This window comes from Chiloscyllium plagiosum, unplaced genomic scaffold (assembly GCF_037043375.1).
Source record: "Chiloscyllium plagiosum isolate Xiang-an unplaced genomic scaffold, Cpla_swu_hap1 HiC_scaffold_24, whole genome shotgun sequence".
Lineage (NCBI taxonomy): Eukaryota > Metazoa > Chordata > Chondrichthyes > Orectolobiformes > Hemiscylliidae > Chiloscyllium > Chiloscyllium plagiosum.
The window spans coordinates 35,714,610-36,154,832 of NW_028270162.1; the positions used below are offsets into that span (position 1 = coordinate 35,714,610).

The window sequence follows — 440,223 nt, forward strand, 5'->3', positions numbered from 1 at the left end:
AGCAATGAAGAAAACAGAAATGAATCCATTCAGGAAAACATATAATTTGGATTTTGTTGGGTTCCCAGTACTTGCTGCCTCTGTTCTTTAGATGGCACAAGTCACTGATATGCAAAGTGTCACCTAATACAACCTAGCAGCTCGCTACAGCAATCTGTAAATATTAGACACTGTAGTCTTAATACACCAATGGCCAAGGATGTGCCAGACTACCTTACCCAGAACACTTTTGAACTTCAACACATTGTTAGATCCATCTAGGTAGTGGAGAATACTAATCCTACATGTATCTGGTAGGAAGCAGAGGCAGATTAAAGTCAGGAAATTAATCTCTCATTATAGAATATGCAGCCTTTTCTAGCTTTCAGTCATACAATGTGTATGGTTGGCCTACTTGACTTTGCAGTCAACAGCGACCTACTTTGAGGAAGAGGAAGGTGTGGCACTCTGCAATGGTATACCGCCAAACATTAGGGAAAGATAGCTATGCTCTTGCTAAAGTTGACAACCGCCTAGCACCCATAATGCAAATGTTATTTGCCATTTATCAGCCCAAGTCTAGATATGGTACATGCAAAGGTGAACTGATGTAACAGTCAATAGACCACACTACTATTTATACAGGCACACAGTCAATAATATTCTCACTTTATATGCTGGGTTCTGTTTGCAGCTGTTCTTCAACTACACTCATACTTACTTGAAATCCATCAAGTGTAAAGCCCTTCATAGAAATATGAAAACAGAATTGAAGTTCTTTTAAAAAGGGAGCTCCCCAACTAGGAACTACAGCACAGCCTCGTTCTTTTTAATAATTACAAATACTTCAGCAATATGCAATTAACCAACTCAAATTAAAAGCAGTTCATTTTAATTAAAAAAAAATCTTTCCAGAAGAACAAAGCAGCAAAACACAAAACACTGAAGGAACAGCAGACAAGTAAACACTAAAGGCACAGAAAGATTGATGGTATGCATCAGTATCAACTAGCTCCATCTTCTGTACTCAAAGTATTTTTCCATATATAGAGGCACCGCGATTATCTGGCATTCAATTAACGGAATTTCGGATTACTCGAGCAAAATCACAATGTCCCGATGCTTGGCTACATTATCCAATACTTGAATACCCAACATTCGATTAACCAAACAAAACACTTCCCACCAGAGTCCTTCAGATATTTGACGTTCCTCTGTAATTACTATATTCAACCTGCACATATTGGGGTTGAGGGCATTTCCATCACAAATAGATCTTTAGTTAAAAGATTCACAATTTTAGAGCGAGACATTTGAGGGCAAAGAAAAGTAACTTATAAATTAATACATAACGTTACAAGTAATGTGCAATAAAGGTTCATCAGAAGTGAAATAGAAAAAGGAAGTACAAAATCTAAAATAAAAAATGTACACGTAAAACTTAAAGTAGAAAGCCAGACAGCAAACAGCTCACCCAAGTAGATAAAAACTCCATGTTGGCTCATTAACAAGTTACAGTTACAACTCCCTATCTACCAATAGTATACAGAAATGCCTCAAATCAATAGCTAGAAATTATATCCAGGCATCGTGACTACTAAAGCATTGGCCATCCCGATATTCCTTGCAGCTTTGCAGATTTTCCTCCAAATCTCAAGGAGTGGGAGTATAGCATGTAGTCTAGAGTTGTTCCATCATTCAATAAGATCATGAGGTATCCAAAGAATACCACTTAATTCCTATATTCTTACTTATACATTCAAGGTATTGCATTGGTAATAGTGCTTCTCTCCTCATTTCTTCATTGCATCAGGCCATCTGTTGCCACTCTCTTCACCATCATGCTCTCACTTTATGGCATAATTCGCAAGCTTCCACTTGTACATTGACTATATTCAGCTATATCTCTCCTACCACCAATTTAAGCTCCTTCACTGCTCCTGTGCTATTTTAATGCTCATTTGATATTCATTCTCAAACAAGCTGTGATTCCATTCATTTCTTTCAGCTGGGTTCTGGACAGACCAAACTTGAAGCATTCATAACTGAACAATTCAATTCACTTTTTCAACTGGACAATTGCTCCAGGGAAAAACAAAATCTCAAAGAACATCATTCTTTTAAAATAATCATCCATAGCTTGCCACTTCTGAACCAGACTACCCTGTGCTCTCCTGACCAGATTCATATCTATATATCTCAGTACAAACATTATCCTGCACAATGTTCAAAGTTCCACAAGTGGGGAAGATGAAGGTACTAGCCTTATTATTGCTTGACTTCAGGAATTGAAGGTCTAATGACAATTGTAAAAGTGATTATTATAGAAACCAAATTTCTTTCACTAATGCCCTTTAAGGAGCTATCACCTTTACCGACCTGACCGATATGGGACCCAAGATCACAGCAATGTGGCTGACTCTTAACTGTCCTCTGGGCAATAAATGCTGACCTAGCCATGGACACCAAATGTTTCATGACAAAAAGAGACTTTTCTCATCAGCCCTATTCTCACCAACTTAGAGGGTTACATTAAAAAAATGTGGTCAAAAGTAAAGATAATTCAGCAAAATAAAACTATAAAAAGGTGTATGTGACTGACTCGGGAAATGAAATGAAATGCAAGTGGAAAGAAAATATGCAGATCACTAACAAACACCTTGCCCTGTATGCAATGTTGTCCTATAGCCAGCTGAAGATGATAAAGAGACACACATGTTATACAGCAAAGTCAGTAAGGTGCATCTATGCCACTTGAAATGACAATGTCTTAAGGTCAAGACTATTAAACTAGTTTTCCCTTTGTTTAAAACCTATTACTAATGAAGTAATGCATATACATTTATACAAAATCACAGTGTCCTCACCACTTCAGCATTTAATACAATTAATACAAGTGGTATAAACTAAAATATGAATGCCAGAACATTACTATATGGGTCACATAATTGGGAAGCCAAGGACTAAGGATGGGGAGGAAATTAAATCAACTAAAAATCAGAAATCCACCAACCGGTAGAAATTTCTTATCCTTGCACAAACGGTTATAGCATCAATCACAGACAACTTAAACACCACTGTAAAGAATAGTGATACAATCAGTATTCCACAGATTAAGTGAATCCATGCAATGAACATTTCCAGTAAATTACTTGTTTACAGCAACAGTTTGAAAGTGTGAGACTAACACTGAGGCATGCTGAGAGAACAATCCATCTCACTTCAAATCATAAGTCACCACCTCAAAACAGCAAATATAAAATGGGGTCTCAAGTGCAATTACCTCCAAAACACACAACCTGGGAACTCAGTGCTCCCCAAAATGGGGTAGGGACAATTCCTGGCATAGATTCTACTGCTCCTCGGATGTTGCCTGACCTGCTGTACTTTTCCAGTACCACACTCTCAACTCTGATCTCCAGCATCTGCAATCCTCACTTTCTCACAGGACAATTCTGTCTACAGTAGGTGCAGATCTGGCATAATACTGTAACAAACTGGAATTACCTCTACCTTTGTCCACAATTTTTAAATGTTACCTTTCAAGTTGGAGAGAGTAGGGGTGATGAGCAAATGTTTTGACTCATTCATGGGATATGGGCACCAATGACTAGGTTAGCATTTATTGCCCAGCAGATAGTCAGAAGTAAAACTTTGGAGCTCAGAGATTCAGGGGACAAATATCAAAAGATTGGTAGCTAGTTTGCTACAAAAGAAGCAAAAAGTAGACGGTAAAGAGTATTTAGATGAGCAGAATGTGTGAAGTGAAAGAGAACCTCTCAAAAAGGTCAATCCAGTGGCCACTGTCATTCAGATTATTTTAAGTCAAAATACACTATGTAAAAATGACACTGACAACACAAAGGAGGACTGCAACAAAATACACAAAGTTAATAATCAAGCAGAATAGAGTATACAATGACAAATTAATGTCAAGACAAGAAAGATTTGTATTTTGAAAAGAGAAATAAGGGAATCACATAATACTTTCAAAACAGGTGTGGAAGCACAAATATATCAGGTTAAAAACAAAGTTGCCAGGTTATATCTCAAGGGGCAAAATCAGATTGTAAAGAAGGCATGCTCATATCAAGCACTGGTTAGGCTACACGTGGGAGATCTAGTGTGGAATAGTAGAGGTGGCGCAAAAAAAAGACAAGTATTGAAAGTGCCTTACACCCGTAAGGGAAAAGCAAGGATGAACGGGTTGGATCTTTCTGTACTTAAGAGAAGGTTGACAACCGGAAAACCTGTTCTGAAGAAGGGTTAGGGACTGAAGGGACTGTTTCCGTGCTGTACATCTCTATGACTCGGATGTTAGCTGCTGTTTCGCCACAGATGCTGGCGGAACGGCTGAGTTTTTCGAGAAATTTCTATATATGCTAGGTCTAGATCGCCCACCCTCATCACTCTCTCATACTCACAAACAGGTCTCCCTTCCCTTCTAATTCACACACTTCGTACCTCCCTCCCTCCAGTTACACACACGCTCCTCCCCAATCTCTCTCTCTCTCTCTCTCTGATTCACAGCCTCACGCCTCCATACCTTCTGCACCGCCTGCACATTCTCCTCTCCGAACACCGCCGCCAGATTCCGGGAAACGCCACTCGCCGCCCGCCTGAAAAAGTTATTCTGCTTCTCGTTTCCGGCCTGGCGGCGGGATTTCACCGCGTCCACCGACACGAAGCTGGCGGCGAGCAGCACGGCCGCCATCGCCATCACCATCCGCCCGCAGAGCGCCGCCATCACTGAGCAGATCCAAAACCAACCGTCACCGCGTGCACCCTGCAAACACGTCCGGCCCGGAACCAACCTACTGTGTAACCCGAAAACTCCTCCGGCCACCAACTTATAGTGCCACTGCTCCTCATCATGTAAAATACAAATTAGAAGACTTGTGGAGGTGTCCCTACCTTTGAACCAGGAACTGTAGGTTCCAATTGCACTTTGTTCAGAGGCGTGTAGTACCATCCCTGAACAGACTGGTGAGGAAAATATGTCTAAAATAGCAAGTGGTGGTACAGTGGTAGTGTCACCATGTCTGGACCAGGAGGCCTGGGTTCAAGTGCAACCAGCTCCAGAGGTGTGTAAGAACATCTCTGAACAGGTTGATTAGAAATAAAAGAGAAGTTTAGGAAGTTAAAAAAAATAAAAATTTCATGGAAACAAGTCAGCAGGTCATTCCCCATCTGTGGAGACTAACACAACATTTAAGAGGAAGAGGAGAACGTGAGGACTGCAGATGCTGGAGGTCAGAGTCGAAAAGTATGGCACTGAAAAAAGCACAGCAGGTCAGGCAGCACCTGAGGCGCAGGAGAATCGGCCATTCCTTCATCAGGAATGTCCTGATGAAGGGCTTCTGTCCGAAACATCGATTCTCCTGCTTCTCGGATTCTGCCTGACCTGCTGTACTTTTCCAGCACCACAATTTTCAATTTAAGAGGAAGACCTTTCTTCCTAAATCCGCAAACCAAATACGAGGCAAACTTGAGATAATGATAAGTTGCTTGTGTGATCGCTGTCATTTTCACGAGGAAACTATCATAATCAATGTATAATTTATTTTTATGCATTTGTGTCATTTGAGTAGGGCTGGCTGAGTGAGCATTTATTGCCCGTCCCAAGTTGTCCTTGAGAAGTGATGGTGAGCTGTACTTATATGTGATAATCTAGAATATGAGTCTTGGCTAAATGTACATACTCATTTGAGTACATGTGACAAGCTAATTCATTCATATTTTCATAGCACTTACTTTGAAAGAGGACAAGGCTATCCAACCTCTAGTTTTTCTTTTTAAACCGTAAGACCATTACACGCAGCAGAAAACCTAGACCATTCAGGTCATCGAGTCTTTTCCATCAATTAGATCATAACTGATCTAATAATTCTCAACCCCACTTTCTTGTTTTACTCCCATAACCATTGATTCCTTTACTGATTAAATATCTTCAGTCTCAGCCTTGTATATACTAAATGTCATTCATCTGTATGTGCAATAGTTCAATTTCTGAGAACCTCCACAAATGATGAAATTTGTAAGTGCAGAGCCCATTAACAATGCTTTAAAAAGCTTTAAGGTTGCATTTATGTGACTTTACCCACAGATGTTGAATTTTCTTACTACTTTTTATCATTAATAGATAAATTTGTGAGTCATGATCTCATGGATACTACCATCCTCGCCTTGTCAGCTCTCTGCAGTAACAAGGTCCACAGATTTACTTCATTCTGAGAAAAAATTCATCTTCATGTCCATCTTAAATGATCAAAACCTTACTCTGAGATAATGTCCTCTGGCCCTAGATGCTCCCACAAGGTGAAACAGCCTCTGCAGTGCCTTAAGAATCTTGAAATCTAAACTCCAATGAATATGAGCCTACATGTCCTCTCTCCATAAGAATAGCCCTGTATACTCAGAATCAACCTAGTGAACCTTCTCAATTGCCTCCAATGCCAGTATATTTTCCTTAGATAAGGGTTCAATATTATGCATGGTATTCCTGAAGTAGTCTTACGAGTATCTTGTACAGTTTTAGCAAGTTTTTTTACACCATCCACTTTGAAGTAACAAATGAATAATCCATGGAAGTAACAAACCAGCCTATTTGCCTTCTCCAATACCCACTAACTTGGATGCTAGCTTCTTGTGATGCATGGACAATATCTCATAAATCCCTCTGTGTTGCAGCTTCCTGTTGTCTTTTATTGTTCTCAAACCTGGCAATAGTGCATTCACTTTCCTTAAGTCATAACATGCTTTCCTCATTCAAGATTTGGAGGTGCCGGTGTTGGACTGGGGTTGAGAAAGTTAAAGATGACACAACATAAGGCTATAGTCCAACTGGTTTATTTGGAAGCACTAGCTTTCGAGATGCCTAGAAAGGTAGTGCTTCCAAATAAACCTGTTGGATTATAATTGTGTTGTGTGATTTTTAACTTCCTCATTCAAGTCATAACAAGCAGAGTAAATAATTATGACTCAGCACTGATTCCTGTGGCATTCCACTGGTTGCCAATGCGGCCTTTAAGCCAACTCTGTCTGTAGTTAGCCAAATAATGCTATTATGTAGTACTTACTTAGCAGTAAACCGCTCACTGATGCTTAATTTGAATTCCACCTTGCTCCCTTAACTCCCGGTCTTATTATAGCATTGGTTCAAACATAGACACAAGATGGAAACATGTGTGAGGTGTGATTGACTGCACTTGATATCAAGGTTACATTTGATCAAGTGTGGCATCAAGGCGGCATAGCAAAAGTAGAGTAATTGGAAATCAGGGATAACTCTCCAGTGGTTAGAGTCATACTTTGTACAAAGGAAGATAGTTGTGGCTGTTATCATCTCTGCTCAGTCACATCAAAGCAGGAGTTCTGCAGGCTAGTATTTTAGGCCCAAACATCTTTAGCTGCTTCATCAATTATCTTTTCTCCATCATAAGGGCATGAGGTGGGGATATTTTTGCTTAAAGTTGCACATAGTTCAGCACCATTCTCAACTCTTCCTCATATGCAGCAAGATCTGTACAATATCTCAACTTGGGCTGTCAAGTAGCACACAAGTGCCAAGCAATGATCATTTCAGACAAGAGGAAATCTAACCACTGACCCCTGACAATCACTGGCATCACCATTACTGAATCTCCCTTATCAATATTCTGGGGCTCACCATTAATCAGAAACTGAATTGAACTAGTCATATAAATACTGTGGCTACAACAGCAGGTGAAGAACTAGGAATCCTGAAGAGGGTAAATCACTTCCTGACTCACCAAAGCTTGTCCATCACCCACAAAGCACAAGTTAGGAATGTGCTTTGCCTGGAAGACTTCACACTTGCCTGGATGAGTTCAGCTGCAACAAAAGTCAAGAAGCTTGACTCCGTCAAGGACAAAGCACCCCACTTGTTTGGCACAGTATCCACAGAAGCTCACTCCACCACCAGTGCACAACAGCAGCAATGTGTACCATCCACAAGATGTCCTGCAGCAATTCACCAAGGCTCCTTAGACAACAACTTCCAAACCCATGACATTATGTTAAGTACAGTGGGTACATGCGGATATCATCAACTGGAAGAACCCCTTCAAGACAGTCACCATCATTACATGGAAATATGTTACTATTTCTCAGTGTCAGATGGAAGATTGTAGGATTCCCTCCCTAATAGCATTGTGTATGCACCTATAAGGGCTGTATGGCAACTCAAAGGTTAGCACTGCTGCCTCACAGTACCAGGGATCCAGGTTGAATTCCACCTTCGGGCAACTGTGTGGGGATTGCACATTCTCCCCAAGTCTATGTGGGTTTCCTCTTGGTGTTCCTGTATCCTCCCACCGTCCAAAGATGTGCAGGTTACATGGATTGACCATGCTAAATTGCCCATAGTATCCAAGAATGTGCAGGCCAGATGGATTAGCCATGTGATATGCAGGGTTACAGGGATAGGGTAAGGGGTTGAGTTTTGGTGGAATGTTTTTCAGAGGGTTGGTTTGGCATCGATGGGCCAAATGGCTTCCTTCCACAGTGTAAGGATTCTACATTATAGCAAATGCACTTACGCATTTCAAGAAGGGAGCTCATTAACACCTTCTCAAGGACAATTAGGAATGAGCAATAAATGTTAGGCTAGCCAGTTCAGTCAACATCCCCTGAATAAAAGGAAATGTGTGCTGTAAATGATGTTGTCATTTTGCCCATATAGTCTACAAGCGATTTTATTTCTATGTGCACATATGATAATGTTCTCTCTTCAGAATTTAAAACATTCATAATGACATTATTATCAGAAAAAGTGACAATAGATACTCAGTCTGGACTTGGATGGGTAGTGACAATCTGGAGAATATTTTAATTTCTGCTGTGTAATTGGGTATTCTTTTTCTGTCAGTGCACTCAATTTTGAGAAGAAACTGAAATTGCAAATATTGTGCGTAATAACATTGGTGGACAACAAGAGACTAACTATTGTAACACTTAAGTAAGAAGGAACATCGAGGGCCAAAGGGCCTGTACATCGAGGGCCAAAGGGCCTGTACTGCGCTGTACTCTTCTATGTTCTAGTACACATATTTAATCAATAAAAGTGTAGAAAAGTATTTCTCCAGCAAAAGGTAGTAAAGGAAAGTGTGAACTGGAGAATCACGACACAGAGACAGACATTTTCATTAATGCTGAGTGTGATTTGGTGGAAAAAATTATAAAATGTTTTAATAATATTAAAATGAATGCAGTCAAAGATTCATGTTCTAATCTGACAGTTTGCCTTCTTCATTAGATATTTCAGGTTGCTAGGCAGGTTTCTGACAATAAATTAGCACTCAAGGGACACTGGCATTTAATGGAATTAAACTACAGAAATAGATTGTTGTTAGTGTTCATTTTTTGTTCATTTTGCTTTTTATTTTTGACTCCATTTTATTACAGACCGTTTTTGAGGAATCTTAATGACATCAACATGACAGAAATCTGTCCAGCAGAAATTAATATTGAAAGGCTGAATTTTACCAGAATTTGGCACCGTGTCATTTTTTGCTGAGTTTCCTGGTGAGTTTCTCTCTGTGAGTCCCATCATATTGTCTCACAACATTCTCTGCAGTTTGCCTCATTTGCTATGCACCATGCCTCTGGCACCCCACTCACACTATCTTCCACTTAATAGTGAAGGAAGCACTTGCTCATCACCAATGGCAAGGTGACAGGGGTTGAAGGACCTTGATTTTATTTCAGGTGCCCCTCCCTCTCAAAGAGGCAAAATGGAGGTAGTAGGCATGGAGAAGGAACCATAGACAAGCCCCACCCTCTCAAATCTCTCCAGAGGACACCCCAGAAGTAGCTGGGCACCTCCACACTGCCTAATACCTTCAACCCAATGGGCGTACAAGTCCATTTCTTGACATTGACTTAGTCAGCAGATTTCAATGTCTTCACATAAAAATGGTAATTTCAGTGTAGGTGGTTTTGTTTGTTCCACATTTCTCGCACAAAATGTGGCTCAACGTATGGTCAAGTGGTCAATGCAACTGCCATATTATAAAACAAAATTAATTCATCAAAGGTCTCAGGTGCACCAATCAACGAGGGAAGTTAAAATTCAATCATTTTCAATTGAAACATTGTGTATGAGGACATAGGCTGGTTTCAAAAATTTACTGTACATTGATTGACAACATCATCTGCCTGTAGTCGTGTGTGTGTGTCCAATGCGTACCCTGTCAGAAGATTGCATCTGCATTTTTGAGCTGAATTTCTCCCTCTCCCAGTATGTATCACAAATATGTAGATAAACTATATTTCATTTTTGTCTGAACTATACACACAAGCCAAAGTGCAAGAAAAAGAAAAACACCACAAAACCTATGAATCTGAAATAAAACTAAAAATGCTGGAAATACAGAGGAGGTATGTAAAAATGTCTAAAAGTATGGCTGTACATTTCAGGTGCAATTATTGAATACTGGCAATTGAACAGACTCACCATTTTAAAAAATCCAAATTAAAAAAAATGCATTACACTGATTGACACAAACTAAATTTGAAACTTTATTGCTGGAACAGCACAGCAGGTCAGGCAGCATCCAGGGAACAGGAGATTCGACGTTTCGGGCACAGGCCCTTCTTCAGGAATGAGCAGAGAGTGTTCAGCAGGAGAAGATAAAAGGTAGGGAGGAGGGACTTGGAGGAGGGGAGTTGGAAATGTGATAGGTGGAAAGAGGTCAAGGTGAGGGTGATAGGTCGGAGTAGGATGGAGGCGGAGAGGTCAAGAAGAAGACTGCAGGTCAGGAAGGCGGTGCCGGGCTGGAGGGATCCGGCTGAGACAAGGTGGGGGGGAGGGGGTGCAAACTAAATTTGCACACTACCATCTCATTGGGTTGAAAATTCCACACACGAGCTCCGAGCTGAAGTGTGATTCATCCAATTACTGTACTGAGTTCAATATTTGCACAGATGATGATTGGTACTGGCTAACAAAGATCCATATTTCCTTTAGTGTTTTTGATAGCGAGCACCTACAAACTGAAGCAGAAGTATGAACATGTATAGTGCATTAACAAGCATCGTTATTCTTTATTTACAATGGAGTTGAAAAGGAAATCCTGTTTAGAACAGAATGCCGTTAGTTTAAAATGGAAATTATCTACCGATGATTCACGGATACAATCAAGCTTAAAATGAAATTGAAGACGAAGAAAAATGAAAGGAATTGTGACAAATGATGCTGTTCAGGTTTTAAAGCTTCTTTGTACTTATGGTGCTCATGAGTCATGGGGTTAAATTTAGAACAGCATTGATAAATAATTTAAACATTTGGAGAATTAAGTTAAGTACTTCCAGTGCCTAGGTTAATAATAATTTCAAATTGATCCATACAGTTCAATGCTTTGTAAAATTCAGCATGTGTTGTCTCAGGGGAGACATGGGGCTGGACTTTACCAGTTCATTGAAAATGGACTACAAGGCAGGAGGGGTAGCAAACACTGGCAGAAGGTATTAGGAAGGAAACCTGATGTGTTCCTAAACCACAGAATATTTCAAAAGGTGCAAACAGCAGTAGCTTTGATGATACAATTAGATGGGCTGCCAATTAAACTAATTATTTGGCCTGTTAAATGCTATTTTAGAACGCCACCAATGTTCAACTGGTGCTGGAAGAACACCCTGCCATGCAAGGTATCCCCCTGCTATATTGAGACTGTCTCCAGTAGCTTCCCAGTGAATGGATTGAGGGGGTTCCCTTCCCAAACAGGCTGAGTATCAAGTTGCTAATCCTTCCAATTCATGTTTACAATGAAAAGCGGGTAAAAGTGTATACTACCATGTCTGACTCCAGACTTCCTATACAGGTGCTCTATTCAGGACTAGGCCAGGCAACCATCCAAACACACATGAGAAGCTGCATTAGCACCCTGTTCAAAAGGGCTACAATACATTGCAGTACCCCTGACCTACAAAGGGAAGAAGAAGAACACCTCTACAGAGTATTTACCAAGAATAATATCCCCGCAACTTCATCCATTGATGCCTAATAGACAAACAATGCAATGAGGACATGCTATGTTACCTTACATAAAAAATATCTTGGAACTGACAGCCAGACTTCTCTGACCACTCAGGTTCATGACAGCCTATAAATCGATAGCCACGCTCAGACAACAACTCACCAGGACAAAAGTCCCTATACCCATCATGTGCAAGACTAACGCAATTTACAAGATTCCATACAAAGACTGCACAAAACACTACATAGGAGAAACAGGCAGACAACGAGCAATCTGCATCCACAAACACCAATTAGGCATTAAACACCACAACCAGCTGTCCTGAGCAGCCATACACACAGGCGACAAGGATTACAAACTTGACTAGGACAACACAACAATCATAGGACAAACTAAACTTAGGACAGCCAGAGAATTTCCAGAAGCATGGCACTCCATCAACAAGCACATTAACCTGGATCCAATATATCGCCCACAACAAAAAACAACCAGAACCAGCAACTGGAAGCAGCAGAAACGAAACCAAATAAACTCCAGAAAACACAGTAGAGCAGCACTTCACAGGAGGCTCCAAAGCACTGAAGATGCCACCTAGACAGGGAACAAAACATCTGCAAATCAGCTTCCCAACTTGGTGAACAAACCCACAACCATGACAACCAGTACCCAAGCTACAAATCTTTACACAAACCATGAGGGAGCCCTTTTGCAGAGGACCTAAAAGAAACATTTGAAAGACAACATCATGCAACCAAGAGGCAATCAAAAAATAACAAATGACAGTATTCAAGAGGAACAATGTTCCATTGATGAAGGGAATAATACACATAAGGTTTGAAAATCGAAATGCTGGAAATACATCTGACAGCATCAGAGACTGCTCTCCACCTTAGCCACCCCCATCTATGCCTCCTTTGTCTGACTGTATTGTCTCCTAGTGCTGACCTGCAGAAACAATCATTTCAGCTACCTCCAACAACTCCAAAGAAGGGTCAACCAATCAGGGGGCTGCCCTTCCACTGCTCACTGCCATGTTGGTACTCCACTGTGTTCTGGTCTCTGTCCCTGCCTGAGGTGCCAGTGTCCACAACTGTGGTTGCCAGGTTCCCTTTAAGTCCAACCCTCCACATTTACATCCCACTCCCTAAACCTACCTGATGTATCTGATCGGACAACAAACGCACCAGCAAGTCACTAAGTGGCCATTTCTTTCCAAATATTCTGAGATATCCTGCAGCAACATTGAGCAGGTTTGCAACCCAGAAACAGTCTCAATGTAAATAACCCACCTTTGGAAAGAAATTACAATCTATTAACTGTGTTTGTCTTTCCACAGACACTTCTAGACCTGCAATATTGTCAACCTTTCAGATTTCCAGCATTTGCAGTATTTTGCTTCTGAAAGTTTAAAGCACATATGGATTCAAACAAAAGTGTTAACAGAGCAAATTTTTATTCTCCTGATATTGTTACGAAAGGTATCGAAACAATGAGCATACAATTTTGTATCCAGTTTTTACGGTATCAAGGCGAGGAAGGTCAACATTTTATCGACATGCAAGGCTTAGGAAAGTTCCTGGAACAATGAAACCCTGTAATAATTAGAATAATGTCTGTTTAATCCTAGGAGTGGGAGGAGAAGAATCTCCACTCCAGCAAATCTATCTAACCAACTAAAATTATAGCTAACATATTGCCACGGAAATAAGGTTTTAGCATTCTAAAATCCAGCACCACAGTACTTGTAGTTTTAAATCCTACAATAAACGTTTACTCTGCACACTCTTGCATTAGCCTGTATCAGACACTTTGGGGAGTATGCCAACATTGCAAGCATGTGCCTGAACAGTCGGCAGATCATGACATCAGTCACAGTCTCCTGCTGATTTGACACTGCACACCATTTTTGACTACATCATTCTTATCAGCACCTTCTCTTAAACACAGAACTGAATGTGTGTTCAGCCAGCGGCTAGTTAATGGTCACACTCAGATTTTAAATAATCCTTTCTTGGGCATATGAGCATCATTAGCAAAACCAGCATTTGCTGTCCGTCCCAAATTGGTCTTGAGAACATGGTGGTGAGCTGCCTTCTTGAACTGCTGTAGCCTCTCAAAGATATTAGGAAGGAAATTCTGGATTATGATCCAGTGACAGTGAAGGAATGACAACATAGTTCCAAGGAACTATGATGTGTGGCTTGGTGGGAAACTTACAGATTAATTTCTGCTGGCAACCTTTAGAGAAATCCCCAGGACCTGATCAGGTGTACCCCAGAACTCTGTGGGAAGCTAGAGAAGTGATTGCTGGGCCTCTTACTGAGATATTTGTAACATCGATAGTCACAGGTGAGGTGCCGGAAGACTGGAGGTTGGCAAATGTGGTGCCACTGTTTAAGAAGGGCGGTAAAGACAAGCCAGGGAACTATAGGCCGGTGAGCCTGACCTCAGTGGTGGACAAGTTGTTGGAGGGAATCCTGAGGGACAGAATGTACATGTATTTGGAAAGGCAAGGACTGATTAGGGATAGTAAACATGGCTTTGTGTGTGGGAAATCATGTCTCACAACCTTGATTGAGTTTTTTGAAGAAGGAACAAAGAAGATTGATGAGGGCAGAGCAGTAGATGTGATCTATATGGACTTCAGTAAGGCGTTTGACAAGGTTCCCCATGGGAGACTGATTAGCAAGGTTAGATCTCATGGAATACAGGGAGAACTAGCCATTTGGATACAGAACTGGCTCAAAGGTAGAAGACAGAGGGTGGTGGCGGAGGGTTGTTTTTCAGACTGGAGGCCTGTGACCAGCAGAATGCCACAAGGATCGGTGCTGGGTCCTCTACTTTTTGTCATTTACATAAATGATTTGGATGCGAGCATAAGAGGTACAGTTAGTACATTTGCAGATGACACCAAAATTGGTGGTGTAGTGGACAACAAAGAGGGTTACCTCAGATTACAACAGGATCTGGACCAGATGGGCCAATGGGCTGAGTAGTGGCAGATGGAGTTTAATTCAGATAAATGCGAGGTGCTGCATTTTGGGAAAGCAAATCTTAGCAGGACTTATACACTTAATGGTAAGGTCCTAGGGAGTGTTGCTGAACAAAGAGACCTTGGACTGCAGGTTCATAGCTCCTTGAAAGTGGAGTCACAGGTAGATAGGATAGTGAAGAAGGCGTTTGGTATGCTTTCCTTTATTGGTCACAGTATTGAGTACAGGAGTTGGGAGGTCATGTTGCAGTTGTACAGGACATTGGTTAGGCCATTGTTGGAATATTGCATGCAATTCTGGTCTCCTTCCTATCGGAAAGATGTTGTGAAACTTGAAAGGGTTCAGAAAAGATTTACAAGGATGTTGCCAGGGTTTGAGCTACAGGGAGAGGCTGAACAGGCTGGGACTGTTTTCCCTGGAGCGTGGGAGGCTGAGGGGTGACCTTATAGAGGTTTACAAAATTATGAGAGGCATGGATAGGATAAATAGACAAAGTCTTTTCCCTGTGGTCGGGGAGTCCAGAACTAGAGGGCATAGGTTTAGGGTGAGAGTGGAAAGATATAAAAGAGACCTAAGGGGCAACTTTTTCACGCAGCGTGTGGTACGTGTATGGAATGAGCTGCCAGAGAATGTGGTGGAGGGTGGTACAATTGCAACATTTAAGAGGCATTTGGATGGGTATATGAATAGGAAGGGTTTGGAGGGATATGGCCGGGTGCTGGCAGGTGGGACTAGATTGGGTTGGGATATCTGGTCGGCATGGACAGGTTGGACTGAAGGGTCTGTTTCCATGCTGTACATCCCTATGACTCTATAACTAGAGTTTGTAGAGTGAAACAAAAACAGAAGAAATAGGTAAAAGCAGGATGAGACCTTAAAGCATGTTGAACTATTCAATACGATCCTGGCTGATGTAGGGCTTCAACTCCAAACACCCAGAAAAGCTTGCCTCGCCTCATAATCTGTTAAAATGTGAGTGACAGAGAACTCCTAATTTCCACTATTTAAAGAAAAATAACAATTTATTTTTCTCTAATCGTGAACACTTAACAATGTTACAAAATCGAAAGCATGTATGTTCACTTTAAAATAGAAAGTGTTTTCTGAATTCTGAACAATTTGCAGGTGCCGGTGTTTGACTGGCATGGACAAAGTTAAAAATCACACAATACCAGGCTATAGTCCAACAAATTTATTCGGAAGCACTAGCATTTGAGGTACTGCCTCTTTCTCAGGTGATTGTGGAGTAGGACCAGAAGACAGAATTTATAGCAAAAGGGTTACAATGTCATGGAGTTGTAATGATATATTAAACAAACTTAAAAATCACACAACACCAGTTTATAGTCCAACAGGTTTAATTGAAAGCACTAGCTTTCGGAGCACTGCTCCTTCATCAGGTGACAACCATCTGATGAAGGAGCAGCGCTCTGAAAGCTAGTGCTTCCAGTTAATCCTGTTGGACAATAACCTGGTGTTGTGTAATTTTTAACTTTGTACAACCCAGTCCAACACAGGCATCTCCAAATCATAAACCAACTTAGATTAAGTCTCACATCTTTTAGGATGGGATATGCTGGTTTAGGCTCTTTAATATGTAAATTCGAAAACTCCTTTTAAGTTACATTCTCAAGGTGGCTTCAGTTTATCTAACAATGAGTGTTATCTTAGCTCAGACAATGTATCAAAGGTGTGAACTTAAAGTCTGAGTTAAATCTTTCTTTAAAGTCTGAACTTAAATCAGCATACCACATCCTAAAAGATGCAAGACTTAATCTAAACTTGTTTAATATGTCATTACAATTCTGTGACACTGTAACCCTTTTGCTATAAATTCTTGTCTTCTGGACCCGGTGGGCTCTGCTGATGCCTCATATGGACATATGATTGATAAATATACAGACCTGTATATAAAAATGATAAATTCTGATCTCTGTATGTAAATGTTTACATATGTATGGCACGACCAACTGTACAGACCATCAAATTATTTTAGGAATAAAGTATATTTGTGAAATAAAAAAAAGTCTTCTGGACCCGTGTCCAATTTATATGGAGGTCAAAGATGGACTGGGTCCGAAGGGACTCAATGTATAAAGATCTGGACAATGGGGGAAAAATACACCCAATGCCACCCTCACCCTGATGGCCACTTTTGTGTGTGGCTGCATCAAGCTGTGCGTGGATCCCCGGTACGCAAACACCAAGTGTCACTACGTACTGAGGTTCTTCCTGTCCCCAGTGTTGCGAAGGATGGGCCTGGCCTCGCTGCCGCGGAACGCTCCGAGTAGTTGGACTGTTCCGTATCACCTGTCCTTCGTGGAGAAGTTTATGAAGAAAAACACCTTTGACCACAAGTCCATCAGGAAGTGGTCAGCACGTAGTATTCTTGAGACCCTTCGGGAAAAGGAGAGGGCAGATCCTATCGAGCGGTTCCCTGAGCAGACAGTCAAAGTCATTTGGCAGAATGCCTCATCGCCAGAACTTTCCAACAAGCACCAAGACATGGCTTGGCTGGTGGTGAAAAGGGCTCTGCTTGTGAGATCCTTTATGCACGCCTGGACTCTCAGCTGCACCGCACGCTGGCCTCGAAGTGGCTGCGGAGGGGACAAGACTGTCACACACCTCCTTCTGGAAAGTGCCTACGCAGAAGAAATCTAGAGAGGAATGCAATGGTGTTTGTCGAGGTTCATCCCAAGCAGCGCCATGATGCGGGACTCCATGCTCTACGGCCTGTTCCCCGGGACGCACACCAAGACGAACATCAACTGTGCCTGGAGGATCATCAATTAGGTGAAGGACGCTGTCTGGGCGGTCCGAAACCTGTTGATCTTCCAGCTGAAGGAGTTGACCCCTACTGAGTGTTGCAGACTGACACATTCCAAGGTCCAGGATACTTGTTGAGGGACGTGCTGAAGCTTGGGGCAGCTGCCGCCAAGGCGCGGTGGGGAAAGACTACCGTGTAACATCTGCCTGCCTAAGAAGAGCAGGGGGCCCAAGCAGTCATTTGGACTCTGCTGACTCCTCAGCTAAATATATGGACATATGATTGATAAAGGTACAGACCTGTGTATACAAATGATAAATTCTGACCTCTGTATGTAAATGTTTACAGTATGGCATGACCAACTGTACAGACCATCAAATTATTTTATGAATAAAGTATATTTTTGAAATTAAAAAAAAGTCTTCTGGACCCGGGTCAGGTCTGCTCTGGGGTCAGTGATTCACCCTGACCAAACCTGTGCTGTGCCGGGCAGGAAGATTGCTGAGAGTCTCGCACTCCTCAGGGATACGATCACCTATGTGCAGGACAGAGGGTTGGACACCTGCCTCATCAGCCTGGACCAGGAGAAAGCATTTGACAGGATATCACACACGTATATGAGAGACGTTCTCTCCAAAATGGGCTTTGGGGAGGGAATCTGCAATTGGATCAGACTGCTCTACACCAACATTGTCAGTGCAGACTCAATCAATGGGTGGGAATTAGATAGCTTCCCAGTCAGATCTGGAGTCAGGCAAGGCTGCCCTCTCTCTCCTGCCTTGTTTGTGTACTGCGTAGAGCCGTTTGCCGAGTCTATCAGGAAGGATGCGAGACTGAGAGGGGTGACTATTCCTGCAGGTTAAGGCCTCCCTGTACATGGATGACGTTGCCGTTTTCTGCTCGGATCCGCTGTCCGTGTGCAGACTCATGTGTATATGTGACCAGTTCAAACGGGCCTCGGGGCCAAGGTAAACCAAGGCAAGAGCGAGGCCATGCTCTTTGGGAACTGGGCCAACCAATCCTCGATCCCCTTCACCGTCAGGACCGTCCACCTGAAGGTGCTGGGTATTTGGTTCGGGGGGGCTGGGGCATGCGCCAAGTCTTGGGAGGAGTGTATTAGCAAAGTGAGGCAGAAACTGGGCAGATGGAAGCTACGATCGCTCTCCTTCGTGGGAAAAAATCTGGTCATCAGGTGTGAGGCACTGTCATTGCTGTTATATGTGGCACAGGTCTGGCTGATACCCAGAACCTGTGCTGCTGCAGTCACCCGGGCCATCTTCCAACTTATATGGAGATCAAAGATGGACCGGGTCCGAAGGGACTCGCTGTACAAAGATCTGGGCAACAGGGGAAAAAATACACCCAATGCCACCCTCACTCTGATGGCAACCTTTGTGTGTGGCTGCATCAAGCTGTGCGTGGATCCCCGGTACGCAAACACCAAGTGTCACTATATACTGAGGTTCTACCTGTCCCCGGTGTTGCGAAGGATGGGCCTGGCCTCGCTGCCGCGGAACGCTCCGAGTAGTTGGACCACCTGTCCTTCGTGGAGAAGTTTATGAAGAAAAACACCTTTGACCACAAATCCATCAGGAAATGGTCAACATGTAGTGTCCTTGAGACCCTTCGGGAAAAGGAGAGGGCGGATCCTATCGAGCGGTTCCCTGAACAGACTGTCAAAGTCATTTGGCAGAATGCCTCATCGCCAGAACTTTCCAACAAGCACCAAGACATGGCTTGGCTGGTGGTGAGAAGGGCTCTGCCTGTGAGATCCTTTATGCACGCCCGGACTCTCAGCCACACTGCATGCTGCCCTCGAAGCGGCTGCGGGCGGACGAGACTGTCACACACCTCCTTCTGGAATGTGCCTATGCAGAAGAAGTCTGGAGAGGAATGCAGTGGTGTTTGTCGAGGTTCATCCCGAGCAGCGCCGTGACGTGGGATTCCATGCTCTACGGCCTGTTCCCCGGGACGCATACCGAGACAAACATCAACTGTGCCTGAAGGATCATCAATTAGGTGAAGGACGCTCCCTGGGCAGTCTGAAACCTGTTAATCTTCCAGCTGAAGGAGTTGACCCCAACTGAATGTTGCAGACTGGCACATTCCGAGGTCCAGGACTACGTGTTGAGGGACGTGCTGAAGCTTGGGGCAGCTGCCGCCAAGGCACGGTGGGGAAAGACCACCGTGTAACATCTGCCTGCCTAAGAAAAAAAACGTCTTCTGGACCCGGGTCAGGTCTGCTCTGGGGTCAGTGATTCACCCTGATTTGGGTGAATGATCATTTGGGCTCTGCTGACTCCTCATCTAAATATGTAATCATACAGACCTGTATGTATGAATGATTATTCTGTCTCTGTATACCAAGAAATGGAATGTTTACGGATGTATGGCATCACTAACTGTACAGACCATCAAATTATTTTATGAATAAAGTATATTTTTGAAATAAAAAAAATTCTGGACTTCAAAGAGGTGAAGGGCCAGCAAGCCTCGCTCTTTGCCTTGGAGGCCTCCAAGATAATCTTCCGGTCCAGGGTCCGCTCGGTGGAGCAGGACGAGACGTGATCACGTTTCTTCTTCCAAAAGGTGCACAAAGAGAGCTCCGTGCTCAGCAGCCTGAAGGAAGAGGATGGCTCAATAACGTCATCTCAGGCGACGTCATGAGGATCAGCAAATCCTTCTATGCCAGTCTGTATGACGTGAAGCCGACTGACGTGCGGCCTCCCAGTCGTTCCTGTCCTCTATCACGGAGGTCTTAGACGACAGAACACAGGAGATGCTGGACCAGCCGCTATCTCTGGACAAGCTGACCAAGGCCCTCGAGTCCTTCGAAAAGAATAAAACTCCCAGAAGCGACGGCTTACCAGTCGAGCTCTATTCTGCTCTGTGGAACTTGATTGGCCAGGGCCTGCTGGAGGTGTATGTCAGTATGCTTCGGGCAGGTACCATGATTGAATCCATGAGGAAAGACATCATCACCCTCATCTACAAGCGGAAGGGGGAGAGGGAGGAACTCAAAAATTGGAGACCAATCTCACTGTTGAATGCGGATTACAAATTTCTGTCAAAGGTAATCGTGAACCGGGTCAGGTCTGCTCTGGGGTCAGTGATTCACCCTGACCAAACCTGTGCTGTACCGGGCAGGAAGATCGCTGAGAGTCTCGCACTCCTCAGGGATACGATCGCCTACGTGCAGGACAGAGGGTTGGATACCTGCCTCATCAGCCTGGACCAGGCGAAAGCCTTTGACAGGATATCACACAGATATAGGAGAGATGTTCTCTCCAAAATGGGCTTTGGGGAGGGAATCTGCAATTGGATCAGACTGCTGTACACCAACATTGTCAGTGCAGTCTCAATCAATGGGTGGGAATCAGATAGCTTCCCAGTCAGATCTGGAGTCAGGCAGGGCTGCCCTCTCTCTCCTGCCTTGTTTGTGTGCTGCATAGAGCCATTTGCCGAGACCATCAGGAAGGATGCGAGCCTGAGAGGGGTGATTATTCCTGGCAGCGGGGGCCTGCAGGTCAAGGCCTCACTGTACGTGGATGATGTCACCGTTTTCTGCTCGGATCTGCTGTCCATGCACAGACTCTTGTGCATATGTGACCAGTTCGAACGGGACTCGGGGGCCAAGGTAAACCGAGGCAAGAGCGAGGCCATGCTCTTCGGGAACTGGGCCGACCAATCCTCGATCCCTTTCACCGTCAGGACCGACCACCTGAAGGTGCTAGGCATTTGGTTCGGGGGGGCTGGGGCGTGTGCCAATTCTTGGGAGGAGCGTATCAGCAAAGTGAGGCAGAAACTGGGCAGATGGAAGCTACAGTCACTCTCCATCACGGGAAAAAGTCTGGTCATCAGGTGCGAGGCACTGTCATTGCTGTTATACGTGGCACAGGTCTGGCCTATTCCCAGAACCTGTGCCATTGCACTCACCCGGGCCATCTTCCAATTTATATGGAGATCAAAGATGGACCTGATCCGAAGGGACTCACTGTACAAAGATCTGGGCAACGGGGGAAAACATACGCCCAATGCCACCCTCACCCTGATGGCCACCTTTATGTGTGGCTGCATCAAGCTGTGCATGGATCCCCGGTACGCAAACACCAAGTGTCACTACATACTGAGGTTCTACCTGTCCCCGGTGTTGTGAAGGATAGGCCTGGTCCCACTGCCGCGGAACTCTCCGAGTAGTTGGACCGTTCTGAATCACCTGTCCTTCGTGGAGAAGTTTATGAAGAAAAACACCTTTGACCACAAATCCATCAGGAAGTGGTCAGCACGTAGTATCTTTGAGACCCTTCGGGAAAAGGAGAGGGCAGATCCTATCGAGCGGTTCCCTGAGCAGACTGTCAATGCCATTTGGCAGAATGCCTCATCGCCAGAACTTTCCAACAAGCACCAAGACATGGCTTGGTTGGTGGTGAGAAGGACTCTGCCTGTGAGATCCTTTATGCATACCTGGACTCTCAACCACACCGCACGGTGCCCTCGAAGCGGCTGCGGAGGGGACGAGACTGTCACACACCTCCTTCTGGAATGTGCCTATGCAGAAGAAGTCTGGAGAGGAATGCAGTGGTGTTTGTTGAGGTTCGTCCCGAGCAGCGCCGTGATGCAAGACTCCGTGCTCTACGGTCTGTTCCCTGGGACGCACAGCGAGACGAACATCAACTGTGCCTGGAGGATCATCAACTCGGTGAAGGACGCTGTCTGGGCTCTCCAGGACTACGTGGTGAGGGACGTGCTGAAGCTGGGGGCAGCTGCTGCGAAGGCATGGTGGGGAAAGACCACCATGTAACGTCTGCCTGCCTTAGCACAGGGGTCCGACGCAGTAAGGGGGCTCCGCTGACCCCCCCCCTGCTAAATATGTAATCATACAGACCTGAATATATGAATGATTACTCTGTCTCTGTATGCCAAGAAATGGAATGTTTACAGATATATGGCATGACCAATTGTACAGATCATCAAAATATTTTATGAATAAAGTATATTCTTGAAATAAAAAAAATTCTGGTCCTGCTTCACAACCATCAGATGAAGAGGCAGCGCCTTGAAAGCTAGTGTTTCCAAATAAGCCTTTTGGACTATAACCGGGTGTTGTGTGATTTTTAACTAAATTTGCTTTTTAGAAATATTTTTTTAGAGTTCTTTTTAAATCTTTTACAAAGCAACTATATACAAAAAAGAATAATACCAAAAAACAGAAAACTAGAGGCAGTACAACAAAATCATATCGTGATACTATAAGTAATGAACGACCTACTATTCTACCAGAACAAACATATACTAAACATACATAAACTAAACTACAAACAAATTAAATAAAAATTAAATTAAACTAAATTCAAATTAACATAAATTATACCTCACTACTATATTCTATTTCAGTCTTCACACCTCTACTAAGGCTCCCATCCTTGAGAGTACCAGACATTGTACCCGTATTCATTTTCCCCCAGCCTGCCCCTTTCAGGGCCCCACTGGCACCCATAATGATTCCTATGGCTATACTGCGGTCCTAATTAATATTGCTGATAAGTCTGTGTCAATATAATTTAGAAAGGGCCACGACATCTTGTAAAATTGCTCCGTTTTGTGTTGCACCATATTTGTGAGGTAGTCTTGGGGGAGATGCTCCATCACTAGCCTACGACACCCCATAAGACCTGGTGGTTTTTCCAATGTCCAATTCATTAAAATGTTCTTCCTTGCACAGTGGGTAAGAATGTTACATAGTCTCTTCCTGTGTTCCCCAAGAGAGGGCAAGTTTGGCAACCTCAGAAGAAATACTGGATCCATGTTAATTTCTATCCCCAGGATATCCTTGAGCTCCTCTACTTTGGCACTCCAGTTTCTCTGGATCTTACAACATGACTAATAGTAGTGTGTGAGAGCACTTATACTAATCTTACATTTGGGACACCCTGGAGACGTTCCTCTCTTGAACTTAGCTAGCTCTCTGGAGCCATATGAGCCCTATGTAAGATCTTCAATTGATGGCCTGCGTTCTGTTACATACTTAAATTTTCCTTACATTTCCCCATATATCTTCCCTTACGTGCGATGAGATATCCTCTCCTAGCTCTCTATTCCACGTCATACAGTCCTTCCACATCTCCTAAGGCACGATCTTCCTGTAAATGATACAAAGTACTGACTGAAAGAGCGCCCATGCACTGGAGCACTCTTTTCCCCAAGTCTGACTTGTAACACTGAGGCAGGAGCATGGTCTTCCTCTGTATATAATCCCTTATCTGAAAGTACCAGAAAAGGTCCCTATTTGACAATCCATTTTTCTGACTTAACTGGCTAAATGACATCAAGACCTCCCCCTTGAACAAATCTCCCAGGCAAGAGATTTCCTTATTTTCCCATAACTTAAAGCCGCATTCCATTGCCCCAGGTTTAAATCCTTGGGCTTCCGCCAACGAGGTAAATGGCGAAGTCTTAGACCAATTGCCCTCTTCTTGCCTCATTTTCCTCCAGATTTTCACCATTTTTAAAATGATTGGATTCTTACACTGCTCAGTCACAGATTTCATCTTATCCATAAATAATAGATTCACTAGGGGACATTGCGACTGTGAGGCTTCAACATCAAACCAGATTGACCCCAAATCCCCCTGTACCTGGTCACCCACAATTGCTAACGGGGCGCGTATTTGATATTTCTTCAAGTCCGGAAGATCCACCCCTTCCTCATCCTGCGAAAGCTGCAATTTTGGCGAATTTAATTAGAGGGCGTCCGTGGCACCAAACAAAGGACCCTAGCCAACCACTGAGCCTCCGTAACACTTGTCTGCGTAGCAACAACGGAGCATTCTCATGGAGTGCAACAGGCAAGGAAGAACGTTCATTTTAATCAGTTCTATTCAGCCTAACCATGATAACGGTAACCCCTCCCACCGCTGCAAATCCTGTTTTATCCTCTCCAGCAGTTGCACATAGTTAGCTTTATAAGTTGGTGAAAGGCAGGCGTAATAAAAATTCCCAAATACAAAAAACCTTTTGATGACCATCTAAATAGGAATTGCATTCCATCCTTCAGATTAGGCACCTCCACTAATCCCCCTACTGGCATGGTTCCGATTTTGTAAAGTTGATCCTGTAGCCCGAGAAACTGCCAAACAAATTAATTGTTTGAATCAATCGAGGAACGGACTCCTCTGGATTGGCCAAGAACAAAAGGACATCATCAGTGTATAGGGTGATCTTATATTCCCCATTCCCACCCTTGGCACCACTATTTCAGTGTCTCTCCTGACAGCCTCAGCTAATGGCTCAATTGCCAAGGTAAATAACAGCGGTGAGAGAGGACACCCCTGTCGACTACCTCTCCCAATGTTAAAGTTTTCTGACTTAGTACCATTCGTAATGACTGCCACCTTCGGACCATTATACACCCATCTGACAGACCAAAGCACTCTAGGACCCCAAACAGATACAGGCATTCTATCCAGTCAAACACCTTTTCTGCATCTCGGGAGACATCAAATCCGGGATCAATCTTTGCTGACATACCTGCACTATGTTCAGTACCCTCCTGATATTGTTGGAGGAGCTATGGCCCTTGACAAAACCTGTCTGGTCTTCTTTTATAATACGGGGCTAGACCTTTTCCAACTTCAGAATCAACATCTTGGATAGAATTTTAAAGTCTACATTTAACAGTGAAATTGGTCTGTATGAAGCACATTCTTCAGGGTCTTTCCCCTTCTTTAAAATGAGGGAGATATTAGCCTCCCTAAGAAAGGGCGGCAGACAATGCTGTGCATAAGAATAGTTATACATCTCCAAATGTGACTCCACCAACACACTTATGAATTCCTTATAGAATTCACTTGACAATCCATCTGGCCCCAGTGTTTTGCCACCCTGGAGATGCTTTATTGCTTCCTGCACTTTCTGTACCATCATAGGCACATTCAACTGGGAAGGCTGTTCCGTGTTTATACTGGGGAGATCCAGATTCTCAAGAAAGGACAGCATTCTTGCTGCACTGTGTTCACCTCCCTCCGACTGATATAGCTCTGCGAAGTATTCCCTAAATCTAACATTGATCTTCTTCAACTCATGAGTAATCATGCCAGTCTTCTCTCTAACAGACATAATAAATTGGAAAGCTCTTTTCCTCCTAGCCAAATGTGCCAGATATCTACCTGGCTTACCTCCAAATTCAAACAGTCTTTGTTCAGCAAAGGAGACCTCTTTTTTTGCCACCTGTGTGTGTAATGAGTCAGGAGCCACCTGGAGGGCTGTGACCCGCTGCAACTTGACCAAAGAGGGCCAATTATAATATACTTCCTCAGCTATCTGCAGCCGGGACTCCAGCATCTGCTGTTGCTCCTCCTTCTAGTCACAAAATACGAAATGATCAGGCCTTGTAAATATGCCTTCGTGGCATCCCAAAATACTGCCGGATTACTGACTGTATCTGAGTTGATATCCCAGAAGGCCCTGAACTTTTTTCTGAAGTACTCAATTTGCTATCCCTTAACAGAAATGGGTCCATGCACCAGTGCCGTGCACCCATTCCACCACCCTTGATTTTAACATCTAAATACACTGGCACATGGTCCGAGACAGTTATAATCCCAATTTTGCACACCAACGTTCTGTCCAAACTGTCAGTTGGCATAAAAAACATGTCAATTCGCATATGGCACTTGTGTGGTTTAGAGTAGAAAGTAAAGTCTCTTCCATTAGGGTGGAGATGCCTTCGCACACCCACTCGTCCCAATTTCTCAGACACATTCACCAACTGCTTAGACTGCGTGGGCATACCTGCCAGGCCCCTTGACACCCTATCAACTTCAGGTTCTATTTGGCGGTTAAAATCCCCTGCTATGATCGTGCAGCGCACCCCAAGATTAATTAATTTAGCAACTGCATCACTTAGAAATTTAAGAGGGTGCACCAGGGATAATAAACATTCAAGATGCCATACTCTTCTCCATGTGTTAGAGCTTTAAGAATGATGAACTGTCCATGTTCGTCCTTAATTTGCTCAGTTACCTGGAAAGGGAGGTTCCTTCTTACCAGTATAGCCCGTTCTCTACTCTTAGAGCTGAAGGAGGTGAAGAATACCCTGTCATAACCCCCCTGCTGCAGTTTCAGATGTTCTTATCAGTTAAATGCGTCTCTTGCAGTAGGGCAATGTCCACCCTTTCCTTCCTAAGGCTTGACAGCACCTTCTTTCTTTAAATAGGGGAATGGCTCCCTTTTACATTCCAGGTGCACCACCTGAACGAAACACTAGCCATAGCTGTGGTTTCCCAAGAGGAGGAAGCTAATCTGAGATGCCTTGAGCAACAAAGACATTAACTCTATAAAGTCTAAAAACTACTCCTATAAAAACTATAACTAAAAAACTAATCACTACATTTAACTGAAGCAAACACCCAAAAAACTATCAATTCACCCCCTTACCCATAGGTGGCATTCCTCCCAATCCTTGCTACCATCCCAACTCCCTGTAGCTGAGGCTGTTCCCTAGTCCCAGGCAATTCACAAATGAGGAAAACCTCTTATTTACATTCTGACAGTCAACAATGGATATAGCCCTCCCCAATACAAAAACAAAAGGACAGCAGTTAAAAAAAATATGGTTTTACATCAAGACGGTATGTATAAAGCCAATAACCACAAAACAAAAAAGGGGAGAGAGAAGAGAAAAAAGGGGCAATTAAAAAATTTTTAAAACCCATACCATTGTCCATAATGATGCCCCCTCCCCTCCCACCCCGACCCGAGTCCTTTAATTCAGAGAATTCACAAAGTCCTTTGCATTTTCTGCAGAGTCAAAGTTTTATACCATCCCTCCTGAGTGAAATGCAACGCAGCCGGGGTACCTCAAGGAATATTGAATGCTCAAGTCCCTTAATTCTTTCTTAACTCCAACTCTTCTTAATTAGGGTTCCTGAGAAGTCCTGAAAAAACATTATCCTTGAGTCTTTGTACATTAAAGCCTGTGAACTTCTTCTCAGTCTTCTTGCTGTTTCAACTACTAACTGTTTTACTTTATAATACAGGAGCTGCACTAGGACCACGCAAGGGCACGGGTCTGACCCGGACCTGCGCATTGCGATCCGGTGGACCCACTCCATGCTCACCAGGCCCGACTCCAACTCCAGGCCCGGGAACTTCGGGAGTCACTTCTCCAGGAAGCTGACAAGTTCCTCGCCTTCCTCGCGTTCCGGAAGACCCATGAGCTGTAACGTTTTTCATCCATTTTTATTCTCCAGGTCGTCGACTTGTTCCTGAAGGACCCAAACCTGGTCTTCCAGCGTTCGGACCCTTCGCCCAAGACCTCCACCACGGTCTCTGATGCCGCGGTCCTCTTCTCCACTGCCTCCATTCTTTGATCCAGTAGTTAGATTTCCTGCTTATGCCCTTTTAGCATGGCAGATAGTGGTTCTACTGCTGCTTCAACCTTCTTTCGGAGTTTGGCAAACTCCAAACTCTAACTTCCCGTTAGATCCAAAGGAGCTACCACGGGAGTTTGAGCACTGGCCTTAAAGGTGTCACACCACAGTTTTAGCAGTTCCAGATGATCAGCAAGTTTAAATTAGCAGTTCTTTTCTCCTGGGAGTGGTTGGTGAGGAGAGTAAAGGTCCACCTTGCCCAGGGGTATGACACGGTGCCCAGCACAGCAGACGACTCAAACCACCACCTTGGCTCTCTTAACTGAATTTTGAAATAAACTTAAAGTGCAGGCTCAGCTGCCTGAATGGAAAGGCTGGGAGACGTGCTGTTCCAAAATAGATACATGTAGCAAATGGCTATCAATGGATACCTGAGTTTTAGTTGCTGTGTTGACAACAATTCAAATTTAACTAATTAGTTTAAATTATGCCCAGGATAGTAAAACCCAATCTAATTTGAATTTATTGTTTTGGCAATATTGGACCAATGAGATGGTACGATGTTGGGGGTACAGAAAAATGGGCATTTTGAAAATTGGTCAGAGAGGAACTACCGTCAATCAGCCAAACAACTGCTGTAGAGATGGAGCGCTAACTGCCCATCTAACATCTTGCTTTCAAAGAAATTAGAAAACACTGTCTCTCAGAGGTCCTGGGTTCAAATCCCAGACAAGCCCCCAAACTGTTATGATATGGAAGTCAAACACCTCTGTTAACTAAAACCAAACACTCAGAAAAGCGTGCCTCGGCGGGGATCCAAGATGGCGGCGACCCAGTAAGACTGAGTCTATAGTGCTCCTCCCAAGACTTGGGCACAGTGGGTCACCTACCCCCTACCAAGCTCACCAAATCATTTATAAATCATTTTTAATAGTTTAGTAACTCAATTAGTTGTGTAATATTACATTTAAGCAACTTTATCCTAAGTTAAAATGACTAAAGGGAAGGGAGCCCGCAGCTCTCAGCAAGCAGGAACCCCTCCCCCACACTCTCCAGCTGCAGCAGAGGCGTCCACAGCCGCCCCGGGGGACTTACCTACAGTAGCAAGCCTTGCAGAAATGCTTTCCAAGCTTGACTCGAAGATCGATGCCTTTATCGTCGAATCCAGGAATCGTTGGGAGTCGCTGTCGGCCGCGCTGCAGAAGCACGACCGTGAAATTGAAGAAATTCAACGCCGAGTTGGAGGGGCGGAGCTAAAGGCCGCGACCTCGGAGACAACCGCTCAATCGGCCGTGGATCAGGTCCGGACTCTCGAGCAGCGAGTCCGGACCTTGGAAAATCATATTGACGACCTCGATAATCGAGGTCGTCGAAAAAATATTCGTTTGCTGGGCCTTCCCGAACGGGAAGAGGAAGGCCAGCTTACAGCATTCCTGGAGCAGTGGCTGCCACAACTTTTAAATCTGCAAGCTGGATCAGGCCAGGTAAGGGTGGAATGGGCCTACCGGGTAGCAATACGCGGGCCCGGCTCGAACCAGCGCCCACGCCCGGTCCTGTTCCGGCTGCAGAGCTACAAGGAGAGGCAGATACTCCTAGAAGCCTCTAGAAATCTCGGAAAAGACCCCCAAGCTATGATCTACAAAGGATCCAAGATCATGCTATTTCAGGACTTTTCCCCGGCTCTGGTTCGAAAGAGGAAGGCATTCGACGAGGCGAAGAAGCGTTTAAGGGACTTAAATGTACAGTACTCCTTACGCTACCCAGCGATGTTACGCTTTAACCATGAAGGATCTGTATATAACTTTGGATCACCAGAAAAGGCTAAGGAATTCTTGGACTCTCTTAGATAAACTGTAGGACATAATGGATGTTGGTCTGCCTTCCCCCCCCCCGTTTTGGTTTATATCCCCTCCCTTTTTTTTTCTTACCTTATTGCTTAATATTATTATGGGCGGTGGGGAGAGGGATTTGATTTTCTCCCCCCCCCCCTTGGAGTTGTTTTCTGTTATTATTTTATGTATATATGAGGGGTGTATGTATATGTGTGTGTGTATGTATATATATATATATATGTATGTGTATGTATATATATGTATATATAAGCTGGGGGATTTGGTTAATGTTGGTGGGGGGAGGTGGTTACCTTATTCGATTTTACCTCTGTCTTTAGGAGCGGGGTTGTTTTTCCCTTCGTTATTTTGTATTATCATATTTAATTATTATTTGTTGAACTGGTAATTTTATAGTTATATGTTTATATATGGTATTAACATTACCAAATATACCCAGGTGTTGGTAGGGGTGGGGGTGGGGTGCTCACTGTTAACTCTAGCTTTGTATTATATTTGAATTTTCCTCATTTGATTGAGGAGTGCCTGGGTCAAGGGTGGGGCATCGGTTGGGAGAGGATATGAGGGATTTTTGGAGAGGAAGTGATGCCCCCTGGGAACAAGGGGGAAAGTCTCCACTTAGATACGTTTTATATTTTTTTTAATTTAGAAATAGTTTTTTACTGTATTGTTGTGGGTGTATTAAAGAGGCTTTATTTTTGTAAATTTTACATGTTCCATGCTCGGGATGTTCTGGATAGGGTTCCCCCTCCCGAGGGGTCTCGGATTGGCCCAGAGGATTATGGTTGATCAATCGGTTAAGTGGTGCACCTGGAATGTCAAGGGGAGTAATTCGCCACTTAAAAGGAAGAAAATATTATCAAATCTTAAGAAGGAAAGAGTTGATATAGCTCTCCTACAGGAGACACACCTGTCAGATAAAGAACACTTGAAATTACGACAGGGCGGATTTGATCAGGCCTTTTTTTCTTCTTTTAGCTCAAAAAGCAGGGGAGTTGTTATTCTTGTTCGGAAGAATTTCCCTTTCAAAATCCTAAAGCAGATAAAAGACGAATCTGGACGATATATCTTGATTAAAGCTCTCATAAATGGAGAGGAATATGGGATTTTAAATTTGTACTGCCCCCCGGCACACCCCTTTAAATTTATAACGGAAGCCTTTTCAAAATTGATGGCTTTTGATGCCCGTCATATAATTATAGGGGGAGACTTTAATTGTATTATGGATCCGGAAATAGACAGGATTCCCAAGAGTACTGCAGGAGTATCTCCCAGATCTAGACAATTGATGGATCTGAACAAAGAATTAGGATTAGTAGATGTATGGAGATGTCTTCATCCACAGGGTAGAGATTTTTCTTTCTACTCTAATCCACATAAATGTCACACCAGAATTGATATGTTTTTTGCCCCCTCAATTTTTTTAAATTCCATATCATCCTGTAAAATAGGTAATATAGCAATTTCTGACCACGCTGCTGTATATATGGAAACTAAGGCGAGGAACAGTGGGACATCCCCTCGGCATTGGCGTATGGACCCCTTCTTAATGAAAGATAGTAAATTTGTAAAGTACTTCTCGCAAGAATTTAAAACTTTTTTAGAAATTAATTCAGGTACAGCTAGCAACCCGTCAATGATGTGGGAGACCATCAAAGCATACACGCGAGGCTTGATCATCTCCTACTCAGCGACCCAGAAGAAATTAAAGGGAGAACAACAGCGTCTGCTTGAAGCCCGCTTAAAAGCGGCTGAAACAGCATACACTGATAGACCCTCTATTATTAAATTGCAAAGGATTACAGCTCTTAGGACAGCTCTAAATACTACACTTACTCAAACGGCTAAGAGGGAAATATTATTTGCAAAGCAAAGATTATATGAATATGGCGACAAACCGGGTAGATACTTAGCATTTCTTGCAAAGAAAAAAAAGGCCCCTCAGACTATTATGTCTATCAAGGAAAGTATGGGTATTTTGACTCATGATCATAAAAAGATTAATGCGACCTTTAGAAAATTCTATTCTGAGTTATATAAATCACAGGATTGTGAAGATAGGACGAAGAGGATGCAGTCTTTTTTTAAAAATTTGACTTTTCCAGACCTAACTCCGGAACAAGTATCGGTCCTAAATGCTCCTCTTACACCCCAAGAAATAGTTGATGCAATTAGGCACCTTCAAAATGGTAAGGCGCCGGGCCCAGATGGCTTTGAAGCTGAATTCTATAAAGAATTTACAGAAATACTGGTTGGTCCACTTATGGATATGTATAACTATGCATATAGTCAGGGCTGTCTCCCGCCTTCGCTGAAAGAGGCAAATATCTCTCTTATCCTTAAAAAAGGAAAAGACCCAGAAGATTGTACATCATACAGACCAATATCCTTGCTAAATGTAGATTTTAAAATCCTCTCTAAAACGTTAGCACTGAGATTAGAAAGGATACTGCCACATATTATAAAGGAGGATCAGACGGGGTTTATTAAGGGCCGTAGATCATCCAATAATGTTAGAAGGGCTCTGAATATGATTCAAGCTTGTCATCAGGGAAAGATACCAGGAGTAGTGGTTTCATTAGACGCGGAAAAGGCATTTGATAGGGTCGAATGGTCATATTTGTTTTACACATTGGAGAGGTTTGGTGTTGGGCAGGTGTTTACCAAATGGATCTCAACATTGTATAGTGATCCCAAAGCAGTTGTGGTTACCAATGGATTAGGCTCGGATAGCTTCAGTGTGGGTAGGGGCTGCCGTCAGGGATGTCCCCTCTCGCCATTGTTATTCACGCTAATAATTGAACCACTAGCAGAAGCTATACGAGCTGATCCTAATATAGTGGCCCCAAGGATTGGTACAGGTAAACATAAAATTACCCTTTATGCAGATGATGTTCTTCTATTCCTCAGTAACCCTTTGATGTCCATACCTCGCTTAATCCAAGTTATTAATACATTTAGTGCATTCTCAGGCTATAAAATTAACTTTTCAAAATCGGAGGCTATGCCAATGGGTGGCCTTGCTGTGATACCCCGCTTAGCGGACGGTTCCCTTTTTCCCTTTCGCTGGTCCCTGGAGGGTTTCTTATATTTAGGCATTTTTATTACCCCAGTATTTGGTCAGTTGTATAAGGCTAATTTTGTGTATTTATTGGAAAGGATAAGGCAGGACCTCCAGCGATGGGGAGACCTGCCAATTTCCTGGTTGGGTAGAATAGCATTAATCAAAATGAATATCCTGCCCCGTCTCCTATATCCTATGAGAATGCTTCCGGTGATGCTGCTGAGGACGGCTTTATGTAAATTATACGGCTGGCTGAGTTCCTTTATCTGGAACCATAGGCGGCCCCTTATTAAGCTGAAGAAGCTACAGCTTCCACAGGCAAGGGGTGGATTGGACTTCCCAGATTTTAGGAAATATCAATTAAGTTCCCTATTAAGTTATATAGCTGATTGGGTCTTGTCTGATCCACAATCAATCTGGTTGGACATCGAGGCTTCTCAAGTAAAATACCCACTTATTAACCTTTTATTCTCAGACAAGAGGAAAATCATTACAGATCACTGTAAAAACCCTATAATACTGAATACAATCAAGGCTTGGAATATAATGCGGCAAAATGAGGGTAATTCACATAAAACATCCCCCTATGCACCGATAGTGGGAGCATGGGGATTCCAACCGGGGTTAACAGATGCCACTTTTAAACTCTGGAGATCCAGGGGTATCTCATGTCTCAGGGATTTATTTAAGGATGGGGTCCTGATGTCTTTCGGACAGCTGCGTCAGAAATTCGGATTACCCAATGGAGACCTCTTTCGATACTTCCAAATTCGAGATTTTATACAGAAGAAGACTACGTTATTAGATAGTCTTTATAAATCCGATAGAGAATGTAGTGTCCTACGACCAGTGGGGGTATCTTCCGTCAGTAATATTTATCATTTGCTACATGATGAAGTATCGGGAGATATGGATAATCTGCTTAAAACATGGGATCAGGATCTGGGACTAGAAATCTCCACAGAATCGTGGAATGATATCTGGGAAAATGCTAGAAGAATTACTATTTGTAACAGAACCCAGGCTATCCAGCTGAGGATACTTCATAGGGCCCATATAGCACCGGTTCGATTGGCAAAATTTAAGGCAGGAGCATCTCCAATGTGTCCTAAATGCAAAATAGAGGTGGGCACTCTTGTACATTGCTTATGGACCTGTCATAAGATCCGTAGATATTGGACTAAAGTAGCAAGCACCCTGACAGAAATTTTAGGAACGGAAATAAAAGTGGACCCCGTATCTCTCCTCTTGGGCTTTTCGAACTTTCCCTCCCTGGACATGTACGGGAAGAGACTATTTTCTACTCTTTCTTTCTGTGCAAGGAAAAATATTTTGATGAACTGGGTGGCGGAGGGCCCCCCTGGACTTTCAAATTGGCACAGACTAATTATGGAATGTATTCCCCTTGACTTCCTTACAAATATGGTGCACCGAAAGACCGAATTATTTTATAAAATATGGCAGCCCTTTTTGAATTACATAAATACAGATATTTCGGCTATCCTAACAAGGGCTTTTATTTAATTGAGACTACAGACCTGGCTGGTCCGCGGCCCCTCGGGGGAGGAATCCCGCACGAATACGGGTTTTATCATATCTGATATTAACACATCCCGAGCATGTAAGAGACTTAAATATACACCCTGGTTAGTTGTAGGTTAGATTAGTAGATAGTTGAGTTTTGTTTGTTTGTGTTTTTTTTTCTTTTCGTTTTTTTTTTTGTTTTGTTTTTTTTCTTTTTTTGTCAAATTTTGGTTATTGTATATTTGAGCTAATTGTATATCAATGTTTATATCTGAGAGTTTTGTTTATTTTTGTAAACTTGTAAAAATGTTAAATTTCTAATAAAAATATCTATAAAAAAAAGAAAAGCGTGCCTCGTGTTGTAATCTGTTAAACTGTAAGTCACAGAGAACTCCCAATTTCCATTATTTAAACAATACTAACAAATTATTTTCCTAACTCTAATAGTGAACACTAAACAATAATTACTAACAAATCCAAGCTCTCCTTCTTCTTAACTACTTACTATCCGACCCCAACTCTATAAAACATGCTATTCCAATAACACACTTTTTAAACATTACATTAACTTAATTTCAAGACCACACAGTGTTTGTCTTCTCTGCGGTCTTCAATTTTCCATTTGTTGATATCCTTGGTTTTCTTCTTTCTTTTTACTGCAAGTATGTTTTAAATGAAAAAGTACTTTTGATAGAGCGTGCTTTCTAATTTTTTATGAGCAAGGTGTTAGATGGGCAGTTTGCTCTCCAACTCTACAGCAGTTGCTTGGCTGATCAATGGCAGTTCCTTTCTGCCTTTTTGAAATACACCCTAACATCATACCATCTCATTGGTCCAATGTTGTCAAAACAATAAATTAGAATTCGATTGGGTTTTAATATCCTGGGCATATTTTAAACTAATTGGTTAAATTCAAAATGTTAGGAGAAAGTGAGGACTGCAGATGCTGGAGACCAGAGTTGAAAAATGTGGTGCTGGAAAAACACAGCAGGCCAGGCAGCATCTGAGGAGCAGGAGAATCGACATTTTGGGCATAAGCCCTTCTTCAGGAATGAGCAAATGTTGGCAAAGCAGCAACCAAAACTCAGGTATCCATTTAACAGCCATTTACTATGTGTTTATATTTTGTAACAGTTTGTCTCCCAGCAATTCCATTTGGGCAGCTGAACCTGCACTTTAAGTTTACTTCAAAATTCAGAAAACACATTCTATTTTAAAGTGAACATACATGCTTTTGACTTCGTAACACTCGCACCACCATTTGTTGCCTATCAGTAATATTCCTGAACTTAATGGTTTCATGGGCCATTTCAGAGTGCAGTTAAGAGTCAATCCAAACCTGGAGTCCCATGTAGACCAGATCAGGTCAGGATGGCAGACTTTCTTCCTCAAAGGACATTAGTGATCCAAATGGATCTTTATGACAATTGATGGTACAGCAGCTTTTGTGTTAATTTCAGATTTTATTAATTTAAATTTCACCAATTTGAACATACTTGCTCAGGAGATTTATCTGGATCTCTGGATTACTATTTCAGTGACAGTCCCACTGCACCATTGTCTACCACATTTATCCCAACCCCACATGTATTCAACAATGGTCTATCCACAGTTTTCTGAGGTTGAGAATTCTGAAGTTTTACAATGCTTTGAGTGCAATAATTTCCCCTCATTTCAGTCCTAAGTGAACAGGCCTTATCTTGAGACATTGAGCACTGAGTTTTAGTTCCTCCAACCAGCAGAAACAAACTCTCAGCATTCACACTATCAAGATTCTTCAGAATATTGTATATTTCAATTAGGCTGCCTCTCACTCTTCTAAACTCCATTGGACAGAGCTGAAAATGTGTTGCTGGAAAAGCGCAGCAGATCAGGCAGCATCCAAGGAGCAGGAGAATCGACGTTTCGGGCATAAGCCTTTCTTCAGGAATGAGGAAAGTGTGTCCAGCAGGCTAAGATAAAAGGTAGGGAGGAGGGACTTGGGGGAGGGGCGTTGGAAATGCGATAGGTGGAAGGATGTCAAGGTGAGGGTGATAGGCCGGAGTGGGGGTGGGGGCGGAGAGGTCAGGAAGAAGATTGCAGGTTAGGAAGGCGGTGCTGAGTCCGAGGGATTTGACTGAGACAAGGTGGGGGGAGGGGAAATGAGGAAACTGGAGCAATTTGAGTTAATCCCTTGTGGTTGGAGGGTTCCTAGGCGGAAGATGAGGCGCTCTTCCTCCAATCGTGTTGTTATGGTCTGGCGAGTCCAAGGATGAGTCCAAGGACCTGCATGTCCTTGGTGGAGTGGGAGGGGGAGTTGAAGTGTTGAGCCACGGGGTGGTTGGGTTGGTTGGTCCAGGTGTCCATGCAGGTCCTTGGACTCCTCCATCGCAAGACCATAGCAACACGACGGTTGGAGGAAAAGCGCCTCATCATCCGCCTAGGAACCCTCCAACCACAAGGGATGAACTCAGATTTCTCCAGTTTCCTCATTTCCCCTCCCCCCACCTTGTCTCAGTCAAATCCCTCGAACTCAGCACCACCTTCCTAACCTGCAATCTTCTTCCTGAACTCTCTGCCCCCACCCCCACTCCGGCCTATCACCCTCACCTTGACCTCCTTCCACTTATCGCATTTCCAATGCCCCTCCTCCAAGTCCCTCCTCCCTACCTTTTATCGTAGCCTGCTTTCCTTATTCCTGAAGAAGGGCTTATGCCCGAAACATCGATTCTCCTGCTCCTTGGATGCTGCCTGACCTGCTGCGCTTTTCCAGCAACACATTTTCAGCTCTGATCTCCAGCATCTGCAGTCCTCACTTTCTCCTCCATTGGACAAAGGCCATTCCTGTACAGTTTTTCATCATAGAGCAACCCTTTTATCCCAGGGACCAATTTACGGAATCTTTGTAATACTGCCTCCAATGGAAATATATCCTGCCTTAAATATGGAAATCAAACCACCATGCAGTCCAATCTAGATGTGCTCACCAAACCTCCACACTATTATAGCAAATTTTCCTTATTTCTATACTTCAACCTTTGAGCAATAAAGGTCAATATGCTATTCACCTCCCTAACTGTTTGCTGTATCTGTTTCTAACTTTCTGTGTTCAGTGCTTAACTACATTCACTGAACGTCAGCATTTATAACTTTCAAAAACAATTCTGCTTTTTTAATCTTGTAACCTCACACTAGTCTACATGATAATCCATCTGTCATGTTGTCCATTTGCTTAACCAGCCTATGTCTCTTTGTAATCTCTGTCTGCCCTCCTCATAGTTTACACTTGTTGTGCCTTGGTTCCCAATGTTATCTAAAGTTGGTGCCACAACAGGTGAAGAAGACTTTGGTTCTGACTTCACGTGTTTCTGCTTAATTACTTAGTCATGAGTCAGTCATAAGTGTTAATAGTTACTCCACTCTGCTATTGACTTTCTTCCACCTATACCCTCCTAACCCCCTCTCTCCTCACCAGCCCACCCTTGGGATCCATTTGAAAAGTGGCAGTAAGTAAGAGGACAATATTCTCACAGTGAAGAAGAACAAGGAAGGAGCGCTCTCAGCAGGAGCCCATTAAAAAAAAACTTTGCAAGGAGAACTCACTTCCAAAAGGCAATAATTAATTGAAAAAAGTGCAAATTGTTAAATCCTCTTGTTGCTAAACAAACAGCATGAAGGCCTGGAGAATACAAAGCACCATTATTAATTCCAATGGAAGTTCCATTAAGTAGGTATTAGCAAGATTCTAATTTGTGCAATCAGGTGCCAACAATGATGCCACTGAGACTGCCAGTTTGGTAAGAAGAGGCAAAGGCTTCCAGTCTCCATTGCGTACACCTCAATATCCTGTAACTTTACATTCTCCAGTTTTTCTGTTTCTTGCTTTTGTTTTCTACTGTTCATAAATAGCCCTCTCCACTTCACCAGTGTGCTCATACTATATTAGAAAACCTGGATTTCTGGCTCTCTGTCTTAAGCCACCGAAAGTGTATGACTCAGCATAAAATACGAAAGCAGCAGTTTGGATTAAAACAATTAAATGCCATCTGCAACAACAAGTGCACAGAGCCTGAACTCTACAATCTGATATTGGAAATGCATATTCTCCAGAATAAACCGAGATACTGCTGGCAAATGGAAGATAACATGGGCCAATTCATAAAAGTAAGAAATGTACATTATCTACAGAAACCTGATGCTCAGTGAAATATTCAATAAATTCTTTTCTAATATTGAAACAGTAAAAATCAATCCAATTCACCAGAATTAATTGGAAAGGGAATATGATTGTTCTAATTCTGTTATTGCATTTTACCATTTCATTTTATCTGAGAGAACAGCTGCAATGATAAAAGCATTAAAGAGAACATTTCCGTAATTTCAAAGAAATCTGACATTTCAACATATTGCATACCAATGGAATGGTTATTAAAGTTATCAAAGTCTGAATGCCTCCAAAGTTCAGTGATTCATTTTAGTATGTTTAACAAAATTAAGCTGTGGAAAGTTAAAAATCACACAACACCAGGTTATAGTCCAACAGGTTTAATTGGAAGCACTAGCTTTCGGAGCGATGCTCCTTCATCAGGTGATGAAGGAGCAGTGCTCCGAAAGCTAGTGCTTCCAATTAAACCTGTTGGACTATAACCTGGTGTTGTGTGATTTTTAACTTTGTACACCCAGTCCAACACTGGCATCTCATAAATCATAAGCTGTGGAAGATTTTCAATTTTTAATACAAACTGTTTCAACACCTTTAGGAGACATTCAGTAACACAGAAAATACATTAGCAGTCTCTGAGTAGAATTGTTTTACAAAAACTGGAACAAAGTACTAAAAATATGACTTCAGGCTCTAAGTTTCTTGTAAAATATTAGATTCAAATTTACAAGCTGTTCAGAACAGGTGTAAATTCAGGAAATTTGAATGAGCTGTACTTTTCAGTGGGCGTACAGGTATGTCTATGAATCATAGAGTCACAGAGTCATGTACAGCATGTAAACAGGCACTTCGGTCCAACTGTCGATGCCGACCAGATATCCTAAATAAATCTAGTCCCATTTGCCAGCATTTGGTCCATATCCCTCCAAACCCTTCCTATTCATGTACCCATCCAGATGCCTTTTAAATGTTGCAATTGTACCAGTTTTCACCACTTCCTCTGGCAGCTCATTCCATACACACACCACCCTTTGTGTAATAAAGTTGCCCTTAGGTCCCTTTTAAATATTTCTCCTTTCACTTTAAACCTTTGCTCTCTGATTTTGGAACCCAAACCCAGGAAAAAGACCCGGGAAAAAGAGTTGTAGAGTAAGTATTAGTTCACTTTTATTTGTACCACTACTGAGACCAATGGGGATTTCCACTGGTTCATCCAGATACAGAAGAAACATTTTCAACTTATAAAATCAGGGATTCACCTTATAGATGCAGGCATAATAAATCTTAGCTTGTCTGATTCTATATTTATAATTCTATGTTTACATTCTATATTTCTTTTGTTCGTTTTTCTATTTGTATCTAAGATTTGTACCTAAGTACTTTGTACCTAAGATGGCGCTGTGAGAGGTGACATTTAAACTTTTCACTGTACTCCTGTATTACTGTACTTGAGTACATGTGACAATAAACCTAATTCTAACTCTAGTCAATAAGAGTAATCAAAAATGGCATCCTGAAGTCCATGAATCCACCTAAATTTGTGGTTGTTTCGCAATTGTTTTGCAAAGATTCAATGAGGCAGAAAATACTGGGATAAAAAAAATAGGAAAATGGAACCAAAGTAGACCATTCAGCCCCTTGAGCTGTTTCACCATTCAATGGGTGATCTGTGGCCTAAATCCATATACCTTGCCTTTGGCCCATATCCTGTAATAGCTTTGCTTAACAAAAAAAACCTTTCTCAGATTCAAAATTAACAACTGATCCTGATCAGCTGCTATTTGTAGAAGCGAGTTTCAAACCTCCACCACCCTTTGTGTGTAGAAATCCTTCCTAACATCTCTCCTGAATTGTCTGGTCCTAATTTTTTTGACTAGCTCCCTAATTCTAGAATCTCCAGCCAGTGGAGATTACCTACTCTGCCTTTTCCTGTTATTCTCTTGAAGACTTTGAGCAGACCACTGTAGCACATCCTCACACCTCTGTATTAAAGCAGAGTGGAAGAACATAGGGAAGAATAATTGGAAAATGATACATCAGCTTCAGGATCTATTTCAGTGTTTCACATGAAATCTTAACAGAAACACAGATAGCAAAACAAGTATGATGGATCAAATCCAAAACAGCTTGAAATACAAACTTCAAGGAAGCAACCTTAGTTTCACATCGACTGTGCATAGATTGCTCCGGGCACAACTGAACTTTGAAAGCATGAAAATGCAAGTAAGTCTTCTTTGTGCAAAAATTATCAGACTGCATCTTGGGATTCCTGAAAAATAACTTGTTATCCACATTTTATCTGTTTTTAACTGATTTATCCACTTCAGAGCTTCTGGTTATTGATATGGTTTTGGTCTCACAGCACAAGTCATCGTTCAGGATCTCTGTAGCCACTTAAAAACTAATCTCCATCCAACCTGGGGAAATGTTCCAGAGGTATACAGCAGGAAATTAAATTGCAAAGCTAGGTACTGGGCAACCAGACACATCAAGCAGATTTGCAGTGTGGTCTCATTGCATTTCCATGAACACAATGAAACACTTCATTAAATGACACACAGCCTGGTGCAATATTATCAGAATCAGCCACTTAAGTTTGCAACCTTGACTGACTTGACTTCAACTACAGCAGAAAAGTGCACCGACCACTCTGAAAGTGATGCTATGAATTGTATAATGTTAGTGTGCACTAATACCCCAGATCTCAAAACAGTGTTACACATCACCTGGTCAAATATATTGGACAATATTGAAGTAATATGTTGCATAAGACTTGGCTAATATATTGGACAATACTGGACCAATGATCTAACACCATTGACTGTGAAGTGTGTGAGACCTTGGCTGGGGGCAGAATCCAAAAGGCAGTCACTTCCGGATCGTATGTGCAAGAGCGGACAACATTAAATGGAGATTATTTCATGAAAATTCTGTTAGCTCTAATCGCACATCATAAAAAATGCTCTTTACACCTTTACACCTTTACTAACAAGTTGACCTTGTTATTTTCGAGGAGAAAGTGAGGTCTGCAGATGCTGGAGATCAAAGTTGAAACTTTATTGCTGGAACAGCACAGCAGGTCAGGCAGCATCCAGGGAACAGGAGATTCGACGTTTCGGGCACAGGCCCTCCTTCAGGGCCTGACCTGCTGCCTGACCTGCTGTGCTGTTCCAGCAATAAAGTTTCGACCTTGTTATTTTCTCTACTAATTTTATTATTACTGCAAAACATAGATAAAGAATATACTATAGTGCACTGCATAGTCATAAGTTTGATGAAATGCGAAGAGACTAGCTGGAAATGAATCCTCTATTGAACACACTGATGAATTTGTATGAAAGTAAGAGTGATAGTAAATTAAATTGTACTTGCTGAGGACTGATCAAGAAGGTGGAGGACTAAAATGAAACATAAAATAATAGCTGTTCTGTGAATTGGAACTGGGATTTGCATGATGTCAAATTCCTCTAAAGACAAAGCAATACAGAAATGATCACCTTATTGGGATTGTATTATAGACCCCCTAATAGTCAGACGGAAATTGAGAAACAAACTTGTAAGGAGATCTCAGCTATCTGTAAGAAAAATAGGGTGGTTATGGTGGGAAATTTTAACTTTCCAAACATAGGCTGGGACTGCCATAGTGTTAAGGGTTTAGATGGAGAGGAATTTGTTATGTGTGTACAAGAAAATTTTCTGTTTCAGTATGTGGATGTACCTACTAGCGAAGGTGCAAACCTTGACCTACTCTTGGGAAATCAGGCAGGGCAGGTGACTGAGGTGTCAGTGGGGGAGCACTTTGGGTCCCGCGACCATTATTCTATTAGATTTAAGATAGTGATGGCAAAGGATAGACTAGATCTCAAAGTTGAAGTTCTAAAGTGGAGAAAGGGCAATTTTTACGGTATTAGGCAAGAACTTTCAAAAGCTGATTGGGGGCAGATGTTCACAGGTAAAGGGACAGCTGGAAAATGGGAAGCCTTCATAATGAGATAACGAGAATCCAGGGAAAGCATCTTCCTGTTAGGGTGAAAGGAAAGGCTGGTAGGTATAGGGAATGCTGGATGACTAGAGAAATTGAGGGATTGGTTATGAAAAAGAAGGAAGCATATGTAAGGTATAGACAGGATAGATCGAGTGAATCCTTAGAAGAGTATAAAGGAAATAGGAGTATACTTAAGAGAGAAATCAGGAGGGCAAAAAGGGGACATGAGATAGCTTTGGCAAATAGAATTAAGGAGAATCCAAAAGGTTTTTACGAATACATTATATACAAAAGGATAACTAGGGAGAGAATAGGGCCCCTCAAAGATCAGCAAGGCGGCCTTTGTGTGGAGCTGCCGAAAAGGGGAGAGATTAAACGAATATTTTGCATCAGTATTTAATGTGGAAAAGGACATGGAAGATATAGAATGTAGGAAAATAGATGGCGACACCTTGCAAAATGTCGATATTACAGAGGAGGAAGTGCTGGATGTCTTGAAATGCATAAAGATGTATAAATCCCCAGGACCTGATCAGGTGTACTCGAGAACTCTGTGGGAAGCTAGAGAAGTGATTGCTGGGCCTTTTACTGAGATATTTGTATCATCGAAAGTCACAGGTGAGGTGCCGAAAGACTGGAGGTTGGCTAACGTGGTGCCACTGTTTAAGAAGGGTGGTATGGACAAGCCAGGGAACTACAGACCAGTGAGACTGACGTCGGTGGTGGGCAAGTTGTTGGAGGGAATCCTGAGGTACAGGATGTACAGGTATTTGGAAAGGCAAGGACTGATTAGGGATAGTCAACAAGGCTTTGTGGGAAATCATGTCTCACAAATTTGATTGAGTTTTTTGAAGAAGTAAAAAAAAGGATCGATGAGGGCAGTGGTCGATGTGATCTATATGGACTTCAGAAAGGCGTTCGACAAGGTTCCCCATGGGAGACTGATTACCAAGGTTAGATCTCACGGAATACAGGGAGAACTATCCATTTGGATACAGAACTGGATCAAAGGTAGAAGACAGAGGGTGGTGGTGGAGGGTTATTTTTCATACTGGAGGCCTGTGACCAATGGAGTGCTTGAGTCCTCTACTTTTTGTCATTTACATAAATGATTTGGATGCGAGCATAAGAGGTACACAGTTAGTAAGCTTGCAGATGACATCAGAATTGGAAGTGCAGTGGACAGCGAAGAAGGTTACTTCAGTTTACAACAGGATCTTGACCAGATGGGCCAATGGGCTGAGAAGTGGCAGATGGAGTTTAATTTAGATAAATGTGAGGTGCTGCATTTTGGGAAAGCAAATCTTAGCAGGACTTATACACCTAATGGTAAGGTCCTAGAGTGTTGCTGAACAAAGAGAACGTGGACTGCAGGTTCATAGCTCCTTGAAAGTGGAGTCATAGGTAGATAGGATAGTGCAGGAGGCATTTGGTATGCTTTCTTTTATTGGTCAGAATATTGAGTACAGGAGTTGGGAGGTCATATTGCAACTGTACAGGACATTGGTTAGGCCACTGTTGGAATATTGCATGCAATTCTGGTCTCCTTTCTATCTGAAATATGTTGTGAAACTTGAAAGGGTTCAGAAAAGATTTACAAGGATGTTGCCAGGGTTGGAGGGCTTGAGCTATAGGGAGAGGCTGAACAGGCTGATTCTGTTTTCCCTCGATCATCAGAGGTTAAGGGGTGACCTTTATAGAGGTTTACAAAATGATGAAGGGCATGGATAGGGTAAATAGACAAAGTCTTTTCCCTGGGGTCGGGGAGTCCAGTACTAGAGGGCATAGGTTTAGGGTGAGAGGGGAAAGATATAAAAGAGAACTAAGGAGCAACTTTTTCATGCAGAGGGTGATAGGTGTATGGAATGAGCTGCCAAAGGAAGTGGTGGAGACTGGTTCAATTGCAACATTTAAAAGGCATTTGGATGGGTACATGAATAGGAAGGGTTTGGAGTGATATGAGCCGGGTGCTGGCAGGTGGGACTAGATTGGGTTGGGATATCTGGTCGGCATGGACGGGTTGGTCCAAAAGGTCTGTTTCCATGCTGTACATCTCTATGACTGTATGACTCTATTTGTACATTCCCTCTGCACCGAATTGTTTATCACTTCTTTCATAAGCTCTATTATAGCATTTTATGTTTGTGAATAATGATTTGGCCACTCCCAGTTTGTGGAATGAGCTATTCTCGTCTCAGTTGCAGATGGAAGGTTGGTTGCAGTGTATTCTGAGAGATCAAACAGCTTTCATTGCTCCAATGAATATTAATTGCATCAACAATAAACATTAGGGAGATTGTCTCACATTGGAGTCCACATGAAATAAGTCCTGCAGGCATTTGTGTACACTAATTATGCAGTTGGCTCTCACTTCAAAGGAATGTAATTAAAGAGATAATCTGTTCTAGAAATATGTACATTTGTTTAATTTTAATATTCCTACATTTTGTTTCTTTAAGGGAATGCAATGGACTAGTTGTATTATTGCTGGACTGCTAATCCAGAAACCCTGGTAATGTTCTGGGGACCTGGGTTCGAATCCTGTTATGTTAGATGGTGAAAGTTGAATTCAATAAGCATCTGGAATTAAGAGGCAAATGAGGACCATGATTCCATTATCAATTAGAGTCATAGAGCCATAAAGCACGGAAACAGACCCTTCAGTCCAACTTGTTCATGCCGACTAGATAGCCTAACCTAATCTTGTCCCATTTGTCAGTACTTGTTGGGAAATTGTTGGAAAAATCTGTCTAGTTCACTAAAGCCCTTTAGGAAAGGAAATCTGCAATCCTTACCTGGTCTGGCCTACATGTGACACCTGACTCACAGCAATGTGATTGACATTTAACTGCCCTCTGGACAATAAATGCTAGCCTAGCCAGCAACACCCTCATCCTGTTAATAAATAAAAACTATTGTAAGTAGAGGCACTGTCATTATTCTGGAGATGTACAAACTGTACTAACATTTAGTACAGGTTCTAAATGCCCCTCTCCTCCCCACCTGCACCTAATACCTGCTAATTTAATATCAGTGATACCACAAGTCCTTTGACTGGATTTTGTTTTTCCTTTTATTAAAGAAGCCTACATGTGCATATTAACACAAATTCCACCACTCCCCCCCCCCCCTCCCCCTCCCCCCCCCTCCACCCCAATCCCCGTTCTCCCAGTGATGAATCAGCCAATTTATATGTTGGGCATCTTTGGAACCAGGGTTCTGTCCTGTACCAAAGGACCACCGAGTAACCTTGATCCTTTATCTGCACTGCTCCTTCTATGTCAGTCCACTACTTTCATTTGTTTTCGCTAAGGATATGAATGATTATCCAAGCAGCAGCAAGAGCATCTATTTGTCAGGTCACTTATATCCTTTGCAGAGGAGCAGGTTTATTTGTTACAGTTGGCATCACAGCAAAGCAACAACAGGGGACATCTAGCTTTGTTGCTTTCCCGAAGCTCCAGACATTTTTTAAAATAGCTATACCTAATCTCTTTGCATAGTCCCACTGAATAGCCCAGGCTGTTGGTAGACAAATCTAGCCTGTGCACCCGCAGACAACGAATCAAATAAATATTCTTCCTCAGTCACGTTAAAGCATTTCTCACCCTGATTAATTCAAGTTGACCTGAAAAACACATTGTCTTCCTACACCACAGTATTATATTCTCTAAGCACATTGTTTGATTTCTTTTTTCATTGCAGGCATTATTGGCAGCTTTAGAGGCATTTTGGACACAGCAGGACACAATTCCATCAATGGCTAATAAGATTAATAACCAGTTAATGTATTTTGGTGGTGCTGCTGGTGAAGAATATTGGCTGGACACAAAAACAAACAGTCCTTGCCCTCTTTAAAACATGAGATGGAATCATATGCAGTCACAATCGGTTTTCTCAGCTGAAACAAAAATACAACAATCACTTGTTTTTAATGAGCTCAGTTAGCAGGATATTGCCACATCATTCATAACTTACGGACACAGTGTTCTTCTGTCTTGTCGTGCCTTGCCTCTGAGCGCATAAGGCTGCTTGTCATGTTAGCCAGCAGTAATTAGTCAAGGGGGTTGATGCGTTGCTTTATCGCACCACTGTACCTCAATGACACATCTGGAGTATATGCAAGCAGCCTATATGGCAAACATACTGAATGTATTTCCATCAAATGTCCATTTCTGAAAATCTAAGAGAATAATCCTCAGACGAGTTAAGGGGATCTGTTGTCAATCAAGGAGTACCAGTACCATAAGTCAAAAGCATTGACTGCTATCCATCCAGGGTTTTTGGAACAGTCAGTTGGGCACTTGGGGCAATGAGGATTGGAATTCCATATAGGTCCTGAGAGTGGGCCATCTTCAGCCCTTCAGGTTGGGTATTACCCAACAAGGGATTAATGGTCAGTCAGACGGGAACTGTACAGAGATCAACTAGTGATCTGGACAGTCATCAGCTGGGATTGTTTTTCTATGTTGGTTGAGTGGTGTGAAGACTTTATGTTATGCTGGGCTTTGGGGAAAGAGTAACAACCCTCTACGCATGGTATGGAACTCAGGACTGGTGGCCTATGTAGTGTGAGTCTTGTAACTGTAGTTATTATGACAATCAGACAGGTGATGATGTAAATTGGCAATGAATGTGAGCATCTATTTCCAATGATGTGTCACCTATGAGCCCTCAGATGCTATTCCTTCTGTTTTTCCCTCCCAGGTTTTGTGCACACCTTTTCATGACTGACGGCAGTTTACCTGATGCACCACGGGACTTCAGGTATGGCATGAGGAGCTGAAATCCTGGAATGCCCCAGGAGAAGTGATGAGTACATGAGAGCGTTGCCAGAGAGGCATGGTGCATATAAAGAATCAAAAGATTTTACAGTGCAGAAGTAGCCCAGTTGACCCAACTGTCTGTACCAACTCCCAAAGTGAGTTGCGTGAGAAAACTCACTGGTGCTCACAAAACCCTCCACGAAACTCCCAGAAATTGACACTGAGCTGAATCTGGTCAAATTCAGCCCAGAGTTAAGGGATGCTTAACAAATGGCGAAATTCAAGGAGTGGACAATAAATTCTTCCAGAGGACCTCATTGGGTTTGGAACTTTTAAATTTTTTTTTTAAATTGCTGGACTTTTATGTAGTTCTAATCAGGTTGTGTCCTCTGAGGCAGGTGACACACTATCATTGAACGAGAAGACTCTTCAAGGCAATAGGTTGAGGTCGAGGTTCAGCCAGCGCAGAGTTTGGCGGAACGGTGTCTGCGGGACCGGATTCCAGCCGGAATCCTTTCGCAAGGTGCCGACGGACACTTCCGGTGGGGGCACGTGTGTGCTGGATTTTACTGTCAATTCAGATTTCTGTTGTATTTCTGCGTCTGTTACGGTTTTCTTCCTCAGACAATGGGCAGATTGCGGAAAAGGCACAATTGGAAAGCAAGACTTCAGGTTCAGAGCGTGGAACCCTCTTCAGAACAGTCCTGCAGTGGCCTTAAAGTTGAGATTGAACTGGAAGGTGTGCATGAAAATAAATGTTTTACTCAACTCTATCCTTCATCTGAAAGTCTTCAATAGGATATGTGGCCCACGTAAAATAAAATGGGGTGACAGCATGCTGCCACAAAAAAAAACAACACTTTAATTGGCGTGAACTTGTTTAATTTGTTCCCTAACGCGTTAGACACATCTAGATGAGTATTTATAGTTAAAGTCTGAACCCTGTGGCAAACTGTTGTATTTCAATATTTGCATCAGTAATATCGATTGACTCCAGCACCTTTTCTTTGACGAGCCTCATGCAGCCCAGTCTCGCTCTGCTAAAAGTACCAGTCTCATCTGAGGTAGAAACTTATGATGCAAACGGAGCCTGTTTGGCTTGTTTCTGTGCTTTGCCGAGATAGAGTGATCCCGATCTCGCCTTTTTGATTTTTGTCTGTATTCATGCAAGTCGCAGCACTGGAAATGTACATCTAAGTGTTTTTTTAAACACAATGAGGGTATCTGCCTTTACCAACCTTGGAGAAAGGGAGGACTGCCAACCTTTCCAACAGTGAGTTTCGGGTCTCTACCACACTCTGGGTGGGAAGTGAAATCTCGAATTCATCTCTAGTTTTTCTGGCAATTACTTATGTTCTCTAGCTGTTGGCCTCTGCAATGAAAAATAGGACCTTCCTATCCACTTTATCATAAAACTACAATATAAAGGAGTAGAGTTCGGCCATTTAGCCCATCGAATCTACTCTGTCATTTGACTATGGCTGACATGTTTCTGAACCCCGTTCTCCTGCCTCCTCTCTGTAACCCTAGATCCTCTTATGAACAAGAACCCATCCACCACTATCTTAAAGACACTCAAAGATTTGGCCTTCACGGTCCCCTCCATAATATTTTGTATCTTAATTAAATCATCCCTCAGTATTCTTTAAATATGAGGATATAATTGGGAGCAATTACCACACCATTGTGTGTGTATGTTCTGAATGTCATGAACAAGAAAGAAGAAAAATGTGGATGCCAATATATTCTTTGTAGCTGTTGACAAGAGCTTTAGTAGCGAATGATTATTTCATCAATACTAGAAAGATCAGCTGGAAAATCACGTGAGATTCTTTTCAAATAATACAATGTTTCCATACATTTTGATATCTGAATTACAAAGATATGTGCTGTAATAGTTTTATTTTGCATTTTGGTTGTTCTCTGCATCTCTTCCTGTTGTGCTGTTGAACATACAAAATCATTTATGCTACTGCAGATGGAGTTACACTCAAAGGTGTTGATGAAAGTAACGCTCTAGTTTTACCTGCAAAGAGAGCAAAAAGAAAGCCGGTGATCGAAGATGTTAGAAAATCAAAGCAACCTTTGAGCAAGAAACAGAGGAAACAACTGGAGAAAATTCTAGAACAGAAGGAGAAGAAAACACAGGTGAACTATAAAATGCATGTTTTAAAAACTAATGTTTTAAAACTAGACAAAGTCTGTTTAAACAAGATGTTTCAACACTGATGGAGTGCTTATCTTTATAATTTTGCACGATATTCTTTCTATACTTAATGCAAAAACAGCATTAAACAAATCTCTTACTCATAGTAACAGAGCTGGTCAAGGCATACACAGTTGCAAAAAAAGCAAGGAGGTTTTATCTGTTTGGCTTAACAAAATGTGTATATTTTGAGTGGCTATTTAATTTTCTTTTCCTATTTTCCATCACAGAGAAAAGAGATTCTGAATAAGTTGGCAGAATGCCAGGTCTCAGAATCTGAGATGAAGCTTTTCTATACCACCTCAAAAATGGGCATCGGAAAGCGCATGTACCAACCTAAGCTGTATGTTATTTTCTTATTTTTCATTAAGACTAAACCCTATTTGTTTAGTCAGGGTTGGACGGTTTGAATGTGCACTTAATGCTTCATATTTATTTTACTATCATAGTTGGGTATGCTGATGAAAAGTAAAATACCAATGCATCTCTTTCAGCCTTATAGTTTAAATTATACTCATAAAAGATGAAAAAGAGCAATGTCTTACATTATAGCCTCAAACATGACAAAAATCTTTCCAAAAAAACATCTCTTTTACATAGAATCTTTTCCATGTTGTTTTAGATGTTAACTGCAATATACTAATATCAAGACCAAAACTTAGTGATTTCATAACTCCAGTCTCACACAATTCTCAATCCCATTGCTTTTGGTACACAATCTGTACTTTGGCACTATTGAAGATCAGCTGAATGTTGTAATTGTAATTGAAGCATTTTTATTTTAAAGACTAAAGTGGAAAGAAAAGAAATCCAAGCATGATCACATGATGTGGGAGGTGGGTGTGGGCTTCAATTTTACTGAAGGAAAAATTTTACTGAAGGACCTGTTTTGGCCATCAAAAAAAATGCAGCATGTAATAGATACTGTATAATCTGTCCCATGCTAAATAACTTGGTGCCAGATTACCAGTTTTACACTTTACTTGTGGGAAGTGTATTAATTTCTATACTATGTTCTCATTTTGGTTTGATATAATGGTTTGCTACTACTTTTATGTTTTAGATCTGGAAAGGAGGCTAACAGTCAGTGCAGAATCAGTAGTGTTAGCGGGGCCAATAAGAAAAGACACAGAAGAAGCTCTGAGATTGTGGAGCCAGTGCCGGAATCTGAGACAAGCCCCTCTTCAGACAGTTCAGATGAGGAAGAACAAGTGAATGATGCAGAGAAGATGAAAAATGACAGCACGCAGTCAAGTGAAGAGCGAGATGTCAACGCTGATGAACAAATTCAAAACTCCTTGAGCAGTACAGAGACGACAGCTGAGAAGCCACCAGCATCAGTATTGATTAATAAGAAAACCAGTCTAAATGTGACGCAGCAGCCTTTCTCAGAACCTGCTATTTTCATTCCAGTGGACAGAACCCCAAAGATTCAGGTAGTCAATTGTGGTGAATTGCAAAATATGTTTTTACATTTCAAATTTAAATTCAAACATTATTTAAGTAAGGAATTAATATTGACTGAAATCCATATTCTTAAAAGGCAATTCTTTTGGTATTGTAATTTCTTGATGACCAATACCATTGTAGGTGTTGAAAGTCCTGTTGTGATGCTATCTTGTGTATTTACATATTGTGTCTTGGCTGTTTTATACATTCCATTGTGACTAAACTATTATGGGAGCAGGAGTAATTCAAATTTTTTTATAGGGCAGTTTTTTTTTTCTTTTTAGTTTTCCTGTTTATTACGACAATGAGCAGATAATATGTCTATTGTACAAATGGTAATTTGAAAGGCATAAAGATCAGATTTTTAAAAATGCTACCTGTCTTTGTACTAGTGTTATGTATTTAAACAATAATTTCTAAACTTGACAGTGCTGTGAGTATAAAATAGAACTGTTTGACAAAGGGGAATATAACTTCAGTATTAATTTGTGTCACATGTAATTGGTTCAGAATCATGGAAGTGTTATGGTGTGGCGTGTCCCACTGACTCTCCAAATGAGCTCCATGAATTAGTAGCATTTTCCTGCATTTTTTCCATATCCTTGCACATTATTTCTATTTAAGTAAGCATCTCATGCCTTCTTGAATGCCTCAGTTGAACTTGTCTCCACCACATGTCTATGCAGTGTATTCCAGTTCCAAAACATGTATCTCACACATCAATTTATTATTTTTGCAAGTCACTTTAAATCTATGCCCTCGCTCGTTTTATGAGTGGGTATAGTTTCTCACTATCTACTCTGTTGAGGACACTTGTGATTTTGCAAGCTTCTGTCAGATCTCTAGGCCTTCTCCTCCCCAAAGAGAAGAGTTCCAGCCTCTCCAATCCATACTCGACTGAATTAAGTCACAGGTTTGGAGCTTATAGCAGCCAGTGAAATTCAGCTTGATATAAGCTGCCTGAATTGGGTCATCAATGGAGAAGGGTCCAATAAGAAAAGTCAATCATTAAAAGTATTTTAGTAGACTCGTACTGTTTATGGTAACCTACTTGTATTTTTATTAACAATTTATAAATTAACGATCTTTAAAGGAGGCATTTTCTCTTCTTCCAGGAAGCTCGTCTGCAGTTACCAATTCTAGCGGAAGAACAAGTTGTCATGGAGGCCATTAAACATAACCCTGTGGTAGTTGTTTGTGGTGAGACAGGGAGTGGTAAAACTACGCAGGTGCCCCAGTTTCTCTACGAAGCTGGATATGCAAGGTACAGTGCACTTAAGTTTATAAAAAGTGTAATGTCACTGAATTGCAGATCACCACCAAATTGTGACCGCAGAATGAGGCCATTTATCCCATCCTGCCTGCACCAGCTCTCTGAATGAGCAATAACTTGGTGCCATCTCCCTCTTTCTTTCCATAACCCTGTACATTTTTGCTTTTCAGATAATAGTCTGATTCCCTTTTGAATGCTTCAGTTGAATCTGCCTCCACCATACCCTCTCAGGCAGTGCATTCCAGAACTTGACCTGTCCCTGCATCAAAACATATTTCCTCATGTTGATTTGCTTCTTCTATCAATTACTTTAAATCAGTGCCCTCTCATTCTTGATCCTGTCATGATTTTAGCATGTTCTCCCTATCTGTTCTGTCAAAACCGCTCATAGTTTTGAATATCTCTATTAAATCTTCTCATGGCCTTCTTTTCTCCAAGGAAAATAGTCTTAACATCTCCAGAGCTCTGTCTTCATAATTGAAGTCATAGAGGTGTACAGCACAAAAACAGATTCTTCAGTCTAACTCATCTATGCCAATCAGATATCCTAAACTAATTCTGTCCCATTTGCTAGCACTTGGCCCATATCCCTCTAAATCCTTTCTATTCATATACCCATCCACATGTCTTTTAAATGATGTAATTGTACCATCCTCCTCTGACAGCTCATTCCATACACGCACCACCCTTTGCGTGAAGAATTGCCTCTTAGGTCCCTTTTAAATTTTTCCCCCTCTCACCCTAAATCTATGCCCTCTAGTTCTGGACTCCCCCACCCCAGGGAAAAGACTTAGTGTATTTACCCTATCCATGCCCCTCATGATTTTATAAACCTCTATGAAGTCTTACTAAAATTCTCAGCTGTTGTATTAGGATTTGAATTTATGTTTCTGCATCATTAGTCCATGTATTTCAATTTACTGGTCTAATAACATAACGGTTATAGTACTGTATCCCACTATATGACAGCATTCAACATAAAGTCAAGAATGTGGTGCTGGAAAAGCACAACAGGTCAGGCAGCATCCGAGGAGCAGGAGAATCATTGTTTCAGGCATAAGCCTGATGAAGGGCTTATGCCCAAAAAGTCGATTCTCCTGCTCTTTGGATGCTGCCTGACCTGCTGTGTTTTTCCAGCACTACACTCTCGACTCTGATCTCCACATCTGCAATCCTCAATTTCTACTAGCATTCAACGTGGAGTTTACTGCAAAATGCTGATAAAATTCCATTTCCCATTCTTGGATCAGCTGTATCAGTATTCTCCCAAACAAAAGGAGATATAAAATATTGCAAGTGAAGAAATTCTTCCTAGCATAATTTACCATCATATGACAGTGACAAGACAGACCGCATATTTTGTTCAGCTTGTCAGTGGGTACCAATAAAACAATTCTCTTCCCTGTGTCCATTTCTGGTTTTATTATAGTCTAGGCCATTTAGGATGTTTTGACATCTTTCATATAATGTCTGTTTTTATTATTTTCCATGATGATTATTTTAAAATTCTGAGGTTTGTTGTTGAGTTTTAAGCAACCTATCCTCACCCCCTCCTTTAGAAGATGTGATCCTATTTCACATTACAAATTTTGAACAGTTGCTGGTTCACGGTTCTCATTAATTATTACTAAGAAAAACATCTGATCTGAGAAAGTGTCCACTGCAGATGTTAAGCCATAAACATTTTTCTGGTCATTGTCTACAGTGGTAATGGAATCATTGGGATCACAGAGCCCAGGCGGGTAGCAGCTATAAGTATGTCCCAGCGGGTTGCAACAGAAATGAATCTTTCACACAGGTAACAATGTTTCTTAATGTGAACTTAAAAAAAACCTCGGGATTGGGAAGGGAGGAGGTCAACAAAAACAGTAATGTTCAAGATTTTACCTTATTGGATCATATGTGCATATGAAGGAGTTTCTGGCAGAAATAAAAGTTAAATTTATCTTTGCATTAATATGGAGATATTTCAAGTTGCTAATGCAAATAGATCTTGCTGTACTGATTTGGGGTTCATCTGTCATTGAAGTGACATTACCAAAAGAATTGCAAGCCTTCAGGTCCACAGATTTCAACTAAACAAGTCAGTATATGGAAGTAAATATATATAATAGTATTTCTTATCAAATGGTACCTTTTAGTAATTATATTCCCTAGCAATCATATGCTTGACTGTTAGATACACACCACAATTGCCAATTGCTAAGTTATGTGCGGGTGTAGTGTCTGTATAATTAGCCTAATTTTTGTTTCCATTTTCTCCTTATTGGTTGTATCTTTATCTGGTGTGCAATACTTAGTTTTTATTGTGAAGGTCATATAACGACAGCTGATATTGTTGAAGACTGTAGCTATGCTGTATATTTAACTTACTGCATTTGTAGGGTGGTTTCCTATCAAATACGATATGAAGGAAATACAACTGAAGACACAAAAATAAAGTTTATGACAGATGGAGTGCTTCTAAAAGAAGTACAGAGGGTGAGTTGAATTTCCTTGTTGAATATTTGTTGAGTAGGAAAAGCAATTAATTGATGAGGATGGATTACAGGGTGAGAACTATTTTGCATAATTTTTTGTAATTACTACAAAAGCTTTAATACAACTGAATACTGAACCCTGAATACATCAAAATGTCGGAGTATGTAATCCTAATTGTCTATACGCAACTATCTTGACTATGCAAAACTACTGGTTCACTTAAGGGTCTAACTGCAGGCTGTCTGTTGATGCATTGGCTGGATGGTATGAAGCTGCTTATCTTCACATTGTTGTGATATGAAGGAAATGGTGGATCTCTCATGACCATCTGTTTGCAGATTTTCAATATTTGACCAAAGTTAGCAGAGTATAGTTGTACTCCGTAATGCCAAATTAAGAGCCATTGAGAACTGTATTTAAAAGGCGAGCTTGAGATACAGAGCTGAACTCTATTAATGTGATACTTCAGCAATGTGATGTGCCACATTCCTAAGGTTGTGCTACAAGCTATGGACATACAAATATGTAAACATCGAAGGGAACTTGCAGAAGGAGAGGAGAAAGCTACACATGAAAATTGCCAAGACTTTGGTGATGTGTTGTTGGCCGGATGATTTTCAGTCTCACCATATTATGTTTTTGATGATAAAATGGTAAAGGTGTACATAACATAAAGTCTTTGTCACTTGTATATACAGTAGTCAAAACTAGGCTTTTGTTATTTATCAGTTTTGTTGACCTTCCTGTAATCATGTTGACCACAATTAACCAGAAATTGGTTTGTGAAAAAATGTTACTTATTCTTCCAGGATTTTTTACTCTCCAAATACAAAGTGATTATTATAGATGAAGCTCATGAGCGGAGTGTCTATACAGATATACTGATTGGCCTGCTATCTCGTATTGTCCCTTTGCGAGAGAAGGTAAATAGGGTTTCTGTCGTATATGAGTCTTTTATTTAGATTTGTCTAAATGCAAAACTTCTGAAATGCAGAGCTGAATTTTTAATGTAAAATGCTTCATGTCTCACCTTTAATATATGCAGCCATAAATAAGAGAGAGAAGAATCTACTGATGCTGAAAAATAATAGATAATAGATGTAATACTTGGATACACAATTACAGGAAAGTACTCTGCATATTCTGATATTATTTCCATTTATTTCCAGCAATCGTGTTGCACCTTTGTGGGCTTCACAATTGGTTGAAATATTCAAAGGGCGGGTTATTGAAGAAATTTTATTAAATATAATTGACAGGTACATTCCCTGTAATTCTGATTTTGATATTGACCTTACCAACACACTATTAGAGCCATATTGACATTACTAAGTGGATACTTTATGCTCATTATCTTTTAACCCACACTTATACCCACAAAGTATTTTGCTTGTTCCAACAGAAAGGGCAACCGATGAAACTGATTATAATGTCTGCCACTCTACGTGTGGAGGATTTCATAGCAAACAACAGACTGTTTCCAACTCCACCTCCTGTTGTTCAGGTAATTTTATCAAGTGTAGCAGAAATATTCACATAGGATTTATCAATTGAAGTCTGTTGTAGTTAGCTCAGTTAGCTGGACAGCTGATTTGCGATCCATAGGAACGTGAGCAGTGCAGTTTCAATTCCTATAAGGGTTGAGGTTTCCAAGAAGGTTCCGCTTCTCAATCTAGCCTAAGGCATGATGACTCTCAGGTTAATCCACCACCATCTCTCTCTAATGAGAGATCAGCTCTCCGGTCATTTGGGACCATAGTGATTTTACTTGTAAGAAAACATTGAAATGTCTACTGTCAAATCTTTCTGGTGCACTTGAGTTTACTTTCAGCAATTTAAAGTGAGTGCAACCCAGTTGTTCCTTTGATAATTTTTTTAAGGTGGATGCCAGACAATTTCCTGTCATTGTTCACTTTAATAAGCGAACTCCACTTGATGACTACGCAGGAGAGACTTTTAGGAAAGTCAGCAAAATCCATCGAATGTTACCTCCAGGTAAGCAAATTACTCTACTTATCTTTCCTTTCACAAGTTGCTGCTTTCCATTATAATTTAATTCCTTTTTGTTTGAATTCTTTTTTATTTAAGGATAGCTAGAATTTTCCAGCTTTTGGGCAATTCTTGTCAATGTGATGAATGAGAGCATAAGTTTGTCATTTAGAACACTTCTAGGATTTTCCCCAAAAATTAGATTAGAATGTCAGGCAAGACTTGAATATTTCCAGTTAGGATTAAGTTTTTAATTACTTTTTTTTCTCAAATTGCATATTGTTACTGAAGCATTTAGACTCCTTCTTCTGGAGTTTAATTTTGATTTGTAATTACTTGTCTCCAAATAGGAGGTATTTTAGTGTTTCTGACTGGACAGGCAGAAGTACATTCTATGTGCAGAAGATTGCGAAGAGCCTTTCCTTATAGACCCAACAGCAATATACAAGGTAAATGTTTTACACCACAGTACTCAAACATCTGTTTTTAAACACCATTGCATTTTTCTTTGTCAAATATTGGTTTGAGGTTGACTGATTATGTGTTGAAGACCATTCTGAAATGAGTCTTGTTCATAACTATGTATTTGCTATGTGTCAACTTTTATTAGCTATTGGGCAACATGCTCTGGGTTGCATAAAAATAAATTTTGCATAGCTATGAATGGTGTTAACAGGTAAAACAAATCAGCCTTTATTATGTAATACTGTCATATAATCTTTCACTTCTCAACCTTTATTTTCTGATCTTTCCATGGCGTTTTTTTTCCAGATTTCTATAATTTTCTCCAGCCCTGCAACGTTCCGAGATTCATATAATTCTGACCTGTTGAGCAACTTTAATTGTTACACATTGGTGACCATACTTTCAGTTACTTAGCTCACAAATTCCAAATTCTCTTTCCTTGTCCTTTACCTTGCTCCTTAAAACCAATCTCTTCGATACACTATTTGGCGATCTGCCCTATGTGTAATTTTGCTGTGTGATTTTTCAGTGAAGGCTGTTAAGATGTTTTATTATATTGAAGATGTTGTGTGAATTTGGATTGTTGTCTAATGTTGATGCCCTGTTGAAACATATAAGAGCTTAAGTTTCCTAACCAGAAAAGAAGTTGCTGAAAACTTTTTGTTTCTGTCGATTTCCAGAGACTTGCTGTGGATGAGAATGATTTCTTGCTACTCATGACTAAATCCTAAAGGTGGTTGTCAAGGATGTGTTCACAATTTTGCTACAAATAAATTTAGGAAATATTCCACGGAGTGTTAAATTGATGGTTAAAAATATTTGTCAGAAATGTTCATGGTATATCATTTTGGGCCATTAATATTGAATTGTGGTGCTGTCTTGAAATAGGAAGCATCTGTTGACTATTTCAGTAGGTTTTCCCAAGTTCTAGCCAGTAGGTTTGACTGACAGCAGTGCTTCCCAAAATTATTCCCATTGTGATCCAAATTTCAGTACTTAAAATTGGTGCGGCCCTAGAGAGAGTCATTGGGAATGGGGAATTTGTCCACGATTATTTTGAAGATTTTGCTGTGACCTCAGCTAAGAACCACATGCGTGAATGTAATGGTGATACCAATACTGTCCGGTTACAGTCTCTGCCTAGTCACCTGCCTTGGAGCTTGCAGTCCCAAATGATTGCCCAAATAGGTGTCACAACTCACAGCCTGTGAACCCCATCAGATCTGAATTTGCAAAGATCCCAAACATGGTTTCCTAAGAAGGGGCTCTCTTTGTCAGACCTCTTGAGAGTCGCACTGAGTATTTAAGCATATTTAGATGTTAAGTGCTTATTGTTGATTGGGCTCAATTCTAAAATTATGATGTGTAAATTTAAATAAAAATTAATGATCACATTGCTGGAATTTGGGCAATTAAGGCAGTTATTAACAAAGCATGAGTGTTCCTCAGTCATACAAAGTTGGAAGGTTTGTATGAGAATGACTACATCTAAACAATGGAGGCTCAGTACGTTTCACGTTGTTGTTTATTTTCATTCAAACTCTAGAAGTTGATGCTGCCTCATATGATTCAGTTGAAGCAACCAGGAAATTTAAAAAGGCCAAACCTAAACCTGTAAGTGTTATGATATTTTATTCTGTACTTTAATTTGAGTATTATGATAGTATTATAAAGCCAGTATATCCTTTTGCTTAATATTCTAATACAAAGACAACAGAGCATGAATCATTGAACCCATGTCTATCTTGTTGAATTAACTTAAAAGCCAGCATGAAGATGCTGTGGAATTTCCCTCATCCATTTCATCCATTTAATTAACCTGGTGGATTCAACAGTACCTGAAATTGAGAAACAATTTATGACTTTAGGCACCAGTTTATAGTTACCTGATTGCTGTAACTGCCTTCTAAAGAAACAGTGTCTGAACTGTCTCCAGCAGCACTTGTTTTAATTGCTTCAACAAGGGCCTGTTTGTGGAGAAACCTGCAGGAGAGTGATCCTTGAAAAGCAGCACAAGTACCTAATTTATCTTGCACTTTAAGCATTGCTTTTTTAAAAAAATCTCTCATTATGTACAAAATGAGTAAGTAGTATAGATAAAAACTACAGTGTCTGGACTTCCTGGACTTGACACCACAAGCTTTTTTAAAAATGTTAATTGTGAGAGGTGGGTGTCATTGGCAGAGCCAGGTAAAAGTGAGCCACTTTCTTGAACTGATGCAGCCCATATGATAAAGATACTCCCAAAGTGCTGTTCATTAAGGGACGCAGGACTTGGATGCAGTAGTGAAGTCAGGATAATGTGTAACTTGGAGGGGAATTTTCAAGTGTTGGTATTCAGACATGCCTGCTTACCTGGTCTTTCTAGGGAGTAAAGGTTTTTTTAACCGAAAAGACAAATCAAGTTTCTGTTGCGCTGCCTCCAAACGTCAGTTTGGTTATTGTTTTAAGTTAATGGAAGTCCTTTTAAGTTTAAGAAGCAGTTTTATCCCTATAATTGGCTATCTAAAGCCATGTCCTCCAGTTACTCTGACAATATTGAGGTGATTAGCAGTTATGTGTTCTTTATTACTGTGACTATAACACTGTATCAACTTTTGGTTTTATTTCTTTTACACAGAATTTGCCAAAAATTAACCTTGATAATTACTCTGCAATGCCAGCGGATGAGGGAGATGAAGATCGAGAAGCTGGGATTGATGATGAAGATGAAATTGCCTCTGATCTAGATCTGGATTTGGGTGACGGTGATGATTGTGAAGAAGGTACATAATATTACAATTGTCACTTCTGTCAGCTCCCTAAAAATCAAGTAGTGGAGAATATCAGTGTTTTGTAGGCTGAAAAGTTAGACTAATCCAAATTTGAATCAAATGGCCATGTTTATATTTTAGCGAATGCACTGGCAGATTGCATGGGTATGTTTTTTGAAGTGATATTAGGGATTTGCACACAACTTTTCCTGGTATGTGGTTTTTATAAAATCAATCTTTGTATCTATTTTCTCTATACACAGTTGAGAAATCAGATCCTTCTCTTCCACTGTATGTTCTTCCACTCTTTTCATTGTTGGCGGCAGAGAAACAAGTGAAGGTGAGCATTTGCTTCCCTGACTAAAGTTTAAATGCTGAAATGTGAAGTATTGGAAAAAGCAGATAAATGCTCACACTTTGCAGCTATGTTGACAGCATATTTAAATGGGAACGATAATATTAATCCCTTATGATATTAAACATGAACGTTCTGAGAAATTTAGTATCTATATTGGAACTTCAATTAACATGCAGAATGTTGATTGCTTTCCCTGATTTCATACACTCCTCGCTGAATTACAAAATTATGTAGTATTTCGACTTCAGTGTTTTTAGTTCGGTTCTCTTATGTGGAAAAAGTAAATGTATGTTTGTAAATGCACACATTGATGAGATGTAATTTAACAACTTGGGGAACAGTAAATGTTGCCCTAGCCAGCAATGCCCATGTCCCATGAACAATGTTTTAAAAAAAAATCAGTCTTTTGGCCTGGTTCATCATTTACTGAGATCAAACTGATCTGATTGTGGCCATTGCTCTACTTTCCTTGACTTCCTGGTAGATTGAAAACTGTTCAGTTCAATTGAATATATTCAGTGAACCAGCCTACACTCCTGTCTTTGGAGCATTGGATTATGCTACATTCCTTCACTGACTAACATTGAGCGCTGTGTTATTTTGTACAGATTCTGACAGGGAATGGTTGGTTCATTTGTAACTTGAGTATGTGTGGTTTTGCTGCACTTTGTGAAAACTGACAGCAAATGCACTAACTGTTGATGACTATTTTTGTTTCTTTTTTTTTCCCAGTCAATAGTATATTGTGGAGGTTGCTGTAGGTTTCAGCAAAAACTTTTGAAATAAACAATACTGAAGATTTCAGACTAGCAGAGTGATTTTCTAAGTCGGGTACTTTCTCAAAGAATTGAAACACATCCTCGGGAATCCCTCGTCTTTTCTGTAAAAGTGTCAGTTAACTGAAGAAAATCATAATTTAAAATGTTTGAAATTAATATGGCAACCGGAATTAAGTGGTACAAAGTCAACAAACAAAGAATTTGCAAAACAATGTACCCCTGGGTGGAGAAAAATTTTAACAACAAAGAGAATATCTGTCCCAAGAACCTGTTATGAGCTTCCTGATGATCACTAACCATAAGTTAAAAAGATATAAATGAATATATTTGTGCAAAATACATTTTTATTTACTCCAAATTAGAAGGAAATTAGAAATCAGTATCATGAAATTCTAAATTCTGTTACTTAGGTATTTCGTCCACCTCCAAATGGCACACGGTTGTGTGTGGTAGCAACCAATGTAGCTGAAACGTCTCTTACTATCCCAAATATTAAATACGTGGTGGACTGTGGAAAAGTGAAGAAACGTTTTTATGATAAAGTGACTGGAGTCTCATCATTCAAAATCACCTGGATCGCTCAGGCTTCAGCAAATCAAAGAGCAGGTCGTGCTGGTCGTACAGAACCAGGTCACTGTTACAGGTCAGTTCTGGAATTTAATATTAAATAGTAACCATTTTTAAAACTAGACCAACTCAACAGGCCAAAATTCTGTTGGAAATGTGTTGCTGGAAAAGCGCAGCAGGTCAGACAGCATCCAGGGAACAGGAGAATCGACGTTTCGGGCATAAGCCCTTCCTCTGTTGTTTTGTGAAACAGTTGATTTTGAGTCCAAATCTGGAATCCTGCACTCAGTGAATTCTTAATGTTTCTGGACTGATAGAAGGTGAGTTGAGAGAGAACGCCTCCCACCTGCATTGTCAGGATGAAAAGTTGTTAAGCTGATCTCAACTGTAGCATCTATATAGTTCCTAGTGGGACTGCATTGGTCTTAGGAGCTGGCCGTTAGAGAATGCTGTGGAAATTTGGCCAAGCCTACAAAAGGGAGAAAATCATATTTCTTTTAATTGTAGAAAAAAAGGTTAATTAGATTTGATTCGATCAATGTTTTCTTTACAATATAAATGTTAAAAGTTTGATTTGACAATCATAGTCAGTGGAGGATGTTGTAAGTTTTACACAGGATGTTTAGTGATAATGCTATGGTACATTCCTCACAAGATGTGCATGTTGTCTTAAGTGTACAGCAGAATAGTTCAATCTTAGTCCGGACTTTGTAAAAGTCTTTTAAATCCCAACTGAGGATGGTCATTTATTTCTTCCAAAGCAATGAGCTTTGTCCATAATAACTGATTTAAAGAGTAATTCATGCATTCGATTCTCTCTAACGGAACCACATCACAGGGTGTGTGACCCTGAGAGTGCAAAGAAAAGCCCTAGTTTTAAAACAAGCGTGGCTCTTGCTGGAAATTTAGGAGCATGTCATCATCCCAGAGGATTTACTTACATGTTTGTGTGTTGATGAGCAAGTTATATACTGTGAATGTAATACTGTAAAAGCTGTAATGTCAATCCTTCAACTATGTTATATCTTATTTCTAACGTATTTTTAGACACTAAGTAATGCTACTACTTTTCTTTTTATTCCTGTTTGCATCCAAGATTTGTACCTAAGTACTTGTACCTAAGGTGGCACCTTTAGAGACAGCCAATGTAAAAACATTTCATTATGTTCCAGTATTTCTGTACTGGAGTATATGTGACAATAAAGGATATTCTCTATTCTATTCTGTTCTAATATTTACATCTAACTAGCTGCCTTTTAAAAACAAATTCATGTCCTAAGAATGTAAAATTATTGAATATTGTATTTGCTATTGAATTTCATGTCAATCCTGTAATATTTGGACATGTGAAGTATGGTAATTAAATGCCATAAATGTTTGGGTGCAGGCTTTACTCTTCGGCTGTTTTTGCTGACTTTGAAAAATTCTCTGCAGCTGAGATCACAAGGCGGCCTGTAGATGATCTTGTTCTGCAGATGAAAGACTTGAACATTGAAAAGGTATGAATACAAGAAGTTAATTTTGTGTTAGAATATTTTCTGTGTTTGACTGCAATATGATCTTGTTATTGAGTTTTAATTCAGACTGAAGCCCTTCCTGGTGAAAACCAAATAATTCAGGAAGTAAAGATTTATCAAACCTGTAATGTTCATTGATTCTTTTTGGATAGGTGATCAATTTCCCATTCCCAACATCTCCATCAAGAGAGTCATTGATAGCTGCTGAGAAATTACTTATTTCTCTTGGAGCTTTGGAGGAGCCACCGAAACATGGACGGTAAGGACAGGATTAATCTGCTTCCATTCACATTGTCACTGAGAGTTGCTGACTAAAAGAATCACTTTATAGATTGCCTTAAGCCTTGTCCAATTTCACCAGGAACTTGTGCTAAAATTATTGTCTGCCTTTCAGGTTTAAAGAATTGGAACAGGCAAAATTGACCTGTCCTATCACCCCGTTGGGTAGAGCTATGGCTTCATTTCCAGTGGCACCTCGATATGCGAAAATGCTTGCTTTAAGCAAGCAGCATGACTGTATGCCATATGCCATCATCATAGTTTCAGCCATGACTGTAAGAGAGCTATTTGAGCAGATTGATAGGTAAAGTTTTCATTCATATTTGAGTAGAAACATACTCGCATGTCCAGTGGTTATCTGTATGCAGCAGGACATTGTTCTGAGATGCACTGTCCCTGCAGTCACAGCTCTAAATTTGCAATTGCTCCTTAAAGTGACTGCAATGTATTTCAAAGTGCACTGCCTAATTCTTTGAACAAACATAAATGAAACTAAAAATTTATTGTTGGTTATTGAAGTAAATGGTAAATAGAAAATGTATAATTAGACTTAAAATGTGTGAAGAATATTACTTAGATAAGGTTCCAGCGTTTATTGCTTTTCATAGAACCACAGTTCATTTTTAACTTAAAAAGAATCCCTGTAATTTTAAGGTGGCGTATTAAAGCTTTCTTCCTCTTTTCACTTGCTATCTGAAAAAGAAAATCAGATAACATATTGTGTAATGTTTCTGCTTTTTATGTAGTGTGGCAAATCATTTTTTAAAAACAACTTTGTCGAACATTTTTGACTTGTTTGCAGACCAGCTGTAAATGATGAGGAGACAGAAAAACTGAGAAGGAAAAAGGCCAGAATCTCTCAGATGCAATGGATCTGGGCAGGCCAAGGCCCATCTCTCAAACTTGGAGACATTATGGTCATGCTTGGTAATAAAAATTATTTAAATAGCAGGCAACTACATCACTGACTTGCAGTATGGTAGATTATCAAACAGTTTGACAATTTCAATTCTGTCCGATGTGATATTTATGCTCAACCTTCCTTTTTTTATTTGAGAAGGCAGTCAATAGAAAATTACCAAAGAACAGAGCCAACTACCAAAGGAATCTTGAAAAGGATATCTGCAGACAATAGAGTGCTTGTTCTAGTTCAGAGAAGTGCACAGGCTCACGTTCTGGAATTCTATCCCAAAACCCCTTGCGTTTTCACTCTTCTATTTTCCTTAAGACCTGCAATAAAACTTTATTTTGTCATCTGCCCTAATGCTGCTTGTTTGTTTTGTTTGACATTAAATATATTACATTAATAGTAAGCCAGCTTAAACTTTCTGTCCAAGTTCATGTATGTAAATCAGCAATTACAACTTTTATTTATTATAATCTCACTGTAGTGAGACCTTCCAGTATGCTTCATATGAGCAATATAAAGTTAAGTATAGCACTAATCTCCATAGTGATATTCGGTCACATGACTAAAAGCTGGTCAGCGAGGTAGGTTTTAAAAAACGCCTTAAGGGAGGAATATAAAATTGAGAGGCAGAGAATAGGAATTCCAGAGCTTAGGGCCTGGATGAGTGAAAGCACAGGAAATAGAAAATGAGACAGTGGTATGTTGGATAAGAAGTCATAATACCAAGGTAATGAAGAGCTAATCCAGCCACTTTCAGAAAGGAGGTGTCTGTGGTGAAATTGGGATAATGTTATTTGGATTAATGTTTAGCACAACTGTTTTCAAGTAGGGCTTAGGATGAGAGGAATTAAAACTGTGCAAAATGGATTCAGTTCACAACAAATTCTGAATAGTTTTAAACACAAGAAATGATTAGTGATTGAGTTTAAAAGTTTAAAGATAAATATTGTACATAAAATAGCAAAGTGATGGTACTAGTGTTACAACACAATCTTAAAAATGACGAAAGCTTGATCATCTGTTACTGTCTGAGTAATTACCCTGATTTCTACACAATGTTGTCTTTTCCAGGTGCTGTTGGTGCTAGTGAGTATGTAGGATGTACCCCTGAATTCTGTAGAGCAAATGGACTTCGACATAAAGCAATGGTTGAAATCAGACGTTTGCGAAGCCAGCTGACTAACGTTGGTACGAATCAATGAGGATAAATGGACCAACCTATATTATGGACTATTAAAGAATGTTTCAAAATATAATATAGAATAGAATTGGGGATAGTTTTGCAATGTAGCTTGGTCATTTGTTTGGTAGTAATAGCATAGTAATAAAGTATTAAAGTTTGAACTTTACTTTTACGTAAATACAAGACCTTTACTATATCACTGAATGTATAATAGAATTGATGTTGTTTCTTTGCTGAAGGAACAAAAAGCCATTGCTTGATTTAACAAAGGCTTACATTATATAAAATGTATGGTCTAATAACAGCAAAATTGTTTATACTGCTAAGCGATACATTTTATCAAAGGTTTTCATCTTACACTTATCAGGATTTTTGCAAGAATATACATTCAAGACAACATTTCTACTACAGGAGTGGAGTGTGTAGATTGGTTAGCAAGTGAGCTTTGATTGGAAGAGGCATTGCCATGGACAGTGCAACAATTAATGCAGATTGACAGTTAGCTTCCAAGCATTGTTTAAATTTTAAAACAGGTAGATTGATAGGTCAAGGCATTATCCCAAGGAATGAATCAGTAAATGGTTGTCATCCGATTTGATTCAGTTGAAACGGGTAGAGTGCATATCTGTGTTCTCTCTGTCCATAAGAAGGAGGGGCCCGTGTGTTCAGAAACTTAGTACCCAACATTAGACTGAGTATTATCTGAGAGTTTTGCAAGCATGATCTTTGTTGGTACAGTCAGTACCTTGTTTGTTGCGGACAATCAAAAGGTATTGTTGTTTAATAAAGTCCACCAGTTTATATACCTGGCACCACACAGGCACTGAAATTCATATACCAGATCACCCATTTGTGTGATAGACCGAACATCTTTTTGGCTTGGCTTGACTTATTTACTACCAAATGACTATTTGCAAATGTAATTGCTATTGGAAAATCTCTGAGAGTAATTTTGTTAGTTGTTTCCTGAATAATTGTTCCCTTTTTCTGCTCTTCTACAGTGAATGCTATCTTCCCTGGACCCGGCTTGTTTATTGATCCCAAGATGAAACCACCAACAGAAACTCAGATCATGTACTTAAGACAGATTGTAATGTCTGGTTTTGGGGATCATATTGCCAGAAAAATCCAATCAGAAGAGATGCTGGATGAAAAATGGAGAAATGCATATAAGGTGAAGTGAATGTAAATTGGATATTTAGATGTGATATTTGAGTAGGAAGGCTTTCCAATCGATACTCTTGAATGTAAATGAATGATTGGGCATCAAGGATTAACAGCAGATCAGCACTCTCCAAGTTTTTCGAGTGTCACATCTTTGAATTACGTGGCGATGTCATTGAATGAGAAATTTTTAAAAAAACTCTTTAAACTGAATCATTTGGAAGGTTTTGCTTTACTGTCCAATGAAGTTAGTTTTTGGATTAGGTTGCAAAATTGCTTCAGCAAACATTTTCATGTTTTTTATTTAGTTGTCGTAATGGAAAATATTATTTTCAAAATTATCATGCTTCTAAAAGAAAATGGAACTGGGACCTTAAATATCTTCAACATTTTGTTTTAAGAAGTCAACTTTCTTGCTGTCATGTAGATTTTAAAGTGTGTTTTCCTTTCATGCGATTTTGTTCAGTGTCAGAAATAACTTCTTGTAATCATATAAACATTTATATACCCTGGTAACATTGGTTGCATCACTGATTCTGGGGTGTACCTTCAAAGAAGCAGATTTCCCAGCTGCTGGATGCAGCACGACACAACTGAGAAATTAGAAAGCATTCTGCCAATAAGACTTTTTTTTTAAAGAGTTTGGCATGTCTGGAGCAAATCTTGAAATTTCAAGCTACGTCTCATTGGCTTTATAATTGAGATGTTCAGGAATGGACTGATGTCCTCTGCATTTGGTTTCAATGGATTTGTCCAGCAGCAAGTCAGACCCTGTTCATAGGTATTAATATGCACTGTGTACCTTTTAAAATATGACCTCCTTTCTCCCAGTTTCTCAGTCTTCTTTGCATGATAATGCCACCTTCTACAGGGGGACCTCAGAAATGTCTTTAACCAAGGATTCCCAGCTACTGTGGTTGACAGGGCCTTTAGCCATGATCTAGATTAGAGTGGTGCTGGAAAAGCACAGCAGGGCATGCAGCTTCCGAGGAGCAGGAAAATCGACGTTTCGGGCAAAAGCCCTTCATCAGGAATAGAGGCAGGGTGCCTGCAGAGTGGAGAGATAAATGAGAGTGGGGTGGGGGTGAGGACAAAGTAGCATAGAGTACAATAGGTGAATGGGGGTGGGGATGGAGGTGATAGGTCAGAGAGGAGGGTGGAGTGGATAGGTGGAAAGGAAGATAGGCAGGTAGGACAGGGCATGGGGACGGTGCTGAGCTGGAAGATTGGAGCTGGGATGAGGTGGGGGAAGGGGAAATGAGGAAACTGGTGAAATCCACATTGATGCCATGGGGTCGAAGTGTTCCGAGGCTGCATTTCTTCCCTCCCCTCTTCCTTCCCACAATAATGATAAGGCCCCTGCCCCATCCTCACTTTCTACTCTGTAACATCTGCGTCCAAATGATCATAAGATGCCATTGCTGCCATCTCCACTAATGGGATGCCACCACCACACACATTTTCCCTCCCCTCCCCTGTCAGCATTTCAGACACTGTTACCTTTGGGACACCCTGGTTCACTCTTCCTCCTCCACTTTCAGCATCTCCTGACACTCCCATGGCACCTTCCCCTGCAATCGCAGAAGGTGTAACATTTGCCCATCTACCTCCTTCTGCTTTGCTCTCCAAGGTTTGAACGTTCACGCTCTCTCTCTCTTCCTCTCTCTGTCTTCCTCTCTCTCCCTTTCGCGCTCTGTCTTTCTCTTCCTCTCTCTGTCTCTCCATCTCTGTCTTTATTTCATTCACTTTCTCTCTCTCTCTCTCTCTCTCTCTCTCTCTCTCTCTCTCTCTCTCTCTCTCTCTCTTTCCCCTCCTCCCTCTCTCTCTTTCACCCCCCCCCCTCAGTTTCATCTCTGCCTACCTGCTCACTCCTTTTTCTCCCACCAACTGTCTTCAGCTTATATATCAACATTTTCCTATTTGCTATCAGTTCTGAAGAAGGTTCACTGGACTCGAAGCATTAACTTTGCTTTCTTTCCACAGATGCTGCCACACCTGCTGTGTCTCTCCAACAATGTCTGTTTCTGTTTCAGATTTCCAGCATCTGCAATTCTTTGTTTTACCATTGACTGTTGTGTTTCACAGACCCCACTCATAGATGAGCCAGTGTTTATCCATCCAAATTCGGTACTATTCAAACATCTTCCTGAGTTTGTGGTTTACCAAGAAATAGTGGAGACTTCCAAGATGTATATGAACGGTAGGAAGGAACCAACTCTTTCCAAATTATAACTACTGTAGTTTTCATAATTGACAGCACAAAGCTTTTTTTTAAATTAATAAATGTAAGGCACTGCCAATAATGTTCCGCTATATAGTTTATAGCCCATCACTGCAGAATTTGCCACTTTGCAAATAGGAAATTAAATTATAAATGAGCTACATCTTTAATAACATAGAAGCTACTCATTTTTAACGGCTGATAGCTCTGTAAAACTTGTGTGACTTTTGTAATAACGTTCTTAAACAAATATATATTTCACTTGACCGAAGATAGCATCATTTACCTGCACCATTTATTACCATGTGAGGCAGGCTGATTCAACTCTTAACTATAAACATTCCCAACCAACTGTAACAAATACTGGCTTAAAATACATAGTATGGCTCTGTTAGGGAATCTTTCATCTTGCCAGGCTAAGTGCTGTTTTATAAATTTGCTAGTTTTACATTTATGCCAGCCTCCCTTGCAATCATGCCTCTCCCAATTACTATGTTTTATGTCTGTGTTGCATCTGTAATCAGTAATGAAAGTATTAGACAATATTTGCAATGAACAGCATACCATGTTACCTGAGAAAATTACTTCTGGTGACAGAGTAAGGCTGAATGGTTCCAGGAATTTTTTGAATGAGGATATGTTTGATTGGCTGAATTAAATTGTCAAGTGTTTTGCATTTTAAGCCTTTCAGACTCATGACAGCAACTTTGTTATGAGCATTATATTCAATACAGGCCATACCTTTCTACTGTCACTTAAGGCAAATTAAAAATTGTAAAATCAAATCTTATTACCAGGACTGACTGTGATTGAAGCCGAGTGGATCCCTGTCCTCCTTCCCCAGTACAGTCACTTCGGAAAACCTCTGGATACACCACCTCCACGTTACTGCCCTGAGACTGGATGGGTTAAATGTCACCAAAAAAGCACTTTCTGTAAGTTTGCATTATGTAATTTAGATTTGTTTTTTAACATTATTAGCTAATTTTTCTCTATATTAATGGGTGGATTTTGTCCCTGTGGGTAAGCAGTGACACATAAAAACTGCAGAATGTGTGGGGGAGGAGTTTAACTTTATGCGAGTGCAGCATGAACATTCTCTGACTTTTTTTGTTTGTGTAGATTTGGTAAGTATTTTATATTGATCACTCTTTGTTTCCCTCTGATGATAGTCAGAGTTGGCTGGCAGCTTCCTGCTGTAGAAGTGGATTATCCAGAAGGGTTGGACCGATACAAATATTTTGCTAAGTTTTTGTTGGAAGGAGCGGTGAGTATTTCTTGTTCTAAAGAAGCAGATACTTGCTGTTTGGTTTGATACTCTGCCTAAAGATTGTCATTTTATTATTACAACCTTTTCACTAAAATTATTAATGGGATGAATTTAAGAGTGGGCAAATACATAAATTGCAGCTTCTTTGAGGATGGTGTTTTACTTTTGCTTTTTTTATTTTTCCCCTCCTGGTTCTCTTTAGAGATGTTGACTACTTACTGAGATACATTTTCATCAATGACAATTGGCACCTGCTCTTTTGAGTAATTATCCTTCATATGTGGGCCAAGATAGTGAGTTGTAGTTGTGTTATTCAGTTGCGTGAAGTATCACACTTATCTGTGTCTTTAATAAACACTCACACTCGATTTGTTTTATCCCCACTATCACTAAAGGGTGATGTAGCTAAGAGCCGTAGAGTCAACACAAGAAGGCTAGGACCACCTTGTTTGTATTGCTGAGGTACTTAAAATTTGAGCACTGCATGCTTAAATTGCAGCAGTACAATATATTGGTTCTTAAATAATTCACTCGTTTTGTTGCAATGGTGGTGCTTTCAGCCAGTGAAGTTTAAAAGATTATTTCTAAAGTATTCAATAAAGATGTTAATGTGAACGAAGTTGTATCCCTATCAAAACTCAGAAATTCTAATAATGAATTGTTACAAAAAGCATCATCATGGACATTTTTACTGTATTTGAATCAAATAGATCTTGATTTCACAGTTCCAGTACATATGTGGTTATGTGCCAGTGCCAGTCTAAAGCAGTATGAAGGGTGCAAATATGCAGTGCTATTAAATGGAAAGGGAACTTCATACACCTCCATCAGTTCTAGTTTCATTTATGTGACTCTTCTAAAATGCTGTTCGTAGATTGGGACTTCCCCATGTAAGAAACATTCTGGGTGAGCTTTCCTTTGGTCATACCTAAACTTAGAGTGGTACTAGGGCAAACACTTCAGAAAAGGTACCCAACTGATTTATATGTGGTCAGAGAGTTTTACTTGGGGTTTGGAGGGGCATGGGATTGAGAGGGAGAAAAATAAAGTATTGTCATGTGACTCTCAGGGCTCTTGAAGTTTGTTTTAGTTTTGGTTGCAAGGTGAATGGACAGTTACTAATTTCTTGATCTGTAGATTGAGATGCAAGTGAACTTAGTTAAAAGTTAACAATGTAACTTTCCTTTGGCGATAATTGTTCATTTATTTTTCTATCCTCCACTGAAGGTCATTAAAAAACTTGGTCCGTATGCCAGTTGTCTACTTTCCAGTCCGTCAACAATGTTGAAAACATGGGCCAAGTAAGTTTCCACACTGGACCAGATTTGAAATCGGTGTCAAGGATAATGGCATAAGTCCTCAGTCAAGTCAAGGGATGTGGCCTTCAGTCAGGGGCTTCAAGCACAATAAGTCAAGGGCAGTCTCTGATATCAGTTCAGACACTGACACAGTCAGTTGGCCACTTGGAGCGATCAGGGTCCTGTCCTCATAGGGTGGTGAGGGGCTGAATATCTGATAGCCCACCACCTGTCTTGGCTCGGGGGGATGTTGGGGGGGGGGGTTGCCAAGGTCTCCCAAAAGAGCAGTTGTGCATCGACCATCCAGGGTTCACGAGGTTGGAGTGGATAAGAGTGAATTAGGGAAGATATTGCGTGTGACAGTGAGAGGGGCCGAGCATGAGTCTTGGTATGTGCAGTAGTAGGGCAAGCGAATGGGAGCAAGCAGTGACTTTCTTCCTTTCCTGCTGAGACTGCAGTGACCGGGGTTGGGGGGGTGGGGGGAGAGTGGCAACCTCAGACAATGCTGGGAGGGTCTGATGCATTGGACTTCTCTGCTGGCCTTATGGAAGAGGACCAAGTACCTGTCCACAGAGCACGGTGCCAATTGTCCCTTCTCTACCATGTTGGGGTAAATTTGAAGGATCTGTGGGCAACTCTAGTCGGCATGAACAGTTGGACCGAAGCATCTGTAATCGTACTATACAACTCTATGACAGTACTTGTTTGAGTTCACAACAGTCTTTTGAAGCTGGTGAGACAGGCAGTAGGATATCGGGATTTTCCTGGAGTGACAAGTTCTTTGGGCTGCAGTGAGTGACAGAATTGATCTAGTGTCGGACATTAGCGTGAGACAGATAGTTCATGAGGCAAGTTTAGAACGATATTGTAAGAAAACTCCCTTGATTCCTCAGAGAGAAACCCTTTTTAAACCTCAGGAAAATTAATACCTTAGCAGATCTGTTAAGACCATTTCAACATTTGCTAACTATTGCTTTTCAGCCCTGGTTTTAGCATGTCACTCCTTGCTCAATCATTGTTTGTTTCTAGTCTTTAAGTAACAACAGTTAAAGTAGATTAAAAGCATATTTCTTAGCCTATATAAATGTTATGAGGCAACACTATTTAGATATTAATTGTTTGCAGTTATTTGTTGATCAGTAATCGCAAATCTGCTGTTTTACAGGCTTCAGCCTAGGACAGATGCGTTGTTGGGAGCTCTAGTTTCTGAAAATGTAGACAATCATGATGCATTACTTGCTGCCTGGAAGAAAAATAGCAAATGTGAGTATGTTGTTGTATTGGTGTCTTATGCTGAGAAACCAGCTTTTACAACTCAAAAGCTTCTTTGTGAAAGTAGAAATGCTGCAGTAAAATTACATGATGCCAATTGTGCCTTTCACTTTCAGCTTTTGTCATGAGCTAAAGCTTTTTAATTTGTTTGACTATACAAGACTTAGTTTTCTTTCATATTTGTGCACTTTTTAAGAATCCTCAGTGTAGTTCGAAAATCTTGAAGCAGTTGTTTCCTGAAAATTCCAGATTCCATCATTTTATTTTTGCAAACTATTTTTAAAATATATATAGAGGGGAGAAATTGGATACTTTACTGGATGAGCACATTGTTCTTTCACTAACGTATCTATTACACTTTCAGCAATTAACCAAGAAATAATTTGCATTTAAGTAATACTTCTCACAGTTTCAGAGCATTACAAAGTACTTAACAGCCGAAACAAGTATGAAGTCTGCTAGCTGTTGTAACATAGGAGCTAATCTGAAACTGTTAAGTTATTAATATGATTAAAAGAGAAGGAAAAGAAAGATGATATGAAAACTGAAAGACGCTTAAATCCTGAATGGGGATTCAGGCAAGGTTGGCCTTCTATGTATGCACACCTTGTTTAACGTGGAGTAATTAGAAGGGGTTGGAATTTTCAATTTTCTCCATCATTACTGATTCAAAATATGATATACCTAACAAATATCACTTAATTGAACATATATAATCCACTCTCAATTAGCTGATTTTGTTTGTCAAATTGAAGAAATAGATTTGGTTTCTTTATGTCCTTTAGGGAAGAAAATTACTAACCTCACCTCATCTGGCCTTCAGGTGATTCCAGACCCACAGCAATGGGGTTGACTCTTAACTGCCCTCCAGGCAATTAGGGATGGGCAGTAAGTGCTGTGCCCATAATCCTGTGAATGATTTTTTTTAATTGAAAAAATGCATTACTTGTACTGTTGAGGCTGAAACTTAAAAAGGTGAGGAAAGAGATTTTAAGTCTTGGGCTGTGGTTTCAGTCCAGACAAGAGAGATGCAAGCCAAGTCTGTGTTTTAAAACTGCTGTAGCAAATTGAAGTTGGCAGATCTGATCCAGTTCCTAGTAAGACTTGAGCACCATTTGATCTGTTGCTAACATTTAATAGTAGCCATGATGTGGAAATGATAGTTTTGGGTTGGGCTGAACAAAATCAGAAGTCACACAACACCAGGTTATAGTCCAACAGATTTATTTGAAATCACAAGCTTTCCCAGCACTGCTCCTTCATCAGATAAAGTGAAGGTAATGACTTCATCTGACAAAGGGGAGCACTCCAAAAGTCAAACATTTTAATACAAATGATCAATCTCCTTAAGAGATGGTACTGTTTTTTGGAAAATCAAACTGATGCATTACATTAAGGGGCAAATTGAGGAGCTAGCTTTAAATTCATAATTGTAAGATGCTGTAGTTTAAAAATAATGTTTCCATTTTGCTAAGACTCTTGGATAATTTTTTATTTCCATTTTGTGATGGTTAATCTTCTACTGTTGCTTTCATTTTCTTTGAAACAGACCTGTTATCAGCATATTGTCAATGGCTTCCTGAGGCAATGCATGCTGATGTTTCAAAGCACTGGCCTCCAACGCAAGTATAAAGTGTAAATGAATGGAAATTGGCTTTCACCAGCAACTGTGACCTCTGCAATACTAACCATCAGTGGAACCAATATTTGTGTGTATTTGATCAAGCAAATACAATGAGAGATTTTGTAGAAAGTATGAAGTAGAGCTCAAAAAAGGTATTGAGTGAACCTGTACTCTGCTCAAGCTAAAGACCGAGAAGGTGTATAAAGACAGGCAAGTACTGGAACTGCTCAGGTCTGGCAATATTTGTGGAGAGAGAAATGGAATTAACATTTCATCATAATAGTATAATATGGTACACTTGTTTGAGAAGAAAACCCATTTGGATTTTGGTTGTTTAACATTGGGAAAATCACTTTTACAGCTGACCCTTGTATCCAAACAACTCGCAATGGTGACATCAAAGACTTTCATTCAATTTCTTGAATTCTCTTTATTGAACCATTTTTCTGTGCTGTAAAATTCTGTGAAATTTGAGAAATGAATGCTTCTTGTAGCATTTTTTAAATTGAACTTGGACTGTAAATTTACTGTAGCAGTAAATTCATTTGTGTACAGTGCAAAAACCTTGTAAAGTGAGACCTGTGGTCTTTACAGAAATTGGGGTTGGGTAATTCTCAAATGCACTAAGGGGAGAAAAATACATGAAACTATTTAAAAGTATATAAATCAAGATGTTTGTATTGCCTAATTCATTCTTTTATGTGATTGGAGTTGTAAAAACTGATTAAACTTTAGTAGCTTTCAAGTGAAAGATGTAATTCAAAATTGTCTTTTGTGTCTCTCACTCATTTCGGAGTGTTCACTCTGAACTCAAATTGATCATCAGTCAATATTTAACAGTCTGATGCAAATTGTTTGCCTAAAGATTAACATGAAGATCCTAATCCTTGTAAGCTTGCTTCCTGTAGAAAGAGGTGGATTCTTGTAGGCAACAAAATTTAGTACATTTTGGCAGGATTGTTTGATCGTTTGCTTATTTTAGATTTTCCCGCTATTGAGCTATGCTGTAACTTGCTCCAGTTGGGTTCAAATAAAACATGCCAAATGAGATAGGAGATTTATTAGATATGTTTTTGAATAATTTGTTGGCAAAGAGTCAGGGGTCAGCAGACAAGCATGTATCCTCATGCTGACCTCAAAGAAAATTGCCCACAAATCTCTAATGTTTATCCCCTTGTTCAGCGGTAGAGTCATAGAGATGTACAGCACAGAAACAGACCTTCAGACCAACTCATCCACGCCAACCAGATATCCTAAATTAATCTAGTCCCATTTGCCAGCATTTGGCCCATATCCTTCTAAACCTTTCCTATTCATGTACCCGTCCAGATGCCTTTTAAATGATAATTGTACCAGTCTCCACCACCTCCTCTGGCAGCTCATTCCATACGCGCTCCATCCTCTGCTGAAGAATTTGCCCTTTAGGTGCCTTTTAAATCTTTCCCCTCTCACTCTAAACCTTGCTGTCTAGTTTTGGACTCACCTAACCTGGAAAAAAATACCTCGGATATTCGCACTATTCATGTGCTTCATGACCTTATAAATCTCTGGAAGGTCACTCCTCAGCCTCCAACACTCCAGGTATTCCACCTCTCCCTATAGGTCAAACCCTCCAGTCCTGGCAACATCGTTGTAAATCTTTTCTGCACCCTTTCAGGCTTAACAACATCTTTCCGATAGCAGGGAGACCAGAATTGCACACGTTTTTCCAAAAATGGCCTAATCAATGTTCTGTACAGCAACAACATGACATTCCCAATCCCCATACTCAATGCTCTAACCAAAAAAGAGAAATGTATTAAAAATCATCTTCACTACCCTGTCTACCTGCGACTCTACCTTCTCAAAGAGCTATAAACCTGCATGCCAAGGTCACTTTGCTCAGCAACACTCCCTAAGGCCCAATCATTAAGTGTATAAGTCCCCCCCCCCGCCCCCGCCCATTTCCCTTATCAAAGTGCAACACCTCATACATTAAACTCCGTCTGCCACTCATCAGCCCATCTGATCAAGGTCCTGTTGTACTCTGAGATAGCCTTCACTTTCCATTACAGTATTAATTTTGGTGTCATCCGCAAACTCACTCACTATTCCTCCTACATTCAAATCCCAAGTTATTTATATAAATAACAAAATGTAGTGGACCCAGCACCAATCCTGTGGCTCACCATTAGTCACCAGTCTGAAAAACAGCCTTCCACCACAGCCCTCTGTCTCCTACCTTCAAGCCAATCTTGTATCCAAGTGCATAGCTGCCCTGGGATTCCATGTGATCTAACCTTGCTAATCGGTCTACCTTGAGGAACCTTGTCAAGTGCCTTCCTGAAGTCCATTAATCTTCTTTGTCATTTCTTCAAAAAAATCATGGTGGGACATGATTTCCTACGCACAGAGCAATGGTGACTATTCTTAATGGGTCCTTGCCTTTCCAAATACATGTTAATTCAGTCCCTCAGAATTCCCACCAATAACTTACCCACCATCAATGTCAGGCTCACTGGCATATAGTTCCCTGGCTTTTCCTTACCATTTTTCAAAATAACGGTACCGCATTGGTTTAAATCTTGCTAAGCCATTGAAATTTCCAGGCATTGAGATGCAGTAGTGTCAGTAAGAAGGGTAATCAGTGAATCACATTCAGGTATTCGCATACAGCAAGCCAGAAAGTTAAAATCACTGCAGGTCCTTCGCTTTAATTTTCTGAGCAGTGAAAGAATGACAGAATTGAAGCTAAAATAAAGATGAACAAACTTTTAAAATAAGTTAGAGTATTGTCAGTCTACCTGCAGCACATGCACTGCAGCGGTTCAAGAAGGCAGCTTACCACTGTTAAAGTATAGATTTGAGACGGCTCAGGGAATCTCTTGTGGACTCAACCTGTAAGCCTCCCTTGGTTCGTCACGGAGATCGTATTCTTTGGAAGTCTGGAATAAAAACCTCTTGCAGACAGTTTAGTTTAAATTTAGTCATCCCCATTATTTACCAATGGCATCACTGCTACAACATAACACTGATATCTCTAAACTAAACTAACTCCTAAAAACTCAGGAGTGGAGGATATCGTTCTTCCTTTAAGACCCCTAGTAGGCTACTCTGTCCTATCGTCCCAAACAAGCTTCCTTTATACAAAATTGTGCTGTATAAATACAGTAAACAGATACATTTACTGTATCCATTGCTCCCCATGCGGTCTCCCCTACAGTGGGGAGATGGGACGCCTACGCGCAGAGCGCTTCAGAGAACATCTTTGGGACACCCGCACCAATCAACCCCACCACCCCATGGCCGAATATTGCAACTCACCCTCCCACTCTGCTGAGGATGTGCAGATCCTGGGCCTCCTCCATTGCCACTCTCTTACAACTGACACCTGGAGGAAGAACACCTGATCTTCCTCCCCGGCACCCTTCAACCCCATGGCATCAATGTAGACTTTACCAGTTTCCTCATTTCCCCTCCCTCCACCTTACCCCAGTTCTAACCTTCCAGCTCAGCACTGTCCTCATGACCTGTCCCACCTGTCAATCTTCCTTCCCACCTATCCGCTCCACCCTCCTCTCCAACCAATCACCATCACCCCCACCTCCACTCACCTATTGCACTCTCAGCTACTTTCCCCCAGCCCCACCCCCTCCCATTTATCTCTCCACCACTGAGGCTCATAACCTCATTCCTGATGAAGGGCTTTTGCCTGAAACGTCGATTTTCCTGCTCCTTGGATGCTGCCTGACCTGCTGTGCTTTTCCAGCACCACCCTAATCTTGACTGATCTCCAGCATCTGCAGTACTTAGTTTTGCACTGTTATTAATTTCACAAGGGAATGACTGTGAATGCTATTATTTGGTGTCCTGTTTACACAGATTCACTGATGTTCGGGCAAATGTTCTTAATTTTCTGAGAGCATCCTGTTATCACTTGGTGAGAACAGATTTCTTTATCTTCTCCATAACTTGGATTCCCCCTTTGTGGCCCAACCCTCTCTGCCTGTCTATTTTCTAGTGTGCAGCAAATGTGTTCTATAATTCAACATTACATTTTAGTCTAAATGTTTAAGGACAAGTTTTGAGGCTATAGACTTTCTCACCATCACCTTCACAAGAACAGCTAGAAACGGATATTAAATACAGTCAGGGCACCCACATGCTGTGAATGAAGTTTAAGATGCCCCTTTCCTTTTTTAAAAAAAAATCATAAAAGGGAATTGTAACCATTTGCAAATACGAAATTAGCTTTTGACTGTGTAGTTTAGCTGTATTTATGAAGCTGGTATGCAGTTACATTTAACGAGGTGCACATTTTTCAAAAGTTTTTGTTGTAAGACGAGCAGCATGAGAGTGGAAGTTCCCATAAATTCAATTGCTTTTCAGTGTGGTACCTAAAAGCACACCCCTTTGTGCAATCACTTGCAGCAAATTAAGACCTTGGATATTTCTTGGCCATTGGTGCTTGTTAGGTCTGTGTTCATGTCAGACACCCAAATGACAAAAACAAACTAGGTAAGAAACAAACATTTGTTTCCTATTCACAGATCTGTGTAAAATCATGAGGGGCCTACATAAAATAAGTAGAAGGAAACTGTTGCCATTGGAGAAGTTTTGAGAACAAGGGCGATGTTTAAAAATGAAAGGCGAAAGAACCAGTGGTGACAACGCAAAGCCTTTACTCAGCAAGTGATTAGAATCTGAAATCCGCCACCTGACAGCCTGATGGTAGCAGATTCAATTATGGCTTTGAAAAAGGAATTGGATAAACATATTGATGAACCTCTCATTTAATGTTGATCCCTTAAATGTTATTTTCTTAACATTAAGCTAATGGGGCCGGTAACCTCATTGTGTGTTCTGGGACTCTTTTCAATAATGTTTCCTATGTGACCGATTGCCATCCGTTTCTTCCTCATTTCATACTCCCTCTTTTCTCTATACTTTTTTTCTCTCTTGGTGTTTCTTTTCTTCACTCCTCGCCTCACGACGGACTTGGTAAGGCATCCTCTTGGCCCAGTCTGGCCCATGAAAGTCTCTCGGCCCGGCTTCTCAGCCTGTTGCGGTGATGCCTCCGCCCACTCGCCTGGTGGCCCTTGGTGCTCGCTCGGTCCAGTTGTGGTGGTGTGTCGGCATGCGAGTGTAACTAGGTAAAAACAATGACTGCAGAATGCTGGAAATCAGATTCTGGATTAGTGGTCCTGGAAGAGCACAGCAGTTCAGGCAGCATCCGAGGAGCAGTAAAGTCGACGTTTCAGGCAAAAGCCTGAAAATCAGGAATAAAGGCAGAGAGCCTGAAGCGTGGAGAGATAAGCTAGAGGAGGGTGGGGGTGGAGAAAGTAGCATAGAGTACAATAGGTGAGTGGGGGAGGGGATGAAGGTGATAGGGGGGAGGGTGGAGTGGATAGGTGGAAAAGGAGATAGGCAGGTAGGACAAGTCATGGGGACAATGCTGAGCTGGAAGTTTGGAACTAGGGTGAGGTGGGGGAAGGGGAAATGAGGAAACTGTTGAAGTCCACATTGATGCCCTGGGGTTGAAGTGTTCCGAGGCGGAAGATGAGGCATTCTTCCTCCAGGCGTCTGGTGGTGAGGGAGCGGCGGTGAAGGAGGCCCAGGACCTCCATGTCCTTGGCAGATTGGGAGGGGAAGTTGAAATGTTGGGCCACAGGGCGGTGTGGTTGATTGGTGCGGGTATCCCGGAGATGTTCCCTGAAGCGCTCTGCTAGGAGGCGTCCAGTCTCCCCAATGTAGAGGAGACCGCATCAGGAGCAATGGATACAATAAATGATATTAGTGGATGTACAGGTAAAACTTTGATGGATGCAGAAGGCTCCTTTAGGGCCTTGGGTGGAGGTGAGGGAGGAGGTGTGGGCGCAGGTTTTGCAGTTCCTGCGGTGGCAGGGGAAGGTGCAAGGATGGGAGGGTGGGCTGTAGGGGGGCATGGACCTGACCAGGTAGTCTCAGAGGGAACGGTCTTTGCGGAAGGCGGAAAGGGGTGGGGAGGGAAATATATCCCTGGTGGTGGGATCTTTTTGGAGGTGGCAGAAATGTCGGTGGATGAATTGGTTTATGTGAAGGTTGGTAGGGTGGAAGGTGAGCACCAGAGGCGTTCTGTCCTTGTTACGGTTGGAGGGGTGGGGTCTGAGGGCAGAGGTGCAGGATGTGGACGAGATGCGTTGGAGGGCATCTTTAACTATGTGGGAAGGGAAATTGCGGTCTCTAAAGAAGGAGGCCATCTGGTGTGTTCTGTGGTGGAACTGGTCCTCCTGGGAGCAGATACGGCAGAGGCGGAGGAATTGGGAATACAGGATGGCATTTTTGCAGGAGGTAGGGTGGGAAGAGGTGTAATCCAGGTAGCTGTGGGAGTCGGTGGGTTTGTAAAAAATGTCAGTGTCAAGTCGGTCGTCATTAATGGAGATGGAGAGGTCCAGGAAGGGGAGGGAGATGTGTGACCTGACTGGTCATGTTCTGGAGGCAGCTGCAGCAATGACATTGCGGCCCAACGCGGGAAGAGTAAGCAGTGAGGGAGGTCCCCTGGCATTGTCATTGTCATCGTCATCGAGAACAGGCAGCTGAGGTTTCCCAGAGAGCAAGATAAATGGAGGACTCATCAAATACTGCAAAATTTCTATAATTTCTTTATTTTTCTAGTTTATTTTAAGAAGGGCTTTAATATTAGTTAACACTTTATTTCTTTTTTATTACTTATTATTTGAAGGTAATGCTTAATTTTTAAACTTTATTTCTCTTTCTACTTTGTATCTAAGTTTTTTGTACCCATGTACTTTTGCATCTCAGATGGTGCCATGTGTGTCGATATTATACACTTTTCACTGTACATCTATATTTCTTAACTACACATGACAATAAAATCTAAATCTAAATCTCCTGCATCCTAAATATGATTTGCAGTCCCTCCCCTTATGGCCTCCGCTACGTCCAATTCTCTGATTACAGTTTGTCCCTCCCATGCCCTATACTTATTGGCATTTCCAAGCATTAGAGGTGATTTTATTGAAGCGTTTGATTTTCTTAGGCACTTTTCAGGGTGGATGCAGATAGATTGTTTCCGGTTGTGGGAGAGTCTAGGACCAGAAGGCATAATCTCAGAATAAGTATTGCACATTTAAAACAGATGAGGAGGAATTGGTTCACTGCATTGGTAATGAATCTGTGGAAATCTTTACCACAGAGGGCTATAGAGAATGGGATGTTAATACATTCAAGACTGATATAAATGGTGCCATTGAGATCCAGGAACGGATTCAGCAATCATCTATAAACAAAAAACGAATCAATATTATGTCAATATTTTTTCAGATTTCCAGCTTTTAGTTGAATGCAATTGTAGATTTTTTTTAATAAATAGATTCGAACACGTTAAGACACTCCTCTTGAGCAGTTAGGATTTCAATGTGTTTGATATATCTTTTTCAACTTCCCAGCATTTAAAACATCAAATGTTCATGTTTTCGACAAAACGAAACCACTTCAAAAGTTTGTGCAATTGTTGCTTTCTATTGTAGTTGAAGTGGGCAAGGCGCAAAAGATCTCTGATTTTCCCAGACGAAAATAAAGAACTGATAAAAAAAAATTAGCTGTGGAGATGCCGGGGATTGAACCCGGGGCCTCATACATGCAAAGCATGCGCTCTACCACTGAGCTACATCCCCTACAGTTGTTGGAAGCTTAGTAATACTCCATTACATTCCTGACAGAGTGTGGAACGCCTTGTTTCTATTGTCTCTGATCCTGGTCATGTTTGTTACACTGTGGCTCGAGACATGGCTGTAGCAATTCTGCTCACCACCAACTGAATACATTATTGTTACATTCCCGGGAACCAAAGACTGACTGCGCATTGCCTTTGAGCCCATCAAATGAAAAACAATCCTCCTCCCTTCCCAATGAGTAGAAATTTAAATCGGAGGTTGGGGGCCGGGGCATGAAAATGTTTTCTGTCTTTTCCTCCCAGTCGATGTGAGTGAGCACTGCCCCTATGAGTGAATAAAGGCGAGGTCAATGACCTCCAATAAGATCAACATTTGGGCTCCACAACGAACGGGGGAATACTGTGAGTTAATTTATATGCTGGCAACTCCAAGCGAAAGAAGAAATGTTAGAAAATAAGAAGAAAGAAGGCGGAAAAAAAGAGTAATAAACAGCTCCTCCCCGTCGGGGAATTGAACCCCGGTCTCCCGCGTGACAGGCGGGGATACTAACCACTATACTAACGAGGACTGGATATACTAGCACCGTCTGTAAGCTGCCCTGTGACAGTCAGACATAGTTACAAACAGTAAAATTAGAGAATAGGCGATACATAATGACCAAGCTTGGATGGTGACACAGTTATCAGGAAGATTAAATTTCATTTGCCATTGTTCAGCTGTTTATATCAGTTAGCTACCAAGTTCATCTCTCAAACATTGATGTAGGAATGTTGCTGATGCTCCAACCATATTAATTTACTTCCAAAGCATATTTAACCATATTAATTTACCTCCAAAGCAATATTTGACAGATTGTGATGCAGATGTTTCCAAGCATGCAATCTGTCAGAATTCCAGCATATAATCCTTCTGGATCAAATTATCTTTGAAAAGCCATATTTGCTGTTGAACGCAGAGGATGATGAATATATGCCATAATATAACATTATTTGCTTCTGCCCAGTTTGTTGCAAACAATAAATGATGAATCTAGCAGTGATTCGGCATTACTGTGGAAGCTGGCTGCATTGCGAGGTCCATTATTCTTTCTGCATTAGTCTTACGTTATTAGGAATTAATGCCAAGCAGGAGGATGCAGTCTATTTTTTCCATATTTGCTGATGATACAAAAATAAATGGGAGGGCATGTTGTGATGACGATATAAGAAATCTGCAAGGGGATACAGATAGATTGAGTGAGTGGGTAGAAATGCGGCAAATGAAATTTAATGTCGGGAAGTGTGAGGTCTTAAAAGGAAAGTGTGAGAAAAAGGAATCAAAAGGCAGATTTTTAATTTAAATGATACACTCCAAAAAGATGCAACGTAGAAGGATTTAGGTGCAGGGACACAAGAAGTTAGCATACAGCAGCAACAAATAATTAGGAAGGCAAAGAGATTTGTCTGGAGGTTGAAGTTTTTAAAATTAAATTATGGGATATGAGTTTCACTGGCCGGGCCAGCATTTATTGCCCTTCCCTCATTGTCCTTGAGAAGGTGTTGGTGAGCTGTCTCTTGAACCGCTGCAGTCCTTATGCTATCGGTAGATCCATAGTGTTGTGAGGGAGGAAGTTCCAGGATTTTGATCCGGTGATGCTGATTTGATTTCATTTATTATTGTCATACATACTGAGATATCATTAAAAGTATTGATTTAGTGCTAACTAGACAAATCATACCTCACCTAAGTACATCAAGGTAATAAAACGGAATGCAGAATATATTGTTGGAGCTACAGAGAAGGTGCAGAGAAAGATCAATTCTAATATACGAATACTGAAGGAGTAAATTCACTTAAATTTAAAAATGGGAAAGTTGTTACAACTGTACAAGGGTTGTTGAGACTACACCTGGAGTACTGTGTACAGTTCTGGACCCTGTATTTAAGAAAAAACATACTGGCATTGGAGGCAGTCCGAAAGAGATTCCCTAGACTGATCTCTGGGATGAAGGGGCTGACTTATCAAACTAACTAAACAGGTCATGCCTTTATTTATTAGAAGAATGAGGAATGATATTATTGAAATATACAAGATTCTGAAAGGGCTTGACAGGGTAATGAGTGGTTGGCAATAGTTAAAAATCACACAACACCAGGTTATAGGCCAACAGGTTTAATTGGAAACAAACTAGCTTTCGGAGCGCTGCTCCTTCATCAGGTGGTTGTGAAGTACACAATTGTAAGACACAGAATTTATAGCAAGAATTTACAGTGTGATGGAACTGAAATTATACATTGAAAAATATCTTGATTGCCTGTTGAGTCTTTCATCTGTTCGAATACCATGATAGTTTTACTTCTTTCATGTGTAAATCACAAAACATTTTTTTAAAAGTTGCATTCAGGTTAACTGTAACAATTGGTGTTAGCTAGACAATATGTTGAAGGTGTTAGCCCCCTGTGGTCTCTGTCTATGCCATGATGTTTAGATTGATTCTAATCTAAAAAGTGAGATAACCGAGTTTTACATGAATTCATGCAGTTTTTGAGCAAAGTACAATGTAACTCTGTAAGTACAAATTCACCCCACAAAATATATGTATATGTGTGCATGTGGGTCTTTGTGTATGTGTGTGTCTGTCTGTCTGTCTGGGTTGGGGGGTTGTGAGTGTGAGAGAGAGTGCATATGTGTGTGCATGTGAGTGTAGAGTGTCTTAAGTCTGTGAGGGGGTGCATGTGTGAGTGTGGGAGTATGTGTGTCTGGGGTGGGGGTTGTGCGTGTCTGTGAGAGAGAATATATATGTGTGTGCGTGAGTGTAGAGTGGTCTAAGTCTCTGAGAGGATGCATGTGTGAGTGTCTGTAAGGGTGTGGGTGAGTGTCTGTATATATGTGTGTGTGTGTTTATAGTGCAATGGTCACCTGCAGTGTGACATGAACCCAAGGTTCCGGTTGAGGCCCTCCCTATGGGTATGGAACTTAGCTATCAGCCTTTGCTCAGCCACTTTTCGCTGCTGCCTGTCCCGAAGTCCACCTTGGAGGATGGTCACCAGAAGGTCCGAGTTTGAATGTCCTGGACCACTGAAGTGTTCCCCAACTGGGAGGGAACACTCCTGTCTGTTGATTATGGTGCGGTGCCCATTCATCCGTTGTCGTAGCCTTTGCTCGGTTTCCCCAATGTACCATGCCTCAGGGCATCCTTACAACTTTTAAAAAAATGTTTTGTGATTTACATATGAAAGAAGTGAAACTATCATGGTATTCGAACAGATGAAAGACTCAACAGACATCAAGGTATTTGTCAATGTATAATTTCAGTTACATGACATTGTAAATTTTTGCTATAAATTCTGTGCCTTAAAATTGTGTACTCCACAACCACCTGATGGAGTGGCGCTCCGAAAGCTAGTGTGCTTCCAATTAAACCTGTTGGACTATAACCTGGTGTTGTGTGATTTTCAACTTTGTACACCCCAGTCCAACACTGGCATCTCCAAACCAGTTGGAATATGTTATCTATTTTCTCACAGTACTTGGCCTTTATATATTACCATGCCATATGATCTGGGATGGACATGATGGAGAATCTTTCCATCTATTCACATCAAGATCTTAAACTCATAAGCTAGTTATCCTGGTTCAAGTTGGGGTGACTTGGTAATCATGTCCTTCTACCATTTTCTACGTGAAACCTTCTTCCAAACCTGAAGCTGTTGGTCAAGTAAACAGGTACCTAGAACTTTAGTACATAGATTTATCACAGCTATCTGAAAATCTTGGCATATCACTTTACTTTTGATGATCATGGATTTAGTCATTGGTAAAATAGTAATTGAGTACTGCTGAACAAACCTGCACTCGTGAGGAACACTCACAAAATGTGAATAAGGTTTATAATATATTTCACTAATTTGGAACTCTAATGTAGATGTAGACAAGTTTTTATTTTGATTTGTGAAGGGGTCTTGATTTTTTTTTAAAAGATGTCAGAAATTATTTTTTAAACAGTGAGTTCAAACATCAATTCCAACAGAGCTTATAATTTAATGCAAACTACCTGGGAAGTTCTTAGTAATATTTCATTAAGTTAAATTTTATGACCTACAGAGAAACAGATGGTCAGCAGCCACAATGTTCAGAAGCTCAGATTCATACCAGCAGGACCGAGAATTTTGGAAATTTCCAGGCTGTGTGTATATATAAATTGCATATATTATAAAGCCATACACAAATAGAATACTTTTTTTTCCTTTTCTATAATAAATTTATGTTCCTTTATTAAAAATACATTGACAGCCTTGTGTGACTACATTCAGTAGCTGACCACTAAGATATCCAAATTGTGGATACTGAAATGCACACTTGAGAACATTTTGAGAGATTGAAAAATACGTTGGTGACCCTTTTTATCAGATGGAATTTTTGTGGTGATCACAGACAGGAAATGTTTTAGCTGCAAAACTTGAGACATATGGGGATAAAATGTTAAAAGAAACCAGGACACCTTTATCTTACATGCAGATATCTTCTGTTTAACTTCTATTTTGATAGGATCAAACCTAATAGAATAGACTAAATCACAGAACTGATTGGCTTATATTGATTTGATATTTGTTTCTGTTGAAAACAAGATTATATTTCCTTGCTATCACCTGAGAATTGGAGATTAAACACTTTCAGGATAGGAATCTCATGTGGGCATCTCTAGTGCAGCATTTAGGTAATTTAAATGTACATATCATCTTGCTTGAAAAACACTTGCTGAATCTGTACCAATCTATGTTTCATGACTTTCCTGCTAATGCTGTTTTGAATCAGGAGTCCAAATCCAGTTTAAGCTTTTCCTGAATACGAATGCTGCACTTATAGAAAGACTGTATGCTGGGCTAGACACCATGTTTGAGATGTAACAATGCATCTCTTTCAAAGCTGTCAACAGCATCAAAGAGTTTGGAAGAAGATAAGGTCATGGATAAGCTTGGGTTTGAGGTATGCAATTGTTGGTATTTTCAAAAGGAAGATGGTGGTTTAGTGATACTGGCACTGGACGAGTAACCCAAAGGTCTAGCTAATGGCCTGGGGATCTGGATTAAAATCCTGCCGTAAAGAAACTTGAATTCAATAAAAATCATGAAATAAAAGTCTAAAGATAATCAGAAATGGAGAATTTTATTATTTGTAACCAGGAAGCTCATTCCTTCCCAAATCAAATAAACATTTACACAGAATGCAGTTAAAGTTTGTCAAAGTATAAATTGCACGACAAAGGTTTATCAGATAAATAAGGACCTTAATTTTCCATGCTATTTATATCAGTTGTAACTTTACAAAACAATGATATCAATTAGGAGAAAGTGAGGACTGCAGATGCTGGAGATCAGAGCTGAAAATGTGTTGCTTGAAAAGCGCAGCAGGTCAGAAAGCATCCAAGGAGCAGGAGAATCGACGTTTCGGGCATGAGCCCTTCTTCAGGAATGATATCAATTAGTCAAACATTACTTGCACTTTAAGAACTCAGGCATTAGGTCTTGTCAATTGTTTTGCAGTTTAAGAGAAAAGTTACATTCAAAACTGTACCATCAGTTTGCCTTGCATTGAGAACTAACTGCAAGACTAGAGTTACTGATTGCCATCATTAAAATTCCATAGCTTTTCTTCAGATACTCTACCTTCCAGTTTCAAGTTTGTGTTGCATTTCAGCTGTGTCTATATTGACTATTACCTATTTGCACAAAGACATTTATGACCTAAATTTGATATTATCCACATGCCTTCAGTTGGCAAACAGGAAACCTGACAGAGGAGGCCTGTAAGTTGCTTTAATTCACCAAATATTACACAAGTTGTCATCCCTTTTATAAGCTCAGATACCACAAGTAAATATGCCATACATTCTGATGGTAGGCTCACATGATTTTTTTTTTAGTTTTAAAAAGCAACCTCCTGGTGATGATCAGTACTGGTAGGATATGAAAACCTTCCAGTTGGAATGGGTGACTTCACACGACCATTTTATCTTTCAAACTTTGTTTCTCATTCATCTGTAAGCTAGGCAATAAAACTACATACACCTTCTCAACATCCTCCCTTCTACATTACAGGTACCCTTACCTCTTTTCCTATTTGAGAGTTGGTCCCTCGAAGTAACCTACTTCTATTCCAGAAATGAACGGGCAACCACTTGACATCTAATCTACAGCAAATAACTGGACAAATCATTGTAGCTTGAAAATAAAATGAGAATCAGGCAAACTAGAGATATGTATGCCCAGCTTTAGTGTGTCTATCCCATTAACAAAGCTATTTTTAGTAGCTGCAGTTTATGGCTGCAAAGGGAATTTTAAAGCTAATGAAGTAACTTTGATTTAAAACATAATTGGTTTCAAAGTTAAAAGTTACATGCCTGCTTTTGAAAATCAGTTGTGTACCAAGACAATTTCTTAAAAATAGAATAATCTGAACTGGGACAAATGATTACATTTAAAAACATGGGAAATTACTTTAAAAATTACATTAAATAATGGAACATTCATGACAGATGTAATAGTATTTCCTTAAATGGTGCCATTGTAATTTGAAACTAAATAAGTTATCAGGATGTGTATTCTTAGATTACTGATTAGACATTTCACTGTCTTTCAGTGACTTAGTTCAGAATTACTGCAATTTAAAATGTAATAAGAATTCAGACAACTTGTACTACAGGAGTGAAATTATAAAGCAAAATTTAATTATGTAGTGAATCTTTGAGTAGTTCTTTGGCAATATATAAGTGAAATGACAGGATTCATCATCTGTTATAATGTTGAATAATTAAATATATGACACAATGTCATTCTGGAAGGTGCACTGTGCAGGTAGAGATGAAATAAGTTTTGCTTCTGTTGCTGTTCTCATTTTAGATGCAAAAAAAAACAAGTAGCACTTGAGTAACCTCAGCCAGCAGAAATGAATAGCTGCGGGATTTAAACCCATATCTGTTGAATTGCGAAACAGATTAACAGGTGTAGCAAAGTCTTAATTCTTGATGAAATTCAAACACAAAGACTGATAAGAAACTAATTACTTATGTTTATATTTTTCTAAGTACAAATATTATAATCAAGCCCATCTCAGCTAAATCAAGTTATTTACATTCTCAACAATATTATTAATACTTCAAGAAACTGAACTTTTCCAAAATAATTTTCTAACTCAAATACAAGGCACAAATGGAATCACACATCAAGAGTCCATTTAATAAACTGACATCTAGCTACTGTTTTTCTTACAATGTAACAATTGAGCAGATAAATTATTTGAAGTTCTTTTACACAAAGGGATCATTGCAAAAGTTATCACAACAAGTTGAAGGATTGTTGTGTAAAGTTTGTAGTCTCACTTTTTCTTTTGTTGTTTCACTCTGTAGTCAGCCAGAGCAGCTTTGATCGCATCTTCAGCAAGCACTGAAACAAAAGAGCAATTACATTATTAAAATTAACTACACATTTGCTTATTCAAATCCCAGAAAGAAAAGGACATTTCCCCTCAATTGAACCTCCTTTGAGCCAACTCCAATGCAGCTTTTGTGAAGGAAAACAGACTCCGAACTATACAGGTCATAACAGGTTATGTAAATGTAGAAAGGTCAGATCTCAGCCAGTGACTCAGTCTCATCAAATCCAGACTATTGCCTCACCAATCTCCCAAAATTGCCACAATAGCTCCCTTGTGGATCAAAACTCTAACTCAGCCTTGAACAACTGAAATGACAACTTCCACTGCTTTCTAGGGAGTGAATTCCATAGAATAACAATTTTCAAATTTTTCTTATTCTTATGTTGATTCTAGTCTCCCCACATCAGGAGGCAAACTCTAAATATCCAAACTTAGAATGTCCTGAGGAGACTTTACATTTGAAGAAGGTTACTTATCATTCTTATAACTTTAATGTGTACAGGCCCAATCGTTCTACATAAAAAAAGAAGACTTCTGAACCATGCCCAACAGTAATTTTAATTAAAACTGGTACCAAAAATACAACTCCAGATGTGATATCAACAAAGTCTTGTTCAACTGCAGTAAAACTTGCCAATTTTTACATTCCACTTCCTTTGCATTAAGACCAACATTCCATTTGCGTGCCTCATCACATCTTGTATCTGCAGACTAACTGATTCCTATACTTAGATACCTATATCCTCTGTATCACAATTAAGCAACCTTGAAATAGATGAGAAAGGAAACTAACTGCACTGAAAGGACAGGCGAGAACATGCAAAGTCCTGGACTGGTCCTTAAATCTACAGGCTTCTAAATCAGAAGCGCATGTGCTCCATTTAAAATCAAATTAAGTCTGCACAGTGAGGCTGCAAAAAGAATCATAAAACAGGATACGCAAACTTGACCGACATCTTGTAATTTAAGCATTTGCTAAAACAAACTTTTTTTTAAAAAAGATACAGACAAATCACCTTCATAAATGTGTTTGAGCAGCTTTCTGCCAACTTTAAGTGCATTAATCCCTCTCAAATAGTGATACATCAAGGTGGTAAATTAAACACTCATTTGCTAATGTTGCAAAGAGTAGCTTCTAGGCTGTTTAATAACATCCCTCTGTTGTATTATTGCTTCTAGTTTGCTGAAATGTTTCAATGCTGTTTTCATTGAAAAAAACTCTATTCTTGCAACATCTTCCACTTATATCAATAGCTTCCAGGTATAGCCCAAGGATATTCTGTCTCATCTCCCTGCTGTTAATGACAATGCCAATTACATTTTTAAGATTCAGGCAAATATCATGTCTAATTGAGCACTTTGATTAAATTTAACAAAAAAGGGAAACTGTGCTCCTTCACGAGGCTGTTACTCATTTAGTCTAATGTTATATGCGTTTCACAGAGATTATAACTACTAGTGTACAACTTACATCTCATACTGCATTGTCAATTAATGCATGACAAAAAGTCTCAATTTCATAAATTATCTAGCTTGGGATTGAATTATCACATCTCCATGATTGCTCTGATGTTTGTCTAGATGCAAGGCATCAACTTGTGGATGCACCAGACTTTCTGAAGCACAATATGTTAAGGACCAAAACTACCTTCCAAATTTTCCTACTCCCCTCATGCCACCATGTCTTCCTGGTTTCTGAAACAGTCATTTAAAAATACTGAGAAAAATAGTAAAATACATTTTGCCTAATACTTTCACTATCCACCTTATACAGTTATTTTAAATGTAAAAAAAGGTTTCAAGCAGCTTAGTACAGTTCAGAAAAAAAATGACATTGAGCCAAAGGATAAGGAGAGAGACACTAAGTATGAAAACATTATGTTCAGATTTCCGTTAAACATCCTCTGTTCTACGACTAGTGACAGAAACTTCAAGTCAAGTTGCCCTGCTCAGGAATCTCAAAGACAAGCCATTAATGATATTAAGTTAATGAGTTGCACCTGCATATCCATAAAATAAACCCAAACTTACTTGAACAATGCAGTTTGACTGGAGGGAGACATAGCTCCTTAGCAATGTCTGTGTTCTTAATCGTCAAAGCTTCATCGACCTGCAAATGAATGACTGTCAATGACTCTTTCTTCAAACTAAGCATGTAAGGCTGAGGCACAAAAAATACTTTCACAGGATGCAGTATAAACAGGTGCAATATTTTGATGAGATTTTATTATGTGGCTTTATTGAACATTCCAACAGTACATCAGTACACGGCAAGATCTGCACTCATATCTGAATTAAACAATACATTTTCCACAAACAAAAATGAGAGCAAATTGAATGTATATCTGTAAGCCATTACTATACAAATCAAATATCTTCCCTCTACTTTCAGTTTTAATTTGTGTTTTGGCACCATCTTATCTTTAAATGGTCCAATAACAATTCCTGTTCTTATGTAATGGTAAAAGATTAAATGGGACTACCTTTCTGGACATTAATGTAATATTAAAGGCTTAAACTGCACTAACTGAACATTCTGGAAGTGGATGGGGATGGTATTCATGCAGGAATACGGATGACGCCCAACCCATTTACACAGTCATTTGCTACTACTCGCCTACTATTATGAAATTAAACTATCATTCAGCCCCTTCCATTCATACTTTCATGGCCATCCCCCAGCCAATCAGGTTTGCTTGCATGATCATCCGACACGGAAGCATATCACACCTACATGGTCTGGGGAAGTAGCGGAGCCAGAATAATTTGCAGAGCCGCTCTGAAGCTAGGACATTCCACACCAACATAGTCTTGGGAAATCACTGAATCAGGAAATAGTCTGCTTAACAATGCCCCAGGATTAGGGCATTTATATTATCTCAGAGGATGATCTCATCCTCTAATGTACCTGGGGTAACAGGTGGCTATTTTTAGGGGGGGGGGTGGCCAGAGTATCTGTCAGCATTACGAATTGACCTATATAAAGGGGATGTGTTTTCTTTGTTCAGGGTCTCTCTTCTGAATCGACTTCACACACCTATGGAGACTGCCAGAGGGGTCACCCAGCTTGTACAAGCTTTAATAAAAAAAAACGTTACCTGTTTGCAGAAGTTGGTGTGTAGAACCTAACACATATCGCCATCTATGACTGACAAGCATTTTTTTTGACTGCCATGAAAGAAAGAAATATCTTGTGTCCAGCACATTTTACAAAAATCTAAGCATACAACGGACTAGTCAAGCTAATGTTGTTCAGACAAGTTCAAGAAATAGTCATTTCTTGGGTAGTTACCAACTGATTGAGGTTGGCACTTAATTTTAATCAGTATTTTAATACTGAAATGGATTATTCTGGTTCCTTCTGTATATTTCCATGGAATTACCTCAGAGAAGATGAATATCCTTACCGTTTTCCCTTTCACCCACTCTGTAGCCAGTGAGCTGGATGCAATTGCTGATCCGCAGCCAAATGTTTTAAATCTCGCATCAATAATTTTCCCATTTTCATCCACCTCAATCTATAGAAGAAAAAGTCAAAATGCAAGCAAGTTTTAACAATTATAATCTTTATCACAAAATTGAAATCATTTGAATATTTACCAGGCAGAAAATTGTAACAGAATCCAAACTGAGACTTCCAGATGACTGAAGAGAAAGAGCAGCCACACACATACATGCAGTTTCCAGAGGACAATGCAACAGGCTGGTCATATCCTCAAAAGAGGGAAGTTAACATTTGTTCTCAATGTGATCCCAGTCTTTCAGGAAAAATTGGTTTGAAATATTACACGTAGCGTAATTAGGAAATGGCTAATATTAAAAATACTGGAGAACTTCAGTTCAATCAACAAGATGAAACAGAATTGAAGCTATCGAAGAAATCACTGCCTGATTGTTTTCATTGAATATTTTAACAAACATGAATGGAGGCTTATGCCCGAAACGTCGATTCTCCTGCTCCTTGGATGCTGTCTGACTTGCTGTGCTTTTCCAGCACCACACTTTTGACTCTGAACTCCAGCATCTGCAGTCCTCAGTAGTTTATTACGAGTGTAACTCTGACTACAGAAAAGCAAACCTTCTGAATCATACGACAGCACTAAATGTAGAAAAATATTTAACTTTATAGCAATACCCTTTTCTGAAGGCATGGCGATGGGGCTAGAACGTGACCCTCCATTCACATTTATTTGGCTCATGAACATAATGCTCAAAACACAGGGAAGTGGAATGACAAATTTGCAACGAGCTGCCACCCCAGTGTGAAGGCAAGTGTTACCTTTCTTCATTTCACTATGGAGATGTATATATAGTCCGTCCATGAGTCATAAGCTCTCTCTATATCCACAAAACTGTGGCAACATACATTCCACACTTGGCTCCAAGCACACTCACTTCAACCCCATCACTGTCATTGGTAGCACACACTCTGGCTGTTACTGAGATCTTAGCACTCTCAAAGAGCACAGGAGTCAAGATGGGAAAGTAGGCTTCAGATGCTACAAGGAACAGCCTCACAATAGTGTACATTTGTTCAGGCTGGTAGAGTCTAAGACTGTACAAAATAAAGACATGTGCCCTATCAATTTCACAGGCATCTCCAAATTCCAAACTCAGTGGTATAATGGCCTAGGGCAAGGCTTAGGGAAGGCTGAGGAAGCAGGCCAGGGCAGAGAGGGTGGGAGGGAACTAGTGAATGAGTGAGGGAGTATGTATTTGCATATAGATGCAAGAGAATGAGAATCCTCAAGAGGGAGCTGCATACATGCATAAGCTTCTTCTCCCTTCAGCCAAACACCTAGTCACAAAGACTAGGAGGAAGAAATACCAAGCTTAAAAGGCAACCCACTTTCGACCCCTGCTTCGTGAATTCTACTGACATCAGCTCAATATGTGGCAGAAGCAAACACAAGGTCAGTTTCAGTTAAACTGAAATTCTTAAATCTGCCTCCATTTGAGGCAATCAGGAATTGGGGCCTAGTCTAGCTCTGCCTCAGGTTCAGTTATTTCCTTCTGCTGCTTGGTGGTACTTTCCTGAAGAAGGGCTTATGCCCGAAACATCGATTCTCCTGTTCCTTGGATGCTGCCTGACCTGGTGCGCTTTTCCAGCAACACATTTTTCAGCTCTGATCTCCAGCATCTGCAGTCCTGACTTTCTCCTAGGTACTTAAAAATAGACTTGTTTGTTTTTTTGTTTAAATTATGCTTAAATAGTGATTCCTTTTTTTTGAAAAGGTGTTGAGTGCTGTGCCAAACCACGCATTTTGAAAATATGCATTGGGTTCTTGAATGAGAAAAGAATTAAAATCTACTTGCTCACATGAAAAGGTTGGACAACCCTGAACTCTGGTGCTCACTCCTGTAAATATCCTGGCAGCTACAACTCAAGTGTCAATCTGCAAAATCCACAAATACCAGTAGCAAATTACCCACACCATTTGGCTACAGAGCAACCAGCATATAGGTTATTTTATATCTCCTGTGACAATAGCACAAGTTTCCATTAATTGAAGCTGTTATTGGACATTAGCATGGAAAACTGCCATCCCCCTGAAATACTTCTAAGAAACCCTGTTAAGTCGAGAACCTGTTAAACGTCTGCATGGTTTCTCGTGTGGTATTGCTATTCAATTTTCTGTCTATGTCTCCTCACTTGAATGCACAATTGCTTGGATTGCTGTATAGGCATGTATTATCTGCCTACAGGTTTAAAGAAATTGCTGTGTTTAAATGTAGCCTCATCTCTGGATCACTGATCAAATGTTGAGCTCTAATTTTCGTTCATCTAACCCTGTGGCACTGGAGCCAACTGTTGAGCTGAGAACAGCTCACTCATCCAAGAGCTCACTGAATGTTGACCCATATCTTTTATTTTAACAATTGTCATACTGAGAAGCAAGCTGACCAACTGAACCATTAAATGCACCCCGTTAACTGTGCTAAGTAACAACTTCTTAAAAAGGGGTGCATATGTTGGTTTAATTGGCAAAGCTATGTTTAAATGGATCCATGCATTTAACAACTGTACCTGTAGTTTCATGACATCACCACAAGCTGGTGCACCAACCAGGCCTGTTCCAACATTTTTTGCATTCTTATCCAAGGATCCAACATTTCTGGGATTCTCATAGTGGTCCACCACCTGCAAGATTAAAGAAATCCAATAGTGCAAGTCATGACGACTCAATAGAAGTCTAGCTTCTGAATGAGAAACTGAGTGTTTAAGTTACAGTTTGAGCATTAAAAATAAAGTTTAAAGTCCAGTTCAGGACTGATGGAATGTCGTGCTATCAGAACTGTTGTCATTTGCAAGGGAAGGTACAGTCTGCCCTATCAGGTGGATGGAAAACATTCCACAACATTGGATAGATTCAACTCTGGAGACAATCAACATAGAGAGATTATGTGGTCATGAGACCAGGCAATGAACAGGAAATGATGTAGGCAATGCAGTACTGATTTGTATACTGTAAATCAAACTGCCACAGACAGCTATGTGGTCATGAGACCACATAGCTGTCTGTGGCAGTTTGATTTACAGTATACAAATCAGTACTGCATTGCCTACATCATAACACTGACTAGTCATTAAAAGTACTTCAATGCAAGGTTTGTGAAGGTTTATAGCTCAGGTTGAGGCTTAAGATGTAGGTTTGCTCGCTGAGCTGTAGGTTTGATATCCAGACATTTCATTACCTGGCTAGGTAATATCATCAGTGGCGACATCCAAGTGAAGCGAAACTGTTGTCTCCCGCTTTCTATTTATGTTTGTCCTGGATGGTGTTCCTGGGGTTTGTGGTGATGTCATTTCCTGTTCATTTTCTGAGGGGTTGACAGATGGTATCTAGATCTATGCATTTGTTTATGCTATGGGGTTGGAGTGCCAGGCCTTGAGGAATTCTCTGGCTTGTCTTTGCTTCGGCTGTCCCAGGATAGATGTGTTGTCCCAGTCGAAATTGTGTTTTTTTTTTCATCCGTGTGTAGGGCTACGAGGGAGAGAGGGTCGTGTCTTTTTGTGGCTAGCTGGTGTTAGTGTATGCTAGTGGCTAACTTTCTTCCTGTTTGTCCTATGTAGTATTTGTGGCAGTCCTTGCATGGAATTTTGTAGATAACGTTGATTTTGTCCATGGGTTGTACTGGGTCTTTTAAGTTTGTTAGTTTTTGTTCGAGTGTGTTGGTGGGTTTGTGTGCTACTAGGATTCCGAGGGGTCTTAGTAGTCTGGCTGTCATTTCTGAAACTTCTTTGATGTATGGTAAGATAGTTAGGGTTTCTGGCTGTATTTGATTAGATTAGATTAGATTACTTACAGTTTGGAAACAGGCCCTTCGGCCCAACAAGTCCACACCGCCCCGCCGAAGCGCAACCCACCCAGACCCATTCACCTACATTTAACCCTTCACCTAACACTACGGCAATTTAGCATGGCCAATTCACCTGACCTGCACATCTTTGGACTGTGGGAGGAAACCGGAGCACCCGGAGGAAACCCACGCAGACACGGGGAGAACGTGCAAACTCCACACAGTCAGTCGCCTGAGGCGGGAATTGAACCCGGGTCTCTGGCGCTGTGAGGCAGCAGTGCTAACCACTGTGCCACCGGTCTGGTTGTCGTGGTTTGTTCTGGAGGAATCTGCAGACTGTATTTTTTGAGTATCCGTTCTTCTTGAAAACATTGTATAGGTGGTTCTCCTCTGTTTTCCAGGACAAACATATAAATAGAAAGCAGGAGACAACAGCTTCGCTTCACTTGGAGGTCACCACTGATGAGTAGTAAACAACACTTTATAAATTCAATTACTACGCCCTCTCCTCCTATCATGCTTCCATCTGGCCCTTGACCTCATTGCTAACCATCAGGCTGCTTCTCTTCTACACCCCCCACAAATACTGTCCCTGACCACACCTTCTCCGAAGATCTATCCATATTACTACTTCCCATCTCATCATCTGCCAACCCTGCCGAACATGCTTAAATCATCTTCCCAAAAATTCTAATTGGGCTGCTTTAGCAGATCCACCATTTCAGTCCCCTCCCTGTCCCACATATTTCTTTCTATTTTCCTCTTGCTCACCTTTCTTATATACACACACTAGTTTTCTGATACTTTACACTGTTTCCTTTTTTGGCCCTAACTGCCTTCCCTTCATGACTAACGTGCAATTCCTCAATCCCTATCTTCCTTTCATTTTACTAGGTTCAGCTGACTTTTTCCTTTCCTTGACTTCTATTCCCATTTTTGGGGACAAGGTGTCCACCAATATCCACTCCAAATCCACCATCTCTGACAGTTACCTTGACTACATTCCTGACTGTGCTACAAGGACTACATTCCATCCTCTCAGCTTTTCTATCTCAACCATTGAGATGGTTGTCTTTGAAATGCCCGTTTTCTCCAACCACAATACCAAACATCTTTTTCTTTCCTACTACTGTTCCTCAGAGACACCCTGATCTCCTTTACTTCTGACACTTCCTCACCTCTATGGCACATTTCCACAGAATTGCAGATTGCATACTGCCTATTACTTGACCTCCTCACTGTTCAAGGGGAATCAGTAGTTTGCTTGCACAGGTCATTCTGTTATAGCACGTTTTGTTAATGCAAATTCACTATAACATGATTGATGTATTGGGGTCACTTTCTAAAGCACAAACTTTTAAAGTGTATATTGGTTATTATGCAATTCCGGCCCAATTAGTTTAAATGGCACTGCTATTATGCAAATAACCTGGTGTGGTGTGATTTTTAACTTTGCTTCAAGAAGCATTCCTTCGTTAGGCACCATTGCACCCTCCTTCGCACACCCTCTTACTGCAGCCACAACGTTCTCCTGTCGTTAAAAACGGTTAAGAAATGTTGGAAACGCTCAAATCAAACACTATGTGTAAGATCACCCGCTTCACCAGGCGGTGCTGATATCAGGCCAACAGCCTCCAATCTACTCTCCATACATTTGCATCACTCCTCTGGCCCACCCCGATTTCGGCAGCAAGGAACCTCGGGGGTCGCACTATCAGTAGGCGTAGGCCCTCAAAACCCCGCTCCTGCCAGTCCCAAAGCCCGATTACCTTCTTGTGATAAGCGGCGACAAGTGGTGCCCGAGCCCTCAGCACAAGCCGCGACAGAGAGCACGGAACCATGACCGCCGCCATTGCCACCGAAACCAGACTGCGTCACACCACCTCCCCACCCCCAACTACATCACAAACTGACGTCACCAGCAGTGGACCCGCCTCATGCTGTTACGTAAGACTGGCCACACCCCCTAGCCTGCTTGGGTTGTATTTGTCGACTGAACATGCGCGTCGGAGGAGACAGAGGGCTGCAAATGCTGGAGAACATGCGCGACACCGCATAAACACGCCCACACGTTGTGACCGAAAAGACCTGCAACGCCTCTTACGTCGGGCAGTCTGGCCACGCCTCCTTGCGCGGTTGCGTTGCCAACGGAAAAGTGCTCAACGTGGTAAACAAAACGTCGACGCTCTCAGTGCCCTTACCAAGATGGTGACAATAATACCCCGCTGTCGTCATCTTCAATCGTCCGTTTCATTAAAGCCCACAAGTCGCGTGTTTATGATGTATATATTACGCCCAATTATCCCATATTCACCCGAAAATATCTGTTTTAGACAGTCCCGCTCTAATGTGTGGGATTGTACTTCAGTTTGAAGCTTTGATTAAAATAAGGAATTGTTCTACAAGAGGAAGTTGTGTTTCTCGGGATGTGGAATGTTTCATTTGATCGGGCGACTTGGCCTTCCCCGCACTGCTTCGCATGATGGCGACTATCGGGAGGCGACGGTCGAGTGAGGCCGAGGAATTGGAGGTTGGAAGTGGGGGTGACTCGGAGGAGGAAATGGAAGACTCTTCAGAAGATGAGCAAGAAAACGAGGCGGAAATTCAGCGGTTGGAAGAGCAGGTGCGACGTGATGTCGGGCGGGAGAGAGCCCGCGGGATTTAAAACTGTAGCCCAACCTCTCCTGATCCCCCTCACCCCAATCCCACCGCCTACTCCACCCCCCCCCCCCCCGTGCCCTCACCCCAATCTCCCTGACACCTCCACTTCCCTGCCCCCTCGCCCCAATCCACCATGCCCCTCAATCCCCCGCACCCTCGCCCCAAAACTCTCTGCCCGCCTGAACTGCTCACCTTACAGAAAGACACAAAACAAAACACTTCTTGTTGATTGATGAAGTGTAACAAACATCTCAAGCTCCCCTCAAGAGTCACTTGAAAACCACTTGGTCAGTTTTTTTACAGAGAGAAAATATAGTCTTCTGATGGGGAATAATAAAGTAGCTTTATGCTGACTTATATGAATGGCCCATTTTCTAGTTATGTACATATGATCAAGTCATGACCAATAAAATCAAAATGATTTGAAGCATATGCCTTGACTCACATTAAATCTCACTGGCAGTCAGTGACTAGTGGGATCAATGTTTGGACCTGGCTATTTGCAATACACATAATCGATTTAGATAAGGGAATTAAATGTAATATCTCCAAGTTTGTAGATGACACAAAGCCAAGTTGGCAGGGGAGGAGGTGATGCATGGTGAGCTGTAAGGAGGATGCGGGGATGCCTATTTGGACATGTTGAATGAGTGAGCAAATGCTTGCCAGATGGAGTGTAATGTGGATAAAGGTGTGATTATCCACTTTGGTAACAAAAGCAAGAAGGCTGATAATTATCTAAATGGTGTGCTTGTAGAGAGTCAGTGAATGTAAGTGTGCAGGTGTAGCAGTAAAGAAAAACAGGTGGCCTTCATAGTGAGAAGATCCAAGTGCAGAAGCAGGGATGTCTTGTTGCAAATGTACAGGGCCTTGATGTGACCGCATTTGGAGTATTGTGTGCAGTTTTAATCTCCTTACCTGAGGAATGATGTTCTGGCTATGGAGATTGTGCAGCAAAAGTTTCTGAGAACAGCAGGACTGATGTATGAAAAGATTGGCTCAATTAGGACTATCTTCACTGAAGTTTACAAGCATGAGGTGGTAATCTTCTAACAGGACTGTGCAGACTACATGCAGGAAGATTGTTTCCAATAAGAGGAATACAGAACCAGAGGTCATGGTTTAAGAATATGAGATAGGCCATTAAGGACGGAAATGAGAAATGTCTTCACCTAGCCGAGTGATCTGTGGAATTATCTGCCAATGAAAGCAGTTAAAGGTAAGACATAAAATGTTTTCAAGAAGGAATTAGGCATTGTTCTTGGGGCTAAAGGATCAAAAGGTTTGTAGAGAAAGTGCGAACAGGATAATGAGTAGGATGATCAGCCATGATTATATTGAAAAGCAGAGCAGGCTTGAAAGACCGAATGGCCTACTCATACTCCTGTTTTCAATGTTTGTCAAGACCCTCTGATCGCTGCTAAACTTTAAATAGTCTTGATCGGGACTAAAGACACATCTCAAGAATTTGGGACACTTTAATTCCAAAATATCTGCTGCTTATCCTTTTCGGTGCTATTGTGAAAGATTTGAGTGCCAGAAGTGTGATGAACCAGTCTAATGAGGTGATATTTAAGTCAACCCTATTGCAAGCAAATTTCACCAGAGCATGAGATCTCTGAGCTCATACATATGAAAGTTTAAAAAAGACTGACAGGATTCACCTTCATTGTCTAAAGTGAGAGCATTTGTTTGAAAATTGTTGCATTTCAGGGATATATAAGAAGTGTTTAGCTCTGGAAGGTTTATAGTTTGCCAGTTATATTCTCATGTCAACAACTTTCACAGCAGTTTCAGTATGTAAACTGAGTGAGACACAAGTGAATAGTATCGTAATTCTTTATGTTGTATCCCATTTATGATATGGAAGTGCCAGTGTTGGACTGGGGTGGGCAGGGTTAAAAATCCCTGTTAAAAATCACACGACACCAGGTTATAATCCAAATAAACCTGTTGGACTATAACTTGGTGTTGTGCGATTTTTAACTGTATCCCATATACGTACTGGTAGTACTTTGTTCCACTTGGGCTACCAGGTCCAATTATGGCAAATACCACAATTTGACTGAAATACTTTATGTAAGATGAAGTACTGAAATTTGATTTATTCTAAATAGTTTTTTCAATAAGAAGCAGAAAGACACAGGCAAGTCAGTCACTTACCTCTGATTTGATCCTATGGTTACCGAGACTTAGTGCCCTCAGAGCAATAAGTCTACAATTTCATGGAAGAATGTACTGTGGTTTTCATGGTAGAGTGGTCCTGTGCAGCAATGTAAAATAATGTATAATCTGACATGAAGGAAGGGGTACTTTTAAAAACCGTTCATCTGTTTAAAGCATTTTATTTCTGATTTATGGTTTTATGCTTGTTGTGCCATTGGCCAGGAAGCTTTGTGTTTTCACTTTGTAGCATTAACACAGTTGTCATGATTTGCCAAAGACTGAATAGGCACCTATTTTTATCTGATGTGTATGATAAGTTAAAAAGTGAGAAGCAGACTTATTTATAACTAACTGGCTATTAAAAAGTTAAATAAAATAATAGATTTTAAGTAGTCCTAGTAACACTGGCATGGGAACATCAGTAATCTGTGCCCTGTTTCTTTTAGCTTTCCATCAGTGCCTATGATTACAACTGTCACGTGGATCTAATTAAATTGTTGCGTCAAGAGGGGGAACTGGAGAAATTACGAGCTGCTCGACAGAAGATGAGTGAACTATTCCCCCTTACAGAAGGTAGGAGTATAATTATTAGTTACAATGCCAGATGAAACCTGGTTTGTAAAGTGGATCAGAGTTTGTTCACACATTTATAAACAACCTGCTGATAAAAAAATTGAAGAATTAATCCACTTTCACAAGATTTTGGTTGTGTTTTTAGTTGTGATTTTTAAAATTTCTCCTTTTTCTTGGAGACTGATTATGTGAACATTCTGGTATTGATATGGCAACCACAAAGCCATAGTTCATGTCATCCTGACTAATGCTGTTTGTGAAGATTATGTTTTATTGGGAAACAAATCCTATTCTGTTTTGCAGAGCTTTGGTTGGACTGGCTGAAGGATGAGATTCTAATGGCAGAGGGAACAGCCGACAGAGAGAATGTTTATGAACTCTTTGAGAAGGCCATCAAAGATTATATTTGTAAGTTCCTTTTTACACTTAAATGTTTGTCTGACTCCTAAAAGTGGGCAATCGCAGCTTTCTTTGGTGAAGGCAAACACCTCTCACTGTTGTCCTGCGGATTGGTCATACCTGTTACCTGTTGAATATTAATCTTCCTCGCTCCCCCTCCCCCCACCGTGAAATGAAGTGGAAAAAAGGAAAGAGACTTTGATGTTTATTAATTTATTAATGTGTTAAAAGACATAATGTGCAGACTATATGTAATTTCAAATTATGTTATCCTGAAAGTTAGTTCTCCTCTTACACACACTCTCAGCTTTAAATCAAGGGCTGGTTAACTAGGAAATTAAAAACCCAAGCAGACAAATAATCAAATAATTAATTTAACTGGAAGTGATGATATAGTATGACAGTATGATGAAGCTCCCTGTATTAGAAACAATTGAAATTACTGTGATAGACATGTTCCCTGTTGTTCATTCAGGCATTTAAGCTGACCCAACTACAGAACTTTCAGATACTGGTAATCTCTAGGTAGGTGGCACTCAGCTGTTGAATCTGCAAAGATATCTTCATGAATAGATTCCTAATGAGTTTGCAAGGAATTTTTAGTTATCTAAAGTCTTGATTTTATACCATACTAAACACATCCCACTGGATAGAAAGCATAATTTGGATTGGCTCCACAGTGTGGTAGGCTTTGTTAACTCCATTGTGGAACAACCAGGATGTAAAAATCAATGCCCATTTAGACCTTGAAAACAATATCATGGGATAAACGTGCTTAAGTTTGTCTAAAGTTACCTTCTGCTGTATTTTAGTAAAGGTATTAACTTGTTTGGAATAATTAGGTTAACATTTCTTCTAAAAATAGAAGAAAGTGAATGAACATTTATGATCAGTTATCCCACAATACAGTAACTGAGCCTAATAGACTGTCACATGAGATTGTTCCACAGCAGAGTCTAGTCCTGTGGGAAAATATTTTACTGCAGTTATGCAGTTAATGATGTCTCCTGCTGAAGGAGATATTCCACCCCCCCCACCCCCACCCCCACCTCATACTTGCAGAAAAGTAGATTTGCTATGTATGCAACACTATTGGTGAAATCCTCTGAAATTGTTACAGGGTGCTCACTTGAAGAATTGGTTGTCAGAATGCGTGGACTATTTTAATTCTGTTTTGATGCACAATAATGTTAGTAAATAATTTTCGTTACAGGTCCTGAGATATGGCTGGAATATGCCCAGTACTCCATCGGTGGGATTGGTCAGCAAGGTGGTATTGAGCGAGCTCGTGCAATATTTGATCGAGCTTTAACTGCTGCTGGATTACATATGACAAAAGGAGTAGCAATCTGGGAAGCATTTAGAGAATTTGAAAATGCTATTTTAGGAACCTTACAGGTAAGGGAATCTGAAATCCAGATTAATTTAATGTGAATTAATGATAAATTTGTAAACGCACTGTGTGTGGCATGAAGCAAAATGCAAACTGACAAGAAATAATTGGTTAGTAGTATAGAATATACAGAATATATGATATGCCATAGAATATATGTGATTATGTACATTGTTTTCTTTGTTTATTCATTTGTTGAAAACTATTTAAATGTGGGTTTCTCCACCTATGCCCACAATTTGAATATATTGATTTTGGTCAAGGGAATTCAGTACCAGGGAGTGGGATGACTTCCATTTTGTGTTTTCAAATTGATTTGAAATAAATAGTTTGACTACAAATCAAATAGCAGCAGTGCAGCAATTTTGTTTGCGACTGTTGTTATTCCCAGTCTGAAAATGAGATTTTATTGCCAAATCCTTGACTATTGTTCTGCTGATCCATATTGTTTAGGAACTAGATTGAGATGATTCAAACTAATTTTTAGCTAATAGAAAGGAGCACTTTACCCCAGTATGTGTATTGGATTTGCATGTGGGTCTCAATGATGAAACAATGTTCACAAGCCCGTGGCAGCACTGTATCTTGCTTTTACCTTTGGTGAATTATTTACTTAAGTTTACCAGTGATATTTCCTTCAGTGGAAGAATGACATGAAGTTTTTTCTTTGGATGCTTACACAGATATTTTATTCATGTACAACTGTTTCTCTTGTATTGCTTCATGGGATGTAGGTGCCACTGGCTCAGCCAGCATTGGCTGCCCATCTCCAATTGCCTTTGAACTGAGTGGCTTATTTGGCCATTTCAGAGGGCAGTTAAAAGTCAATCACATTGCTGTGGATCCAGAGCCAAGTATAAGCCATATCAGGAAAGGACAGCAGATTTCCTTCCATAAAGAACCTTACTGATAGGTTTTTATGACAATCAGTGTTAGTTTTGATGATAGCTAGTCTGGTGACAATATCTTATACTTTGGATTTATTAATTGAGTTAAGTCCCATTAGCTGTCATTATTTGAGCCCATGTCCCTGGATCTCTGGATTGCTAGTCCAGTAACGTTACCACGATGCCACCATCTCCTCATAATTAATTTGAAATTGTGAATGAGTAGCAATACTAAACCTTCAGGTTGCTAATTCTCACTGGATTTGGTATATGTTTATATTTCTAAACAAAGAACAGTATAGCCTCTTTGGTACAGGCCCTTTGGTCCACCAGGCCTGCACTGACTCACAAAGTCTTTTCTAAAATATAAATCTTTTGCCACCACGTGGTCCATCTTGTATCTGTCAAGATATCTCTTACACGGTGCTATTGTTTCTGCTTCTATCACCTCCTCTGGCAACGCTTCCAGGCATTTACTGTGCTCTGCCTGTGTAAAAGAAACACTTGCCTCTCACATCTCCTTTAAATTCTCCCCCTTTTGCTTTAAACCTATGCCCTCTTGTAATTGACTTTCTACCCTGGGAAAAAGACTCCAACTATCTAGTATGTTTCTCATAATTTTGTAAACTTCTATTTCATGTTCTGTACCCCATTGAACTAGAAAATACTGAACAGAAATATTGAATTGCTTCATTATAATTTTCAAAAAAATGTTTCAAAAGTATTTGAGTAAGGAACTGCAATTCCTGAGCTATGTAGATACTGTGAGTAACAGGGAGACTGCTGCAAATGCGGTCTGGTAGTGTTGTCAACTTTTGAAATTTTCTCCTGGTTGATGTGAAAATCTAAATTGTTTGCTTACAAACACAGTGTTTAAGAAGATTGGGGTGAGCTGGAATGTCTAAGTGAGTCCCCCTATTTCAATCCAGGAACTGGCAGTTTAATTAAATGAAAGTCTTTCCTCCGTCAGGCCTCACCCGGTAGCATTTTGACTCCAGAACAGCAGGAGATGGTGAATGCACAGCTTGAGCGGATACACACACTCTTCAAGAGGCAGCTGGGCGTCCCTTTGCTTGGTAAAGTACTTTTGAATTTACTTACGGCTAACTGTGCATCCTATGGGAATTGTAAAGTTATGTTGAATTTGTTTTGAGTACGAGTAAGTGTTAGATAGGCACTTATAAATCTCTTATAATTGATGAATCGACATAAATTAGGCAAGGAGATTCTACCACATGCCCATTGCTCCCAACAGACTGTTGGAACTTTTATGTGTGTACCAACCTTTTATCTTTAGATTGTTTAATCATTAGCACAAAAGTGAATTAATTTTATTGTATCTGCATGGTTCATACCTTTCACCAAAGGGCACTAATTGTATTCCTGGGAATAGTTTCTCCTGCAATACTAAGGGTTATAAATCTGCCAGTTATGTCAGCATAGCCCATACTTAATTCTGGAGCCTCAGGGCCCTCCACTCACCATTGACTCTATTTTTCTCAATGCTGTTTTGCAATATTTACAATATATTCCAAATGAGACTGCTCCAGTGAGTTGCATCGACCATGAAATACTGTAGAACTGGCTTCTAAACTTAGTGACAATCTCTTAAGATGTTTAAAAAAAAATTACTTGTTGCTATTTTTCCCTCTAATTATTTGCTGGCTGCCTACTAGTATGTTGCTCAAGAGATCCCAAACTAAAAATATGTGTAAAGGAGGAGCCATAGGGAGTAAGAGACTGGACCAGTCTTTCAATAATTCCCCCACTTTGCGCAGACTAAAATGACAGTGTAATTGGATTGGAGAGTATCCCATGGGTTTACTGTTTACATGTTCAAGGCCTATGAGATTGTTGGAGCAAGTTCATCGGCCTTGTTATTTATATTTTGAGGTTTACCTCATGTTTGGCAAATGTTTGATCCTTATGGCCACACCTCTCTGGGTATAAGTAGCTCTTGGCAAGGTTGCAGGGTTAAGAACTCTGTATTTTGGAAGCAAGAAGAAAGGAAATGATCAGTGCTGTCTGTTCTGGCTGATGTTACAGCACCCAGTGGTCTTCAAAGAATGGGACAGCAGGAAGCGTCCAGAAATCTAAGGCATTGATTGTGCTTTCCTTCTTGAGAGAGGGTCAGTGTATGGGCAAGCCATATACATTGATTAGATTAGATTAGATTAGATTAGATTACTTACAGTGTGGAAACAGGCCCTTCGGCCCAACAAGTCCACACCGACCCGCCGAAGTGTAACCCACCCATACCCCTACATTTACCCCTTACCTAACACTACGGGCAATTTAGCATGGCCAATTCACCTGACCTGCACATCTTTGTGACTGTGGGAGGAAACCGGAGCACCCGGAGGAAACCCACGCAGACACGGGGAGAACGTGCAAACTCCACACAGTCAGTCGCCTGAGGCGGGAATTGAACCCGGGTCTCTGACGCTGCGAGGCAGCAGTGCTAACCACTGTACCACCGTGCCGCCCACATTACTTAAGACAAAATGCAGGTATCTTGATATTGTGGAGTTGTTATCTGAAGACTAGTCTTGGCTGTGATTTTGATCAAGAAGAGTGAAATATCACTTGCTACTGTCTGTCTGTGCCCCATATAGATATGGAGACCACATATGCTGAATATGAGGAATGGGCTGATGAGCTACCCAGTGAATCTGTGACACAAATGTACAAGAAGGCCCTGCAGCAGATGGAAAAACGCAAGCCCTTTGAAGAAAGTCTGGTACAATTTGAACTTTGTTATTCTAGTTTTTGAGTACTGGAGGTTTGTTCTTCGTTAGGGGCCAGTTCATATTAAATGAACATAGAAAATAGACGCAAACATAGGCCATTCAACTCTTCCAGCCTGCTTCACCAATCAGTATGATCATGGCTGATCATCCAATTCAATACCCTGTTCCAGCTTTCTTCCTATATCCTTTGATTCCTTTAGCCCTAAGAAGTATGTCTACTTCCTTCTTGAAAATATTCAAGTTTTGGTCTCAAACGCTTTCTGTGGCAAAGAATTTCCACAGGCTCACCGTTATTTGGGCGAAGGAATTTCTTCTCCTTGCAGTCCTAAATGACCTACCCCATATCTTTAAAGTGTGACCCCTGGTTCTGGATTGGGAACATAGATTTCTATGAGATCACCCTCATTCTTCTGATTTCCAATGAAAGTAGTTCTAACCAATCCAGTCTCTCTTTATATGTTCATAAGTACATAAGACATAGGAACAGAATTAGGCCATTCGGCCCATCGAGTCTGCTCCACCATTCGATCATGGCTGATATATAATTTTTTTTAAGAATCCCTATTGTGTGGAAACAGGCCGTTTGGCCCAACTAGTCCATACCGACCCTCCGAAGAGTATCCCACCCAGACCCATTTCACTATCCTATTACTCTACATTTAACCCTGTCTCATGTACCAAACTTGTACATCCCTGATTTAGCGCATCCAATTCACCTAACCTGCACATCTTTGGATTATGGGAGAAAACCGGAGCACCGGGAAGAAACCCATGCAGACATGGGAAGACTGTGCAAATATTACACAGACAGACAGTTACCCGAGGCTAGAATCGAACCCAGGTCCCTGGTGCTGTGAAGCAGCAGTACTAACCACTGAGCCACTGTGCCGTCCCAAATTCCTGACATCCCAGTAATTAGTCTGGTAAACCTTTGTTGCACTCTCTCCATAGTCAGAACATTCTTTCTCAGTTAAGGAGACCAAAATTGCACATAATATTTAGACGGTGACATGTCAAATCCTCCTGCATTTGAAATCCTCTCACTGTGAAGGTCAACATACCATTAGCCTTCTTTTCCACCTGCTGCACCTACATGCTTACTTTCAGTGTCCAATGTACAAGGACACCCATGCTTCATTGCATCTGCACCTTTCCCAATCTCTCACCATTCACATAATCTGCCTTCCTGTTTTTGCTACCCAAGTGGATAACCTCACACTTATCCACATTGTTCTTCAACTGCCATGCATTTACCATGCACTCAACTTGTCCAAATAACACTGAAGCATATCGGCATCCTCCTCACAGTTCCCCCACCCTCCCTCCCAGCTTTGTGAATTGCAAATTTGGAGATGTTACATGTAGTTCCATCATCTAACTCATTAATACACATTGTCAGTAGCTGTGGTCCATGCTCTGATCCCTGCAGTATGCTAGTAGTCACTGATTGCCTCTCAAAAAAAAAAGATCTGTTTAATCCTTCTCTTTATTTCCCTGTCTGCCAACCAGTTCTATATCCGTGTCAGTACAATACTCTTAATCCCATGTGCTTTAATTTTTCCTGCTAACCTCTTGTGTGGGACCTTCTGGAAAGCCTTCTGAAAGTCCAGGTATATCACATCCACTGGCTCTCCCTGATTAACTCCTCTTGTTAGATCTTTGAAAAATTCCAATATATTTGTCAAGTATGATTTCACTTTCATAAATGCATGCTGACTGTGTTAAATCTTGTTATTGTTTTCCAAATACTCTGCTTTTAAATCTTTTACATGGACTCTAGCATTTTCTCCACTATTGTTGTCAGGCTATTTGGTCTATAGTTCTGTTTTCCTCTCTACCTCCTTTTTTTAAAACAGAGGGGTTACATTAGCTACACTCCTATCCATTGGAACTGTTTCAGAATCTATAAAATCTTAAAAGATGAATACCAGTGCATCCACTGTCACAAAAGAAAATTAACTTTAAAATTCACTGATAGCAATTGATCGTTCAATCTTTGTGGCAACCTTGATGTTTTTCGCTGTTGTTTGCATTTTGAATAAAAATGTGCAATTCAGCAAATAGTGATTCCGGATGAAGGGCTTTTGCCCGAAACGTTGATTTCGCTGCTCCTTGGATGCTGCCTGAACTGCTGTGCTCTTCCAGCACCACTAATCCAGATTCTGGTTTCCAGCATCTGCAGTCATTGTTTTTACCTTAAAAAAAACCCAGTGGATTAAAGAGAAAGGTTAGTTGGTTAGTTTTATTCCAGGATCATGAGATAGCCTAGATCTGACTGCCAAAATGATTACAATCCATTCAGGATTTTATTCAATTTGAAGAATATTTAGTGTCTTATTTTATTTGGTCTGTGTCAATCATGTATAGCTTGTGAGAAGTAGTTGACATGCTAGCAAAGCTTTCAATTCCACATATTAAATTAACTTATTGATTATTGCATAGTCAGATACTGAAGACACAAAATCAATGATTAGTGGAACAGCTGCTCAAGAATTTCTGTCTCCCATGTATTGGGCCGACTTTCTTTCAATTGGGCACCCTTGTGATTAATCTTTCCCGGGCATTTTAGGTGTTTTTAAGGTGTATTCGCATTCTTATCCCGTATAGTTAGCCCAATTGATCAATACAATAATGTCAGTAAAGGCATACTGTTGGTCTTTTTTCCTAAACATAAAACTCTAGAACGTGACCTGTCAGAAGTGCTCCCTGGATGTTGGAAATAAGAATAAGCCTTTCCATTGTGGATTTTGTAGAATCATAGAATCCTTACAGTGTGGAAATATGCCATTTGGCCCATCATATTGATACTGATCCTCTGAAGAGCATCCCACCCAAGAAACCCCCCCCCCCCCCCCCCCAGGAAAAAGAAAATCCTAATATCCCAACATTTACATTGGCTAACTTACTTAGCCTGTACATCCCTGGATGCTACAGGCAATTTAGCAAGGCCAGTCCACCCAACCGGTACGTCTTTAGACTGTGGGAGGAAACTGGAGCACCTGAAGGAAATCCACATATACATGTGGAGAATATGCAAACTTGAAACGATCACCCAAGGCTGGAATTGAATCCGAGCCTCTGGTGCTATGAGGCAGCAGTGTTAATCACTGTGCCACCATGCTGCCCAATCTGTATGACTGTGCTGCCCTGTGTACTTTTATATATCTCTTTGATGTCAATTCATTTTCCTGTAATGGAGCCCAGACAAAATTACCACGTTCATTTATATTTCTGTTTCTGTTAAAGATTTAAGCAGCAGGGCTTGCTGACTGAGCTGTTCTGTTGGTTATTGTGGTTTTTGTTTATTTGCTCATGGGAAGTGGCTGTTTTTGGCCCATCCATCTCTAATTGCCCTTGAGAAGGGGATTGTGAGCTGCCTATTTGTTCTTGTGTGTAGGTAAGCTCTGTGTAGTTTGGAAGGAAGTTTTGGGATTTTCAGCCAATGACATTGTGGAAATTGTAATATGGTTTCAAAGCAAGACAGTGTGTGGCCAGGGGAGCTACTGGCAGGTGGTGGTGTTCCCATGAGACTGCTGCTGTTATCCTTCTAGATTCTGGAGATTCTGGGTTTGGAAGGTGCTGTAGAAAGATGTTACTTGTTCTGAGAGTTAGATAACATTGATCCTGGTTTCTGGACATTCATTGTGTGGAGCATTCATTTAGTCCAACTTATGCTGTAGGGCATTATTCTACAGTTGCATCAAAAATAGTTCATCCCATCCTTGCATTAGATTTGCCAGTTAGGTTTACCATTGTGATGTGGTTTCCAGTTTGATGAATTGGGTACTAATGCACAAACAGAAGGTTTCAGATTCCAGAAATCTGAATAGGAAATGCTGAAAATACTTCACAACTCAAGCAGCATCTGTAGAGTGAGAAACAGTTTCTGTAATGAACACTGAAATATTTGATCTTTTAAAACAAAACTTCATCTTGCCTTTGAAACAATTATTATGGAGTAGTATGTTTGCTAAATGACTTCTTTTTTTGTTTGTTCCATTACAGTTGGTAGCAGATCCTCCCAAACTAGCAGAATATCAAGTTTACATTGACTTTGAAATGAAGGAAGGCGATCCAGCACGAATTCAGATAATCTTTGAACGGGCATTGTCCGAGAACTGTTTAGTGCCAGACTTATGGGCACGTTTCACTCTGTATCTGGTAAGGAATTTCCCTAAGAAAGTGACCTTTGGTTGAGCATTGGAGTATTATTACTGGTTTTTGTGAGCAGATATTGATTGGGGTCATTGTTAGCCAGGAAACAAGCCAAATTCCCCTGCTCCTCTTAACCTAATACTATTGGATATTTTACATCTTGAGATTGAGATGTAGCCTTGGGTTTAAAAGGAGTCTGAGGAAATTGATTTTAATACAGAGATGGTCAGTTCATGGATTAGATTGGAGACATCAATCCTGTGAGCATTTTTGGGACCAGCTGAATGTTGTAATATTGGGTTTTCTGATCATTCTGGATGGATAGATTAAGAATGGCGAATAGCACATTGGCATTTTGTCATTGGCAATGGAGATTTAAGCTAAAAGATTCCATGGTCTGCTGGAATCTTATAGCACAGGCAGTCCCCAGGTTGCAAATGGAGTCTGCTCGTGGAAGTAGATTTGTATGCAAAATGGAATACAATGGAAAGCAACCGCTCGTAAGTGCAGGAAATATTTTTATGTGGGATCTTTAAAGATTGAAACCAAGTATAGGATCATGTTCATAAGTGCACGTTCCCTTAAGTAAATTAGGGACCCTGTTAGTGCCTGTTATCTTCAATAAATGCTGAGCAGTTTCAGACCACCACTTAGTTGGACTACAGAGAAACCTCCCTTCTGATTACACATTTTCCAAAGAAGACAGGACCTCTGACATATTGGTCCACCATTAGTTGGCAAGGTTTTAGAACGCCCATCCCAAATCCCCTTAGTAGACCGACTCTCATCATAAATAATCCTGTTCATTATAATGCAGAACATCTGTTCTTTGATTTGCTTTCAACAGGTAATATGCAGGGTGCCACTTTTTTCCTCTGAATAAAACTGAGAATGTGAAATAAAGTGATTTGGTTCATTGATTTACCTTTAGTTGAATACATTAAAGTTTGTTTTCTGGAAATATAGTTTCTGCTGTTCTTTCACACTGAATAAAGTGATCGATTTCATGACTGTGGAACAGTGTACATAGACTTTTGTTGGAGTAGAGTTATGTGACATACTGCTTTATGATGTCTTTTTTCCTTGTACCTCTACACAATCTTGACTATTGATTTGATTCCACGCCATATACTGTTGTACGTTTGCCATTCCAGGACAGACAGCTGAAGATTAAAGATCTAGTTTTGTCTGCACATGAACGTGCTGTTCGAAATTGCCCTTGGATAGTTGGGTTGTGGAAACGCTATCTTCTAGCACTGGAACGACACAGAGCTGAACACAAAGTTATAACAGGTAACCCTGTGCCAAGAACAGTACATTGTATTAGGAAAGCTTTAATTAGTTTTATGTTTAGGCAGAGAGAGCAGAATTCCTTCTAATTTACTTTCTAATTTACTTTCATTCCTTTTTCCACTCAATCAAAATGAGTCCGGAAGACTGTAAATGATCGAGTCCTCATGGTTGTGTTGAGTGAACAAAGTTTAAAAATTACACAACACCAGGTTATAGTCCAACAGGTTTATTTGGAAACTCTAGCTTTTAGAGCACTGCTCCTTGAATGAGCAGTGCTCTGAAAGTTTGTACTTCCAATTAAACCTGTTGGACTATAGCCTGCTGTTGTGTCATTTTTAACTTTGTCCACCTCAGTCCAATACTAGCATCCTCCTAGAAGGCTGAATGATCACGTTCCAGCTGCCATTTTATCTTACCAGTATGGAGAAGACTGTATCATGGGCAGTAGTTAAACTATCCTAAATTGAAAAAGAATAGTAAATCTCTGATTCATCTAATAGGACTGCTTGGCACCCTGATTGGTGATAAAAGTGTGCCAAGTGGAGATGCCAAGGGATGGGGAGGAAGTATTTGGGCTGATTGAAACATGGACCACTATGTAATGGAGGAAATATTCTCTTCAGTGTGCAGAAGGTTGGAGGTGGATGATGCAATTTTTGGTGGTGTCCCTCTGGAGGTGTACAGAAATGATGGAGGACAATCTGTTGCATTTTGGAGGCTGGGAGGGACAGTAGGTCAGAACAAGGAGAAACCTATTGTGGTTCTGAAGGGAGTGGAAGAATGACAACAGATGTGCAGAAAATGGGGCACATGTGGTAATGTAACTGTATACCGTGGAAGTGGCATCCATGTGGTTAAAGGTGAAGATAAGCATATCTGATATGAAATATCACATTGTCAATACAAAGAAACTTGGAAAATATAATAGAATGCTGACAAGACACTGGGAGGAATTGTAGTCAGGATAGCTATGGAAGTTGATTCATGCATCACCTCAATGTGAGATGGATGTTTATAAAGTTTTAGGACATTGAATTATGACATTCTATGATATTGTATAGTTACTCTTAGATGTTACCTGTAGGAATAATATATATGGAACTGACTGTGTTTTTATTGTAATTGATAGAAACCTTTGAAAAAGCGTTGAATGCTGGGTTTATCCAGGCTACAGACTATGTGGAGCTTTGGCAAGCATATCTCGACTACCTGAGACGGAGAGTCAATTTCAGCCAAGGTACAGCGTAAAAGTGACCTGTCTTCATCTTTAGCCCTATCTCACTGACAATGTTATGAAACAATGAGAAACTGTAAGTATGGTAATGGAAATGAAGTGATGTTGAAAATGGTAACTTCTGATTGGGGGAAGAGTGTATCATCCTGCAGGAATGCTAAAGCTTGATACAGATTAAAGATGTGAAGAATCAAATGTTGTTTATCTACAAAGTATTCAGCAACAGGTTGTGATAGTGAAAGTACTGGACTTGCAGGACTGGTCCCATGCTGATGATCTTTTGGAAAATTGAAAGGTGATAGAAACTGAGGTACTGAATTGTGAAGTTGGAGTAGGTTGAGGTGAAATTTGGTGATGTGATGAAATACATAGTGGCTGAGGTTAATGGAGTTAGACTGCATCTTTTATTGACTGTTTAGGTGAGGTAGGGGTGAAATTTGATGCAAGATTAAATATAAGCAGTCATAGTAATGGATAGGCTAACAGTTTTCAGATTCAGCCAAGGGATGGACTGGACTCTGTGGTTGTGTACAGCCTCGTTCAAGGTTGGGAAATTAAGTTGGCATTAAAGAAACAGTTTTAGATGGGGGTAAAAATCTGCTTATCTGTTGTTAGGTTAGTGACAATTGTTGCTCAGTCTAAACCTGGATTGAATGAAGTTGTGTAGTAGTATAACAGGGTGTCATTAGCTTCTGGTCGCACAAATCAGGATTGTGGATAATTTTGCTGGAGGCAGGTGTGAAAGAAGCAACCAAGCTGAAATCTTAGGGGATTCTGGATGTGAGGGAGGAAAAGTTTTTTTTGAGGGGATGTCGTGTTGGGAGTGAGGGGAGGTGTGGCTGGTGGGGAAAGCATTTTGTTTTAAGGTTCATTGGTTGCACTGAGGCAGGCAGCAGTGGAGGGAAATAAGGTCAATCCTGTGGAGTTGGAACATGGAGGAAAGGTGGTGAAGGAAGATGGTGAGACATAAAGTTGAGTATTTTGAAAATACTGAGCACTGTAAGGGGGCACAAACTGCAATTCTTGTGGAAGTAGAGATCATACTGACTTCAAGTGCAAACTCAGTATTGTGAACTGCATATGAACTAATTGAAAGGGAATTGACCAGGGAGTTGGAAATATGCATGTGAATTGGTTGGCAACAGTACATTTGAAGACCTTTGAGAGAAAATATTTGAAAAACAAATGGACAGGGGAATTTTTGAATAGGTGATGCTGACTGTAGATTTGAAAGTGAAACATACAAATTTTGAACAAAGAGATCCATTTGTGACTTCAGAGAGTTAAGTTAAGGAGTTCCAAATGTCACCTTAACATTTAGAGCTGGATCTGATTATAGAACCTTTCTGACTCAAAATAGTGAATGACACTCAGCACCAAAGGGCCACAGCTGTTGTATCATTTTATGGTCATATTTATATATTTCTATGGCTTATTTGTAGCAAATGAAATACACCGTGTTTGACTTTCCATCTGCCTGTTGTAGAATTACTGCAAATAGGAAGGAGTGGGAGATTTGAGTCACTAACAACTGACCTCTCCTTTAACAGGAGGTAGAACTGGATAGATGTTAATATTGTCTTCAGCTCTGAGATTCAAGACCATAACTTTATTTTACAAGATTGACCATGATGTGCCCTTCTTTCTCACTCTCTTTTTCTTTTTCCCTGTATATATGTGCTTTCCTGTTAATTTGTTGTCATTTTATTTGAATAGATTCCAGTAAAGAGCTGGAGGAGCTCAGATCAGCTTTCAGTCGTGGTCTTGACTACTTGAAACAGGATATAGAGCAACGTATGTTTGTGCTTTTATGTTTTAAATGTAAATTACTGTCAGGTTTGCTGTAGTCACTGATTACTGTCATCAGTTAGTCATGAGCAATGTGATTTCTGCCATTTTCTGATGTACTTTGTATGTGTCACAGAACATTAGGCGAGCTTGAGGTGAAAGTTATTTATTCCCTCCTTAAAGATCATTTCTTTTTAATATGTTATTCAACCCATTGTAGCATTCGGGTGTATTTTAAAATGTTGTATTATTTATTCGATTATTCTGTCAGGCAATTTAGATATTCATCACATTGGTCAGCTGGGAGCTTTGTTTTCTTAATCTACACTGCCTCTTATTTAGTTATTGCTGGGCGTGCTGTGTTCCACCTGTACTCTAGAACAGATTTATTTATTTTGACTGTTAAAAATGTAGAATTAATGGGCCTGTGTCAGAATTGTTAACTTCCTCACCACAGAATACCATGCTTTTCAATTTTGCAGGACCTCAACATTGCCCAGTGAATAAATTGTTCAACACTAGTGAAGTTCTGTAGGACTAAAATTAGATGAATACTTGGAATAAATTTATAGTTGAATAGGATATTTCCATCGTTTAAACTACAGTGGACACAGTTAACCAGATTACTTCCTTTTGTGCTGTAATGATTTGTGATGATAGCTGGTGTTCCTACATATTCCTCTCTGTGTTATTCAGAGCCCTACAGCAATTACCTTTAAACTACTTTTAGACTTTTATTTCTTTCTCAGATGCTTATTTCTTTAAATATCTCTAAGGTGTAGAAGCAGAATAGCAAGTTAATACTATTATCTTCTGAAAGTGCCTAGAAAATATTATTTTACCATCTCAATTTAGTTCCATGTTACAGATGTTGTCATTGAGTGGAAACTACATCAGCTGTCAACCCTGTCATAATTAGTAGCTTTGATACTGTTGCCTCACTTTAGTGGAAAATCTAAGTGTAATTGGGCTTGAAAGGGAGTTGACATTACGCTAGTGGCAGCTCAGCCAGTGAGTACAGGGATGTTGCTGGCCCTTTGCAGAGTGTCTATGGTAGGTGCATTTGTTCCTTGCTTAATATATGGTGTTCTTTTACAGTTGCGCCAAATTTCTAATAGTTAGTGCTCTCACCATTTATTTAAATGCATTAATTTTTATCTCTTGTATAATTCAGGACAGATGTTTATATTTGTAAACATATGTCGGTTGGTTTCAACGTACGTATGAAAGATATTGCTGCCTTAATTCCTAATTCTATCTAATACTTTTCCTTGATTTTGGAGTTATTTGATTTATTCCCGAGTGAACTAGTTTTTAAATGATGGATGATTGGAAATTGACAGACTTCTGGCCTTGTTGCAGGATTTGGTGAGAGTGGGGACCCCTCATGTACAATTTTACAGAATTGGGCAAGGATTGAGGTAAGACTATACACAGAACAACTGTGACCATACTTCAAACATTAGTAAGTAATAAGGACGTCAGTGAGACAGTCCTAGAACATGTAATTTCAAATATAAAGAGCAGATGCAAAGTATTACTTCTGTTTGGTTCATTGATGACTATTTGAAAGGAAATGATGCACTAGTACATTAAAATATGTGTAGTACCTTTAGGAATGGTAGTTCTGTCTTCAAGGAGAAAGTGAGGTCTGCAGATGCTGGAGATCAAAGTTGAAACTTTATTGCTGGAACAGCACAGCAGGTCAGGCAGCATCCAGGGAACAGGAGATTCGACGTTTCGGGCACAGGCCCTTCTTCAGGAATCCTGAAGAAGGGCCTGTGCCCGAAACGTCGAATCTCCTGTTCCCTGGATGCTGCCTGACCTGCTGTGCTGTTCCAGCAATAAAGTTTCAACTTAGTTCTGTCTTCATACAGGTGATGAAAAGATTTTTAGATTAACTTGGAAGAGGCTTCAGTTTAATAGATTCTGTTTCATTTTCTGAAAGCAATTGAGGCAATGGGGAAATTTTACCAGGAAGCAATAAATTCTGTTTTCAGCTGTAATAAATTCCCAGCAATGTCTTATCATTTGACCTTTTGATTTTGAATAAATATCCCAGATAAATAAACTTCTAGATGACAGTTCCCCATTGTTTGGAATACTTTTGCCTGGATTTGATTATTGGAAGTATCATGATTATTGTGATCACCTATGCACTTACAATGATATATTATTTTCTAGGCAAGGCTCTGTAAAAATATGCAGAAAGCCAGAGAAATCTGGGACAGAATCATGACCAAAGGAAATGCAACATATGCCAACATGTGGTTGGAATATTACAATTTAGAGCGGTAAGAGCATCAGTCTTTTATCACACAGCAGTCTATTTGTATTTTTCACAAGCTATCCTTCATCCTTGTCTGAAGATCAAATCTAATCTGGTAGTATAGTCTACAAGCAGTGGATGCTTTTACTGCTGTATTGCCATTCCTTATAATCTCTACCACAGGGATAGGTTGCATCCAAACTGTGTGCGGATCAAGCTCCTAGCAGAATGCACTGAAAGGATTATGGAAAGAAATTTCACAAGTAAAGATAGAGAGGGGGTGGGTGGATGGAGTAATAAAATAACAATTTAAAAAATCGAGAGAGATGCCATTAAAAGCTTATACCTTGTTAAAACGTCTTTAGGAATTAATACCATATCAGATAAGAAAGAAGCAAGACTATTGAAAATAATTATGGCTACAGGACTAGAGAGACTTTTGATAAAGAAAATGACACTGGATTTATGGGTTTCATAAAAGGTGTCATAACTGTCAATGTTTGTGTATGTACTTGGATATATTATAGCATTTGACCTACTTTGTATTTGCATGTTGCAGAGCTCATGGCGACAGTCAACACTGCAGAAAGGCCTTGCATCGAGCAGTACAATGTACCACCGACTATCCTGAGCATGTCTGTGATGTGCTGCTTGCCTTTGAAAGGGTGGAGGGTGAGTTATTGTAAAATGATAAGCGCTTGATTTTTAAAAAACCCAGAGTCCTTGGAGGTGATTATGAAGCTGAAAATGAAGCGAGGCTGAGTGAACACGAAGCTGTTAATACAGTCCCTGCCTGTGCTGTTATTTGTGAAATGTTATTTCTGAAACTGAGTTATATTGAAGACAGTGGATGAGAGGCCTCGGGGTAATATTTACATGAATCCAGGAGTCTCTTTCTCCCAATGACTTAATACAAATGCTGTCACATTCCCATGGACTCTGAGAAAGTTGATGTACTGCTTGGAACCTGTTGCAGATATAAATCTTTTTCCAGAGTGCACCTCACTAATTTCCATGTGACAGGTCTACTGAGTAGCTGCATTTGGCTACTTCAACTAAGTGTCATCTTTATCTTGTTAGAAGACCTTGTCACTGCACATTTATTGCCAAGAATCAAGATTCTACTTATGGATAGTTAAATGCAGTTACAGTATTGCATTGTCTCATCGAACAGTTGTGATAAGTTCTTTCTCAAACTATGGAGCAAATGCCGTTGGATGGGGGAAGCCTCAGGTTCTTCTGCTTTGTAGTTTCATAGAAATTGAAAGAATTTTGACATATTCTGCCTTCAAAAATGCTGCACTTTCTTATCTTCAGTGAATGAACTATCCCAATGACATCACAAATAAATGCTATACATATTTAATATTCAAGAGTGTGGGTGCTGGAAAAACAGCAGGTTAGGCAGCATCCGAGGAGCAGGAGAGTCGCAATTTCGGGCATAAGCCCTTCGTTAGGAATCAGTTAGGAATCATTAGGAAACGCCGATTCTCCTGCTCCTCGGATGCAGCCTAACCGGCTGTGCTTTTCTAGCACTACGCTCTCGACTCTGATCTAGCATCTGCAGTCCAAACTTTCTCCCATATTTTAATATTCACTCATATAGACCTTATGATACCAGATTCCATTCCTGCACTATGATTAATTAGTTGATTAGAAACAAAAATTGTTTCTGCGCTGGATGGAAACTATATTTGTGAGGGGGTTTTGGTTAAGGATAGGATCAATTTGTGTTATCAAACTCACAAAAGTAAGTTATTTCTAGATCATTAAGCTCAGCTTCTTGAGAGTTGTACAGTGTTAAATAACCTGTCACCTTGCACTGTATGAAATTGCACACGTGAAATACCCACTAGTATGAAATGCCAGAGAACTGGGACACCAAATAGGTGTACTCAGCCTTTAGGAGAGATGAGCTGTAAAGCATAGAGGGGAAGAAGGATTTTTAAGGAAGTATGAAGACATGAAGTACAATAAATCATCATCCTATTATACAAAGTTAATGAAATGTCAGCTTGACTCATCTAGGTAGCACCCTCAGAAGGGTCAGAAAGGTTGTGGATTTAAAACCTGCAATAATTGTGAGAATGTTAACTACGATGACACTTCAGTGCTGTACAACGTGAGATGAGATGTTAAGCCAAAATCTCGTGAATGTGTTATGTGATAACAGGCTCTGTTGGCAGATTGGTAGTGTAGTGTAGCGCAGGGTTCATGTCCACCCTGTTCCAGAGGGAATTCTAACATCTCTGAAAAGATTGGTGAAGAAGAAAATCAAGGAGTTTCCCAATATCCTGGAAACATTTTTTTTCATTGCCATTAAAAACAATTATCTGATCATTCGTTAATTTACTGCATTCAAATTGGGCTGCCATATTTGCTTCAACTTGACTCTTATTTATAGTTTGATTTGAAACATTCTGAGCACAAGGTGCTGCTACATAAATTTAAGTTTTATCTTTTTCACTTTTGTTCTGTGCTGAAGATGTTCACTCCTTGTGTTCCACAGGTACTAATCATACTTCAATGCCTTAGCCAAGTGACCCCCATTCACGTATTAACTTCATTTAGTGGGTACTAGGCCAAAAAGGGGTCAAGGCTCAATCAGGACATATTTATGCCCAGTGTCCAATATAAACAATGAGCATGTGTTACTAAATAACAGACAGGAATAGTACCCAGTGCTGATTTGTCTGCCTTTAGCCAAGAAGTGCTGAGCTTCATTTCAGTAGTCTAAACCTGAGGTCAGTTGATGCAAACTAGTTGTGGAAGCTGTTGTGTTTTTCTCTGTTACAGCTAAAAGCTGGAGTTCTCTCTGCTGCAAGAATTGCATGTGAGACAATCTATTTTACTGAATTTGCCTTTGCCAAAGGTGTGTTTATAATGTTACCATATTGGAACAGTTGCTATTTAGTAGTTAAATAATCTATTATTCTGTTCAGTTTTCCAGTAGAGTTAAGTTATTCCAATTCTTCTTGTTTGTATTTTTAACATAGGGTAAGAGTAAAGTGTGATTTGCTTAAAGCTGAGTAGTATAACCAATTCAATTACAACTGGAACACAGCACCTTACAACTTGCCTTTTAACAAAGACAAACGTTAGGCTCTAAGCCTGTCCTCCTTGATATATTTGAAGGGGGTTGGTCTAGTCCATAACCAGAATGAATCAGTTCTATTGGCCAGGTTGTTTTTAAGCCCAAGTTAATTCTGTAACAAATTATTTTCTTCATAATAATTGTTAAGTCTGCATCAACCACCTCCTTCAGTAATTTAGAAGAAGCTTAAACAGGAAAAATAAAACTCAATCTGAGTAGTAAAACATGTTTTATCCTTTTATTTTCCCCTTTTTCAGGTTCTTTGGAAGATTGGGACCTAGCTGTAGAGAAGACTGAGACCCGACTTAACCGAGTTAATGAGCAGAGAGCCAAAGTAAGTATGTAGCGAATTGTATTTTTTGCTAGGTGAGTTCGATGGAAGGATATGGACCGGGTGCTGGCAGGTGGGACTAGATTGAGTTGGGATATCTGGTCGACATGGATGAATTGGACCGAAGGGTCTGTTTTCCATGCTGTACATCTCTATGATTATGACTCATCTTTTATTGATGGGTATGGAGTGGTTACTAACATGATTAGTCAGTGCTATCCACACTCGGATTCTCAATATTCCTTGACAGAGGCTGGCAAATAACTTCTGCCAAAACTGCGGTTGGGCTAATCATTGGAAAGGCATGCAGACGAGTCTTGAAATGACTTAACCTCTGAATTTCCCTTCTGTGTGTTCATTGGAATTAAAAACTTCCATTCACAGAAGTCTAGAGTTCCTTTCCTATTTTTGGCATTGGATTCTCTGTATTGTATCCTCCCAGGTTCAATGCAACACAAATGGATGCTGCTTCGTGCATTCTAGGTCAAGTGTGGTCTGCTCACTTGCTCCCCAGTCAACATAATGAACAATAGAAAAATCTGCAACAAATAGGGATTTTCAGCCCTATTTATGAATCAGAAGGAAGTTTCAGTGTTATTGTAGATAACTCAGAGGAATGGCTTTTTTTTTTAACTTTTCATTGTGAAAAAACCAAGCTGACAGAACCAGTCCAAGGAAATTTGAGACCACGTTCTAAAAATCAGGATGGCTTCTGTTTTAATTGCAGATCAAAAAAGGAGATCAGAAATAAGATCAGAATGTGCTGGAAATGTGTAAGCAGATCGATTAGCCTCCAAAGAGAAATGGCAGGCTGTAACATCTGAACATGTAACTTGTATCAGAAGGACAAGTAGGCGTTTAAATGTTGGTTAAAGACAGGAAAAGAAAGGGGGCAAAGTCGGTAAAACTCCAGGAACATTCTGTGAAAGCTAGCAATTTGAAATTTAAACAAAAATGCTGCAAAACATTCTGGTCAGGTGGGTGGAAAGATAACATTTTGGTCAGTGATATTTCAACAGCTAACAGCCAGTTGCAGACAGGGAGTGCACATGTTAAATGCTTACTAGAAGGTTGTCGGATGATATAAAGCTTATCAGTCAGGCATTGGAAAGAACATACAACTGGTTGAGCACATGAAAAGATATGGAGTGTCTGGGGGAAAAGAAATTTCTGAATACAGTAAGTCTGCAGTTATAATGAAAGGCAGTGACAAAACATGGTTGTGCTGTGAGTTTACCAGGCAGTCGCTCAATCCACAAGGATGGACTCTCCACCAGCACTCCCTTGAGAGGAAAGGTGTTCATCCTATACATCTTCCCTATCTCTCATCCACATCACTCAAACACCCTCTACCCTGAGCAGATCAATTCCATGTGATCACTATTACCTGCCATGAAGAAAATAGGAGAAACAACAAGATTAACAAAACTTTGGAGCAGCAACACATCTCCTTGATGTTGTGTAGGGCTTTGTTCTAACTGTTTTTAACACTTGTGAAAGTTATGTTAATTCTTTAACAGTGTATTAAGTGATTGGTATTAGTTTTTATAGAGTTGAGTGGGATTATGCAATGCACTGAGTTGGCTAATTAATGTTTCTTAATACTCTTGATTCTCACTCAATCAAGCCACACAGAAATTAGCTGTAAGTGTTATTGAAAGAAATGTACTCCTTGAGGTAAATTTAAATTTTCAAGTTTGAATTTTAATACTTTACCAAGGCTGCAGAGAAGGAAGCCCTGCTCACAAAACAGGAAGAAGAGAAAAATATGCAGCGGAAGAAAGGCCGATCTGAAAAGAAAGCTGCGAGAAAGGCCCAGAAACAGGCCTTACCTGGAGACAAACGCAAAGCAGATGAGGAGGAATGGGGCAGCCAAACAGGTATGGTACCTACTGAGAAGACTCATGGAGTTGAATTATAAGATTTTTTTCTAAGTGAAACATTTCAATGAGGGCGTGGAGGTCAGTAATTAGGGCAAATTCTTTCTCTTTAAAAACGATTGAGTTTTAACATGGGTAAGTTAAAGCTTGCATTCTTTTAGTCTTGTGGTGTAATGGTTTATCAAATGTACCAAAAACCCCTCAGTTTACATCTACGAATACCTTTTTTTAAGTGAACAGAGGTAATTTAGTGATAGCCATTGATTCGTTATAAAGCATTTATATGTATTGAATAAGTGAGGGAGACTATATATGAGTCCAGTGACATCATTTTAGGTCTATCAATTGGGTATCTGAGATGGTAAGTTAATACTGACAGATCAACCACTCAGCATGACATAGCAGGAGCAGAAATTTCCAATTTCATGCCTACCTTCATTTACTGCTGAATCCAGAATACTACTACTATTCAATTAGCAGCCGTTGTTGCTGTGGATTAAGATTGTACAACACTGCAGGAGGCTATTTTGCCCATTATTTGTGGGTGCTCTTGAAAGTGCAGTTGTATTTTGCCCCACATCCTAGATGTGGCCTGGTTCCTCATACTCTTGTGCAACTCCTGTTTAACATTATCTTCGGAATCGAATTCTGCAATCCTTTTGACTAAGGTTTTCTCAATCTTTGTGACTTTTTGTGCAGGAGGGAAAATAATTCTCATCTCCTGGCTAGATGCCTTGTCAATTATTTTAAATCTATAGCCTATGGTTATTGACCTACTTGCCAGAGAGTTTTTTTTTCCTTCGGCTTTGGAATTCAATCGGAAATGTTCCTTCCTTGCAGCCCATTAGATGACAGCCAGATATTTTTAGTAGCAACTGAGCAGAGATGTTTACTCTATTTGTGCAGTAGCTCAGGAGAATTTATTTAGCAGTGTGGAGGATATTTGTTCTGGCATGCAATAAACAAGATTTTGTGCAATCCTCGTCATTGTGTGGTGAGGAACATTTCTCCATCAGGTCACAGGTTGTCTGTAATCATAAATATGGTTGGTATTGATTTCTTTAAATTATTGAAATTTCTTTAAACTAATGAAATTATTTCTGTGAGAGAGAACGAGGGGTCTGGCATAATGGTAATGTCATTGGTCTAGTGATCTAGAGCTCCTGCAGTGGGGACTATGGCAACAAGTGGAATTTAAGTTCAATGACGAATTCGAGAATTAAGAACTGTAGCTTCAGTCTGGGTGACCCTAAAGTTGTCATTGATTGCTATGAGAGCCCCATCACGTTCACTAATACCCTGGGTGGTGGAGGGTGGGGGGGGGGGGGGGGGGGCGGAGGATATCTGGCATCTATAAATGGTCAGCATCAGGCTAAGCAATGATGGGCAGTGACCACCCTCTGAAATGGTCGAGCAACCCATTCTGTTTAAGGGCAATTAGGGGTGGGCAACAAATTCTAACCTTGCCGGCTCTATCCATAAAAGCATTTTTTTAAAAAAAAGTTGTTCCTTATGCACAAGTCCACTTATTCTAAAACGAATTGCAAAACGTATTTTGGTTTTCCGCACCCCTTGGCAGCACGGTGGCACTGTGGTTAGCACTGCTGCCTCACAGCGCTAGAGACCCGGGTTCAATTCCTGCCTCAGGCGACTATCTGTGTGGAGTTTGCACATTCTCCCCGTATCTGCATGGGTTTCCTCCGGTTTCCTCCCACAGTCCAAAGATGTGCAGGTTAGGTGAATTGGTCATGCTAAATTGCCCGTAGAGTTAGGTTCAGGGGTAAGTGTAGGGGAATGGTTGTGCTTCGGCGGGTCAGTGTGGACTTGTTGGGCCGAAGGGCCTGTTTCCACACTGTAAGTAATCTAATCTAATCTAGTCTCTCATACTTCTTTGAGATCGTAAACTTCTTTGTTCAAAGGAGAACTGTCATCTAGTAAGATTATCAACTTGAACTGTTAACTCGGTCTCTCTGCATAGATGCTGAGCGTTTCCAGCATTTCCTGTTTTTAATTCTAATGTACTGTCCCATGCATTATACAAGGAGTCAGAACCAAATATGGTTAGGAGTGAGATACTTGACAGGGCATGGTTAAAAATCAACTCCATTTGAAATGATACTTTTACTCATTATTTTAATATGTAATGCTTCAAATATAAATGTAATTCAGGAAATAGGAAAACGGAGTTTCTTAGAATTCAGCAGTTTTTTTGAGTCTTTTATCAGCTTGAGAATAAACATAATTTTTAAAATGTGTATAAAGAAAAATACATTTACGTGATATAAGGTGTTCCTGCACTCCTATGCACAGTTATGTCAATGGATATTTCTGTTCCATTTTTCCCATCTCTGTCTTGCCTTCTATGAGATATATTGGAAATGTTTGTTGTGGTTTTGGTGCAAAGTCCAAATTTTAGAATTATTCTCCTCTTCGACTAGTCATTTTTTACCATTATTTGGGTTTTAATTCAGCAGTGGGCAGGTTCCTAGTTACTTCAGTTTGTCTGCCTGCAGAATTCTACCTCAGACAGCTGGGTAGTACGAGTACTTGCGTGAAGTGAATGCTGAGAAGATATGTATGGGAGTGTAAAATAGGGGACACATTTTTAGTAATTAGGAGGTTTCCTATTTTAAGACTCTGTAGAGAAGAGATCTTTTCTCTCAGGTCAGTAGTCTTTGGAATTCTCTTCCCAGAGAACAATGGGCCTTTGAATGTATTGTCACTAATTAAATAGTCACAGGTTATGGGAAGGTGACAGGAAAAATGGAGTTGATGCCACAATCAGGTTAGCTATGATTTTATGTAGTGACAGAGCAGCGTGAGGAGCTGAATTGGCTACTTCAGCTCCTAATTTTTGTGTTCCCATTCTCCTGTGCCATTTATGACCACAGAAGGGAGCTTTCTAATATTGCACGTTTCAATTTCAGATCAACCAAATAAAAGATCTCGAGCTCTGGAGCTGGAAGAAACTGAAGATGATCTGTCTACCGAATGTGGTCTGTTTGGTCGTAAAAGTAGCACAAAGATCCTAGAGACTCCAGCATTACAGAAACAAAAGGCTGTAGCAGCCACGAGGAACAAAGTTCTTCATGACGACAGCAAGGATAACCTGACTGTATTTGTCAGTAATCTGTCATATTCAATGCCCAACCCTGAGGAGAGGCTGAAGGAAATGTTTGAAAGTTTTGGTGAAATTGCAGATGTCCGCCCTGTTTACAATAATAGGGGACTTTTTCGAGGGTATTGTTATGTGGAGTTTAAGGAAGAGAAAGCAGCCACCAGTGCCTTGCGGCTGGACCGCCAGGAGTTAGAAGGCCGGCCAATGTTTGTTTCACCCTGTGTTGATAAAACAAAGAATCCAGATTTTAAGGTATTACTTTTGGTGTTTGTTATGATATTCTTTGAATATTTTTCCTTGTCTTTTGTAACTTTTCCTTTCTTTCAAGGAATTCTAATGCACCAAAGTGAAAGGACCCACTTCACCACCAATTCTGGTACATTTCTCAATCCCATAGTTATGTTTGTGATATGGTTCCAACCAAATTGATTCATATACTTGATGAGGTGCACCTCAGTGAATTTTGCTGTCACCTCAATCAATGTTTACTTTGATCCTTAGTGAACCTTTGTCACAAAATGTTTAAGGGACACAATAAAGAATGGATAAGGTTAGTTATGAGGAAGGACTGAATGGGCTGGAGCTGTTTCCTTTGCAATAAAGGAAACTGAGGGGCGATTTAATTGAGATGACTTTAATGGTGTAGAATTCTGTGGGTCCTCGATAGAGTGGGTAGAAATGACCTATTTCCTTGGTCATTATTCAGGAGTACATTTATATAAAGCAATTGATAAAATGAGAGGGTACATAATAAAGTTTATTTACTGGGATTGTGGGGATCTGGATCTTGTTGCTTTAAAAGGATGATAGAGTGAGAAATTCCCATTGCTGCATTTGAGAGGTGCTTGGATGTGAGTCATGGAATGTCAGTTGTGGCTCAGTTGGTAGCTCTCCTGCCTTTGAATCACAAGGCTCTGGCTTTAAATGCTAGGTGTGTGCACTAAACTCTTGGCTGGCATTCCAGTGCAGTACTGAGGGAGTGTTACACTGTTGGAGGAGTTGGCTTTTCAATGAGACGTCAAGTTGAGCCCCATCCTGCCGAAATGATATGAAAGATTGGGTGGGACCTTTCAAAGAAGGTCAGAGGAATTATTAACAGTGTCCTGGCCAACGTTTATCAGCTTCACTAAAGTAGATTATCTAGTCATTATATGTTACTGTTGATGGGAGCTTGCTGTGCAAAAATGGCTATTGCAGTCCCTGCGATACAACAGTGATTACATTTCAAAAGTACTTGACTGAGTCTAAAACGTGGAGATAAGCAACAATCATAAAGAACGCGATAACCCATATGATTATGGATAAAAAGGCAGGAAGTAAGATTTGACTGGATGTGTAACTTTTGGCTGGTACAGGACCCAATGTGTCAAATATTTGTCTCCTGTACCATTACATTTCTGTGATTCTAATATATTCTTATTTCACTACTTCCTTTGTTTGTCATGACTCTTGATTATCTAATTTTCTACTATTTGCTATTCTGCAAGTCATTCCCAGACAATGAAACACAACAATGAGGAACTGGTGTTTATTAAGATTCACTACATTGACAAGAAACAACAGAGCTTTAAATAAACCTGTTTTTCGCAATGTTTTCTGCCCATTCTTCTCCAGGTGTTTAGGTATAGCACTAGCTTGGAGAAGCACAAGGTTTTTATATCTGGTTTACCTTTCTCCTGCACTAAAGAGGAACTGGAAGAAATCTGCAAAGAGCATGGAAATCTAAAGGACATTCGTCTTGTCACTAACCGCTCTGGAAAACCAAAGGTACATCCTCTTACATGTTGAGGAAGTGTTTGTTGCTTACTTGTGCAACAAGAATATTTTCTACCTTGAACAAACTGAGTAATTTCCACTCTTTGGAAACTGATTGATTTCAAAGGGACTTTGTGTTCGCAAGTCTGGGAACTTTAAATCTTAAATCGCCTTTCCTGGTCACTAGCAAAATCTTCAGCGCGTTGCATTGGCTGACCTGGGTTTTGATGGTTTTAGTGTGAACACTCATGTTGAATTAACATTTTCACACACAATGTGGTGTGTATGTGGGATGAGCTGCGAGAGGAAGTGCAGTTACAACATTTAAACAACATTTGGACAGGTACATGGATAGGAAAGGTTTAGAGGGATCTGGACCAAACACAGACATGTTGTTCAGTTCAGGAAACCTATTCAGCATGGACGAGTTGGGCCAAAGGGCCTGTTTCCATGATTTATGACTATTTGTTCTGCATTAAATTATGGTCTCTCAGTTTTCGTCATAGTATACAAGATGGTCTGTTCCTTGGATCTTAAACTAATATTGAAATTCTGTGTGGGAAGGTTATGCCCTGTAGGTAATTTTAACTTGAAGGTCATTGTGATGTAATTGCCACAGCATTAGCTGCAAACAGGGTGTAATGTAGCATACAGATCGCCAGATTTGAGACTCAAGTTTGAAGTCTACCGACCAAAACCAGGAAAACTCCCTAAGCTTTTAAGTTTGCTGTGTCATTTGAGTCCATGGCTCACTGAGCTGGTAGATTTGTTCTCAGGTGTTTCGTCACCATGCTCGGTAACATCAGTGAGTCTCCGATGAAGTGCTGGTGTTCTGTCCTGCTTGCTATGTATCTGTCTTGGTCTGCTGTGGTGGGTGATATCACTTCCGGTTCTGTTTCTGAGAGGTTGGTAAATGGGGTCCAGGTTGATATGTTTGTGAATGGAGTTCCAGTTTGAATGCCAGGCCTCTAGGAATTCCCGTGCGTGTCTTTGTTTAGCCTGTCCCAGTCATACTGGTGTCCCTTTTCGTCAGTGTTTATGGATACTACTGATTGTTGGTCATGTCTTTTCCAAAACATATCGATTTGGACCCCATTTACCAACCCCTCAGAAACAGAACCGGAGTGATATCACCCACAACAGACCAAGACACACAAGTAGAAGTGGGGCAGAACACCAGCGCTTCATCGGAGTCTCATTGATGATGTTACTGAGCATGGTGACGAAACATCTGAGAACAAATCTACCAGCTCAGTGAGCAAACCTACAACCTGAGCTATACATTTTCTCTAAAGTCTTTCATATGTGTCTGCCTATTAGCAACTATTCAATATTAGTTGTTTCCCATTTGAAGGCTGAATAATATTTGAATGAATTCTGTTTCAGGGTTTAGCATATGCTGAATATGAAAATGAAGCCCAAGCCTCCCAGGCTGTTCTTAAGATGGATGGCATGGTAATTAAAGATCACACAATCAGTGTAGCCATCAGTAATCCGCCCCAGAGAAAACAGACTACCAAGGTCGAAACCAGCAGATCTTCTGGCTCATTGCTTCCTCGGCAGGTGTATGGAGCGTAAGTGTGAATCAAATTGTTACAACAATTACAATAGCTATTGTGGATGATACAGTTATAATTGGTGAGTTGGGAGTTGTCTAACCAAAGCTGATTGTGTCGTCCATTTATTTCAGACAATAATTGCTGCTGAATAAGGAACATATTTTATAAATGTTGGCTATTTGTGCTTGTTTTTAATACAGACATCTGAATCATTTGTGGCTCCATTATATAGAGTTGTCCCTTTTGTGGTGGTGACAATGTAAGCCAAGACTAATATCCAGCTATTTCTAACGGGGGACCAGGTGCATGTGTCAAAACCAGCAATGCAAATAATTTAGCAGTAATACACATCTATGTATCTAATTATATATCACAGATCTAAAATCTAATTTTGAATTTGAGTCTTTCTGAAGTTTATGACAACAGAATTTCTAGTCAGATAGCAAACGTCTGAAGTTCTAAGTTCAGTTATTCCTCACTAGAAACAATTCTGATTTTTTTTGTTCCTCTTCTACATAGAAGAGCTGCATATAGATTATGGCAGTATTGCTTCTTGGATATATGCATATTGCATATGTAAGTGATAAGGAAAGGATTAAGGGGGGATATGTTACATATCACAAAAATAAATCTATGTACTAATAGGGAAAATTCTGGCATTTACTATGACAATGGGTTGAAAACAACATCATGTGAATTGGCAAAATGAGAACTGATCTTGATAGTGAATTATAACCTTGAAAGTGCTAGTTTAGGCAGGGTTGGTGTGGGCAAGGTTAATACAGGAGGAAATTGACTGATATCTGCAATGATCATGATGCATGGGTCAGGGGATAGAAAGTGTGTTTTGGTGCAGGTTGAAATTGTCTATTTAAATCGTGATAGCTTGGAAATATAAAATTCCACAGTTCAAGTACCTTGAATGAGTAACAAGTTGTAAATGAGAAGCCTGAACGGTACTGCAAATGTAAGCGAACAGATTGAAATGAAACGTAAAGCCACTATCATGGAGTTTTGGGAATGGGATGTAGTGAGATGTGATTCAGGGAGATTTTGATGAGGGGAAACCCTTAAAACAGCATTTGACTTATCTACTAAGTGAAAAAGAGGTAGAACGCTGATGTTTATTACTAGTATGTACTAGTATTTGTAAAATGCAAGAATAAAAGACAAGAAGGTATCAACTAATGGGGAATGAGGAGGATAGGATCATTTAAAAAGGCAGGGCAGGACCCATCCAAAGTGAAGTCCAATATGCACATTGAAACATAGGGGAAACGGAATAGGAACATTGGTATAAATGTACAAAAGTAAATTTTGATAGCACCAAGAAATATGACTTTTGAATTGTGTCCAGAATTTTCTTGGTTTGCAGCAGTTTTGACACTATATGTTGATCCATGCGAATGCTCTCATTAACGCTGATATTTTTCTAGGAGGGGCAAAGGTCGAACACAGCTTGCACTTGTACCTCGTGCATTACAACGTTTGCCTATACCTGCAGCGAATACTGAAAATGGTACTTTGAGGGATCAGGATGGCAATTCAAAAGGTGATTCCTCTGTAACGGGAGAGACTAAAAAGATGACGAATGCAGATTTTGCAAAAATGCTGCTGAAAAAATAACCTGATGTTACAGCAATCATTGTTACACTGCTGGATGTCTGGAAACATGTGAACTGTCTTTACAGAAACTATTTGCATCTTTAGGCATGACTAGAGATTCTTATGAACAGTACTGAAATGTAAATAATCCATTTTTTTAAGAGTTTGACAAGTGTTAAATATCCTTGATGGAAGCTCCATGTTGCTTTGCTTTGTCAACATTTTTTAAGCAGTTGCTGAATTGTATTTACAGAGAATGGCTTTAATGTTTGTTTTGTTTATGATTGTGTTTTATAACTGTTAATTGGTTAGTTTTAAATAAGTGCCCTGGAAGCTACTGTTTTGCATTTTTGGTAAAAATATTTACATTACAGCAGGATCACAGGGACCATTTCATTGTTACTTTTGATATTGCTGTGATTTTTATATATGAATTGTAATGTAACATTAGTTAAGGATCATGTTTTGGATTCATTGGTTAAAAATCACAGAACAGTCAGGATGTGTTAAATTAAGGCTTCAGCTGCCCTCTTTAAGGGCAGGAGCAGGTTCCCTGAAAATGTAAGAAAATGTCATTGAATACACTGCAGTTGAACCAATTAAAAACTGTTTAAAACAAGGTACAAAAGCTATCCTTTCATTCTGAGCTATTGGGGCGGTCATTACTGATTTTTGTATTCAAAATTTGTATGCTTACTTGACTTTTAGCTTTGTCAGACTATGGTTTAATCGGCTGAAATTCTACGAGTGATTTATCAGTCCACAGCTGTACTACCAGCACATCTTTCATGTGATTTGTGAATAAACTAAGGCTTCATCTGCCTTCCAGAAGAGCAAGACATTTCCTATTGGCATGCTGCTATTCATCTTTAACCAATATCACCTTTGTACTGCTGTTTACAGGACTTTGTGCAAATTGGAAGCAACCTTTCCTCCCCTACTAAGGTGACAACACCTACTATCTTAAAGTTCATGAAATAACATCCCTTTTTACTCTGGTAGATAAGTGGGTAGTACCAAGTGATATACACATCACTCACTCCCTCCCTTGAATCCACATCCTGTTATGAAATATTCTTTAGACTGGCAAAGGTGTGAGAAACAAGGGAAAAAATAATTATGTCTGTGCTATGTAAAACTGGGGCACTCGCGTCACAATAGGTTTGACAATTGACATTTGATGAAGCAAGAAGTGGGCCATCATGCCTTCATGTTTTCCCTGTTAGCCAATAAGATGGTGACTGATCTGTTCATGTTTCAAATTGCCACATTCCTTCTACCAGAATATTTACTTTCCTTGCTTAACAAGAATCTTAACCTTAAAAGAATTTAATGTTTCATCATAATTTGTCTACTTATAGTCAATTTTAGGGAGGTAAATCCATCTCATTCGATCTTTGCTATATGTGACTCCAAATCCACTTACCTACCCTCTGAAATACCAAGGCCTTAGTTTAAGAACTATTACAAAATAGGATATCAGTGAACTAATAATTTTTTAAAATTATGACAATGTTTATTCATCTTGAGACGATTATTTGGAAAGCAAAGATGGCCCTTAATGAGTTAGTAAGGTTTACCATAAGTAGTAGGCCATTCGGCCCCTTAAGTCCACTCTGCCTTTCAATCGGATGATGGTTGAGCTGACATTGCTGATGTCACTTCCTGTCCTTTCCCAGTAAACCTTGTTCAATTGTACAAATAGTAGAAATCCTTGTAGCTGTTCGACACAGCTATACATTTGGTTCATTGACCCCTCTCACCCCAGCACTGAAAATATTGATGACAGAATATTCAGTATCTTCCAAAGCACATTGTTTCAAGTGATGTGAAAATAGCAATGTAAGTATTTAAGTTGAAATTAGATTTTTTTAATCAAGAAACATAGTTATGAACTTTGTTCCACATCAGCCCACCAAAAGGAAAAGTCAAGAATATCATAGATGCCAAAATACTTTATTTACATCTTAAATAGTGTATATATATATATATATATATATTATAATATATATATGTATCTATGTTTCACAAACAAATAAAGGCTTTGTTTAAGTAAAGTGCAATTTCAATTCACAAACATCTCACTGGCCCATTGGGTTATTGTCCAATGAAATTTGCTAACACTGGTCTTTTATTCTAATCCTTAGTGATTTTAATTTCTCAAGTGCAAGATTTTAATTAAAAAGTATAGAAATTATAAAACAAAAACAATTTCTTATAATGATGGCAAATTATAGTTTGAAGGAATGTGATTCAGTTTTTAAATCAATCAACATAATTCAACACATCTAACACTCCAGGAATACCAGCAACTGGATACAATGCATTAATAATCTGCTGACCGACATCCTTCTTAACATCAGGATATCCAAAACATTAAGATGGTTATGTAGCTTTTGAAAAGAAATTATCGGACTCAGCAATCGTTCATTGTGTTGTTTGGCTTGGAGCAATTACACATCAGACTCCAGCTTCACTACATGCTGCAATTTCTGCAAGTACGAGACGAGTTGGAACAACGGGGTGATTTTTTTTCCCCTCAATCTACTGGATTGCTAAAAAATGCCACCAAAACAAAAAAAATCAGCACTGAGATACTAAACAGGAGTTAATCTTTTAAACAAAATAACAGCTTTTTCTAGCAAGAGACACAAACCAAAGTGTATGAACAATACTACTTGCACCCATCACTACAAACCGTGGGATGGACATTTTTTTTTAACTCTTGAAAATATACACAGCCCAATCTGTCATCATGTCCATAGTGTTTATATTTAGACCATGTAAAATAGTCTCTGTAAATATAGACACTTAAAAATCAGGGATAGTATCGATCACAGATCAGCCTAAGAAATGCAGTCCCAATTAAGTTATGGCAATTGCCCAGTTCAGAATGTGTCCAGTTTAAATCACATCCTGTACCTGGATATAACCCAGAATACCTAAATATATTGTGGGGTTTTTTTTGCAGCTTTTATTCTGCAGATCCAAACTGTTAAGCAACCAACATAACAAATGCAAACACGCATGGCTGGTTCAGGATCTCATGATAAAGCCAAGCAAAAAAACAGCCTAACATGCACAACCCTTCAGTAAAGAACTTGACAAGTTTCTGAACTAAAGGAATCAATATTGACTAAAATTTAGACTGTTGTCGATCCCAGCAACTCATGTCCTTAAACAGCATGGAATAATGAGAGTTTAATTTTTAATTAGAATTGTTTGTGTATAATCTGAATGGTTTGGATTAGCTTCAGGTAAACCTTTATCCACAGAGTGATCGGTTGTTGCAATTAGCAGTAAGTCAAGAGTCATTTCTGTGCACTTTCCAATGAAACGAATAAATGGTCTTACATCTCCCTCATTGGCCAAGTCCAGTGCACTATAATACTCAGCCCTTTGTTCCTTGCGGATAGTGACAGGTGGGTAACCTGCTTGCATTAGGATTAGATTCATAAGTAATCGCGCTGTCCTTCCATTTCCATCTATAAAGGGATGGATGTAGACAAGTTTATAATGTGCAAGGGCTGCAATTTCAACAGGATGTAGACTCATGGCTTCTTCAGAATTCAACCACTGAACCAGCTCCTGCATTTGTTTCTTTACATCCCTTGGATGGGGAGGAATGTGGTGACCCACAAAGACTTGATTGGTCCGAAATCTTCCAGCTTCTACAGGGTCAACATATCCTAAAACTCTTTTGTGAATCTGTAAAATATCATCAATATTAACAGATCCAATTCTGGATACCAAAGACTTGTTGAGATATTTCATGGCTGCATCAACCCCGATAACTTCATTCTGTTCCATCAGGCTTTTCCCGGGCACAGCATACCTAGTTTCTATGATGTGCCTGATTTCAGACAGTGTCAATGTATTCCCCTCAATTGCCACGGTGTGATAAATATGATGGTAATAACTTTCTTCCATTACACGGTGCAGTGCTGCATTCCCTTTGGGTATAGCCATCAATTTTTTAACTTTCCGGTCAAGAATACTAAATTGTTTTTGGTCAATTTCTTCCACCAATGGTAATGTCCTATCACGGTTGACCAATGCCTTCTCATCACATGGAGAAATGGTCAAAGCTTTTGTATATAAATGGTCAGCCTGAATAACATCCTTATCTTCTTCCATGAAAACACCCAATTCATTTAAAGCGTCCACATAATTAGGGTCCATGTTGAGGGCATGCATGAATAGCCTATATGCCTTCTCACGCTTTCCCAAACGTTTCATCTCCAGAGCCTGGTGCAGAGCAGCTTTAGCTTCCAACTGGATTTCTGAAATTAAAAATCAGTTTCTAATTTAAATGGAGCAAAATGTACCACATAGTCAGTAATGGATGAGATTTGTGGTCATTTGTAATTACTACACAGGATAATCAGATCTTCAGCCAACTGTAACCCATTTTGTCAAATGTCACAGACTGACTGCAAAATGGACTTTTGTTCTGGATTTCTGTATCCAGTTACTTTGAAACAAGTCACCTACCAGTCAATGAATATTAAAAGTTTGGCAGAACAGACAGCAAAATCTGGGACTTGGTATGAATGCATTCAGCTATCAGTACATGTGGTATTGCACAGATCCACAACACGATGTGGAGGTGCTGGTGGTGGACTGGGACGGACAAAGTCAGAAATCACACAACACCAGTCCAACAGTACAGGCCAACAGGTTTATTTGAAACCACAAGCTTTCAGAGTGCTGCTCCTTCATCAGTGGAAGTGTATACTTATTCACAAATAATTAGATTATCTGAAAAATGATAGCCACTAGTTACATAACTGTGGACAGAGTGCCAAGATAATCTCCTACTGGGAATTGGTTAAAAGAAGCAGGAAGTAGAAAATTCAAAAGAGAGCACATCCACTGATTAAATTTTATAGAATTCAAATGGCCATAGTCACATACAGTTGTCATAAATAACACAATGCAAATCATCAACTCTCTCAAACAACATTATATCCTATCTTTACACAAAATATTGATAGGTTGCAGCCATGTGGAACGGCCCATAGCTGGATAATTTAGGGTGTAGGTTTGCTATCCAGACGTTTCATTACCTGGCTAGGTAACATCAGTGGCAACCTCCAAATGAAGCGAAGCTGTTGTCTCCTACTTTCTACTTATATCTTTCTCCTAGATGGGGTTCCTGGGGTTTGTTGTGATATCATTTCCTGTTCGTTTTCTGAGGGGTTAATAGATGGCATCTAGATCTATGCGTTTGTTTATGGCGTTGTGGTTGGAGTGCCAGGCCTCTAGGAATTCTCTGGCATGTCTTTGCTTAGCCTGTCCCAGGATAGATGTGTTGTCCCAGTCGAAATGGTGGGTTTTTTTCATCTGTGTGCAGGGCTACGAGGGAGAGAGGGTCGTGTCTTTTTGTGGCTAGCTGGTGTTCGTGTATCCTGGTGGCTAACTTTCTTCCTGTTTGTCCTACGTCGTGTTTGTGGCAGTCCTTGCATGGAATTTTGTAGATGACGTTTGGTTTTGTCCATGGGTTGTTCTGGGTCTTTTAAGTTTGTTAGTTTTTGTTTGAGAGAGAGTGTTGGTGGGTTTGTGTGCTACTAGGATTCTGAGGGGTCTTAGTAGTCTGGCTGTCATTTCTGAAACTTCTTTGATGTATGGTAAGGTAGTTAGGGTTTCTGGCTGTGTTTGGTCTGCTTGTCGTGGCTTGTTCTTGAGGAATCTGCAGACTGTATTTTTTGAGTATCCATTCTTCTTGAATACATTGTATAGGTGGTTCTCCTCTGTTTTCCGAAGTTCGTCTGTGCTGCAGTGTATGGTGGCTCGTTGGAATAGTGTTCTGATACAGCTTCGTTTGTGTGTGTTGGGATAGTTGCTCTCTCCCTCTTAGCCCTACACACAGACGAAAAAAATCACCATTTCGACTGGGACAACACATCTATCCTGGGACAGGCTAAGCAAAGATATGCCAGGGAATTCCTAGAGGCCTGGCACTCCAACCACAACGCCATAAACAAACGCATTGATCGAGATACCATCTATCAACCCATCAGAAAACGAACAGGAAATGACATCACCACAAACCCCAGGAACCCCATCCAGGAGAAAGATATAAATAGAAAGCAGGAGACAACAACTTCGCTTCACTTGAGGTCACCACTGATGATGTTACCTAGCCAGGTAATGAAACATCTGGATATCAAACCTACAGCTCAGCGAGCAAACCTACACCTTAAACTTCAACCTGAGCTACAAACCTTCACAAACCTTGCAGCTGGATAATTCTCTAACATCATTCATTTCTGTTCCTGCCTAAACCTTGAAAGAGTAAGCCACAGACCTTTGAATCTACAGACCGATGTACCTTCTAATTTATTTTTGTAGTGCGATGGCAATATATTTATACGTGTGGGCCTTTAAAATAGTTTGTGTAGTAAACTGGGCCAACATGTGCATGCCAATTTTTGACAATTCGAATGGCTGCCTGGTCAGCCAACATCTGTCATTCTCCATAAACTTACAAACTACATTCTGAACTTGCACTAATTACCATTCAGACTGTGCCTGCTCACCCAGACTGACTCCCACTACCCAAATGTTAAAATTCCCACTGCTTGATCACTGCCATAATTATACTCTTAAGACAAAAAGAACACATATACTGGAATCCAAAGCAGACAGGCAGGAAACTGGAAGAACATAGTAAGCCAGGGAGTATCGGGAGGTGGAGAAGTTGATGTTTTAGGTGTGACCCTACTTCAGGACTTGGGGGGGGGGGGGGGGGGGGGCGCACAGTGAAGTGGGGATAGGTGAAGGCTAGTAGACAGTACGACCTGATTATAGTCCTTCCGAGGTAAGCTAACCCCTCCAGCTCCATAACCCTTTGAGAATGCAACATACCTCCAATGCTAGTCTGGCAACTAAAGTCTTCACCTATCCTCAGTTGGAGAATTTCATTCCTAAACCTTGTCTTCTGTTTATCCTCCTTTAACCTCCCCTTAAAAAAATACAACTGAACAAGCTTTGGGTCACCTCTGGCTCAGTGTTAATTTTGTGGTCTGCTACTGGAATGTTTTACTGCGTTCAAGGTGTGGACCAGAAAAGGTGAGGAGGAGATTCACCTAGATGTTGGATGGGCAGGAGTGATACAGTCTACTACAAATTCCTCTCAGCAAAGAAAAGTGAGACACCTGAATGAAGTGTGCAAAGTTATGAGGGGCCGAGCGTGGATAGGGAGAAACTTTTCTCTCAGTATAGGGCTCAGGAGACACAGTTTTAAAGTAAGGAACTGGTAGTTGACAGGGGATTGGAAGAAAAAATAAAGTCATACTATAGGCACCTGGAGCTCACTGCCTAAAAGGGTAGCAGAGACCGGAAACCTCAAAACATTTATGTAGTATCTAAATAAACTCCTCACACGCCACTGCATATGAGGCGACAAGCCAAGGGACCTGCTATTTAAAAAAAAACTACGTCTCTCTCAACGCTATTTGTTGCTGGGGAAAGTGAAGTAGTTTTAAGAAGTTGTTGAGGATCCAGATATTAATGGCCACGACAAGAGGAAGGGGAATGCTGGAGGCTGTGGCAACTGCCCAGTATGATGCCCCAAAACCTTCGATGCAGCTCAAAAACAAAAGTTAAAAATCACAACACCAGGTTATAGTCCAGCAGGTTTATTTGGAAGCACTAGCTTTTGGGAGATGTTTGCAGGTAAAGGGACGGCTGAAAAATGGGAAGCCTTCAGAAATGAGATAACGAGAATCCAGAGAAAGTATATTCCTGTTAGGGTGAAAGGAAAGGCTGGTAGGTGTAGGGAATGCTGGATGACTAAAGAAATTGAGGATTTGGTTAAGAAAAAGAAGGAAGCATATGTCAGGTATAGACAGGATAGATCAAGTGAATCCTGAGAAGAGTATAAGGGAAGTAGGAGTATACTTAAGAAGAAATCAGGAGGGCAAATAAGGTTAAAGAGAATCCAAAGAGTTTTTACAAATGCATTAAGGACAAAAGGGTAACTAGGGAGAGAATAGGGCCCCTCAAAGTGGAGTTCCGCAGGGATCAGTTCCTCTGCTGTTTGTAATTTTTATTAATGACTTGGATGAGGGAGTCGAAGGGTGGGTCAGTAAATTTGCAGATGATACGAAGATTGGAGGAGTTGTGGATAGTGAGGGCTGCAAAGGGACTTAGATATGATGTAGAGCTGGGCTGAGGAGTGGCAGATGGAGTTCAACCCTGCCAAGTGTGAGGTTGTCCATTTTAGAAAGACAAATAAGAATGCGGAATACAGGGTTAACGGTAGGGTTCTTAGTGAGGTGGAGGAACAGAGGGATCTTGGGGTCTATGTTCAAAGATCTTTGAAAGTTGCCACTCAGGTGGATAGAGCTTGTAAGAAGGCCTATGGTGTATTAGCGTTCATTAGCAGAGGGATTGAATTCAAGAGTCGTGAAGTGATGTTGCAACTGTACAGGACTTTGGTTAGGCCACATTTGGAGTACTGTGTGCAGTTCTGGTCGCCTCACTTTAGGAAAGATGTGGAAGCTTTGGAGAGGGTGAAGAGAAGATTTACCAGGATGTTGCCTGGAATGGAGAATAGGTCGTACGAGGATAGGTTGAGAGTGCTAGGCCTTTTCTCGTTGGAACGGCGAAGGATGAGGGGTGACTTGATAGAGGTTTATAAGATGATCAGAGGAATAGATAGAGTAGACAGTCAGAATTTTTTTCCCTGGGTACAACAGAGTGTTACAAGGGGACATAAATTTAAGGTGAAGGGTGGAAGGTATAGGGGAGATGTTAGGGGTGGGTTGGGGGCATGGAATGCGCTGCCTGTGGGAGTGGTAGAGTCAGAATCTTTGGTGACCTTTAAGCGGCAATTGGATAGGTACATGGATGGGTGCTTAAGCTAGGACAAATGTTCGGCACAACATCGTGGGCCGAAGGGCCTGTTCTGTGCTGTATTGTTCTATGTTATAAAGATCACCAAGATGGCCTTTGTGTGGAGCCGCAGAAAATGGGGGAAGATACAAAATGAGTATTTTGCATCAGTATTTACTGTGGAAATGGATATGGAAGATATGATTGTAGGGAAATAGAGGGTGACATCTGGTAAAATGTCCCTATTACAGAGAAGGAAGTGCTGGATGTCTTGAAATGGGTAAAAGTGTATAAATCCCTAGGACCAGATCAGGTGTACCCCAGAACACTGTGGGAACCTAGAGAAGTGATTGCTGGGCCTCTTACTGAGATATTTATATCATTGATAGTCACAGGTGAGTTGCAGGAAGACTAGAGGTTGGTTAACGTGGTGTCACTGTTTAAGAAGGGTGGTAAGGACAAGCCAGGGAACTAGAGATCAGTGAGCCTGACATTGGCGGTCGGCAAGTTGTTGGAGGGAATCCTGAGGGACAGGATGTACATGTATTTGGAAAGACAAGGACTGATTAGGTCAACATGGCTTTGTGTGTGGGAAATCATGTCTCACTAACTTGATTGAGTTTTTTGAGGAAGTAAGAAAGAGGATTGATGAGGGCAGAACAGTAGATGTGATCTATATGGATTTCAGTAAGGCGTTCGACAAAGTTCCCCATGGGAGACTGATTACCAAGGTTAGATCTCACGGAATACAGGGAGAACTGGATCAAAGGTAGAAGACAGAGGGTGGTGGTGAAGGGTTGTTTTTCAGACTGGAGGCCTGTGACCAGTGGAGTGCTACAAGGATCGGTGCTGGGTCCTCTAATTTTTGTCATTTACATAAATGATTTGGATGCGAGCATAAGAGGTACACAGTTAGTAAGTTTGCAGATGACACCAAAATTGGAGGTGTAGTGGACAGCGAAGAGGGTTACCTCAGATTACAACAGGATCTGGACCAGATGGGCCAATGGGCTGAGAAGTGGCAGATGGAGTTTAATTCAGATAAATGTGAGGTGCTGCATTTTGGGAAAGCAAATCTTAGCAGGACTTATACACACAATGGTAAGGTCCGAGGGAGTGTTGCTGAACAAAGACCTTGGAGTGCAAGTTCATAGCTCCTTGAAAGCGGGGTCGCAGGTAGATAGGATAGTGAAGAAGGCATTTGGTATGCTTTCCTTTTTATTGGTCAGAGTATTGAGTACAGGAGTTGGGAGGTCATGTTGCAGCAGTACAGGACATTGGTTAGGCCACTGTTGGAATATTGTGTGCAATTCTGGTCTTCCTATCGGAAAGATGTTGTGAAACTTGAAAGGGTTCAGAAAAGATTTACAAGGCTGTCGCCAGGATTGGAGGATTTGAGCTATAGGGAGAGGCTGGTGCTGTTTTCCCTGGAGTGTCAGAGGTTGAGGGATGACCTTAGAGGTTTACAAAATTATGAGGGGCATGGACAGGGTAAATAGTCAAAGTCTTTTCCCTGGGGTCAGGGAGTCCAGAACTAGAGGGCATAGGTTTAGGGTGAGAGGGGAAAGACATAAAAGAGACCTAAGTCTCTTTTACTCTGCACCCAGAGTGACACGCTACAGCTCCCCATTAAGATCAGAGCAGGAGATTGCAGATCCTTATGAACATGAGGCTGCAGATCTGCACTTAGATCTCCTTCCTATCTGTGTGAGTGTCAGTGTCCCTCTCCTTTACTCGGTCTCTGCCCCCTCAGAAACCTCGGATTCCCCCCGCAAAGCTCGAAGAGAAACCACCCGCTCGAGAGGGTGAGTGGCCAGGCCGCCTCTGCCGCTCCTTACCCGGTCCCGCTTTCTGCCTGAGGGCCCAGGCCTCCTCCAGCTGGCTCAGCTCCACTCCGCTATAGCTCAGGCTCAGCCCGGTGCTCGGGTCGCCGTCCAGGACCACCTCCCACAGGCGCCGTCGCAGTGACCACAAACCGTCCCGGAGCTGGGGGAGAAGCACAGCGGTCAGCGAGCCGAGCAGCACGGCCCCCGCTGCTGCCGACAGCCGCCTGCCGCCCAGGCCCATGGCGACCGCTCTCTTTGAAACCGCGGCCGCCGGCTCCCGGACCCGCCTCTCCCTGCTCCATCATTGGTCCGCCTGTGAGACTTCTCTCATCACCTATTGGGTGCCACATCTGTCAATCATTATCCTGGCCAATACACAACGGCAACGTCTCCATCCCTCAGCCAATCACATGAGCTACTGCGCATATCCGAGTGACCCACGTGACATTAACAATGGCTTTGCTGCATCTGAGTTGGACCAGATGGTACTTTTCAACAAAGTTAAAAATCACTCAACTCCAGGTTTATTTGGAAGCACTAGCTTTCGAGGCGCTGCCTCTTCATCAGATAGTGGTCTGATGATCCACCTCATGAAGAGGCTGCGTTTTGAAAGCTAGTCCTTCCAAATAAACCTGTTGAACTATCACCTGGTGTTGTGTGATTTTTAACTTTGCAACAGCTGGTCACAATCCCTGAGACAGGCAAACACAGACACACTGCAGCTCCCCACTGTACCCAGAGTGACACACTGCAGCTCCCCATTAAGATCAGAGCAGGAGATTGCAGATCCTTATGAACATGAGACTGCAGATTTGCACTGACAAACCAGAGCAGGAAATCTGTAGATCACCAAGTGGACAACCCAGAGCAGAAGACTACAGATCCTCATTGAATAGAGACATATACTGTCGCAAAGAAATGATCAAATTAAAAAGGAGGATTTGAGTACCGCCCAGGCTTATAAGTAGATGAATCTCAAAGGTCAAATGAATGGTATCCAGGGTTGTTAAATGAGGCAAAGGAGGACAGAGCAGTGGCAATTCCTCCCTGGCCACAGGAAGTTTGCTGGAGGACTGGAGGTTAGCCAATATTATACTGTTATTCAAGAAAGGACCAAAGGTTAAATCGGGAAACTACAGGCCAGTGGTGGGGGAAACTATTGGATGCAATTCTGAAGGACAGAATTACAGTAATCGATGGAACAAAAACAGTCAGTACGGCTCTGCTAAGAGAGGTCACGTCTGAACAACTAGATTAAATTTTTTTGAAGAGGTGACCAGGTGTGTAGAAGAGGGCAATCAATGCTTTTGATGTAGTCTGCTTGAACTTTAGCAAGCTTTTTGAAAAGCTTCCTCATGCGAAACTGATAACAAAATGTAAGAGCCCATGGGATCCAAGGAAATTTGGTAAATTGGACCCACAATTGGCTGAATGACAGGAAATAGGGGTTGATGGTTGAGAGATTTTTTTTCCCAACTCAGGTCAGTGTTGAGACCCTTGCTGTTTGTGGTTTATAAAAATGATTTAGACTTGAATGCACAATGGTTGGTCAGTAAATTCACAGGTGATAAAAAAATGTTGGGGTGGTAAATAGTGAGGAGGATCGCCTTGGATTACAGGAGGATGAGGACAAGCTGGTCAGTGACAAATGGATTCAATTTGGATAAATGTGAGGTGATGCGCTTGGACAAGAGAAACAAGGCAAGAGATTACATAATCAACAGTAGGACCATGGGAAGCACAGAGAGTCCAAAAGACTTTGATATACACTGGTCCCTAAAAGGTACAGGGCAAGTGGATAATGTGGTTAAGAAGACAAATGGCATACTCGCTTGTATTAGCTGAGGTTTGGAGTTTAAAAGCAAGGAGGTTATGCTGAAACTGAATAAAATGTCAGTCAGACCTCAGCTATTGTAATTTTGGAATTCATATTTTTAGAGGGATTACAATGGGGATGGTGCAGAGGAGATTCACCAAGATATTGCCTGGGCTGGAGAGTTTTAGTTACGATGAGAGATTGAATAGACTGGTATTGTTTTCCTGAGAAGAGATTGAGAAAGGACATTCCTGAAATGTAAAAAATTGAGGAGTATGGATAGTGTAGACAGGAAGAAACTTTACTCCTTGATGGAGGAATAAACCAGGGGATTTGGATTGAAGGTAAGGAATAGGGGATGTGAGGAAAAATATTTTCACCCAGAGGATGGTATAAATCTGGATCTCACTGCCTGTGAGGGTGGCCTGATAATATTTACAAAGTATTTAAGATATGCACTTGTGATGCCAAGGTATACAAGACAATGGACCAAGTACTGGAAAATGGGATTACAGTTGTTTTCAACTGGCACAGACACGATGTGTCAAAGGATCATTTTCTGGGCTGGCAATCTTTATGATTCTGTGACTGCAGGCAGATCTCCAATGAGCAGATCAGAGCAGGAGACTGCAGATCCCCACTGAACAGATCAGAGCAAGAGGCTGGGGATGTTAGAGACATAAAATAGAAAGTTCTTGAGTCACTCCGCTTTTGAGGTGAAAGAGACTGGAAACTGATGGTGATTGGGGGGGAGGGGAAGGAGGGAGTGAGGGAAGAGAAGGAAGGGAGAAGAAGGGAAGAGGAGGAATGGAGAAGGAAGAAAGAGGTGGAAGAATCACCTGGATGAGTGCAGCTCCAACAACAATCCTCAGTTAAGAAAAGGAAAGATATTGGAGATGCATTGTGAAAGATCTTTTGCTCAGGGCACCCTCACCATCTGTTTCATTAGCACCTCCAACACCTTTGTCAAAGGAATGAAAACCATAATTTTCCAGCCCCCATCAGCACCAAAGATTATTCATATTGGTCTTAACTTTGTTTCTTTCTCCATATATGCTGCTAGACCAGGTGAGTATTTCCATTTTAAAAAAAAAATTCCAACATTTTACTTTTGTATAAAAAATGAAACCTTTTCATCAGTCCCATGGTGTTTTATTCAGTGATCACTTCACTATGTCCAGCTCAAGCCACTGAAGGTTATCCATTCATCAACAGCCGATGCCACCAATCATACAAAAGCCTTAAAAAAAAAGAGCTCAAAGAAAATTGCTGCAATTTTACTGCTAACTGGAAACAGTGAATTATCATGCATTAGAAAACATACAAGTGCAACTCATGCTACACAAAACAATGATGTGGAGGTGCCAGTGTTGAACTGGGGTGAACAAAATTAAAAATCACAAAGTTATAACATGGTGTTGTGTGGTATTTAACTTTTTACACAAAACTAAATGAAGTTACAAAAGCAAGGCACAGATAAAAAGTTGGAAACAAGTGTTAGTTTGCTTCACCTAGTTGACATTGCCACTGTTCTTTCATCACATCCTTTATCTTTCTGTGGTCCTAAGGGAAGAGTACTAAACTGGACCAAGGCCAATTATATCAAAATTAGGCAGGAACTGGGAAATGTGGATTGGATACAACTATTTGAAGGGAAGTCCACATTTGATATATTAGATTAGATTTGATTAGATTAGATTACTTACAGTGTGGAAACAGGCCCTTCGGCCCAACAAGTCCACACCGACCCGCCGAAGCGCAACCCACCCATACCCCTACATTTACCACTTATTACCTAACACGAAGGGCAATTTAGCATGGCCAATTCACCTAACCTGCACATCTTTGGACTGTGGGAGGAAACCGGAGCACCCGGAGGAAACCCACACAGACACGGGGAGAACGTGCAAACTCCAAACAGTCAGTCGCCTGAGTCGGGAATTGAACCCGGGTCTCTGGCGCTGTGAGGCAGCAGTGCTAACCACTGTGCCACCGTGCCGCCCATATGGGATGCTTTCAAAGATAGGTTAAAGATAGTGCAGGATAGGCATGTCCCGTTAAAAGCAAAGGATAGTAAAGGCAAGATTTGTGAACTTGGGATGACAGGAGAAATTGTAAGATTAGCCAGGACGAAAAGGAAAGTGTACATAAGGTCCAGTCTGCTAAGAACAGAACGGGCCCTGGAGGAATATCGGAAGAGTAGGAGCAGTCTTAAATGAGGAATCAAGCGGGCTAAAAGGGACCGTGAAATTGCTTTAGCAAGCAGAATTAAGGAGAATCCCAAAGCCTTTTATTCTTTTATAAGAAACAAGCGGGTAACTAGATAAAGGATTGGTCCACTAAAGGATAATGAAGGAAGGCTGTGTGTCGAACCTGAAACAATGGCTGAGATTCTGAATGATTACTTTGCATCAATGTTCACTGAGGAGAGGGACATGATAAATGTTGAGATTAGAGATAGAAGTTTGATAACTCAAGGTCACATTGACATAAGTAGGAAAGATGTGTTGGGTAGGCTAGAGTTTATTAAGGTGGACAAATCCCTAGGACCGGATGGGATCTATCCCAGGTAGCTGAGGGAGGTGAGAGAGGAAATAGCTGTGGTCCTGACAGATATCTTTGTAGCATCCTTAACAGAGCTGAGGTACCAGAGGACTGGAGGATTTTCATGTTGTCCTCTGTACAAGAAGGGTAGTAACTGCAAGACCAGTGAGTTTGATGTCAGTGGTGGGAAAGTTGCTGGAGAAGGTACTGAGGGATAAAATCTATTTATATTTGGAAAAGAATGAGCTTATCAGTGATAGGCAACATGGCTTTGTGGGGGGTGAGATTGTGCCTTACCAATGGAGTTCTTCGAGGAAGTGACCAAGTTGAAGGAAGGGCTGTAGATGTCATATACATGGACTTTAGTAAGGCGTTTGATAAGGTTCCCCATGGTAGACTAATGGAGAAAGTGAAGTCACATGGTGTGCAGGGTGTTCTAGCCAGGTGGATAAAGAACTGGTTGAGCAACAAGCGACAGACAGTAGTAGTTGAAGAGAGTTTCTCGAAATGAAGAAAGGTGACCAGTGGTGTTCCACAGGGATCAATGCTAGGGCCACTGTTTTTGTGATATACATAAATGATCTGGAAGAGGGAACTGTTGGTATGATTAGCAAGTTTACAGATGACACAAAGATTGTTGGAGTAGCAGAAAGCATAAGGGACTGTCAAAGAATACAGGAGACTATAGATAGACGCACCACTGGGCGGAAAAGTGGCAGATGGATTTCAATCCAGGCAAATGTGGTGATGCATTTTGGGAAGTCTAATTCTAGAGCGAATTATACAGTAAACGGAAGAGCCTTGGGAAAAGTTGATGAGCAGAGAGATCTGGAAGTTCATGTCTATTGTACCCTGAAGGTTGCTGCACAGGTGGATAGAGTGGTCAAGGTAGCATATGGTATACTTGCCTTCATCGGACAGGATATTGAGTATAGAAGATGGCAGATCATGTTAAAATTGTACACGACATTGGTTCGGCCGTATTTAGAATACTGTGTACAGTTCTGGTCGCCACATTACTAAAAAGGATGTGGACTCTTTGGAGAGGGTGCAGAGAAGGTTTACGAGGATGTTGCCTGGTATGGAAAGTGTTAGCTATGAAGAGAGGTTGAGTAAGTTAGGTTTGTTTTCATTAGAAAAAAGGAGACTGAGGGGAGACATGACTGAGGTCTACAAAATGAAGAAGGGTATAGACAGGGTAGATAGAGATGAGCTTTTTCCCAGGGTGAAGGATTCAGTAACGAAAGATCACGCTTTCAAGGTGAGAGGTGAAAAGTTTAAGACGGATACATGCGACAAGTACTTTACACAGAGGGTGGTAAGTGCCTGGAACACGTTGCCAGCAGTGGTAGTAGAGGCAGGCACAGTAGGTGTGGAGCAGAGAGATACAGATGCTTAGGAATTGGGCAACAGGTTTAGGCAATAGATTTGGATCGGCTCAGGCTTGGAGAGCCAAAGGACCTGTTCCTGGGCTGTAAATTTTCTTAATTCTTTGTTCTTTGCTCCCTTAACTACTTGCATTTGCTCATCCTATCAACTGTACAAGGTGAAATAAGTAACCCATCAATTTTTTTTCAGGAAAGGAAAACTCAAACACAATGTTACAGTGAGAAAATGTAAACTTACAGCAAAAACATGGTATACTAAATGAATAATCAAAAATGACCACATGGGTTCAGCTCAGAAGTGAAATAAATGGGATAGGATAAATAGATAGGAGTGTATTTATAGATCCCAAATAGTGGGAGGCAGAACAACAAATTCCAAGCAAAATTCTGCGTGCAAAAATAAACAAGGGAAAAATAGTTGGGGGTTTCAACTATCCTAACATCAACTGGGATATAAACATATTTGACCTCAACCTCAACAGTGGGAAAAATCACACAATATAAAATTCTTGAAGTGCATTTAGGAGAACTTTTTTTTTTAGCACATAACCAGCTCAATTAGAGAAGGTGCAATTCTAGATATAGTCTTACCACGAATCCATTATTGATATTGGAAAAATCCAGCTGGTTCACTAATGGCCTTTAGGGAAGGAAACTCTAAACTTAACCTGGATTGGATTACATGTGACTCCAGACTCTCAGCATTGTGGTTGACTCTGAACTGCACTCTGGGCAATTAGGGATGGGTAATAAATGCTGGTCCAGCCAGCAACACTCATCTCATTAATGTAAAAAAAATAGAAACATTGAAGATAGAAGCAGGAATAGGCTATTTGACCCCTCATGCTAACTCTGCCATATGGTATGATCATTACGGATCAATACTCTAACAGGAAATGAAGTCAGGCGAATGGATGAAGTTGCAGTGGCTAATATTTTGGAGATAGTGATTGTAATAGTTACATACATCAATATAATAAAAGACAAGGGCAGAACAGGAGCAAAAGTTCTAAATTGGGGAAGACAAATTTTATGAAGTTGAGGTGATTTGTAGAAAATGGACTGGAACCAGTTATTGGAAGGAATAATCAGTGGCAAAAAGAGAGTGGAAGGCATTCAAAAGTGAAGTTCTGCAGACACAGTGTAGATGTGACCCTAGAAGAAAAAGATGGTATTCCCAAATCTAGAGCCCCTGGATTTCCAGAAACATACAGGGTAACTTAAAGCTGGAAGAAAAAAGCTTACAAAAGCCACAAAATAGGCTTTCTACAGTATGAAGCTAGGAGTACGGAAAGTACAGTGAATAAGTAAAAAAGGAAATTAAGAAAGCAACAAGGATGTGGAAAAATATTGGCAGATAAATTCAAGGAAACCCAAACATGTTTTGTCAGTATGTTAAGAAGCTGGGAAGAAGTTGTCCTGGAAGTTCTCAACATCGACTCCAGACCCCATGAAGTCTTATGGCATCAGGTGAAACATGGGCAAGGAAACATCCTGCTGATTATCACATATTGTCCTCCCTCAGTTAATGAATCAGTACTTCTAGTGGGGGATTTCAATGTCCAGCACCAAGAGTGGCTCAACAATAGCAGTATTGATTGATGGTCAGGCCCTAAAAGACACAGCTACTAGATTGGTCTGTGGCAAAGGAGAGGGAACCAACAGTAGGGAAAAACATATTTGACCTCAACCATACAAATCTGCTAGCTGCAGCTGCATCTGTCCATGACTTTATCAGTAAGAGTGACCACTGCACAGTCCTTGTGGAGATGAAGTCATGCCTTCACATTGAGAATAACCTCTATTGTGTTATGTGGCACTATGACTGTGCTAAATTGGACTGACTTCAAACAGATATTGCAACTCAAGACTCAGTGAGCCATCAACAGCAGAATTGTACTCCAGCACAATCTGCAACTTCCTGATGAAGGGCTTTTGCCCAGAATGTTTATTTTCCTGCTCCTCGGATGCTGCCTGACCTGCTGTGCTTTTCCAGCACCACTCTAATCTACCTTGCCAATCTGCAACTTCATGACCTGGGATATCTCCCATTCAACCAGTACCATTTAGCCAGGGAATGAATCCTGGTCCGATGGAGAGTGCATGACGGCATGACAGGAGCAGCACCTGGTATTCCTAAAAATGAAGTGTCAACCTGATGAAGCTATGCCGAACGGCATAAGCAGAAAGCGACAGACAGGGTTAAACAATCCCACAACCAACAGATCAGTTTTATGCTCTGCAGTCCTGCCACATCCAGTCGTGATGGTGATAGTCAATTAAACAACTCACTGGAGGAGAAAATTTCACAATTATCATCAAAGATGGACAAGCCCAACAGAAATGCAAAAGACTGAAGCATTCACAGTAATATTTAGCCAGAAGTGCCAACTGTGTGATCCATCTTGGACTCCTCCACTGGTCCCCAGCATCACAGATACCAGTCTTCAGCCAATTCGATTCGCTTCGTGTGATATCAAGAAATGGTTGGAGGCAACGGGTACTGCAAAGATGATGAGCCTCATCAACATTTTGACCATAATACTGAATACCTGTACTCCAAAATTTGCCAGTCCTTTAGCCAAGCTGTTCCAGTATAGTCATACCATTAACATTTACTCGACAACATGGAAAATTGTCCAGGCATCTCCTCTACAGAAAAAGCAGGACAAATCCAACCCAACCATTTGCTGCCCCATCAGTCTACCCTTGATCATCAGTGAAGTGATGGAAGGGCTCATCAACAGTGCTATCAAGCAGCACCTAATCAGCAGTAACCTGCTCAGTGATCAGAGGGGAGCATAACAGCCGTATTTGACTCGTGAGATTAAGGAGCCCTAGCAAAACGAATCAATGGGTATCGTGGGCAAATTCTCCCCTCTGAGTCATACCTGGCACATAGGAAGAGGATTGTTGTAGTTGTCAGAGGTCAATCATCTCAGCTCCAGCACATTTCTGCAGGAGTTCCTCAGGGTAGTGCCATCAGCCAACCATCTTCAGCTGTTTCACTGACCTTCCGTCCATCTTAAGGTCAGAAGCAGAAATGTTCAATGATTGCACAATGTTCAGCACCATTCATGACTCCTCAGAAAGTGAAGCAATCTATTTTCACTTGTAACAATATCCAGGCCTGGGCTGACCAGTAGCAAGTAACATTTACAGCGTACAAATGCCAGGCAATGACCTTCTCCAATAAGAGACAATTTAACTGCCACCCCTTGGCATTCAATGGTGTTACCACCACCGAATGCCCCACTGTCAACATTCTCGTGTTACCAGTGACCAGAAACTCAACCGAAATTGCCATATAAATACATTGGCTACAAAGCAGGTCAGAGACTAGGAACACTGGTGAGAAACCCACCTCTTGACTCAGCGAAGCCTGTCCATCATCTACAAGACACAAATCAGGAGTGTAATAGAATACTCCCACTTGCCTCCAACAACACTCAAGACGCTTGACACCGTCCAGGTTAAAAGTAGCTTGCTTGATATGGCACAAACATCCACTTGTTCCACCACTGATGTTCAGTAGCAGCAGTATGTACTATCTCTAAGATGCACTGCAGAAATTCAAAGATCCTTGGACAGCACCTTCCAAACCCACAACCACTTCCATCTAGAAGGACAAGGGTAGCAGATAAATGACAGTACCACAATTTGCAAGCTCCCTTTCAAGCCACTCACCATCCTGACTTGGAATATCCTGGAATTCTGTCTCTCAGGGCATTGTGGGTCTACTTACAGCACGTGGACTGCAGCAATTCGAGAAGGCAACTCATCAACACCTTCTCAAGGGCAAGTAGGGACAGGCAATAAATGCTGGCCAGCCAGCGATGTCCATGTTCCATAAGGGAGTAAAAGAAAAATCTCAGAAGTGGGCAAAGGGAGGACTACTGTAGGCATTCTAATTAAATAAGAGTATGAAATATTAGATATTGTCACATTATGCTTGATGAACTACTGAAAGGACAACCATCCTTGAAAGTGGATAAATCAATGCTGGATGGATTATAGGCCACCCTGTTAAAAGAAAATGAGGTAGGAAATAACATATGCTCTGTGAATCATTTTCCAGTCCTCATTTGTTACAGGTGATGTAAGAAAGGTTAGAGGAACAGGTCAAATAATTATAAGTCTGACTTCATTAATTTGAACAATTTGCCCATCATTATGAAAGGATAAACTGTAATTTAGAAAGGCTGAGTTTAGGAGATTTAGAGATACAGAACACAAAAACAGGCATAAAATGCTAGGAATGTATCAAACACTGGTTAGGCCACAGCTAGAATTGTGTCTACAGTTTTGATCACAGCATTACAGATTTGAAGACTTTTTCTAATCAGCACCCACCTGATGATGAAACCTTCCTAAATTAAAATGTTATATTTCATAGTAACCAACAAGTTCTCAGTGAGCATATCATGACTGCCTTGAAAAATTAATTCTACATTGTTTATTTTGGTCAGCTTCATGTCTGTCATGACTATGAAACCCACTGCCACACATCAGCTTTTACAAGTCAATTTGAAAAAGCCACACAGGTAGTTTCTGTTTGCTCAACATGAAGCACACACTATTTGTACAAACACAGCCTGTCATCAAGTTGACCAAATCTAAGATGTAAACAGACATTCTGGAGTTTAAACAATTATATTGTGCAACTTGCCTGAAAGATTTTTTGTTTGTTCATGGAAAATGGGTGTTGGCAAGGCCAGCATTTATTGTCCATTCTTAATTGCCCTGGAGAATTGGGTGGTGAGAGGCCTTCTTGAACCACTGTAGTCAAATTGGTGTCGATACGCCGCTAGTGCATAGGGAGGGAGTTCCACGATCTTGAGCTAGTGACATTAAAGCAATGGTCATATATTTCCAAGTCGGGATGGTGCTGGTAATGTTTCCATGCACTTCCTGCCCTTGTCCTTCCAGTTGATAGTGATCATGCATTTGGAAGGTGCAGTTGGAGAAAGTGAACACTGAAGATTGTGATTAGAGTACCAATCAAGCAGGCTACTCTGTCTTGAGTGTCACTGAGTTCGCGTGTTATTGCAGCTTGACTCATCCAGGTAGTTGAAGTCACAGAGGAAGAGTTACTTGTCGCAAAAAGTCTAGCCTCTGATTTGCTTTGGAGCCACAGTGTTTGCAAGGCTTGTCTAATTCAGCTTTTGGTAATCCCCAGGATGTTGGTAGTGGGAGATTTAATAATGATAATGCAATTATCTGAAGTTGTTGGACATGATTATTGTCTGTCACTTGTGTGGTGTGAATATTACTTACCTCTTATCAGGACGATGTCCAGCTCTTGCTGAATATTGGCTGAGATTGCTTCAGTATTTGAGGACTGGTGAATCATTTTGCAATCATGAGCAAATGTTCCTGCTTCTGACTTCACAATGATGGGAAGGTCATTGGTGAAGCAGCTGAATGCATGCGACCCAGAGGAACTCCTGTACTGGTGTCCTGATAAGCTGTGATTTTATTTTTGACCCGATACATTAACTGTTTTTCTCACAGCAAAAGCTGCCAAACCTTTTAAGCATTTTTTTAAAAATTGTCATGGAAGGTTAGGCATGTCATCTTGAAATCAACATGGTCCTAAGAAAGCATTATTACCCTGCTTTCCTCAGGCCTTCCTTTCAAACTGACAAGCACGGTTGTGGCCTTGACAGACACAGTGGTATCTAGGAGCAACGCAACCAAGACACACTGTGTGAAATCTCTCAGAGTAAAATGTAATCTCTTAAAATACTGCTAAATTTGTTGTATTCAAATAGAAAAAGGTTAGGTTGAAGTGCTCATTATGTTTATTCCTAAAAATAAACGCAACAGAATCATCTCAATGCAGAAATCCTACGTTAAGATTGCTGGTAAATTAATTAAAATTGGCAGCTTTGATGTGCACCGTCATGGCAACAGGAGGCCAAAGTAGCAGTACTGGTGGTCATACAGTCAAGCTGCAGTTAAATGCAAGTACTTATTATCCAAAGCTGATGGCCATGTGAAAATAAAGATTCTGAAGAGAAGTTCGTCATAGTGGCACGTAGACCAAATACCCTGATTATTATAGACAATATTTTGAGAGATTTGATGTGTGAATTCTGACTGGGTTATTTTGAAAACCAGAGTGTTTGCAAATTATCCAATCTCTCAGCTACAAAATTCTGTTTGCGCATGATGGGAAAGTGGAAATTAGAAGGGCAAAATCTGGGCATGTTGTAAAGAAGAAAATCTTCAAAAACAAGAAACATAATTGAAAACTTTCATTCAAACAATTTACAAAATAATTAGCAATGCAGTCAGAACTTTCAACTTCAAGAAATCTTCTAGCTACTTAAGATGTTCAAAGGATCACCTCAAGGTACTGAGGCATATTATTTTGCAAGAGTGATCTCTTCCTGTCATGCTATTTTCATATAAACATTTATAATATCCTAATAAATTATCTGGTTGTGTTGTCCCTGTATCGAATAATATCCTACAAGTTTTAAGAAGAAATTATCTAATGCATCAGTAAAATATTCAATCCATTGTAGGTGGTAAATCATTGCAGCAACTAAAATGCCAACAAGTACCCCTTCAACCCAATATAAAGCATTAAGAGAGAAAATAAGACACTTCAAATTCGAGATAAAACACAATATATGAAAATGACAAATTTATTTAAATTTAAATAAATCATTCTGAGGCTACAGAAGAGTATATGCCATGAAAGCTTACAAACAGGTAAGCACTACATTTTCAACACCCAGCTTTGTGGCATCATTTCTTAAAGCAATTAAAGCCTGGCTTTAAGTGCTACTTTACAAATTCCACTTGAGTGTACAATCAGAAGTATCTACCATTACCACTGAAGGATAACAGTCACTTAGACAGGATGAGAAGACAAAAGAAAAACAGATCAGACCAGACTGTTCAAAGTAAATTTAGCAGCATTTTGACTTTAGTTCTAAACCCAGATGATGTTACTTTGTGTATTCAACACATTCAACTGTGTGAAATTGAGCACCAGGATGAGGTGGATTTCTAATTTCAAGTCCAACATGGAAAAACTAAAGGTGGTAAAGTAAAGATGGTACTGTATTAACAAAGCAACTAATGTACTGATAAAGTGCAATCTGTCATATGTTCTCATTAAAACAGTTTTTAATGTGAATTCGGTGTGGTTAGTCATATTATAAAAAAAGTTCTACTGTGCTCTAGCAGGCTTATAACATGGAATTTTTAGTCACTTTTGCTAAAAAGAATGCACAAATGATCCCAGAATAATTCAAAAGCACAGCATTGGTAAAATACCAAGCTGCAATTTGCAATAACAATCGGAACTATTATTTCCTGTTTGTTACAAGGATCAGTTGCTGTTATGTTCTGAAAAATGGACCTTTCCTGCCTCTTGGTAGTGGGGAAAACGTGGCTGATATGAAGATACTTTGAAATCCAAATTGTGCTGCAATGATTTTTGTTTAACTCTTTAATGGCAGAACAAAGAGGGGAACAAGAAAGAGTTTGCATAAAATGCTCTAAATGATTACCTTACAGCTCATCATTCTTAAATGATCTAATCATGAAGTTAATTTTCTAAAGTCAAATGGGAGAGAAAGCACTTGGTGTTTTTTTACCTGTATAACCACTGGCCCACAATTTTATTTTATATATATGCATACGTATTAAACACTGCTCATTAATAACAAAGTAACAAAATAGCTAAGAGTTAGCATAAGCTTCATACAAATGCTGTACTTGTAATTTTCTTTACATCTTTGAAAAATGCCTACAGCAATTGCTGCTTTTAAAAACAAAATTGGAAAACAAAACATCTCTATTCATGGTGGGCCAAGGAGCACTTAATATCTTTTAGGTAAGAGTGCTATATAGCTAGCAATAGCGTTTTGTCCTCTTTATATACAAAGAGAAAAATAAAAAAAAAGTGCTTGCATGAAAAAATGAAATGACAAATGTCAAAGTATGCATTTAAAACACAATCCCAGAAACCCGTATCATATCGTAACCAATGGCACCTATCTAGAACTTATTTCTTGACCTCCTCTAACCTTCATTCACATTTCAGAATCAGAGCAGAAAAAGGTTAATTCACCAAGCTCAAAATAAATCCTGTTCCAAATAGACAAAAATGTTTGAGCTTACCATACATTGTGTAAACAAAACTTAAAATATATAATTCCTTCAGTGCCCATCAGTCCACGGCAAATTAATTTTGCTGTAACTATAGGGCATTTATAATACTTGCTATACACATGCCAAAAATCAATTTTCTTTTGTAAATAAAAGGAACATAATTAACACTGATCTATTTTAAGATGTTATATATTCAATTAAGCCTGTAGAGGGAGTAGTGTGCTGATGTGACTGCTCGATAAAAATTTGCTTACCACTTCTGCAAGTCTAAGGCCTTTGGTTAATACAGTAATATACTGCACTGCCCACTCTATCCCAATCGCCACAAGCCACCATAAAATAAACTTCCAAACAGTTTTAAGTTATTTTATCCACATGTATCTCCATCCACCACATCCTGTTACAACTTCCAAGCAATACTGTGCATCAGTCCTCACTCAAGTGCACAGTAACCAAAGTGCTTGGCTTCTTATGTACCATCCCATAAATGTGCGTGTTTGTGGGAGGAAAGGCATTGCCTTTAGTTTGAAGTAGCTGCAATGGGTTTCTCCAGTTCTATCTCCAGCGTGGACCCATTTGGCTGAAGGCTGCTGTAGCAGAATTTACAGACGCGGCTAGGCTCAAAAAGCTGTTGACTCGGCACTGGGATCTTCTGGTTGCAACAACTTGAGCAAAACACATTCCCACAATTCCTTTGAAGGAACAAATAAGCAGATCATTACTTTGCTTTTAATTAAGATCTCGTTTCATCTTTTTATATTAAACTTGCAAAAAATATTGGGTTCTTCATAGACAAATATTAATCAAACTCAACTCCAGTAGTAAACTTCAGTTTTTAACAATTATCAGTGAGGTTGCACGCACAAGGTTCACAGTTACTAAATGCTTACACGGACAGAAAAATTATTAAAGGTAAATGGATTCATGAATATAATGGTAATCATTTCTTTCAAGCCCCCAGTAAAATACAAAAAGTATTTGTCTTCTGAGGATAATGAAAATAGAACCAGGAGAGGTAGTGGCAATGTCACTGGACCAGTAATCCAGAGAACCAAAACAATGCTCTGGGATATGGATTTGAATCTCAAAATGGCAGATGACAACATTTGAAGTCAATCAATAAATCTAGAATTAAAAGCTTGTTGAAGAGCTCTTGTAATGCAGCGGTGGTAGTGGTGGTGGTGGTGGTGGTCTTACTTCTGAGCCACATGGCCCTGGTTCAAGTCTCACTTGTTCCAGAGATGTGTAATAACATATAAACAGATTGATTAGAAAATTACATTAAAAGTTTGTCAAGGGTTTGTGTAGCATCATGACAGTGTCCCTATCTCAGGGCCAGGAGACCCAGGTTCAAGTTCTACCTGCTTCGGAAGTGTGTAATGACATCTCTGAACAGGTTGATTAGAACATATTAAAAGCTTGTTCATTGTCGTTAAAAAAAAATCTGGTTCACTTATGTCCCTTAGGATGTCCTTACCTGGTCTGACCTACATGTGACTCCAGATCCTCTTAAATGCCCTTGTTTAGCAAGCCTCTTAGGAAACTACACTGACCAACTGGCATTGACATGGACACTGTAAACATTAGTGACAAACCCAGCCCTGTATACTCTCTTTTTAAGTTCTCCTTAGTCACATCTAGGGGCTGGTGTCAGAATTGAGAAGGCTGTCCCACAGATTAGTCAAGCAACAACCTGACAATCATTCTTCCATAAAGATAGATAATTTCCCAGACATGACCACCTTTGGTTATGGCCCATCCTACCAGCTGGACAGACCACCAGAAATGGGTATCCATGAGGCACTGTGGGCCATCAGCATCAGCAGAGTTTATCAATCACAACATGTAAACTCATAGCCCAGCATATCCACACTCTACGATTACCATCAAACCAAGCTTGGTTCAAATCAAAGTGCAGCAAGGCATGTCAGGAATAGCACTAGACATACTTAAAAATGAGTCGCAACATCATGAAGTTACAGCACAGGAGAATTTGCATGCTAAACACAAGCAGCAGGCAACAGACAGGATTAAGTGAACTTACAACAAATAGATGACAAAGGGTCAGGGAGACTTTTCCCGAATGACAGTATATTTGGAAATTTGATTCAAGGTGACAATTCAACTGGTAAATTTTTTCAAATCTTGTTAAAGTTCCACTTAGAGTAAGAATCAGATTCTGACAGAGAACTAACAGACTTTTTGTTAAAATAGCCTAGTTAAATAGGCAACTGCTGACTGTGGCAGTTAGCAATCATGTGAAACACCTTTTTTGAATAGGGGCCTGATTAGGTGTTCATTACTGTAGCAAGAAAATAAACTGGAGTGTGACTCATCACAATTCTGTATAAAAAAGGGATTTTAAAATGCACATACCAACAAGGAACGTGGCAATATGAGGAAAACTTGACTTGAGTGCGACAGGGCTTTTTGAGTATACAGTATCTGGGAATTTAATGCTTGGGGAAAGATGTAGAGTCATAGAGATGTACAGCATGGAAACAGACTCTTCGGTCCAATCCGTCCATGCCAACCAGATATCCCAGCCCAATCTAGTCCCACCTGCCAGCACCAGGCCCATATCCCTCCAAACCCTTCCTATTCATATACCCATCCAAATGCCTCTTAAATGTTGCAATTGTACCAGCCTCCACCACATCCTCTGGCAATGAATGAACAGTGTTCAGCAAAGGACCTCAGTGAATGTGCCCACATTTCTCCCCATTTTTAGCACTTCATTTCCAATTTTGTGTAGCAGTAGGTAATTCAGTCTCTGGTATTACTAGAAACTGCAAGTTTTGGCAATATTGTAAATATTGGACTGTACTTTTAAGGTGTGGACCATATTTATGATAAATGATGTAATTAGCAATTACCAATTAACACTTAGAGATGGTAGGGTAGATCCGCTGCAGTTGTCGAATGAGAGAGCTTCTGGATCCGGTCATGGTGAACAACAAATACATCTGCAGTAAGTAAGCTGCAAGCACTGTGACACACTAGGGAGGGGAATGTTTCCTGACACTTCATTCCAGGAGATGATCATACTCCTAATAATTGGGTCTTCTGACTGGGTCAGTGGTCAGGGATACAAAGGCGAGGTAAGCAAGGGGTCCCACAGAATAACAGCCTTAGCCCTTGTGATTATTTGACAGCTTTATTGTTTTTCAGCTTTTTTGAATATTGAATAGGAGTGAGTACTGCAAGGTAGATGAACTCATTGGCCATGGCACTGTGGTACAGGAAGGGTTGTCTGTGAGAGTGTGTGTGAGAGAGTGTGAGAGAGAGAGAGAGTGTGTGTGTGTGTGTGTGTGTGTGTGTGTGTGTGTGTGTGTGTGTGTGTGTGTGTGTGTGTGTGAGAGAGTGTGTGAGTGTGTGAGTGTGTGTGTGAGAGTGTGTGTGTGTGAGAGTGTGTGTGTGTGAGTGTGAGAGAGTGTAAGAGTGAGTGTGAGTGAGTGTGAGTGAGTGTGAGTGAGTGTGAGAGAGAGAGAGAGGGAGGGCTATGAACAAGTGAAGAGGAAAGGAGAGAGAATGCCATGAGAAAAGCAGAAGTAGTAGGGGACAGTACAGTGACAGAGAATTAACAATGTTCTCTGGAGCAAAAAAGTGAGGGCTTAGGTGGCGAGATTGTCTGCCCAGAGTTGAGGTGTGTGACCTCTGTTCTGGCTAAAAGACTTGCAGTGGGACGGGGAGGAGTCAATGGTCGTGGTCCATGTTAGTATCAATGACATATGTAGAACAAGAATAGAGGTTCTACTGAGAAGTTAGGTGCTAAATTTAAAAAAAAAACCTCAAAAGTAATAATCTTTGGATTACTATCTGAGCCATGTGCAAACTGTCATAGAAGGAATAAGATTAGAGAAGTGAACGTATGCTCAAAGACTGGTGTGGGAGAAGTGCGTTCTGGTTGATAGGGTCAACCAGCACTGTGAAATATGGGATCTGTACTGTTTGGATGGTCTTACACTTGAACTGTCCTGGGACTGGTGTTCTTGCATAACCAGGAAACAGAGAGGGTTTTAAATTAAATTGTGGATGGTTTGGGGGAGGGAAAGGAGGATGATCAGGCTCAGGTAAATATAACAAATCAGACAATACAGTTGAGACAAGAGAGCAAACTCCTAATGTGGAATATGAAGGACAATAAAACTGGTAGGAAAGGTCAGAAACAAAAAAAAACACCGAAGAATAAATCAGTAGTCAAGACTAAATGCTACAAAACACAGAATAATAAAAAGCAAATACTCTTTTTTTAGCATTTGTAGTATTAATAACAAAGTGAATTGGTAGTGCACACTAAATGATCTGATGGATATTACAAAGGTGTGTCTTGCACCATGACAAGATCGGGTTTAGATTAGATTAGATTACCTACAGCGTGGAAACAGGCCCTTCAGCCCAACCAGTCCACACCAACCCTCCGAAGAGTAACCCACCCAGACCCATTTCCCTTTCACTAATGCACCTAACACTTTGGGCAATTTAGCATAGCCAATTCACCTGGCCTGCGGGAGGAAACCGGAGCACCCGGAGGAAACCCACGCATACACGGGGAGAACGTACCCAGTGCTCGAGGCTGGAATCGAACCTGGGACCTGGTGCTGTGAGGCAGCAGTGCTAACCACTGAGCCACCGTGCCACCCCAATACTTCTGAATACTAATACTATATAGCAGTCAAGAAGAATAAGAATAGTTATATGAAGATATTTATATGAAGATGAAGCCATGTGGACGATCTCTTGCGAAAGTGATCTATAGGCCCCCATACAGCAACCTTGTTGTAGGAAGGATGTAGATGAAGACAAATTATGCTTTTATGATCAAGGGACAGCAATGATTATGGGTGATCTTAATATAAATATAAACTAGAAAAATAGCTTCAATGAGTAAATAGAATGCTTTTAGATAGTTCCTTTAAGCAGCCTGTGTGGAAAAGACCAGGTGCTGTTCCTTTATCATACAAAGAGGGGATATTCACTGATGATTGCACAGTGTTCAGCTCCAGTCGCAACTCCTTAGATAATGAGGCAATCCATCCTGAGCAAGCTCAATGCAAGCTGGAGGAACACCACCTGAGCACTTCACAGTTTCAGGAATTCAAGATCGAGTTCCACAACTTCAAAGTATGACCTCTGTCCTCCATTTTACTTATATTGCTCACACTTCTCCTGTCCTGTCTTGTTTTTGACTTGTTTACTGGATGCATTTTATCGTTTTTGCACCTTCGTTTACATCCGTTTTACACCCCTATTTTTCCTTTACCACAACTATCACTTCTTTTCTCTGCTGCTTTGGATACCCTCGCTCTACTTGCCCCCACCTCTTTTGCTGGACTCAAAACATTAACACTTTCTTTCTTTGCAGGTGCTGCCAGACCTGCTGAGTTGCTCCAGCACTTAGTTTTTTTTTCAAATTCCAGCATCTGCAGTATTTTGCTTTTATCATAGCATGGCTAGAAGATTGGCTAACAAATAGAAGACAGAATTGAAAGGGCACTTTCAGGAAGCCAACCCGTGGAGTATCACAAGGATCAGTGCTCGGGCAACAATTATTTGCAATAGATGTTAATAGCTTGGATTAGGGAATTGAAAGTACAAAAAAGAAGACAGTTTTGTGGATGACTCAAAAATATGTGGAAAGCAAAGTGGTGAAGATGACACAAAGAATTTACAGGTCGAAATAGACAACGTTGACTCTCCACCTCCTGATGCTGCCAGGCTTGCTGTGTTCTTTCAGCCTCCTGCTTGTCTAACTTGGATTCCAGCATCTGCATTTTTTTTTGTCTCTGATAGAGACAAGGGAACAAAAACTTGGCAGCTTGGATTTAATGTAGGACAATGTGAGGTTATGTATTTTGGCAGAAAGAATAGAAGAGCTGAATATTATTTAAATGGATAAAGCCTGTAGAAAGCTACAGTACAAAGGGATTTGAGAGTCCTTGTGCATAAATCACAAATATCTAGCATACAAGCTCATCAGGTAATAAAGGAAAATTGAATGTCGGCCTTTATTTCAAAGAAACAGAGCATAAAGCTTGTCTATATCCCTCTGCAGACTCACCTTCCTTCCCACCCTGTCCTTTTCTCAGTGATTTTCACTATAAGCTTAGAGTTGACTGATGACTGGTAAAGTCTAAATGTTTTCCAGTTCATGGGTCTTGGAAGTAGAATTCGTCTGGATTATGATAATTTGTCTTTCACGAGTATGAAATGATCATTGGATAAAAGAGCTCAATGTAAGGTAGCATCTCGTAACTTAAATAGATAGCTACATTGTAAGTATAAGATTTGAGATCTTTTCCGAAAATCAAACTAAAAAGAAACAAATGTTTCCAAAGTTTCTTCTAATTTACTGGGTCAATGAAAGGTATTAAATTTTTAAAATAACATGTTTAATCATTCTATTTTGAATAATTTTTCAATTTAAATTTTATATACCTTTAGATTAGATGAGCCACTTTCACCAGTTTTACACATGAAATGTAAAAACAGTTTATTTTCTTGGATCTAATTTCTTAAGTCTGTTGCAAGGTTTAATCATGTAAGATATTGGGCAGTTAAACATTCATATCGAATGAATGGATCAGTTGGAATGGATCAGAACAAACTTCTCACTACAACTGTTTTAATGAGATTTCATCACTTCTTTGATCACTTTATACACTATGAAATGGCAAAATTACACTATTGCAGCTAACAATTAAACTAAAAGTTTTATTTAGAGAGTTAACATGCAGAGCACCAACATTCATTAGCATTGTTTTAACAAGAAGCTGAAAGAAAAACATCCAAAATTTCAAAATAAGTTGTCAAGTTAAGGCAGTTAAAAGGTGCACTTTCTGCTGATATTCAGGACAACTAAACCTCAATACTTTAGAAGTGAAGTGTGTAAAAATTAAGTTGTAAAAAATAAACAACATTCATATTATGTATGGATAAGCCAAATTTTAATAATTACAATGCTATGTAGGAGTGCACCCAATTGATCAAGCTGATTCAAAACATAATGTGCTCTAAACATAAAAATATTGGAAAGGCTTCATTCATTTAGCATGATTAAATGTGTGCAATAAAGCGGTGATAAACGCAGAAGTCAATTTGTTTACTATTTAGCAAGTTTTGTAATTTTAACTTGACTGATAAATACCATTTGGGGATAGGTCTTTTTTAAACTTGTAATTACTTCAAATTCAATTAAACATGGTCTCAAATTGAAGGGGAAAGTTTAGTGATTAAGACACAAGTAAATGCTAAGTCAACATCACCAGGAAATGAAGACAAACAAGAGACAGAGAAGACTGTTGAAAATGCTCACCATGTGTCATCAACAGGCTCCCTGTCCCTGCAAGATGGAAAAAACAGCTCAGAGGGAAACTAAGGAAAAGGTGCAAATCAGCAGGGTAACAGCGAGGGGATACAAACAAATGAAAAACAATATGCTGCTACTTTATAATGATAGAAGCATTTTAGAAATATGCAAGTTATTACCAATAATATTATCTTAAGAGAGGAAGCACGGTCTATTGAGTATTAATTCGCAAAACAGAAGCATCACTTAAAAATCCCCTTCATTAAATATTACTTGTTTAACACTCACTCTGAAGTGATGTCAATATGTCATGGAAACTAATCAGATTCTGTCCTGCCTTGAACATAAAACACTCTAAGATTCTTTATAGAGAAACACCTGGGCATTGTGCACAGGTGTGGGGATGAAGTGGCAAAGACACTACTAAAATCTAGACTTTGGAAAGGGATTTACAGATAGGGAGAAAGGAAATGAAGAGGAGTTTGATACATTAGGTTTGACTCAGCTGAGCCTAACAAGGTGGGAGAAATACATTAGAGGAAATCAGAGTTAAGTTAAAGGTTACAACAGACTATACAGATAATACAATTCAGAGATAAGGTGAATAGAGCTATGGAAGGAACTTCCCATTTGTTCTGCTTTTGGAGGAAGGGGAACAAGTTGATGGGTAAATTAGCAACTGGAGTCACTGTACATTGAGAAAAGTGGAAGTAAACTAGAAATGAATATGATCCAAGATTTGGCACTGGAGTTTTGGATAACTTGTATGGATGGTGAAGCTTTAGAGGCAAAGAAGGTGTCACAGATGTGGTTGGTGTGCAATGATAAAGTCAGGAATAAATATTTTGATTGAGAGGAGAACGATACTATAAATGTTGTATAAATAGAAGTAGTCTTAACATTGGTGAAGATATGGGTTGGAAACTGCCCTGTATCATGAAAGACCTGAACTTATAGATCTTTAGTACAGCCCAAGTGAGTAGGAAAAGATACAGTAGCAAACTGTAGGCACTCTGGCAAGGGTTCAAAATAAATGTTTTGGTCTTTGAGATTTAACTGGAGGAAATTATGACTCATTATAACATGTTGCAAAGACAGAACACCAACAGAAATGTGAACAAGTTTTAAAAATGGAACCTTTATTTGGTTGCATGTCCAGTTCTGTATTGTGCTTGAACAATGTTTAACAATTACACAGGAAACATTACTAAAACAAAACTTATTGCAATATTTGAAATTCTCCAAGATTTGAAGTAAAATTTTAAAAATTATTTTCTCAGACGGGGGAGTGAACGCACCTAAAATATCTTATCTTCAAGTGTAAACAGTGGTGACCATTACTTCATCACAGATGACCTCTCTTTCACAAACAGCTTTGTAGATAAAATAACTTCGATACTGGTCTTTGTCAAACCAAAAGAATGAACTGTTCAAGTTTGTGACATGGTTATATTATCCTTAAAGCTGGCACTCAGTTGCCTGAAAAATGTTTTTCAGCCTGTTTTAGAAGAGAGGCCATTTTTTCCAAAGATGTTCTTACTTCAAAATGGACAATGGGACCTTTGGAGTCACAGAAATAAATGTTCAAAAATACTACTGAACAAAACTACATCTACAAATAGCTACAAGTAAAAAAAAGAGGGAAAAGAAGAATTTAAACATTTGAAATGAAATCACAAAATTTTCTCAGCATTTAGAAATATACACACTGTAAAATAATAGCATGATACTTTTATTATTATAGGATTTGTGTCAAGAATTTTGAATGAATTGTTTCATTTTAAAAATACACTTTTAGAAGACTGGAATTCTCTGGGGTGCTGACAAACTAATGGTTAAAGAGAATACTTCAACATGTTTTATTGGTTCTGTAATGTGAGGACATCCAGCTTACATCACTGCACCTGGTGGGAATGTCTATTGCTACTGTTGTACAGAACATAGCTCTCTGCTGAAAACTGCAATCTAATTTGGGTCTACTGCGTCAATGCAATTCATTGTACGCTTTCTTTCCAATTTGAACATCTTCAACTTCAAAAAGATTAAATTGTGACTGATGGGAGATGGAGAAGAGATTCTTTGAAATTCCTTGAAAGTATCCAATTTATGGAGTATCACAGAATACTGCAGCACAAATAGGCTGAGATGAGCAAATAAACAAGGAGATTCCAACCTCAGTTTTACTGCTTTGAAATAGAAACAGTTTTGAACATTCATAGAAGGGAAAACAAGAAGTGGGTACAAGGTTGCACAGCTGCCTCATAGCAAATAGACTTGTTAATAGGTTCCATACCTATTTTGTTAGATAATATTGGTGCATTACTGAGGAAAACAAAAACATTATCTCATCCTGCTTTCAAATCCATCCATGGCTTCACCCACTCCCTGGTCTTCTAGCCATATAACTAACCAAGAGCTGTTTGAATTTTGACCTCTTGTGCAGCAACGTTTCTCTGCTTTGCTATCTGCGTCATAACGTCTGGAATTCTCTTCCTTCTACCATGTTCCAACTCTTTCAAGATGCATTTTAAAATGTCCTTTTGTATTAACTCTTTCATGACCTATTCGATGAAAGAAAACCATGAGTTCTCCCTACTCAATCTCAATGAAAAAAGATTTTTAGTAATTTTCATATTATTAATTGAGAGACATCCTCTGTGTAAGTTAGCTTTGCATTTCTCACATTAGAACAGTAATAACACTGCAAAAGTAATTCTCTGGCTATGAAGAACTTTGGGCATTCTGAAAGGTGCTAAGTTATTTCTATCCATCTGCTCATGTGGCTTAGTGTTCATTGGACCAGATGCAGCAGTTCATTGCCACATTGTGCACCCAGAAACTACATGCTTCTTAATTATGTGCTGGTTCACTGTTGGAATAGTCCTTATTTACGTCCTCCATTTCATATCTGTTTTTCCTTTCTACAGCATGTTAGCTAGGTCACAGACCACGTTATTGTACAATGCTATATTAGCTATTTAAAACCAAAATGGGCACCCGCATGGGCCCCAGCTATGCCTGCCTCTTCGTAGGATATGTGGAACAATCCATCTTCCGCAACTACACTGGCCCCACCCCCCACCTTTTCCTCCGCTACATCGATGACTGTATCGGCGCCGCCTCGTGCTCCCACGAGGAGGTTGAACAGTTCATCCACTTCACCACACCTTCCACCCCGACCTCAAATTCACCTGGACAGTCTCAGATTCCTCCCTCCCCTTCCTCGACCTTTCTATTTCTATCTCAGGCGACCGAATCAACACGGACATCTACTACAAACCAACCGACTCCCACAGCTACCTGGACTACACCTCCTCCCATCCTGCCCCCTGTAAAAACGCCATCCCATTCTCCCAATTCCTTCGACTCCGCCGCATCTGCTCCCAGGAGGACCAGTTCCAAAAACGCACATCCCAGATGGCCTCCTTCTTCAAGGACCGCAATTTCCCCCCCGACGTGGTTGACGATGCCCTCCACCGCATCTCTTCCACTTCCCGATCCTCCGCCCTTGAACCCCGCCCCTCCAACCGCCACCAGGACAGAACCCCACTGGTCCTCACCTACCACCCCACTAACCTCCATGTACAGCGCATCATCCGCCGCCATTTCCGCCACCTCCAAACGGACCCCACCACCAAGGATATATTTCCCTCCCCTCCCCTATCAGCATTCCGTAAAGACCACTCCCTCCGTGACTCCCTCGTCAGATCCACACCCCCCACCAACCAACCTCCACTCCCGGCACCTTCCCCTGCAACCGCAGGAGGTGCAAGACTTGCGCCCATACCTCCCCCCTCACCTCCCTCCAAGGCCCCAAAGGAAACTTCCATATCCGCCACAGATTCACCTGTACCTCCACACATATCATCTATTGCATCCTTTGCACCCGATGTGGCCTCCTCTATATTGGGGAGACGGGCCGCCTACTTGCGGAGCGTTTCAGGGAACACCTCTGGGACACCCGGACCAACCAGCCCAACCACCCTGTAGCTCAACATTTCAATTCCCCCTCCCACTCCACCAAGGATATGCAGGTCTTTGGACTCCTCCATCGTCAGACCACAGCGAGGCGACGGTTGGAGGAAGAGCGCCTGATCTTCCGGCTGGGAACCCTCCAACCACAAGGGATGAACTCGGATTTCACCAGTTTCCTCATTTCCCCTCCCCCCAGCCTGTCTCAGTCAAATCCATCAAATTCAGCACCGCCTTCCTAACCTGCAATCTTCTTCCCGACCTCTCCGCCCCCACCCCAGTCTGACCTATCACCCTCACCTTGACCTCTTTCCACCTATCACATTTCCGACGCCCCTCCCCCAAGTCCCTCCTCCCTATCTTTTATCTTAGCCTGCTGGACCAACTTTCCTCATTCCTGAAGAAGGGCTAATGCCCGAAACGTCGATTCTCCTGTTCCCTAGATGCTGCCTGACCTGCTGCGCTTTTCCAGCAACACATTTCCATCTATCATAAATCAGCTTAAGGCTGAGTAAGAAAAAAAACTAATAAGGAAGGTGTGGCTACATTCCTGTAAATGAATCACTTGTTTAAAGAAAACACGATGGTAAAGAATTGGCTCCCAAAGATTTAGCACTTTGTAACTGCTGGGGGTGCATATGTTGTTCATGTCTTCCGAATTCCTTTGATATACAGGATCTCTCCAAGAAAATTGTATTTAGTTGAGAAAAAGTACAGCAAAAAACTTGTTTCCTGTATTATTTTGACAAGTAAAACATATCAATGGAAATTCATTTGTAGATAGTGAGAATGAATTGTTGAAAATGAACTGATTGAAGGACCAACAACACAAACTCTGAAACATATAATTACAAACTAAATTTTTACAGCATAAAAAGTCTCAAACCATTTGGTATGGAATACTATATAAGTGGTAAACAACTGAACTACACATTTTAAATGGAAGATTTCAGTCTGCATTAAAGTTATAGCTAGCCAAAAACAAATTTCAATGTTGTAAAGATCATAACATGGATCTACTCCTTGAACCATATCCTGTTTATAAATGTCATAGTTGAAGAATCTTTGGTAGCTAGTATGGCATTGAGTCACATATGTCTAACGTAGTGATCTTTTTAGATATAAATAAATGAATATGGTTATAGCCTTTTTAAAAAATTTAATTGCATCCATGTTTATGTAATAGTCTAAGCTAACTGGCACATCATATGAAAAACAAGAGTAGACAAAAGCAACACATCTAGCTACATCTGTGCAATATTTTGTATACAGTACCTGCAGTGGTGCTTTCTGCTAGCCAGCCAAAATCGACTTTCACAGCCATAGCATTGTGGAGCCAAATGATCAGGGTACCATCGAGTCACCTATGATGAGACATTGGGAAATCAAGAAACAGTATTTTTTGAAAAAGATACGACCCCAAGTTTCCAAATTTTAACTGCACTTTAGTCTTCCAAGCAACAAATTCCTACCCTTCATTATGAATTCAAACTGCTGTGTGGAAAAACTGAACTATTGCTTATCCCTACTATGCTCACAGACAAAATAATTGACTGTATGAATTGAATTCTGGAGGGTTTTGATGTACAAGTTTCCTACTGGGAAACCAGAATGTCCATCTAAAACAACATTCCCTAGAAATCAATTAAATGTAGACGTGCACAGAGAAAGCATGAAACACACACAAACAAAACAACCAGATGTTTTTAGTAACAAAAGAAAAAGGATTCTGGAGGAGCATCAGTAATACGCAAGAGAGAAAATAAAAACTAAACTCGGAATTTTAATTTACAATGGATAATTTTAATATTCCAGACAACAGAGAGCAATGATATCGCAACAGATTGTTCTCAAAAGCTGCTACTCCACCTGAACTCTTCAGAAAAACACTGCCAGAAATCACAACACAGTGGCTTATGATTTAGAATTTACAGTGAAAGGCTTGGTTTTGAGTAAGTTACAAACCAAACATTTTTGACTTTATATACTGACACATAAGACCATAAGACATAGGAGCAGAAATTAGGCCATTCAGCCCATCGAGTCTGCTCTGCCATGGCTCAAAGGTTTCTCAACCCCATTCTCCAGCTTTCTATCCATAACCCATCACCTCCTTGACAATCAAGAACCTATCTATCTCCACCTTAAATATACTCAATGACCTGGCCTCCACAGCCTTCTGTGGCAGTGAATTCCATAGATTCACCACTCTCTGACTGAAAACGTTTCTCCTTATCTCATTCTAAAAGGTCTTGCCTTTAGTCTAAGGCTGTGCCCTAGGGATCTAGTCTCTCCTACCAACGGAAACATCTTCCCAACATCCATTCTATCCAGGTCATTCAGTTTTTGTATGTTTTGATTAGATCCCCCCCCCACTCATCCTTTTAAACTTCATCAAGAATAGACCCAGAATCTCAAACATTCCTCATTAGATAAGCTTTTCATTCCTGGGACTATTCTTGTGAACCTCTTCTGAACCTCCTGAGATATGGGGCTCAAAGATTTGCGCACAATACTCCTAATGTGGTCTGACCCGAGCCTTATAGAGCCTCAGAAGTATATCACCTTGGAATAAAATGAAAATCAGGCAAGGACCAGATACTTTAATCAGCATACAACAACCTACATTTATATATGCATACTTTACTTAGGAAAATGTCCCAAAGCATTTTACAAGAATTCAATTAGGTACAAATTAACATTCAGTTAAAGGTTCAGACACTAAGAAAGATGATATTAATATGGGCTAAAGTGGTTGGAAGGTATACTGAGGCCAACAGAAAGTTAATGGAGTTAATGATTCATTCTTATAGTGCACAATATTGTCTATTCACTACGTATGGATGATCCTATACAATCAGATGCAAGGGGAAGGCAGAAGCATCTCACTAATTTTTAAACAGAGGAAAACTTTTCTTTGAAATAGCTTTTCCCAATATTTTTCAACAGCATTTCTTCCATCACATTTAAATGGTAAGCAAACAGATATTTGCTAGTGTACACTATTCTCATTTTGAAATGATCCAATTGAGATCAGTGAGTAACACCAACACACATACTGAACATTGTATTATTGAATTTCAAATTAAAACTGAATTTACAAAAAAGCTTTCATGATAATTCTATGGGATTCAATGGTCATGGTTTTCATTTGGCACCATGAAGGAGTTATTCAATTAATAGAGCAGTAGCTTAATGGGAATGGCAAGATACTTTGAAACCATGATAATAATACCCAAGTTAAAGACCTACTATTGTGACATTCTCAGTAGAGCTCAACTGGACGAATGCAGATATCTTTTTACAAGGATGAGTGATGCCTCAAACGTCAATGTGGTGAATGGGAATGAATTTTACTTTAGGTATACAACCCAGTTCTCATCACTTTAGGGCCTATTACTGCGTTGTACTGTTCTATATTCTATGTCATGACTTTGCACAGCTTTGTGAATAGATCAAGAATGAATTGGTATAGTTGACCTCCATAGTAAACTTTGAAAGAGAATTAACTTCGGAATAGTCTTAAAATTCTGACTTTGGTATGCTATGCTATCTTTGTTGCATGGTTTCTTAAGCTGAAATTTAATTTACTTCTTTTGCATAAAGATGTTCCTGGCCCTTTTCATTAATTCAATGCTTCATCAATTTCTTGACCACTCATTTTCTCGTGCAGTCTATTCTTTCTTCTTTGTGCTTTGTAGCAGTTCTTAAACTGTCAACCTATAGTGTTTTTTAAAAGTTGAAAGTGGATTACTAATACTACTGATGGAACTTCATCCTGAGAAGTTCCATTGAAATTTTCTCCACTTATTTTGTGCTTCACCTATCTCTAACCTTCAAATTGTTCAAGAATTGCATTTGTTCTGCATCTAGTGAAGAGTTTCACTGCTTACATTTTTCTTCCTGGTATGCTTGCTTAAAGAACAGAAGCTCTCAATTTTTTAATCATTTTGTACAGTTTCCATTTCTTACTGAAGCTGCATTTCTCACCTCTGTGTCCTGTTTTTCCACTTGCTCCCAGCTGGTCTCAGAGAATATTTCTGTGCTGCAGCGAGATAAGCAATTCTGATCCATATTGCTCTCAGAGTCTGGGATAGAGGTCTAATTACAGAATACAAATAAGAATGGTAAAGTACAATCCAAATCTACCAAAGTATTTGCAACCCAGCAACAAAGTACTTACATCTTCACTACTAAGAGGGAGATAGTTTTCTAAAACATTAATGGAATCACAACCCTCAGACAACATGTGCATTTTATATGAATACTAATAGAACTCAGATCTTCAATCTCAAAAATGCAGAATATTCTTATTAATAACACTGTTTATAGCAATGATATAAACCAATAACATTCTTCATAATCAAATATTTGTTAATAGTTGGTAAACTCTCTTAGAACATCATTCAAAAAACATTAAATGAGTCACAAAAATAGGTCACCTAGTACATGAAATCCAAATCATATTTTGCCTTGGGGGGATCACACATCCTATAGCTGCTAACAAATCCATGAATCCAGAGTTTCATTTAAGTTAAATGTGTTAAAGGCGTGTCAGACATAAAATTTATTTTTGCTGTTTTAATAGTTGATAATAGTTGAATTCAATTTGTCTGTTCCTTTCCCCTCCTGTAGAGAGGCAAGAAGCTTTCTGCTCATTTAAAAAAATTCTTAGTTCAGAAAGAGTTTGTCAGACTTTGTCATCGAATTAGTTTCCTCTCACGTACATCATTTCCATAATCAGATGATCATAAATTTTGAATAAACAAATGTGTGTAAACTTCAGACCACGAATCTTATTCCAAGAAAAAAAAACTATGCAACAAATTAGGAGTCTTAAGTAAAATTTGTATAGTTTGATAATTAGATGCTCAGTTGTACGGCATTGAAAGCCACATCAATTTAAGTGGCATTCTGTTCCAATAATTGCTCGGTATTGTTGTATGTATTAAAAAAGAGAATTGAGTGTGAACTAATTTCATTTGAATTCAACATAATTTCCTTGTCTCGTATTCCTTTCAGAAAGCAGTGATCTATCCAATATTAAAGTACCAATGACTTTGTTTATAATAATTATATACAAAAGTTGGCTGGAAACCAATAGCAGGCTAATCGGCAGAAAAGGTCATCACAGCCATGCCTTACTGATGCCAATATAGGGATCCATTAGAGATCCAAGAGTCTTGAGGATTCTTTTTCAGTCTATAGACCACAACACAGACAGCTGAACCAAATATTACGCAAATCTGCGCTAACCCGGGTTTGCACGAATGGATACAATGCACTTATTTAATGAGCCCCAGGCTGTTTTTTTTGAAGCAGTGGCAACAAATCAGGTATTAAAATATTCTCAAACAATCAACAGGTAAAACAGTAAACATATTCCATCATGTTTAGTAATTATAAAAAACACAACAAATCAGCATAGCACAAAATATCTCCAAGTAATCATGGTGCGATACATCATAAAAAAATACTCAAAATATATTAGATTGCAATGGCAACCTATCAAAGCTATCTTTTCAGTATTGACCTTTTAGGTAAAGAATTTGAAATACTGTTTCAATGATTGTTACCCAAAATTTCCCCTCTGAGTGAAAAATATTCTCAATCGAAAAAATATATTACCTGTGGACATTAAGTAATCTGGATCATCATAAGCGTTTTACGCTAATAGATTCCAAAATAATTCCTGGATGTATACACTATTTTGAAAATACAAAAGTTTAAAAAGTGTTATGCCAATGGATTTTTAAAAAGTCATAAAACTGTATGTTTCACTCAAATAGCCAATGAGCAGGGCTTTTGTTGTATCTGCTTCCTAGGAACATCTAAAAAATTTCCAAAGTTGTAGAATATATGATAGCATTAAAGATAATTAAACAATTTTTCATGGAATGCTTAAGTGTGCCATAACCTCACAATGGCATCAGTCCATAAGATTAAACATAAAGATCACCTAAGAAAATTAAATGTGATAACATGCCATAATAAAGATAGATTCCAACCATCTCTAAATTTCTCCACTTCCTTTCTCAAGATGATGTGTCCTGTTGGAGGCCAAGTTGATTAGGAAACAGTGGTTTGTCTACCATGTATATTAATATCTATGATCACCTAGAGGCATTGGCAGCTATCTGTATTTGCAACGTTTTTATATATTTAAAAAAAGTTTGTTTTTTACGTGCATCTTAAGTTTAAATTTGTAACTTCTTTTTTCACACTATTTTCAATTGTTTTCTTCTCTCATGAAAGCTTCATCTTCTTGCTGTCCAAGTCAGCCTAGACAGAGAGCACTAGAGAGCCATTCAACCATTTCCTGAAGAAGGGCTTATGCCCGAAATGTCGATTCTCCTGTTCCCTGGATGCTGCCTGACCTGCTGCGCTTTTTCAGCAACACATTTTCAGCTCTATATCATAATCGAAGACAATCATGAGAATAGAATCCCTACAGTTTGAAAACAGGCCATTAGGCCCAACAAGTCCATAATGACCTTCAGAAGAGTATCCCACCCAGACGTATTCCCCATCCCTATTACTTTACATTATCCCTGCCTTTGCACATAATGTTCACATCCCTGAATACTAGGGACAATTTAGCATGGCCGATTCACCTAATCTATATTTGGACTGTGAGAGGAAACCAGAGCAATTAGGAAACTGATGCAGACACAGGGAGAACGTGCAAACTTGACGCAGATGGTCGCCCAATTCTGGAATCGAACCCGGACCCTGGCACTGTGAGGCTGCAGTGTTAACCACTGAGCCACCGTGCCTCCCTTGAACCACCGATCCTGCCGAAGATTTACACATACATAATTTGGCACGTAGACACGGGATGAAAAGACTCATCATCGTTAGGCACTCCAAAAGAATATGGTGCATACAACTGGATTCAGGAATTAGGAAGTTCTGTGATGATGCTGCTTCTTTTACAAGATTATGTTGTCCTTGGGTTTTTTTTAAAAAACCAGGAGGTCGTATAAACACAGGTTCTGAAAATTCTGTGTTTGGATCGGTTTTAGGGCCAATTTGATTATAGCTAACAAAAGCTTTTTGCCTGAGGCAGTATCCAAGTTTAAAATAAACACTTGTACAATGAAAGGGTAGTGGCCAGTTGTCCCAGCTCAGCTTTTCTCTGGTCTGGTCTGGCTATTCCTGAAAGTAGACAGTTGCGAAGCTGCTGAAACCAAAGAAGCAGGTCCATGCTGAACATCTCTGACTTCAGTCCTGTGAGACTGTGTTTGATTTTATCTTTTGTGCCAAGGATTGTTTATGGGGATTATTGCAAGTATTGGGAACAGCATCATTAAACTGGGATAGTCAGTTGGGTTTTCAGATAAGTTATTTGGTATTCTGTTCTCTTTTGTTTATGTTTCATTTGGTAATCTTGTAAATAAATTGCTTTGTTTAAAATTAAGTGGTTTGACCATACATCACTCCTGGAATATCCGCGTTACACCTGCTTAAAACAACTAGCAAAGTTAGGGACTGGGCCACTTTCTTGGAATGCTTTGAGGTGCCTGACCTGGTCTGTAACAGTTCAAACAGAAAACAAGATTGAGCCAAATGACAATTAAGTACAGATTGGTGGATGTCCAAGGGTAAATACTAATCAAACCCAATTTGGAATGGAGGATAAAGATAGAAGCTGTGTTAATATAGACAAACTGATCTCAAAGATTCTACTGACTAAAAAAGCATCCCAATGCATCTCTTAAAAGATAAAGACACAATATAAACACAAACAGTGGACTCAATAGAGACGTTTTTTTAAGTACTTAGCTGTTGGATGATGCCAACCCTATTCAGCAAACGTGCTATATTTATGTCAAATGAGTTTTGAGAAGATTTGTAGCTCAGGTTGAGCTTCTGGATGTAAGTTTGCTCACTGAACAACAAACTGCCATTCAAACTACCAACAAACAACAACAAACTGCCATTCCTAGATGTCATAGTACAGCGAACAGCCAATGGGGAACTTCAAACCAGCGTCTACAGGAAAACAACACATTTGGACCAAATACTGAACTACAGAATCAATCATCCCAACATCCACAAATGAAGCTGAATTAGAACATTATTTCAATGAGCCACCACACATTGCAGGACAGAGGAACTACGAAGAGCAGAGGAAAATCACCTATTCAAAAGGAATGGGTACCCAATGACCACAGTCCACCAATTTCTCAGTAACAAACCCAAACAAGCAGACAAAACGCATCCAGAAACTCTAGCCACTCTCTCCTACATCAAAGACATCTCAGAAATGACTGCCAGACTACACAGACCCCTTGGCATCATGGTAGCCCGCAAACCCACCAACACACTAAAACAGCAGCTAATGAACTTGAAAGACCCTGTACAGAAAACAAGCAAAACTAATGTCATCTACAAAATATCTTGCAAGAACTGTAACAAACACTACATTGGGCAAATAGGCAGAAAACTAGCCACCAGGATACATGAACATCAACGAGCCACAAAAGGACATGGCCCACTCTCACTAGTATCTTTACATACAGATGAGGAAAGACACCACTTCGATTGGGACAACACATCCATCCTAGGACAAGCCAAACAGAGATAAGCACGAGAATTCCTAGAAGCATGGCATTCCAACGAAAACTCTATCAAAAAACACATTGACTTGGATCCCATTTACCACCCCCTGAGAAAAAGAACAGGAAATGACATCACCACCCCAAGGAAACCTAAACACACAAATAAAAAGCAGGCCATACCATCAGTGCTTCACCTGAGGCTCACTGATGATGCTACCTAGTATGGTGACAAAACATCTGAAAAGAAACCTTCCAGCTCAGCAAGCAAACTTACATCCATTTATGTCAAATCTATCAAGTGACTATGAATATATAAGAACGTATACAAGTTTTAAAAAAAAAATTCAAATGCACTTCTTTATCAAATTTCACACTCAAGGAGGAATGTAGGAAAGAAATCTGGATATTAATCAGCAATGTAGTTTCAGTTTCATGTAGCAGCATTTTGTATCTTTACTTCAGATTTCCAAAAGCTGTAATGTTTGTCTGTTGTATTACATCATTTCTTTATAAAAGGCTAAAACAAATCACACTCCTACCAGACCATAAAGCTGCTCATGAAAGAGCAAGGTGGTTTAACCAGAGGGTCACCACACGTCAGGTGAAGGGAGAGATTAAGAAAGTGGGCTCTTTCATGGTTACCAACTAATGTGGAAATTGAACCCATGCTGTTGAAATCACTTTGTCATTAACTAGCCACCCAGCCAAACTGAGCTGACTGACCCTATTTCTTTGTATTGAAAGCTTAAATGTAATAATTTGTATTTAAATAGCATTCGTAAGATACTAAAACGGCCTAAGGTATTTCACATAACTTATCAGGCAAAATGTGACATCAAGCCACAGAGATATTGGAGCTAGGTTTTAAGTAAGGGAGGGTAGAAGGATAGAGAAGCAGAGGCTTATGAAGCAAATTTCAAACCTTGGTAGCTGAAGGCACGCCATTAATAGTATTGCATTGAATAGCATGGATACACAAGTTGTTTACAGAGTTAACAAATGACTAGGTTGTGGGGGGATTTGAACAGTAGAAGAAGAATTTTAAATTCGAAATGTTGCTGGATTAGGAGTCAAAGTAAGTAGGTGAACATATGGATACTGGATGAACAGAATTTAGTGCAGTTAGTGTCTGAGCAGTAGAGTTTGCAATATCTGAAATTTACACGTTGGAAAGTGGAAGGCCTGTCAGAACAATATTAGCATAGTTAAGCATAGAAGTAACAAAAGCATGGAAGAGGGTATTCAGTGTTGCTGTGCTGCAATTATTGGAACTTGTTTGACTGATGCTTAATCAAACCTTAATAACAAGCCCTAAAATGCAAAAACACAAACGTAAGTTTCACACTTCCTAAGTTTGATTCTCCCTGTTCCATTCTCCCTCATAGCCCTACACACGGATGAAAAAAACCCCACCATTTCGACTGGGACAACACATCTATCCTGGGACAGGCTAAGCAAAGACATGCCAGAGAATTCCTAGAGGCATGGCACTCCAACCACAACGCCATAAACAAACACATAGATTTAGATACCATCTATCAACCCCTCAGAAAACAAACAGGAAATGACATCACCACAAACCCCAGGAACCCCATCCAGGACAAACATATAAATAGATAGCAGAGACAACAGCTTCGCTTCACTTGGAGGTTGCCACTGATGATGTTACCTAGCCGGGTAATGAAACGTCTGGATATCAAACCTACAGCTCAGCGAGCAAACCTACACCTTATTCCATACATATATTTGTCCTCACTTGGAGGACTCCCAAAAAGAATTTTCAATACTGCCATCTAACTATCCCCTCCAAAATACTGAATTTACCTGCTTTTGAATAGAAACATAGAAGATAGGAATAGGAGGAGACCATTCAGTGCTTCAAGCCTGTTCTGCCATTCATTACAATTATGGCTGATCGATCAACTCAATAGCCTAAAACTGATTTCTCCCCATAACCTTTGATCCCATTTGCCCCAAGTGCTATATATAGCTGCCTTTTGAATACATTCAATGTTTTGGTCTTTAGGTCTCTGATCATCCTCTCTGGAGATAGGAGCCTTTACTCAAGATTTCCTTGGATTAGACTAATTCAAAGCCAATGTTTCCTAATCAGGGAATTTTGAAAGTTTGTTGAGACATGCCATTCAACTGTTTGTCTCTCTTTTTTAAAGTCTTTGAGTGAGATATCAATCATTCCCATCATTTAATGAGAAACCCATGAGCAGCAAGGGAACCAAAGCAGGTTCCCTCATCAGCCATTAGCAATAATAGCTGTTACTGAACTAGTTACTGAGCTGGTAAATGCATAATATTTATATTTATTTAATTCCAATACATTCTAGTACAATTATTTTATATGCTGTGGACCATTTAAAAATGTCAGCAATATAACAAAGAAGTCATTCTGAAAACTAAAACTAATTTTATACCAAATATTCTAAGTTAGTCATTTCATTCAGCACAATCTTCTGACTGTACACAGAGGTACTCGCATAGATAATAACAATATTGTACAAGATAATTAAAATTACAGATGCTAAAATGCATTAATATTTAAGACCCAAGCTCAAAATGATAATTATAAAAATTAATGAATCTATTCCAATTAAAAGACAAGGAAAACTACAGAGACATTTAAGCACAACATATTGCTGTTACATTTGACTTTTTTTTGTCGATTTGGGCTTTTCATTTATTCCACTGTAATGAATGATACAAAAATAAAAATAGGCAGAAGCAAGAAAATAAACACCATTATACATTTTTCCCCTAGCCTATTTAATGGTGAAATTCTAACAGCATGAATTAGACTGAATGACCAAGAGTTTGTTCAATTAGATCATCTTTATAGAATTTCACAAGATATAGGCGGAGACCTGAATGAAAACCCGAGTTACAGGAGTAATGAAAATGAGTAAAAACTCTATATGTTAGAAAGCCAAAAGATTTAAGAAAAATGAAAATATTTTAGCATTTTCAGGTTTTGTACTAAAGGTAAAGGGTTTTGGAATTTCCTAAAGGAAATGCAACTGAAGGTCAGTAAAAGGAATTGGGGTACTGAAAAAGCCAGATGGAGGAATGGGGAATTTGAGCTTTATAAAAGTGAAGAGGCTGAAGAGATAGGAAGGGGCTAAGTCAGAAAGAAATCTGAAACCATCAATGATAATTCTAAATATGAAGTGTTTGGGAATCAGAAGATGAGAGTGAATTTACAATGTGAGATTTGAATTGTGAGCAGGACTTGGTGCAGGATGTAGATAGCAGAGTATTCTAGAAGTTCAAATTTAAAGGAAGCAAAGCTGTCCAGGACAGCATTAGATTAGTCCAGTCTACAGATAACAAAGGCACTGTTCAGCAGCACGTATGCTGATGGCTTTGGGTGACTTCAGAGGTTGTAGAAGGCAGTCGCTGATGGATGGGTTCAGTGGCAAGAACCTGAATGGCATTTTGGCAGAGAAAATGAGGGTTCAGTTGGAGATAATTATGGAACATCAAGGACTGGATGTTAACGATGAGTAGAGATAGCAAAGAGGTTTAAAGATGCAGCTGTATGTCAAGCACTTAGACATAAGATCAGCTTCAGCAACTAAGAACAACTCTGTCAAGGGAACCATTCAGATGGAAATTGTCCAGACCAGGATTAATCCTTGAGGAATGTTTCAGCAAACATGCAGGGCTGAGTGGGAAGAAAACTAATCACTGAAAATGCTGTGGCTACAAACAAACATATAAGATTGGAACAAAACTTAATATTAAAAGATTTAACATAGCTACTATTGTACCAATATATTACTCCATGCAAGTAAAAAAACAAAACAAAATTATCAGTAGATTCTGTATGGTGGAGGCTTATCACAATACATCCAGACTGTGTAACAGCAACAATATCCATTGTCAGGATAGCAAGGGTTTGTCCCTACCTCTGGTTCAAGTCCCATCTGCCCCGGAAGTGTATCATAACACATCTGTCCAAACGGGTTAACTAAAATATTTTGATAAACAATGTTTTACTAAAAATAACTTTAAAAGGGGAGCTGGTGGTACTGAGGGGTTTGTTAGGGGCTAGGTGGCCGTTCAGTCAATAAACTAATCACAAGGAAAGGGTGCCTTGAGTCCTAATTCAGCAGAAGACTAAGCTCCTACTTAGTATGTTAAGAATAAATGTCTGAGGTAGAAAGGTTGCTTACATATCATCAACATTGGTTTTTAATTTAATTTGATTACTATGATTCGAAAATCTGACAGTTTAAATAAAAAGAATTGTTGTCCACAAATACATCATACAATCAACATTAATAATGCAAAAAAAAAATTCCTGGACTTACCACTTCGTCACTAAAATCTCCATTAAAACGCAGGGATGAATTACTAAAATGCTGGCACTCCAGCCTGCTCCACAGTTCTTGCACCTGTTTTTTTAAAGTTTCTACCTCCTGCTGATGCCCTGCCTCTATCTGACGAAGTCGCTGTTGAATAATATCATTGTAAGTGGCCAGCCCATCATCATCCAAATGGCTTCGTGTAGGTTGATCTGGGCTTGTGACTGGCTGTTGTTTTCCAGAGCAGTAATGCGACCACTTGGGATGGGGGTTTCTAAAATGGCCAGATGGAAACTGCAAAGAGCTGCAACTAGCTGCAGAAACTTGTCTACTTAACACCGTTTTCCCTCTCAACTCGTCTCCATTTATACAGAGTCCATTAGCTGTGATATTTCTTTGAGTACCACTTCCAAAGTCTGTTGTTTTTTCCACAACTGTATTTTCACTATTGACTTCTCCATTAGGAACAAATCCATCTTTACATTCACTTAATGACAAGGCACAAGGAGGAGGCTGTGAACTTTGAACGCTTTTATCTGAAGTCCTATGTAGGTCATTTGCAAATCTTGATTTCAATACCATGTCCTGGTTTTCAGATATAAATTGAGAAAAACTATTTTCAGTGTCTACAGCAGGTATCATGGTACCATTTCCTCTGGTATTCAAATAAGGTTTATCACTAGAGTAGGTTTGTGGTGCTTCCTGATTTGTTCCATCTCCCGTTAAAGTTTCAGTAGAACTTTCCAAATTTGATATCTTCTCCTCCAGTTTGTCTGGAGTGAATAAATGGGGTAAGCAAGGTTGAGTTGTAGTATATTGATTTTCTGGTTCAATACTTGGACTAATCAAACCATTTGCTTCCGTAAACGATTCTGGATAACTTGAAGAATTTTCAGTAGCCACCTTTATGAAACCAGCATCTATACCATGCAACAATGGAATCTGAGTTGTGGACTCTACCAACCCATCCTGGGTCCCTTCTTCTGAATTTGTAACAAGCCCAGAATTAGGCTCAGTACTTTCCATTTCATTCATTGCTAATGTTTCCGAAGATTCTGTGACAAAAGTTACCAATTGATTAGTCAGGCCACTGTCAAGCTCGCTTTTGTTACTTAAAACATTTACGACTCGTTTTAATTCTGTTACTGGTGCATCCTTCGACTGCTCCTCCAACCCACTATCTTCTTTAGAGGCTTCTTGTAAAATATTCTCCATTTGACCTTCCCCAACACCAGCAGCTACAGAAAGTTCAGCTCCCAAAGGATTCTTGCCTAGCTTTCCCATTTCCAGTGCTTCACTGTTGAAGGAATCATCTAGTCCATTCCCATCCATCAATCCCCCTATTCCAACACTGTTAAGTTCCAAAGACTTGCGATGTTCCTGCCATTTCTCATTTAGACTTGGATCACTGGAACGTCTATTTGCTGTAGGCCCAGGATTATCGCAAACTGTTGTCAAGTTGTCAAATGATCTAGTCTTTGGTAACCTTTGGTAACAGAAATATATTTATCAATTAACTGTTTAATATATTAGGATCAATTCTGGTTTCTCCATCTACAACTGCAATTCCAAAATGAAATAGCTATCAATAGCCAAGAAGGAAAGAGGTTAATAAAAAGTCATGGGGTTGGTTAGCTCAGATGGTCAGATACCTAGAGGGTGGAGCAAAATAATGCAAATAGCATAAATCCCTCTAAATCCTGAGGAAGTCCATGCAAATCTGCTTCCTGGCCTTGCCCCAGGTTGTGTCTGCAAGAGTGCCCTCAAGCTATAAAATTACTTGTCTGTTTAACAGAAAGAGGGAGATGCATATGATCCTGTGTAGTAATAAGCAATTAGTCCCTTAAGAAATAAAATCCAAGTAAATATCTTGCAGTTTTATTCAAGTAGCTGCAAAGTAATTTATTAAGATAGTTTCTAAAATGGTATAGAAAAACTACTTCTTGATACCCCCTAAACCTAAATGATTTTCATATTAATGCTATTAGTAGATTATTTGATGCATCGCTTGAGTCAGGGTTTTAAAAATATTCAGTTGATAAAACAAGGCACTTCTTTTGTACATGGGAATGCAAAATGGGCCATGTGTTTGTACTTGCAAAGCAAAAACATTAGCACAAATATTTCAACTATGCACTAAATAGTTTTTTTCCCTTTTGAAGGACATATCCAGTCCAAAGACTTTTAAAAATACATCTGTACTAAACTGGAATTGGACAATTTAATGCTGTGATCTATTAGATAATCTTTGTAGTTCCCACATTTATTAAAGTTGAAACTTTATTGCTGGAACAGCACAGCAGGTCAGGCAGCATCCAGGGAACAGGAGATTCGACGTTTCGGGCACAGGCCCTTCTTCAGGAATGAGCAGAGAGTGTTCAGCAGGAGAAGATAAAAGGTAGGGAGGAGGGACTTGGAGGAGGGGAGTTGGAAATGTGATAGGTGGAAAGAGGTCAAGGTGAGGGTGATAGGTCGGAGTAGGGTGGAGGCGGAGAGGTCAAGAAGAAGACTGCAGGTCAGGAGGGCGGTGCCAGGCTGGAAGGATCCGGCTGAGACAAGGTGGGGGGAGGGGGGATGAAGAAACTGGTGAAGTCCAAGTTCATCCCCTGCGGTTGGAGGGTTCCCAGTCGGAAGATAAGACGCTCCTCCTCCGACCGTCGGGTTGTTGTGGTTTGGCGGTGGATGAGTCCAATGACCTGCATATCCTCGGTGGAGTGGGAGGGGGAGTTGAAATGCTGTGCCACAGGTTGGTTGGGTTGGTTCGTCCGGGTGGCCCAGAGGTGCTCCCTGAATCGCTCCGCAAGTAGGCGGCCTGTCTCCCCAATATAGAGGAGGCCACACCGGCTGCAGCGGATGCAGTAGATGATGTTGGTGGAGGTGCAGGTGAATCTGTGGCGGATATGGAAGTTTCCCTTGGGGCCTTGGAGAGAAGTGAGGGGGGAGGTGTGGGCGCAAGTGTTGCACCTCCTGCGGTTGCAAGGGAAGGTGCCGGGAGTGGTGGTTGGGTCGGTGGGGGGTGTGGATCTGACAAGGGAGTCGCGGAGGGAGTGGTCTCTACGGAAAGCTGATAGGGGAGGGGAGGGAAATATATCCTTGGTGCTGGGGTCTGTTTGGAGGTGGCAGAAGTGACGGCGGATGATGCGCTGTACATGGAGATTGGTGGGGTGGTAGGTGAGGACCAGTGGGGTTCTGTCCTGGTGGCGGTTGGAGGGGCGGGGCTCAAGGGCGGAGGAGCGGGAAGTGGAGGAGATGCGGTGGAGGGCACCGTCGACCACGTCGGGGGGGAAATTGCGGTCCTTGAAGAAGGAGGCCATCTGTGTTGTACGTATTTTGAACTGGTCCTCCTGGGAGCAGATGCGGCGGAGACGAAGGAATTGGGAGAATGGGATGGCGTTTTTACAGGGGGCAGGATGGGAGGAGGTGTAGTCCAGGTAGCTGTGGGAGTCGGTAGGTTTGTAGTAGAACCCTCCAACCGCAGGGGATGAACTTGGACTTCACCAGTTTCTTCATCCCCCCTCCCCCCACCTTGTCTCAGCCGGATCCTTCCAGCCCGGCACCGCCCTCCTGACCTGCAGTCTTCTTCTTGACCTCTCCGCCTCCACCCTACTCCGACCTATCACCCTCACCTTGACCTCTTTCCACCTATCACATTTCCAACTCCCCTCCTCCAAGTCCCTCCTCCCTACCTTTTATCTTCTCCTGCTGAACACTCTCTGCTCATTCCTGAAGAAGGGCCTGTGCCCGAAACGTCGAATCTCCTGTTCCCTGGATGCTGCCTGACCTGCTGTGCTGTTCCAGCAATAAAGTTTCAACTTTGATCTCCAGCATCTGCAGACTCACTTTCTCCACATTTATTAAAGTTAAGATCTACAATATTAAACAGGATGACAGAAATCTTCATTATTTGGACTGAATTTCAAGCGAGGCTTTTCTTCAAAGTCCAGACTTGCTGGCTTCTTTCAGTTTTCTTGAAGCTAGTTCCTTAGCCTATCCTGCTGTCAACCACATTATTTTGCTTTGTTTTAAGCTAAATGCTCAATTGAAAACCAAGAAAGAAATGTTTAATCTAGTTTAGCATCCAGATTCAAGCAGTTTCAACATTAAAGTAGTTAAAGTTGAAAAGGGACATATGTCAGATTAAGAGAGAGGTCAAAATTATGGCAATTAGGAGTTCAATGTAGGAAAGTCTGAGGTCACCTACTTTTCACATAAAAATCAGAGTATTTTCTAATAATCTAGGATCTCTGGAAGAGCATGACCATGGGCAGAAGTCGCTAAGAGCTGGACTGGCAAACTAAGTAAAAGGGGAAATAAGGGTCCTTATTTCAGGAAGACTAGAATACACAGGAATGGAAGTTACTTTATAGTTTTTACAAAGATCTGGTTAAATCTTATCTGCAGTATTATATTCAGTTCTGGGCTTGAAGAAGGCTATATTATTCTTTTGGGGTGTAATGTGGATGCAACATAATTCTAACAAAACTAAAAGGATTTAAATTATGGAGGCAGATTGTGTAGACTAGGCTTGTATTCTTCTGAATAGAAAGAGGATTAAGGAGTGATCTGAATAGGGATGTTTACAGTTAAATAATGTGATAAGAGTAGACAGACATGAATTATTTTCTTTACTGGATGAAGTCCAGGAGAATATAATCTTAAACTTAGAGATAGGTTATTGAGTGGACTATTTCAAAAGTAGTTGAAATATGGAACTTTCTCTCCAATATGCTGTTGAAGCAAAGTCAAGGTGAAATTACAAATTAAGATTCATACTTTCTATCATGCCAAGATATTTAGGGTTATGAATAAATGCAGTTAGGATCTAATTAGCTGTGATCTAATTGAAAGGCAGAACAGGTTTGAGGAGCTGTCACTTTTATAGAATAAATTAAAATATTAATGTACATGTGAGCCAAAATACACTTCTATTTCATTTTTGTAAGGATATAAGTAACCCTGGCAGCACTTGTTGACCATTCATAGTTGCCTTTGAACTGACTGATTTTCTAGGTCATTATGGAGGTCAGTCAAGAGTCAACCACATTGCTGTGGGTCTGAAGCCACATGTGGATCAGATGAAGATGGCAGATTTCCTTCCCTAAAAGGACATTATTGAGCCAGAAGGATTTTTAACAACAATTGACAAAGATTACATTAATACTTTTGGTTCCAGAATTTTGGTAAAAATTGAAATCAAATCATACCATCTACCAGTATGGGATTCAAACAGAAGTCCCCAGCAGTAGCTAATGTCACTAATCCAGTGATATTACCACCACATCACCCTCTCCCTGCTAACATGGGCTTGCATTTCCCAATCAAAATATCAAGTCAGTTATAGAATCATAATTATACGGCATGGAACCAGACCCTTCAGTGCAACTCATCCATACTGACCAGATATCCTAAATAAATCTAATCCAGTTTGCCAGCATTTGGCCCATACCCCACTAAACCATTCCTATTCATATACCCATCCAGATGCCTTTTAAATGTTGTAAATGTACCAGCGTCCACCAATTCCTCTGGCAGCTCGTTCCAAACATGCACCATCCTCTGCAAGAAAACAATTACCCCTCAGGTCAGTTTTAAATTTTCCCCTCTCACCTTTAAACTATGCCCTCTAGTTTTGGACACCCTACCCTGGCGAAAAGACCACAACTATTCACCCTATCTATGCCCCTCATGATTTTACAAGCCTCTATAAGGTCACCCCACAGCCTTCAATGCTCCAGGGGAAAAAGCCCCACCTTATTCAGTCTTTCCCCACAGCTCAAACTCTCCAATCTCGGCAACATCCTTATAAATCTTTTCTGAACCCTTTCAAGTTTCACAACATCTTTCCTAAAGCAGGGAGACCAAAATTGAACACAGTACTCCGAAAGTATCCTTAACAATGTCCTATACAGCCGCAGCATGACTTCCCAACTCCTATATTCAATGCACTGACCAATAAAGGCAAGTACGCCAAATGCCTTCTTCACCACTCTCCCTATCTGCAACTTTACTTTCAAGGAATTATGAACCCGCACTCTTGGGTTCCTTTGTTTGGCAACATTCCCCAGGGCCAGACCATTGACAGCATAAATTCTGCCTGGATTTACTTACCAAAATGCAAAATCTCACAATTATCATTAAACTCCATCTGTCACTTCTTATTCCACTGACCCATCCAATCAAGGTCCCATTGTACTCTGAGATAACCATCTTCATTGTCTACACCACTAGTTTTGGTGTTATCTTCACTACTCCTTTATTCATTTCCAAATCATTTATAAATGATGAAAAGCAGTGGACCCAGCACTGATCATTGCGCACACTACTGGTCACAAACCTCCAATTCGAGGAACAACCTTCCACGACCACTCCGTCTCTACCTTCAAGTCAATTTAGTATTCAATTGGCTAGCTTCCCTGGATTCTGTGTGATCTAACCTTGCTGATCAGCTTACTATACAGAACCTTGTTGAACGCCTTGCTAAATTCCGTATAGTCAACATCTACTGCTCTGCCTTCTTCAATCTTCTTAGTCACTTCTTCAAAAAACTCAATCAAGTTAGTGAGACATGATTTCCCATGCACAAATCTATGCTGACTCTCCCTAATCAGCCCTTGCCTTTCCAAATGTGTCTAAGTGCTGTGCTTCAGAATCCCCTCTAACAACTTACTTCACCTCTGACGTCAGGCTCATCCCTTTATACTTCCCCGGTTTTTCCTCACCACTTCTGTTAAATAATGGCACCGCATTAGCCAACCTCCAGTCTTCCATCCCCTCACCTGTGGCTATCAGTGATACAAGTGTCTCAACAAGTGGCCCAACATTCACTTCCCTAACTTCCCAAAGTTCTGGGATACACCTGATCTTGTCACAAGGATTTATTCACCTTTACAGGTTTTAAGATGTCCAACTCCTCTTCTGTAATATGGACACTTTTCAACATATTACTATTTATTTCCCCAAGTTGTCTAGCTTCTATATCCTTCTCCACAGTAAATACTGATGCAAGATACTCATTTAATATCTTACCCATTATCTCTGGTTGATCTTCAAGAGGCTCTATTCTCTCCCCAGTTACTCCTTTCTCCTTAACGTATTTGTAGACTCTCTTTGGATTCTCCTTAACCTTATTTACCAAAGCTATGTCCTCTTTTTGCCTTCCCAATTTCCCTCTTGACTGTAATACTACTGCCCTTGTACTCCTCTAGGGATTCACTTGATCCCAGCTGCCTATACCTGACATATGTCTCCTCCTTTTTCTTGATCAGAGGCTCAATTTCTCTCGTCATCCAGCATACCTTACACCTACCAACCTTTCCTTCACACTAACAGAAGCATATTGTTTCTGAACTCTTACTATCTCATTTTTAAAGACCTCCCATTTTCCACCTGTCCCTTTACATGTGACTAGCTTCTCCAAATCAACTTATGAAAAGTAATTGCCCAATACTGTCAGAATTGGCCTTACTCCAATTTACAACTTCAACTTTTAGATCAAGTCTATCCTTTTCCATATTTTAAAACTTGAAGAAGAAAAATTGACTTTTTAAACAAATTTAAGAGTTTCTGTGAACCAGACACTAAAGGATTGAAATCTAGTACAGAGGAAACTAAGGACTTAGACATTGAAATATTCAAGATTATGAAGGGGTTTGAAAGGGTATATACTGAAACGTTTTCTCTGGCTGGAGAATCTAGGACAAGGGAACACAGTTTCAGAATATGAGATCAATCATCTAGAACTGAGTTAAGGAGAAATTAAATCACAAAAGGTTGTCAAACTTTTGAATCTCAACCCAAGGGTTGCAGATGTGCCATCACTGAATATCTTTCAGGGCTAAGCAGAGTTTTGATGTCTCAGGGAACTGAGGGTTACAGGGTAGGAAAATGGAATTGGAACCCAAAATTAGCCATGATCATTGTGAATGGCAGAGCTTGCTCAATGGGCCATATGATCTTATCCTGCTCCTTTTTCTTATGTTCTTACAAATTTAATCGCGGTGCTAAGTACATGCAAGCTTAGGCCATATACATGGTTCATATACACAGAGCAGTAGATTAATGATTAAATCATTGCCCAACTGACTGTACAGCAAACAAAATTCCTTGCTTGTTCATATCATAATTTGTAATGATCTTACTTCAGATGAGCAGATTTTCAGCTTGAAGTTTACCTTCCCAATGGCTGCTCTTCAGGGATGGACCTTGGAATTGGATAAGGTGCACAATGGTCATCAGCAGGCGTTGAAGGAGATGAATTGGGGATGTACACTGCATTCCAAAGCATCAAATTCCTTACATGGCACACTGGATGCAGTACCTGTTTTAAACAATTAAGTGTTTTGATTGGCTTATACAACCTACAGATGTTGTTCTTTGAATTTGTTTCCTTTTATAATACAGTACTTCAATTAAACAAACAAAATCTAATTGGAACTGTACAAAATTATATACTTTACTGTCAATAAAAATTGAGCATCAGGTACTAAAAACACATAAGAAAAATGCTTGTAATCAGGACCTTACTAAAATGTCATAAAATTGATCCCAGGAATGAAAATGGTAACACAAAAGTAGCATACCGCAAATGTTAGAAAGCCAAAACAAAAACTGAAATTGCTAGAAATGCTCAGAAGGTCAGGCAGCATCAGTAGGGAGAAAAGAGTTAACATTCCGAGTTGAGTGTACTTTCTGGTTCTCAAATGCCATTTCTAAGCACTGAACAATGCAAAGATAACATTCTCAGATTCTATACAATATGACTAAACTAACAAAGATCGGATCTTCTCTATGCCTTCACTTATCGCTTTTATACAACTGCTAAACCTTAAACAGACCATCGTTCGCAGCAAACTGCCCAGCCTTCAGGGCAACATCGATCACCACACCATACAACCCTGTCATGGCAACCACAGCAAGGCGTGTCAGAGTGTCGACATGGATACTACCATTATACGTGGGGACACCACCCACCACGTGCACGGCAAGTACTCATGTGCCCCGACCAACATTGTCTATCTCATACGCTGCAGGCAAGAATTCTCTGAGACATGATATATTGGCGAGACCAAACAGACAACTATGACAATGGATGAATGGACACCACGCAATGATTACCAGACAGGGATGTTCCCTCTTAGTCGGGGAAAGTTTAAATGTTCAAGGACACTTGGCCTCAGATCTTCGGGTGACCAACCTCCTAGATGGACTTCAGAATACACAACAATGCAGAATTGCCAAGCAAAGGCTGATAGCCAGGTTTGGTACCCATGAGGATGGCCTCAATCAGGATCTTGGGTTCATGTCACACTACAGGTGAGCCCACTTCACTCACTCACTCTCACAAACACATTGACATACCCCCCATAATCTCACTCACACACACCCTCTCATGGACATAGACTCTGTCACACTCATGCATACACTATCAAGCATGCACGCGCGCACATACACACTCACTCCAATGCGCGCGCGCGCACACGCACGCGCGCACACACACACACACACACACACACACACACACCCCTATGGGGTGAATTTGCAGATTTGTATTTGCAATACATTCTATTTTGTTCATAAAGCACACACTCAAAAAGGCAGTCAGTCCATGTGACATTTTATAAATTCCTACCTTGGAAATAGAACCAGTCTGACTCAAGGTTGAGATGCAGAAGACTCCAACCTCACACATTTAATTCATTGTCTGAGCTGAGATGTTGCTTTTTTTTTAAAACCTTCAATTATCTTGGGGCTGTGACTTGAAAGAAGTTCTGGGATTTACATATTAATCACTCAAAACCTGCATCCCCATTCTAAGTATTTAAAGACTTAACAGCAATTTAGGTTTGTTCAATACTTTGCATCAGTTGCCTGACACCTTGATCTTCTACTATAAATGTGGATCCTATGATGCTGCCCCACTAGCTACCTGATGAAGGAGCAGCGCTCCGAAAGCTTGCACTTCCAAATAAACCTGTTGGACTATAACATGTTGTTGTGTGATTTTTAAATTTGTCCTCCCCAGTCTAACACCGGCACCTCCACATCATCTGTATAATCTAATGAGAGATTATTTACAGTGGAACCTCGATTATCCAACATTCGATTATCCAAATTTTGGATTATCCGAACAAGATCGTAAGGTCCCGATGCTTCTTAAACTGTGTTATCAGGCATTTGATTATCCGAACAAAATAGTCCCCGCTCATGTCGTTTGGATAATTGAGGTTCTTCTGTATATTGAATTAAAGTTTCTCAAAATAATTAAAGCACAAGGAATGAAATGTTAGTTTATGTACCACAATCATTTTACAGAAACCAAACGTACAGTTTCAGACTGTGAGGTGTACAGGAGATTTTTGAAGGATTTGTTAGCAGGCCTCAGGAGCGACCAAACAGAGCAGGTTCTTTCCTGAGTGTGTTTCTCTTCACGCTCCTTTGCACTGTTGCACAGGAATGTTCCAAAAAGGCAAGAATATGTATGCTGTACCAATTTAGCCTAGAATAAACAGATAGGAATAAATTAATGAATTTGTTAAATTTTGGCAAACCTGTCTACTCCAAAGGAAAGGACCATCAGAAGAAAAATCTACTTACAAGGAATGCTTCATTAAACTCAAATGAACAAGGAAACTGTCTCTGTAACTGATGGACACAATCAAGCCACTGAAGAAACACAGGACAGCGCTCATTGAGATCATCTGAGTTTTCACCATGGCCACACCGATCAGCAAATTTATGACCAAAATCCAGCCACTCAGTTTCCACCAATATCTGAAAACCCTGAAAAATAACTGTTTGTGTTAGAATTCATGCAGCATGTGCATTGTTAAAAATACTGGGCTTTGTCAAGACTCAAAATTCATTTTTGCTCTGATTTTAGAACATGACCCCTTGTTTTGGAGCATGAACTAAAACTACAGCAAAGACGTCTATGTGTGGAACTGCAGGAGATGGGAGAGATACTAAACAAATATTTTGCATCAGTGTTTACTGTGGAGAACGATATGGAAGACATAGAAGGTAGGGAATTAAATAGCAACATCCTGAAAACTGTCAATATTAGAGGTAGGGGTGCTGGATGTCTTAAGATGCATAAGAGGTGGATAAATCCCCAGGACCTAATCAGATATACTCTAGAACTCCATGGAAAGTGAGGGAAGTGATTACTGGGCCTCTTGTTGAGATATTTATATTGATAGGCACAGATGAGGTGCTGGAAGACTAGAGGTTGGGTAACGTGGAGTCACAATTTAAGAAAGGTGGTAAGGAAACTCCATGGAACTATAGACTGGTGAGCCTGACATCAGTGATGGGCAAGTTGCCGGAGGGAATCCTGAGGGACAAGAATTACATGTATTTGGAAAAGCAAGGACTGATTAGGAATAGTCAACATGGCTTTGTGTGTAGGAAATCAGGTCTCACTAATTTGAGTTTTTTGAAGAAGTAACAAAGAGGATTGATAAGGGTGGAGCAGTGGACATGATCGAAAATGGACTTCAGTAAGGTGTTCAACAAGGATCCTCATGGTAGATTGGTTAGCAAGGTTAGATCTTGTGGAATACAGCAAGACTAGCCATTTGGATACAGAACTGGCTCAAAGGTAGAAGGCAGAGGGTGGCGGTAGAGGGTGGCAATAGAGGGTTTCTTTTCAGACCAGAGGCCTGTAATCAGCAGTGTGCCACAACGATTGGTGCTGGGTCCACAGCTTTTCATCATTTATATAAATGATTTGGATGTGAACACAGGAGATATAGTGAGTAAGTTTGCAGATGACACCAAAATTGGAGGTGTAGTGGACAGTGAAGAAGGTTAACTAAAAGTATAAAGGGACCTTGATCAGATGGGCCAATGGGCTGAGGAGTGGCAGATGGAGTTTAATTTAAATAAATGTGAGATGCTGTATTTTGGTAAGGCAAACTGAGGCAGAACTTATTCACATAATGCTAAGGTCCTAGGGAATGTTGCTGAACAGAGACCTTGAAGTGTAGGTTCATAGCTTCTTGAATGTGAAGTCACAGGTAGACAGGATATTGAAGAAGACAATTGGTATGTTTGCCTTTATTGGTAGTGCATTGAGTCTAGGAGTTGCTAAATCATTTTGCGATTGTACAGGACATTGGTAAGGCCACTTTTAGAATACTGCATGCAATTCTGGTCTCCCAGATATAGTCAGGATGTTGTGAAACTTGAAAGGGTTCAGAAAAGGTTTACAAGGATGTTGCCAGGGTTGAATGGTTTGACCGATAGAAGATGCTGAATAGGCTAGGGCTATTTTCTCTGAAGCATGAGAGGCTGATGGCTGACAAGACAGGTTTATAAAATCATAAGGGGTAAATAGACAAGGACTTTGCCCCTGGGTGGGGAGTCCAAAACTCGAGGGCATAGGTTTAAGGTGAGAGGGAAAAGATTTAAAAAGGGACCTGGGGGAAATTTTTCTCACAGAGGGTGGTGCGTCTATGGAATGAGCTGCCAGAGGAAGTGGTGGAGGCTGGTATAATTATAACATTTAAAAGGCATCTGGATAGGTATATGAATAGTAAGGGTTTAGAGGGATAAGGGCAAATTTGACTAGATTTAATTAGGATATCTGGACAAGTTGGACCAAGGGATTTATTTCCATGCTGTATAGCTCAATGACTCCTGGATTTAAAAAAATATTTTTAGAAACATACTCAATAGCATGGCCTTGAAACAAGTTACTCACCTCGTGATGTTAAGAGTTCATCAATTGAAAAAAACTGTTGTTAATCTTTATGCATGTTTGATCAAGTTTGGATAAAAGCACCTATTCCACTCAATGCTTCCAACTGGAACTTTAATAGCAATTATGTTTATTTTAAACAGAAAATTATACCAAACAGACTTTGTCTTGAACATATTCAAAGTAGTACATCATAATTACTTAATAATTTCAACAAGGCTTCAATGTTTAGAAATCAAGTGTAAAGAAAGTATGTGCTGCTGTGATTTTTTTCCCCCAACTATTAAATGTAGTATTTTCATGGAAAAAGTTAATATTTTGAGGCCGAAAGTGCATTTTTTCACCACTAATAATATAATGCATAGTATGACATGTTTTTTTTAAATCATCTCCAAAGTTTTACTCATTATACAAGAAAATCATTTTGTAAAATATTTTCAAGTTCAGTAATTAAACACCGCTTTTGAAAATGTACAGTTTTTGCAAAATCACCCTGAATAACACTAAACTTTATCTTTCCTAACTGGCACTGCTTCTTTAAAACCTGCTAATGCAACTTTTCAGCATAGTAAGTTACAATAAAAATGAACAGATACACACACACACACACACACACCTCTATGGTTCTGTAGTAAGGATCCAGCAGTAATTTTGATAGAGCCACAATTTGTGGTGTTCGGTCCCAGCCATCAGAACAGTGGACCAGAACAGGCCGCTGGTCACGATCGACTGCATTAATTACAAGTAGCGCTGCTTTCAAAAGCATGGATAGATGCTGAAGCCATTTGGTACTTTCTAATGCTGATAACCAACTGCTGATCAAAAATCAAATCAATTAGGAAAATATTTTAGAGATTTTGTGTGTCCCTTTGCATCAAACAATTAAACCAATTAATTGAGATTAGATTTCAACCTCTTATTGAGTACAAAATACTGATAGTTTTAACTTATTTCTGAGAAAACTATAGTCATAACATTGTCTGTCTAAAAATAACTTATTCACTTTCCATATAATTCAAACATGTAACAAAAAAATGAAAATGCTTAAAATTTCCCACTTGAGTTTTAAAAAAAAACACTTACTTGGCAGGATCTGGCATCTGTGTACAAAGAAATCTCAATGACTGAAAACTCTTTCGAATGGAGTGAATGTTTGCCATACCCATAAATACTACTTCACAGTTCGGGTAATATTCTGCAACAGAATTTGCATTTGGGAAATGATAAGTTATTATTAAAACAAAAAGCCAAAGCCATCTTTTTATAATGTCAACATGTAATGAGGAATGATCTCAATTATTCCCAAATGACTGGAGTCATTTCTTAACAATAGGTCAAAGTTTTCTGACTCTGGCTTTACTAGTCCATAATTTTGTTTCAATAAAGTAGAGGAGTGAAAAATTATGTATTGTTAAATGCAAACAGAACGGAATGGTAGTGCAAAGTCAAGCACAAAAACGAATTTTATGAGCCTTACAGGCTCCAAACATTTTCCTTGTATGCTTGTGTGCTTAACTCCCTACACAATACTTTCATAAGTTCTTCATGGCTACACATGTACATCCAAAAAATGGCATTGACAATAGTTGTGAGCAGAAGACATTTTTAACTCCTTTTTCCCCACTGTTAGAAGACATACTTTCACATTAGGGATAGTTAGGTTGAACGTAAAGCTGAAGCTTCTACTTTGCCACACCATCAGAAAAGCTCCCTCATGGCAATTTTCCCCCCCCCATTTCTACACATGTTCCTGTGAAAAGATGATCACAAGATAATTTTTACAGACTCCTTTTACTCCATCCATTCAGAATTAACTATTTAAAATGTTTTTAAAATTATTTCAGGGACCTTTCTTCTTAGCCACTTTGTGCCCTTCTGTGAATTCCACCAAGAAGCCAGAGTAGCTTGGTTATTAAAGGCAGCCAGGTCGGGTTACTACGAGGAAGCTGCAAGTTAATTTTTTCACCCAAAGGTTGGTAAAAATATGGAACATGCTGCCTGGGAAAGTGGTAGATATCGGTACTTTGAGCATTTAAGAAGCATCTAGATGAATACCTTAAATGCCAGGACATGGTAGGCTGTGGACCAACTGCAGGTAGTTGCGATTGATTTAGTTTGTTGGTCAGTGTGGACATGGTGGGCTGAAGGGCCTTTTTCTGTGCTGTATCACTACATAAATAGAGGCATAATATAAAAGCAAGGAAGTATTGCTACACCTCTGCAAATCATTAGTCAGACCATATTTGTAGTATCGGTGTTCAGTTCTGGGGACCTTATTAAAGGAAGGATGTTAAAGTCCTGGAGTGAGTACAAAGGAGATTTACTAGAATGATGCTTAGAATGAGAGATTTTAGAAATAAGGAAAGATTAGAGAAATTGATATTATTGTCCTTGGAGCAGAGAACATTAAGAGGTGGCCTTATTGAGGTGTTCAAAATTATGAACACTATTGACAAGGTAAAGGAGGACATTCTGTTTCCACTAATTGCTAGGTCAGTGAGTACGGTCACAAATTCAAAACTGTCAGCAAGAGCTAGGAATGAGATGAGGAGAAACTTCTTTACTCAGGATTGTTAGGATTTGGAACGGCTACCTGGAATAGCACTGGAGATGGACTGACAGGAAGTTTTCAAAAGAGAACTAGATATATATTTGAGTGTGATGAATTTAGAGGGCTACAGAGATAGGGTTGGAGAATAGAACTAGCTAGATAATTCTTTCAGGATCTGGTACAGACACGATGGGTCAAATGGTCTCTTTCTGTACTGTAAAATTTCATGATTCTAAACATGTTTCCGCTGATGGGTGAGTGCCGAACCAGAGGACACAGCTTAAATATACGGGGTAGACCATTTAGGACAGAGATGAGGAGAAACTTCTTCACCCAGAGAGTGGTGGCTGTGTGGAATGCTCTGTCCCAGAGGGCAGTGGAGGCCCAGTCTCTGGATTCATTTAAGAAAGAGTTGGATAGAGCTCTCAAGGATAGTGGAATCAAGGGTTATGGAGATAAGGCAGGAACAGCATACTGATTAAGGATGATCAGCCATGATCATATTGAATGGTGGTGCAGGCTCGAAGGGCAGAATGGCCTACTCCTGCACCTATTGTCTATTGTAAACAATGATGTAAGCAACTGGGATAATGATGGATGGTCTGAGTCTCCAAGGCACAGGCAGTTGTTAGATACCTTTTGTTTGTCATTTACATAAATGATTTTGATGAAAATACAGTAGGCATAGTTAGTAAGTTTGCGGACAACACCAAAATTGATGGCATTTCAGACAGTGAAGAAAGTTTTCTAAGATTACAAAGAGATCTTGATCAAATGAGTCAATGGGCTGAAAAAATGGAGTTCAATCTGGATAAATGCGAGGTATTGCACTTTGGTACAACAAACAAGGGTAGGACTTCTTCAATTAATGGCAGGACCTTATGTAGTATTGTAGAACAGCGGGGCCTAGGGGCATAGGTACATAATTCCTTGAAGTTTGCGTCATATGTAGACAGGATGGTTAAAAAGGCATTTGGCATGCTTATCTTCATTGTTTAGTCCTTTCGGGATAGGAGTTGGGATGTTATGTTGAGATTGCACAAGATATTGGTGAGGCCTCTTCTGGAATACTGTATCCAGATCTGGTCACCGAGTTACCAGAAGGATATTATCAAGCTGGAGATAGTACAGAAGAGATTTACCAGGATGTTGCCAGGTATGGAGAATTTGAGTTATAAAGAAAGACTGGATAGGCTGGGACTATGTTCACGGTAGTGTAGGAGGTTGACAGCCGATCTGAAAGTAATTTATAAAATAATGAGGGGTATAGATTGAGTTGATGGTAGTTGTCTTTTCCCTATGATGGGGGATTTCAAGACTAGGAGGTACACTTTTAAGGTGAGAGGAGAGAGATTTTAAAAAAGTATAAGTTGCAAATTTTTTTGTTTTTTACACAGAAGGCGGTTTGCGTGTGGAACGAACTTCCCAAGAAAGTGGTGGATCCAGGTACAACATTTAAAAGACGTTTAGAAAGCTACATGAATAGGAAAGATTTGGAGGGATATGGTCCAGCAGCAGGCAGGTGGGACTAGTTTAGTTTAAGACCATGTTCAGTCTGGACCGGTTGGACCAAAGAGTCTGTTTTCGTGCTGTATGATTCTACGTCAGGTTTGTAATGGTTAAAATATAAAGTAACTGTTTAATTCCATGATTGAATGAGTTTGGAGATACCTAATTAGCATTTCAACTTGGATGGAAGTCAAATGTGATTCACTACGCCATGGAGACAGGTTTTCAGAGGCCAAGAGTCTATAGGAAGCCACAGCAGGGTTGGGTGTAGGTTTTCCTGGACAGTCTGCAAGGTTCTGACAGAAAGAAGAGAGTGATGGGCAGCAAAGTTCAATTGTTCATCAAGCAGGGTGCACGTAGGAGCTTGCATTTAGATTGGAAAAACCAGGTTTGTGGCAATTTAAACAAAACTGGAACATTCACCTTTTTTAGCTAGGGACAAAAATCAGTTCAGAGAGTAGAAGCTGAGAATAACCTTTCTTTAAGCTTTTTAGGTTCTTGCAGAACGAATTGTCCACACAAGGGATAGACTAAATGATAACTATGACGGGGGGTAGGGGATTTTGGGATGCTGTACGTGTCAAGTGTGGGGTTCCTTTCTGTGATTTAGACTAGCTAATGTCTGGAAGTGGTTTGTCAATGTTGCTTTAGTTTATTAAAACAAAAGTCTTGAAACTTGAAATCTTCTCATGTGATTCTTTCAACCATTCACCGAATGTTCACAATCATTGGTATCTTCATCATAACCACCTGTCTACGTGATATCCAATCTCATGTACTTCTGCAGCATCATTTTTTTCACACACTTTCTATTGAGGTGAAAACCAAAGTTCCTCTTGTTTCCTTGCAGCTCAGATAAATAATAAAGTTTTTTTTGCAGTGTTCAATGCTTAATTGTCTTTTGTGTCTAGGTGACAAGGAATGGAGTAATCTCTTGGATTGACTTTATTAATAGATAATTTAGCCCTAAATTTTTAATGTCAAGACCACCCAAAGTTGTGTCACAAACTATTTTTCATCTGAGCAATTCAAACTCAGGATTTAATAGTGAAAAGGGGAGTGCTTTAACTTATTATATCATGCAAACTTCAAAGTAGGTTTATTTACAATAAATAAATACTTGAACAAATAGCACAAAATTATCAGCAGTTATAAAGTAGGCACAGTAAAAACAGATATAGTTCACTCAATTGTTAATTTCTGGGATGAATGAGCAATCTCTTGATCCAAAAATCTGCTAATATTAGCCTCCAAAATGCTGGTTGGCCATTTCTTTAAAACTTGAAATGCAAGCTATGTCAATTTCAAATAATCTATTCAGCATTACTATTTACATTTCCTTGCTGATACTCACCAGGGCATTCACACCCACCACCCTTTGCCCTGTTAGCTACTGCTGCTGCATATGACCTAGCATCCAAAATCATAAGTTTGTGTGGTGGACTGCATAAATTTTCTACTCCAGCTGGATTAGTCATTGAAGAATCTAGAATGAAAAGACAATTAACCTTAGTTTGTGCCATGATGTGGTGTTGTTGTGGGTTGGACAAATTTAAAAATCACATACCACTAGGTTATAGTCCAACAGCTTTATTTCAACTTGGATGAAAATCAAATGTGATTCACTATGCCATAGAGACAGGTTTTCAGAGGTCAAGAGTCAATAGGAAGCCACTGCAGGATTGAATGCCCCAGAGGGCAGTGACTTGAAAGAAATTCTGGGATTTGCATATTAATCTTTTGGAACATGCATCTCCACTCTAACTGATTAAAGATTTAACAGCAATCTCAGGTTTGTTCAATACATTTGTTTCAGTTGTATGGCCTTTGATCTTTTACTTAAAAATTCTCCTCTGTCACTAGCACCTGAAGGAGGAGTGAGGCTCTGAAAACCTGTGTTTTCAAATAAACTGGTGTTGTGTGATTTTTGAGCTTAGTTTGAGCAATGGTGTAAAGTACAAACAAAAGAACTACAAAGTGCTATAGGAATTTAACAATAACTGAAAATACTAAATTTGTACTGGAACTGCATACTAAATGCAAAAACCACTTAATCTCTTACCGAATTCCACATCAGACAGGTCACTACCATTAGAAAAGTCTCGTACACAGTTGCCGTTAACATGTTTGGTGGAATTGCTGTCCATGGCACAAGCTTTTGCAACAGACTTTATCAGGTGCTCATCATCTGAATTTCTCCAACCCCACCAACTGACTTCTGGCTGACTACAACGTGCAATCACTGCACCGTTGCCTTGGTGCCTGAAAAAACAGCAAGAAAGTACTTATCAAGTATATAAATTTTGCATTTGTGATATTGATTCATTTTAGATTAATTTGGAGTGGATAACAGGATATGGGAGTCTGACCATTCTAGGAATAATGGATCGGGAAGCATCAATCTAATTCACATGATTGTAAATCACAGTGCACACTGGGGAAAGTAATGTGTTTGTATTTATTCATGGAAGGGAGATGGGTGATGTTGCAAAGAAATAGACACAAGATCAAGATGTAGGATAGGAATGGTTTGGAGGAATATGGGCAAAATGCTGGCAAATTGGAATAGGTCAGATTAGGACGTCTGATTGGTGCAGACGAGTTGGACCAAAGGCCCTGTTTCTGTACTGTATGACAGTATGTACACAAGATAGAATGTTACCAGACATGGTTAACCCATACAAACAGATAAAAACCCTTTTAAGAAGGTACCCAGAGATATAATTAGTGATTGAATAGTAAACTGGGACATGTACCAGTGGGCACAAATATGTCATTTTCATTTACATTTCAAATCTTGGTGCCTCTGCTATGGAGACATGAAGTATACATTACAACAGATTTATTCTCATATCTTTGTGAAGCAGGCTCAAGGGTGCCATTGGTAGAAAGTAATTGATGCTAGTCTTCTAATAATACTTATGGAGGAAGAGAAATTACAGGAAAAAATCCATTAATGTGAGAGATTTATTATTGTGGGTTCTTATTGCAACCAAATGTTCTGCCATTTTTAGCTGTATAAATTGTTGAGATATATCAAAAGTAATTCATGCATCAAAGTATGATATGCTTGAAACATCTAGAAAACATGCTCTGATAGAAGTTAACATTCTTTATGTTTTCAAAATAAAAAATGTGTTTAAAAACTGATAACATCTTTGAAAAAGTTGAATAGTATTTTTAAGTTTTGCACTATGAACTTGCAGCGTATATTTAATATTTTGTAAAGTAATTAGTGTCATCTAAAGGAAAAGCAGAACAGTACATACTGTCAAGAAATAAAAGCCAGACGAGAGAAAAGTAAATGTGCTTGCAGTATTCATCTTTCATTTTAACTGCACTAATATCTCCTGCAGACTATGCTTTTAATTAAAAAAAAGGGAGGAATGTGCCAAGAACAGCGTGGAAACAATGTTTAAGATTCACTATATGTATATAGGTACAAGCAGTGCCAAGTTAAAGTGCCTCAAAGCTTGGAACTCATTTTGCTTTTCCTTGCCTCCATTTTCCTGGTTTTAGATTATGTATTTATTTTTATAGAGCAATCCAAATTGAAAGCATAATTCCCCTCAATTTTGGCTAACTCCTGGCTGAGAAAGAAACAGCAGCATGGAAAGAGCTGACTTGAGGAAGCTAAGATGGCAGTGGTAAGAGGAACAGGGGCAAGAATTAGGAGTAGCAAGCCATCTGTCCACAAGTGTTGCTCCACTATTTGATTTAGATCATAGCTGATCGGATTGTGGTCTCAACTCCACGTTACACTCTGTCCCCATAACCCCGAACTCCCTTATCATCAAATATCTAACGCAGCTACGAGTATATTCAAGGATCTAGTTTTCACTGTTCTCTGCTCAAGAGAATTCCACAGACATGCAATCTTGTGGATGAAATAATTGCTGCTCATTTCAATCTTAAATGTGAGATTCCTATTTTTTAAAATGGTGTCACCTCATTCTAGATTCCCAAATAAGAAAACATGTTCCCTAAGGGAAAACAGTGAAGGAGAGATCTGAGAACACTTCTAAAGATTGGACAAGAAACTTCTCAAACACAGGGATTGAATGTGTTGCCAAATATCATTGCTCCAGAAGTTGCTAAAAGCACACAGTCAACAGTCCGAGAGCCAAAGTTATTCAGATTAAATGAGCTATTAAGGCAAATGGACAGCAAATAAATTGAAAAACTCAATAAAGAAGTAAATATTCATCAAAACTGGTTTTGAATGCTCAGAAAATTATAAATAACTACACAAGAATAACTTACAGCTGCCTGCAAATGGCTCATGATTTATAATTCTTTAAAAAAGTCCAGAATAAATCATTTCCTAGATTAGACAACTGTGATAATAAAATAGAGGTAGGCAGATGGCTTTTGGTCAGTTCTTGCTTCAATTTTGGACTTGGAACTGATGAGAATGTTTTGAATACAATTTGAATGAACATCAACTTATTTAATTGCAGATATTCAAATATTATTGTAAAAGACTCCAATCATCCTTTTTTTACCATAACTTTGGAAAAAGGCAATTAAATAATTTAGAACTGTGACTATCGACAAGATGCACTGCAGACATTCACCAAAGATTCTTAGATGACACCTCCCAAATCCACGAATGCGTCCATCAGATACGTAGGTACACCATGTTCCCTTCGAAGTCACTAATCACTCTAACTTGTTTTAAGTGAGAAGGTGGATAGCTCTCCATATAAAATCATTTTCCATTATTTTGTTTCACCAGATATATTTTACATGCAAAAATATTACTGAACATCATGCTCCATACACAGAGGATCCTTGCACTATATTAAACTTATTTTGTCACATCTTTAAAAATTAATTATTCACACCTGTAGACAACACTTGGAATCCTCTTCCATGATCTGAAGTTTCCAACGCTTTCAAGCTCTTTATCAGTTAACCAAGCTGGTACAAGTAACTGCTGTGGGTAACTGGCACACAATCTGCATTTCAGGATAAAATAACATTTAACTCAATACTTATTTCATTTTAATTGCAGTGGCAAATAATGTAAAAAACAATACCTTACATAACACCAAAGCATAGTTAATCACACAAACGCACTGCTTGTGAGGAAGGTGGAAGCAAAGATGAAGAAGAATTTTCAAAAGGAGACTGGACAGGGACTTGAGAAAAATAAATTTTCCAGGTCACAGGGCTAGCAGCAAGGGCATGGAACTTACTGAAAATGTTGTACAAAAACACCACATGGACTCGACTAGTCAAATCTGATTCTGAAAATTGCAGATACTTAAAAGGGTACTTATAGATTTGTAATAGAAGATAACATATTTGGCACCCATTCAAATATACAAATAAAAATGCTTAATCAATATTTCTAATATTTTAGTCAGACAAAATGTTCAAGAAAATAAAAAGAGATTTAGCATTAGTTATGTAGCTTAGTTCACATCAACTCATGAAACAGATGCTTCAATTTTCCACTTGGAACTGATGAGAATGTTTCGAATAAAATTTGAATGAACAACTTATTTAATTGCAGAAATTTAAATATTATTGTAAAAGACTCCAATCATCTTTTTTAGCATAACATCGGAAAAATACATTTTGGCAAAATGTTTTGCTACTTCAGTAACTATTTACCTCGCCTACAACGTTAGGTATTCTAGTACTTATTGAATAGATAACATTTTTGTGTTCCTCTTCAGGGAAGTGGTTAAATTAATAAAGAATTCACCTTTATTTCAAGTAGATAGTAATTTTGGAATCCACATATAATTTGACAAAATGCTGTGATACTGCACAAGACAAGACTGACTTAACTTTGTTGAAAAAAAATTGAGAAAATCAAACAACAATGAAAAACGTATTCATATTTTCAATGATCCGCTATATTGGGACCAAATATTTGTACCAAATTAGTCAGCACTAGAGGATAGAAGATTGAAGATTCAGTTATAAAAAACAATTACAAAAGTAACAACACCATAGTTCTTACTTGTATTTGTCATTGATGTTGGTAATCCTCCATGCATTTTGCATATCAAAGCACATTCGTTCAACCTCATTTTTAAATCTTGAAACAACATGCTCTCCTGGAGAAGAACAATGGTGAGACTACAGAAATCAACAATTCAAGTGGCTTCTCATTCTCTGGCTTTAGACGTCATCACTAACTTCCCCAATTACACAAAACATCTGAATCACAAGACTTTAGCATAAATTATCTACTGAACTTCCACTGTGAATTAAATATAATTATGATTTTGAGATTAGCTGTGACCATTAGGTTGAAAAGTTAAACTTACACAACTTTCTCCAGTTTATTTATTTGGCTCAGAGTGGTATACAGTTTCAAATGCATCAGTTATGTTTTGATACTTCAGTCAAATAGCTATGCTGGAAGTAAATACTTCGACAGTAGTGATGATGGTTATTTGCCTATTACATATCGCAGTGAATTTATGCATGTAATCAGTGAAGCAAGGATCACTTCTCAGACTTATTCCCTAAGGTGCCTCTTTGGTCTCTCTTCTTTTTCATATATCTAATAAGCTCTTACTCTGTTTTTGTATTACTCGCTAGCTTGCCCTCAGTTTATTTTCTTCCTGTAATTTGTTTTGGTCATCTTCTATTGGTTTTGAAACACGCCCAATCCTCTAGTTTACCACTAAATCTTTGCCACATTGCATGTTTTTTTTCTTTCAATTTGATACTATTCTTAACTTCCTTGTTGACATGTTAACTTGCCTCTTCCATAACTCCAGCGAGGCCTGGCCAAGTTAATACTGATTCAGTGATGAAGCTTGAATTCGAGTGACTGTATGGCAGTTTATTTCTGAAAAGATGGCATGTTTTGAAACAATCATGATTTTTAGGTCTAAAACTGAGAAGGTTTTCAGGTTGAACACAAAGCTAATGAATTTTATTGTTGTTCATTCTTAATATCAAGCAGCAACTGCAGTTCTTGTCTGCCAAATTCAGAAATGTCATTTTTGACCATTGTAACTGTTTACTGTAACACCACTTCCTTCCTGAATGAAACAGTGTAGTGAGGAAATAAACTTTATATTGTACTATACAAAATAATTAACATAATTGGATAATACCTGGTCGGCACAAGTTTCCATGTTGTTCTTTTTCACTAGCATACACATCCATACACCAAGCATGATAAGCAAAGGCAAAAAGGTCTTCTATCCTTGCAGGTGGTCGTATCACATTGTTCATACGTTTTACCCACTCTTGACATTGTTCAAAAGTAGAAAATTGACATCTATTTATTTGTTTAAAAAAATGTGAATGAAAAAGGTTAAAACTTTTAGAGCAACTGTTAAAAAAAAAGTTACAATTAAAATTGAATGCTCACTTTTGTAATGCCACCCATTTTTAACATTCCTTGTTGCTGGGCATATTTATTAAAAGGGACAACCTTTTAGGCTTAATATTGGCTCAGCTTTCATTCAATCAAAACATATCCCCCTTTGAGTCAGAAGGGTCAAGCCTCATTCCGGTCATTGGAGCATATAGGCGAGGTCAACACTTCAGTACAACAGTGAGGGAGTGCTGAGCTAAACCATTGGGGGTACTTTTTTTTTAAAAAAGATAAATTGTTGAAAAAAAAAGCATCAGTTTGATTCACTGTTCAGCATAAGAGATCCCATGACACCAACCTAAGTGAAAGATCACAGCTTTCTTGGTGTCCTGGTCAACTGTGGCTCATGTGTGGAATGAACTGCCAAAGAAAATGGTAGATGTAGGTACAGTTACAACATTTAAAAGACATTTGGATAGATACATAAACAGGAAAGATTGAGAGGAATACAGGCCAACCGCAAACAAGTGGGACTAGTTTAGTTTGGGAAACTTGGTCGGCATGAATGAGTTGGACCGAAGGCTCTGTTTCCATATTGTATGACTCTTATAATCAAGTATTAAAAGAGACGTACCTTCTAATAAATCTCACTATTGTCGGTGGAACCTTGCTTGTGCAAACTGCCACATTTCTCTACACTAAACAGTAATTATGTTCAAAAGGTTCACTGGCTATGCAACACATTGACCTGATGCAAAAGTGTTGATATACACTTCATACAGTGGATTCTGCTATAATGCAGTAGTTTTGTTCTCATACAATTCTGTGTTTAAGAAAATCATGTAAAGCAGCACCACTTAAACTAACACGGCCAGAACCACGTTATAACTAATACAAGTTTTAAAAGTTCGCACTTTAGAAAGAATATCCTCAATTTGTCACACATTATAGCAAATTCGCATTAATGAAATGTATATTATAGCAGAATGACCTGTGCTACTTTTTAAAAAGAAGTTTTAAAAAGAAGTTACCAAACATTTATTGTTCGGTACTCATCTGAATTGAATTATATGAATGACAAAATATTCAAAGTTTGTGAGAAGATTTGTTGCTGTGGTTCTGTTCGCCGAGCTGGAAGTTTTTGTTGCAAACGTTTCGTCCCCTGTCTGGGTGACATCCTCAGTGCTTGGGAGCCTCCTGTGAAGCGCTTCTGTGGTGTTTCCTCCGGCATTTATAGTGGCCTGTCCCTGCCGCTTCCGGTTGTCAGTTTCAGCTGTCCGCTGTAGTGGCTGGTATATTGGGTCCAGGTCGATGTGTTTGTTGATGGAGTTTGTGGATGAGTGCCATGCTTCTAGGAATTCCCTGGCTGTTCTTGGTTTGGCTTGCCCTATAATGGTAGTGTTGTCCCAGTCAAATTCATGTTGCTTGTCGTCTGCGCGTGTGGCTACTAGGGATAGCTGGTCATGTCGTTTCGTGGCTAGTTGATGTTCGTGGATGCGGATCGTTAGCTGTCTTCCTGTTTGTCCTATATAGTGTTTTGTGCAGTCCTTGCATGGGATTTTATACACTACATTAGTTTCTGCCTCTACCACTCTTAGAGGAGCAAATTCTAAATTTCTACCAGATTCTGGTGAAAAGGTTTTTCCTCACATCTCCTCCAAATCTTTTGTCCTCTACCACAAGTTTATGCTTCCTGGTCATTAATCCCTCCATCAAAGGGAATAGTTTCTTCCTATCTATGCCGCTCATAATTGTATACATCTCAATCATGTCCCCTATTAATCTCCTCTGTTCTAAAGGAAACAATCTCTGTTCAAAACAAACTCCCCATTGGGCTGAATAGCTAGAATGTGCTTAAAATCTATACTTAAATCAGACACTTATTAAGCAGGTTCAGCAAACTTCCAAAACCAAAGACAATTACACAAACCTACTTTGCATCAGCACGTATCCATAATATTATAACAGAATACAGGTTCATGTTGGTTAATTCCCATGTGACAATTTCAAACTATTATGCCATCAAATCGTCAAAAGTATGGCACAGAATAATTGTGTGACAGTGTGCTGTTTAATTGTGTATGTCATTTTTCAGGGCAGCAAGAAGAAGGAAGAGATCAACAGGTACCATTCCAAGATTTTTAAAACTTTGTCAAATTTAACAAGAATTTCAGTTACAGTCACAGAATGCACCCAATCAGCCCATTGTCTCTGTACCGATTTAGTGCTATTTTACCAACCTCTCCATAACCTTGCACATTATTTCTATTTAAGTAATTATTTAATGCCCTCTTGAATGCCTCAGTTGAACCAGCTTCCAGTTAGCACATTCCAGACTCGAATATCTCAGTGTGCAAATGTTTTTTTCTCTCTCATTGCATTTTTTTTTGTGATTCACCTTGAGTCTGTTTTTGATTCTTTTACAAGTGGGAACAGTTTTTCCAGCCTATACTATCCAGACCTCTCAGGAATTTGAAACTTCAATCAAACGTCCTCTTAGCCTTCTCCTCTCCAAGGGAAACAGTCCCAACTTCTCCAATCTATTTGGAAAATTGAAGTTTCTCATCCCTGAAACAATTCCCATAAATTTCTTCTGCACTCTTTCAGTACCCTCACATTCAGTTTAATGTGTAGCAGCCAGAATTATAAATAATATTCCAAGGAGAGACGTAACTAATATCTTGGACTGTATGCTTCATTATCTGCTTTTCCCACCTGTCCTGACACCTTAAGTGACTTATGCACAGATAACCTAGTCATATTAAGTCAATTAAACACTCATGGCATTCTTATTGTACAACTAATTTAGGTCCAATTATCCCAAAATTTGCATTACTAGTTTGCTTATTTTATAAATGGAAACTCTCAAAATGTGTCAGTGACTAACTACAAATAACTGTAAATGCAAATTGTTTCTTTTTAGTTAATGCCAACTAATGGAAAAGTTTAATCTAAAAAGGTACCAAGCATTTTAAAAGTCTAAAAACATCTAGAATCTAAAATTATGTACCTGATAACTTTGCAGTCTTTACAAGTCAAATGAAGCTGGAACATCTCACGGCATTCAATACTTTCAATCAGCTGCAAAGGAACCTTTCAAAACAATCAAGTTAAAAAAAATCAGTTACTTAATAATATAATAATAATACTAGGTCAACATAAACCCTCAAAAGGTAAGCTGCTGTAGATAGGCAAACTGCAAGCTCTTGTAGATCAACATTACCCCCTTTGGTAACTCAGAAAAGAAAATTCTGAATTATACATACATCAGCCAGATTATTAATAAGCTGTTGTTTTCCAGCTCCAAAATGCGGTAATTGTAAAGCCTTAAAACAGTAAAGCCACTGAAGAATTTCATTATTTTGATTTGGATACAAAAATTTTAATATGAAACTTTAAAAGGCACATTTTTTTCATGTTCAGGCCTCAAATTCTGACAGGTAAAAGGATCCAATTTTATTTGTCACAAAAATCGTGTCTGTGCATATACTGGAAACGATTGATCAGAAATCAATTCCTAAATCCACATCTAGAATGGAAATTACAATACAAGTGAGAATGTTTACATTTATAATGGAACATCTAAGAATGGAATATATGACTCGACAAAAGAATCTTGCTTTTGTTTGGTCCAAATATCCCCTGCTTTCTAACCTCCTTTATACAAAGACTGCCTTTTTGTCATGGTCTCTCATGCAATAACAAAGACGGATTGGATTAGTATTAGGTACCAGAGGTGGCACAAAAGGTGCAGACAGCACAGTTGCATGGAGGAAGAGCATCAACATGCTTCAGCACACTTGAGCTGATATAGCAGGGTAGAGATAAAATCTCCCATGGTAAGATTAGTGCTCAATGGCTCAGTGGTAAATGTTCATCCTGTCCAAACATTTGCTTATAGAGTCTGACTGACACACAATTTGGGAAAACCTAAATAGAAGAGGCTGTATTTGTCAATTCATCATATATGACATAAAGCAAAAGGCTAGTCGTGCCCCTGTCTATTGAAAATTAATGTGCAATGCAGTAATAGCAACATCTGTTAATCTTTGCTTCACAGAATGGTAACAACACCATGTAAAAGAAAATTCCAGAACACCCATTATTCACAATTGTTTCAGAATTGTCACTGTAACAGCCATTTCTTTTCACAAATCATGAGTAACACCTCAAGAAAATTGACTAGTATAGGTAAAATGTTCCAAGATGTGCATTATATTTCAGGTGCCACAAAAGTACACATTTAAAACAGGAGAACGCTTATTTTGTCAAATAGATAGAAAATCTTCAAGAGGCAAGTGAAATGGCACTCAGTAGAGCACATGATGCATTAACTTTATTATTTTTAATTTTTGGTCATTCTTTTATGGGAAGTAGGTACCAATTGGTACCAACGATACCAATTGGCCATCCCAGTTTTCCCTAGAGAAAGTTAAAAATCACACAACACCAGGTTATAGTCCAACAGGTTTAATTGGAAGCACAGTAGCTTTCGGAGCGACGGTCCTTCATCAGGTGATAGTCCTGGAGAAGGCGGTGAACAACTGCCACACATTACTCAGGATCAACCTGGGGCCAAAAGTAACTCCAATTATTAACATCTTAAATTCCTTGACTGTCTTCTCAACCCTCACACGCGACAAATGTGAAGAGGTCATTCTTTGCAACTGAATGTGAGACTAAAACCAAACTGTTGGGGAAACTCAGCAGATATGGCAGCATCCGTAGAGTGGGAAATAGGATTAACATTGAGCACAGTATGATTGTTCGGAATAGTTTAATCTTACAGTATTATTCCATTCAGTTCCTGACCCATTAAATCCTAAACCACCAAAAAGACTGATGCAAAAGCATTAGATTACATTTCCAAGAATGTAGTAACACTACAAAAATGGTGCCAGTGCCAATGGTTTCAGGACTATTATTTTGTACACAAATTATGAATGTCTAAGTTTAGTGCTGGTGTGAAGCGGATTCCATTTTGCATCAGTACCAACTGTTTAGTGTTGATACATTAAATAACATTCTGAAATGTCATCTTGCTTATCACTGAAATGAAGCATTATGCAGTTCCTCCCCAAGAGTTCCAATAAGGCTTATACTTACAGTCAAAAGCATGGACCATTGCACCGTCATTAATATCATCAGTTGATGAGTCCAGCATTACATTCAGGACCAAATACCAGATCAGCACGTAAGTGTTTAGAACAATGATGTTCAGAAGTGTATTTAAAATAGATTAAACATCATAGTTTGTTCAAACATGTCTTTCATCAAGTTCTGCAAACATCAAACTCAGCAGATGCTCAAGGCAAATCAAATTTCTCAGGTGTGAATGAAATTTCAATTACTGTAGGCTGAGGACAGAGATGTCAGCAGAAAACAAGGGGAAAAGGTAGGCCTCTGGAAACTCAAGACCATTCTTGTTAATTAAACAGCAATATTCTAAAAGAGGTCATCTAATCTGCATTTGATTTCCCCAATGCATTAAATTTGCTAAGTAAACAAACATTGCTATTTCATCTGAAAGGAAGATTTAGAATTTTGGTGTTGATCTGGAAGAAGGTAAAAGGCAAGCGGTGAAGTTCCCACTCTTGCAAGGAAAGTGCAATGGGAAGGGGATGTGGTATCAGATTTGATTGAAAAGTGAAACAGGATCTTTGAAGGAACTGTCTCTCTGCGCTGGTGAAAGGGGAGGACAGGGAAGATATCTTTGCTGGTGACATTACGTCAAAGGTGGAGGATGATCAGCTGAATACAGACTGGTTATTGGAAGGCAAAGTCCATGAGAATCATATCATAGTCGCAAGAGGTAAGAAAGTTGTGAGAGAAGTGCAGGAAATGAATCAGACACAGTGGTGGAGGACAAAGGAACACTGATGTGAAAAATTACATCAAATGGATGTAACAGGCATGGAGAAACTGGGGAAATGGAATGATCCTTATCGGAAGCAAGTTGAGAGGAAACATTAACAAAGAAGTTGTGGGCATCAGTGGACTTATAATAAATATTCATTGATAGCCCATCACCAGAAATGGAGACAGAAGTCAAAGAAGTTAAGGGAAGAGTTGGAAATGGACCAGATGAAAATGGAAGCAAAATTGACAAAGCTTTCTAGTTCAAGGTGAGAACAGAAAATGGGATAGGTACAGTCAATATACTGGAAAAAGAGGCAAAGGTGATTCCTCCACCCCTGGCAGTTCTGCTCCATGGAGCGTTCCACATATCCCACAAAAAAAGAGACAGCTATGACCCCATGAGGGTCATGTTTTCCACAGAAAACACATTCATTTGGAATAAGTGAATGGAAATAAAATGGAAAGTTATTCAATGTGAGCATAAAGACAACCAACCAGAGAAGGCTGGTGGTAGATGGAAACTGGTTGGGCTCTATTCTATAGTTTAGGTATTATCTTGATGGAATAGCTTTCAGTTAAGTGAAAGATAAGAATGAAGATGACACAGTAAAAGAATTGCATGGTAATCTATTGGAATTGTTTGAATTCCACTTTCTATTTTATCCCATGGTAATTTGCAGTTATTGATTTAATCTGTTTGCAGCATGATCTTTAAAATCATCATAAAAGACTTTTAGAATGATGAATTGAGAAACCCTGTAGCACATTAAGAAGAATCAGAAACATGAATACACACTTTTGGCTGATTAAGTCATCCAAAGCCAAGTATACATAAAACTGTTTTGTAAAATCTCAGTTTTCTTCTCTCAATCACTTTCTTATAACACCTGGAAAAGATGAAACTTTCCACGGTAATTTGCCATTAATACTTTCACCAATCATTAGACTAGTGTCAATGATTTAAGTTACTATTTTTAAATGCATTAGCTCAAGATTTTATTGTGAGAGAAAACAAGAGAACCATTGTTCTGTATCAGAACGTATTACTACTCAAATGAGAATTAAATAAAGTTTACTCCAATTCCCACATACAATTTAAATTTTAGCCTATGAAACACTTCTTGCATTTGCTTTGCAGTTGTTCTCTGCACTTAACCTATTCCGACAAGATACACTGCCAAAATTTGCCAAAAATCTGGAGGCTGCACCTTCTGAACCCAGCATGACTTCTAGCTAGAAGGAAAAGAGCAGCAGATACATGGGAACACCACCACCTGCCACTTCCCTCCAAGCCACTCACCATCCTGACTTGGACGGCACAGTAGCTCAGTGGTTAGCATGGCTAGTGCCATGGATCCTGGTTCGATTCTACCCTCAGGCAACTGTCTGTGTGGAGTTTGCACATTCTCCACGTGTCTGTGTTAGTTTCCTCCAGATGCTCCGGTTTCCTCCCACACAGTCCTAAGATGTGCAGGTTAGGGGAATTGGCCATGCTAAATTGACCAGTATTCAGGCATGTGTTGGTTAGATGCATTAGTCAGGGGAAATGTAGAGTAACAGGGTACGGGAATGGGTCTGGGTGGGTTACTCTTCGGAGGGTCGGCATGGACTTGTTGGGCCAAATGGCCTGTTTCTGCACTGTAGGGATTCTACGATTTCGCTGTTCCTGTACTGCCACCAGGTCAAAATCCTGGAACTCCATCCTAGGATCGACGTATAGCACAGACTGCAGTGATTCAAAAGAGCAGCTCTCTACCAACTTCTAGCAAGTAAGGTTTGGCAATAACTGGTGGCCCAGCCAGCAACACCCACATCCCACAAGTAAATAAAAGCAAATCACAACCTGTAAAATACTTCATAGCTATCACTAAAAGGACTGAAGTGTAGCAAAACTTCATATTACATCAGCTACCTTCCTAAGCTTTAGTTACTTATTTCTATTAGTACATTCATCAAATGGGTCATGTCTTCACTCAAGAGGATATAAATGCAGAATTCGGGATTGTGGGCTGTGAAATCCTTGATATTACACTGGAGCTGTAAAGAACTTTAGGGTGTAGGTTTGGTCGCTGAGCTGTAGGTTTGATATCCAGACGTTTCATTACCTGGCTAGGTAACATCATCAGTGGCGACCTCCAAGTGAAGTGAAGCTGTTGTCTCCTGTTTTCTATTTATATGTTTGTCCTGGATGGGGTTCCTGGGGTTTGTGATGATGTCATTTCCTGTTCGTTTTCTGAGGGGTTGAGAGATGGTATCTAGATCTATGTGTTTTTTTTATGGCGTTGTGCTTGGAGTACCAGGCCTCTAGGAATTCTCTGGCATGTCTTTGCTTAGTCTGTCCCAGGATAGATGTGTTGTACCAGTCGAAATGGTGGGTTTTTTTCCCTCCGTGTGCAGGACTAAGAGGGAGAGAGGGTCGTGTCTTTTTGTGGCGAGCTGGTGTTCGTGTATCCTGGTGGCTAACTTTCTTCCTGTTTGCCCCACGTAGTGTTTCTGGCAGTCTTTGCATGGAATTTTGTAGACGACGTTGGTTTTGTCCATGGGATGTACTGGGTCTTTCAAGTTTGTTAGTTTTTGTTTGAGAGTGTTGGTGGGTTTGTGTGCTACTAGGATTCCAAGGGGTCTTAGTAATCTGGCTGTCATTTCTGAAACTTCTTTGATGTATGGTAAGGTAGTTAGGGTTTCTGGCTGTATTTGGTCTGCTTGTCGTGGTTTGTTCTTGAGGAATCTGCGGACTGTATTTTTTGAGTATCCGTTCTTCTTGAATACATTGTATAGGTGGTTCTCCTCTGTTTTCCGAAGTTCGTCTGTGCTGCAGTGTGATGTGGCTCGTTGGAATAGTGTTCTGATACAGCTTTGTTTGTGTGTGTTGGGATGCTTGCTGGTGTAGTTAAGTATTTGGTCAGTGTTTGTCGGTTTTCTGGAGACGCAGGTTTGTAGTTGTTTCGACTGTGATGTCCAGGAATGCGAGTTTGTTGTCAGTTTCTTCCTCCTTGGTGACTAACACACACCCCAACCACCATCAATCAGATTACCAACGAAAACAACATGAAGCTAGTGGACCTGTGCGTCATCACCCACTTCACCTTCAACAACATAATCTATAAACAAACCAACGGCACACCCATGGGATCTCCGCTATCAGGATTCATAGCAGAAGCGGTAATGCAAAGACTAGAACAAACAGCCCGATCAACCATCAAACCAAAAATCTGGGTCCGCCACGTAGATGACACCTTTGTCATCACAAAACGAAACAAGATAGCAGAGACATTTAACATCATCAACAACACCCTCACAGGCATAAAGTTCACCAAGGAGGAAGAAACCGACAACAAACTCACATTCCTGGACGTCACAGTCGAAAGAAAGGACAACAGAGAATTACAAACCTGCGTATACAGAAAACCGACAAACACTGACCAAATACTGAACTACACCAGCAACCATCCTAACACACACAAATGAACACTATTCCAATGAGCCACCACACACTGCAGCACAGACAAACTTTGGAAAACAGGGGAGAACCACCTATACAACGTATTCAAGAAGAACAGATACTCAAAAAATACAGTCCGCAGATTCCTCAAGAACAAACCACGACAAGCAGACCAAACACAGCCAGAAACCCTAACCACCTTACCATACATTAAACAAGTTTCAGAAATGACAGCCAGACTACTAAGACCCCTCGGAATCCTAGTAGCACACAAACCCACCAACACTCTCAGACAAAAACTAACAAACTTTGGGCGGCACAGTGGTTAGCACTGCTGCCTCACAGCGCCAGAGACCTGGGTTCAAATCCCGCCTCAGGCAACTATCTGTGTGGAGTTTGCACATTCTCCCCGTGTCTGCATGGGTTTCCTCCGGGTGCTCCGGTTTCTTCCCAAGTCCAAAAATGTGCAGGTTAGGTTAATTGGCCATGCTATATTGCCTGTAGTGTTAGGTGAAGTGGTAAATGTCGGGGAATAGGTCTGGGTGGGTTGCTCTTCGGAGGGTCGGTGTGGACTTGTTGGGCCGGAGGGCCTGTTTCCACAATGTAAGTAATCTAATCTAATCTAATCTTAAAAGACCCAGTACAACTCATAGACAAAATCAACGTTATCTACAAACTTCCATGCAAGAACTGCCACAAACACTACGTAGGACAAACAAAGTTAGCCACCAGGATACACGAACACCAGCTAGCCACAAAAAGACACGATCCTCTCTCCCTCGTAACCCTACACACGGAGGAAAAAAAACACCATTTTGACTGGTACAACACAGGCTAAGCAAAGACATGCCAGAGAATTCCTAGAGGCATGGCACTCCAGCCACAACACCATAAACAAACACAGATCTAGATACCATCTATCAACCCCTCAGAAAATGAACAGGAAATGACATCCCCACAAACCCCAGGAACCCCATCCAGGACAAACATATAAATAGAAAGCAGGAGACAACAACTTCACTTCACTTGGAGGTCACCACTGATGATGTTACCTAGCTAGGTAATGAAACGTCTGGAAATCAAACCTATAGCTCAGCGAGCAAACCTACACCCTAAACCTCAACCTGAGCTACAAACCTTCACAAACCTTGCTGTAAAGAACTTTTGTAGGGTATAACTGGAGGACTGTTTGCAGTTTGGTCACCACATAAAAGGATGTGACTGCACTAGAGGGTGATTCACCAGGATGATTGCATGGGATGAAGGGCTTTAGTTGTGAAGAGAGGCTAAATAAACTTGGTTTGTTTAGTTGGAGCAGAGAAGGTCAAGGGGCATCTGACAGGTATACAAGTGAGGGGATAGAAAGCAGCTGTTCCCCTTAGTTAAAGAGGGCACTATTTTAAGGTGAAAGGCCGAAGGGTTAGAGGGGAATGAGGAAAATGTTTTCATCCAGAGGCTGGTGTGGGTCTAGAATGCACTACCTTTAAAAGGTAGGAGAGGCAAATCCCCTCACAACCTTTAAAAAGTACTCGGATGAGCACTTAAAATGTCATAACATTCAAGGCTATGGGCAAATTTCTGGAAAGAGGGCTAGTGTAGATTTAGTGCAGTTTCTTTTGCAGTATAGATTCAATGGGCCAAAGATTCTATGGTGCATTTTAAAGAAACTAATTTGCAGAACAATGAGGGGAAAAAAATTGGGTTAACAGACTAAATTGAATGATTTTAAAAAAATAAGTACAGAAACAAATAGGCCACTTGGCCCTTTGAGCATGCTCCGCTATTCATTATGATCATGACTGATCAACAAAACCAATAGCCGTTTCCTGTTTTTCTTCCATATCACAGAGTCTTAGAAGCATGGAAACAGACCCTTCAATCCAATTCGGTGGCACCAACCAGGCATCCCAATCTAACCTAGTCCCATTTGCCAACATTTGGCCCATATCCCTCTCAAATCCTTCCTATTTTTATACCCTTTCAGATACCTTTTAAATGTTCACCTCCACCACTTCCTCTGGCAGCTCGTTCAATACATTCACCACCTTCTGCCTGAAAAAGTTATCCCTCAAGTCCTTTATAAGTCTTTCCCCTCTCACCTTAAACTATGCCTTTTATTCCTTTAGCCCCCAAGTGCCGTATCCAACTCCTTCTTGAAAGCAAACAATGTTTTGGCCTTGACTGCTTTCTGTGGTAGCAAATTCCACAGGCTCACCACCCTCTGAATGAAGAAACTTCTTATCTCAATCCTAAATTATTTACCTCTTAGACTGTGATCTCTGCCACCTGAACATCCTTTCTGTGCCTACCTTCTCCAGTTCTGTTAGAAATCTACAGGTTGCTATGAGATTCCACCTTATTTTTCTAAACTCTCAGAATCACCATAAGAGCAAAAGACATAGGAGCAGAAATTAGGGCATTCAACCCCTCGAGTCTGTTCTGCCATTCAATCATGGCTGATAAGTTTCTCAACCCCATTCTCCCACTTTCTTCCCCTAATACTTGATCCCCATGATACCAAGAACCTATCGATCTCAGTATTAAATACACTCAATGACCTGGCCTCCACAGCCTTCTATGGCAATGAATTCCTCGGATTCACCACTCTCTGGTTGAAGACATTTCTCCTTATCTCCGTTCCAAAATGGTCTTCCCTTTACTCTAAGGCAATGCCCTTGGGTCCTAGTCTCTCCTACCAATGGAGACCTTTTCTCAACATCTTTGTCCAGACCATTCACTATTCTGTATGTTTCAACTTGATTCCCTCTCATCCTTATAATCTCCATCAAGTACAGACCCAGAGTCCTCAAACGTTCCTCATATGATAAGCATTTCATTCCTGGGACCATTCTCATGAACCTCCCCTGAACACGCTCCAAGACCAGCAGATCCTTCCTGAGATATAGAGCCCAAAACTGCATACAATACTCCAATCACAGAATCGCTACAGTGCTGAAATAGACCATAACCACACCTTTAGCAGAGCTTATCTACTTAATCTACACATCCCTGGATGCTGCAGGACAATTTAGCATAACCAATCCGTCTAACCTGAACATCTTTGGCCTGCCAGAAGAAACCATAACACCCAAAGGAAATCCACAAAGACACTGGGAGAATCTGCAAACTCTACACAGTCACCCAAAGCTTGGATCAAACCCAGAATCCTGGTGCTGTGAGACAGCAGATCTAACCAGTAAGTCACTGTGCTACCCAGCAAATACAGTTCTAACTGATTCAACCATTCATACATCAGTCTCACCATGCTAGGATTCGAAGCTGGCACGAGCTTGAAAAACTCAATGGCCATATAAACTTCTAATTGAATAATCACAACTGGAATGAAATGTTCAAATAACATGGGACTTGTCGCCACTGTCTACACTTTTACATCAGCATTTTTAAAATTTGAAGTTAGGCTTAATGATATGTCCAGGAACAGTCCTTCTATTGTATCATCTTCTAATGACTGTGCTGTAATTTGTTCAGGTACAAAGTGTTTCATACCTCTATCATATAATTTAACAGACCAAGATACAACTCAAATCGTCAATGTTTCACACACTTCTGCCTTACTTGAAGATTATTTAGCTTCTAAAACATATAGCACAATAGATCCGCAGTTCACGCTGTGGAGATGTACAACAAAACAAATCAACCTCTATACTTGCAACACAATAAAATCTAAACCTTTGAAGGCTCCCCATTATTTACCTCAATGATTCCAAGCCACCAACTCACCTTCTCAAAAAATTCAAACTTGTCAGATCTTGTCACACCTGTGACAAAATGGCACTGATTATCCTTGATTAATCCTTACCTCTCCAAGTGGAGATTAATTCTTATGCTCAGAATCTTTTTCAACAGTTTACCTACCACAGCCATTAGTTTCCTGCTTTGTCTTGACCATTCTTCTTGAATTAATCGTACTACACAAGCTGTTCCCAGGCTTCTGGAACTGTACTTGTGACCAGAGAGGATTTGAAAATTAAATGACATGCCCTGCAAATCTCCTCCCTTGCCTCTTACCACAGCTTGAATCCATCTCAATCTGTCTTGTGAGATGTAAGACAATGATTGAATTAACATGTTAGAAAACACTAACTGAAGATGCAGGATAATCAATTTTAAACTATTAAAATGTGAACAGTGACATGAGGGCGATTTTCAAAAATAAATTGTGGAAAAATGGAGTGCTTAGCCACAGGTGTAGTAAATGCACTTAATAGTTCAAAAAAACAAGTGAATAAATATTTTAAGCAGGTGAAGAGTCAAGAAAAGAAACATGAAGTGCATCAGTTCCAATTTTTTTATATCAAATGGCCAGTACTAAAATCTAACATCAAAAGAAACAAGAGCTGGAGTTAGGCTATTAGGCTCTGTAAACATGCTCAGCAACACAATTACAGTTAATTTGTTACATCCAATATATTTAATTTGCTCACTATCCAAACATTTATCAGACTCTTAACATTATAAAAAGTCGTTGAGCATATCTTCTCTCCAGAATAGAAAATTCAAGATGCACAATGAAAGCATTTCTCTTCACCTCAATTCTAAAAGGCTGACGCCTTATTCTGGGACAGCATTGTATTGTCCCATTTTTTCTAGCTAATGAGAACATTTTCTTAGAATCTACCTCATCAAGTTGCTCAAAAACTTGGTGCATTTCAATTGGGTACCCTGTTTTAATTCTAAATTCCTTGCCTAATCAGTCTTCCCTCTTAAGGGGACCAGTCAAATAAACCTTTGCTGTACTGTCTTTATGGCAAGTTTTTTCTTTCTTATCTTAGTTAAGGAGATAAAAACTGCAAATACTACTCCACATGGAGGATGTAAATAGGCTGGTCAAGCAGCAGCAAATGGAATTTAATCTGGATAAGTGAAGCTTTACATTTGGGCAGGACAGAGAAGACTAGGGAATACATGAGGAATGACAGAACCCTGCGAAGCACCAAGGATCAGAAGGATATTGGTGTGAGTGACCACCAGTCCCTTAAGGTAAAGGGACAGGTGGATAGGTGGTTAAGAAGGTATATGGGATCCTTGTCTTTTATTCACTGAGACATAAAGTTTAAGAGCAGGCAGGTGATGCTGGAAATGTATAAAACACTGGTTAGGCCACAGTGTGCAGTTCTGGAATCCACATTACAGGAGGGATGTGATTGCATTGGAGAGGAAGCAGAGGAGATTTACCCGGACTGGAAATTTTCAGTTATGAAAGGAGATTAGATAGGGGCTATTTTCCTTGGAGCAGAGGAGATAGAAGGGGATGGTACAAAGGATAGATTGAGATGCATAAAATTACAAGGAGCATAGACAGTGTAGCCAGGAAGAGACTTTTCCCCTCTGTGGAGCAATCAATGACCTGGGGATAGATTTAGGCAAGAGGCAGGAGTAGAAGCGAGTAAACATCTTTTTTCACCCAGAGGGTGATGGAACCTGGAACTCACTACTGTAAGGGTAGTAGAGGCAGTAACGCTCATAGCATTTAATAAGGACTTAGATATATACTTGCGATGCCAACGTATACAACGCTGTGGGTCAAGTGCTGGAAAATGGGATTACAATAGTAAGGTAATTGTTTTGGGTCAAAGGGCCTTTTTCTGTGCTGTGGACTTGTATGACTCTATGCAACCTAACAAATGCCCTGCACTGGTGCAGTACCTCAAAACCAGCAGCCTAAGAACAAAGACCAGACTGGATTTTAGAGCCAGTTGTCTTTTTGAGTCACCCACATTTGGTCAAGGGTTACTCATACCACTTGGAGTAGGGAAAACCTAATAAAAAGGAACAGGAATAACTAGTCCACAAGCGATACACTAATGCAGAACCTAGCCTAATAAGCCAGCAAATTATTTTGGTCACCTCATAACAATTAAAATTAACATATGGTAGTTTAAAAACATCCTATTTTGAACGCCACCAATTTTTAGATAGCTGGATTTGAGAGATTACCAGTACAATTGTATTAAGACTTAACTATTATACTTCAGTCTCTTTGTAACGAAAGCTAACATACCATTTACGTTGTTAATTGCTCACTGTGTCAATATATTAATTTTGAGATTTGTGTACAAGGATAGTCAGTTAGAACCATCTATATGCAAACACTTCCCAGTTTCCCATCCTTCACAACATTTTGCTTCACTTTGTTAAAAATCAAATTGATTCGCTTCACACTTCAGCATATACGATAAAATGCCCATGTCCTTGCCCAGTTGTCCATTCTGTCTCTCTCACTACGTAATCTTTTTGCATCCTCCTTACTTGTTTTCTCACCTAATTTATCAACAACTAACTTGTAATGTATTGCAATTTGGATTGGTGACTAAGGTATGAGAGGCGTGGTCTAAGTAATGATCTTTATAGTATCCTACTTATTATAGCTCTGTCAACCTGAAGATGCCACAGAAAGCAGAGAAATGTAGTCCCATTTATTCTGTTTTTTTCAATCTTCATGCAATGCTAATAATTTACCTCCAATCCCATGAGTTGTAATCTTGTGTAATAACTAGTGCAGCACCTTATTAAACAGTTTGACAATCCAAAATGGACAACATTCACAGAGGTTTGTAGATACAGTATGTAGATAGGCCAACAAGAGGCAAGGCGACATTGGATTTGGTACTGGGTAATGAACCAGGCCAGGTGTTAGATAGATGAGCACTTTGGTGATAGTGACCACAATTCAGTTACGCTTACTTTAGCAATGGAAAGGGATAGCTATATACCGCAGGGTAAGAGGTGTAGCTGGGGGAAAGGCAATTATGATGTGATTGTGTAAGATTTAGGATGCATAAGATGGGCACAACTGAAATGTGGAGCTTGTTCAAGGAACAGTTACTGCATGTCTTTGATAAATCTTTACTTGTCAGGCAGAGAGGAAGTGGTAGAGCGAGGGAGCGTGGTTTACTCAAGAAGTTGAATCTCTTGTCAAGAGGAATAAAGAGGCTTATGTAAAGATGAAATGTAAAGGCTCAATTAGGGCACTTGAGAGTTACAAGTTAGCCAGGAAGGACCTAAAAAGAGAGCTAAGAAGAGCCAGGAGGGGACATGAGAAGTCTTTGGCAGGTAGGATCAAGAAATACCTTGAGAAAGTTTTAGGGTTTGTCAATTATAAACGAATAACTCAAGAAAGATTAGGGACAGTCAAGAACAGTAATGGAAGTTGTGCATGGAGTCTGGGGAGATAGGAGAGGTGCTAAATGAATTTTTTCGTCAGTATTCGCATTGGAAAAAGACAATGAGAGAATACTGAGATACAGGGTATTGGACTAGATGGGATTCAGGTTCATAAGGAGGAGTTGTTAGCAATTCTGGAAAGTGTGAAAATAGATAAGATCCCTGGGCTGGAGGGGATATATCCTAGGGTTCTCTGGGAAGCCAGGGAGGAGATCGTAGAACCTTTGATTGTAGAACCAAAGGAATAGTGCCAGAAGACTGCAGGATAGCAAATGTTGTCCCCTTGTTCATAAGGAGGAGTAGAGACAACCCTGGTAAAGTATAGACCAGTGAGCTTTTGGAAAGGATGACAAGAGACAGGATTTATAACCATCTAGAAAGGTATAATTTGATTAGGGATAGTCAACAAGGTTTTGTGTAGGATAGGTCGTGCATCACAAACCTTACTGAATTCTTCAAGGTGACCAAACAGGCAGATGAGGGTAAAGCGGTTGATGTTGTGTGTATGGATTTCAGTAAAGTGTTTGATAAGGTTCCCCACACTAGGCTATTGCAGAAAATACAGAGGCATGGGATTGTGGGTGATTTAACGCTTGGGATCAGAAATTGGCAAACTGAAAGAAGACAGAGGGTGCTGGTTGATGGGAAATGTTCATCCTGGAGTTCAGTTCGTGTTGTACCGCAAGCATTTGTTGTGGGACCACTGCTGTTTGCCATTTTATAAATGATCTGGATGAGGGCATAGAAGGATGGGTAAATCTGGAGATGGGGTCGGTAGAGTTGTGGATAGTGCAGAAGGATGTTGTAAGTTACAGAGGAACATAGTTAAGCTGCAGAGCTGGACTGAGAGATGGAAAATAGCGTTTAATATGGAAAGGTGTGAGGTGATTCACTTTGGAAGGAGTAACAGGAATACAGAGCCAATGGTAAGATTCTTGGTAGTGTGGATGAGCAGAGAGAGATCTCGGTGTCCATGCATATAGATCCCTGGAAGTTGCTAACCAGGTTGATACTGTTATTAAGATGGCGTATGGTGTGTTAGTTTTCATTAGTAGCGTTTCGAGTTTCGGAACCATAAGGTCATGATGCAACTGTACAAAACTCTGGTGCGGCCGCATTTGGAGTATTGCATGCGGTTCAGGTTACCACATTATAGGAAGGATGTGGAAGCCTTGGAAAGGGTTCAAAGGTTATTTACTAGGATGTTGCCTGGTATAGAGGGAAAGTCTTACGAAGAAAGGTTGAGGGACCTGTGGCTGTTTTCGTTAGAGAGTTGACTTAATTGAGACATACAAGGTAAGAGGGTTAGATCGGATGGACAGTGAGAGCCTTTTTTCCCAGGATGGTGATGGTGATGGCTAGCACAAGGGGGCATAGCTTCAAATTGAGGGGTGATAGATATAGGACAGATGTCAGAGGTTTCTTTACTCAGAGAGTAGTAAGGCATGGAACACACTGCCTGCAGCAGTTATAAACTTGCCAACTTTACAGGCATTTAAAATGGTCAGTGGATAGCCATATGGACGAGAATGAATGGAATAGTGTAGGTTAGATGGGCTTCGGATTGGTTTCACAGGGCGGCGAAACATCGAGAGCCGAAGGGCCTGTACTGCGTTGTAATGTTCGATGTTCTGTGCATTCACAGCACCGATCATATGTGCTAAATTTGTCCTTTCGCTACAGTTCATGTATACAGTTCATTCAGTATTAACATTATGACCACAAAGAAACTGAAGTTGAACAATCATGCATTATCTGACAGCACACTGCATTCCTTGACTTAAGAAAAGTGACGCCTTTTGGCGTCAGACTGAAAATCTTTGCCAGACCTTCCCTTGACTCAAGTACCTTAGATCAGCTTGGTGGGTTAGTTCACCGTAGGCAGCATTGCGTCCATCGAGTAAGGATTTAAACAAATGGTGCTGAAAGACTTTTGCTCAAGTTGTCTCAACAACAACTTTCATTCCGTGAGCAAACTCCATAACTTTACTCACTAATGCTTGCTGGTGTATTATAGAGTGGTAATTAATAAAATGGGGGAAGAATTAGAATCATTTATCCAAAATGCAACCAAGCCTGCATTTGGGGCGAGCATGGCTAATGCACCTTCAGTTGTGATAAAGCAGTTGCTTGATTGGAATGTTTTTCTCAAATATATTATTTGAATTCATTGTAGATATCCTCATCCTTGTTAGTCATAAAGTACGTGTTCTCTATAAGGGTGAGAAGATCCTGGTTAATTAGCTGCTTAAAAGCCATACGCACAAAAATTGGTATGGCTTTCCCACTTGCATAGATGTTCAATTCTACGTCAATCATTGCACGTAGCAACATGAAGCACTACTGGTGTACACAATTTAATTGCGCAAGAATATTTATTATTTTGGATTTCCACAGAATATTTGACGTGATTTATATTTGATAATTTCAATTTCTACAAATGAACAGAAAATATCCCCATTCACATTAAGGATTGGGAACAAGAAGTAAGAGATTTATAGTAATTAATAAAAGAAGGAAAAGAAATGAACAAAATCTCTCTTTCGTTCAATATGTGGTTAGGATCTGGTATGCATAGCCAGTGAGTGAAAGGCGGCAGGTTCATTTGGCATTCAGAGGGCAATTCGACAGTTATTTGGAAAGGAACAACATTCAGGGTTACGGTGAGAAGACAGAAGAATAGCTCAAAGGTAAAAGGTGTGGTGGTGGAGGGTTGTTTGTCAGACTGGAGGCTTGTGATCAGTGGAGTGCCACAAGGATCGGTGCTGGGTCCTCTACTTTTTGTCATTTACATAAATGATTTGGATGCGAGCATAAGAGGTACAGTTAGTAAATTTGCAGATGACACCAAAATTGGAGGTGTAGTGGACAGTGAAGGGGGTTACCTCAGATTACAACAGGATCTAGACCAGATGGGCCAATGGGCTGAGAAATGGCAGATGGAGTTTAATTCAGATAAATGTGAGGTGCTGCATTTTGGGTAAGCAAATCTTAGCAGGACTTATACACTTAATGGTAAGGTCCTAGGGAGTGTTGCTGAACAAAGAGATCTTGGAGTGCAGTGGAGTTGCAGGTAGATAAGATAGTAAAGAAGGCGTTTGGTATGCTTTCCTTTATTGGTCAGAGTATTGAGTACAGGAGTTGGGAGGTCATGTTGCGGCTGTACAGTACATTGGTTAGGCCACTGTTGTAATATTGCATGCAATTCTGGTCTCCTTCCTATCGGAAAGATGTTGTGAAACTTGAAAGGGTTCAGAAAAGATTTACAAGGATGTTGCCAGGGTTGGAGGATTTGAGCTATAGGGAGAGGCTGAACAGACTGAGGCTGTTTTTCCTGGAGCGTCGGAGGCTGAGGGGTGACCTTATAGAGGTTTACAAAATTATGAGGGGCATGGATAGGGTAAATAGAAAAAGTCTTTTCCCTGGGGTCAGGGAGTCCAGAACTAGAAGGCATAGGTTTAGGGTGAGAGGGGAAGATATAAAAGAGATCTGAGGGGCAACTTTTTCACACATGTATGGAATGAGCTGCCAGAGGAGGTGGTGGAGGCTGGTACAATTGCAACATTTAAAAGGCATTTGGATGGGTATATGAATAGGAAGGGTTTGGAGGGATATGGGCCAGTTGCTGGCAGGTAGGACTAGATTGGGTTGGGATATCTGGTCGGATATCTACCTCCACCACTTCCTCTGGCACCTCATTCCATATACGTACCACCCTCTGCGTGAAGTTGCCCCTTAGGTCCCGTTTAAATTTTCCCCCCTCACCCTAAACCCATGCCCTCTAGTTCTGGACTCCCCTACCCTGGGAAAAGCCCTTGCCTATTTATCTACCCATGCCCCCCACAATTTAATAAACCTCTATGGTCACTCCTCAGCCTTCAACACGCCAGAGAAACCAGCGCCAGCTTATTCAGCCTATGCATATAGCTTAAATCCTCCAACCCTGGCAACATCCTTGTAAATCTTTTCTGAACCCTTTCAAGTTTCACAACATCCTTCCGATAAGAGGGAGACTAGAAAATGCATACAATATTCCAAAAGTGGCCTAACCAATGTTCTGTACAGCCACAACATGACCTCCCAGCTCCTATACTCAATGCTCTGATCAATAAAGGAAAGCATACCAAATGTTTGCTTCACTATCCAACCACCTACAACTCCACTTTAGATTACTTAGTGTGGAAACAGGCCCTTCGGCCCAACAAGTCCACACCGACCCGCCGAAGCGCAACCCACCCAGACCCATTTCCCTACATTTACCCCTTCACCCAACTACGGGCAATTTAGCATGGCCAATTCACCTAACCTGCACATTTTTGGATTGTGGGAGGAAACCAGAGCATCCGGAGGAAACCCACACAGACACAGGGAGAATGTGCAAAATCCACACAGAGAGTCGCCTGAGGCAGGAACTGAACCCAGGTCTCTGACGTTGTGAGGCAGCAATGCTAACCACTGTGCCACCGTGCCGCCCACTTTCAAGGAGCTATGAATCTGCACTCCAAGCAACATTCCCCAGGATCTTACTACTAAGTGCAGAAGTCCTGCCCTGATTTGCCTTTCCAAAATGCAGCAGCTCACATTTATCGAAACTAAACTCCATCTGCCACTCCTCAGTACATTGGCCCATCTGATCAAGATCCCGTTGTACTGAGGTAACCTTCTTTGTTGTCCACTCCACCTCCAATTTTAGTATCATCTGCAAACTTACTGACTATACCTCCTACGTTTACATCTAAATCATTTACATAAATGATGAAAAGCAGTGGACCCAGCACCGATCCTTGTAGCACATCACTGGTCACAGGCCCCCTGCCTGAAAGGCAACTCTCCGCCACCACCCTCTGTATTCTACCTTCGAGCTAGTTCTGTATCCAAATGGCTAGTTCTCACTGTATTTTATGTGATCTAACCTTGCTAACCAGTCTACCAGGAAGAACCTTGTCGAACACCTTACTGAAGCCATATAGATCATGCCCGCCACTCTGCCCTCATCAATCCTCTTTATTACTTCATCAAAAAACAAATTAGTGATTTATGATCTGGGGAGAAGAAGCTGAGGAGTCAGGAGATAGAAATCTGAGTTTCAAGACTTCAGAACTCAAGAACGTCAGAACCAAGAGAGTTTCAATCAGAGATGTGTTGCCTTTATTGAACTGAGAATTGACAAATGTTGGATAGTTGAGGGAAGATGTGAAAGGAAATTCTTGCTGGAACTAAGTGGAAGGTCCGAGAAATCTCAATCCTTATACAAAACTTTAAAACAGTATTCAGACCAAATGTCTAATCTTGCAATTTCTGATACTGTACATGTCTGATTTGAGCTTTTGGGGGTGCAAGTTAATTGGTGTAGAAGGAAACTCAAGAGGTTTGGTTTCAGACTACAAATAATGGTGTTCATTGTACCTTTAATATAATTAATGCAATTGCATATTAGGATAGTATGTGTTTGATTATTTTGTGAAGTAAAATGCTTTAGTTTTAATCCATGTACCTTGTGGCTTCAATCTTCGCAACTATCCGGAGTCTTTGGATTTCAAAATCTCCAAGATCATTATAACTTCTTTAAATTATGAATGTGCGTTCTGCCTGTATCTTTTACTGTGAACTGCTCCATGATCAGCAAAGCTAACTTTTTGAAAAATAAGCAAATTCTTTTCCATTTTGGCAAAATTAACAATCTGGAAAAATTGGATCTATTTCGCATTAGAAACTGATGTAACTGAATTGGAATCAATCTTAGCAAAAGTCCTTTTCACTTGTCAATTGCTTCACTTGGCAATTAAACCTTTTCAATTTTAGGAACCTGTTTGTTTTGCAAAGCTCCATTCACATGAGTAATTTTGCAACTTTGTACAATGGGTATCAGTTGATCTTCAAAGATGGTTCATATATTTATTTCCAACACAATACTTATCTCAGCATACTGGATTAATTAATTTGGCACATAATCACTAGTGTCCCATTTCCTTTGTGATTATCAAAGTGATGTCACAACTAAACATTGTGATTCAAAATGCTATTCTGAACAGGCATGTCTAAAGGACAAAAGAACCAGATTTTGGTTTCATTAAACTTGTATATAATTAACAGATTCTTGTCTCAAACAAACGTGTTTATTCCCTCATCATACATTTTGCTAAAAAGTTGACTTCCCTTATCAGGATGTGGCTCTTGTGAGCTAAAATGCAACTTTATTTAGTGAATGGAATGCAACATTGAAAGTACAAGTGTTTTTTCCACAATAATATTAGTCTGAAAATAGTATCAAGCTGGCTTTAAATTCCTGTTATGTCTAATAAACAGATAAGTACCATATTATAAGATAATCTCTTTCAGGCTCAAACAAATATTTAAAAATATTGTAAGCACACGAAAGAAAATGTTAAATCAACGTATACAATTGCTCCAAATACTTTGCTCAGTTATTACGAACAGCTTTCGGAAATTAAAACAAAGCATTTCAAAGTTATGATAATCCTTTCTCAGTTCTTTAATGAATTTATTCATAACATAATGCTTAAAACGCAAGCATTTTTTGTAAGAGTTACTTGGCAGTATGGATGAACTAGTCAACATCTGGTACATATATTAATGACCAAACCACCTTCAGTATCATCAAGTTGTTAATTAAGCCTGTTTCAAAGACAAAGACAATGTTGAACATCTTAAACATCAATTCCATTTAAAGCACACCAGTTTACATCCTAAAGAGATCTTGCAAACCCAGCATCCGCTAAATGCTGGAAATGGTGTACTTCTGCACTGTTACAGAAGTAATTACCAGTTCAATTAGGTCTCACACATCACTATCATTCTTATGAAGAATGAGTTTTTATTTTGATCACTGCTTCCGGAGAATTCACATTTAGGTTATGGAAGATATAATTGCAACCTTGTCATTTTAAATGGAGTGTCTATCACACCAAGTATTGAGTAAATTCACCTTAATCTGCACTAAATATTTTGATCATATTGCTGCCTATTGTGCAAGATTATTCAGATTCTGAGTAGCAAAGTGTGAACAGTTAATCAGAATAAAACATACTGAAGCTTTCAAGGATAGTGCACCCTTGAAAGATCGGTTCTGTGGATACATCAAAATTGGGTGTCTCCCCAAAAACAACAAAAGCAAAACAGCCATACCATGAAACACAGAAATTGTCTCTTTCTAATTACAGGCTGGCTGCTCAAAAACCTATCTGAAACACCAGTAAATTAAGCTTTTCTGACTCAAAATAGCCTGGGTGTTTGGCTCGTAACAACATGTTCATTTTCTTCCAACAGCCTTTTCCCTTTGAAGGCATAGTGTTGATAGAATGAACCAGACAGGAATATGGTGGCCATGTACATAGTTAACTGCAAACAGCTACAAAGCTACTGCAGAATTTTGTCCACTACAGTAACAGATCATTCTGACAGTATCCAGGATCTCAGCAGGTTCTGCAAAATTCTGAAAACAATGCAAGAGAAAAAAAAAAATCAGAAGAAATTTCCTTTCACCAACTCAAGGTACCTGAAAGCTCTCTGCAGCTAATTACTTATTTCTGGACAATAATGTGGGTAATTAAAAGGGTCAAATTTGCCCAGCAAATTTCCTCAACAACAAACTAACAGATAATTGTTTTTGGTATTATTGGTTGAAGGATAAATGTTGTTCACAACCATCTGAATCTCCTCTACAAGCATTATGGGATCATCTATGTCCACCAGAGTGTATGGCTGGGCCTTGGTTTAATATTGCTTGTTTAAGATGGGAAGTACTTGCATTAACAAGGTGAGGACAAGGTCAGGACTGTCCCTTACAATTGAGCTGCGCTAACAATGATTACTGTAGTGTCACAAATCTGCGACAAAAACAGAGTTCTTGAGCCACATGGAAAATATCTCACATGATCTCAGATTCCCATGTTACCGTATTCCAGTATGCTTTACTATTTTAAACAGAAAGTTGAGTTTTTAAAAAAGTATGGAGTTTATAAAATAGGGAAGTGGAGGAGCCTTTTATTCTTTGTACTACAGTAATACTAAGAACATAAAGGCTTGTTTTTATACCAAAATTCTTTTAATTCCCCTAACAGTTAACAAAAGCCCACACAAGTCCTACTGAACATACATTACTCCTTCAAAGGTGTGAGACAAGCAGTACAAGATGATACAACTGATTGCATGGCTTAGACTGTCCATCTTTCCAGCTTAATGTAGCTGGCAAGGGAAGGTCTAGAACTGATAGACCAACTCTGAAGTGCACAATAATTTTGGCACAAGTATAAGACATTTTCAATTATAACCACTCAATTACGATTTAATTACTGGCACAAATAAATTTAGTCAGGGAGAAACACCTTTTTTAAAAAGTTGAAACAGGTATTAGTTTGTAGCATAATCTTGCGTTAATTGCATTTTAGCAGTGATAATGTTAATACACTAAAATACTACAATCCTTCAGCAGTGTTGTAAGGATTCCAGGTAAAGCACAGTAATGAGATCTAATACTTGATACGGTGTCTATTTGAAATGTTTTGTTTTTGTAGCAGTGCAAGTATGCATCATGTTATCCCAAACTCAGATCGCTTCTGTAGAAAGCAGAGTTGCCCTATAGGATGAAGTAGTACAGGTCGCTTTGCTATAACGCATGTTTGGTTAGCATGAATTTGATGTAATGCGAGTGACAAATTGGGGATGCTGCTTGTAAAGTGTGAATTTTTAAAATGTGCATTGGCTGTAACACAATCACATCATCAACACTTTAAGCACTGTTTCTAAAGCATGATTTTTCTATAACACAAGAATACAACCATTGCATTATAGAAGAACTGACTGGAATGGTGCTAGTCATTGATGAGCTAACAGTTAAAAATTACTAAGTATCATACAACATTAAAGCTTGTTGCTTACATTTGACATTTCCTGAAGTACAAAATTACCAATACACTAAAAAGGTCTAGTTACAATACAGTTTCAGGAAATTTTTATTATCATTGTGCAGTTAGCTTAAAACCACAGCATAACTCAATTGTGCATAAACATCTGTAATGTCACAGTGCACAGTCAGCATTACGCTATAACATTTTCATCAATGCTAGGATTACTTCAAAAAAATTATACTTAATGTCATTTCACAATAGGTATTTTGATATATATACTACACGGGACACCAAAACAAAAACAGAAAATCTTTTGCTGACATAGGAATGAGATTTAAAGTAGAATTCAGAAAGTTCAAATGCAGGTAGACTGGGAGAATCAGGATGGTATTGGACCTCAAGAAAGAGACTTTGTGGAGTGCCTCCGAGATGGATTCTTAGAACAGCTAGTGCTGGAGCCTGCCAGGGAGAAGGCAATTCTGGATCTGGTATTGTGCAACGAACCAGAATTGATCAGGGACCTCGAAGTGAAGGAGCCATTGGGAAGTAGTGACCATAATACAATAAGCTTCAATCTGCAATTTGAGAGGGAGAGGATACAATCGGAAGTGACAATATTTCTGTTGAATAAAGGGAACTATGGAGCTATGAGGGAGGAGCTGGCCAAATTTCAACGGCGCAATACCTTAGCAGGGATGACAGTGGAGGAACAGTGGCAGATATTTCTGTGTATAATGCAGAAGATGCAGAATCAGTTCATTCCAAAAAGGAAGAAAGATCCTCGGAGGTGGCATGGGTGGCCGTGGCTGACGAGGGAAGTTAAGAAACATATAAAGTTAAAAGAGAAAAAGTATAACATAGCAAAGATAAGTGGGAAAACGGAAGACTGGGAAGCTTTTAAAGAACAACAGGGGATTACTAAGAAGGAAATACGCAGAGAAAAAAAAATGAGGTACGAAGGTAGACTGGCCAAAAATATAAAGGAGGATAGTAAGGAGGATATAAAGAAGGATGTTTTAGGTATGTGAAAGGCAAAAAAAATGGTTAAGACTAAAATCGGGCCCTTGAAGACAGAAACAGGGGAATATATTACAGGGAACAAAGAAATGGCAGAAGAATTGAATTGGTACTTCAGATCTGTGTTCACTGGGGAAGACACAAGCAATCTCCCGGAGGTGACAGTGGCTGAAGGACCTGAACTGAAGGGAATTTATATTTGCCAGGAATTGGTGTTGGAGAGACTGTTAGGTCTGAAGGTTGATAAGTCCCTGGGGCCTGATGGTCTACATCCCAGGGTACTGAAGGAGGTGGCTCGAGAAATCGTGGATGCTTTGGTGATTATTTTCCAGAGTTCGATAGATTCGGGATCAGTTCCTGTGGTTTGGAGGGGGCTAATATTGTTCCACTTTTTAAGAAAGGTGGGAGAAAGAAAGCAGGAAATTATAGACCAGTTAGTCTGACCTCTGTGGGGGGAAAGATGCTGGAGTCAATTATAAAGGATGAAATTACGACACATCTGGATAGTAGTAACAGGATCGGTCAGAGTCAGCATGGATTTATGAAGGGGAAAATCATGTTTGACTAATCTTCTGGAATTCTTTGAGGATGTAACTCTGAAGATGGACGAGGGAGATCCAGTAGATGTAGTGTACCTGGACTTTCAGAAAGCTTTTGATAAAGTCCCACATAGGAGGTTAGTGAGCAAAATTAGGGAACATGGTATTGGGGGCAAAGTACTAACTTGGATTGAAAGTTGGTTGGCTGACAGGAAACAAAGAGTAGTGATAAACGGCTCCATTTCGGAATGGCAGGCAGTGACCAGTAGGGTACTGCAGGGATCAGTGCTGGGACCGCAGCTTTTTTACAATATATATTAATGATATAGAAGATGGTATTAGTAATAACATTAGCAAATTTGCTGATGATACTAAGCTGGGTGGCAGGGTGAAATGTGATGAGGATGTTAGGAGATTACAGGGTGACCTGGACAGGTTAGGTGAGTGGTCAGATGCATGGCAGATGCAGTTTAATGTGGATAAATGTATGGTTATCCACTTTGGTGGCAAGAACAGGAAGGCAGATGGCTTCCTAAATGGAATCAATTTAGGAAAAGGGGTAGCACAAAGAGATCTGGGTGTTCTTGTACACCAGTCAATGAAAGTAAGCATGCAGGTACAGCAGGTAGTGAAGAAGGCTAATAGCATGCTGGCCTTCATAACAAGAGGGTATAGAAGCAAAGAGGTTCTTCTGCAGCTGTACAGGACCCTAGTGAGACCACACCTGGAGTATTGTGTACAGTTCTGGTCTCCAAATTGGAGGAAAGACATTCTGGCTATTGAGGGAGTGCAGCGTAGGTTCACAAGGTCAATTCCTGGAATGGCGGGACTACCTTACACTGAAAGACTGGAGCAACTGGGCTTGTATACCCTTGAGTTTAGAAGACTGAGGGGGGATCTGATTGAGACATATAAGATTATTAAAGGATTGGATACTCTGGAGGCAGGAAACACGTTTCCGCTGATGGGTGAGTGCCGAACCAGAGGACACAGCTTAAAAATACGGGGTAGACCATTTAGGACAGAGATGAGGAGACACTTCTTCACCCAGAGAGTGGTGGCTGTGTGGAATGCTCTGATCAGCCATGATCATATTGAATGGTGGTGCAGGCTCGAAGGGCAGAATGACCTACTCCTGCACCTATTGTCTATTGTCATTTTCATTTCTCTACTTGAATTAAATCCAATAGATTATATCTTTAATGCAAACATTTTTCCAGTTACATGACAACAAGATAAAATTCTTCAAAAGTCATAAAACTCAACTTTTCAAGTTCTCCATGTATCAGTAAAAATGTGCAACTGAGACATAATATTTATAGAATTCTGTAAAGCAGAAATGTCCAATCCTCTGGCAAAATTCTGCTACTTTTAGTCAATTCTCAATTTTACCCAGGCTGTGGAGCACCTCTTAACTGGTATGTTCCATTGATCATTCTGCATAGGCAATCACTTTTAAACAAAATCATTTACCTTTCAAAAACTTGCAGGCAGAATCAAATGGCTTTTTGATAGAGCTTCTAAAATTAATTATACCCACCAAAAAACAGCTTTTCTCTTTATGCTCTAGACAGGTTTAAAATTATGCTGTTCCCCGAGCTCACCCAAATCGTCCAGATTCTGACATCATTACTTCTATATTAATACAGCACTGATTAAATTGCGCATTTAATCTTACATGTTGTGGTCTCCAACTTGCCTGAATGGCTCCTATATACCAGAGTGGTTACTTATTGTTGAGATTCTGGACAGAAAAAAAAATCAGTGTAGAAGTAGAAAGGTAAAGTTGCCATAGTCCTAGTGCTGCTTTCTCATTAGAGAGAGGGAGAGATGACTCATTGTTGTTTAACCAAATAGGCAGGAAGTTGAGAAAGACATTCTTTATGTCAACCTCAGAGACATGGAGGTAAAAATTATAAGGCAGAAGATAAACAAAGGGAAACCACAGGAATAAGATGATGATGTGGAGGAGAGCAAGCGCAGACAGCAGGGAAAAGGGTGCACATGTGTGGTGGCTGTAGGGAGGAATGAAGAAGACGACTGTCAATGTGGCAAGTGAAGGGAGATGTGTTATAGAAGAATTCAGGATGGTGTAAAAACAAAAGCTTGCATGGAAAAGTAGATCGAAGAGGACCCCAAAGGCAAGTATAGGGAGGGAGAGAAAGGAGAGGAGGAGGAAAAATATAAAGGACAAAGGGAAAAGCAAAAAATGAGTTAGATGGCATGAAGAAACATTTCAGAAAGTGCACTGCAGATTGGAAATTTGATGCAGCTTTTAATCATAAGCCTGTCTAAATTGGAAGTAATTCCTCAAAACACCTGCCATTTTCCTCTTGCACTACAATGTATCATACTGCTCCAAAAAGTTAAATATTTTTACAGTTAAGAACAACCAAAACTTTGCATATATTTGCATCTTGATCATTGCAAAAGTGACAGAATCACCATTTTCCATCAGGCTTTCAGACATGTATATCCTTATAGAATATAGTTATTCTTATGAAAACCTCAACTGGTTTATTATTTGCACTTATTATCCAGCACAGAAAATAAATTCATTACAAGATTCAAAAATTCAAATCCATCTGATTATTTAAAGATTCTTTCAACACTTACATTAACAACTGATTCCTTAAATTTGATGTGCAATCTGTAGTTAGACAAAGCAATAACTGCATCCTCAGCACGTCCTATGTATTCTGTACTTTCCCCATGAAGCTCAGGAAAAGGAACCTAATGTTAAATAATGGGGAAGCAGTTATTATTCAGCATTAGCTATGAATAAACAAAATACTGCAAATTAATATTGTATCTGTTTATCTAGAAATTCACAGCCACAATCTTGGGTCAGCCATCAAATACATGGTTAGCACTCTGGTGCAGAGCAGATGGGAATGGAAAAATAACTAGCTTTTGTTGTGTAGAGTCCTTGAACTTTTGAGAGACAATAATCCAAAAATGTGGATAAAATGCTAACCTTCAATAGGTAACATGAATATGCAGAATTCAGGAATTCAATGCAACAAAAGCAGCATTTTTGATGTACGTATGTGTGCGTGGAAGGGAAGTTAGTATGAGGAGATCCTAGTTAGCGCTAGGAGATCCTGTTAGAAGATTCCTGCTGGTTGATTTTGTTTTGTCAACTGTGGTTTGCTGGTAGCACTCACAAAAGGTTGTGGGTCAAATCCCACTTGATACTTGAACATAATCTTGGCTAACACTACAGTACGGCAGTGAAAAGTTAAATAGAGATCCCATCTTGGGTGTGAAAGATCCCACAGCAATGTTTTGACAATCATCAAAGTAGTTCTCAATAGAGTCTTATCTAATATTCATCCCTCATGAAAAAAAAATACTTTTTCATCATAACACTGCTGTTTGTGAGAGCTGCTTTTGCAATTTGGTTGCCACATTCCAACTGCAATTGCAATTGAAAAGCACTTAATTAGGGACATCCTGAGGTCCTAACTCTAATGAACGATGCTGTGGAAATGCAAGGCTTAATATCAGTACCAAGAGGATATCAAGCATCAGACACCAAAGATAAGCTGGGATTGGAGAAGTAGTGATCTTAATGTCATTTTGGAGCACATGATTTGAACATTTGATGTTGACAAATGGATTTTATTTAAGCAGATCATCACTTACCATGGAAATGATCAGAATACCTCATTTGTAAATGGAAAACTGGCTGAAAGTCTACAGTACTTCCAATTAAATCCACATTTTTCTTCTATACCTGGAGGTTTTCTTCTTCTCTAATTAGCTGTTTTCTAGGAAAGATCTGATTGGCTTGGATACACTCCAAACTATGTTGTCCTTCTTCATCCTGAAAGGAGAAATTGTTTTCTTTGTAGTCAAAGAATGTACATATATGTTTGCCCTGTCAATTTATAGTGGCCCCACCTTCTGCATTAGAGATATAAAGACTACCTATTGTGTAGGGCTTTATTCATTATTCAAATGCATACACCCTCATGTCACCAGGTTTGTCAGAACCACAAGATTTAAGCTGCGCACATTCTGGCAAAATATTGCAGATGCTGGAAATCTGAAATTCAAACAAGTGCTGGAAAAATTCATGTCTCGCAGCATCTGTGGAGAGAGAAAGAGTTAACATTTAAAGTCCAGTCTGACTTCAGACTCAAGTTAACACTCCTTACTCTCCAGGTCTGCTGAGTTTCTCCAATACCTCCTGCTTTTTTTATTTCTGGCAATCTGTTGCTTATGATGGATGTCAATGCTCAGAATAGCTGTTTCCCAAGATAATTTGCCTCAAAATACCAAACTGATACTTTAGCTGCTGAATTACAGTTATGATACAGGTAGTTCTCCTATAATGCCATAGTTATACAAAATCGCTTAAAGGAAATAATGGGGCCTATGGGAAAAGTGGGGTTGGCAGACCAGCAAAAGAAAACACTCACGATCACTCAAAAATCACCCAAAAGCCTAACATGAAGTATAGCACAGCCTGAATGGAGGTTTAAATCATAATAAAACAAAAGTAAATTTGACATTACATTGAAAAAAAATTGTTAATGCAGGAACAGAGGGTCATCATCATCACCACCTTCAGATGCAGTTGTGGTTCTGGAAGTGGATGGCTGTGGTTGATTGTCTTCTGACTGTTTCTTGGGAGTTGGTTTAGACTGCGTGATATGCAGACACAAGAACAAATTAGAACGACAAATGGTATGTATAAGAGTAATGCAATCCTGCAGGAATTATACAGGGCTTATATAGGAATTATACAAGAATATTCTTGTCTCAGAGGGAGAGCAAAGAAACAATCACCAGCTTAATATTTGAGATGAAGCTGCTCAATATACAGGACTGTACCTCTCAGATGTTCAGATGGCAGCTGACATCAGCACATGTGCAGAAGAGCATGGAGACTTCAGCACTGACACTGGCGCATGCACAGAACAAAGCATTCAAAATGATCGAGACTGGAATCTCACAATTGCGAACAGAGGTAAGCATTCTTGAAAATACCATTCCCTAATTCTTCAGTGAAGTTTTTTGCCAAATTGCACTGCAGAAACACGCTTTATACGAGAACTACCTGTACACTGAAACTTTGCCAGTCCACAATTCTTAGGATTAACTCATTTCTGGTTTTCAGAATTTTCTAGATTATAGATTGTTAGAATAAACAACTAAAGGCAAACGTGTTTGTACACTTTATATAACTATATACATGTATCTGTTTGAAACTCAAAACAATGATAACACATTACAAAACAGTAAAGCAAAATGATTTATCAAAATATTGCATCTTTGATGTTTCCATTCCCATTGTACTGTATCAAAATTATGTCAATTATGAAGGAACAGATGTGTCTACTCAAACCAATTAGAAGGAAGTGAAGACTGCAGATGCTGGAGATCAGAGTTGAAGAGTGTGGCATTGGAAATGCACAGCTGGTCAGGCAGCATCCAAGCAGCAGGAGCCCTTCCTGATAATGGGTTTATGCTTGAAATGTCAACTATCCTGCTCCTCAAACATTGCCTGACCGGCTATGCTTTTCTGGGGTACTAGGGTAGAGGAGTCTAGAACTAGAGGGCATAGGTTTAGGGTGAGAGGGAAAAAATTTAAAAGGGACCTAAGGGGTATCTTTGACATGCAAAGGATGGTGTGTGTATGGAATGAGCTGCCAGCGGAAGTGATGAAGGCTGGTACAATTACAACATTTAAAAGGCAATTGCATGGGTAAATGAATAGGAAAGTTTACAGGGATACTGACCAAGTGCTGGCAAATGGGACTAAATTAGGTTGGGATATCCGATTGGCATGGACAAGATGGACCAAAGGGTATGTTTCTATGCTGTACATATCTATGACTCTATGATTCATAACTAGTTGACGAAAAAGAGTACCAATACCATTTATGACATCAAGGACAGGCTATCCAATCATTAGCTTTTTCCAAATTCATTCTTTCTGGTTGCCAGGTGCTATTGGAATGCTCCCCTTCTTATAAACTGCCTTCCTTCACCAAGTGTTCTTCTTGCTAAGCAGAACTAGAAGCTCATTCTCTGGTGAAAGCGAGTACAAATTCAAATTAATGCTCTACTCTATACATGCTTATTCAGGAAACCTTTTAACAAAATTAACATAACATTAGCTCTCTCAAAAGGGCACGTCTATATACGTTAAATAACCCGGCTAAAATGCCGTGAGGCCTTCAAACTTTAGGTGGGCACCTCACTCTGTGGAAAATGTCAGTGACCAGTCCATGAACCAGTGGCAGACTCATTAGGCACTGCCAATATAAAAGATCAACACTTAATGCCTATTTTAAATTCTTAGAACTTTGAAGGATGAGTTTGTAAAAAAGGCTTCAGTTATAATGGTTTGCTGAAATACTTCGTACCCAATAGCGGGTCAGAATCTCCATAACATTTATAATAAATTTTCTTTGCTTTAGAAAAGAAAATTTATTTTCACACAAAGTTTACCTCGTGAATACAAAGTAGTCATGTCTCAAGTTGCCTGAATCACTCAAATCTATCCTGTCCGGCCTATTATTAGAGTTGCAGCTTTGATACACTAGCATGGTAAATGAGCATAGAACATATCCAACTGCACAATGCAATTTTTTTAAAAAATAAAGACTGAGATGAGCTAAATCTGGACATAAAGCAGCAATAGTCAGAGGAAACATGGAACCATAAATTGGCACGTCATTAGAACATTGGATGATATTTTGAATTGAAAATCATGATAGCTAACTCTTTAGCAAACCTTTAAACACTGTGTAATTATTGAATGCTTATGTTAAATCATTGGAGCTTGCAATTGCTAGCTAATCTCACATACTATGTGACATCATTTATAAAGAAAATATATTCAATATAGTTGGAAAGTTTCCCATCATACATTGCAACAAAATAGCCAGTGTTGAGAAAGCTTTCAAAGACGTGTGAAACAACTTACATTTATAGAACACCTTGAACATAGTAAGGCAACCCAAGGAACTTCACAAGAGTGTTGTAAAAAAAAATTGGTACTGAGCCGCGAAGGCATGATTGGGTTCATAGCCAAATGCTTGATTAAAGAGGAAGGTGCAGAGGAAGAAAGAGAGGAGTTAGAAATGTTCAGAAGTTTAGAGAGAAAATTTCAGAGCTTTTGGTAGAGGCAGATAAAGCATGGTGATTAATCGTGGAGCAGAGTTGTGGAAATAGATGAGCAAAAATAGCCGGAAAGGTTTTGAATTGCAAGGAGTTTGCAGAAGTAGAAAAGAACTAATCCATGGATTTTGAAAACATGTATTTTAAAATCAAGGCATTGCTTAACCTTGGGCCAAAGTAGGCACATGGGTGTTAGGTTAACATGATGACATTAAGGACACTGGTAACAAAATTTTCAGCTCAAATTTACAGAAGGTAGAATGTGGTTGCCAGCAATATACTGGAACAGTGATATCCTGGGGGTAACAAAGGCATGAACAAAGCTTTTGGTATTCCAAAGAAGTCATAACTGGTTTTGAAATATTAGCTACTTATCCCTGCACAAATTAGCCAGACCTGCTGAGTTTCTCCAGCACTTTGTTTTCATTTAGGAATTAAGCTTTTAGCAGTCGACGAGCTGAGGCAGGGCTGCAAGTGATGTTGCAAAAATTGAAACAGATAGACTTGGTGATGGCATGAAGTTAGAAGTTCACCCCAGGGTTAAATATGGCACCAATTTACAAACAATCGGTTTTAATCTAGGCAGGAATTAGGGTGCCAGGGTGAGGGATGGAGTCAGTAGCTAGGGAATGTTTAGACAGTAGCTTTAGTCTTACCAATATTTAATTCGAGAAATTTCTACTCATCTAATACTGGATGCTGGGTATGCAATCTGATTATTTAGCAACAGCAGAAGAACAAGAATAGTGATGATGATATAGAATTGGGTGTGATCAGTACACTAGTGCTTTTGGATGATGCAACTAAAGGGTAAACTGTGCACTTTCATTAACTATGATGTAACTATCCAGATCGCATACTCTAAAATTTCTCAAATTAGTCTGATCTCCTTTGACTAGAGGAACATGCAAAAAATCAGAAGAAATTTCCTTCCTTTCACTTTTACTCTGCCACCAGATAATAGGAAGATCCATAATTATGCAAAAACAAGATTTTCAAGTGAGATTTCCCTACTGCTAAACTTGACTGTACTTGATAGTGACCTTGAATTGCTACTGGGATGATAGTATGAAAGTATCAACAGACATTTTTTTTATTTTTGTATCTTTCCTGTCTGCTGGACATTTCCAAATTGAGGGATAAAGCTTTCACTGTCCACTACACCACCAATTTTGGTATCATCTGCAAACTTACTATTTTTAGTATAGAGGTCAGATCTTCTGCACACAAACTTCATGAACAGGCTGGAAAGCAGAATACAATAAAATTGGATCCCAGAAGGAAGGGGGGGATGATTGAGTAAAGGTGGGGGAATGAGGGGAGCATAATATACATGTAAGGTGACTGAATTTGCCTCAACTGTACAGAACCGAAGACTGACCTTAAGGAGTGAATGCTTTTGATAGGAAAAATATTAACTGGAGCAAAGGTGGCGATCTTGGAGATTTAAGGTAGCTGGAAGGAGGAGTTTTGCTTATGGCACTGATTATCTCTATTCACTAGAGATAAGTCAATCTTGCAGTGTATAGTGGCTTGATATATAAAGAATGAGCACTTACTGGGTCTCCATCTCTTGACTGTGCAACTCAGTAGGTATACTTTTAAAGAGAAAATTGTTTCTAAGTTGCAATAAATCTCTATCTATAATGCTGTTTCTCAAGAGACAAGCATATAATTTGGGCCTGCATAAATTTCCTGATTTTGTAAAGTAATTTAACATTTCATGGTTAACAACAAAAAAAAAGTACTGTTAAGAATTTTTTGTCGGAATGAGAATGATTGTTAATGTCACCACATAAGTAAGAGGGACTGCAGACCATGAATACAATATAAAAGTGAATCTATGTCACAATAGTGGCATGTGTTTACTCCTAGGAAATCGTTAATTGCACTCCTAGAAAAGTTAGAGCTCTACATTTGTGTAGATTATTCTGGAATGAAGATGTTCATAAAGTAACTTAACAGCAATCAATGATTAAAACAATTCAGAAAAATCAAACTCTTTTATAATTTCAATGACTCTGCAACAAGCAAACGTACCCATATTTTTTTCCTTCTTTTGTAGCCAACTGCTCTTGTCGCAGAGGAAATTGAAAGGGGAACTACATTGGTACAGTGAGATAAAGGCGCCGTATATTTAGAAATTTTAAGGCCAACACAAAACTTGCCTTGCTAACTTGTTAACTCTATTCCATCAGCCTAAATTATGTTTCTGCAACAAATTCTCTGGCAAGTCATTCCAGTCCAATGATGAATGTGCTTCAAATTTATTTTTCAGTATTGACATTGGTGATATGACCTATCATGTTCTCATTTTAAAATATTCTGAACGTACTTTGTCTGAACAGATCAACATTTTATTGTAGTTCATGAAAATTCCCCTCAACTGTATAGGCTGCAGAGTTTGAAGTACGTTTTAAAGAATAAAACGTTCCTCATACTGAATTGTCAGACTCTCAATTATTCATCCCCCTCTCTGCACCTTCTCTAATGCTTATGCATCCTTTTGACTGATAAACCATAACTTCACATTATTCCAAGTGACAATTACACGAAATAACATTATTTAAGTTACATTACGCCATACAAGTATTTTGTTAGCTATTTAATTGCTTCATTAAATTGCCAAGATATTATTTTATCCATAAAAATGCAAAGTAGTACAGAAGAATTTATGCCCAATTCCAGCAAAAGAATTCATTGACTAGATTCTCAACAGTCAACCTATAGTCAACCAACCTATATGGACTTGGTTCCTGTCAAGTACTGTTCCTAACTCCTACGATGATTAACAGTATTCTAAACATGGACAGAAATGGTAACGCACTAAGTACAGTAGCAACACAAGTTGTATTTTCCACTAACAGGATGTTATCAAGCAGATGTTCTGCTTATCACACAAAATAAGCAATGCTGCATCTGAGTTTCAGTGCAGTAATTCTGTCAGGTATGTAGTTTGTATATCTCAAAGGCGAGTGGATCATATCAAACATCATATCCCTTTGGCCACAACCAGCAAGATATTGACCATACCCACCCCAACCTGTGTTCACAATATAGTCCAACATTAGATGTTATTCTACAATTAGACAACATTTTTGCTAGATAATCTTAAGTGTGCCAAAAATTACATGGACAACCAATTTAAAGATTGTCAATTGAGCTTGCAGGGCAGAGGACGTCTGTATTAAAAGCTAAACAGTTTCAACAGAGCTACTTTCTTTGCAGACAAAACGAACACGTGTGTCTGTTTCAACCCAAAAAAACAGCTGACAGTCATTCACTGATTCATTTCTCAAAAAATGCCTGACCAATGAAGAAAGGTTACCCTGCCTAGTTTGAAATCTAAACCGAGCTTGGCAGTCAACAGTCATTCATTGCTAAATTATTGTTTTTAAATTCTGGACGTTGCTGGATAGACCAGCATTTATTATCCATCCTTCATTGTCTTTGAGAAGGTGGAGGTAAGCTGCTTTCTAACCACTGCAGACCATGTGCTGCAGGTAGATCCTCAATGCCATTCATGAGGGAGTTCCAGGATTTTAACCCCAAGATACTGATAGATTAGTGATATATTTCGAAGTTAGGATAATGAGTGATTTGGAAGGGAACATGTGAATTGTGAGGTTTCCATGTATCTGCTGCTATCTTTCTAGATGAAAGTGATCATGGTTTGGTAGGTGCTGATTAAGGAGCCTAAGTGAATTGATGCAGTGTATCTTATGTATGGTACATATTGCTGCTCCCGAGTACATAGCCATGTGAATATTTTGCCAATCAGGGAGGTTGTTTTGTCCTGGATGGTATCAATTTATTGAGTATCATTGGAATTGCACTCATTCAGGTAGCTACCACTGTGTTCTCCATGGAAATACATCAACCAGAGTCCACCTGTCAGCCAAGCTGCACTTTCCTCTGAAAATGTATAAATATTAGCTTTTCTCTTTATTGATATTCTTGTGAATTGTCTGGATGAGTATAAGATGAAAAGCTTTGACAAAATGTCTTTTTATGCAATACTCAAAGCGAGTGCAATTTTAAAAAGTATGGTTGGCTTGTTCAATAATCAAAAATATTCCAATGCAAAACAAAATGTTAATTCTTAAAATGCAAGGGCGACAAAGGATGGTGTCATACAGCAGTCTGGCAGAGATGTGCATCATGTTCAAAACTTATAAGGAACCATTCATGGAATATAAAGCCCTTAAAGGACAAAGAGCAATTCAGGAAGAATTTAGAGGATATAAGAGATTGCACTATAAAAATTATAAAACTAGCAACCAACTTACCATTTCAATTCCACAGTTCAATATTGTGTATTATTCTTCAGTATCACTTCTCTGTACTTCTGTCTCACTGGAGATCAAATCTGAAAATTCGCAATTAAATAGGGTTAATACATACCAGAAAAATAAAGGCAGAAACAAATTAGTACAGCAAAACAGTCAACTCGCACAAGTGTAATGGTCAATAAGATTTAAGTCATAATTTAAAAGGAATGAAATACAAGTTCATTCTTCTGATTTTTTTGACACATGCTTTCCTTTTAGTTGTTTCATCTTTTTTTCCCATGTAGTCCTAATACCCTAGTCAAATATATCTGCACATTTGTAGACAAAAAAACATTAGTGGCCAATCGTTCTGAAGCAAGTTTTATTCATGCACTTACCTCAATTTACTTTTTCAGTCATCATCAGTTCATGGAATAGTGACTTGGGTTCACAAACTAATTGCAGCCATCGATCAAGTCATCCCTAAATCAGCATCACACAGAGAAGACGACTGGTAATCTGACCTCATCAATCTGATTAATGAAATAAAAGTTACATTTTGGTGATATGCATATAATACACTTGTGTTCTAATCACAGAAATCAGAGGCAGGTAGAACACAGTAACAAATCTCTTACTTTCCGGTTACAAAATACATAAAGTAGCTACAAATAAATATTAAATGTGTCTCTTTTCATTACTACCTGCGATTTGTCAACCTTTTGATTTTATTAGTTTCTGCACCAGATCGTCCTTTACTGTCGTTTTTTGTTATCTTGCATTTTGCCTTAGACATTCTCTTTTTGCAAATTTTGTTTTATTTTCCACCTTTTGGTTCTTCCATTTGCCTTATTTTTCTCTATAAATTATAGGTATTTATGTGCATCACATGCACTTTTCACTAAATTTCAATCATCCCGTTTTTAAAAGATCAGGATATAGTAATGGATTTGATGTGGGAGGGACAGTTTCATCCTGTAGCCTGTATTGGTTGAAACCGGGTCAGCCAGATGAACACTCTGAATGTGTGTTCCTTGAATAGACCAGGTTAACCTGCGCCAATCAGGGATCCCTGGTTGACAGATATAAACAGAAGAGTCACGAGTTCTGTTCACTCTAGGAGCCGGCTCTGAACTAGCTGGGTCAGTGTCATGTGCTATGCACATGTAAATAAAGGGTGACTTGGTAATGGGATACTGGCCTTCATGGAGTTATTTCATAGTCTAAAACAAAAGTTTTAGCACATGCATTATTTTGCTTTCTACAAATGAGAAACTGGTGGATTGTTTGAGGACAGATGCAGTGGGACTGAGAATGGAGATTGGATTGTAATGGGGTCTGGGATACAAGCTAGAATGTGGTGAGGGAACAAAGGATTCCCCCCAAAATTAGGTTTTTGCTCTGTTTGTATCTTGTTCTCAGGCCATAGAGCATATACTGTGGTAGGATCAGGGGACAACTGGAGTTTAAGACGCCAAAAAAGCTTTAGAATGGCCAAGCTGAGGTTCTGACTGCTTCTCAGTTTTTTTTTACAAAAAGACAGCTGCAACAAATCAGCTATTTCAATAGTTCTGAGGCAGTTCAACACTTATAGTCACCAGCTAAGTTTACAGCAGCACCCCAATCTGATTTAGAAAAAGATAGAACTGAATATATAAAATTATTTTACCTATTTCAAATATTCTATATACAACTTAATTACTTTGAAGGGTCATGACAATTATTATGAAGGCATGGGATACTGAAAGAAAAATTAAGCCAGGGAAGCAGAAATGATGGAGCAAGATGTCCGATGGAGGCAAGAGAGTTGAGTCATTTAGGACAGACTTTCATGAAGAACAATGGGTTCAGCAGATATGACACCTGACAATATGGAAGATTTCTGAGTACGTCCTATCTAAAGTACTGAGTACATCATCTAATTACTATTTGTTCCGCCTCAACCCAATAATTAGCAATGTAACAGAAGTCAGCCTTAGCTTCTTACCAACATAAAAGAAAAATACTGCAGATGCTGAAATTGTGAAAAACTCAGTAAGTCTGGCAGCTTCTGTGGAGAGAGCAACAGAGTTTATGGTTGGAGTTGAACATGACTTCCTCAAGGCATGTTTTATTTAAAACATTAACTGTTTTTCTCTCTCCACAAATACTGCCCATTCTTCACACCAATAATGTATGAATCAACATTTAACTTGGTTCCAGTAGATCACTCTGCTAAGAATACTGAGCCTTGATTTGATCTGAACACATAATTAAGAGCACAACATCAAGAGAGGCAAGATTAAACATCCTCAAAATCAAGGTGCCACTTTACTGGCAAGGCATCAAGCAGTCCCTGAAAAATGAAGTCAGCGCAATCAAAGGTGAAGCAAAGTGACTGGCATCATGTCAGTTTCAAAGAAAGTTGCAATTACTGGAGGCCAGTTTCAGTCAACTACTGCCACAAGCCTGTCAAAAAAGCTTCTCCAGCACAGCCATCTCCTGCTGTCTTAATGACCTTCCTTCAATAAGGTAAACAGAGAAAAATCCATGAACAAATCAACACAGTGTTCAGTTACATTGTTCAATATTAAAGCAGCCATACAAACCAATAGCAGAAATCCAGGATCGAAAGTGGTAGATAATTGCTATTATGAACAAAATAAAAGCCCAGTCAGCTCTCCTTTAATGTCACCAGTCTCCCAAGTTCATCCAACCAAAATCAGGTGTTCACCACTGACCAGGTTTGGCATAACAATGGCAAGGCTTCAAGAGACTGTATGCTCTGAAGATCACCCAAGTACTAAAACTGGAGCCAACTATATAACCTTCCAATTTCAACTCAAATGCTTTTTAAAAATAGATTTCATTTAATAGGGGCCCTTATTAAAAGCAAAATGGAAAATATTAAACATGGTAGAAAAAAACAGTAGAATAACATGCATTCAACTATTCAACAACCTAGCTGATTTTTTTACTTGCTACGCTATCTCTACTTCCCCCAGTACTCAAAAATCGATCAACCTGTGTTTTAAGTTCACTGAACAACTCCTATGCCGTAAATAAATCCAAAAATTCACAATAGTGTGAAGAAATTTTGTCACCTCAGTCCTAAATTGCTAAGTCCTTATTTGGAGACTGTGAACTCAAGGCATCCACTTCTCCCAGAAGAAGCACCTTAGCATTTACCCCATCATGCTAAGAGTTTTATGTGCTTCAAACAGATGACACCTTATTCTTCCAAACATCTTTTAAAGCCCCTTTGTGTTCTACAAGTTTCAAATGAATAGAGAGATGAATAATATTGTTCAATTTGATAAGCACAGCTGCAATGTTACCATCTATGAGACAATAATTTCTTTGACCAATCCATATGTTAGTGGGCCTAATATCCACCCTCTTGACCAATGAAATGTTGCAGTTTATATGATCTGCAAGACTCAATGCAAAAAGCTACCAAAATGACAATCTCAACAAGCTCTATCACTTGAAAGGATAACAGCAACAACAATTCTGCAAATTTCACTCTCAAATCTCTCACTATCTGATTATGGCAAGTATCCCTATTTTTCCATCATCGTTGGATGAAATCCCTACCTTCCCCATATGAGCAAATGAAAACAAATGCGGGGGGGGGGGGGGGGGTGGGGGGGGGAGAAAAGAAGACCCTTTGCCATCCTTGCACAACAAACAGTTGTGACCATCAACATACCCTTGTAAGATTGCAGTTACATTGACAAATAAATCAGAAAAAAATCCAACAAAAGAAAAACACTGCTAAACTACTGAAATTTTGGAAATGCTTAGGCTCAGCAGTATCCATGGAAAAAGTAACAAAACAATGTCTAAGTCTAATCTCAATTGTTCCAGGGAAGGTAGTGAACCACTTCTTCAACTGCTGAAGTCCATGATTTTTTTTTTTAGGAACATCCACAAAAGATATAAGGAACAAAGTTCCAGGATTGTGACTGAATGACAATGAAAGAACAGTAATACAGTTCCAATAAGGATGGTGTAAGGTTCTGGGAGGGGAACTTGCAAGTATTGCTGTTGTTATGTGTCCATGACACACTTTCTCAGGGGTGGTTGAAAGTTTGTAAAGCCCTATTAAGGGAAGACTTGGTGAATTGCTGTTGTCATCTTGTATATGGTATACATTGCTGCTACAAACGGTAGATGGGAAGGAATGCTTAAGATGTGGATGGGCTGACAAATATGTAGTCCATTGTGTCTTGGATGGTACTGAGCTTCAAATAATTAAAAACAAAGTTGCACTTATTCATGCCTGAGAAGTACTCCAAACTGCTGAAATTTGCTTTTCAAATGGTGAGCTGATTTTTCAGAGTCTGAAGGTGAGGTATTTGCTCTAGAATCCCAGCTTCTGACCGACTCATGTAGCCAGAGTATTTTCCTAGCTGATGTAGTTGGATTTCTCATCAGTGACAGCTCCCAGGATGAAGGTTTATGATGGTAATGTCCTTGAGTCATAGAGTGTGGAAATGGATCCTTTGGTCTACCTAGTCCACTCCAAACATGTTCCCAAACTACACTAGTTCCACCAGCCTGAATATGGCCCATATCACTTCAAACCTTTCCTATTCATGTATTTAGCCAGATGTCTTTTAAGTGCTGTAATTGAACCCGCATCAATCACTTCTTCTGGCAGTTCATTCTACACAGTAACCACACTGTATAAAAAATTTGCCTCATGTCCTTTCAAAACCTTTTTCCCCTCACCTTTAAAATATGCCCCCTAGTTTTGAACTCTCCCATGTTAGGGAAATGACTTTTGCTATGCCCTTCTTGAGGTCAGCCCTCAACCTCCTGCATTCCAGCAAAAAAAAACCCAGCCACTTTTTATACTCAAACCCTCTATTCCCTGCAACATCCTGTTAAATCTTTACTAAACCCGCTCCAGTTTAATAATATCCTTCCTACCAGGTCCTCACCAATGTCCTGTATAACCTCAATATGACGCCTCAACTCCCGTACTCAAAGGTCTGAGCAATGAAGGGAAGCATGCTAAACGCCTTCATAACCACCCTGTCTACCTGTGATGCAACTTTCAAAGATTTATGTATCTGAACCTGTAGGTCTCTCTGTTCTACAACACTACCTAGGGTTCTCCATTAATTGCATAAGTCCTGCCCTTGTTTATTTTACCAAAATGCAATATAGAGTCATAGAGATGTACAGCATGGAAACAGACCCTCGGTCCAACCCGTCCATGCCAATCAGATATCCCAACCCAATCTAGTCCCACCTGCCAGCACCTGTCTCACATTTATCCAAATTAAAACTCCATTTGCCTCTCCTCAGCCCATTGACCAATTAATCAAGTCTCTTTGTAATCTTAGATAACCTTTTTCACTGTCCACTATACCACCAACATTTTGTGTCATCTGCAAATTACTAACCACGCCTCCTATATTCTCATCCAAATCATTTATATAAAAAGTGACAAACATAAGTGGATCCAGTACCAATCTCTGTGGAACACTGCTGATCACAGGCCTCCAGTCTGAAAAAACCACCCTCTAACACCACACTCTGTATCCAACCATAAAGCCAATATTTCATCCAACTGGCAAGCTCACCCTGAATCCCATGTGATCTAACTTTACTAGTTAGTCTATCACATGGAACCTTATGAAAAGCTTTATTAAAGTCTAAATAAACAAAGTCTACCACTCTGCTGTCATCTATCTTTTCGGTTATTTCTTCAAAAAATTCAATCAAGTTTGAGAGACACGATTTCCCTCATATAAAACCATGTTTGCAATCCCTAATCATTCCTTGCCTCTCCAAATGCATGTAAATCCTATCTTTTAGAATCACTTCCAACAACTTACCCACTACTGATGTCAGACTTACAGGTATATAGTTCACAGGCTTCTCCTTACAGCCTTAAATAAAAGGCACAACACTAACCACGAGTGAGGTGCCAATGGACTGGAATGTAGCTATAGATAATACCAAACTTTCTCAGGGCCCTGCAATTTCCTCCCTAACTTCCCATAATGTCCTGGGATACATTTGATCAAGTCCTGAAGATTTATAGACCTTTATGTTTTGCAAGACTCCAGCACTTCCTTTTCTCTTACGTGAACTGTTTTCAAAACATCAATGCTTATTTCAGCCTTCTCTAGCCTCCATTTCTTTCTCCAATGTAAAAACTGACATGAGATATTCATTTAATATCTCTCTCAACTCCTGAGGCTCTACATAAAGGTGACCTCATTGATCTTTAAGGGATCCTACTTTCTCTCTAGTTGCTCTTTTGCTCTTAAAGTACTTGTAGAATCTCTGTGGATTATTCTTAAGCTTATCTGCCAAGGCTCTCTCTCATATCCTCTCTTTGCTTCTGGATTTTCCTCTGAAGAATGTCCCTACACTCTATTTTTTCAAGGGATTGATTTGATCCAGTTGTCTATATCTAATATATGATTCTTTATTATTCTTGACTAGAACCTAAATATTTTTATTCATCCATTGTTCCCTCATCTTACCAGTCTTACCCTTCACTCATACAGGAACATAATGCCTCTGAACTCTCGTTATTACACTTTTAAAAGCCTCCTCTTGTCAGTCATCCCTTTACGTGTGAACAGTCTACTGCAATCAACTTTTGTAAGTTCTTGACTCAAACCATTAATATTTGTCTTATTCCAATTAAGACTATAACTTTTACAGAAGACTTATCCTTTTCCATAACTATTTTAAAACTAACAGAATTATGATCACTAGTCCAAAAGTATTTCCCTACTATTACTTCAGTCACTTGCCTTGTCTTATTTCCCAAGAGGGAAGTAGCAGTGGAGGGAAGTTTTTCAGACTGGAGGCCTGTGACGAGTTCCATCTTCCTATACAACTAAAACCCAGAAATTGAGCTGCCAATCTTGTCCTTCCCTCAGCCAAGTTTCTGTAGTAGCTAAGATATCCCAGTCCCATGTTCCAATACATGCCCTGAATTTATCAGCCTTACTTACAAGACTCCTTGCATTGAAATAAATGCAATTTAATTCTTCAAGTTACCTCATTCTCTGACTTGCTATTGTCTGTCTTTTCTAATCAACTTGTTCTTAGTTTTGCTCCTTCTCTTGTAGGCACATTTACATATCAATAAAATTTTCTTGAACATATTTAACAAATTCCTCACCACCCAAACTTTTGACACTTTGCAGTCCCAGTCAATGTTGAGAAAATTAAAATCCCCTACTATTACAGCCCTATTATTCTTACATATATCCAAGATCCCTCTATATATTTGCTCCTCAATTTCCCTCTGATTATTGCGGTGGTGGGGAGGCTATAGTACAATTCAATCAAGATGATCATCCCCTGCTTATTTCTATTTTTAACCAAGATATTTTCACTGGTCAATCCCTCAGAAATATCCTCTCTAATTACAGTTGTAATGTCTTCCTTAATCAAAAATTCCACTGCCCCTCTTCTCTTGCCTCCCTTTCTATTCTTTATATAGCATCCCAAACCTGGAACATCCAGCTGCCAGTCCTGTCCTTCCCCAGTCAAGTTTCTGTAGTAGCTAAGATGTCCCAGTCCCATGTTTTAATACATGCCCTGAGTTCATCAGCCTTACTTACAAGACTCCTTGCATTGAAATAAATGCAACTTAATTCTTCAAGTTACCTCGTTCTCTGACTTACTATTGTTTGTCTTTTCTAATCAACTTGCTCTTTTCTGATTCAGAACCATCCTCATCTGTTTTTTCTACTTTCACTGCTACTTAGAACATCCTAACCCTTCCTCTCTAATAGTTTACAGGCTCCCGAAATAGAACTAGCAAATCTCCCTGCCAGGGTATTGGTTGCTTTCCAGTTCAGGTGAAACCCATCCCTTTTGAACAGGTCATGGAGAGATGACTAGATATTGCTTTTTTTGAGATGGTCCTGGCTTGGTACCTTCAGAGCTCAATCTTATTTATCACTTATCAGTCCAAACCTAGATGTCGTTTGCACTTCTTTGTTTAAATAATTGAAGGCATTCCTAAGGGTACCTATCTATTAAACATAGTATGTATTATCACATCAAATTCATTCCTCAGGTATGTGATTTATAACTCTATTTGCTCATTAAAGTAAAGTTAATTGATATGATGAAAATTTTCAGTCAAGAAATAGAACTGAGGAGGTGATTCTCAATGAATTATTCTCTGGTTTTGCATGTATACTTTGAAATTCTGTTTTTGATTCTTGAGCCATTTCCGCAAAACAGTGTGAAAATTACAACTCAACCTAAATTAAAGCTTCATTCAACTGTCAAATTCTGAACACATCCAATTAGTTAATTCTGAAAATAGTTAATTGCAAAATTCGCTCACCAAAAATGTAGTTACTATTGGATTGATGTATTCCCCACAGTATAAATCTGAAAGAAAACAACAAATTAAAATTGTACCTTCAGCATTTTTAAAACTGAGATTATTGTGCTGTATCAATGTTAAGAATGTACTTGCAGAACACATTCAAATTTGAAGAGTATTTATGTTGTTGGACAGCTTGTGTGGTACACTGGTAGTCTCCCTACCTCTGAGCCAGGATATCCAGATTCATGTTCCATCTGCTGCAGAGATGTGTCACAAAATATCTGAATAAATTGATTAAAAGTATGCATATATGTTGTGCAAACCTTGTCAGCACTGAAACGTAATACATATTAGTTTGATATCAATAGCAAATTGTGATACCACTTCTTCAATAATTCAGGATCATTCACAAAATTCTAACGTGAACTCTCCTTTGGAAAACCACAACCATAGATATGTCTCACAGGAGCAAACGTCTTGACACCTTTGCTTTACTCTTCCAATCATCTAAGTATATAATAACTATATATGTACATAATTTATAAAAGGTAGTACACTAAAGGCAGTTGAAGCAAATTTATCAGATGTTTATAGAAATTCAACATAAATCACACTGGCTAAATTTTATTTATTCATTTTCTCCAGTATTGTTAAAAAATGTTGAACAAGTACTTATTGATTGGCCATTATTAGTCCACACCTTTCTAACTCCTTAATACTTTAATCACATAAGAGTTTCTAGTTTACCAACTAAAAATTAATCATTTTATAATATCCTTGCTTAGTGCAACTTCATTTTTTTTGGAAGAGGGATAAAACAGTTTGCTATTTTCTGATGTTGTAGTACAATTTTCATTTGTAAAGAAACTTGGAAAATTATTAGTCAACACACTTATTCCTTCCTCAATTTTCATCAATATCCTCAACTTTGAGTGCAAGTACCACTTATAAAACGCATCTTACATGCAAGTGTTCGGAGTACGTGACAGAATTAAAAGAAAATCATGTTTAGCCAAACAAAAATATTTGACGGGAGTTATGAAAGCATAGCTGATAATGTGTTGCTGGAAAAGCGCAGCAGGTCAGGCAGCATCCAGGGAACAGGAGAATCGACATTTCGGGCATAAGCTCTTCTTCAGGAAACTATGAAAGCATAGTTAAGAAGGGAACTTTTCATGAGTTAGGCCTGGGGGTCTGTGAAAGAATTTCAGAAACTGAGCCTGAAGTAACAAGGCTTAATGCTGAGCTTTATATATTTGTGCTGTAACGTGCACAAGATTTAAGGAAGTGGCCCTTGAATTAGTGCCCATCTTTCAAGATTATTTAGACTTTGGAATAGCTCCTACAGATTGGAGGGTAGGTGCTCTAACCCCATTATTTAAAGAAAGAGGCAAAAAAAAAACAGGCTGATTAGCTGGACATTGATAGAGTAATAGTTAGAATATATTACATAAGATTTAACAGCAAAACACTTCCAAAATATGACAGGACTGGTCAGAGTTAGCATGGATTTACAAAAGGGAAAATCTATTAGAATTTTTCAAGGTTGTAACTAATAGAGTTATCAGTGGAACTAGTGGATGTGGTTCACTTGGACATTTGGAAGCCGTTTGATAAAGTACCATGTAAGAGAGGTAAGCAAGTAAAATGAAAATGCAATGGATTTTGGGTAGTATATGGACATAGATAGACAATTGGCCAGCAGACAGGAAACAAAGAGTAGGAATGGCAATCAGAGATCAGTGGAGTACCACAGGGATCAGTGCTTGGACCTCACCTATTCAGAAGATATATTAATGATTTATATTAGGGACCAAATATAACATTGCCAAATTTGCAGATGACTGAAAGCTGGGTAGGAGAGTGAACTGTGAGGAAGATGCAGAAATACTTCAACATGATTCGGACAGGCTGAGTGGGCAAATACATGGCAGATGAAGTATAACTTAAATAAATAAATGTGAGGTTATTTATTTTGGTAGCAAAAACAGGAAGGCAGATTATCTGAATGGTGATTGGTTGGAGAAAAGGGAATTGCAACAGGCAGTGAAGAAGGAAAATGGTATATTGACCTTCATAGAGAGGTTTAAAGTAGCACAGTAAGGATTTATCTTTTGTTCTTATTATCTTTGAAAATAATTTTCTGTAAGGCAAGGAGTCCTACAGATCCAGTTACCAATCCAGTGAAGGAGGCCAGGTATAGCCAGCAAGTCCAGCCATGACCAGCAGGAGAGGAAGGAAAGCCAAGGCCCCAAAGCTAGACAGAGGAGCAGGGCCACTTAATGATGGCTCAAACAAACCTCAGGGGTGACAGAGGATTGAGAAAAAAGGGTGCTGCAAATCTGTCGATGATGTTACTAGGCAGCAACCACAATACTATCAGGAACAAATAATAGCCCCAACAGGAATTGGAGATTACCCTCGGCTTCATCATCCTGGACATCACTCTCAGAGAGATCACTGAAGGAGGCTCTATGAGTAGAATGTTAAAGTTAAAATGATAAAAAGGAAAACTGTATTTATTGTAACAATTATTTCATTTGTGAATGTAGGAAATTTGTCTGTTTAAAGTATACATTCCAACTTTGAGGATACAGGTAAAACATTTTTTCCCTGCTATGGAACGTCCTACAGAACCTAACCTCAGCTTTAACATGAATCAATGCTTACTGAAAGTCATTTAATTTGAAGTTGTCAATCTGAGGGATGTGACCACAACTTTAAGTGAGGATATCTTGTAGCTGCTTTCAGCAGTCAGAACAAAAGATAAATCCACAATTTCATACTTCAATTTCTGGTTTCTGACCTGTTCAAGTTTCAGTTGGACATAATAGTTATCACTGAACTAAAAGTTGCAGTTAAGCAAGAGCAGGTTAAAAATGATCATTATGTACATGGGAGTTCAAGATAAGATTTTGTTTGCCTTCTGAACATAAAATGACAGCTCAAACTTCTGTCTGACTTACAACAATCCATTTTCATCCACACACAAATTGGATTGCATACTTTTGACAGTCATCTAGTGGGAATAGTGATAAAGCAATGCAAATATTTGGCTGTAGATAGCAAAGCGTGAGATTAGCCAATATTCAAAACAAAGTAAATGTGATAAACTGCTGTAATAATTTGGAATTCTATGTTAACTAATGATTGCAGTTTGGATTGAATTAGTTTTTTTAAACAAATCTTAGTACACAATATCATATGCTTCATTATGTAATACGTGACTTGATTTGTATACATTCATTGTTTGAATATTCTATCCCAGTCAGTACTGCTGGATGTAAAACTACACTATCTTCTTTCCTGTACATAACTAAAAGTTATTATCAACATTTCCAACTCAATAAGAAACAAAGACTTGCATTTTTATAGCACTTTTTACAATGATCAACTGTCTCAGAGCATTTCATGACCAACGAAGTACATTTTGAAGCGTAGTCACCTTTGCCACGTGGAGAGTTCAGCAGCCAATATAGACATAGCAAACTCTCACAAAACAACAATGAGATCACACCAGATAATCTATTATGGTGATGGTGATCAAGATGATTAATATTGACCAGCACTTCCCTGCTCTTCAAAATAAATGAATAATTTTGGATCCTTACCATCCAACTAAAGTAAATCAGGCCTCAGTTATAACATCTCATCTGAAAGGTAAACACCTCTGATATTACACTACTCTTTCAGTACTGCTTTCAAATATCAACTTTAATTTCTGTGCTCAGGCCCTGGAGTAGGATTTAAATTCAAAGGTGAGAGTGCTAGCAACTGAATCACACCTGATATTGCAAAACTGCATGAGTGGCACTCCTGAGCTCATTGTGCTTGCAACTCCCCATCTTGCTCAGCCATATGGTCTGCTGCTGCTTTTGGTTCCATAAAATCTACAAAAACATTTGCAACCAGGTAAATATTTTAAAATTAACAGTTTATTGCTTCTGTAGCTTTTAAAATAGCTTTGAATTGCTCAATGTTACAGATTGCCCTAATCTTTGATGCAGAAAGCTCTCTGTGGTATCTTTTGGCAGTGACAACACAAGCACTGCAACTGCCCGGTGAGTAAGGCACTTGCAGTGGCAGCAAGCACACAGTTTAAAAAAACAGCCTTTTTTAAATACACTTCAAATTTGGAACTTTTACCATTATGAAGGAACGGGTTGAAACTTTTATGCCCAATCTATTTTAAAACACAATTTGGATATAAAGTCATTCAAAGTGGCCTGCAAAATTTGGCCTCTGAACCAGACCTGTTGTCTAACTCAAGAACTCAATCATTTATCACTGTTCTCAGAAGTTTTGCTCTGTTACCATTGCTCAGGAATTCAGCTTCGATTATGAGAATTTCAGCTGTTCCATCTTTGGCCTTAAAGAAAAACTTGTTTGCCCTTTGAAATCCATCAATCAACTGTGAACAATTTAGGAGAGCAAGTTGGTTTGGAATAGTGCGTTCAAACCAGCAAAATAGCACATTAGGAAGCTGGCTCAAATCCATCAACATTCAGGTTTCTCAGCAGTATATTAAATCTGCACACAAGCAGTCCCTTGGGAAAAGTGTACTACTACTACTACTACTACTACTACTACTTCCTATTTGTCATCACTGAATTGGTGCAATATTGACATGAGTTTTACAACTTAAATTAATGGTCTTGAGGTGGAGTGTTGGTGATACCTCTGAGTCAGAAGATCTGGACTATAGTTCCATCTATACAGATTAATTAAAAAGAAGCTGAACTTTAATCCTGGGTCATGGACTCCCTGGGACATACCAGCAAAAACAGAGAAAATATATAAGGGTAACAGTGGCTCAGTGGTTAGCACTGCTGCCTCACAGTGCCGGGGCTCAGGTTCAATTCCAGCATCAGCTGACTGTCCGTGCAAACTCCACACATTCTCCCAGTGTCTGTGTGGGTTTCCGCCAGTGCTCCTGTTTCCTCCCATGGTCCAAAGATGAGCAGCCTAGGTGGATTGGCCATGCTAAATTGCACATAGTGTCCGGGGATGTGTAGGCTAGATAGATTAGCCATGGGCGATGCAGGTTTACAGGTTTGGGATGGGTCTGGGTGGGATCCTCTTTGGAGGGGCAGTGTGGGCTGAATGGCCTGCTTCCACACTTCAGGGATTCTATGAAAAAGGCTGAAACCACAAGGAAATTTTTCCAACAAACACTCAATACTGATAGTTGCTCTATAACTCTGTTTGTACCAAAGTTATTTTAGGAGCAATTGAAATCCTTCTGAGGTGTTATCAGACTAGCATGAGACAATCCAGACAATGGAGAGGACCAGAGGGCCAGCATCTAACACCAGCACATGGACATAGGCAGGAAGCTCCAGAGAAGAAGAGGCGATTAAAGAGATGCAGCTTGCAGGAAGCTTTACCCAGCTCACAGATTCTTTCAGCAGATGATAAGCTTCAACATATCTGAACAAGGTAGGTCAACAAATGGTTATTGTTACAGGACTAATAATTCACAGATTTGGAATAATGTTTCACTGGCAAGATCTTAACCCCTGTCACATATCAATTAGCTAAATAATAATCTGGAATAAAAAGCCAGTGTTGGTAAAAGTGATCTCAAAACTTCTGGAAACCATTTAGTTCATAAATGCCCTTGAGGGAAGGAAATATTCGGTGTGACCCACATGCAATTCTGGACTCACAGTAGCACTATTGATTTAACAACTCTCAGAAACAAACAAACAAACAGTCTAGATAGCTGCTTAATTGTACACAAGAAAATAGCACAATGACAATTACAGATGGTGTACAAATGCTGATCTGCTCAGCTAAGTACACATTCCATGAATGTATATGGTGGTAGATATTTGCAGTCACTGCAGGTCAAAATCACAATGACATTCAATATTTTTTACCTCTGGATCCTGCTGGAGGACATTGGAAAGGTTTTGCAGTCAGCAGTTCAAAAATGTACAAGACAAGGAACTGACAACTTACTTGCCTATTACATCAATTTTACCTCCAATTAAGTCAAGCAGAATGAGCCAAATGATCAGATTTGCTGTATTTGTTGACTTCTCAGAGGTGGAAGATTTTATTGACTCTATGTGTAGCAATTAGGAGACTCAATGATCAGCCAGGCATGTTTTCCAAATGCAAGGGCATGTACTCTAAAAGTGCACAGCTGTGTCCAGCCGTGTACAAGATTCCTGCACAGCTGCCATGTTAGTTTCAGTTTACAGTACTCCATTTTTCCAGTTGGAAGCAGAGTTACCGAATGGCTGTTGAGAGACAAGGGTTGACCGACTAAAATATGAATGCTCAGGTATATGAGAAATAAAGCAGTTAACTGCTGGAATGAGTGCTATATGGTCACCAAATATCCCATTGTCTGAGTCACTGATATATTGAAGGAGAACTGTGCTTGAACATAATTTCAGAGATGGGTGGAGGATCATGTTTCTGTGCCTCTGCTTCATGTTTGGTGTTCCCTTCTCCATTAAGAGATTACAAGCAACAAAACTTTGTGGTGGCCCAATGGATTGAGACCATTTGTTGAGAGTGATTATGAGGGAGACTGTGACATTGTATAGGATGAGGATTAGCACCAGTGGTAGATGAACAGATGGTAGTGTTATGAAGAAGTGTATCGTCACAGAGATGGGTCTGCAAAGTAGTTGGCAGGAGAGATGATATGGACAGGCCTGAAAAGGCAGAATGTGGTGATTTTTAATGATGATCCAAGTGATTACTACTGCTGAATAACTAACCTGGGTTTTAAAATAAATTGGAATGGTATCCATATTAGGATTAATTATTAGATTTTTAAAATTAAGCAATTTTCTCATGATATTTAGGCTTACATCTTTCCCTCACATGTACACCCTAACTTTTGTTTCACGAGATGGCAAAAATGTTATTATTAGTGTTTTTCACTTTCTGGTTGGTGTCGGGGAAAATTCTTTAATGTGATTTTCTACTTGGACAGGTTGAGAACATCACAGCATCCTAACATAGGATTCCCAACTAAACTGCATTATACTCAACTTAATGTTGAGCATGTTAAAACACTTATTACCATAATCATTGGTTTTTCCAGTAAAGGTTGCAAAAGGTCAGCAAATCTGGACCATTACCTTTGAGTAAATTTACACTTTCTTCTTTACATTTCTTTCCTTCCCTTCCAGAGGACAGAGACAATAACTTGTTTTATCAATTTTTTTATATAAATGCATCTAACAGTAGCAAGTTTTAGAAAGCATTTCAAAGGTATCAACTTATACCAACCCAAATGGAGGAAATCCAAGGAAGGCAACCAAAATCTTGGTTAAAAAGGCAGGGTTTAAATTAAACTTTTAAAGAGCAGATGTAGGTGGAGGGCTGAATGGGGCATCAAAATGGAAACTTCACAAGAGTTAGGGGATTGTAGAACTTTTAGAGGGCTGTAGAACGAGAAGAAGTTAGAGATAAGGAGGGTCAAGAAGAGGGATCTGAACAAGAAAATGCGAGCTCAGACGCCATTAGTCATTATACGGTTTCTTGACTAAATGCTCCAAAATGTTCTATGTTTAAATTCATTGTGCCACAAGTACACTGAAAAACTGAACTACATTTTAGAATGTTGGCTTTTGCAGCATTGAATAAAACTAAGCAAAGCTTGCTTTCCAACTTACTCACTATTATATGGGGCCCAAGGTCTATTAAAGAAACAGTAAAAGCATAAAACTGCAAATTAGTCTGCAAAGGTATTTGATCCACTACAGCACTTTACATGGAACACCATGTGGAATGAACAGCTCAAGGAAATTAGTGTGCAAGTACTATTACTGATTTTATGTCCAATGCTAATGCCCTGATCCTGGGGAATCGTAATGCAGACGATTTCCTGAGAGTGATTTCCTAAGATAATGTAGGTGTGATGTGTCCTAGCTTCAGGGATGGCTAGAAAGCATTTCTGAATGGAAGAGATTGGATGATAGTTTGATTTGATAATAGCAGGAGAGTAATAGCAAATGACTGTCTAAAATGAAGTGTAAATTACAAATGGATAGTCATCCACATTCCTGCATGCTATCTGTGGGACAGAATATCACCCCCACCCAAAGACAGTGCAGTTTAACTATTTAATATTGCATTAATGTCCAGAGAGATAGTCTCATTTAATCTTTTACCATTACAACTCGACCTTCCAAAGTGCATTTGTCCAGATTAAACTCCATCTGCCATTTTTCTGCCCATGTTTCCAACTGATCTACATCCTGCTGTGTCCTCTGATAATCCTCCACACTATCCACAACTCTACTAATCTTTGTATCATCTGCAAACTTATTAATGAAACCAGCCATGTTTTCCTCCAAATCACATTTGTAGACAACGACCAAAGGTCCCAGCGCTGATCCCTGTGGAACACCATTAGTCACTACTTTCCATTCCGAAAAGCATCCTTCCACCACTAACCTCTGTCCGCTATGACAAAGCCAGTGCTGTATCTATGTTGTCAGCTCACCCCAATACCATGTGACCTCTCCTTTTGTACCAGTCTGCCATGAGGGACCTTGTCAAAGGCTTTACAGAAGTCCATTTGGAAACATCAACCGCTTTTCCCTCAATCATCTTTGTGACTTCCTCAAAACACTTGATCAAGTTAGTGAGCCACAATTCCCCCCTGCACAAAACCATGCTGCCTATTGCTAATAAGTCCATGCTTCTAAATGCGCACAAATTCTGTACCTGAAAATCTTTTCCAATAATTCCCCTACCACCATGATGCTCACATGCCTGTAATTTCCTGGATTATCCCTGCTACCCTTCTTAACTAATGGGACAACATTAGCTATCCTCCAGTTACCTGGGACCTCACTTATGGCCAAGAAGGATACAAAGATGTCTGTCAATGCTCCAGCAATTTGTTCTCTTGCCTCCCTCAATAGTGGGATAGACCCCATCAGAACCCGGCAACATATCTGCTTTAATACTTTTTAAACGGCACAATGCCTCCTCCTTTTTAATAGCAACTTGGCTTAGAAATTCAACATTCCCTTCCCTGAGATCTTCTACCAAGCCTTGATGAATACTGACACAAAGTATTCATTTAGGACTTCACCTACCTCTCTGGTTCTCTCCTTGGTCATTGAGTGGGCCAATCCTTTCCCTGGCTACCCTCTTGCTTTTTATAAATGTATAAACAGCATCAAAAGAGAATAGAGGCTTTTTATGTACATATAAATTAGCCTTTACAAGAATGATACACTCCTTGGTCATCCAAGGTTCATATAACTTGCCATACCTACCATCCATTCTCGCAGAAACGTGCCGCTCCTGAACACCTATCATCTGCCGCTTGAAATACTCCCACAGTAGTAGATTCGAAGTAGATTTATCCTCAAACAGCTGCCCTCCAAATAAAATTCTCTAGTTCCTGCCTACTACTGTCATAGCTTGGCTCCTCCCAACTTAACACGTCCACCTGAGGACTGCTGTTTATCCCTATCCATGAATGTGCTGAAACTCAAGGTATGTTACTCCTGAAACGCTTCCCCACTTAAATTTCACTCAGCTGGCCAGGCTCACTTCCCAAAACCAGGTCCAGTATAAACCCTTCCCTGGTTGGGCTGTTTACATACTGTGTAAAGAAACCCTTTGAATGGTCCATATAAATTCTGCCCCATCCAAGCCCCTAGCACCAAGTGAGCACCAGTCAATATAGTGGAAGTTAAAATCACCCACTTCAACAACTCTGCTATTTCCAGATCTTTCCAAAACCTGTCTACATATTCTCATCTCCATTTCCCACTGTTGGGAGTCCCCAGCATTGTGATTTCACCTTTTCTTTTTCCAAGTTCCTGTCCATATTTCCTCACTGGATGAGTCTTCTGATGTATCCTCCCTCAGTACAGCTGAGAGTTACTCCTTTGCCAGTAATGCAACTCCTCCAGCCCTTTTATCACAACTGAAACATCTAAATCCTGGGATATTCAGTTGCCAGTCCTGTCTCTCTTTCAGCCAAATCGCTGTAATCGCAATAATGTCATAGTTCCAAATACTAATCAAAGCTAAGTTCATCTAGCTTGCCTATACACAGTACTTTTCACATTGAATCACATGCATTTTAGACCACCTCCCTGTTCTTGTTCTTAGTAAAGTTTGCCTTGGTTTCTGCCTTTCCCTCAATTTCTGCATCTACTGCCCTAGTCCTCTGGTTCCCATCCCCTGCCACACTTCTTTAAACCTTCCACAAACACTCAACCAAGTACCCCGCCCCACCCCCCCATCCAATGACATCTGTCCCAGTCCTGCACTAGAGCTGTCTATCCAGTTTGAAAAGGTCTCATCGCCCCCAGAACCAGTCTCAAATGCCCCACAAATCTGACCCCTCCTCCTCACACCATCTTTTCATCCACAATGTTCATCCTATATATATCCTACTGTTTCTTCTCTGATTAGCACATGGCATTGGTAGCAATTCTGAGATAACTACCTTTGAGATCCTACATTTCAACTTTCTTCCCAGTTCTCGATATTCTGCTTTTATGACCTCACCCTCAAATACCTCAGGCATGCTTGCTTTCTTACGGTCAAATCAGTTTTCAAAGCAACCATTGTGATATAAGCTTGATGTGTTTTCAACATAAGTATATACACTCCAACACACTCCTTAGTTTAAAGTTTGATAAGTAGGTTTGGGACATGTGTGTCTTAACATCCAAATGCTTTCTATACTGCACACAAACTTCACTTCTGCAGCACCTGTAATTTCGCAAAATTTCCTACAGCACATAGGAACAGGAGTAGGCCATTCAGCCTCTCGAGCCTGCTCTGCCATTCAATAAGGTCATGGCTAATCTATGGTCCAACACTTTGGCCCAAATCCCTTAATATCCTTGCTTAGTAAAAATATCTACATCCAGAATCTTAACCTGAGCTACAAATCTTCTCCAAACTCGCTAAAAATGTCTCTATCAAATTTAAAGTGAACAAGTGAATTAGCACTGACCACCATTTGAGGAAGTGTGTTCCAAACCTCCACTACACCGTACATGTAGAAGTGCTTTCTAACATCTCTTCTGAATGGCCTGCCCCTAATTCTTAAACCATACACCCAGTTTTAGAATCTTCAACCAATTGAAAAACTTATCTTTGTCTACCTTGACCTTTCCCTGTCAATATCCTGAAAACCTCAATTAAATCACTCTTTAACCTTCGAAATTCTCGAGAATAAAGGCCTAATCTCCTCTGTAGGAGTGTATAATTTTTGTAAAGTTGTATTGAACTTTAAGAAAAAAACGTCTTCCCTAAGGATTCAGCATTGGTAATCCAAGATGGAGGACGGTAAAACTTTCTGGCTGTAAGAGCTGCTCCTTTTTTTTGAGGTATTTTAGGTGTTGAAGGAGATTTCCTCGAATTCCAGGAGCAGTAATTACTGTTTTATATGCTGTTGCATTGTTTTGGAACTTTTGGAAAACAAAAGTCAAAACAACAGCAGTTTAAAAGGGAGAAGAGCAGACAAAGGAAGCACATGGTGAGGACAGTGCAGGAGAGAGCACGGGAGAGAGAGCACGGGAGAGAGAGCACGGGAGAGAGAGCACGGGAGAGAGAGCACGGGAGAGAGAGCACGGGAGAGAGAGCACGGGAGAGAGAGCACGGGAGAGAGAGCACGGGAGAGAGAGCACGGGAGAGAGAGCACGGGAGAGAGAGCACGGGAGAGAGAGCACGGGAGAGAGAGCACGGGAGAGAGAGCACGGGAGAGAGAGCACGAGAGAGAGAGCACGAGAGAGAGAGCACGAGAGAGAGAGCACGAGAGAGAGAGAACCTGCACAGTTACCGCCTTTGCTGTTTGAATTCATGTATCGCTGGACATCGGAGTGCATCTGGGAAAATTAACAAACAGTGAAATTCACAACTAATCTTGGAGGAACTGTTGGGTGAAGTTCACAGCACAGAGTCAGATAAGTTAATTGTTGTTTTAAGTCTGTCCAAGAGAAAGGCTGCAGTAGGAGTATAGTGGATTCTTTCTTGATTATATGTTTGTGGAGATAAGTCTCTTGATTAAACTTAAAATATAAGCCATAGCTATTAATTTAACCTGGGGCAGTGTTTGTAGAGGAATAAGACAGTGTTATTTTCTGAGTCTGTAGATTGTGAAGGAGCAAATATGGCCTTTGCAGTGATATGTACTTCTTGTCAGATGTGGGAATTTAAAGAGAGTTTCAGGGTTACTGCGGATTATATCCGCCATAAATGCTGTTGGATGCGAATCTTAATCAGATCGAGTGGATCAGGTGGAGAGACAGATAGAAGCGATGAGGAATTTGCAACAGCAACAGTATGTGATAGATGGCAGTTATAGGAATGGGAGGGGGGAAAGACTCAGATACAGTCACATAGATGGGTTAACTCCAGGAAGGATAAGAGAGGTAAGCAGCTAGTGCAGGAGTCTTTTGTGGATATACCCATTTCAAACAGGTATGCTGTTTTGGAAAATGTAGTGGGTTATGGATTCTCAGGGGAACATAGTACAAACAGCCAAGTGTCTGGTATTGACACTGGCTCCAATGCAACGAGGGGTATGTCGGCTTCCAAGAGATCAATTGTGTAAAGGGATTCTGTAGTCCGAGGTACAGACAGACGTTTCTGTGGCCAACAGAGAAAAAGCAGAATGGTGTGTTGTTTCCCTGGTGCCAGGATCAAGGATGTCTCAGAGAAGGTGCAAAATGTTCTCACGGGGGAAGAGGGGCCAGCAGGAGGTCATTGTCCACATTGGAACCAACGACATTGGAAGGGAAAAGGTTGAGATTCTGAAGGGAAATTACAGCGAGTTAGGCAGAAATTTCAAAAGGAGGTCCTCAAGGGTAGTAATATCTGGATTGCTCCCAGTGCTACGAGCTACTGAGGGCAGGAATAGGAGGATAGAGCAGATGAATGCATGGCTGAGGAGCTGGTGTATGGGAGAAGGATTCACATTTTTGGATCATTGGAATCTCTTTTGGGGTAGAAGTGACCTGTACAAGAAGGACGGATTGCATCTAAATTGGAAGGGGACTAATATACTGGCAGGGAAATTTGCTAGAACTGCTTGGGAGGATTTAAACTAGTAAGGTGGGGAGGGGTGAGTGTGTGTGTGTGTGTGTGTGTGTGTGTGTGTGTGTGTGTGAGAGAGAGAGAGAGAGACCCAGGGAGATAGTGAGGAAAGAGAGCGATCTGAGACGGGTACAGCTGAGAACAGAAGTGAGTCAATAGTCAGGGCAGGCAGGGACAAGGTAGGACTAATAAATTAAACTGCATTTATTTTAATGTAAGGGGCATAACAGGGAAGGCAAATGAACTCAGGGCATGGTTAGAAACATGGGACTGGGATATCATCGCAATTACGGAAACATGGCTCAGAGATGGGCAGGACTGGCAGCGTAGTGTTCCAGGATACAAATGCTACAGGAAGGATAGAAAGGGAGGCGAGAGAGGAGGGGGAGTGGCATTTTTGATAAGGGATAGCATTACAGCTGTGCTGAGGGAGGATATTCCCAGAAATACATCCAGGGGAGTTATTTGGGTGGAGCTGAGAAATAAGAAAGGGATGATCACCTGATTGGGATTGTATTATAGACCCCCCAATAGTCACAGGGAAATTGAGAAACAAACTTGTAAGGAGATCTCAGCTATCTGTAAGAATAATAGGGTAGTTATGGCAGGGGATTTTAACTTTCCAAACATCGACTGGGACTGCCATAGTGTTAAAGGTTTAGATGTAGAGGAATTTCTTAAGTGCATACAAGACAATTTTCTGATTCAGTATGTGGATGTACCTACTAGCGAAGGTGTAAAACTTGACCTACTCTTGGGAAATAAGGCAGGGCAGGTGACTGAGGTGTCAGTGAGGGAGAACTTTGGGACCAGCGACTATAATTCTATTTGTTTTAAAATAGTGATGGAAAAGGATAGACCAGATCTAAAAGTTGAAGTTCTAAATTGGAGAAAGGCCAATTTCGATGGTATTAGGCAAGAACTTTCGAAAGCTGATTGGAGGCAAATGTTCGCAGGTAAAGGGATGGCTGGAAAATGGGAAGCCTTCAGAAATGAGATAACAAGAATCTGGAGAAAGTAGATTCATGGCAGGATGAAAGGGAAGTCTGGTAGGTATAGGAAATGCTTGATGACGAAAGAAATTGAGGGTTTGGTTAAGAAAAAGAAGGAAGCATATGTCAGGTATAGACAGGATAGATCGAGTGAATCCTGAGAAGAGTCTAAAGAAAGTAGGAGTATACTTAAGAGGGAAATCAGGAGGGCAAACGGGGACATGAGATAGCTTTGGCAAATAGAATTAAGGAGAATCCAAAGGATTTTTACAAATATATTAAGGACAAAAGGGTAACTAGAGAGAGAATAGGGCCCCTAGATTACACCTCCTCCCACCCTGCCCCCTGTAAAAACACCATTCCATATTCCCAATTCCTTCGCCTCCGCCGCATCTGCTCGCAGGAGGACCAATTCCAATGCCAAACTACCCAGATGGCCTCCTTCTTCAAAGACTCAATTTCCCCTCAGACGTGGTTGACGATGCTCTCCACCGCACCTCCTCCACTTCCCGCTCCTCCATCCTAGAACTCCGCCCCTCCAATCGCTACCAGGACAGAACCCCACTGGTCCTCACCTACCACCCACCAACCTCCAAATACATCGTATCATCCTTCATTTCTGCCACCTCCAAACAGACCCCACCACCAAGGATATATTTCCCTCCCCTCCCCTATCAGCGTTCCGGAAAGACCACACCCTCGTCAGGTCCACACCCCCCACCAACCCAACCTCCACTCCCGGCACCTTCCCCTGCAACCGCAAGAAATGCAAAACTTGCGCACACACCTCCCCCCTCACTTCCCTCCAAGGCCCCAAGGGATCCTTCCATATCCGTCACAAATTCACCTGCACCTCCACACACATCATTTACTGCATCCGCTGCACCCGATGTGGCCTCCTCTACATTGGGGAGAAAGGCCGCCTACTTGCTGAACGTTTCAGAGAACACCTCTGGGACACCCGCACCAACCAACCCAACTGCCCCGTGGCCGAACACTAACCCCCTCCCACTCCCCCAAGGACATGCAGGTCCTTGGCCTCCTCCATCGCCAGACCATGGCAACATGACGCATGGAGGAAGAGCACCTCATCTTCCGCCTAGGAACCCTCCAACCACAAGGGATGAATGCAGATTTCTCCGGCTTCCTCATTTCCCCTCCCCCCACCTTATCTCAGTCCCAACCCTCAGACTCAGCACCGCCTTCTTGACCTGCAATCTTCTTCCCGACGTCTCCGCCCCCACCCCCTCTCCGGCCTATCACCCTCACCTTAACCTCCTTTCACCTATCACATTCCCAATGCCCCTACCCCAAGTCCCTCCTCCCTACCTTTTATCTTAGCCTGCTTGGCACACCTTCCTCATTCCTGAAGAAGAGCTTATGCCCGAAACGTCGATTCTCCTCCTCCTTTGATGCTGCCTGACCTGCTGCGCTTTTCCAGCAACACATTTTTCAGCTCTGATCTCCAGCATCTGCAGTCTTCACTTTCTCCTAGAGAATAGGGCCACTCAAAGCTCAGCAAAGCGGCCTTTGTGTGGAGCCACAGGAAATAGGAGAGATACTAAATGAATATTTTGCATCAGTATTTACTGTGGAAAAGGATATGGAAGATATAGACTGTACGGAAATAGATAGTGACATCTTGCAAAATGTCCAGATTACAGAGGAGGAAGTGCTGGATGTCTTGGTTAAAAGTGGATAAATCCCCAGGTCCTGATCAGGTGTACCCCAAAACTCTGTGGGAAGCTAGAGAAGTGATTGCTGGGCCTCTTGCTGAGATATTTGTATCATCAATAGTCACAGGTGAGGTGCCGGAAGACTGGAGGTTGTCAAACGTGGTGCCACTGTTTAAGAAGGGCGGTAAAGACAAACCAGGGAACTATAGACTGGTCAGCCTGACCTCGGTGGTGGGCAAGTTGTTGGAGGGAATCCTGAGGGACAGGATATACATGTATTTGGAAAGGCAAGGACTGATTCGGGATAGTCAACATGGCTTTGTGTGTGGGAAATCACGTCTCACAAACTTGATTGAGCTTTTTGAAGAAGTAACAAAGAAGATTGATGAGGGCAGAGCAGTAGATGTGACCTATATGGACTTCAGTAAGGCGTTTGACAAGGTTCCCCAAGGGAGACTGATTAGCAAGGTTAGATCTCATGGAATATAGGGAGAACTACCCATTTGGATACAGAACTGGCTCAAACGTAGAAGACAGAATGTGGTGATGGAGAGTTGTTTTTCAGACTGGAGACCTGTGACCAGTGGAGTGCCACAAGGATCGTTGCTGGGCCTCTACTTTTTGTCATTTACATAAATGATTTGGATGCGAGCATAAGAGGCACAGTTAGTAAGTTTGCAGATGACACCAAAATTGGAGGTGTAGTGAACAGCGAAGAGGGTTACCTCAGATTACAACAGGATCTGGGCCAATGAGCCAAGAAGTGGCAGATGGAGTTTAACTCAGATAAATGTGAGGTGCTGCATTTTGGGAAAGCAAATCTTAGCAGGACTTATACACTTAATGGTAAGGTCATAGGGAGTGTTGCTGAACAAAGAGACCTTGGAGTGCAGGTTCATAGCTCCTTGAAAGTGGAGTCGCAGGTAGCTAGGATAGTGAAGAAGGCATTTCGTATGCTTTCCTTTATTGGTCAGAATATAGAGTACAGGAGTTGGGAGATCATGTTGCTGCTGTACAAGACATTGGTTATGCCTCTGTTGGAATATTGCAGGCAATTCTGGTCTCCTTCCTATCGGAAAGATGTTGTGAAACTTGAAAGGGTTCAGAAAAGATTTACAAGGATGTTGCCAGGGTTGGAGGATCTGAGCTACAGGGAAAGGCTGAACAGGCTGGGGCTGTTTTCCCTGGAGCGTCGGAGGCTGAGGGGTGACCTTATAGAGGTTTCCAAAATTATGAGGGACATGGATAGGATAAATAGAAAAAGTCTTTTCCCTGGGGTCAGGGAGTCCAGAACGAGAGGGCATAGGTTTCGGGTGAGAGGGAAAAGATATAAAAGAGACCTAAGGGGCAACGTTTTCACACAGAGTGGTACGTGTATGGAATGAGCTGCCAGAGGAGATGGTGGAGGCTGGTACAATTGCAACATTTAAAAGGTATTTGGATGGGTATATGAGTAGGAAGGGTTTGGAGGGATATGGGCCGGGTGCTGGCAGGTGGGACTAGATTGGGTTGGGATATCTGGTCGGCATGGACGGGTTGGACCGAAGGGTCTGTTTCCATGCTGTACATCTCTATGACTCTAGCTGCAGTGCCCAGATCTGGTCACAGTACCCAAAGAATGGTCTAAATAGTTTTATATAACTGCAGCATTTCACCTGCAGCCCTTTATGCCAGCCTGTTAGAAATGAAGGCCAATATTTCATTATCTTTGGCATTTTTTTTGGTATTTTAAAGAGCCTTGCATCTGAACCTCCAAATCTAGTTGGGCATTCTAGTATTTAACTTTGCGCCTCTAAAAATATCTTATCTATGTAGCACTTTTAGTCCAAAATGGACAACATTACACTTGTTTGTATTAAAATTTGTAATTTTATGCAGTCAAAACTGTTTACAATGCTTCCCAATTTGTGTCATCAGCAAATTTGGATTTTTAACGTTTTATACCATCATCCAAGTCATTAACAAATATTGTGAATATTAGAGGCCCCAACATATACCAGTGTATAATATTAGGGAGAAATGGACAAATGCTTATGAATTTAGAAGCACAAGCTAAAACTAATCAAAAGGATGAGACTTGAGGGGACTATGAATACTGGGTCAGGAGAGATTAGATTGAGAAAGACATTGGAAGTGATCAATAATGGAAAGATTCCATGGGCAGCCCTAGTTTTAGGGTTCAAAATAAACCCCCAAGCTCCTTGCACCTCATGCTAGGAGGAGGAGGAGGAGGAGGACAAGGGGAGTCTGAAATCCCATGCTCCATATTGAACCTTGAATTCATTTAAGGATTTGACAATTGGGGAGATACAATATTTCTTTAGTTATTAAATCAAATGTCAGTGACTGATTAGACCCATTTGCTGTATTTTGATAAATTATCAAATCATTTTAATATCTACAACTGAAAATAAAAATTGCAGTTCATATTTTATAGTAGGTTTCCCATTAAAAGCCCTAGTACAATCCTCAAGAAGAAAGCAAACCGATTTAAGCTATGGAAGATGCAAGTATATTTGGACAAACCTGCCTTTTTCTGAATTCTTATCCCCTTTGCTTCAACAGCCACGATGGAAATATACCTATTTCCAAATTAACATTTCTGATCCAATGGTTGACCATCAGGAAGCATCAGAGACTGATTTGTTGTTACCACGTTCTATAATTTTAGGTCATCCAATGATGGCTAAAAATTGAGTCAAGGTGGACATGCCGTACATATTGCTGTAACAGTAGATTTTGTGGAAAGTTCGATCCCCGACTTTTCTCCAAAAAATCGTTCACTTATATTTAAGTCTGCTCTCGACTGTTAACAAAAAATTCCAACCTCTTTGTACTTCCTAACCACTTGCTGAACTCGTCAAACTTGCCTCAGTGCAAACATGCTCATTGATGGAATCAGAGTAGCATACCATTGAAGATGGTGAGTTTTTTTTTAAGATTAGATTCCCTACAGTGTGGAAACAGGCCCTTCGGCCCAACCAGTCCACACCAACCCTCCGAAGAGTAACCCACCCAGACCAATTTCCCACTGACTGATGCACCTAACACTACGGGCAATTTAGCATAGCCAATTCACCTGACCTGCACATCTTTGAACTGTGGGAGGAAAACAGAGCACCCGGAGGAAACCCACGCAAACACGGGGAGAATGTGCAAATTCCATAGACAGTTGCCCAAGGCTGGAATCCTGATGCTGTGAGGCAGCAGTGCTAACCACTGAGCCACCATGCCGCCCCTAAAACCTATAGGACTTGAAACATTCAACACTGCTTCTCTCTCCACAGATGCTGCCAGACCCTAGCTGAATTTCTCCAGCACTGATTTATTTCAGATCTTCAGAATCTGCAGTATTTTGCTTTTATTGAAGATGGCTATTCAACTTCTTGTATCTGCACATGTCAACATGTGATGTCAAGGTCACCACCTCACTGATATGCAATTCATTCCTTTTACAGACAGGGTTGGTGGCAACAGCTTCCAAGCCTCAACTCTGGAAATAGCAAGACATCAGTCAGGGTGGATTTCAACTGCTCAAATCGAGTTGACCTCTACTTTTGGGTTAAAACTTTAGTCTCATATATACAGATGTATATATTATGAATCTGTATCTATTTTAACTTTGAACAAAATTGCCAATTATATTCTGCATCCAGATGTTTCTGTTATAAATAGGGCCCACATATCCATCATACCCTAAACTTCAACTCAATTTTACTTTTTAAAAAAATTATTTTCCTGAATAGAAAAAGTGTATTTAAATAACATTTCATATGCAACAGAAAGATAAAAAGTGTTCCAACTTCAGATGTGCTTCAATCCTCATCCCAGGTATTTAACCAGTGAATCTGTAAGACAATGTTTTCACTTACGCCTTTGATAGAATACCCAAAACTATTAGATACCACATCTGTCTTTTATATTCTTATTCTGCAGAGGACCAAAGATTTGGCTTGTCCTTACTTCCTAATTTATTTGTGCTACATCAAAAGCATTCAAATGCACTTTCTCCTCTCAATTTATATATTGCATACAGGTTTTGGTTTTCAATTGCCGATTTTGAACTTCAGTATTACCTGGACACTTCATAAATCTTGGAATATTTTTAAAATCCTTACTCCGCCCCCCACCCACCCACCATCCAAATTTACTGGTATTCTCAAATTATTCTAAGTTTATCAAAATGCTGAAGACTCTTCTCCTGACACTTCGGGTACAATTTCATAACTATCAGCATGACTTAGCTGCTTCCTGTACATATTTATAAACTTGAAATGCTAAATGTTTTTAACTTTGATAAAGCATTTTTTGCCAAAATATCTTATCTACTCAAAGCATATCTGCTTCTGCTCTTCACTTTCCACTCCCAAGAACAGTTGTGTAAAATAGATAAAGACCCCAAATAATTAAAATTATTAATAAAGCTGTTTGTTTTTCCAAGTCTGAATGAGTCAAATTCTGTTTCTTGGATAACAGGAATTTTACCATTATTTGGTGGAATCATATTCCATTATTCCAGCTTTTAAAAAGAAACACAAATTTTGTTCTTATGACTGAACTTGATTTAATTGATAATACCGCACCTTAAAGTCAGATTATGGGCTCAAATGCCAATCTAATGTCACTGTAGATTATACACCATAGGTGACGCACTGCTGGATGTGATGTTAAATCCAGTTCACCAGGTCAATCCAGAGTGTGCCATGAAATCTTGAACATTCAATTAATTGAAGGAGGAAGTGGATTTCCTAATCTCTTAATCAACATTCCTACCTAAAATGAATAACTGGCTAGCCACTGCATGCAAAATGACTACCGCACAAACAAAATAGGTTATTTCTGAAGCACTCAAAACATGTTCTAAGCAACATACTACTTCATAAACTGAATTCATTTTGTTCTAAGTCTTAGTTTTCTATGGAAAAGCACTTCCAGCATATTAAAGATGAGCTCACTAGATTGTAAATATCTGATATTCCACATGCATCTCATAACAAGTAATGTACTTACTGAACACTTCTACCATATATTAGTTTTGAATCCATTATTAGAAAATTAATGCGCTTTCCTTTCAAATAAACTGTATACCAAATTTTAACTTTAGTATGGAGGGAGATAGAGAAATTTCAATGTATGGCCATGAAATTGTAGTGTTCATTAAAATTTGAGTCTGCCTTTCATTTTGCAGGTTATTTCAGACAAATTAACATGTTAGAACAATGAACTATTGTATCACAAAGAAAAGTGCACACTTCCAAAGCAAGGAGAAACTTCTTCCCTTCCACTCTTTACTACTGCTACTCACCTCCCTCCCCCCACCCCCCCAACCCCTCAACGAAGAAAAGTGATTTATATTGACCACCATAAGGCCTTAAAAGGATGATAATTCAAATTTAAAAACAATTTTCCAGAAGGCATTTCATTGATCTTTTAAAAATATGTTTGTATGGCTGTAATCTATTTATCTTCTGTAGCTAAATTAGAACCTGGACAGTGATGATTATGTGTGAGAATTTGTTAAAAAAATCTCAGTCCAACACTGGCACATTTAAGTGAGGAATCCATCCAAATATTTTCTGGTTTAAAAGCAGACCTCAAAACACAAAGAAGGAACATAACTCTGGAAATCTAAAATGCAGGAATTGTCACATATAGTAAAGTACACAGCACAAACATTTAATTGCACATCTATCATCCTGCAGTTTACATTAGGAGGGAAATGAGGATGAGATACAAAAGAATACAAAGATTTGTGATCTATTTACAAAAGTTAAAAAGCTGAAACCTAAAATAAATCTGTGATATTACAAGTCACTAATCAAAACATACTTCAGTTCTGTAATGCTAAAAATTACAATTCATAGGTAATCAATGTCAAGCTTTGTTAAATATTCATACATAGTTAGCAATCAACTAATGTGAATTCTGCTTTCACAAACATATAGTTCTGTTGTAGGTTTGTGGATTTCACTCGCAATTGATGATCTCTATGTTACCTGGATTTCTAGCAATCTTAGCGTTTGAAATACATTGCTCTTAAAACTTAGTTTTGGTGTTTGTACCGACACATTTTGATATATGTACTATTATCCTATATTTTTCTCTGTAATGGTGTTAAAGTGTCACATACAGCAGTAGAGATGTACAGCACAAAAACAGACCGTTCATACCAACTTGTACATGATGACTAGACATCCTAAATTAGTCTAGTCCCATTTGTCAGCATTTGGCCCATGTCCCTCTAAACCCTTCCTATTCATGTCCTCATTTTAAATATTATTGTTCCAGCCTTCACCACTTCCTCTGGCAGCTGACTTCGCACACTCACTACTGTCTGCGTGAAAACGTTGCCCCTCAAGTCCCTTTTATATCTTTCCCTTCTCACCTTAAACTTATGCCCTCTAGTTTTGGATTCCACTACTCTGTGGAAAAGACCTTAGTTACTCATCCTATCCTTGCCCTTCATGATTTTATAAACCTCTATCAGATCAGCCCTCAGCTTCAGACACTCCAGAGAAAATAGCCCTAGCCTATTCAACCTCTCCCTGTAGCTCAAACCCTCCAAACTCAACATCATCCTTAATTTTTTTCTGCACCTTTACAAGTTTAACATCATCTTTCCTATAGGAGGGAGACCAGGATTGAATGCAGTATTCCAAAAGTGGCCTAATCAAAAGTATACAGCCACAACATTACCTTCCAACTCCTATACTCAATGCACTGACTAATAAAGGGAAGTGCACCAAACACCTTGTTCACTACCCTGTCTACCGGTGACTTCAACTTCAAGTAATCATGAACCTCAAGGTCTCTTTGTTCAGCAATGCTCCCCAGGGCACCATTAAGTGGACACATCCTGTCCTGATTTGTCTTACCAAAATGCAATCTCTTACATTTAGCTAAATTAAATTCCATCAACCATTCCTTGGTCCATCGGCCCATCTGATCAAGGTCCTGTAGTACTCCGAGGTAGTCTTCTTTACTGTCCAGTACGCCAACAAACCATTCCTCTTATATTCACATCCAAATCATTTATGTAAATGCAGTGGACGCATCACCAATCCTTGCAGCACACCGCTGGTTACAGGTCTCCAGTTCGAAAAGCAACCCTTCATCATCACCCTCTGCCTTCTCAAAATCTTCGTCACAAGTCTTCTCCAAAATCTCAAACCACCCTCTGTTTCCTACCTTCAAGACAATTTTGCATCCAAATGGCTAGCTCTCCCTGGATCCTATACGATATAATCTTGCCAGTTTATCTCATGTGGAACTTTATCGAACTCCTTGCTGAAGTCCATAAAGGCAATGGCCACCACTCTGCCTTCATCAATCCTCTTTACCACTTCTTAAGAAAACTCAATCAAGTTAGTGACACACATATGTCCAAACACTTTATTTCTATATGGTAGCAGAAACAAAGTCATAGAACCATAGAGATGTATAGCACAGAAACAGACCCTTGAGGAAAAAAAGTGATGTTTGCCAAACACTTTCAGCAGTGACAGGTTTCTTGAGCATTGTGCATGGAAATGTCAAAATTTCCTACTCAGAGGCTGAGTTTTCTACTTATGTGCTTGATAGCATTTTTGCTTTTCAGATAAATGGCTATGGGTTCAAATTTTGTGCACATGATCAAGGATGGCTTTCATAGAGTCATACAGCCCAGAAACAGAACCCCCAATCCAACCAGTCCATGCTGAACATAATCCTAAACTAAACTAGTCCCATCTGCCTGCTCCCAGCCTATGTCCCTCCAAACCATTTCTATTCATGTTTCCATGCAAATATCTTTTAAAATGTTGTAATTGTACCCATATCCACCACTTCCTCAGGAAGTTTATTTCACATACGAACCACCTTCTGTGCAAAACATTTGCCTCAGGTCTTTTTTAAAATCTCCCTCCTCTCACCTTAAAAATATACCCCTTGTCCTGAAATTCCCAAACGAGGGAGAAGTCAAATACCAGTAACTCTATCTAAACCTTTCAATATTTTATAAACTTCTATCGGGTCACTTCTCAACCTCCTCCAGTGAAAAAACTCCCAACCAAACCTTCCCTACCCAGCAACATCCAAATACAGTAAATCTCTTCTGAACCCTCGCCAGCTTGATAATATCCTTCCTATAACTGGGTGACCAGAACTGGACACAGTATTCCAGAAGCAGCCTAAACATAACATGCCGACTCTTATATTCAAAGGACTAAGCAACGAAGGCAAACATGACAAATGCCTTTTCAATCCCCAGTCTATGTAAGATGCAAACTTCAAAGAATTATGTACCTGCACCCCTACATCCCTCTGTTCTACAACACTACCCAATGCCCGACCATTAATTGTATAAGCCCTACCCTTGTTTGTGGTTCTAAAATGTCATACCTTGCATTTATCCAAATTGAACCCTGTCATTTTTCAGCCCATTGACCCATTTGACTAAGATCTTTTTGTAACCTTAGAAAACCTTCTTCTGTCTACTGTGCCACCAATTTTGGTGTCTGTCATCCACAAATTTACTAACCATGCCTTCTAAATTCTCTCCAAATCATTTATATAAATGACAAACAAAAGACGACCCAGAACTGATCCCTGTGCAACAATGCTGGTCACAGGCCTCCACCCCAAAAAGCAATCCTCCACCATTACTGTCTCCTGTCGTTAAGCCAGTTATGTATCCAACTGGCAAGCTCACCCTAAATCCCACGTGACCTAACTTTACTAATTAATCTACCATGCCGAACCTTGTCAAAGGCTTTACAAAAATCCAAATAAACAATGTTTCCAACTCTGGCATTAACCACCTTTTTGGCAACATCCTCAAAAAACTCAGTCAGGTTTGTGAGACATTATTTTCCTCTCAAATATGAAAATTATCTCTATTATTTCAACTGTTATTTGGAAACATTGTTTTCTCACTTCAGAAGCTATGTGTGGATAAAACTTTGATTTATACTAATATATTGCACATGTTTAGGGAAGAACAGTTCTTTTTTCATTTTGACTTCGGATTATGATGGAAGGATGTCTAAAATTTTGCTTACAAGAGTTTAAATGAGGTCTTTAAAACCCTTCAGATGAATAAAACAGAGCTGCAGCAACAATGGTAGAGGATAAAAATAAAGCTAGAGCCGAGTGAGAGGAGTACATTATCGTAATAAGATATAACCATCTAGAAGGTGGTTTAAAATGTTGCTGTTGCTGTTAGGCCAGCAGTCTCCAAATAGTGAGGGCTGAAGGGGAGGGGAGAAAGAGTTCCATTTAGCACAAAAAAAGTAAAGGAAAAGGTCATAAACAAAAGGTTGTGGAAGAGCAGTTTAAGGAATCCAGGCTAACAAATAAAATGAATTGCTCTTGCAGTTTAGGGGTCTCAGAAAGAGGCATTAAATTTTAGAAAGTAGAATTTTGCTGAAATGAAACTGATTATAGTGGTGACAACTGAACAAGAAACTTTAAAATGCAGACAGTATGACCCTCCACTAGAATACTACATGTTGTATTTGAGTAACTGGAGTTTGGTGAAACAGGGACGCTCAAAGGGTAAGTTTTAAGAATAATTTAAGAGCTAATTTCAAACAAAAGTCTACTCTGTTCTTTAATTTAGCAATTAACTCAAAGTTGCTCTTTTGGTTGGGTGCAGTTTAATTGCAGCTTCAAACAAGAATTTACAGATACTCAGCTGAAACTAGTTAAATGAGACAACCAGTTAAATCCAGTTCCAGAAACGGTTGAACTAGACACTACAAAAGGAAGGGCCGTTCAATGTTACTTCGTTGTAACAGAGTATAATTGAAGTTATGTGCAAAAAGATTGATGATCAGTCTCTCATTGATGAGTATTTCTCCTGTTTAGATCTTAAGAAATTTGGGGCATAATGGGAAAGAGGAGCCAGTGTGGGAGGACACAAACTGACCAAACAGGCCTTCACATCTAATTAGGAGTGCAGCAAAAGAGAGCTTGTTGGGGGAGGAGACTCATGGATCAAAGTCTTTAAAAAAGTGACAGGAGTAGCTATATAGAGTCACAGAGACAGCATGGAAACAGACCCTTCAGTCCAACCTGACCAGATAGCCCATAAGTTCACTAGTTGGTAATTAACTGCTAATTTGAAGTTGCTTTTAGACTAAAGTTAAATTAGAGATGCATTTAACTAAAGGGGAGCAGGAAATTTAAAAACAAATTTTGGAAATACAGGGTCAGGTAATGTGTTGTACCTAATGTGGCAGCTGATGAACCCCATTTTGGTTCATGGTAACTGTGTATCTTTTCTTTTTTTTTCCTCCTGTTTATTTTTTTTTTCTTTTATATATATTTTTTTCCCCTTTAACCCCCACACTACCACCTAAGTGCGGTAGTGCTTATTTTTTCCCCCAGCACCCATGGTGTGTGTGTGCAGGTGTGAGACACAGTGGAAGACACAAAGTGCACCAATCTTTATTCAATTTCCACCACCAGGAAGATAGGAAAACATCCGGGTGGCCAGTGACAAACACTGCCCTTGGTAACTGTGTATCAAGTGTTGATTACTTGAGGAACATTGGCTCAGAATTAACGAGCTGGAGTTGGAACTCTAACAATTGCAGCACAACAGGGACAGAGTTATTAGATTAGATTACTTACAGTGTGGAAACAGGCCCTTCGGCCCAACAAGTCCACACCGACCCGCCGAAGCGTAACCCACCCATACCCCTACATTTACCCCTTACCTAACACTACGGGCAATTTAGCATGGCCAATTCACCTGACTTGCACATCTTTGGACTGTGGGAGGAAACCGGAGCCCCCGGAGGAAACCCACGCAGACACGGGGAGAACGTGCAAACTCCACACAGTCAGTCGCCTGAGTCGGGAATTGAACCCGGGTCTCTGGCGCTGCGAGGCAGCAGTGCTAACCACTGTGCCACCGTGCCGCCCACAGTGGTTAGCACGGTTTATCTGGCTGCAGAGAAAGACCACCATTTAGAGTCTTTCTACCAAAGTGTTATCAGGGTCTGCTCAGTAAGTTGAGGCCATAAGGTGAATACATAATGTTCTGCCCGAGTAAGAAATGGCTTTAGTTTTTGCAACTGTAGGGAATGGCAAATTCTATTCTTTCTCTTGAGATGAAAAGACTGTACAGAACTACTTTAATACAAGTTTTTCTGCTCTAATGTGTGTGTTTTTAGTGGGAATTCACTATAATGTGACTGATTTGAATTAGGGACCACTGTTTCTGAAGTGTGAACTAGTAATGTGATTCTAGCCCCATTAGTTTAAATGGTGCTGCTATGACCTGATTTTTCTTAACATGAGATTGCATGAGAATGTAACTACCATGTTAGTGCAGAACTGACTGACTGTATTTGTGAAAATCTGGGAGAGGATGGCCTAATGGTATTTGCACTGGACTGTTAATCCAGAGATCCAGGTAGTGTCCTGGGGACCTGGGTTCCAATTCCACTGTGATAGATGGTGGCATTTGAATTTAATATACATCTGGAATTACGAGTCTAATGTTGACCATGAATCTATTGTCAATTGTTGTCCATGAATCTATTGTCAATTGTTGTCTAGTTCGCTAATGTCCTTTTAGGGAAAGAAACTGCCATCCATACCAGGTCTGGTCTACATGTGACTCTGGACCCACAGCAATGTGGTTGATTCTTTATTGCGCATTCATAACTGACCAGAGCAATTAATACTGACCTAGCCAGTTTTGACTTTCCCCTGTGAATGAATTAAAGTAGATTTTAGAAAAAATACTTTATTCACATGCAAAGAATTACCCAGATACTGTGTTTCAGGAGAATATGACAAGTGAGACAGGGAGAGGGATACTGAATTCAGGATTGGTGAATCTTGGCTCTTGACATTGTTCCGACATCCCTGCGTGGATGAGGAAAAGGACTGCAGGGAGGGTAGGTAAACTGACCACTGCACTAGTCAGGAGGCCATTCAAAAGTAGGGTAAGAGCTTCTATAATGGGGAGGTACAGATGGCATCCTTTGTAAGCAGGAGGGTTGTGCTTGATCTCAAGACAAGGAATATTATACCTTTTTTCAGATGATGGTGGGGGAAACTAGGTAAATGAACTTGTAGCACTAACTGAAGTTGGTAGGTATGATGCGGGCATTAGAGACATGGCTGCAAGGGGATCAGATTTGGGACCTAATGTCCAAGGATAAATGTCCTATCAAAAGGATGAGGCAGGGTTAATTCTAGAGCAAGTAGTGAGTTATAAGGTATAGAATCTGTGTGGATAGAGTAAAGGAACTGAGAACCAATAAACTCCCTGATGGGAATTAGATACAAGCATCCAAGCAATAGTCGGGACATAAGAAAATAAATCAGGAGATATAGTGTCTTTGTTACATGCCGTTTCTAAATGAGGACATGCCAACTAGTTATCTCAAAAGATTGATATTTTAGACATTAAAAAAAGCTAGAAAATGAGTTTGGACAGTTGTAATGGGAACCAAGAAATGGCAGAATAATAGAATAGATACTTTCTTTGCATTTACTTTTCAATGGAAGGTACTAGTAGCATACTTTAATTTCAAGAGTCAGGATGGTGGTGAGTACAAGGGCCATTACTATGGAGGTGTTGCTGTGAAAGCTGCAAGATCTGAGGTAGGATGAATCACCGAAGTGGGATAATGTCTCAGGATTCTGAAGATAGCCAAGGAGATTGTGCAGACAATGATGATCTTCAGGATTGACTAGAGTCAGAGTCCCAGAGGACTATAAAATGGCTAGTGAAAACCTCCTGTTTAAGGGAAGGAGGCAAAGAACTGGAAACTTACAGTCCAGTTAGATCTTGGTTGTCAGAAGGTCTGGCAGGATGGACAGAGGTTTTTCTGTATTAAATTTCATCTGTTACTTAATAAATTGCCTTGCTTAACCTCATGTCAATATAAAATTAATAGCACAATTCTAGAAAGTATACAGGAACAGGTGCATCTGTCCATGAAAGTAGCAGCATAGAGTCAGATGTACAGCATGGAAACAGACCCTTCGACCTTTATCTCAACCCAATCTAGTCCCACCTGCCAGCATCTGGCCCTTGTCCCTCCAAACCCTTCCTATTCATATACCCATCCAATTGCCTCTTAAATGTTGCAGTTGTACCAGCCTCCACCACTTCCTCTGGCAGCTCATTCCATACATGTACCACCCTCTGCATGAAATAGTTGCCCCTTGGTCTCTTTTATATCTTTCCCCTCTCACATTGAACCTATGCTCTCTAGTTCTGGACTCCCCCACACCAGGGAAAAGACTTTGTCTATTTATCCTATCCATGCCCCTCAATTTTGTAAACCTCAACAAGGTCACCCCTCAGCCTGTGACGCTCCAGGGAAAACAGCCCCAGCCTGTCCCTGTAGCTCAAATCCTCCAACCCTGGCACCATCCTTGTAAATCTTTTCTGAATCCTTTCAAGTTTGGCAACATCTTTCCGATAGGAAGGACACCATAATTGCACGCAATATTCCAACAATGGCCTAACCAATGTCCTGTACAGCTGCAACATGACCTCCCAATTCCTGTACCCAATACTCTGACCAATAAAGGAAAGCATATCAAATGCCACCTTCACTATCCTAGCTACCTGCGACTCACTTTCAAGGAGCTATGAACCTGTACTCCAAGGTCTTTGTTCAGCAACACTCCCTTACTTCATGGTGAGGGTTAGCAAAGTGATTTTTGGGCTTCAAATTGATGCTCAGTACAAGAGCAGGGAAATTATTGCGAAGTTGTGCAAAATTCTGATTAGGTGGCAGCTAAAGTAGTTATGTGTATTACTTATTAAAAGATAAATGTTCTTTTTAAAAAAGGTACTGAGATGATTTACCTTGTTTTAATAAATAATCCTGGAACATGGTTAATTGGAAGGACTGGGTTTGTTTTCCTTGACAAACAGATTGGAATTTGATAGAGGTGCCAAGGTTACTAAATGCTTAAAGGTTAAAATGCTTAAGCAATTTTATAAAAAGGATTGGAGGTACAGATTTAAGATCTTGGGCAAGATTTGCTCGGGAATTGAGGTTTGTTTTTCTAAATGCAGTGCATAGTAACAATCTGGAATTCCCTGCCCAGGAGGATAGCCTATGCAGAATCATTTTATTTTCTTATTCACTTGTGGGATGTGGACATCTTTGGCCAGCCACTCTTTTATTGCCTATCTGTAGTTGCCCTGAAAAGGTGGTGGTGGGGCTGCCTTGAACCACTGCAGTCAATGTGCTATAGGTTAACCCGGAATGACCTTACGAATGGAATTGTAGGATTTCAAAGAAAGGAAAGAACAGCAATATTTCCAAGTCGGCTTCATAAGTGGCTCGAATAGGAACTTGCAGGGGCTGCTACCCTTGTCCATCTAGATGGAAGTGGATCTTTGAATTTCTGCAAAGCATCTTGTAGATAGTTCATACTGCTGCTACTGAGTGTCAGTGGTGGCAGGGGAGGGTGATAGTGGATATGGTGCCAATCAAGCAGGCTGCTATGTCCTGGATGATGTCAATCTTCTTGTGGTGTTTGAAGCTGTAGCCATCCAGGCAAGTGGGAAGTAATTCTTCACTTCTGATTTGTGCTATTAGATGATGGGCAGGTTTTGGTGAGTCAAGAGGTGAGTTACTCATCAAATCACTCCTAGCCTCTGACCTGTTCTTGTAACCACGGTTTGTTTGAGGCAAGTCCAGTTGAGTTTCTGGTCAGTGGTAACCCCCAGGATGTTATTGGTGATTCAGTGATTATAACACCACTGCATGTGAAGGGATTAAGTAGATTCCATCTCATTGGAGATGGTCATTGCCTGGCAGTTGTGTGGTGCAAGTGTTATTTACCACTTGTCAGCCCAAACCTGATACTGTCCAAATCTTCTTGCATTTGAACATGGTCAGTATCTGAGGAGTCATGAATGGTGCTGATCATTATGCAACCATTGACTAACATCCCCACTTCTGACCTTTTAATGGAGGAAAGCTCATTGAAATAGCTGAAAAAGGTTAGGCATAGGACACTACCCTCAGGAACTCCTGCAGAGATTTCCTGAAGCTGAAATGACTGACTTCCAACCTACATTACCTGGCACATAGGAAAATAGTAGAGTTTGTCCCTGATGCACATTGATTGCAGCATTGCTAGGACTTCTTTAATCTCCATTATCTGCAGTCCTCACTTTCACCCTGCAGCATGGTGTGTGGTGCTAGAAAAGAACAGCAGGTCAGGCAGCATCCAAGAAGCAGGAAAATCAACATTCAGGCAAAAGCCCTTCATCAGTGTGTCTCCAGTGAAGCGCTGGTGTTCTGTTCTGCTTTCTACTTTTGTATCTTGGTCTGTTAAAGTGGGTGGACTACTGATTAGGCCAACACATTATCCTTGGACAGACTAAAGAGACATGCACAGAAATTCCTAGAGACACAGACCCGGCATTCGAATGGAACTCCACCCATAAACACATTGATTTGGACTCCATTTACCAGCCTCTGAGAAAAAGAACTGCAAGTGAAATCACCCACCTTAAGATACCAAGACACACAAATAGGAAAGTGGAACAGAACACCAGTGCTTCACCGGAGACTCACTGATGTTACCTAGCATGGTGATGAAATGTCTGCAAACAAACTTGCCAGCTCAGCAAGCAAACTAAATCTGTACTGGAAGAGTTTGGCTAGTAGAATGACCAGATCTGGAGCAAAGTCTTTCCTATTATTGTTGGAATTTGTCAGGCCCCATAGCTTCTGCATTATCTAATGCCTCCAACTGTTTCTCAATTACATGGAGTGATTTGGATTGGCTGAAGACAGCTATCTGTAATGTTGGGGACCACTGGACAAGGCTGAGATGCATCAGACAATCAGTATCTTTTGGCTGAAGATGGCTGCAAATGCTTCAGCCAAGTCTCTTTGCATTTTGTGTGTTGGGTTATTCCATCATTGAGGACAGATTTGTGGAGCTGCCTCCAGGGAGTTATTTAATTGTCCACCACCATTCATTACTAGATAGGGCAAGCGTGCAGAGCTTTGATCTGATCTGTTGGTTGTGGGATCACTTAGCCTGGTCTTGTGTGGCATGCAAGTAAGTCCTGTTTCAAGTTGACATTTTCTTTCAATTTATTCTTTAAATAATTGAACAAGCACTTGAAAGGGCAAAACTGCAGGGCCATGGGGACCCAGTGAGATTTCCATCAATTGGGTTACTTTGCGTAAGCAGACTTGGATGTGATGGGGTAAGTGTACTCTAGTCTAGTAATGATAATCACTAGTTTAACTGTAAGACAATAGCAAATAAAGTATTTTCTTGTACATTGCCAATATGTACTGAGGAATTTATCTACTCAGCACTTCAGGCTCTGCAATGTAATGGCAGCATCCCTAACTTGGATCTTGTGCTCCAAAAGGTAATGTTGAAATCCAGAATCCTCACCACATGTGGAACAATTTTAATTTACAACCTTGCTTCTCCTACTCAACCTTTGCTTGAAATAAGAATCAATAAGAAAATAGATTTGAAATCTACTCAATGGTGAACTTAATTTTTTTTCTAAAATACTGTATTCCATTTTCTTTAAATTACTGGAGTACCACTGATTTCTTGAACAAATGCAAACAAAATTCTAATCCATCTGCTTCAAATACACTTTAATGCCAGTCAGTTTGCAATTAAGTTACAATTCCGTCTCTCTCATCCTGATATGCAAATCCACACAAACAATACAACCGGATGTGAAAATTTAGAATTCTCTTATGCATATTTCTTGATTATGCCAGAGGTTGTTTATGTGCTAATAAATACTAAGGTACCTTCTGTAAAAAGAAATCATAACCTGGTTATTGATACTGTTTCTATACATCTTAGCATAGAAATGAAAGTGACTACGTATGAAGGTTGGCCATAAGACTGCAAAGAAGCACTGATTTTTGTACAAGTGGTCTCCCATAACACTGTGGCTCGCTTAAAATGGAGCAACAAAATGAAAAGCTTCCTTACAAAAGTAATCTATTAAATTTAGTAATCGGCTCACTTCCTCTACAACCTTTCCCAAGCACTCAGCCCCCACCATTGGTTTGTAAACTCATCAACTGTGGGATTTCAAAACTGCACGAAATGTATTCAGAGCCACTATTATACTTGAATTTTCTCTTTTAAAAATAATTTTTAATATAGTGGTGATTTACAATCCTAGGGTATATGAACCCATTCTCAATCATCAACAGCAAGCTCTGCAATGCCTTTCAAATCTCTAAACATCATTTGTTTTTCAACCAAACTATTGGTCACCAATTCTAATAGCTCCCCTGTCTTAGTGTCAGATCTTGTCATATTCTTCAGCAACCACCTTGGATGTTCATTACAACTGCCAAATTAAATACAATTTGCATTTTTGTTTTAATGTATATTAACACATCAAGATAAGTAGGACTTGAACCAGAACCACCTCACTCAGATGGGGACATTGTACTATATCTGCCCAATGAGATGATACTGATAAGATGAAAGTGGACTTTAAACAAATGTAGAGTCTATTAGTTGTTAATAAAATCGACAAAGAACTCATATGAATAAAAAACGGATGTAGTGTGACGCAGTCACATCAATTGCCAAAGCCTATGAATGACATCACAGTTCTAATCCAGCAGCAGGGAAAGGACTTTTTTTTCAAACAAATTCTTGACAAGGAGGCTATTATCTTTCAAGATATTTTCTAATTAACCAATCCAGAGATGTTATGACATACCTCTGGAGCAGGTGGGACTTGAACCTCTTTGGTTTTGGCAATCACAGTACTCCTACAGCTGAGACAAATTGAAAGGCTTACATGGATGCAAGCAGGGAAACCGAATTTCTAGTTGGATCCAGTGTCAGGATCAAGTACTTTATCCCGTGACATAGCCCATAAGGAAAGAAATGCCCGATTAATGAATGTCTGCTTTGCATAAGCATTCATGTATGAAAAGGATGCTGACTTGCTCGATTAATAAACAACCACTCCGATACCCACTGAGCATCTCTTCAGTGATTTTTCTAGTTTCAAAAAGGGCACCAAGGAATGAATGATTATTTCTATGTACCATATACAATGAATAAAAATGTAACAAAAAGAATACAATGTTATTCTGTACATAGTCAAGTAAAAGTCTATTTGATGTAAAAGTTGACCCCTATTTTAGTTCTTCACAGATAAAATGACCACCATTGCACTATACACACACACTCCCACACTCTCACATGCACCCCCTCACAGACCTAAGACACTCTACACTCACTATACACACACACTCACTATACACACACACACACAACCCCGACAAAGACCCACACACATATTTTGTGGGGTGAATTTGTACTTGCAGAGTTACATTGTACTTTGCTCAAAAACTGCATTAATTCATGTAATACTCAATCTAAAAAGTGAGATAACAAATCTAAACATCATGGCATAGACAGAACACGGGGCTAACACCTTCAACATATTGTCTAGCTATCATCCATTGTTAACAGCTAACCTGAGAATGCAACTTCTAAAAAAAGGTTTTGTGATTTACACATGAAAGAAGTGAAACTATCATGGTAGTCAAACAGATGAAAGACTCAACTGACAATCAATTTTTCAATGCATAATTTCAGTCACATCACACTGTAAAGTTTTGCTATAAATTGTGTGTTAATATTGAGCCCTCCACTATCACCTGAGGAAGGAGCAATGCTCTGAAAGCTAGTGTGCTTCCAATTAAACCTGTTGGACTATAAGCTGGTGTTGTGTGATTTTTAACTTCACAGATAATAGATCAACACTTGTGAGTCAAGGTATTATCTTGTACATAAATGTTACAAAGAAGAACTTTTTTTCATGCTATTTCATTTTTATGTTCAATTCACATAATTTGGCGTAAAAATTTAAGATGCATCTGGTCAGAATCAGGTGACAATCTCCCTTTGCGTGTAGCTCAGCTGAGCACATTTCTTCTGAAGCACTTGTAGAATAAAGTCACATACCTAGCTAAGGTTTTGAAATTTCTTCATTTTGTGTAAAAATGCCCTCCAGAAAAAAAATATACAGCAGCATTTAAACTGAAAGTTACTGAAGTTGCAGAGAAGATAACTAACTGTGTAGCAGCATGTGAACTTTGCGCGTTCCGGAGAAACTTGTGAGAGACTGGAGAAAGATATCGAACCAACCTCAGACAGTGCCAAAATGAAAGTGTACCAGAGGTAAATCTACCACGTGGCCACAATTGGAGAAAAACGTTGCTGAGTGGGTACTTGAAAATCAAAGAAGGATGGAATTTCAGACTTTTAGGCAAGTGCTGGATGGTACACAAGGTTCATGAGAAGGCATGACTTAGGGCTTTGGCAGAGAACTAAGAATGCACCAAAGCTGCTGGCTGAACTGGAAGATATATACATTTTCACCAGTTTGTATTCAGAAATCAGCAGAAGGAAGGCTTCTGCTTATGACAGAATTTTGGACTGTAGCATGAATTTCAGCCCCTCAGAAGTAGTATCCATGTAACAGTCCACCCCATAAATTTAACTTTAACATATAGTCTAAAAAATTCAACATTTACATGATTATATACGGTATTTCTCCCAACAAATGAGCATTTGTTTTGATATGTTGACAAACGTGGAATATTTACCCCTTTGGTATGGTCAAAATTAAGCACATGCAACAGAGTAACAGTGCCTTTAAAAGAACGTTGGTGTCAAAATGTATTTTCATGCCAACTGCAAAAGAACACTCTACGAAACAGTACACATCTTTTAGCTAACACAAAAGCCATTAGTGAGAAGTCTCAGGCTGAAATAATGTGAAATGATGAGATAGTTATGTGAACTTGCATCCAATAAAGTTGGACTGAATCAAACTTATTTCATTTAATTGAAAAAAATCATATCACACCAATTGAGGCTGACACAAAATTAAGGAAGAATGGACAATGTATTCATCCTCTAAGTATCTACACAATAGTCTCTAGTCTACTGCCTGCTGATATTCCCCTGAACTCTCCAAATTTGGAAAATAATGAAGTCATTAATTGACAGCTATTCTCTCACACAGCTCTTGAGCTATTCAGGATGAGTTCATTCTAACTATTTAACAAAACTGATTCTCAATAACAACTTTGTTCTTTTTCAGATTGATAAGAGTGTTCTTATTTAATTTCGAACACACTAATCCCAAAGCCAAAATTTCTAATGATTTATGCTTTCGTGACGATTTGTTTTTATTATGTGACCCTCTAACAATGAGTCCCAGCAATCTAATTGACCAAAGAATTACAGACTGATTATGTTCTCAGCCAAGACTACACAAAAGCATTTTGAGCAAAAACTCAGTTTTTGCCTTTAGCCTCAGCAACAGGATACTGATTAAGGATGATCAGCCATGATCATATTGAATGGTGGTGCAGGCTGAAGGGCAGAATGGCCTACTCCTGCACCTATTGTCTATTGTCTTTGGGCAAAGAGGCTTTGTGTTGTTCTTACCATCATAGCAGAGGACCATTAACCAACAAAGGCCAAACATTTGCATTTCTACAGTGTCTTAAGACCTTAGGTACTTTATATCTGGAGTTGTTTATCTTATTCCCTGTACAACGTACACAGTGTGAAAAGATGACTGTTATCTTGTCTGAAAATAGGTTGAGAGATTTAAAACTCAAAATAAAAGACAGAAGGAGGCAGTAGGTTATAAAAGATGGAAATGACAAAACTAAGATAATTAAAAAGGTACAAATATGAAAAAGGCATCTTCACAAGAATAAAGGATACAGGAAGTGGCTTATGGCTGGAAGTTGCAGAAAAGAGTCTGGGATGAGTACGAGTAACAATGAGGATAAGGATTTTAGTTGGTGACCCAGAGTCAAATTAGGTCAATAAAAATGAGAGAGATGGCCAATCAGGACTTAATATTGTGCAAGATATGGCCAACTGAATTTGAAATGGGACCTCATAGGTCTGCATGTGCAACACCTGGATAAATAACAGTGGCAATGGAATGAAGAAATGGCACAGAAAGAGGATAGATTTTGGGGTTGGAAGGCAAGTGAGATTTTAACTAGAAGAAAGTGAAGACTGCAGATGCTGGAGATCATAGTCAAAAACGTGTGGGGAAAAGAATAGGTCAGGCAGCACCAGGGAGCAGGAGAGACGACATTTTTGGCATAAGTCCTTCATCAGTGAGATTTCAAGTTTAGCTGCAAGTCAAATGCAAGATCAATGATTTAGATGATTAACTTAGCCTGGCAAGAGAGAAAATAGGGCAAGAAATGAGGGCTGCAGTTAATGATGAGATCCAGAACCAATGCATTTGGTTTTCCTCATTTAATTTCAGGAAAAATTGATTAACCTTGATGTCAAACTGTACAAGTGGGGTTGAATTAAGTAATACAAATCAGAGCAGGACTTATGCACGCAATGGTAAGGTCCTAGGGAATGTTGCTGAACAAAGGGATCTTGGAGTGCAGGTTCATAGCTCCTTGAAAGTAGAGGCGCAGGTAGATAGGATAGTGCAGGCAGCATTTGGTATGCTTTCCTTTATTGGTCAGAGCTTTGAGTACAGGAATTGGGAGGTCATGTTGCAGCTGTACAGGACATTGGTTAGGTCATTTTTGGAATATTGCATGCAATTCTGCTCTCCTTCCTATGCGAAGGATGTTGCCAAACTTGAAAGGGTTCAGAAAAGATTTCCAGATGTTGCCAAGGTTGGAGGATTTGAGTTATACAGAAAGGCTGAATAGGCTGGGGATGTTTTCTCTGGAGTGTTAGAGGCTGAGGGGTGACCTTATAGAGATTTATAAAATCTTGAGGGGCACGGATAGGATAAATAGACAAAATCTTTTCCCTGGTGTGGGGGAGTCCAGAACTAGAGGACATAAGTTTAGGGCGACTGGGGAAAGATATAAAAAAGGGACCCAAGGGACAACTTTTTCCACACAGAGGGTGGTATGTGCATGGAATGAGCTGCCTGAGGAAGTGGTGGAGGTGGTACAAGTACAACATTTAAAAGTCATTTGGATGGGTATATGAATAGGAAGGGTTAAGAAGGATTATGGGCCAAGTGCTGGCAGGTGAACTAGATTAATTCATGGTCAGCATGGAGGAGCTGGACTGAAGGGTCTGTTGCCGTGATGTACATCTTGAGGACTCTATGATTCTAATGGGAGAATTTGAAACACGTACAACAGTGTGCATATGGAAACTTGCCACTGTGTCCATGAATGAAGTCACTGAAAGTAGGAATGTAGACAATACAAGAGTGAGAAACAGAAACTCTTATAGAGGGATAGCTCAATGGGTTATTTGGCAGGGTGGAGGAGAAACACTATTGCTTGGATGTGTTGACAGTAAGGAATAGAATCATGCGTGAACTTCCACTGATCTGGGCAACTGACAATAGAAACTGGCATCATGATTATATCAAAATGCTGAAGAGTGGGAATTGTATTAACACACAGCAGTCAATCACATTGGAGATTTTCACAAGGGTGATTTGGATTGGTCAGGGCAGAAGCTGCCTTCAAAAGATATTTAAATTATGAGACTACATCATTTTACTATGCGTGGAGGAGAATCTGTACAAATGCATAATCATCTACTGGTATTTAAACTGTGATTACTGCAAAAATTTGCTTAATGTCGAATACTTAATGAAGTATAACGTCCAGGATATAAAAACAAATACTGAAAAAGCCAAATAAGATATTAAGACAGGCAACCAAAAGCTTGGACAAGAGTATGGTGGAAAGATGACGAGGTTTTGTGCTAGAAATTTAAAATATGGGACCTGACTAGTGCTTTCCCCCTCCCTTCCATGTGACTGCATTTTAAGGCTTGAGACTCCATGTAATTACAGAGTGAAAAGTTGGACCAAGTATGAGAGTTGTTGTTCAAAGACTGAGGAGTTGATTTTTCAGTAGATAGCAGCCTCAGTGCACACTGTCCCAAGTCTTGTTACCAAATCCCACAGTTTGGGAGGCCATGGCTTTGATATAGTTTCTAACAGTGGAATGAGGAGTGTGGACTTCTTTGAGCATTACCGAGATTAGTGAGTTAGGGAAGGTTGGGGCCCTGGAAGGAACCAATTCAAGTTTTTTTCTTTTAAAGGTGCAAACCTTTCTAGAGTTAGGCAAAGAATGTTTACATGGTTTTCTCTTGATGGCTCAGGTATTCAGCATCATCATTCACAGTATTCAACGCATCAACAATACAGATTTTGGGAGGGGATCCAGATTTAATTCTTGAAGTTACGCCAATTTGCTGATCCTTATTAGGGATCCATAGGACAACAAACTGTTTCAGCAGTCCTTGGGTCTGCAGTTTACAAAGTCAATCACAATTCCTACTTTCAGCCACTTGTAAGTGACCCATGTTGAAATACATGTGTATACAAGTATTTTGGATAGGATCAGGCTCAGTGCTAAGACACCGATGATATTACCTCGGCTCATCATGAAGAATGGATACTTGTGCATATTACAATAAAAATCAGGTATTCTTCAAACTGTAGCCAAGCAATGAACTAATAACTTGGGGGTTGTTGAGAACTGGCAGAAGAATAAAAAGACAAGGTTACAAAACTCAAAAGTGCATGTGTTTTATGTAATTAAGCAAATAAAGTTGCTTTTCCAGGGAAATAAATATTATTGAAGTCCCTACATGATCAATGACTATATCTGAGTATGCACTAAATGTCACTCCATCTGCTGAAAAACTTCACAGACTGATTATATCCATGCATTGAATCAGAAACCAATCAGAATTTTTGAAAATTCTTCAATTAAAAAATTGAAATAATTATTTAAATGACTGTCTTAAAAAACTTTGGGGGAGAAAACTAATGACAACTAAATAAGTTTCTGCAATGTCACAGGCAGGGTAACGTGTTGGATACAATTCACTTAAGGCTGATTATAATCCAAAAAGCCAAAAGTCTGATTTTGGAGTAGGAAAAGAAATCAAGGAAATAAAACATCTACATTAAACATACCAAAACCTCAAATTTTACAGAACTCATTGCCTTTGGCCATGTTTTATTGTGAAACTTCAGTTTCCTTATACTATCTTCTAAATAACTGAATCAAAACATAAATTTTCAACCTGCTGAGATGGCAACCCAACAAGGAACACAAGTTGCAAGTTTCTTACCAAATTAACTTCCCAAATCTAACTTTTCAAAGAGAATAAGATAGTTGAGTGCAAGTTACAGGGATGCAACAATAGTTGAGAAAGTTAGCAAACATGAACCGCAAAAGCAAAAGCTCCCTTGGTTACAGCATCTTCAATATCTCACTTACATGACACAGACGTTGATTCTTGAAAATACACAATGTCTAACGTGTTTTCTTTAAAATAGCTATGATTGCACAGACCTCCAGCAATTAATTTCTCTATTGCCTTTGAAGAGGGTGCTTTGCCAGCTTAAGAAATACAGCTAAGTAGCTACTCAAACAAACAATTTCAAAGAGCAGTTAAAAGTCAACCAAATTGCTCTTGATTTCCAAGTCTCTCATATATCAGACATGATAAATATGGTAGATTTCCATCTGTCAAAGCCCGCTCATGAAACAACACTATTTCACAGATTGGCACCAACTTAATTTAAAGTTCTAGATTTAATTAACCGAATTTAAAATTTTCCAGTTGCTGTGGTGTGGAACTAAACTCAACTCTGGATCACTTAATGCCTCTGGGATTAGTAGGCCAGTAACAATCTGTGACCACACCCCCTTTACAAATTAGCTTTCTACCAGAAGGAAGGGTAGGTTCTTGATATAGACTCAAAGCCGAAATAACACTTTTACCGATAGTAATGATTACACAATATTCTCATGTGCACAGGATTTAAAGAAATAAACCATTCTTCTACCACACAGATCCAAAATATGCGAATTAACCGTCACTACTTCTGCTATCTAACAAAATTAGTATTCTTCAATGCCTTTTTAGCATTTTGAAATAAACATAGGGTCAATTTTTTATCTTACATCTGTAATTAAAGTTACAGTTGATCACAAAGCATTGTAGTACAGTAACTTCTAAATAACTACATATTCCAACTTCTGAAGATCCTGGAGTTTCAATAGGTACTCATTAAAATTTTGAAACAATGTTTAAAAAAATAAAATTTTGCATATAAATTGCTGAGACCCAGGTTGTCACTATATGTCAAATAAAATGGCAATATCCATAACAAACAAGTCAATGCCATTGAGATTTCACAGGATATAAACCACATTCAACTAGCTTCCAAAAACTGAGCATGGTATCTTAAAATTTTTTTGTCGATTTGTGAGTTTTATCCTCTGAATATTGCTCGCTCCTAATATGATTTCCTTACCACTGCCTTTACAGTAAATGAATTTTGTTGTACAGCAATATATCAAGTTAGCGACAGAAATAAATGTAAAATAATAGATCAGGTCAGTTAGTGTGGCTTCTAAAACATCAGGTGACACGAGTGTTTGTTTGAAAATAACACACTGGCTTTTACTGGATTTGTAACTGTTATATATATATATATATATATATTATGTTATAAATCTCGGTACAAAAGTAACAGGTAGTTGAGAAACGTGATTCCTCAATAAATCATATGGTTCTGCAAATTGCCTATGTTTTTTTTCCATAGTAAGATCTAAACGATAACAATGACTATTGGGATGTCAAAATAATATGCTATTTAAGTAATTTTATGCTGCGGATCAACTTCATAAAAAAAATACAAGTCAACCGTTACTTAAAAATCACAATATTAGTATTTACCTGAATAAATTACCAATGTCGATACAAACATAAATCCACCCCCGAAAAATCAAATACAAAATGTACGGGAAAAAAGCAAGTTTACCCACTCACACATTGTAAAGGGAGAAATTCATAGTGCATTTGATGTTTAAAAATTCGAATAGGCAGAAAACGAACGCGAAAACCTGCCCAGATCTGTCATTACAAACGTATCAATGAATAAAAAAAACACAAATCCAGCCACGTTGGACAGTAGCGAATTGCAACTCCCTCAGCTGAGCTGCACCCACCCCCCGCGCAACTAATCATCGTTAAAGTGAGCGCAAGACATCCCATTCAATACGAGGCTGCTCTATTTAATTTAAAAGCGGTCTCCCGGTTATCAAACATTGCTGAGTATTAGCCGCGGGGAGGGGATGATCTTTCAAAAGGACAAAACCGCCAGAGCAATAATGAGACTGATACTTGAATATGAAAGGGGAAAGCTGTCCCCCAGACGATATTCGGTGCATTTCCCTGAACGCTGTCAAGATGGAGGGCGGACACCCTGAAAGCAAACAACTTGTAAACTAACCTGAGTGCCACAACAGTCGCCAGTTTCTTCTCTCCACCACTTCCAGCCAGAAACAAAATTTTAAAATATACACACTGGAGATTTTCCCTCTAGAATCACCAAACAGCAGATACCCAAAGCTGATCCTTTCTTTCTTTCACCGAAAAATGAGCATTATTATTTGTTATTATTCCTCACCACAGACATAATATTCCTGATCAGAACATGGCGGCAAGAGGGGAGGGGAACGTCGACTAAAAACACGACGTCATACGCCGGCCGGCCAGCAGCCATCATTGAGCATGCGCGTAGGGATGCCGCCGCGGGTGCCAGCACCCCCACTGGTTAGTCGCGGCAACAGCTGCGATTTGTTTTAAAATTCACCTTTAACCGAGCGACCAGGCACGCTGGCACATGCGCACTGGACTCACCCTGCGCTTTTATGAACCCACTGCCACGTCAACACAGTAGAAACGCCCTCCGAACCGGAAGTACTTGTTGGGAAGCAAGTCAGAAGTGACCCGGCGATTGTCTGGAGATTTTTGCCATCAGCCTAATGTGAAGTTGTTCCAAGGTTTTATTGTGTACGTCTCAGTTTTTGTTTGTTAATTATGGTAAAATGTGTTTTCTGCGATCGTGTATTATTTATGCATAGCAGATGAAAAGAACCGTACATATACACTGTCTATTGGGATCTTCAGTTAAATACGCAGTTGCACTTGGCATCGTGAAGCATAGGCAAAGTTGCGTAAAATATATGCACTGTAAAATATATGAGCGTGTCTTTAGGTAGATCCTCGATTCCTAATTTTAGGCAAATTGCTTAAATAATATTGCCCGTATCCAAATAAAATGTTATCGGACAAATTGAATTGCTTCACGTTCGTTTGGCAGCTGTGAGTGGATGAAATTTTACTCTTTTGGGAACTAATTCTATTAGATTAGATTCCCTACAGTATGGAAACAGGCCCTTCGGCCCAACAAGTCCCCCACCCCTACTCTCCGAAGAGTAACCCGCCCAGACCCATTCCCTACCCTATATTTACCCCTGGTTTCCAGCATCTGCAGTCATTGTTTTTACCTCGTTGATTTTAACCCTACTGCGAATCCTTTTGCAAGGATGCCTGCCTTGAAGAAGTTTTCCTCCTCTCTCTACAAGAATATGCCACTCTCTCCCCACCCCCACCCTCCTCTAGCTTATCTCTCCACGCTTCAGGCTCTCTGCCTTTATTCCTGATGAAGGGCTTTTGCCCGAAACGTCGATTTTGCCTGTCCTTGGATGCTGCCTGAATTGCTGTGCTCTTCCAGCACCACTGATCCAGAATCTGGTTTCCAGCATCTGCAGTCATTGTTTTTACCTAATGTATCGTACAGACCACTATGGGCAACTTAGCATAGCTAATTCACCAGACCTGTATATCTTTGGATTGTGGGAGGAAACCGGACCACCCGGAAGAAACCCACGCAGACTTGGGGAGAACATGCAAACTCCACACAGATGTCCGATGTAATGATTGATGCTGGCTGTAACACTTGCTGAAAAATATGGCAAGTGTTCAGTTCTTTGATACTGACCCGATACGCAATGACTTTAAAATTCAGATGTATGTAACTTAATTGAGGAAATACTATTTATGTTTCAAAATTTAAAAAAAAAGCATTAAGTTTCCAGTATATGTAATATACATTTTTAAGTATTCTGAAGGTTAACACTGAATTTGAATAATTTGAGTACTTAGCAGTTTGCCTTTTTTCAAAAGTTGTTATAGTAAAAATGATGTAAATCATCAGCACATTGGACTGTTATGTTTTAAATGTGATGTCTTTTCAGTCACCTTTGACTGAATTTATTCAAGCAAAAATAAAGCAATAAGTAGCCCTGAAGGATTGGCCAAATTGTTGCACAGTCACAATGTGCTTCTTGGTGCTTTTAGTTCATGTATGCATGAGAGAACTGTAACAATTATTATTTTCTCTGAACTTGTACAGCTCAAAATTCCTTGTCCAGATACAGTTCAAGTTTAGGAAAAATGAAATTAATCATACTACTAATTATTTTCCATAAAGATTGGAATTCAAAACTAAATCTTGTTTGGGTTTTTTCATTTTTGAAGTCGGAAACAAATTGCCTTTAGTGTGATAGTATTATTTCTATTATACATTGCTGGAAAGATAACAATAATGCTGTCTCAGTCTGCTCAGTGCATATCTGAATGGTGTGCATGAAGTTTCCTGATACTTTCTACAGATGCTGTTAAGTCGTTGCTATTAGTGCATCATTCTTGCCATATACAACTGATTTTTGTTTCACTTTTCAAGAACAGCCACCAGAGCTGAACCAGAGAGAAATTAATACTTGGGGTGAAATTCTTCCTTTTCATCAAAAATTGTGAAAGAGGTTTCCCTGAATATTCGCTCGTCTTCAGCCAGTTTGATTCACCCCTGCAATTTCAAGAAATGGCTGAAGGATACTACATAGCCTTTTAAATCAATTACACTGAAGACTTGCTTGGATGGGTGCAGCTCCAACAACACTTGAAGTTCAACACCATTCAGGATAACCAGCCCACTGGATTAGCACTGAATCCACCTTAGTTCCACCTCTAATGCATAGCGGTAATTCCTTAAGGCTCCTTTGGCAACACTTTCCAAACCTGCATTTTTTGCCACCTAATAGGACAAGGATTGCAGATGCACCAGCTACCTGCCTAGCTAGCAACACCCACATCCTGTGAATGAAAGGAAAACCAGATGGTACCCTGACTGATCATCTGATGTATGAAATCTAGCACCCACAATGCAATGTAACAATCCTTTAGTGCAGAGCTATCCAGTTACTGCAATTATTTCTGTTAGGGATCTGCAACTTTCTTAATATGAACCTAAAATAAAACTATTAGTAGCCACATGATGAAATTCATTTCTGTTGTAGAATGCTTCATTTGCATTTGACCATATTGAATTTTATGAATCCATGAAAATTGCCTCAAATAGCATATTTTACTTTTTTGCATTATAATTTGTCAGTAAAGCAATCTTTAAAACAAAGTTTATCTTAATGCATTATAGCTTAAGTTCAGCTGTTGATCCCCATGATTTTAAAATAGTTCATATTCAGAAACAATAATGATTGCAACCATAAACCATATTCCTTGAACCAAGGCATTATCTGTAACAATGGTGTACTTGTATCACTTGAATAGGTTTATTTAGAAGCTGATAATCATTGGTTGACTGTGGGAATGCAGTGATAGAGTTCCTGCCACTGGACCAAGAGGCCTGGGTTCAAGTTTCACCTGCTCCAAGGCGTGTAATACCATCTCTGAACAGGCTTATTAGACAATGCCTACATCGTTTGCAGTATATCTGTAATGATTCTCATTTGAGCAACTCTCCCAATGATATTCAGAGTGGATGTTAATGGATTTTGGCTATTTTGTAAAATTTGAATGCGTAATTTAGAAAAACAAACATTAAATGTTTTATTTAATGTACTTCAAATTGACATAGTTCCTGTTTTATTTTAGTGCCAACATTACAGGAAGCACATTATGCCACAAACTCTGCCTTTAGATCAAATACAGCTACCTGTACCGGATAAAAGAACTGGGAAAACCCAACACTTGCCAGCATTGGTGAGTTGTATGCTTAAATCCTCTTTCTAACAGTTAAGCTATTGGTAATGGCATTAGTTTTAAACTTACTCTCAAGTGATCTAACCTTGGTTTTTTTTTTAATCCAAATGGTGTGTGTTAAAATGATCCAAAAATACATGTACATTCATGAACGTCAAAGCACCAAAACTTCTCCCCATATCCGAAAGACCATAGCTGCCATATTTGCTTTGTCCATGCTTCATCTGCTGCTGAAACAATCATCCAAACCTTTTTAAACTACTCAACTGCTCTCTTGGTTGGCTTTGGATCTTTGAAATTATTTGTATACTTTAGCTCAAGTCCAGTGACCATTTTCATTGTCCGTTTCGAGTTCAGTGACTCTCTTTCAGAACTGAACTGAAGAACAGTTCTGAGAAAAATCACTGGACTTGAATCCTTAAATTTATTTTCTCCCCTCTGCTGCTAGACCAGCTCAGTTTCTCAAGCAATTTCTTTGTTTCAAATCTTCAGCACTTAGAATAATATTGCGTCGCTATTACATTATCGAGCAACTTGAACATTCTTTTGGCTAAAGAAAGCACCACTTTATCTCCTCACTCATTTTCTTCCAGTAGACTGCTGCTGAGATATTATCACTTGTGTGTGAAATATTGTCAAAATGTGAAGTCGCCAAAGCAATTGAGAATTTTTCAGCATTAAATATCTTTAACAAAAGTTCTACATTAAAATTTCTGGCTCAAAACTACCTTTCTATTGCATGAGTTTTCAATTTTCATTTAGGTCACTGATGGAAATCAACATAAAAGAAAACCATAATTTACTTAGTAGGTAGAAATCAAAAAATCGTGACTGGACAGGAGATAAATTCAGTGACCCAGATATTGCACCGTAAAGATAGTAAAACGCTAATCCTTAACTATTATTACTCTTTGAAACTGAACTGAATATTTTTTTCAAACATGCTCTCAACAATCCTTCATTCTGCCATAATGTTGCTGTTATATTCCTTGCAAATGGATTCAATTTAAAAATTACTGATTTAATCTGAGTTTAAGCTTTCTATGCTATTGTCCTTGTTATAAAAGTCTTTATTAAATGCTTTGTAAAAGTTAGGATGTCATGGTTCAGTTGTACAGTGCATTGGATGAGGCCTTCCGGAATACTGTGTACAGTTCTGGTCACCCTGCTTTAAGAAGTTTGCTTTAAATTAGAAAAGATTTGCCAGGATGTTGCTGGGATTGGAAGGTTTGCGTTATATAGATAGGCTGGGACCTGTTTTACTGGTGTGTAGGAGGTTGAGGGTGATGTTATAGAGATCTATAAAATTATAGATATGGTGGATAGCAAGGGTGGGCAAGTTCAGAAAAAGGAGGAAGATTTTAAAAGGACATAAGAGGAAACATTTTTACACAGGAGGTGGCTCATATGTAGAATGAACTGCCAGATGAAGTGGTGGATGCAGTTACAGTTACAAAATTTAAAAGCCATTCGGATAGGTAGATTAAAGGAAAGGTTTGGAGGGATATGAGCCAAACTCAGTCAAATGGGACTAGTTTGGTTTGGGAATGTGGTTGGCATGGACTAGTGGGACCACATTGTGTGACTCTGTGACACTCTGGATTTTTAACAACGGACTAACTTCATAATAATTACTAAATAGCTTTACTAATTCCAAAAAGCTGATTTTATATTTATTGACTTTCAGATATCTCAATTCTTTGTAGTTCTGTGAAATTTTTGCATAATATTAAAAAAAGTCAAATTCTACCATAATCAAATGCCAATACCTCAATCATTATTCTGCTTTCTAAAATATTAAAACATTCATTACTTCCTGGATTATAACCGATAACCATTCTTCAATGTGATTGGCTGCTAGTTTACTTGATGACATCACTATTGCTGGTTGCCTGTCATCCCCTATACTGTATATAGTGTCATAATGAAATTAAAACATCATAGAAATTTGCTTGATCTTTGTGGCAGTGTTTTTGAAGGCAGGGCGAGTGGCATCATTTCACGCTTGACTGCAAAATCCAGAGCATTATATCACTGTAGCAGCCATAGCCCACATGACTTACCCACTTTTGTGGGTTATCTGTCAATATATCTTGTGATGTGATAAATGTCATCACATATTTGGCCATGACTTATCTCCCATCTCATTCCATTCTACTAGAATGTGCCAGTAGCCAGATGAGAATTGACAAAACTCAGTTCAACTGCAACCAAGTATTTTGTGATGTATGGTGACATGTTACAAATTTGTATGTTTCTGGTTCAGAATCAATCTTTCCACCATACATTTATATAACTGTATGAAAATAAAATGTATTGTCAATCTGAATTTACACATTGAGAATCTTATAGATTTTGTACACACAATTTGCAGTTAGTTTGGTTTCCTCACATACTAAAGAACCCCTTCATTTACTATTTGAGGGAACTTAGCAAGAGAGAGTGTACTTTGTTTCTGCAGTTTACATTTAAAAGTTCTGGACAGAAAAAAGGTACTGCAAGATTATTTGAGAGTAACATTCTCTCAGAAACGCAGATTATCTGCTTTTCGTGACTTCTATCTCCAACGTGCCTCTTGTTCACTGAATCAAAAGCCCATTATTTCTCAAAAGAGTTATTAAACCAGGTTCTTAAATGCTACAAAATACCAGCCTGCAATTCCACATTGGTTGTGAACAAGGCTACTCAAACCTGTTGTTACTAAGGGATACAGGAAATGCCACTGCCATCAAAAGTAATTTTAATCTACCTGTCAATTTCATCCTTGCTGCTGCTGTAGGGTTTTAGTTGAGCTGCATTTTGGGAAAAAGAAAACTCCTCCAGAATTATTCTGGGTAATCCAAGACGGAGGATGGGAAAAATTTGTAGCTGCAATGGCTGCTCCTTTTTGAGGTATTTTAGGTGTTGGAGATGGTTTCCTCGAATTCCAGGAGCAGCAATTACTGTTTCATATGCTGTTGCAATTGTTTTAGAACTTTGGAGAAAAAAAAGTCAAACCAATGATACTTTTAAAAGGGAGCAAGACAGACAAAGGCAGCAAGCACATAGTCTGTAAGGGAGGGAAAGAGAGAAAGAAACCTACACTGCTAACTGATAAAACAGTGAATCTCCGCAGTTACTCCCTTTGCTGTATCGCTGGACATTGGAGTGTGTCTAGGAAAACTTTAACCAACAGTGAAATTCACAACTGATCTTGGAGGAACCTGTTTGGGAGAGGTTACAGCACCGAAACAGATAAGTCAGTGGTTTTAAGTGTAACCTTGCTGTAAATCTACAATAGTGAGTAGAATCTTTGATTATATGTTTTTATTGGGATCTGTCTCTTGATTAAATTTTAAAAATATAAGCCATAAATATTAAGTTAGCCTGGGCAGTGTTTTGTAGAGCAATAAGACGGTGCTATTTTCTGGGTCTTTCGATTGGAAGAAGCAAAATGGCCTTTAGTGGAGTGATATACTCTTCTTGTCGGATGTGGGAGTTTTGAGAGAGCTTACGGGTTACTGAGGATTATATCTGTAACAAATGTCATCGGTTATGAATCCTGTCAGATCAAATGGACCGGTTGCCTCTAACTGTCACTCCAGTGAGAAATTTACAAGAGCTGGGGGTGTGATGGATGGCAGTTATAGGAAGGGAGGAAAGCCGTAGATATAGTCAGGTGGATGGGTTAATTCCAAGAAAGGTAGGTAGGTAGCAGGTAGTACAGGAGTCTTCTGTGGCTATGCCCATTTTAAACAAGTATGCTGTTTTGGAAAATGTAGAGGGTGATGGATTTTTAGGGGAATGCAGCACGAGCAGCCAAGTTCCTGCTATCAATAGAGGCTCTAATGTAATGAGGGATACGTCAGATTCCAAGCGATCAATTGTGTTAGGGGACGCTCTAGTCAGAAGCACAGATAGACATTTCTATGGCCAGCAGTGAAAAATCAAAATGGTGTGTTGCCTCCCTGATGCCAGGATCAAGGATGTCTCAGAAGGTTCAGAATGTTCTCAAAGGGGAGAGGGACCAACAGGAGGGTATTAGATTAGATTACATTACAGTGTGGAAACAGGCCCTTCGGCCCAACAAGTCCACACCGACCTGCCGAAGCGTAACCCACCCATACCTCTACATTTACCCCTTACCTAACACTACGGGCAATTTAGCATGGCCAATTCACCTGACCTGCACATCTTTGGACTGTGGGAGGAAACCGGAGCACCCGGAGGAAACCCACGCAGACACGGGGAGAATGTGCAAACTCCACACAGTCAGTCGCCTGAGGTGGGAATTGAACCCGGGTCTCTGGCGCTGCGTGGCAGCAGTGCTAACCACTGTACCCCCGTGCCGCCCATGATTGTACACATTGGTACCAACAACATAGGAAGGGAAAAGGATAAGATTCTGAAGGGAGAACATAGAATGTTAGGCAGGAATTTAAAAACGAATCCTTGAGGGTAGTAATATCCGGATTATTCCCAGTGCTATGAGCTAGTGAGGGTAGGAATAGGAGGATAGAACAGATGAATGTATGGCTGAGGAGCTAGTGTATGGGAAAATGATTCACATTTTTGGATCATTGGAAGCTCTTTTGAGGTAGAAGTGACCAGTACAAGAATGATGAATTGGAAAGGGACTAATATACTGGCAGGGAGATTTGCTAGAGCTGCTTGGGAGGATTTAAACTAGTAAGGGTTGGGGGTGGTGCAGTGAAATAGTGAGAAAGGAGATCAATCATTTGAGAACAAAAGCGAGTCAAACAGGCAGGGACAAAGCAGAGAACATGGTAGGACTGATAAATTAAAGTGCATTTATTTCAATGTGAGGGGTCGAACAGGGAAGGCAGATGAACACAGGGCATGCTTAGGAACATGGGACTTGTGTTCCAGAATACAAATGCTACAGGAAGGATAGAAAGGGAGGCAAGAGAGGAGGGGGAGTTGCGTTGTTAATAAAGAGGATATTCCTGGAAATATATCCAGGGAAGTTATTTGGGTGGAACTGAGAAATAAGAAAGGGATGATCACCTCAATGGGATTGTATTATAGATCCCCCTAATAGTTAGCAGGAAATTGAGAAACTATTTTGTAAGGAGATTTCAGTGATATGTAAGAATAATTGGGTGGTTATGGTTGGGGATTTTAACTTTCCAGGCATACACTGGGACTGCCATAGTGTTAAGGGTTTGTTAAGTGTGTACAAGAACATTTTCTGATTCAGTATGTGGATGTACCTATGAGAGAAGGTGCAAAATTTGACCTACTCTCGGGAAATAAGGCAGGGCAGGTGTCAGTGGGGGAGCACTTTGGGGCCAGTGACCATGATTCTATTAGTTTTAAAATAATGATGGAAAAGGGTATACCAGATCTAGCAGTTGAAGTTCTAAATTGGAGGAAGGCTAATTTTGATGGTATTACGCAAGAACTCTCAAAAGCTGCTTGGGGGCAGATGCTCACAGGTAAAGGGACGACTGGAAAATGGGAAGCCTTCAGAAATGAGATAATGAGAGTCCAGAGACAATATATTACTTTAGGGTGAAAGGAAAGGCTTGTAGGTATAGGGAATGCTGGATGACTAGAGAAATTGAGGGTTTGGTTAAGAAAAAGAAGAAAGCATATGTCAGGTACAGACAGGATAGATCAAGTGAATCCTTAGCGTGTATAGGCAGTCAGAGTATACTCAAGAGGGAAATCAAAAAGGGGACATCCGATAGCTTCGGCATATAGGGTTAAGGAGAATCCAAAGGCTTTTTACAAATACATTAAGGGCAAAAATGTAACTAAGGAGAGAATTGGGCCCCTCAAAGATCAGCAAGGCAACCTTTGGAGCCGCAGGAGTTGGGGGAAGATACTAAATGAGTACTTTGCATCAGTGTTTACTGTGGAGAAGGACAGGGAAGATATAGACTGTATGAAAATAGATGGTGACATCTTGAAAAATACCCATATTACAGAGGAGGAAGTGCTGGATGTTTTGGAATGCATAAAGCTGAATAAATCCCCAGGAACTGATCAAATGTACCCTAGACTCTGTAGGAAGCTAGGGAAGTGATTGCTGGGTCCCTTGCTGAGATATTTGTAACATTGATAGTCACAAGTGAGGTGCCTGAGGACTGGAGTTTGGCTAACGTGGTGCCACTGTTTTAAAAAAAAAAGGCGGTAAGGACAAGCCAGGGAACGATAGACCAGTGAGCCTGAAGTTGGTGATGAGCAAGTTGTTGGAGGGAATCCTGAGAGACAGGATTTACACATTTGAAAAGGCAAGGGCTGATTAAGGATAGTCAACATGGCTTTGTGTGTAGGAAATCATGTCTCATGAACTTGATTGAGTATTTTGAGGAAGTAACAGAGATTGATGAGGGCAGAGTGGTGAACGTGACCTGTATGGACTCCAGTTAGGCATTCGACAAGGTTCCCCATGGGAGACTGGTCAGCAAGGTTAGATCTCATGGAATACAGGGAGAACTAGCCATTTGGATACGGAACTGGCTCAAAGTTTTTCAGACTGGAGGTCTGTGACCAGTGGAGTGCCACAAGGATCGGTGCTAGGTCCACTACTTTTTGTCATTTTTATACAAATGATTTTGACATGAACATAGGAGGTACAATTAGTCAGTTTGTGGATGACACCAACATTGGAGGTGAAGTGGACAGCGAAGAAGGTTACCTCAGATTACAACAGGATCTTGATCAGATGGGCCAATGGACTGAGGAGTGGCAGGTGGAGATTAATTTAGATAAATGCGAGGTGCTGCATTTTGAAAAGGCAAATCAGGGCAGGACTTATACACTTAATGGGAAGGTCCTAGGGAGTGTTGCTGAACAAAGAGACCTTGGACTGCAGGTTCATAGCTCCTTGAAAGTGGAGTCGCAAGTAGATAGGATAGCGAAGTAGACATTTGGTATGCTTTCCTTTCTTGGTCAAAGCACTGAGTACAGGAGTTGGGAGGTCATGTTGCAGCTGTACAGGATGTTGGTTAGGAGACTTTTGAAATATTGCATGCAATTCTGGTCTCCTTCCTATCTGAAGGGTGTTGTGAAGCTTGAGCGGGTTCAGAAAAGATTTGCAAGGATGTTGCCAAGGTTGGAGGATTTGAGCTACAGGGAGAGGCTGAAAAGGCTGGGGCCGTTTTTCCTTGAGCATCGAAGGCTGAGGGGGTATCCTTATGGGGGCATGGATAGGATAACTGGACTAAGTCTTTTCCCTGGGGTGGGGAGTCCAGAACTAGAGGGCATAGGTTTAGGGTGAGAGGGGAAAGATATAAAAGAGCCCTAAGGGGCAACTTCTTCACACCAGAGGGCAGTGCACATATGGATTGATCTGCCAGAAAAAATGGTGGAGGCTGGTAGAGTTGCAACATTCAAAAGGCATCTGGATAGGTATATAAATAGAAAGGGTTTGGAGGAATATGGGCCAAGTGCTGGCAAATGGGACCAGACAAGGTTGAGACATCTGGTCGGCATGGATGAGTTGGGCCGAAGGGTCTATTTCCGTGCTGTACATCTGTATGACTCTGACTGTAAGATGTAGTTGTATCCAGTCCACTGATGGAACGGTATTACATGGGTGTTGGGTGTGATAGTTAAAGTTGATTAAGAGAATGCTGGCGGTGGGAAGGTGGAGATGAGGGTAATCTTGAACAGTGATCATCTAATTGGGTAAATAGGGAAGCAAGACCAATTTCTCTGTAAATGTGAACAGGCAAGTAATATCAAACCAATTTAGCATGTCATGAGGTACATTCCATAGACAGCTGTTGAATTCAAATATAATCACTTTGGCCAATTTCCTTCAAATAATATGTTATAAATGGAAACTAGCAATAAGAGAAGACATGAAGGCATTTCCAACTTTGTCTGTTACAAATTGGCTTCTTGTTGTTCATTGGTCTGGACAGATCAGTTTATGCATGATGAGGCAAACACAGGATCTCAAATTTTGAATTTGTTTTTACTTGCCTCAAAGTATTATTGTGTTCTTTGTGATTTAATCTAACCTGAATGCAGTACTTAGAATTTCTTGCCAGATGATATGGAGGAAAAATGTTTGACCAATATTTCAACTAATTCAGAGTTAAGTATACTAAATTGCAAAGACAATTTTTACTTTTATAAAAATAATATAATTGGAACATCACTGAAAACCACTTTTTACTGTATAAAATCTTCATAAAGCTATTGTTAATGAGTGAAACTCTGAATGTTATATTTTCAGTTAAATCTCATTTGTGCTACTTAAGAATAATGTTTTTTCTGTAAACAGAATAATAAGGGATGGGGAGCTGTTCATGCTTCTTTCAGCTTCTGCGAATCTACATACAACACTGTTCCGGATTTAATGTAATTGTTTTCAGTTTTGAACAGATTTAGAAATGTGAATTGGCTAACAGAAATCTGACAAGTGAGCACTTTGGATTTACTTCATGGTATAGCATGTAAACTTAACAGTCAAAGAATAACTGAAATATATCTGTCAATGTCATTGAAATAGTAGGGGAAATAAATAGTACTGTTCCATATTGATATCTATCAAAAAGCTGTAATAAACTGTTAGTTACTATTTGGTGAAATTTCACAATGGTAAATCAGTTTTCAGTGAAAAGCTTAACTGAACAGCCAGGAATGTGACCCTCCCACTCTGCTGTGAAAGGTCACTTCAACTGAAGCAGTTGAAAGGTTGCATTTCGATGTCACCATGAAGTGGTGCTTGGATGGACCAGTCATTTTTACAATGTAACTATAACAGAGACACTGCCATTTGTATTGTGTGATGGAATATGCAATAGATGGATGCAGTTGTGCTCAATATGTAAGGAACCCATCACTAGACAGAATAATTTATTTGGTTCCCTTACCACTCGGCATTTTTTCTTTTGCATGCTTGTATTTTACGACTGCAATAAGTATTATTGACAGGATGCTTTGCATAATCTTGCAATCTTAGTTAATAAAAATCGCACCCCATCGTCAATTGTCAAACGAAAGCAAAAGTTGCATGTTCATGGGAATGCCATAGGCAACAAAATCAAAAATCACACAACACCGTGTTGTAGTCCAATCGTGTTGTAGCAAAGCTTCAAAATCTTGTATTCCCAAATAAACCTGTTGGGCTATAACATGGTTTTGTGTAATTTTTGATTTTTCCACCCCAGTCCAATACCAGCACCTCCATATCATAGGCAACAAAGGAAACATTTTCATCATTCAAATCCAGGCAAATTTGTCATGACATAGTGTGTTAAGGTGCAACTGGGTGACATGCGTAGCTGCTGAATTATTCAGGAATGTAAAGAAAAAGACTTGTATTCATTTATGGCCTTTTAAAATCGTCAATGTCCCAAAGTGGTTACAGTCAATTAAGTACTTGAGGTGTTGCTACTGTTATAATATAGGCAGTGAATTTGTGCACAACAAATTCTCACAGTGGCATGATGATATCCAAATAAATTGGTTTTTTTTGTGTGTGATGTTGGTGCAGGGATAAATGTTGACCAGAAATCTGAGTATAACACCCTTGTTCTTCTTTGAAAGAGTGCTGTTGAATGTTTTGCATTCACTTGAGAATGCATATATTGCCTTGTTTTAATATCTCAAAGGTGGCACCTCTGACAGTGCACACTCCAAGTGCTGCACTGAAATGTCAACATAGATTGTTTTCAAATCCTTGACCCCTTAACCTTGTGGGTTGTTGCTAAGTGTTCAACAGGTATGTATCGAAATGATTAAACTCTTGATTTAGTAGATAATAAAATGACTATGCTGACACAATTTCATAATTCACAGTCTGAGGTAGAGAGAGAATTATTTTCCTGCCTTTTTTTTGGGTCTTGTATATGATTTCTATCAATTTCTCTGGTAATGTTTTCTTTTCTTTGCCTTGTTGACTATAAAATACACTTCTACATTTCTAAGCAACGAAAGTGTCTGTGTGTGTTAATATTTCTGTTCCACTTCAGGATAAATTTTAAATTGTATTTCCAGAGCCATAGGTAGGGCATTTTACTCATCAGATTGCAATTAAAATACATATTTGTTGAATCCTGCATATCATAAAGTGCAGAGGCTTCATTTTAATACATGAACACATCTTATTTTATTTTGGAAACATAGGGACAGGAGTAGGGTGTTCAATCCCTTGAGCTTGCCCTGTCATTCAATATGATCAGGCTGATTGAACACTTCAATGCCCTTTACCTACACCATCCCCTAACCCTGTATGCCACTGGTATCTATCTATCTCTATAAATCCATAAATGCCTTAAACATACTCCATTGGCTGAGCTTCTACAGCTCTCTGCGATTGGTTTGTAACCCTCTGAGTAAAACTGTTTTTCCTCAACTTTGACCTAAGTGACACCCCCCCCCCTTATTTTTAAATTGTGCTCCCTGGTTCTAGACTCACTAACCAGTGGTAGACTGCATAGACACAGGTATCTTTTTTTCAGTGAGATCACCTTTCATTTTTGAGGTCCAGTTTGCTCAATCTCTCTTCATAGGCAGTATCACCATCCCACGAACAAGTCTGATGAACCTTCATTATATTCCCAATGTGATAGTAATATCTCTGCTGAGATGAGGAGACACAAACTACATGCAGTACTCCAGGTATTGTCGAGCCAATCTCCTACACAATTGAAATGAGACTTCACTATTTTTGTATTCTAATCCTGTTGCAATAAAGGCTAACATTCTATTTGCCTTCCCAGTTACTTGCTGCACCTGCATGCTATCCTTCAGTGATTTAATAACAAAGAACACTTAGCTCCCTTTGTACATCTCTACTTTCTCAACCTCTTATTATTTAAGAAAGACTCTGCACACCTCTTTCTCCTGTCAATTGGGTCACCTCGAATGATATTCTACCTGCCCATCATGCCACTGTGAGAATTTGTTGTGCACAAATTCACTGTCCATTTATGAAGCCTGTCAAATCTTCCAGATGCAATTTTACACCTTCCTCACAACACACATTCCCACTTAGGTTTGTATCATCTGCAGATTTGGAAAAATATTTGATCCCCAAATACTAATCATAGATATATATTGTGAATGACTGGGGCCCATAATGCATGTAATACCTTACTAGTCACAGCCTGCCAATGTGACAATGAGCCACTTATTCTTTACCATCTGTTTTCTGTTAGCCAGGATTCTTTAATCCATAACAGTACATTTTTCCTATCCCACGTGCTTTAATTATTCTAACCAGCCTCCTGTGGAGGAACTTTATTAAAAGCCTTCAGAAAATCAAAGTATACTTGGCTGTCCTTTATCTATATTGTTAGTAACCTTTTCAAAAAACTCCAAGTTTGTTAAACATATTTTACCATTCACAAATCCATACTAACTATGTCCAATCAGATCATTGTCAACCAGGGGTCTATTTATCATATCCTGTATAATAGATTCTAGGATTTTTTCTACTATTGATGTAAGACTAACAGATCCAAAGATCCTTCTTTTCTGTCTTGCTCTCTTAAATAATGGGGGTGACATTTGCTACTTCCATATCAGCAGAAATTATTCTATAATCTACCCAATCTTGGAAGGTAATCACCAAGGCATTGACTTTCTCTACAGCTAAATCCTTTCACACTCTATGATGTTATCTGTTAGGTCCTGGGTATTTATCAAATTTTGGCCCCAGTATATATATTTTTTCCCTGTACAATCTACTTACAAAGACTAATCTCCTTCACTATCTCATTCTCCATAGTCACTTTAGATCTTTAGTTCTGGAAAATTTCTGGTACTTTCTTCAGTGAAATCAGACATTAAGTAATCATAAAGCTTCTGTGGCATTTCTCTTCTGATTACAGGTTTTCCTGATTCTGCTTGTAATTGGCTCACATTTGTTTTAAACAAATGTTTCCCTTTTACTTAACTGTAGAAGCTTTTACAGTCCTTTTCAGCGAGATTGCATTCATATTCTATTCTCCCTTCTCACTTTCTTGGCACTGCTTTGTTGTTTTCTATGAACCTCTTAATCCTCTGAATTACTATTTGTGGTAACTTTTAGGCCTTTTAATCTTGTACAATCCTGAATTTAATTTATTAGCCACAATTTACTGACCTTTTTGTATTTTAGCACATTGAAGGAATGTATAGTTGCGGTAAATCATAGTTCTTTAAAGACTATTGTCCACTGTCTATGTACAGGCATGCATTTTAATGTATTTTCCCAAAACGCCTCAGCCAATTTATTTATCATGCCTTCAATTATCCCTTACTCAAATTAAACCAACTTGTTTCAGAATGAACTAACTCCCTTTCAACCAAATGTAAAATTCTATCATATTGCGGTCACGCATAGAATCATACAGCATAGAAACAGACCCTTTGGTCCAACCCATCCAATCTGACCAAATCTCTCAAACTAAACTAATCTGACTTGCCTGCATTTGACCTATATCCCGCAACCTTTCCTATTCCTGAACCTATCCAAATGTCTTTTAACTGTTGTAACTGTACCTGCATCTACCACTTCCTCTGGCAGTTCATTCCACACACAAACCACCCTCTGTGTGAAAACGTTGCCCCTCAAATTTCTCTTAACTCCTTCTCTTCAGACCTTGCCTCGAGTTTTAAACTCCCCCACCCTAGGGAAAAGACCTTTGCACGATTGGAAGAAGTCCCAGCCTATTCTTATAACCAAACCGGCAACTCCTGGCAACGTCCTTTTTAAATCTTTTCTGAACCCTCTCCAGTTTAGTAATATCCATCCTACAGAGGGTGACCAGAACTGTACACAGTACTCCAAAAGTGGCCTCACCAACGTCCTGTACAACCTCAACATATCGTCCTAACTCCTATACTCCAGTGGCCTGAGCAATGAAGGCAAGCATGTGAAATGTCTTCTTGACCACTCTGTCTACCTATGGTGCAACATTCACCTAAGTCTCTATTCGATAACACTACCCAAGGCTCACAATAAGGTTGTTAATCACCTCTTTAAATGACATAATACTATATTTAAAAAACTCATCCTCCAGAATTTTACTGCTCACTTGGGTTACTTGGGTATGTGTGATGAACGGCTTTTGCCTGAAACGTCGATTTTCCTGCTCCTCGGATGCTGCCTGACCTGCTGTTCTTTCCCAGCACCACTCTAACCTAGACTCTGATCTCCAGCGTCTGCAGCCCTCACTTATGCCTTCCTTGGATATGTGCAGATTAGTCATGCACAATAATTCTGCCAATTCAGCATGCTTCTCTCATTTGATTGATAGTATTTCTCACACTCCCACTACTGTATGGAGACCTATAAGTAACTCTAAGCAATGTCTGCTGTCCCTTGCTATTTCTTAGGTGCACCCAAAAGATTCCACACATTGTTCTTCTGAGCTGAGATCTTCCTTCATAATATACTGATCTAATCCCTTATTATCGGTGTAACTCCACCTTGTTTTGCCTTCTTATATGTTCTTCCTAAATATCACTTATAAACATCACCGTTGTATTAATTTCTGTAAGTTATCCTATGTTTGTTCAAGCAGTAATAGCACGATCAATAATATTGTTCTCGGCATGGACAACTTTAATAAATTGTGCATAACTGTTGATCAACTTTTTTTCAGTGTTCTTTTTGTATTTGTTTTCATATTGTCCTAATCCTTGGCTTAAACGTTCTTGAATAATGCAGTTTTAAAGGTTCGAGTACTGCCCAGAGTGCAGAACAGGTCTAGTTTCTGACGGGGGCACTTGGGTGTGGTGATGTGATATTAAACTATCCAATGCTCGCCCTTTGGGAGCGTGTTCAAAAGCAGTTGTAAGAATGTAGTGACTCTGGAGAGAATTTCACCACTAGTTTATTATTGTAATATAATTTAAATCACGGTTTGCAGGAAAATGCATTTAATATAATCTATACATTCATGATTTTTGTGAACCTAAATTGTGTTCAATACCAATACTTAATGTTTGCTTTTTTTTAAATAGCACCCAAGCCGGAAAAAAGATCGTCACTTTGTGTTGTACAAGCCACCACCTCAAGATGGCACACCAGCTCTGGTGGAAGAATTTCTAGAGCGTGCAAATTTCATTGCTAATGATCTGGATTGGTTACTAGCACTTCCTCATGATAAATTTTGGTGTCAGGTAATAAAATGAGCTTTCTGGGCCAAGTATATCCAGTTTATGTAATTTTACAAGTATAATATTACATTGGCTTTAAGTATTTGCTTCTGTTCAGGTGGTGAGGCCAGTGATGGTCTCATAGTAACCATCACTTTTATATGTACAAACAGGATATGTATTGGGCTCACATGCAAGATAACATTGATATCTTTGAATAACATGGCCATGTTGAAATATCCAGTTTGGTAAAGAGTTTTGACATGCTCATAAAATGATTCCTTTGTGGACAGCAGTCAGTTTATTTTTATAGTAAAGTTATTCAGTTTTGTTAAATGATTGAGTTTCCATGTTTTAATTCCAAAATATTAATAGATGAAAGCATTTAAAAAATTTGCCTTTAAAAGAATTGTACCTGAGAAAGATAGCTCTGATGAAATTATATTCCAGGAAGTCGAAGAATATAATCATTTCTTATTTTCACACAATATTGTGAAAATAAAGTAATATTTTAAACCATGGAGTCCACAGAAAATTGTTTCCACAAGGCTCCACTGTTCACTTCATGATTTCACTAATTTTAATCAAAAATGTATGTACATTTAAATGTAATGGATTGAAATCTTTATCAATTTTAGAACCATTTGTGGATCTATGAATATTCACAAATTAATAGCTCAATTTCTTGATGTTTTCTATTCAAGCTATTTATATTGTCGCCAGCTAGAAGATCCACATATGCTTGTTCTAAATTTTTACAATTCTAAACCGAATGAATGAGACTTAATTATGATTATTCAGAATAGCATATTTTAAGATGGTTTTTATGTAAAACAATGAGCTGTTGAAATCAATATTTATTTTTAAATTAAAGCTGTATATATAAGCTTGTCATTACAGCCTGTTACTAATGATGGTACTTCAACAGATGCACTGGGAGACAAGCACAATATTAATATGGTAAATTTATATAGCCAGTGAGACAAAAGATGTACAGTTTATCTATGTTAATATTTTTGGAGGGTTGAGTTTTATCTTAAAGGAGGATGAATCTGGCTCATCTTTATGGAAATTTTCTTTAAAATAAAATAAAGGTCAAGGTTGTTGTGAAATTGTGACCTTAACTCCAACATTGCTCTGAAAGCAAATGGCTGAAGACCCCTCTGGTGTTTTAATAAGAATTATTCATATAGTGGTTTAAAATGGTCGATAAGTATTGAAGGCCAATTCAACTTAGAATAATCAGAATTGATCTTAGTTTAGGAAGACCAGAAACTTAATTATTTTAAGGCAATTCAGAGAACTTGACTAGGATCAGAAGCAAATTTAGTTTCTCTCCTTGCAGGAAGACAAGTCCGTTCAAAGTAAACATAGTCACACTAGTAGAAAGGTTTAGTTTATACAACTTCAAAAATCGATTAGAAATCTGCGAGTTATTAGAAACTGAGAAAACTTGAGCTCTCAGTTTTGAGAGCATTCAAGTAAGAAGTCACCAGAATTCAAAGGAAAGAAACTGGGCGAGTCAGTTGAGTAAAGTTTTAAAAATTGCTATAATGAGGTAATTTATCTTAACTTGAATCTCTGTAAACAGATATTGTTGGGAAATAATTTGAAAACACTTTGGTGTAGACATTAATATTTTTTAACTGTCTTCTATATCCCGATACCTTTTTTCAATGTTCATCTTTTGTTGTAATATGTTTCAGTCTACTGATGCTGTTATCCAAAATTTTAAAAAATGATCTCAGGTCAGATTTCATGCTGGGACCTGATTTGTCCAGTAGTGCCATCAGCTAAGATTATAACACCAGTTCTATTATAAATGTGAATGTATGGATTTGTAATGTAAACAGATTAACAGGACGTGCACAGCTTCTTGTGTATTCACTTTCCTTTTCTTCACTCTTAGGTTATTTTCGATGAAACTATGCAGAAATGTTTGGACTCTTTCTTGCATTATACACCTCGTCAGTATGATGAATTTGTGAACCCAAACCCAGCTGTAGAAGAGGTGCAAAAACGTCTCCATCGCAGTGTTTTTATGATCTTTCTCAGGATGTCTACCCACAAGGAATCCAAAGTATTGTGTTTTGAAATATTTCCAGTATCTTTGTTTTTCTGTATTTTTTTTTAATTGAAAGTTAAGTTTGGCCTTTTACCACAACAGAATATAAATGGACATTCTGGTCTGTTTGAGTGAAGTTTAAGGAAAATCAACAAGGAGCGTTAAGGGGAGATGATTGAATATTGAATAACAGTAAGATTTTCTTTGATGTGTATTTTTAGTGTTGTGACACAGCCTGGAGTAAATGGAATCCAGCCCTTTTGGACCACATGCATAGACACTACCACTGAGACACAAGAACCTCTTGAATAACAGGCCAATGCTGTGGTTAATTGTCGAGCCTGTATTGTCTGTTATGTAATATGGGCTATCACAATATAGCTTATTTACCGACTTCTTTTCCTTTTTTGATTCTTGGATGATATGTCTCTAGCTCCAGGTCAAGAAAGTTACACCTTGAAATGAATTGCAGATGTATATAGTTCCTTTGATACTTTAAAGCATTGTATTTCAAATTATGTTTGCTTGAATGTGTAGAAGAATTAGCAAACTAGTGCAAAACTAAATCTAAATTCCAAGTGGAATTGGAGCTACAGATAATTAAACCGCAATCTGTTGTACACAGGTTCTTTGAAACAAAATTATCAAAGCGAGGTGGAATCCTTGAAAGATTATAAAGTCATAGAGATGTACTGCATGGAAACAAACCATTGGGTCCAACACGTCCATGCTGACCAGATCTCCCAACCTAATCTAGTCCCATTTGCCAGCACTTGGGCCATATCCCTTTTAAACCCTTCCTATTCATATACCCATCCAGCCTCCACCACTTCCTCAGGCAGCTCATTTCATACACTCACCACACTGTGTGAAAAGTTGCCCCTTACGTCTCTTTTATATTTTTCCCCTCTCACCCTAAAACTACGCCGTCTTATTCTGGACTCCCCCACCCCAGGGAAAATACTTCGTCTATTTATCCTACCCATGATTTTATAAACCTCTATAAGGTCACCCGTCAGCCTCTGACACTCCAGGGAAAACAGCCCCAGCTTGTTCAGCCTCTCCCTATAGCTCAAATCCTCCAACCCGGCAACATCCTTGTCAATCTTTTCGGAACCCTTTTCAAGTTTCACAACATCTTTCTGATAGGAAGGAGACCAGAATTGCATGCAATATTCCAACAGTGGCCTAACCAACATCCTGTTCAGCCGCTCCATGACGCCTCAATACTCTGACCAATAAAGGAAAGCATACCAAATGCTGCCTTCACTATCCTATCTACGTGCGACTCCACTCTCAAGGAGCTATGAACCTGCACTCCAAGGTTTCTTTGTTCAACAACACTCCCTAGGACCTTACCATTAAGTGTATAAGTCCTGCTAAGATTTGCTTTCCCAAATTGCAGCACTTCGCATTTATCTGAATTAAACTCCATCTGCCACTTCTCTGCCCATTGACCCATCTGATCAAGATCCCATTGTAATCTGAGGTAACCTTCTTTGCTGTCCACTACACCTGCAATTTTGGTGTCATCTGCAAACTTACTAACTATACCTCCTATGTTCACATCCAAATCATTTATATAAATGATGAAACGTAGAGGACCCAGCACTGATCCTTGTGGCCCTCCACTTGTCACAGGCCTCCAGTTTGAAAAACAACCCTCCACCACCACCCTCTATCTTCTCCTTCGATTATCTTCCAAACCTAAATCTATTTTCCACAACTTCAGTCGCTTGTTTATGTCTGAAGCATTTTCCATCCATTTCAGAATGTAGCAGGAGATTGGAAATTAATGGAATGCTTCATTTTTAAATTGTTCAGGTTGTTTGAAAATAGTACTTGGAAATGAAGGTTTTGAACAAGTTTCAGCATTTGCATGCTTTTTAAAATCATTTCAGATAACTTTTTGAAGAAATTCTTAAAAGAGTAATCATTAAAAATCCGTTGCCTTGAACAATGAAACAAAACATTTGTGTGAAACCTGAAGTTATCTGATTGCGCACACTAAGCTCAAGATGTACATGTTATGAATATGCAGCTATAAAATAGTTCAAAAAAATTGTAAAATTAAATATCACCTGTGTGTTATAGATGTGTAACTGAAAACCTATTGCACCTCAAAAAGCCTTTGGTTTACTTTCTTTACGTTATGTAGTCTTCTGGTGTCATATTTAATTCGTGAATATTCTCATGTTAACTTGCCATTTGCAAATTTGTGAATACCCAGTTTATGAATATACAACAAAGAAAGGATTAACTCTTGCATGGAGTCTGACCTATCCTGGCGTGATGTAGTATTCATAAATTTGCAATTGTACCTAAAGTGTTAACTTTGCAGATTCATCAATCTCACTTGTGTTATCTGTCTTGAGGAAAATGTCAGTTTTTCATCAGAGTTTCCTTTGGTCACTGCTGAATCCAGGCAACTGATGAGTTTTGTTTAGATATTTTTGTCAACCTGTGACATATCTTTGGACCAGGTGAAACTTGAACCCAAGCCATCTGGTCATACGTAGGGACATTGCCACAAGTGTCCTGTTTTTCTTTTCCTTAATCAATCTGTTCGGAGATGTTATTACACATCTCTGGAGTGGCTGGGAATTGAACCAGGGCCTCCTGGCTCAGAGGATGAGGCACTCGCCCCTATCATACACAGCCAAACGGCTTCATCAAATTACCTGTGGCAATTTGCACCTATTAACTAAAACCACCATTACATCACCAATGTTTCCAGTTGTTTAATTTACATACAGAGTCAATTAATGACAAAGCATCAATTCTGTTTACTTGTGGTTCACTCATTTTTGCAGTTAAATAACAAATTTATTAACTTAGTGAGCCACAGAACCTAAATAACCAGAGTGCTCCAGAAACAGTAAAACAGGATTGCTCATTTTACTTCCTATATTGAACTATGAGCTACTTAGCTCTTTGTCAGCAGCTGGAAATTCAAATTTGCAAAGAGCAGCAGCTGTTTTTGAGAACACAAATGGATTTAAGTTGTATTAAAACTGCTGCTCCTGTGATAGGTACACAAAGCTAACTTAAGTTAAAGATACTGTTGCATCATTGATTGATTTTCCCAAATGAAATAGTTGCAATTAGAAATGAAAACATTTGTCAAGAGGGATGCCATGGAAAAGGTGTGAGCAAAGATCTGGGCTGGAAATACCTTTAGTTGCCCTCTTCGGAGAGAGTCCACTAACTACAAATCCCCTTCAAGACCCAAATGCAAATTATTTTTACTTTTTAAGTACTTATGATATGCAGTATATTTTATCATTTGCAGTGAAACAAGGCAAGTTATTTGAAGATTTGGCTCTCGCAGTAGCCATTCCTTGCCAATTTGATGAAATTTAAAGAGCTTTACCCTTATTTTGTATGTATCCTAGCAGATTTTTTTCATTTTGTTAATATTTCTGTTCATGTTATTCTTTTAACAGGAACACTTTATTACACCTGAAGCTTTTGGAGAAATAATCTATGATGGTTTTCTCTTTGACATCCCAAAGATCTTTGACTTGTGTGTGATATTTGGAAAAGGAAATGCTACTCTCCTTAAGAAGATGATTGGTTCGTATGAAAACATTTTTTCTTAAAGATTGGACTAAGAATGATTTTCAGAAAGTTTTCTTTGAACTTTTAATTGTGTTTCTTCTAATACATAGGAAACATTTTTAATCAACAACCAAATTACTTTAATGATCTGAATGAAACGGTGCCCACAATTCTCCAGGTAACAAACTGATTTGTGAATTATAGATATTTTCAGGATATGTAGGGATGTCGTTACACACCTTGGGGGCAGGTGGCACTTGAACTGGTGCTACTTGGTTCAGAGATAGCGGCACTACCACTGCGCAACCCTTGATTTGTCTGTTATATACTTGGTTATTTTGCTATAAGTATAGTATATATCCTTGGACAGTTTGTGTAAGTTTATAATGAAGACAACACAGCTGGAGGAAGATGGCTGCAAATATTTGCACCTGCAAGGAATCTGAGGGAAATCTCTCATTTTTCTAATAAAGATTGAAATTAGCACAAAGTAAATGATGGCTACAAAAAGAATTCTTGATGATCCAAAGAATACTCTGTACTTCTCCCTTTCAAATATTGTGTTTGAAGGCTCCACCTCCCTGCCAAGAATAAAGATAATTTGTTTAATGAAGTAGAATATTTTACTGGGTGCAGTCTGCAGCGTTAAACAATTCCTGTATATTAACACTTAATGAAACTTGCAAGATATTTAACTATCTCTGTAGAAGATGCTTTATCAGCCAAGACCTACCCTGCCTAGTGAGTCTTTTAATAGTACTGTTCAGTCATTATGTCTTAAAAAATATGATTGGTCCTGGAAGAATTATAAGATCTGATATTAACAACCTCACATTGATCAAAAACTCCAAGGGTTTAGGCAGGTTCTTGGAGCAGTGGCAAGAGCTCTATTTTAAAGTGACCCATGTTGTACTTCAGAGTATTTGAATGCAAAAACTGTAATCCACTCCTCAACATTGAGATCCTTGAAGAGCAGATCATTCTCCAGTGTTTGTGTAAATATAACAATGTGGTTTTGTATGTTTTAAATGAGCTGAATAGTATTGGTAAATTTAAAGTTTTAATCCATTTCTTGCCTTGTCTTCTAGGTATTTAGTAGTATTTGTGACAAGTGTGGCTTAAGATTGGAAAATCATTCACAAAGGCCTCAGAAGATTGATGCTCCCACCAAAGTTTCACTCATGGATATGCCTCTACAGGTGATGTTTAGATTAAGACATTGATTTTTATTTTGTATTGTCAATAAAATGTGCAATGAACTTTACATCAGGAAAAGAGAAACAAAGATTCTGGTTAATTATATTCATTTCAAACACTTTGATATACAATGCCTATTATAGTTTAATCAGTTTTATGTTAATTTACTACAGAAAACATAACTTGTAATATTTCATTGTTTAATAAATAATTTTTTATCAGGTTGGTAGTTAAAATAATCAAACACTTTACTCTTCCATTTTGTTGACACTGCACACATCTGAAGTTTAACTTCACCTTAATTTTTTAACACTTCTTGTTATCTACAGCATCTCAGCTTATTTTACTGACAACAGACTTAATACTGTATGTATGGAAAAATAGCTTTGTCATGAGTACAGTTTTGTTTTGCATTGACATACATCTTCAGACATAAAGGGTTCATGTTAAATAGCTTGATAATGTTGAAATAAAAGAAGTGAGTTAATCCCAGCTAATTAGTCAGTGAGTTAATAAATAAATAAATGCGTTCACCAAAATAAATGTTGTTCCCAATTCTTCAAGCAGTAAAGACCTTACTTCTGAAATCCATATTGGATTTCTTGATGACTGTCATATATGTTGATATATGACAATGTGCAGGCAGATGGGATCAGTTTAGAATGGCATCATGGTTGATGCGGAAATGGTGTGTCAGAGGGCCTGTTCCTGTTTTTTGGATCATTACCTTTCTGCCATAAATATTTACCTGACTACTGATATCTGTAAATGATTAGTACTTAGTTTACTAAGAAGTGGCATTATTTTGCTTTAAACACTGTATGTTTGTCTGATTTTTCCAAATTAAACTGCAAAGCTTCTTGTATTCACTACTTTGTAATAATTGTGGGAACAGAAATACAATGTCTACACAAAAATATTCTTGGTTAGAAAATTCTTTTATTTGGAAACTTGTGACTTATTCAAACTTTAAAAACATTCTCAATGTTTCTTAGTATTTTGTGCGTGGTAGATTAGCATTATGTTATCTATAAATATAAAATTTTTGTTTTTCCAGGAATTTAAGGATATTTTGCTGTATCTATGTGATACCTGTACTACACTTTTTGCATTCTTGGATATCTTTCCCGAAGCTAGTAGGACAATGCAAAAGCATGATTTTATTCATAGGTATGAAAGTATGTGTTTAAATGTCATTACTGAGCTTTTGGTTCTACTAAAATTTCATTTAATCTTGTCTCTCTGATCTAAATTATAGCATTTTCTCTTCCATTATTCTACTGCTGAACTTTTCCACATCTTAGAAAATGCCTGATGATTATTTTCCATTATTCTTGTGCTGTTCTTGAAGCAATAACTTTTGACAGTGACAATATGGATCAACTCAGTGGTGCTGATGATTATTACTTCCCCCTTTCCGGAGAAATGACTTATGGAGGTAGTTTTCTTTTTGTCAAACAATCAGGGAATACTCCTCCTGTAGGTCCAATTGACTTGGCATGTTAATGTATTGTGAGATTGGTTGCTGTCAACACTTAATCTGTTTAGTTTTAATGCAGCTACAGGATATTTTAACAAGCACACGTAAACCAAAATTCTTTAGAAAAAACAGTTTTAAAATTAACAATGAGTAAGATTGGCGAAGATACATTGGAATAATAACTTCTCCATGAAAACTGTTTCTCTTTATTTCTTGCAGGTTAGCCTCATTTTATGAAGTAATTGTCCCTGAACTAGAAAGTGCAATCAAAAAGAGACGATTCGATGAAACTAGGTAAAATATATTTCATGAAGGCTTTTTTTAACCGTTTAATGTATCTAAATGCATTGAGCAATTCTCCTTGACCACTTTACAAAAAGAATCTCATATTCTCCAATTCTCAATTATTTGTGTTATGCCATGAAAATCTTAGAACTTCAGTGTTTGACAGCAGAAAAGTAGGATATTCAGATTGTTCTCTTTGCATCAGCAGACTCTGAAATAACTATTCATTTATTCCTGTTTGTGATTTTACTCTGGACCATTTAAATTTTTTGTCATGTACCTTACTGCTGTCACTGAATTTTCCTGTGTCTGCCAGGAATCTAAAACTCAGACCATATATGGATCCCGAAGTTTATCATCAAGGTTCCCACTCATGCAACTTTTGTGAGGTGGGTGCCTGGTTGGCAGTCTCCATGTTCTCTGAGCAATGAGGGTGGGTTTGTGAGGTAGGAGACTGATAAGGCCTGCAGCACTGGTCAGCTGACAGGCCTACCTGGCAAAGTGGACAATACTGAGACAGAATTACATGAACAAGGTTGCTGAAGAGGCCATTCGGCCCATGGAGTCTGCACCGACCCGTTGAAGAGCATCCTATCCTTAACCCCCTCATTTAAAATAGCAAATCCACCTAGCCTGCATAATCCTGGACACTATGGCCAATTCTGCTAACCTGCACATCTTTGGAATGGGAGGAAACCAGAGCACCCGGATGAAACCCACGCAGTCATGTGCAAATTCCACACAAACAGTTGCCCGAGGCTGGAGTCGAACCCATATCCCTGGCACTGTGAGGCAGCTGTGTTAACCATTGAGTCATGGTGCTGCCCAATTTTCTAATGAAAATTTACTATTAAGCCAGGTCCAGAAGAACATTGTGGTCCTCATTGTGGCCTCGTTGTTGTGGGTCATTCATTGAACTAGATAAGAAGAGGCACCAAAGGCTTTCTGGCTTGCTATCAGGATCCTATTTCCCAAGTGATATGCTAAATGGGACAGACTTTAAGCAGATCTTCCAGGTCAAGATTGAGACACTGTAGGCATCAGTAGCAGCAGAATTGTACTCCAGCACAATCTGGAACCTCACGGCCCAGCATATTCCCCATTCAACCATCACTATTAAGCCGGGGGATCAACCCTGGCTCAATGGAGAGTACAGGAGGGCATGCCAGGAGCAGTACCAGACATATCTGAAGATGATATGTCAACCTGTTGAAGGTGCCAAACAGGACTACTTGCATGCCAAACAATATAAGCCGCAAGTGATAGACAGAACTAAGCGATCCAACAAACAATGGATTAAATCTAAGCTTTGTAGTCCTGCCACATCGTTATAAATGGTGGTGGATGATTAAAAAGCTGACTGCAGCAGGAGTTTCCACAAATATCCCCAACCTTAATGATGGAAGAGACCAGCACATTAGTGCAAAAGATAAGGCTGAAGCACTTGCACCAATCTTCAGCTCGATGTGCCGAGTAGATGATCTGTCTCGTCTACTCGTCCCCAGCGTTACAGATATTAGTCTTCAGCTAATTCAATTCACTCCATTTGATATCAAGAAACGTTTGGAGACGCTGGATACTGGAAAGGCTACACACCCTGACAACATTCCGGCAATAGTACTGAAGGCTTGTGCTCTAGAACTTGCTGCTTCCCTAGCCAGGCTGTTCCAGTACAATTACGACATTGGCATCCACCTGAAAATGTAGAAAATTACCCAGGTATGTCCTTTACGTCAAAAGCAGGACAAAAGTCATGGAAGATGTCATCAATAGTGCTATCAAACAGCACCTGCTCAGCAATAACCCCTGCTCAGTGATGCACAATTTGGGTTCGGCCAGGGTCACTCAACCCCCTGACCTCAATTCAGCCTTTGTTCAAACATAGACAAAAGAGCTGAATTCCAGAGGTGAGATGAGAGTGACAGTCCTTGACATCCAAACTGCATTTGATGGAGTGTGGCGTAAAAGAGCCATAGCAAAACTGGAATCGATGGATATCAGGGCAAACTCTCCGATTGTTGGAGTCATACCTGACACATTGGAAGATGGTCGTGGTTGTTGGTCAGTCATCTTGGACATCTCTTCAGAAGTTCCTCTCGGTAGTGTCCCAGGTCCAAACTTCTTCAGCTACTTCATCAATGACCTTCCCTCCATCATAAGATCAAAAGTGGGGATGTTCAGTAATGATTGTACAATGTTCAGCACCATTCGCTACTCCTTAGATACTAAAGCAGTAAGTGTTCAAATGCAATAAGATCTGGACAACATCCAAGCTTGAGCTGACAAGTGGCAAGTAACATTCGCACCTCATGAATTCCAGGCTATAATAATCACCAATAGGAGTCAATGTAATCATCCCATGACATTCAATGGTGTTCCATCACTGAATCCCCCACTATCAACATCCTGGGGGTTACCATTGACCAGAAACTCAACTGGGCTCATCACAGAAACAAGAGTGGCTACAAGAGTAGGTCAGAGGCTAGGAAAGTTGTAGCGAGTACCTCCCTCCTGACTCCCCAAGCCAGTCCACCATCCAAAAAGCACAAGTCGGGCATGTAATAGAATACTCCCCACTTGTCTGGATGAGTGCATCTCCAACAATATTCAGAAAGCTTGACACAATCCAGGGCAAGGCAGCTGCGTGATTGGGAGAAACTGAGGACTGCAGATGCTGGAGACCAGAGTTGAAAAATGTGATGCTGGAAAAACACAGCAGGCCAGGCAGCATCCGAGGAGCAGGAGAATCAATGTTTCAGGCATAAGCCCTTCTTCAGGAATGAGGCTGGTGTGCCAAGTGGGCTGAGATAAAAGGTATGGGGGGAGGGAATTTGGGGGAGGGGTGCTGGGAGTACGATAGGTGGAAGGAGGTGAGGGTGATAGGCCGGGGTGGGGGCGGAGAGGTCATGAAAAAGATTGCAGGTCAAGAGGGCGTTGCTGAATCCGAGGGTTGGGACTGAGATAAGGTGGGGGGAGGGGAAATGAGGAAGCTGGAGAAATCTGCATTCATACCGTGTGGTTGGAGGCGGAAGATGAGGCGCTCTTCCTCCAGGCGTCGTGTGGCCAGGGTCTGGCGATGGACCTGACGAGGGAGTCGCGGAGGGAGTGGTCTCTCCTGAATGCTAATAGGGGTGGAGAGGGAAATATATCCCTAGTGGTGGGGTCAGTCTGGAGGTGGCGGAAATGACGGAGGATGATACGATGTATCAGGAGAGACCACTCCCTCCACGACTCCCTCGTCAGGTCCACCCCCCCCCACCAACCCAACCTCCACTTCCGGCACCTTCCCCTGCAACGACAAGAAGTGCAAAACTTGCTCCCATACCTCCCCCCTCACCTCCCTCCAAGGCCCCAATGGATCCTTCTATATCCATCACAAATTCACCTGCACCTCCACACACATCATTTACTGTATCTGCTGCATCCGATGTGGTCTCCTCTACATTGGGGAGACAGGCCGCCTACTTGCGGAAGGTTTCTGAGAACACCTCTGGGACACCTGCACCAACCAATCCAACCACCCCGTGGCTGAACACTTTAGCTCCCCCTCCCACTCCGCCAATGGCATGCAGGTCCTTGGCGTCCTCCATCGCCAGACCCTGCCCACATGACGCCTGGAGGAAGAGCGCCTCATCTTCTGCCTAGGAACCCTCCAACCACATGGATGAATGTAGATTTCTCTAGCTTCCTCATTTCCCCTGCCCCCACCTTATCTCAGCGCTGCCTTCTTGACCTGCAATCTTCTTCCACGACCTCTCCGACTCCACCCCTTTCCGGCCTATTACCCTCCCCCTCACCACCTTCCACCTATCGTATTCCCAGCGCCCCTCCCCCAAATTCCCTCCCCCCTATCTTTTATCTCAGCCCGCTTGGCATACCAGCCTCATTCCTGAAGAAAGGCTTATGCCCGAAACATAGATTCTCCTGCTCCTCTGATGCTGCCTGGCCTGCTGTGTTTTTCCAGCACCACAATTTTCAGCTGCTTGATTGGCTTTGCATCCACTTCCTCCACCATCAACGCAGTGTGTGCTATGCACAAGGTGCTCTGCAGAACTTTTCCAAAGATCCTCAAGCAATATCTTCCAAACGCATGGCCACTTCCATCTAGAAGGATAGAGCAAAGATACGTGAGCACACCATCATCTTTAAGTTCTCCACCATTTTGATTTGGAAATACATTGTCATTCCTTCACTGTCACTGGGCCCAATTCATGGAATTCCCTCCCTAATGGTATTGTGGGTCAACCCACAGCAGATGGACTGCAGCAGTTCAAGAAGACAGCTGACCACCACGTTCTCAAAGGCAATGAGGAACAGGCAACAAGTGCTGCAAGCCAGCAAAGCCCACATCTCAAATGAGTTTTTAAAAAAAACATGAGGTTGGCCTTCAGATCCGAAAGATGCCATTGGAAATGCTAGCGGGTTTGGTAAGTACACCTAAGTGGAGCCTAATTGGTTACTGCCCATGTTGAGCAGACTGCTAATTCCCTTGGTAGTTATTTCATTTGAGGACCGAGGGAACCATGGTAAAAAGCAAAATTTCATATACGAATGTTCTGGTTTGGATTCCAACCTGGATCCTTGAGGCGAAAGTTTAGTATATTTATCCACTCTCCTACTGAGTTTCCTATTTAGACTCTTCAGGTTATTAGAATACACTGACCAATAAACATTCAAAGAGGAGTAGAAATGTTGTTGTGTAAAGCAAGAATTGATGCAAGATTAGATAATCAGAAGGTATTACAATCTGTCTGACTTTGTCTCCCCTAACTACACTGAAGCTATTAATTTTGTGAATATATTTTCTCTTCAGTTTACAGGAAAATTTATGGAAGAGGCTTTCTCACTCAAGGAAAAAAATGATTGAAGCTTTTCATTGTATCATTAACAATATGTGCCTTCAACCTATTCTAGAAAATGGGTAAGGGAGCAGCAACTCTGAATTTACTTATTTTTGTGGAAAACTATATTGACATATTCTCTGTAGATATTACACCAAGTGAACTTAGATGTGAATCATGTACATTTTATTTCGAAGCTGTGGCTTGGTTTAGAGCTGAACTTACCGAATGTCAGTATGTCTGCTTTGTTTCATCCATGAGTTTTAGCAAGCTGCTCTGCTATTCTCTTCATCCAGTAATGTGTCATTGAAGGTTCAAATGTATATACCTCTCCCTTTGACCTTATAAGAAAAAGCTGTGTCTTTTGACACTACATGCATGGTCATTATGCACCGCTCAAATTTGTGCATACCTGTGTTCACTGGATGTGGTGCACTCTTTCCCCCATTTTTTTCTTTCCTCACTTGGTATGTCATTCCCAACCCCCCGACCCCATTCCTTCAAGCTCTGTTTAGTAGTGCTTCTTTACGCATGGGAATTTTTTTTTGTACAACACCATCAGAGTTCCACATGGTGATCTGGCATTTCTGGAATTGTATGCATGTTTCTGTCCTGGCACATATGTGCACCTGCAAGATGGCTGTCAGCAGGCATTAGCATAAAATAATTACAGCTAAGCTAATCTGTGTTTAACTCCAGCTTGTTTGAATTGATTTTACATCCAGAATTGCATGTCATCTTCACACTAAATGTTTAAAAAGCTATTGTTAATAAGAATGAAATGGAGCTGAAGAGATCTTTTTAAGAACTGGATTAGGATTTAATGAATCGCTTTAGAGGGTCCTTTCTGAGCAAGTAAATAGAATTGTATTCAAATTGATTCCTCTTTCTACCAATATATGCCCATTTGCAACTTAACTTCTAACTTCCCATTCTCCTCTTTTCATTCCTATGTAGGCATGAAACCCTATGACCATATAGTGGAAGCATCTCTATCTATCTGATGCAGAGTATAGTGAGCAGCAATTCTTATTTCTGAATGACAATCTTGTTATGAAACACCAGATCATAAGATCAGAAACTCTCTTGAACATAATTTGTTTATCCCCTTCTCCCAATACGCAAACAGGCCTGCCCAATATATTAGTTTGAGCCTGTTCATATCATTTAGAATAGTTTTCCTTTTCTGTGATGGAAATGATTCCACATTCCTCCATTTTGAGAACTTCATTGACATTTATGACTTTGCTAATACATTTGAATACTTCGATCTAAGGCTGTCCTGCCTAAGTCATTTCCTTTTCATTTATACCATGCTACACTTTTTATGTAGTCACTCTCTGATTGTTCCTTTCCCATGCTAGATTTTTCTCCAATCTTTTTAAAAATAAGTAACCTTTTTCCAGATTACTACTTTTCTTAACTACCCGAGTCTTGTGTTTCTTACATAGAATATTCTCTGTTCACTCCCGGTGTTTATACCAGAGTTTCTGCATTTTTTAAGCTAAGGCTCTCTTCCATAGGACATGCTGGGATCCTTGAATTGTTCACCCCATTTATCAGTACATCTCCCCTCAACTCTCTAAGAGAATGTCTTCTCCTCATCCTCTGCCCTCTCTTTGCATTTGCTAGATCATCATCTGCTTTTTTTGTTAGCTAAGACAAAGTCTCAATAATATCCTAACAACATCTCTTCTCTGCCCTCGGCTTTTCAGAGGGACCATTCTGTCCAGAATGCACCTGTTCACTCTTTAAGCACCCATGATTCCTGCGTTCCTGCGGAACCGCTTTTGACATGTTTTTGGCAAAGAAGCATTTAGAACATATTTTCATCCAAGGTGTGTGCAAATCAAGGATCCCAGCATTTGTCCTGGGTATCACCATATTTTTAGTTTGATACACTTAGTTCTGCCATGACATCTTAAATATTGATGAAATCACCTTTCGAACTTCTAACTTCCAAGAAGTACAACTTAGTTTGTATCAAATCTTTTTCAAATCCTCTCAAAGTTAAATTTGTCTAGTATTATATTTGAATAAAACAATTCTGTTTAGTATAGAAAATTCATTTATAGGTAATTGCTTTCAAGAAATAATTTGTCATGAAAGTTTTTCTCGTATTAAGACTTTTTCACTCTTTTTCTGTTGTGTAGATCTGATAATATTCTACCTTTTATAGAAGATTTCCTTCAGATCTTTACAGCTCTGCTACACCAGAAACGGTAAGGGCACAGTAAACGAATGGTAAGTTTAGAGTATATTATCAACAGAGTTTTTACATGTACCCTGTATTTAGAACAGTAACCACAACTCTTATTTACATACTTTTATAAATGCAGTAAATATTCAAGGGGGTAGGTCTGAAAGTATGTTTTAATTTAGGATAGAGAAATAAAGATTTAGAGAGGATATTGCAGAGCTTGGAACCTAGCTAATGAAAATACTGCAAAGTGGTTGGCAAAGTGAGGGGGTGGTTGCAAAAGGGACCAGAGTTAAAGGTGTGATTTAGGGCAGGTGACTGTCAGAGATAGAATAGAGCGAAATCATCGAGTAATCTGAATCCTAGGATGAAAATGTGAAATAAAAGGTGTTGGAAAATTAGATCAAGTGAAGATCAATGAGCAGAGGGATAATGGGTGAACAAGACTTAGTATGGATTAGTGACTGACACAGACAGTGCAGTTTTAGACAGGCAGAACCTTGTGGACAGGGAAAATGGATCCAGCAAGGAGTCTGTCAAAATAAACAATCCTGAAAATGACAAAGGTGTGATGAGGTCTTTGGTAACAGATGAGCTGAGGTAGGGGCAGAAGTGAATGATTTTACATAGGTGGAAGTGAATCATATGTGAGGGAGATGTTGTTAAAGCTCAATTTAGAAGTTCAAATGCAAAAGCCAAAACATTGACCTTGTTGATAAAACAATAAGTTACTGAAAATATGAAGTGTTCATTTCAAAGTTGGAACCACTTAGCAGATAAGACATCTGCAGTGCAATGATGATTTTGATTTGATTAGATTAGATTCCCTACAGTGTGGAAACTGGCCCTTCGGCCCAACAAGTCCACACCGACCCTCCGAAGAGTAACCCACCCAGACCCATTTCCCTCTGACTAATGCACCTAATACAATGGGCAATTTAGTATGGCAAATTCGCCTAACCTGCACATCTTTGGACTGTGGGAGGAAACTGGAGCACTGGAGGAAACCCACACAGACACGAGGAGAAAGTGGGGAACTCCACCCAAGACTGGAATCGAACTCAAGTCCATGGTGCTGTGAGGCTACAGTGCTAACCACTGAGCCACCGTGCTGCCCCTGATGAACAGCTTATGAGAAGAAACAGAGCAAAAAGGAAGGGTGGAGAGATAAATAATATCCTGCATTAGGCCTGTTTTTTTGAATTCCTGATGTTGGAAAAGATTACAGTTCTGGTGAAAAATTATAGCAATGGCTAAAGCCTGGAATTGTTAAAGTCACTTTTGTTGGTGTCACTTCAACATTAAGAGGCCAAGAACGGAGAGGTCGAAACAAGTTTGTTGTATGGGCTGAATAAATTAAGAGTTTTTTTTTTGTTTTAGTACTGTTAACACGTTGGCTTATGGGAAAGACATGACATTCTACAAGTTCTCTTGTGTGGCTGTTAACTGTTTATCATTTTTCCTATAGTTGCACTTTTCTGATACCTAATCTGAGGAAAAGCATATTCCTGTGTTAATGGAACAAAAGACAACACGAGAAAATCTGTTTCCATAAGACTGACTTTATATGATATTACTGCACATTAAACTACAACAAAATTTCAGTATTTGGCAGCATATATACTATACTCAGCATATTCACTTCTCGTCTATTTATCCAAACTGGATAATCTCAGAGGTCAAAATTTCCTAATATTTAACTGAAAATAAACCCCATCACCAAGGATATATTTCCCTCCCCACCCCTGTCGGCGTTCCAGAAGGACCGCTCCCTCCGCGACTCCCTTATCGGGTCTCCGCCCCCCACTGGCCCAGCCTCCACTCCCGGCACCTTCCCCTGCAACCGCAGGAAATGTGAAGCTTGCGCCCGCACCTCCCCCCTCACTTCCCTCCCAGGCCCCAAGGGATCCTTCAATATTCATCAGAAATTCACCTGCACCTTCACACACATCATTTACTGCATCCGCTGCACCCGATGTGGCCTCCTATACATTGGGGAGACAGGCCACCTACTTGCGTGCAGGGACACCTCTGGGACACCTGCACCAACCAACCCAACCGCTCTGTGGCTGAACACTTTAACTCCCCCTCCCACTCTGCCAAGGACATGCAGGTCCTTGGCCTCCTCCATCACCAGACCATGGCAACACGATGCCTGGAGGAAGAGCGACTCATCTTCCGCCTCGGAACCCTCCAGCCACGGGGGATGAATGCGGATTTCTCCGGCTTCCTAATTTCCTCTCCCCCCACCTTTTCTCGGTCCCGGCCCTCGGACTCAGCACCGCCTTCTTGGCCTGTAGTCTTCTTCCCGACCTCTCCGCCCCCACCCCCTCTCTGGCCTGTCACCCTCGCCTTAACCTCCTTCCACCTATCGCATTCCCAATGCCCCTCCCCCAAGTCTCTCCTCCCTACCTTTTGTCTTAGCCTGCTTGGCAGTCCCTCCTCATTCCTGAAGAAGGGCTTGTGCCCGAAACGTCGATTCTCCTTCTCCTTTGATGCTGCCTGACCTGCTGCGCTTTTCCAGCAACACATTTTTAAGTTTTCAGTTTTGTCAGTCTTTTTTCTTCAGTGAATGGCCTAAGAATCATAAGTCAGGAGTACATTTATATTGACATCCACAATGCTATCTATTTCAAGAACAAAAGCTTTATATATACTATCTAAAAATGACAATGAATTTATGTGATGGTTTATAAATTATTAGTAGCAGTTCTGCCAAGGTCCAGAATTGTGAAATAAAAGAATTGGCTATGCTAAGGGATGTGCATTATGGTTTACATAATTGATTATGAAAATCAACAAATTTCTATCCATTGAGGGAGGCAGCATGGTGGTTTTGTCACTGGACTGGTAATCCATGTCTCCAAAGCTAATGCTAATGCTTTGGAGACATAGGTTAAAATCCCACCATTGCAAATGGGAAGTTTAAATTAAATTTGCGAATCTGGAATTGAAAGCTAGTCTCAGTAATGGTGATTGTAACATCACCTGTTTCATTTGGGTAAGGAAATTAGTCATTCTTTCTTACGCTGGCCTGGTTTGACACTCAACATTTCTCTCAGCACTGTATAGTTGACTCTTTTCTCTGAAATGGCCTGTATGCTTTTCAGTTCAAAGACCAATTAGGAATGGGCAACAAATGCTGGCCTGCTGCTAATGCCCACGTCCCATGAGAAAATTTAAAAAAGATTAATAATAGTTTTTTCTTCGACTGTATTCCATATTATACCTAATATTCATAAAACAATGAAGTAGTGACTCCTTTGAAATTTTTTAAAGAAATCTAGGTAGAGAACAAAAGTCAATCTATCATGACAAACCTTTTAGAAATGGTGTCAGATTCACAATTGAAAAATGATGGTTGTTGTGTGCGTCTTAACCCAGGGCATGTTACTCCATTGCTCAGCATAATTTTTACGTTAACAGGTTACAGTAGTGACTCAATATAGTTCAATGCTGTAGTTTTACACCCACTGCTGATCAATGACCAAATTGCAATGATTGCTATAATAAAGTGCATCCCTGATATTTTTGTTAATTGTATTGAATCTGCAGCTGCAGGAGGCTGTTGTATAAATCTGAGAGAAACTACAAGGTGAAAAGTAAATTTTTGCAGCTTATGAAGAGTATAAATGTTCAAATCAACACAGGGTCTAAATTACTTCAACAAATTGAGAAGAAAGCTTTCTCAATATCTAAAATACAAATATTTTCAGAATTGTTCTTGAACGTTGTTGTCTGTACTGACTACCTGTATCTACAAGCCAAAATACCATTTTGGGTATAATCGTTACAAATGATAAAGGTCAATTATTTCTTTCTGAAATTATAAATGCTGTGGTTGTGTACAAAAATGTACTATTAAATATAACTTCAAAAAATATGTTCTGCATCAAATCTCTATTTTTTACATAGGTTTCTGACGGACTATGATGAACCATTTCCAGTGGCTGATGATATCAGCCTTCTACAACAGGCATTTCCGGTGCTGTATCCTTTGCTGTTTGGTTTGGAAGCCCGTGACAGCTAAAATTGGAATTTTGGGCCTTGATTAAGAATGGAGGAAAAAAAATAGAAAACTAAATGTAGCAAGATAGTACATTCCTTTGTGGTCCTTTTAAAAATATGATTTAGATAACTTAGTTTGTAAATTACATTTATAGATTAAGTTATGTGAGGTGATGAATTGCCGCAAGTTCTTTAGAACAGTGATATCACTTATCGCTCCATAATAATGTTTTGATTTTTTTTCAATGATTGGACAAACATGCTTTCCATGGCTATTAGCGACGAAATGCAGATGTTGTGCTCTTTGGTGAATTGTTATTTTCATTGGTTTTAAAAGCTCCATTACAACTTCTGAGAAAAAATATTGAATATGGATGTTGGAAAAGGACAGTGGTACTTACATGTTCAAAGCATATAAGTTCTTGACCTCAAACTAGCAGTTTATTTATTCCATACGCAGACTAATATTTTAAAGGAAGAGAAACTTAATGAAAGATAGAGTCCAACAATTTGTACATTGGAGCTATATTGAACAGCTACCTAATAAATATTATTAGGATAAAACTCAACTTAATTGTGCACCTTTGTTGTGTACATTTTTTTTCTTTGTTCTAAACTTCCATGTTAAGAAGTGCAGTCATTAGAGTTGCATTTTTAATTTCTGTTCTCATGCCTGTCCAATGATGTGACTATGACCAATTGAAAAATGCTTCAGTTCTCTTAAATGTGAAGAAAGCAAGGAAATATTATGTCAATTTCTGTAGTTTTTGTTAGCACTGTGTATAATTGGAATGGAGAGAGAAGTGATATCACTGTTCTAAAGAACCTGTGGCATGCGTTCCATTTGTTATTGGAAGGTGTTGCTTTTGAACTTATTTGGAACACTGTCTTTTATACAGCTAATATTTAATTGGCATAGGAAGTTTAAACATGGAGAAAATTAATCCTGTTAAGAAACTGAAATGGATTTATAAATATGTGATGGAGTTAATGACAAATTTGGAGAAAAAAGTTTGGGCAATTTTCAGGAATAAATCTTGCAAAAGAAAAATTGTAAAGAACAAAACAATTATTTCTCTGTATGAAAATCTTTTGTTAATCTCTCAATTCATAGTCACAGAATTGTTATAGGGAGAAGGACACCATTTAGTCTATTGTGACTGCACTGGCTCTCTACTTATTTCAGTTGTTAAAGTGTGTACCAACGTACACCTTATACAAAGTTTTTTGTGTTTATCTTAACTTAAATTATAGTGATGAAACTAGAACATCGTACATCATCAAAGCTGTTGACAGTGCCTGGGAAGCTAGTGGTAGAAGCAAGCCTACCTTTGCCACTGGAAATACTCACGTTTCACACGCCTCTGATAGCAATGAGGTTTCAGCAGTAAATGGTGAAACAGAGCAAGAACTTAAACAGCCAGAATATGAAAATGATGACTATGTAAGTACCAAATAGGATTGAATTGTAAATTTACCCAACAATTGGGTGAGCTTTACTGACCAGTTCAAACTGGTCTTGGTTGCTAACAAGGGTTAATTGACATCACTGGCCCTCTTTGAGGGAGGGAATAATTGGCAAATATTCCCTTCCTGATTGATATCTAAATGACTAATATTAAAAAATATGTATGTGAATATTTGGTGAGATCAAGATTATGTTTGGAGCCTTATTGTCACACTGGTTGAATAGGCTACACTCGTCTTCAAGATGCTCTGTCTGGGATGATGTCATGATGTTGAGCCATTTGAACTCCTGAGTTGTCCCAGTTCTATGACTCTCTGCTAGCGCCCCCCTAAAGTATGAAGGAGGAGAAAGTGAGGACTGCAGATGCTGGAGATCAGAGCTGAAAAATTGTTGCTGGAAAAGCGCAGCAGGTCAGGCAGCATCCAAGGAGCAGGAGAATCGACGTTTTGGGCATAAGCCCTTCTTCAGGAATGAGGAAGGTCTGCCAAGCAGGCTAAGATAAAAGGTAGGGAGGTGCGTTGGGAATGCGATAGGTGGAAGGAGGTTAAGGTGAGGGTGATAGGCCGGAGAGGTTGGGAAGAAGATTGCAGGTCAAGAAGGGGGTGCTGAGTCCGAGGGTTGGGACTGAGATAAGGTGGGGGGGGAGAGGAAATGAGGAAGCTGGAGAATTCTGCGTTCATCCCTTGTGGTTGGAGGGTTCCTAGGCGGAAGATGAGGCACTCTTCCTCCAGGCGTCGTGTTGCCGTGTTCTGGCGATGGAGGAGGACAAGGACCTCCATGTCCTTGGCGGAGTGGGAGTGTTCAGATACTTTAGTTCCCCCTCCCACTCCGCCAAGGACATGGAGGTCCTTGGCACACCTTCCTCATTCCTGAAGCAGGGCTTATGCCCAAAACGTCAATTCTCCTGCTCCTTGGATGCTGCCTGATCTGCTGCACTTTTCCAGCAACACTCTAAAGTATGAAGCTTGGTTTCAAAAGTTGGTTCATCAGTTCTTCAGTATAAAGTTTAAAGTTTTGTTCTAGTAAGATCATTTAAATTAGAGAGTCACAGTTACCATTTTGTGTAAACATGTTATTACTATGTTTCCAAAAGATCACAATATTGGATCAGAATTATTCAAACTTAAACACCCTGTGACTTTTGAGGTGGGCATTGAATGCATAGAATGATTCGGAAAAGAAAGTAAAATGAGCAGAGATACTAGGTTTATTCCTAGCATTTATGACACATTTTGGCTGGTGGGAACCAGATTTTTGACTGAAGCAGCAAGTGCAATGAGTGAAAGCAATAGTTCATTAAAAAAATTGTGGTAAGCAATTCTAAATGTTGCTCATTGCATGTGCATACTTACAATATTTTCCAAAGTCTACAAATCGCTTGTCAAGAAGAGGAGATGCTAGACTGATTCTCTGGGAATACACATTTAAATTTCTGGCAGCTGGTGAAATTTAACTTGAATTACTTTATATCTCGGCTCAGGAATGGTGACCATGATATCTGTGGAATAATGAGAAATATGTAAATGAGGTGGTTTAACTGATGACCTGTTGAGACCTAAGTAGATGAGAAAACATCAGACTAGAGCTTGTAAAGAGAATGGTCAAATAGAGGGGTGTATTTAGTAGCCTGCAGTGTATAGTTATAAATAGAGGAGTGGAATACATCAGGAGTGGAAGAGCCCTTCTTAGAGAAAAGAAATACGTCAACCCAGAGCTTATTTATGTGCAAACACGCAAAGCTCAACACTATCTAAATGTGCAGGTAGCAGTTTGGCTTAAAGCCCAAGATGAATCAACAACTGTCATAAATTGTTACAAAATTCTATCCGGTTCACTGAATTCCCTAAATGAAGTCTGCCATTGATGCGATCCACTTGTCCCTCTCAACCCACAGTCATGTGATTTGACTTTTAACTACCTTCTGAAATGGCCCAGGAACCCACTAAGTTCAAGGTAATGCTGACATCCAATGAAATATTTTTTTAAAATTTATAAGAGAAAGATATATTTAGAAAAATACTCTTCTCAAATTAATTGAATTGACGAACTGGCCAAGAATAAAACTTAGTAACAATTCTGAAATTCAAGCACAAATTGTTATTTGAAAGTTTACAAGCTTTACTCTTTTGAGGAAGTCTGACAGTTCTAAAGAAGTCATAGTGAACTTGACCAGTAACACACTTCCTCTCTCCATTTTTATTTTTATTGTTGTTTTCTGTTATGCATGGTTTCATTGTTCATGATTGCCTAATGTTTCCATAGATAGGAGAATGTGATGACATCATCACAGCTTACCTAGCTACTTTGCATTGTAAATCTGGGTATTGGAGAATCTATAATGGAGAAACAAATAATGTGAAGTGCATGCAGACTGAAGTTTAACTAGTATTGTATTCTTTTATACAGATTGTTCTCTTGAAGCTTAAGTTTGAAATTAAATTTGGAGTGGATTAATATATCGGTCATAATGAATTCAGTTAAAATATGAAAAAATAGCTTTTTTAAACTGCTTACTGGAATTATATATGTTTTCATTCCTGATTTTATAAATAGTGTGCAGGTGCAACAGCTGCCAAAATAACAGGAGTCGAGCTGGAATCTTTAATTTCTCAGGTGAAGGACATTCTACCACACCTTGATGAAGACTTTGTTCTTAAATGTCTGGAAGAATATAATTACGATGCTGAGAAAGTAATTAATGATATCCTTGAAGATAAAATAGCGCCTTCCCTTCGCAAGCTAGACGGAACTCTTCAGAGGTAAGAAATCAAGATGCATGTCTTTAGATTGAAGGTTTGTTTTCAAAATACTTCTGTTCATTTATACTTAAATGCAAATTTTCAAGCTTCAGCTATACTTGACCTATAGTCTGTGATGGATTTCTCAGCTGGAACCAGATTCTTTGGTCTTGATGTCAAAGCCTGTCTCTGAGTGCGCTCAACAAAATGTTTAGTTGCATTTGTTGCAGTTATCTATTTGAATCTTGAATCTAGATTCTATTTTATGAACTCCGATCTGTCAAATTCACAAGGACAAAGCTTATTGTTTTAACTATTTACATTTTCTGATTGAATGTCTCTAACACAACACATCAGAATATAAGCCTGTGCTGCATGTGGTCTGCACAACTGTGTCTAAATGCCACTTTATCCACAGGATTCTTTTATCATTTCATTAAAAGTTTTGCAAATAATGTGCAATGTTTGTACTTGTATTCCCATTGTACTTAAGCTGGCATAGATATCAATTGGATAAATGTAAAATAATAGCAATTTGCCACTGGAAATGTTGCCGTTTGTCTATATAGTCTCAGTTTGTGAAAATGCAAACTGGAAATGAGAATTAAGTGAGAATTGAGTGAAATCTATTAACTGCTTTCTTATGTACTGTCCAAACTGACACAGAATTGTTTACATTTACAGTTCCAAAATGATATGGGGTAAAAGTGTAAATACATACAGAACATTTATATGGATATGTAAAAGGCTTTCTATTTACTAGTTTTACACAACTTTGTTTTTATTACCTGATCTTGAATAATCAACATAATTTGACTTATTTAATCACCACAACCAGTACATCTCTAATTTGATGAATACATGGCAGGTCATTCACTATTGTTTTAAAATAACAAATCTTTCACCATAAATAGTAATTATGAGAGATGAAGGCCTTTTAAGAATAAATAATTTCATGAAATTTTGACAGGCTGACTTTGCTGTAACATTTAAACTAGAGCTCCTGTATCAGTATGTCCACCGAAAACAAACTGCAGGTGCTGGTATAAGTTGTGTCTTCTTTGTTTCCACCCTTTATCTCCCAGTGATTTAAGTTGTTTCAAGGTCTACAGGATGGCTGATATGTCATCAGATGTGTTTGTAAACCGATGTAAACAAGTGTATGTACTTAAAATACTTCTGAATTGAAGGCTTCAAATACAAATGTTTCTCAAGGTAATTTCTATTTTTTAATTAATGTGGGGAAGCTCATTAAACATGCATACACTTGGGTGCATTTAGGTACTACCCTTCTACTTAGTGGTTAGCTTGTGTTTTAAAAGCTTAAGAAGGTATTAGATAGTATCAAAGGGTACCACAAAAACCCAAATATATACTGACCACAGGATTTAGGTAATTGGGTTTCTCACACAGTGACACAATATCTTTTAGAGACATTTGAACATCTTTTAATTCCAACTCAATTATACAATTTACTGTATTCTGTAAATTCCTAAAATTTAAGATTTTTGTATTTTTGTCCCTAATGATCTCCACACTTGATGTTTTGTAATTTTTCTGAGTCTTTCTTGTCATAAAGTGATGTAGATTACAGTATCCGATTCAATTGCAACATGTTTGCAATATGTTTTTAAAGGATGCCTGATAGAATTTAATAGTCTTCTAAATACAAATTGTAGGTGCAGTGCCAAACTATTTGTATACTTTGTTGTCATTAGGCAGGTGAAAAAAGAACAGGAATCGATTCTGTCAGCACGGCAAAATGTATTTGACCATGATGAGTTTGATGTCTTCAGCAAAACGTCTGTGGACATGTCCAAAATATGGAAAGGAAAGAAGTAAGTTCGCTACCTAATTAAATTATGAGTTGTGATTATTATGGAAGTGTCAGATTGGATCCTAATCAGTGTTCCTCTCAGCTTCACAGCTGTAGAGCAACCTGAAAGTTCCACACAGACCAACTGAGCATTGGCTGCTTTAATATGTAATGACTGTACAAACAATTTAAAGTGTCTACGTGTTTAAACAAATCACCTGCACACATTCCAAACAAATCGCCTGCACACATTCCAAACAAAGGGCTAAAATCATTTATCTTAATGGTTGATTCAAAGTTCTGTATACTTGCAAGCAAGACAAAATGCAAATCTTTTATATTGCAACCCTTTGATTATTTCAAAACTTAAAATGAGCCAAAAATTGACTAAATAGCATGTCCCCTAATGCTTCAGTGTTTGAATGCATAACACAATGACACACTTTTTGTGTTTTTAATTTCTCTATTGAGTGCTTTTGCATTTACTTCCTCATGGGACAATGCAGTATGGACTGCATAACTACTGGTCACAGGAATGGGCATTACTGATGGGAGCCTAGGAGGAGGAATATAATTATGCTGAATCTCCTCTTACAGTCATAGAGATGTACAGCATGGAAACAGACCCTTCAGTCCAGCCCAAACTAGTCCCACCTGCCTGCACCCGGCCCATATCCCTCCAAACCCTTCCTACTCATATACCCATCCAAATGCCTCTTAAATTTTGCAATTGTACCAGCCTCCACCATATCCTCTGGCAGCTCATTCCATACACGTACCACCCTCTGCATGAAAAGGTTGCCTCTTAGGTCTCTTTTATATCTTTCCCCTCTCACCCTCAACCTATGCCCTCTAGTTCTTGACTTCCCGACCCCAGGGAAAAGACTTTGTCTATTTATCCTATCCATGTCCCTCATAATTTTGGAAACCTCTAAAAGGTCACCCCTCAGCCTCCGATGCTCCAGGAAAAACAGCCCCAGTCTGTTCAGCGTCTCCCTATAGCTCAAATCCTCCAACTCTGGCAACATCCTTGTAAGTCTTTTCTGAACCCTTTCAAGTTTCACAACATCTTTCCGATTGGAAGGAGACCAGTAATGCAAGCAATATTCCAACAGTTGCCTAACCAATGTCCTGTACAGCCGCAACATGACCTCCCAACTCCTGTACTCAATGCTCTGACCAATAAAGGAAAGCATACCAAATGCCGCCTTCACTATCCTATCTACCTGCAACTCCACTTTCAAGGAGCTAAGAACCTGCACTCCAAGGTCTCATTGTTCAGCAACACTCCCTAGGACCTTACCATTACGTGTGTAAGTCCTGCTAAGATTTTCTTTCCCAAAGTGCAGCACCTCACATTTACCTGAATTAAACTCCATCTGCCACTTCTCAGCCCATCGGCCCACCTGGTCCAGATCCTGTTGTAATCTGAGGTAACCCTCCTCGCTGTCCACTACACCTCCAATTTTGGTGTCTTCTGCAAACTTACTAACTGTATCTCTTATACTCGCATCCAAATAATTTATGTAAATGACAAAAAGTAGAGGGCCCAGCACCGATTCTTGTGGCACTCCACTGGTCACAGGCCTCAAGTCTGAAAAACAACCCTCCACCACCACCCGCTGTCTTCTACCTTTTGAGCCAGTTCTGTATCCAAATGGCTAGTTCTCCCTGTATTCCATGAGATCTAACCTTGCTAATCATGGGGAACCTTGTCAAATGTCTTACTGATGTCCATACAGATCACATTTACTGCTTTACCCTCATTAATCCTCTTTGTTACTTCTTCAAAAACTCAATCAAGTTTGTGAGGCAGGATTTCCCACACACAAAGCCATGTTGACTATCCCTAAATCAGTCCTTGCCTTTCCAAATACATGTACATCCTGTCCCTCAGGATTCCCTCCAACAACTTGCCCACCACCGAGGTCAGACTCACTGGTCTGTAGTTCCCTGGCTTGTCCTTACCACCCTTCTTAAACAGTGGCACCACGTTTGCCAACCTCCAGCCTTCCGGCACCTCACCTGTGACTATCGATGATACAAATATCTCAGCAAGAGACCCAACAATCACTTCTCTAGCTTCCCACAGAGTTCTCGGGTACGCCTGATCAGGTCCTGGGGATTTATCCACCTTTAACTAATTCAAGACAGCCAACACTGCCTCCTCTGTAATCTGGACATTTTGCAAGAGGTCACCATCTATTTCCCTACAGTCTATATCTTCCATATCCTTTTCCACAGTAAATACTGATGCAAAATATTCATTTCGTATGTGCCCCATTTTCTGTGGCTCCACACAAAGGCCGCCTTGCTGATCTTTGAGGGGCCCTATTCTCTCCCTAGTTACCCTTTTGTCCTTAATATATTTGTAAAAACCCTTTGGATTCTCCTTTAATTCTATTTGCCAAAGCTATCTCATGTCCCTGTTTTGCCCTCCTGATTTCCCTCTTAAGTATACTCCTATTTTCTTTTTACTCTTCTAAGGATTCACTCGATCTATCCTGTCTATACCTGACATATGCTTCCTTCTCTTTCTTAAACAAACCCTCAATTTCTTTAGTCATCCAGCATTTCCTACACCTACCAGCCTTCTTTTTCACCCTGACAGGAATATACTTTCTCTGGATTCTTGTTGTATCATTTCTGAAAGCATCCCATTTTCCATCCGTCCCTTTACCTGTGAACATCTGCCTTCAATCAGCTTTTGAAAGTTCTTGCCTAATACCGTCAAAATTGGCCTTTCTCCAATTTAGAACTTCAACTTTTAGATCTGGTCTATCCTTTTCCATCACTATTTTAAAACAAATAGAATTATGGTCGCTGGCCCCAAAGTTCTCCCCCACTGACACCTCAGTCACCTGCCCTGCCTTATTTCCCGAGAGTAGATCAGTTTTGCATCTTCTCTAGAAGGTACATCCACATACTCAATCAGAAAATTGTCTTGTACACACTTAAGAAATTCCTCTCCATCAAAACCTTTAACACTATGGCAGTCCCAGTCGATGTTTGGAAAGTTAAAATCCCCTACCATAACTACCCTATTATTCTTACAGATAGCTGAGATCTCCTTACAAGTTTGTTTCTCAATTTCCCTGTGACTATTGGGGAGTCTATAATACAATCCCAATCAGGTGATCATCCCTTTCTTATTTCTCAGCTCCACCCAAATAACTTCCCTGGATGTATTTCTGGGAATATCCTCCCTCAGCACAGCTGTAATGCTATCCCTTATCAAAAATGCCACTCCCCCTCCTCTCTTGCCTCCCTTTCTATCCTTCCTGTAGCATTTGTATCCTGGAACATTAAGCTGCCAGTCCTGCCCATCCCTGAGCCATGTTTCCGTAATTGCTATGATATCCCAGTCCCATGTTCCTAACCATGCCCTGAGTTCATCTGCCTTCCCTGTTAGGCCTCTTACATTAAAATAAATGCAGTTTAATTTATTAGTCCTACCTTGTCCCTGCCTGCCCTGACTGTTTGACTCACTTCTGTTCTCAGCTGTACCCGTCTCAGATTGATCTCTTTCCTCACTATCTCCCTGGGTCCCATCGTCCCACCTTACTCGTTTAAATCCTCCCAAGCAGTTCTAGCATATTTCCCTGCCTTCCAATTTAGGTGCAATCCGTCCTTTTTGTACAGGTCACTTCTACCCCAAAGAGATTCCAATGATCCAAAAATGTGAATCCTTCTCCCATACACCAGCTCCTCAGCCATGCATTCATCTGCTCTATCCTTCTATTCCTGCCCTCACTAGCTCATAGCACTGGGGGTAATCCAGATATTACTACCCTGGAGGACCTCCTTTTTAAATTTCTGCCTAACTTTCTGTAATCTCCCTTCAGAATCTCAACCTTTTCCCTTCCAATGTCATTGGTTCCAATGTGGACAATGACCTCCTGCTGGCCCCTCTCCCCTGTGAGAATATTCTGCACCCTCTCTGAGACATCCTTGATCCTGGCACCAGGGAAACAACACATCATTCTGCTTTTTCCCTGCTGGCCACAGAAACGTCTGTCTGTACCTCGGACTACAGAATCCCCTCATACGTTGATCTCTTAGGAGCCGACATACCCCTCGTTGCATTAGAGCCAGTCTCAATACCACAAACTTGGCTGTTCGTGCTACGTTCCCCTGAGAACACATCAACCCCTACATTTTCCAAAACAGCATACCTGTTTGAAATGGGTATATCCACAAAAGACTCCTGCACTAGCTGCCTACCTCTCTTACCCTTCCTGGAGTTAACCCATCAATGTGACTGTATCTGAGACTTTCTTCTCCCCCCCCCCCCACCCTTCCTATAACTGCCATCCATCAAATACTGTTGCTGTTGCAAATTCCTCATCACTTCTATCTGTCTCTCCACCTGATCCACTCGATCTGATTAAGATTTGCATCCAACAGCATTTATGGCAGATATAATCTGCAGTAACCCTTAAACTCTCTCTTTAAACTCCCACATCTGACAAGAAGTACATATCACTGCAAAGGCCATTTTTGCTCCTTTACAATCTACAGACTCAGAAAATAACACCGTCTTATTCCTCTATAAACACTGCCCCAGGTTAAATTAATAGCTATGGCATATATTTTAAGTTTAATCAAGAGACTTATCTCCAAAAACATAATCAAGAAAGAATCCACTATACTCACTACTGCAGCCTTTCTCTTGGACAGACTTAAAACAACAATTAACTTATCTGTTTCTGTGCTGTGAACTTCGCCAACTCTGCATGTCATAATTTTGTAGCTTGACTTAAAAACAAAATGATATTATGCTACCGAGACTTAAAAATCTAAATGAATCAGCCTAAACATCAAATATAGTAGCTCACTTTTATGGCTTACTTTTATGCTTCCTAAGCTATTGCTATAAAAATATTTTGTGAGGTATAGTGATTTTGGAATATAGGTTTTAATTTGGCAGGATATTGCTCAGTAATAATTCAACATCTGTTGTGCTTCTTGGTAAGAAAGTGTATTTACATCTACAGTTATCTAGCTGATGAAATTGTGCAGGCATATTTTTGGCTGTTCAGGTTGAGACAGCTAAGTGGTGGAAGATTTACAAGTGTCTTCAATTTTGAAATATTTCAGATCAATGCACACTATTTTTATTGCATGTATTGCTTTAAATTAATAACCTTTGTCAATCTTACAATTGATTTTTAAAAAGTTCTATGTTTGAACTGAGTTTTATACTTTTTGTAGAGTTTTTGTAATCTTGCAGTTTGCATGGGAATGTTAGCATGTCGTCTCAATGCAAGATTTTGTCACCAGGATTCTCTGCGACAGTAGTGCTATTAGGACTATTAATAAGCCCTTCGGACCATTGGTTTCTAGATTTTATTCCTGATCCAAGTCAAATTATTTGATCTCCATTAGGGCAGTAATTGTCACTTGGCTTTAATATCTTTAGAAAAGTGTTAGCCAGAGTTCCAATTCTATATGGTATTATACTGACCTCTGCTGGAAAATGGCTATGTCGATGTTGGACGAAAACAGGATCAAGTTTAACATAAAATGATTAACACAATATACCATGTTAAGTAATCTTTCAATGCTCTCTGTCTTAAAATTTATACTGGATGAATGATCATAAGGTACAGCCTCTCGGGGTTGTTGGCACCAGTAGAACAAAACCGAAAGAATCAGCCCAAGGCTGTAAAGGAGAAAATATGTAATTCTGAATCAGATTTTGAAAACTGAGATTTCATATTATACTCTACCATTTATTACTGTGCCATGTTGCTGTTCCTCTTCTAATAGGAAACACATCAGTTAAAATGCTAATTGTCTGTATTTAGCATTTAGATTGAATTGTGGCTATTCAAATTATCTTAGTCTTTGATCCAACCTTCAAAAAATAATTTATTATTATTTCAACATGGTAATTTCAGTATCCTAGACTGGACGGACTTGAAGTTTTTCTGGGCAAGATTATTCATTTGTTCCAGTTTTATGGTGTCCACTCATAATCACTCACTATCAACTGTATTGAAGCTGCACAATGGTTGTCAGGGAGTTTGCAACCAAATTGACATGCATTCGAATCCATTGCCAGTAGGAAACGGTTAATTCTGACTCTTGTTGTTGGGGTTTCAAATTTTATTCTTTTGTTTGAGAAAATTTGTGTGCTTCTGGATAGGATGTATCATAGGCAGAGATAACAAAAGTTATAGCTTTCAGTCTTGAGATATGTAGTAATGCCAGAGGACGGACTGACTGCAAATTCTCCTGTTCAAAAAAGAGAAGAGGTGTAAATGTGACTATTACAGGTCAGTCAGTCTAACATTAGTGATGGGAAAACTGCGAATCACAAGTAATTGATACTTAGAAAATAGGGGTCCATAAATGGTAGTCAGAATGGTTTTATTGAAAACAAATTGTATTTAACTGTTTTAATTGAGTTTTTTGAAGTAAGAGACGGTTGAGGAAGATAGTATAATTGATGTGTGGGGCTTTCAAAGGCATTTGATAATCACATAATAGATTTGTTAGTGAAGTTGAAAATCTCGAGGGATTACAGAAGGAATAACATTCAGGATACAAAATTGGCTAAGGGGCAGAAAGTAATGGTGAACAGTTGCTTTCAGTCTGGAAAAACATTTACATTGATGATCCCTTGACATTAGTATCAGGACAATTGCTCTGTTTTGATGTATTTGAGAATACCAAGCATAATTTCTAAGTTTGCGCTTGACATGAAACTTGCTACTATAAGAAATAGTGAGGAAGGTTGTATTGATGTATTGGGCAGGTACAATTTAATACAGAAAAGTGCAAAGTGATTCATTCCTTTTACAAGGAATGAGGAAAAATAGGATATACTGAATCGTATAATTTTTTACAGGTACAGGAATATTTTAAAAATGTAGAGTTGCCATAGCTTTACCAGACCATAAGGCTGCGCTCTCGATAGAGAAAGGTGGTTCAACCTGAGGGTCACCACACCTCAGGTGAGCGGAGAGGTTGAGAAGGAAAATCCTTCACGATAACCTCAGCAAGTGCGGCAATATAAATTAAGGGTATATGTACTCAAACTTTTGAAGATGATAGTTTGACTTGAGAAGCCTATTGGAAAACATATCAGATCTTAGGCTTCATGTACAGAAACACAAAATTGAAAAACAGTTATGATATTCCTTTACGTACCAATAGTTAGACCTCAGACAGCGTATTGTGTCCAATTTTGGATACCATAATTAGGAGTGATATCAAGGCGATGGGGAAGGTGCAGAATAGATTCACTAGAATGGTACCAGTGTTTAAAATTCCTGGTAGAATTGATTCCCTTAAATTTAAAGTGTAATTTGATAGAAGTGTTCAAATTGGTTTGATAGCGTAATGAGAAACTGCTTCAAATGACAGAAAGCTTGGTTACCATAGCTCACAGACCTAAGGTATTTGGTAAAAGAACCAGAAGAGAGATGAGGAGTTTTATTTGTACAACTGAATATTATCACATTGAATATAATTAGATTAGATTCCCTACAGTATGTTGCCAGATTCAGTGATAATTTTGATAGAACTCAACAATTAATTCAAGGCAAATGTCGTGTAAACTAATAGGAAAAAATCAAGGGGATGTGACTAATTTAAATATATTTTCTTCAAAAGCTGACAAAGGCCAGTGAGCTGACCATCTGCTCCTGTGCTGTATTGTTCTGTGTGTTGATTACAATAATGTGTGATTAGTGCAATTTCTGAATCACCTTTTCTGTACACACAAGTCACCCGATCAATCAGAATTTATGAAATAAACCCCAAATACACCATCTAATCTTTGAGAAAATAGTATCCTCTTTGGATGATATTTGTGTTTTATTTTGCAGAAAAGGGAAAGAGGGAACAACGCTGCTTAATGATAAGATGCACATTGCAAAGCAAAGGGAAAGATATAATGCCTACAGTATAGTAGTTGAAAAAGCACCAGTAGAAGACGGAGTCCAGTTTTATGCAGGCAACTATGATGATGAATATGATGACACTTATGATGGCAACCAAATAGGAGCAAATGATGTGGATTCAGATGATGAACTAGTCAGTAGAAGGTAGGATGAACAAGTTGAATTTTTCCTGAATTTATTTTACTATTAATGTTTTTACCTAACTGAACATACTGTTATGACTTTTAATCATTATACTTTGACATTTTTACACAATTTTAATATTTATGAGCATTTAAACGGGCATTGGATAGGCATATGGAGGATAGTGGGCTAGTGTAGGTTAGGTGGGCTTGGATCGGCGCAACATCGAGGGCACTGTATTTTTCTATATTCTGTTAGTAAGGTGCCCTTCTCATGTAAAATTCCAGCACCATATTTATTTGTCTCTCTGTCAAACTTCTGAAAAGTTCATAAGTAGAAATCAGCAGAGTTCCTAAAGGCGTGTATTAAAGTGCATGGGAGAACTTAAAAAGGAAATTAGGAAAGCAGTGTGTGCAGGAGAAAGTCTTAGTGAGTAGAATAGAAAAAAAGCCAAAGGGTTTTTTAAGATATATAAAGAGCAAGGAAATAACTGGAAAAAAGTGGAGACTGTAGAGGTAATGTATATGTGGACTCAAAATATGGAAACACTTCTCCATGAAAACTTTGTTGGTCTTTATAATGAGAAAGGACAGTGCAGGTATAGAATCAGGATGGAGGACTGTTAACGATTACAAGAAATTTAACATAGTGAGAGAGAAGGTACTAGTGGGTTATGGCAGCTGTGGATAAATCTGCAGGCCCAAATGGTGTATCCCAAGCTGTTGATGGAGGTAAGGGAATGGATATTAGGAGCCCTGGCTATAATTTTCTAATCTTTTCTGGCCATGTGTCTGATAAATTTGATCAGTTTTTTTTAAGAGGTAACTAGAAGTGATTTTTATTGTCTGCATGGACTTTATGATAAGGTGCTTAATGAGATCCATTATGGCAGACTGGTAAGAGCCCATGGCATGTTGGAACAAACATTTGCTGAGAGAGCAGGAAGCAGGAGTGATGTTGGAGTCTTATTTCTATGATTGGAGTCTTATTTCTTATAGGGTTCTGCAGGGCTCAGTAATGGGGCCCTAGCTGTTTGTTGTATACATAACTGATTTGGACTTAATGTCAAGGTTACAAATAAAAGTTCGCAGATGATATAAATATTACAAGGGTGATAAGTAGTGAAGAGGATAGCTATAAACTGCAGGAGGATGTCCAAGGCATGCTTGAGTAGGTAGAGCAATGGCAAATAGAATTCAACCTGGAAAAGTGTAAGTTAATGCACTTATGAAGGTCTAACAAAGCAAGGAATTATGCTATAAATGCTAGGACCCTTGCAAATTACTGAAGACCAGAGGGTCTTTGGTATGCATTTTACAGATCCCTAAAGATAGCAGTGTGGATAGATGAGGTGGTTAGGAAAACATAACGAGATACTTACCTTAGTAGCCAAGGCATAGAATACAAGAAAGGGCTATTGTTGGAACTGTTTAAAATGCTTATAAAACCACAACTGGAGTGCTGTGTAACCTTCTAACCTGGTTGTCACATTATAGGAAGGATGTGATGGTATTAGGAGGTGCAGAGAAGATTTATATTCAATTTGTTCATGGGATATGAGCATCACTGGCTGAACCAACATTTATTAACCATCTCTAGTTGTCCTGGAGAAGACGGTGGTGGGCTGCCTTCTTTGAACTGCTGCAATCCATTTGGTGGAGGTAGACCTACAATGCTGTTAGGAGTAGATTTGACTCAGGGACAGTATTGGAATGACTATATTTCCAAGCACACTGATGAGTGACTTTGAGGGAAATGTGAGAGTGTTGGTATTTATTCTTCTAGTCCATCTTGTTTGTGGGTTTGGAAAATGCTGTCTAAAGACCTTTGATGAATTTCTGTAGCGTATCCTATTGATTCTACACACTGCTGCAATTGTGATGTGCTGGAGAGAGTCAAAGCTTGTGGATGTGGAAAAGATTATGGGGAAATGAGTAGGAGAATGGCGCTGTGGATAGTATTTTGTGAGCTGATATCTGCATGAGCAGTCAGTTGGTACCTGTACTATAAAACTCTATAATCGGATATATTTTTCTCGAGATAATTTCATTTCCTACAAAGTATCTGCAGTAATAGTTTAATCTGAGATATAAGGTGTGTCAAGTTTATGTCAATTAAAATCAAGGGTACACTATGATATCCCAAAGCCAGTGTATTACCCAGTGATATCAGAGTATTATTTGCCTTGTGATTTTTACCCCAGATATTTTAGACTTGTGGTAAAGTTTATGTTTGCCGATGAAACAAATCATGTAAATAAAGGATATTGGGAAGAAGGTTGAATATTAACCATGGATTTGATGGGCTAATTACTTTGCTTTTGAGAGCAGATCGAGAGGCTGTGAATGCATACTTAATAAGCAACAAACAAAATTGGAGATTTCAATAATTTTGTTAAATTTGTACAGTACAACATGGTTCTAGTGAAAGCTGTCAATCTTGATTAGCTAATATTAGCTCTGTCTTCTCTGGAATCAAGAGAGGTCATGGTAGATTTGTCCAGCCTGGATGAGGAGTTTTGTGTTCCTATGGTAGTATAACTGTTGAAAGGTGTCTCGGCTTTTGAGAATATAGGGGCTTTTTAAATATGAACTGAGAAATTTGTAACAAGAAGTGTGAAGTTTAATGTTGTGAGACCTTGGGATGTTCAATTTTTGTATAGATATTGTTTTTGTGCATGTTCAAGAAGTACAAGTGATTTGGCAGTGGAGTTATAGAGTCATAGAGACGTACAGCATGGAAACCGAACCTTCAGTCCAACCTGTCCATGCTAACCAGTTATCCCAACCCAATCTAGTCCCACCTGTCAACACCCGGCCCATACCCCTACAAACCCTTCCTGTTCATATACCCATCCAAATGCCTCTTAAATGTTGTAATTGTTCCAGCCTCCACCACTTCCTCTGGCAGCTCATTCCATACACGTACCACCCTCTGTGTGAAAAAGTTGACCCTTAGGTCTCTTTTATATCTTTCCCCTCTCACCCTAAATCTATGCCTTCTAGTTCTGGATTCCCCGACCCCAGGGAAAAGACTTTGTCTATTTATCCTATCCATGCCCCTCATAATTTTGTAAACCTCTATAAGGTCACCCCTCAGCCTCCGACACTCCAGGGAAAACAGCCCCAGCCTGTTCAGCCTCTCCCTATAGCTCAAATCCTTCAACCCTGGCAACATCCTTGTAAATCTTTTCTGAACCCTTTCAAGTTTCACAACATCTTTCCGATTGGAAGGATACCAGAATTGCGTGCAATATTCCAACAGTTGCCTAACCAATGTCCTGTACAGCCACAACATGACCTTCCAACTTCTGTACTCAATACTCTGACCAATAAAGGAAAGCATGCCAAACGCCTTCTTCACTATCCTATCCACCTGCAACTCTACTTTCAAGGAGCTCTGAGCCTGCACTCCAAGGTCTCTCTTTTTTCAGCAACTCCCTAGGACCTTACCATTAAGTGTATAAGTCCTGCTAAGATTTGCTTTCCCAAAATACAGCACCTTGCATTTATCTGAATTAAACTCCATCTGCCACTTCTCAGCCCATTGGCGCATCTGGTCAAGATCCTGTTGTAATCTGAGGTAACCCTCCTCACTGTCCACTACACCTCCAATTTTGGTGTCCTCTGCAAACTTACTAACTGTACCTCTTATGCTCACATCCAAATCATTTATGTAAATGACAAAAAGTAGAGGACCCAGCACCAATCCTAGTGGCACTCAACTGGGCACAGGCCTCCAGTCTGAAAAACAGCCCTCCACCACCATCCTCTGTCTTCTACCTTTTGAGCCAGTTCTGTATCCAAATGGCTAGTTCTCCTTGTATTCCATGAGATCTAACTTTGCTAATCAGTCTCCCATGGGGAACCTTGTCGAACGCCTTACTGAAGTCCATATAGATCACATCTACTGCTCTGCCCTCATCAATCTTCTTTGTTACTTCTTCAAAAAACTCAATCAAGTTTGTGAGGCAGGATTTCCCATGCACAAAGCCATCTTGACTATCCCTAATCAGTCCTTGCCTTTCCAAATACATGTACATCCTGTCCCTCAGGATTCCCTCCAACAACTTGCCCACCACTGAGGTCAGGCTCACCGGTCTGTAGTTCCCTGGCTTGTCCCTACCGCCCTTCTTATACAGTGGCACCACGTTTGCCAATCTCCAGTTTTCTGGCACCTCACCTGTGACTATCGATGATACAAATATCTCTGCAAGAGGCCCAGCAATCACTTCTCTAGCTTCCCACAGAGTTCTCGAGTACACCTGATCACAGATCCAGCACTTCCTCCTCTGTAATCTGGACATTTTGCGAGATGTCTCCATCTATTTCCCTACAGTCTATATCTTCCATATCCTTTTCCACAGTAAATACTGATGCAAAATACTTATTTAGTATCTCCCCCATTTTCTGCGGCTCCACACAAAGGCCACCTTGCTGATCTTTGAGGGGTCCTATTCGCTCTGTAGTTACCCTTTTGTCCTTAATGTATTTGTAAAAACCCTTAGTATCATTTTCTCTCTTAAACTGTTTTAATTGAATCTAATTTTATTTAAATAGTCAATGGTTCCATTATGTTTCTTTCACTTCATAAATTTCCTGGTTACATGTTTCTAGAATAAGAAAATTAAGGCAGAGTTAAAATTGGGCACCTGCAGTTGTGTAATTCTTCAGAATTCTTTTGAGGAAGTAACAAGCATAAAGGGGAAAGACTGGTTGTAATATATTTGGATTTTCACAAGACATTGATAAGGTACCACGTTCAGGCTACTTAATAAACTAAGAGTCCATGATGTTGAATAGATGATTGGCCAACTGTAGATGACAAAGTTGGGGTGGGGGGGATGCAGATTTCAGGATGGCAACCTGTAAATTGATGTGCCACAGGGATTAATTATTTACATACGTATAATTTTTTATATATACCATGTATAGATGATTTGGAGGAGATGGATGAATGTATTATCATCACGTTTGCAGGTAACACATAGGTGGGAAGGTAAGTGGTGAGGATGGCACAAAGTCTGCAGAAGAATATAGATCCGATGTAGCCTGGGAATATGTGAGGTTCTGTATTTGGCTGGAAGTATGGAGGAGCTGAATATTATTTAAATAGAGAATGGCTGCACAAATAATTTGAAAGTCCTTGTGCATAAATCGCAAAAGATTAGTGTACTAATAGGGAAGGCAAGGACATAGAGTTTCAGAATCTGAGGAAAGATGTACTGGCATTGGAGACAGCTCGGAGAAAGTTCACCAGGTTGATACCAGCTATGATGGGTCTATCGTATGAAAAGAGTTGTTTATTCATTTATTGATTGACACGTGTATTTTATTATAAAATGCAGTTCGGCCTGTACTCATTGGCATATAGAATAATGAGAGGCAACCTTGTTGAAACGTACAGATTCCTTAGGAAACATGACAGGATAGATGAAGAAAAATTATTTGCCCTGCAGGACAGTCTCAGACCAAAGGGCATAAGGTCAGAATAAAGGATCACCCTGTTAAGGCAGAGATAAGGTGGGTAGTAAATCTGTAGAATTCTTCTCCACAGTTTGTATGGTGGGGCAGACTCAATTGCCTGTATAGTCTACTGTATTGTGGTCTTAACCATGCTTTTATAATATATTAATTCAGCTGGTTGTTTTTCACCTTCTAGATAGGATTTTTAAAAATGGACAAGTGTATTATTTGCAATGTTAATTTCACAAATAAAAGTATCAACTACAGACATATCATAATTCACTGTTTTTCCAAGACCATTTACAATTCCTCGAATCTTAAGACAAAAAGAGGATGAGGAGGAAGATGATGATGAATCTGAAGAGGAAGTACCAAAGGTAATCCAAATCAATAATGACATCTAATACATTGGGATTTGGCTCGTTTATGGAAGCCAATATGTACCACAGTATTTTTTATTCAGAAATATGTTTTGCTAAAGGAGGATGGTTCTCGGTGGAATTTCTTTTAAAATCCTAGGACTTTATGCAGTGTTTATGACAATCTGCATTAAATTGCTACAGGTTGTACTTACAACTGAAAATCCTTTGAAACCGTTGTTTCTACGCCTGAAACTGTCTCCCCTAATCATTCCTATTCAGTGGGTTATTTGGGAAGCCTATCATACAAAATTTTGAAAATTTCATTAATTACTTCACTTGATTGCTGATTTCATGTTTATAGTACATCTATGTTTTGAAAGTCTGAATTTCCTTTTAAAATATTTATTTCAAAATTATTTTACTTGAAATCTGACTTGTTCCTCTTGTGCAACGGTTTAAAAAGAAAAGTTCTTTATTACACAATTGAGATTACTTTTCTTCAAAAGTAGTCACTTCTTTTTACAATCATGCTGATGTGCAGATTAATCTTTGCTTCAATTTTGTCCATTTGGCTAAAATGCAATGCAGTATAAATCTTTCCCATTCTGTGAAAAAATACTTTAATCTTTGAAGATGAGGGTGTAACAAGAGTCATTCATATTCATTTTGTTAAATTAGTAATTCACTTGGGAGAGGCCATATTACTTTACTCTTTTCTGAGGGAAATATCTGTGAACAGAGAAAAATGTAACTGGTAGTCTGTTGTCATTTCTAATTTTTAAAAGAACGTCAGTGAAGAATCACTTGTCCAATTTCTTCCAATATCTTCGGCACCTTTGCTAGTACTCGTCATTGTTATTACCATCTCATGCACATTGAACCAATAACTTTATTGTGGTGTCCTGCCAAAATACTTATAAAACTGTTTTTTTTTAAATACCTCTGTGGCCTAAATCATGATCATATTTGACTGTGCTGACTATGAATGTAATTTCAGGTTGGTCAGTCAAGTATCAGTGTTCATTCTTATATCAATTTCACTCTAAATAAAGCCATTATGAAGCATGTCTCAAAACTAATGATGCTTATGAAAGTTGTCTAGCAAGCAACCAAAGATCTATTTTTGTTCATATAAATAAGATTATGCCAATATTGAAAATAGAGAAAAATGTAACGATGTTGTAATTTCTAGGAGGAAATTCCAAAGAGAGATCTGTTTGTACAGGACCCAGCATTGCTGAGGGAAAGAGCAGAGGCAAGACGTGCTACCTTTAATGCCAGAAGAGGGTAAGAATCTAAGCAATAAGAATACTTTTATAAACATTTTGAAACAGAATTGCTTAGTCACAAGTCTAGATGTTATAAACTTATTAATCTGTCTTGGCTCTTGATTATTCTTTCTTTAACTATACTTCGTTGGTTCTAAGTCCATTTCACATGTGAATATCTGACTGTCAAAGAAGATAACAAACTAGCTATTGTCCCAGGGATAGGTATGAATAATAGCTTCCATTATTGGCTTCAAGCTCCTGCGGGCACTGATTTACAAGTCAATCTTTTGCATTGGACACATCCATCTCCATCGGTCAAGGTTATTCAAAGATGCTAGACCATTTAAGTTTAATACTTAAAATCCTGAAACTATGTTTATATAAGCAACATTTAGCTTAACCAAAAAAATCCAGCTTAATTCTGGTAATTCTTTAAATACTTTGGGATGTATATCTATTAAGTGTGCGCAAAGGGAAATGATTGCATCTCCTTGCAGGGATTACTAGATGTCTCATTTGCACTCACACATTGTTGCTGGGAAGTCTGGATTAATGAATAGCATTTAGGAAATTCATTGTGTAACACATTAGAAATCCAGTTCATTCCTACACTGCCTTTCCCATATTTTTCTCCTCCTCCCCATAATTATCCAATTGTGACTAAATAAGTATAGTTGATTTCTCTAATAGAAGAAAAGCGATTGTCTAACTTGATCAATTAACTGCTGTCTAAATGTATTGCTTTACAGGTTCAAACATGACAATAGCACTGTTCTGGGAAATGCAAGGGGCCAAGGGCAATCAAAAGAAACACTAATGGAGAGAAGAAAAAAAGAGGCTAATAAATCCCTTCGATCTAATCATAATCGGCGATCACTTGCAGATAGGAAGAGGAACAAAGGAATGATTCCATCTTAATTTTATTCACATTTTCCCTCCATCACAAACATGCTTGCCTCCAGTGGCCACTTCCAGCTAGTAAAATTTCCTTTCTCAAGCAAGAATAGCCAAACGTGATGAACAGTAAGGCATATCCATTTTTCTCCTCAGAAGAAAAAAGTTAAATCTCTGAAATATTTCGCCTCATAATTTCTCATGTCAGTTGGCCAATTTGTCTTCTGTTGGTGTGCAGTTTGAATGAAAAGTCAAAACAACTGAAATAAACATTGATACAGTTAGATTATCAGCTCTTGCATAGCTGGAGTAATCATCTTTTGCTTATTTACTGATACTGAAATGGAGTTGCTGAATGTTGCAGTCCCTCTGCTTATTTGGTTATGCTCGAGTCTGCCTGCAATATATTTAACACCTCTAAACATTATCACTGAACTACTGCAAAATCTAGCAACTGCGTTGATTGAAAGTTTGTTTTAATGAGAAAAGATATTTTTTGAATGTTTTCTTTTAGTGTATTACCAGAATTTTTGGAGCCCCCAAAAAAGTTTCCATACATCTTGCTGTCTGATCTTTCACTGGTATTGTGTGCTGTGATGGGTTTGCACAACTTGACCCAATCAGCCTAGGTGTCTGGACAACTGAAAACATCTTAACCATTTGCTTCATGATTTATTTTAGAGAAGATATTGATGCAGATACATGGCAGAGCACATTTGCATTATGATGACATCATTGAAATGTGAAAGCAAAAATGAAATTAAGGTTGAAATAGATTTTTCCTTGCTGTGGTTCTGTTTGCCGAGCTGGAAGTTTTTGTTGCAAACGTTTCGTCCCCTGTCTAGGTGACATCCTCAGTTGGAGGCTCCCAAGCACTGAGGATGTCACCTAGACAGGGGACGAAATGTTTGCAACAAAAACTTCCAGCTCGGCGAACAGAACCACAGCAACGAGCACCCGAGCTACAAATCTTCTCTCAAACTTTGAAGATTTTTCCTTAAATTGAGGATAGTTTCAGCACGCATACTGTAGATAATGTTCACAGGTCATAATTTTTAACTCTTTACTGTTGAGGCCACAGCAGCATCAGAAACATCACTTATATAGTGCACTATTGCTTGTTTTGCACAATCTTGATTCCTTTTTAGTTTGGAATAATTACATAACCCACTGTCTTTACTTAAACCAATTTATTAGAGTGCAAGTTAAAATATCTAATATAAATGTTCATGAGGAATTTTCAAATAAAGACAGCCATTGGTCAGTGTGTGGCAGTTTTTCTTTTTTCAGTTGGTATTTATTTTCCAACCCTAGATGTCCTGAAAAAATGGAGTGGCTTGGTTAACCCTCTTCACAGGCCATCTAAGGCTTAATAATCATTTATTCAGATTTCATTGTTACGATGTCCAGCAGAAAGTAGATCTATAGCAAACAGTTGCCATTTGAAGATTTGAATCTTTAAAAAAAATTCGCTAATTCAGAGGAGGATGCTGCAGGGGTACAAGAAAAGACTGAGGTATAGAAACTAGATAGAGCAAACATACAGGTAGTTCTTGTATAAAGCATGTTTTGGCAGTGTGATTTGGCTAGAGAACACTTACCTCTTTGCAATAGCGCAATTCCAGCAGCGACCATTTTGCACACTTTGTCCTGCACATGCACCAATGTCAGCTGCCATCAGAACATGAGAGGTATAGTACTATACGTTGAGCAGCCTTATCTCAAACATGCCTCACAGTGCCAGAGACGCGGGTTCAATTCCCACCTCAGGCAAAACACTTTATGTCTGTGTGGAGTTTGCACATTCTCCCCGTGTCTGCGTGGGTTTCCTCCGGGTGCTCCGGTTTCCTCCCACAGTCCAAAAATGTGCAGATTAGGTGAATTGGCCATGCTAAATTGCCCGTAGTGTTAGGTGAAGGGGTAAATGTAGGGGGATGGGTCTGGGTGGGTTGCTCTTCGGAGGGTCAGTGTGGACTTGTTGGACCAAATGGCCTGTTTCCACACTTTAAGTAATATAATCTAATGAATGTTCATTGCTTTCCTTCGGATACAAGAATATTTTTGTATAATTCCTTCAGGACTGCATTACTCTTATACATACTATTTGCCTTTCTAATTTATTCTTGTACCTTCATATCACACAATCTATTCCTAAATTATGCATCTCCATTTTTGCAAAAAGAAAATTGACAAGAATATCAGCAAGAAGCATCATGGTGATAAAATTGCAGATGGTGAATGCAAAAGAAAGACTATAATGCTGGAAGAGAAGCTAAATGTTATAAAGTGTTTTGAGCGTAAGGAAATAACATGTTATATAGCTCGCTTAACAGGAAGGACAGAGTCGATCTTGCGCACCATTAGAGGCAATGCTGAAAAGATTAAGGCAATCAGTGTTGCTGGAACAAGTCTGAGTGCCAGCAAATCTGAGAGGTCATGGCTAAAGGAACTTGAGATGGAGCGGCTTCTAAGTGTTGGGATAGAAAATAAAACAAAAATGTAATCTGAGACAACCTTTCTCACCATAAAAGAGAAAACCTTGTCCATTTATTAAGATCTAAATAAAAATACTGAAAATCATGCAGATGTGCCTGCCTTTAGTTCTAGCAATAGTGGTTGGCTGGTTTGAAGAACCGTTATGCATTGCATTAATGTAAAGTTAATTGGTGAATCTGCCTGCACAGACTAGGAGCGTACGCTGGCATTTTCTCCCGTAGTCCAAGATATTAAAGGATGTGAACCATCAAAGGAGCTCCCAAAAATCAAAGAGCATTGTGCTACCTTTGCAACGCAGGTTGGCTTTGAAGAAGTGGAAAGCAAGGATATTGAAGAGCTGCTTGAGTCCCACTGCCAAGACCTAGCTGATCTATAACAGCTTGTCACTGACAGGGAAGTAGCATCTGGAGATTAAAAAAAAATATCCAGGATGCAGCACCACAAGAGCCTTCCACTTCTCTTTTCTATCCTGAAGGAAAGTTGAGAGGCAGTTGCAGTTCTTGGAGGACAATGATTACAATGCAGAACGCAGCAGGGTAGCAGTTCATTCAATAAGGTATCATCTGGCACCCAATGAACAGCTTCTTCAAGACAGAAGAAAAGGGCAAGGCAGCAAAATTTGGATGTCTTTTTTAAACCAATCTCCAAGAAACGGTCAGAAGACAATAAACCAAAGCCATCCACACCTGCAACCACAACTGCAGATGATGATGTTGACCCTCTGTCCTTGTATTAACATTTTTTTCAATGTAATGTTTAAATTTACTTTTGTTTCATGAATAAATATGAATTAAACCTTCATTCAGGTTGTGCTATACTTTGTGTTAAGCTTTGGGTGATTTTTGCTGGTCTGCCCCTTATTAGTAAATTTTCTAACCCATCCTTCTATGCCCTCATCCAGGTCATTTATAAAAATGACAAACAGAAGTGGACCCAAAACAGATTCTTGTGGTACACTACTGGTAACTGAACTCCAGGATGAACATTTCCCATGAACCCCCACCCTGTCTTCTTTCAGCTAGCTAATTTCTGATCCAAACTGCTAAATTACCCTCAATCCATGCCTCCATACTTTGTGCAGTAGCCTACTGTAGGGAACCTTACCAAACACCTTACTAAAATCCATATACACCACATCAACCGCTTTACCCTCATCCACTGTTTGATCACCTTATCAAAGAACTCTAGGTTTGTGAGGCATGATGTTCCTTCACAAAACCGTGTTGATTATCCCTAAACAACTTATTCCTTTTTAGGGTGCAGGTTTGCTCGCTGAGCTGTAGGTTTGATATCCAGACATTTCATTACCTGGCTAGGTAACATCATCAGTGGCGACCTCCAAGTGAAGCGAAGCTGTTGTCTCCTGCTTTCTATTTATATCTTTCTTCTGGATGGGGTTCCTGGGGTTTGTGGTGATGTCATTTCCTGTTCGTTTTCTGAGGGGTTGATAGATGGCATCTAAATCTATGTGCTTGTTTATGGCGTTGTTGTTGGAGTGCCAGGCCCCTAGGAATTCTCTGGCATGTCTTTGCTTAGCCTGTCCCAGGATAGATGTGTTGTCCCAGTCGAAATGGTGGTTTTTTTCATCCGTGTGAAGGGCTATGAGGGAGAGGGGGTTGTGTCTTTTTGTGGCTAGCTGGTGTTCATGTATCCTGGTGGCTAACTTTCTTCCTGTTTGTCCTACGCAGTGTTTGTGGCAGTCCTTGCATGGAATTTTATAGATGACGTTGGTTTTGTCCATGGGTTGTACTGGGTCTTTTAAGTTTGTTAGCTTTTGTTTGAGAGTGTTGAAAGCAAGAGACAACAGCTTCGCTTCACTTGGAGGTCACTACTAATGATGTTACCTAGCCAGGTAATGAAACGTCTGGATATCAAACCTACAGCTCAGCGAGCAAACCTACACCCTAAACCTCAACCTGAGCTACAAACTTTATTCCTTTTCAGATGATTATAAATTTTATCTCTTATAACCTTTTCCAACACTTTACTCATAAGAGGTAAGGCACACTGGTCTATAATTACCAGGGTTATCTCTTCTCCCCTTCTTTAACAAGGAGACATTTGTTATCCACCAGTCTTCTGACACTACTCCTATAGACAATGACGACAAAGACCAAAGCCAAATACTCTGCAATCTCCTCCCTGGCTTCTCAGTGGATCCTAGGATAAATCTCATGCAGCCCAGGGGACTTGTCTATTTTCACACTTCCCAGAATTATTAACACCTCCTCCTTGTGAACCTCAATCCCAATTAGTCTGATAGCCTGTATCTCAGTATTCTCCTCAACAACATTGTCTTTTTCCATAGTGAATACTGATGAAAAATATTCATTTAGCACTTCCCCAATCTCTTTGGACTCCACACACAACTTACCACTACTATCCTTGATTGGCCCTAATCTTAATCTAGTTATTCTTTTATTTCTGATATATCTTTAGAAAGTTTTAGGGTTTTCCTTGATTTTATCTGCCAATGACTTCTCATGTCCCCTCCTGCCTCTTCTTCGCTCTCTCTTTAGATCTTTCCTGGCTAACTTGTAATTCTAAAGTGCACTAACTGAGCCTTCATGTCTCATCCTAACATCAGCCTTCTTCTTCTTGACGAGATTCAACTTTAGTAAACCACAGCTCCCTTGCTCGACCACTTCCTCCCTGCATGACAGGTACATTCTTATCAAGGACAGAGTATCTGTTCCTTGAATAAGCTCCACATTTCAACTGTGCCCACCCCCTTCAGTTTCTTTCCTCATCCTATGCATTCTTAAACTTGCCTAATCTCATCATAATTGCCTTTCCCCTAGCAATAACTCTTGCCCTGCAGTATATAGCTATCCCTTTCCATTGCTAAAGTAAACATAATTGAATTGTGGTCACTATAACTATAGTGCTCACCTACCTCCAAATCTTAACGCCTGGTTGGATTCATTACCCAGTACCAAATCCAATGTGGCCTTGCCACATGTTGGCCTCTACATACTGTGTCAGGAAACCTTCCTGCACACCTTGGACAAAAACTGAACCATCTAAAGTACTTGAACTATAGTATTTCCAGTCAATATTTTGAAAGTTGAAGCCCTTCATAACAACTGCACTGTTACTCTCATTCCTATCCAGAATCAGCTTTGCTATACTTTTTTCTACATCACTGGAACTACTCAGAAGCCTATAGAAAACTACCAACAAGATGACCTCTCCTTTCTTATTTCTAACCTCAGCCCACACTACCCCAGTAGACGAGTCCTCAAACGTCCTTTCCGCCACCGTAATACTGTCCTTGACTAATAATGTCACACCTCCCCCTCTACTACCATCTCTGAAACATCTAAATCCCAGAACCTGCAACAACCATTCCTGTCCAGCTGTATCCATGTTTCCAAAATGGCCACAACATTGATGTCCCAGGTACCAAGCCATGCTGCAAATTCACCCACCTTATTAAGGATGCTCCTGACGTTGAAGTGGACACATTTCAAACCACCTACCTGCTTGTTGGTGCACTATTGCAACCTTGAAACCTTATTTCTGACCTCACTACTCTCCACCTCCTTGACACTGGAACTACAGTTTAGGTTCCCAACCCCCCCAAACCCCCATGAATTGTTTAAACCCCCCTGAAGAGTATTAGCAAATGGTTCCCCCCCACTTGGGAGACAACACACCAACCGTGAGTCTCTCTTGTTCTCACAACACCTCCTATTTGTCCCTTTAACTATGGAGTCCCCAGTGACTAATGCTCTGCCCTTTTTTCCCCCTTTCCCTTCTGAGCAACAAGGACAGACTCTGTACCAGAGACCTGTATCCCATGGCTTGCAACTGGCAAGTTGTTCCCCCCCAACAGTATCCAAAACTGCATACTTGTTATTGAGGGCCACAAGGGTCTGCCAGTTCCCTTTCCAACCCCTGACTGTAACCCACCTGTTGTCTTGTACCTGAGATGTGACTACCTCTCTGTAACTCCTCTCAAATAACCCCCTCCACCTCCCGAATGATCTGAAGTTCATCCAGCACCAGTTCCCTAACTCAGTTTGAGGAGCTGGCATTGAGTGCACTTTCACAGATGGAAGTCAATAGGGACACTAGTGGTGACCCTTGCCTCCCACGTTCTGCAGGAGGAACATTCAACTGCCCTTACCTCCATTCTCGCTATTCTAAATTCCCAAAAAGACCGCTGAAAAATAAAATTTAAAAACTGGTTACCTTACCAATCCGGCACACAATTCTTTTTGTTGGTAAGAGGAGGAGGGGTGGGAGACAGTACCTAAGCAATGTTTCAGGTAACGGAACCGCCCAAATATATTACTTCACTGCTCAGCATGCGCTCTCTCTATTCATGAGGTAAGTTTTTAAATCAGTAATTCACCCTACAGCAGCCCTCTGGTCCTCGCTCCCACTCTGCCTGCTGCTTAACGCATTTAGGTAGGCTCATTGCATACTTTTAAGTTACAAACCTAAACAGTTTTAAAAATCTGGCTGTGGTTTTATAGCATATGCTAATGTAAAAAGATGCCAATAAATGAAAGCCACATTACTGGAAGCATTTTCACTTGTTGGCATATTTTTACATTAACCTGTGCCATAAATCCATGACCTTACATTTTGAGATATGCTATTTCTATTCTAGGTGGCTATTCTACCTTACAGAAAGTGTTTTATAATTAAGCACAATGAAACAGGGTATAAAAAAAGTCAAAACAACAGCACTTTTAAAAGGGAGAAGAACAGACAAAGGAAGCATGTGGTGAGGTCAGTGCAGGAGAGAGGGAGAGAGAAAAAGAAAGAAATCCACATAGCTAATTGACAGAGTTAGCAGTCACTGCCTTTGCTATTGAATTCACGTATCCCTGGACATCGGAGTGCATCTGGGAAAATTTAAAAAACTGTGAAATTCACAACTGATCTAGGAGGAACCTGTCTGGAAGAGGTTATAGCACAGAAGCAGATAAGCACAGCCTTAAAATAAGTCTGCAGTAGTGAGTAGAGTGGGTTCTTTCTTGATTAAACTTCAAATATAAGCCATTAGTATTAGTTTAACCTGGAGCAATGTTTTGTAGAGGAATACGATAGTGCTATTTTCCTTATTAGAATGATATGCTCTTCTTGTGGGATGTGGGAGTTTAGGGAGAGTTTAGGGGTTACTGAGAATTATATCTGCAATAAATGGTGTTGGTTGCAAATCCAATCAGATCGAATGGATGGGTTGGAGAGGCAGTTGGAGGCAATGAGGAATGTACAAGAGCAGGGGAGTGTGATGGATGGCAATTACAGGAAGGGGGGAAAAGTTTCAGATACAGTCACATAGATGGGTTAACTCCAGGAAAGGTAAGAGGTAGGCAGGTAGTGCAGGAGTCTTCTGTGGCAAATCCCATTTCAAATAAGTACGCTGTTTTGAAAAATGTAGGGGGTGATGGATTCTCAGGGGAATGTAGCGCGAACAGCCAAGTTTTTGGTATTGAGACTGGCTCCAATGTAATGGGGTATGTCAGGTTTCAAGTGATCGATCGTGTTAGGGGACTCTAGTCCTAGGTACAGACAGACGTTTCTGTGGCCAGCAGTGAAAAATCAGAATGGTGTGTTGTTTCCCTGGTGCGAGGATCAAGGATGTCTCCGAGAGGGTGTTCTCAAGGGGGAAAGATGGGCCAGCAGAGGTAATCGTACACATTCGCACCAAAGACATAGGAAGGGAAAAAAGGTTGAGATTCTGAAGGCAGATTACAGAGAGTTAGGGAGGAATTTAAAAAGGGGGTCCTCAAGAGTAGTAATATCTCGATTACTCTCAGTGCTATCAGCTAGTAAGGATAGGAATAGGAGTACAGAGCAGATGAATGTGTGGCTGAGGAAGTCGTGTACGGGAATAGATTCACATTTTTGGATCATTGGAAGCTGTTTTGGGGTAGAAGTGACCTGTACAAGAAGGACGGATTGCACCTAAATTGGAAGGGGACTAATATACTGGCAGGGAGATTTGCTAGAGCTGCTCGGGAGACTTTAAACTAGTAAGGTGGGGCAGTGGGACCCAGGGATAGTAAGGAAAGAGATCAATCTGAGACAGGTCCAGTTGAGAACAAAGGCGAGTCAAACAGTCAGGGCTGGCAGGGAGAAAGCAGAGAACAAGGTAAGACCGATAAACTGCATTTACTTCAATGCAAGAGGCCGAACAGGGACGGCAGATGAACTCAGGGCATGGTGAGGAACATGGGACTGGGATATCATAGCAATCACAGAAACATGGCTCAGGGATGGACAGTACTGGCAGCTTAGTGCTCCAGGATACAAATGCTACAGGAAGGATACAAAGGGAGGCAAGAGAGGAGAGGGAGTTGCGTTGTTGATAAAGAGGATATTCCTGGAAATACATCCATGGAAGTTATTTGGGTGGAACTGAGAAATAAGAAAGGAATGATCACCTCAGTGGGATTGTATTATAGACCCCCTAATAGTTAGCAGGAAATTGAGAAACAAATTTGTAAGGAGATTTCAGTTATCTGTAAGAATAATAGACTGGGACTGCCATAGTGTTAGGGGTTTAGATGGAGAGGAGTTTTTAAAGTGTGTACAGTATGTGGATGCAAAACCGGACCTCATCTCAGGAAATAAGGCAGGGCAAATGACCTAGGTGTCAGCGGGGGAGCACTTTGGGGCCAGCGACCATAATTCTATTAGATTTAAAACAGTGATGGAAAAGGATAGACCAGATCTAAAACTTGAAGTTCTAAATTGAAGGAAGGCCAATTTTGACAATATTAGGCAAGAAATTTCAAAGGCTGATTGGGCTGATTAGCAGTGCTAACCACTGAGCCACCAACCCGCTCATAGACCTGTGACAGGAACAGTAATCTGATGAGAGGAAGGTGAATCTGAAAACCAAAGGATTTAAAGCTATAATGTCTCTGAGAATGAACTGCTAATAACGAGAGGTAATTAATAGAACTTGCTGCTGCAAACAATTTAAAGATTTGAGCTGTTGCATTTAACATTAATTTTTAGCTTGTACACTTTCTCTTGGAGATAGATTCAGTTTTTAAAAATTGACAGTTTATGAACTCAATTGTAGTTGAGAACAGAGGTGGTATAGAATAATTAACATGATTAGTGAAGAAAAGAAGTTGGAGATTGATCTTGATTTTTTTTACATTTGTTTTGAACTAGTGAGCTGGTTTGGCTGACAGCAATGAATACTTAATGCTGTTTGGATGATTACTGTATACCATAGTCTCACATGATTTGATTTTGGAAGGCAGCAGCATTTACGTGTGTGTATTTTTACTGCAACATAATGTTCCATGCAAATTATCAGCCTGTCCAGTTTTTAAATCTAGCATTTCAATATTTTAATATCTTTTCCTCCGGGGTTAAATTAATGCAACTTCACTTTAAAAATCAATTTTTCATCTCCACAAACTGCTTAGAAATATAAACAAGATTTGACCATGAACCACATGAAGTGATATTAAGCCGAATGACATATGGTTTGGGCCAATGAGTAGGTTTTATAGTGGGAAAGGGCTACAAAAGGAGAAGATTCCAGATATGGGGACTCAAGCAATGACAGTGATAGCTGCAATAGTGGAAATACTCAAGAGGCTAAACTGAAAGTTTGAACGTTCAAACTCAAGTGTCGCAAGGCTAGGGAAGTAGTGAGAAACAAAACCAAGGAGTGAGGAGTAAACAATTTTGAAAGTGAGACCTCTGTTGACCAATGTAGCTCAGTCCAGAAGGGAGTTAGGTTAGTGATTTATTGAGCAGGTTATGGAGAAGGAAAATTGATTTATTTTTAAAAGGCATGTTACATTAATCTAATCCTGGGGGAAAATATTACAATTCTAGATAAAAATGGATAATTGATAACTTGAATTAAGAAACAGTGTGTTTAAATGAAAGAAAATCTCACCTCATTCTTGTTAGAAAGTATTTATTTTGTGATCAGGATGGAAAAAATGATTAAAGGCAGATAAATTGTTTAATTTTAGATACATCTTCCAGTAATAATTTTCAACAAATGGGCCCAGCACTTGTACCATTACAGTATCAATCCATGTTTTCCAGGGACTGTTCCAAGACAATCTGATAAAGTTAATGGTCCTGGTCGATGACAGAGTAGTATTGGGCTGTTCAACAGTAGCAACATTCCAGATGGAGAACACCTTGCAGTATTGAGTTCTAATTATTCTTCCTCTTTTTTTTCATAATTGTGCTTGATGTGTTTCCACAACTTCTGTAAATAGAGAAAAAATATTTTACAAATTTCTTACTTCATTTGGTCACTAGTTCTGAAACTTGTAACATGAACCAGGTGCAGCAATGACAAGTAAACTGATAAGCTACAGAGTGAATTTAAATCACAATTATTACAGCACAGAAGAAAGCCATTTTCCCATTGTCTTTATCAGTCCAATTAAAGAGCAAACCACCTATTGCAGTTTCTTCACCTCTTTGTAACCCTACACATTTTCTTCTTTTCAGATGATCTAGTTCTTTTTTGAATCCTTCAACTGAACCTGTGTCCACCACTTTCAGGCACTGCATTCCAGATCTTGACCCACTTGTTGTATGGAAAGGTTTTTCCTCATTGTGAGATTTGTTTCCTTTGCCAATTACCTTAAATCTATGCCCTCTTGTTCTGGACCCTTCTTCTAATAGGAATCACTGTCCATACCCTTCATATTTTTGAATTCCTCAGTCTTCTGTTTTCTGAAGAAAAAAAATCTCAACTGCTCCAGTCTAACTATATAACTGAAGTTTCTCATTTCTGGAATCATTCGCATGAATCTCTTCTGCACTGTCTTACTTTCACATTTTTCTTGACATTTAATGCTCAAATCTAGATATAATAGGTCAGTTGAGGCTAACATTTTTTTGTAAATTCAAATTCAGCAATCAACTGAAAACTTGAATAGGCATCTCAATCATTTGCCTAGTAATATCTCAGTGCGGTACCTTCAAGAAATGAGCTGGCACAACTTTCCCAGCCAACAACTAATGTCACTTATAAAAGTTGCAATATGTGGCTTACTATATCAATATACTAATGGTAGCATGTGCTGTTTGATTTAATGACTTGCACAGTTGGAATCCAGCCACTTTATGTTCATTTTGAGACAGCAACAATGCATTAGTCAGTACATTAACGGAAGGCTGTTTCGGTGGGGGGGGGGGGGGGGGGGGAAAGTTACTCCAGCGATTTTAGAAGACGAGGATTATAGCACTGAAGTTTGAGGCAAAATTCATTATTAAAAAATACATTTCTGCCTCACCCATCTCTCTCAACACTTCCCCTCCAAGCTTTGACACTGAAGTGTAACGAACAACAGGGAAAGCAGGTAGGTTAGCCACTTTGCAAAAATAAGAGTCGATAATATAAATGAGTAATGCTTCTTGTAGCCTTAATAAGGGGGTGAAGAAAAAGAGAGATTGGGACGACAATATTGACATAGTCAGCAGGTTCAAAGCAATAGTTACGATCTGAAGGTGTCAGCAGCCACCCAGAACATCGGAGACAGACAGGCCCACAAAAAAGGTGAGATTTTAAGCCTTCAGCCCTCTTGATATTCCTGTGTACCGGAGACGGTCCCTTAATGATCAAAAATCTATCTTAGAACCTTTAAAATTACACAAGAACTCTGCCTCCACAGCTCTGTGACAAAAAGTTCCAAAGACATGGGAAACCTTGTCAAATGCCTTATTGAAGTCCAAGTATAGATCACATCTACTGCTCTGCCCTCATCAATCCTCTTTGTTACTTCTTCAAAAAACTGAAATCAAGTTTGAGAGACATGATTTCCCACACACAAAGCCATGCTGACTATCCCTAATCAATCCTTGCCTTTCCAAATACATGTACATCCTGTCCCTCAGGATTCCCTCCAACAACTTGCCATCACCAAGGTCAGGCTCACTGGTCTATAGTTCCCTGGCTTGTCTACTTTTTGTCATTTACATAAATGATTTGGATGCGAGCATTAGAGGTACAGTTAGTAAGTTTGCAAATGACACCAAAATTGGAGCTTTAGTGGACAGCGAATTACCTCAGATTACAACAGGATCTGGACCAGATGGGCCAATGGGCAGAGAAGTGGCAGATGGAGTTTAATTCAGATAAATGCGAGATGCTGCATTTTGGGAAGCAAATCTTAGCAGAACTTATACACTTAATGGTAAGGTCCTAGGGAGTATTGCTGAACAAAGAGACCTTGGAGTGCAGGTTCATAGCTCCTTGAAAGTGGAGTTGTAGGTAGATAGGATAGTGAAGGCAGCATTTGGTATGCTTTCCTTTATCGGTCAGAGTATTTTACTGAACTGTGAAAATATCACTCACTATTTTAAGCTATTTTTTGTTTCTGCTAGAGAGAGAAGAAATGACCAAGTTGTGCAAATTTGAGGAAAACATGTCTGATAGTACTCGCGATAACATTTAGAAAATAAAAATCAGAAAATAGTAGTAGTAGGTCTTTTGGTCCATTGAGCAAAGCTCCACTATTCAACATGATCATGGACAATCCTATATTTCAATGCCATACTCCTGTTCTTCCCCACATTTTCTCTAAATATTTTCAGTGACTTAGCCTCCATAGCTTTCTGTGGAATTTCACAGGTATACCATCCAAAGTGAAGAAGTTTCCACCTAACCTAACCAGGGGAAACATCATCCCTGCACCTAATCTGTCCATCTCTGTTAGACATTTGTGTGCTTCAATTAGAACCCCTCACTCTTCAAAACTCCAGTAAACACAAGTCTAGTGAACTCAAAATCCTACCACTGGTGAAGACACTGCACAAATATCCCCATCTTCAACAGTGATGGAGCCCAGCACATCAGCACAAAGGATAAGTCTGAAGTTATTGCATGCATCTTTAGTCAAAGTGCTGAATGGACAACCCATTTCAGTACCCTCCTGAAAGGTTCAATTTTATAGAAGCCAGCCTCCAGTCAATTTGATTCACACTACATAATAATCAAGAAAAAGCTGATAATACTGAAAGCCAACAACATTTCTGCAACAGTACCAAAATTATGCCCGAGAACTAACCAAGCTCCACAAATAGAGTTACAGCACCGGCAACTCAAATTTGTCTAGCTATGCCTTGTCCACAAAGAGCAGGATAATCCATGCCAATTAGAATCCTAGCAGGTTACTCTTGATCATAGTGACAGAAAGTCTGGTTGACAGTGTTATCAAGCAGCATTTCCTTAACAATAGCCTGCCAGGGAACAACATTCCTGAAGAAGGGCTTATGCCCAAAACGTCGATTCTCCTGCTCCTCTGATGCTGCCTGGCCTGATGTGTTTTTCCAGCAACACACTTTTCAACTCAACAATTGCCTGCCAGGCCCACTCACCTCTTGACATTATTACACTTAGTCCAAACATGGACAAAAGAGCTTTACTATAGGAGGAAGTAAAGAAGACTGCCCTTGAAATAAAGGTAGCATTTGACCAAGTGTGAATCCCTCACAAAACTGAAAATTGAGAATTAGTGGAAATCTCTCCATGGGTTAGTCATACCTAACACAAAGGAAGATGGTTGTGGTTGGAGTCAGCTACTTCAATTGCAGGACATTGCTGCAGAAGTTCCTCAGGGTAGTGGCCTGGGCCCAACCATCTTCAGTTGCTCCATCCATAGCATTTTCACCATCACTAGAACAGAAATGGGATGTTTGCTCATGATTAAGCAATGTTAAGGACTATTTGCATCTCCTCAGATACTGAAGCAGTCCATGTTCAAAGGCAGCAAGACGTGCAACATTCAAGCTTGGCCTAATAAATAGCAAGTAACATTTACCACACAAGGGCTAAGCAAGAGAGAATCCAATCATCACTCAACTACATTACCCAGCTGAACTCCTCACCAACATTCTGGGGTTATTATTAATAAGAAACTGAAAAGGACCAGCCATACAAAATACTGTGGCAACAAGAGTAGGCTAAATGCTTGGAATTCAGCATTGGGTAACTCATGTCCTGTCTCTTCAATGCCTGACCACCATCTAAAAAATACATCAGGAGTGTGACAGACTACTCCCCACTTGCCTGAGTAGATGTGGCTCCAACACTCAAAGCTCATTACTATTCAGCACAAAGCAGTCTGCTTCATTGGCAACACATCTTCAAACTCCAACATTCACTCCCTTTGCTACTGATGCACAATGGCATCAGTGTGTACTTTACATCCACAAGAACTACTGCAGTAACTCCTCATGCTTCCCCCACAGTAGCTTTGAAATCGACAACCACTTCCATTTAGGATGCCAGAACCAACAGCCATATATGACCACAACCACCTGAAAGTTACCCTGCAAGCTCCTCAGCATCCTGACTTGAAAATAAATTTCCCTTTCTTCAGTGTCACTCCTGAAATTCCCTTTCTAAATGACATTGCGCATCTATGTACAGCACACAGACTTCAACGATTCAAGAAAACAGCTCACCAACTTCTCACGGTCAACTCAGGTCAGGAAATAAACATCAGCCCGCTTACATCGTGTGAGTCTCTATAAAGAAAGTCAGAAGTCACACAACACCAGGTTATAGTCCAACAGAGGAATGGTCACCAGACCAGAACCATTAACACTGATGATTTACCTTCACAGATCTGCTAACCGTTTCCAGGTACTTCACCTGACAAAGGGGCTACGCTTTGAAAGCTTGTGATTTCAAATAAACCTGTTAGACTATAACCTGGTGTCATGTGACTTCTGACTTTGTCCAGGGGAAAAAAAGAGAGGACTGCAGATGCTGGAGAGTCAGGGCCGAAAAGGGTGGCGCTGGGAAAGAACTGCAGGTCAGGCAGGAGTATCGAGGTTTCGGGCATAAGCCCTTCATCAGGAATGCTGACTTTGTCCAGCCCAGTCCAACACCGGCAAATCTCGAAATGCTAACTTTGAATTTTTCTGCACAGGTGCTGCAGAGCTCCTGGAGTTTTTCCAGAAGTTATTTTAATTCATTCCTTTTGTTAAAAAAAAAGTGAAACCTATGACTAGTCGGTCAGGGGGAAGGAAATCGGTTTCAGGACAGCTGAAGGTGAACCCTCTGCGGGGGCCTCACGTTGGTCACATTCGCTGAACTATCCCCCCCTTCCCAGTGCTCACCCCCTGATTAAGTTGTTCAAACAGAGCGTCTCCCGCTTGGTCGAAGACCCGCTCGAAGAAGACGGCGCCCACCACGATGGTGAAGACGAAGGCGGACGTCCTCTTGAACATCGTGTTGTAAATCTGCCTCAGCACCGCCATTTTCTGCCGCTGTACTCCTCCCGTAACCTTCCGCTATGACGGCAGCGCGTTTAAAAATATATATAAATAATTCGCTCCGAAACGCCCGTCCCGGCCCTCTCGCCCAATGTCCGTTAAAGGGGCCGCCAAACGCAGCCCGCCCTCATTATTATTACCTCATCCGCGCGTGAGTACAGGAGCGTTAATTCGTCGCCGTTTGGGTAAAAGCTGTCTCCCGGCATCAGCAGATTCACCAGCGCCGGGTCCCTCTCGGCTCAGGCAAGGGAATTGCTCTGTGACCGGCGCCAGCAGATTCGTCGTCTCGCCGGCGATGGGGAAAACCTATTTCTGCGATTATTGTGGCAGATCGTTTCAAGATAACCTCCATAACCGAAAGAAACACTTGCAAGGAGTTCAGCATCAGAGAGCGAAGAAGTTTTGGTTCGACTGTTTCCGAGGTGACTATGGAGCACGTTAGTTCTGGGGGTGGTCGGTGAAAGTTCTGGAACAACTCAGCATGATTGATGCGGGTGGACAATTCGGGCAGAGTACAATTTAATCCCGTGAATTCTAAATACATTGTGATTTTCAAATAGGGGGATTGTGGGAAATGCTGGCAAACGTTTGTAAGTTTTTAGGTTTTTTTATTTCAAAAGTATACTTTGTTCACAGAAATCTTTTGATATATGTACAGTTAGTGATGCCATTCATATATACACCACATGTCTTTACATACAGAGGACAGACTGAGTCATTTGTATTTACAAGTCTGCATGTTGACCATCCAGATGTTTAGCTGAGACATCAGCAGAGCCCAATTACTGAGTGGGCCCCCTGTTGTTCTTCGGCAGGCACTCCTTTGAATCCTCCCACTTCCTCCAGACCAAAGGGGTAGCCATGGGCACACATATGCCTGTCTCTTTGTTGGCCATGTAGAGCAGTCGATCTTCCGTAATTACACTGGCACCACTCCCCACCTCTCCCTCCGCTACATTGATGACTGCATTGGCGCCACCTCGTGCTCCCGCGAGGAGGTTGAGCAATTCATCAACTTCACCAACACATTCCACCCTGACCTTAAATTTACCTGGACCATCTCTGACACCTCCCTCCCCTTCCTGGACCTCTCCATCTCCATCAGTGACGACCGACTTGACACTGACATTTTCTAAAAACCCACGACTCCCACAGCTACCTGGATTACACCTCTTCCCACCCTATCTCTTGCAAAAATGCCATCCCGTATTTCCAATTCCTCCGCCTCCACCGTATCTGCTCCCAGAAGGACCAGTTCCACCATAGAACACACCAGATGGCCTCCTTCTTTAGAGACCGCAATTTCTCTTCCCACGTGGTTAAAGATGCCCTCCAACGCATCTCGTCCACATCCCGCACCTCCGCCCTCAGACCCAACCCCTCCAACCGCAACAAGGACAGAACGTCCCTGGTGCTCACCTTCCACCCTACCAACCTTTGCATAAACCAAATCATCCGCCGACATTTCCGCCACCTCCAAACAGACCCCACCACCAGGAATATATTTCCCTCCCCAACCCTCTCCGCCTTCCGCAAAGACCGTTCCCTCCGTGACTACCTGGTCAGGTCCACGCGCCCCCTACGACCCACCCTCCCATCCTGGCACTTTCCCCTGCCACCGCAGGAACTGTAAAACCTGTGCCCACACCACCTCCCTCACCTCCATCCAAGGCCCTAAAGGAGCCTTCCACATTCATCAAAGTTTTACCTGCAAATCCACTAATATCATTTATTGTATCCGTTGCTCCCGATGCGGTCTCTTCTACATTGGGGAGACTGGGCGCCTCCTAGTAGAGCGCTTTAGGGAACATCTCCGAGACACCCGCACCAATCAACCAAACCGCCCCGTGGCCCAACATTTCAACTTTCCCTCCCACTCTGCCGAGGATATGGAGGTGCTGGGCCTCCTCCACCGCCGCTCCCTCACCACCAGACGCATGGAAGAAGAACGCCTCATCTTCCGCCTCGGAACACTTCAACCCCATGGCATCAATGTGGACTTCAACAGCTTCCTCATTTCCCCTTCCCCCACCTCATCCTAGTTTCTAACCTCCAGCTCAACACTGTCCCCTTGACTTGTCCAGACTTGTCCGACCTGCCAGCTCCTTTTCCACCTATCCACTCCACCCTCTCCTCCCTGACCTATCACCTTCATCTCCTCCCCTATTGTACTCTATCCCCACCCCCACCCTCCTCCTAGCTTATCTCTCCATGCTTCAGGCTCTCTGCCTTTATTCCTGATGAAGGGCTTTTGCCAGCAACGTCGATTTTTGCCTGTCCTCGGATGCTACCTGAATTGCTGTGCTCTTCCAGCACCACTGATCCAGACCTTATTCGGGGGTCTTTCCCCACTGGGCCTTGGCAGCAGCTGTCCCAAGCTTCAGCGCACCCCTGAGCACGAGGTCCTGGACCTTGGAATGTGCCAGTCTGGAACACTCAGTTGGGGTCAACTCTTTCAGCTGGATGACCAACAGGTTTCGGATACACCAAAGAGCATCTTTCACCGAGTTACTTCTGTCGACTGGAGCAGTTGGGATTTGCATTTGTATGGCATCATCTCAGGATCTCCCAAACTATTTTACAACCGATTTTAAGAATGTTTGAACTGGAGTCACTGTGGGGTGGGGGCCAGGGGACATGGCAGTAAAATGGCACTAAATTATGATGCTCATTTGGAGTGCTGGTGCAGGCAGCCACTTAGTCTCCCATTACGTTTTGCCTTCACTTTCAATTTTCTTAGTATCTTACAAACCCAATAGGATAGCCATTTCCACTCAAGTAACAGGCCTATTTACAAGTGGTAGGTAACTGTCCACTTTAAAAAGAATCTTCTAAAACTGGTCCGCATTTTCAGTCTGATCTTCATATGATTCTATTGACATTTAAGGAATAAGAACAAGCTCAGACTCTTGACTGTCGTCGTCTTTTATATGCATTGAGAACTTTGAAGAATGGCCTCCATCTGTGTCAGAAAACGTTTTGTTCTGGATGGTGTGCCCTTGAAGGCAATTATTTATATGTTAGTCCAGTTCAATTTGTGGTCAGTGGAAACCCCAAGATGTTAATAAGGGAGGATTTGGTGATGATGATGATGTTATTGAATGTCAAGGGTGATAGTTCTGATGTCTTTTGTTGCAGATGGCTATCTGTGTGGTGTGAATTTTACTTGCGGTATTTCAGCACAACTCTAGATATTGTCCAAGACTTGTTCCATTTAGACATGGACTGCTTGAGTATCCAAGATCTTGTAAATAGTGCTGAACATTGTGCAGTCATTGGAAAATATCTCCACTTCTGACCTGATGATGGAGGGAAGGTTATTGATGAAGCAACTGCAGGGTGGGCAAAGACACAACAATAAGGATCTCCTGGAGCTGAGATAACTGATCTTGAACAGCCACAAATATTTTCGTTTGTTCCAGGTATAACTCCAACCAGCTGAGAGATTTCTCCCAGAATCCAATTTTGATCGGGCTCCTTGTTGCCTTACTCAATTAAATGTAGCCTTGATGCTAAGGACAGTCTGGAATTCAGCTCTTTTATCAGAGTTTGAACCAAAGCTATATTGGGGTTGGGAGCTGTGTGGCCCTGTCAGAACCTAAAGTGGGTATCATTGAGCGAGTTATTTCTAGGCACGTGCTGTTACTGTTGACACCTTCCATTACTTTATTTATGATTTAAGGAGATAATTGACTGGGTTGGATTTGTTTTGCTTTTGGTATACAGGACATACCTGGGCAATTTTCTCATTGTCATGTAAATGCCAGTGTTGCAGCTGTATAGGAGCAGCTTAGCTTGGGGTTCTGGAGCATGTCTTTGGTACAATTGCCACAATGTTGTCAAGGCCCATAGCCTTTGTAGTGCCTCTGACTGTTTTTCTTGGCATTTCAGGGAGTGATTTAAATTGTTTGAATATTTTCGCCCTGTTCCCACCTCAGTCGAACCAAAATGTTCAGAGATACAGTATAGTTTTACCTCCTTCATCTTTATTCTGGGCCCTGGAGGGAGAGAGAACAATTGCTCAAACATCAGTTTCTTAATGAATTATATAGTTACTTACAAGGAGGAGCATCCAGGTAAGGCAACATACATATTGATTGGGTGACCGTTACAATCAGCAAGTGTCAGTAGTAAAGATTAAGATATCTGCTGTTACACAGTGAATGTTCTTAACCTTGTAAACTGACTTTACATACTGACTTTACATACTGAATGCTTCGTCATCTTGTTAAATGGCTTTACATAATGAATGCTTTTCCACCTTGTTAACCCACTACCCTTGCCTCCAGCACCTCATTGTTTACTGCAAGTTCTTATCTGAGCTGAGTCATGCTTAGCTGAATCTTTTTGTTTCACAAAACTCAAAACCTAACTCTTTCCCTACCTGCTCATACCCTATACATGTTCTCATGAAGACTGGCATTTGTGATGCTGGGGACTTCTGGAGGAGGCACATTGTCCCTTGTATCCACTTAACACTTCTGGCTGAAGATTGTTGCAAATGCTTCAGCATTATCTTTTACAATGATGTGCTGTGCTCCTCCTTGATTGAGGATCAGACCTCCTCTACCACCATTAACAAATGGATGTAGCAGGACTGCAGAGCTTAACTCTGAGCCATTGGTTGTAGAATCGCTTAGCCGTGTCAGTTATTTGTTGCTTATTCTGTTTGGCATGCTGAGAATGTGTATAGAGTATAAGCAGGCAGGGAAGGAGTTAAGTTCTGAGTTTTGTGACACAGGAGGTTCAGCTGAGCATGGCTCAGATCAGATAAGAACTTATCGTTAACACTGGGGTGTTGGAGGCAATGGTAATGGGTTAACTTGTTAGAAAAGTAGTCATTATGTAGAGCCATTTAATATTGGAAGTATTCAGTATGCAAGGTTAGCTAACAAGGGGAAAAGTATCCATTGTATGAATCCAGTTAACAAGGTTAGGAACATTCATTGTATAACAGTAAAGGGCTTGGTCTCTGCTATTGATACTCATTGATTGTAATGTTCACGCAATTAATATGTATGTTGCCTTATCTGGATGCTCCTCCCTGCAAAATGACTAAATAGTTCATTGAGAAATTGCTGTTCCAGAGAAGACCATGAACTCATATCCCTGTGCATATGGGCGATCATTCTCGCGCTCCCTCTCCCTCCACGGCCTGGAATAAAGATGAAGGAGTTAAAACTACTGTGTCACTGAGCATTTTGTTTCGACTGAGGGGGGAGAGCGGAGAACGGGATGACAATATATATAGTCTTTTTTGTTTGCATTTCGTCATGATGACACCTCATTTTTGGGCATGCCTGGTGTCGCTCCTGGCATGCTCTTCTGCATTCTTCTTTGAACCAGGGTTGACACCTTGGCTTGAAGGTAATGGTAGAATGGGGAATATGCCATGCCATGAAGTTGCAGATAGTGTTGGAGAATGATTCTTCAGTTGCTGATGGCCATCAGGGTGTCTTGGGTGTCTTTCAGTTTCTAGATGTGTTTGAAGTCTGTCCCATTTAACAGCCTGTGTCATGCTATGTATGGTATTGTCAGTGTGGGGATGGGATATTATCTGTAATGATGGTGCAGTGGTCGCGCTTAGCAAAATTATCATTATTGTATCTGCTGCAAGGAGATTGCTGAGGACGAGGTCAAGTATATTTTCCCTCTTGTTGGTTCCCTCACCACCTGCTGCAGATGCAGTCTAGTAGCTCTGTCCCTTTGAACCCAACCAGCTCGATCAGTAGTGCTGCTGCTGGGCCACTCTTGGTGCTGGACATTGAAATTCCCCACCAGAGTATACTCTGCCCCCTTGCTGTCCTCAGTGCTTCCCCCAAGCATTATTCCACATGAAGGGGCTCTGATTCATTAGTTGAGGGAGGACATTACATGGTAATCCTTGTCCATGTTTGACTAAGTGCCATGAAGCTTCATGCAGTCCGGAATCAATGTGGAGGAGCTCAGGGTAATGCTTTCTTCATAATATGTCACTGTGCTGCCACCTCTGCTGGTGTGATTTTGTTAGCATGACTATGACAGTGTGCTGCTTGACTACTCTGAGATAGCTCTATTAGTTTTGGAACTAGCCTTCTTTGCTGGACTGATAGGGTTGCTTTTGCCGCTGTCGTTTCTGGTGTCTAGGTTGATGCTCAGTGGGTTTTTTTTTAGACTTTCCTTCCTTTTATGGGACATTGAACAAGATGGGGTTTTCCAAAAATCAACAATGGTCATCATTAGGTTGTTAGTTTAATTCTAGATTTTTATTGAATTCAAATCCCACCATCTGCCATGACAGGATTCAAACCTGAGTCTCTGGATTAATAGCCTAACAATTTCAGTAGACCTCGCCTTCCCTGATCACTTCTGTGAGCAGCAATGTGATAACATCCAGATACATTCCTGTTTGTGAGGTTGACTCAGCTGCTTCAGCTACTGACTGAGCTGCATTGTATGTAAACTGCACAGCACATCCTGAGCACATAGAGCCAATTTCCCTGGAGAAGAAAATGTTTGGAACATGTAAATTGAAATTAAGCATTCTCCTCCATTCGTGCCAGGATAGAGTAAAATGCTCACATCAATTTCAGAGATGCAACAATACCTTATGACTTAATGTGAAATAATCTTCAGTGAATTATTGATTCTCATCAGAATCAATGTTAAAGTCAGAGTTAGGTCAGGTGGGATGTTTGTGGTCCTACAGTTGGCTGCAATGCTGTGGGTCACTCGGAGCATATTAGATTCTGCAGCTGCTGGTACGCTATTCAGTCCATGTAAAACATGTGAATTGCAGTAGAGAAGGAGATCATTTGGCTCATCATACTCATACTTCATTTGAAACTTCGTATATCTTCCTTTCTATCCTTCTGCTTTACTTCTCAAACACTTGTCCCAATCTCTTCTAATTTCTCCCTTTTTGTTTTTCTAGTGATGGCCTTCAGAAACTCAATAAGTTAGCAGACTTCTCCAGTTATGTATCTGCCTGCCGTCACTTTTTTTTTTAAAAGAAGTATTCTTTAATCCACTGTTGGCATGGTTGGGAAGGCCAGCATTTGTTGTCAATCCCTAATTACACTTGAACTGAGTGGCCACATAGAGCACTTCTGAGTCAAGTACATTACGTTTAGGTCTGGAATGAAATGTAGGCCAGATCAGACAAGGAAGACAAATTTCCTTCCCTAACAAAGATCATAAGCAGCATCTATCTGATCAGTTAAGTAATGACAAGTTCACATCCCACTTCACCTCTCATGTAATATATTTATTTCATTAGTGAACCAGCTGGCCTTATGGTCAAAACGTCTGGCGCTGGAAAAGCACAATGTTTCAGGCAGAAGCCCTTCATCAGGAATGTCGAGGTGGAAGGGGCCTGAGACATAAATAGGAGGGTGGGAGTGTGGCTGAGGGGAAGGTAACTGGGAAGGCAATAGGTGAATACAGATGGGATGTATTAGGTCGATGGGGAGGGTAGAGTGGATGGGTGGGAAGGAAGATGGACAGGTCAAGAGCGCTGTGCCGAGTTGGATCTGGGATAAGGTGAAGGGAGGGGGAGATGAGGAAAATATTGAAATTGACACTGATGCCATATGGATAGCTGCTGCTTCTCAATTGTGGTGGCTATGAAACTAGTTTTCCATTCCAGATTTTATCAGCCACTATGATTGAATGTGAACCCATGTCTTCAGTGTATTAGCTTTGGCCACTGGATTATCAATACTGCAACAATACCATTACACTACCGTCTTCCCTTCACACTACATCTTAAATCTTTTACAGAGGAACCTCGATTATCCAAATACCAATTATCCGAAGGCGATCTCGAGGTCCCGATAGAAACACTACAACAAAGTTGTGTTTCCAACAATGATCGCGTCTTTTGTTTACAGTGATTAAATAGGCACCATCTCCAAATGACTGACCTCCTGCCCTCTCTCTCCCTTCACTTTCCCTGGAGTTCTACAGACAGGTGTACCCTAAACTCCTCCCCCCTTCCCCAGATAATCTCTCTAACATTGTCCTGTACAGGGCAAACGTGGAACCTTTCAAAGTTGCAGTAAAACTTGTGTGTGTGTGTGCACACTATTTGGAGACTTACCCCACAAAGGCAGCTGCAGCAGCATTCTTGTTGTTAGTGTACAGTCGGCTATTCCAGAGAGGGGACAGGTGTGAACAGGATTTGGAGGGCAGGGGGTCAGTGTTGGATGGGGTTGGGGAGCGGGGCGGCGTTGGACAGGTTTGGGGTGGGTTGGGGGCGGGGCCCGCGCGCTGTAAACTGCTGCAGTCTCCTGAACGGGGAGCAGACTTTAAAAACTCCGAGCACCAGAGGAAAGGCATTTAATGGATTAACCGGATAATCAATTATCCGAACGAAATAGTGCCTGCCCATCTCGTTCGGATAATCGAGGACCCCCTGTATTGTGAAAATCCCTGTTTGATTCCCCATTAGCCTCTCTTCCACTGTAAAGGCCTTTCTTGCGCCTTTCATTGTAATTGTAACTTCTCATTCTTGTTGGGATTGTAATAATTATTTGCTTCCCTCCCTGTGGTTTCACTACCATAATGAAGAGCCTGCAGTTTCATACTAATTTCCAACCATGGCTATGCTTTCCCTTTTTAGAAAAGAGTCAATTTATCTAAATATGATCTCCCTTTTTACTGTTCATTCTACCTATCTCTGATTCATCCATTTCTTTTGAAGTATGATTTAATCTTAATAATGAATCTATTTTTCAGCAGCTACAATTGAAGCAAAACTAATTATGTTATCCTTTGGGTTGTCTTGATTTTCTGTTTGAAATGGCTGTAACATTTTTCACGCTCTTGACCTTAGTACAGATCCTGTTTTGAGTTTGTGTGATGATCAAACAACAACAACGTTGATTTCTATCACACATTCTTCACATTTGAAGAATTTTTTAAAAATGTGTATGCATTAGGTCCGATGAGATATTATTCCATGATCACTGACAGTAGAATTGTACCTTCATGCTGGCTTTGGGGGGAAAAATATCAAAGTGGAAGAAACCATATTTTGAAAGAAAACTTGGTTGTTCTGAGGTATTACTATTTTTCTCTGCCCATTTATCTCCTTGCAAATGCTAATTCTTCGCTGCAGTACATTTGCAGAAATGCTGATTTCCCTTTGGCACTTCAGATAAATTGTTTCATCGTGAATTTTGTTTCCACAGCTGTTTGACTGTGGTAGTAGAGAGCCTTCACAGTCAAGTTCATTCCTAGTTTACAGTAAAGGTCTTTGGACAATAAGCGGGAGCACTGATTTTTCTGCTGCTCTGCCTAGTGTGTTGTGATCAACTGTGGCACCTCAACCGTCATGAAGTAAGCTGAACTGTGTTTGTTTCTTTGGAAAAACTGTGATACGAGATGGCTTTTTTTAAATGTCTGATTTTTTTTTTGGATTTCAGATAGTGCCACAATACTGGCAGAAGAACTTGCCAAAAAGCCTTGCAGAAAGTTTCTACAATCAGGTGTGTGCAGAAATGTCTAAAGAAGGAAGTACAGGAACTGAACAACATGCTTAACACATTGTGCTATTTCGCAAGCTCTGGGACTTGTGTCTAAATCGCGTTCATGCTAATATTATTACATTCTGTCCCTCTTCCCAGTGATGTGGGTCTAAAAGCACAAGGTTCCACTCAGTAGTATGAGAAAGTCTATAGCCTTAAAACTTGTCTTTAAGCATTTAGGCCAAAATGTAATGCTGAATTATAGAACACATTTACTGCACTAGATTTGTGCGAAGATTTGTAGCTCGGGTGCTCGTTGTTGTGGTTCTGTTCGCCGAGCTGGAAGTTTTTGTTGCAAACGTTTCGTCCCCTGGCTAGGCGACATCATCAGTGCTTGGGAGCCTCCTGCAAAGCGCTTCTTTGATGTTTCCTCCGGTGTTTATAGTGGTCTGTCCCTGCCGCTTCCGGTTGTCCGTTTCAGCTGTCCGCTGTAGTGGTTGGTATATTGGGTCCAGGTCGATGTGTTTGTTGATGGAGTTTGTGGATGAATGCCATGCTTCTAGGAATTCCCTGGCTGTTCTCTGTCTGGCTTGCCCTATGATAGTAGTGTTGTCCCAGTCGAATTCATGTTGCTTGTTGTCTGCGTGTGTGGCTACTAAGGATAGCTGGTCGTGTCGTTTCGTGGCTAGTTGATGTTCATGTATGCGGATTGTTAGCCGTCTTCCTGTTTGTCCTATATAGTGTTTTGTGCAGTCCTTGCATGGTATTTTGTACACTACATTCGTCTTGCTCATGTTGGGTATTGGGTCCTTTGTTCTGGTGAGTTGTTGTCTGAGCGTGGCTGTTGGTTTGTGTGCCGTTATGAGTCCTAGGGGTCTCAGTAGTCTGGCAATCAGTTCCGAGATGCTCCTAATATATGGTAGTGTGGCTTGTCCTTTTGATTGTGGTATGTCCTCGTTCCGTGGTCTTTCTCTTGGGCATCTGCTGATGAAGTTGCGCGGGTATCCGTTTTTGGCGAATACCTTGTATAGGTGTTCCTCTTCTTCTTTTTGCAGTTCTGGTGTACTGCAGTGTGTTGTGGCCCTTTTGAATAGTGTCCTGATGCAGCTTCGTTTGTGTGTGTTGGGGTGGTTACTTTCATAGTTTAGGACTTGGTCTGTGTGTGTGGCTTTCCTGTATACTCTTGTAGTGAATTCTCCGTCTGGTGTTCTCTGTACCGTCACATCTAGGAATGGGAGTTGGCTATCCTTTTCTTCTTCTCTCGTGAATCGGATTCCTGTGAGTGTGGCGTTGATGATCCGGTGTGTTTTTTCTATTTCCGTGTTTTTAATGATTACAAACGTGTCATCGACATATCTGACCCAGAGTTTGGGTTGAATTTGTGGTAGGACTTTTTGTTCTAACCTTTGCATAACTGCCTCTGCTATGAGTCCCGAGATTGGTGATCCCATGGGTGTTCCGTTGATTTGTTCGTATATCTGGTTGTTGAATGTGAAGTGTGTTGTGAGGCACAAGTCCAGTAGTTTAAGTATACAGTCTTTGTTGATAGGTTCAGCGTCCCGTTTTCTGTTCTGTATGTCCAGTAGGTTGGCTATTGTTTCTCTGGCTAGGGTTTTGTCAATCGAAGTGAACAGTGCCGTCACGTCGAATGATATCATGGTTTCTTCTTTGTCTATGTGTATATTTCTGATGATGTCCAAGAATTCCTGTGGTGATTGTATCGAGTGTTTGGATCCGCTGACCAGGTGTTTCAGTTTCTGTTGTAGTTCTTTGGCCAGTTTGTATGATGGTGTCCCTGGTAGTGATACTATGGGTCTGAGTGGGATGTCTGGTTTGTGTACTTTAGGTAATCCATAGAATCTAGGGGTGTTGTTGCTTTCCGGTTTCAATCTTTGTAGATCAGCTCTGGTTATCTGTCCATTTTTTTGTAGATTCCTTAGTGTGTTATTTATCCTATTGGTGAGCTGTGGGGTGGGGTCAAACTCCCTCTTTTGGTAAGTGTTGGTATGTTCAAGTAGTTGTGCTTTTTGGATGTAATCAGATTTATCTAGGATGACCGTCATTCTGCCTTTATCTGCTGGTAGTATGATTATGTTCTTATCGTTTCTTAGTGATTTCATTGCTTCCCTCTCCTTGGTGTTGAGGTTATGTGTTTGTCTTTTCCTTATTATCATAGGTACGACAGTTTGTCTCACTGTTTGTTGTGTCTCTTCTGTCAGGAGAAAGTGAGGTCTGCAGATGCTGGAGATCAGAGATGGAAATGTGTTGCTGGAAAAGCGCAGCAGGTCAGGCAGCATCTAGGGAATAGGAGAATCGACGTTTCGGGCATTAGCCCTTCTTCAGGATGTTGTTCTTCTGTCAGTCCATTGTTCCTGAGTGTGCCTTCTAGTGCTGCTAGGAGGTCTGCTGTCTTGGCGTCCCTGTGGTTGTAGTTGAGCCCCTTGGCCAGTATTGTTCTTTCCGTGTCTGTGAGCTGTCTGTGGGAGAGGTTTTTAACCCAGGTGTGTGTTGTAGTGTCCTCTTTGTTGTGTGTTAGTTTGGCCATTTTTTCTTTTAGTGCCGTATTTTTGCGGAGTGTAGTCCTGTTCTGTCCTATGGTGACAGCCTGTTCTATGGTCCGGGTCCATTCCTGATTCGTGGTTTTTGAAATTAACGACTTTTGGCACGCAATTTCATGTCTGTATCTGTGAACACACTTCACATTCAACAACCAGATATACGAACAAATCAACGGAACACCCATGGGATCACCAATCTCGGGACTCATAGCAGAGGCAGTTATGCAAAGGTTAGAACAAAAAGTCCTACCACAAATTCAACCCAAACTCTGGGTCAGATATGTCGATGACACGTTTGTAATCATGAAAAACACGGAAATAGAAAAAACACACCGGATCATCAACGCCACACTCACAGGAATCCGATTCACGAGAGAAGAAGAAAAGGATAGCCAACTCCCATTCCTAGATGTGACGGTACAGAGAACACCAGACGGAGAATTCACTACAAGAGTATACAGGAAAGCCACACACACAGACCAAGTCCTAAACTATGAAAGTAACCACCCCAACACACACAAACGAAGCTGCATCAGGACACTATTCAAAAGGGCCACAACACACTGCAGTACACCAGAACTGCAAAAAGAAGAAGAGGAACACCTATACAAGGTATTCGCCAAAAACGGATACCCGCGCAACTTCATCAGCAGATGCCTAAGAGAAAGACCACGGAACGAGGACATACCACAATCAAAAGGACTAGCCATTCTACCATACATTAGGAGCATGTCAGAACTGACTGCTAGACTACTGCCACCCCTAGGACTCATAACGGCACACAAACCAACAGCCACGCTCAGACAACAACTCACCAGAACAAAGGACCCGATACCCAACATGAGCAAGACGAATGTAGTGTACAAAATACCATGCAAGGACTGCACAAAACACTATATAAGACAAACAGGAAGACGGCTAACAATCCGCATACATGAACATCAACTAGCCACGAAACGACACGACCAGCTATCCTTAGTAGCCACACACGCAGACAACAAGCAACATGAATTCGACTGGGACAACACTACTATCATAGGGCAAGCCAGACAGAGAACAGCCAGGGAATTCCTAGAAGCATGGCATTCATCCACAAACTCCATCAACAAACACATCGACCTGGACCCAATATACCAACCACTACAGCGGACAGCTGAAACGGACAACCGGAAGCGGCAGGGACAGGCCACTATAAACACCGGAGGAAACATCAAAGAAGCGCTTTGCAGGAGGCTCCCAAGCACTGATGATGTCGCCTAGCCAGGGGACGAAACGTTTGCAACAAAAACGTCCAGCTCGGCGAACAGAACCACAACAACTGCACTAGAAAATACAGGCAAGAAGGCTCAGAAAAAGGGGGGAACTTAAGGAATGCAAAAGATAGGGACAACTGTGCTCACCGAAGGATAACCGGATGCTGCAAGACAATTAAGAACATTTGCCTTAGCATCAGTGAATCTATGTGAACAGGACACCAACTGATAACATTCACAGCTGTTCCCTTGTGAAATTAATGACACCATGTGATTCTGACCCTGAAACAAAACTCTGTACTATCAAAAGCTTTGTAATTAACGGTCAGATGCTGCCAGTTATAATGGATTCTGCAAGGTCTGTGAAGGTTTTGTAGCTTAGGTTGAGGTTTAAGTTGTAGGTTTGCTCGCTGAGCTGTAGGTTTGATATCCAGACGTTTCATTACCTGGCTAGGTAACACCATCAGTGGCGACCTCCAAGTGAAGCGAAGCTGTTGTCTCCTGCTTTCTATTTATATGTTTGTCCTGAATGGGTTCCAGGGGTTTGTGGTGATGTCATTTCCTGTTTGTTTTCTGAGGGGTTGATAGATGGTATCTAGATCTATTTGTTTGTTTATGGCATTGTGGTTGGAGTACCAGGCCTCTAGGAATTCTCTAGCATGTCTTTGCTTAGCCTGTCCCAGGACAGATTGTTGTCCCAGTCGAAATGGTGTTCTTTTTTTTCCTCCATATGTAGGGCTACGAGGGAGAGAGGGTCGTGTCTTTTTGTGGCTAGCTGGTGTTCGTGTATCCTGGTAGCTAACTTTCTTCCTGTTTGTCCTACATAGTGTTTCTGGCAGTCTTTGCATGGAATTTTGTAGACGATGTTGGTTTTGTCCATGGGATGTACTGGGTCTTTTAAGTTTATTAGTTTTTGTTTGAGAGTGTTAGTGGGTTTGTGTGCTTCTAAGATTCCGAGGGGTCTTAGTAGTCTGGCTGTCATTTCTGAAATTTCTTTGATCTATGGTAAGGTGGTTAGGATTTCTGGCTGTGTTTGGTCTGCTTGTTGTGGTTTGTTCTTGAGGAATCTGCGGACTGTATTTTTTGAGTATCCGTTCTTCTTGAATACATTGTATAGGTGGTTCTCCTCTGTTTTACGAAGTTCGTCTGTGCTGCAGTGTGATGTGGCTCGTTGGAATAGTGTTATGATACCGTTTTGTTTATGTGTGTTGGGATTGGTGCTGGTGTAGTTCAGTATTTGGTCAGTGTTTGTCGGTTTTCTGTATACACAGGTTTGTAGTTCTCCGTTGTCCATTCTTTCGACTGTGACGTCCAGGAATGCGAGTTTGTTGTCCGTTTCTTCCTCCTTGGTGAACTTTAATGCCTGTGAGGATGTTGTTGATGATGTTAAATGTCTCTTAAATACAACCGGGAAAATGCGTGCCAAAAACCGTTATTCAAACAAGCAACAAATCAAGAATGGACAGACGCGGTAGAACGAGCCATAAACACCAAACAACGACAAACACAGAAAAAGAAAAATCGGGACCTGAAGAAAAAACTTGACAAACTCACAAACAAAGACAAAACCGATAACACAGGGGCATTGATAAAGAACTTCTCAGACCAAACCCTATCAGATACAGAAAGTGGTACTAGTAAAGGGATTAAATTTCAACTACCGAGACGCTGACAAGAAGGATTTCCTAGCGGCATTAGAAACCACATTGAAGGACAACAACCTCACGGAAGAAACACAACAAACGATCAGACAGACAGTTGCACCTAATCTGAGCCGAAAGAGGGAAGGAAACAAACTCAACACACAAGAAAAGAAAGCCCTAGAAAACCTCAAAGACAAAAACATCGTTATATTACCTGCATAAGACCATAAGACATAGGAGTGGAAGTAAGGCCATTCGGCCCATCAAGTCCACTCCGCCATTCAATCATGGCTGATGCACATTTCAGCTCCACTTACCAGCGTTCTCCCCGTAGCCCTTAATCCCTCGAGACAACAAGAGTCTATCAATCTCGGCCTTGAAGACATTTAGCGTCCCGGCTTCCACTGCACTCCGTGGCAATGAATTCCACAGGACCACCACTCTCTGGCTGAAGAAATGTCTCCGCATTTCTGTTCTGAAATGACCCCCTCTAATTCTAAGGCTGTGTCCACGGGTCCTAGTCTCCTCGTTTAACTGAAACAATTTCCTAGCATCCACCTTTTCCAAGCCATGTATTATTTTGTACGTCTCTATTAAGTCTCCCCTTAATCTTCTAAACTCCAACGAATACAATCCCAGTATCCTCAGCCGTTGCTCATATGTTAGACCTGTCATTCCAGGGATCATCCGTGTGAATCTCCGCTGGACACGTTCCAGTGCCAGTATGTCCTTCCTGAGGTGTGGGGACCAAAACTGGACACACTACTCCAAATGGGGCCTAACCAGAGCTTTATAAAGTCTTAGTAGTACATCTCTGCTTTTATATTCCAACCCTCTTGAGATAAGAGACAACATTGCATTCGCTTTCTTAATCACGGACTCAACCTGCATGTTTACCTTTAGAGAATCCTCGACTAGCACTCCCAGATCCCTTTGTGCTTTGGCTTTATTAATTTTCTCACCATTTAGAAAGTAGTCTATGCTTTTATTCTTTTTGCCAAAGTGCAAGACCTCGCACTTGCTCACGTTAAATTCCATCAGCCATTTCCTGGACCACTCTCCCAACCTGTCAAGATCCTTCTGTAGCCTCCCCACTTCCTCAGTACTACCTGCCTGTCCACCTAACTTCGTATCATCGGCAAACTTCGCTAGAATGCCCCCGGTTCCCTCATCCAAATCGTTAATATATAATGCGAACAGCTGTGGCCCCAGCACCGAACCCTGCGGGACACCGCTCGTCACCGGCTGCCATTCTGAAAAAGAACCTTTTATCCCAACTCTCTGCCTTCTGTTAGACAGCCAATCCTCAATCCATCCCAGCAGCTCACCTCGAACACCATGGGCCCTCACCTTGCTCAGCAGCCTCCCGTGTGGCACCTTATCAAAGGCCTTTTGAAAGTCTAGATAGACCACATCCACTGGGTTTCCCTGGTCTAACCTATTTGTTACCTCTTCAAAAAATTCCAACAGGTTTGTCAGGCATGACCTCCCTTTACTAAATCCATGTTGACTTGTTCTAATCAGACTCTGCTCTTCCAAGAATTTAGAAACCTCATCCTTAATGATGGATTCTAGAATTTTACCAACAACCGAGGTTAAGCTGATTGGCCTATAATTTTCCATCTTTTGCCTTGATCCTTTCTTGAACAAGGGGGTTACAACAGCCATCTTCCAATCATCCGGGACCTTTCCTGACTCCAGTGACTCTTGAAAAATCTCAACCAATGCCTCTGCTATTTCCTCAGCCACCTCTCTCAGAACTCTAGGGTGTATCCCATCGGGGCCAGGAGATTTATCAATTTTAAGACTTTTTAACTTTTCTAGCACTATCTCTTTCGTAATGGCAACCATACTCAACTCAGCCCCGTGACACCCTTTAATTTTTGGGATATTACTCATGTCTTCCACTGTGAAGACTGACGCAAAGTACTTGTCAAGTTCTCCTGCTATTTCCTTATCTCCCATCACTAGGCTTCCTGCATCAGTTTGAAGTGGCCCAATGTCTACTTTTGCCTGTCGTTTGTTTCTTATGTACTGAAAGAAACTTTTACTATTATTTCTAATATTACTGGCTAGCCTACCTTCATATTTGATCCTCTCCTTTCTTATTACACTCTTTGTTATCCTCTGTTTGCTTTTGTATCCTTCCCAATCTTCTGATTTCCCACTGTTCTTAGCCACTTTATAGGATCTCTCTTTTTCTTTAATACATTTCCTGACTTCCTTTGTCAGCCAAGGTTGTCTAATCCCTCCTCGGTTAATCTTTCTTTTCTTGGGAATGAACCTCTGTACAGTGTCCTCAATTATACCTACAAACTCCTGCCATTTTTGCTCTACTGTCTTCCCGGTTAGCCTCTGCTTCCAGTCTATTTTAGTCAGTTCCTCTCTCATGCCCTCATAATTACCTTTATTCAACTGTAACACCATTACATCCGATTTTGCCTTCTCCCTTTCAAACTCCAGACTGAACTCTATCATATTATGGTCGCTACTTCCTAAGGGTTCCCTTACTTTAAGATCTTTTATAGAGTCTGGTTCATTGCAAAGCACTAGGTCCAGAATAGCCTGCTCTCTTGTGGGCTCCATGACAAGCTGTTCCAAAAAGCCATCCTGTAAGCATTCCATGAATTCCCTTTCTTTAGATCCACTAACAACATTATTTACCCAGTCCACCTGCATATTGAAGTCTCCCATGATCAATGTAACCTTGCCTTTCTGACATGCCTTCTCTATTTCCCGGTACATGTTGCGTCCCTGGTCCTGACCACTGTTAGGAGGTCTATACACAACTCCAATTATGTTTTTTTTGCCTTTGTGGTTCCTCAATTCCACCAACACAGACTCCACATCATCCGACGCTATGTCATTCAATACCATAGATTTAATTTTGTTCTTAACTAACAAGGCAACCCCACCCCCTCTGCCCACCTCTCTGTCTTTTCGATAAGTTGAAAAACCATGGAGGTTTAACTGCCAGTCCTGACCCCCCTGTAACCAAGTCTCTGTGATGCCTACTACATCATAATCATTCACTATTATCTGTGCCATTAGTTCATCGGCTTTGTTATGTATGCTACGAGCATTCAGGTAAAGTGCCTTAATGCTAACTTCCTTATCATTAGAGATGTTAGAAGTCATATGTCCTAAGTTATCCTTGCTTTTTACTGCATTCTCAGTCTGCCTCAATTTTAAATCCGCCTGGAAACATGCTATCCTGCTGCTTATCTTGCCATTTACCTCCATACTCCCTGTCGCTTTCACTTTCCCTTCCCCCCCAACTCAGAAGTTTAAAGTCCTACTGACCACCCTATTTATCCTCTTCGCTAGAACATTGGTACCTGATTGGTTCAGGTGGAGACCGTCCCAACGGTACAGATCCCCCCTGTTCTAAAACTGATGCCAATGCCCCATGAAGTGGAATCCCTCTTTCCCACACCAATCCCTTAGCCACGTGTTTACTTGCCTAATTTTCTTGTCCCTATGCCAATTGGCACGTGGCTCGGGCAGTAATCCGGAGATTATGACCCTTGAGGACCTGTGCTTCAATTTCCTGCCTAGTGCTTCATAATGCCCAAACAGGTCCTCCACCCTAGTCTTGCCTATGTTGTTGGTACCAACGTGGACCACAACAACTGGATCCTCCCCCTCCCGCTCCAATATCCTTTCAAGACGGTCGGAGATGTCTCGCACCCTGGCACCGGGCAGGCAACACACCATGCGAGACTCCCGATCCGGCTTGCAAAGGATACTATCTGTCCCCCTAATTATAGAATCCCCTATAACCACTACTTGTCTATTAGCTCCCCCCTCTTGAATGGCCTTCTGGACCATGGTGCCTTGGTCAGTTGGCTCATCCTGTCCAGAGCCCTTTTCCTCATCCGAACAGGGAGCAAGAATCTCGTACCTGCAGACAAAGGTCGGCTCACAGCCATCCTGAACAAAAGGGACTACATAGAGAAAGCCAATGCACGACTTGCAGACATCAACACCTACCAACAGGTGGCGCTAGACCCAACCCCACAACTAGGAAACAAAATTACATATCTCCTAAGAAAATTACACCATTCCGGACAATTAAACAAGACGGAATTCCAAAAAATGAAACCAGGCGGGACCAACACCCCACAATTCTACGGACTACCAAAAATCCATAAACCAGAAGCCTCCCCTCAGACCCATAGTCTCACTACCTGGAACACCAACTTACAGACTGGCCAAAGAATTACACACAAGACTGAAATACCTAGAAGAGTCACAACACTCCATTCACTCCACCCAGGAATTCCTAAAAATCATTAAAAACACCAAAATAGAGGAAGATAAAACAATTATCTCATTTGACGTAACAGCACTGTTACCCTCCATCAACATCGACCTGGCAAAAGAAACACTTACCGCACTTTTAGAAGAGACCATTACACACACCCCAACCACCATCAATCACATTACCAACGAAAACATCATGAAGCTAGTGGACCTGTGCCTCACCACCCACTTCACCTTCAACAATATAATCTACAAACAAACCAATGGCACACCCATGGGATCTCCGATATCAGGATGCACAGCAGAAGCGGTAATGCAAAGACTAGAACAAACAGCCCTACCAACCATCAAACCAAAAATCTGGGTCCGCTACGTAGATGACCCCTTTGTTATTTAACATCATCAACAGCACCCTCACAGGCATAAAGTTCACCAAGGAGGAAGAAACCGACAACAAACTTGCATTCCTGGACGTCACAGTCGAAAGAACGGACAACGGAGAACTACAAACCTGCGTATACAGAAAACCGACAAACACTGACCAAATACTGAACTACACCAGCAACCATCCCAACACACACAAACGAAGCTGTATCAGAACACTATTCCAACGAACCACATCACACTGCAGCACAGACGAACTTCGTAAAACAGAGGAGAACCACCTATACAATGTATTCAAGAAGAATGGATACTCAAAAAATACAGTCTGCAGATTCCTCAAGAACAAACCACAACAAGCAGACCAAACTCAGCCAGAAACCCTAACCATCTTACCATACGTCAAAGAAATTTCAGAAATGACAGCCAGACTACTAAGACCCCTTGGAATCCTAGCAGCACACAAACCCACCAACACTCTCAAACAAAAACTAACAAACTTAAAAGACCCAGTACATCCCATGGACAAAACCAACGTCGTCTACAAAATTCCATGCAAGGACTGCCAGAAACATTACATAGGACAAACAGGAAGAAAGTTAGCCACCAGGATACACGAACACCAGCTAGCCACAAAAGACACGACCCTCTCTCCCTCGTAGCCCTACACACGGAGGAAAAAAAGAACACCATTTCGACTGGGACAACAATCTGTCCTGGGACAGGCTAAGCAAAGACATGCTAGAGAATTCCTAGAGGCCTGGCACTCCAACCACAACGGCATAAACAAACACACAGATCTAGATACCATCTATCAACCCCTCAGAAAACAAACAGGAAATGACATCACCACCAACCCCAGGAACCCCATCCAGGACAACCATATAAATAGAAAGCAGGAGACAACAGCTTCGCTTCACTTGGAGGTTGCCACTGATGATGTTACCTAGCCAGGTAATGAAACGTCTGGATATCAAACCTGCAGAGCAGATAGAGTGAAAAAAAAATCTTTGCTGACTTGAGAGTACAAAAGTACACTAGAGAGGGACCATTTTAGTGCTGAGGCTGTTCAATCCAGTAGAAAATTAACTCTTAGTGCTTATCTGCTATGGATTGAATTTAATTGCATTTTGGGATGTTGAATAGCCGTTACTGGTTATTAAAAGGTAATATTGATGAAGCCTTAACTTGCTATCCTTGCAGACCACTGTACAGACCTTACAGACTGCCCCACTATCAATTCTAACTAATCAGATCTGATGTCTTATTTGAATTTAAATCACAAACTTGAAAAGAAGGCATGTTTAAGTCGAGACTAACTAATCATTTTAAATACAACCTTGCAGTAACATTTCAGTCTCCGGTACAGAATGATTCTCTGCTTAAGATAAAAAGCAGGAATCTGCTCCCAGCTTAAAATTATTCTGAACCTAACATTGAAGAGATTCTGATACAATCAGTCGGGAAGCCATTTTATGGTCAAAAGTTTGCCCTCCTTGCTATGAAGCCATTTTGTAAAACAATTGTATCTGACATGTGAGCTGTGCAAGATTACCTTATGGACTCTCCAATTAGGTCAGACTGGTACCTCTTTATGAGAGGAGCTTATCTCCCTAACACGTGCCTAACTCGGCTAGATTTGTTTTACCCACCTGATGGATAGCTCAAGACCTGTAGGAGTGATCAGTCAAGCACACACCGATCTGTCAATTAAATTTTCTTCCTTACGAATTATTGTCTTTCACTGTTAGCTGTCCAATTAAGAACATGCAGTTTTTTTTTCAACTTCTGAATAAAGGAAGCCACTTTGTATCAGTACATCGGAGTAGCCTGCTGAGGCACTTGAAGAACTGGTACCCTACTCTCCTAGGTTTTAGAACCTAGTTGGTTTAGCTTATAGGTATCAGTGTTATGTTGTAACAGTGACACTATTGGTGAATAAAGGGGATGATTAAAATTAAACTGTCTGTAAGAGGTTTTTATTCCAGACTTCCAAAGACTACGATCTCTGGGATGAACAGAGAGAGTCTTTCCAAGTCTGAGTCCACAAAGGATTCCCTGGGCCATCTCAAATCTCAAACAAGTATAATGCTCCCTCTTCCCAAGAGCTCTGCTTTCATTAGATGAGATATTGTGAATGATATACGCTGTAATATTTCCAACCTTGTTATGGGAAAACAAAACAATAGTAACTTTGTTTCTCTTGTAAGTTGCTGGAGTATCAATTTCCCTTTGGTACTGTACCGAAGCGATGATTATTAATGTGAGCCTTGGTGTCAGTGTTAGGTTCTTTTTGACCTCCTCGCTGTGGCTGTTGCTTAGTAAGGCCAGGGTTGTGAGTTCATTTCCCATTTGTGCAAGTATACCCTTTCCGACCCCAGGAACCACATGCTTTTTTTAAAAAATAAAATAGTCTTGTGGCACCATGGTAGTGTCCCTACCTCTGAGCCAAAGGTCTGGGTACAAGTTCTACTCCCACAAAGTGTGTCATAACATGTTTGAACAAGTAGATTATATAGGACCAGACAAACAATGTAGGTTAAGTTTGGAGGTTAGTATTTATAGTATGCACGTATGCAAATAGAAGTGTATTTAAAGTATGCAAGTAGTCGTGACCATCTTCAACAAAGCAGAATCTAACCATTGCCTCATTGGCATTACTATTGATGAATCCCCCATGATCACATTGACCAGAAATTGGATCAGTCAGTAGTGTGGCTACATGCGAAGGTCAGACAGCAGGAATTCTGCATTGAGTAATTCAGCTTGTGACTCCCCCAAAGCCTGTTCACCATCTATAAGGAACAAGTCAGGATTGTAATGTAATATTTTCAATTTGCCTGGATGAGTGTAGTTCCAGGGACAGTTCAAGCTTGATGCCATCCAGGACACAGCATGTCATCTGACCAGGCCAGACTCCCTCAAAACATTTCAAGAAAGTAGCCTAACGTTTGCTAATTGTTTTAAACAGGTGCAGATATTCCGGGAGGGATGCAGTTATCAAACTACTTAGTTTTAAACAAAACTGAATTTATTTACAAGATTACTAATTGAAACATACATAAAAGAGAACAGAATACAGAATAACTTAACCTATCCGAAAACCCAACAGATCATCCCAATTTAATTCCCAAAACTTGCAACACAAGCTATAAACACCCATTAGCCCAAAAGGTAAAATCAAACACTGTCTTACAGGAGAAATGCCACAAAGAGGGGGGGGATCAGCATGGACCTGGTACTTTGCGTCCAGCAACATCTACAACTGCCTGACTGCTTTCAGGGAATAGCTAGACCAGACCAAACCAGAGAAAAACTGAGCTGGGAGAACTGGCCGCTCCCCTTTCATTGTACAAGTTCTTTTTTAAAGTTAAAAGTCTTTTGCCTTGAGGCAGTAACTGTTAGCTATAATCAAACTGGCCCTAAAACCTATCCAAACCCAGACTTTTCGGAACCTGTCTTTTTACAAACTTCTGAAAAAAATAACAAAGACAATGTAACCTTGTTAGAGGAGCAGCAGCATCCCAACTAGCACCACTTCCATTACCTCCAAATTATTACCAAAACACATGGTAGCCATGTGTACCATCTATAGGATAAACTGCAGTAACTCACTAACAAACCTCCAACAGCACCTTCCAAACCCGCAACCTCTACTATCCAGAAGGACAAGGGCAGCAGATGCCAGGCAGTATCAGCACTGGAAGCCTACAAGCCATACACCTTCCTGACTTAGAACTATATCCGTGTTGCTCAGGTAAAAATCCTGGAGTTCCTTTTTAGTCAAAGCACTGTGGATATATCTAGACCTAAAGGACTGCAGCAATTCAAGAAGGCAGTTCACCACCATTACCTCCACTGTCTTTTAGGGATGGGCTATCCGGGCTAATAACACAAACATCCCATAACTGAATTTTTTAAAAATTGTAAGAACTAGGCTCCAGTTCTATTCTTCCCCAGTTAGTTGTCTGAAGTAGTAATTTGGGGAGAGCGATGGCTATGGGGGATATCCTTGGTGATCATAAATTAGTAGAGCGAATTATCTTATGCTCTGAATTAAAACTGTCATTCCATAACCTATTGTTCAGTTGTAATTTCTTGTCTCCCTACAAGCTGAATTAGGTCAGAAGTGTTTGACTTGTTCTGTGCCTCTAATAATAAACATTTACTTTCCTGATGAAAATAGATTGATATTTTGAGGGTTTTATTTGGTGCTGAGAGCCTTTACACAATAAGATAAAGTTTCAACCTGCTGCCAGACTGTAAGACTAGTATTTCAGATTGTTACACTAACTTCCACTTTCACTTCCTATAAATTCACCAATTAAGTGAAATTGTTCTATTTGCACTTTTTGGTACACTTTTTAAAAAAAAAGTATCTAAGATGATGAAGGGAAGGGAGCACTGAAGTAGTAAAGCCTCCCTGGAATTCTTGATGCAGATCATAACTGTCAATTGCAAATTTGTGGGCAGGGGTCTATTTTCCACACTCCTGGCTTAGGTATGTTGTTTGAAAGCTAACTCTAAAACTATATTATTATAATCTTTTAAGTATCGAATTACAATCTATTGAACAGTTCTAAAATTATAAGCAAGTTCACTATTATAAAGTCAAGAACAGAATAGTGCTATGTTCCATTCCCATTTCTTTGAATCAGTTGAGAGGAAAGAGACTGCAATCATACCTCCATGTGTGTATTCTTTGGGTAGCCAACCAAAGATATGAAATATTCTCCAAGTCAGATATCCCACCTGATTTATCAACCGGACGCTGCCCTTTTGACTGTGACTCAAATTGAGAACTATGTTTGTGCTTCTCTGCTACACCATATTGTCAGTCCTGTTTTTGACCTTTTTCTATTTCGAGTTTTTAACCCTTTTGTTACTGTTATGATTTTAATGACTTTTTTTTTATAGGTCAGTGTGATTTTGGTGTAAATTGCAAATTCTCCCATATGACTGATGACGATGTTCAGAAGCTGAGGCAAAGCGTGGAAGGTATGAGTGAGTCAACCTGATATGTAATAGATGTGAATTAAAGCAGTTTGTTTATGAAACTACATGTACTGGCAAACGTTATCTTCAGATCACTGCATGTAAGCCAGTCATTATTATACTTAATAAAACAGGGTTATCTTTCTTCTTAGTTGATTTCCTTGATTTAAGTTACAGTACTTAAAGACTGTGTACATGTTCCTTTGATGCTATTTGAGAGAGGCACAACAAGAAAGAATCTAACCATTGCCCCTTGACATTCAATGCTATTACCATCATTGAATGACCCCTAGCAACATCCTGGGGGAGGTGACCATTGTCCAGAGTCTGAACTGTATACCAGTTGTACAAGTACTGTGGCTACAAGAACAGGACAGAGGCTAGGAATCTTGCAACAAGTAATAGATCTTCAGATTTCCAAAAGCTTGCCCACTACCTACAAGGCTCATATTAAAATTGTGATGGAATACTCTTTGCATGGATGAGACCAGCTCCAGCAACATTCAAGATTCTGAAAACCATCCAGGAGGGAGCAGCAACTCAATTGTCACTATATATTCAGAAACATTCAGTACCTCCAATACTGACATTCCGTAGCAGCAGTGTTCATCTACAACATGCACTGCAGAAATTCATCGAGGCTTCTTAGACAGCAACACCCAAAGCCACTATCACTACCACTGCCATCTAGATGTACAATGGCAGCAGATACATGAAAAAGCCACCACTTGCAAGTCCCCCTCCAAGCCACCTGCCACCCAAACTTGGGAATACATCATTGCTATTTTTGTGTCACTAATCCAATATCCTGGAAGCCCCTCCCTAATGACATTGTGGGTGTATGAACGGCAATTGGATTGCAGCAGTTCAAGAAGGCAGCTAGGGATGGGCAATAAATGCTGTCGCAGCCAGTGGTGCTCACATCCCATGAGTGAATCCTTTTTTAAAATAAAACGAAAGAGGTATTCTTTACAAAGTGTCTAATCTGGATATCCAAAAAGCTGAGATTCAGTGCTCCTGTTCATCTACTGAAGAAAAAGAAGGAATAATAGTTCTGTGGGGCTGTCACACCTTACACAGCATTGGGGGAAAAAATGCTAAATGAAGCAGTTCTGTATAATTAAATGGAAAGTGCTGGGGAATTTCAGCAGATCTGGCAGCATCTGTAGAAAGAGAAAGAGTGCTAGTATTTTGAGCTGAAAATGTGTTGCTGGAGCAGCGCAGCAGGTCAGGCAGCATCCAGGGAACAGGAGAATTGACGTTTCGGGCATAAGCCCTTCTTCAGGAATGAGGAAAGTTTGTCCAGCAGGCTAAGATAAAAGGTAGGGAGGAGGGACTTGGGGGAGGGGCGTCGGAAATGTGATAGGTGGAAAGAGGTCAAGGTGAGGGTGATAGGTCAGACTGGGGTGGGGGCGGAGAGGTCAGGAAGAAGATTGCAGGTTAGGAAGGCGGTGCTGAATTCGATGGATTTTACTGAGACAAGGTGGGGGGAGGGGAAATGAGGAAACTGGTGAAATCCGAGTTCATCCCTTGTGGTTGGAGGGTTGTCTCAGTTTCACCAGTTTCCTCATTTCCCCTCCCCCCCCACCCCCCCCCCCCATCTTGTCTCAGTTTCACCAGTTTCCTCATTTCCCTTCCCCCCCACCTATCACATTTCCGACGCCCCTCCCCTAAGTCCCTCCTCCCTACCTTTTATCTTAGCCTGCTGGACAAACTTTCCTCATTCCTGAAGAAGGGCTTTTGCCCGAAACGTCGATTCTCCTGTTCCCTGGATGCTGCCTGACCTGCTGCGTTTCTCCAGCAACACATTTTCAGCTCTGATCTCCAGCATCTGCAGACCTCACTTTCTCCTGCTAGTATTTTGAGTCCAATATGATGACTACTTTCATTCTGAAAAATAACCCTATTGGATTCTTTTCTTTTTTCTTTTATTTTTTCTTTTCTCTTTTTTCTTTTTCTCTTTTCTTTTTCTCTTTTCTTTTTCTCTTTTCTTTTTCTTTTCTCTTTTTTCTTTCTTCTTTTCTCTTGTTTTCTTTTTTCTTTTCTCTTTTTTTTCTTTTTTTTTCTTTCTTTTTTATTTTTTCTTTTCTTTCACAAGAATGATAATAATTAACCTGGGTACTGTAGACCAGTGAATCTATTTATTGGGGGGAAAAAGTTCTGAGGGGCAGATTAATCTCCACTTGGAGAGGCACGGATTAATCTAAGATAGCAAGGCTTTGTCACAGTAGTGATCTTGTCTGACAAGTCTTTTGAGGCAATGACAAGATGTGTGGATGAGGATAATGGAATGGTTGTAGTCTACATGGACTTTGAGGCTTTTGACAAGGTTTTGCATGGAAGACTGGTCAAGAAGTTGAGAGCCCATTGGATCTAAAATTGGCTTAATGGTAAGAGGCAAAGGGTGGTGGTGGAAGGGTGTTTTTGTGACTGGAAATGTGACTAGTGGAATACTGCAGGGTTTGGTGTTCAGGTTCCTTGCTGTTTTGTAGTATACATTTAATGGTCAAGACTTGAATGTAGGAAGTTTGATCAGTAACTTCACAGATGGTAGAGTAAATAGGAGAGGAGGAAAGCCTTAGACTACAGGGTGATTTGGACAAACTGGTCAGATGGACTGTACAACGGCAGATGGTCTTTACGTGTGAGGTGATACACTTTAGGATGACTAACAAGGCAAGGGTGTGAAAAATGGTAGAACCTTAAGAACTACAGAAGATCAGAGGGGCCATTGTGCGCGTCCACAGGCAACCATACTGGTGGACAAGATAGTTAAGAAGGTATATGTGATGCTTGCTTTTATTAGTCAAGGCATTGAATGCAAGAACAGGAAAGTTATGACGGAATTGCATTAGTTAGGCCACAGCGGTAGCACTGTCTTCAGTCTGGTCACCACACCATAGGAAAGATCTGACTTGTAGAAAGTGCAATGGAAGTTCACCATGATTTTGCCTGGGCTGGAATGTTTCAGCTATGAGAAGAGATTAAATAAACTGGGATTAATCTCTAGAAAGTGGAGAAGTGTGAGGAGATATCTGATTGTGGTGTACAAAATTAAGGGGCATAGATAGGGTAGATAAGATTTTCCCTTGAGAGGGATCAATAACCAGGAGCCTTAGATTTAAGGGGGAAAAGGCAGGATGTTTGGAGGGGATTTGAGGAAAAGGGTTTTTACCTACTGCTTTAAGAGTATCTGGAACTCACTGCCTGAAAGGGTGGTAGAGATGGGAATCATAACATTTAAGAAGTATTTTGAACATTTGAATGACCATAGCATACTAGATTGAGCCAAATGCTAGAAAGAATGGGACTAAAGTGGGTGGTGCTTGATGACCAGTGTGGACACAATGGGTTTAGGGGCTTCTTTCTGTGCTATAAAACTCTGACTCTAACTCTATTTAGTTTCCATACTCTTGAATTGGGGAGGGAAATTGATCTTGAAAAGATTTTTGTGAAAAGTATGTGCATATGAATGTTGGATATAGAAAAGCTTCTGTTTAAGTGTTTGTATAAGCTGCTAAGCTGTATAAGCTGCGGTGTCCCACGGGGTTCAGTGTTGGGGCCGCAGCTGTTCACATTATATATTAATGATCTGGATGAAGCGACTGGGGGCATTCTAGCGAAGTTTGCCAATGATACAAGTTAGGTGGACAGGCAGGTAGTACTGAGGAAGTGGGGAAGCTGCAGAATGATCTAGACAGTTTGGAAGAGTGGTCCAGGAAATGGCTGATGGAATTCCACGTGAGCAAATGCGAGGTCTTGCACTTTGGAAAAAAGATTACAAGCATGGACTACTTTCTAAACGGTGAGAAAATTCATAAAGCCAAAGTACAGAGGGATCTGGGAGTGCTAGTTGAGGATTCTCTAAAGGTAAACATGCAGGTTGAGTCCGTGATTAAGAAAGCGAATGCGATGTTGTCAATTATCTCAAGAGGGTTGGAATATAACAGCACCGTTGTGCTACTGAGACTTTATAAAGCTATGGTTAGGCCACATTTGGAGTACTGTGTCCAGTTTTGGTCCCCACACCTCAGGAAGGACATACTGGCACTGGAGCGTGTCCAGCGGAGATTCACACAGATGATCCCTGGAATGGGAGGTCTAACATATGAGGAACGGCTGAGGATCCGGGGATTGTATTCATTGGAGTTTAAAAGATTAAGGGGAGATCTAATAGAAACTTACAAGATAATACATGGCTTAGAGAGGGTGGACGCTCAGAAATTGTTTCCATTAGGCGAGGAGACTAGGACCTGTGGACACAGCCTTAGAATTAGAGGGAGTAAATTCAGAACAGAAATGCGGAGACATTTCTTCAGCCAGAGAGTGGTGAGCCTGTGGAATTCATTGCCACAGAGTGCAGTGGAGGTTGGGACGCTAAATGTCTTCAAGGCAGAAATTGATAAATTCTTGATGTCACAAGGAATTAAGGGCTACGGGGAGAATGCGGGTAAGTGGAGTTGAAATGCCCATCAGCCATGATTGAATGGCGGAGTGGACTAGATGGGCCGAATGGCCTTACTTCCGCTCCTATATCTTATGGTCTTAAATATTAACACTGGGTTCCTGTATACAAAAGAGTTTACATGCATAGTTAGCTGTTGATAGGCTGCATATCGAAGTACCTATGGTTTAATTTTTCCATGTCAATTTCAGTCAACTGATCTGATTTCATCCACGTTAATTTGAAAAATATATGCTTCTTATCTAATTAGGAATTTTTTTAATATAATGCTATGGAGTCAGGAAAAATTGGATGTCATTGTTGCCTTCGTTCTTCATTCTCCTAACAGCAAGATTGATTTAAGACTGTAACAACTGATTTATCAGTTGGTTAACATCACCCAGAGTTGTCCCATGCCCTACCTGGAAACTTGTTTAGTTTATTGCCTAGAATGCAGTTATGATTTGTACTGAAAAATCATTGTCTCTCTGGATGATGCAAATACTGTGGAACAAAACATTTATCTTAATTCCTCTTCAAGAATTACTTATCCAAACATGTCAGCTTGTATGAAGTTTTACTAGCCTAAAATACTTCTGTGAAGTTTTGTTTTTAGTCATGTGCTTTTTGACTGATTTCCTCCACAGTAATCTGTATCCCAATTGTAAATTGGCAATTGTACAATACTTATACAATACACCTTAGTCCAAGAACTCCCCACCTACGTTCGGGACACCACCCACGCCCTCCACCTCCTCCATGATTTTTGCTTCCCCAGCCCCCAACGCCTTATCTTCACGATGGACATCCAGTCCCTATACACTTCCATCCCCCATCACGAAGGCTTCCAAGCCCTTCGTTTCTTCCTCTCCTGCTGACCCAACCAGTACCCTTCCACTGACACCCTCCTTCGACTGACTGAACTGGTACTCACTCTTAACAACTTCTCCTTCCAATCCTCCCAATTCCCCCAAACCAAAGGAGTAGCCATGAGCACCTGCATGGGCCCCAGCTATGCCTGCCTCTTCGTAGGATATGTGGAACAGTCCATCTTCCACAGCTACCACCCCCCACCTTTTCCTCCGCTACATCGATGATTGATTGTATTGGCATTACCTCGTGCTCCCACAAGGAGGTTGAACAGTTCATACACTTTACTAACACCTTCCACCCTGACCTCAAATTTACTTGGACCGTCTCAGACTCCCTCCTCCCCTTCCTAGACCTCTCCATTTCTATCTCAGGAGACCGACTCAACACAGACATTTACTACAAATCGACCAACTCCCACAGCTACCTAGATTACACCTGCTCCCACCCTGCCCCCTGTAAAAATGCCATCCCATATTCCCAATTCCTCCGCCTCCACTGCATCTGCTCCCAGGAGGACCAATTACACACTACCGAACAACTCAAATGGCTTCCTCCTTCAAAGACTGCAATTTCCCCTCGAACGTGGTCAACGACGCTCTCCACCGCATCTCCTCCACTTCCCACACCTCCGCTCTTGAACCCCGCCCCTCCAATCGCCACCAGGACAGAACCCCACTGGTCCTCACTTTCCACCCCACCAACCTTCGGATACATCGTATTATCCTCCGTCATTTCCGCCACCTCCAGACCGACCCCACCACCAGGGATATATTTCCCTCTGCACCCCTATCAGCATTCAGGAGAGACCACTCCCTCCATGACTCAATTGTCAGGTCCACACCCCCCACCAACCCAACCTCCACTCCCGGCACCTTCCCCTGCAACTGCAAGAAGTGCAAAACTTGCGCCCACACCTCCCCCCTCACCTCCCTCCAAGGCCCCAATGGATCCTTCTATATCCATCGCAAATTCACCTGCACCTCCATACACATCATTTACTGTATCCGCTGCACCCAATGTGGTCTCCTCTACATTGGGGAGACAGGCCACCTACTTGCGGAACGTTTCAGGGAACACCTCTGGGACACCCGCACCAACCAACCCAACCACCCCGTGGCTGAACACTTTAGCTCCCCCTCCCACTCCGCCAAGGACATGCAGGTCCTTGGCCGCCTCCATCGCCAGACCCTGGCCCCACGACGCCTGGAGGAAGATCGCCTCATCTTCCGCCTAGGAACCCTCCAACCACACGGGATGAATGTAGATTTCTCCAGCTTCCTCATTTCCCCTCCCCCCACCTTATCATAGTCCCAACCCTCGGATTCAGCACCGCCCTCTTGACCTGCAATCTTCTTCCCGACCTCTCCGCCCCCACCCCCTCTCCGGCCTATCACCCTCCTCCTTCCACCTATCGTTTTCCCAGCGCCCCTCTCCCAAATTCCCTCCCTCCTACCCTTTATCTCAGCCCGCTTGGCACACCAGCCTCATTTCTGAAGAAGGGCTTATGCCCAAAATGTCGATTCTCCTGCTCCTTGGATGTTGCCTGGCCTGCTGTGTTTTTCCAGCACCACATTTTTCAACTCTGGTACTCCAGCATCTGCAGTCCTCACTTTTTCTCCTAATTGTACAATACTTGTTTGGATGCCACTGGTATCACCCAAATTATTTGTCATTCATCTGATCTGAATTGTGTTTTTGCACTCACAAGGCTCACTGTACTTTATGAAGGTGATTCAAAAATGTTAGTGTTTAATTGATTTTTTAAAAATAATTGTGCCTTAACTTATTAGTGGTGTGTTGACATGGGGTCTATTCCTGTCCTCCACAGCCCATAATTTTCTATCAGTTCACTTTAATGGAAATTTGACCTACACAGTTGTGTAAGCATATCTATGTTCATTTGCCTATTATTTTGACTGTACTTTCAAAGGTTATGTTTTTAAACAAGTGTGGTTTATTTTTAAATTCCAAGTGTGATAACTTACTTCATTGAGAAGAGTAAGCTTTGGGCTGTCAGGTGCTGTTTATCCTCAAAATGAGCTGCTATGTTAACTAATCCATTGTAAAGAACAGCAAGTGAAGAGAAAAAGGAAGTGTGCTTCTAGTCAACAGAGTGAAAGGAAATAGCTACATTTTTCCAGCAGATGGCATTGTGTGTGTACACAAGTGAACAGCTGTGATTTGTGCAAAACATTTCACTTTTTCTAACTTGATGCAGAAAGTGCAGTTTGGAAAAGGTTATTTAGACCTGGCTGATTCTAGAATTTTTTTAAAAAGAACTCTTCTCACATTCCCATAATGTCTCAAAATGCTTTACAACCAATGTGTTTGTGGTTCAGGAGTTGTTTTATCACACATAGCCAATTTGTGAGTAGCAAGATCTCAGAAATACAGTTTGAATGATGTGATACACTACTAATACGTTGAGTCACAATTTTGACATTTCTTAGGCATAGAATATTGAACAGTCCTTTGGAAGAAATCTTTGTTTGTTGAAAATTGCTATGGAGTCCTGCAGCTGCTGGGAAGTGGATAAAGACTCAGTTTAACATCTCATCAAAATAGTAGCAACTCTGCAGCATTTTCTCAGTATCTTCTTTTTGCATGAATTGTCAAAACAAGATTCCATTTGCCTGCACAGTTGGACTTAAATTTTTTGCATTACATTTGACAGTTTTGCAATTGATTTGCCCAACATCTCTCCCTCAAATGTCTGCACCGGTTCTTGGTTAAAATTATGATGCTATCAGCTCAGGTCACCTCCCTGCACATTCCATTTAAAACATTCACTATTGTTTTTGAAACTTATAATTGGGCAGTCCATTCTCCTTTCTTCTTCCTATACTCTTTATTAATTACTTTCAGGACTAGGTAAGCAGTTATTCACTTTCACTTTGATACCATTAAGTATTTCAAATCATCATGGGGCTTACATCACTCCATGCACTTGAGTCTAGAACATAGAACAATACAGCACAGAACAGGCCCTTCGGCCCACGATGTTGTGCCGAACATTTGCCCTAGCTTAAGCACCTATCCATGTACCTATCCACTTAAAGGTACATTGCCGCTTAAAGGCCACCAATGATTCTGACTCTGCTACTCCCACAGGCAGCGCATTCCATGCCCCCACCACTCTCTGGGTAAAGAACCTATCCCTGACATCCCCCTCTATACCTTCCACCCTTCACCTTAAATTTATGTCCCCTTGTAACACTCTGTTGTACCCGGAGAAAAAGCCTCTGACTGTCTACTCTATCTATTCCCATGATCATCTTGTAGACCTCTATCAAGTCACCCCTCATCCTTCGCCATTCCAATGAGAAAAGGCCTAGCACTCTCAACCTATCCTCGTACGACCTATTCTCCATTCCAGGCAACATCCTGGTAAATCTCCTGTGCACCCTCTCCAAAGCTTCCACATCTTTCCTAAAGTGAGGCGACCAGAACTGCACACAGTACTCCAAATGTGGCCTTACCAAGGTCCTTTTCAGCTGCAACATCACCTCACGAATCTTGAATTCAATCCCTCTGCTAATGAATGCTAATACACCATAGGCCTTTTTACAAGCTCTATCCACCTGAGTGGCAACTTTCAAAGATCTATGAACATAGACCCCAAGATCCCTGTGCTCCTGCACCTTACCAAGAACCCTACCGTTAACCCTGTATTCCGCATTCTTATTTGTCCTTCCAAAATGGACAACCTCACACTTGACCAAAGCCACCTTTTCTAGCCTCTCTTCAACCGAAGCATTTGATGCTAACTCTAAGACATGCATCCCACTGCCCTTTCTTCAGTCCTTCCATTCAGAAAGAGCTTGCAGTTCTGCCCCAAGACCCCACTACCAGTTTGGCTATATAGCTATTTCTTAAGTAGTTTACCTTAACCAATCTATTCAGAAAATCAATCTGCATTCTGGTAGAAGTTGCTAATATCTGTCTGAAATTTATTTTTTGCTAGTTTTGAGCCTCTGCCCATTGTCTGACTGGTGGGGTTTAATTTTGAATATTGTTCTGCATTCATCTTTAAATTCCTATTTAAAGGCTTTCAGTCATCTTTCAAAGGCTGGAAAAAAAAAAGTTTTTCCCACCTTTCTTCAATAATCAGTAGCATGTTATGCTCTTTGCTACCTGCTGAGATACATCTTGAAGATCAGTTAGGGTACAGTGCTCAAGGTGTGGTATGACCAAAGCATTATATACTTTCTGTAACTTGTACTAGCTATTTCCGTATTCTCTTTTTGTTAATTGCTTGATTTCCGGTTATTGGACATGCTATATGTAAAGTCTACTAATGTTGATAGTGACGAAGAATTATGGATTGTCTTTAAAAGCTTTGCAAATCAAAGGCACAGCATTTGCACTCCGTTAATTAACTTGGGATTGGTAGTGAGGAATGAGTGGGGCACTAAGAAACGCTGAACTAATTACTAAAGGGAAAGCAGCAGCAGTAAAGTTGGAAGCACAGAAAATATATTTTGCAAATCTGAGAATCTAATTTATGGAGTTCCTTGAGCTAATGAAGAAAAGCCAGCATATGTTCAGTGAAAGTACAAGAATGGAATGGTTATATTGTGCTTATTTCTGTCATGCCACCCAATTAGTTGTCCCTTCAGCACTATATCATTGTTATATATTTTTTAAATAAATAATCATTAGATGAGGAAAATGGTTCATTTTCATTCACTAACTATGCATAAGCAATTGCTAATATGTATTTTAAAATTTTCCATTACTGTCTGGAAATCTTATTTGTAATTGTTCTACAGAAGAAAACAAAGTAGGACACGATAACAGATCCACCCCTGACATTAATGAGTGGTTGTTGAAAAGAGCAAAAAGGAAAGAAAGCAATTCAAACATCAGGTAATTCATATATATCACAAGTGAACTTCAGTATTGTTTTATGGTTGTACCATCTGGTTGAATGGCTTGAATAGCATGTTCACAGATCAGCAATAATTTAGAGCTCAACAGGTGGGCAATTGTCAGTATGTAAGTACAAGCTATGCACATTTTTATTTTACAATGTTCTTGTTGGATTCTTTTTCCCACTTCTTTATAATGTATTAACAATAAATAAAAATTATATGCTCATCAGAATATTTTCTATAAGTTCATTTGTAATGTGTAAACACAAGAATGAAAGAACAACAAATAATACTTTTACATTGGGAAATATGGAAACAGAGCTTACTTTAAAAGCTATAAACAGTTTTGTAGCTGTAACACTTCATGGTTATGGAATTGATGTGTTTAGTAACAAAAACCTTTAGCCCTGAAAATGAGATTTTTTTTTCTTCTATTCTTTCATCCTTAACCAAATGCATTTATAGACCAGATAGGATTTATGTTCTTTTATAAATTGAGTTCTGTCCTTTTCATAGCCACGATGACCACATGCAGTGTGTGAATCGTCAAGGTGAAGGGCAGTTCCTAAGATGCATGTCACTATTTATATGGAACCACGTTGTGTATGAGTGAGACTTTTTCTTTGGCTATTTTTATCCAAGAAAAATATACTCCTTCCAGCTTCACAAAAATCTATCAAAAATTTATATTGACTTTTGTGTGTTGGGGGGAATAAAACCTCAAGTTCCCATGGTATTTTGCTTGCGAAACTTCATGTGTATGTTTTTAATGTGGTAAAACTACTTCAAATGGAAGTTACTTTTATATGTATAAATTGAAAGGTCATAGGATGTCACATGGTGTATGCACCCCTTGGTTTACATTTTGTATGAGTGCATTTATAATTTTATATTTGAACTTTACACCTTCAAAGAAATTTAAGTGCAGTGTCTTTAGTTGTCAGTTTAGGCAACAGCTTGGTATTTAAAAACATACCAGTCAAACTGAATGGCCGTTGAACCTTTTCTATTGACTGAGGGAGCAATATTAGCCAAGAAGTCGGGGAGAGATCCTCGATTCCTGAATAATTTAATGGCATCTATGAAAACCAGCTGATGGGACTTTAATTTTCATCCATGTCAAATGCCAGATTTCTAATGGCACAGTATTACGGCAACCACTTAGACGGAACTCGAATGCTAGCACAGAACTCAAACCTAATACTTTTTGCTATATTTTCTAATCATTCTATTTGGAAATGTCCCTAAGGGCATTGTGGATCAACTTTCAGCACATAGACTGTAGCCATTTAAGAAGACAGTTAACCTCAACTTCTCAAGGGTAGCTAAGGGTGAGTAACAAATGCTAGCCAGCCAGCAATACTCACATCCCACGAGTGAATTTTTAAAAAATGTCCTGTGGAATGTCTTGCTGCTGGCAGAAGGGATGTACTTTTCCTTTTGAAATGAACCATGTGAGTAGCTTTCATGGTGGTACTGCACAAAACCATTTCCAAGGGTGTTTGAATTTTTTTTTTGATATACTAATGAAGTTTTGTTGCTGTGAGCCATGTAGTACTTGCACCACTGGCAACTTGAGATAAAATAAACTAGAATACCTACAGGACTGAAAGGCTGAGAAGAGTAGGAAGTATCATTGCTATAGGTGGAAATATTTTAAAGGAAAAATGGAAGCCATTTATCATCCAATATTGATAGCTATATTGTTATCCATTGAATTAATCCAGAAATAAAATGAGTTTGTTGCCAAAGTAATGAAATAATCACTTTTTAATCTTTAATACAGATTGGGACAAATCAACCAACAAAAGTAGTTTAGAGGACAATTTCATAGAATGGATTAAAGAGAGTTTCTTGCAAAACATCATGAAACTAATTAGAGAAAAAGCAATTTTAGATCTTGTATCATGTAATGAGCCAAAATTAATTAGTAATTTCGTAGCAAGGGATCTCTGGGGCAGAGGGATGATAATATGATAGAATTTTACAATACTTTGAGTGTGACATGTTTAAGTCTGAAACTAGAATATTAAATTTAAATAATGCCAATTACAAAGGCATAAAGACAGTTGGCTAGAGTAGAATGAGGAGTTGGATTAAAAGGTGAACAATGACAAATGTTTAAATAATTCATAATTTTCAATGTACATTCTATTAAGAAGTAAAGTGCCTTGGCAAAAGTGATCCATTGTGACTCAAGAAATTATGAATATTAAATTTAAAAACTGTTTTTCATTGTTGCGAAAATGACTGTGAGAAATGTAGAACCAAAAGACAAAATAAAATGCAACTAACCTAGCAGGAAATCTAAAAATAGATTGTGAAAGCTTCTACAGGTCCATAAGGAGAAAGAGAGGAAGCAACTACAAGTATAGAGTCCTAGAAAATGTTTGGAATACATTAATGCTGGTAACCAAGGGTCTGACAGTGAGAATTTCTAATATGATGACAAGACTGGGATTTTTCCAGTTTTCAGATTAAGTCCAAAAGTGGCAGGGTTTCCAGAGGGAAACATATAAGTTGCTGAGGTAAGAAACTTCACTGCATCTTTCAGCGATTAGGCAGCTGATTAACTGTTGGTTGTCTTTCAGCTGGAATTAGCATCCCAGAACAAGGAGAGGCCAGCATCTTCAGAACTTAGAAGTACCAGTGCTGTTTTGGGGGCACTGCCGTCCAGAGTCCCAGGATGAAAAGTGGTTGTACCTTGTAGGGGTTTTCCAGGGTTGGTGACTGAGAAAAGATGCTTGGGAACAAGGGCAGGGTGTGTTCTCATGGCATCCATCCCCTGCCACATCTCCAGTACCGTGGTCTTGCACAACTTCCTCCTTTACCAAACAGACAGCTTGTCTGTACTGGCTTTTCAGTTGAGTAGGCAATTTTTTTATTGTCTTAGCTGAAGGTAAAATAGCCTAGGCAGGGGTGAGGCCCTCAATTGGTCACTAATTGATAAGGTAGGACGTGTTTCTTGACTTGCCACTAGCATGTCTGCACCCTGCCCCCCTCCCCCAACCTAAATAAGCCAACTGGGGCAGTAATCTTGCTGGCTGGTCTTCAGACCCTGCTAAAAGTTGGGTGGTTGGGTAAGCCTTCTAGACTTAATCGCCATTAACTCCTCTCTACTGTTTCTCACTCTGTCAGACGTGAAAGATTCTACAGAACACTTTTTTTTTGAATGGGTGGAAAGGTTCTCCAGGTGTCCTCCATGAATAATATCATTAAAACTGAATTGTCTACTCAATACAATGTTGCTGTTTGTGAGTCTTGTTTTGACAAATTAGCTAGGCTTTTCTTATATGATAGCATTGGCAATGACTTTCTAGTAAGATCTGGCACACATACCTGAGATGAAATGGAACTAGGAAAAGGTGAATATGATAAGGGATAATTGGATGTGCTGTGGGGCTAGAATTTTGTATTGTTCATATTGAGATAAAATCTGATTAGGAAAGTATATGCCTGGACTCAATCTAATCAACATTTAACCTATGGTGTTTAATATTTGACTGCGCTTCAAAAATGCTTGATTGGTTGGTAAATGCTTCGGGACAGCAGAGATTGTCAAAGTATTCCATACTAAATTGAATGTTCCTAGTTGAGGAACATTAAATTATATTACTCTGCTTCTACACCAGTTGATTAATTCATTTACCTCAGCCCCAGGATCAAAATTGGGACATTCTGATCTCCAAGCTTAATTACGCACAATGATGCAATTTCTGCTTTTGGGAGAATTTGTACTTTTTTCAAAATCAAACTGTTGTGACCTGTTTCCTTAAACATCTGAAGACAGTTACTGGTCTTGAAGTATTAATTCTGTTTTCTTTCCACAGATTCTGTCAGACCTGCTGACTTTCTCCCAGCAGTTTGTTTGTTTGTTTGTTGTTTGGAATTGTAATGTTCTCTTCAAGTTTGAGTATTAGAAATATTAGAAAAATGTTTTTCTAAAAATGTCAGCCAGCAATTTGTTCCATTAAGTGTTAGTGTTACGTTGTGATAGCATGTCATTCAAATTCATTGTTCAATTTATTTTTTATTTCATTGTAATACTAAATGATGTGATACAATATTGAATTTTATTCCTTTTGTCTTCTGCAGTGGTTCAGAAATGGCAAAAGAGGTTGATGATGAACCTGTTGTTTACTGGCTACCTCCAGGATATCAAGCAGTTCATGAGCTACCACCATCTCTCCATCCTCCACCTCCTGGAGGTTGGAAAACTGCAGTAAATGTTGAATGGGGTTAACATCAGAAACAGTTTTTGTCAATGGGAAATTAAAAAAATATATACTTGGATTAGATTTCAATTAACTGTGGAATGTTACTTTAGTTAGATGATGCATTTTGAAAATTATAAAATTTTCTTAAGTAGGTCCATTTCCACATGAAAGCTATGTATAGAGCACAGCATCCAATCTACCTGCTATCTTTTGCAGCCATTGCAGTGCAGTTTGACTAGTTGTTCTGAATTTGCAGTATTTGTCAACCACATTAACAAATATAAAACATTAATATCAAAAGTAATGATTTAATTTAATTCTGACAGGAATTGTTTGAAACCAAGCAGACCCTTTTTCATAAATGCTAGTGCTTTTATTATTGAACAAGTCTGGCTAATGTTTGAATTAGTAAGCCATGTCCTTTGCAAACATTATAGCTAATAAATGTGATCAGATGTGTAAACATTACAGCTCTTGACATTCTTCACAATTCATGCCTTTGTATAGCATCTCAAGCGTAAGCTTAAATCCACATATAAGGTATTCAGTGATACTAAATTGTCACAAATTTTAGGAAAATCTAAGTATCTTAAGAGTGTCCAATATAAATCTACTTCCGGAACTGCTTTCTTCCTCTTAGTAAACATGAAACTTTTGTTAATACATTTGGAATGAGAAAAATGAAACCCGTTTTGATAAAGTTTATATGTTGAATGTTTTTGTTCTAATAAACCTCTTATTTTTGACTACAATGTTTCATGACATAAAGCTCATGTTCATAGCAGATTTTCACTTTCTTGTGAAGGAGACATAATCATTGCCTGTTGGATGTTACACAAAACAACATGGCAAATGACATATGCTCAGTGAATCACTTTCTAGTCCAGGAAGTACATACTGTAATCATGGATGCTTCCTGTATCATAATTTATTTTACACTGCTTTAGGCTCATTTTCACTTTTTTGACATTTATTCCCTTCTAAAAGTTTCAGATAAGTGAATGTTGGATAGACAATGGGAAGTATTATTTATGTGTTTTTGCCAGTATGTGAATGGCAGGGCTTTAATATAATCTGCAGACCACAGTGGCCTCCCCCAGTCACTTATGCACTGTTCAGCAATGTGATTCAAGGAGGTATAACCAGAAAAAAAATACATGCTGTTTCATTAATAGATTTTTGATTTCAACATTCTATTGTAGCACTTGAAAGCTTGATTACAGCAGATGGATTTTGTACTTGACAGCCTTTATAGATCTTCTTGATCTCTTATTTAACTGTGTATATTGAAAAAAGCATTTGTGGCAATTTTCCAATTTTGTCACGTATACCAGATTTAAGTTGACTCTGTTAATAGCATGCTTCTCTCTGGGTAAGAAAGGTGTAAGTTTAAACTCATTTTAAGTCATCAGTTCAGCCTAGTACTGAGGGAGTACTGCACTGGCAGAAGTTTCATCTTTGGTATGAAAGATTATATTAAGATCTGGCCTGCCAATAGAGTGCAAAAGCTCCCACAGCACTTTTGAAGATGAATAAGTGAGTTAATCTTGGTGACGAGGTTACTTATTTTGCAGTCAGCATCACAAACAGATTTATCATATTGCTCTTGGTGGGAGCTTGTCTGTAAAATTGGCAGCATGTTTCCTGTAGTACAACAATGACTACATTTCAAAAGCACTTTACTTAATTGGCTGGAATATAGTTTCAAATGTCCTGAGGTCATAAAAGCTTTGATATAAATGCAAATCTTTATTTCTTAGCACCACAGTCTTCAAACTGTGATGTAATTTAATATAGGTTGTTATTTTTTTTTGTATTTGTATCCTGTGTAAGTAGTTCCAAATTATTCAGATGAAAGCAAAATACTGTGGATATTAGAAATCAAAAATAAAATAGAAAATCCTGGAATATTCACAAATACTGACTGTCTTGCTGAAGAGATGGTGTCAGAGGTCAATCATTTTTCAGTCTGTTTCTCACTTTACTCATTCCTTACCTGGTAAATAATTATAATATTTTCTGTCCATGCTGTTTAGATTTTTTTCCCTTCCATACTAGATGCAATAGTGAGCAATGGAGCAACATCTCAATATTTTGTTGAGGAATGTGTTTAAGCACTGGTAAAACTTAGTATGTTATTTGTCACTTGTCAAAATTTATCCCTTGGATGTACTTATTATTAGATGACACCTGTCTTGTTCATTGGTGGATACAATTACTTTGCAGCAGTAGAAATGCTGTCAGTTCTGTTTGAACCTATTCCCCAAACACACTGATTACTGTTTGTGTTGACATCAAACCCTGTATCCATTTCAGATTTTATTTTTAAACAATGATTCCATTCCTTGTCTGGCTTGTACAGATGCCATCTTTCCTAGAAATCTAAAGTCTGCCTTCATGCACCATCTTTTCAGCCTCTCGTCTGTCTGCCTTATCCTTCTATTACTCATGTACGTGACACACGAGGGGTAAGACAGAGGTCATAGTTGATGCCCTGCTTTCTCATTTTCTATTTTCCCTATAAATTGAGTGTCGGACTGCATCTCCCTTCCTCAGTCATTGGTACCAAGTTGGAACCACAAAATTTGGCTGCTTACCCTCCCCCAGAAGAATATTGTGTAGCTGTTCCATGACATCCTTGGCCCTGACACCTGGATGTTATGAAGCTTTCCTCGAGTAACATTAATGGCCCCAGAGATGCCTGTCTGTTCCTTTAACAAAGCTGCTATCACTATTGCTCCTCCTGTTTTCTTTCTTTCCTCCTGTGCAGCTGAGCTGTTCATGGTGCCACAAATCTGACTCTGATTAAACTCCTTTTGGGGGTCGGGGGAGGAGCCCCCAGAGGCATTCTGTGCTACCTGTCCATTTCTCTTTGATTACCTAGCTGTCACTCATTCTCTTTCTGCTTCTAGCCCCTTGAGCTGATATAACTGCTTCTCTGATTAATTGTGCAACCTACGTTCACTTAGCCTTGCAGATTTAATAGTGACTCTGCTCCTACTTGAAGTGTAAAACCCAGACTTCAAGTTTATGCAGTAAGCTGCACCTCCATTGTTTAAATTCATTTAAATCATCACATCAGCCTAGTGGTAGGGTTCATGTCTTCGTATTTGTATATAATTCAACTAAACTGTCAGTTCTTAAAATTTGTTTTCCTTCTGTTAACATTACTCGACCTTGGATTACTTGTTAATTTATTAACTTAGCCCTGACTTTCCCTCGTTGTTACTTTCTCACTTAAATTCAAGTAAGCTACTACAGTAAAAAATAAAATATTTCTAATTGGCAGTAATTTAAAGACACTTAACAAAAGTAAGACTTTACAGATTTTCTGTGATGCCGCTACTTTGTTTTTTTTGTTGCCATTGACATTGTTTCTGTCTCAAATTCCACAACTTGCCATTCAATCCAAAGTAACATAGGGCTTCCCTATTCACAGGCTTGAACATTAGGACAACTGTTGTTTAGTTTTTCATAATTGAGTCATTTGATTACATGCAAAGCAGAAGTGATTCAGAATGATGAGGGTTATTGTGGTTAAACTGCTTCCCCCCCCACCCCCCCACCAAGAAAGTACAAAGGAAAACATCAACAAATCTAAACAGCAGTGGTAGTGAGGGACATAAAAGGATTGAGTTCCAAAGGTACTGCAGGACTAGATGACCAATTGGAGCATATTATCATGACCATGGTAGCTGTCCTTGTAATGGCTGGACAAGGAGGATAATGATACATGTTCTATGCTTACCAAATATGTTTTTCTTCCTATATTACTCAGAATAATTAGTTTTTAACCTCTTTCACCACCCGTCTTCACCATAACTCATTTACTCCTTGCCCTTTTCCTACTGTCAGTAAAGGGAACAGCTTGAGGAGGAAAGAATAGTTCAGGTGACAGAAGGAGATTTTGAGCACAGCATAGGAATGGAAACTAGGCTGGGGAGGCGTGGGTGTGCATGGGAACTTAATGAACTCCTCGGGTAAGTTTTAAGCCCCAGTTTTAAACAAAGGACAAGTATGGACTGAAGTAAAATTTCTGAATTGGGAGAAGTCTGATTTCAATATAATAACACTGGTCCTGACCAAAGTGGACTGGAAGTAACTAATTGTGGAAAAACTCGAGATCCGAGCTGTGGGCATCTTTCAAGAAGGAAATAGTGATAGCTAACATGCTCCTGGAAAAAGGAAGGGTGGGACTAACAAGTCCAGAGAACCCTGCATACAGAAAAGTACAGGGTTAGATCAGAAAAGGGAAGCTTCTATAGATTCTGATGGCTCAGAACATAAGTAGTACTAAAGACATAGAAAATTTAAGGGGTTGCTTGAAAAAAGAAATTAGGGAATTGATGAGACATGGAAGAAACACATAGGTAAACCAAAAAAAAAATTAAGTATATTAGGGTGCCAAGGGGATAACCAGGGAAAGGCTTGTTGGAGACCAAAATGGCAAACTGTGTGGGCAGCACGGTGGCACTGTGGTTAACATTGCTGCCTCACAGCGCCAGAGACCCGGGTTCAATTCCCGCCTCGGGCGACTGTGCAAACTCCACACAGTCATTCTCCCCGTGTCTGCACGGGTTTCCTCCGGGTGCTCTGTTTTCCTCCCACAGTCCAAAGATGTGCAGGTCAGGTGAATTGGCCGTAGTGTTAGGTAAGGGGTAGATGTAGGGGTATGGGTGGGTTGCGCTTCGGCGGGGCAGTGTGTGGACTTGTTGGGCCAAAGGGCCTGTTTCCATACTGTAAGTAATCTAATCTAATCTAATCAAATCACATAGGGGAGATTTTAAATGAGCACTTTGCACATGTTTTAACAATAAAGAAGGATGCTGTAGGTATAGAAATCCACAAGGACTGCAATATACTTGAACAAGTTTCAATCAAATAGAAGCAAGTATTAGTGGTTTTAAAAGTTAAATAAATTCTCAGGCTCAGCTGAGCGGCATCCCAGGCTGCTGTGAGCAATAGAGGAGGTTGCAGGGGCCTGCCATTCCTTTGCAAATTTCTCTTTGGCTAGAGAGGTGCCAGAGGTTCCCATGACAGTTAATATACTATAATTCATTCAGAGTTTCTTAGCTTATCCCTGCCACTCTTCATGAATCAGTGATAGGGTAACTTTAGGGCAAAAAAAACTGAGGGTAAGAATTAATCTTCACTTGGAGAGTCAAGTATTCTTAAATCAGGTGTGTCGAGGAGGTGACTAGGTATATAAATGAAAGTAGTGCAATTATTGAAGTCTACGTGGACTTGGTATGACTTTTGACAAGGTGGTTCATAGGAGACTGGTCAAGAAGGTAAAAGTCTCTGATATTGCATCAAATACTTTTGGCATAGCAAGTTTCCTAAGAGATAAAAACAATGACTGCAGATGCTAGAAACCAGATTTTGGATTAGTGGTGCTGGAAAAGCACAGCAGTTCAGGCAGCATCCGAGGAGCATTAAATTCACATTTCGGGCAAAAGCCCTTCATCAGGAATCATTCTTGGCCCTCTGTGTGTACTTTGGCAGGAGAGCAGAATGAATTGATGTTTAAGTGATAATAACTGAACAATCAAGTAGCAACCTTTTGTCAAATCCCCTTCTATCCCTATCTAGGATTTGAAAAGTAACTTGCTGCTTGCAGTATTCAGTGAGGTGAGTTCTAAACTGTTGTTCACATTATTACATTGCAGCACTAATCCCTGTGGCACTCAACTTACAGGTTGCCATCCTGAAAATGTTCCCATTACCCCAACAATGTTTTCTTTAGGTAGCTGATCTATCCATATTAATATACTACCCATAACATAATGGGCTCTTGTCTCTTATCCCATTTATCTATTTTGCTTGTTACCTCTTCAAAGAATCCTAATAAATTTGTCATGATTTTGCCCTCCTAAAGCCTAGCTAACTCTCTTTGATTATATTATGTGGTTTAGATTAGATTAGATTCCATACAGTATGGAAACAGGCCCTTCAGCCCAACAAGTCCACACTGACCCTCTGAAGAGTAACCCACCCAGACCTATTCTCCTACCTTATATTTACCCCTGACTTGGCAATATAGCATTGGCCAATTCACCTGACCCGCACATCTTTTGGTTTGTGGGAGGAAACCTGAGGACTCAGAGGAAACCCACGAAGACATGGAGAGAATGTGCAAACTCCACACAGACAGGCATCCAAGGCAGGAATCAAACCCATGGTCCCTGGCACTGTGAGACTGCAGTGTTGTCTTCTATTGCATCTTTTATAACACTCTTAACTTTTTTTGAGTTAGACCCCATCTACCTCCCCCTGAGAAAAAGAACAGGAAATGACATCATCATAGGAAATGGCATCACCAACCCCAAAAAAACCCAAATATATAAATAGAAAGCAGGAATGATGTACACTGCTTCACCTGAGGCCCACTGAAGATGTTAGCTAGTAGGGTGATGAAATGTCTGGAAATGAACCTCCCAGCTCAGTGAACAAACCTACATCCAGAATCTCAACCTGAGCTACAAATCATCTCAAAACTCGCGATGATTTATTACACCTGCCTCATTATACATTATCAGATTCAAAGTATTCTTTTCCCAATATATTGTTCTTGGAAACTGTCCCAGTCTGATTCTTGTATATAGAGAGATTTGGATTGCTTAAAACTATGTTCACTGACCAAAAGCAGGAGTCACAATCTAAGGATACAGGGGAGACCATTTAGGACTGAGATGAGGAGAAAGTTCTTCACCTATAGAGTGGTGAACCTCTGCCACAGAAAGTGGTTGAGGTCCGTGCACTGAATGTTTTCTAAGAAGGATTTAGATAAAGTTCTTAGGACTAAAGGAATAAAAAAGTATTAGAAGACAGTGGGAGCAGGGTACTGAGTTGGACGGTCAGCTATGATCATCCTGAATGGTGAGCAGGCTTGAAGGGCCTGATGGCCTAATGGTCTTATTTTCTGTTTCTAAATTCACTTTGAGTTCTTCCTTGTGGCTTTCTCTGCCTTTCAGTATGTTCATGAAGTTATGCATGATTAGTGTACTGCTTGTTTTACATGTCTCATTATCTCCTGATTTATTCTTATCAAAAAGTGAATATTATAGTGAGCCTGTAGACCACTTCCACCTGTCTCTCCTTTTTTTTTTAATTCCTTAACTCCACCTATATGGATTTTACATTGTCATAGAGTCGTAAAGCGTGGAAACAGAACTTTCGGTCCAACTCCTCCATGCTGACCAGATAGACTAAATTAATGTAGTCCCACTTGCCAACACTTGGCCCATATCCCTCTGAACCCTTCCTATTCATATACCCATCCAGATGTTGTAATTGTTCCAGCCTCTACCACTTACTCTGGCAGCTCATTTCATACATGCACCACCCTTTGCATGAAAAAGTTGCCCCTTCAGTCTCTTATAAATCTTTCCCCTCTCACAATAAACTTATGCCTTCTAGTTCTGGATTTCCCCCAATCCAGAGAAAAGACCTTATCTATTTACCTAACAATGCTCCTCATGACCTTATAGAGGTCACCCCTCAAATCTTCCTATCCAAGATCATTTTGTTCATATTCTATCACATACTGACAAAACTACCTCACCACTCAGCCTGCTGTTTTGGAAAGTCACATATCACTGAAAATTTAGTTCCCAGCTTTGATCTCCTTGCAGCTATTTTCCACTGCCTATAAGATCGTACCCATTAACTTTTATTTCTGCTACTAATTCATTTTTTTTCCGGACAGTATGTGCATTCAAGCAAATTTTGCCTTTTTATCTATTTTTTTCTGCACTTGACCAGTTTGCTTTTTTCCTGTTTGTAAACTGTTTCTTCCTGTCCTACTCTGGGTGTCATTATCCAATAAGCTACTCTACAATGCTGCTAATGGCTGCTGTCTTTCAAATATAAACACCTTTTATCATCATCTCAGTGAAACAATCTGGTTCCCTTTTGACTGTTAATCAACCACCCAAGCTTGCTGTCATGTAGACTTAAGAACAGCCACATAACTCCCTTCAGTTTACCTTCAAGGCAATCCCAAAGCATAACAGTCTATAAACATAATCATTGTAACTTCAATTGTAATTACTTCTAACATGGAGGATCTCAGGCTTGCCTGTATTAAAATTCATTTATCACACATTTACACAATCCATTTATTCATCAATGCTGATTTGTAACTTTGTTCCTGTCACACCACAAATGCCATTAATCTCAGTCATTTGGCAAACATGGTTGTATAGCTGTCTATATTGTTATCTGATCCATTAATATACATCAAAAAATGCAAATCCCAATTCTGATCTTGGTGGGGCATCAGCAGCCAGTTGCTGCTTTTCATCATTCTTGCAACCAGATCACTAATTTGTTTTCCATTCCATGAAATTTAATTCTAACTAATATTTACTGATATGGAAACTTAATGTAAATCCTTTTTAGAAGTCCATGTGAAGTATTAATATTCCACTACCTAGTTGTCACTTCCTCAAAAGAAAATACATTGTTATGTTTGATTAATCTTTAGATATAGTCAACATGGATTCAAATTCAACCAAATTCTGCTTTTCCTTTCAAAATTATTAGAACTTAGAGGTGAGTAATTAATATGAAGATGTATAACCAAAATTGGAATATTTAGCCACATCCAGATCAGTTAGAAATCTATAATAGTGAAGGAATGAAACAATTTTGATTTCAACAGATAAAAGTATATTACTATTCAATGTTTTTTGAAAAGGTAATTTGATGCATTGGCCTCAATTTATCACTACTGGGCTAGTTTAAACCCAATAGTTCAGACTCAGGTGCGAGTTCACTCTTTGCTCTGAATTCTTTGGATAACAGCCCTGGCAATCAGCTTTTGCCAGGGCTGAAGGGGCAAAGGATGAAAAGCAAAAGATTAACTAAAGAAGTGTGGAAACCATGAGACTGCAGAAAATACTGAACCCAGTATCCAACATTGTTTGATGCTGCAAGACATGATTGCAAAGAGGGCTGACGCCTGTGGCAGTGCCAAGACATCACCCCTGTAGGTCAGCTTTGCAGAATGCCTGCAATGAATTGGAGCCACGTTTTAAGTCACAACTGCTGTTGCTGTCACTAGATGTACGAGAGTCATACTGCTTCATACCAGACAGTCTTCCTGCAGCAGATGGCACATCTCTACATCTGGCCTCAGTTGACCAAAATCTTTGTAGGAAGTTTCCTGAAGTCCTTGATAGATAACTTTCCAGATTCTGCAGTGATGGCTGAAAGCATTTCCATGCTTTAAATCACATTACATCTGTGATGGTAATATTCAGTGAATTTTCATTAAATTTGAACCAGTTTAACCAAAGTTTATATTGAATGATGCAAGTAGTTGAACCTGCAACATTTGGATAATGTTAATATTGAATTTTGGTTGCGTGGGACCTGCAATTAGATGACCTCCAATAGAATGTATTTTTTAAAAATTCTAATAGGCAAGGATTAAGGGTTCAGTGGAGAAAGCTATGATGTGGAGCTAGTTGGTCCAATGGCAGTTCATACTTGGGAATATAATGACTGTTCCTTTTACATCCTACCCTTTTTGTCCTTAGTGTCAGTTATGGCCAACAATACTTCTCACTATATCTCGGTACATGTGACAACCATCAATCAGGTAAAAACAAGGACTGCAGATGCTGGAAACCAGAGTCTAGATTAGTGTGATGCTAGAAAAGCACAGCAGGTTAGGCAGCATCCGAGGAGCAGGGAAATCGACATTTTGGGCAAAAGCCCTTCATCAGGAATAGAGGCCGGGTGCCTGCAGAGTGGAGAGATAAATGAGAGGGGTGTGGGTTGGGGGTGGGGATGGAGGTGATAGGTCAGAGAGGAGGGTGGGGGAAGGTAGCAAAGAGTACAATGGGTGATAGGTCAGAGAGGAGAGTGGCATGGATAGGTGGAAAGGAAGATAGGCAGGTAGGACAGATCATGGGGACGGTGCTGAGCTGGAAGTTTGGAACTGGGGTGAGGTGGAGGAAGGGAAAATGAGGAAACTGGTGAAATCCACATTGATGCCATGGGGTTGAAGTGTTCCGAGGCAGAAGATGAGGTGTTCTTCCTCCAGGTGTTGGGTGGTGAGGGAGTGGTGGTGGAGGAGGCCCAGGACCTGCATGTCCTCGGCAGAGTGGGAGGGAAAGTTGAAATGTTGGGCCCCAGGGTGGTGGGGTTGATTGATGAGGGTGTCCCGGAGATGTTCCCTAAAGCACTCTGCTAGGAGGCGTCCAGTCTCCCCAATGTAGAGGAGGCTGCATCAGGAGCAACGGATACAATAAATTATATTGGTGGATGTGCAGGTGAAACTTTGATGGATGTGGAAGGCTCCTTTAGGGCCTTGGATGGAGGTGAGGGAGGAGGTGTGGGCACAGGTTTTGTAATTCCTGCGGTGGCAGAGGAGTGTGCCAGGAAGGGAGGGTGGGTTGTAGGAGGGTGTGGACCTGACCAAGTAGTCACGGAGGGAACAGCCTTTGCGGAAAGCAGAAATGGATGGGGAGGGAAATATATCCCTGGTGGTGGGGTCCGTTTGGAGGTGGCAGAAATGTCGTCGGATCATGTGGTTTATGCAAAGGTTGGTAGGGTGGAAGATGAGCACCAGGGGGTTCTGTCCTTGTTTCGGTTGGAGGGGTGGGGTTTGAGGGTGGAGGGGCGGGATGTGGATGAGATGCGTTGGAGGGCATCTTTAACCACGTGGGAAGGGAAATTGTGGTCTCTAAAGAAGGAGGTCATCTGGTGTGTTCTGTGGTGGAATTGGTCCTCCTGGGAGCAGATACGGAGGAGGCGGAGGAATTGGGAATACAGGATGGCATTTTTGCAGGAGGTAGGGTGGGAAGAGGTGTAATCCAGGTAGCTGTGGGAGTCGGGTTTGTAAAAAATGTCAGTGTCAAGTCGGTCGTCATTAATGGAGATGGAGAGGTCCAGGAAAGGGAGGGAGGTGTCAGAGATGGTCCAGGTGAATTTAAGGTCAGGGTGGAATGTGTTGGTGAAATTGATGAATTGCTCAACCTCCTCGCGGGAGCACGAGGTGGCGCCAATGTAGTCATCAATGTAGCAGAGGAAGAGGTGGGGAGTGGTGCCGGTGTAACTATGGAAGGTGGACTATTCTACGTAGCCAACAAAGAGACAGGCATAGCTGGGGCTCATACGGGTGCCCATGGCTACCCCTTTGGTCTGGAGGAAGTGGGAGGATTTGAAGGAGAACAATCAAGTTAGGCATACTCTGAGTTCTGAGTCAGAAAGCCACATGTTCAAGTACCAATTGAGGGCATGAGCACAAAAATCAAGGTTAACACTGCAATAGGGTATTGAAGGAATGCAGCACTGTGTTATTTGTTAGATGTGATGTTAATGCAAGGCCCTATATTCCTGCTGAGCTGGCTACAAAAGATGCCACAGCCTTATCTAAAGAAGAGCTGGTGGTTTTTCTCTGGTGTCCTGACCATCGTTTATCACTGTCAATATTTCAAAAACAGACTAGTCATTATCACATTATTGTTTGTAGGAGTTTGTCAGCTGTAAGTGAGTCTTTGACAGTTGACCTGTCATTCGGGGTATTACTTGCAACTGCTTTTACCTAATCCACATCATCACTGAAATTATATCCATGTTTTTATTGCCTCCACATTTAACATCATGAACACCCTCTAGAAAATCTCCCAAGAGTAAATTACACAAACCTCATTTCATTCAGGATACGATTATCCATATCCTGTACCACATTATGTCCTCAAGCTTTGCTGTCCTTTATTAACTCACTATCCTGTGAATGGAACTCTAAGAAAAGGATTTTATTTTCTAGTCCCTCCACAGTATTGTTTCACTTTACTTCTGAAATCTCTTCATTCCTGTCTCCCATTACATCTCATATCATTGAATCTATTGACTCACATGCGCCAGCTCCAACTTCTGTAACAACGTTGATGGGAACTTTTGCCATTTTGGGCTTTCCCTCTCAAATTTCCTTTACAAACCTTTCATCCTGCTGCTACTTGTCTCCAAAATCTCCTGATACTTCTTTGGACAGCACATTTTTCTACTATTTCTCAAAGATACACTTCTCTCTCAGTGAGAATGCCACACACCGCCCCCTCACTCCCACTCCAATTTGTCAGAAGAGGTCCACCCTCCATCCTAGCGAATTTGAGACGTGACCGAGACAAACTCAGGACGTTCGGCCCTCCCAAGGGCAGTTATCCCCTTAGGGGATCAGATCAGGGTTCAAAGATGCTACATAAATTAAAATTGTTGATGTTACCATTGCAACATAGTACATAGAACTAAAACTTCCTTGTCCCAAGCAAAAAAAAACTTGGAGGGTTGAGCTTCAAAACCATGAAGATAGCTATTCCCACTAAGTTTGGTAAAGTCATCTGTGTCTGGAAATTACCTCTAAGAGCTAAGACTGAATTGAAAGCTGGGTGGAAGGTTTGTAAAGAGATGAATAGAAATGCAAAATGACAGCTGTCCCTTCAAATTAACAACATAAGGAGCAAAAGGTAACTCTGTTTATACACATAAACAAAAGTCTAATATATGTTCAGAATGAAGAAGTAGTTTTAAGATCCTGTCTATAGCAACTAACTTGTCCATGTTCAAGTACAAGAAGATCTGGTCAATATCCAGGCTTGGGCTGACAAGTGGTAAGTAATGCCAGACAATTACCATCTCCAATAAGAGACAATCTAACCGACATTCTATGACATTCAATAGAGTTACATTCATTGAATTCTCCCACTATCAACATGCTGGGGGTCACTACTGACACGAATTGAACTGGACTCACCACATAAGCACAGTAGCAGGTCAGAGGCTAGGAATACTGTGGCAAATAACTCCCCTCCTGACTTTCTAAAGCCTGTCTATCTGCGAGGTACATGTCAGGAATGTGACGAAGTACTCCCCACTTGACTAGATGAGTGCAGACCCAATAAAATTTATGAAACGTGACACCATTGAGGACAAAGCAGCCTCTTTGATTGGCATCACATCATCCACAAACACCTATTCCCCTCCACCACTGATGCTCAGTAGCATTAGTGTATACTATCTGCAAGATGTACTGCAGAAATTCAACAAAGATCCTTAGCACCTTTCAACCTCACAACTACTTCCATCTTGAAGGACAAGGACAGCAGATACTTAGGAACATCACCACACACAAGTCACTTACCATCCCAATATTGGCCTTGATTCAATGTCGCTGGGTCACAATCCTGGAATTCCTTCCCTAATGGTATTGTGGGTAAACCTACACCACATAGACTGCAGCAGTTCAAGGAGACAGTTAACCATCTCTTTTTCAATAGTATTTAGGGATAGTCATTAAATGCTGCCTAGCCAGTGTAGCCTACATCCTACAAGGAAATTTTTAAAAACTTGCCATTTTGATATGACTGCGAGAATTAATCTCCTGCTCCTCGGACACTGCCTGACTGGCTGTGCTTTTCCAGTGTCACAATTTTTGACTGCAAAAATTAAGACTGACTGAACAATGTCAATTTTTACTGACAGATCTCATTAACATGATCGCTCTTTGATAAGAAGACCATCAATGGTCAGCAGCATAACCTCACTTTGTCCTATTGTTTCTTCAACTATGAATTCTAATGTGTAGTTATTCAGATATACATCTAAAATCTCAGACTACATTTGCCTATGATGTCATCCTGCATTACTTATTTCAAGATGGCTCTTTCTGAACAACTGAAAGTCAAGGCAAATAACATAAAATATTTAAGGTGTTGACTTTGAGGGGGTTCATGATCACAGTTATTTAATCTTGGCGAACTCCTCATCTTCCACCTTGGGACCCTTCAGCCACACGGAATCAACATCGACATCACAGTTTCCAAATTTCCCCTCCCCCACCTAATCCCAGATCCAATCGTCCAACTCGGCACTGCCCTCTTTACCCCTCCCACCTATCCACCTTCCTTCCCACACCACTCTCCCCACCAACCAATCCCAATCACCCCCCACCTGCATCTACCCATCGCCTTCCCAGCTACCTCCCCCCAGCCCCACTCTGATGCCACCTGACCTACTGTACCTTTCCAGCGCCACATTTCTTGATTCGATAACTTGTGGCAATTTTCTGATAGCGTATTAAAAAGCACTAGTTTACATATGATGCATCAGTTAATTAGATCAAGAAGACTATATGAACGTGACAGATGAGAACACTTCATCGATCCAAAACCAAAGAGCTGTGGATGCTGGAAATCAGAAACAATAACAGAAATTGCTAGAAAAACAACAGCAGGTCTGGAAGTGTCTGTGGAGAGAAAGCAGAATTAATGTTTCTGGTCCAATTCTGAAGAAAGGTCACTGGATCCAAACATTAACTCTGTTTTGTCTCCACAGATGCTACAAGATATGAAGCTGTTTCGTAGAATAGAAGATTGGGGATGATGGTTTTAAAGTGGTGGTTTTGTCTTTGTTTCGCCATCCGGCTGTTTTAGAGGAACTATTGGTCTTTTCCCAAGAAGATATTGACTTATTTCCCTAGATCCCTTCTCTTATAACTATCCCTCCTCACCTACCCCTGTTGATGAACTTTGTTTTGAAAGCTTGCCATCTTTGCTAGTCAACCACTAGTCTAAACACTCTCAAACAATGATCATGGATGGCTGGTCATGATGCTAGGATGCCCATTGTTCCTGTACTCACCTTTATTTGAAGATTAGTTTTCATTGCTTCTGAGAACCTCTTTTTATTAAAAAATATTGCATTGAATAGAGGGTAGTGTGGTACGTGATAAATCTTTGAGGTGAATCACGACATTAGTGATGCTTATAAACTTTCCTCTGTTTTCATACACTAGATGTCTGTTTATATTTTCAGAAGTCTAGTTACTGCAGTGTCACTTGGGCTATGCAGAAAAAAAATTACGAAACACTGAAAAAATTCAATTTTAAGACAGACCCCATTTCCAACAAGTGGACGCTAGATCAATAGGTAGAGGAATAAACTAAAAGATGATGCTGAAAGTCTGAGGTAAAGTAGGTTGGAGGCAGTCTTGTATGGACCATAAACACAGGCTAGGATGGTTCAGTTTAAATATTCTCTACTTATGCTGTGAATTCAATGTTAAAAAGAAATGCAAAACTTTAATTTGGATAACTACAATTATGGAATAGTTTCAAATTCTCTCAGAAATGTATTTTCTGTTAGTGTTGTATTTTTAACTTGCATTTTGTAGTGTTAGAAATTACATTTTAGGATATAATATCCAAGGTTACACAAAGTAATTTTTCAATCAAAGGCACCACTCAGGCGAGATAAATTTGCTGGAGTGGGCTTCACAAAGTGAGTGTTTCTAAGACAAGCATAATAGATTATCTGATATGTTAATCAACCAGTGCCATTAACAAGTAATACAAACATCCTCGCTGCTGGTTATTTATTTAAAATTGCTGAATATCTTTTTGATCTAATGTAATTATGAGAAATTCTATCAAAGCTTATCTTTGTCTCACTTCAGTTGCAGAGGACATCACTAGCTTTTTTGATACATAAACAAGAAATAGATCTTAACCTGAGATAGTATGCTTAATTGACAGGTGTATCCAACAACTTCTGAGGAAAAGATGAAAGTGCTAGTTAAAGGCTTTTCTTAATGCATATCTTCTGATAGTTGATCCTATAGAATTAAATCTGATCAAAGATATTACAGGATTATTTGACCATAAGTAAATTTCGGGAGTTTCAAAATGTTTCTGCAATGATATTAGTGATTACAAAGGTAAACATATTGAGAACATAGAACATAGAATATTACAGCACAGTACAGGCCCTTCAGCCCTCGATGTTGTGCAGATATTTTATCCTACTCTAAGATCAGACTAATCTTCATTGTACTGTCTTCCATGTGCCTATCTAAGAGTCACTCAAATGTCCCTAATGTATCTGACTCTACTACCACTGCTGGCAGTACATTCCTGCACCCACCACTCTCTGTGTAAGGAACCTACCTCTGACATCACCCCTAAACCTTCCACCAATTACCTTAAAATTATGCCCCCTCATGATAGACATTTCTATTATGGGAAAAAGTCTCTGGCTATCCACTGTATCTGTGCCTCTCATCATCTTGTACACCTGGATCAAATCACCTCTCATCTTTCCTTGCTCTAATGAGAAAAGCCTGAGCTCCCTCAACCTTTCTTCATAGGAATGGCCCTCCAGTTCATGCAGCAGCCTGGTAAATCTCCTCTGCACCCTCTCTAAAGCTGCCACATCTTTCTTACAATGAGGCAATATTCCAAGTGTGGTCTAACCAGGGCTCTATAGAGCTGCAGCATAACCTTGTGGATCTTTAATTCAATCCCCCTGCTAATGAAAGCCAACACACCACATGTGTTTTTAACAACCCACAAATTGGGTGGCAACTTTGAGGGATCTATGGATATGGACCCCAAGATCCCTCTCTTCCTCCACACTGCCAAGAATCCTGCCTTTAACCCTGTATTCTTCATTCATATTTGAGCTTCCAAAGTGAATCACTTCAACTTTTCCAGGTTGAACTCCATCAGCCACTTAGCAGCCCAGTTCTGCATCCTGTCAATGTCCTGTTGCAACCTACAACAGCCCTTCACTTTATTAACAACTCCACCAATCTTGTGTCATCGGCAAACTTACTAACCCACCCTTCCACTTCCTCATTGAAGTCATTTATAAAAATCACAAAATGCAGAGGTCCCAGAACACCACTGGTCCACCAAGCTCCAGGCTGAATATTTTCCATCCACCACCATCCTCTGCTTTCTAGGGACCAGCCAATTCTGTATCCAGACAGTCAGATTTCCCTGAATCCCATGCCTTCTTACTTTCTGAGTGAGCCTACTATGGGGAACCTTATCAAATGCCTTGCTAAAATCCACATACATCACATCCACTGCTCTACCTTCATCAATGTATTTTGTTACATCCTCAAAGAATTCAATAAGGTTTGTGAGGTATGACCTGCCTTTCACAAAGCCAAGTTGACTATCTCTAATCAAACTATTGCTTTCCAAGTAATCATAAATCCTGTCTCTCAGAATCCTTTCCAATACTTTGCCCACCACAGATGTAAGACTGACTGGTCTGTAATTTCCAGGATCATCACTATTCTCTTTCTTGAACAAGGGAATTACATTTGTCACCGTCCAATCATCTGGCACTACTCCAATGGACAGTGACGATGCAAAGATCATCGCCAAAGGTGCAGCGATCTCTTCCTTCACTTCCTGTAGTAACCTAGGGCATATCCCATCTGGCTCAGGGGATCCTCCTTCTTAACATCAACCTGTTCGAGCATATCAGTCTGTTTCACGCTGTCCTCAGAAACGTCAAGGTCCCTCTCAGTAGTGCAAAGTATTCATTAAGGACCAACCCTACCTCCTCCAGCTCCAGTGCAAGTTCCCTCTACTATCCCTGATCAGCCCTATCTCACTCTGGCCATCCTCTTGTTCCTCACATAAGTGTAGGATGCCTTAGGGTTTTCCTCAATCATACCCGCTAAAGATTTTTCATGCCCCCCCTTCTCGCTCTCTTAAGTCCAGTCTTCAGTTCCTTCCTGACTACATTGTAACCCTCTAAAGCCCTGTCTGAACCTTGCCTCCTCAACCTTAGGTAAACTTCCTTCTTTCTTTTGACTAGATGTTCCACATCCTTTATCACCCTTACCATCCCTTCCTTGCCTCAGTGGGACAAACCTGTCCTGCACAATCAGCAAGAGCTTCCTAAACAATCTCCACGTTTCTGTTGTGTCTTTCCCTCAGAACATCTATTCCAAATTTAGGCCTAATAGCATTATAATTTCCCCTCGCCCAATTAAATACTTTTGCATACCGTCTGCTTCTATCCATCTTCATGAGTATAGTAAAGGTCAGGGAGTTGTGATCACTATCACAGAAATGCTCTCCCACTGAGAGATCTGACACCTGGTATTGTTCGTTGCCAAGCACCAAATCCAATATGGTGTGCCCTGTAGGCAGCCTATTGAGTCAGGAACCCTTCCTGACAAAATTGCTCCATCCAAACTATTTGAACCAAGAAGGTTTCGATCAATATTAGGGAAATTAAAGTCACCCATGACAACAACCCTGTTACTTCTGGACCTTTCCAAAATCTGCTCCTCCGTGTCTCTGTTCCAATGGGGGGGCCCTGTAGAAAACCTCCAGTAAAGTGACTCCGCCTTTCCTGTTTCTGACTTCCACCCATACTGACTCTGCAGACAAACCCTCAAAGGCCTCCCATTCTGCAGCTGTGAAATTGTCCCTGATTAGCAATACCACTTCTCTAACACTTTTATTTCCCCACCTATTCCTTTTGAAACAGCTAAGCTCTAGAACATCCAACAATCAATCCCGCCCCGTGATATCCAAGTCTCTGTAATGGCCACAACATCATTCAACCCTCTTTCCGCAGAAACTGTATATCTCTCCCTTCAAGCTTTAACCACTTAAAGTCATAGAGTCATAGAGATGTACAGCATGGAAACAAACCCTTCGGTCCAACTTGTCCATGCCGACCTGATATCCTAAACCAATATAGTCCCGTTTGCTAGCACTTAGCCCATATCCCAATAAACCCATCCAGATGCCTTTTTAATGTTGTAATTGCACTAGTCTCCACCATTTCCTCTGGTAGCTCATTCCACACACGCATCATCCCCTGCATGAAAAAGTTACCCCTTAGCACCCTCTTAAATCTTTCCCCTCTCACCCTAAATCTATGGTATCTAGTTCTGGACTCCCCACCCCAGGGAAAAGACTTTGTCTATTTATCCTCTCCGTACCCCTCATGATTTAATAAATCTCTATAAGGTCATCCCTCGGCCTCCGATGCTCCAGGGAAAATAGCCCCAGCCTATTCAGCCTCTTCCTATAACTAAAATCCTCCAATCCTGGCACCATCCTTGTAAATGTTTTCTGAACTCTTTCAAGTTTTACAACATCCTTCTGATAAGAGGGAGACCAGATTGCTCACAATATTCCAAAAGTGGCCTAACCAATGTCCTGTACAGCCGCAACATAACCTCCCAACTCCTACGCTTAATGCACTGACCAATAAAATAAAGCATACGAAACACTTTCTTCACTATCTTATCTACCTGCGACACCACTTTCAAGGAGCTATGAACCTGCACTCCAAGGTCTCTTTGTTCAGCAACACTCCCTAGGACCTTACCATTAGGTGTGTAAGTCCTGCCCTGATTTGCCTTTCCAAAATGCAGCCACTCACATTTATTTAAATTAGACTTTATCTGCCACTCCTTAGTCCATTGGCCCATCTGATCAAGATCCCGTTGTACTCTGAGGTAACCTTCTTCGCTGTCCACTACCTTTCCAATTTTGGTGTCATATACCTCCTATGTTCACATCCAAATAATTTATATAAATGATGAAAAGCAGTGGACACAGCACCGATCCTTGTGGCAAACCCCTGGTCACATGCCTCCACCACCCTCTGTCTTCGATCTCTGAGCCAAAGAGATCTCGGTATCAAAATGGCTAGTTTTCCCTGTATTCCATGTGATCTAACCTTGCTAACCTGCCTACCATAAGGAACCTTGTCAAATGCCTTACTGAAGTTCAAATAGGTCACGTCCACCGTTCTACAATCATCAATCCTTTTTGTTACTTCTTCTAAAAACTCCATCGAGTTAGTAAGACATGATTTCCCAAGCACAAAACCATGTTGACCATCCCTAATCAGTCCTTGCCTTTCCAAATACACATACATCCTGTCCCTCAGGATTCCCTCCAACAACTTGCCCACCACCGAGGTCAGGCTCACTGGACTACAGTTCCCTGACTTTTCCTTATTATCTTTCTTAAATAGTGGCACCATGTTAGCCAACCTCCAGTCTTCCGGCACCTCAACCTGTGACTATCGATGATACAAATATCTCAGCAAGAAGCCCAGCAATCACTTCTCTAGTTTCCCACAGAGTTCTAGGGTACACTTGATCAGGTCCTGGGGATTTATCCACCTTTATGCATTTCAAGACATCCAGCACTTCCTCCTCTGCAATATGGACATTTATTTCAAATAGCTCGAAAATTTTCATTAATGCTCTTGGAGACGTTCAGTCATCTGCTCTCTGACACATTCAGGATGCTGCCTGAATTAGAAGCTATGAACTATAAGGGGAGGCTAAAAAAACCTGGGTTGTTTTGAGCAGTGGAGGCTGATAGAAGTCTATAAAATTATGAGATGTATAAATAGGGTTGACAGTCAGAGTCTTTTCCCTAGAGTTGAAATGTCTAATGCGAGGGAACATGCATTTAAGGTGAGAGGGGGCAAGTTCAAAGGAGATGTGAGGGGCAAGCTTTTTACACAGAGAGTGGTAGGAGTCTGGAATGCACTGCCAGGGGTGATGGTCGAGGCAGATACATTAGGGGCATCTAAGGGAATTTAAGATAAACACATGAATATGTAAGGAATGGAGGGATATGGATCAAAGACATGCAGAAGGGATTAGTTTAATTTGGTGTCATGTTCTGCACAACATCATGGGCTGAAGGGCTCGTTCTTGTGCTGGACTGTTCTATGAGCTATGTTCTATATCCTTCTTAAATTCAATGAACATAGGTTTCTGATGACACATCCCCACTTCTCTTGGTTATCCAAAACCCCACAATATTAAAAAAAATCTTCCATTGACGTTCCAGGAAATGTTTAGTCATCTGTTCTCTGATACCTAAAGGTTTAAAAAGACTGACCTAGTTAATTATTAAACCTTTTCATTGAAAAAGACTGAACCTATTTCCCACTAGTTTAAAATCCAAACTCTTAAAAAAACTGAACATACAAATCATACACCTTTCATTATACTTTTACTTGTCAACAATATATTAATCATAATTATTAACCTACTTATGCAATAAACATGCTATTTAGTTTTGATCATGGCAGATGTTGTTAATCATTTAAGGACCAGAGATAAAACCTTCACATTAAAAGAAAACACAACAACATAGTCATTTAAACTTAATAAAGAAAAAAAAACAAAAGGAAGAGCTGCTCCCTCCTTCCTTGCAGTTACTTCGTTGTAATGTTTTCAAGCTTCAGTGTAATATTTGTCATGAAATTAGAGCTCATTGTGTAATGGTTACCTGCTTGGCATCAAAATCACAATACATTGGATCCATGTCAACAAACTGAAGTAAACACTAGAACAGACACAACAGAAATTGTTGGAAAATCTCAACTCTGACAGCATCAATGGAGAAAAAGCAGAGTAAATGATTTGATTCCAGTGAACCTTTTATTAGAGCGGTGAGTATCAGTGACTGCTTATTCTGTGGGAGAATGATTAACATGACTTGTGTGAAAAAGAAACAACCAATACATTTCTTATATATTGAACCTTGTGATTGCATAAAAAGGTCACAAGATTCTATACTGGTTAATAAAAATATGGTACAGGTATTTTTAAAAATTGTGGAATGCATTTATTGATCAATGTTTGGCCATCATTTGAAATGCTACCCTATATAAAGAGAAACAATTGAATGATTATTTGGGAATCCATTAGTAGTAACAAAGTGAATTATCTTTTTTCCAAAAATCATGGATCATTTATCAGATTTTTGAAGGTATTCAATTCTTCATATTGGGAATGCGTTACTTTGATGATAGTTTTGCAATGTGATTTTTGATAGAAGGAACTTGGAAAATCTTCTAGATTTACAGAGAAATAAATGTAATAGTATTTCCAGCAACAGATGGCGATGGTGAGGGAGGGAAGCTGGCAGTGGTTGAATGAACTTTCTGGGAATAAAAAAGATTGCCTTTGGGGGAAGGAAGTTTCATCAGAAGGAGAAGCAGAAAGGCAAAGGATTTCTCAATTTAATGAACAACACTGGATTCATTCTACGTCAAGACTTCCTTGTTTGATCTTAATTTCTCGTAATCTAATGACCTCAAGTCAAGGAAGGTGTTACTCCTGATTATGAAGATAATCCAAGTGACAGACGAGTGGCCTCAGCCCAAGTAGAGAAGAAACTGCATGGTTGCCTTGGTCTAGTATGTTGAAGGTTATGTACAATTGGTTGCCCCCACTCCACCACTTGCTGAGGAACTCACAATATTGTTGAAGGGGTGCTTAAGAAAGGGTGCACAAAGTATATTTTTCACAAAGCATTACAGGGAGTTGGACACCAGCATGTGAAGACTCCTTTTTCCACCTTCAAGCAGAAGCTTGTCTCATCAGCTGTCCTTGGCTCCCTAGATTTCTAAGTCACTCTGATACTGAAAACTGGACAGTTTCCCTATCCTAGAAGCAATGCTGTCACAGGTGGAAGGGCAGAAAATAGCTGTTATTGCTTATACCAGTCGGTGTCTCAAGCTGAATGAGAGGAATATGGAGAATTACTCCCAGATTAAAATCGAACTGCAAGTTTTGAAGTGGGCTATTTCCCAGTAGTTCTGAGGCATTCTGATTGGTGCTGAGTTTGGGAAGTGTTTATAGGTAACAGCCCAATCAGGTATTTCAAATGTCCATCAAGCTTGGAACAACAGACAGCCAATGAGCTGCTGCATTTGTGTCCTTTTGATTCCAGATTTGATACAGATTAGATAAAATTAGTACAGACATAAACTGAACCAGCAATTGATGCCCGCTGTATATCATTCCAACTCTTATCATTTGTGCAGCTCAGTATTGCAAGAAGGGAAATGCTGCCATTGATGTGGACTTGAACATTCTAACCACCACAGAACAATTAAGCTGCTGATCAAGAAATTGCTGAGCATACAGTCACTGTCCGCAAGTGTCAAGCTGGGAAATAGTCAATAGAACATCCAGCAGCACATGGCAACCATGAAGGAGAGCACCAAGCACAGGATGTGGAGCAGTTCCACCCAGACCTGCATGAGGAATAGCAATATTAAGGGAAGGCAGCTTTCATGTGTCCGAATCTCATGTTACTGAAGTAAGAAACAAAAATCTCAGGTCTGATATCATTGTTTGTTACATCGAATCTGTTCTGACATTAACTTTAGAACAAGTTTTCAAATTCAGTCATAATGTAATCATTAAAATGTCTGTGAAACATACTTGTGAAATATGTCATAATCGGGGAAGCACTAAAATGCAGTATTTTTAAAGCTCCAGCAGGGCTTTGTGATGTTCTAAATCAGTGTGGTGTTAGCTGCTGACAAATTGAAAATTGAAATATTAATGATTCTATTATCACTGAATGGAAAAATCATATTAACCAGGAACTGCTGTTCATCTTTATACTTTGGTGTATGAATTCAACCAGGTGTCCAGAGTTGTAGAATCATTACAGTATAGTAGGAGACCAATTGGCCTATTGAGTACTTGTTAACTCTCTGTCGAGCAATCAGTCAGGTTAATCCTCGGCTTGATCCACAAGTGTATCCCAGGATATTGTGGGAAGTTAAGGAAGAAATTGAGGAGCTCCCAGCAGTGATATATGTATCAACTATAGCCACGAGTGAAATGCCAGAGGACTGGAGGCTGTGTAATGTTGTGCCTTTATATAAGAAAGGCTCTAAGGAGAGTCCTGGGAACTATAGACGAGTGGATCTGTCATCTGTGGTGGGTAAGTTGTTGGAGCAGATTCTGAGAGACAGGACTTACATGCATTTGGAGAGGCAAGGACTGATTAGGGAGAGGTAGCGTGGCTTTGTGCACGAGAAATCATATTTACCAAACTTAATTGAGTTTTTTGAGGATATAACCAAAAAGGTTGATGACAGCAGAACAGCAGATTTTGTCTACATGGACAAGGTTTCGCAAGGTAGACTGATGAGTAAAGTTATGGGATTCAGGAAGAGCTTATCTATTGGATACAAAGTTGGCTTGATGGGAGGAGACAGAAGGTGATGGTGGAGGGTTGTTTTTCGGAGTGGAGACCTATAACCAACGATGTTCCGCTGGGATTGGTATTGTGTCCACTGTTGCTTGTCATATATATGAACAAGTTGGATGAGAATTTAAGAAGGCATAGTTAGTAAGTTTGCAGTATAGTCAATAGTGAAGAAGGTTACCTAAGATTACAAAGGGATGGTGACCAATCAGGCCAATAAGCTGAGGAGTGACAGATGGAGCTTAATTTGAATAATTGCAAGGTATTGCATTTTGGTAAAGCTAACAAGGACAGGACTTATATAGTTAATGATTTTTTTTTATTTCAAAAATATACTTTATTCATAAAATAATTTGATGGTCTGTACAGTTGGTCATGCCATACATATGTAAACATGTACGTACAGAGATCAGAATTTATCATTTTTATACAGGTCTGTACGTTTTTCAATCATATGCCCATATAATTAGCTGAGGCGTCAGCAGAGCCCAAATGACTGCGTGGGCCACCTGTTCTTCGTTAGGCAGGCAGACTTTACACAGTGGTCTTTCCCCACCGCGCCTTGGCGGCAGCTGCCCCAAGCTTCAGCGCATCCCTCAACACGTAGTCCTGGACCTTGGATTGTGACAGTCTGCAACACTCAGTCGGGGTCAACTCCTTCAGCTGGAAGATCAGCAGGTTTCGGACCACCCAGAGAGCGTCCTTCACCGAGTTGATGATCCTCCAGGCACAGTTGATGTTCGTCTCGGTGTGCGTCTCGGGGACCAGGCCGTAGAGCACGGAGTCCCGCGTCACGGCGCTGCTCAGGACGAACCTCGACAAACACCACTGCATTCCTCTCCAGACTTCCTCTGCGTAGGCACATTCCAGAAGGAGGTGTGTGACAGTCTCATCCCCCCCGCAGCCGCTTCGAGGGCAGCGTGTGGTGTGGCTGAGAGTCCGGGTGTGCATAAAGGATCTCACAGGCAGAGCCCTTCTCACCACCAGCCAAGCCATGTCTTGGTGCTTGTTGGAAAGTTCTGGCGATGAGGCATTCTGCCAAATGGCTTTGACAGTCTGCTGAGGGAACCGCTCGATAGGATCTGCCCTCTCCTTTTCCCGAAGGGTCTCAAGGACACGACATGCTGATCACTTCCCGATGGACTTGTGGTCAAAGGTGTTTTTCTTCATAAACTTCTCCACGAAGGACAGGTGATACGGAACGGTCCAACTACTCGGAGCATTCCGCGGCAGCGAGGCCAGGCCCATCCTTCGCAACACCGGGGACAGGAAGAACCTTAGTATGTAGTGACACTTGGTGTTTGCGTACCGGGGATCCACGCACAGCTTGATGCAGCCACACACAAAGGTGGCCATCAGGGTGAGGGTGCCATTGGGGGTATTTTTTCCCCCGTTGCCCAGATCTTTGTACAGCGAGTCCCTTCGGACCCGGTCCATCTTTGACCTCCATATGAACTGGAAGATGGCCCGGGTGACTGCAGCGGCACAGGTTCTGGGAATAGGCCAGACCTGTGCCACGTATAATAGCAATGACAGTGCCTCACACCTGATGACCAGGTTTTTTCCCGTGATGGAGAGCGACCGTAGCATCCATCTGCCCAGTTTCTGCCTCACTTTGCTGATACGCTCCTCCCAAGACTTGGCGCACGCCCCACCCCCCCAAACCAAATACCCAGCACCTTCAGGTGGTCGGTCCTGACGGTGAAGGGGATCGAGGATTGGTCGGCCCAGTTCCCAAAGAGCATGGCCTCGCTCTTGCCTTGGTTTACCTTGGCCCCCAAGGCCTGTTCGAACTGGTCACATATGCACATGAGTCTGTGCACGGACAGCGGATCCAAGCAGAAAACGGCGACGTCATCCATGTACAGGTAGGCCTTAACCTGCAGGCCCCCGCTGCCTGATAGGCTTCTGGGGAGTGTTGTTGAACAGAGAGACCTAGGGGTTCAGGTGCAAAGTGTTATGAAGGTGTAGGTGTGTACTGCACCTTTAAGCGAGAGAGAGGAAGCTAGCAAGAACTGACTGAAAGCACAGAGTGTGCTGAACAATTAAAAATATAACACTTGGTTGAAACGAATAGCTGGAGTTGCATTGCTATGGAACAAAATCAAAATTCGGCCAATCAGTTTAAATTATGCCTCAGACACCAAAATCCGATCGAATTTGAATTTTACTGTTTGGGATGACATCAAACCAATGAAATGATCCGGTGTTTTGGGGTATAAACCAGACATTATGAACAGTTGGGGGGACAACTGCAAAAAGCACCAATAAATACAGACTGCTAACCAAATAGCTCTTTGAAAGGTACCTGTCCATAAGAAAATGGTGCAGCAGAAGACCAAAGAAAGATGATAGGAAAATCTACAGAGGAGAATCAACAGCTGGCTGGTTTTTCAAATGTGATTTTTAAAAAAATCTTAATCGGGGTTTTTTTAATCAGATTAGTATTGTAGAGTGGGAGGTAAAATATAGGTTTAAGAGAAAGGAGTTGTAAACAGTTGTTTAATATTCACTTTTGAATTTAAAGAATAAAATTGTTAATTTTTACTTTAAAAAGTGAGATCTGGGGTAGTTCTTTACCTCTAAAAATTTAACAGATTACAGCACGAGGTGAGCTTCTCTATGTGTCGGGTTTAAATTAGCAGAGGGGTTTACCTCTTATCATAGAGTCATATAGTCATAGAGATGTACAGCATGGAAACAGACCCTTCAGTCAAACCCGTCCATGCCGACCAGATATCCCAACCCAATCTAGTCCCACCTGCTAGCACCCGGCCCATATCCCTCCAAACTCTTTCAATCCATATACCCATCCAGATGCCTTTTAAATGTTGTAATTGTACCAGCCACCACCACTTCCTCTGGCAGCTCATTCCATACATGTACCACCCTCTGTGTGAAAAAGTTGCTCCTTAGGTCTCTTTTATATTTTTCCCCTCTCCTCTAAACATATGCCCTCTAGTTCTGGACTCCCAACCCCACAGAAAAGACTTTGTCAATTTATCCTATCCATTCCCCTCATGATTTTGTAAACCTCTATAAGGTTACCCCTCAACCTCTGACGCTGCAAGGAAAACAGCCCCAACCTGTTCAGCCTCTCCCTATAGCTCAAATCCTCCAATCCTGTAAATCTTTTCTGAACCCTTTAAGTTTCACAACATCTTTCCGATAGGAAGGAGACCAGAACTGCATGCAATATTCCAACAGTGGCCTAACCAATGTCCTGTACAGCCGCAACATGACCTCCCAACTCCTGTACTCAATACTCTGACCAATAAAAGAAAGTATACCAAACACCTTCTTCACTATCCTATCTACATGCAACTCCACTTTCAAGGAGCTATGAACCTGCATTCCAAGGTCTCTTTGTTCAGCAACACTCCCTAGGACCTTACTATTGTGTAAGTCCTGCTAAGATTTGCTTTCCCAAAATGCAGCACCTCGCATTTATCTGAATTAAACTCCATCTGCCATTTCTCAGCCCATTGGCCCATTGGCCCATCTGGTCAAGATCCTGTTGTAATCTGAGGTAACCTTTGCTGTCCACTACACCTCCAATTTTGGTGTCATCTGCAAACTTAATAACTATACCTATTATGCTCACATCCAAATCATTTATGTAAATGACAAAAAGTAGAGGATCCAGCAACGATCCTTATGGCACTCCACTTGTCACAGGCCTCCAGTCTGAAAAACAACCCTCCATCACCACCCTCTGTCTTGGAGACAGTTCTGTATCCAAATGGCTAATTCTCCCTGTATTCCATGAGATCTAACTTTGCTAACCAGGCTCCCATGGGGAACCTTGTCGAACGCCTTACTGAAGTCTATATAGATCATATCTACCGCTGTGCCCTCATCAATCCTCATTGTTACTTCTTCATAAAACTCAATCAAGTTTGTGAGACATGATTTCCCACACACAAAATCATGTTGACTATCCCTAATCAGTCCTTGCCTTTCCAAATACATGTCGTTCTTTGAAAGTTGCGTCACAGGTAGACAGGGTGGTTAATAAAGCTTTTAGCACCTTTGCCTTTGTTGCTCAGACAATTGAGCATAGGAGTTGGGACAATATGTTGAGGTTGTACAGGAAATTGGTGAGGCTACTTTTGGAGTACTGTGTACAGATATGGTGCCCTGCTATAGGAAGGATATTATTAATTTGGAAAGGTTTCAGAAAAGATTCACCAGGTTGTTGCTAGGACTGGAGGGTTTGAGTTATAGAGAGAGGCTGGATAGGCTCCAACCTTTTTCACTGAAGAGTAGGAGTTTGAAAGATGATCTCATAGAGGTTTATAAAACCACGAGTGGTATAGAGAAAATGAATAGCAAAGGTCTTTTCTCTATGGTGAGGGGATTCAAAACTAGGATGCATATTTTTAAGGTGAGAGGAGAAAGATTTAAAAAGGGACCTGAGGAACAATCTTTACACTGAGAGTGGTGCATATATGGAACGAACTGCCAAGGAAGTGGTCAATGCAGGTATAGTTACAACATTTAAAATACGTTTGGACAGGTACATCAATGGGAAAGGTGTGTAGGAATATGGGCCAAATGCAGGCAGGTGGGACTAGTTAGTTTGGGAAACTTGGTCGGCATGGATGAGTTGGACCAAAGGGTCTCTTTCTGTGCTGTATGGCTCTATGACTCTAAGTTGATTTCCCTTGTTCCTTGCCAATTTCTCTTTGAAATCACTGGTCATCTCTGCTTCCACCACCATCATAGTCTGTGAGTTCCAGGCGGTTATCACCCATTGGATAAAAAGTTCTTCCTCATATCTCCCCAGTACCATTGGCTCAAACTTAAATTTGTGCCTTCTAGTCTTTGTCCCATCAGTTAAAGGAAACAAGATGTTTCAATATTGTCTGCTTGTGTATCCACCAAACTCGTCTAATGCCTCCCAGCTCAATCACGTCATTAAATAGTGAGCCTCAGTGAAGTCAAATGTTATCCTCCGAGGAGGAAAAGCTAATCAGCAAAGTTCTTTACAGTATACATGATCATACCTCTTAAATGTAGACAGATTTGTGGAATTTTAGGGTTCCTTCGTCAGATGTCAGATATCAGCCAGATTTAGGTGGTGGGTGTGGGGTGTGGGGGGAAAGCGGTTATAAACAGAAGAGCAGGAAAATGCAAAACAAAGAGATGTGTGTGTCAATGAAGAGCTATAGGGTTGGAAGTTGATGCCCTGTACTTTTTGAGGTTTCCAGTTAAAGGAGGACAAGGCATAATGACAAATGAGGGAAGGCAGATAAGGAAAGAATAGATAAAAATTGACTACTTATTCCTTTCAATGCTGAGAAAGTTTGAAACTTCAACATTGTATTCTCATTATTGTTTAAACATTGCTGTGAACTATACTAGGTTGTGAATGCTTAATCCATTTAAATGACAATGTGTTACTCACTGTATCTTCTGGGCTTATATATTTCCTTTGAAACAAATGAGTAGCTGATGGCACCATAACTAATGTTGAGACTTGTGGAGAGGAGAGAAAGGATGAAATTGCACTGAAGAGAAAAAAGTGGAACAATTATTGATGAGGTTACAACTTCATCCATCATCTCTTTTTTCATCTGTTCCAATTATCCTTACAAATAATCCAATGCGAGTTTGCGCAAAATATGCACAGTAAGATGATGAATTTTGTGCCTTCTATCTCTTAACTGTGCTACATTAATTAGACTGGAAAGCAAAAAGGGCTGTGAAACTTATCTTTAATACCAGCTGTCCATAGAAACTGACTAATGTCAGTCTAAACAATAACCAAATTCATGTCTACTTACTCACAAGCATCTTTCTGCTTAGACAGAGGCTAATACATTTTAAAACTTCAATGCATTTTTTGGTTGAAATTCATCTGACAGTAAGACCATTCCCCAGGGTGATACTTGAAAGTAAATCAATTTGACACAGCTGCCATGTTCACATTTCTCTGTTTCTGGAAGAAAGGATCTGGAAAGGAAGTTGCCTCAGACACAACACAGAGGATATGTTCTTGTTTACCAACACTCTCAGTAATTCACAATATCCAAGATAGCAAGTTGCATTTTATTTAAAATGTATAATTTTGATCTCATTTAATTAAGAGCTGGGTAGCAAGCATTTTGTATAATGTTTTGGACCTGATCTCTAGGAAATGTGGCAGAATTGTTTAAGAAGTTGGGTAAGACCCACCTTGACTCATGAGCAACTTGATGCATCTTTTACCTAAGTTCTGGATGTTGAGGTGAGATTCTCACTAGGGAGTGAGTTGCCTATTAACAGGGATTATTGCTTGCTAATAAAATGTATTAGCTGCACATTTCCCCTCATTATTATGCATCTTCCCATAATACCATCTGCCATGAGCAAATTCAATGGCAAGACATCTTGGCAGATTCCTGGTGACTTCAGCTCATCACTGGCTGATCATCACCAAACAACATCTGAGGGCCCAAGCTATGAGCACTAGCTGTGTGCAACCACCATGAGCACTGATATCTGATGTTTGCCAATCGCTCATAATCCTCATGGTACCTCCACTTGTGGGGCAGTTGGGTGGCAGGGAGCTACATTGAAGGGCGCACTGGCAACAAACATTGAAAGGCTGTTGCAAAGACAGTTTGTATGCATGGACAGTCACTCAGCTCCTGGATTCAACACCTTTAGGCTGCTCACTTGCTCTTTGCACACACTCACTTAGCAACTACCTTTATGCTCGCAGCTGTGCTGTGCCATACTTTAACATGTTGGTGTTTCAGCCTGAGCTTAAAGGCCATCAATACTGACAGACTGATAAACTGTGTGGCCTGCTGGATAAACAGTGACTTGGTAAAAGAACGCAGTTCTATGTCAGAGGGAGTGTTAACTATACTGAGCTGTGAGCTGTATGGCTTTGTGCCAGCTGCTCCATTGCGTGGCTGGTGAGGAGGAATGCCAGTTTGCCAACAATTAGCCAGTTGCACAGTGGCCTTTTAAAGATATCAAGGTGGGGTGGTGAGGGGATGGTGTTCCATACAGGCAGGTTTAGAAGTTAATGAAGCAAGTTTTGTAAAATATGGTCAGAGATCTCACTAGTCCTTGTGTTGAAAAACTCAAGAAGCTCAACCAAACTGATAAAAAGCCAACATGTAAAAATCAATTGTATATGTGCGTTACTTAAAGGGCAAACCTCTCATTACTTCCCACCGTAATGTGTTTTAATGGAAATGTGCAGGTATACATAGAACAATGTCTAACAGGAAAAGGCCAACTGGTGTGTTCAGTCTGTCTCATACAATTACTTATTTATACATCACAGCTGAGAAGTCCCAATGTATTAAATTGAAGCAAAAGGAGGTTTAAACACTTAGCTGGCTAATTTACCCTTGCACATTCTGGATAGGAAACATATTACTAATCTATGATGTCAACATAATTCTTAATGTAATATTTTGCCAGCATCTATTAGAAGAAATATGAACAAATTCAAAGTTTCAGTAAGTGATTAACCTTTTATTAAACAACTTCCTATTCCAAATTTTAAAACATAACATTTAATAAAAAAACTAAATTTAGATAGATTTATTCAATATTGCAAATAATTAATAAAAATAAGTTAGTCATGCACTAAAAGCAACTCACAAGTCAGTTCTGCATAGAAATAAAATTTTAAGAAAACAGACTTCTAAATCACATGCAAACAAATTAAAGAGTTTTTTTGGTCTTTGCTAGAAGTCAAATCCACTCAACATTTAATTTTTGTATTTTTCAGCGTTTAAAATTCATCCACTTTGCTTGTTAAAAGTACCACCCAAATTCTTATTTATTTCACTTGCTGTGACTCAGTTCAATCATAATACTGACATCACAGTGTGCTGGAGTTGCTTACTAATGTGTTTATCTGAAATTCCTCAGTAACTTGCAAAGACATTAACCCCATTCTCGTAAACAGCCGATTGCCTCCATTAAAATAGCAGAGTGGAGTTTCAGATGAATATGTTAAACATTCAAATTAACTTATCTGACAAAATAATTTCAAAGCCCAAACCTTAGCCTCCCAATACACTGCCAGTTTAAATCACAGTGGTGGGAGAAACATTATAAAATAACCAAAGGCAGCAACATTCTTTAATATATTGGGAAGTGTCACTAACTCTAGGACATTATTGTCCATTGAGTTTGCTTTACAGACGTTGCAACTTAAGGAAACTACTTTGGTGTTAAAATCCTTAGTCTAAGTGCTGAAGATACAGGACTAACCACATTTTCTGGCGTAGGGGTGCTGAAGAAACTTTGGGTTGTTATTTTGTTGGATAAATATGCAGATGATTATTAAGAAATTAGGCTATTATCATTGAAATGAGTGTATACTTTTGGCCAAGAAACCAGAAGATACTGGAAAGGTCGGGCAGCATCCATGGAAACAGAGTCGTAACTTGGCAAAAGCTCCACAATTTGAAATTTTGAGCAGGATATTGGCCTGCATATGAGGGTGTATAGGGAAACAGGGTGGCCTGGGGGAAGCATGAAGTACACAAAGGTTCACAGCATCAGTCAGCTTTCTGGCCCCATCAGGCCCCTGAGCCACGTTGTTCAAGGTGTTATTTTAGGTCAGCCTAATCAAAAGGTCACAAGGCCAGTTAACAGAGGCTGACTGATTCCCCTGAGGAGTTGCAGACTAGGTCATCTACCTGGATGTGGCCTCCTAGCTGATAAAATGAGAGGGTCCGTGCATCAGGCAGACTTTGAGGACCACTCTGTCGACAGCTGTGTCCAAAGAACCTCCCAAAGCTAGAAGGGCTTTCTCCTCCTTCCTGAAGACTTAGGCTGATGGACCCATTTTCTATTTGAAATCTTTTAAAAGTTGCAGAGAGTATGTCTCTCGACAGCAGTGTTGTCTCTTTCTCATGTGAAAGGCAGGCTGCTACCCTTTCTGAGCTGGAGGACTTCATATTGGTCCTCCAGCCTCAAAAGACTTCCCAGCATTCTTGATGGGGCAGTGGGTCCACGAATTAGCCATTTCAGGGAGAATCACTGTTAGTGTCTGTTTGTCGCATAGAGCCAACATCCAGTCGACCTAGTTCCAGCGTCCTCACCTAAGAGCCAAAATCCTGCCCATTAGCTCAGTTTCTCAGTCCACAAGTGTTGCCTGCTTTTTTTAATATTTGATTATCGAGTCAGCCAAAGAGATTTGGCTTGCTTCCCAGCTCCTATTGCCAGGCATGTCATTTCATCC

General features: G+C 40.1%; 10 protein-coding genes and 2 non-coding genes across 26 annotated transcripts in view; 5 read left to right on the forward strand and 7 right to left on the reverse strand.

Moving 5' to 3' along the window:
• bri3bp (bri3 binding protein) overlaps positions 1 to 4,942 on the reverse strand; it is a 10,060-nt gene extending 5,118 nt beyond the window's left edge. Inside the window, exon 1 of the mRNA XM_043715808.2 lies at positions 4,526 to 4,942. Coding sequence (XP_043571743.1) covers positions 4,526 to 4,726 — 201 coding nt within the window. The 5' untranslated portion in view covers positions 4,727 to 4,942. The remainder of the gene's footprint in view (positions 1 to 4,525) is intronic.
• A 43,048-nt stretch (positions 4,943 to 47,990) lies between these two features.
• Positions 47,991 to 75,410, forward strand: dhx37 (DEAH (Asp-Glu-Ala-His) box polypeptide 37). The gene is made up of 27 exons (XM_043715810.2): positions 47,991 to 48,177; positions 49,417 to 49,586; positions 49,875 to 49,987; positions 50,708 to 51,080; positions 52,209 to 52,357; positions 54,072 to 54,164; positions 54,751 to 54,847; positions 55,657 to 55,770; positions 56,250 to 56,351; positions 56,728 to 56,842; positions 57,187 to 57,285; positions 58,848 to 58,915; positions 59,922 to 60,066; positions 60,318 to 60,394; positions 61,602 to 61,834; positions 63,146 to 63,257; positions 63,428 to 63,534; positions 63,670 to 63,858; positions 64,357 to 64,481; positions 65,536 to 65,652; positions 66,649 to 66,821; positions 68,897 to 69,011; positions 69,830 to 69,967; positions 70,205 to 70,299; positions 71,530 to 71,603; positions 72,766 to 72,863; positions 74,422 to 75,410. Exons 1-27 carry the CDS (start codon positions 48,066 to 48,068, stop codon positions 74,502 to 74,504), a joined length of 3,486 nt encoding a protein of 1,161 aa, XP_043571745.2. The 5' UTR covers positions 47,991 to 48,065; the 3' UTR covers positions 74,505 to 75,410.
• A 6,669-nt stretch (positions 75,411 to 82,079) lies between these two features.
• On the reverse strand, positions 82,080 to 82,151 carry trnaa-ugc (transfer RNA alanine (anticodon UGC)). Its single transcript has one exon. It is a non-coding gene; the product is annotated as a tRNA-Ala (tRNA).
• A 495-nt stretch (positions 82,152 to 82,646) lies between these two features.
• On the reverse strand, positions 82,647 to 82,718 carry trnad-guc (transfer RNA aspartic acid (anticodon GUC)). Its single transcript has one exon. It is a non-coding gene; the product is annotated as a tRNA-Asp (tRNA).
• Positions 82,719 to 87,278: 4,560 nt separating this feature from the next.
• iscua (iron-sulfur cluster assembly enzyme a) lies at positions 87,279 to 98,781 on the reverse strand. The gene is made up of 5 exons (XM_043715813.2): positions 98,637 to 98,781; positions 95,594 to 95,707; positions 92,973 to 93,083; positions 91,597 to 91,675; positions 87,279 to 89,573 (listed from the first exon to the last, which is right to left on the reverse strand). The coding sequence occupies exons 1-5, from the start codon at positions 98,718 to 98,720 to the stop codon at positions 89,506 to 89,508; spliced, it is 456 nt and encodes a 151-aa protein (XP_043571748.1). The 5' UTR covers positions 98,721 to 98,781; the 3' UTR covers positions 87,279 to 89,505.
• A 391-nt stretch (positions 98,782 to 99,172) lies between these two features.
• sart3 (spliceosome associated factor 3, U4/U6 recycling protein) lies at positions 99,173 to 132,614 on the forward strand. The gene is made up of 19 exons (XM_043715811.2): positions 99,173 to 99,490; positions 102,141 to 102,267; positions 102,571 to 102,675; positions 103,880 to 104,064; positions 105,917 to 106,022; positions 107,562 to 107,686; positions 111,702 to 111,857; positions 113,006 to 113,144; positions 114,274 to 114,381; positions 116,095 to 116,172; positions 117,529 to 117,587; positions 118,351 to 118,460; positions 118,995 to 119,107; positions 121,787 to 121,863; positions 123,581 to 123,740; positions 126,668 to 127,110; positions 128,473 to 128,625; positions 130,000 to 130,187; positions 131,609 to 132,614. The coding sequence occupies exons 1-19, from the start codon at positions 99,347 to 99,349 to the stop codon at positions 131,796 to 131,798; spliced, it is 2,766 nt and encodes a 921-aa protein (XP_043571746.2). The 5' UTR covers positions 99,173 to 99,346; the 3' UTR covers positions 131,799 to 132,614.
• An 830-nt stretch (positions 132,615 to 133,444) lies between these two features.
• On the reverse strand, positions 133,445 to 142,703 carry ficd (FIC domain protein adenylyltransferase). Its single transcript, XM_043715812.2, has 2 exons — positions 142,457 to 142,703; positions 133,445 to 136,060 (listed from the first exon to the last, which is right to left on the reverse strand). The coding sequence occupies exons 1-2, from the start codon at positions 142,683 to 142,685 to the stop codon at positions 134,979 to 134,981; spliced, it is 1,311 nt and encodes a 436-aa protein (XP_043571747.2). The 5' UTR covers positions 142,686 to 142,703; the 3' UTR covers positions 133,445 to 134,978.
• A 12,124-nt stretch (positions 142,704 to 154,827) lies between these two features.
• Positions 154,828 to 293,390, reverse strand: mtmr3 (myotubularin related protein 3). Of its 14 annotated transcripts, none has more exons than XM_088000075.1 (23): positions 293,168 to 293,390; positions 251,181 to 251,227; positions 243,259 to 243,393; positions 242,879 to 242,958; positions 235,976 to 236,104; positions 235,101 to 235,281; positions 234,069 to 234,185; positions 207,554 to 207,636; positions 204,338 to 204,504; positions 203,227 to 203,323; positions 202,097 to 202,210; positions 199,312 to 199,511; positions 198,604 to 198,735; positions 194,273 to 194,384; positions 193,806 to 194,004; positions 191,083 to 191,268; positions 190,814 to 190,984; positions 188,661 to 188,806; positions 180,496 to 181,975; positions 171,597 to 171,707; positions 168,882 to 168,970; positions 163,641 to 163,667; positions 154,828 to 157,017 (listed from the first exon to the last, which is right to left on the reverse strand). In XM_088000075.1, exons 6-23 carry the CDS (start codon positions 235,101 to 235,103, stop codon positions 156,846 to 156,848), a joined length of 3,606 nt encoding a protein of 1,201 aa, XP_087856201.1. In that variant the 5' UTR covers positions 235,104 to 235,281; positions 235,976 to 236,104; positions 242,879 to 242,958; positions 243,259 to 243,393; positions 251,181 to 251,227; positions 293,168 to 293,390; the 3' UTR covers positions 154,828 to 156,845. The 14 variants fall into 14 exon arrangements, 13 of the variants coding, with proteins under 13 accessions (XP_087856201.1, XP_087856195.1, XP_087856203.1 ...); XM_088000069.1 differs by lacking the exon at positions 235,976 to 236,104 and adding an exon at positions 237,342 to 237,494 and having other exon boundaries at positions 235,192 to 235,281; XM_088000077.1 differs by lacking the exon at positions 235,976 to 236,104 and adding an exon at positions 237,342 to 237,494.
• Positions 293,391 to 293,623: 233 nt separating this feature from the next.
• Positions 293,624 to 355,817, forward strand: ascc2 (activating signal cointegrator 1 complex subunit 2). Of its 2 annotated transcripts, XM_088000083.1 has the most exons (20): positions 293,639 to 293,730; positions 296,350 to 296,452; positions 296,674 to 296,781; positions 310,699 to 310,857; positions 312,743 to 312,913; positions 316,345 to 316,474; positions 316,570 to 316,637; positions 317,548 to 317,658; positions 318,714 to 318,826; positions 319,356 to 319,430; positions 324,235 to 324,342; positions 326,416 to 326,484; positions 330,378 to 330,452; positions 331,725 to 331,914; positions 334,492 to 334,697; positions 336,395 to 336,514; positions 344,331 to 344,549; positions 350,289 to 350,370; positions 351,548 to 351,642; positions 352,376 to 355,817. In XM_088000083.1, the coding sequence occupies exons 3-20, from the start codon at positions 296,698 to 296,700 to the stop codon at positions 352,542 to 352,544; spliced, it is 2,244 nt and encodes a 747-aa protein (XP_087856209.1). In that variant the 5' UTR covers positions 293,639 to 293,730; positions 296,350 to 296,452; positions 296,674 to 296,697; the 3' UTR covers positions 352,545 to 355,817. The 2 variants fall into 2 exon arrangements, with proteins under 2 accessions (XP_087856208.1, XP_087856209.1); XM_088000082.1 differs by lacking the exon at positions 296,350 to 296,452 and having other exon boundaries at positions 293,624 to 293,730.
• Positions 355,818 to 362,908: 7,091 nt separating this feature from the next.
• uqcr10 (ubiquinol-cytochrome c reductase, complex III subunit X) lies at positions 362,909 to 368,359 on the reverse strand. Its single transcript, XM_043715829.2, has 2 exons — positions 368,100 to 368,359; positions 362,909 to 363,228 (listed from the first exon to the last, which is right to left on the reverse strand). The coding sequence occupies exons 1-2, from the start codon at positions 368,238 to 368,240 to the stop codon at positions 363,178 to 363,180; spliced, it is 192 nt and encodes a 63-aa protein (XP_043571764.1). The 5' UTR covers positions 368,241 to 368,359; the 3' UTR covers positions 362,909 to 363,177.
• Positions 368,258 to 409,126, forward strand: zmat5 (zinc finger, matrin-type 5). The gene is made up of 5 exons (XM_043715826.2): positions 368,258 to 368,677; positions 377,663 to 377,725; positions 392,723 to 392,803; positions 402,890 to 402,986; positions 407,087 to 409,126. The coding sequence occupies exons 1-5, from the start codon at positions 368,347 to 368,349 to the stop codon at positions 407,232 to 407,234; spliced, it is 720 nt and encodes a 239-aa protein (XP_043571761.2). The 5' UTR covers positions 368,258 to 368,346; the 3' UTR covers positions 407,235 to 409,126.
• Positions 380,446 to 381,522, forward strand: LOC148145393 (uncharacterized). Its single transcript, XM_088000314.1, has one exon. The coding sequence runs from the start codon at positions 380,446 to 380,448 to the stop codon at positions 381,520 to 381,522; it is 1,077 nt and encodes a 358-aa protein (XP_087856440.1).
• Positions 409,127 to 440,223: the final 31,097 nt, after the last annotated feature.

Excerpts from the sequence above, each read along its gene's own strand:
- dhx37 (XM_043715810.2), top strand. The coding sequence starts at position 48,066 with ATGGGCAGATTGCGGAAAAGGCACAATTGGAAAGCAAGACTTCAGGTT. Across the intron at positions 58,916-59,921 it reads AAAAGGCCAAACCTAAACCT|AATTTGCCAAAAATTAACCT; the intron begins GTAAGTGTTATG and ends TCTTTTACACAG. Across the intron at positions 70,300-71,529 it reads AGTTTTTGTTGGAAGGAGCG|GTCATTAAAAAACTTGGTCC; the intron begins GTGAGTATTTCT and ends CCTCCACTGAAG.
- iscua (XM_043715813.2), bottom strand. The coding sequence starts at position 98,720 with ATGGCGGCGGTCATGGTTCCGTGCTCTCTGTCGCGGCTTGTGCTGAGG. Across the intron at positions 93,084-95,593 it reads GTGATGTCATGAAACTACAG|ATTGAGGTGGATGAAAATGG; the intron begins GTACAGTTGTTA and ends TTTCTTCTATAG. Across the intron at positions 89,574-91,596 it reads AGTCAAACTGCATTGTTCAA|TGCTTGCTGAAGATGCGATC; the intron begins GTAAGTTTGGGT and ends CTTTTGTTTCAG.
- sart3 (XM_043715811.2), top strand. The coding sequence starts at position 99,347 with ATGATGGCGACTATCGGGAGGCGACGGTCGAGTGAGGCCGAGGAATTG. Across the intron at positions 102,676-103,879 it reads GGCCATCAAAGATTATATTT|GTCCTGAGATATGGCTGGAA; the intron begins GTAAGTTCCTTT and ends TTTTCGTTACAG. Across the intron at positions 104,065-105,916 it reads CTATTTTAGGAACCTTACAG|GCCTCACCCGGTAGCATTTT; the intron begins GTAAGGGAATCT and ends TTCCTCCGTCAG.
- ficd (XM_043715812.2), bottom strand. The coding sequence starts at position 142,685 with ATGGGCCTGGGCGGCAGGCGGCTGTCGGCAGCAGCGGGGGCCGTGCTG. Across the intron at positions 136,061-142,456 it reads CAGGCAGAAAGCGGGACCGG|AAATCCAGTTGGAAGCTAAA; the intron begins GTAAGGAGCGGC and ends TTTTAATTTCAG.
- mtmr3 (XM_088000072.1), bottom strand. Across the intron at positions 194,005-194,272 it reads CAGATGCCAGATCCTGCCAA|CAGTTGGTTATCAGCATTAG; the intron begins GTAAGTGTTTTT and ends ATTTTTGATCAG. Across the intron at positions 171,708-180,495 it reads GAGATTTTAGTGACGAAGTG|ACCTCTATCCCAGACTCTGA; the intron begins GTAAGTCCAGGA and ends TTCTGTAATTAG.
- ascc2 (XM_088000082.1), top strand. The coding sequence starts at position 296,698 with ATGCCACAAACTCTGCCTTTAGATCAAATACAGCTACCTGTACCGGAT. Across the intron at positions 310,858-312,742 it reads ATGATAAATTTTGGTGTCAG|GTTATTTTCGATGAAACTAT; the intron begins GTAATAAAATGA and ends CTTCACTCTTAG. Across the intron at positions 317,659-318,713 it reads TCATGGATATGCCTCTACAG|GAATTTAAGGATATTTTGCT; the intron begins GTGATGTTTAGA and ends TTGTTTTTCCAG.
- uqcr10 (XM_043715829.2), bottom strand. The coding sequence starts at position 368,240 with ATGGCGGTGCTGAGGCAGATTTACAACACGATGTTCAAGAGGACGTCC. Across the intron at positions 363,229-368,099 it reads TTGAACAACTTAATCAGGGG|AAGTTGTGGAAACACATCAA; the intron begins GTGAGCACTGGG and ends CTCTATTTACAG.
- zmat5 (XM_043715826.2), top strand. The coding sequence starts at position 368,347 with ATGTCCGTTAAAGGGGCCGCCAAACGCAGCCCGCCCTCATTATTATTA. Across the intron at positions 368,678-377,662 it reads TTGGTTCGACTGTTTCCGAG|ATAGTGCCACAATACTGGCA; the intron begins GTGACTATGGAG and ends TTTGGATTTCAG. Across the intron at positions 392,804-402,889 it reads GCTGAGGCAAAGCGTGGAAG|AAGAAAACAAAGTAGGACAC; the intron begins GTATGAGTGAGT and ends ATTGTTCTACAG.
- LOC148145393 (XM_088000314.1), top strand. The coding sequence starts at position 380,446 with ATGGGATCACCAATCTCGGGACTCATAGCAGAGGCAGTTATGCAAAGG.